At 40.7% G+C, this 559161-nt stretch overlaps 2 protein-coding genes across 9 annotated transcripts; one reads left to right on the top strand and one right to left on the bottom strand.

The window, feature by feature from the left end:
- Positions 1 to 162225: 162225 nt before the first annotated feature.
- Positions 162226 to 471466, bottom strand: FRMD3 (FERM domain containing 3). 2 transcript variants are annotated; one of them, XM_060100743.1, is made up of 14 exons: positions 471320 to 471466; positions 314449 to 314553; positions 285859 to 285901; positions 265966 to 266044; positions 260512 to 260609; positions 248500 to 248623; positions 232874 to 232961; positions 231232 to 231320; positions 228163 to 228226; positions 227023 to 227111; positions 218478 to 218552; positions 218095 to 218163; positions 211900 to 212024; positions 162226 to 163260 (listed from the first exon to the last, which is right to left on the bottom strand). In XM_060100743.1, exons 1-14 carry the CDS (start codon positions 471464 to 471466, stop codon positions 162662 to 162664), a joined length of 1794 nt encoding a protein of 597 aa, XP_059956726.1. In that variant the 3' UTR covers positions 162226 to 162661. The 2 variants fall into 2 exon arrangements, with proteins under 2 accessions (XP_059956726.1, XP_059956727.1); XM_060100744.1 differs by lacking the exons at positions 211900 to 212024; positions 218095 to 218163; positions 218478 to 218552; ... (8 more) ...; positions 314449 to 314553; positions 471320 to 471466 and adding an exon at positions 188533 to 188773.
- A 67006-nt stretch (positions 471467 to 538472) lies between these two features.
- On the top strand, positions 538473 to 558557 carry IDNK (IDNK gluconokinase). 7 transcript variants are annotated; one of them, XM_060101756.1, is made up of 5 exons: positions 538473 to 538588; positions 542890 to 542920; positions 543347 to 543433; positions 555912 to 555955; positions 557840 to 558551. In XM_060101756.1, the coding sequence occupies exons 1-5, from the start codon at positions 538539 to 538541 to the stop codon at positions 558183 to 558185; spliced, it is 558 nt and encodes a 185-aa protein (XP_059957739.1). In that variant the 5' UTR covers positions 538473 to 538538; the 3' UTR covers positions 558186 to 558551. The 7 variants fall into 7 exon arrangements, with proteins under 7 accessions (XP_059957739.1, XP_059957743.1, XP_059957740.1 ...); XM_060101760.1 differs by having other exon boundaries at positions 538515 to 538592; positions 543351 to 543433; positions 557840 to 558555; XM_060101757.1 differs by having other exon boundaries at positions 538515 to 538592; positions 557840 to 558554.
- Positions 558558 to 559161: the final 604 nt, after the last annotated feature.

The raw sequence follows: 559161 nt of genomic DNA, 5'->3' as shown, positions 1-559161 counted from the left end.
ATTTACCAGAAGACCCCATTCTCTGATTTTACTGGCTTTCTTTAATGCATGTCCCTCCAACGTTAAGGTTAAGTTAATGCACAGTAGGAATCACATAGATATTCCAGATGCTCAAATCCAAATAATTTTTCTCGGTCCTTGTCTCCTCAACCTGAGAGAAAATTAATAACCAAAATCCTTGGCAGGCAGCAATATTTAAACAAGGACTGAGGTAGCTTTTTTTTCCCTTTCAACCAATCTTATGGAAATTATGCAGATGTATGTTACCCTTTGATCTTAAACATTTATTTCAACAATGCTATTGTTTAATATTGGCTGCTTCATGGGTATAAGATCTCTAAAATTCATCCATTTTTATCCTTTAAAAAATCTTGTCTTATTTCCAAGAGACCCTCACTCTGTCATGATTTATGTATATGTTCCCTTTGGTGATTCTCATAGCCTGTGAAAATGCATTTGGGTTATTTTTACTTTATTCACGTCAATCTCCGCCACTTTTTAGATTTTCTTTTAGTTATTTCCATTTCTTTTAGTTATGACTCTGTATTTCACTTATTCTCATTCTGGATTCTCTTTATTGCTTACTATTTTGTTTTCGATATAATAAAAATAGAGAATTTGATTGGCACAGTTCCTCAAGCTTGTGTTCTTAAACAGAAAACTAAGTGCTAAACATCTGAGGAACTGTTTCTTCTTGTATAGTACAATAAATAAAATCAACACTCACAGCATCTGTCAAGCTGTAAATACCACTGATAATTGCCATCTGTAAATTTAACTGGTAAATTATGAGAGGTGTTCCATTAGAAGCCCTGGACTTAGCAATCTAATCGCTAAGTGAATACAGTACTATACAAGTAGATAGCTAATACATTGAAATGAATTTTATTATCAGTGCAATGTAAATTGTTACCGATTTTTTTTTTTTTTTTTTTTTTTTTTTGCGGTACGCGGGCCTCTCACTGTTGTGGCCTCTCTTGTTGTGGAGCCCAGGCTCCGGACGCGCAGCCTCAGCGGCCATGGTCACGGGCCCAGCCGCTCCGCGGCATGTGGGATCCTCCCGGACTGGGGCACAAACCGTGTCCCCTGCATCGGCAGGTGGATTCTCAACCACTGCACCACCAGGGAAGCCCTGTTACCGATTTTTGAGTTTATGTGCTTTCCTGTTTATTCTAAAGGTTGATTTTTTCCATATAAAGAAGAAATGGGGCTTCCCTGGTGGCGCAGTGGTTAAGAATCCGCCTGCCAATGCTGGGGACATGGGTTCAAGCCCTGGTCCTGGAAGATCCCACATGCCACGGAGCAACAAAGCCCGTGGGCCACAACTACTGAGCCTGCGCTCTAGAGCCTGTGAGCCACAGTTACTGAAGCCCGCGTGCGTAGAGCCCGTGCTTCGCAACAAGAGAAGCTACCACAATGAGAAGCCTGCGCACCGCAACGAAGACCCAATGCAGCCAAAAATAAATAAATTTATTAAAAAAAAGAAATGGCTAGCTTGGTAATGCCTTTAAAGCTTTACAAATCTACTTATTAAACCGAATCGCTGAAATATTATCATTATTCTGTTAGCAATTAATAAATAGCTGTATTTTTCAAAATAGATGAGTTAATAATATTTTTAACTGCTTAGGCAGAAGTGCTTTTTTTGAAGACTGCTCATGCAACTTCCTTCATTAACTCACTCTGACCTTTGCACTCAATTGTAAATTCTTATATTCTTTCACCTGCTTTGTCCTTTCTGTAAGCCCCTTCATTGAAGAGTTGTCAAGAAACATGGATTATTCCAAATGTCTTGTGTACACATCTCATTTCCACTGATGTGAATCTGCTCCAGACCTACTGTAACAGTTATCTATCACTACATAACAACACAACAAACACCTAGTGATTTAAAGCATCAACCATTTTATTTGTTCATAATTTCATTGCCATCAACTTGGGCAGGGCTCCAGTAGGTGGTTTTTCTGCTGGCCTGCCTAGGATCATGTAGTCATGATAGCTTTATTGTGGCTGCATGGTATTAAGTGTCTAACTCATGTCTGAATTTGGTGCTGGCTGATAGCTGGATATGTCTTTAGGAGGCTAGCACCAGCTTTGTCATATGGTGGCAGTGTCTCATGAGTGTAAGTCCCAGTGCACAAATGCTTTTCTAGCCTCAGCTTGTGTCATGTTTGTTGATATTCCATTGATCAAAGCAAGTCACATGGCCAAGCCCTAAGTCAATGGAGGAGGGGATTATACAAGGTCATGGATACAGGGAGATGTACTTTATCGGGGGCCCTTACTATAACAATATACCATACCTAGCCTCTAATACATTCTCTTGGGCTCCTGTCCTTGATTTCCTGTTCATTCTACAACCACAGCTGGACAGTCCTTCTTAAACATCAATTATTCTGTCATTCTGGAACTCAGTCGTTCTGAATCAGTGGTAATTTTGTTCCCCAGGAAACATTTGGCAATATCTGGAGACATTTTTGGTTGTCACAATTCGAAAAGGGGGTGACGCTAGTAGTATCTAGTAGGTAGGTGCCAGGGATGCTACTAAACATCCTATGATGCACAGGCCCAGCCACCTATAACAAAAAATTATCTGGTCAAAAATGTCAATAGTCCTGAGATTGAGAAATCCTGCACCCTAGCTCATCAATCCCCAGAGACTCAAGGGTAAACTCTTCATCTGGGCATCCAAATTCCTCTACAGTCTGGTCCCATCTTATATATCCAAACATCTCTCCCTTTTATCTCCATCAGGGCTCCTACTGTCCCCCAGATATGCCACACTTGATTACATGATTAACTTAATAGCTTCTCATTGTCATGACGACAAACATCTTTTAGCTTTTTTCTCTTCTGCCTAATCAAACCATTTCCCAGCCTCAGGTGAAGAGCTGGATCCTGCTTTTCCTATCAAAGTGTCAATTTCATTGCGGCCTGTCACTTACAAGGACAGTGCTGAGCATGTATTATGTCAGCTCAGGCCATAGGAATGTTTTTTTCTTTTCTTTTTTAGTCTTTTTCACGGTTTTATTTTTTATGTTAAAACTCTGATTCATCTGGAATTTATTTTGGGTCAGGTGTGAGTTGTAGATTCAACTTTATTTTTTTCTGACTTTCTACCGAGTTGTCTCAACACCATTTATTCAAGAATCTCTTCTCCATGGATTTAAATACCACCTTTAGCATATACTAAATTCCTGTATGTATTGGAGTTTATTTCTGGTCTTTCTAGTCTGTTCTATTGAGGAATCATTCACATCTTGAGCTTATAAAAAGATTCCTAAAGGAGTCCTATTGAGTTGCCTTTTGTATTTTTAAGTGTTTAAAGTACCTCACAAGGTACTAAGGAGTGCTTTTGAATATTTCCAGCAATATACTCAGGGGAAGGCCAAGGTTATATAATCTGTCTCTAATTTTTTGAAGAATTAAGAGGAAAGAGAGGAAAAGAAAGAAATAGGAGGCATTTCTTTTCTGTTTTAGCATCCAGAAACAGCTAGTGAGGAATTGGAGATAACAGAGCAGCCTTTGAGAGCCAGTGAATTGGTAGGTAAGGAGAGCTTGCTTGTAGTTATCAGCATGACTTTTTAGAAAGATCAGCTTGCTTTGTGGCTGCTCAAGGATTTTAAAAATCAGAGATAATCTTGTTAGAGCATGTTTCTCAAAAGAGTGAAAAGATACTACTGTGATCAAATACATTTCTAAAACACAAATACATTTGGAAAAGAATCCTACTGTATCCCTTCTTGCATGAGATAAAGAAAGCTGTTTATACTTGTTTAATCTAATATTTCCTAAATGTATTTGACCATGGAAGCTTTTAGTTTTGGGTTTTTTGTTTTTGTTTCAGTTTCTGTGGGCTTTCCACAGAGTTTGTGCTCTTGATAACATACTTTGGGAAATCTTGTGATAGACAATGACTAGGATGATGAGTCATGAGAAATTATCCTTTGCCACTACATCATAAATTGATCCAACTTTCTATAGCTGGGAATGAGCACCACCCCTTAACCTCTTCTTCACCCAGTAAATGGGAGAGGCTTTTAACAGAAGCCTATTGTAATCTACCCTATAGGAGCCCCTACAGGTACAAGAGCCTTCTTCAGAGCCTTACTTAACACTGAAGTTACTCTGACCCAGAAAGATCTGATAAGCCTGTTAAGATGGAACTAGATATCCAAGTAATGGTATACCACTGAGGAACCAATTAGTAGGTTCAGGAACTCTCTCAAACTCTCTCAAACAAACACAGCCCTGCAAGAGTTTTCTCATGAGTATCTACTCAAGGCTTACTATTCCTAAGGAAGTTATAGGAAAATTTTGAATATTTTACAAAGAAGAATATGTCAGCAAATTTATATCATAGTGATTTACTTATTCTTTATGTAAATACGGAAAAAGAATAACATCCACAAAGACAGAAAGTACAAATAGGAACATTTTATCATATTCACATCAGATTTTTTTTTTTTTAGAAAATAAAGAATTATGGACCCAGTTGAACTTACTCTTTGATTGCCTATCGTTTCTGTAATCAATAGATAGCATTGTTATATGTATGTATGTGCTGGCAGTCAGACTTTGGTAAATCTCTCACTGTAAAAAATTAAGTATCTCTATAATGCTCCAAACAGTATCAAACACCATTTTACAGACCAGAGCAGAGTCGGCCTCCAGTACTAGAACTGAGTGAGAAGTGTTGAATTTCAAACTTCTGATCCCATTATGTGATGACCAAGCAAAGCTCATATGTCATTTCCCCACATTGGTAAACCATGTATCTGATACATCTTGCGCCTCTCAGCTGAGACAAAAGTTTGCATTTCATATTATATATGCAGGAAATAGAGAGAAATTGAGTCCAGTGCAAATATATCCATCTCAACTTTTGGACAGTAGAACAAGGCCAACTGTGGTAAGCAGAATTCTTCAGTAGCCCCCATATTCCCACTTCTTGGTGTACATGCTCTGAATAATCCCCACCTTTTCAAAGTGACCAAGCCTTGTGAATTGGATGGGAGAATCATTCCTGTGATTACATTATGTTATGCAAGACTCTGAGCAGCCTGGAGTGACAATTCTCCTGCTGGTCTTGAAGAAGTAGTAGCTGCCGTATTGTGAGACGGCCCTATGGCTAGGACCTGAGGGGTTAGATTTACTGTGATTAATTGTGTCTTTTCTAGAGTTTCATGTAAATAGAATCATACAGCCTGTACTCTAACATGCATGGCTTCTTTTGCTCAGCATAATAATTTTTAGATTAATTTATATTGTTGTATATCTCAGTAATTCATTCCTTTCTAGTAATGAATAGGAGTACATTATATATACATATACCACAGTGTGTTTATCCATCACTTTGTTGATTGGCTTTTGGGATATGTCCAGACTGACTATTGTGAATAACACTGCTATAACTATTCTTGTACAAGTCTGTGTGAAGGAACAGGTGTCCATTTCTCTTGGGTAAATTCCTGATAGTGAGATGGTTGGATCACATGGTAGGTATATGTTTAGCTCTACAAGCAACTAAGTGCTTTTCAAGGTGATTGGCTTTACATTCCTATCAGCAGTGTAAGAGAGTTCTAGTTACTTAGTTGTTCCATATTCTTGCCAATTATTTAATTTTAGCAATTCTAATGGATATGTGCTCATATCCCATTGTGGTTTTAATTTGCATTTCTCTGATGACTAATGATGTTGTACAACTTTTCATATGCTTATCAGCCATTCTTGTATCTTCTTTAAGGAAATCTTTATTCAAGTCATGTGCCCATTATTTATTGGGTTGCCATCTAATTAAGTTGTAAGCATTCTTCATCTATTCTGCAAACAAGTCCTCTGTCATGTATATGTACTTTGAAATTTTTCTCCCATTCTCTCCTTTGCCTCTTCAATTTCTTAATGGTGTCTTTTGAAGAGCAGATGGTTTTCGTTTTGATGAAATCCAACTTATCAGTGTTTTATTTTATGGTTTATACTTTTGTGACCACCTAAAAAATCTTCATCTACCCAGAGTTGCAAAGATATTCTTTATGTGTTTTAGAAATATAGATTTATCATTTACTGTTGCATCTATAATCCATTTTGAGTGAATTTTGTGTATTGGGTGAGTTAAAAGTTGACGTTTATTTTGTCCTATATGGATAGCCAGTTCTTCTAGCACTACTTAAAAAAAAACTGTCCTCTCCCATTGAATGGCCTTTATCAGAAATCAAATGACCATATATGTGTGGGTCTATTTCTGGACTCTCTATTCTGTCCTGTTGATTTGTATATCTATCCTTTTACCAACACCATATGGTCTTGATTACATTGCTTTAATAAGTCTCAAAATCAAGTACTGTAGTATAACTTTGTTATACTCCAACTTTGTTACTCTTTTTCAAAATTGTTTTGGATATTCCTGGTCCTAGGTATTTCCATATAAATTTTAGGATCAGTTTTTCAATTTATACAAAAATATATCCTGGCACTATGATTGTGTTGAATCTTATAGATCAATTTTGGCAGAATTGTTATCTTAATATTAAGTCTACCTATCAGTGAACATGATATATCTCTTGTTTATTTGTTGCCAACATATAAAAATTCAATTGGTTTTGGTATTATGATGAACTTATATCCTGAGACCTTGCTAAACTCACTTGTTAGGTCTAGTGACTGTTTGGTGTAATTCTTAGGATTTTCTCATACACAGTCATGTCATCTGTGGGGAAAAAAAGGATAGTTTTACTTCTTCATCTTTAATCTGTATGTCTTTTATTTCTTTTTCCTGCTTTATTGCACTGGTTTAGACTTCTAGTACAATATAGAATTACAGTGATAAGAACAGATTGCCTGCTTTGTTGCTAATCACAGAGGGAAATCATTCAGTCTTTCACCATTAATTTTGATGCTAACTATAGGTTTTTTTGTAGAAGGCTTTTATTTGGTTTAGGAAGTTCTCTTCTATTCCTACATTGCTGAGAATATTTATCATGGGTGGATTTTGTATTTTGTTAGATGCTTCCAGCATTTATTTAGATGATCATGGCTTTTCCCCCCTCCCTTATTCTGTTAATGTGGTAAATTATATTGATGAATTTTCAAATTTTAATCCAACTGTCACTTTCCATGTAGTCTCAGGGCTTCTTCACATGGTCTTTCCCTCAAGATAGTTGGGCTTCTTACATGGTGCCTCAGGACTCCAAGAACTCTTCAAAGAGTTTTGGGCCAAAGCTTCTTACAAGACTTACAAGACTTCTTACAACCTAGCCTCAGAAGTCCCAGACTGTTAGTTCAGCCATCTTCTACTGGTCAAGTTAGTCACCAAGGCAACCCAGCTCAAGGGGAGAGTAAACAGTCACCACCTCTCAACAAGATGGGTAGTAGTAAAGAATTTGTCACCATCTTTAATCTACCATAGCTTCCTTGCTTTCAGTTTGGCTTCATATCACACCCTTCTTGTTGTATTTTTTTTTCTACATCACTGTATATTTGAAGTGGGATGGGATATTTGTCACTTCAGCTCAGTCTACCATATTGACCAGATATCCTCCCCCTCTGCTTTAGACCTCAGCTTAGATATCATTTCCTTGACCTTCCAAAAAGAGATTAGGCCTCCCTTTTAAGTGTCTCCATAGGAGCCCATTTCTATCCCCATACCTGCTGCACATGTGTCCTGCCTCCAGCTATACTGTCTCCCAAACTTTAAGCACTCATGTTAAGACTCCATACTTCCTCTATGCTGTTCCCTCTGCCCAGGATCCTTTTCCTATTTTGCCACCATGCAATCATATTTAATCCTTTAAACATCCTTCATGAGGTAGGTTTCCAAATTTTAGAGACAAGAAAACTAAATCTCAGATTGAGTGATATGACTAAAACACCCTCCTTAAACCAGTGGTCAGATCATCCAGACAGAAAATAAATAACGAAACACAAGCTTTAAATGACACAATAGACCAGATAGATTTAATTGATATTTATAGGACATTCCACCCAAAAGTGGCAGAATACACTTTCTTCTCAAGTGCACACAGAACATTCTCCAGGATAGGTCACATCTTGGGTCATAAATCAAGTCTTGGAAAATTTAGGAAAATTGAAATCATATCAAGCATCTTTTCCAACACAATGCTATGAGATTAGAAATCAATTACAGGAAAAAAAACCTGTAAAAAACACAAACACATGGAGGCTAAACAGTGCATTGCTGAATAACCAAGAGATCACTGAAGAAATCAAAGAGGAAATTAAAAATACATAGAAACAAATGACAATGAAAACACAACAACCCAAAACCTATGGGACGCAGCAAAAGCAGTTCTAAGAGGGAAGTTTATAGCAATTCAATCGCACCTCAAGAAACAAGAAAAATCTCAAATAAACAATCTAACCTTACACCTAAAGCAACTAGAGAAAGAAGAAGAAGAACAACAAAACCCCTCGAAGTTAGTAGAAGGAAAGGAATCATAAAGATCCGAGCAGAAATAACTGAAGAAAACAATAGCAAAGATCAATAAAACTAAAAGTTGGTTCTGTGAGAAGATAAACAAAATTGATAACCTTTAGCCAGACTCATTAAGAAAAAAAGGGAGAGGACTCAAACCAATAAAATTAGAAATGAAAAAGGAGAAATTACAGCTGACACCGTAGAAATACAAAGGATCGTAAAAGACTACTACAAACAACTCTATGCCAGTAAAATAGACAACCTGGAAGAAATGGACAAATTCTTGGAAAGGTACAACTTTCCAAGACTGGCCCAGGAAGAATTAGAAAATATAAAGAGACCAATCACAAGTAATGAATTTGAAATTGTAATTATAAATCTTCCAACAAACAAAAGTCCAGGACCAGATGGCTTCACAGGCAAATTCTATCAAACATTTAGAGAAGAGCTAACTTTTATACTTCTCAAACTCTTCCAAAAAATTGCTGAGGGAGGAATACTCCCAAACTTGTTTTACGAGGCCACTATCATGCTGATACCAAAACCAGACAAAGGTATTACAAAAAAGAAAATTACAGACCAATATCACTGATGAACATAGATGCAAAAATCCTCAACAAAATACTAGCAAACAGAATCCAACAACACATTAAAAGGATCATACACCATGATCAAGTGGCATTTATCCCAGGGATGCAAGGATTTTCAATATATGCAGATCAATCAAGGTGATACAAATTAAAGAATAAAAACCATATGATCATCTCAATAGATGCAGAAAAAACTTTTGACAAAAGTCAACACTCATTTATGATAAAAACTCTCCAGAAAATGGGCATAGAGGGAATCTACCTCAACATAATAAAGGCCATATATGACAAACCCACAGCAATCATTCTCAGCTGAAAACACTTCTCTAAGATCAGGAACAAGACAAGGATATCCACTCTTGCCATGATTATTCAACATAGTTTTAGAAGTCTTAGGCATGGCGATCAGAGAAGAAAAAGATATAAATGGAATACAAATTGGAAAAGAAGAAGTAAAACTGTCAGTGTTTACACATGTCATGATACTATACATAGAAAATCCTAAAGATGCCACCAGAAAACTACTAGAGCTGATCAATGAATCCGGTAAAGTTGCAGGATACAAAATTAATGCACAGAAATCTCCTGCATTCCTATACACTAACAACAAATGATAAGAAAGAGAAATTAAGGGAACAATCCCATTTACCATTGCAACAAAAAGAATAAAATACTCAGGAATAAACCTACCTAAGGAGACAAAAGACCTGTACTCAGAAAACTATAAAACACTGATGAAAAAAAATCAAAGATGACATAAACAGATAGAGAGATATACCATGTTCTTGGATTGGAAGAATCAATATTGTGAAAATAACAATACTACCCAAAGCAATCTACAGATTCAATGCAATCCCTATCAAATTACCAATGGCATTCTTCCCAGAATTAGAACAAGATTTTACAATTTGTATGGAAACACAAAAGACCTCGAATAGCCAAAGCAATCTTGAGAAAGAAAAATGGAGTTGGAAGAATCAGGCTCCCTGACTTCAGACTATACTACAAAGCTACAATAATCAAGATAGTATGGTATTGGCGCAAAAACAGAAATATAGATTAATGGTACATGATAGAAAGCCCAGAGATAAACCCATACACCTATGGCCACCTAATCTATGACAAAGGAGGCAAGAACATACAATGGAGAAAAGATAGTTTCTTCAATAAGTGGTGCTAGGAAAACTGGACAGCTACATGTAAAAGAATGAAATTAGAACACTACCTAACACCATACACAAAAATAAACTCAAAATGGATTAAAGGCCTAAATGTAAGACCGGACACTATAAAACTCTTAGAGGAAAAACACTCTTTGACATAAATCACAGCAAGATCTTTTTTGACCCCCCTCCTAGAGTAATGAGAATAAAAACAAAAATAAACAAATGGGACCTGATTAAAGTTAAAAGCTTTTGCATAGCAAAGGAAACCATAAATAAGATGAAAAGACAACCCTCAGAATGGGAGAAATTATTTGCAACGAAGCAACAGACAAAGGATTAATCTCCAGAATATACAAACAGCTCATGCAGCCCAGTATTAAAAAAAAACCCAATCAAAAAATGGGCAGAATACTTAAATAGACATTTCTCCAAAGAAGACATACACATGGCCAAGAGGCACATGAAAATATGCCCAACATCCCTAATTATTAGAGAAATGCAAATCAAAACTACAATGAGGTATCACCTCATGCTGGTCAGAATGGCATCACCAAAAATCTACAAACAATAAATGCTGGAGAGGGTGTGGAGAAAAGGGAACCCTCTCGCACTGCTGGTGGGAATGTAAACTGATACAACCCCTATAGAGAACAGTATGGAGGTTCCTTAAAAAACTAAAAACAGAACTACCATATGACCCAGCAATCCCACTACTGGGCATATACCCTGAGAAAACCATAATTCAAAAAGAGACATGTACCACAATGTTCACTGCAGCACTGTTTACAATAGCCAGGACATGGAAGCAACCTAAGTGTACACTGACAGATGAATGGATAAAGAAGATGTGGCAAATATATACAATGGAATATTACTCAGCCACAAAAAGAAATGAAATTGAGTTATTTGTAGTGAGGTGGATGGATCTAGAGTCTGTCATACAGACTGAAGTAAGTCAGAAATAGATAAACAAGTACTGTATGCTAACACATATATATGGAATCTAAAAAAAAAATGGTTCTGATGAACCTAGGGGCAGGACAGGAATAAAGGCACAGAAATAGAGAATGGACTTGAGGACACAGGGGTGGGGGTAGGGGAAGCTGGGACAAAGTGAGAGAGTGGCATGGACATATATACACTACCAAATGTAAAATAGATAGCTAGTGGGAAGCAGCCGCATAGCACAGGGAGATCAACTCGGTGCTTTGTGACCACCTAGAGGGGTGGGATAGGGAGGGTAGGAGGGAGGCTCAAGAGGGAGGGGATATGGGGATATAAGTATACGTATAGTTGATTCACTTTGTTATACATAAGAAAGTAACAAAACATTGTAAAGCAGTTATACTCCAATAAAGATGTTTAAAAAAAAAAAGACACATGTACCCCAACGTTCATTGCAGCACTATTTACAATAGCCAGGACCTGGAAACAACCTAAGTGTCTATCGACTGTTGAATGGATAAAGAGGATATGGTACATATATACAATGGAATATTACTTAGCCATAAAAAGGAACGAAATTCGGTCATTTATAGAGATGTGGATGGACCTAGAGTCTGTCACACAGAGTGAAGTAAGCCAGAAAAACAAATATCGTACATTAACACATGTAGAATATCATACACAATATTAACGCAAAACAAATATCGTATATTAACACATGTGGAATCTAGAAAAATGGTACAAATGAACCTAGTTCCAGGGCAGGAATAGAGATGCAGACAGAGAGAACAGACTGGTGGACACAAAGGAGGAAGGGGAGGGTGGATGAATTGGGGAAAAAAAAAAAAGAACAGAGATCTGATGAGTGCAGGGACTAGTTTAACTTAACAGCCAAATATTTGATTCTATAGTTATTAAAAAATCAGTATAAGCTAAAAAAATTACTCTTAGCTCTAGGGAATGCAGTGTGTGCATTGTTAGATCAGAGATACATTTATACTTATCCAAAATAATGGAGAAATGTGCATCTCTGTGTGGCTTGAAAGTCGTTCCCAATTCTGTAAAATGCCTTTTTTAAGACCAAAAAATGATTAAAGCTCCTATTCCCTGAAGTACAAAATGAGACAAACTAGGTCAGTCAGAAAGAGATCTATAAAATTCTAAAGCCATTCCTATTCTTCTGGAAAGTATTATATAATTTAGAATTCAAAGGATGAGATATTCATATAAGGTTCTTTCACCAAGAGCCAAGAGCCTCAGCTTAGCAATGAACTAGGACGCTCATTGTTTTTTACTAATGTAGCAATTGGAAATACAGAACCAGGATTTCTAATGTTATTACATGTATCCCTTAATTTGCAAGTCTTTAATGTTATAGAAGATGAGTGAATAAAATGAAAAGTTAGCTTAAAAAAAAAAAGTAAGAGGTCACATTTGTACCATACAGTGAGATAGAATTCTTACCCACCAACACATCTGTTGAGAATGCCATGCCTTTAGAGATGATTTTTAAAAACAATGTAGATTTCATTATGTCTTTTAAGCTCTCAATTCATGTCTTCCAGTAATAAACAAATTATTAGTTAATTTTTATAAGATATTTACAATTGGCAAAAGGAATTTCCACAGACTATTCCAATATTTTGTTTGTTTTGAAACCTAAAAAGTTCCAGGGCCCCATATAGAAGTATTTGTATTCCCCATTTGTTCTATGGATTCCCCCATTTCATGAAAGATTATTACAAAAATCTTAAATTTCATTCAAAGAGCTCAGATTTCACTAGGACTAATAAAATAATTCTTGAAATATGGAACACTTGAAATGGTAACTTCAACTCTGGTAATCTCTGAAATGTTTTTATTTCCTTAGCTTGTATAATTCTAGTAAATGATGTTCCAAGGACAGAGGCCAAAATAACTGAAAGGTATTTCATTTAAGTTTTTCCAAATATTTTTTCTGAACTTTTTTATGAATTCTGAAGTACAAAGGAACTAATATATTTTCTGCTATTTGAGAGGTCATGGAAACCTTGCAGGAGAAAAGAATCTGTGGAATAACTAATGTGATAGTTCTGCCACTTTTCACAGATAAGGATGGATTTTTCTTCTTCCTGACAGGTGAATAAGGAAGACAGTGGAGAGGAGAGAGAGAAGGCAGAAGAATGGAGAGAGGCTGGAGCCGGCGAGGTGCTGGCTACTGGGGAACCAGTGGAAGGACTTGTGAAAGTGTTGTAAGCCCTTCCTAGGGTTCCCTGAAACATTTTTACTGGAGTTTATTTTGCTCACATATGAACTAGCAGAGGCTGAGTTAATACTGACCGTGTGAGAGGGAGCAGGAACCCAAGAGGCCAGAGAAGACAGGAGGGAACAAAAGAGCATAAGTCCCACCCCAGAATTTGTCAAAATGGCGGACATGGAATTTTGACAACCTTAAGCAAATGTTTACCTAGATCCTGGGAGTCAAAGAGCCTCTTTCAGAACAAGGGCTCTCTGTAAAACTAAATCACTAGTTCTCAAAGGATGGTTCCCAGACAAGCAGCATTAGCATCACCTGGGAAATTGTTAGAACTTCACCCCTGATCTATGAATCAGCAACTCCATGGGTCGTGCTCACCAAGCGAACAAGTCTTCCAGGTGATCCTGATACACATAAAATCTGAAAACCACTGACCTGGAAAAATGGTTCACAGTTTGGCCGCATATTAGTTTCACCTGTGAAATGATGATTAAAAAAAACTGATGCCAGAGAATCATTCTCAGTGATTCCACCAGTATAAACAAATCATACTTCTAAGAAACAGATTCTTGAAAACAAGTCTATTGACAGAAACATCAAAAATCTCTATTAAGAAACATTTTTAAATTGGTCTTCTGGTTGGATTTCCTAAAAATAATAATTCTGACTTAACAAAATCCATGTTCAATATTATATGTATGCCTTCCAAAAGCATTAATTCTTCTGTCCATTTCAAACTCTTCTGTTAGGCTAGTTACTAGGTTTCAATACAAAAACTGGAGGACTGTAGGAAGACGGGTGAGAGGGGAGAATAGTAACAAAGTGAAGGAGTAGGCCTGCAGCAAACATGTTTCCACTTCCCCAGAACCGTTGTATAAACGGGGTAGTCATCAATCTCGGAAGAGCATAAACAGAAACATAAGATAGTCCCATAGAGATGTGGCCATGCCAACATTAAAAGCAAAGTAAGTTGGTTTTTTTTTGCGGTACGCGGGCCTCTCACTGTTGTGGCCTCTCCCGTTGTGGAACACAGGGTCCGGACGCACAGGCTCAGCGGCCATGGCTCACGGGCCCAGCCGCTCCGCGGCATGTGGGATCCTCCTGGACCGGGGCACGAACCCATGTCCCCTGCATCAGCAGGTGGACCCTCAACCACTGTGCCACCAGGGAAGCCCCAAATTAAGTTTCAAATTTAAATCCTAAGTATTATCATCTTTGCTCCCCAGAAGACAGACCCAGATAGTATATGTGGTCTGTGCACACTATCAAAGATGACCCAGGTTAGAGATTTTGAACATTTCACATAGCATACCATGGAAGGTGCTTCTTAACGTTAACAGCGGCAAGAAAAAGCTTCCACAGACTTTCTCTAAAATAATTCTCCAAGTTCCCATAATGGTGAGAGCACATGTATCTAGTAAGACATCTATGCCTTTCAATGTTAAGACACATTATACATACACAAAACTCTCATTTCTGTCATCTTTAAATGCAAATTTTCTCTAATTTCAAATTAATAACATACAGTTACTTAAATTTCATGGTAATATCCATAAATACTGAAATTCTGGGATCTCACTGGGTTCCAGTGAGTGATTAAACTGGTGCTACTGAAGAAATAAGTTTTCCGTGTACTAATAATGAGAACTCAAAATTCTTCATAATGGGTTTACTCAAGCTGAGTAATACTAATAAATTTTTTCTTTCTTTTCAAAAAATCCTTTTTAAGGTCATGAAGAACCTAGGAGCAAGACAGGAATAAAGACGCAGACCTACTAGAGAATGGACTTGAGGACACGGGGAGGGGGAAGGGTAAGTTGGGACAGAGTGAGAGAGTGTAGTGTATATATGGACATACATACGCTACCAAGTGTAAAATAGATAGCTAGTGGGAAGCAGTCGCATAGCACAGGGAGATCAGCTCGGTGCTTTGTGACCAGCTAGAAGGGTGGGATAGGGAGGGTGGGAGGGAGGGAGACGGAAGAGGGAAGAGATATGGGGATATATGTATACGTATAACTGATTTATTTTGTTATAAAGCAGAAACTAACACACCACTGTAAAGCAATTATACTCCAATAAAAATGTTTAAAAAATCCTTTTTAAAAGAAGAAATAACCACCTTTCCTTAAAGCAGTAGCATGAACTTTTATGTCCAATGAATAGTACTTATTATTTGGAGTAAAGAAAAACTTAATATTATTATAAACAAATAATAATGCTTAACATGGACTACTGTCTTTGTGCCAGGACCCTAAATCTTTTCCTAGGTTAACTCACTTAATCCCTATAACAATCCTAAGGTGGCTGCGATTATTTTCATTATCATGTTACTGATGAGGAAACTAAAGCACAGAGAGATTTAAGTGCCTTACCCAAGGTTACATGGCTAATAAAAGAGCTGGGGTTTTGACCAGGGAATTGGACCCCAGAGTCCACACTCTAAACCAATCCTGCCTCTCCAATGAATTAAATGATTCATATTACTTGCACAAGAATGAAATGAGTCTTTTCCTAAACATTTTACTTAGAAATCATGTTGCTTCACACAAAAAGTAATCTGCCTCTCATTCCCGATAGTCTGTTAGTAAATGAACAGACATGACTCTGTTTTTGTATGACTGTTCTTATTCATTTCTGGGCTGAACCTAGATGTTAAAATAAAAGCTTCATGATTGCCCCACGGGATACAGACACAGATTTCTACTGAGTGTTTTCATGAGCACAAGACTGGCGTTTCACGTTTTCTTCTAGGAAAATAAATTCGCTGATGTAAGAAATGCAATGTCGGGACAGGTTTTATAATGCCGTAACATGTTTCTCTCAAGTTATTCAACCACCATTAGAAGTCCCCATCACTATTACTTTTAGAATAGAACAGTCTTTTCCCTCATCATTGAGTAAATCCTGCTAAAATTAGCCAGGCTCTGCTCAAGAGGTACTGCTGCTCCAAGAGTTGTGGTACAACAATAACACAACAGCATGTCCAAGTGCCTGTCATATATTTACCTACTCGATCATCTCTCTATAAATTAAACTACTGAAGTACTGGCTTGGGTGCAGTAAACAATGCAATGTAACTGGTTTTGAATTCACATTTGAATCGAACGTTTGTAGTGAATGTTTTATTCAAGACATGGGAGTAAAATATAAATGGAAGATACTGAGGAAGCCTGAAGCAGATAATCCTCTAAGAGAGTACCAGGACAGCCAACAACAACAACAACAAAAATGGGGATGTTGTCATAGTTACCAGGAAACACACAGCCTATAATCTCAATGTCAGAAGGAAACTGAAAGTGCAGCAAGGGACTTCCCTGGTGTCACAGTGGTTAAGAATCCGCCTGCCAATGCAGGGGACACGGGTTTGAGCCCTGGTCCAGGAAGATCCCACATGCCGTCGTGCAACAAAGCCCATGCGCCACAACTACTGAAGCCCGCGTGCCTAGAACCCGTGCTCCGCAACAAGAGAAGCCACCGCAGCGAGAAGCCCGTGCACCACAACGAAGAGTAGCCCCTGCTCGCTGCAACTAGAGAAAGCCTGCATGCAGTATCGAAGACCCAACTTAGCCAAAATTAAATAAAAGTAAATAAATAAATTAAGAAAAAAAGGGAAAATGCAGCAAAATAAGCTCTTAAATCAGGGGTCATTCTTTCCTCTGTGCTTTAATTAGTGTGATCTTGGCCTTTGGAAACAAGCCAGAATGAAAAAAAAAGTGTCTTCAGTTCTGCCTGTTGGCAACCTTCTATCCTTCTGAAGCTCTCTCTGGAGCCTCTGTTGCATATCAGTGTAATTAGAGACACAGCCTCCTTCTGAAATGAAGATGATCTCCTAATTAGGGAATTGAGCTGACCTGTCTATCATTCACAGAAGCCCAGCACCATCGGTAACACAGGAAAACTATGGTTCTAACTGAATCACCCTTTTGTCTGTTCTGCATTCACCCAAGGGTGTTACTTTTATCTCATAGACAAAATCAGTAGTAAAAATCTAACAGTGACTTATCATTAGCCCCAGAATACCCCATATTCACTTTTTTCTTTATTATATTTTAGTAAGTTTATATGTATAGCAAGCTGATCAAAGGGACGGGACCATAACCACAATCTTTACCCAGATATTCACAGATGAAAGACAAAAGGAAAGACAGAGAGAGAGAGAATTTCCATCTGTAATAGGGCTTAAACATAAATAACAAATTGGGCCTCAATTAAAATGAGGCTTCAAGGCTATAATGAAGTAAATTTATTATGTCTTCCTTTCTATTTACTTTGTTCAATTTTTCTCATATAAAAGTTTGTAGGACTCAAAAGTTTACTCGGTCTACCAACTGCTGCATAAATGATAGAGATCATGGATGGAAGTATAACTAGAAAGAGGGATGACATTTGTGAAGTAGCAAAGAGGGGGGGCAGCATATCAGTTTTGTAAACCCAACAGAATTTCGTGAGCCGGGTGATCTGCAAGTGTAGTGCTATGTATCTGCAGTAAATACATCTATGGTAAATGAGTGAAAAATACCCAAGTAGTTTGATTTCATGTCTCTTCAATATGGCTTGGTTTTTTTTTTTTATTCAGATCCATTCCTGGACCCTGTATCTAATAAACACACAGTTCCACAGGAAGTAACAAAGTACAATCACTTTCTTTCTTTTAGCACGTCAGTGGGTCACAACTTAAACGCCTCCTTAGGGCAGATGAGTTCCATAAAGAGCTTTGTGTGTGACTCTCCTGAATTGATGAATGATTGTCTTACATATTATCTTTAACTAGAGATTTTCAAGTTTAAGAACTTTATGTTTTTATCATTGTGACATTTAAAAGCATGTATATTTTGTACATAATCATATATTCTACCTTAAAATATATTCAGTATATCAAGAAAACCCAAGAGAATTAACTGAAAAACTTTTCATAAAATGATATATTTGGACAAACACCCACAAAATATTTTAAAGACCAAGCATTAATACGTGAACATTTTTAAAGAATATGTAGGGCCTCCCTGGTGGCGCAGTGGTTGAGAGTCCACCTGCCGATGCAGGGGATACGGGTTCGTGCCCCGGTCTGGGAGGATCCCATATGCCGCGGAGCGGCTGGGCCCGTGAGCCATGGCCGCTGGGCCTGCGCGTCCGGAGCCTGTGCTCCGCAACGGGAGGGGCCACAACAGTGAGAGGCCCACATACCGCAAAAAGAAAAAAAAAAAAAAAAAAGAATATGTACAAATCTATGAAATAAGATGTATGCTTGAATAGTAAAAGGGGCAAAAAATCCATACATACACACACACAAAATAACATATAAATCAAGAAATGCAAAATGCCATTAAGAATATTAAAAAAATTAATGTCAAGAATCATCAGCAAAACAAATTAAAATAAGACATCCTCTATATAATGTTGGCTAAATATTTAGGAGAGCACTGGAGTTTCCAAAGGTGTGGCAAAATAGGCACTTCCATACATTACTATTGGAAGAATAAAGTATACAGCCTTTCTGAGGGCAATTTAGCAATATTCATTTGAAATCCTTTAAACTGTTCATTTTGTGACTTTTGAACTAGTAATTCTGCTTCTAGGGCTTTATATAAATTAAATTTAAAAGATGTTAATATTTATGTGCAAGGATTTTTTTACTGTTGTATTTTTCATGAGTGAAATTAGAAGCAATCTGTATGTTCTATATGTTCAACAATAGGATAATATTTAAATAAATTATCTCAAATTTCTATAATGGAATAGCAAGCAAGCATCAAAATAATGTTTTTGAAAAAATGATGAATAATAAGAACATGGTATAAGTTTAGATGGAAAAGAGACAGATACAAAACTGTATTTACAGGATGATCCATATTTAAGTGTATTGTAATAATTCCATATCTTAATTTCATTATAATAATCCAAAAATGTTTTATTTGATAATGAAGATCCTAAATCAGTGGTCGACACACTTTTTCTTAAAGGGCCAGATTGTAAGTAGTTTAGGCTTTGCAGGATTTAGTTTGTATTTGATCACAGGCTAAGAGGAAAACTCAAAGGTATAATAGAGGTTTTTGTATAACCATTTAAATTATAACAATTTAAAGTTGTAAAAACCATTTTTAGTTTGTAGGTCATGACCACCTAGAGGGGTGGGATAGGGAGGGTGGGAGGGAGATGCAAGAGGGAGGAGATATGGGGATATATGTATATGTATAGCTGATTCACTTTGTTATACAGCAGAAACACACCATTGTAAAGCAATTATACTCCAATAAAGATGTTAAAAAAACCAACAGGCAGCTGACTACAATTTTCCAATCCCTGTCTTACATTAGCTAACTTGGTAAGTTCTCAAGTTGCTTTCTGGTTTAAAATGTCCTATTCAGTAGGTGGGAATACCTGCCCTAGGCACCTTGCAGGTGTGATATATATTATATCACAATGTGGAAGAATTTGCTCTCACCTGGAGTCCCTTTTCCTTTTTTCTGCCTACCTAAATCTTACTAGTCCTTCAAGGACTGAGTTTAAACCCACTCCTAAAGCTCCAGCAATCTCTTTTTTCTTCAAAGGATGTGCATGCCGTTTAGATTTCCCCATGAGTGTGTGTGACATTATTTTCTCAAATTAGATGATAAGTACCTTGAGGGAAGAACTTGTCTTGGACATTGTTTTCTATCCCTCACTATAAATAGCTCATCATAATTATTTTGAATTTATTATATATTTAAAATATATCAATTAAATTAAATAACAGGAACTATACTGTTGCATCTATTCTAGAATACTCAGCTTTGTGATTCCACAAAGAAGACTTAACAACAAAGCAGTCTTTTATATGAAATATTTAAAATATATATACCAATAACAACAAATAGGTACAAGAACATCATTTAACTTCTCAGGAAAGTAAATTGCTTCCAGTAAACCACAGCCACCACCATGCCCTCCCACTCCACTACAAACTAAAAATAGTAATAGTAATAATACCCAGAAGCTGGGGAGTCCATTGACTTCTTATAATCATAGGGAGTTGATTGTCTATATATTCAATTATTCTAAACTATTATCATTTGCAGATATAAAATCTCAATTTTCATGAGATAAAATCATTTAAGCATCATTAAAAAGAAGCTGCAGGGCTTCCCTGGTGGCGCAGTGGTTGAGAGTCTGCCTGCCGATGCAGGGGACACGGATTCGTGCCCCGGTCCAGGCCGCGGAGCGGCTAGGCCCGTGAGCCATGGCTGCTGACCCTGCGCGTCCGGAGCCTGTGCTCCGCAACGGGAGAGGCCACAACAGAGAGAGGCCCGCGTACCGAAAAAAAAAAAAAAAAAGCTGCAAAACTTCAAACAGTAATTAATAATGTGCATGTGGCCCTGCATACATTCCAAACCAATATCTCCTCTATGTTTCTTATTTCATTACTAGACATTATTAGACAGATAGAAAGACAGAGAAAGAGCTGCCCTAGATGGAAGCCAACAATCTTTTGTCATCTAATCCTAGATATGAGATACTGTCACTTCTGCTGTATTCTGCTGGTCACACAGAGCAAGGCTAGTACTTTGTTGGAAGGGACTACACAGGGTATGAATAACAGGTGCTGGGGACTATTGGGGGGGCTATCTTGGAAGGTGGCAACCATAGAGAGTAACTGCGATAGAATATCAGTCATTTAAGGCAAGTATTTTGTTACATCCCTTGATTTTCCTGGGGCCTGGAACCCAATAAGAAATAAGTGGGCATATCTGACTATCAAGGGGTGGGTATTGCAATAGAAGCCAGATTACAGGGAGGAGTAGCAGGAACACCGAAGACAAAAGTCACTCTGTTATGAACTGAATTATGTCCCCGCAAAATTCATACGTTGAAGCCCTAACTCCCAATGAGATGGTATTTGGAAATGGGGTGTCTGGGTGGTAAATAGTATTAGGTGAGGTCACGAAGGTGAAGCCATCATGATAGGATTAGTGCCCCTATAAAAAGAGACACCAGAGCGTTGGAGTCCCCTCTATCTCTCTCTCTCTCTCTCTCTCCCCCCTCCTCCCCCCACGCCCCCTTTGAGACTACAGCACAAAGGCTTCGATCTGCAAGTCAGGAAGAGAGCTCTCACCAGAACACAACAATGTCGACACCCTGATCTTGAACTTCCCAGCTTCTAAAACTGCGAGAAATATATTTTATTGTTTTCTGGTACCCAGTCTATGGTATTTTGTTATAGCAGCCTGAGCAGACTCTTCACACCCTAAGTTATAAGGTCAGGGAGCAGTGGTTCTGGGTATACCATTTCTTGGCTTTCTAGAGGTGAGAAGGATTTGAAATAAAACAAAAAGTATATTTCTAGAAACTCCAAGAGATGGTAAAATGTCCATCAATAGAGGAATGACTTGAACCCATGTCCCCTTCACTGGCAGGCAGATTCTTAACCACTACACCACTAGGGAAGCCCTATTGAACAGTTTTACATAGACATAGTTTTATTTGTCCACAAGACTTTTATATGTGTCATGAAACAAAATGTTATCTTTATCTCTGGGTGGTGGTATTATCTGTGAAACACTACCTCTTGATGGGATTACTGAGATTATCAAATGAAATAACATATGTTCATATTTTACATTCAAAAATTTTATTCCAACACTTTCTACATATTAGACACAGTGCCAGGTAGTAAGTTAAAGAAAAAAAAATCCCTGCATTAATTTTACTGATTATCTACTTGTTGAATTAGACATTAATCAAATTATCATATAAATTAACTGCAATGAGTATAAGAGATATCTACAGTGCAGTTTGGGAGCATATAACAAGTGCCTAACAATCTAGCACACAGTAGATGTGCAGTCTATGTTTGTGTTGGCCTTTCTTCCCCTCTTTCTGACACACAAGCTACTTCTCTTTCTAGGAATTATATTACTTCTCAAAGGAATCCAGAATAGATTTGTTACAATTTCCTAAAGTAATTACAAAAAATAAAATAAAATAGAGGAATAATAAAACGAGTTTCAAGTCAAGACATTGGAGCAATCTTGTCTATTTAGTGCTAATGACACCCAGTTTCTAAATCTCAACCATTTAGTCTTGTAATTAGTGCACAGCTCAGGTGAATGAGTAGTAAAGTACCTGCTCCTGGTACCTTATTATCTATAAAGAATAGGTCAAAGTGCCAAGCTAATGAATATGCAAATATGGCTTACAAATGTGTGTGAGAGCCTGGTTTTAGACTGTTCCAGACCACTCACGGGCCACTAAGCCACTTGAGTCAATATCATCGCAAAGATGTGGGTAGCCCCCATGGGTCACAGGTAGGACCACAGAGGAGAGTATGTGTACACCATAGCACTCTTCATAATACTCCATAATTCCCTTCATAATACTTGCCATCATTTGTAATTACATATGCCAAGGAAATTTGTTCCTCTCCCATGAAGTTCCTGAAAAAGGAAAAGACTCCAAGAGGGAGAGGGCTGCCTGGCTACTTTAGACTTAGGGGTCAGAAAGACCTAACAGGTGACATTTAAGCTAAATAATCTTTAGAAGACATCCATACAAAGATTGAGAAAGCCAATTCCTGGCAGTGGAACTAGATCGTGGAAAGACCCTATGGTGATAAATGGGCTTAACTTGTTTTAGGAATTTAAGAAGCATCATTAGATGAGAGCCTAGAGGGAAAAGGGAAAATTGGTATTAAGTTAGTTCAAAGAAATGTATCTTATAGGGTCATATAAAGCTGGGGAAGAAATTAATTTGTTTGCTTTGTACTAAATGCAGTGAGAAGCCCTGCACTATTTCTCATCAAAGGAGTCTTTTTTATATTTTGTAAAAATCACTTTTGTTGCTGTGTAGTGAACAATTTATAGGAGGGTTCAAGTAGAAGTAGGGGTCACCAATCAGAAGATTCTTACATTTGTCAAAGCCAGACGAAATGGGATTTGGACAAAAGCAGATGATATGGAATATGTTTTGGAGGAAGAGTGAGAAGTATGTACTGATGCCTTTGAGATGAAAGATGTGAACAGAAATAATGCATCCACTGCCTCAATTGCTTTATGATAGTGTGTTAGTTTCTGCTGTATCACAAAGTGAATCAGCTATACGTATACATATATCCTCATATCCCCTCCCTCTTGCGTCTCCCTCCCACCCTCCCTATTCCACCCCACTAGGTGGTCACAAAGCACCGAGCTGATCTCCCTGTGCTATGCGGCGGCTTCCCACTAGCTAGCTATTTTACATTTGGTAGTGTATATATGTCCATGCCACTCTCTCACTTCGTCCCAGCTTACCCTTCCCCTTCCCCATGTCCTGAAGTCCATTCTCTATGTCTGCGTCTCTAATCCTGTCCTGCCCCTAGGTTCTTCAGAACCTTTTTTTTTTCTTTTTAGATTCCATATATATGTGTTAGCATACGGTATTTGTTTTTCTCTTTCTGACTTACTTCACTCTGTATGACAGACTCTAGGTCCATCCACCTCACTACAAATAACTCAATTTCGTTTCTTTTTATGGCTGAGTAATATTCCATTGTATGTATTTGCCACATCTTCTTTATCCATTCATCTGTCGATGGACACTTAGGTTTCTTCCATGTCCTGGCTATTGTAAATAGTGCTGCAATGAACATTGTGGTACATGACTCTGAATTATGGTTTTCTCAGGGTATATGCCCAGTAGTGGGATTGCTGGGTCGTATGTTAGTTCTATTTTTAGTTTTTAAAGGAACCTCCATACTGTTCTCCATAGTGGCTGTATCAATTTACATTCCCACCAACAGTGCAAGAGGGTTCCCTTTTCTCCACACCTTCTCCAGCATTTACTGTTTGTAAATTTTTTGATGATGGCCATTCTGACTGGTGTGACATTCCATAAGTTTTGGTATGTTGTGTTTGCATTTTCCTTGATCCCAAAGTATTTTCTAACTTCTACTGTAATTTCTTCTTTGACCCATTGATTATATAGTATTGTTTAATACTATTTATAAATACACATATTTATAAATTTTTATTATTCTGTTGATTATTTACTTTTATTCCATTTGGCCAAAGGACAAAATTTGTATGATTCAATCCTTTTATATTTATTAACTTGTCTTATGACTTAACATAAGGTTTATCCTGGAGAGTGTTCCATATCCAGTTAAGAATGTTATTCTACTATTGTTAGGTGGAGTGTTTTATATATATCAGATGCATAAATATATCTGTTAGGTCTAGTTAACTAGAGTGTTCTCTCTCTGCATATTGATCTGCTTGGCCTAGTTGGTGTTCAAGTCTTCTACTATTTTGCTAATCTTCTCTCTAGCTGTTCTATCCATCATGGAAAGTGGGATATTGAAGTCTCTATTTCTCCCATCAATGCTGCCAAGTTCACTTTGTGTATTTTGGGCCTCTGTTGTTAGTGTGTATATGTTTTGAATTGCTGTACCTTCTCGATGGATTTACTCTTTTGTCATTATGAAATGCCTTTGTCTCTAATAATTTTACCTTAAGGGCTATATTGTCTATGTTTAATTACTAAAAATGTAGGATTTATGTCTATCATTTTGCCATTTGTTTTCTCTGTCCATGTGTTTTTTGTTCTTTTGTCCCCTCATCACTGCCTCTTTCATGCTAAATAGATATTTCCTAATCTACCATTTCATTCCCTTGTAATTTATTTTCTACTTTTTTCTTGCATTATTTTCAAAATGGTTGCTCTGTGAATTGCAATTAACATATGAATTTATAATAAAAATCTAGTTTGAATCAATACCAACTTAATATCAATAGCATACAATTTTGATATCATATAGCTCTGTTCACCCTGATCTTTTATACTGCTGTTGTCACAATTGTAAGTTTATAGATTCTGAGCCCATAACATGGATTAATAATTACTGCCTTATGCAGATTTCTTTTAAATCAGATAGAAAAAAAAGGTGTTACAAACACAAAATATGTGTGTATTGTCTTTTATATTTACCTAGTAGTAAATATTTACTTTACTACCAGTGCTCTTTCTTTCTGTTGACTCACATTACTATTTATTGTCTTCTCATTTAGCTCATAGAACCCTTTTATTATTTCTTGTAGAGTAGGTGTGCTGGCAACGAACTCTCTCAGCTTTTGTTTATCCGAGGATGTTCTAATTTCTCTTTCATTTTTGAAGGATAGTTTTGCTGGATTTAGAATTTTTTGGTTGAGTTTTTTGTGTGTCAGTACTTTGACTACATCCTCTTACTGACTCCAGGCCTTCAGAGTTTCTGGTGCAAAATCAGCTTTTAATCTTAATGAACATCACTTATAAGTGATGAATTGTCTCTCTCTTGTAGGTTTCAAGCTTCTCTCTTTGTACTAGTCTTTCAAGAGTTGAGTTATGATTTATCTAAATATGGATCTGTTTGAGTTTATGCTACCTGGAATTATTCGTGTTTCTTGGATGTGTAGATTAATGTTTTTCATCACATTTTGGAAGTTGTGGGACATTATCTCTTCAAATATTCTTTCTGCCCCTTTCTCCTTTCCTTCTGGAACTCCCATTATGTGTATGTTGATCTTCTTTAAGATTCCCCTCAGGTCTCTGAGGCTCTGTTCATTTTCCTTTATTCTTTTTTCATTGTCTTCTTCAGACTAGATAATCTCAGTTAACCTGTCTTCAAGTTCATTGATCCTTTCTTCTGCCTGCTCAAATATGCTGTTAAGCCCCTCTAGTGAATTTTGCATTTCAATTATTATACTTTTCCACTCCATACTTTCTATTTGGTTTCCTTTTATAATTCCCTTTATTGGTATTTTCTAATTGATATGGATATTTCCTATTGATAAAGACATTGTCATCAGATTTTCCCTTACTTCTTTAGAAACGGTTTCCTTTAGGTCTTTGAATATATTTAAAATAGCTGATTTAAAGTCCTTGTCTAGGAAGCCCAATGGCTGAGATTCCTCCAGGACGGTTTTTATTAGTTGATTCAATGCCCTTTGTAAGGGCTTTACTTTTTCGTTTCTTTACATGTCATGTAATTTTGGTTAACAACTGGACATTTAAAATAATATAATATGGCAACTCTGAAAATTAAATTCTCCTCCTCCCCAGAGTCTGTTGTTGTTGCTGTTTATACTTCTTATTGGTGTTTGTTGTTTAGTGACTTCTCCAAACTAATTCTTTAAATTCTGTATTCTTTATCATATGCAGCTGCGAAGTCTCTGCTCAGTTAGTTTAGTGGTTAGCCAATGACTGGACAGAATGTTTCCTAAATGTCTGGAACCATTACATTCTCCAAGGGGCTCCCTGTGCCTTCTACATTCAGCCATGTAGTTTCCAACTCTGCCTTAGCTTTCACTTCATATTTTCACAGAGCCTCAAGGTCAGCCAGTGGTGAGTATTATGGGCAATCTCAGGTATGTCCTGAGTATGCACATAGCTTTACACATATACATCTCATTCTTCAGCTTTTCCTTTTGACCTTTTTGGTTAGTGTCTTATTTGTGTCAGCTGTTCTCCACTGCCTCAGGCAGCTGTGCTGTTAAAATATTTACCAAATGCTCCCTGAGGAGAAGCTTTTAGCACCCAAGTTTGAATGAGACAAAATAAAGACAAACCTTTTGATTGAGGTCTTCCATTATTTCACTAGACAGGTGAAATAATGACAATTCTTTGGGAATGAGGTCCTATCTGCTTCTTCTCGTACCAGGAATGTGGACTGTTATTTTTAAGGTGATGACTGAGCTGGGGAGGGGGAATTGGACTTGGGTAAGTTAAAACACTACAAAGCTCACTGTTCCTACAGAGATTCAGCTTTGTTTTGTTTTGTATAAATGTGTCCAGGGTTGCTTCAAGTCAGAGTTCTGAAAAAGTTGATTCTGACAACTTTTGCCAGTTTTTTCATTGCCTTGATGGAGGGGCACATTTTTGAAGGTCTTTACTCTGCAATTTTCACTGATGCATCTTGGAAAACTTCAGTTATGAAAATCTTCAAATGTGGCACAAACTATTTCCCTCCAAATGCCAGATAATAAGATGTTCTAGCATGAGATGGCATTTTGAAAGCATATTTACAGGTTGATAGCTCCATGAATGTTAACTGATGTTTTACCCCCAAAAAAGTCTCATAATCAAGTAAGTTGTATAACATTGGGTTGAACAATGTTTAGCAAATGTCCTCATTGTGGAATGTCTCACTGATTTTGATATGAAAGTCATCTATCATAAATCTCTATGAAGAAGATAATGTGCTACATGTTTCTGAATTTACTTAAATATAAACTATTTTTCCCACAGGTGCTTTGTGGGACTAATATTCTAAAGATGAATTGAAACACACTGAGATGTCATTCCTGTTCTCTAAGATTCTATAGTCTAGATTTGTACCACATAATATCAAAGGCATTAGCCATATGTGCCTCTTGATCACTTGGAATGTGGCTGGTCTGAATTAAAATTTGCTGTAAGCATAAGATACACACTGGATTTTGAAGACTTAGAATAAAAAAAATTTTAATTGATTACATGCTGATATGATAATATTTTGAATATATTAACTTTAAATAAAATTAGTATTAAAAAGATTTTCACCTATTTCTTTTTACTTTTCTAATGCAGCTACTAGAAAATAAAAAATTATACATGTGGATTGGTTTCTAAATCTGTTGGAAAGCACTGTCTAGACCCTTCCTGGAAATATTTTGTCATTATCTGAAACCAGTTTATAAACCCTTATCTTGTTTATCATGCTAGAAAGTTACAGGTTTATTTTAGCTCTTAAGGTTGGGTATGGACAGTATAAAAGAGACATAGCAAGTCACTATATTTCCTTAATACTGAGATTTCTTTTTAAAGAATCCTGATAATTAGCAAATGTGACCAAAACGTAATGAAAGTATTTAAAAAGGAGAATCTGGCTAGTGGTTACCTCCCATCTGGGGCTGGCACTTCTAAACATTAAATGGGTCAATTATACCTGATTATACATTGCTGTTTGAACAAGGCTTCTGGTTAATAAAGATTACTTACAAGAATGACATGCACCCTGACAATGATACTCACAATTGCTTGTCTCTTACATTGTACATTTGACTTTACTTAACATTTTAGTGGAAGTAGCCCCATGCCCAAGCATAAATGAGAATCTCCCTCAGATGGGTAAATGTAGGGCCCTTTGAAATGACTCAAGCTTCCATCAGTCTATTACTTCCAATACCCTGGGGAAGGGAGATTATGATTTGAGAGTTTAGAAAGAAATGCTGACTTGGAGGGAAAGGAAGATGACAGTTCAGGAACCATGATTTGACAGGTGTCAGAACCAGATGTAATCAGTCAACCAATACCCTGTGAGGTAGCTGTGTAAGGGAATTGAAGGAACTAAACACCAATTGGTACAATCTTGAGACCCCAGTCTTGGGGCATGCTGCATCAACCTGAGGTATTGAGACTATTCTCCCTCAAAGAACCCAGTTGGCTTCAATGGAGATCTAGTTCCCTAAGTATCACTGCATCAGGGCACCCTGGAATCTACTGAACCATGAAGGATGACTTTCAGCATCTCCCTTTGTGGAAGCAGGAAGCAAGGGCAGTAGTGGACTCATGAGTTTCTAGTCTCCTCACTTGGGTGAAGCTGGACAGACCCTCCCTCCTCCTGCGACTGTGTAAGCCTCCAGGGTCCCAGTATAATTTAGTGAAGGGGCAGACTAAAGAGAAAGAAAATAGATTTCCTATAAATGAAGCAGGAACTGCTTAAATGAGCAATTAATTAGAAAAGTAAATAATTAATATCATATTATAATTCCAAGTTTGTGTAGTAGTTCATACCAGACTATATACAATATATCATTGGTGTATATCCCTCTTGGCAAACAACTTTCCCCTCAGTTGATTGGATAAATCTCCATTCATATTTCCATTTAGCATCTATAGAGATTCCTTTTGGCCCATCATATCATAATCTACATTACAGACTCACAGTGCCCTTAAAATGTTAAGCTGAAATGGATAAACTCATGATTCAAGTTCTTAAACTGGGTAAAAAAGGATAATCTGCAAAATTCCTACCTTCTTTTGCTAATCCCTGTAGAGCTTAGGTCCAGATACTTGAGCTGGTGGCAGCTTCTTGCCAATGCATGGATTCCTGCCTTAGTTATCTTTTGGCATCCACTCACATCAAGATACCTATAGAGTTTAATTTAAAAGGATTTAGTTGGGGCTTTTCACAAATTGGCACACTCCGTTACCCTTCTCCTAGCTAGCAGGACAAGAGTTGGTGCACTTTTATGTGGAGAAACATTAGCTGCATATTTAACTAACTAGCTGAGAGGACAGGCCATTTCAATGGAATTTGCTGCTATAAAGAAGACACATATGCTTCAAATCACATTGTGCATTGCCCCAAGTCTCAGTTTCCTAAATAGAGAAAGGGCTCTGTCTTCTGTGCTCCCCACATCTACTTGGTTAAGTACCATGAGCTCTAAGCATTTAAACAAGTTTAGCCTTATCTAGATTTTCACAGAATGTTCTGATCATGAGAGTTATTTTAAAAAGGTGTTAAAGGGACTTCCCTGGCGGTCCAGTGGTTAGGACTTTGCCTTCCAATGCAAGGGGTGCGGGTTTGATACCTGGGTGGGGAGCTAAGATCCCACATGCCTCTTGGCCAAAAAACCAAAACATAAAACATAAAACAGAAGCAATATTGTAACAAGTTCAATAGAGACTTTAAAAATGGTCCACATCAAAACAATCTTTAAAAAAAAAGGTGCTAAAGACAATATAAATGAGATTTCCATGATCAGAGTTCAAATAAAGTTCTAGTGTTTTTGCTGCTTTCGTTTAAGTATTTTTAAATATCAAAATCAAGAAATAGAATAAAGACTTTTCTAAACGAAAAACTATTTGAGAAATCATGGCCAAATTTTTGCAAGAGCAAAAATAGCTTCAGCTTTCAGAATAGAGAAGAACTTGTACATAAACATCTACACAGACATAATAACAATAACTATATTATTAACTTTTTATTGTTTCTATTATTTATATTTTATATTATTAATCCCCTTTTTCCTTCCATCTCTAAAATCACCTTGTGGGGTCAGTTAACAACCCTTCAAGCTTATGAGACAAACATCACCTCCAGGGTCTTCTCCTCTAAGGTCTTATTTCCAGAAGGCACCACACCTTACCTGCCTTGCTTCTCGAAGGAAGCAAATACCCATCTCTGAAAGCCTCTGCTTGGCTTGGCTGGGAGCCGTGGGTAGGAGCCTGTAACATGGGGTGCGAGGGGTGCACTGCTGGCAGCAGAAATAGCATTGCTTGCCTGTTACTCCCTTTCCCTTCTTCTGAAGGAAAGAGGACATGCTTGGGAAGTGGAAAGTTCACTAGATGAGCTCAGGGGCTGCAGTCAAAACTGCTGGCTTTGTGTCCTTGTTCTGTGATGCATTCCATGACATTCACCCCCTTTCCTCTTACAATACAAACTTTCATAGAACCAGGATACCCCTAACTATGTATGTTACACATTAAATATTAAAACAGTTTTCCTATTTAGGAAAAAATAGCATAGGATGTGCAGCCAGATGACCTGATGGGGAGGCCTACACGCCATTTATTAATTAGGCAAATTTGGACAAGTTACTGAATTCCTCTGATCCCCAGTTTCCCTTGGGGGAAAAAAAAAACGGGAACAACTGTTTAATATTTAGAGTTATTATTGTGATTAAACACGTGTCTCTGTGAAAGAGATATATTGTTAATCAAATAGAAGGCAGTATTATTCAAGAGGTGGGATACTGATGGATTTCCCAGCTGTTACTCTATCCCTCATGTTTTCAGGAGTGGTGGCCGTTACTATTTTCTGCAGTCTTTGATGTTACTGCTGGTGTCATTTGCCTTTCCAAAGTTCTCTTCCATGAGTGAGAGACTTGTTTGGAGTGGGTGTCACCCAGTTGCTGATACTCATTCTGTGTGGTGGGGAGAGCACTTGTTAGTCAGATGACCTGGGATCTAATCCCAGCCTTGCCATTACACAGTTGTGTGAGCTTGGGAAAGTCATAGCATCTCTCTGGTTCTTGATAACATCCTCATTATTTAAACAAGTGTTTGGATTAGGGGATCTTTAAGGCTTTCTTCAGCTCAAAAATTCCAAGTCTATAATTTATTTAGACACTTTACATAGCAAGTTATTGATACCTTCTGACTTTTAGATGCCTCAACTATAGAATGGGCAGTGACCTTTTTTTTTTTTAATGGCCACAAAATTTTTTGATATTCTTTCCATTGAGAGTTGAGATCTATGTGCCCTCCCCTAACAAACTGGGCACACTTCTTACTTCTTCAAACAATACAGTTGAGAGGAAATGAAACTACATGAATTCTGAAGCTAGTTCATACAGCATGATGCAGTTTCCTTCTTGTTTCCTGGGACACTCATGCTGGAGACCTGAGCTGCCACGTAAGGAGTTTTACTATCCTGAGGCCTCCATGTTGTGAGGAAGCCCACACCATAAGGAAAGGTCATGTGTAGGTTCTTCAGTTGATACTATCAGCTGAGTCCAGAGTTCAAGTCACCCCTGTCCAGATGCCATACATGTGCATCAAGGAACCTCCAGATGATTCTAGACCCAGCCTTTGAGTCTTCCCAGCTAAGGCCCCAGACATGGAGGAACAGAGACAAGCTATCCCTCCTATGCACTGTCCAAATTCACAAACCACAGAATCTGTCTAATGAAATGGTTACTTCACACCACTGAATTCCAGGATGGTTTTCATATGCAGCAACAGCCAATAAAATAGAGGCTAATAACACTAGATTGTATAAAGATACAAAGTTTTCCCCATTGTCTTTGCAGCTCTATAATTTGGGATTAAGAGCTCTGTAATTTTGGGGCACAGAATCATGAAATGGGAATTAACTAAGCAACTAGTGCTGTGGCTCAGACCCATTAGAACACCACCTTTCATGCTACGTCTTTCTCTGGTGAATGCTCGTGGGTAAGTGGGCTTCTGTCATGGAGTGCATTTCCTCTGAGACCACTCTGCCTTCCCTTACCTCTTCACACTGTCCCAGCTCTTGCTTATTTTTGATGGTGAAAGAAAGAAGTGGTAGAACTATTTATTGATATTTTGGCCCATTAGGAATTCAGAATGGTCACAGTTCTGTTGTTGAAATCATATCCTAAATTGGTCCTTCCAAAAAATCTTTGGTCAAACAAATTCTCACATATCCCCAAATCATGCATTCATTCCTTTCTGTTTGATTCTATTCCAGTCAGTGATGATGGGTTTGGTCACCCCACAAAATGATGTTGGCTGCTCTGCCAAAGACACAAAAATGTATCAGGCAGAATCCTGGCTTCTAATTCATTCCTCCGTTGACGCGAGTGTATTGGTTATTCCAGTGGTTTAAATAAAGAAAAGTCAAAAGACCAGAGCCACAGGCCTAAAGAGCTATGCAACTACTTTCCTGGGATCTGGTTAGGATCCCACAGAGGAAGAAGTACCTGAGGGTTCGTAGATGGGTGCTGATTTCCACCAAGCTCAGGTCAATTACCTGAGAGCAGGAGCTGAGGACCAGACTGTCCAGTTTAGGACACTGTGACAATAAGATGGACGATCTGATCCCTCACCTACAGGAGGAAACAAATAGAATTTGTTTTCAAGCACAGGTCTCTCTGCACAGAGAAGATGGGGCAATGAATCAAGAGTGTTAGAAATTAAAATGTTCATTTTTTTCCAGCTGTGTTATAATCATCATCAGCAGCATATTAGTAGTTTTCATTTGAGGACTGCCTAAGGTGTGTCTGATTCTGAGCTAGGCATTTTCTATGCGTTAGCTCTAAACATAGACTTAGTCTAACATCTATTTTGTAGGACATAGTCCTACAAAATAGATGTTAATATCCCCATTTTACAAATAAGGAAATTGTGGGTATGGGAAGTAAATGTCTTGTTGAGGCTGTCCCTATGTACAAAGCGAAGGTAACAGTCAAATCTAGAGGTGAGGGTTCCAAATCCCATACCTTTTCCAAAGCATTTTCAGTTGAGAAGTAAACTGGTAAGAGTTAGTCATCTGATGCAAGCACCCAGGTTCTTTATTAATAAAATTTGCAAGTAAGAGAGACCTTTTTAACTAATGATGTAAAATGGAATTAGCTGTAAGATTCTAAAATGAATGAAAAGTTTAGGCCTCATAGGTTGAGCTTTAAATTATTATTAGAATGAAACAAGTTATGAAACACTAAGAAATTGATATGCTATAAAGAATCAAAATGTACCAAACTGGAACCTAATAAATGTAGGAAAATCAAATCTAATCTATGGTTAACCCCAAGATTTTATATGAGTTTTCTGCATATTTTAACCACTGCTCACTTAGTTTTCATTTTTGACCATCAAGTTAATGACTATATAGTACTCTATTAACAGAAAGATTTTATTTATCTCCCTAATATCATCATTATATAAAAAATAATTAATAAGCACCAAATTTTAATTAGGATGATGCTAGGCATTGAACACAGACCCAATTATTTCCTCTCATCATTTATAATAGAGCAGGATCTTGGAAGCCCTATTTCTTTATATACATGTGCACGTACACACCCACAAAAAAGGGAAAATCAAGTCCTCTATATCCTTCTCCCATCCTTATATCTCTATCTCTGTCATTACATTTTCTGTATCTATGTTCCATCATCTATCCATCTATGTATATATTATAATTAGCTGTAATATTTATTCCCTTTACCCATTATAGTCTGATTTAAGTGCACATATACACTTATACTGTCTATATAAGGGAGTACAAAAGCCCATTTTTCAAACCTTGACTCCATCTAGACCACAAAGGCTACATTCTCAGGAGCAAAGAAAGCATGCCCTTCTTCCACGATGACTCTCTTAAGAACTTACTGCAAAGCTTCACATTCAGGGAATGTCATAAAGGGTCTTTGACTTTCCAGGACATGAAAAGATGGAAAATCATAGGAGATACCCTGTCCAGGATACCATGTTATACTAAGTTATTTTTTCACTCAGGTGATCCACACTTTAAGGAAATTGCATGTGAAGAAAATGTCAAACTTTTTCAGAACCTGAATAGACACTTTTCCAAAGAAGATATACAGATGGCCAACAGACATATGAAAGATGCTCAGTAACATTAATCATCAGGGAAGTGCAAATCAAAACCACAAAGAGATATCACTTCACATCTGTCAGAATGGCTAAATCAAAAAGACAACAAATAACAAGTACTGGTGAGAATGTAGAGAGAAGGGAACGCTCATGCACTGTTGGTGGGAATGTAAATTGGTGCAGCAACTATGGAAAACAGTATGGAGATTCCTCAAAAAATTAAAAATAGAACTACCATATGATCCAGCAATCTCACTCCTGAATATTTATCCAAAGAAACTGAAACACTAATTAGAAAAGATATGCACCCTTACGTTCATTGCAGCATTATTTGAAGTAGTAAGATATGGAACAACCTAAGTCCCATCAATAGATGGGATGGATAAAAAAAGATGTAATCTTGCCATTTGTGACAACATGGATGGACCTAGAGGGTATTATGCTAAGTGAAATAAGTTAGAGAAAGATAAATACTATATGATTTCACTTATATGTGGAATCTAAAAAACAAAGCAAGTGAACAATATAACAAAATAGAAACAGAGTTATAGATACAGAGTACAAACAGGAGGTTGCCAGAGGGGAGAGAGTGGGAGGAGGAGAGAAACAGCTGAGGGAAATTAAGAGATACAAACTCCCAGTTGCAAAATAAATGAATCACAGGTATGAAATGTACAGTGTGCGGAATATAGTAAATAATTGTTTTTTAAAAAAGTAAAACTTACAGAGTAGGCAAATTGGGAAGTAGTGATTCATTTAACAGATAATTCCAGGCAAATTTCCTAAATCTAACAACCTCTTACTACGCATTCAAAATGAGGATTCACACAATTTCAGTTGACACATAATTTACTGTGATATAGCCTTCATAGCCTGGTTTTAACCCAATCATTAAGTTAACAAAAATTTACAGAGCGCTGGCCACATACCAGGAACTGTGCTTTGCTTCATAATCAACACTTAGAGCCCCAGAGACCTTTTGGGGCTGGGCTCCAAATCTGTGCTCTTGCATGTCTGTTTCAGTGCCAAAATCTACAGAATCCCCATTTGAATATATAAATCAGAGACTGCTTATCCGGTATTGTGCTTAGATTAATAATTAAGGAAACTCAAATATGATAGTAATACAGCATTTATTAAATTAGACTCAAATAATTTAAGCAATAGGCTCTGCCCTTGTATGGCATCCATCATCTTATTTAGGATATCGAGTAATCCAACATGGTGCATATAATGCAAATTTAGGAGTTCTTCATGGATTAGAAGTGAATGCCTAGAAACTGAGTAAGATCAAGCTACTGCCGTTGTGTGAGTTTGCTGTTCTGAGTGAAAAGAGACTAAGAATGAAAGCTTCTTTCTTCCCAAAATTTTGAGTTTGTGAAAGACTTCCCCAAACATACCTAAATACATCGTCAAGCAAGCTAAGAGCAGACTGTCAACTTCTAAAGAAGAATTCCTTTCAAAGACATGACATTTTGATTAAAAAGAAGAAATGTAGTATTGTTCTTCTCATTAATTCATTCAGTTTAAGGCAAGAATACTTCAGAGCCCAAGATGAACCTAGTAAAAGAGAAAACGGAGAACATAAAAATTGTAATTCAACTGCTTATGTCAGAACATCTTTTCACTGGCTCCTAATCAACCAGTATCAAAAAGCATGATAACAATCTGTTCTCAGCAGAAGTACTATCCACTCCAAATTCACAGAATTGCAGTCAACATTTAATTTGTGAAAATCAGCCTGTCCCATTGTCACATCACCTTCTGGCTAATCATATCTGAGGGAGAAGACAGACTCCCTTCTTCTTCCACATAGACAGAAGCCAAGTGAATACAGTGGGGGGAAACCAGCAAACCTGGGTCCTGTACCATTCCTCTTTCAACTCCCAGAACCTCAATGACTCTACCTGTAAATTGGGGACAATGCTACTTCTCACCCAGGGAAGATGGGAAGTTGATGAAATAATGTGTGTAATAAGTGCCTTATGTGGTTCCTGGAACATGGAAGGGGTCAATAAATAATAGCTGTTATCATTATCTCTTATTTGTTTAATAGTTTTATTGAATTATTGTAAATATTAGTTCAGTTAGAAAAGTGGCAAAAGATCCAGTTAATAGGTCAACTTTTAGATCTATTGCCTACCTATTTCATAACCAAATAGCAATGTTTCCTCAGGAAAACAGTTTCAAATATTTCTTCTCTTGAGTAGAAGAAATGGTGCAGTGTCCAAACTCTTTCTATCACACAGGTACTCTGGGATTCTTTCCCCATAAAGTGCACATTTCAGAGCACTACTTCATGATGAGGTGGGAAAGACATGGAAGCATTATTGGTTTTATGTTCTGAAAACTTAGGAACATGGAAACCAATGAAAAAGTCAGTCTGAGTCCACGAAGTCTCACCATTTTGAGGCCAGCAACATTAAGCGCAGTTATTTCTCATAAGTTCTCTAGGCTCCTGACCAGGCAGGCCTCAGAAACCTTGGGGACTCTCCCAATATTCAGGGCCCTAAGGTGCAGACATTGCAGGGCCAGGGAGCCAACATGCCTGGTGGTAAGAGCAAGGCAGCCAAATACTTCTATTTTGTGGAGACTAAGGAAGGAAAAAAAAATCAGTGAAGTATCATACTGTGTTCCCTGATCCATGTACTTGAGCAGATCTCTGAAGTCACCTGAGTGACATAAATTTTTTATGGTGGAAAGTCTGCATTTTAATACTCTACTTGAGCAGTGAACAAATAGTGCTAATAACGTGAAATGAATTAGTAAATTTAATCAGTGGATGAACAAAATTCACTAAGCGTGGTACCCTCAGCAAATCCAAGCCATGTTGATTTTCCTTATTCATGGTAGTTATGTTCTGTGAAGCTGCTGCAAACACTGGATTAGCAAATACTCAGTTATTGCTCTTAAGGAAATACAGGGTTAGATTCCTGTGAGCATATGGTCATAACATTTTTGTCAAGTGATTAATACATAACCTTGTTTTATGTGTGTTTTTGTTTAAAGACACTTAATATATATTACTGATTCACTAACACTGAACCCATGGCCAACAGGACTATAACTCATGCCCAAACAAAGCTAATTTGACACATTTTCTTATAAGGCACATCACAGCCCTCTTGCCCTCAGGAATACTAGACAGCACTTTAGTAGTATGTTTGGAGGCCATTTAAAATAGCAAGGTCACTAATAAAGAGCACAGAAATGTGAAAAACATGGCACTAAATGGACCATGAAAAGGATACTTCCTTATAGTAGGAGAGCTGAAACAAGAGGGCAGAACTTCACCCTATTGGATCCCAGCTGAGAACATGCACCTTGGGCAACTCAAATTTGTCACCTCTCTGCAAATGTCCATAAATGACCAGGAAAGCACCACAGTATTGATTTTGGGGTTACAAATAAATTTTAGCAAGTTGGCATATTTTCAAATACGAATCCATGAATAATGAGGATCTACAATATCAGCACACTAAAATCAGCAATAGTATATATGGTCAAAGGCAGATTACAGTAGAAGCAGCACTACCTTAGATCATGCTAGTAACACCTAAATTACAGGATAGCCTATAGGTTTATCAAAAATATTTTCACATTTCTTACAAATTGATAGTACAAAAAATATGGAACCACCTGTCACCCTCAAATTACAGAACATATAAAACCTGTCTGACTGTTTTAAAGCATGAAGGCTTGCAGGTATTTCTGTCTCTATTCTAGCAGCTGGTGCTATTGGTGTATTTTTCACACGTATTTGTCTGACTTGAGTTACTACTGTGACCTAGAAAATTTGAGGTCATAGTAAGGGCACAGGCAAGATAGTAAGTAATAACATTGTCTACTTGGTATAAGACTGCAAGCCCATGAGTTGCTTCTGAAGGAATCAGGAAACTCCCATCAGCCCCTCTTTTTGTATGCTTTTCAGTTGAATGATTACCTAAGGTAGCAGCTCTCTAAATGTGGTTCCTGACCCAGCAGTAACTTGTTAGAAATACAAATGCCTGGAGCCCACCCTAGCACTTCTGAAGGTAGGGCCCAGTGATCCGTGCTTTAACAGCCCCCCAGGTGACTCCCATGCCTCTTTAGTTTGAGAATCACTGACCTCAGGAATCTCCCTAATCATGCCCATGTTGCTTTATTAGTTGACACAGGCACATGGGTCCTGAGTCCATGATTACATCTTGGAAAACTGAATTCACTACTGAATAATGAAGCTTTAATCATATATTTCCCAGAACCAGTACAAAATAATAAAATACCTCTTTAAACTGACAGTATACTTTTAGGACGTTATTTCAAAATCAATTTATATTAAAATGAATGAGTTATTTCTAAGTATTTTAATGCATGAACTATTAATTTATTGCCCCATCCATCTAGATAGGTTAAATTAAGGAGGTATTTTATTTTTTAGGCAATAGGAGAGTGAGTCTTCAGGTGTAGGGTATGTGTATATTGTGTGTTTGTGGGTGTTTGTGACTACATTTGTGTGTATGTAAGTAAAAATCATAAAGAAAAACCTAGCATATTTTAGAGTTTAAGTATTATACTGAAATATGAAATAAACCATTATAAGAACATTTTTTCATAAGGAAGTAACTAATTTCTTGATTAGTTAAACACATATTTGTTATATTGATTGTGCTACAGCCCAGTAACTGATAGTCCACTAGAACTTGTTATTGTGAATTAGGGTCTATACTGAATAGAAGTCAAATTTTACCAAAAGTTATCAACATAGTAAAAGAATGTGTACCTTAGTGTCAAAAGGCCTTTACCTTTTTGCAGCCTATGTTCTTAGGACCAGTCCTTTACCTCTCTGAAGCTCAGTTTCCTCATATTTAAAATGAGGATGTTGGATTTATAAGGATCTTTGGTGTCTGATCTAAAATTCTACTCAAGATGGAAACTGAGCTGGAAATGCCAGAGTTAGCTTGAGAACTAGAGTCTCATAGAAGAGGAAACACTTGAGGTAGAGTCAGGTACTGAAAACCTCAGATATAACCATTCACTGTTGACTATTGCAAGACTGGATGGGATATGCAGTAATGGTGGCCTAAGGGAAGAACTATTGGGGAGGTATCAACATCAGGGTGTGAGGGAACACTGCCTTTCTACAATCCTAGGGGAATGTATTCATACCTGAGATGATATTCATACCTAAGAAAAAATATAATTCCTCCTGGAATTCAGCCCACCTTGGGAAGCCAGCAAGATAACTGAATAATTGCCTATTGCCATTCAATTATGATACCTTTCACGTGCTGTTGACCTCACTGCCATCCCCTTCTGCTATTCTTTTAGAGTTTGATCTCCAACCCAATTACCTGACCTAGGACTGTCACCTGTTCCAACTAAGCTTGTCAGATCTTCCAGCAGTAAGCCTTGATATTAACTCCCAGAGTGTTTACTCAGCCTTTACCATCTTGTTTTAAAGTGTAGGTTTTATTATTATCCAGATATGGCAAGGCCAACAGATCAGGAGATGATTGTCACTGAAAACAGTTTGTTACATTCACAGCTCCCAAGAGGAGGGGTCACGCCATACCACACTGGCACCAGGGTCACGAAGGCAAAGGAGTGTGGGGAAAATGTGGGCAAGAGCTTTTTTTTTTTTTTTTTTTTTTTGCGGTACGCAGGCCTCTCACTGTTGTGGCCTCTCCCATTGCGGAGCACAGGCTCTGGACGCGCAGGCTCAGCGGCCATGGCTCACGGGCCCAGCCGCTCCGCGGCATGTGGGATCTTCCCGGACCGGGGCACGAACCCGTGTCCCGTGCATCGGCAGGCGGACTCTCAACCACCGCGCCACCAGGGAAGCCCTGGGCAAGAGCTTTTATTGTGGTTTCCACTGGAAGGAATGGGTGAGACAGAGTAAGCAGGTTTAGGATGAGCTGGATTGAATAATTTTGGAGGGCTCTAGGGCACAGGGGCTGTCCCTAGTTGGGTACCTGGCCCTGGGGTGGTTAGGATTTGCAGATAGTGGCCTGGAGTGTAAGAGCTAGGTAAAGGAGATGGCTGGGGAATATGGGCATTGGATTGGTTGGTTTGCATATGCAAGTCACACTTGCAAGTGAGTCCGTTACTATCTCTAGGAATTGGAGCCCTCGGAAGGGCAGTCTCTCCAGGCTCAGCAAAGCCCCAGATGTCAAAACATCAGAATAGAAACACATGCTCGATACACATCTCTAATGGCTACTTCCGTCTGGCTATGCTCACTCTTTAGTTGGTCCACAGGTATCATAAGACCAAAAGAAGGGAGCCTCTGCCCAGAGCAGTTGAAGTCAAATATCCAAGGAATAGACTTCTACTTGGTATGGTCATATCTGCTACAGAGTGTAAAACTGACTTATATATTTATGAGACCCAGGATTGAAGCCCATTGTCACTATTTAGTAGCCCCTGATAATGTCATTTAACCACTCAAAACCTCTTTTTAAAAATCTGCTAAATAGTGGTGATAACATCTATCAAATTTTTGTGATAACCTAATGGTATAAGGCAGTCTAGAACTATAAAGCACTATGTAAGTTTTAGCATTTACAGTTATTCTAACAGCATAAAAATAGATTGACAGAGGTGAATACTAAAGTGTTTATGGGTGAAATGATATATGGGGGATTTGCTTTAAATTATTCCAGCAAACAAACAAAAAGGGGGAGAAGATTGATGACATAAGGTTGAAAAAATACTGGTAATTATTGAAGCTGGGTGACATACATCGGAATTCATTATACAGTTGTTCTTTTGTGTATTCTTTTGTGCGTAAATATTTTCATAATAAAAATGTTTAAATGTAAGTTAAGAGACATAAAGAAAAGGAGTATTAGACATTAGTAATCATTGGAGGATTGCTATTATGTTAAAACCTAAAATCGACTGTACAACATTTATTTTTGCTATCATGAATCAAAAGCCCACCCTCTTTCCATAGACTCTTGGAATGCTAAGATTACTTTATCTTTTTTTTTAATGGTTCCAAATATCTCCAGGCTAAAATTGACTTAGGTCAATCTAATTCTTGTTATAAGCCATTTGTTTTAAGCAATGGAAGTCCTAATGGTAAAACTATAATCAATATGCTTTGACTGTTTTATGATGAGAGGTCCTATCCAATTAGAGAGTTTCCCTAATCAAAGGCCCTTTACTCTCAAGAGAGCTTCACTGAATAGTGACGGAGGTTGCTTAATTAGTGAGGTTAAAACATCATTCAGAAACAAGGCCAAGATGACATTTCTCTACCAAATTGATGAAACAGTCCTTCAAACACATCACTTAGAAATCTTGGTGTGAAAATTCCTATAAAACTTATCAACAGAAGGAAAAGGAAATATATTGATTTTAATGGTATCAATGGATTTTTCTTTAGGCACACTCTAAGTATTAAATTTATGTGAGTATTTCCTTAAAGTTTCCATAAAGTGACAAACTTTTTGCTTGAGAAAACTCTTTCCCCAAATTCACCGTTCTTGTTTAAAGAAATAAGAATCCTTTAAAAAACAAACTGTGAACCATAACTCCATAACTATAAAAAAATCAACAGAGGAAATTTAAAAAGAAGCAATTCTGAGTCTTTTTTTCATACCATCTGTAAAGCCTCTGAAAGAGACTGCAAGAAATATTGAGTTAGTCTGTGTGATAAAAGGAGATGAACAATATTAAAGATCCTTTAATCAAAATGCTGTTTAAAGACACTTTACTTAATATACAGCAACAGAGCACTTGATAATCAATGTGTCTTCTAAAGGAAAGGAGAGAGGGTGCATCTACACAAATATACTTGGTGGTATCATTCCATTAAAACTACAAAGAATTATTTCCTTTTTCTTCCCATAAAAAGAACATCTCAATGACAAATTCTGAAAAATTTTTTGCTTCATCTGACCAAAGAATTCTGCATTTCTCAGATGATTAATCTCTTGGTATATGGCATCAACTTTCAAACGCCTTATTTAATTTTGTGTACTTCAATATACTTACAATGATATTAAAATGTTGTTAGCTCTCTAAAAACATTTATCTGCCCAAACTAGTATCAGGATATCCAGAAAGTGTAAAATAAAACACATCACATTCTTTAAGACTTGCCCACTACCAAGGTTAGTTTGCCTTGGAAAAAAGACCTCTTTATATCCTTCCTATACTTTCAAACTTCACTTGAGGGCCAAGTGTAAACTATTGTTCAGCTAAGAGGAAGAAATGAAAGCCTCACACTTATTGAATGCCTATCTTGTTCCAAGTAAATGTATATTATAACTTTCGTTGTTAACAGGGAGGAGAATGGGGTTCCGGAGCTGTTACGTAGCTCACTCAAGCCTGAGCATCTGCAAGATGCTAAGTTTCAACACTTCATGCTATTTCTACCTCCTTTGCTACTTACAAGGCCAAACCAGCCAACTGTTCACAATATCTGCCACTTCCTCCTAATCTCAAAAAGTCAACAAAGCTAAATGGGAGAATATAGACTCCTGCACTGAGGAACACTATGTTAAAAGTGGAAAAATAAAGAATGGAGGGAAGCCATCATCAAGTCTAGAGAATGAAGCATGAAAAATGAAGCATGAAGAACCACCTGCTAAAATTAGTTTCAACTTCACCCATTCAGGATCACTGAAACTGACAAAGGGTACACCTTGCCTCTCACTCCCCAAGCTTATTTTTCACATTTTAAACCCCCTCAATGTGTTTTTTGTTTCCACTGGATAAACCAATTGATCTTACAGAAATTATTAACCCACAATAAAATTGTCTTAGAGTTGGCACAAGACTTCGCCTTCCAATGCAGGGGGTGCGGGTTTGATCCCTGGTCGGGGAGCTAAGATCCCACATGCCCCACGGTCAAAAACACCAAAACATAAAACAGAAGCAATATTGTAACAAATTCAATAAAGACTTTAAAAATGGTCCACATCAAAAAAACTAAAAAAAAAAAATTCTCCTAGTTTTAATTGTGAGGAAACCATAAGAGAAAACTTTGTTTTTATAAAAATAAAATGCATGGCATTATATGGGATTATGTGCTTGACTGAAAGTACCTTAAAATTGTTCTAAAGTCTGTAAACACTATGGAAGTGTATGGCTGCATTATTAAATCAATAGATCCCAGCCAACTTATGACAAGTAAGTCAGATGTAGGATATAAAAGCTGAAACCAATCATAACCAGGAATTTTGATTATAAGGCTGAATAACAATAAGGGTTTTACAGCATCCTATGCTGGCTGCAGGATTGCAGCCTAGAAGAACACCACTGAAGGCCAAGTGACTGCAGAAACTGCAGCTTCTTAGACCAACATCATCTAAGAGAAGTCATCTGGACATGACTTCCCTTAGAAGTACATTGCCTATTGACTCCTCTTTTCAAAGAGATCAACTGAAAACCCACCTTGCATTTTCACCAGGAATACCCAGAGAATGCATCTCTGGCCATCCATTCTCTCCTCCACCCTCATCCCTTCTGCTTGGTACTTCTGGGCCCTGGACTCAGCCCATCCCTGCCCTACCCCATCTAAACCCTTGAGCTGAGCTCTATGGAAATACTGTTCCAAACACTAAATCCTCTAGGAATGTATATGTTCTTTGCTTAATCCCTCTGCCTGGCCTTAAGGGAGACGCCATGCTGCAAATATTTTCCCACACCCCTCATAAGTGAAGACCGTTCATTTTCTCACTGTCATGTAGCTCCAAATCAGGACAGAGATTTTTTGTCCTCTGTGCTCCCCATCATCACTTGCCAACAATTATCACCTCCCCTCACATCATGCATGACAGCCTCTCCCCTTCCTCTTAGTTGTCATTTACCACCCTTGCTGTTACACATCAACTTCCCTTGTCCCTCATTCACCACCATTCATGAAAGACTTAGTACACAATCACAGTCTTCTTCTTCACCCTAAGTCCTGCCAATATCCTGGGTGACTTCAGTAGCCCATTCAATGACCCCTCTAACACCTTGACCTTGGGTTCTTGACCTTATAACTTATGATCTTCTCCTCTGCACCCCATTAGCCACCTACTCCAATAGGACGGCCTTGGACCCTGTCATACCCTGAAATTACTAACTGGGACTTCCCTCATTTAGACCCCAACTTCTTTTCCTCCTATCTTATAACTACTCTTCTAATTACTCCCACTGTGACCATTCTTCCATCTCATCAGGGCCTCCAAATACCTGTCTTGCTTTCACTTCTACCACCAGTCTTCTAATTTCTTCATTTTATTCATGTTTTTTACCCAAGGGCCAGATGTCCCATATTTATTTACATATGAAATGTGTTTAGTACAGTTATGATGGATGTAGTGCATAACTCCTGACAGCAGCAAGAACTTTCGGGGAATCAGTGTTGACTGCAGTATATCATGCAAGTATCTATATATACACAAAAGACTCACATTATTCTCTTATTGCTTAAATCCCATGATCTACCATTTCACTGATAATCTAGCCAGTATCCCAAAATCCTATCTCACTTGTCTGTCATACTCAGAATCCCCATAAATTGTTACCCACATTCTCTGTTCTTGCACCGGAACAAGGCACACGATATAATGACACTTTAAACAAATGATCAGCAACCTGCTAACATTTGTCTGGTCAACACGCTACACTCTCTGGAATGGCTTTCAAACCCACGTCATTCTTCTCTAGACATGTCCTTATAGCTCCAGCTTCCCTTTTCTTCATAGCCAATGATCTTACCTCCTACCTCATGCTCAACACTCCACTACCACGTCCTTTCATGTATTTTTTTCATCTTTCTCCACTCCTCCTTCATTGGTTTAGCATTTCTCTTCCTTTCAAAAGCCAGTTACACTTTGTCCCAGCTTATTCTTCCCCCTCCCCATGTCCTCAAGTCCATTCTCTAGTCTTTATTCCCGTCCTGCTCCTAGGTTCTTCATGACCTTTTTTTTTTAAAGATTCCATATATATGTGTTAGCGTACGGTATTTGTTTTTCTTTTTCTGACTTACTTCACTCTGTGTGACAGACTCTAGATCCATCCACCTCACTACAAATAACTCAATTTTGTTTCTTTTTATGGCTGAGTAAGAGTGGCATGGACATATATACACTACCAAATGTAAAACTGATAGCTAGTGGGAAGCAGCCACATAGCACAGGGAGATCAACTAGGTGCTTTGTGACCACCTAGAGGGGTGCGATAGGGAAGGTGGGAGGGAGGGAGATGCAAGAGGGAAGAGATATGGGGATATATGTATATGTATAGCTGATTCACTATGTTATAACGCAGAAACTAACACACCACTGTAAAGCAATTATACTCCAATAAAGATGTTAAAAAAAAAGCCATTTATACATCTTTGGATCCCATCAACTCCAGCCTTTTCCAGAATCATATGCTGTCACCCATACATTTTCCATCTTATATATCCAATTATTCTGTCTTAACTGGATCCTCCTCACCAGAATTTGAACATGTTCAAGTCTCATCGATATGGAACTTCCCTGGTGGTGCAATGGTTAAGAATCCGTCTGCCAATGCAGGGGATACGGGTTCAACCCCTGGTCTGGGAAGATCCCACATGCCGCGGAGCAACTAAGCCCGTGTGCCACAACTACTGAGCCTGCACTCTAGAGCCGTGAGCCACAACTACCAAGCCTGCGTGCCACAACTACTGAAGTCTGTGCCCCTAGAGCTCATGCTCTGCAACAAGAGAAGCCACTGCAATAAGAAGCCCGTGCACCGCAATGAAGAGTAGCCCCTGCTCGCCGCAACTAGAGAAAGCCCATGCGCAGCAATGAAGACCCAATGCAGCCAAAAATAAATAAATAAATTTATATATATAAAAAGTCTCATTGATGAAAAAACCGAAAGCCTCCTTTGACCTATCCAGTGTTCATTTTATCTATGTTCCTATCCAGTGATCACTTTATCTTTCTTTCCTGCCCTTCTAGACAAAAATTTCTATTTTCTATCTCCATTTTCTTATTTTCCATTCTTTTATCATTTTATGCCAATGTGGTTTTTTACTCTGTCACTCCCCCAAAAGAATTCTCATGAAGGTCACTAATGATTGTTAGTAGCTAAATCCAACAAACATGCTAAAATCCCCATTTTATGTATACTTTAAGCAGCACTGGACACTTAACCATTGCCTGTTTCTTAAAAGCTTTTTTTTTAATTCCTTAAAAAAAACCCACATTCTTCTGGTTTTCCTCGTATCACTTTGGCTATTCCTTCTCATTCTTTTTTGCAGACTCGGTTTCCTCTGTCTCATCATTGACTACTGGGGCTTGTCAAGGTTAAAGGCAAGAGCCTCTTCTCCCCTCATACTATAATCTGTCTCTGGATGTCAACCATGGCCATAGCTTCTCCAGCTTCCATCTCCAGGCAGATCCTGCTCTGAGCTCCAGAGTCCTATATCCTTATACATACTTAACATCTCCACTTCTATATCCCAAAGCACTTCAAGCTTGGTATAGCCAAGAACACACTCAAATATTACCTCCCCAAATAACATTCACTTCCAAGTTTTCTCTATTTGTTCAGAGAAGCATTATTTGCAATAAGCCAAAATTGGACAACCTAAATGTCCATCAATAATAGACCTGATAAATACAAAAACTGTGATGTATTAATGCAATGGGATACTATATATTAATTAAAATAAATGCACCATAACCATATGCTTTAACATCAGTGCATCTCACAAACAATATTAAACAAAAGGATCAAATCACAAAATAATATGTACAGAATGATTCCAGTTATAAAAATTTTTAAAGAGGCAAAATGAAGCTGTTTTTAAGGCTGCATGCATATATGGTAACACTATAAGTAAAAACAGGACAATCATTCTCATAAATGCCAGGCAATTGATGGTCTCTATTACCGAGGCAGGGTGATGTGCACAGAGGATTTATATGCAATGGATGATATTCTATTTCTTAAGATAGTTGGTAGATAGATGAGTGATTTCCCATTAGTCTTTTTACTTTACAATTATCTTTTAAATTGTCTGTATGTTACAAATATCACTCAATATGCAGGGAATTTTTCAACTACCATTTTTTAAAAGACAGAACTAAGAAAGACTTTGTGCTGGATATATTATTTATGTAAACATCTGAAAACAGGGCTTTGGAATTATAGAGAGGGGGAGGAAGGCTATCATAGGCAAAAGTGCTGTACAACCTGCTACTACTAGCAGGGGCTTGTTATAAAACGTGGGATGAGTAATCATAATCATTGTGTAAATGAGGTTTCTAAATAAGTAATATGTGTGTGTGTTTGGGCTCAGTGAAGAGGTAACCCATGCATGAACATGAGCTGTTGTGAACAATAGCTCCTGGAGATGATTGTGGGCAACCTGAAGCAAGAGACGAAAATCAACAAAAGCACATGTTTTTGTAAAAAGATCTGCCTATTGCAGGAGGGTCATGTTGCAATGAAGTAATATCTACTTAACAAAACAGTAGTGGAGGATGTGAGGGATGTGGGTCCATTTGAAGATCATAAGCCCTAAAAATGTGTTAACAATCTAAAAGCAAATGTTATGCCAATATTTACTACATAAAAGCAGAGGTGGTTACAATGGAAAGTATTCCATAAAATACAGCCATAAAAAAGAATGAAATAATGCCATTTGCAGCAACATGGATGGACCTAGAAATTATCATATTAACTGAAGTAATTCAGAAAGAGAAAGACAAATACCATATGATATTACTTATATGTGGAATCTAAAATATGACACAAATGAACTGATTCATGAAACATAAACAGATTCACAGACATAGAAAACAAACTTACGGTTACCAAAGGGAAAAGGGGTTGGGGGAGGGATAAATTAGGAGTTTGGGATTAGCAGATGCAAGCTACTATATACAAAATAGATAAACAACCTACTGTATAACACAGGGAACTATCTTCAATATCCTGTAATAAACCATAATGGAAAAGAATATGAAAAAGAATACGCATATATTTGTATAACTGAATCACTTTGCTGTACAGCAGAAACTAACACAACACTGTAAATCAACTATACTTCAATGAAAAAAAGTAGATCATATGGTAATTCTATTTTTAGTTTTTTGAGGAACCTGGAGAGGGGTGGGATGAATTGGGAGATTGGGATTGACATGTGTACACTAATATGTATAAAACAGATAACTAATGAGAACCTGCTGTATAACATAGTGAACTCCACTTCACTGTACAGTAGAAACTAACACAACACTGTAAAACAATTATATCCCAATTAAAAAAAAAAAGTAGAGGTGGTTAGGTAACATCATGAGAACTAACTAGTTAACTATTATGATACAGAGAGTGCAGGCCTTTCTTGAGAAAAAAATCCACAATAAACCCAATAGAGGAAGACGAAGAGTGTTCAGACCTTGAAAGTTTAGACATAAGGATGGTGGAAAATATATGTTGCTCCAGCAGGAACCAAAATTCTTAAGTTTCCATGGCTGCAAAAGACTCAGGCCCAGAAGCAATCCAGAGCTGGATAATAATCTGAATAGATATCCAGAGCTACCATCATTTCTCTAATTTGGTATCTTCTGTTCCTCATGTAGTATTTCAGTTTCTCAGCAACTCCTATCCATTTTCATTCATAAATATCTCATTTCTCTCTGAGTTTGCACTGTCACCGCCCTTGAATACCATTGTCTCTGGTCTAAACCACATCAGTAATGATTACTAGATGAGAGTCCTGCTACTCAAAGCATGTTTTACAAGCGAGCAACATCAGGGCTCTGCAGGATGATTCTCAGGCCACATCCCAGACCAACTGAATCATAATCTGCATTTTAGCAAAACCCCCAGGGGATTTGTATGCACATAAAAGTCTGAGAAGCACTGGATTAAAGGACATTAGAAACTTCCTCATGATTCTATGGGCCAATGATAGTATAAAACCAATTGGTTTTAAATTTATACTACTGATCTGAGGGTAAAGAGAAACAAGAGCCTTCACTCATTAAACTCATGAAAGGTTTAGACCTTTACTTTCTCCAATGAGAAAGAGTACTCAGAGCTCATGCTTCAACTTGATGTTATTTTGAACTAGGAGTTCCTGAACTGCAATTTCTGTGTTTGTGGTTCACTTCAAGTGGTGGGAAGGTGGAAACAGGAATTCTGCATCTTCTTGTGGCCACTAGTCTGGCACTACAAACACCAAAAGGACGAAGAAGTTCTTGCTAGTTAATAAAGAAGGGTCTTTAGGAACAACAATATTATAAATCCACCAGGATATCTATATTAAAAGTCTGTGTGCTCAAAAACACAGATGAATCTCAAAACATTATATTGAGTGAAAGAAGCCAAGCACACACACAAAACTGCACACTGCTCCACAGTCTCATTTAAATGAAGTTCAAGAAAAGGGAAAACTAAGCTATGGTGATAGAAGAGTGGTTACTTCTGGCGGAGGGTGAAGATTATGACTAAAGAGGAACATGAGGGATGCTCTGGAGTGATGGAAATAGTCTATATCTTGATGTGGGTGGTGGTTACATGGGTGTAAACATATGCAAAAATTCATTGAGTTGGCTTAAGATTTGTTCATTTTACCCCATGTAAATTATACTTCGATAAGAGAGAAAAAACAAAATTAAATAAATAAAATTCATGTTAAATATGATTTATATAAAAAGGAAAACTTGGATGTACTTCAGCACAGTAGTTTGAAAGTTCTGTCTTACCAAATCATAGCCTAAACCAGAGGTGGGAGAACTATGGCCCCTGGGCCATCTTGTTTTTGAAAATAAAGTTGCATTGGAATACAGCCACACTCACTTATTTATGGAGACTGTATGTTCTTCAAAGCCTAAAATATTTATTATCTCTTGCTTTTCAGAAGAAATTCACCAACCCCTGACCTAGACTAATAGCTCATAACTATTTTAGGGATTCATGACTGTCTTGGAGAATCCAGTGAAAGCTATGGATTATCTCAACAAAACACACAGCTTCTTAAATATAAAATGTTATTTATAGTTTCAGGAAGTTCACAGATTCTCTGAAGCAGCCATGAACTCTAACTTAAGACTTCCTGTTTGAGGTTTTCATCACAAATTACTAAACCACTCTACTGAGAACAGTCCACAGGTTGGCTCTCTTTTCTTTGAATCACAAATGATTGAACTTCCATTTCACATTCTTGTTTGCTCCTTGGAGCTACTCATGGTAATACCCAATAACAAAGTGGCCCAGGTCACAGTAGTGGGTACTTATCAATCTATTTTGTTCTCCCTCTAGGTGACAGTCTATATATTACTTAGCCTTGAGACATCTTTCTGAAAATGTATACAGCTTGGTACCAAGGGAGACTGAGAACACCAGAAATGATGAACTGGCAGTCCCTAGCCTTAATTCTAGAAAAAAAGCACAAAGCAACATCTTACAGACAGAAGAGTAAGCAGTGTCACATTCATATCTGAAGAATACTGGCACATTTATTCAACAGACCAAAAATATAGAGGAAGTATATAGACCAAAAATACAGAGGAAGTAAAACTTGTGGACCAAACAATGAAGTGTATGTGGATACTGTGAGCTCTTTCACAGCAGGGCCATTTTTATGCATCCATTTAGTCCCTGCAGCACCTTGCACACTGTAGGAACCTAATAAGCAATTAAAAATGGATAAATTAAACCAATTTATAAAAAAACAAAGTTGTTTTATAAATGGTTTAGGCTTCCTGGGAGCAACGTGATAGTTTGATTTATTTTGTGTTACAGAAAAAGACAATTATGAGTGGGGAACACTCCCTATGTTTCTCTAATTCTAATTTGTTATTAATGTGCTGATACAACATATATCAAAGGTCTAGTTGGTGGGAGGCTGGCCAACTTATTAGCACCATTTATTGTTCTGAAAGAAAGCACTCACAGAAGTCATTTGATGAGGACATGGCATGTTTTGCCTAATTCCAGAATAATAAAAAAAGGTCTTCACACAAAATAAAGATTCTGTAGCCAGCATGATCTCTGATCCAATGCTAGTTTTTCAATTTTTCATTACGGCCTTCCTCGCTGCTGTACGAACAGCGGGTGGCATTTAACGAAAGCTGATGAATGCTGGGATTTCAAATTGCTGAAAATTGAAGGAATGTGCCCCATGCTGACAATTTGTTAATAAAAAATCATCATTTCCATCACCATACAAGCTTTAGCACATCTAATTTTCTTCCCAGATGCAATGTTATATATTCTCCTTTCAATGAGATTGAATGCTTTTTCTGTAACAATAAAAACGTTTTATGGGTTCCTCAAGAGGCTAAATCTCTCTAATTTCAATGAATCAGCGTCCAAAGTGGAGGGAACATGTTCTGTCCACATTTGCTACTTTTTGTATCAAGCTGATAAGAATCCACAGATTTGTAGGGACATTGAACTCATGTTTATCAAAAAATCATTTTATTAATGATATTTTTAAAGAAAATGAAATGTTTGTATTCCTTTCTAGTAGTTAACATTCTTAAGGCCTCAGAGCAATTGGCACACATCAGCCTATGGAGAGTGGCCATCTCAGTGTGGACAGAGGACGACTCTCAGAACAACCATATTTAGGAGCCAGAATGGACTCAAAGAACACAAAGCAGACACTAGGACCTGTGGCTCCTAAACCAGAGGGGACATGGGTCAAACTCTCCTAGTGGTTCTCACCAACCCTCTCCTCTTGACTTGAGGCCAAGGGGCACTTCCCTCCCCCATAAGGATATACCAATGACTCATTCCCTGCACAATCCCTCCCCCAACTCTTCAACCTTCACTACCCACACAGTGAGGGTAGGTGTTTGCCATCCTGCAAAACTAATATTATACTCTCTTAGCATGTCCTATATGGGTGGCCTAGCATCTTGATTTGGAATGAAGATGGAGGTACTTGTCTCAAATCTTATATTTTAAGGGCACTGCAGAAGATGAGATCTAAAGCCTAGGGTGTGTACAAAGAGGGAAGTCAAAAGAGAAATATGCCCACAGAGTCAGGATCTTAAACGTCTCCACTTTCAGTGAAAAATAAATTATGCTTGCCCCAAAAGGAGACATCACAGAAACTGCCCAACTCCCCTGACTATTTATGACAATCATAAGTTGGCTCTCACAGTGCTTTGTGGCCTAAATGTATACCTCATGTTTGGTCTGAAAAGCCCTAAGTCCAGACTTTCTTTTAAAGTGATTCTGGGTTAGTAGTATTCCAGGAACCAGGAAGAAGAAAAAGCAAATCCTTACTGGAGAAATGTATGTTCACCCAATCCTCCAGGGATTCCAGGGGAATTTGAAACATGAGCTGACATTTAAAAAAAAATCGTAAACCACTTAAGTAAACAAGGCACCATGAGCAAGAACTACCAGAAACAAGTAGCAAAGTCAGACATGAAAATCCTGCAGATATTGGAGTTTTTGGGTGCAGAATATAAAATAAGAATGCATAATATCACTAAAGAAATAATAGTATTGAAAGTATGAGCAAATAACAAGAAACTATCAAAATTGTTTAGGCAGATTTGAAAAAAAAAGAAAACTTCTAAGAATGAAAATGTAATAATTAAAATTTTTTTAAATTGATGGGTTAAATGGCAAATTACATGCAATGGAAGAAATAATGAACCAGAAAAAGATCTGAAGACAATACACAGAATGCAAATGTTTATAAATGCTGACAGTGCTTCCAAAATAACTTAAAGTTTTACAAAAAGTTTAATAAAAAATCTCAAGAGAAGTTTTGAAGGAAATTGAGAAAACAATTCTAAATATTGCTTAGAAAATCAAACAGGGATGAATGGAGAGTAAAATGTTTACAAATGAAGTTAGGAGCTTCTCCTTTTGTATTTCAGAATATTTAATAAAAATATAATAGAAAAATGGGATATTAGCACAAGAACTGACAGATAATGTAATAGAATTAAATATTTTCTGATGGGGAGGAAAATTTACCATAGGTTAAAGAAAGCATTTCAAACCAATAGGGTACTATTTAGAAACGTTTCTAAAACTATTTAGCAGGTAGCAGTAGAAAATTGGCTCATCTCACAGAACTTATGCCAAATCCTCACCTTACCCCAGTGACAAAAATAAGAGTGAGAAGAGACTTTCTGGGTTGTATCTATAACATTGAATCTCTTTTCCCCAATAGTCAATGAAATGAACAAGAAAAACATGAAAAAAGTGAAAACATCTAAAACTCTTCAAGAGCAACCAAAAAAGACAAGGGTCATTGAATGCAATAAATTTCAGAAACTTATTAAAGAAAAGAAACAGATTCTGGATCAGAGAAGGATTAGTATGACTTAGTTCCTACCCCACACACTCACCCAGAATTTATGCTATCAATAAAATGCTGAGAATTCTCAGCAATCCTCCAAATATGAAGAAAAATAAAATAATGAGCATATAAATCATAAGTAGATGACTTTTTCCTTGAAAAGATAAAGACTGAAAAAATTTAAATATTAATAGCAGATAATTTGGGGTGTTAAGAATACATATAGTTATATTGATGTACATTTTTAGTTTCCAAAGGATATCCAGAATAATATATTCCAAAATAATAAATATTTAAGTGTGAAAAGAATACAAACATATTCCACAGGAGAGCAGCGGCAAAGAAACAATAACTATGATAAACAACTGTTCTAATAAATGTTCAACTTTGCTATCAAAGAGTAGCAAAGCAAAATGATAATATATAACCAATCTATCAAAGAAGCAGAGTTTTTAAATTTAAAATTATAATAGTGCTCAATGCTAGCAAAATGAGGTTAGATTACATGTTCACATTCTATTGGAATGCATATTGTCACCTCTTCCTAGAAAGCTATTTTGCAGTATTTGTATTCTTGCCCTTTGATCCTGTAATTCCACCTCTAAGATTCTATCTTAATATTTTTATCATACTACACATAATAACAAACATTTAGTAATTATCCAAATATCTGTTAGTGAAGTTGTACATTCGTTTTTTTTTTTTTTTTTTTCCTTTTTGCGGTATGCGGGCCTCTCACTGCTGTGGCCTCTCCCGTTGCGGAGCACAGGCTCCGGATGCGCAGGCCCAGCAGCCATGCATGGCTCACGGGCCCAGCCGCTCCGCGGAATATGGGATCCTCCCAGACCGGGGCACGAACCCGTATCCCCTGCATCGGCAGGCGGACTCTCAACCACTGCGCCACCAGGGAGGCCCTGTACATTCGTTTTATGCAACTATTAAAAACTATACTTTCAAAGGATATTTAATGAATTGAAAATACTCTCTCCATGTATTTAATGAAAATAAATACTATAAAACTATCCTTGTGATTATATTTTTGTTTAAAAATTTTTTTTCCACATATAGAATAAAGACTGAAAGGAAGTACAGAAGATATAAACAGTGCTCATCACTGAGTATTAAAATTAAGGACAATTTTTATTTCCTTCCTTTTTTTTTAAGATTTTTAAAATTTATTTTTGGCTGCATAGGGACTTAGTTGCAGCACGTAGATCTTTTGTTGCGGCTTGCGGGCTCTTTTGTTGCAGTGTGCGGGCTTCTCTCTAGTTGTGGTGTGCGAGTTTTTCTCTTCTCTAGCTGTGGCATGCAGGCTCCAGGGTGCGTGGGCTCTGCAGTTGTGGCACGTGAGTTCCAGAGCGCGTGGGCTCTGTAGTTTGAGGCCCATGGGCTCTAGTTGAGGTGTGTGAGCTCTGTAGTTGTGGCATGTGGATTTAGTTGCCCCGTGGCATGTGGGATCTTACTTCCCAGACCAGGGATCAAACCTGTGTCCCCTGCATTGTAAGGTGGATTCTTTACCACTGGACCACCAGGTAAGTCCCTATTTCCTTCTTTATCTAATTCTGTATGTTCTAAATTTTTTAAAAACATTGTTTTTATGTTTTTTAAAATAAGCATTGTATGTAAAAATCCCTATGGATTTGAGTCAGTTTTCAACAATATATAAGAAGTAAAATAAAATATGGATATAATAATCCGATATCTAGATAGAAAAGAACCGTGCTTCTTAAAAGTAATGAATGAAATTTCTTTGTTACAAAAACCACTATGCCTTCAACAGGACTTGAATAGGAAAGTTACAATTGAAGAAATGCCAATAGCAAACGTAAGGATAAAGATAAAACCAAGTAATCAAAGACAAGAGTAATAAAGCAATCTTGCAAGAGTGCAACTTCATTTTTTCCACTCTCAAATCAGTGAAGTTCACTTTGTCCCTGCCCCTCAAGTCCCCATCCCCACCCCAAAGAACAGTGACTGGCAATGGTATGATGAAGGCATTCTCTTCCACTGTTGATGGAGTATAAGTTAGTTCAATCCTCGAGAACATTTGGAAATGTAAGTCAAGATTTTTAAGTTTTTTTTTCATGTGATTACACCCAGGAATCCCACTTTGGAGAATCTAGCCTAAATAGTCATTGAATGGGAGATGGGAATCTCCGTGCAAAAAAAAAAATGTATCATTGGGGCAGCTTTTACTTTAAAATATTAGAAACGGCCTAACCATTCAAAACTTAAGAGATGTCTAATACATTTTTCAAATGTTCAAATAATGCTAATGGTAAGTTTTCAATAATGCAGGAAAATATTTGCTAAAATGCTGAAGACCAAAAAAAGGTACAACTATTAAAAAAAAGAAGCCTATGCATTAGAAACAATTGGAAGCAAATATATCCAAATGGTAATAGTTTTAACAAAGAAACAAGAAAAGTACATTGGAACTTTTCTGAAGCAAAGGATTGGTATTAATATTCCAAAGTGAGTGATGGTGAGATTTGAAACTGGCAACAGGGACCATTTTGGAATTCCCTGCCAAGACTTTATTTCTAGTTTTATCTTTCCATTAAATGTTGACTATGTCAAAATTGTTCAAAGACTAGGATTCAAAAGACTTGAGATAATTCAGGGAAACCACAAGCTGCTGCTGATTTATGTAAGAAATGTTGGCCTTCTTAATTTACTTGTATACTTTGCCAATCAGAATTCAATTTGATGAGGTTTTTATTGGCCAGCTCCAGCCTTTTTTTTTTTTTTAACCACAGGGCTCATGCACCTTGGTGTGTTTTTCTATCAAATAAGCTATTACACAATTCACATGCTGTTGACCTTGGGAGGATTCATGGTGTTTCCCCAAACTATTTCCTGCATTGTGCCAGATCCTGCAGGTGTAAAAGGTATTCTTGCTTTAAAAATTGGTTAAGGAGACAAGGTTATAATTATAGAAATAGTAGGGAACACCCAGTGTGTGCTATAGGCATTCAGAGAGGCGGATAATCAATGTAGGCTGGAATAAAATAATTAAAGTAACATTTATTGAGCACATACTAAGTACTAGTGACTAAGGGTTTTATGTATATTATTTCTTTTAATTTTCACAACAGCTCTCTCTGATGATTATTATGACCCACATTTTTTGTTTTTTGCGGTACTCGGGCCTCTCACTGTTGTGGCCTCTCCCGTTGCGGAGCACAGGCTCCAGACACGCAGGCTCAGCGGCCATGGCTCACGGGCCTAGCCGCTCCGCGGCCTGTGGGATCTTCACAGACCCGGGCACGAACCCATGTCCCCTGCATCGGCAGGCGGACTCTCAACCACTGCGCCACCAGGGAAGCCCATGACCCACATTTTATAAAGAAGGTATCTAGGGCTCAGAAAGTATATAACTTTCCCAAATTCACAGAACTAATGAACAGGTCTATATGATTTCTACTTTTTTTCACTTACTATTCAAAGAAGGCTTCAAAGAGTAGTAAGAATTTGAGAGGAAAAAATGAGGCACTATATCAATAGGTAGCAGGTTGGGTAATCTGTAAACCAATTATAATGTGTCTAATAGTTCCTCCTCATAACAAGTTGGCCAATTACTTAGATCAGTTTAGTAGAATACTTGTTCTGCTTATAAAGTAGAAAGTCTAAGGCATCAAAATAACCACAGGCTTAAGCAAATATTGAGAGTCTCTCAGATACTCTTTCCAAAAATACAGTATAAACTGACTTTTATGCTTCATGATTTATAAAATAATAAGGAAGAGAATTGATCAAAGTGAGGATGTTTCACAAAGAGACTTGAGAATACTGTACATCAGACTCCCAATTTACCTTGGAGTCATCATGTGCCATGATTTTAACATATCATCACATCTAATGTACTATCCAGTTAGACTTTCCCAGGTTGATGGCATTGGGAAATTTTATTTTTATTATTTTTTAAAAATTTATTTTATTTTTGGCTGTGTTGGGTCTTCGTTGCTGTGCGCGGGCTTTCTCTAGTTGCGGCGAGCAGGGGCTACTCTTCATTGTGGTGTGCGGGCTTCTCATCGCAGTGGCTTCTCTTGCTGCGGAGCATGGGCTCTAGGCACGTGGGCTTCAGTAGTTGTGGCACATGGGCTCAGTAGTTGTGGCTCATGGGCTCTAGAGCACAGGCTCAGTAGTTGTGGCACATGGAATTAGTTGCGCCACGGCATGTGGGATCTTCCTGGACCAGGGCTTGAACCCGTGTCCCCTGCATTGGCAGGCGGATTCTTAACCACTGCGCCACCAGGGAAGCCCTGAGATTCTGCAACAACTTTAATGTGAAATGAAAATAAGTATGATTTCTATTGGTGACCAAGTCACAGGTATTGCTAATACATGATCAGTTACCTAGAGTCATGGTAGAAGGAGATGCTATATTACTGTAGGATAGCAATGAAAATAAACATGATTTTTTTTCCCATCCAAGTTCAAAAACCCCTTCAATTCTATCCAGGGGCCCCAGGTTAAGGGCCCCCTAGTTGAGACTTTATCTATCCTTCTGTTAGAGCAAGCTGGGAAAGGAAAAGCAGGGGCAGGGGGAGAAAAAGTCTCGGAGAGAGAATAATGAGATTGGGAGACTGAGTGCCAGAGTAGAACAATTCTAGCAATGTGAATAAAAGTGTAGTGAATGTGCTGGCAGTAAGAGTGGAGAAAGAAAAGGCAGGAACAAAAGTGAAATGAGAGATTGGAACAAAAAAGAAAGCTTCATTTTCGAGGCACCACTGGTGAGGGTTAGTTACAGCGTGTCCTGATCCGAGGGTGTGGCCACTTTTACAGGTGATCCTTTGTCTGCGAGCAGCCCTGAAACAGGATACTAACAGCAAGGATGTGGGAAACCTGGCAAGTCTACCAAGATACATACCACAAAGCCTGGGGGAGCCACTGACTCAAAGAAACAAATTTAGGGATGATTTCCCTAATTTTTTGTACATTTCATCCAGAACCAAACCTGGTTGTGGTGGACAGTATTTCCCATCTTTCTTAGATGAGTTGCTATTTGCTCCTATTCATTGATCCGAAACTCAAGGAACAGCACCAAAAAACAGAGTGCCTACTACTACAAAGGGGATTTTTTTTTGCAAAAAATAGAATTATATCCAATGCTTCTACTTCTATGCTCTGCAATTTATATAAAGACAAAATATTTTCATTATGAAGCATCTTAGTAATTCTGAAACTCTTTAAAAATAATGATGACAGCTTCAATATAATAGTTTTTATTCCATATTATTTTATTCTTTTAAACCCATACCCTAGTAACTTGTTAATCACAATTTTAGCAAAATCAATGGGTTTTATCCCTACATAGGTCAGTTACCTTTAGATAAAAACAAAAAGAAAAACCGATTTATTTTTTTATGTCACAGACTACATACTCCTAACTCTTGTCAGATGACTTTCAGATAGTGCCTTTGGGGCCAAGATGTTTTGGATAAAATCAATAAAAATTCATCACTAGTGTGGGAGTGAGTTTTAAGTACCTTGACTTAAAGTCAATTAAGGTTTAACAGCTATTGCTTTAAGTTCAAATATTGCTATCATTCTAGAGGATTTATTCCTAAAAGAGGTGCCCTTTTCTCATTTAAGCCTACAATTCACACGAGTGAGATATTAAATGGAAGCTTGTTCATTATTTTCAGAATGTGTGGCTCTTCCTTAGATCAGGCTTAGCCTGAAAGTAAGCATGTACGAAGAACATCCAGGATGGGAAAAAATATCTGTGAGGCAGGGTAGCCAAGTTTTGAAAGACATCACCAAGCTCTCCATTTCTGAGGGGATGGTTTCAGTGTGATGAACTACCGTTCATCTCATCCCCCAGCTGTCAAGTGCTGAAAATCTACTACACAGTGTTTTGGGAGTAACCTCCTGCTGGGTGACACTGTCCTCAAGCTAGCTCTTTTGGTAAATTATTGACTATCAATCCTTCCTTTTCTCTAACAATGCATCTCATAATCTTTCTCCCCCATCTGTATGCAAAATTCAACTCATTTTCTCTGTGCTCTTGGCATTGATGCAATGCCATACACAGTATTTCAAATATTTAAGTACTTTTCCACTCCTAACAATGCATGTCTTAATTTGGGTTGCCCCAGAAATAGACCCTGGGACAAGAATTTGAGTGTTAGGAGGTTCAGGAAACACCAGTAGCTTATTGGTAATGTCTTTAGAAACTTGGCTATACTGCCAGGAAGCCATTCAGTTTGTTAAGGACCCATCTTACTTGCAGAGTATTTTCCAGGGCAATTATGAATTATAGTAGATCACTTCTGAACCTACTCCAGTCTAGATATATAAGTACCAAGAGATTCCACACAACCTGGTTCAGTCACTGGCCCTGATGAAGAAGCTGAGAGTATTAACTCTTTCTGAGTCATAAAATCTAAACACCTAAGTGGGTATACCCACTTAGGATTTTAAATAATGGTACCTTTTAGTATAGTCATGCCAAATAATCTCTTTGTGAATTGCACATCTGGATATCTCCAGAATTTGTGAAGACAAATCTTTTTTGACCAGTCTGTCTTTCTACTTAGAAGCAGCTCTGGTGATATTTGCCTAAAGCAGAATTCACAAAGTATTTCATGGTGAATAGATACATAGAAAAAAAGGGTTCTATATTTTCCAAAGAGAGTAGCCATAGTATCTCCCGTCTACAGGCTCTTATGGAATTTTGCCACTTTCTCAACAAGATGCGGAATTGAATTCCCCTGCTCTTGTGGTCTTGTGACTGACTTGTAAGTAACAGAATGCAGTGAAAGTGATGCTGCATAAATTCCAAGGTTATATCATAGAAGTCACTGTGGCTTTCACCTTGTGAGTTGAAATACTTTCACTGGAACTCTGAGCTTCCATGGAACAGTCCTACTGCCCTGAGACAACCATGCTGCGAGGAAGCCCAGTGTAGCCTACATGGAGATACCACAGGAGAAGCCCTAATGTGACATGAAGAGAGATGACCAGCCAGTCCCCAGCTGATCCTACCTGCTGTCCTAGCAACAACCATCACCTGACTGGACTACATGAAAGATTCCAAGCCACAACCACCCAGGTGAGTCCTTCAAAAAATCCTGACCCATAGAAACTATGAAAAATAATGAAATGATTATTGTTTTAAGCCTCTAAGTTTGGGAGCAGTTTGTTTCACAAGTTTCCATAACAAAAATTGGTCAAAACTGGGTTAAACCAAACTCTATAGGTTGTTGTTTTCCCCTGCAGGATTTCTCAGAGCCTTCCTATGCTAATGAGCATGTACAACCTCCAAGACTGGTATTTGTATGCAGTATTTTCCAACTCGTTTCTCCAGGAAACCATTTTTATAACTACCCTAAAGGGATAACTTTGGGAAATGCTAGGCTAAAATGATGCTCTCTTCCCATTGGTCAGTTTCTCTCTTCCTCAGTGATCTGAACTATAGACAATGAAGATTTTACTTCAGTGATAATAAACTGAAAAACAAACAGTTATTGGCCAGCCCAGAAAGAGTCACCACTTGGTAACTCCTGTGTGTGACGTAAACTCATTCCAGCAGTATCAGAGAGCAAACAGCATAAACTCTGAATGTCACTCATTATTTGCTGTGCCAATAATAGCTCCAGGATGTGCTGTTCTTCCAATGGTTTTGACAAACATTTCGGTGCACTAAATTTTCATAACCATCTGGCTCTTATATCTTACTTTCAAACTGAAAAGCTCTAAGAAGTTGGCTAAAAAGAGGAATACAGAGATTTTTTTCCCCTAATCTCTTTGACAGGAATGAAGGATCTATGCAGAAAATTCCAAATTCCACTCCAATGTCATACTAATTTCCTTCTTGGCTTTAAAATAGAGTACTTCTGAATAGAAAACTCTGAAAGGTCAGGAATGAGGATTAAATTGCTAGTGACTGGGAAAATTTTTACCTACTTTGTAAGTATTAAAAAATTAGAGAGACAATATTCAAAGAGTTAGAAATATTTCATTTTTTTAATCAAATATTTGAAATTGGAATTAAGGTGAAGGGATCAAACCTCAGTAAATATATAACAGGGACATATCACCCATAGTTTGATATAAGAATAGGAGTGAGGGGTTACTCTTCTGATTCCCCATTAGTCGCTATATGACTACATCATATGATCTAATCCATGTCTCAGTTTCTCCATGAATAAATTGCCACTCAGTTTTCTAGCTCCTTTACCTAAGGAACTCTAAATATAGTCAATGTAGGAGCTGGAACTAAGGTGAAGCCAATGAGGCACTCCCCTTGGGCACACAATTTAAGAGAGTACCAAAATCTCAGTTATCAAGATATATAATATTTAGTGCAATATTTTAAAAAATCAAAATTAATGCCAACAAAATCTATGATGAACAAAATGTCAAAACTTTCAACAAAATCAGGATCAGTATTACTTATTTTTCCTTTTGCCTCTGGTTCCCATATACCTCAGCATAGCACTGTTAATGAGCCTTAAAAGTCACATAAATTGAGTTCCAACAATTTGTCACACATAATTGTGACAGACAAGAAATAGATGCTTAAGTTGTTTTAGGTTCCCCCATGCTACTAAGAAACATTCTTTTACATATAGGTTATATTATTTATTTAAGCAAATCACTTCAGGACTCTGAATGAGTTAAAATTCTGATGGCCAACTTCAACAGATATAGTTATTGACATGGATATGGGTATACAGACATATATAGATAGATAGTTGTATAGACGTAGGAACATATCCCAAATGTTCTGAAATGGATTTTTTTCCACTCACAGGTTTTCCCATCCCTCTTCTCCCCTTCCCTATTTTCAGTCACCTGATCAGCAGAGGTGGTTTTACTGTACTTTCACAGGTACATGTAACAGAGAACACTCAGGATAGGAACTCAATAACTCACATAGAGAAATCCTGTGAAGAACATTTAGTCCACACCTCTTTGCAACATGTCTATCGTTTTGGACAAACTGACTAGGAGCAGATTCTTTCCTCCAACAAAGTATTTGTTCCTTTTTGATCACAATAGCTTTTATATATAGCATAAGGGAGTCTCTGCTCAGTTTAAAGACAAAACTGGTACCCAAATGGATTAAAAGCCCATCGCAACAGGCCTGTGGCCCATAGATTGGGGCTCACAGATTTTTAAAAAATCACTTTTTTCCTAAGTATTAAAATAATATATGCCCATTATAGAAGAATAATTAAATGAAAGAAGAACGTAAAAGCCAACTGCAATGGGATTGTAAAATGATGTAGCTGATTTGGAAGAGTCTAGCAGTTCCCCAGAAAGTCAAATATAGAGTTCTCATATGACTCAGCAATTAAACTCCCAGGTACATAGCCAAGAGAACTGAAAACAAACATACATCCACACAAAAACTTGTAAGTAAGTGCTCATAGCAACATTGTCCATAGTAGACAAAAAGTGGAAACAATCCAAATGGCCATCAATTAATTGATGAATGGATAAACAAAATGTGGTATTATCGATTAACAAAGGAATTATTCATCTATAAAAAAAGAATGAAATACTGATCCATGCTACAACATGGATGAACTTTAAAAACATTATGCTAAGTCAAAGAAGCCACTTTGCTGTACACCTGAAACTAACACAACATTATAAATCAACTATACCAATTAAAAAAAAAAAGAAAGAAGCCAGACACACTTTTTAGGCATTTCCAGATAACTGCCTTATAATTCTAAGCCACAACATAACCCATAAACTGAAACTATCAGTCATGAAGAAGATTCTCTAAAGAAAATGTTAGCATAAGGAAGTAATTATGGACAAGAGTTCTAGAAAATAGTGGATGACAAGCAGGCAGGGGGATCAAAGCAGTCTTACCCTGAAAACTAACTCTGACTTAAGTTTGACACCATGAAAATGCCCAAATTGCCAAACAAAAGACTACAATGGAATCTATTTTGAGGGGACTTCTATAACATATTATCCAAATCAATAGGGGCATTTATTTTATTGACTGTTAAATTTTCCAAATCAATAAGGGTATTTATTTGTATTGAATGTTGAAACATCCACAACTCAGTTCTTCTAGAGCAGAGCCAGCCTGCTGCTTCTTTTCCCATAGCTCCAAACACACCCTTGGCTATTTTCCTAGGAAAATTGCATTCCTTTCAAAAATACTTTTGTGGAGCTATGGAATCTCTCGCTCCTGTATCTATGGCCTCAAAGGGCTGTCTGAATTTTTAGGTCACCTGCTATACAACAAACTCAAACTCTTAGAAGCTTTTAATAAATAAATAAATAAAAACATATGATTGGTATCATGAAAATGATGTCTTATCTGTGGCTGCCACCTCCTTCCTCTAACAATCTCCTCCCAGATAAAAAAAGGCCATGAGTCGTTGAATGTGAAATGGCACACAATTACTGACAGAGTAATCATTTGGTGACAGTCTCCGCTTTGGGGGCAGGGGTCATTGAACACTAGGCCCTCGGTGAGTCTGGAAATGGAGATGTTGCAGAATTTTCCCTGTTTGTATCTTCCTGAATGGTAATCCAAACCCGAGCTGGCTCCAAATCATGTTAGCTCTTCCAGCACCTTACTGGAAGCTCTTAACAGCAGTAGCCATGTAACCAGGGAGCTTGTGAAAATTGCAGAGGCTGCATTTTAACAGCATCCCCAGGGGATCTGTGCACACATTAAAGTTTCAGAAGCACTGTGTATTAAGATTTCAGATTCGCTGCTCTAGTACACGCCCCTCCAAGATATTTCTTTGTACTTAAAGTAGAGCAGAAATTGTATTTTTTTAGGGACTTAAGCTAAAAATATTAAGGGTCATAGAAAAAAAATTCCCTCTGAACATGAAAACATTTCATTAGTTTAGCCAATATTTGGAAATTTTTAGTATATAGTATCAGGTTGCTAATTTCCCCCTTTGATCAATGTGGTAGGAAAATACAATAGCAGTAGAAACTAAATCAATGATATCAAGGATTTTCTTTTAATCATTGGGAGGAATTAGTCCTAACTGTAACGTAGATGGGTCATACTGAGAAATGATGGCCAGTGGGGTCATATAAGGGTCTCTGAAAGACAGCAATACAAACATAAAAATTAACTATTACATTAGAGACCTAGTTCCTGAGGGGAATCTTCCCCCCTAAAGGAATTCTTCCCTGAGGATTTTTCAGTGCTTCATTGCTAGATTCACTTTGGAGTCTTATAACACCCAGTAATTGAACTTGGTCATGAGCTCAAGGGTCAATCAATATTGTACCCTGTGGTGTCAAGGTATGAGTAGGTGGGGGGCAGAAAGAGGAAGCAATCCACTTTGGAGACTGGATTACCCATGGTCTACTTCCAACAAAGCAAGAGCTACATGCTAATTCAAAGTTTTCAGTAATAAATACACTAGCTCATAGTTAGAAAACCAGGTAACAGGAAGAAAAGTAGTCATGCCTCCCTCAATAAAGTCATGTTGAACAGGATAAATGTCTTCTAGACATTAAAAACTTAAATGCTAGGGATGTGTGCATCTGCTTGGCCTCTAGCTTTTTTCCTGAAAAAGAATTCTACATTGGTAGATGGTAAGAGAATCCAAACAGAATATGGGTCCTATCAGCAGGCAAATATTAGACCAGGATCTATCTTCTTTATTCAAATTGAGTAATTAGGAAAATTCTATAACATGCAGCATTTGAAAATCAAAGAAGAATATTCTTGCTCCAAGAATACAGAGAAAAATTATTAATACTATGAAGTCAGATAAAAATTTTAAAAGCACATCTAGTTTCAAAAATACAGAAGGAAAGTAATTTCATAAAATTAAGGGAAAAAACCTGATAAAAACAGAACTGAGATACCAGGTTGATATAAAAAGGTAGATAGCAAGGAAACAATACAAATGTAAATAAATCTAATATTGCGATAGCTAATTAACGCCCATCTTGAAGTCGGTACAGAGCAGAGGAAGCAGTTGAAGATGGTAAGATAAAAAGAGATAGCGATAGATTACAAAGTTCCAATCAGCTGGCCATTGATATCATTGAAGAAAAAAACATATAAAAGTGAGCCTTCTGGCTAACGGCTGAATGAGGAGGTCAACAAATCCTTTTCCCCAAAACAACTGCGAACAACAATTTGTGAAACATCTGTGCTTAAAAAACAGCTGAGGGCTCCCCTGGTGGCGCAGTGGTTCAGAGTCCGCCTGCCAATTCAGGGGACACGGGTTCGTGCCCCAGTCTGGGAAGATCCCACATGCCGCGGAGTGGCTGGGCCCGTGAGCCATGACCCCTGAGCCTGCGCATCCGGAGCCTGTGCTCCGCAACGGGAGAGGCCACAACAGTGAGAGGCCCGCGTACCGCAAGAAACAAACAAACAAACAAACAGCTGAACTTGAAGTAGGAACAGTGGGAGTCTGAAGCATTCTTGCCTGGAGCCCTTCCAGCTCAGTAGGCACAGGGATGCTGCCAGGGCAGGGGACAGGCTGAGCTTCGGTGGAAGGGAGTTCACTCCACTTGGAGTGATCACAACACCCATGTCCAGTGGCATTGTTGGTGGAAGTGATGACCTCAGTGATGAGTGAATAAGGAGGGCCAATACCTGCCCAAGGTTGAGGTCATGACTGGGGCAAGTATATTCCTGGCTCAGGCTTTGCTAGGACTGCGGGGTGGGGGGGAGCAGGGATTAACTACAAATGAGGACAAAGGGACTTTTGGGAATGATGAAAATGTTCTGAAACCAAAAATCATTAAACCGTTTACCACTTAGCATATGTAAATTTTATATGAAATTGATACATCATTAAAAGTTTTTTGAAACTACAGGCAAGAAGGAAAACTTGCTAGGGTAAAAAAAAAAAAAAAAAAAAAAAAGCCTAAATTTACAACTCTAATGAGCTCACCATGCCCCTGGCAAAAGTTATTGTTGCTCAGTCTTCAATTGTCTTGGCAACAGTTTTATTTTCATGCCCAAAACTGTATAAGAACCCTGATCTTATCCATGCAGAAAAAGAAAGCCACACAAACAGATCACCTGCAAAGGAAGAATGATCACGCTGAACCCAAGCTTCCCCTGTGCAAAAGTCAATGTCATAAAAATAAAAGGAAGAAATTTTCATAGAATTTTAATAGGACAAATTGAGCTCTCAGAATTATATGCCAAACTAAGATGTAGCTCTTGTCAAGGCAATAGAAATATAATCAAGTGTGCCCATCTGATGTACAAAAGAGTTAGTTTACAGTTACAGTTGAGTCCTCTGAATAGCATGCTATATGCATTTCAGGTGGAGTTTAATTTGTAAACAATATTTCCCCCTCAATACTTCATAGAAACATATCTATTGCAAATCTGAAGCCTCAAGTTCAATTGTCTTCAGTGATAGTCAAGTAACACAAGTGAAGGGAGAAGGCCAGGTGTATTTCCTTGGTATGCCAGAGTCATCATTTTGGGGGTTTAGTGCTGCTCTTGAGAGTTAGCTTCTGCATCAGGGAGTGGTGAGGACTGTAGCAAACTGGAGTAGGTTCCAGAAGATTGACACTTTCCAACAATGAGAAACTGAAACCATGTTGCTCGGTCTTTTAATTTTTCAAAAGAAATCATACTATCTAGATTTTATATTAAAAAATCTTCAGTTTACTCATCGGAAAATAGAGAGTTTGTCCAGAATAAGTGGCTTTCATGCTGTTTTATGCCACAGAAGCCTTCCTTCAAATTGAATTCTCCATAGAACACAAAATGTGAGCTATAACTAGATTATCTTTCAAATAACTCTGTTTCTATGAGATCCTAAATAAGAGATGGCTGAGTAATGAATGGTCTGTTATCTTGCTGGTCAGCATATTTAACTTATGCCAATTTAACTCATTAGGTTAGCTCAATTTAATATGTATTAAGTGATTATTATGGACCGGACACTATGCCTTTATGGATGCATGATCACACCATAGACAGCCATACGTACTTATTTCAAGGCAGGGAAAGCAGAACACACAGAGCATGTAGAAAACCCTGCTTACAGAGGAGGAGGGGGAAGATGTCAGCCAAGGGGACTTTTCCACTGTGCCTTAAAGGATGGGTTAAGTTTTTTCAAGCAGAAATAGGACAATGGGTGTCTGGAACAGCCTGAAGAAACACACATAGGTGTGAAAGTACACAGTACCTTCAGGGAAAATGAGACAGCTGGTAGACAAGAGGAAACAGCACCCAGAAATTAAGCATTAACCTGTTCACTGGTGAGCAATTGAGTTACATTAATCAATCATTTTCTTACAGTCTTTGCATGGAGGAAGAGAAAAAACAGGCCTCAGAGCCGTAAGGATGTAGATCCTATCTTATATGAATGAAACATGTGTTCAGTTATACATTTTAAGTTAGAATCATAAGCATCACCTGTTATTTTAATAAGCCAATTCCTCTTAAATGTTATAAATACATATAGCACAAATATGTACAGATTTTTACACAAAATATCATGGGCTTGATTCTCATCAACACTTCCTGTCTTAATTTCTAGGATGAAAATCTATTAACTCATAAAGAAAACAATTTAAATCGTACCAAACAATTTTGAGGCTACTCTTCCAAGCAATCTTTGGGGCTGCATCCTCAGTTTGCTAAAAATCCCTAACAACTAGAATGACCGGCTGAAATGCAGGCAGTTCAAAAATTCTTGTTCAAAAAGTAGGTGAGACAGAGCTCTATTTATATCTTTAACAAGGACTATAAAATTTATAGAAGGAGATAATCAAACATTACACATCTCTGGGGTTGAGTCATACCATAGTGTAATTTTCAAGTCGGATTTGAGCCTATAACTGCCATCCAGGGTTACTATACCACTTGAGAGAATTCTGGGTTACTTTCACGCTTAACAGAATATAGTTGACCCTTGAAACGCACAGGTTTGAACTGCATGGGTCCAATTACACGAGGATTTTTTTTCAATAAATATTGCACTTGTATTTTCATTTTACAGATTTTTAACTAAAAGGGGGAGAGTCTATGTTTGATTAGAAATCACAATATGTGGAATCAAAAGAACTAGGGTTTCAGTCCTGATTCTATCTGAACTGTTTCAACTTCTTTTTTCCCCTTGAATCACTCGGTTTATTGCACACAATCAGCACACAACACAGCTTAGTCAAAGTAGGGGGAAAATAGCAAAGGGGGTAATGAACCACTCCAGGGAGAGGTCCCGTGTTTCAGCTTCTTGCCTTTCCAACCCGCATTGTTCCGTAGTCAACTGTATATTTTTAAGATATACTGTATTTTTAAATATGTGTTTAATACAATAATTTATTTTTCCATTTAGCTCCCCTAAGAACTTGAAAGAATCCTTTATTCTTTTCATATTCTTCCTACCCATTAGGGCCCCCAATTTTTTTCAATACTTAAAAGACAGCTTATTTGGATTCTCTATCTTTTAAGCCTGTCTCACCACAAATTCTAAAGTGAGTCTATTGACAATGCCTCACATATTTTGATGTGCAATAAATAATAGACGGAAGAAGCTTGTTAAGCATAATATTGAAAAGGATCGCATATAATTTCAAACTACCCACAGTTCAAGAAGATAAAAATAAGGAAGGGAGAAAATAAGAATAAACAGGAAAAAAAGGCAGAAAAAATAAAATAAGGACAAAGTTTTAGGTTAGTTTACAAAATATAAGTCATAACGTGCTATGTCTTATTAAGATGTTTAATTTCACAAATCTGAGCCTGGATTTCCTAGCAGCAAAGTTGAAGAAGAAAGCATAATCGTGCTTTATTCCATAAAGTAAACACAAACAAGTTACGCAGAAGAATGACAAATATCCCTCAGTCTGAGTTTTTTGAGAAATTTATTTCATAGGTCCTCATAAAGAGGACAATTTATAACGTAGCTGTAAAGAATGTTTTGCCTTAAAGTTTAACAATCCATGAAATTTGAAGTGGACAAATAAAGTGCTAAAAAAGTGAAAAGCAAAGTATTCTTGAAGGTGACACTCCTTGGGGAGCCATACGATGGCTCACAAGTTGAGTCCTCAAAGACATCAGTATAAAAATGCAAGACAACTGTTTTTTATAAGATCCTGCAAAATAGACCAAGGATATGAACAATCACTAGCAACTCAGTTAATCTCTTTGGGCCTCAGGATCATCATTTTGAAAAGGTGGGGGATGACAGGCAGGTGGAATAACCTAGATAATCTCTAAAGGTCCTTCTAGCTCTGAAAAAATGTTTGTAATTCTTGATTAAATTCTTACTGAGCTCCTACTATGTGCTCTCTGCACTGTTTCCTGGATAAAATTAATTCTAAACCCATACACACGAAGACACACATTCCCCTTTGAGTGAGTATTTCATAATTTTGCTATTCTGGAGAGTAGATTTGCTGTTGTTTGCCTGTTATTATAGCCAGAAAGAATCTAATATTTGCACACCCACTGATCCATGAATGTCAACAGAGAGTGGACACCCTCTGTCCTTCTAAATTTTTCATCTCTGAACACAGATGAAGGTTGGAAATTCTCACTGAATATTCAAAACTCTTTGTTGACAGCTTCTGTCAGACAAATTTTCAAACTAATATGTGCACATGCTAATAAGCAAGACTTAAGACCCCACTGTTTTAAAGTGTCATCGGGTTCAAACTCCCAGGTATATTCTCCACTATTAAAAACCCTTAACTGAAGACACAACTAAAATGTGTTGGGCTTTTGAAAACTTGGGGACAAAATTGTGCAGAAAAGACAGAGCCCCCAGCAACTGGATGAAAATAAAGGAAGGGAGACTAACAAAAATTTAATGATCTTAAGAGGAATTTTAAAAGGTAATAGAATCTTCAAGGTATTTTACAATGTCATTATGCTCAGTACTTCCCAGATGATGCAAATATGTAACTTTATACATATATCTCATATGTACCATATATATATGTATATGTATATGTATGTATTCATGGGAAGCAAAATTTACCACCCCAATATTTCTCTTTGGCTTGCGGATTATTTCAAGCTGAAAACAATCAAGGCTCAAAAAACTCAGGAAGAAACTTTGACTTTCCCCCCTAACTGCCTGAAGAATTTAGAAAGAGGGCCTGGTCTATGACAGGTATAGAGCCATCACCAGAGATATCTGCAATGAATATGGGCTAGGTGTGGTGGGAGAAACTCTTGGAGATCAGAGTTCACTCTGTGTCTCATTGTCTCTGCATGGCCCAGCAAACATTTGTTTATAAACATTTGCTTTTCCATCTTCATGGAACTTGTCTTCCTCTCCTTTGAAGTCCCAAACCACTACCCCCAATGGCCTATTTTATTTTTAGCTGAAGATGGTATTTAAGTTGAGGGTTTCAGTCATTTTGGTGAGTTACTCAGTTTTCCTGGGTCTCTCTCATGTACACATGCTATTATAATTTTGTGTGATTTTCTCCTGTCAATCTGCCTCATGTCAATTTAATTCTTAGAGCAGCCAGAAGAATCTAGAAAGGTAGAGGAAAATTTCTTCCTTCCCAACAATATACATGTATGTGTGTGTGTGTGTGTGTGTATGCACGTGTGTGTGTGTTTCCTATAATATTCTGGGAGGAAATATCTATAAATCTGGCTTAGAACATTTTGCAATCCATTCTTTCCACCTCAGAAAGAAGAAAAACTATGTAACAAAAAAGCACATTCCACATTGTTTTCACAGTTGCAGGAGCCTGATATTTTTCTCTAAATGAAAAGTGCTTTAGGTGTGCTATCTTGGTGACCCAAATACTATGCACAGTGTTGCTTTTAAGGACATGATTTTCTGAAGACATGAACAACTCTTGGTAAATTTCCAAATAAAACAAGCATACTCGTTCTTCAATAAATCTGTAGTTGCATTTCTGAGAAATTTAGCGCACATTAAAACTGTGCAAAAATTACTTTGAGTGTATACATAAAACAGTGTTACATTCTATGCTCAGAAAATTATAAAGTGTTTTTTCACCTGCACAGATGTCCAATCAGAAATTAAAATATCATGTAGAATATATGTTATGAGTTGAAGCATGATTCCCAGAGTTTCATATTTTGAAGTGCTATCCCCAGTGCCTCAGAATGTGACCTTATTTGGGGATAGGTTCATTACAGATGTAATTAGTTAGGTTTAGATGAGGTCAAAATGGAGTAGGGTGGGCCCCTAACCCAATATCATTGGTTTCCTTATAAAAAGGGGGAAATCTGGACATAGATATGCACACAGGGAGAATGCCATGTGAAGATGAAGAAAGAGATTGGGGTGATGCTTTACAAGCCAAGGAACACCAAAGATGGTTAGCAAACGACCAGAACTTAGAAGACAGGCCTGGAACAGATTCTCCCTCGCAGCCTCATAAGGAACCAACCCTGCTGACACCTTGATCTCAGACTTTTAGCCTCCAGAACTGTGAAACAATAAATTTCTGTGGATTAAGCCACTCGGATTACAGTCCTTTGTTAAGACAGCCCTAAGCAAACTAATACAACGTGGGTGAGAGTGAAGCTTCTCAAAGGATATCTTTTTATACCATGTTCATTTTTTAAGGCAAGTGAATGTAGTGGCTCATTCACTATATTAAAGTTTTTATATAACTCCATGCAAAAGAGGTACTGTTTTATGGGGAGTGAGGGGGGAAAGTGGGTAGAAAGCCATTAGAATCCAATCCATACAATTCCCTGCAGGGCAAAAATTATTCTACAAGGGGGCCAGTGCTGATACCTGAAGAATAGCCCCGCAGTGCTGGAAAAGTCGTTTCAGGCCTTGGTCCATCACAGCCCCGGCTGGCGTGGCAGCAGCGGTGCAGAGTGAGAGAGGGGCTGGCGGCAAGCCAGAGCCACCAGCCAGTCATCCTCTAGGACACAGCAGTCTGTGGTCTGGACCTGCTTCTCTGGGGGAGTTAAAAAATAATAATAAATAAAACCGGGGAACTTAAAGCCTTCCTCTTCAACAACACCTTCAGGAAAGGGCTGTTCCAGGGTGTTCTCTGGTGTGCCACAAAGGTTCTCGAGCACCAACATGTGCCAGGGACTCAGGCAACGGCGAAGGTGGAACCACACAGATATGGTGCCAGCCCTGGGGCCACTCAGAGGCTAGCTGGGGAGGCCGACCTCAATCAGGTAGTCACTTGTGAAACTGAATTAGCAACACTGATAAACGCTAAAGTACAAGACGCTGGGCCACTATATTAGGGGTGTCAGGGTTCTGTACCCAATTGCAATGTGTTTGGGAGGGGTTCCCAAACCACCAAGCAATTCTCCAACACCAGCTGGGTGTCCTACAATTCAACTCTGGAGAGGGCGTCAGATCCCACAGGTTAAGGGCTCAGCCCCACAAGACTGTGCCCCCCACTTCAAATGATAACTGCAAGCCCAGGGGGTTACCTGTGCCTCTGATGGGCTGGCTATAAATCAGACGTTCCCATGACCCCTTCCTTGGGTTCAATTAATTTTATAGAGTGACTCACAAAACTCAGAAAACCAGTTTACTCACTAGATTACCAGTTTATTACAAAGAATATCAACGGATACGAATCAACCGCCAGATGAAGTGATACGTAGGGTGAAGTCCTGAACAAAGGAGCTCTGTCCTCAGGCGGTTTGAGGCCCAGCAGGGGGCACTTGGGAGAATTCTGGTTCCCCAACCTGCAAGCTCTCTGAGAAAACCTTTTAGATTTTTATGAAGGCCTCATTACATGGGATGATTTTTTTTTAAAGTTTTATCGGAGTATAGTTGGTTTACAATGTTGCGTTAGTTTCAGGTGTACAGCAAAGTGTACATGGGCATGATTGCCTTAATCATTGGCTATTGGTGATTGATTCAGACTCCAGCCCTTCTTTCCTTTCTGGAGGGCAGTTGGAAGTCCCAAGTTCCATGGTTGGTTCCCCTGGCAACCAGCCCCTATCCACAGATGCTCTCCACAAGTCACTCATTAACATAAACCAGTTGTGATGTAAAAGTTATGAATAACAAGACACCTGTTCCACCTTTACGGCTCTGAAGCATTTTCAGGAACTGAAGACAAGAGACCAAATATTATAACAGAAGATGCTCCCATTGCTCTTATCGCTCAGGAAATTCCAAGGGTTTTGGGAGCCAGGAACCATGGATGAAAACCAAAAATATATAAAAGTATATATTTTTTCCATCTGAATGACCAAATATATATTTCTCATAAATCACAATATCACAGGGTGACACTGGAGAGTTAGAGAAGGGTTCCCCAGGAAGAGACATTTATACTCAGATGTGAAGGAGGGTGGGAATTCACATGGTAAAGGGAGAGGGTGGCAGGTGGGAGAGGCTCTGAGGCCAGAGGAGCTTGGCACAGAGGAAATGAATAAAGGCTGGTGTGACCAGCATTTAGACAGTGAGAAGGAGAGACCCAGATGAGGCAGCAAGACAGGCAGGGGTCACACTGTGTGTGGCCTTGCAGGGCACAATGAGGGTTGAACCCAGTGGTATTAAGCAAGGATCAGACTTGAATTTTTTTTTATTTTTATTTTTTTGCAGTACGCGGGCCTCTCACTGTTGTGGCCTCTCCCGCTGCGGAGCACAGGCTCCGGACGCGCAGGCTCTGGACGCGCAGGCTCAGCGGCCATGGCTCACGGGCCCAGCCACTCCGCGGCATGTGGGATCTTCCCAGACCGGGGCACGAACCCATGTCCCCTGCATCGGCAGGCGGACTCTCAACCACTGCGTCACCAGGGAGGCCCCCAGACTTGAATTTTAAAAAGATCACTGTGGCTACCTCGTGGAGGTGAGGTAAATCATTTTTAACAACCCCCCTCCTCTGTAGGGCAAAATTATTTTGTATAACAATTATTATTTTCTGGACTTGTTTAGCTTTAGGGCAATCGCCTTGAAAAAGTTCTTTCCATTTTAAAGACATTATTTAAATGTAGTAAATAACTTCACGTATGAACAAAAAAGTACATGTACCAAAGTTTTGCTGCTTTAAATGTTAAACATATGAAGTCTCCATGAGGTCGCATAGAATAGTAAAACTGAAGTAACTCAAGTTCTGTTTCCTTATCTTTATAACCGCTGTGCTATTGTTTACTTTAGATCTACCGGTTAAGTGCTTGAATGTGTAGTTACATAAGGATTGGAGACATGAACTAGAACTAATCCACAACCTCGGATCCTGAACCATCATGAACTTAACTTTCAAACCAATGCAGGTTGGTTTGAAGTACCTGCTATGTTGAGGAGCTCACTGTATAACTGGGAGCTCTCTGAGTTAATTTCCTTTTCTTTTTTTCCAGTTTTACACAGACAATATTAATTTTTGCATATATATAAGACTTCAACATTTTGGGTTTTGAAGTTTTCATCTTTTAGAACCAATATATCTATATCTATCTCTCCCCACCCCCATCTATCTGCTCAAAATTGAAGTCTCTAGACCAACACACTATATACTATATAATAAATTGCATATGATAAAATAGTTTAACACAATAAAATAATACAATAAGCATGTAATATAAGCCATATTTGTAATTTAAAATTTTCTTTTTTTAAAATATATTATAATCTTATTAGTCAATTATGCCTCAATGAAGCTGAAAAAAAAAGAAGAAATATAACTTTATGGCTTTGTGCTTCTTGGTATTTATGTGGTTTTGTTTTTATTGGGGTATAGTTGTTTTACAATGTTGTGTTAGTTTCTACTGTATAGTGAAATGAAGTAGAGTTCCCTGTGCTATACAGCAGGTCCTTATTATTTATCTATTTTATACATATTAGTGTATATATGTCAATCCCAATCTCCCAATTCTCCCAACCACCCCAATTTCCATTTTAATTTTAGTATTAAAATGACTAATTTAAAGCTTGTATATTCATTATGAAAATTCAGCAGCTACTACAGCAATTGTATAGAATTAAAACCATCAAAAGATTTTTTTCAAGGATTAGTACTTTATTGCCAAAATTATTTAGCATTTCCAGTGCATGGTGATAATAAAAAAACCAGACTGATTCTTCACAGTCAGTGCATCCCCTTACTGACTGCACGTGGGCAGATCTTTCCTTCCACCCGGCCCTTGGGACACTGCTGGTGTGGAGAATGTGCTGAAGGAGAGCCAGGGATTTGGAGGAGGGCGCCGGGAGGGAAGCCCATGGAGAGAAAACAGAGGCGTAACTAGGGAAAACGGATTTGAGAGGAATGTAGGTGTTAGGTGTTAGGACTTGGTGACTAGGTGGATATGCAGGTGGGGGTAGGAAGAAGAGTGTGCTAGCTCCCAGTATTCCGGATGGGGCACCCAGTGGGATGGTGGACTCATTGCTATGTAGAGGGGGACTGATGCCACAAGAATGGATGTAATTGCCTGCGGAGAGGGCTTTGTGTAATAGTTCTCAACCTTGATGAACTCTCACATTTAGAAGAGGATCTGTTGGCAAGTATTATTTCCAGTTTGCAACTGGAAAACCAAGGCACTGACTGGTTCCATCACTTTTCCAAAAGCAAGTTAGGAGAAGAGCCAGGGTTAATTTTTGGCTCATCATGTGCAGTAGCTCAGCCAAACTGCATTTTAGGAACATCCTTTGGAGATGCTGAAAAGAAACACAGGGCTTGTCACTCTGCCATGCCACAGAAGAACTGCCTACAGATGTCGTCAGTCTCTGGGACAGCTGGAATTTAGACCTAAAGGGTAGGTGGTATGAAGGGAGCAATGCAGACTTTCTTTTCTCTAGAAACAGATTAAAAGAAGTTTTAAGCATGGTTTCAGGAAGGCTGCCAGAGATGTAGAAGAAAGCCAGGAGAGTATCACTAAAATCAAGACAAGAGAGAGGCCACTGGTGCTGTGTTTATGGCTCCCTCCCCAGGCAGGTGTATTTCTCCCCAGTTAGACCATGACCTCCTTGAGAACAGGACTGGATTTTCTAATATCCCCAGTGCCTAGACACAGGGTCTTACATGTGGTAGGTGCTCAATAATTGCAAAATGATGGGAAATCAGATGGACTAGAAGGTACACTAGGCTAGGAATCAATTTCCTGGCTCTAGACCCAGCACTAGGAAAAACTAAATGCACAGCCTCAATCAAATAATGTAACTCATCTGAGATTGGCCCAAAAGGTTTCTTTCAGCTCTAAAATTCTACAGAAGGGATGAACAGTTCCAGAGTAATTAACATTATGCTCTCCATTCATCAGAATGAATCACAGGTTCAAAAATCAGAGCTGGAAGGGGCCTTACACACCATTTCTCTTCTTTACACCTCTTGTTCTAAGGAAGTCCAGGTTGAAAACAAGCCTATACTTCAGTAAAGGTGAGTCAGGATTCAGACCCACATCTTCTCCCTCCCAGGCCACTGTTCATGTTATAGGTTCATTGTCTTTCTTCGTGTGTAGAACTAAATTGAAAATGTTTTATAGGGGTTTTTTCCCCCAAATATTCTCTCTTTAAAAGTGTCATTATGGTTCATTCCTGGGAATTCCACTTTCATGTTCTAGCAAACTAAAAATGATCAGTGAAGGCCACTTGATTCTCTGAATATGTATGTACACACACACAAAAGAAACTGTAACTAAAGCCTAACTCAGAAACCCTGCTTATTTATTTCCCATCAATCTTTCCAATCCCTTGGGCAGTATTGATAGTATTAGCTGTAACAAAGAGACGAATAAGAAAACTGCAGCACTGTCGAGAAGACTAAACCTTGCTAGACACATGCACACCTCCCATGGCAGTTAGTGATGCTGCATTCAGAACAAAATACAACAGACTATTGAAGAATTGGACAGACCAATGTTTTCTCCTCTGGCCTAATAGAATACTCTGTGCTGCTTAATCTTCCCACAAAAAACAGCTCCAGAAAACTTGTTTTGCAATATAAAATACAGTGGAAATTGAAAGCAAGTTTGATCAATTCTAACTCACCTGCTATGATTTCAATCAGTTCTCTCCCCTACAGTGAGATATTATCGATAACATCACCACTTCCCCTGACATACCCTAGACATTCCCTTACTATCCTCCACCCCTCTCTCTCTCTCTACTTCAAATCTACTGCTCTCCCCATGGCAAAGCATTTATTAAATGATCTCTACCTCATTAAAGACATTTCCTGTTTATTTGAATATGTTATTGTGTGTAAGAAATTTATTGTTCCCTGCTCATTCGAGGGAACCCACTAATTACTTTAAAATTTCCAAGGCACTACAAAATTGTCCCCATCTCTATGCTGTCAAAACCTCAGAGAGGGTCTATATCCATTGCAAGTTACCAGGGCCCCCTCTGCTTTGTTTCTCTGTCATGGGGACCCTGAGCTGCCTTCTATAGTTCCCCTGGAGTGACAGAGACCTTTCTCCTCCAACCTAGTAATTCAGCTGTTTGTCAAAAACTCTTGAATTCTACCCCATGCCACTGTGTTCTCATACCAGACCCACTGTATGAGACTGTTTGATTTTTCTTCTTTTGATATTCTCTTCTAGTCCTCAGTAGGAGGGTCCTTAAGAAGGGACATAAAAAGATAAAACTTCAAAAGCAGCACCTAACCACGTAGTGAAGGCTGTGCGGCATGTTTCCAGGCAGGTGTGGTAGGCCCAGGTGTATCACCCAGTGCCGTTGAATGCCATCTCAGTGAGGTTGGGGTGTTGCCCTGGCACCTGCTGAGTGCCCAGCTGTTGTCAGATAACCTATCTACTGCCCCTTAGGGAAGCTGAGTGGAATAGTAGAAAGTGCATGAGATATAGAGTCTGAATGTCTGGAATAAAGTCCTGGCTCTGCTATTGATTGCTGTGTGACGTTTCAGAAGTCACTTAACCTCTCTAGGCATCAACAAATATGGACCCTGGATGGCTTGGTAGGTAAAGAGCAGAGTAAGACAGCAGACGCACATTCTTGTCTACATTCTGCCATTTACCAGCTCTCAGTCAATATGGCTTGAGCTGGCTTAGCTATAAAACAAGGACAATAATATCTGCCCTGTTTGCATAGTGTTGCTGTTATGAGGAAAGAAGAGATGGGATGTGGAAAGTCCCGTGAACAACAGTACTGTGCAAACTGATTTGAGTGACAGTCTCCTTGGGCCTCCTTGCCTTATCCATTTGCCGATAAGATTCTCTTATGTGGAATCTAAAATATGACACAAATGGGGCCTCCCTGGTGGCGCAGTGGTTGAGAGTCCGCCTGCCGATGCAGGGGACACGGGTTCGTGCCCCGATCCCGGAGGATCCCACATGCCGCGGAGCGGCTGGGCCCGCGAGCCATGGCCGCGGGGCCTGTGTGTCCGGAGCCTGTGCTCCGCAACGGGAGAGGCCACAGCAGTGAGAGGCCCGCGTACAGCAAAAAAAAAAAAAAATAAAAATAAAATAAAATATGACACAAATGAACTTACCTACGAAATGGAAACAGACTCACAGACATAAAGAACAGACTTGTGGTTGCCAAGGGGGAGGGAGATGGGGGAGGGATGGACTGGGAGTTTGGGTTTAGCAGATGCAAGCTATTATAACAATATATAGAATGGATAAACAACAAGGTCCTACTGTATAGCACAGAGAACTATATTCAATAACCTGTGATAAACCATATGGAAAAGAACATATATAAATATATATATAACTGAATCAGTCTGCTGTATGGCAGAAATTAACATAACATTGTAAATCAACTACACTTCAATTTTTAAAAAGAGAAAAAATGATCTCATTTAAAAGTTCAAACCTATCTAGAACTCTTTTTCCCCAGCACTGAAAGTACCATCCGCAGTCATATTTTCAGTCATGTAATTTCAGAAGGCCCAGGAACTCCAGAACACTGTATCTCCCTCTGCTTTAGAGTCACAGTGAGAAAACTCACAGCTGGGCAGAAAGCTGATCTCCTCCCTTTCCCTGCCCTGACATTTTGTTCTCATTCCCTGGGTACACATGATTACCTTCGAAACACTAAAAATTCATGAACTTTTAAAGCACAGAAAGTTTGGAGTTAACTCCCTATGGGTTTTTTTTATATAAGTTGGCCATCTCTCTTTCTTCCCTTGCTTGCAAATCTCCTCTCTCCACACCAGCATACTTCTTTCCCCCTACTTGTTTTTAAAATAAGAATCCTTACACTCACAGAGTTAATAACCTGTTCTCAAATAGACGAAATCACAAACATTCTATTGTAGGTTCTCAACCACGTCTGGAAATAATGGGGAAAGGTGTTTTTATCCCTATTTTAGAATTTAAAAAAGAAAAAAACAAGGCCCAGAAAGACTGGGTGACTTGCCCGAAGGCCACATTGCTAGTACGTGGCCAAGCCTGGCCCCATACACCAGCCTGCTGACTCAAAGTCAACGTGCTAACCACTACCCCTTGTGGGTTCCATAGGAAAAACAAGAGGCACAGCCAAGAGGGAACACTTAATGCCATCTATTATAAACAGACAGCCTGAATCCAGAGGTAAACCAGAAAGGAAATAAAGAAAAACGTCATTGGCTCCAAGAACAATGGGCAGCATGTTGGGGTCATTCAACCTTTCAGAGTCATGTTAAGAGCCATTAATACTGTGTAAGGCCCTTAAAATTCCTGGATGCTTCTGTGATCCTCTTCTTACATCTGTGGCTCTGAGTTCCATACCTTTCCTTCAGACTTCAAAGACATGGGACTTCTTCTAGTAAAAAATAAAGAAAAGTGTCTCCATTTTCTAGTACTTGGATGCAGTAGGAAGGGAAATATTTAAAACTACCAGTGAGAGTATTCTGGAACAAATAAAATATAATTTTCTCCACTTTTTACCTTCACCTCAACAGACACACAGACATAGCCAGCTCGATGCTTAGATTTATCAGTCAATTTCCAGCGAGGTTTGGTTTCCGAAATTCCAGGATAGCAGTTTGGTGCAGTGAAAAGAACGCCAGCTTTGCAGTCCACTGACTTGTTTCCATCTCAGGACCTGTTGCTTAATATTTATGTGGCCCTGGGATGCATTGATCCTTCATGGAAACATGTGAATATCTTTTGAAAAGTTTTAACATGTAGCAGGTATAAGAAACTTAGGGCCCATGGGCCATATCTGGTCCACAGACATAATTTCCTTGGTTCACAGAATTGTGAAAAGTGTTTTAGACATTCCTTTAGAAGAAGCCTGCCTTCTCCTGTTTGGCACACCCTTCATTCCTCCCTCTGCTTTTATACTGACCTGCATCAGGGGTTTGTGTTCTTTGCCCAGGCCTACAGGTATATTTGAGTTCAACCTCTTCTTCAGCAACCCTGCAAGGGTATGAAGGCTCCAAGCAGATAGCAAGCACTCAGTGAATATTCTGGCTCTCTGAAATTCAAGTACTCTTTGCAATCTGATAAGTGACATTCTGCAATTGTTTCAACTTTCAGACTCTGTTGTTGGTTCCTCATCTTCGCCCCCTTCCCCATGATGGAGTATGCCCAGCTCGTAGTCCTTGGGCCTCTCCTCTTCCCTGATTACACTTATTCCCATAGGTGACCCCATCCGATATATGGCTCTAAATATGATGTACATATTGATGATTCCCAAACGCATAGATTCCCAAACATGTTCCAGAACAGTTGCCTCCCAGGAACTCCAGGCTCTTATCTAACTGCCTACATGACTATCTCTGCTTGACTATCTAATACTGGGGTAATCATGCATCCATTTCTCCAGAACCTTCTTGGTTTGCATAGAAAAATCTTGGATTGTGGTTATGGCCCCAGCAGCATCACATTTGATCTAGCATGTGTCCTGGATTTTTCATTTTTAATGAAGTACTATCAATATCATTTTAATTACAATAAGCTAGGACGGGTTTGCAAGATCTCCACTTTGTACTTCCAGCTCCTCCTGCCATGGTCTTGTCTAGTAATGTGGAAGATGCATAGGCAGTAAACAGAGTTTTCACTTTAAAACGTGTAATTCATCTCTTTCTTCCAAACCCTTTCCAGATGAAATATAACTAGTGTTTCCCTTTCAACATACAGGATACTTGCTTGTTAAAAAATAATGTGCTGTTTAGAGGAGATGGTTAACTCCTGGTATAGGGTAGTGGTAGGAAAAGTACTGGAAGCTATTGCTGCAGCTGGCCACTTGGTGTACCAGCCAGTTTTGCCATGAACACCACCATGGCTTGCAAGATGCATGAAGATACAAGCAGCTAGTCAGTGAGTGAGGTCAGTAGGAAACACAGGAAACATAAGTCAGGTGAACATGAAAAATATGCAAGAAATAGAGACTGAGCACAGGTTTATGAGTAAATTAGTCTTAGATTAGTAGATCTTGTTACAGAGGTCTTGTCATTTACTGCAGGGTATAAATCTACAACTACTTATTTATTTTTTTTGATAATATAGTTTTTATTTTTGCAATAAATCTTCTCAGCAGCAGTGAGCTAAAAAAGTAATAAAAGTGCATGTTTAATGAAAAATTAAGCACTGAATTTACCTGCCTAAAAAAAAGATAAAGTATAACTTACACAAATTGTTGACACTTAGCATCCACCATGGGGCTGTAGCAATATCAGTGACCATATGAAAAACAGACACAAATCTACTAAAGAAGCATCAGCACTTAATTCAAAGTTGCCTTGATAGTGATTGCAAGAAAGCGATGCCCAGAGATGATTCAGCAAGGGCAACTACAACAGGTCCATTTAAATGTAATTTCATATTGATTAAATAACTGCTCTTCAAAATTAATTTAGTTCATTTTTGATTCCAAGTTTTCTTGTTCATGTAAGAAAACTGAAGTGATAAGTTAATGATGCCAGTTTTATCTCAATATGATCATATACCAAAAGTAGACAATCATTTAAAGTAATTTCAATAAGGCTTAGATTTTTTAATCTAACTAATGGGATCAAAATAAAGCTTCTGGTTGCCAACAAACACATGAAAGAATGCTCAACATCATTAATCATTAGAGAAATGTAAATCAAAACTACAATGAGATATCATCTCACACCCGTCAGAATGGCCATCATCAAAAAATCTACAAACAATAAATGCTGGAGAGGGTGTGGAGAAAAGGGAACCCTCTTGCACTGTTGGTGGGAATGTAAATTGATACAGCCACTATGGAGAACAGTATGGAGGTTCCTTAAAAAAACTAAAAATAGAACTACCATACGACCCAGCAATCCCACTACTGGGCATATACCCTGAGAAAAACATAATTCAAAAAGAGTCATATACCAAAATGTTCATTGCAGCTCTATTTACGATAGCCAAGACATGGAAGCAACCAAAGTGTCCATCAACAGATGAATGGATAAAGAAGATGTGGCACATATATACAATGGAATATTACTCAGCCATAAAAAGAAACGAAATTGAGTTATTTGTAGTGAGGTGGATGGACCTAGAGTCTGTCATACAGAGTGAAGTAAGTCAGAAAGAGAAAAACAAATACCGTATGCTAACACATATATATGGAATCTAAAAAAAAAAATGTCATGAAGAACCTAGGGGCAAAACAGGAATAAAGACACAGACCTACTAGAGAATGGACTTGAGGATATGGGGAGGGGGAAGGGTAAGCTGGGACAAAGTGAGAGAGTGGCATGGACATATATACACTACCAAACGTAAAATAGATAGCTAGTGGGAAGCAGCCGCATAGCACAGGGAGGTCAGCTCAGTGCTTTGTGACCACCTAGAGGGGTGGGATAGGGAGGGTAGGAGGGAGGGAGACGCAAGAGGGAAGAGATATGGGGACATATGTATATGTATAACTGATTCACTTTGTTATGAAGCAGAAACTAACACACCATTGTAAAGCAATTATACTCCAATAAAGATGTTAAAATAAATAAATAAATAAATAAAGCTTCTGGGAGTATTCTGCCTGAAGTAAAACATTTGGCATTTTGCAAATGTCACTGTGAATTAATTTAAAAAGTTAATATTGAAGATAAAATTATTTTTGCACCATCAATCACATTTTAGGAAAGCTTGAGCCTTTAAAAATACTTTGTAAATTAACCTAATGTTCTACATTGTATTGAACATTTTATAAATAAATTCTCTGGGACTTCCCTGGTGGCGTAGTGGTTAAGAATTTGCCTGCCAATGCAGGGTACACAGGTTTGAGCCCTGGTCTGGGAAGATCCCACATGCCACGCAGCAACTAAGCCAGTGAGTCACAACCACTGATGCCTGCACACCTAGAGCCCGTGCTCTGCAACAAGAGAAGCCACTGCAATGAGAAGCCCATGCACCACAACGAAGAGTAGACCCCGCTCGCCTAACTAGAGAAAGCCCATGTGCAGCAACGAAGACCCAACGCAGCCAAAAATAAATAAACTTAAAAAAGAATAAATAAAATAAATAAATTTTCTAAATTTACCTTTTGTTTAGCATCATTTGGAAATTTTTAGTCAAATATTCAATGAATGGAATACCAAAAGTTTTAGCTTTTGTTATTTCCTTTAAAAAGTCCCAATTAAAGGGCTTCCCTGGTGGCGCAGTAGTTGAGAGTCCGCCTACCGATGCAGGGGACACGGGTTCGTGCCCCGGTCCGGGAAGATCCCACATGCCGTTGAGCGGCTAGGCCCGTGAGCCATGGCCGCTGAGCATGCGTGTCCGGAGCCTGTGCTCCGCAACGGGAGAGGCTGCAACAGTGAGAGGCCTGGGTACCGAAAAAAAAAAAAAAAAAGTCCTAATTATAAAAACAAAGCTTAAAAGCAGAAATTTACTGAAATGTATTCCTATAAAAGCAAGAGAGGAAATGAAAAATTAATCTGAGGGACACAGTAAACAGTATTTAGCTTTGAAATTTTCTAATTGTTTTTAGATATCTTGATTTACAAAAATACTCTTTTGATGGAGCCCCTACTTTTTAAAATTAATTAATTTGTTTATTTTTGGCTGTGTTGGGTCTTCGCTGCTGCCCATGGGATTTCTTTGTTTTCTTTTTATAAATTTATTTATTTATTTTTGGCTGCATTGGTCTTTGTTGCTGCACGCGGGTTTTTTCTAGGTGCTGTGAGCGGGGCTACTCCTCCTTGCAGTGCGCAGGCTTCTCATTGCGGTGGCTTCTCTTGCTGTGGAGCACGGGCTCTAGGCGCTTGGGCTTCAGTAGTTGTGGCTCGTGGGTTCTAGAGCACAGGCTCAGTAGTTGTGGCGCACGGGCTTAGTTGCTCCACAGCATGTGGGATCTTCCCAGACCAGGGCTCGAACCCATGTCCCTTGCATCGGCAGGTGGATTCTTAACCACTGCGCTACCAGGGAAGTCCGGAGCTCCTATTTTTAATTGAACAATTATATGTTTTAAATTGAAATGGAATCAAATTGAGAAAACATACAAAAATTTCTCAAATTGAGAAAAATTTATGTCATTTTTCTTTGGAAAAACGTTCACAATAGTCATAGACCACTTACTTCATGAGTTTCATCTTGAAAAAGTATCTGTTAAAAGACACAAATGAAAACATTATGGCTGCTATATTTACAAATTTTGATACAGAAAAATTGTAAATGAGACTATCATTCACTTAGCAGGATTTACTGTGAGCTTACTCGGTATACAGGCACCTATAAAAAGCATAGTGTGGGCTTCCCTGGTGGCGCAGTGGTTGAGAGTCCACCTGCCAATGCCGGGGACACGGGTTCATGCCCCAGTACGGGAAGATCCCACACGCCGCGGAGCGGCTGGGCCCGTGAGCCATGGCCGCTGAGCCTGCGCGTCTGGAGGCTGTGCTCCGCAACGGGAGAGGCCACAACAGTGAGAGGCCAGCTTACCGCAAAACAGTGTATTGATTAAAAACATGATGGTCTACAGAGGAAAAATCATTTGAAAGTGTCAGTTTCAAATTTGTAACCATAAAATACAACCACTTTCTCAGACAAACAAAAACAGAAAATTTGTTGTCAATAGACTTACACTTGCCTTGTAAGAAATGTTAAAAGAAGTTCTTTAGCCAGAAGAAAAATGATACAGGTCAGAAACTTAGATCTATATAAAGAAAGGAGGGCTTCCCTGGTGGCGCAGTGGTTGAGAGTCTGCCTGCCGATGCAGGGGACACGGGTTCGTACCCCGGTCCGGGAAGATCCCACATGCCGCAGAGCGGCTGGGCCCGTGAGCCATGGCCGCTGAGCCTGCGCGTCCGGAGCCTGTGCTCCACAACGGGAGAAGCCAACACAATGAGAGGCCCGCGTACCACAAAAAAAAAAAGAAAGGAAGAGGATCAGAGAAAAAGTAAAATCAAAACTTTTGTTTTTCTTATTCTTAACTGACCTAATGCATTACAGTTTGTTCAAAATAAGAGCAACAATGTACTTGTGTGTGTGTGTGTGTGTGCCTCTAGCCAGGCTAACTAAGAAAAAAGAACAAGTACATGAATTACTAATATCAGAATAAGAAGACATTATTACAGATACCATGGACATTAAAAGGATAATAAAGGAATACTATGAGCAACTCTATGCCCACACATTTTATAATTTAGATAAAATGGACCAATTTCTTTTTTTAAATTAATTTATTTTTATTTATTTTTTTTTTTGGCTGTGTTGAGTCTTTCTTGCTGTGTGCTGGCTTTCTCTAGTTGCGGTGAGCAGGAGCTACTCTTCGTTGCAGTGCATGAGCTTCTCAATGAGGTGGCTTCTCTTGTTGCGGAGCATGGGCTCTAGGCACACTGGCTTCAGTAGCTGTGGCACACGGGCTCGGTAATTGTGGCACACGGGCTCAGTAGTTGTTGCTCACAGGCTCTAGAGCACAAGCTCAGTAGTTGTGGCACATGGGCTTAGTTGCTCCACAGCACGTGGGATCTTCCTGGACCAGGGCTCAAACCCGTGTCCCCTGCACTGGCAGGCAGATTCTTTTTTTTTTTTTTTTTTTTTTTTTTTTTGTGGTACGCGGGCCTCTCACTGTTGTGGCCTCTCCCATTGAGGAGCACAGGCTCCGGACGCGCAGGCTCAGCGGCCATTGCTCACGGGCCCAGCCGCTCTGCGGCACGTGGTATCCTCCCGGACCAGGGCACGAACCCGTGTCCCCTGCATCGGCAGGTGGACTCTTAACCACTGCACCACCAGGGAAGCCCAAAATGGACCAATTTCTTGAAAGACACAATCTGCCAAATCTCACAGAAGAGGAAATAAACCATATGAATGAATAGGCCTATATTTATTAAAGAAATTGAATCAATAATTAATCACTTTCTAACATACAGATGGCCAACAGGCACATGAAAATATGCTCAACATCGCTAACTGTTAGAAAAATGCAAATCAAAATTACAATGAGGTACCACCTCACATCAGTCAGTATGGCCATCATTAAAAAATCTACAAATAACAAATGCTGGAGAGGATGTGGAGAAAGGGAAACCTCCTACACTGTTGGTGGGACTGTAAGTTGGTGCAGCCACTATGGAAAACAGTATGGAGGCTCCTCAAAAAACTAAAAATAGAGCCCCATATGATCCAGCAATCCCACTCCTGGGCATATATCCGGACAAAACTATAATTCAAAAAGATACATGCACCCCAATGTTCATAGCAGCATTATTCACAATAGCCAAGACATGGAAACAACCTAAAAGTCCACCAACAGATGAATGGATAAAGAAGATGTGATATGTATATACAATGGAATACTATGCCATAAAAAAGAAGAAAATAATGCCATTTGCAGCAACATGGATGGGCTTAGAGATTATCAAAGTAAGTGAAGTAAGTCAGAAAGAGAAAGACAAATACCATATGACATCACTTATATGTGGGATCTAAAATATGACACAAATGAACCTGTCTACAACAAAACAGAAACAGATTTGCAGACACAGAGAACAGACTGTGGTTGCTGGGAGTGGGTGGTGGTTGGTGGGGACAAGTGGAGTGGGAGTCTGGGATTAGCAGATGCAAACTATTATGTATAGGATGGATAAACAGCAAGGTCCTACTGCACAGCACAGGGAAGTATATTCAATATCCTGTGATAAACCATAATGGAAAAGATTATAAAAAAAGATTGTATACATATGTACAACACTTTGCTGTACAGCAGAAACTAACATAAGAGTGTAAATCAACTAAATGTCAATAAAAATATAATCAATTACCCTCTAAAACAGAGAGCATGAGGCACAGATGGGTTCACTGGTGAATTCTTCCAAACATTTAAGAAAGAAATTATCGCATTCTTCTATAATCTCTTTCAGAAGAACAAAGCAGAGGGAATACTTATCTCATTCTATGAGGACAGCATTAGCCTAATACCAAAATCAGACAAAGACATTACAAGACAAGAAAACCACACACCAATATCTCTCATGAACACAGATTTAAGAATCCTCAACGACATATTAATGAATTTAATCCAACAAAGTAAAAAAGAATTACAGTAAGTCCCCTACATACAAACCTTCAAGTTGCGAACTTTCAAAGATGAAAACATGCATTTGCATGTCCAATTAGGTAAATCAGTTCACATGTCTGGCATATGTTGTCATGTGCCTGCATCCTCTACAAGTGGTTGTGCTTTTGGGTACTTCATTCTGTACAGTACTGTATAGAGTACGGTAGTACAGTATCTTTATTTCAAGCCCAGGATGCCTGGAAGCAAGCGTAAATCAACGGTACATAGCCCATTGTGTTAGTTGGGTACCTAGGCTAACTTTGTTAGACTTACAAACAAATTGGACTTACAAACACGCTCTCGAAACAGAACTCATTCGTATGTAGGGGACTTACTGTACTTCTTGGTGGAAGAACACAACCATCTAAAAAGCTATCTGAAAAAAAATCAAACCTGAATCTGATACACCTCTAAGTCTAATTAACAACTGATAGGAAATACAGGGGACAGAGAGGCATGTTAGAGTATACCAGAAGATGCTATCACAAGTCCAGGATGTGGAATCTCTACAGCTTCAGCAACAGCAATCTGGATTTTTTTCCACAAATAAACTAAAACTAAAATAAGAGAGAGAGAAAAAGAGGGAACCCACAGATGAAAAAGGACTAACAGACATATCCACTAATTGCAATGTGTGTCCCTTATTTGGATACTGATTTTTAAAAACAACTCAAAGTATGACATTTATGGAATAATTAGAAGTATGAATATTGGTTGGATGTGTGATGATATTAATGGCTTACTATTAATTTTGTGGGGTATGAAAATGGCATTGCAATTAGGTTTTTAAAAATGTCTGCTCAATAATCTCCAATGCCTTCTCATCTCCTTCCGAATTAAAAGCTAAACCTCTCACAATGGCATCATAAAACCTTTACAAACTGGCTCTATTACCCGTCACTTTATCTCTTATTACTCTTCCTCTTAGCCAAGAGCTAAATGAAAGACAGAGAAAGGTTCAGGGGATGGTGGAAGCTGCAATCACTAAACAGTAGAAACCAAAATACACTAGAAGTAGCATAAAACTGAATTGTCCTTTTATCCTACCAACATTTCTAAGCTACTCTTCAACTTTCAGTACAGAAGCATGTATAAAAGTTTTCTGCTAAAATAAAATCACAGTTCAGATTTAAGTTGTATTCAACATAAAGAGTAAACAGGACATCAAGGAGATGATACAATCAGGTATATTAAGGGGAGGATAAGTTGCAGAAACTCCAGATTATAAACAAAGGCTTGTCTCTAAAAGGATACTCTTAAAGGCCCAGCCATTACTAATCCTCACCGAGGCTGCACACTGTCCCCTGAATAAAAAAGAGCACAGTCCTGGAGTTAATCACCACCTGAGCAGCAAGTGTGACAGCTCCCAGGGCAGGTGAACGCAGCTCTGCTCTCCCAAGTCAGCACCAGGAAACGGCACATTCCTCCACGCCAAGCCTGGATCTGCACATTTAACTGTTTGAGTGTCCCAACATGTTGTGAAAGAAACAAATTGGCCCTTGTCCGCAAAGCAAACACAAGAGTGGCTGGGCCTCTCCTGAGATAGCCGGGTGCAGCCTGTGTGACCTGGTAAGAATTCTTAATTACACTTGACACACAGAGTTGCTAATCAAGACTGAAGTTCACAGGAAAAGTACTATTATACCTGTAAGCCTTTTCTAAACAATCAACCAGAAAGCCAAGTCCAGGAACTAGCTGTGGGCTGCCCAATGACGCAGGATCCCAGGAGCCAGAGTGTAAAATAATATGCAAGTCTGTGGCTGCGTCAGCACTTAGACACTGTAAGGACTGTGTTATTGCCATCAGAAGAAGTGTGTGTGTGCGTGCGTGTGTGCGCAAGTGCACGCAGTGAGGGAGACTTCTTGAGTCTCGTAGCTGTTGTCCAGGCTCCTTCTTCAGTGGTGGTGTATTTCCAGGTGTGGTTTTCCTAAGACTGAGTACACACTTACAAACTCTGCGGGGTCCTCCTCTCCCCTGCCTACCTCACCCCTACCCCAGCCGGATCACCTGACAGATGAAGGATTTGCTTAGTTACTGCAAAGCAAACAGTGCTCTGGGCTGAGCTCTGGGCCTGGAAGTCATTAATTCCGTGGTACCACTCACCTTTGACTCTAGTGCTGGGGAACCCTGTGCCACCCCGGCACACTCAGGTAGGGCTCCGGTGTCAGAGCTCAGTACAGCTGCACAGGGAGAGCGGCTCTCTTCATCTCTTTTTACATTTAAGGTTGAGATACAAGATACAAGTAGTCAAGGAAGAGCAGGTATCTGCAGAGTATTGAGGTTTAAGAGCAATCCAGGCTGGAGCCAAACTCGACTCCTGTGTTCGAATCCTGACTTTGCCACTGACTAGCTGGGTGAGCTGGAAAAGTTCATCTCCATGCTTCCATTTCCTATCTGCAAATGGGGTCAAAGTAGCACCTTATTCAGAGGGTTGTTATAAGAATTTAATTACAACTGACTCTCTGTATCCACAGGTTTTGCATCCATGGATTCAACCAACCATGAACCAATAATATTCAGAAAAAGAATTCTAGAAATTTCCCAAAAGCAAAACTTGAATTTGCCATGCACTGCCAGCTATTTACATAGTATTTACATTGTATTTACAACTATTTACATAGCATTTACATTGTATTAGGTATTATAAGTAATCTAGAGATACAGGAGGATGTGTGTAGTGCAAATATTACACCATTTATACAAGGGGCATGAACTTCCATGGATTTTGGTATACTCGGGGGTCCTGGAACCAATCCCCCATGGATACCTAGGGACAACTGTAGTTAATATACTTGAAGGACTTAGAAAGTACTTGGCACAAAGCAGACTTATTTATGATTCCCTAAATAAGCTAATTGAGGCAAAGTAAATGAGTGAGCAGATAACCCTGGGGAAAAAAATAGCATAGTGAAATTTACACTGGGCTTGGCCTTACAAGTGAGGGCTGGCATCTCCTGGCTCCACCACAAACCAGCCAATATCTTAGGTAAATCACTGAAAGTCTTTATGCCTTATTTTTTGCAACTTAGTTTGGCAATAAGCAATCTCCTTCTAGGATGGCGATGAAAGCCCATGAGATGCTGGAGGCAGCAACACTTTGTAAACAAGTGTTCTATTAATGTTGGGGATATACCACCTGTATTTCTTTCCTCTTTTAACAGCATTATTGCCATATAATTCATTTACAACTCATCCATTTAATGTGTACAATTCAGAGGTTTTTATTAACTTCGCAGAGTTGTGCACAGTCATCACCAAAATCAATTTTAGAATGTTTTTAACATCCCCTAATAGAAAACCCATACTCTGTAGCAGTCGCTCCGCATTCCTCACATTCCCCTCAGAGCTAGGCAGCCACTACTCTACTTTCTGTCTCTAAATTTACCTATTCTGGACATTTCATGCAAATGGAATCATACAGTGCATGGCCTTTGGTGATGGGGTTATTTTTTGTGGCCACACCACATGGCTTGTGGGATCTTAGTTCCCTGACCAGGGACTGAACCCATGCCCTTGGCAGTGAAAGTGAGGAATCCTAACCACTGGGCTGCTACAGAGTTCCCTGTGATGGGGTTCTTTGATGGAGGATAATATTTGCAAGGTTCATCCATGTTGGATCAACACTTTATACTGGAGTCCTTTATATTGCTGCATAATGTTTTGTTATACAGATAAATCACATTTTATTATCCACTCATCAGTTGATGAGCACTTGGGTTGTTTCTACTTTTGGCTATCATGAATAATGCTGCTCTGAACATTCATGTACAAGTTTTTGTGTGGGCATGTGTATTCAGTTCTCTTGGGCATATATGTAGAAGTGGACTTAATGGGTCATATGGTTAATTCTATGTTTAACTTTTTGAGGAACTGCCAAAATGTTTTCCAAAGAGCCTTGTACCAACTTTCCCACCAGCAGTGATTGAGGGTTTCAATTTCTCCACAGCTCTGTCAACACTTATGTCTTTTTTATTATAGCCATTCTAGTGGGTGTGAAATGGTATTTCACTGTGGTTTTGATTTGTAGTACCGTGATGGCTAATGGTGAGCATCTTTTCATGTGCTTATTGGTCATTTGCATATCCTCTTTGGAGAAATCTCCATTCAGATCCCTTGCCCATTTTTAATTGGGTAATTTGTCTTTATATCTTTGAGTGATTGGAGTTCTTTAGATATTCTAGACACAAATCCTGTATTAGATACATGACTTGAAAATATTTGATAGGTTGTCTTTGCACTTTCTTGATGGTATTCTTTGAAGCAAAACAATTTTTAATTTTTATGTAGTCAAATTAATCTATTTTTTCTTTGTTGTTTGTGCTTTTGGTGACATATCTAAGAAACCATTACCTAGTCCAAGGTCATGAAGGTTTGCCCCTATGTTTTCTTCTGAGTTATAGTTCTTACATTACATCATTGATCCATTTTGAGTTAAGTTTTGTATATGGTGTGAAGGAATCCAACTTCATTCTTTTGCAGATGGATATACAGTTGTCACAGTACCATTTACTGAAAAGACTATTCTTTCTCCATTGAATTGTTTTGACACTCTTGTCAAACATAAATTGATATAAATGTGACAGTTTATTTCTGGATTCTCAAATCTATTTCATTGATCTGTAAGTCTGCCTTCATGTCAGTATCACACCATCTTGGTTTTTAATCAGACACCTGCTTTTAAATCAGGAAGTGTGAGTCCTCCAAGTTTGTTGCTTTTCAAGAGTGTTTTGGCTATTCTGTATTCCTTGATTTTCCATGTGAATTTTAGGATCAGTTTCTTAATTTCTGCAAAGAAACTAGCCGGGATTTTGATAAGGATTACACTGAATCTGTAGAACAATTTGGAGAGTACTGCTATCTTAACAATGTTAAGTCTTCTGATACATGAACATGGGATGTCTTTCCACTGACTTAGATCTTCTTTAATTTCTTTCAACAATGTTATATAGTTGTAATATTCTAAGTTTTGCACTTTTTTGTTGAATTTATTCCTAAATGTTTTATTATTTTGATGCTTCTGTAAATGGAATTGTTTTCTTAATTTCATTTTCAGATTATTCAGTGCAGGTTTATAGAAATACAACAGAATTTTGCAGATTGATCTTGTATCCTATCACATTAGTAAACTCATTAGTTCTACTAATAGAACTAATTAGTTTTTAAGTGAATTCTTTAGGATTTTCTAAGTGCAAAAGCATGTCACCTGTGAATAGAGTTTTTGTTTTTCCCTTCCAATCTGAATGCCTATTTTTTCTTTTTATTTCCTAATTGCTCTGGCTGTTAGAATAGAAGTGGTGAGAACAGACACCCTTGGCTTGCTCCTTATCTTAGAGAAAACTATTCAGTTTTCCACCACTAGGTTTTATGTTAACTGTGGGTTTTTCATAGTCACCTTTTTTTTTTCAAGTTGAGGATGTTCTCTTCTAGTCCTAGTTTGTTTAGTATTTTTATCATGAGGGGCGTTAGATTTTGTCAATTGCTTTTCTGCATCTATTGTGATGATCATGTGGCTATTGTCTTTATTCTATTGATATAGTATATAACTGATTTTTTTCTAATGTTAACCAACTTAGTATTCCTGGTAAATCCTACTTGGTCATGGTGTAAAATCCTTGTTATATGTTACTGGATTTGGTTTTCTAGTATTTTGTTTCAGGTTTTGTGTCTGTATTCATTTAATTTAATTGTGGTTAAAGAACATATTTTGTACCATCTGAATTCTTTTAAATGTACTCAGGCTTGGTTATTGGCCTAGTATCTGGTGTATCTTGGAGAATTTTATATGTGCACTTGAGAAGAATGTGTATTCAGCCTTTGTTGAGTAGACTGCTTTATAGAAATCTAGTTTGTGTAAGTGTTGTTCAATTCTTCTATTCCCCTGTTGATATTCTTCCTAGTAATTCTACCTATTATTGAAAATGGAGTTTTTAAGTCTCCAATTCTTAGTGTTAAATTGTCTATTTCTCACTTTGATTCTTTCGGGTTTTGCTTTATGTATCTGGGGCTCTGTTGTGTGTATATGTTTATAATTGTTATATCTTCCTGATGGGTTGACACTTTTATCATTATAAAATATCCCTTTTCTTCTCTAGTAATTTTTCAATTTCAATATCTTTTTTGTTTGATATTAGCAAAGTCACTTCTGCTTTCTTCTGGCTGTGGTTTGTATATCTTTTTCATTCCTTTATGTCTTATCTTTGATGTATAGTGTGTCTTATAGTAACATATAGTTGGATCTATTTTTTTTATCCAGTCTGACACATCTCTCTGCCTTTTTATTGGATTGTTTAATCCATTCACATTTTGTTTTCTATATATCTTGTGTCTACATCTCATATAAATATTTTGTTTTCTGTATATCTCATGCCTCAATTACTCCCATTGAACTCCAGCACCATGAATCCAACTGCCTACTGGACATTTTTGTTATGACTCGCAGACACCTCAAAAATAATAATAAACACATCTAAGATGGAACTTCCCTTTTTCTCCAAAGCTTGTTGGTCTTTCTTCTTATACTCCATATTCTGGTTAGTTATATCCAAGTATCTAGTCACCTAAGCCAGGAATCTGGGAGCTTTCCTCAGGTCCTCCTCCCTTCTCAATTCACATTAAATTGTCCTGAAAGCTGGCCTTTTTCCATAATGTTTTTGTCTTAATTCAAGCCTTTACTGTTTGCTAATCTTCCATCTTTCCCCACTGCCAATCTATTCTCCACATGGCAACCAAAAGTGATCTTTCTAAACCACAAATCTGATTATTTAATCCCTTACCAAAATCTTTTCATTAGCACCACTATCATCTACACCCATGTTCTCCAACTTCAGTCACTTGAGCACTACATTCATGATTTTGCCATAATAACCACCATCGTCATCATCAGTAGCATTATTTGCCTACCTAGGTTTATTTCAAAAGGCAGTGTGATAACTGGTGTTCTTTATCTTTATATCTCTTAGCACCAAGCAATACTGTGCACATAGAGGCACTTATTAAATAACTGATTAACATATATGGGCTAGAGACAGTGTCTGTGAAATTGACTGCTGGATGTATTCATCACATATAAAATTTGTTTATAAAACACAAAACCTAAACAGCATCAAAAAAGGTAACATAGACAGTAATATCACTGCCCTAAAGTCAATCAATCAAACAAACAAAACACTGCAGAAGTGCCTCCCAAACAAAGAATATACTCCTATGAAAAGCCATTTCTCTGAGTAACTGGCCTGTTTTTCTTTTCTGAACAATGAGAAGTTTGTGATATAGCATGTTTACCTCTTTCTCTAGGCCCGATAAAATTCAGTCCATGGTGCAGTGACTTTATGATTATGAAAGGATAAAAAGAACATAAATTTCTATGTATTTATTCCCCCTTGCCTTTTTCTATCTGACCCATATTTTTCTTTTGTCCTGATATCATTATCTTACAAAATGAAACTTATATTTCTTACATTTTTATAAATATCTCAAATCATTTTAGGAAAAAAGTAGGGAATAAATAAATAATAACATGATAAAAATATTCTTAAGTATTTACAAAACTACCTTCTTACACAATTTAGTAAACAAAAATGAAAATTCATGGTAATATTGTACAAACTCCTTTCTGTATATTTATCCACTCCTGGAAACACGGAAACATAACCAGCTCAGATCATACCCCAAAGTGAGTATCTACTCTTATTCACGTCAAGTTGAATTCCATTTCAGATGAAGGAGATTCTAGTGTGGCTTGAAGATGACCACACAGTCCCCTTGGGTGTCCTGAGCATGCAACTGCTCAAAGCATTTAGCCTCATTTTCAGGATGCTAGCCCGGGAGTTCAGCTCACTATAAACAACAATGTGCCTGATATCTAAAACACTAATGCATTGTGTCTGAGATACAAGAATTTGCTGCTTCCAGCCATTCAGTCTTGTTAACACAGCCAGTTAATTATTAACTTTGAATTTCACCGTGAGAATGTCACAGAAGCCAGAATCTTTGATTATTAGCAGGTGAAATTCAAACTAGTCACCGGACATTGGCACCACCTCAAACGTGTTCTGTTTACAGCCTTAAAACTTTCTTAGACTGGATCACGAAAACTGGCAGTTTCCTACACATATGTCATCACTGACGGTCACTGGATGACCAAAAATATACTGTGAATCAAAAGGAATCTGTGATTTAATTTTTAAGTATAATTTCATGGAAACATCTTCAATAAGGCTATTTAATTAAAAAGCAATGTTTAACAAAGAATTACATCATCAGATTAGTGTAAACACTTAGACAAATGCATCCATATTTTGGTTTGAATTAATCAATTACATTATCATTAGCAGAATGGTCAGATAGACCGATGGAAAAAGAATATAAGAACTCAGAAAAAAATACATATAAGTATTTGGATGACTTACCATTTGGGAAAAAAAAGTTACATTCCCTAACTTACCAAATGCCAGGTGGATTAAATATGTAGAAAAGGAATTCATAAAAGTAGCAGAAGAAAATATAGGTAAATATTAAAAAAAAAAACCAAAAGTATAAAATGTGCTTTTTTTTAAAAAAAAAGAGTCAGAAACCATAAAAAGATGTCATTTTATTAAAATTTAACATTGCTACATCTAAACAACACCATAAAAAATCAAAAGGCACATAACAAACTGGGAAAACATTTGTGAAATACCTAATAGGATGTTGAAATATTTCAACTTCAGCAATCAAGGCAACATGTGCCAATTACCTGGGTTCTAAATGTTTTATTAAGGGAGTTTCTGAAAACCAGTTTTGCAACACTTAGCCACTCATCTACTTTGAGAGGATCAAAGGGTTGGAGTTGAAGAGGCTAGAAGTTGGAGTTGAAAGAATTTCTTTAGAAAGAATTGTTGATGTACTGTGGGTAACAACCATGTACTTAGTCCTCTCAAGCCTAGAGAGAGATACTTTAAGACTTCTCAAGGAGCTTGGTATGTGCTTGGAGCTTGGTATGCGCTTCCTGGAGTGTGTAGGACAGGATGGACTGGTACTGACTCAACTCAACCCTAAATAAAAGGAAGCCCAAAAGGGAGAGACAGGCTGAAGCAAATGTGCAAGCAAACCAGAGAAATATGGGAAATAACTCCTCTCTTCCAAAGAGCAGGTCGGGTTTTTCCATAACAAAAAGAGCAGGTTTGGGTTTTTCCGTAACATCTTACGGGAAAACCCGAATGAACTTTTTGGCTAACCCAATATATGATCTGGGGAACAGATACAAAATCCACAGTGTGATTATCATCTAGCGGTTATTTTAAAAGGGATCCAGGAGGCAACATCAGGGCATCAGCTGTGGATAATTCAAACCAAATCTCCCACTGAAGACAACTGAAAAATCTAAGTAAAACGCATTTTTTAAAAGTCATTGAAAGTGCTAAAAAGCTAAACAAACGGTGAGAAACTACCTGCTAAAATCCTGGAAAAGTTATAACCCAGTGTGGTGAGTCTAGCGTTTGAAACTCTGTCTTCCCTAAGGCCTATGCCTAACCAGCAAAGGCAGCTGAGAGGCCAAGCAGTGATTTTCTCAGTCTCTTGGAGACAGAGGGAATCATAAGAAAGAACCCAGCCCTGCAAGCACCAGGACAGGACAAGTTCCCAAGGCAACCACTCATGGGTTTAATCTGAATTCTAAGAGTAAGGGTGACTGTAAGTAAACCAGTCTTGGGACTTGGACTTTTCCAGGTGGCCAAGAAAATCTCAAGCACTAAAATTGGATAAAGTTGATACTGTGTTAGTAGTGAGCCCAGAGGCCAAGCAGAATCAAATAAAGTAACTGGCCTCAAATTTTCCCACAGATAACTTTACAAAAACAATATTCCACATATACTTAAAGAAAACAAACCTTATAAGGACATAAGATAACATGAATAAAACCCTGTTCAAATAAGAGACAACAGAAAGTGACTCTAAGAGCTACGTATTATCAGACACAGGCTATGAAAGAAGTACGGTCACTATATTCCAGAAAATAAAATCTTAGAATGAATCCAGAAACTCTAAAAGTGATATAGCAGATTTGATAAAGAAACAAATTCTAGAACTGAAAGATAAGAAGAAAAAATATTAAGAACTCAACGGACAGGGTGAGGGGGTGAGTGAAATGGAGGGGATTGAGAAGTATGAACCTCCAGTTATAAAATAAATAAGCCACAGGCTTATTTATAAAATAAACATACAGCATAAGGAATGTGGTCAATAATATTGTAATAACTTTATATGGGGACAGATGGTTACTAGAGTTATCATGGGGATTGGTTCATAATCTGTGCAAATCACTATGTAGTACATCTGAAACTAACATAGTATTGTAGGTCAATTATATCTAAATTTTAAAAAAAAGAACTCAATGATCGGATCATGTACCATGATGTGCTTTAGTTTAATATTCAAATGAAGAATTGGTTTAATATTCTAAAATCAATGTAATTCATCATATCAACAAAATAAAGGGGAAAATTGTGTCATTTCACTAGAATCATAAAAAACATTTGATAAAATGCAATATCAATTTATGATAAAACCCTCAATAAACTAGGAGTGTAAGACCTCCTCAATCTAATAAATGTCATTTATTAAAAACCAATAACCAACATCATACTTAATGGTAAAATATTAAGCTATTTCCCCCTAAGATTGGGAAAAAGGCAAGAATGAACACTCTCACCATTTCTATTCAATGCTGTCCTGAAGGTCCTACCCATTGCATCAAAGATAAAAGGCAAAAATATTGAAAAGGAAGATGTAAAACTGTCTCTACATTCAGGTAACATCATTATTTATAACCTCGAAATCTAAAAACAAATATTATATATATATAAAAGTGAACTTAGAAAGGTAGCAGGATACAATGTCACTATAAAAAAAATGTATATATTTTTTACTAACAGCAAATGTTAGAAAAATAAAATTTACAAAACAATTTCATTTACGGTAGCATCAAAACTCATAAAATATTTAGGAATAAATTTAACAAAAGATATGCAAACCGCTACAATAAAATGTCTAAAACATAGCTGAGAAATATTATTTTAAGAAGTGAAATAAATGGAGAAATAGACCATGTTCATGAGTTGGAAGATAGTACAGTATTAGCATTAGGATAAACACAGAGATTAATGAAACAGAATAGAAAGTATAGAAATAGATCCACATTTAACGTGGTCAGTTGACTTTTGATAAAGATAATGAGGCTGTATACAGGGGAAAGGGCAGTCTTTTCTACAAATGGTGTTGGAAGAACCGGATATCATTATGGAAATAAAATGAACATCACTCAAAAATTAACTCAAAATGAATAAACAACCTAAATGTAAAAGCTAAACTGATAGGGACTTCCCTGGTGGCGCAGTGGTTAAGAATCCACCTGCCAATGCAGGGGACATGGGTTTGAGCCCTGGTCTGGGAAAATCCCACATGCTGCAGAGCAACTAAGCCCGTGCACCACAACTACTGAGCCTGCACTCCAGAGCCTACGAGCCACAACTACCGAAGCCCGTGTGCGTAGAGCCCGTGCTCCGCAATAAGAGAAGCCACCGCAACGGGAAGCTGGCGCACCACAACGAAGAGTAGCCCCTGCTCACTGCAACTAGAGAAAGCCCGTGCTCAGCAACGAAGACCCAAGGCAGCCAAAAATAAATAAATAAATAATTTAAAAATTTAAAAAGTTAAACCGATAAAAATTCTATAAAAAAAACATAGGAGATATATTTTGTGACCTAGTGGTAGGCCATGATTGTTTTTTAGATAGGATATAAAAAGCACATGCTGGGCCTCCCTGGTGGCGCAAGTGGTTGAGAGTCCGCCTGCCGATGCAGGGGATACGGGTTCGTGCCCCGGTCTAGGAGGATCCCATATGCCGCGGAGCGGCTGGGCCCGTGAGCCATGGCCGCTGAGCCTGCGCGTCCGGAGCCTGTGCTCCGCAACGGGGGAGGCCACAACAGTGAGAGGCCCGCATACCGCAAAAAAAAAAAAAAAAAAGCACATGCTACAGAAAAAAAATTAAGATGTACTTTATCAAAATGAAAAAAGCTTTGCTGCCTGAAGACATGATTAAGAAAACAAAAAGACAAGCCACAAAGTGGGAGAAAGTACTTGTAATACATGTATCTGATAAAGGACTTATATCCAGAATATATAAAGAACCCTTACATTTTAATAAGAAAAACAACGCAAAGAAAAAAACGGGGGTAAACTATTTGAACAATTTATAAAAGAAGATATACAAAAGGCCAATAAGCATGTAAAAAGCTGCTCAATATCACTAGTCATCAGGGAATTGCATATTAAATACACAATGAGGTACCACTACACACACATCAGAATGATCAAAAATAAAAAGATTGATGACACCAAGTGTAGAACAACCAGAAGTCTTATACATGATGGTGGAAACGTAAAATCATACAACTCTTTCAAAAACTGTTTGGCTGTTTTAAAAAAAAAAGTTAACATTTTTATATGTAGCATATGACCCAGCATTCGCTAGGCATTTACCCAAGATAAATGAAAACATGTCCACATAAAGGCTTGTGCATGAATGTTCATTGCAGCATTATTTGCCATTGCCAAAAATTCAAAATGTCCATCAACAAGTGAATGGGTCAACAATATGTGGTACCTCCATATCATGGAATATGACTCAGCAATGAAAAGGAATGAATAACTACTATTTGCAACATGGATGAATCGCAAAATCATCATGCAGAGTTCAAGAAGCTGGACAAAAAAGAGCACATACTGTATGGGTCTATTTTTATAGAATGTTAATTTATCCATAGTAACAAAATGTTGCCTGAGACCAGGGGTGCAGGGCTGGGTAGAATGCGAGGGTACACAAAGAAATTTTGGAAGGAAACAGAAGTGTTCTATATCTTGATTGTGATGGTGGTTTCATGAGTGTAACCATTAAAACTCATCAAATTATGTATATATACACAATTTTGTGTTTGTGTAGAAAAAGCATTCTTACATACTCTGTGTACCTGGTCAAGCAGTTAACAGCTCCCTGTACAATAAGCAATACATTGCAAATCCTTGAATGCTGCAGTTTTGAACTGAATTCCTCATTATTTTTTCAATTCTTCCTATGAGAAAGCATACATATACTAGACAAAAATCAAGGCATTAGAAGATTTTCAATATGGAAATAGTTTACTTTAAACGGACATTTTTTTAAAATGAATTTTATCAGCAGGGTTTTTCTTCCTACTGTTAGCTAGCTTGACTTTGATTAAATCATTGTTATTATCCAATTTGTTACAGCACTCCAAAGCATTCATTATCTGTGGTTGAATTATAATCATTTAAAAAAGTGGTCAGGGCATTTGAACCACATGTGAAATGTTAAACTTACGGAAAACAGCCTCACTTTGTTTTTAAAGCAAACTGTTAAAGAAATTAAAACTGTTCATCTTCTAAGAAACGCAAACTCTCCATTCTTAAAATGGACTGTTAGGGACTTCCCTGGTGGTGCAGTGGTTAAGAATCCGCCTGCCAATGCAGGGGACACGGGTTCGAGCCCTGGTCCGGGAAGATCTCACATGCCACAGAGCAACTAAGTCCATGTGCTGCAATGAGCCTGCCAGCCACAGCTACTTAGCCCGTGAGCCACAACTACTGAGCCCACGTGCCACAACCACTGAGCCCATGTGCCACAACCACTGAAGCCTGCAAGCCTAGAGCCTGTGCTCCGCAACAAGAGAAGCCACAGCAATGAGAAGGCTGCACACCACAAGAGTAGCCCCCACTCGCCACAACTAGAGAAAGCCCGCGCGCAGCAACGAAGACCCAATGCAGCCTAAAATAAATAAATAAATAAATATTTTTTAAAAAATGACTTAGTAATTAGACAGCAGGGATTTCATCTTTGGGGAGGCAGCCCTCTGGAAGGAATTCAGGGGCCACTTGTCAATAATTAGCTTTCCTCCATTTTTCAGAATCACCTGGAGGGTTTGTGAAGCCTTATATTGCTGGGCCCCACCCCAGAGTTTCCCATTCAGTTCTGGGGTGCGGTCTGAGGAGTATTAGTGTTTCCAGCAAGTCCCCAGGTAAGGCTGATTGATATTGCTGGTTTCTGGACCACACTTTGAGAACAGGGGTTGTCACAGAGGAAGAAGAGGGATTCTACAATTTATTGATGATGAGTACAAGTTGGACACAAGTAAATGGGGAAGGAATGATATCCTCGTCAATGTAAGCTGCTCACTAATCACTCAAGGAGGGTTTAGGGAGGAACCAGAGTGTTTTCATGAAGTCTTTGGTAGCATTTGAGCTGCACCATGTATGGGACAGTAGAGAAAGGAGAAAAGTGTAGGTCAGGTGAAGGAGATATCAGGGGCAAAGGCTCAGCAAAGGCCTTGGAAAATAGAGAAAGTTGTCAGGGAACAATGAGGAATCTGATCAAATGGAAAGCAGCGGGGAGATGAGATTGGAGGGTGGCGCCAACTTAGGGGGACGCTCTCCTCCGTGGCCAAGGAGGGCGCACTGCTCTCCAGAGTTAGAAGTTCTGTGTTCTGCGTGGTGCAGCAGGCCATGGCTTTAATGGGTTCTTTTTCCCCCCAGCACTAGCCCTCTGCCCAGGCAAATCCTCTAACAAGGTCCCTCCTCACCATCCTTTATTCCACCATTCAAACCCCATTCTCATTTCAAAGACCCCTGGTGGTGCAGTGGTTGAGAGTCTGCCTGCCGATGCAGGGGACACGGGTTTGTGCCCCGGTCCGGGAGGATCCCTCGTGCCGCGGAGTGGCTGGGCCCGTGAGCCATGGTCGCTGAGCCTGTGCATCCGGAGCCTGTGCTCTGAGACGGGAGAGGCCACAACAGTGAGAGACCCGCATACCGCAAAAAAAAAAAAAGAAAAAAGATCAGCTCAAGCCCTACGTCATCCTGTGTTCCTTCTTAAAGACCCAAATTCACATGGAATTGCCCCAGCTCTGATCAACACTTGGCTAGACACGGTCCTTTTCTTTGATTTATATGTATTTCTCATCTGTGCAGCCAATCAGAAAATTCCCTCAAGGGACTTCCCTGGTGGTCCAGTGGTTAAGAATCTGGCTTCCAATGCAGGGGATGCGGGTTTGATCCCTGGTCAGGGAACTAAGATCCCACATGCCGCAGGACAACTAAGCCCGTGCGCCACAACTACTGAGCAACTACTGAGCCCGCACTCTAGAGTCCGTGCGCCACAACTAGAGAGAAGCCTGAGTGTCGCAACTAGAGAAGCCTGGGCACCACAACGAAAGATCCCACATCCCCCAACGAAGATTCCCCATGCCGCAACTAAGACCCAACACAGCCAAATAAATAAATAAATATTTTTAAAAAAGAAAAAAATAAAATTCCCTCAAGACAAGAACCATCACCACACAACACCCAGTTCAACACCAGGTACATAATAAGATTTTTAAAATAAAAACCTCACTACTTGATTGGCAGATTGCTAATATAATTATCAAAAACAGTTGTTTTATTGTTTTCTTTATGACAGCAGTACTCAAAGTGTAGTTCCTGGAGCAGCAGCATCAACATCTCCTGGAAATGTTGCTAGAAAAGCCCAGTCTCAGGCCCCACCCAGACCTACACAAATCACAAACTGGGGGAGGGCAGTCATCTGTGTTTTGACAAGGCTTCCAGGTGAGGTGGACCCATGATCAAGTTTAAATACCACTGCTTTTTACAAGCCTGAAACCCCAAACAAATTCAGGCAGCTTATAAGGGCTTGTAGACAGTACAGTGTATAATTTTAAATTATAAAAATATTTTATATAGGAACAAAAAAATGATGTAAAGAGAAGACAAGGATAGGAAAACTTACCAGAGCCAGGAATATGCTTGGTCAACAAAATAATGTGAAAAATTAACAGAAACCTCAATTAAAGAGTCAAGAGACCAGAAGGGGGAGCTCTCACACCTTGCCGGAATAGCAGTGCCCAACAAAAAGAAGAAAGACTCCTCTCCTGGCAAGGACTCAGCCAATGAAAAGCCATGGACTCTTTGTTTACTACAGCCCTCCCAGCCTCCTTTTCCCGCAGTCCCCTTCCCTTGCTGTGTGAGAACTTACACACGGCTCACCTTGATTGCTGACCCTGGATTGCCAGTCTCTGCTGATCCCAAATAAACTCATCTTTGCTGGAGAAATACCTGGCGGTCTGTTTGTTTTGGGTCAACAATAAATACCCCCAAAGTACTTTATACATGTTAAGAGAACTAAGGCAGCACAATTACACAATTAAGTGTCATGAGACGAAAGAATAGAATCACTTAGGAGAAGTACAACTATCTCGGGTAGTGAGACCTACCCACAGGTGCCACAGGGAGAGGCTGTGTAATGTAGAGCGTGATGTTCTCAACAAGCTTCCAGAAAGCACAATGAGTCTCCAAGGGCTGTTTCTCAATTGAAACTGAAAATGGCCACAGGCCAGATGAAATTCCACTGAGGGGACACTGCAAAGCAGGGAGACTAGCAGCTCTTGAAGGTCTGAACTTAAACCAGGGAGAGACTGCAGGGTGCCTAGAACAGATGAACCGGAGGCCTCAGCCGCTTTCCCTCCATGGGACTCCTGACCTATGCACAGCCACGTGGCCCCAAAGCTCAGGGGCTGTCTTATTTATTCCTGACTTTTTCCCCTCTCAGTTTAGTGAATGTGAAGCTAGGGTGTAGTGTAAATTAGAGGGGCTGCCTTAGCAACCGTTTGCAGAGTAAAGGTCTCCTGAAAGAATCCTTCTCTCACTCCACACAAGAGTTATTCTCTTTGTTTCCACTCTCCTCCAAACATTTGTCCCAGTGTTGAAACGCATGATGCCTAAAATCTTAATCTTAAAATGATCTTTAATTAAGGTTAGCCACAAGTAATTAAGAGGTTTGCTTTTCTTACTTGCTCCACTAGAAGAAAATTTAAAGTTGAGGACTCGGTATATACACTTGAGATGGCATTAACAAGTATGTATTAAATGTGAAACATAAAGGAAGCCCTGTCAGGGGCTTGCGGTTAATTTCTAATACGTTTCTATGGCCACATAATTTATATAAACACCCGGGAGAATAGGCAAATAGAACAAAATTTTATTTTTGTTTTATCTGATATTGTTTAGTTTTTAAATTTTGTTTTTCAAGAAAGCTTAAACATTATAAAAAGTACTAATTAAGCCCCCAATCTCACAATTAGGAGCAAAAAGGATCCACAAAATTCTCCCTCCATACAAATTACCCTGGAAAAAGAGGAATTGGGTAGTCTAATGTTTTAGGCAGAAGCCAGTAAACTTTTTTCTGTAAAAGTTTTAAAGAAACTTTGAATAGTAAATATGGCTTTGTAGGCCATATGGTCTTTGTCAGAGTACTCAACTCTGCCACTGTAACAAGAAAGCAGCCACAGGCATGTCAACAAATGGGCATGGCTGCATTCCAAAAATTTTTTTTATTTATAAAAATAGGTGGCTTCCAAATTTGGCCCCTCTGGCCAAAGTTTACAACCTCTGGTTTTGGAATCCTTTGATCTTTCTGCTGCCTAGGGGAAAGGTTACCACAAACACCCAGGGGTAAGTTATCCAAAAAAGCCAAGTGACCCAAATTAGGAAACTCCTTCACTAAACCCCCAGTGCCTTGTTTAAAACTCAGCCCTGCCTTTGAAATAACAGAGCTAGGCTGCTGGGATTTGTTCTCAATATATTATTGGGCACTGTTTCTCTAATGACGGAATGAAGCCACGATAATAGTTAGGGAAGCCACTGCATTTTCCCTGTCCATCAGGCCAGAAACCTCAGCTGCTGTGGATACCAATCCCCCACCAATCACCAGCTACCCCACCCCCTTGATTCTAGTGGCAGAGAGTTTGGGCATGCATCCCCTCCTCTCCGTGCCCACTATTGGCATCCTGACACCTTCTTCTGCCTGAGATGCACTGCAGACTTCAATTTATTGGGTTTTCTTCCTATCTATAGAGTTTTCTCTGTCTGATTCATGTTTCTCATTGCTTCCAGATTGATCTTTCTGAAACTGTCACTCCCTGATCAAACCTTCAAATGTTTCCTGTTATCTAGAGGATAAAATATAAGCTTAGTATATAACATTTAAGGGACTCCCTCCACAGCTTGACCCCAGCCTCCTTCTCCACAATATTCTCGACTCCACTTTCCACAAGCTGTGTGCTCACTCTTCTCGTCTACAGCAAGTACAGCTAATTACCTCTCCAATATCCATGTTCCTCTTCTTCCTAACAGAAGCCCTGTAACATTGGGTAAGACTATGTACCCACATAAAAAGACCTGAGTTTCCTTCTCTATCTAATAAGAAGAGGTGACCAATGAGATGTAAAATGTCACTGAAGCAGTTTCAAGAAAAGAAATCTTTAAATGGGGTTTATGCAGATGATAGTTGCCTTTCTACCCTTCCCTACTTTTTCTTTTTCTTTCTAGAACTCTGATACAATGGTTGGAGCTCCAGCAGCCATCTTGTGGCCATCAAGTAACCTTGAAGATAGAAGCCATGACCTAAGGATAGCAGGACAAAAATAGAGAAGGAAACTGGCTCAGTGATATCACTGAACTATTAAATCAGTCCTGGGCAACTTATCTATAGGTTACATGTTATATGAGAAAAAAATAAAACCCTTTCTAGTTTAAGCCACTGTTACTTCATGTCTCTGAAACCAGTAGCCAAAAGTAATTCCTGATGCAATGACTCTTTGCTTTAATCTTGCTATTCACCCTCTTCAGAATGACCTTCTTCGCTCTACCTTCCATTTCTCCACCTTTCAAAATACTACTCTTTCTTCAATATTTGGAACAAATGCTGACAAATGCTATCTCCTCCTGGATTACTCCTTTCTTCCACAGCTACCCAATACTTTGCTTTTCATCTGCGTAATAGCACTACTGGAGTTCAACAATAGGCCTTGCCGTCTACTAGCCATGAGAATGCAGGCACATTATTTAACCTCTCCAAGACTAACTTCCTTCATCTGCAAGATGGGGATGGAGAAAGTTCTGAGTCATATTATTGCTGAAAGAAATCAATGAGATAAAGTACATGAAACAACATAATGCCTGACACATAGAAAGTACTCAGTAAATGATTGCAATTATCGTTATTATTGCCATTATTGTTGCGTCTCAGTTAACTGGCTATAGATCTGTCTCCCTAGCACAAAAATACTTTTAAGGTGGAGCCAATGTCTCACTCTCCTCTTTATCACCACAGCACCTATTTTATAGATTGAATGAATGGATGAACAAATTAATAAATGACAGTATTGTACAGACCAGCCAACATGACAATGGCCAGGAAGGTGTAATGCACTTCCCAAAGGACTTCCCTTACATAACAGAAAAACTATAAAGCAAACCTGATGAAGTCAAACAGACATTTTCTTCCCAATTATGGCCCATTCATTTGAAATACTGCTTTGTCTGCTTACCGAGGCTTTCATCACTTGCAAGCCGGTGGAAGTGGTGACACACTTGTGCAACCCGAGCAAGCTCCTGGTGTGACAGAAGGGAAAATACACAAATCCACATTTCCTCAGGCAGTAGTAGCCACTGTGGGAAATCAGTATCTCTTTTGTGCTCCTGGAATGGAACAGGAGACAATGGGTAACTAAAAGGTTAGCACAGAGAGGAAAGGTCATACATCTTCAAAACAAAAGAAATTAAATGCATGGCATTCGCACACAGCACATATACTGCACGGAGACTAAGTATCTCTTCTCTTTTCTTTCCTTCTACCTATCTCAGCCTAGCTCATCGATGCACAACACAGAGCCCAGATCCCCAAATTTGGAAACCAAAATGGAAACCATCAATAGAGAAACCCAACAGAAGACTTATTTATTTATTTGGCCTTGCCACATGTGGGATCTTAGTTCCCCGACCAGGGATCAAACCTGCGCCCCCTGCAGTGGAAGCGTGGAGTCTTAACCACTGGAGTGCCAGGGAAATCCCCAGACTTCTTAACCCCTCTAGGTTCACTGCCATGCAGGGTCTCATCGGCATTGGCTAACCACAGCGCAGGGTATTCTATCTGGTCTCTGGCATGGAGCTGTCTACAAATATCACTGGTGGCTGGCAGGGAGGAGCCCTGGCCACGGTTCTGTGGTTCCCTGTTTGACTGCAACCCCACAGCTATGGCCCAGTCCACATCAGGGGGTGTAGCCTCAGCTGCTGGTGCTGGAAAGGAACCTTGAACTGATGAAAGGGTCTGTCACCAGCCTTCCATCCTCTTCCATGGAAGACTCCAGTTTCTTGAGAAACTGTGTTACTATTGAGGTTGGATAAAAATCTAACTCCCAGGTGACATTTTATTAGGAAGGTTTCAGACTTCCTCACCTTGGAGATCTCTCATAATATCCCACAAGACTGGGTCTCCATCTGGAACATCTATTCCCAAACTATGTATTCTCTGGAAAGTTGTAATCCCAATTTCAACCCAGTACCCTTCTGGCTTTCAGCCTAACTCTAAGAATGATCATATTTCATGTCTTCTGGTTGCTCACTCTATAACCTAATAAATTCCATGGATAAGGCAGACATGGTAAGTTTGTACTCTTGTCTCAATTCTTGAATAAATCTGAGACACTCACCTCCAATCTAGAATCCTATGTCAATGTAGCAAAAATGTAACACGTCTCTTCTACAGCCTGTCCTTGTGTGTCTCATTCAAATAAACATCAATTTAACCATCAAAAATACTTTAAGCAGCAATTCAAATATTTACTGGAGTCTTTCTAAAAATATCAAAGGAGACCCAATTCCCATAAAATGTCTTCAACTCCTGCTTTCCTGTTTATTTCTCTTTCAAACTTCTCACACTCTGGATTGCCCCCGGGACTGTATTTCTTTCTCTAAGCTCCCCCAAAACTGTCCTCCCCATCCAGTTCACTCCAACCCCCCTGCCTTTATGAATTCATTATCTCCTCTTTTTATTAGTTTTATTCCTTCTGGTATAAAATCTTAGTGGCCTATTTGGCTTCCTCCAATTCTGCAGCACTTTTCCCACAATATTCTAATCATCGACACAAATTTCTAGGATTCAAGAAGCCAGAGAGGCTGTAAATAGTCCTGTACTTACAGTTTGTTGTCCCTGCTACATGAAGTATTTGCATCTGAACTATATGAACAATATAAGCCCCATGGGAAACATGCTCTTTAAACAGTGTGAAAAATACACTGTGTTATTACCCTCTCAGCCTTTCATCTAACTTAGGATTATGGATTTCACAATACTCAATATTTTTATTCTGTGAAGCTGCACTTTTTATCTTGGTGCTTAATGATAGCAACTTTGCATATTAGAGGAACAATGTGCCAAAATAAGAGAGCAGGAACACCTGGAGAAGGCATGGCTGTTTGCCAAGATTCCCACCTGCATTAAATCATTTGTTAATACACATAATTACCCATGATCCACTTTAAAGGCATTTCCACTCCAAATGCCACAACTCTGCTAAAGCAGTGATTGTTGGGAAAAACTCTGAAATCCTCACCTGGCTTTAGGAAAAACCATAATTCAGGGACTCATCAGCTTCTCCCATCCACCAAATTCCATGCCCATCTGATCACCAAATGACCTTCTTACTCAAGCAAGGTTTTTCCCACTTGGAAACATTTGGATTCTTCAAAATTTAAAAAACACTGAGACTAGCAGGTTGATTATTCACACAGTGCATGGCCTGGGTACCTCATTTTCTTTCTCCACATCTGAGGCACATTCTTGCCAAGGAATTTTTCAACAGATTCTAGAAGAAGAAAAGAAATATGGCTCATGAGACACATCAGAGGAAACCAAACAGCAACACATCCCTCTAGTGTAATGAACAAATACCCCCGCAGCCTCAAGGAGGCTGCAAGTAACCACACTTAATTCAGAGAAAGGACAGCCTAGCCTGGAAGCTGTGACAAGTCTGTGGGTTTTGAACTTTCAATCACCAGGAAACCCAGCTCACTAACAAAGGCTCCAGAAAAGATGATCGCCCTTCTGCACACAGAGGGCACCTTAGTTTGATTATATTGTTCTATTACAGAGTGATGAACTGGCAGGCACCAATTATAATTCCCTGCAGAAATAGCACCTTCCACCTCACAGCTATCCCTTTATTACTTGACAGACTGAAAATGAAAGAATATCAGGTGATGCAAACAGGAAAGCCACCAGGTGGATTCACTCATTTCATCTGAACAATTTTAAGGCACAGCTTGGTCACAGTTTTTAGCCCTCGTTCTTTAAACACTTGGAATCTATGGGGAAAAAACCACATGTGGTCTGTGATTATATCAGGCCAGTACACACGGTCCCTTGGAGAAAACACAAGCCCATGATGTTTAAAAGCCTTAAGCTTGGGGACTTCCCTGGTGGTCCAGTGGCTAAGACTCCGTGCCCCCAATGCAGGGGGCCTGGGTTCAATCCCTGGTTAGGGAACTAGATCCCATATGCCACAACTAAGGGTTTGAGTGCCGCAAATAAAGATCCCGCATGCCACAACTAAGACCCGATGCAGCCAAATAAATACATAAATAAAAATTTTAAAAGCCTTAAGGGCTTCCCTGGTGGCACAGTGGTTGAGAGTCCGCCTGCCGATGCAGGGGACACGGGTTCGTGCCCCGGTCTGGGAAGATCCCACATGCCGCGGAGCGGCTGGGCCCGTGAGCCATGGCCGCTGAGCCTGCGCGTCCGGAGGCTGTGCTCCGCAACGGGAGAGGCCACAACAGTGAGAGGCCCGCATACCGCAAAAAAAAAAAAAAAAAAAAAGCCTTAAGCTTGATCATTGTTTTCCTCTGAAGATTTGCTGACTTCAAAGGATCAAACTCCTGCCCCCTCCTCCCACCTCCCTCACCCTTACCCCTGACAAAAAATGTTTTGTTTTGCAATGACTTGGATTAAAACATTATTTAGGGATTTTAACATTAGGGAAAGTTGGATGACTGCTATGTGAACTCTCTGTGCTATCTTTGCAACTTTTTGGTAAATGTAAAATTATTCCAAAATAAAAAGTTAAAAAAAAATCGTTAGATAATGACAACAGTGATAAAGACTGTATCAGGAGCAAGTAAAACAAATAGCTCCAGGTTAACTGAAGCAATGAAGAGTGCAGTTTAATCACAGAGAAAGAGAAAAATGGGAGCATCATGCTGAAATGCAAACTGTTTTATTCCTCTTTCTTATAAAGATGCCTGTACTGTGGAAAAAACCATAAGAAGGTGCACTGGACAATGTACCTAGAATTCTAGTGAGGAACGGGTTATAAGCTCCAGAAGTTAAATGAATACATCCACCCCTATGCTAGGCCTTTTTGAGGTTTCAGGTACAGAATAAGGAATGCGTTTGTTGTGCAGAGCTGCTGGTGTTCTCTGCTTCTGTGATCCAAGTGCAGCAGGAGTAATAGACAATGCCAGAAAGTGGGATAGAAAAGAACCACAAAAACCATGTGCTTGTCCATCACACTGTGCTCCCACGCTCCTGGTGGACTGCTCTGGTCCCAGACCCCTGCCCTGCCTGCCCTAATATACCTCAACCAGCGTCACACTCAACAGACAGACCTGAAGGAGGGCAATACAGAAACCATCCCTGTTGTGAAAGATGAGAGAGAACAAAGAGGGGGTTTACTCTCCTGTTTAAGATATAACTACCTACAATTTATGCAAGATCAGAGAAAAGAAAATTTAAGAACTGAGGACACTCAACGTATAGAATATCTTTTCTCCACCCTCACTAGGATGAGTGGAATTTTATACACAAGATTAGTATGCTGGTAATTCTAAGCATTTCAATGAGCTCTAGAGAGAGAATCCATTCCTGGGCTAGGCGAAATTCAAACCCTCCTGCATTATTTGGATTGAATGAAACCACACTGAACACAGAGCTTGCAATGTAGGCGGTACCCAATAAATGGTAGCTTCCTCCCTCCATATGGTCTCATACCTATGGAGTTATATATTAAAATTTTAAATAAATGTTTTTTTACGGTAGTGAATGTGACATCTGAGACAAGGAGAATCATATATGTCTAAAAAAAATAAAGATAGACAGTGTAAATTAGGCAGTAAATAGCTGAAGACCCACCAGCAGTGTTGAAGGGATACAGCATTTGCATAAACAGATGAAACAAGTATACTGAAGCCTGATGCCATAAAAGGCATTTTATATTTAAGGCCTGTTGAGTCCACATCCAACAAAGCTCCTCCAAGAATCAAGGAGGGTCAGCCACTGAAGCTCTTGGCTGCATGGGCTCAGGTGGGCTGTAAGTGGAAGTACTTACTAATTTTGCATCACTTTAAAAAAAAAACTTTTATTTTAGAATAGTTTTAAACACACAGAAAAGCTGCAGAGGTAATACAGAGTTCCTGTATACCCTTCACTCTATTTTGCCTGTTAACATCTTACATTACCATGGTATATTTGTTACTACTAAGAAACCAACATGGGCAAATTACTATTAAACAAACTCCACAGTTTATTCATATTTTAATAATAGTTTTTCCACTAACATCCTTCTTCTCTTCTAGGATCCCATCCAGGGTAACTCATTACATTTAGTCATCATGGCTCCTTAGGCTCTTCTTACCTGTGATAGTTTCTCAGACTTTCCTTGTTTCTTAAGACCATGATGGTTTTGAGGAGTACTGGTCAGGTATTTTGTAGAATGTTCCGTGATTTGGGATCGTCTGATGTTTTTCTCCTGGTGAGACTAGGTTTATGGGTTTGGGGGAAGAAGACTACAGAGGCGTAGCGCTCTTCTTATACATCATGGGCCACATTCTAGCTACATGACTTACCACTGATGATGCTGACCTTGACCACCTGGCCAAGGTAGTGCTGGCCAGGTTCCTCCACTGTAAGGTTACTTTTTTCCCCACTTCCACACTCTAATAAGTCACTAAGTATAGCCCATACTGTAATAGTCAGGGGAGGCTTAAGCTCCACCACCTTATTATATAAAGTAATAATAAATAAATTACTTGGAATCCTTGAGTAAGAAAGATTCATCTCTTCTCCCTCACTTACTTTCTTATTCATTCATTCAGTTATATATCAGCATGGACTCATGGATATTTTATACTTTCAGTTATAATCCAATATCAGGTTATTTATTTATTTATTTATTTTTATTTATTTTTTTTACTGTACGCGGGCCTCTCACTGCTGTGGCCTCTCCCGTTGCGGAGCACAGGCTCCGGACACACAGGCTCCGCGGCCATGGCTCGCGGGCCCAGCCGCTCCGCGGCATGTGGGATCCTCCGGGATCGGGGCACGAACCCGTGTCCCCTGCATCGGCAGGCGGACTCTCAACCACTGCGCCACCAGGGAAGCCCCAGGTTATTTATTTTATTGCTTAAATTATTCCAGTTTTGGTCAGCTCTTCCAGGATGGCTCCTGCATCCCTTTGACCTGCCCCATTCCTTTTGCTTTTTGAGCAATTCCTTCATTTCTGATACTACAAGGTAGTCTCGGTTCATCTTGTATACTCCCTGTACCAGCCCTAGAATCAGCCATTTCTCCAAGGAGAACAGCTTCCTTTAATGAGCAAATGGTACTAGAAAGCAAGATCTGTGCACTGGGGGTTTTGCCATAGGTTTTTGCACTTTGAGATCATGCTGCAACTGACAGGCTCGGCCCTCCTCTGGAGGCCTGCTCTAGGGCACGTGTTCAGTCCACCAGCATCTTCTTACTGAATTATGGTTGTTGTGTGTCAGGGGGCTTCATGCTTTTTCTGTGGTGGGGCTTCAGTTTGAGTAATTTTCCTGCCCTCTCTCTCACTGATCACTCACCCCAGGGAAGGTATAGTGAATTGTCTGCTCGGCAGTTTTGAAAGAGAGAACTAAGTCAGCTTAACCCCCTCAGGGTTCTCTCTCTCCAATGTGCCCGACAGAAGAGCAGGGGCAGCGGTCAGCCGTCTGACCCTGTCAGGAGGCCCTGGGGTTGTCTAGTAAGCTGACGACTGGGTGGAAAGTCGGACTCCCTTAGGGGCACAGGATGAGGAGGCCCACTGCGGCCACACTGCTAAGCCATGTCAGTCAGTCAACCATTCATGCATTTTTTGGTTCCTTAGTTAACAAACACTTATTTATCTCCTACACATGCCAGGCTCTGTTCTAGGCACTGGTGATACAGCAGTGGGAAAACAAATCAAAAAGAGAATTCCTGCCTGCATGGAGCAAACATACTTGCAGGGGAATAAAGACAACAAGCAAAAATCAATGTGTAGGGCTTCCCTGGTGGCGCAGTGATTGAAAATCTGCCTGCTAATGCAGGCGACACGGGTTCGAGCCCTGGTCTGGGAAGATCCCACATGCCACGGAGAAACTAGGCCCGTGAGCCACAACTACTGAGCCTCCGCGTCTGGAGCCTGTGCTCCACAACAAGAGAGGCCCCGATAGTGAGAGGCCCGCACACCGCGATGAAGAGTGGCCCCCGCTTGCCACAACTAGAGAAAGCCCTCACACAGAAACGAAGACCCAACACAGCAAAAATAAATAAATTAATTAATAAACTCCTACCCCCAACATCTTAAAAAAAAAATCAATGTGTAAAGGCCAGGGGGCTGTCAGTGCTCTAAAGAGGCAGGGCCGGTGGCTAGAGAGTTAGCGAAGAGGGAAGGGAATAAGTACAGGAGCGGAGGAACGAGACCGCGTGAGAGGGGAGGTCAGCAGATGGCTTTGAGCAGAGGAAGAAAGTTTTTTCCTTTCTCGAGGGCTCACTCTGACTGCCCTGTTTAAAATAATCTGTTGATGGGAGTCATGGGTGTGGGAAGGCAAAGGGCCAAAGCAGGAGGACCAGCCAGGCCGGGGATGATAGCGGCCTGGGCCAGGTGGTGGCAGTAGGTGTGGCTCAGGGAAGAGCAAAGGAGCCAGGGATTCCTCTAAGGTGCTCGGTCTGCACAACTGCCAGGTGGCGTCAGACTTGACTGAGATGGGAAGGCTGTAGGAGGGGCAGGTGGGGTGGAGAGGATCAGGTGTTGACTGGGGACATGTTAAATTAGTGATGGTAAGCCCCCCTCAGAACTACCTTAGAAAGAGCAAAGATAAATGGGGAGTGTCTTTTCCATTCGATTGAGTGACTCTGCACCGGGGTTGGGGGAGTGGTGAGTTGGCACGTAGGCCTCGGGCCTGCATGTCTAGAATGATGTATGACATTAACAAGGAAGAAGAGTTATGGCTTCTGTGCGTCCACGTGAGCCCGCATGCCTCTGGATAGCATGAAGATACTGTGCCTACTGCACGTCATGCTTTGTATCTTTCTATAAAGCCCCCTAAATGTAATATGAGATTAAAACCTATCATGTCTTGTGCGTCTGAGGCCAACTTGAACCCATAACCTCAGCCGTGCTGAAGCATAATAAAGTTGATATTTTAATCTCTCTGACTCCTGTCTCCCCATAATTGGGAAGGGAAGAAGTGTTAATTATTGCCTCCCTGAATCTCTGACATCCTGGTAGGAGTTTCCTTCAGGTGGTGATGTGTGCAAGTCAGTCTTTATAGTAATTCAGAGGGTGGGAAGCTGATGGTAGACATGAAAATCCAACCCTGTCTGATCACGTAAGTCTTTACACGGCTCGTGGATTGATGAAAATTCTCTAGTGCTGCTCCTTTAATGAAGAATGGACAGTCCCTACACAGGAAGGGCAAGCTGGTCTTCTGTGATGTGTGGCACAAAATGGACCCACTCTATCTCTGAAGGGCGGTGCACTACTGAGGGGCAGAGCCGTGACTGGTCACAAGAGTAGCTTTCCGCCTTCAAGAAGCATGTCCTATGTGACCACATAAATGCAGCCCACGGGAACCACAGAAAAACCAACGTGGAGAGTGGTCCTTGCTGAGGTTCTGATGGGCATATTGATCCATCTTCACACAGAGCTGCTGGGATTGAGCCTGATACTTCCTCCTTGAGTGGTGTCAAGAGGAAGAGGAGAGCACAGTTAAGAAGTGATGCTGGGGACTTCCCTGGTGGCACAGTGGTTAAGAATCCACCTGCCCCGCATAGCACAGGGATATCAGCTCCGTGCTTTGTGTCCACCTAGAGGGGTGCGATGCGTAGGGTGGGAGGGAGACGCAAGAGGGAAGAGATATGGGGATATATGTATACACATAGCTGATTCACTTCGTTATACAGCAGAAACTAACACACGATTATAAAGCAATTATACTCCAATAAAGATGTTAAAGAAAAAAAAAAAGAATCCACCTGCCAATGCAGGGGACACGGGTTCAAGCCCTGGTCCAGAAAGATCCCACATGTCGCAGAGCAACTAAGGCCTTGCACCACAACTACTGAACCTGCGCTCTAGAGCCCACGAGCCACAAGTACTGAGCCCACGCGCCTAGAGCCCGTGCTCCGCAACACGAGAAGCCACCGCAATGAGAAGCCCGTGCACCACAACAAAGAGTAACCCCCACTCGCCGCAACTAGAGAAAGCCTGTGCGTAGCAACAGAGACTCAACGCAGCCAAAAATAAATAAATAAATAAATAAATGAATGAAAAAGAAGTGATGCTGGTGGCATTCAGTGATGATTCTCTAATAAGGAACTTTTGGAGGAAAGTTGTAAAAATTATTCTTGAGGGCTTCCCTGGTGGCGCAGTGGTTGACAGTCCACCTACCGATGCAGGGGACGTGGGTTTGTGCCCCGGTCCGGGAGAATCCCACGTGCCGTGGAGCGGCTGGGCCCGTGGGCCATGGCCGCCGGGCTTGCGCGTCCGGAGCCTGTGCTCCGCAACGGGAGAGGCCACAACAGTGGGGGGCCCGCGTACCACAGGAAAAAAAAATTATTCTTGCGATTACAGAGCTTATGAATGCTTCTCTCTCTCTATTAAATGGCCCAGTGGGATCTATGGACAACTGTGAAATAACAATTATTGCTAACACGTAGCACATAATATTTTGAAAACTGAGGCACAGAGAGGCTAAATAACTTGCCCAAGGTCACACAGCTCATAGGTGGGACAGCTAGAATTCCAGCCCAGGCCTACTGGTTCCAGAGTTCTGGCTTTTAACTCTTGGATATACTACTTTTAGTTACTACTACTTTTTATTTTTATTATTGTTATTTTTTCAATTAATTAATTTATTTATTTTGGGCTGCATTGGGTCTTCATTGATGCATGCAGGCTTTCTCTAGTTGCAGCGAGCGGGGGCTACTCTTTGTTGCAGTGTGCCGGCTTCTCATTGCGGTGGCTTCTCTTTTAATTACTTCTTTTTTAATTACTACTTCTCTTGTAATTACTACTACTTTTAATTTATACTACTTTCAATTACTCAGTTGGCTCTGCATTGACATAACCGATACACAGTCAAGATGTGCTTTTAGATTCCAATGGACAGGTGATTAATTCAAACACAAACAGACTGGCCTGCCTGTGGAAAAGAAAACATTGGAAGCTAAATAGAAAAAGAAAAAAGCTGTTTTCAAATTATGGTTTGCAATTACTTGAGAGCATAGTGGAGAACTGGTGGTGTCAGTATATGCAGATAAACAGATGTTTGCTTAATAAGTCCCTACCTCACTCCTTGTTGAATGCCAAGATTTTTCTAAGACCTCAGTACTTCATTGTTTCAATACTGTTTCTTGCAATCCCCTGAAATCTTCCAAGAAATTAAGCCTTGCCCCCCGACCCCCAACCCCAGACTGCAGTCTGCACATGCCACCTACAGGCATAACAAGACTCTGGTTTTCTCCAAGGTAGCCACCAGGATTGCTTAACTATCATCCGTAAAAACCCTGGCAGGCGGAGCAGAAGTCAAGGCAAAGGCAAGGGGCATGGTTAATACAAAAACTTGCGACACTGAGAGGGACAACAGGGGAGATATAAAGTAAAATGGCAACCGAACGAGAGAAAAGAAAACATAAGTGTTAACAAATTAAGGGCTGGGAAAACTAGGAGAGTGTATCAGTTACACGTTGGAAACAGAGGTTGGCTTTTACCTAAAACCAAACCACATGCCCTCTGATAAACGATTAGAACCCAGAAGAGACTCTTCTAGGAAGATAAACCAGGACACACAACACAGGCTTTAAGAAATACATATTCTACAGCAAACTTTCTCCCCCCCAAATCCAACATTGTTCTGTTTCTGGTGCTTAAAACAAACAAACAAAAAACCCCTGCAATTTCATCTCAGGCAAGCCTGTGATGGAAGGAGCTGGTAAGTAATCATCTAGTTTTACAGGCGGGAATGCCTGTGTTTTCATGTGGAACCTTCGGGATTTCCTAAGCCAGAACCTAAGCCAAAGAACAGTCCTCTGGACATGGGGAACTTTCTCCCAGCCTCTGCACTTTGCTATTACTCACATACTTGCTCTCTCCTCTCGGGCATGCGCTTGTTGTCTGGCCAAAGAATAACACACCTACAATCAAACTTTCACTTGCCATTTTGTCACTTAGAAAAAAAATTCTACCTTCCCCTTGATCCCTAGGATGTCATGATCGATGCTCCAGTAGGCAGTGTGGTTATGTGGGAAAAGTGTAGGGTCGGGACTCAGGCAAACAATGCTGAGTCTAAATCCCAGCTCCACCACAAGCGATCAGTGTGTCTTAACCTGTTTCCTCATCAAAAAAAAAAAAAAAAAAAAAAAAGAGGGGAAACAAGTGAAACTTACACTCCATCCCTATCTCATGCTTCAGGAATAAATAGGGATAAAATATCTTAGGAGCCTGGCCCAGAAAAGGTAATTATAAATCTGTTATGTCTCCTTCTTTTAATTTATATGATAAACGCAAAAAAACTCTGAAGCACTTATTCTCTTTGCTCTTTATTCATTCACCAAACTTTCCTGGGAGCAAACATTCCTGAACACAATGAAATTGATGTGGTTGTCTCTGTTCCCATGGAACTACAGTTGGAGGGGGTCGGGAAAGGGGGAGATGAAACAGCTGTTAAATGAGTGAATGAATTTGCTTGAATTAATGAGTTTTAAATCAACTATACTCCAATAAAAACTTTTTTAAAATTAATGAGGGGTGAGGCTTGAATAAAAGTTCCATTATGTCAAAAGAAAATGAAGCTAAGTTCAGGTACTGAGCTTGGAAGCCAGACCCTGCGTGGTTTAATTCTGGACTCCACCACTGGGCAAGTTTCAGAAGTTTTCTGTTCTCCCGTTTCTTCTTCTGTAAAGTTGAGATAATAATAGTTCCCCACTGGGTTACTGAGAAAAGTAAAAGCAACACCCCTCCCTAGAGCTCCCCATTTCTCCCCAGCATTTATTCCACACATCAACAGGATTCCTGAGGTGCCTAGGTTTCCACTTAGCCTCTGGCCATCCTGAACAGCCAAACTGCCCCAAGGAAGCACCCTAACTCATTGGTTCTCCTGGATGACAAAAAAGAAAAGCCGACTGGCCCCCCGGGGTAAGACCATGCTACTTATGCCACCTTTTGAAAGTATGCCCAGGCCCAAGGGTTGACAACCAGAAAACCCAGCCCTTCCAGAAGCTGTGGCCCTCTCCTAAAGGAAGTTGATTAGAATAAGCTGGGGCTCCTTGATTAGAATAACAGGCGGAGATCACCTTCCTCCCCACGGATACACCAGAAATACAGCTACACGTGGAACAACTCCTACAGAACACCTACTGAACGCTGGCAGAAAACCCCAGACCTCCCAAAAGGCAAGAAACTCCCCACATACCTGGGTAGGGCAAAGCGGAGAGATCCCCGCACAGAGGATCGGTGCCGAGCGGCACTCACCAGCCCGAGAGGCTTGTCTGCTCGCCCGCGAGGGCGGGCGGCGCTGGAAGCTGAGGCTCGGGCTTCGGTCAGAGCGCAGGGAGAGGACTGGGGCTGGCGGCGAGAACTCAGCCTGAAGGGGGCTAATGTGCCACAGCTAGCCGGCAGGGAGTCCGGGAAAACTCTGGAGCTGCCGAAGAGGCAAGAGACTTTTTCTTCCCTCTTGGTTTCCTGGTGCGCGAGGAGAGGGGATTAAGAGCGCTGCTTAAAGGGGCTCCACAGACGGGCGCGAGTCACGACTGAAAGCGCGGAGCCCAGTGACGGGCGTGGGACGCTGGGGCTGCTGCTGCCGCCGCCAGGGGGCCTGTGTGCGAGCGCAGGTCACTGTCCACACCGCCCTTCCGGGAGCCTGTGCAGCCCGCCACTGCCGGGGTCCCGGGATCCAGGGGCGGCTTCCCTGGGAGAACGCACGGCGCGCCTCGGGCTGGTGCAACGTCACGCCGAACTCTGCCGCTGCAGGCTCGCCCCTCACTCCGTACCCCTCCCTCCCGCCCGGCCTGAGTGAGCCAGAGTCTCCGAAGAGGCTGCTCCTTTAACCCTGTCCTGTCTGAGCAAAGAACAGACGCCCTCCGGCGACCTACACGCAGAGGCGGGGCCAAATCCAAAGCTGAGACCCAGGAGCTGTGAGAACAAAGAAGAGAAAGGGAAACCTCTCCCAGCAGCCTCAGAAGCAGCGGATTAAAGCTCCACAATCAACTTGATGTACCCTGCATCTGTGGAATACATGAATAGACAACAAATCATCCCAAATTGAGGAGCCAGGAGTCAGTGCTGTGCCTCTGAGGTGGGAGAGCCAACTTCAGGACACTGGTCCACAAGAGACCTCCCAGCTCCACATAATATCAAACGGCAAAAATCTTCCAGAGATCTCCATCTCAACACCAGCACCCAGCTTCAGTCAACGACCAGCAAGGTACAGTGCTGGACACCCTATGCCAAACAACTAGCAAGACAGGAACACAACGCCACCCATTAGCAGAGAGGTGGCCTAAAATCATAAAAAGTCCGCAGACACCCCAAAACACACCACCAGACGTGGACCTGCCCACCAGAAAGACAAGATCCAGCCTCATCCACCAGAACACAGGCACTAGTCCCCTCCACCAAGAAGCCTACACAACCCACTAAACCAACCTTAGCCACTGGGGACAGACACCAAAAACAACGGGAACTACGAACCTGCAGCCTGCAAAAAGGAGACCCCAAACACAGTAACACAAGCAAAATGAGAAGACAGAAAAACACACAGCAGGAGAAGGAGCAAGATAAAAACCCACCAGACCTAACAAATGAAGAGGTAATAGGCAGTCTACCTGAAAAAGAATTCAGAATAATGATGGTAAAGATGATCCAAGATTCTATTTCCCAGATCCAAAATCTTGGAAATAGAATAGACAAAATGCAAGAAACAGTTAACAAGGACCTAGAAGAACTAAAGATGAATCAAGCATCGATTAAAAACACAATAAATGAAATAAAAAATACTCTAGATGGGATCAATAGCAGAATAACTGAGGCAGAAGAACGGATAAGTGAGGTAGAAGATAAAATAGTGGAAATAACTGCTGCAGAGCAAAATAAAGAAAAAAGAATGAAAAGAACAGAGGACAGTCTCAGAGACCTCTGGGACAACATTAAACGCACCAACATTCGAATTATAGGGGTTCCAGAAGAAGAAGAGAAAAAGAAAGGGACTGAGAAAATATTTGAAGAGATTATAGTTGAAAACTTCCCTAATATGGGAAAGGAAATAGTTAATCAAGTCCAGGAGGCACAGAGAGTCCCATACAGAATAAATCCAAGGAGAAATACGCCAAGACACATATTAATCAAACTGTCAAAAATTAAACACAAAGAAATCATATTAAAAGCAGCAAGGCAAAAACAACAAATAACACACAAGGGAATCCCCATCAGGATAACAGCTGATCTCTCAGCAGAAACTCTACAAGCCAGAAGGGAGTGGCAGGACATAATTAAACTGATGAAAGAGAAAAACCTGCAACCAAGATTACTCTACCCAGCAAGGATCTCATTCAGATTTCATGGAGAAATTAAAACCTTTACAGACAAGCAAAAGCTGAGAGAGTTCAGCACCACCAAACCAGCTTTACAACAAATGCTAAAGGAACTTCTCTAGGCAAGAAACACAACAGAAGGAAAAGACCTACAATAACGAACCCAAAACAATTAAGAAAATGGGAATAGGAACATACATATCAATAATTACCTTAAATGTAAATGGACTAAATGCTCCCACCAAAAGACACAGAGTGCCTGAATGGATACAAAAACAAGACCCATATATATGCTGTCTACAAGAGACCCACTTCAGACCTAGAGACACATACAGACTGAAAGTAAGGGGATGGAAAAAGATATTCCATGCAAATGGAAACCAAAAGAAAGCTGGAGTAGCAATTCTCATATCAGACAAAATAGACTTTAAAATAAAGACTACTAGAAGAGACAAAGAAGGACACTACATAATGATCAAGGGATCGATCCAAGAAGAAGATATAACAATTGTAAATATTTATGCACCCAACAAAGGAGCACCTCAATACATAAGGCAAATACTAACAGCCATAAAAGGAGAAAATGACAGTAACACAATCATAGTAGGGGACTTTAACACCCCACTTTCACCAATGGACAGATCATCCAAAATGAAAATAAATAAGGAAACACAAGCTTTAAATGATACATTAAACAAGATGGACTTAATTGATATTTATAGGACATTCCATCCAAAAACAACAGAATACACATTTTTCTAAGTGCTCATGGAACATTCTCCAGGATAGATCATATCTTGGGTCACAAATCAAGCCTTGGTAAATTTAAGAAAATTGAAATTGTATCAAGTATCTTTTCTGACCACAATGCTATGAGACTAGATATCAATTACAGGAAAAGAGCTGTAAAAAATACAAACACATGGAGGCTAAACAATACACTACTTAATAACGAAGTGATAACTGAAGAAATCAAAGAGGAAATTAAAAAATACCTAGAAACAAATGACAATGGAGACACGACGACCCAAAACCTATGGGATGCAGCAAAAGCAGTTCTAAGAGGGAAGTTTATAGCAATACAATCCCACCTTAAGAAACAGGAAACATCTCGAATAAACAACCTAACCTTGCACCTAAAGCAATTAGAGAAAGAAGAACAAAAACATCCCAAAGTTAGCAGAAGGAAAGAAATCATAAAAATCAGATCAGAAATAAATGAAAAAGAAATGAAGGAAACGATAGCAAAGATCAATAAAACTAAAAGCTGGTTCTTTGAGAAGATAAACAAAATTGATAAACCATTAGCCAGACTCATCAAGAAAAAAAGGGAGAAGACTCAAATCAATAGAATTAGAAATGAAAAAGGAGAAGTAACAACTGACACTGCAGAAATACAAAAGATCATGAGAGATTACTACAAGCAACTCTATGTCAATAAAATGGACAACCTGGAAGAAATGGACAAATTCTTAGAAATGCACAACCTGCCAAGACTGAATCAGGAAGAAATAGAAAATATGAACAGACCAATCACAAGCACTGAAATTGAAACTGTGATAAAAAATCTTCCAACAAACAAAAGCCCAGGACCAGATGGCTTCACAGGTGAATTCTATCAAGCATTTAGAGAAGAGCTAACACCTATCCTTCTCAAACTCTTCCAAAATATAGTAGAGGGGGGAACACTCCCAAACTCATTCTACGAGGCCACCATCACCTTGATACCAAAACCAGACAAGGATGTCACAAAGAAAGAAAACTACAGGCCAATATCACTGATGAACATAGATGCAAAAATCCTCAACAAAATACTAGCAAACAGAATCCAACAGCACATTAAAAGGATCATACAGGCCTCCCTGGTGGCGCAGTGGTTAAGAGTCCGCCTGCCGATGCAGGGGATACGGGTTCGTTCCCCGGTCTGGGAGGATCCCATATGCCGCGGAGCGGCTGGGCCCGTGAGCCATGGCCGCAGGGCCTGCGCATCCGGAGCCTGTGCTCCGCAACGGGAGAGGCCACAACAGTGAGAGGCCCGCATACCGCAAAAAAAAAAAAAAAAAAAAGGATCATACACCATGATCAAGTGGGGTTTATTCCAGGAATGCAAGGATTCTTCAATATACGCAAATCAATCAACGTGATACACCATATTAACAAATTGAAGGAGAAAAACCATATGATCATCTCAATAGATCCAGAGAAAGCTTTTGACAAAATTCAACACCCATTTATGATAAAAACCCTGCAGAAAGTAGGCATAGAGGGAACTTTCCTCAACATAATAAAGGCCATATATGACAAACCCACAGCCAGCATCGTCCTCAATGGTGAAAAACTGAAAGCATTTCCACTAAGATCAGGAACAAGACAAGGTTGCCCACTCTCACCACTCTTATTCAACATAGTTTTGGAAGTTTTAGCCACAGCAATCAGAGAAGAAAAGGAAATAAAAGGAATTCAAATCGGAAAAGAAGAAGTAAAGCTGTCACTGTTTGCAGATGACATGATATTATACATAGAGAATCCTAAAGATGCTACCAGAAAACTACTAGAGCTAATCAATGAATTTGGTAAAGTTTCCGGATACAAAATTAATGCACAGAAATCTCTGGCATTCCTATATACTAATGATGAAAAATCTGAAAGTGAAATCAAAGAAACACTCCCATTTACCATTGCAACAAAAAGAATAAAATATCTAGGAATAAACCTACCTAAGGAGACAAAAGACCTGTATGCAGAAAATTATAAGACACTGATGAAAGAAATTAAAGATGATACAAATAGATGGAGAGATGTACCATGTTCTTGGATTGGAAGAATCAACATTGTGAAAATGACTCTACTACCCAAAGCAATCTACAGATTCAATGCAATCCCTATCAAACTACCACTGGCATTTTTCACAGAACTAGAGCAAAAAATTTCACAATTTGTATGGAAACACAAAAGACCCCGAATAGCCAAAGCAATCTTGAGAACGAAAAATGGAGCTGGAGGAATCAGGCTCCCTGACTTCAGACTATGCTACAGTAATCAAGACAGTATGGTACTGGCACAAAAACAGAAAGATAGATCAATGGAACAGGATAGAAAGCCCAGAGATAAACCCACGGACATATGGTCACCTTATCTTTGATAAAGGAGGCAGGAATGTACAGTGGAGAAAGGACAGTCTCTTCAATAAGTGGTGCTGGGAAAACTGGATAGGGACATGTAAAAGTATGAGATTAGATCACTCCCTAACACCATACACAAAAATAAGCTCAAAATGGATTAAAGACCTAAATGTAAGGCCAGAAACTATCAAACTCTTAGAGGAAAACATAGGCAGAACACTCTATGACATAAATCACAGCAAGATCCTTTTTGACCCACCTCCTAGAGAAATGGAAATAAAGACAAAAATAAACACATGGGACCTAATGAAACTTCAAAGCTTTTGCACAGCAAAGGAAACCATAAACAAGACCAAAAGACAACCCTCAGAATGGGAGAAAATATTTGCAAATGAAGCAACTGACAAAGGATTAATCTCCAAAATTTATAAGCAGCTCAGGCAGCTCAATAACAAAAAAACAAACAACCCAATCCAAAAATGGGCAGAAGACCTAAATAGACATTTCTCCAGAGAAGATATACAGATTGCCAACAAACACATGAAAGGATGCTCAACATATTTACTCATTAGAGAAATGCAAATCAAAACTACAATGAGATATCATCTCACACCAGTCAGAATGGCCATCATCAAAAAATCTAGAAACAATAAATGCTGGAGAGGGTGTGGAAAAAAGGGAACACTCTTGCACTGCTGGTGGGAATGTGAATTGGTACAGCCACTATGGAGAACAGTATGGAGGTACCTTAAAAAACTACAAATAGAACTACCATATGACCCAGCAGTCCCACTACTGGGCATATACTCTGAGAAAACCATAATTCAAAAAGAGACGTGTACCAAAATGTTCATAGCAGCCCTATTTACAATAGCCCGCAGATGGAAACAACCTAAGTGTCCATCATCAGATGAATGGGTAAAGAAGATGTGGCATATATATACAATGGAATATTACTCAGCCATAAAAAGAAATGAAATTGAGCTATTTGTAGTGAGGTGGATGGACCTAGAGTCTGTCATACAGAGTGAAGTAAGTCAGAAAGAGAAAGACAAATACTGTATGCTGACACATATATATGGAATTTAAGAAAAAAAAATGTCATGAAGAACATAGGGTTAAGACAGGAATAAAGACACAGACCTACTAGAGAATGGACTTGAGGATATGGGGAGGGGGAAGGGTAAGCTGTGACAAAGTGAAAGAGCGGCATGGACATATATACACTACCAAACGTAAGGTAGATAGCTAGTGGGAAGCAGCCGCATAGCACAGGGAGATCAGCTCGGTGCTTTGTGACCGCCTGGAGGGGTGGGATAGGGAGGGTGGGAGGGAGACGCAAAAGGGAGGGGATATGGGAACATATGTATATGTATAACTGATTTAATTTGTTATAAAGCAAAAAATAAAAAAAATAAAATAAAAATTAAAAAAAAATAAAGATAGCCCCTTAGCATTCCTCTAAAAAAAAAAAAAAGAATAACAAGGACTCTGAGGGCCAAGCTCCGCCCAGATCTTCTGAGAGCACAGTCTCCGCGTTCCCACCTGGGCCCCCTGAGAACCTGACGTCCTCCATCTGGTTTGGCAGAGGCAGCAGCCCTTGAAAGGAAGGGCAGGACGGGATAGTAAAGTAAGGAACAGGAAGCCCACGGTCTGGGAATCACCTCGGTGTGGGCGGTTACTACCTACATGCATAAGCCACACACCGGAGTGTCCTCGTGGGTGCACCGCGGAAGGACTGTGCAAAGAAAGGTAAACCGCTGAGGCAAGTAGAAATGATGAATTCTTTCAGCCAAATGCTATCCCAAGCATTTGAATACGCAGGTGAGATGTGACATAAAAGTACTAGAAAGACACGTCACACGAATTCCTCTCCCCCTACGCCCCCACCCCCAGCAAAAACAAAACTCTTACAGCTTACTTTAAATAAGAAATGGGCACAAGAAATACTCAAATCAATAATAATAATAATAATAAAAGTTACTTCTTAGCTTGACTGTCCTGGACTGGAAGCCCCTTCTCGGTCGGGCGGTAGACGATGGGGCAGAGAGATGCAACCTTACACTGCGCTAGGGAAGCCGCACGCGGCGCAGCCCGGGTCGCCATGGAAACCACGGTGGTTGGGCGGACCCGGGGCCGACCCGGGGCTGGTGGGCGGGGTTCTGCAGTGGCTGCTGGGGGCTGCGAGAAAGCTCAGGGAAGAGAGCAACTTCTGGGTTCCCATGGCCCACAAGAGCTCGGCTGCTGCTCGAGACCCGGGAAGGAAAACAGAAAGTTGCTTCCCATCCCAGAATTTCCAAATCTGCCGGATGATCAGTATCACTTGGTTGGAAACCTAGACCCCAGGTTCCCAGTGCTGCTGGCTTAGCAAAACAAAATCTCCGCGGTGAGGATCCGGAGTCTGCATTTAACCAGGTGCTTTATAGGGTCGGGAGGTTGGGAGACAAGGGGTCCGCCTATTCTGTTTTCTCAGCCCCCCTCCCCGGTAATAGTAAAAGAATATGCACCCTAATTTCCTCCCCAGCAGCTTTCTAGGAGGGGAATTCCTGCGAGCTGGAAATGCAGAGCCCGTTCAATTTCTTGAACTGAACTGCAAGGTGATTGGAAGCGTCGCTGTTTTTTGCGGGTTTCCCACTTGGGGGCAGCCTCGTCCTTCGCTCCTGTTCATTTGGCAAAGCAGTGGCCCACGGTATATAGTCCAGTTAATTCCGGCTTCAGTCTCCTTAATATAAGGTCTTTTAGAAAGCGGGTCTTGGGTGCAGAGAGAGATGTCTCCTTAGGAGGAGTGGGACAGTAGCTGAGCCTAGGGCTCTAAATGTAAGATTCTCTTAGCTCCAATTCCTGGTTCACACTTAGGATTCAGAACAATGAATCTGTATTTGTAAAGAAATAATGTTCTCATTGAGAATAATGTATGTGCACTAGGCAACAGATTTCTCAGCCCTCTGGACCCCTGGGAACCATGGGCCTCATTTGCCCACTTTCAGGAGGCAGCATGGTGGTGAAACGGGAGAGGGACTCAGCTTCTGAAGTAGTGGGGATTCCCATAGTATAGTCCTCCCTGAAATTAAAAATGGAAGCTGCAAAATTTGCACAGCCTTCCTTAGAAATCTAGGGAGGCTCAGCCCAGTAGAATGGGATAACCTATGGATCTCTACTACCTTATGCATTTACCATGCTTTCTTATGATAACCTATGTTTATAGGTCTGACTTCTGTGTTATTGCATGCATGGCATATAATATCACATCCAAGCTCACATAGGCTGGAAGTGATAGGGTTGAAACCTGTTAGGCCTTTCCTGAGTTCCAAGAGCAAATTTAATCAGAGAAATGAGATAATGCAAAAACAAAGGAAACAGTCCAGCAGGACAAAATAATAATAGTTTAGGCATAAAACAAAGTCAAGGACCTTTAGTTCCTCCTTAAGGGCTATAGTTAAGTCCTGAGCCCTATCCTTGAGTTGTTTTGCAGATACTTAAAACCCCCACCAGGTGGAAGAAGTTAACTGCGTGCTGACCTCACAGCGACCCCAGACTGATTGGAGCCAGAAGGTTGATGGTTGAGATTCCCGAAATAGCACCCTGTTACCTCCCCATCAACCAATCAGAACTGTGCAGGAGCTGATGATACACACTGTGACCCTCTCCCTCATACAGTTTTAAAAAACCCTTCCTTGAAAGCCATCAGGGAGTTTGGGTCTTTTGAGCATGAGCTGCCTGTTCTCCTTGCTTGGCCCCATCTTGGGTCCCTTGCAGTAACCACTGTACTTTCCTTCACCACAGCCCAGTGTCGGTAGATTTGGGCGTAGTTGTGTGTTGGGCGAGTGGTCCCAAGTTTGGTTCGGTAACAGAGCCAGATCTTCCTTAGCACAGGCAGAACCCAGGCCCAGCACCAGGGCAGCCAGCAGGGGCTGGGGAGAACAACTGGTTAACTGGTTTCATTTTCTCGGTCACCCGAGTAATCAGTGTTGCAAGGTGGGAGTAGAGGGCAGTCAGCTTTCAAGCCGTGAGCAGAAGAAAGCCCCCACTGTTGGCTTTTGAATGTGAGTAATCCTTCTTCAAAAGATAAATGGTCAGGAAAATTTAGGAAGTTCATTAAAATAAGGTCAAAGCAGTCATTTAGTGACTGACAGAATTTGCATGGAGCCAGAGCAGAGAGCCAAGCTTGATTTTGAATATCCTGGTTTCCTTGAGGGGGAGAAAGTAATGCTATTAGTCAGGCTTGATAACAGAAGGAGAACCAGGGGTTCTTATTTCTTATTAATTTTATAAATTTTAATTTAATAAATAAATTTAATTTTAATTAAAATTAAAAAATAATTTGTTTTGCTGGAAAGATAACAAGTTAGTCTTGGATAGAAAGAACCTGAAGGACCTGTGGGATATTTAGGCAAACCAAAAACAGGTGTGTCGGGTCTAGATTCTGGATTATACTAATTTGGATTACAGGTGCTACTTAAAATCATTAGCACAGGTAGGATCAGCTGCTGCAGAGAAAACATTTTTATGACTAAAGAGGACAGACATCTCAGGATACCAGAGGATAAAGAGATTTTGAAGATGACAGAAATGGTCCTTTGACATTTTTTGAATTTCCTATCTTTTTGCCATGCTCTACACACAGACACAAAGCAAGAGCTATTTTATCTGCAAAATAGAAAGTGGAGATGGCAGCAGCAGATGGTATTTCTTCGTGCTAAGGCTCAAATTCCTGAAAGCACTATGATTTTTTAGAAGCCCAAAAAACTTCTCTCTCTCATGTTTTAGGTCTCCATCAAGGAAAGGCTGAATCCTACAGTGAATGAATCAAAAGTTAAAAACAATAATACAAAAGTCTGTGCATTGAGCCTGCTCTTAAACATTTGTACATTTAATCATGTGTGCTCCTGCAGGGCGCATGTGGAAGCACAACAAAGATGCTTTCTGGAGCTCAGGAGGCTGGAGCTCAGGAGGCTGGCGCTCAGGAGGCTGCGAGGTCAAATGGCATGGAGTTCCTGCTGGAGGACTCCTTCTCCTATCAATAGGCACATCCAGAGTGTCTTTAGTGTGCAGAGCTGGTCCAGAGTTAGACAGACTCAAAGCACAAATGTCCTGAGACAGAGAGACAGAGAGAGTTCCCTAGCAGTTCATGTCACTGTGTGAAATCTAGGAAGAAGTACAAGCAAAATGTGAGCATCAAAGATGAGAAGCTGAGCAAAGCTCACACACTTGGCTGCTGAAAGAAAAGGGCCTGGGGACTGCCACTTTCATGTGTGGTCATGATGATTAACTAGCAGGTGTCAGAAAACATCTGACAGCTCTTAGGCTTGAATAAGTGTTTGATAAAAGGCAGTATCCAACCTTCAAAAAAGTTTATCCCCAAAGTCGTTTGTATGTCTGTTGTTTGAACCTGGAAATGCTTTCATTCTCAGAACAGGTTCTCCAAATCCGTTTATCCCTGTAGGCATTCATTTATTCTGTAGTCACCAACAGATATTTAGTAAGCACCTACTGTCTGCCCAGTAGAGTGTGAAACATATAGTAGTGAACAAGCAGACAAAAATTCTGGCTATCACGGACCTTAAATTCTAGTGGGAGGAAACAGACAATAAATACGAAGTAAGAAATAAATAAGAGAAGCGTGTTGTATTTTAGACAGGGATAAATGCAAAAGAGAAGAAACAGATAGGGATGGGGAAAAGAAGTACTGGGGCATGTAGTCAGGGTAGCCCTCACTGAAAGGGGGACTTTCAAGCAAAGACCTCAGAGGTGCAGAAGTTAATTGTGCAGGGATGTGGAGGATTGAATCCAGGGCTGAGGGGAAAGCAAATGCAAAGGCCCTGAGGTGGGAGCATGATCACGTGTTTAAAGAACAGAAAGGTAGTGTGACTGGAGGGGACTGTCAGGTGGGAGAGTGATGGGAGATGAGCTCAGAGAAGCAGTGGTCAGAGCAGTGGCTCTACAGAGTCTTGTATTCCTTTGACTTTTTCTCTGAGCTAGGAACTATTTGGAGCATTTTGAGAAGAATGGTGTGATCTGACTGACTTTTTAAAATATTGAGATATAATTCATTTACCACTAAATTCACCCATTTACAATATACAATTCAGTGGTTTTAATCTATTCAGAGTTGTGCAACCATTAGCATTATATAATTCCAGAACATTCTCATTATCCCCAGTCAAGCTCTGTACCAATTAGGAGTCACTCTCCACCCATTCTCCCATCCCCCTTGTCCCTGGAAATGACTAACTTACTTTCTGTCTCTGGGAATTTGCCAATTTGGGGCATTTCATAAAAATGGAGTCATACAACATTGTGGCCCTTTGTGTCTGGTTTTTCTTTCACTGGGCATAATGTTCTCAGGATTCATTCATGTTGTAGCATGCATCAGTGTAACTGACCCGGGTTCTTGGCCTCTTTAATTTCAGGCAAGGCCTTACTGGGACTCATGCTGTAGCAGGAGAGAACAAAAACAAGTAACAGGTTCCCTTGCTCACTCCCTGAGTGGAGGCGAGTTGGTCCCTTATATGGGGTGAGGGTAAGGGCGGGTCCAGGGGTCAGGCCAGAGGGGTGGTTTGCCCACCCCTTTGGTGGTGGTGTGTGCAGGGGGCATGCGCAGTACCCTGCTTCTGCTCCTGACACCTCAGAAGTGGCAGTTGGGTTTTTGGTCTTTCTGTATCTTGTTCATAATTCACCCCAACTGTGCGTGCCAGCATTTATTTTCAGTCTCTCATAGTTTCTTTGTATAGTTTGTATAGTTTCTGTTGCTCAAGGAGACATTTGTCCAGGTGCAAAGGCTTGCAGCAAAGGGTCCCAGGTCCCAGCCTGTCTCATCAGCACCTCATTTTTCCCATGGCTGAATGATATCACATTCTATGGCTATACCACATTTTATTATCCATTCATTAGTTGATGAACATTTGGGTAGTTTCCACTCTTTGTGCTATTTTGAATAATGTCACAAACATTCAAGTTCAACTATTTTCATGTGAACATATGTTTTCAATTTTCTTGGGTATATACCTAGGAGTGGAATTGCTGGGTTATATGGTAATTCTGTGTTTAACTTTTTAAGGAACTGCCAAACTATTTTTCAGAGCAGCTGTACTTCAGCAATGCATGAGAGTTTCAATTTCTCCATATCCTCACCATCTTTTTTTTTTAGCCATCCTAGCATGTATGAAGTGGTATTTCATTGAGCTTTTGATTTGCATTTCCCTAAAGACTAATGATGTGAAGCATCTTTTCACGTGCTTAGTGGACATTTGTATATCTTCTTTGGAGAAATATCTATTCATATCTGTTACTCATTTTAAAACTGGGTTATTTTTGTTTTTACTGAATTGTAACATTTATTTTAGATACTAGACTCTTAACAGATGTATGATTTAAAAATATTTTCTCCCATTCTCTCGGTTGTCTTTTTCACTTTCTTTATGGGGTCCTTTGAAGCACAAAAGTGTTTAATTTTGATGAACTCCATTTTTTATTTTGTTGATAGTGCTTTCATTGTCATATTTTAAAACAATTGCCTAATTTAAGATTACTGAATTTTATTCCTATGTTTTCTTTTAAGAGCATTTAGACCTTTGATCCATTTTGAGTTAATTTTTAAATTTGGTGTGAGGAATAGGTACAACTTCATTACTTTCTGTGTGGCTATCCAGTTGTCCTTTCGGTGTAAAGGCTGTTCTTTCCACTTTTAATTGTCTTGGTACCCTTGTCAAAAATCAGTTGTCCAGGGCCTCCCTGGTGGCGCAGTGGTTGGGAGTCCGCCTGCCGATGCAGGGGATACGGGTTCGTGCCCCGGTCTGGGAGGATCCCATATGCCGCGGAGCGGCTGGGCCCGTGAGCCATGGCCACTGGGCCTGCGCGTCCGGAGCCTGTGCTCCGCAACGGGAGAGGCCACAACAGTGAGAGGCCCACATACCGCAAAAAGAAAAAAAAAAAAAAAAATCAGTTGTCCATAAACGTATGGGTTTATCTCTGGAGTCTCAATTATATTTCACGGATCAACCTATCTATCCTTATGCCAGTTCCATACTGCCTTGAGTAGTGTAGCTATGTATTAATATTTGAAATCCAGAAGTGTGAGTCCTCCAACTTTGTTCTTTTTTGAGATTGTTTTGGCTATTCTGGGTGCCTTACATTTTCATATGAAATTTTAGGACCAACTTACCAATTTCTGCAAAACAGACAGCTGGGACTTCGATAAGGATTGCCTCCAATCTGGAAATCAGTTGGGTGAGTATTGCCATCTTAATATTACTGAATCTTCTAATCCATGAATATGGGACGTATTTCCATATATTTAGGTCTTCTTTAATTTCTTTCAATGATATTTTGTTGTTACGGTGTACAAGTCTTGCACTTATTTTGTTAAATTAATCACTGAGTATTTCATTGTTTGTGATGCTATTGTAAATAGAATTGTTATCTTAATTTCATTTTTTGATTGTTCATTGCTAGATTATAGAAATACAATTGATTTTTATATATTGATTTTGTATCCTGCAACCTTGTTGAGCTCATTTGTAAGCTCTAATCATTTGTGTAATCTGTAGATTTTACAAGATCATGTCATCTGAGAATAGAGAGTTTTAATTCTTACTTTCCAATTTGTATGCTTATTATTTTATTTCCGTGTTTAATTGCCCAGGGTAAAACCTCCAATGTAGTGTTGAAAAGGAATGGTAAGAGAAGACATTTTCCTGATCTTTGGGGGAAAGTTTTCAGTTTTTGCCCATTAAGCATGATGATAACCATAGGTTTTTCTTGACAAGATGCTCTTGACAAAGCTGAAGAAGTTTCTATATTTTCCTAGTTTGTTGGGTGTTTCTATCATGAAAAGATGTTGGATTTTGTCAAATACAGGCATACCTCAGAGATATTGCAGGTTCAGTTCCAGACAACCACAATAAAGCAAATATTGCAATAAAGTGAGTCATGAATTTTGGGGTTTCCCAGAGCATATAAAAGTTATGTTTACACTATAGTGTAGTCTATTAAATGTGATAGCATTATGTCTAAAAAATGTACCTACCTTAATTAAAAAATACTTTATTACTAAAAATGCTAACCATCGTCTGAGCCTTCAGCTAGTTGTAATCTTTTTGCTGATGGAGGGCCTTGCCCCGATGTTGATGGCTGCTGACTGATCAGGATGGTGGTTGCAGAAGGTTGGGGTGTCTGTGGCAATTTCTTAAAATAAGACAACAATGAAGTTTGCACATCGGTTGACTCTTCACAAACAATCTCTCTGAAGCATGTAATGCTGTTTGATAGCATTTTACCCACTTCTTTCAAAACTGGAGTGAATCTTAAACTCTCCTGTTACTTTATCAACTAAGCTTATGTAATATTCTAAATACTTTGTTGTCATTTCAACAGTCCTCATAGCATCTTCACCAGGAGTAAATTCCATCTCAAGAAACCACTTTCTTTGCTCATTCATTAGAAGCACCTCCTCATCCATTAAAGTTTTATCATGAGATTGAAGCAATTCAGGCACATCTTCAGGCTCCACTTCTAATTCTAGTTCTCTTGCTATTTCCACCACATCTGCAGTTACTTCCTTCACTTTAAGTCTTGAACCCCTCAAAGTCATCCATGAGGGTTGGAATCAGCTTCTTCCAAACTCCTGTTAATGTTGATATTTTGACCTCTTCCTAAAAATCATGAATGTTTCTGATGGCATCTATAATGGTGAATCATTTTCAGAGGGTTTTCAATTTACTTTGCCCAGATCCATCAGAGGAATCACACTATCTATGGCAGGTACAGCCTTATGAAATGTATTTCTTAAATAAGACTTGAAAATCAAAATTACTTCTTGATCCACTGGCTGCAGAATGGATGTTTTGTTAGCAGGCATGAAAACAACATTGATCTCACTGTACATCTCCATCAGAATTCTTGGGTGACCAGGTGCATTGTCAATGAGCAGTAAAATTTTGAAAGGAATCTTTTTTTCTGAGGAATAGATCTCAACAGTGGGCTGTAAATATTCAGTAAACCATGTTGTAAGCAAGTGTGCTGTCATCCAGGCTTTGTTGTTTCATTGATAGAGCACAAGCAGAGTAGATTAAGCATAATTATTAAGGGCCCTAAGATTCTTGGAATGGTAAATGAGTACTGGCTTCAACTTAAAGTTACCAGCTGCATTAGCCCTTAACATGAGAGTCAGCCTGTCCTTTGAAGGTTTAAAGTCAGACTGACTTCTTCTTTTTAGCTATGAATGTCCTAGATGGCATCTTCTTCCTATAGAAGGCTGTTTTGTCTACATTGGAAAGCTATTATTTAGCTTTCATATATTTTCTCAGCTAGGATCTTCTGGACAACTTACTGCAGCTTCTACATTAGCACTTTCTACTTCACCTTGCACTATTCTGTTATGGAGACGGCTTTTTTCCTCAAACCTCATCAACCAACCTCTGCAGGTTCAAACTTTTCTTCTGCAGCTTCTTCACCTCTCTCAGCCTTCATAGAATTGAAGTGAGTTAGGGCCTTGCTCTGGATTAGGTTTTGGCTTAAGAGAATGTTGTGGCTGCTTAGATCTTCTATCCAGGCTGCCAAAACTTTCTCCACATCAGCAATAAGGCTGTTAAGCTTTCTTATCATTTGTGTGTTCACTGGAGTAGCCCTTTTAGTTTCCTTCAAGAACTTTTCCTTTGTATTCACAACTTGGCTATTTGATGCAAGAGGCCTAGCTTGGGGCCTCTCTCAGCTCTAGACATGACTTCCTCCTTAAGCTTAATCATTTCTAACTTTTGATCTAAAGTGAGAGACATGTGACTCTTCTTTTCACTTGAATAATTAGAGGCCGATTATAGGGTTGTTAATTGGCCTAATTTCAATATTGTTGTGTCTCAAGAAATAGGCCCAAGGAGAGGGAGAGAGATGGGAAACAGCTGGTCAGTGGAGCAGTCAGAACGCACACATTTATCTAAGTTCGCCGTCTTATATGGTTGTGGTCTGTGACACCCCAAAGCGATTATTAATACAATAGTAACATCAAAGATCACTGATCACAGATCACCATAACCAATATCATAACGATGAAAAAGTTTGAAATACTGTAAGAATTGCCAAAACGTGCCACAGAGACATGAAGTGAGCAAATGCTGTTGGAAAAGTGGTGCCGATAGACTTGCTCAACACAGGGCTGCCACAAACCCTAAGCTTGTAAAAAAACAACAACAACAAAAAAACTCTGTAAAGTGCGATAAAGTGAAGCATAATAAAATGAGGCATGCCTGTACTTTCTCCATATCTATTGAAATGATTATAATTTTTTGTTCTTTATTTTATTAATATGATATGTTACATTGATTGCTTTTCATATATTGAATCAACATTGCATTCCTGGAATAAATCCCATTCGGTCATAGTGTATTACCCTTTTCATATGTTGCTGGAGTCTGTTTGCTTACATTTTATTGAGGATCTTTACATCTATATTCATAAGTGATATTGGTCTGTAGTTTTCTTGTGATTTCTTTATTTGTTTTGGTATCATGGTAATGATTTGCAAAGTGTCCCTTCCTCGTATATTTTTTACAGGAGTTCCTTAACTCTTCTTTAGATGTTTGGTAGAATGAACCAGTAAGGCCGTCGGAGCCTGGGCTTTTCTTTGTGGGAAGTTTTTGATTACCAGTTTAATCTCTTTATTTGTTATAAGCCTATTCAGATATCCTCTTTCTTCTTGATTCAGTTTTGGTAGTTTGTGTCTTTCCAGAAATTTATCCATTTCATCTACATTATCTAATCTGTTGGTATATAATAGTTAATATTATTCCCTTATAATCCTTTTTATGTTTGTAAGGTCAGAAATAGTATCTTTCATTTCTGATTTTAGTAATTTGAGTATGTTTTTTTTTCTTGTCAGTCTAGCTAAAAAATTGTCAGTTTTGTTTATCTTTTCAAAGAACCAACTTTTGGTTTTATTAATTTTCCCTATCAATTTTCTATTCTCTAATTTATTTCTGCTCTAATATTTATTCTCTCCTCAATTCTGCCTGCTTCGGGTTTAGTTTGCTCTATTTTTTCTAGTTATGAAGGTGGAAGGCTAGGTTATTTATTTGAGACCGCCTCTTCTTTTTAACATAGGCATTTACAACTATAAATTTCTCTCTGATCACTGCTTTTATTGCATCCCATACGTTTTGATATGTTGTGTTTTCATTCATCCCAATGTATTTTCTAATTTCCCTTGTGACTTCTTCTTTGATCCACTGTATGTTTAAAAGTGTGTTTAATTTCCACACATCTGTGAATTTTTCATATTTCCTTCAGTTATTGATCTCTAATTGTGGTATACTATAAATGGCATATAGTTGGGTGATTCTGTCAATATCTTATAACTGGAGTGTTTAGTCCACTAACACTTAATATAATTACTGATAATACTTGCATCTGCCATTCTTCTATTTGTATTCTATATGTCTTATGTCTTTCATTTCTCTCTTCTTCCATTACTGCCATCTTTTGTACTAAGTATTTATTTTCTAGTGTACCATTTTAATTTCCCTGTCATTTATTTTCCTATGTGACTTGAGTCATTTTCTTAGTGGTTGCCCAGGGGATTACAATTAACATGTTAGTTTATAGCAATCTGGTTCTTATTAATACCGGCTGTATTTCAATGATATACTTTGCTCCTATACAGCTTTGTGCCTCTGTGCCAACCTTCATGTTGTTATTGTGATACACATTACATCCTTGTACATTGTATGGCCATCAACATAGATTTACGATTATCACTTTATGCAGTTGCCTGTTTAAATAATAGAGGAGAAAAAGAGTTACAAACAAAAACTATTCATATTTATATTTAATATTTACCTATTGATTTAGCTCTATCAGTTTCTTCATGTGAGTTGGAGTTACCATCTAGTGTTTTTTTCATTTCAGTTTGAAGGACTTTTTAATATTTCTTGTAGGGCAGGTTTCTTGGTGATAGATTTTCTGTTTATCTGGGAATATCTTAATCCCTTCTTCATTTTTGAAGGGTAGTTTTGCCGGATATAGAATTCTTGGTTGATAGTCTTTTTCTTTTAGTACTTGAAATATGTCATCCCAGTTCATTCTGGCCTCCACATTTTCTAATGAGAAATCAAGTGTTAGCCTTTCTAAGGATCTCGTACTTGATGCTGCTTTCAAGATTGTCTCTTTGTGTTTGTCTTCAGGTGTTTGATTATATGTCTAGTGTATCTCTTTGAGTTTATCCTACTTGGAGTTGGTGGAGCTTTTTGGATGTGTACTGTTTTTCATCAAATTTGGGATGTTTTCAGCCATTTCTTCAAATATTCTTTCTGCCTCTTTTTCTCTGTCCTTTCCTTCTGGGAATCCCATTATGATTATGTTAGTACACTTGATGGTGTCTTACAGACCTCTTAGAATTTGTTCAAATTTCTTTATTCTTTTTATTTCTCTTCCTCAGACCGGATAATCTCAATCAACCTATTTTCAAGTTAGCTCATTCTTTCTGTTAGTTCAGATCTGCTGTTGAGCCCATCAAGTGATTTTTTTCATTTCAGTTATTGTATTTTTCAAATCCAAAATTTCTGTTTGGTTCATTTTATAATTTCTATCTCTACTGGTGTTTATTTGGAAAGACATTAATCTCATACTTTTATTTAGTTCTTTAGACATGATTCAGACATATTTGAAATAGCTGATTTAAAGCCTTTGTCTATTAAGTCCAACATCTGTCCTCCCTCAGGGTTAGTTTTTATTTGTTCCTTTTATCCCCTTGTTTATGGGCCATATTTTCTTCTCTCTTTGTGTGTCTCATAATTTTTTGTTGAAAATGTACATTTTCAATAATATATTGAGGAAGTTTTAGAATTCACAATTTCCCCCTCTTCACAGTCTGTTGTTATTGCTGTTTGTTGTTTATTTAGTGACTCTTCTGAACTAATTATGTCAAGTCTGTATTCTTTGTCAGCTATTGAAGTCTCTGCTTGCTCAGGTTAGTTCTCAGGTAATGATTGGACAGAGATTTCTGTAAATGTTGGGAACCAATAAATCTCCCAGGTTTTGCTAATGGGCAATGTGTGTGTGTGTGTGTATGTGTGTGTGTGTATGTGTATGTGTGTCTTCAACACAACTGCCAGGCAGTTGACAACTCTGCCTTAAGTTTCACTTCTTGCTTGCCAAGAGCCTCAGGTGAGAACTTAGAGCCTTCTCACATCTCTCTAGGACATGTTACAGCTGTATGTATGCTGTATGCTCATGGCTTTCTAGATTCCTAGCAATATATCAGAGCTTTTCAAAGGCCCAATGGGCATCTCATTCCGCAGATTTTCTTTTTTTTTTTCTTTTTAGATTTTTAATAAGCCTGTTGTTCACCACAACTGTTATTCACTGCTTCAGGCGGCCTTTAAACAGTTGACTCTAAATGTGTTGTACAAGCGTCCCTGGGGAGAAAGCTTTTCTCAGTCAGGGAAAGCCCTAAGTCAGGTCAAATCAAGACAGCACTGCAAGTAGAGTCTTCCAGGGAAGCACTAGGTTGGTCAAATAATGACAGTTCTCTGCTAATGAGGCTTGGAAGGAGCTCCAACCCTGTTTTGCCCTCCTGTGGCTTCCAGGCTGCTGGTTTTCATCATAATTATTATGAAAAGAATCCAAACCCATGGAAGAAAGCTTAAAAAAGAAAGTTACAAAGAACAAAATAAAAATTACCCATAATCCTACTGCACAAGAATAACCAATGTTAACTTTGGATTTTTGTTTTTCAACATTGGAATAATGCTAAATCCTTCACTGTGGGGCAAAGGGGGTTTCTCAGAGTGTTCTGCTTTATGGTTTCTCAATAAAAATATATCCATCAACCTTTATCCTAAGCTTTCTGCCTTCATCATCTGACCACCCCCTAACTTCTTCCTGGCAGCACTGGGGTCTCACTCTGGGGACATCCTATGTTCCCTGGCTGCATGACTTCTCTCCCTTCTACTTTTTCATGCCTCTTTGTTGGCTCCAAGCATCCAACTATTCTGATACTCAGCCTTGCAATTCTGTCCCTGACCTGTTGTTGCCCATCCCAGAGGCCACTTGGCATGGCCCATTGCTCTGGCTTGACAACTTTAAAAGTCAGTCCTCTTTTCAACTGTGTTGGCTTTTGGCTTCGCTAACCAGCATGGCTATCAGATCTCTGGCCTCCAGCCCACAGGTCCTGCCAGAGGATTACATTTCCAAAAGTTTGGCCTGTAATATCTAGATCAAATTTAAATTGGGTGCAAACTGCCCCATTCACTGGAATCCTCATGGTCTGCCCCTGCTCCTCCCCGCAAAGTAAATCTGTAACATTTGATAAATCTTTTTGCAAACATGCCAATTCTAGCTTGAAGGAAAGAGTCTGTGTTCTTGCAGGGGAGAATTCCATAAATAGTGCCATCATCTGCTCCAAGGACAAGAGGAAGGTACATCCTCTATTCTCTCAGACGTTCCTTTCTACATAAGTAGACTGAGCTTCCTTTGATCTCTGCCTCTTTGCTTGACTAAGGTTTTCCTTTATTTGCAGCTGAGCTTCTAGCAAAATGTATTTCCCAATTTTACCTGACCGTATATCTTTTGAAAAAGCATTACCTCCTGTCCACCATCAAAAGCCAACATTTGAGGCCTTCTTCTGCTCACTATTTGAGAGCTGACTGCCCTCTACTCATACCTCTCATTATCAATTACTCAGGTGACCATGAAAATGAAACCAGTTATTCTCCCCAACCCCTGCTGCTAGGCCTGGGTTCTGCCGTGTACTAAGGAAGATCTGACTCCAAATATTAGCCCTATCACTTCCTGACTATGTGAGCTTGGGTGTGGTATTTGAGAAATTTGTGAGTGTCAGTTTCTTTGTTAATAACACAAACCAGAATAACAGAAAGGAGAGAGTGGCACAAAGAGAAATCAGATCTGCAGCATCTCCCTAAAGGATGCGGCAGAGTAATGGTCAACACATGTGCCTGAGGAAGTTACTTCATAACTGGGAAAGAACCACCAAAGAGATTAGAAGAAATAGTGTCTGGCACTCGGAAGTTACTTCATAACTGGGAAAGAACCAACAAAGAGATTAGAAGAAATAGTGTCTGGCACTCGGAAGTTACTTCATAACTGGGAAAGAACCACCAAAGAGATTAGAAGAAATAGTGTCTGGCACTAGCACAGGGCAGGGAATAGTGCCTGTTCCCATAAGCAAGACTGAAAAACTTGTAACTCATGGGGCTTTCGGTAAAATACACAGAAGATTATTGCCTCAGAGGTGGGGAATTATTAGCCTTGTGACAAATTCTGCTCCACTCTCTCCTAACAAATCTTAAAAGCAAGACCCAAAGTTCAAACTATTTGTAAGAAACCTTGGCGCATCTCAGAAGAAAGCAAAAGAATATTTATAGTAGAAAAGTATCCAGCACCAAATAAAGTAAAATTCACAATGTTTGGCACTCAATTAAAGATTACCACTAAAAAATTACCATGTATACAAAGTAGCAGAAAAATATGACACATAACAAGAAGAATCAAAACAAACCCAGAACTGGCACAGATGTTATAAATAGCAGTCAAGGACATTAAAGGTATTCTATTTGCTCAAAGGATTAAGTAGAGACATGGAAGATAATTTTTTTTAAATCAAATTTCTGGAAATGAAAACTACATTGTATGAGATTATACACACACACACACGGTTGAATTAACTACATGTCAGACTTTGCAGAAGCAAAAATCAGTGAATTTAAAGACATAACAATAGAAACTGTCCAAAATGAGACACAAAGAGAAAAAGTATTTAAATAAATGAAAAGAGTATCAGTGTTTACTATACTTGTAATTGGAGTCCCCACAAAAAAGGAAGGGAAAGACAGGAAAAATGGACCTTAGAGCTGAGTGTTAAACCTCAAAGTATAAAATATCTAGAAGAAAACATACAAGAAAATCTTTATGTCCTTGGGTTAGACGAAGATCCCTTTGATACAATACTGCAGTACAATCCATAAAAGAAAAAAAATCAATAAAGTGTGCTTCATCAAAATGTAAAACGTCTGCTCTTCAAAAGATACTGTTAAGAAAACAAAAAGAAAAACCATAGACTGGGATAAAATATTTCCAAAGTATATATGTGATAAAGTAATACCCAGGATATGTAAAGAACTCTCAAAACTCAATAATAAGGGTACAAGCAACCTAGAAAAAAAAAAAAAGGGTGAAAGATTTGAATGCATGCTAAACCAAAGAACATATACGAATGGCAGTATCCTCAACAAAATTAGTCATTAGGAAAATGAGAAATGAAACCACAATGAGATACCACTATAAACTATTAGAATGACTAAAATTAAAAAGACTAACTGACCACCTAGAGGGGTGGGATAAGGAGGGTGGGGGGGAGATGCAAGAGGGAGGAGATATGGAGATATATGTATATGTATAGCTGATTCACTTTGTTATAAAGCAGGAACTAACACACCATTGTAAAGCAATTATACTCCAATAAATATGTTAAAAAGAAAAAAGGACTAACTATATCAAGTGTTGTCAGGGATATGGAAGAATTGGAACTCTTATACAGTGCTAATGGAAGTATAAAATGACACAACCTCTTTGGAAAAAAAATCAACAGTTTCTTAAAAAGTTAAATGTATTTCCAACATGTGACCTAGACATAACATTCTATTTTTTTAGAATAAAGTTTTCTTTCTTGTATCACATTTATTTATTATTTTTTTGTTTATTTTATATTGGAGTATAGTTGATTTACAATGTTGTGTTAGTTTCAGGTGTACAGCAAAGTTATTCAATTATACATATATCTGTTCTTTTTCAGATTATTTCCCCATATAGGTTATTAGAGTACTGAGTAGAGTTCCCAGTGCTATACAGTAGGTCCTTGTTGATTATCTATTTTATATATAGTAGTGTGTATCTGTTAATCTCAAACTCCTAATTTATTGCCCCCCCCACCGTCTTTCCCCTTTGGTAACCATAAGTTTGTTTTTGAAGTCTGTGAGTCTGTTTTTGTTTTGTAAATTAGTTCATTTGTATCATTTTTTAAGATACCACATGTAAGTGATATCATATGATATTTGCCTTTCTCTCTCTGACTTAGTACTTCACTTAGTATGATAATCTCTAAGTCCATCCATCTTGCTGAAAATGGCATTATTTCATTATTTTTTTATGGCTGAGTAACATTCCATTGTATATATGTACCACATCTTCTTAATCCATTCATCTGTTGGTAGACATTTAGGTTGCTTCCATGTCCTGGCTATTATATATAGTGCTTCAATAAACATTGGGGTACATGTAGCTTTTCAGATTATAGTTTTCTCTGGATATATGCCCAGGAGTGGGATTGCTGGATCATATGGTAGTTCTGTTTTCAGTTTTGTAAGGAAACTCCATACTGTTCTCCATAGTGGTTGTACCCATTTACATTCCCACCAACAGTGTAGGAGGGTTCCCTTTTCTTCACGCCCTCTCCAACATTTATTGTTTGTAGATTTTTTGTTGATGGCCAATTATGACCACTGTGAAGTGATACCTCATTGTATCAGTAATTTTGATTTGCATTTCTTTAATAATTAACAATGCTGAGCATCTTTTCACATGCCTCTTGGCCATCCATACGTTTTCTTTGGAGAAATGTCTATTTAGATCTTCCATCCATTTTGATTGGGTTTTTTGTTTTTTTGATATTGAACTGCATGAGCTGTTTTTATATTTTGGAGATTAATCCCTTGTTGGTCACTTTGTTTGCAAATATTTTCTCCCATTCTGTGGGTTGGATTTTCACTTTGTTTATGGTTTCCTTTGCTGTGCAAAAGCTTTTAAGATTAATTAGGTTCCACTTTAAAATTTTTTGTTTTTATCTTCATTACTCTAGGAGGTGAATCCAAAAAGATATTGTTGCGATTTATGTGAAAGAGTGTTCTGCCTCTGTTTTCCTCTAAGAGTTTTATAGAATCTGGCCTTACATTTAGGTCTTTAATACATTTTGAGTTCATTTTTGTATATGGTGTTAGAGAATGTTCTAATTTCATTCTTTTACATGTAGCTGTCCAGTTTTCCTAGAACCACTTATTGAAGAGACTATCTTTTCTCCATTGTATTTTCTTGCCTCCTTTGTTGTAGATTAATTGACCATATGTGCATGGGTTTATCTCTGGGCTTTCTGTCCTGTTCCGTTGATCTATATTTCTATTTTTGTGCCAGTACCATACTGTTTTGATTACTGTAGCTTTGTAGTATAGTCTGAAGTCAGGGAGCCTGATTCCTCCAGCTCCGTTTCCTGTTCCCCCCACCCCCACCCCAACTCAGGATTGCTTTGGCTATTCGGGTTCTTTTGTGTTTCCATACAAATTAAAACATTTTTTTCTACTTCTGTGAAAAATGTCATTGGTAATTTGATAGGGGTTGCACTGAATCTGTAGGTTGCCTTAGGCAGTATAGTCATTTTGACAATATTGATTCTTCCAATCCAGGAACATGGTATATCTTTCGATCTGTTTGTGTCATCTTCGATTTCTTTCATCGGCATCTTATTGTTTTCAGAGTACAGGTCTTTTGCCTCCTTAGGTAGGTTTATCCCTAGGTATTTTATTCTTTTTGATGCAATGGTAAATGGGATTGAGTCTTTAATTTTTCTTTCTGATTTTTCATTGTTTGTGTACAGAAATGCAATGGATTTCTGTGTATTAATTTTGTATCCTGCAACTTTACCAGATTCATTGATGAGTTCTGGTAGTTTTCTGGTAGCATCTTTAGGATTTTCTATGTATAGTGTCATGTCATCTGCAAATGGTGACAGTTTTACTTCTTCTTTTCCAGTTTGGATTCCTTCTATTTCCTTTTCTTCTCTGATTGCCATGGCTGGGACTTCCAAAACTATGTTGAATGAAAGTGGTGAGAGTGGACAACCTTTTCTTGTTCCTGATCTTGGAGGAAAGGTTTCCAGCTTTTTACCATTGAGTATGATGTTAGCTGTAGGTTTGTCATATATGGCCTTTATTATGTCGAGGTATGTTACCTCTATGCCTACTTTCTGGAGACTTTGCATCATAAGTGGGTGTTGAATTTTGTCAAAAGCTTTTTCTGCATCTACTGAGGTGATGACATGCTTTTTATTCTTTAATTTGTTAATGTGGTGTATCACACTGATTGATTTGCGGATATTGAAAAATCCTTGCATCATTGGGATAAATCCCACTTGATCGTCATATGTGATCCTTTTAATGTATTGTTGGATTTGGTTTGCTAGTATTTGCTGGTTGAGGATTTTTGCATCTATGTTCATCAGTGATATTGGGCTGTAATTTTCTTTTTTTGTGGTATCTTTGTCAGGTTTTGGTAACAGGGTGATGGTGGCCTCATAGAATGAGTTTGGGCGTATTCTTCCATCAGCAATTTTTTAGAATAGTTTCAGAAGGATAGGTGTTAACTCTTCTCTAAATGTTTGATAGAATTCACCTGTGAAGCCATCTGGTCCTGGACTTTTGTTTCTTGGGAGTGTTTAAATCACAGTTTCAATTTCAGTACTTGTGACTGGTCTGTTCTTTTTCTCTATTTCATTTATTTCTGCTCTCACCTTTATGATTTTTTTCCTTCTACTAACTTTGGCTTTTGTTTGTTCTTCTTTCTCTAGTTGCTTTAGTTGTAAGGTTAGGTTATTTCTTTGAGATTTTTCCTATTTCTTGAGGTAGGATTGTATTGCTATAAACTTCCCTCTTGGAACTGCTTTTGCTGCATCCCACAGGGTTTGAATCATCATGTTTTCATTTTCATTTGTCTCTAGGTATTTTTTTATTTCCTCTTTGATTTCTTCAGTGATCCATTGGTTGTTAGGCGTCTGTTGTTTAGCCTCCATGAGTTTGTGTTTTTTACAGTTTTTTTTTCCTTGTGGTTGATTTCTAATCTCATAGTGTTGTTTGGAAAAGATGCTTGATATGATTTCAATTTTCTTCAGATTTACTGAGGCTTACTTTATGGCACCACATGTGATCTATCCTGGAGAATGTTCCATGTACACTTGAAAAGATTGTGTATTCTTCTGCTTTAGGATGGAATGCTCTATAGATATCAGTGAAGTCCATCTGATCTAATGTGTTATTTAAGGCATAATGTTTTTATTGATTTTCACCCTGGATGATCTAACCATTGATAAAATTGGGGTTTTAAAGTTTCCCCTATTATTGTGTTACTCTCAGTTTCTCCTTTATGGCTGTTAGCATTGGTCTTATATATTGAGGTGCTCCTATGTTGGGTGCATAAATATTTACAATTGTTATATTTTCTTCTTGGATTGATCCCTTGATCATTATGTAGTGTCCTTCTTGTCTCTTGTACCAGTCTTTATTTTAAAGTCTATTTTGTCTGATATGAATATTACTACTCCAGCTTTCTTTTGATTTCCATTTGCATAGAATACCCTTTTCCATCCCCTCACTGTCAGTCTGTATGTGTCCCTAGATCTGAAGTGGGTCTCTTATAGACAGCATATATATGTGTCTTGTGTTTGTATCCATTCAGCCAGTATATGTCTTTTGGTTGGAGCATTTAATCTATCTACATTTAAGGTAATTACCTATATGTATATCCTTATTGCCATTTAAAAAAATGTTTTGGATTTGTTTTGGTAGGTCTTTTTTCTTCCCTTTCTCTTTTGTTCTCTTCTGTTGTGATTTGATGACTATCTCTAGTGTTGTGTTTGGATTCCTTTTCCTTTTTGTGTGTGTATCTATTGTAGATATTTTTTTTGTGGTTACCATGAAGTTTTGACATAGCCGTCTATATATAAACAAGATTGTTTTAAGTTGCCGGTCTCTTAATTTCAAATGCATTTCCAGTATCCTGCATTGTACTCTCCTCAGGATTGCTGGTTTTGATATCATATTTGTGTGTAGATGATTTCCTACATTTCCTGTATGTTTGCCTTTACTGGTGAGCTTTTCCATTTGTAGTTTTCTTGTTTCTAGTTGTGGCCCTTTCTTTTTCACCTAGAGAAGTTCCTTTAGCATTTGTTGTAAAGCTGGTTTGGTGGTGCTAAATTCTTTTGCTTGTCTATAAAGCTTTTGAATTCTCCATCAATTCTGAACAAGAGCCTTGCTGGGTAGAGTATTCTTCGTTGTAAGTTTTTCCCTTTCATCCCTTTAAGTATATCATGCCACTCCCTTCTGGCCTGCAGAGTTTCTGTTGAAAAATCAGCTGATAACTTTATGGGAATTTCCTTGTATGTTATTTTTGTTTGTCACTTGTTGCTTTTAATATTTTCTCTTTGTCTTTAATTTTTGCCAATTTGATTACTGTTTTTCTTGGCATGTTCCTCCTTGGGTTCATCCTGTATGGAACTCTCTGTGCTTCCTGGACTTGAGTGACTGTTTCCTTTCTCATGTTAGGGAAATCTTCAGCTATTATCTCTTCAGATATTTTCTCAGGCCCTTTCTCTCTCTCTTCTCCTTTTGGGACCCCTATAATATGAGTGTTGGTGTATTTAATGTTGTCCCAGAGGTCTCTTGGACTGTCTTCATTTCTTTTCATTCTTTTTTCTTTATTTTGTTCTGAGGCAGAGATTTTCACCATTCTGTCTTCTAGCTCACCAGTCTGTTCTTTTGCCTCATTTGTTCTGCTATTGATTCTTTCTAGTGTATTTTTCTTTTCAGTTATTGTATTGTTCATCTTTTGTTTTTGTTTTTAGTTTTGTTTTGTTCTTTACATTTTCCAGGTCTTTGTTAAATATTTCTTGTATCTTCTTGGTCTGTGCCTCCATTCTTTTTCTGAAATCTTGGATCATCTTTACTATCATTACTCTGAATTCTCTTTTGGGTAGATAGGCATTATCTCCACTTCACTTAGTTGTTCTTTTGGTGTTTTATCTTGTTCCTTTGTCTGGGGTATATTCTTCTGCCGTCTCATTTTGTCTACCTTTCTGTGATTGCGGTTTCCGTTCTGCAAGTTATAGTGCTTCTGCTGTCTGCCTCCTGGTGGATGAGGCTAGTCTAAGACACTTGTGTAGGCTTCCTGGTGGGAGGGACTGGTTCATTCCCACTGTTGGGTGGCGCTGTGTCTTGTCCTTCTGGTGGGCAGGGCTATGTCAAGTGGTTTGTTTAGTGGGAAGCTGTGCAGGGAAACGTTAAGCAGGCTGTCTGCTGATGGGTGGGGCTGTGTTCCTGCCCTGTTGGTTGTTTGGCCTGAGGCATCCTAGCAGTCTACAGACTAGTCCAGACTGGAGCCTACAGTCTGTTGGGTGGGGCCAGGTCTTGGTGAGAAAATGGCAGCTTCCACTATGGCTCACACCAATGAGTATGCCCCAGACTGCTGCTACCAGTGTCTTTGTCCCCACAATGAGCCACAGCCAACCCCTGCCTCCACAGAGACCCTCCAATACCAGCAGATAGGTCATGCCCAGGCTCCTATGAGGTCACTGCTTTTTCTCCTAGATCCTGGTGTGCACAAGAACCTGTGTGCAGTTTCCAAGAGTGCAGTTTCTGTTTCCCACTGTCCTGTGGAATTCCTGCAATCAGACCCTGTGGCCTTCTAAGCCAGATGCTCTGGGGGCTCCTTCTCCCAATGCCAGACCCCCAGGGGAGGCTGACCTGGGGCTCAGAACTTTCATTCCTGTGGGAGAATCTCTGCAATCTAATTATTTACCAATTTTTGCATTGCCCACCCAGTGGGTATGGGATTTGATTTTATCGTGATTGTGCCCCTCCTACCATCTTATTGTGGCTTCTTCTTTGCCTTTGGATATAGGATATCTTTTTGGTAGGTTCCAGTGATTTTGTCAATGGTTGTTCAGCAGTTAGTTGTGATTTTGGTGTTTAAGTGGGAGGCGGTGAGCTCAAGTCCTTCTACTTGGCCATCTTGTCTCTGCCCCTGGCATCACTTTCTGCTCTTTTTCTATATGTCTTTCATCTTTTGTGTTTCCCTTCTTAAGTTACTGCCTTCTGTTATTGTAATTAGATATTTTCTAGGGTACCAATTTTAACTTCTTATTATTTTTATTATTATACTTTTGGATCTATTTTCTTAAAGTTGATTTGCGGATTAAAATTAACATATTATCCTTAAAAGTCTAGTTTCAGTTAATACCAACATAGTATCAACAGCATACAAAAACTGCTCCAATGTACCTCTGCCTCCTTTATACATCTTTATATATGATAAGTCCCATAAAACCCCAGTTTTATAATTATTGCATTATGCAGTAGTCTTGTTTTACATCCTCGTTTATTCCATAGCACTGTTTTTATTTTTTTAGAGTAGTTTAAGGTTCACGGCAAAATTAAGAAGGTACAGAGATTTCCCATATACTTTCTGCATAACCTCACCCATTATCAACTGTCTGCACTAGTGTAGTACTTTTGTTACAGTTGATGAGCCTACACTGACACATCATAATCACCCAAAGTCCATAGTTTATGTTATGGTTCACTCTTTGTGGTGCACATTCTATGGGTTTGGATAATAGTATAATGATATGTATCCATTATTGTGGTATCATACAGAGTATTTTCACTGCTCTAAAAATTTTCTCTACTCCACTTATTCATCACTCCCTCCCAAGCCCTTGCAACCACTGATCTTTTTTACTGTCTCAATAGTTTGGCCTTTTTTAGAATATCATATAATAATCATACAGTACATAGCCTTTTTAGACTGACTCCTTTCACTTAGGAGTATGCATTTAAGTTTTTTTTTTTTTTTTGCAGTATGCGGGCCTCTCACTGTTGTGGCCTCTCCCATTGCGGAGCAACAGGCTCCGGACGCACAGGCTCAGCAGCCGTGGCTCACGGGCCCAGCCGCTCCGCGGCATGTGGGATCTTCCTGGACCGGGGCATGAACCCGTGTCCCGTGCATCGGCAGATGGACTCCCAACCACTGCACCACCAGGGAAGCCCCTGCATTTAAGTTTTATACATGTATTTTCATGGCTTGTTAGACCATTTTTTTTTAGTGCTGAATAATAATATTCCATTGTCAGGATGTACCACAGTTTGTTTATGCATTAACCTAAGGACATCATGGTTGCTACCAAGTTTTGGCAATTATGAATAAATCTGCTGTAAACATATATGTGCAGGTTTTTGTGTGGACATAAGTTTTTAACAACCTTGGGTAAATACCAAGGAATCAGATTGCTGAATCAGATTATATGGTAAGAGCATGTTTGGTTTTGTTAGACACTGAAAAACTGTCTTCCAAAGTGGCTGTACCATTTTGCATTCCCACCAGCAATGAATGAGAGTCCCTGTTGCTACAAATCCTTGTCAGCAATTGGTTTTGTCAGTATTCTGGATTTTGGCCATTCAAATAGGTGTGCATTGATATCTCATTGTTTTAATATGCATTTCACTCATGATTTATGATGTGAAGCATCTTCTTATGATTATTTGTAATCTGTGTATATTCTTTGGTTAGGTGTCTCTTAAGGTCTTTGACCCATTTTTTAAACAGGTTGTTTATTTTCGTATTGCCGAGATTTAAGAGTTTTTTTGTATATTTTGGATAATAGTTCCTTATCAGATGTGTCTTTTTCAAATACTTTCTCCCAGTTTGTGGCCTTTTATTCTCTTTACAATGTCTTTCTCAGCAGAAGTTCTTAACTTTAATGAAATATATCTTATCAATTATTTTTTTTCCTGGATTGTGCCTTTGGTGTTGTATCTAAAAAGTCATCCCCAGGGCCTCCCTGGTGGCGCAGTGGTTAAGAGTCCGCCTGCCGATGCAGGGGATACGGGTTCGTGCCCCGGTCTGGGAGGATCCCATATGCCGCGGAGCGGCTGGGCCCGTGAGCCATGGCCGATGGGCCTGCGCATCCGGAGCCTGTGCTCCGCAACGGGAGAGGCCACAACAGTGAGAGGCCCGCATACCGCAAAAAAGAAAGAAAAAAAAAAAAAAAAGTCATCCCCATACCCAATTTCATTTAGGTTTTATCCTATGTTATCTTCTAGGAGTCTTATAGTTTGGTGTTTTATATTTAGGTCTGTGGTCCATTTTGAGTTAATTAATTACTTAATTTATGTATTTGGCTGCACTGTGCAGCTTGTGGGATCTTAGTTCCTCGACCAGGGATTGAACCTTGGTCCTCAGCAATGAAAGTGTGGAGTCCTAATCCCTGGACCACCAGGGAATTCCCAATTTTTAAAAATTTATTTTATTGAAGTATAGTTGATTTATATTTTGAGTTAATTTTTATAAAGAGTTTAAATTCTCTGCCTCAATTCTTTTTTTTTTTTTACAAGTGGATGATGTCCTGTTGTTTCAGCACTATTTGTTGAAAAGACTATCTTTGCTCTATTGTATTGTCTTAGCACCTTTGTCAAAGATAAGTTTGACTAAATTTATTTGGGTCTATTTTGGGGCTCTCTATTCTGTTCCATTAACCTGTTTGTGTATTCTTTCACCAACACCACACAGTCTTGATTACCATAGCTTTATAGTAAGACTTGAACTCAGGTAGTATCAATCAGCCAACTTTGTTCTTTTCCTTCAATATTGTATTGCCTATTCTGGGTCTTTTTTCTCTCCATATAAACTTCAGAATCAGATTGTCAATATCATAAAATAACTTGCTGGGATTTTCATTGCTATTACATTGAATCTATAGATCAAGTTGGGAAGAATTGACACCTTGACAATATTGAGTGTTCCTATCCATAAACATGGAATATCTCTCCATTTATTTAAGCTGTTATTTGATTCCATTCATCAGAATTTGTAGTTTACCTCATATAGATCTTGTACATATTTTGTTATATTTATACCTAAGTATTTTATTTGGGAGAGTGCTAATGTAAATGGTATTATATTTTTAATTTCAAATCCCACTTGTCCATTGCTGGTATATAGGAAAGAAATCAACTTGTATATTAACCTTGTATCCTGTTTTCTTGCTCTATTTGCCTATTACTTCCAAAAGGTGTTTTTGTCATTCTTTAGGATTTTTATGCAGACAGTCATGTCATCTGAGAACAAAGACAATTTTATGTCTTCCTTCCCAATCTCTATACCCTTTTTTTTCTTTCCATGTCTTATTGCATTAACTAGAACTGCCAGTTTGATGTTGAAAAGGAGTGCTGAGAGGGGATAATCTTGCCTAGTACCTGTTCTTAGTGGGAAAGCTTCAAATTTCTCACCATTACATATAATGTTAGTTATAGATTCTTTATAGATATTCTTTATCAAGTTGAGGAAGTTCCCCTCTATTTCTATCATTAATGAGTGTTGAATTTTGTCAAAAATTTTTCTCAATCTATTAATATGATTATGTAATTTTTCTTTTTTGGCCTATTGATGTGATAGATTACATTAACTCATTTTGGATGTTGAGCCAGCTTTGCATACTGTAGATAAATCCCCCTTGGTCATGGTATATAATTCTTTTTATACATTGTTGCATTAAGTTTGCTAATATTTTGTTGATTTTTATATCTGTGCTCATGAGAGATATTGGTGCGTAGTTTTCTTACAATATCTTTGGTTTTAGTCTCAGGGTGTTGCTGACCTCATAAAATGATTTGGGAGGTATTCCCTTTGCTTCTAAACTCTGAGAGAGATTGTAGAGAATTGGTACAATTTCTTCATTACATTTTTGGTAGAATTCACCAGTGAACCTATCTGGGCCAGGTGCTTTCTCTTTTGAAAGGTGATTTTACTTATTTGATTTCTTTAATAGACATAGGCCTACTCAGATTATCTATTATATTTCTTTTGTGACTTTTAGCAGATTGTGTCTTTCAAGAAATTTGTCTGTTTCATCTACTTTAATTTGTGGGCACAGTGTTGTTCACAGTATTCCTTCATTATCTTTTCAATGTCCATGAGATCTGTGATGATGTCCCCTTTCCATTTTTGATATTAGTAATTTGTGTCTTCTCTCTCCCACTCTTTTTTAGTTAGCCTGGCTAGAAGCTTACCAATTTTATTGATTCCTTTCAAAGAATCAGCTTTTGGTTTCATTGATTCAACTAGCTATTATTTCAATTTTATTTAAAGGAAATAATTTGTAATGATCTGACCTGCAGAAGTATTTGTCACACTGTCGTTTGGATCATTTACTTTCTTACTTACACAGAAATGTACAAGAAAAAGCTTTACCAAATCCTAGATGCTGAGTTTTAATTTTTACACATTCTTTTTCAGTTAGAGACACCTTATTTAACCCAGGCTAATCACCAAAGTTTGAGAAAATAAAAATATTAGCAAAAAGATAGCTCCCCACTTCTTATCTTTATAAAGAAAGAGGAATTCTTTTCTGTAAGATAGACTCTTTATCAGTTAAGTGGTTTTAAATTCTTCAAAGAAGGAAAAATTAGCCATATGCATTTGACTTTCACACTTAAATCTTCAGTTCTAGTCATTAAAGGATTCTCTTCCAGTGTTCCCTCCCTCCATTCTTTTAACACAGTCAAGGTCAGTGACATAATTTGCAGGGCCCAGTGTAAAAATTATAACGTGAAGCCCCTTTTTCAAAATACAGGGGGCAAGTGCAGTTAAAGGTACAAAATATAAAGGTTTTTCTTTTGAAAATATTTTATTATAAAACATGAAAGAGTAATAGTGATAGATGAGTAATAATATTTATGTTACAACAAGTAATGTCACAAATTGCAAAAAACAATAGTTTGGTGCCATGATTTTTTATAATACAATAAATAATGATACTCTATTGTATCTATATGTCAATATAGATATATCTTGATTGATTGTAACAATTTTTTAGGTTTCACTTTTCTGCAAATTCATTTATTAGGCCATTAAAACTTATTTTAGCAACTTCATTTTCAATTGGTATAATTGAAAGTAACATCAGTCACTCTTAACAAATAATTTTTGATAATTTTTAATTTTGAAAAGCATCTCTGTTGATGCAACTATTATTAGTAATTTTAAGAGTATTTCATAGGCTGTAACATTAAAATAAAGTTATCAATTATTTTGAAATATAAATTCAAATATATCTTAGAGCTGATGCTTCTTGTAGAAAATTTTTTCTAAAATGTTTTAACTCTTCTTACAAATCAGTTTTCTGTAATTCTGAATTTAGGTTTAAATGTTAATAAATATAATAGCATACTGTTTCCTCTGACATTTCCTGTAACTTGTGGAGGTTGTACAAGAAGCTGAAAAGTGGTTTCATGATTTGTATGGAATTTTAAATGCCTGTTGATTTCTAACACTATCTTCAATCACAAGGAAAAATAATGTTACAGTCGTCTATTTGTTAATAATTGGTCCATGCAAGTTTTTATATGAAAATAGTGCCTTTTTCTGTGAAATGTGAGGATCGTTAAATTTAATTTCTATTTCCAAGCCTTTGGATATTTATTGTGCAATGTTGCAGTGGTTTTCAAAACCAGAGATTCTAAATTCTTTGAAGAATCCTAATTAGTCTCTGATATAGTTTATTGCAATATCCATGTGTCCACTTCATGTTGTAATTAGTTAATGACAAAGTGTACTGCCTAAGTGGTGGCAGATCTTGTCCCAGTGCTCAGACCACAGAGTTAATATCTGTGCTGATGCAAGAAAAAAAATTATGTATGGTCACAGATGTTAACCAGAATTATTGTGGTGATCATTTTGCAGTATGTACAAATATCAAATCATTATTTTGTACACCTGAAACAAACATAATGTTGTATGTCAATTATACCTCAGTTTAAAAAATTTAATTTAAAAAAGGAGATAATAATAATAGTTCCTGGGACTTCCCTGGTGGTCCCATGGTTAAGACTTCGCCTTCCAATGCAGGGGGTGTGGGTTTGAGCCTTGGTCAGGGGCTAAGATCCCACATGCCTTGTGGCTAAAAAACCGAAACATAAAACAGAAGCAATATTGCAACAAATTCAATAGGACTTAAAAATTTTTTTTTAATCTTAAAAAAAAATAATAGTTCCTACCTCATAGGATTATTGTGAGGATTAAATAAGTAACTGTAAAGTTTTTAGAAAAAAAAATATCTGTGCAGATACTTCAGAGATGGGCTCCAGGGACTGATTGGCAAGCAGGCCCCCCACCCCAAGTTACAGTGCTGTCCCTAGGGAGCACCTCCTTTCTCCCAGGGCCAGCTTCCACTGGTGCATAGAGTCCCCTCAGGGACCCCTGGGGTCTCAGACTGCCCAGTGTATGTGTGTGTGTGTATGCCTCGTGCTCAGACCAAATGCTCAGCATGCATGGTGCCTGTTGCCTGACTGATCTCCTGCACGTTTTGTTGTCCCATTGGACTACAGTTACATAACACAGGTTCTAAGATATTATTATTAAGAACTTCAAGATGTGAGAGCAGAACACTGAACAAAACCTTTGAGAGCAGGGCCTTGTACACGTTCACAGGTCACACATGTGTCCATGGAACCATTCCTGAATCCAGTAGTTCTCAATCAGGGGTCATTTTGCCTATCAGGGTGGGCTACTTGGGGCTCTAATTACATGAGATTCCAATTGAGCCCCTGAAAGCAAGAGTGACAAGATATATTAGCACCCAAAGTAGGCCCTAACCCTTCTTTTTGCACTCTCAAGCACAGGGATTGTCCAGTGGAACCTTCTGGGACACTCCAGTCCTGGGCAGTTCCTATAGCTGCTCTCAGCTGTACTTTCCTTCCTCAAGAGAGCTGGACAGCTTGAGTGATGGGAGATGGCGTGGTGACAACAATGGACATGGAAATTGCCAGGTAAGACTTTGTTGCTCAAGTAACAGTCTAAGGTGGGTCAGGTTTAGGGTGAGGTGTAGGCTGCTCTGCATCACAGTCATTCAAGGATCTAAGTTGCTGGCAGGTATTGACATCCAGTGGCACATAAAGGCTCACACTTAGTTCAGGGCTTAGAAGTGATACAGATCGCTTCCCATTCAAATTCCAATGGCCAGAATTCAGGAATACGACCATACCTACATACATGAGGGCTGGGAAATGTAGTCTAATTCTGTGCACAGCATAAAGAAGAAACGGTTTTGGAGATCCCCTGCCAGCCTCTGCCACAAGAAATTTGCAAAAATGGGAGATTTAGAGTAAAATGTATATAAGGCATCCCTAGCCCTTCTGAGACAGGCATGGTCTCTTGGGGTAGACTTCCCTGAGAGGCAGCTTTCTAGCTACAATTCCTTGGACTTGTTAATAGTGTTTGGTTCACTTTGCAGCTTATGTTCTAGGAAGATCATGCATGGAGTATCCAGCATCAAATAAGTGCAAAGCTGACTGACACTTCTCATTATAAATTAGCAAGTTGGTTTTGGCATAAATCAGTCTTGAGTGTACCCTGTTGCTCATAGTTAAGCTGACCATCATCGCTGTGTATGTGCTGATCAGAAATGTCAAACTCGGGCTTCCCTGGTGGCGCAGTGGTTGAGAGTCCGCCTGCCAATGCAGGGGACGCGGGTTCGTGCCCCGGTCTGGGAAGATCCCCATGCCACGGAGCGGCTGGGCCCGTGAGCCATGGCCGCTAAGCCTGCGCGTCCGGAGCCTGTGCTCTGCAACGGGAGAGGCCACAACAGTGAGAGGCCTGCGTACCGCAAAAAAAGAAATGTCAAACTCATGACTATGGAGGTAAAAGCAACCTTGAGATTATTCTAACTCTCTACCTGCTTCACATTAAACAAGAAATTCAACATTACAAATGGTAAACACATTGAGTGTGTAGCATTAAATATTCAATGCCAGAAGGCTCATTTAAAATAATTTGTGTAGGGCTTCCCTGGTGGCGCAGTGGTTGAGAGTCCGCCTGCCGATGCAGGGGACACGGGTTCGTGCCCCGGTCTGGGAAGATCCCACATGCCGCGGAGCGGTTGGGCCCGTGAGCCATGGCCGTTGAGCCTGCGTGTCCGGAGCCTGTGCTCCGCAACGGGAGAGGCCACAACAGTGAGAGGCCCACATACCACACAAAAAAAAATTGTGTAATTTATAGTCTCACACCAAAACCCATGATACAATTACTTTTGGTGACTTTTAATCTGATTCTTTATGGCAAGTAGTAGATCTATGACTATAGGGCAATAATCCTTCCCTATTTCACCTTGTCAATATTTTAGAGGAAACAAGCTGGAAGAATTGTTGAAAGAGGGCACCTAGCGGATGAGGCAAAGCCCTACAGATAGAGTGTCTGGAAAAGTCCTAGTTAACACCCATTGCTGTGACATAGTCATTAAAAACACCCCTTTTCACTCTCAAAAAGAGTCCCGGTTTGGACAATAAATTATACATAAATCATTAGAACCAGGGAGTAGTACCTCTCTGTGGCCACCACTGTTCAGGGTCTGGTTTGCAACTTGACAGAACCAGCACAAGGGTTAGCAGGACACTGAGGCTGATTGAGCATGGGAGCGAGCCGATTCACATCAAGGAAATGACAGGAGACTGATCCCTAAACCAGGATGCTGTGTTTTTAACTTATTACGAAGAATATAACTGCCAGAGTGGAAACCAATGTTGGTTTGTCAGTATGTTCCCTCCCTTGAAGTGTAGCCTCCTTGGAAAGCTCAAAACCCTTGGAATTATCAAAATCATAATTCTTGTGGATGAGGAGATCAAAGTGAGCCCTGTTAGCCGGAGGAACTACAGTAATTTGCAAGACAGGTTTCAATGCTTAGTATCCACACAAAGCATATCCTGTGTCCTACTAAGGGTTTTCCTCTGCAACCAGGAAAGCGGCTTTAGTTCTCTTTCCAAAGAGATATTTGGGGTCAGCATCAGCTACAGGTAAAGAAGAAGGATGTGTGGTTCCAAGCAATCCTCTGTTCTTTTCTAATATTATGTCCCAAGTTCCCTCACCCATCTACAAGGACTGTCAGGGCTGATGCCAGTGGTAGACATCCTCTGATGCCTGAGGTTCAGCCGGGAGTAGCCTCCCCGACTCCTTCCTCACTTGCAACACTGGAAGTGACGGATCCTAAACAGTCTTGCGTGTACTTAGTGTGAATCCTGCACCACTCCCCATCTCACACCCCACTTCCCCATAGACAATAGACACATGGCCAGAAGAGGATTAAAATCGGCTTTATTGATGAATTGAAGAGCACAGTTGGGATCTGAGGCCCAAGTGAGGTTTCTTTCATCCTCTCTGAAGTGGTGACAGCTGAGGGCAGTGGGTGGGGCTCACCAAACTTACCCACCCTGCCACAGACTGAGGCTGGAACGTGGAGAGCCGAGTCCTGGGTGGGCCCACCATGGGCAGGTCCTTCTGGGTCTGTTTACGGCATGGAGACTGGAAGCCCAAAAGCAGGTCCAAGAGAAAGAGAGAGAGAGAGAGAGAAAAGCAGGAGGACAAGTAAGCAGGGTCTTTTAGCACATTATCTCCACCCAGTAGAGAAAGGCGGCCCCAAGAGTCTCAAGTTCATCAACCACAACCATCCCGAGGTCACCCAGGTGGAAGCTTCTCCCCAGTCCTTTCCTTCCAAGCTGAAATGTAGTTAGGAGATCTTTACCCTAATCAGCTGAGCAAGGAGTGTATGAATAAGGAAACGGGTTTCTCCCATGAGGTGAGGCTGGGTTAGGAGCCTGGGCTGCTCTGTGAACAAGTGGCTAAGGGCCATTTTGTGTGAGCCTCCCAGTGTGCAGCCACTAACACAAACAGGTGCTGGCTTGGGACTGACTCCCGATACCTCACACCTGGACACTGGCCACTGAATTCCTTTTCTTTCCTGTGCTCTGGAGCTCAGACCCCTGAGGACCGTTGAGGAAGAACTTGACAGACTTCGCCCACACCCCAACCCCCGGATGGGTGAAATGGATGGAGGAGGTCAAAAGGTACAAATTCCTAGTTTTAAGATGCATAAGTCCTGGGGATGTAATACACAGCTTGGTGACTCTGTTAATGATTCTGTATCGTATGTCTGCAGGTTACTAAGAGTCAGCAATCTTAAAAGTTCTCATCACAAGAAAAAAAAATTTAACTATGTGAGGTGATGGACATTGACTAAACTTATGATGGTAATCATTTTGCAATATATACGTATATCAAATCATTATGTTGTATACCTAAAAATAATATACTGGTATATGTCAATTATATCTCGATAAAACTGAAAAAAAAAACCCAAAAAACTTGGCCACCGCAGCTAGGGTACAATTCAGCTGGACACCTATGGTGTTCCTGTAGTAAAGAGAGTCCCTTTTATTCCATTCAGAGTAACTAACACCTTCTGATTTAACTGTCAGGTGTGGAGTTGTTAGCTTTGGGCCAAAGCAGAGCGGAGGTCCTTTTAGGCCATGCATGGAGGGGACGACAGGAGTAGAATAGCAAGATTCTTCCAGGGCCTGTGAACAGATAGAAGTTGAATGGCAAAGTTGCAGAGCTGAGTCTGAGGTAGCTCTCTTTGGCACAGGAAGTGAGAACATACTAACTGCTGCACTCTGAAATCCTTCCTCTTGCCTGCCATACAGAACACCCCTTTTCTGGTTTTTTTTTCTGTGCTTTTCTATTTCTTTCTATCTTGATGCCACTAATTAAACTACAGCTGTCTTTTGTATTTGGGTGCATTTCTAGTGCACTCAATAGTTTTCCTTTGAGCCTGGGTGACTTCTGCAAAGGAAGGGTTAATCCCATCCATTACCTGTGATTTTTTTTTTTTTCCATACTATCACCATTCAAGGGTGACCTCATTTCATGGTAGCAGATGGCACCTTTCTGTAGTTTCCAATGGACTACTTATACAACTTCACTTTGAATAAAACTAAATGATTGCAGAAACATTTTTCCCCAGAGTATTTTTTATTAGGGATTCCTGCCACCATATTAACATATAAAACAATCTGGATGTTGACACAGAAATGCAAATTTCACTATACAAAGATAAGGCTCCAATCACAGGTAACATGGCCCCCAACTCTCTAGTATTTCAGTGAAATCAAGTCATTTTGACTTCTTCCCAGAGTTGTCTTTATAAATAGTAGACAAACCACAAAATATATTCCAGATACATAACATTTTACAATATGTTCCAAGCACGGACAGAAATACACGATACTTTACCTACGTTTTTTTCATGATCCAACTTGCATTAGCACTAAAGACAAGATTGTGTGTGTATATGTATTTGCCATATGTGTGTGTGTATAAAACCACAAATGTACACAAATGGTAGTTTTCATGGAAAATTGAAACCTTTGAGACTGTGGGTTTTATCCACTATGATGTCTGAGAGGGAAAAGCAATAACATGTCACAAATTCCTCAACTGGGGAAAAATAAAAACAGCTACCTATGAAGGGCATATCAGTTGTGTGTATACAAATACACACATATATACAGATTCATATATAAATGCATATACCAATAATATGGAATATACATATACTCACACACTTGCTTTGAATTCTGTATCTTACTGTATTATATATTCTCCATCTTTGGAAGCAGTCTTTTCCTCATTTGATTCAGGCAACTGGTGACTGTCTTCTAAGAAAACTTAAGCAGATATTTCAAAAGACTCTGATTCTATACCGACAAAATGGCATTTCAAGATCCAAGTTTTACTTTTGGTAGCTATTGTTTAAATTCTGTAGACCCTATCCTGTCAACTCCTTCACTTAAAAACATTTCTATTCAATACTGAAGGTTTTGCCTAAGAGAAAAGAGATGTTAGCTAGAAACGTTAAGATTATATATTTAATATTTCTTACTATAAATCTGCTTGGCTGGACTATGGGTGATACTTATTCTGTCAGTATTTTTCAATGTTTTATGATGGCTAATATATTAATTCCCTAGTTTAAAAAATATTATTTAATATTAGTGTAAAATGGCAAGGGCTAGATGATTTGTTATGGTTAGAACTTCAAAGAAAATGATTTGAAGCATGATTAGAAGAGGGAACTAATTTTGTGCAGACTACACTGGAGTACCCTTATGTAAGAAAGTATGACTTTAAGTCATAAACAAGGGGGGAAAAATCTTCAGCTTCAAAGGAGGCCATTTGCAAACTTTCCAAATAACCTATAGAAAATATACTTCTACCTTGGTATCAAATTTCAGGTATCAAATATTCTTTATTAAAAAGCAAAATCAATCACTCAATGCACATGAGAAAGAACACACTATAAACTTAATAGCAAATTATACTATAGTTTGCTCAACTGAAGGCTTCATGAGCTGACTTTTAAAACTTATTTACAAAATTAAATGTCTAATAAAGCACTTAGAGCTCCATGAATGAGTAGGACTGGAATGGCCAATTTGGAGATTATGTTAACGATAGATTTGGAGTTAGGGAGAGATTATAGGCGGCCCAATCCCTTTGAAAATATTCCATGCCTTCATTTACAATCTATGGAGCAATCCCTATGCTCTATGCCCTAAGCTCCATACTCTTTTCTTTCACAGTATTGGTAAGTACTGTGCATGGAAAGCCTCAGAGCCTTTCTGTCATGGATTTAATGGTATGAAGGAAGGTACTAGAGCATTTGTCCCATCTACTGTCTAGCTAGGGAGTCATTTCACTACTTCACCCAAGCTGAAATGGTATATTATCTAATGAGTTGAGTCCCTTCCACTTTCTTAATGAGAGCCCCAATTATAAATGAGTTAAAATCTTAAGGAAACCAGGAAAGGAAAAGAGTATAATGACTGCCACAAAGAAAGATCATAGGCATTTATCAAAAAGCCAAAATCCATTCTCTTCACACTCTTTCTCACTTTTTTTCTCTCTCTTTCACACACACACACACACACACACACACACACACACACACACACACACTTCTTTTAAAGTTTCTTCTACAGAATCTCAATGAATGGCATGAGGGACCAAAAAATGTGCCTTCAAGTTTCTCCACTTTTATTTAGATCCACTTAAACATATTCATGTCAACTTGGACAGTGAGTATACTGTTCTTTACATCATCCAATACCTTGCATCACCATCACTTTCATAAAATAGATCATTTGTCTACCATCACTTGCCTACCAGCCTCACCAGAACTCTTGTTTTGCAACTTACTAGTTGTCCAATTCCCACCTGCTTCCACTCTTGGGTTAATGTACAATAATATGCAATTAACTAGCATCTCCTTTAACTTTTATCCTTTAAAGTTTCACTTTCTTTTAAAAACATTCTATTTCCAGAGCCAAAATATATGGACAGGATGCAAATGAAAGTAACAAGTCATCTTGTCCAAATACTTTGAAAAATGGACCCTGTGTCCACTTGATGCTCTCAATTTCTACTTCCTCCAGTTCCATCATCCGTTTCAGAAGCTTACTTTCTACAGTGTTTTTCTACCTATTTTCTATCTCATATGCAGGTAACAACAAATTATGTTCAGCCAAAAATATTTTAAAAAACAAACCAGTGCCAAAACATTAAAAAATTCCTGACGTACCCTTTGTGTGTTAGTCTTACAATCTGTACACTTAATTAACTCCAGGAGGCTTCTTTTTTTTTTTTTTTTGCTAAAAATTTACCAAAATATTTTGAACACATAAAAATATTTTTAAAAAAACAAAAACAAAAGCCCAGCATAAATTAGTTGTATAGGCATTGGTTAGAGAACATTGTTTTCACTAAGGATTATATTCAAAAAAGTTTATCTTGGGTTTTTACTAAAACTCTGATTCTGAACCTTATAGCTTATAATGGTGTTAACTATTAAAAAAGGAGGAAATCTAATTCAGCTCAATTTATTATAATAGATAAAGAGTATGTCTGTGCTATAATAAAAAATAAACATATTTTTGGTTATTTAGAGGCCATCTTCCTGACCTGTAACTAAAATAACTGTATTTGATTTAAACTTATTTACTTGCAGTGAATTATGGAAAACTAACTTAAAGGTCTGAATAATCAGTTATGAGTAAGGAACACCTGTTGATGGTCCTGTGACCATTCAGAACAAGGCCTTTGCTGAAAAAAAAAAGAAATCACTAGTATTGAATATAGCCCTTAGTCATATGAGATATGAGCTTTATGAGCAGCCCAGCATGTAAAGAACGAGGTTGACTTTGCCAGCCACCCACTCCTTGAGAGGACAGTAGTATTCATAGTGAAACTGCTCAAACTCGGGCGTCTGGCGGATTTCACATAAGAAGGAGAGATCAATACCTGACTCCAAAAGGAGGAGGAGCAGGGGGAATACAAAGAGCAGCAGGCCCAGGCCCACCACAAGGAGCCGGGAAAAACTCTTGACCAGTGGGTTCACCCGAATATGGCCACTCAGAATGTCATAGCTCCATGACAAAGCTTGGTGAGCCTCCTTCAGCTCTTCTTCTTCGGCCATTAAAAAGGCGTTTTCATCTGCTTCTAGTTCCTCAAACGAATCTGTGTCTTCTTTTTCCAACTCCAGCCTAGATGGACAGTCAAAGAGCATGTCAATCTCATCATCATCAGTGGGGGTAGGGAGCAGGCTGGCACTTGGGTTGTATGCCAGTTCAGAGATGGTCAAGGGCTCTTCTTTTATTTTATCTTCCTCTTCACTTGAGGGCTCTTCATACTCATGGGATTCCTTTACTGGTGAGCTGGAGGTCAAGGGGGCAGAATTGTCATCTTCTTTGGGCAATGGAACACCTATAAGGAGACATATTTTTCTTAATTTTAAATTTCAAGTTTTCTTCTTCCACAAAAATCTGTAAATGGAAACAAACCAAAACTAACTAATGAATGGAAATTAGGGAATCCATGAAATTGTTCTGTGGAATCCTGACTTTTAACAAAGTCATTTTTAGTATAGATCCTATACCATAAGTTCTAAGGTCAACACGTTAAACCCAAGATAACCAAAATATCTCAAATGGTTGGCGGCATTTACAATATTTACATGTGCAATTATGGTCTGAAAACCCCCAATTTTGGTCATGTTTACAAGAACAAAATGACAAGAAATCACTATTATAATTTTGAGTGGTGTCTTTTGGAAGTCAACACTGTCATCCAATAAAGTATTGTAGTAAAATTAGTCTACTATCTAATGGGATATTTTATTACGTTATGTATTTTTTTCTAGTCTTCATTCTAGGCACAATTTTGTGGTTTCTTGTTTCATATAACTGCAATCATATCTGTATGAACAAATTTACATCTTGTTCCTTTAACATTTTAACTTAGACATTTTCTCTGTTGACAAACTCCCACTGGCATTTATTATGGTTGCCAAATTTTCTACTTAGTTAATACAATAATAGTTGCCTATTGGCAAACATTTAGATTGCTTTACAGTTGTGAAAAAAGAATGCCATGAGACATCTTTACATATATAGTCTTTATCACCGCTTGTTTCAGCTCATTTGACAGATGTCTGAAAGAAAAATTGCTTGGTCAAAAGGTATGAACATTATTTCTTAACCTTTATTGGGGGAGAGGTATTTCTCAACCCTTCATTTTATAGATGGGAAACCCTTCAAATATCAGGCCTAGGGCCAGTTCTCCTAATTTTGAGTCTTGGGTTCTTAGTGGGAAGGGTAGAATCAAAGAAATGTTCCCCAGGAGGGATGTACAGTATAATACCAAATTGGTAGCCAAGTACATTAGGTAACTGTAAGCCTGCTTTTAATGAATGCATTTCAGTATTTCCTTCTCTTCAAGATGTACAGGAAGTGATATCACCAAGATGCCAACATTGGTTGTTCCTGACTTCTCTCCCCCTCACAGGAAGAACAACTAACAACCATTCATGGACAAGACACCACTGAGAAAATCCTAAAACATGGAAGTGAGGCTGAAGAACCCTCCTGTACCACAGAGACAAGACAGACTGCGTTGGGAGGGTAAGAGGAATGGCTATGCTGATCACACTGCTTCTCCCCTAGGCTGGCACAACATCACACTGAGAGATCTCCTCAGAGACTCCTGTTCCTTCAGTGGGAAAAGAGAGCCAGGGGTGACATCCAGCTCCCCACCTAGCATTGTGGGTTACTTTATGGGAGCCATTACTCTGTATTTCACCCCCCAGTATCACAGGGGAATCTGTGGGGCTCAACCACTGGGAATTCATGATGGAGAAGGCGGGGGGGGGGGGCTTCCAACAGTCAGCACTCAGATCTTGGCAGACTGAGTTCCTATCTGCAGAGCCAAGTACTAGTCCCAACCAGTGGCTGTGCTCATATGCAGAACCTAGTTGATGGTGCATCTAACCAGGGAAAGGACTGCCAGATTCAGATCCTCAAAGGAGGAGTTTTGACAGCCCTGGAGCCTGGTCTACTCACACCCAGGCAGAAGAACTGAGTCATAACCCCACCCACTGTGGATCCTAGATCCCTGTCTCTTCCAACCAGAAAGCCTGTTTGGGAAAATTTGGGAGTTACCTGAAGTGGGCTCTCCCAGTCCTACCCAGGCAGGAGGGCTGAGTCATAGCTCCATCTGACAGGAAGGGCTGGTAAGAACACCTGGAAGCTGCATTATCCAGCCACACTGGAGCTCAGAGGTGGGCAGGCAGAACTGATAGCTTTTAGAGCAAAGCAAGTGGTCCAGATTGGCCATGGAACTTGGGGCCTGGATCAGATTGATTGAAGACCACAAACAGAGTGGCCTAGGAGCTGCTTCTCCCACTGTGCCTAAATTAGCTTACGTAGGGAAACTAAGTCATAGCCCGACTCATTGCTGAATACAGCCTTCAGCTTACCTGACCAGGGAACCTTAGCAGAGCATACAGAAAGCTGTGTAGCCCATCCAACAGCCCTGCTTAACAGTGGCATTTGAACCAAAAGTATAGCCCATGGCTTCCCCTGTCTGCAGAGCAAAACTGGTAGTCTCACCTGACCAGGATATCCAGTAAACACTCTTGCCTGACTTGGGTCCCCAAACAATGAGCCATGCAGGCCCTGGGTCCCATCCTGATGCCCTACCAGGGTAGGGAAGTTAATTCATAGCCCCGTTTACTGCTGCGTATAGTTCCTAGTCCCAACCATCTAGTAAGCCTGACCAGAAAATCCAGACAAAAGCCTATACTATAGCCTCATTTGGGCATGGAATGAAGCCCTCAGTCCTATCCAGCTGTTCTCAGCCAGTGGCACACACCCCCATCCACAATCTCAGAGCTTAAACAGTTGCCTTGCCCCAAAATAGACTCTAATAGCAGGTCTCACCTGCCCAAGGATGCTAACAGCAGACACCAGAAACCCAAACTGAGCTGGCTGATGAATCCAAAGCAAATCTGCAAAGTCTGGAAGAGGAGACCACTTACTCAAATGCACAAATACCAGTGTAAGGAATCAAGGACCATGAAAAATCAGGTAAATATGACAACACTAAAGGAAACTAAAAAAGCACTAATAACCCTAAAGAAACGGAGATCTATGAACTGTCAAAGAATTCAGAATAATCCTCTTAAAGAAGTTTAGTGAACTACAAGAATACATGACAACTAAAAAAATTAGGAAAGCAACGAATGAGCAAAATGAGAAGCTCAACAAAGAAATAGAAACCATTTTTAAAAACCAAACAGAAATCCTACAGCTGAAAAATATAATAACTGAAATGAAGAAATCAATAGAGATCTTCAAAAGAAGACTCAACCAGGCAGAAGAAAGAAAAGAATCAGTGACCTGGAAGATAGGATATTTGAAATTATCTAGTCAGAGAAGCAAAAAAAAAGAATGAAAAAACGTGAAGCCAGCCCCAGCCCATAGGACTTAACGGGACACAATGAAAAGAAACAATATTCGTATTAAAGGAATTCCAAAAACAGAAGAGAAAAAGGACAGAAAATATATTAAAGACAGTAATGGCTGAAAACTTCCCAAGCCTGGGAAGAGAAATAGACATCAAGAGGCCCAAAGGATCCCAAATAGGTTGAACTCAAAAAGGGCTCTACTGAGACATAAATATAAATTGTCAAGAGGAGTCAGACAAAAGAATTTTAAAACCAGCAAGAGAAAAGAGATAAGTTAATGTAAGGGCGCCCCCATAAGACTACTGGCAGATTTCTCAACAGAATCTTTTCAGGCCAGAAGCTAATGGCATGACATATTCAAAATATTGAAAGAAAGAAACTTTCAACCAAGAATACTATACCTGGCGAAGCTATCCTTCAGAAATGGAGGGATAAAGACTTTCCCAAACAAAAACTGAAGTAATTCATCACCATTAGACCTACCTTACAAGAAATGCTAAAGGGAGTCTGTTAAGTAGAAAGGACACTAATTAACATCATAAAATGTAAGAAGGCAGTGTAAAACTCATTGGTAATATAGTCAAAGTTAGATTCTGTATGGTAGTGCTGGTGCACAACTCACAAATCTAGTTTACAAGTTAAAAAACAAATGTAAAAATAACCATACCTACAATAATCTGTTATTAGTTATACAATAACAAAAGCAAATTGTAATATCAATAACCTAAAATGTGAGGCGGGGGAGAAGTAAAAGTGTAAAGCTCAGGGATTGTATTGAAGTTAAGTTGTTATTAGCTTAAACTGGAGTGTTACAATTTTAAGATATTTTTATGTAAGCTTCACGGTAACCACAAGGGAAAAACCTGTAGTAATTACAAAAGGAACATGATAAAGAAGTCAAAGCATACTGATACCACAAAACATCAAAATGAGAAACAGATAGCACGGTAAGAAACAAGGAACAATGGACCTACAAAACAGCCAGACAGTAAGTAACAAAATGGCAATTGTAAACCCTTTTTTTAAAATCAATAATTAAACATAAATGGATTACATTCTCCAATCAAAAGACATAGAATGGCTGAATAAATTAAAAAACAATATCCTATGATATGCTGCCTACAAGAAACTCACTTTAGACATAAAGACACACATAGACTGAGAGTGAAGGGATGGAAAACTATATTTCAAGCAAATGGCAAAAAAAAAAAAAAAAGCAGAGGTAGCAATACTTACATCAGACAAAATAGAGAATGGACTTGAGGATACGGGGAGGGAGAAGGGTAAGCTGGGACAAAGTGAGAGAGTGGCATGGACATATACACACTACCAAACGTAAAATAGCTAGCTAGTGGGAAGCAGCCGCATAGCACAGGGAGATCAGCTCAGTGCTTTCTGACCGCCTGGAGGGGTGGGATAGGGAGGGTAGGAGGGAGGGAGATGCAAGAGGGAAGAGATATGGGGACATATGTATATGTATAACTGATTCACTTTGTTATAAAGCAGAAAATAACACACCATTGTAAAGCAATTATACTCCACTAAAGATGTTAAAAAAAGACTGTAAACTAAAAATGGTAAAAATATACAAAGAAGGTAATGATAAAGGAGTCAATACATCAAAAAGATATAACAATTGTAAATATTTATGTGCCCAACATTGGTGCACCCAAATACATAAATCAAAATCTAACACAGCTAAAAGGAGACATAAACAGCAATACAATAACAGTGGGGACTTTAATATTCCACTCACAACAATGAACAGATCATCCAGACTGAGAATCAATAAGGAAACAGCAGATTTGAGCAACACTATAGACCAAATGGACCTAACAGACATATAGAGAACATTCTATCTGACAACAGCAAAATACACATTCTTCTCAAGTGCACATGGAACATTTTCTAGGAGAGGCCATATGTTAGGCCATAAAATAAATCTTAGCAAATTTAAGAAGATTGAAATCATACTGAGTACCTTCTCTGACCACAATGGTGTGAAACTAGAAATCAGTAAGAGAAAAACTGGAAAGTTCATGAATAATGGAAATTAAACAATCTCCTGAACAACCAATGGATTAAAGAAGAAATTAACAAGGAAATAAAGTATCCTGAGAAACAAAAATGGAGCTACAACATACCAAAACTTACGGGATGCAGCAAAAGCAGTTCTAAGAGGGAACTTCATAGCAATAAATGCCTATATTAAGAAGCAAGAAAGATAAAAAAACCCTAACTCTATGCCTTAAGGAACTAGAAAATGGTGGTCAAACTGAGCCCGAAGTTAGCAGAAGAAAGGAAAAACTAAAGATTAGAGCAGAAATAAAATAGAGAACAGGAAAATAGGAAAGATTAACCAAACTAAGAGTTGGTTCTTTGAAAAGATAAACAGAATTGACAAACTTTTAGCTAGACTAACCAAGGAAAAAAAGAGAGGACACAAATTAACAAAATTATAAATGAAAAAGGAAACATTACAACTGATACCACAGAAATACAAAGGATCATAAAAGGCTACTATGAACAAATATACACCAACAAACTGGACAACCTAGAGAAAATGGAAAAATTCTCAGAAACATACAAACTACCAAAACTGAAACAAGAAGAAATAGAAAGTCTGAATCAACTAATTACTAGTAAGGAGATTGAATTGGTAATCAAAAATTTCCCAGTGAAGAAAAGCCAAGGACCAGATGGCTTCACTGGTGAATTTTAAAGAATTAACGCCAACCCTTCTCAACTCTTCCAAAAATATCAAAGTGGAGGGAACACTCCCAGTCTTATTTTGTGAGGCCAGCATTACCCTGATACCAAAGCCAGAAAGGACACTATTAGAAAACTACAGACCAACATGCCTGATGAATATAGATGCAGAAATTCTTAATACCAGAAAACTGAATCCAGCAGCACATTAAAAGAATCATTTACTGTGATCAAGTGGGATTTAGAGCTGGCATGCAAGGATGGTTTAACATACACAAATTAATGTGATATATCAAATTAACAGAATGAAAGAAAAAAATCATATGATCATCTTAATAGATGCAGAAAAAGCTTTTGACAAAATTCAACATCCATTTGATAAAAACTCAACAAATTAGCTATAGAAGGAATGTACCTCAACATAATAAAGGCCATATATGATAAGCCCATGGCTCACATCATACTCAATGGTGGAAGATTGAAAGCTTTTCCTCTAAGATTAGGAACAAGACAAGGGTGCTCACTCTCACCACTCCTATTCAACATAGTACTGGAAGTCCTGGCCAGAGCAATCAGGCAAGAAAGATAAATAAAAGGCATCCGAATTGGAAAGGAAGAAGTAAAATTATCTCTATTTGCATGTGACATTTTTATACATGAAAAATCCTAAAGACTCCACCAAAAGACTATTGGAGCTAATACCCAAATTCATTGAAGTTGCAGGATACAAATTTAACATAGAAAAATCAGTAGTGTTTCTATACAGTAACAATAAATTATCTGGGAAAAAAAGATCTCTTTTACAACAGCATCAAAAACAATAAAATATTTAGGGATAAACTTAGCCAAGGAGGTGAAAGATCTCTACTCTGAAAATTATAAGACACTGGTGAAAGAAACCAAAGAAGACACAAATGAATGGAAAGGTATCCCATGTTCATGATTAGAAGAATTAATATTGTTAAAATGTCAATACTACCAAAAGCCATTTATAGATTCAATACAATCCCTATCAAGATTCCAATGAAATTTTTTACAGAAGTAGAAAAAAAATCCTGAAATTTATATGGAACCACAAAAGACCCTAAATAGCCAAAGCAATTCTGAGAAAGAAGAACAAAGCAGGAGGATATTCACATGTGAAAGAATGAAACTAGACCCCAAACTTCCACTACTCACAAAAGTTAACTTGCAGTGGATTAAAGACTTAAAGGTAAAACCTGAAACCATGAAACTCCTAGAAGAAAACATAGGAAAAAAAGCTCCTTGACATAGGTCTTGGCAATGATTTTCTGGATATGATCCCTAAAGCACAAGCAACCAAATAAAAAACAAGTGGGACTACATTAAACTAAAAAGCTCCTGCAAGCAAAAGAAGCAAACAACAAAGTGAAAACCTATGGAATGGGAAAAAAATTTCCAAGCCATATCTGAGTAGGGGTTAATATCCAAAATATGTAAAGAACTCATACAACTCAATAGCAAAAAAAAACAAAAACAAAAACAAAAAACCTCCAAATAATTCAATTTTAAAATGGGAAAAAGGCCTGAATAGACATTTTTTCTAAACAGAATAAATGAAAGGCCAACAGGTACACAAAACTAGGCTCAATATCACTAGTCATTAGAGAAATGCAAATCAAAACCACAATGACATTTCATGCCTTTTAGGATGATCATCATCAAAAAGACAAATAAATAAAAAGAGACAGCTACATGTAAGAGAATGAAATTAGAACACTCCCTAACACCATATACAAAAATAAACTCAAAATGGATTAAAGACCTAAATGTAAGCCCAGACACTATCAAACTGTTAAAGGAAAACATAGGCAGAACACTCTATGACATAAATCACAGCAAGATCCTATTTGACCCACCTCCTAGAGAAGTGGAAATAAAAACAAAAATAAACAAATGGGACCTAATGAAACTTCAAAGCTTTTGCACAGCAAAGGAAACCATAAACAAGATGAAAAGACAACCCTCAGAATGGGAGAAAATATTTGCAAATGAAGCAACTGACAAAAGATTAATCTCCAAAATATACAAGCAGCTCATACAGCTCAATATCAAAAAAACAACCCAATCCAAAAATGGGCAGACGACCTAAATACACATTTCTCCAAAGAAGATATACAGATTGCCAACAAACACATGAAAGAATGTTCAACATCATTAATCATTAGCAAAATATAAATCAAAACTACAATGAGATATCATCTCACACCAGTCAGAATGGCCATCATCAAAAAATCTACAAACAATAAATGCTGGAGAGGGTGTGGAGAAAAGGGAGCCCTCTTGCACTGTTGGTGGGAATGTAATTGATACGGCAACTATGGAGAACAGTATGGAGGTTCCTTAAAAAACTAAAAATAGAACTACCATAGGACCCAGCAATCCCACTACTGGGCATATACCCTGAGAACACCATAATTCAAAAAGAGTCATGTACCAAAATGTTCATTGTAGCTTTATTTACAATAGCCAGGACACGGAAGCAACCTAAGTGTCCATCAACAGATGAATGGATAAAGAAGATGTGGCACATATATACAATGGAATATTACTCAGCCATAAAAAGAAACAAAATTGAGTTATATGTAGTGAGGTGGATGGACCTAGAGTCTCTCATACAGAGTGAAGTAAGTCAGAAAGAGAAAAACAAATACCGTATGCTAACACATATATATGGAATCTAAAAAAGAAAAAAAAATGGTCATGAAGAACCTAGGGGCAAGGCGGGAATAAAGACACAGACCTACTAGAGAATGGATTTGAGGATACGGGGAGGGAGAAGGGTAAGCTGGGACGAAGTGAGAGAGTAGCATGGACGTATATACACTACCAAAATAGCTAGCTAGTGGGAAGCAGCCGCATAGCAGAGGGAGGTCAGATCGGTGCTTTGTGACCACCTAGAGGGGTGGGATAGGGAGGGAGGGAGACGCAAGACGGAAGAGGTATGGGGGTATATGTATAACTGATTCACTTTGTTATACAGCAGAAACTAACATACCATTGTAAAGCAATTATACTCCAATAAAGATGTTAGAAAAAAAGATAACAAATGCTGGTAAGGATGTGGAGAAAAGGGAACCCTGGTGCACTGTTGGCAGGATTATAAACTGGTACAGGCACTATAGAAAACAGTATGGAGATTCCTCAAAAAGTTACAAGTGCAAAAGTTAAAATTTTGCACTACCATATGAACCAGAAGTTCCACTTCTGAGAATATATTGAAAGGAAACAAAAACACTAACATGAAAAGATATCTGCACCCCCATGTTCATAGCAGCATTATTTACAATAGTCAAGACATGGAAACAGCCTCAGTGTCCATTCATCTGTGAATATATATATATATATATATATATATATATATATATATATATATATACACAAAGAACTTGTGACACACACACACACACACACACACACACACACCAGAATATTATTCAGCCACCAAAAAATGAGAAAATCCCGCCATTTGTGACAACATGGATGGACGTGGAAGGCATTATGCTAAATGATGTAAGTCAGGTAGAGAAAGACAAACACTGTATGATCTCACTTATATGTGGAATCTAATTCTTTTTTAAAACTCATAGAAAAAGGAATCAGATTTGTGGTTACCAGAGACAGGGAGTGGCGAGAGGGAGAATTAGAGAAAGGTAGTTAAAAGGTACAAACTTCCAGTTATAAATAGGTACAAGGAATATAATGTACAACATGATAACTATAGTTAATACTGCTATATGATATATATGAAAGTTAAGAGAGTAGATCCCAAGAGTCCATATCACAAGGAAAAATTTTTTTCTTTTTGTTACATTTATATGAGATAATGGATGCTAACTAAAGGTAGTGCAGTAATCATTTCACAACATTTGTAAGTCAAGCCATTATGCTGTATACCTTAAACTTATACAGTGATGTATGTCTATTGTATCTCAATAAAACTGGGGGAAAATGATGTGCAGGACTGAATTACTGGTTTCATCATTTAAATATCAACAGATATTTCCTAATAGCTCTGGTATGACAGTCCTGAGCAGCCTAAATGAAAGATACCATAAAACATGCACACAAAATACAACGGGCCAACAAGCACATGAAAAGAAGCTCCACATCATTAGTTGTTACCACAATAAGATAGCACTTCACACCCACTAGAATGGCTATAATTTTTTTTAATGGATCATTATTGGAGTATAATTGCTTCACAATACTGTGTTAGTTTCTGTTGCACAACAAAGCGAATCAGCCATATGCATACACATGTCCCCGTGTCCCCTCCCTCAAGCCTCCCTCCCATCCTCCCTAGCCCACCCCTCTAGGTCATCGCAAAGCACCGAGCTGATCTCCCTGTGCTATGCTGCTGCTTCCCACCAGCCAACTATTTCACATTTGGTAGTGTATATATGTCCATGCCACTCTCACTTTGCCCCAGCTTCACCCTCCCACCCCGTCCTCAAGTCCATTCTCTATGTCTACCACTTTATTCCTGCCCTGCAACTAGGTTCATCAGTACCATGGTTTTCTGTTTTTGTTTTTTAGATTCCATAAGGAGGCAAGAACGTACAATGGAGAAAAGACAGCCTCTTCAATAAGTGGTGCTAGGAAAACTGGACAGGTACATGTAAAAGAATGAAATTAGAACACTCCCTAACACCATACACAAAAATAAACTCCAAATGTATTAAAGACCTAAATGTAAGGCCAGACACTATAAAACCCTTAGAGGAAAACACTTTTTGACATAAACCACAGCTATAATTTTTTAAAACCTGAAAATAACAAGTGTTGGTTAAGGGTGAGGAGAAATTGGAACCCTTGAACATTGCTGATGGGATTTTAAAATGGTTCAGCTGCTACAGAAAACAGTTTGGCAGTTCCTCAAGTCATACAGAATTACCATATGATCCAGCACTTCTACTCCAAGGTATTTACTCCAAAGAATTAAAAACAAGTACTCAAACAAATACTTGTACAAAAATGTTCAAAGCAGCAGTAATCCAATAGTAAAAAGTTGGAAACAACCCAAACGTCCATAAACGGATGAATAGATAAAATGTGGTTTATCCATATAATAATATTATTCAATCATTATAGACATGATACAACATGGATGAATGTCAAAAACATGCTGAGTGAAAGTAGACAGACACAGAAGCTTACATAACATATGATTCCATTTATCTCCATATGAAATATCCAGAACAGGTAAATTCATAGAGACAGGAAGCATACTGGTTGTTGCCAGGGGCTGAGGGAGGAAATGAACGGGGAGTGTCTGCTTAACGGGTACCAGGTTTCCTTTTAGGGTGATGAAAATGTTTTGGAACTAGAGAGAGGTGTTAGTTGCAAAGCTGTGAATGTACTAAATGGTACTATATTTTTCATGTTAAAATGGCTGATTTTATGTTATGAACTTCACTTCAATAAAAATTTAAAAAAAATAAATGCAAGCTGTAATTTTTCTACCACCATATTACTCCATGAAACCTGAAGGGAGAAAATGTTCGCAGTGTAAGGAAAGATGACAAGAGTTATGACTTTCTGGAATACTACATCTTTACATATCTGGTATTCCATATCCCCAGAAGAAAGGTCATTTTACTCTCCTCTTTGGGAAAGCAGTGAAAGCAACATATTGTATATGAGTGGCATAACTGCTCTAGAAAGACCACTCCCAGCCCCTTTGGCTATTTTCACCATCCTGTGGTCACAAAGATCTTCCATGCTCTTTGTTCTTACCTAACAGCATTTTCTCACGTAAATGGCCTTTTCTCCTTAAGTCTCCTTTTCCTAATACACAACCTATTCTCCCTCTGCCTTCTGTTTTCCATATCCTTCTCCTATAATAAGAGGTAAAGGGAAACCTCAAGTTTCCAAACTGCAGTATTTTGTTGACGGCAACTCCATTCTTCCAGCTGCTCAGACCAAAAACCTTGACTTTCCTCTGTTCACTCTCACAATGGACCCATCAGCAACTTCTATGTCTCTACCTTCAAAGCACACCCAGAATCGGATCACTTCCTACTATGTCCACCACTACCAGCCTGGTCTAAGCCTCCATCTTTCTCACTTACATTACTGCAGCAGCATCTCATCTGGTCCCCCTGCTTTAGCCCTTGCCTATGTAAGGGTCATTGTCAACATGGCAGCTGGAGTCATCTGAAAACATAACATGGATCTGAAAACATAAAACATAACATAACATGATATGAAAACATAACATGGATCACGCCACTCATCTGCTCAATGTCCTCTAGCGGTTTTTCATCTTCCTCAGAATATAAACCAAGTCCTTGCAGGGATGTCTAGGGCTCTACTCAGTGAGCCCTCCCCTCCTCTCCTAACCTTTCTGACCTTGTTCTGCTAGGACCCTCCCCCTTGTTCATGCCACTCCAGCCACAGAAGCCTGGCTGTCCCTCAAACATGCCAGTTAAGCTCTCTCTTGCTCTTCTCTCTGCTTGGAGCACTCTGCCTTCAGACAGGTTCACACTCTGTCCCTCTTTGCAGGTTGTTAAACAAGTGTCACCTTCTCAGTGACATTATGTAAAATTTCAGCCCATCTCCCCAGCACTCCCTATCCCCCTTCCCAAATTTATTTTTCTTCTGAGGAATCCAGGCTCTAAGAAGGAAAAATAGAGCACTAGCAAGGTGAAATTGTGGCTTCTGGGAGAGACATAATCATGGTCATTAATTCAGGGTCACAAAAGGGAGTGCCTCTACAGGCCAGGCAGGTGCCTGATGTGAATGAGTGCAGGCCAGGTATGGGACAGTAGGGAGTGGTGGTGACCGGGGAAAATTGACCATATTGAGCTCCATCTGAAAGCTTTAAAATTCAAATTAAAAAAAAAAATCTGTGCAGTCCATACAGAAAGAGCCTGTGGGAATTTTTAGGCCTATAGGCTGCTAGTCTACAAATGCTACTAGGTAAATGCTGTGATAAAATCAGCTAGATTTACTGATGTTTCAAAGTTGCCCAAGTATTCCAGTACTTTGATCTCAACAACAGAAGTATTCTCTTATGTTTCTGGAAAGGAGGAGTTAGGCGGGGAAATAAATGCTTTCTTCCCTGTCATAGTTTTTCTAACCACTAGCATTAGATGTGCTGGAGTTTCATAATACTTTTCCCCTCATCTCTAGGCTCAAATTTTTAGTGGGATAGAGTGGAAACTAGACCAGACAAAGGTTGGACAACCCAGTTCTGCCACTTACTTATGAGACTTTAGTTCTTAAGTAACTTCCATCGACCAATTTATGAATAAAGAAGATGTGGTACGTATATACATTGGACTATTACTCATCCATATAAAAGAATATTACTCAGCCATAAAGCCATTTGTAGCAACATGGATGGACCTAGAGATTATCTTACTAAGTGAGGTAAGGCAGACAGAGAAAGACAAATATCATATGATGTGGCTTATATATGGAATCTAAAAAAAAAGATACAAATGAACTTATTTACAAAACAGAAACAGACTCACAGACTTCAAAAATAAACTTATGGTTACCAGAGGGGGAAGGAGTGGGGGAGGGATAAATTAGGAGTTTGGGATTAGCAGATACAAACTACTATATATAAAATAGATAAACAACAAGGACCTACTGTACAGCATAGGAAACTCTGCTTAATATTCTATAATAACATATAAGGGAAAAGAATCTGAAAAGGAATAGATATATGTATAACCGAATCACTTTGCTATATACCTGAAACTAACACAACATTGTAAATCAACTATACCCTGATATAAAATAAAAATTAAAACATTCTTGGAGCTCAGCTTGCTTAACAACAACACAGAAGTAACACCTACCTCATAAGGCTGGGGTGAGGGTTAAACAAAATTATGGATGCATAAGTGCTGTCTGTATCAAAAAAAAGCTATAGGAATTATATGTTACTATCTTACCAAAGAAAATTAGGCTACATTGGCCTATTTCTAAGCAATATGTACATACAATCTATTGACAAGCAATATCGTTTTATCAACACAGATTAGTTTTCTAACAAGTCCACTATTACAGAGTACAAGGGAAATTATATTATAGTTGGTTATCCATATTTTCTTAATTTTCTTTATGTGATAGATGCTTAAAGTTTCCTACATGCCTTTTCTGATGAACTGGACAAGAATGTCCAAAGAGACCAGAAATGTTAAATTAGTGAGACAATCTACACTGTTTCATTAAATTTATTTTACTTCATCAGTACATGAGAAGCCTCCTAAATGTATTCACAAAGCTCAATGGCTAAAAACGTTTTTTAGAAGTGATATGACAATGCTTAAGGAAAAGGAAATAGCTTTCAAATTTCTATAATTATGCAGCCCAATTAAAATTATGTAATAGCTGGGTGGGAATGTGAATTGGTACAGCCACTATGGAGAACAGTATGGAGGTTCCTTAAAAAACTACAAATAGAACTACCGTATGACTCAGCAATCCCACTACTGGGCATATACCCTGAGAAAACCATAATTCAAAAAGAGTCATGTACCAAAATGTTCACTGCAGCTCTATTTACAATAGCCCGGAGATGGAAACAACCTAAGTGTCCATCATCGGATGAATGGATAAAGAAGATGTGGTACATATATACAATGGAATATTACTCAGCCATAAAAAGAAACGAAATTGAGCTATTTGTAATGAGGTGGATAGACCTAGAGTCTGTCATACAAAGTGAAGTAAGTCAAAAGAGAAAAACAAATACCGTATGCTAACACATATATATGGAATCTAAGAAAAAAAACTGGTCATAAAGAACCTAGGGGTAAGACAGGAATAAAGACACAGACTTACTAGAGAATGGACTTGAGGATATGGGGAAGGGGAAGGGTAAGCTGTGACAAAGTGAGAGAGTGGCATGGACATATATACACTACCGAAAGTAAAATAGATAGCTAGTGGGAAGCAGCCGCATAGCACAGGGAGATCAGCTCGGTGCTTTGTGACCGCCTGGAGGGGTGGGATAAGGGAGGGTGGGAAGGAGGGAGACGCAAGAGGGAAGAGATATGGGGACATATGTATATGTATAACTGATTCACTTTGTTATAAAGCAGAAACTAACACACCATTGTAAAGCAATTATACTCCAATAAAGATGTAAAAATAAATAAATAAATTAAAAGATTAAAGGAAAAGAAAAATTATGTAATAGCTGAAAGTTTCTGACACAGGAAATAATGTTAACTTATATTTTAGTAAATATAACTATTTTTATACCATTATTATCATTAGTCAAGTTGAAGAAATACTTCACGAAGTGAAATAGCGAGAATCAAAAGATGCTGAAGGAAAAGACTGGCCACTGATGATGGACAGCCTGTGTGCCTGCTGTGTACAGTCAAGCAGGTTGTGCACTGCTCATTCCAGGCTTTGGCAAATGGCATCACTGGTCACCACCATTCAGGTTCCCTCTGTGGCACCCCAAGTCACTCTGTGCTGGTACCCAACTATGGAATGCCCCCTAAACCTGCAGAGCAGGGACACAAAGAAAGCGGTACCACCAACTGGCAGGCAGGAGGGTATTTTAGAAAATTGTAGAGGCTTTTATGGTGGTCACAATGATTGGCAGGGTCAGCATCATTTAGTGGGAGGGCGTCAAGGATGCCAGACATCAAAAAATGCATAGGATGGTCCCACAAAATAATTATTTTGCATCCCACATAACTTTTAGATGTCCTATTAAATATTATCCATGTTGGTGAGAAACCTATTTAGAATGATTTGAATCTAGAATCTACCTGTGTTTTACATTTAAACCTAAAGCATTTAGATATGATTTTAACATATTTTGAATTTTTCAGGCATACAACCACTGGGTAAATTGAAGGTATCTTGCCAAGAGCTGTTTGAAATGAGCTGTTTGAATCACATCACTGCTGTCTGAAATGGCTAAGGTGTCCAAGATGCCTATATAGTAGCACACGTTCTTGCATCTGTTGAGTGGTGCCCATGTCCCCCCATTACATTCACAGAGGAGCCAGCATTCCATGCCTTCATTCTGCCTCCTGGTGAATCAAGCTTAAGAAAAACCTTTGGAAAGACTTAACTATTTTATTATGAATTGCTTCTAAGTTCTCCTGACATTACACTTCGAGCATTATTTTGACTTTTAAAGTTATGTGTAAGTAGACCGTGTTTTCTCTGAGTTTCATTTCAGGATGGTAGAGAGAACATTAAGATCTTTGTTACTGAATCTGAAGGGCACACTGAATCTGGAAGGATTGACAACCACTGCTCAAGAACACACGAAATTGTCAGGTCTCTATGGAGTTCACATATTTGTTGCATATTGACCAGAACCGTCCTTGCTGAGGTGGGCTAACTTCTGACTGATCTACTTATGTTGATCGGTGTAGCCATCCTGTCTCTGGGAGGTGTGCTGTACTCTTGAATTGAGGATAGGGACAAGAAGAGTGAAGGAAGAGTGGGAGAGAAGGAAGAGGTCATCCCTCCACTTCTAGGAAATATGATGGAGTGGAAAGGACAGTGGCCTGGAATTCTGGGGACCTAGATTCGGTTCCACAGAACTCTCTGTGTGTCCTCCGACATGGCACTTCAGTTCTATGAGTCTTAGGCTTTTTACCTGAAAAATGGACCAGATCCCTTCCAGTCTAGGCCTCTCAAAAAAAGTCCCACTTGACACTATACATATACTTTCCCTGAAAGCACCAATCACCTGCATATAAGAAGCAGAGCTGTTTCTCCTGTATCTATTGAGAAACATTGTGGGAGAGGGGAAAAGACAAGAGCACTAAAATTTTTAATAAATTTTTACAGGGATAGATATTTTAAGCACATGATCATGTGATATTCATAAGAGGAGATGAGGAAACTGAGGCTCAGAGATGTTAAGTAACCTGCACAAGGTCAGGACGCCAGGACACAACAGAGCAGGGGTTTGTACCCAAGCCTGCCTGACTCCAAAGCTTGTTCCAAACCACCATGTTTTCCTGAAGAGAAGGGGATCTGAGAGGCCCAGAAAGACCCTCACTTCTTAACTAAAGAGGAAGAGTCTTGTGTTATTGGCCAATTTCATTTGCTGAAACCACAGTATCATTATATGTAAGGTGACCACTTGTCCCCATTTGCCTGGTACAGTCCCACGGTATGCCTGTTTCCTAGCAGCATTTTAAAGTGCCCCTTTCACTCTCAAAAGGTTTGCCTAATAGATTTTATGGTCACCCAATTACGTGTTCATATGTCATACCTCCTGTGATTGTATCCTGGAAGCCAAAAAAAAAAAATCACTTGCTGTTGTGGGGATTAATGGTTTAAGTTAGAAATAAGCTTTCAGGTTCACTGTATTATGCATGTGCTATCAGTGCCCCAAATGTTTTCTATCCACATTAAGCAGCAGTTGGACTTCCAAATGTAGTAAGATGGTACGCCATTAAACTCCTGTGTGACTCCTTTATCTTCCCTTTGCTGGGGATAAAGTCTAATCCTTCAAGTGAAGCTCATGTCTCATGGGTTTAAAGAAAAGATCCTGAGAATGACATGTACTCTTTCAGATGAGGGTTTTCACTTTCATGCACAGACACTGCAAAATATCTCACACTAGAAACGTTCCTGATGCCTCTGAATATCCTTGGGAAGCTGCCTGCTCATTCTGTTTAAAACCCATAAGAGTCATCCCAGTGACTCCGGAAAGTATAGACGAATGGAAACTTAGACACACACACACACACACACACACACACACACACACACACACACACACACACACACACACACACACACACACGCTTCACAGCAAATCCTAATGTTCTTCCTAAGCCATGAACATCAATCTCACTTCTCCTTGTGGTCATCACCTACCAACCTCCTGGTCATGCCTCTAGAGTAGCTGAACATTTTGAAACCTTTGTCTTACCATTTTTTTGATTTCAATATCTAGAATTCAAGAGAATTCAGTCAATCCTTGTCCTCATATTGCAGAAGTCAACTGCCCCTTCCAGACCACTGAAATGGCTCTCACCAAGATATCCAATGATCACCATGTTGCTAAAGACAAAGTGTGTTCTCTTCTGTCCTCCTACTGACCATTCTACCTCTGTGACTTCACACTCTCTTGGTTTCCATCTCATGGTTCTAAGCTACCTCTGTCTTTTCCACAGTCTTTTCACCTCTATTTGTGGTAGCTTCAGCTCTCTGCTCTTGTCACTCTGTACCCTCCCCCTTAGAGTCTCAACCATATGCATGGCTCCACCATGCTACTGCAGCATTACTCAACACAGCTCCGCAGGTCACTTGTGTCCTTGCCCATTGTTCCTTGAAATTAGTTTGGGAAACTGTGCACACTATCACCTTTTGGACATTACTATTAAGGTTAAGAGTACAAGCTCTCATCAAAAATTATGGCTATCACTGTGGAAAATGATATGGAGATTCCTCAAAAAACTAAAAATGGAACTACCACATGACCCAGCAATTCCACTCCTGGGTATATATCAGAAAAAAACCAGAAACACTAATTCAAAATGATATATGCACCCCAATGTTCACAGCAACATTATTTACAATTGCCGAGATACAGAAGCAACCTAAGTGTCTACCAACAGATGAATGGATAAAGAAGATGTTGTGTATATATACAGTGGAATACTACTTAGCCATAAAGAAGGAAATTTTGCCATTGCAGCAACATGGATGGACTTGGAGGGCATTATGCTAAGTGAAATAAGTCAGACAGAGAAAGACAAATACTGTATAATATCATTTATATGTGGAATCTAAAAAACACAACAAACTAGCGAATATAACAAAAAAGAAGCAAACTCACAGAGAAAAAAACTATTGGTTACCAGTTGGGGGAGGGAAGAGGAAGGGGAAGTACAGGAGTAGGGGATTGAAAGGTATAAACTATTAGGTATAAAATAAGCAACAAGGATATATTGTACAACACCAGGAATATAGCCAATATTTTATTTTTATTTTTATTTTTTTTAAATTTTTTATTGAAATATAGTTGATTTACAATGTTATGTTAGTTTTAGATGTACAGCAAAGTGATTCAGTTATATATATATATATATATACATATATATATAGACATATATACACATATATATTCTTTTTAAAATTCTCTTCCATTATAGGTAATTATAAGATATTGAGTATAGTTTCCTGTACTATACAGTAGGTGTTTGTTGGTTATCTATTTTATATATAATGGTGTGCATACTTTAATCCTAAACTCCTAATTTATCACCCCCTTTCCCCTCTGGTAACCATAAATTCATTTTCTATATTTGAGTCTATTTCTGTTTTGTAAATAAGTTCATTTGTATCATTTTTTTAGATTCCACATATAAGCGATATCATATGATATTTGTCTTTCTCTGTCTGACTTACTTTACTTAGTACGATAATCTCTAGGTCCAGCCATGTTGCTGCAAATGTCATTCTTTCATTTTTTTTATGGCTGAGTAATGTTCCATTGTGTATATATACCACATCTTCTTTATCCATTCATCTGTCAATGGACACTTAGGTTGCTTCCATATCTTGGCTACTATAAATAGTGCTGCAATGAACACTGGGGTGCACATATCTTTTCAAAAAATGGTTTTCTTCAGATATATTTTATAATAACTATAAATGGAGTATAACCTTTAAAAATTGTGAATTACTATATTGTATACCCCTAACTTATATAATATTGTACAAAAACTATACTTCAAAAAAAGTCATGGCTATCATCAAAAAGACAAGTGATTACAGGTGCTGGTGAGGATGTAGGGAAAAGGGAACGCCTGTGCACTGTTGGTGCAGCCACTATGGAAAACAGTATGGAGGGTCCCCCCAAAATTAAAAATAGAACTACCATATGATCTAACAATCCCCACTTCTGAGTATATATCCAAAGGAAATGAAAATAGGATCTTGAAGAGATATCTGCACTCCCATGTTCATTGCAGCATTATTCACAATAGCCAAGATATGGAAACAACCTAAATGGCCATCAACGGATGAATGGATAAAGAAGATAGAAGATGTGGTATATGTACACAGTGGCATATTATTCAACCATAAGAAAGAAGAAAATCCTGCCATTTGTTACAACATGGATGGGCCTTGAGGGCATTATGTAGGTGAAATAAGTCAGAGAAAGACAAATGTTCCACAGTATCACTTATATGTGGAATCTAAAATAAACAACAACAAAAAAACACAACAACAAAGAAAAGTCAAACTCATAGAAACAGAAAGTAGAAAAGTGGTTGCCATGGGCTAGGGGGTGGGAGAAACAGGGAAAGGGTGCAAACTTTCAGCCGTAAGATGAATATGGTTTGATGTTCTAATGTAAAACATGGTCATTGTAGTTGATAACACTGTTTTATACAATTGAAATTTGCAAGAGAGTAGAACTTAAATGTTCTCACCAAAAAAAAAAAACAAAAACTGATAAATATGTGAGGTAATGAATGTGCTAATCAGTTAAGTAGGGGGAATCTTTTCACAATGTACATCAAATTGCCACAATATATCCTTTAAATATCTTTCAATTTTATTTGTCCATTATACCTCAATAAAGCTGAAATTAAAAAGAATACTAGCTCTTAAATTATCTTTCTGTGTCTGAATCCTGGCCTTGTATTGTCATGTGACCTTGGACAAGTTACTTAATCGCTCTGTTCAGTGAGATCTATAAAATGGAAAAATTCAGGCCATACCGCGTGGGGATACTGTGCACAGAGGAGTCATGAATTAACGTGTGGGAAGTGGTTGGCTCACAGTAAACACTCAGTAACAGTATTATTTACCTATTAAAATGTCTGAGAGGTCCCAAAGAGAAGAAACTAGTTTTGCTTTATTTAACTCAATATTTCCCAAATATATTTGACCAGAGAAGTTTGAACATGACTTAGTTTAGTTTGAGAAACACATGTTACTGAATCTCTGACCCATCTCAACCCAAAACCGTCCAATGAGCTGCAGACTCACTACACACCTGGATGTAGGCTCGTATCCTACATCCAGTCTGTATCTCCCACCCCAGACTTTCCCTCCTTTACCAGTTACTATATAGTAAGTGGCATCACCTTCTACCCACACCAGCAATCTAAGGGTTGGCCGTGACTTCTCACTCACTGCTCACCCCATATCTGTCACCAGCTTCTACAAACTCTGCCACCATATTCACTTTCAAAGCGGTCCCTGCCTCTCCATCCCCCCCATGCTTACCACTTCTCAACTGCATGACAGCAGTGGCCTCCTCACTGGTTTCCCTGACCTCAGTCTGGCTCCTTCTGAATTGTTGCCAGAACAATCATTTTAAAATGCCTAATTAGTCATATGAATCTGAGTCAGGCTGGGACCTGGGACCCTTTGCTGCAGTGCTTGCACCTGGACACACCTCTCCTCCAGCAACAAAATACAAAGAAACTGTATGGGACTAAAAATAACTGTGTGCATGTGCAGTTGGGGCAACTACTGGACCCAAAAGATACAGAGACCAAAAAACCCAACTGCCACTTTTGAAGAGCCTGGAGCAAAAACAGGGTGTCAGGAGCAAAAGCAGGGTACTGAGAATACCTCCTGCACACAACACCACCAGAGGGGTGAGCAAAACACCTAAGCCACCCCTCTGGCCCGACCCCTGGACACACCCCTACCCTCACCCCATATAAGGAACAAGCTTGCCCCACTCAGGGAGCCAGCAAGCAAGGGAACCTGTTGTTTGTTCTCACTCCCACCTGCTGCAGCAGGGGCCCCAATAAAGCCTTGCCTGAATTTCTTGTCTTGCCTCTAGTCAATTTCTATTGCCTAGGGAAGGCCATGAACCCTGGTCGGTAACAAATCCTCTTAAAAGGTTTTTCATGGCTTTCAGGATAAAATTTAAACTCCAGCTTAGTATAAAAAGCACACCTCTACCCCACACATTTCCACCGTTCCTATCTATTTAGAGGTGCCCAAATGTGTTACACTGTATCATGCCTCTGTGCCTTTGCACAGACTGTTGCCTCTCCCTGGAATGTCCTTCTGCACTCACATGGCTCCTACTCATTCTTTAAGACCTCATCTGTCACTTCCTCTCGGAAGGCTCTCCTACGTAGATGCTTATCTTACAGTTTGCATGGTTGACTCATTCATTTCTCTCCCAGATGATTAGTCTCAGCCAATGATGGTAATTCCATTCTCTTGGCGGTCTCTGGTTTGGAAGTGGGTATGTGAGCCAACCCTGAAAATGAAAAATGAAGGGAAGAGTCGCCAGGGGGAGAGAGGTAGAGGGGGAAATTCTGACAAAGGTTTCTTGCTTCTAAGAAGAACATACTGGACAGATACAGACTTTCTCTTGACATTGTATGTGAAAGAGACACCAGGAATTCTGGCAGCCATCCTATGATGCTGACGGCAAATGGTCTGAGGGGGAGTTCTGGCTAACTGAGAAGAGCAGTGCAGAGAGAGAAAATGAACCTGGTTTCTCAATCCTGGAGTCATCCCTGACTCTGGACTTGGTGTTGTCTTGGATAATAAATCACTTTATTATTTAAACCAGTGTTTGTTAGAGTTCCTTGCTGCTAATGTCATGCTAACTGATGCAGCTGTCACCATCTCATGGGTCTCTCTGTCATCACAATCAATCATCACACCAAAGTCAGGAACATGACAGAAAACCCTCACTGAACTTCAGCGTCATCCTGGTGGACCTCAATAATGCAATATGATAAAGACAACAAATAAGAAGTGTAAATATTGGAAAGGAAGGCACAAAACTGTCACTATTTCCAGGTGATAGTATCATCTACAAGAAAAAGCAAAGATTCTAACAAGCTAGGGGAATTAATCAGAAGTCAGTAAGGTGTTCAGATTCAAAGCAGATGATTTACTACGCACAAGCAAAGACCATAAAAAATATGATAATGGAAAATCCCATTCAAAATAGCTAAATGCACAAATTAGAATAGTCACATAATATCCAGGATATCCATAAGAAATATGCAAAACTTGCATGAGGATGACATTAAGACATAGCTGAATAACCTAAAAGAAAATCTGAAAAAAATGAAGGAATATAGCAGTGTTCCTGAATAGAAGTCAGTTATTTTGAAGTTCTAGATCTCCTCTAATTAAACTAAAATTCACTGCAATTTCAATACAAATCTCAACACATTTTCAGAAACGACAAATGGAGAAAGTGCACATGATTAATCAAGAAACTCTGGATAAAAAAAGATCCATGAGGGGGAACTTGACCTGTCTGATGTCAAAACTATACTATAGTTAATAATGGAGCAGGAATACTAAAATATGCAATTCAGAAATATACCTTTGAAAATAATGAAAGATTATGATAAATAACTTTGAGAAAAATCACTAACCAACTGGGAGAGGGAAAAAGTATATCCCTTCTTCATGTCAAACACACATAAAAATTCCAAAGAAGTTAACAGATCAAATAAAAACAAACGTAGATAGCTAGTGGGAAGCAGCCGCATAGCACAGGGAGATCAGGTGCTTTGTGACCAGCTAGAGGGGTGGGATAGGGAGGGTGGGAGGGAGGGAGACACAAGAGGGAAGACATATGGGAACATATGTATATGTATCACTGATTCACTTTGTTATGAAGCAGAAACTAACACACCATTGTAAAGCAATTATACTCCAATAAAGATGGAAAAAAACAAAGAAAACCCAAAAAAACAAATATTAGATCAAACCACATGAAATCACCATTTTTGTAGGTCAAAAGCAGTTGAGTATCAGCAATTTCACATAGTTCAAGCTAATGCATTAATTATGAGGATGAAAACACAGAAAACATGTTTATAATCTTGGAATGAGGGAAACTGACATAAAATAATAAAACTTAGAACATAGAAAAATTAAGTAGTCTGCACATGCAGAAGCTGTCTGTGCATATGAAAAGTGCCTGTGCTACAAAGTTAACATTAAAATAAGTTAAAAGCCAGGAACAAATTATGAGGAAAGAAGTTAATACTTGTAAAAGGCAAAAGATTAATATGCAGATTATAAAAGAATTCCCACAATCTATAAGGGAAGGGAAAAAACAAAACAGAAATTCACAAAGTAAACAAGTAGTTCCCAGGAGAAATGCACATGGACAATTATCCTTTGAAAAGATGCTCACCCTCACTAGTAAAAAGGAACAGGCAAATTAAAACAATAAAATCTCTTTTTTTTTTTCAACCTTAGAAATTGGTCACATCAGGGTTAGTGCTTATGTGAGGAAGCAGCCATTCTCGTACTCACCTTGTTAGTGAGTGTTAGTCTTTCAGAGGATAAATTATTTTCCCATTTCCATCAAAATTTAAAATGTGTATATCCTTCAACTTTTAAGAATCTGTCATAGAGAAATACTTGTATATGCACATTCATTGCAGCACTGTTACAGCTAATAAATAGGAAATATCAGTTTTCCAACAGTAATTTGGTGATTAAATAAATTATGACATCTCTACATGATATTATTCAGCCAATTTTTAGAAGGACACAGATTAATATGTATTGATATGGAAAGTCCTTCAAGCCATATGATAAAGTGAAAAAAATGAATTGTAAAATAATACATACAGAACAATCCCATTTATGTAAAAACAAAATCCTATATCCATTCTACACGTCAATGTGCATAGACTGGCTATCAGGAGTATTAGGGTCAAGGAAAACATTCTATAAAATTGTACTTTAAAAATCTTTTATAAGAAGAACACATCATCTATTATCTATGTCATTATACAAATACAATTAATTTCATTTCAGTTCACTTAGAAGTCAGTTCCACACATGTGCATGTGGTATGGCCAATTCCAGACATTTCCCAGGATTTTAAAAATTTTAATCATTTGGTGAAAACTACATATCCATATATAACAGCAGCTCCTTTCCTGCTGTAGGCTCTGATTTTTAAAAATTCCTATTTCAATTCTTATTTTCCCCCAAGGACCACAAAATAACACACAAAATACATTTTCAGTGAAAAGGAAATTAGCAGAACATCAGTTTTATCCCAGTTCTTTAACTGCTATTGTATTTCAGGACAGCTCTACTTTGAAGATAAAGGGGAGTTTTGCCTCATCCAGGGAAGCACACTTGAAGATCTTAAACTTTGAACAATAAAAGGAGGGGGGAGCATGTTTTGATCACCAATCTGTCCTCTCTATGATCTTCAGTCATTCCTGGGCCATCTGGATTGGACACCCCACTGCTGCCTCCTTCCTAACCAGGCTACTACTGGCATGTAATTTATTAGCCTTTAGGATGACTTCATACCACTTCACTTAATAGGAGGGCCAGGACCCCCATTTCAAGCCCTCCCATTTTCCCTCAGTGCTCGCTTGCTCACTCTCTCCTTCCTACCTGCCTGCCTCTCTGCTTTTCTCCCTCCCTCTCTTTCTCATCCTTATCACAAACCTCTGACACTGGGTTTGCCTAGGCTTCTCTCCCAGCCGCCGGCCCGCGGTGAGCCGGCAGCTGGAAAGCTCGCACTCTTCTCAGGCGCGGAGGAGAGCCCAGCGCAGGGCACGTACCCGTGTTTCTGGCTGTGATCTTGGAGCTGTGTCTCAGCAGACGGACAAACACGTTGCTGCTGCAGTGGTTCACCAACTGCAGGCGGAGACCCCTCCGAGTCTGGATCTTGACCAAGCATTTTGCCATTACTGGTTCTTCAATTCCCTCAGTCTCCTCCTCCTGTCATGGCCCAGGGCAGCTACCGCCAGCCATAGTGGCTTTGACCTTTCACTAACTGTCCATTCTGTTTTAAAGGACCGAGGCAGGGCGCACTGAATGAATCAAATGTCAGGCTCCTAATGCAGCCAACAGAAATAACTCAGGAGGGATCAGCATGGGGCTGGAGGAGGGAGGGGGCTGCTATTTTTAAACTCTCCACTCACTCCCCTAACAGACAATGAAATAATATGCATCATTCCTACCCCAGCTTGTCCTAAACCATCCAGGCCAGAGGACCCCAGCCTAATGCCCTACAGTGTCCTAAGAATTGAACGTCCCCCCTAAAGATAAAAATGACAACTGGACAACTGTGCAATGGAGAACGCCCCCTTGATTTCTTTTAAAAATAATTTGAATCTTTATTAAGTTCTAGAGCAGCGCTGTCCAGTAAAAATATAACGCAAGCCACATTAAAGAAGAAAGCATATGAAAAGTAAAAGAAATAATTAAAATTAATTTTAATAATGCTCTTTTAATTTTTTTAAAATTTATTTATTTAATTTATTTATTATTTTTGGCTGTATTGGGTCTTTGTTGCTATGTGCGGGCTTTCTCTAGTTGTGGTGAGCGGGGGCTACTCTTCATTGCGGTGCGCGGGCTTCTCATTGCAGTGGCTTCTCTTGTGGAGCACGGGCTCTAGGCGTGCGGGCTTCAGTAGTTGTGGCGCGCAGGCTTCAATATTTGTGGCTCACGGGCTCTAGAGCGCAGGCTCAGTAGTTGCGGCGCATAGGCTTAGCTGCTCGGCGGCATGAGGGATCTTCCCGGACCAGGGCCAGAACCCGTGTCCCCTGCATTGGCAGGCGGATTCTTAACCGCGGCGCTACCAGGGAAGCCCCAATAATGCTCTTTATTTAAAGCCAAGATATCCAAAATAGTATCATTCACTATATAACAATATCAAAATAATAAAATAGTTTAGATACTTTTTTTTGTACTAAGTCTTTGAAATTGGTGTACATTTGCACACTTACAACATGTCTCCATTCAGACCATCCACATTGCCAGTGCTCAGCAGCCACAGGGGCTGCCGTGTTAGACAGCACAGCTCTGGACAAATTGCTGAGCTCCTCACAGCATTATCTCTGTTCTCACAGGGATGGTAAAATTTTCTTCATTTTATAGAGAAGGAAACAACATCCTGGAGAAAGTAACTGCCCTGACCAAATTTATAGAGTTAGTAAGTGGCAAAGCCATGATTTGAACCTAAGCATCCAATTAACATCAGTTGACTAAGAAGACAGTCCCCCAGGAAGAGAGCTGTTACTGCCCCCACTTCTAACCACATGTGTTTTCAATGCAGGATCTAAATGTTACATTCTCTCTCTCAGGAGTTTTGAAAGTCCTGCACTTGTACCGCTGAGGCATGAAATGTGCTTGCATCCCAGAGTAAGTGCTCAGGGAGCAAAATGTTTTCAGAGTATTGAAAAATTCCTATATTTGAAAAAATTTCAACTGATTAACAACTGTGCCCCACATACTATCCTTCAGTTCTATTTCTTGGCTGGTATATTTTTCCCACTCTCATTTTTAGAAGAAAAAACTTTTCCTCCCACTATTTAATTATTCATGCATGCATTTTTCTACTTTAAATAGCTACTGAGGGCAAAAGATAATTTTCTAATAAAAATCTTTTTTTCCCCCGTCTCCTGACAAAACAAACCATTATATGCAGGGCAGTCAGCTGAAATTCTGCATTGTTATACTTCACTGTGGGAATATAAATTGATTTAGCATTTCTGGAAAGAAGTTTAGAAAAATATATTGAGTTTTATAGGAGTGATATTCGTTGACTCAGAAATTCCACTTTTAGGAATTTAGCCTGAGGAAATAATGAGAAACGCTGACAAAAATTTTTGGACAAAGATTTTCATCAGAGTATCATTTATTATAGCAAAAAGAAAAAAATAAATCTCAATTTCCAGTGGGAAAATGATTAAATACATGTGATAGAATATTGCACATCCATTAAAATGTATGTTTAGGAGTTTAATGATGTGAGGGAAAGCTTGCAATGTATTGATTAGTGGAAAAAGCAGTTTATATAAGCAGTATGACCTCAACTATGTAAAAAATGTACATTATGGACCAGATTATAAATCTTGAAAGGGGAGAAGGGTGGTAGCCCGTTGTGCACTGTGGGCTGAGGTCACTGCTAGAGACCTCCCAGGGGGCTCCCTCGCCCTGCCCACGGGTTGTCAGTTCCAGGTATAGTAGGGCAGTTCCTACTCTCACGGCCATTAGTCAATTTCCAAACCCTACACTTGAAAGTTAAATACCCCTAAAAATTCACAAAACTTTCATGCCTTTGCAATTCCCCTTGTGATATAATTCTGAGCAGAATCCCCATATATAAAACAGACTGCACAGAGTGGGGCCCTGGGGTAGTACTTGCTAGGTCTTGCCTCACTAGCCACCAACAGTGGTTCTTGAAGAACTACTGAAAATCTTCAGGATACTGGAAAACAGATCAGAAAATCCCCATCCCAGATGAATCAATGCTGTGCAGTAACACAGATAAAAGATTTCAAAGATTAATGTGGGCTCATTTGCATAGCAGTAGACCAGGGCTCAGATATTGAGAAAATCTCCCTTTGCCTGTTTGGAGGGAATACAGATGAATCTGTGTGCTTATCATTATAAATTATAAAGACAACATGATGTGAACCTGAGAGCCCACTCTAAACAAACAGCCCTTCCAACAAAACAAAACAAAACAAAAACAAACAACAAAAAAAACCAAGAAAGCAAATTAAAAACCTGAAACAAAACCACCACCATACTTTATTTCTGTTCTTTTCCACCAGGAGAGTTATTCTCCATTAATTCTCAAGCTTCAAATCTCACTATTGTTTTGAAGTGTCTCCTTCTTTCCTTTTATTAACTACTAGTCATAATATTTTGCATTTCGTGCATGTAAAAATTTCCCCTTTTTTTATCTTGTTCCCACTCTTTGTGCTACTTTTCAGAGATCTTAAGTAGATTCTTTCACCCTCTTTCTTCTGGGGACCTTCAGCTTTTATTTAGAGAGAGGGAACCTAGAAGGACCAGCATCCCATATTGTTCCATATTCCTCTCTACCTTGCCCTACTCTACCCAAAGGTGTGGCTACATTTCAAGAGGAAGAAGCAAAGGAAGGCAGGGATGTAGAGCCAACCCAAGGATTCTGGGAGGAACCGCACAGGAGGCTTGTTTTCGTGTGAGGCACTGCGGTCACAGACGGATATCAACAGCACAACATTTGGGTGCTCTTGAATATCCTTCCTGTTTAGATTTGTCTGTTTGTTTGAAGAATCAGGAATGCATGTCTGGGCGTGACAAGAGGCTAAAGAAAGCAGCGGATATGTGTGAAGAGGGGAATCGATTTTCCACAGTGAGATGTCAGAAACACTGATAAATCAGGCAGAAGCCACAGCGGAGGAACAGAGTTCAATGGTAAGAGCAGTTCACGACCCTGGATTTCATGTCTACTTTGTGACAAACTTCCTGACACAGATTTGAGGCAAGGGAACAAGCTTGTCTCTGATTTGTGGGTGACTGGGAGCTACTGGATGACTTGGAACCCTGGTGCATTTGAAAATGGAGACAATACTTCTCCCGTGGATGTTAGGACAAGGAAATGAGATCATGTATATCAACTGCCTTGCGTAGTGCTGGTTCCTGGCTGATGAACCAGAACTTACTAAGGAATTACAGAAAGCAAGGTTTAAAGCACAAGCTCTGTGTTCTAATACCGGCTGTACCGTTTATCTCTGACCTCAGTTTCCATGCCTGTAAAATGAGCATAGCAAAGGCAGGACCTACCTCCCAGGGCTGTTGTGAGGATTAATAGGTAATCCACGTGGCATGCTCAGATCAGTGCCCAGCACAGGTTACTCAAGAAAAATTAGTGATTTTTTTTTTTTAACACAGGCTCATTCCTTTCTCTCCCTTACTCAAGGGGAAGACAGTGAGGATTTTAAATCATCTGGATTTTCCTCCTTCTATCAACCATCTGTCTCTAACATTTCTAGTTACTTCTCCCCAAATAGTAGGGAAGCGGCATTGCAGGTTGTTAAGTTTACCTGACCAGCCCTGTAACCTTGGGAAAGCTACATACGCTTGTTGAACTGTAGTTTTCTGCCTGTAGAATAGTACTGATGTTGGCACTTACGTAACTGAGTGCCTGATATGTAGCAGGCACAATAAATATCATGTACCTTAGTAGCTGTTTTGAAAACTCACAGATTTCACAGGTGTAGTGGATTCGGCCATTAGTTGAAAGAGTTATGGAGATTCACTGAAATTTTAGCTAACTGCTAACTCCAATTAGAAAGATAATAAAAAGTTATTACATACGTTAAATGTTCTTTGTAATACATTTAGACATTAAGTACCAATTATTAAGAGTCCTGGGCACTATCACATATTATATTTATCATATAATAAAATATAATAATGATATAAAACATTTTAATACTATATTTGTGATACAATGGGTATATTCTTGGGTGTATAATAAGGAGAAATGGAAGCAGTTCCCAGCACCACTAAGTGACAGGGCTGTTCGGTCAGGTAGTCAATCATCTGCGTAATTCAATTTCTTCCTTCATAAAGTGAGGCAACATTATCTGTTCTATCCATGTCAAGGAAATGGTCATGAGGCTCAAATTATGATAACTCATGTGAAGAAAACTCTGAAAATGTATAAGGTGCTTAGGCATATCAAATGCTCTTCCTTTTATTATCCCCCTTATTAGATGAAGCATTCACTGAGTGCTTCCTGCCTGTAAAATGAGAGCACTGCTCGGCGGGGCCAGGCATCACCACGCAGTGGTGGGAAAGAGGCCAATAAACCTCTCTGGAGAATTACAGTTGCAGACAGAATAGAACAGAAATTAAACAGCACAGCTGGGCTCTCCTCAACATCATTGAGGGGAAGGAGAATGCTCTTCACAGGAACTTCATGGCTGTAGAGGATTCTAGCATAAGGGCTCATCCACCTGTTGCCCTGACCATCCCATACACTGATAACTGTGGTATCTCTAGACAGTCTGCTTATGCGCGCCAAGACAGACAATGAGAGAGAGTCAGAGACAGAGACAGACAGACAGAGAGGTGGGAAGGCAGGCAGAGTGTCACAGGGCCCTCTCTCCGTCCGCTCGGGCCACCGGTGATGATTTCTAGACGGGCAGAAAATACAGACAGAATGCTCCATCAGACACTGCCCCGCTCTCCCTTCCTGCCTCCCTGTGTCCTGTCCCTCACTTTCCCCCCCAACCTTTCAGTGTCAATATCTTTGAAATAAAATCTCAGGTGGTTGTCATTATTATTATTATTATTTACAAAAAGCACTACCTGCACAGTGTAGGAAAGTGGAGAACTACCAGAAGTTAGGAAATGGGTGGAGATCCCAACAGTCCCTCAAAAGTGACAGCCCAGAGAAAACTGCTGCTGAAATTTGCTCTATTTCCTACCAGACCTGCAGGAGCTTTAAGTTCAAAAGGGTTGCAAATATAGTTAAAATATTTGCAAGTTGGTGAGGTCTAGAGAAGCCATAATTGAGTGTGAAATTTTAACCTCAAAGCCTAAACTACCAATGTGTTGTGCTATATATCATTCTGCATGATGGTTTTTGTGTGTGTGTGTGTGGTACGCAGGCCTCTCACTGCTGTGGCCTCTCCCATTGTGAAGCACAGGCTCTGGACGCGCAGGCTCAGAGGCCATGGCTCACGGGCTCAGCCGCTCCTCAGCATGTGGGATCTTCCCAGACCAGGGCACGAACCCATGTCCCCTGCATCGGCAGGCGGACTCTCAACCACTGCGCCACCAGGGAAGCCCGTGTGTGATGTTTTGAGCTAAAAATTTTAAAACTGAATTCTTTTCTTCAGGGTCTGACTTTCTGAGTGCTATTTACCAAGATCTGAGCAAGCCTCAGTTTGCCTGCTCTTCACCTCCTTCCTTCTCTGACAGAGTGTCCATGAAAGGCTGCTTTAGAAGATGCTCCATAAGGACAGACAAGCCTGCATCCAGGTGAGCCAGTTCACAAACTGGTTGGCTAGTCATTCATTCATCCAACAGATACTCCCTGAGCACCTTCAGTGTGCTAAGCACACTGAGTGCGAGCCTGATCACGGTCTCGGCCCCATCCTGGAGGGCGATATAGTTGTGCAACAGGTAAACCAACAAATAGACAAGACAGCATGAGTGCTATGAAGGGAATAAAAGGATGTTATCATCATCAATAAATTGGCAGGAGTGGTTTTGGGGGTGAAGCTTCAGATGGAGCCGTTGGGGAAAGACCATCTTAGGGTGACAGTTTACCCTACATCTTAAGAGAAGACAGAAGGATCCCAGTTATGCAAGGATACCTTATCATATACTGAATGCTTATCTGGCATATGGAAGTCTGTTTGGGGGCTTTCTTTCTGGCACCTGAATCAGAGTCTTCATTACTTTTGCTTTAGAGTAATGATAGGTCACCCTTACTGAGGGCTTGATATGCACCAGGCTTTGCTCTAAGCCCTTCATATACATTCTCTCAGGAATGCTGATCTTATTTTTGAGAGTACCTTTGTCTTTTTCATAGTTAAAAATATATATATATAATAGGTCAATTAATACTTATGACTACCATATTAACTAGGGTTATTATCTCTAAATTTTACAGATAAGGAAACAGAGGCTTAAAGATTAGGAGCCACGTCCTACAAAAATAAAGGAGTGCCTTCCAGGAACATCATACCTTCCCCCAAAACACACAGCATCACTGAACCTTCCTTCTCCCTCACCCTTTATCTAGACAAACACCCACCTGTCAATTCCACCTCCTAATTCTTCTTCCTCACCCACTTCCCAGTCTCAGCCACCTCACTGGAGTCTGATGCATCTGCCCTCTCACCCTCTGACACATTCATCTCAGAGCATCTAGATACAAAGCAAGTTTTAAAAAACACACATCTGTTCACTTCACTCACTTCAAACTGTCAGAGAGCTTCTTTCAAACATATCCAGTAGGGATTTTCTTGGAACTTTTAGCTCATAAATTTAGAACAAAAGCTTAGTGATAATTTCTCAGGGCCACAGAATCTTAACAAATAGAGATACATTCCATACACTTAATGGAAAATCTAAAGATGAAGAATGACATTTGCTTAAATAACCTTCCCAATTAGGTCCCAGAGTATAATGCTGGAAACTTCTCTAGAGCTTTAGGAGAAAAGGTATTAAGTAACTTCTCAAGTGAATTTGCTTAATGCTTTGTCCTTCAGGATTTTTGTTTTCTTTTGGTTTTCTGGTAATCCAGATTCTATCAAACAAATCAAAGAGAAAGGAAACCTACAGTGGGGTGAGGGGCAGGACAAGTCTAACTCTACGAAAGCCTTAGATGTAGGATGCGATGCTCTAGCTGCAATGAAATGGGCATCTCAGTCTCTATTTCCAAATCTCTTCTGCCAAGCAGAAAAAGCCATGAAAGGACCCACCGGAGACTGAGAATCAAGAGACCTGCTGACAGCCTAAGAACCTCCCACACTTCCTCATATTTTCCTGACACTCCATCTTATTTCCAAACAAGAAAGAGCATATCATTCCAAGCAGTCAGCTTTGGGTAAGAAACAAAAGTTAAAAAACATGTTTGTGACTTAAGATAAAAGTATTGCTGGGCCACTGCCTCTATCTTCCGAAGAATGAATTTAGCTCCTGGCCCCCAAAATTGACTACAAGATTTCTTCCTAAATGTTTAAAATGAGCATACTTTGTTCCAATAGGGAAATGTTTAAATCCTTAAAAAATAAAGTTAGAGCAAAGAATATTAAAAAAACCCTCACTGGTTATTTTTAAATGATAGAAAAAGCCTAATGTATTACAAATATGCATTGTACTTATGAGTTCTCAGTGGAAGCAGGTGAGAACTCTGCATTTTTTTCTGTTTTATTCCATAGTATGGCTTATATTTCATCTTAGGGCTTAGGGTCAGGAACAGAAAAGTTGGTTAGAATGGCTCCCCTTCCATTCAACCATCCACCCGTTAATGAACAGATACCAGGCATTGTGCAGGGAGGGGCACCCAGCTAGACCAGACATGTAAACTAATGGTTAGACAGAGGAGTTTTAAGAATCAAATGTAAGTGGTGCCTCCAGGGAAATGGACAGCAGAGTGGTGGTTACCAGGGGCTGGCAGGGTGGGGTGGTGGTGGAGATATTTGTCAAAGGGTACAAACTTCCCGTTATTAGATTAACAACATCTGGGGGTCTAATGTACAGCATGGTGACTGTAGCTAATAACGCAGTATTATATACTTATATGTGGCTAAGAGAGTAGATCTTATGTTCTCACCATAAGAAAGAAATGATAATTATGTGATGGGATGGAAGTGTTAGCTAACTCTATGTGGTAATCATTTTGCACCATATAAATGTGTCAAATCAACACATTGTACACCTCAAACTTACACAATGTTATATGTAATTATATCTCAATAAAGCTAAAAAGAAGAATCAATGCAAGAATGAAAGCGAAGAAAGGTATTAGTTCTGTCTTTAAGCCAGGGACATTTCATAGAGGAGGAGCCACTTGACGAAACAGTATGGATCTAGCAGATGGAGCAGAGGGAAGCTGGAAGAGCAGCCCCAGTAAAGGAACCAGCAGAGGGGAGCCCACGTGGGCCTGTGGTACTGGGGCAGTGCGGGGGGAGCTGCATTCACAGAATGATGAGAGGGTTGAGCAGGACCAAAGGAGGGAAATAAGGCTGGAGAGGTGAGCGTGGACCAGATTGTGAGGAGCCATGAACACCTTTTGGGGCTGGACTCTACTCCACAGTCAATGAGGAGGTTCTAGAAACTACTTCAAATAAGGGTGATTGCTCTAGCAGGAGTTTACAGGATGGGTTATAGGGAGATCAATAAGGAAGATACTACAGTGTCCCCAGAAAGAGAAGAGGGGACCTGAAATGAAGCTGTAGCGGCAGGCTGAAGAGCCGGGGCAGATGTCAGAGTTACTTCTGGGATGGACTTGACGGTGGTGGCCGAGTGGACGTGGAGCCTGGGAGGGGTATCAAGGCAAGTATGGCCTCCAGGTCTCTCTGGTTGGGGTAACTTCGTGGATGGTACTGTCATTAACCAAGTCAGAGCAGGAGCAGTTTGGAGACTGGGATTTGGGGAAGGATGAGAACACGAGTGTAGTCGTAAACCCATTAAGTTTGATGTGTGAGCTGTGAGCTGTGAGCTGTTGTGTGGCGTTAGTGGAGGTGGCCAATAAGCAGCTGAGAGTATAGGGTGGCAGTGTGAGGCTGAGCTCTAATACAAGGAAGCTAATCCAAGAGGAACAGAGAGGAGGTCAAGGTCACCCTCGTCAGTGAAAACACTAGAACACCTAGAATCCTGTCTCCTTATTCCAAGTTCAGTGGTCTCTCCATTTCCAAACACCAATGAAGAGCAAGCTTTACTGTCTTCCAGCCATGGTAAGGCAATGTTTTAAAATGTTAATTGATTAATTCACCCATGCTCACAAAAGTCCTGGAAGCCTTTTCTTGATCCTCAGCCCAGAGAGCAAACCTAACCTACCCAACAATAAAACAACGACCACAAATACTTAGCCATTAATCTCACACACCATTCTCGAAGACAGAAAGACCTCCTCAACCTGCAGACTGCACAACAGAATTCTGAGTAAAAGGAAAATTGAAGGGGTTACAAGTAGACGAGAGTGTAAAATAAGAGACCCCAGTCTCCAAGGATCATGTACCATCCATTGACAGCACCAAGGAGCCTATGGGAGTCATCACCCAACAAACCACCCACAGACTGTGCAGATGCAGAACTGTCCATTCCCTCTCTGATTTATCTACTATAGGAGACACTCTTATTCACTGGCGCATGGTGCTCTTAAAACCCTGTGAATAAAGATAGGGCCTGAATACCTACAGATACCCCTCTATAGCGGTGATGGTAACATGAAGGGAAAACTTCCACAGCTGTCCATACATGAAACCAGGTGAAAATCTCCCACAGATGTTGGACAGGGACCACGAATTTCACAACTATATTGCATTCTTCAAAAACATGCATGAGGAATTTCCTTGGACAAGAATTTAAGCCATCTCTCTCTGACTAAGATGATCTATAATTCAGATTATTCCCTCCATATAAACAAAGGGTTTTTCCTCTATCCTGGTCAAACCTAGGACTTGAACTTTGCCTGATGTTCCATAACTTAGATATATCAAGGTAATCTATTCACAGTGCGGTGTTGTCAGATGTCAGTGCCCAGAGGTTTTTCTGTAAGAATAATGGGTGACAACGCTGTCCTTACTGGCTCCAGTGAGAACAGCCTCCTGTCGTCTGCTTAGAACTCTCAACCAAGAATCTATTTCCTTTGTCTCTGTACAGGATGAATTTGTTTTCTCATCACTTCTGCTGTATTATTTCACTCCCTCCAGGCACAAGTCGCCATTACAGATGAACCATTTTTCTCTGAGTAAAGGAAATTGAATTGGGCTGCATCAATAAATGGAGCTCCAATTTTTTTCCATATTTCCCAACAGCTCTGCAGATGGTATTAAGAAACAGGCATCTGTGTCTCCCTGTTGAAAAAAACAGGCTCTTCTGGAACTATGGGCTCCTTGTGTTGCTGCTAGGTAACCAAGAAACTAGAGGCAGCAGGACCCGATCCTTCACCCAGCACACCAGCCAAGGGCCTCTCTTTCTCACATTCTAGTTGTGTGCTCAAAAGAGAAACACAAATGGCAAGAAATGCAAGAAAAGTGTCCAACGACTCTAGTTTTGCATTTCAAATTATCAAAGATTTTAAAAAACAGTTATACTAAATTCTGTAGCTACATAAGAGACATTCATATATATATATATAATTTAGGTAGGAGATGGAGGGGGTGAAAGATATTTTTGTCTATTTATGTGATCGAATAATGTATGTCCATTAAAATTAAAATAGTGGAGGAATATTTAATGCATAGACAAATGTTCATGTTATATTGATAAGTGAAAAAGCAGATTACAAAATAGTATCTCTAGTGTAGTCCAATATTTGTTAAAAATATATAGAATGGATTATACACATTCATACCACAGTTTGAACACAGGAGATTGCAGGTGCTTTTAAAAGTCTGGATTTGTGGTTTCTGTATTTTCCAAATTTTCTACAATGACTATGTATATTATAGCTTTTGATTTCAGATTCAAAACAAAAACAAAATAAAACAGAACAAGTTTGGCTTCTGGCAAACCCTAATCCCAGGAGAATATTCTCCTTATATGCTTTCTTTTACATAAACAAAGGCTGTCCTGGCTGCATTTAGAACTCATTCATTCATTTGTTCACTAATTTGACAAACATTAATTTAGCTCCTACTGTGTGTCAGAACATCTCTAAGTGGTAGGGACAATGTCGGGGTGGGGCAGGCAAAGTTTTTGCTGTCGTGGAGCTGACATTTTAGTTGAGGGAGACAGTCAACAAACAAGAGGACAACTAAGTAAATTAGAAAGTGCTGGGTAGTGCTAAACACTCTGACAAAAATCAAACGGGGTGGTGGCACAAGAGAGAACAAATGGCTAGGTTTGGAGAATTACTCAGAATTGGGTACTCAGGGTTTCCAGGAAGCTGAAATTTGAGCTAAGACTTAAAGAAACAGCCAAAAGCAATTATACTCCAATAAAGATGTTAAAAACAAAAAAAGAAAGAAAGAAAGAAAAAAAAAGTAACAGTCAGTCATGCACAGATCAGAGGAAGGGCCCTTCTAGGTAGATAAATCAGCTGTGCAAAGGCCCTGTGGTGGCAACAAGGTCAGAAGACCAATGTGGTAGGAACACAGAGATTCAAGAGGAAAGCAGTAGGAAGTGGTCTAAGGGTGGGTGGGGGTCAAGTTCACAGGGCCTCATAGGCCAGAGTGAGGAGCTTAGATTTGAACCTAACTAGATCCAAGTTCCACTTATAAATGATCACCCTGGCTGCTGTGTGGAAAACAGGGGTCGGGGGAGGTGGGCAGTGTAGAAGCAGAGATACTGTTATCTCTCGAGGGAGACAAGAGTGGCTGCAGCTGGAGTGGTGCAGTGGCAATGATTCTGGGGTATATTTGAAAGGTTAAAGTGAAAAGGATTTTGCTGATGTATTTGTCCCCATGACACCACTGGGCAGTGAGAGAAGTTTAACCAGAGAAGATGGGCATTTAAGATCAGACCCCTCTACTTAAGATGGGGCCAGTGCTGGGAAAGAGTCTGCTCTGAGAAGGAACAGAACATGGCCCTGAGAAACACAAGACAGGAAGGGAGCACCATGCAGGCTGTCAAGCAGCAGAGTATGGCCTAGCCCCAGGGAGAGGGGCCTTCAAGGTCCTGGAGGAGTGGAGTACCAGGGGAACCACCAGGGCAGAGACTCAGGAAGGGAGCAAGCCTGGCATGCGGACCAGGAGAAGACGGGGCAGAGCAATAGAGAGAGCAGGACTCACAGCCTGAGCCAAGAGGCTGGGCTTCAGCTTATTCATTCCCTCCTAGAGCAAGGTAGGATTGGCCCTGGAGTCGGGGGTGGGGCTAAGCCTCTATTTAGGGGCCAAATGGTGCAGCTGCAGAGGGGCTCAGGCAGAGACTGACAAGCCATAGATCACAAGGGCTGCTCTCTTTTTTCCAGTATGGATACTCCTTCCTTTAATGGCAAAATCCAGTCTGTGTTCAGATTATCACATGGGTCATCCTGAAAACCCTATTTATTTTTCTTTCAGTGAGACCATCTGCCCATTTTCACATTTTTTTTAATGCTGAAGTGGAGACTGGGGGACTAAAAAGCTCCCAAATAGGACTTCTCTTCTAAGAGGAGACATTAAAGGAGGTGAGGGCTCTTTTAAGTGAGGAAGTGTTCATTTTACATTCCCTTTTAAGCTAGCTGCTATTAATTTTCAATTTTATGCTGCAAGTTTGCAACTTACAAAAAATAAAGGAAAAAATGTAACCCTGCTTTTATAGATCATTGTGCCACATGCTTACTGTTTCATTAACCACATTTAAAAAGAAGATGTTTATACCTTTTGTTTTTGCAGGTAATGATGAGTGATCCAAAAGCACGTAATTAAGAACAGCAGGAATATGGGGAAGAATTACTAAAGGACAGTCAGAGTGTGGAGGAAACTTAGAAACCATCTCACCTTGTTTTATAAAAGAGGAAATAAGATCCAGGTACTGCCAGTGTCCAGCACGTACCAGAGAAGAAGTAATATCAAGTGAATGAATGAACCCCAGCCCTCTCAGTCTCTATTCAATGCTCTTCCCACCACCAGAGGATCCCCACTAAGGTTGTGTCCTGTGTACACTCAGGAAGTAGAGTCCATCTCACTCCTGGGCATATATCCGGACAAAACTATAATTTGAAAAGATGCATGCACCCCTGTGTTCATAGCAGCACTATTCACAATTGCCGAGACATGGAAACAACCTAAATGTCCACCGACAGGTGAATGGATAAAGAAGATGTAGTACATATATACAATGGAATACTACTCAGCCATAAAAATAGAATGAAATAAGGCCATTTGCAGCAACATGGATGGACCTAGAGATTAATATACTAAGTGAAGTAAGTCAGACAAAGAAAAACAAATACCATATGATATCACTTATATGTGGAATCTAAACTATGACACAAATGAACTTATCTACAAATCAGAAACAGACTCACAGACATAGAGAACAGACTTGTGGTTGCCAAGGGGGAGTGGGGTGGGGGAGAGATGGCCTGGGAGTTTGGGATTAGCAGATGCAAACTATTATATATAGGATGGATAAACAACAAGGTCCTATTGTATAGCACTGGGAACTATACTCAATATCCTGTGATAAACCATAATGGAAAGGAATATGAAAAAGAATGTATGTATGTGTATAACTGAATCAACTTGCTGTACAGCAGAAATTAACAACATTGTAAATCAACTATACTTCAATAAAATAAATTTAAAAAAAGAATTTGAAGGATTTTTGCAACAATAACAATAACAACAACAAGAAGAGAGTCCAGCATTCATGTAAATCAGGGACTCGGGGCCACCACAGAACACTTCAGTGAGAGTGACACAGCACCTACCAAATAGCTTAGCGAAGGTCTAGACTGTGCTTGGATGACTCACCCTGGTTTACCAGCATGAAAGACCAAAAGCATGTAAAATGGCATGTCACCACCGTAACTAGAGCAGATAGATCGCACATCTATTTTAGGAATCTGGAGGTTTGGCATGAACAGGGATTTGAGAGTTTCAAAAACATGCCCTGCCTTTTCTTCTTGGTGTACTCATCGGTAAGATCTAGAGCAGCTATATCCAAACCTTTTTTGGGGGGAAACATGTTTGTTCATACTTATGAAAAAATGAGTATTTATTTATAAATTGGATACATGTACAGTTCTCTTGATATATTATATCCATTATAAAACCTATGCAATAGAAATTTTTTGAGGAGGTGATAAAAGTAAAATCCCAATAGAAGTCTGGATAGTTAGTTTCTCCACCCCCAGGGGGCCATTGTATAAATCCAAGGTCTGGAAGTCATGGCTTTAGGGCCTCCAATTCTCCATCAGCCAAACCAAGAGAAAAGCTGCACCACTCTGCAGATGGCATTGGACATGCGCCCCAGTGGACACACCCAACATCCAGCCTTGTGCCAACTGACCAGAACCTCTTTTCTGAACCCTGCCCGTACTGCCCGAGATACCTCCCTAAAAGAGTGGAACTAGCCTACACCGCCCAACACTTTCTTTCACATAATTGGCACAGGGTCTTAACAAAAGAGGTGGGAGAAAGGGAGATTCTGTGAGCCCCTGCCTCAATGTAAGCCTGGGTATCACAAAGAACATTTACTTAACACTCACTACCAACCCACTAACAGAAACAGTAGAAAATAGGACCCCATGCTGACTGAAACAGTACAAAATAGGACCCCATGCTGACTATGGAATCCAGAAAATGATAGCCTCTGCTTTCTAATGACAATGGTTTAGCAATATCTTCACTTTTCCTCTCCTGCGGTTTCTTAGGGATGTGGTGGGAGTGTTTTCTTGTCCAAGGGCCAAAGAAGAATGTCTTCCCTGTCACAGATCACACTCCGGCTGTCACAGCTGCTTATATGCTGACACTCTCGCCTGGCTCACATCCTAACCCTCAAGGACCGTGATCAGATTACTTCATGGGACACTTGACTGACTTTTTTTTTTTTTTTTTTTTACCCCAGCTGAATCCTTTAAAGCAACTGATCATTAATACTCAGGTGTGGCAGCCAAGTGCCAACCTGAGCTGGAGCAGTGATTTGGGAAGCTCAGAACTGAGTTGTTCACACTAATAAGACAAAGATTCTCAATACAGATTATGAGTAATTAGAACTAGGCCCAGAGTGAGCCATTCCTTATTTAACAAATTCAGCTTTAAAATGAGAACATGATTCCCAGAGGGGAGAGAGCCTTCCTACTTGAAGGCTGTTTGCCCTGCAACCTGGGTCTACTAGGAATTCTGTTTGGTGTGGCACATGCGTCCACAGCCTCACCACCACTGGTGCCCAGGGAAGGTGATGCTCCTGGTGGGCTGGATGTCTCTGAGGAGTCACAGGGTCCTGGCAGGCTGTGACTGAAGGCCAAACACTCAAACCCGGCCCCGAATATGCAGCAGCTCCTCTCAATGAATCACACTGAATCACATCCTATATATCGTTTATATAGGATAAGATGTCTCTTTTGATAATTCATTTGTTGTCACTGAAAACTGTAGTTCCGTAGTTAATGGTTCTGTTTTCGCAAGAAGTTGAGCTGTTTTAGATGTATTTCATGTCGTCTAAGATACCTGGGCCAGGAATTTGACAAACAGGACCAGATCCCAACCCCAGTACTCACCCAGCTCCGTGACTCTGGGCAAACAGTCTCCTCTCTCTGAGCTTTCTCATTTGTAGAATCCAGAGGGGGTGTGCTACATCATGGATCAGCAAACATTCTCTCTAAAGGCCCAGATAGTACATTTGAGGCTTTGTGGGCCAAGAGGTAAAATCAAGGATACTATGTAGGTACTTATATAATCATTTAAAATGTAACCATTAGCTCTTGGGCCAGAAAAAAAAAAGAGGCAGTGGGCCACCGGCCAGTTTGCCAACCCTTGTGCTAGAACATCCTTAACATTCCCTCTAACCCCCAAAAGCTATGAAAAATATTCCTGTCCCCAGGTTTGCATACTTATTGTGAAAGACCTCAAACCATAGTTCTGGAATCTGACCTTGACATTAAGCAAAAGAACTGAAGAATTGAGAGCTAGAAAGCGTTTGAGTGGTGCTCAAGTCCTATCTTCTTGTCTCAGAGACAAGGAATATGATGCTCCCAAAGGTGGATGATCTGAGACCAGAGTTTGTGTTTCCCCACTGGTGCAAGGCATTAATGCAGAAACAGAGCAGCTACCCAAAGCACTGCAGTGTTTATGCTGAGGAATACGATATTTCTTAAAATGAACAATTTATCGCATTTAGCCAACTACAGAACTGAAATGATGCACATGTTGGCATCGTATGATGTCAAGTACAAAATCCTTGTAAGATAAAAACACTTAACTTGCATCAGGAACAAGGCATTTAGTTTCCTTCCAGCAGTGTAAATGCTTCAAATTACAAAGCTCTCTTTCAAGTACGTTAAGTCATCAGTAAATACCAGAAACCAAAGTTCCAAAGATGACACCAACTCCAAAGAAAAGCACCAAAGGGGAAGGTGAAAGCTTTGAAGAGCTTGCAAATATGAATTTGCAGAGCTCACTCAGGAGGCCTTTATCTCTTTCCCTAAGTTGCTCTTGGCATCTCCTACCCTAGAGGAGTTGCCGATCCAAACTTCCCGACTTCAATAGATGTGATAAAGAATTCTGAATTCTGGCTCTGCTAATACGATACTGCAGGTATAAATAAAACCAGAAGCTGGCCTCTGCTCTGCGGAGGCTCCTAGCCCTGTGGAAGCAGGTTCGGCTGCTGTATGCCTATCAGCAGTGGGAGACTGAGGGTGCCATTAAATGGAAAATTTGGGAGAGCCCAAACCTGAGCAATGCCAAAAAGATGCTTAAAACAGCACTTTGTGTGAGTTCTTTCTAATTCAGGATATTAACCCATTTGTCCACATTTGCATTAAATATGCTCCCAATTCATGGTTTGACCTATAGTTCAATTTATCATATGTTTTCATGCACTCACGTTTTCAACATTAAGCAAACAAAGCAGGAATTTTAAAAAATTTTACACACAGGATGATGGAAATGGCCTTAAAGCAAGCACGTAGGGACAAAAATTATTAACACATTAACATCGACTGACTCCAGCAGGTAGGACAATCTGGAAGGTGGTCTTTTTCTCCTTGTTTATGCTTTTTTATTCTTTCTAGATTTTCTAGAAGATGATAAATTAGTTTTATAATGAGAAAATACAAACAAATAGCCACCCCAAACCCAATGGCAGGGACACGAGTAATTAGAGCTGGTGCTAACGGTCTGCTGTCACCAGGTAGCAGTAACCACAGGGGAAAGGTGGTCCCACAGGATTTAGAAACAGCTCCTACTGTTTGATGAAACATAACATAAAAGAAATTTCAAAAAGACCAGTGCGTCACTCCCAATGCATATCCTCACATATCCTAAGCCAAAAGGAAGAAATTACTTGGCACATGGGGGACAATGGCATGGAAGAGAGACTCTGACACCCTGAGAAGAGGGTAAATCTGTTTGAGCCCTGGCCATGGAACTCTACAAAGGAAGAAAAGAGGGAGAAAAATTTTCATATCAGATAACCAGGGAGGAGACCAGACTTACTGGAGTCAGTGTAACCATGGCAGCCGTGGGCTGTTAGAGATTCCAACAGTGATGGGATTGGAACAACTGTGTAGGGTATGAAAGGCTCTGCCTGCTATGGTGCAGAAAAACCTGCACATGGAGACCACAGTTGGCCCCGCGGGTCACCTGTTAAGTGTTAGGATGGAGCAGGGTGGGGTCACAAGTGTGGCATGCTTGACGGATAACTATACGCTTTTTATATGCTCAAAATGCCTTCACAGGTTCACATACAGACTTTCTAGAATTTCAATGACACCAACTTAAGTCACCTATGGTTAGAGCCGGACACTGTAAATGACCCTTAAAACACCCCCACTGCCCCCTACCCACCCCACACAGAGCCACATCCATGACACACACATGCACTCGCATACACATGCACACACACAAACACACACATACACACTTACAGGGACAGTGCAAAAGTGTGGCTCGGGAGAGTTAGTTTTACTGCCCTACTTAATTCCCATCTATTCATTGATATAGACATTTTCTCAATCGTATGCAAATGCAGCTTTAAGCCACCCTCTAACCAATCACACTGCCATCCCCAAGACATTCCTTTATGGAAATTTTGGTGTCTCCATTGTGCTTTTGTTTTGCCAGCAGGAGGGTGTCAAATGTTTTCAACTCTTATTTAGTTGTGTCTACCAAGGAGAAGAAAGCATGGTTTCCTGCCTGTTTAATCATGCCAGCTCATACCATCACTCTGGTGGACAAGAGTGACCTTCGCTGGGCGTTGGTAATTGCCAGCTACCAAGTCTCACGTGATTCATTCCATTCCCCTTCTCTACCATAATCTTTTTTCCTTAACGAAAAATATACTCTACTAATAAAACATGCAAGCATTTTGCTGTATACACTGTGGGAACCCTACTCCATTTTGCATGTGAATTTATTCAGATTAATCACTCCTGAAAATGTCATTTTCACCCAGAACAATTCCCACTCTCAATTTTTTCTTTTCTGGAAATTTTTATAAACTCTAAGTGGCACTTTTCAAATGGTTTGCTATTCACATCTAAAGCTTTCCACAGCACTAACTTACTCGGATCCTGTAGCTGAGCAACTTTGGGGTAACATTGAAAACTTTCTCATTGCTTACTGCTGCCTAGGAACTGATTTTGTTTTTTCTCTACAGACACAGCCAACCTCAGAGATAATCCTCCAGCTGTCGTTTAGGTCAACGGGGTTACGCGTTCTCTCCCAGAACGCCCCTGAGCTCATCTGGGCAATCGTGCTCTCTCCAGCTGTCTTTGAGAATCTTGAAGTTCCAGGAAGAACAGAAAGAGACTGTCAGACAAATGGGTGGTCAGGACCACCGAGAGTCATGACAGCAGCAGAGATGTCACCACCATGGCACCCATGCGACACAAGGCACCAGGACCTTCCCATGACCTCCAGGAGACGGTGCCTCTAAGGGTCAGGGTTAAGGTCCTTCTTTCTTCTCCCAATCTGATTTTTTAATAATTCCTAATCAGAGAACTCTCTTAACAGGGCTCAGACTGCCAATCTTCACTTGTTTATGGATCCAATTTCAAAATGTGTGATTTGAATCCCGCAAACAAGAATCGGAGCCACTGTATAGAGATGAGGAATAATGACATCAAAGGTAAGCAGAGATGTCTGAGTCTCCTCCACTCTGTGTCTGAAGCTCAGTGAAGTACCTAACTCTTCCAAAGGGTCCAATATCTAAATGAAATCATTTTTGCCATCGCCTCTCTGATGTTGACATGTCACTTGAACATTCCTGTGTCTCAGAACAGTCTCATTTCCAAAGAGGTTAAGGTCTTTTCCCTCTCAAGTTCTTGGAGACAAGGGCAGCACCTGGACAGGAATCCACAGGCATCTTACGTGTGTCAACAACTCTGCTGCTTACTAGCTAGAGCCCACTGCCTTCTCCCCATCCCACCTTCTGCCTCAGCTCAACCCTCGTTTAATCTAGTCTCTGGGCTATTGCAGTGGCTCTTGTGGGGTCTCTGTGCTTCCAACACAGTAATTCTCAGGCAGTTGTTTTGTTCCCAAGGGCATCTGGCAATACCTGGAGACATTTTTGGTTGCAGACTGGTTGGGTACTACTCGATAGAAGCCAGGGATGCTGCTAAATATCCTACAAAGCACAAGCCAGCCCCCGACAAAGAAATATCCAGCTCAATGGTCAATAGTGCTGAGATTGAAAAACTGCCCTAGCCATACCCATCTCTAATCTGTCCTCTGCACACACACAAAAGATACAAAACACAATTCCAATCAGGTCCATGCTTGAAATCCTCCAGTGCCTCCCAACTGCCCTTGGGTTAAAGTCTAAACTCTTCAGCAATTTGGGTGAGGCCCATCACCATCTGGTCCTTCCCTAACTTTCTGCCTCACCTTTCATTCTTCCCCCGCCCCCTCTTCCCTGGAAGCCACACGAGCATCCAATGCAAGTTGACTAGACCACCCACAACTCCCTCTGCCTGTCAGTCTCATCCATTGATTCCTGTGCCCTCAACTTTATGCCATATACTCTGATAAGACTGAAAGGGAACAAGAGGCTCTCCAGGCAGCTTGAGGCACTAATATCTCGTGAGGCACAAAGAAAAGTGAGTATGCAACCCAATCAGCAGAGGTAGAACCTACTCTTCACCTCTGTGATCCCACTGCTGTCTCCCCAACAGGCTGTGAGTCTCCAGGGAAAAGAGAGTATCTTCATCTTCATAGGGCCACAGCAACTTTCACAGCTAAGTATGGTCTACTTAGTTGTATACCACATCTTTGTCAGAGCTGTTGTATTAAGGAAGGAGTGAAATTCTAATTTCTTCAATTTGGCTCTTGCTCAGACATAAAAAGTTGCAATATCAAAATACAAGGGTGAAATCAAATTCATCACACTGCATCTGCCCATCCACAAAAGTGGAGACATCTTTGTTGAAAGCTGTATTCTCTGCCTCTCTTCTCTTCATATATCAGAGACATATAGATCTATTAAATAATCTATTTATCCCTATAGAATGTTTAAATCCCCTTAACTGATACTCAAAGACAAGACACATGAAGCAGAATCTGACTCTAAAATAGTAACTGAGATATAAGGGTATCAAGAACATAGCTATGTTGACTGTGGGAATCATAACTTTGAATTTCACGATACCTAAGAAGATTCTGCTCTCTTTTCTAGACTGGGAAGTTCCTTCTATATACCGGGCATTTAACAATACTGTCGTTTCTACTTCTCTTCCTTTTAAATTGATTCTATATCCTGCAAGTTGCTATGATTTGCCTGAGTTTCAAAACCCAAAAGATGTTCCATAAGGGGACAGTTCTCCTAGAAAAGAGAATTTTATTAGATAGTTATAGAGCTATTTTGGACATTTAAACAGAGAAACCTATCAGTTTGACTTTACAGCTGGTGAAAGAATTAAAGATTCATATTTTAAATAACTGGAAAAATTGAAAATGTAGCTCATGGATTCCTATCATATATTATGGACATTTTAATTTTTATTGCAGTTAATTATAATGCATAAGTCTCTTGTCCACACAGTTGTCATGTTAATGACAAGGTTAGTATTTAGAAATGGAACCTCATTATAGAAAATGGAGCAAAACAGAAGTTTCTTTTAATTGAATGGAATGAAGGGTCCGGGGAAAGCTTGTCCAGGGAAAGCTTGCCCAGGCTCCCCTTCACATCTAGGGTGCTCACAAGGCATCAGTGGCCTGGCTTCCATATTCCCCATGGTAACTGGTCTTCCGAGCTTTATTCCCATCTAGGCTTCCATCTCTGCAGACAAGGCAAAGTCACAATCCTAAGCTTGGGTTATCTATTTTCCCTTCCTCTTCTCCATTAGCCATATCCTCCTTCATTCAAACTGGGGTTAATCCTGACCTCCAGAAAAAATGATTTCCACTCAAACCAACTTCCAGACATATGGGAGGAAGCCCAGAAAAGCACTAGTGATCAGAAACAAAAGCTGCTTTCATTGCACTTTGAGGAACATAGAAAAACAGAGAAGGTGCTGAAAACTGTAGACAAGCAACATGGACCCAGGGACCCCTGGGCTAAGAAATGTAATTTAGCATGGAGCTTACGGAGTTGGTTGTTGAGACAGAGCATAAAGGCGATTATAACAAGATCATTCTGGTTATCATCATCCTGTGGCTGAGCTGGGGATAAAGGTGTCTCCTGAGACCCCATCCTTCGTATCTGGCACATTTTCCTTCCACCCATGAAAGTTATGGCATCCCATTGCCCAGTCCTCCTTCCAACCATTAAAGTTTCCTTTCAGGGAAAGATTTACTAAAACCCCTTATGCTTCAGTGTGAATCAGCTGCTACGACCTCTCCCAAGGATATTTGCATCCCAAGCCATATTCTTATTATGGGCTGAAGAGTTTTCCCCTATGGAAGGGATTCTTGACTTAAAGCTGCAGGTAAAGGTGATCTCTCGGGGGCACAGTGACCCGCCTTCTTGAAACTGCCCAGTACCCAGATTTTAAATGATGAAACTAAAATCACATAAATTTAAGGAAAGCATGTTATGTCTGGGTTCAAGTTTCCAATAATTTTATTTTATGTGAATTTTTAAAAATTTACTTTGAAATTAATGAGAGTGATATTTGCCTCACCAGGTGTATGCGGTAAGCAGTGTGGTAAGATTCTTCCCTGAAGTAAAGCCCTTAAAGGCAAAGAAAGAAGCCTAGAAGCACACATATTATAGCCTTTACAAATATAACAACTTTGGGGCTGAAATGGACCATATATATTTTAGCTTGTATCAAAACTGTCAGACAAGGCCCTGTGGAAAAGGGAATTCTTATTAAGGGACACAGAAATAGTGAGGCAGCAAGGGGATGACCAGTGTAGAGATATTTGTGGAGAATTCGTTACAACCACTAATTTAATTGTGATTATAGTCAAAAACATCACCTTCTAATAGAGTTTTCTGTAATGATGGGAATGTTCTTGGTCTGAGCTGTCCAAGATGGTAGCCATTAGCCACATGTGGCTGTTGAGCATTGGAAATCTAGCTAATGTGGCTGAGGAGCTGAATTTTTAATTTTAATTAACTTAAAATTAATTTTAAATAGCTACACATGGCTAATGGCTATCATATTGGATAGTATGGGTCTAACACCACTATTGCTTTAACTTGTAATTTTAGGAACGCTTTGTACCAGTGGACTCTCTCTAGGAGAAACTGATAGAACTCTCAATATAATGCAGTCTTCCAGCTCTGAAGAGTTTATTTACTAAAAACACAGTTTATGACTCACTCTGACGCCTACCCCAACCCATTACCCAAGGTACCCAGGGTTGGTGCCTCCCTCATTCCCCCAGAGTAAGCCTGCAATGCCAGGCTCTGGAAGGAAGTGTACTTACCCTCACCCAGTGGAAGTTCCTCTTCCTGCTCGCTGGGGGACGGCCGCAGGGGCTGCAGGGGCTCCATGTTAATGATGAGTTGTTTGTTCAAGGAGTGGGAACTGCGGCTCTGACTAATGTTGGTTCTGAAAACAGACACAAGCCAGAGGGAACTGGTTTCAACTGGGAACACCGGCCCTTCCATCTCAGTTGGCTACCCGAGCTGGGAACTGCCCCTAGACTCACACAGTGCATCAGGCCAGTGGTAAAGATGACATAGCACTTAAGACACACAGCCCTTGCTATCCTTAAGGTCTTGATATGTGGTATAATGTCCATGTGTTCTAATGCAACACAGTGAAAGAAAACGTATTTCCCCACATGTCATCAGACTTGGACATGCTATGTGACAAGGCATTGAGAAAAGACATGGGCAACAAAGATACACAAGAGGCAGGTATCACTGAACTACATATGCAGAAAAGTGAATGAAGGGCATGGCTCAAAGTAATTTAACAACCACCAAACAAACACAAAAACAAAAAAAACTCTGCCAGGCAGATGGTACAGGCTTTCTATAGCCATGAGCTGGATGTCCAACATTTAATATCAATGCTTAATATTCCCATTCAAATTCACACCCCACTCACGAACCAAACACAGAACCCAGCTCCACTTTCTCCTTTTGAAAGGAGCACATGTATGTCAGTAGCTCAATGGGCAGTAGATGGCAAGGAAAGGTGTCTCGTCAAGGCTACTGGCTGATAGCCAGGAAGCCCATTTACACTGTCTGCCCTGACAGACAGGGATGTGGGGTACCTCTGGTGGGTGTTTCAGCACCCTTCCCATCCCCAGGTCTCCTGTCAAAACCCAAACCAACCCATCCTTCAAAGATGATGTCAAATGTCTCCTTCTTCTTGAAGCCCTCCTGGATTGCCTTCACAATGAACTCCCTCTCCCCCTTCCTTCTCACACTACTGTCCCTTCTTTCACAACTCATCACATTTGTCACCTTTGTCGCCCTGTAATTATTGGGGTACTACTCAGCCCCACCTTGATAAAGCAACTTAAGGGCAGAGACTGACCTATCCATTCTCATGTGCCTTATAGCACCTCCCTTGGCATCTTGTTAAGGGGTGTTCAGTTTGAAACTGAAGTAAACTTGGCATTAAGTTGCCATTTCAGGCTGTCACAGGTGTTCTCCAGGCCAGTTGATGGGACTGCCTTACAGCCCAGGCATTTCTGTTGGGCATAGGAGCTGGACAGGGAAGAAGCTGTTAGCATCTAGAGTTAAAAGCCACCCCCCCTCCGCCCAGCTGCCACTGACTGGAAATGAAATTTATAAGGACTTTCTTAACCATGGAGTTCTTTTCTTCATTATTTCATTCTACAACCATTTATTTTGCAGCTGGTATGTATGTATTGTTCTGGGAAATCATGGTCCTCACCTTAGATAACTTACTCTCTAGAGCCATGACTTTCAAACTTTTTTGACCAAGACTTACATTAAAAACTACATTTGATATCATATCTCTGTACACACACACACACACCCGCAAGTGCACACACAGCTAAAGAGAATGTTTCATGCAACAATAGTAACTCTTGCTATGTGTGAGCCACTATGCTTTACTTTCCATTCTATTTAATTTCATTTAAAGTGCTGGTCTTGACCACTATTTTCACTTCCTGACTCATTAATGTGCTACAGCCACAGCTGGAAAAGCACACATCTCATGGAAGAGACTGACTGGCGGCCGAGGTCCCAGGGGAGCACCAGAGAGGGGCATGTGATCCTGCTGTGAGTGAGGGGAGAGCCAGGAAAGACCTCCCAGGGAAGGTGATGTCAGCGGTAAGTCCTGGCACGCGTGGTGGGTTTATAGGGAAAGAAGTGGAGGTGGGGATTCCTTGCAGGGGGAAGAAAGGAAGGAAGAAATAACAAGGGGGGATTAAAATTCACCATGAGCAATGACTTCTTTTATTGTGAAGGGCTCTCATTTTTTTGAGTTTTTCATGGGATTTCCATTAGCCCTGTGGCCTTTATGACTGTGATCATAGTTCTGCAAAGCACATGTTGCCATGTCTGTGTGGACTATGTAGTTTTCTGATCTCTGAAAAGCTCATTTTCCATTCTTGCACAAACCAACTCTGAATCACCCATCTCTGACCATCCATGCCAGCTGAACTGGCAGCAGTTCCCCTCCCCCAGAAATTACTATGTATATCACAACAGGGAGGGACCCTTAGCGAGCCTTTATGGAGGCTCCTTTGCTCCCTGTCAGGTGAGGGTCCATGCTGTGTTCCCCCGCTCTCGGGGTCCAGGCACCAGCCGACTTGGCCAAAATGCCTGACCTGCTTTGCAGCCCACTCACGTGCACTCCTGGCATAGAACAGTTTCCGAGTGAAACTGCCGTTAAGGATTCTACTGAGTAGAAAGGTTTCCTTCGGCAACTGCAGGTATATTCTAAGACTGGCTTCAAGAAATGGTGGCATAAAATCGAGCAACAAATACGAGGCTAGTGGAGTTACTGTAACCACTCCTTGGAATGAAAGGAAGTGCTGCTGGCCTGTGAGTAAAAACTCCATCTGAAGAGACTTCAATGTGAACACGTCTGTCAGATTCTAGCTTCCCATTTTTGGATGAGAGATAATAATAATATCACCACCTCACATTTTTATGATACTTTATAATTTTAATACCCTTTATTTTAATGCCCATAACAAAACCTAGAAGTCGGGGAAAGATATAAGAATCTCATTTTATAGATGAACAAACTGATGATCCGAGAAGTTAAGTGACTTACGCAAGACATAGCAACACAGCCAAGATTAGACCCATTCATGACTCCTAGATGGGTGCTCATTTCAGGTACAAGTGCTGTTTTTGGGTATCCCTTGGTGGTGGCTTTATGCCCAGGAGGCTTAAAGAGCCGACCCTGAACTCTCAGAGCTACAGCCCTCCGCCTCATTGGGCCTTGGAATGGGCAGGTGATTCTCACCAAGTAGCCAGCCGATAGGGTTTCACTTGGGGATCCTGTCATCAGCAAAGTTCAATGAGCTAACATGAGAGTGAGCTTCTTCTCTTTTTGAAAAAAAGAAAAACCCCAAGACAGTGTTCTTAATCTGTGTGTGTTTCTCTGTGTCACACACATCTCAGCAGGAGTAGGAGTCCATGAACTGGCTATTCTTTGACGAGGAGAATCTCAAGTGAGAGGAAAGATAACTGAAGCCTTACCATCACCATTCTCGACTAGCAGGCCTCTCTGAGCACTGCCAGATAAAGACAGCTCATTACTATACTCTCACTTTTGACAGCCACATCAAAGGAGTCAAAACAATTCGAAAATACAATAATTGTTTAAGAGAAACATTTCCTACCATGCAACCAGCTACTGGGAAGGAACAAGAAGTTGCTACTGAAAGTGGCACACATCCCTGTGGCTCTGACCACAGTGTTGCCTCTTGGGAGGGCGAGGTCCCCAGGGCAGCGCCACGGACAGATCTCAAGTCTCAGAAAATTACAGATGTGAAGCTGTCATCTCACACTCCTAGTGCATACATTCATTCAGCAAATATCTACTGACCTCCTACTATAGCCAAGCACTGTGTTAATTGATGGGTAAGATGGAGATAACCAAGATAGGCACAAGCTTTGTCCTCCCAGAGCTTACTCTGTATTATTACTTTAAACAAATTCTTCCTTGTAATGTCAGAGATTTGAGAGGTACTGCCAAAGAACTGAGGTCCAGAGAGGCATCCAGAGGATGTGAACTCAGTAGGCTTTCACAAACAGGTAAAGGCGGGTAGTGGAAGAGCAAGAAAGAACATGTGAACCGGTGTCGAACGGGCCTATAGAGCCTTGTTTGCAGTAATATCCTGGGAGATTTTAGAAAATTCCAGAAAAGAAAAACTATAAATTGATGGATGCTTCATTTCCCATCTGTTCTGGTGGTTCAGTCCACTCCAGGAAAAGCTTTTCACTAGGGCCAATCTGCTCCCTTCAACGCCTCCCCCAGCAGTTATCTAGAGCCTGGCTATTCAAGGTGCATACCATGAACTAGCCACTTGGCCATCATCTGGGAGAGCATTAGAAATGCCAGATTCATGAATCAGGATCTGATTTTAATAGGATCCCCAGGTGATCCTTGTTCAAGCTACAGTTTGAGAAGCCTTGACCTAGGAAGCCTTAATTCCCATACATTGTGCAATCATAAATTTAAAAGAGAAGGTTTTTTTTTTTTTTTTTTTTTGCGGTATGCGGGCCTCTCACTGTTGTGGCCTCTCCTGTTGCGGAGCACAGGCTCCGGACGCGCAGGTTCAGCGGCCATGGCTCACGGGCCCAGCCGCTCCGTGGCATGTGGGATCTTGCTGGACCTGGGCACGAACCCGTGTTCCCTGCATTGGCAGGCGGACTCTCAACCACTGCGCCATCAGGGAAGCCCCAAAGAGAAGTATTTTTAAAAATTCTTCTCTGATCTCATTAACCATCATCCATCGATGGTAACTATGGGCTTTTGGAAAGCTCTGCATATTTGGAATATGTCTCTCTGAAAGTATATTGTTAAAAACATTTTCCTACTTTGTGTTTGTGCCATCAAGGGGACTCCCCAGAATCGAGTATTTCTTTTTATTTTAAGATCAAACACTCAAGCTTCAAGCTGGAAGAATAAAACCAAGCTGAGCCCCTGGGGTAGGTCTGCCCCCCAGCTTCTAGGAGAATGCAGAGGCTTTCAGGGTGGCAGTGCAACAGAGAAAAGAGGATAGGACTCAGGAGCAGGATGCTGGAGTCCTAGGCTTAGTTCTGCCACCAAAATATTTATGTCCTCAGATAAATCATTTAACTTCTGTGAGACTCAAGTTCCCTTATCTGTAAAATAGAATCATTAAACTGAGTGATCTCTGAGGTCATTCTAGACCAAAGATGCTGGAAACATTTAAATGATATGTTCAATTATTTCTTCTTTTCTGTTTCTGCTGCACTGAGTAACCACAATTTGAGGCAGAGGAAGGGTTATAAAAAGACTATTAAAAAATGACTATTGTCATCAACAGGTAGTAAGCTCTAAGACTTTCACAGGTATTGCACCAAGGTGTCCCAGCCAAGGCGCTCCAAATTCCCTTGCCCACAGTTTTCTCCTGCTTCTCAAAGCAGGAGAGACTGCTTTGCAGACTTGTATGTGACGGCTTTCCACTGGGTCACCCAAAGCCAGGGATGAATTATTCTCTGTACACATCTGCACAAGATTCCGTGCTGACTGCAGTCCTGCTCCCCTGTGTGGGAGCCCACGCTGGGCTGCTCCACTGTCTGGATGCCCACACTGGCTGGCTTAGCTACACTTCTGAGAGACTATGGCCTCCTCCTGCCTGACAGCCCCAAGGACAAGGTGAGAGGTACCCAGTTCACTGGGTCACCTTGGAGATAGAGGAGACTGGGTATATCTGAGCATAGGAAGACTCCAAGTTCAAAGATGGGGAAGGAAGGACCGGTGCCCACCACTGTGTGGGAACTTCCTAAAGAATATATCTTATGATGATCTTGCCTTCAGAAGGGGGAACATCAGGATAAGAATGTTCTGCTTTAGATATTTAGCATGTTTGAAGTTTAAGATGTACAATGATTTGTGTAAACTGTGGTGGTAAGCAGTACAACATGATCAAGAGAATATTTAATTCCCAAGAATTACATATATTGCCATGTTAATGTACAAGCGTACCCTTGACCCACTAATGACTAAGGTCGTCATTCCTCTAAGTGGCTTTTGGGACTAAAGGGTCCAGTGATAGATGAGTACCCCACCCCCTCATGTGAAATAGCCTAGAAGGAGTTGGGCCAATGGGAACTGGCTACGTCTGATCAACAGAGGCCAGAAGAGAAAGCAGTTCTAAGAGGACACGACAATGGACTCAGCCAGTAGATAACCCAGCCACCCGTGCCTCACACACTTCCTGCTTGTTCACGTGACCCTCCAGGCTGAATCAGGGCAGTGACTCCACACAGCGCAAGTAACTCAGAATGGAGCCCAGCCAAATCTGTCTGAGTGAGATATGGGGGATGGCGAGAGTGCCATGCCAGGAATCAGGGCCTGTAAATGCATAGGGCCAGGCAGCTGGTGTCCTTACTTTCCTTCTTGTTAGAGTGGATTTGGTGAAGCCAGCCTTTAAATCCTTCTGTCCACCCCAGAAATCTCCCGGCGCCCTGGGGACCACCCCACTCACCTGTGCACCTCTGGAGGCTCCCTCTGGATTTTGGAGCTTGCCTCCACCACCTCTTTGGCAACTTTGCCACTGCAAAAGACAGAAACACAGTGTCTGTGCACAGACACTCAGAGTGGAAGGGGAGGGGTGTGCACACTTTTTTTGTATTTTTTTTACTTCACAGTGGTCTGACCCAGCTCTAGGAATCCGTGCCTTCTCCTCCTCCACGAGGGAACATTACTATAGAATTTAAGGGGTCCTGTGGGCATAAGGAATGAGTGGAGTGGAAAGGGAGGACCCAAACGGGTATAGGCCAAAGTGCACTGATTTATAAGTACCATATTCCAATGCAAATAGCTGCCCCCACCCAGCCTCATCATTGAAATGGAAGCATGGGTACCCACCTATATCGAAATCTACTTCCTTTAAAAAATATCTTGCTGCTTGACACAGTCTTGATCTGACTGGATTTTGCATACCTGTAAGAGAGAGCAGAGGAGAGATGGCAGTGACACTGGAAAGTCCAAGCAGAACATGCCATAGAGTGTGGTAATCGATATCTTTGACCACCAAGAAAGAAATACATTTTACTGTATGACTCAGCGCGCGTGCACGCACACACACACCTGAAACAAAAGTTACTTTCACCATGTGTATTGCAATCTGATTTTTTCTATGCGATCTTTTTTCCTTCTTTTATATGCTGCTGATGACCCACACATTTGGTCTCGTAATCTATTACTGGATCATGACCTGCAAAAAGGACCAGGTAATGTTGCTGATCAGTGGAATTCTTTCCCAGTTTCTGCTTGAGCGATATGGAGAGGGTCACAGGGCATCATTAAGTTCCTTGCTGGACGGACCTTCTTGCCTGTACCAGCGCTGTGGCAGAAAACAGCTTCCTGGTGATGCAGGTCACTCACCATGTCACACAGAACCCACCTACTGTGTATTTTCTAGGAGTTGGCACCAGAGGCCCATGTCACCATGGAAACAATCACTGGCTTCTGAGTATTAAGAAGGGTTAAGTCACCACGACCTAGTGCCCTTTAAAAGAACCCTCGCTGGGACTTCCCTGGTGGTGCAGTGGTTAAGACTCCGTGCTTCCACTGCAGCGGGCGTGGGTTGTTCCCTGGTCAGGGAACTACATCCCGTAGGCTGTGCTGCGTGGCCAAAAAGAAGAAGAACCTGTGTTGGTCGATGACTAAGATACACAAGGAATAGATGCCCAGCCAAGCACTGATTCAGCACCTCTGAGCCTTTCCCGTAAATAAGAACAAAACAAAAACACTCTGAAAAAAAATCTAGAACGTGGACTGCCCAGAAGCCGCGCACAGGGCACTTAATTCCTGTGCTAAGCTCAGGAAGACACAGACTTTGCATTTGTGGAATGTAAGGCCCGGAGGGCCTAGATATTCATCTAGAAACCCCCATAAATTAGTGAACAGATGTAAATTACATGCTGTGGTGCACGCATGAAGGAAAAGATACAACGAAAGTGTTGGGGTGAAAGTGGTGCCGATCTGGTCTGGGGGCCACAGAAGGTGCCCTGAGGAAGGGACCTTTGAGCTGAGATCCAGGGGAGGGAAGGTGTTAACAGGGTGGGTGGTGGCAGTGTTCTAGGCAGAAAGCCCAGCAGGCAAAAGCTCTGAGCCTGAGCACTGGAGAACTAAGAAGATGATCTGACATGCATTTCCCGGTACTGTTATTACGGTTGTTTTACACACATTGGCTCACATGTTTTCCCCCCTAATGTAGCAGGACTTGACTTTGTTAAAGATTTGGTCTTTGTCGTCAGAACAATGGAAAGCCACAGAAACACTCTTGCAAATGGTCTGAACCCACAGAGAAGGGCCCTGGCTACAAAGGATAAATCTAGAGAGCAAGATGGGCAAGGGAAGAGGGGCGCAAGCCCAGGGAAGGGGATTCCTGTCAAGGCAGCGCCCAGAGAAGACAATGTGGGAGCCCTAAGGACAAGCAGGGCACACGAGATCCACACCCCGGAGGGGGTCTGGACACCTAGGACAGGCTGCTGGCCAAAGCCAGGTTACAGACCGTACCCAGTCAAGAGGAGAAAATGGCCCAGCAAGCCTGGCTAATGTGGGGCAGCATCCACTGTGCCTCGTCCTCTGAGGACGTGCCTGCTCTGGGCCTGTCTGCTCCCCCCACCTCCAACCTCAGCCCTAGAGAGCCATGGGCCTGACACATTTTCTGTCACCGGATGCCTCTCCCCATCTTCTCAGCAGGGTTGTTGCTTCCATGTACTCAGAGATGGAGGGTGGAGAAACACTCTAAAGCAGCTTCTGCTTTTTTATTGTTTTGCTGTTATTGTTCTAGGTTCCTAAGGATCCTCGGGGCAAGGAAGCCTGCTAGAAAGATTACTAAGAGTCTTTTTGTTTGTTTGTTTTTGTTGTTGTCTTTTTAATTTTTTTTCTTATTAGTCATCCATTTTATACACATCAGTGTATAACATGTCAATCCCGATCTCCCAATTCATCACACCAAAAGAGTCTTAATTACAGTTTTTGGAATTCAGACTCAACTCTGTGCCCATTTTATGGAAGATGCCAGAAGCTCAAAGGGGTGTGGACAGCACAGCAATTCCGGTGACAGGGGGCTCTTCTGGGGAGCAGTGGGCGGCTCTATCTCTCACCGGTTCAGCCTCAGCTCCTGCCCTTCCAAGTCCCATGTGGAGGCCACTGTCTTCTCCTTACACCCAGAACAGCCCCTTGGCTGGTGGCCTCAGTGCTCCACTGCATCCACACAAACCCAGAGTGCCTCAAGAAAAACAGGTCAGAAGGCACATTGTGCAGAGAAAGTGAATAGCTTTCTGCTCAGGATGAGAGGACTGAAAAAAGTGTTGGCTTCTTCCTGGCAGCTGAGTGCCCTTGATGATTCTTTGCATGATTTCATTTGCTCATAGACACTCTACCGAGAGCATTACCACCAAACCCACACCCTCCCAAATGTCCAGGGAGACGCCCGATAATGCTTGGGCTGAGATATTTAATGGAATTTTAACAGGGGAATTTATTCTGAGAGCTTGAACTCCACAAACCCCCCCGCTGGGAATTGAGAAACAGAGAGTAGGATGGAAGGAAATGCACGGGGGCAAGAGAAAGGCGGCTGGGTCACAGGACACGCACCTAGCCGTCCTTCCAAACCTGGCTGTGCATCAGCTGCCCCTGGAGTAGGGGTTAAGAATACCAGCTCTCAGGTTGCATCACTACAGATTCTCATAAAGCAGGTCTGGAGAGGGGTCTGGGAGTTTGTATTTTTATCAAACACTCCAAGGTCATTCCAAGGCAGCCTACTTGTACTGGAGAAACTCTGAGTCCCCATATTCTCCTTGAATGACTCCCAGGTGGCATTTTACCTGAAGAAACAAGGAGCCAGGTTCTTTCCTGCTTTTGATCCTGTGACCTTGGTCAAGTCATGTTGCTTCTCTGAGCCTTAGTTTCTCTATAAATTTTTTAAAGGGTAAGGGTATTATAATACCTAATTCATAGTGTTCTGAGGAGGGTTAAATGAGATTAAATGATTTGAAAACACCTGGAGTACTACCTGCTCATTACATAATACGTTCCCTCCCTCTCTCCCTTTCCCCCAACCCCATTATCACTCTCCAGACCTCTGTATTGCCTTCTCACTATTGAGCTACCAAAGCCAATCCTTTAAGCCATGACCAATCCCGGGAACCCTGTCAAACACTCTGAAGGCCAATAAAAGAGCCTTTATGCTCTAGCTCTAGCTGACCTGTTCCAGCTCTCTGTTCCCAGTCTCTCCCATCAATGAGCCCAGAGCAAAAGTCTTTCTCCCAACGAAGGCAATCAAGGCACTACCTAGTGAAAATAGCAATTCTCTCTCCTCTGACCTTCTTCCAGGCCTGCCCTCTCCCTCCTTCCACCTCCAACTCCCCATCAAACTTCCAGCACAGAAGCACTGACTATTCTCAAACATCTGACCTCACAGAGAAATCCAGTCCCCAGTTGACCAGCACATGACTTGGCAACACCTGTGTACTCACATGGTGGCTTCACCACTGCTTTCCTTTCTGCTGTCACAGCTCTCCACCACCCCCACCCCAGAATTGCCAGGGCAGAGCCACTGTACCCAGAGACCACTGTAGCCTTCCATGGCACTAGGGAGTTGTGCCCACTCCTGACGTTGAAGGTGTGTTTTAAATGGGGTAATATATGTGAGGTGTGAACACATGCGGACAGTGTCTGGAGCAGGCAAAGTGTTCTCTGAGTGTCAGTATCATCCGATGCACACACAGCACAGCTCTGCAGGAACACGCCTCCACTCACTCCTGCCTCTAGCTTCTCTCCTCTGGTACCTGCTACTACAGGGGCTGGGGATGGAGGTCAGCACACTGGGTGGTGCTCTAAAGGCCGCCTCTAGAACTAACAATACAACTTCCCTTTTTCCCATGGTTTACAGCTTCTGGAGTAATAAGAGCAGTAACAACATATGTTATTATTGACCCCTACTAGGGGCCATTCGCCGTCCAAAGCATCTTAAATACACTAATTCATTTCATCCTCACAGCTCTCTCCTAGGAGGAAGCAATCCACATTTTTACATGAGGAACTTGAGGTAGAGAACGGTGAAGTCACTTAACAATGGTCACACCATAGAAGCTGGAGGAACCAGGCTGCAAACCCAGGCTTGTCTGTATTTTTAAAATAATGCTTTAGCCATGCAGTTTCTTAGACTTCAGAAAGCATCAGGATCACCTGGCAGGCTTTTGAAAACACAAGGTTCTGATTCAGTAAGTCTGGGCTGGAGCCCAAGAATCTGCCTTTCTAACAAGTTCCCAGGGGATGCTGAAGCTGGTCCAGGGACCCTAACTTTGAGAATTACTGGATTAGAGCATTGAACCCTAGGCTGCAGGCTCACACTTCCTGGGAAAGGTGTATTACTACCAACATCTAGTCCCCTCATCCCAGATTCTGAATTTTTAAAATAACAGCTTTATTGAAATATAATTCACATAACATAAAGTTCACCCTTTTAGATTTTATGTTTCAGTGGTTTTCAGTATAATGCACGAAGTTAAAAATTCATCAAAAAAAAATTTTCATCACCCCAAAAGGAAGCCCCCTGTACCCATTGGCAGTCCCTTCCTTCTTCTACTCCTTCCTTCTTCCATTCCTTATCTCCTCTACTACTTAGCATCATGTTTTCAAGTTTCATCCATGTTGTAGCAGGAATCAGTAGGTATTTCCTTCCTTTTATGGCTGAATAATATTCCATTGTATGGATATACCACTTTCCTTTATCCTTTCATCAGTTGATGGCCATTTGGTTTAGCTATTATGAAGAAGGCTGCTATGAACACTCGTGTACACATTTTTGTGAGGACCCAGATTCCAATTTAATTGGGTCAGGGGTAGGGTCCACGTTGGTATTGTTTAAAAGCTCTCCCAGCTGATTCTAACATGCAGTCAGGCTGAGAACCTCTGGTTTAGAACCTTATTACTCAAGTGTGGTCCATGGGCCTGCAGCTCAGCATCACTGGGGAGCTTATTAGAAATATGGACTCTTGGGCCCCACCCAGACCTACTGAACCAGAATCCACATTCTAACAGCATCTCTGGGTAATTCACGTGCTCATTAAAGTGTGAGAGGTGTCAGTTTAGGGAGATACTCTGGGTCCTTGACAACCAAGAATAATACTGTTCCTTTGACAAAATGTACACTAACTCCAGATAAGGAATTTATTAGGGACTGCCTTTATGTCATGCACACAATTCCATACAAAGCTGGGAACAGAGAGTTTCATTTGAGCCTCCACTGTGCCCTCAGTGCCTAGCACTGACATGGCATAAAGCTAGTGTGAGATAAAGATTCATCAAATAGAAGCACCAGGGAGCCACTGAACCCTTCAGGGAATCCAGTGTGCTTTCAGGGAATCAGTGCCCAGAAATGGCATGTTCCAGTGCTCATTTTAGGTGGTAGCACCTAAAAACACACGGCATAGAGGAAGCTCTGAGATGGTGACTATCTAAGTCTGTGTTGGGGATCCTCTGGGGGTTGGAGCAGGAGGGAGAATCAGAGTTTCTGCTTCTGGGCTCTGTTCCCAGGCAGCAAATCTCAGTGTCAGGGCTTTCAAACCTGATCAGTAGCCCTGGACCAGCTGACAACTAGCACCATAGTCATATGTTAAAAGCACACTAGAGAATTCTTGGCCACTGGGCCTCCCTGTTCTCATGGTAGGTGAAGTGAAAAGGAGGGAGCAAATCACCCCCAACCCAGAAAACAAGATCAGGGCCCTTGCTCTGCCAGCCGAAACCATGAAGGCACAGTGCCGGTCAGCTGGAAGCAGGGCCAAAACCACTGCCTGGGAAAGGGACGGAGCAGGAGCCCACTCCTGACCTTCACAGGATCAGAGCCCTTCAGAAGTGACTGGGCTCAGCAACTAACCGGCACTCAGAAGACTTTCACCGTTAGTGGAGGGGGTAGTTGTCATAGTCATAGCAGCAGCTACCACTTATCGATGGTCAATGTGCCTGGCAGAACTAAACACTGCAGGGCAGGGATTGCCAATCACATTGTACAGATGAAAAATAAAGATGAGGCTCAAGTGTTCAGTGTTTTGTTCCAGGACACACGGCTAGTAAGCGACAGAGTCAAGATTCAAACCCAAGCCTGTTGGCTTCTAAAGCCCACAGTCCTTAACACTAGGCCCCAGTGATGCAAGCAAACCATGCCTGAGTCCCAGTTCCCTCCATTCTACATATGAGAAGGCTGAGGCTGGCCACTGGTCCAAGGTCACACAGCTGGGTCAGGACGAGCTATATCTTTCCTCTTTCCTAAGGAACAGGGATGGTTATGGGACAGTGGAGGAACACAAGATTTGGGCAAAACTCAGATCAGTACAAATATTAGTGATTAGAAGTCCTAATGGGAGAGATGGGGTAGCCTGTCCCAACCAAAGCAGAGGTGTTGATGCAAGGACTCAGCCAACTCTATAGGGTGCCACCTGTGCTCACAGCTACACTCCCTGGGTCTTCTGAAGCATCTACAAATGATTGGAAGTGGTTTCTTTGATATGCCTAGTTGGCCCATTCAATGACAGAATTATCAGAGCACTTTGTTAGCTGCCAGATAATGACTGTATCCCCAAATGTCCAAAATGGATTCCTTCGATTGTGGGCTTTTTTCCCCTTCTTCCCCCTCTTTTCAATTCTGTTTTTACCTTTATTTGACTCCATATACCAACTGACTTGCTCACACGTGATAAAACGATATGTGTGCAAAAAAAAAAAAACTACTCAATGTCCTAAGTAATTAGATAGTGGTGATGGACGCATAACTTTGTGAATTATACTAAAAACCACGGAATGTATACGTTAAAGGGTTAATTTTATGGTATATGAGTATTATCTAAATTTTTTAAATGATTAAAAACAAAAACAAAAAAATGTGCAGACTCCAAGTAAAGACTAAGAGCACCAGACTGTCTGCTTTTCCTTTTCTCCACTCTCATGTGGATGGAGAGGTCTAGACATGCTGATTTTTCAGAGGCCATCAGGTGTTCTTTGTTTACCAGTTCTCAAACACTGCAGGGGACTCACAGATGCCTTGAGGTCTCATTGATACATATCATCCTTCCAAGAAGCACAGCATTTTGTGAATCATCTCATGCTCCTGACAGGATTTGCCCAGGATGTAGGGGTTTCCTGGGATACCAGACTCTCATTCTAAACCTGGGAAAGTCCCGGGCAAACTCACACAACTGGTCACCCAACCTCCTGGGGAGCAGTTAGCAATGAGTGAAGGGTCTCCAGTCCCCAATCCCATCTCTGGTCCCCACCAACAACACAGCTTCTCTATTTTTATCTTTTTTACATATTAGGCTTTGCCTACACTTTCTGTTTAAGGGAAAGAGTTCTGTGGCTGAAAAGGGGTTTGAAAAACACTGTTCCAGCCTTCATTCTCTTGATGGTCCTTGTCAGCCAAAGCCTAGGACGTTCAGAGATTCAGCATTTTCAGGTAAGTCTAATAAGAAAGACAGTATTTCAGTGGGGAGGGAGTCGGGAAATAGAGCAAAAGCTGCCTGGATGAGCTCCAGGGGTGAGCAGTGCTGATACCCCAGGCAGGGCTGGCTAGGTTCCTGACTGCATCCATCACCACTGTTCTTCCAGTCAGCAAGTGTCTCAAAAGGAGAAGCTAGAACTCATGGAAAAATCCTAAATTTTAACCTCTTTTGAAAGCTGAGAGCTTTATAGTTGGTTTCTGAAGTCCTGTCCAGCACTGACTCTCATCTCTATATACTGAAGCCTTCTTACTATGAACATGTGTGACTCCCTGCCCAAGGTTTCTTTTCTAGTGTTGAGAGCACATTCAACTCATGCTCAGAGAGTATTAACTCTGCCCTCATAAGTGTCTCTAAGCCAAAATGAATGGGGGATTAGTAGATAAACAGCCCAACCTCCTTGCTGGTCAGTGGGAGAACTTTGAGGCCTGTTCTACAGTCTGCCAAGTTCCCCAGCAGAGCTGAGCCCAGCTGCTCTCAGTAGTGACTGCTCAATAACGTGTCCTAAATTGCTTATTTCTCCCTCCTCCACTCCCCTATTGGTATGTTCAGTAACCACATCCCAAAGAAACTACTTGCACAAAACTCTTCTCAAGGTCTGCTTCTGAGGAGACACGAACCGAAAAAAGATTGCATGACAGACTGGGTGGAAATAGCAATATCAAAAGAAAAAAAGAAAGCCCACAGCAATTCTATGGGAAACACCCAACGTAAAATAAAGTTCAGGACTTGATCAGGCCAGCAGTGCTTGGGAGTCACCCTGAACAATGCACCAAATTTATAATTCACTTAAATATACTGAAAAGGACTATATTAAAAGAAATGAATATGCAGTTGTTTGCAAAACATAAAGGGTTCCAGGGGTGCTTTTAAAACCTATGATTAAATGAATAAAAGCTACTTACTTATAAAAGGCCTGGTTCTCCACCCCACACTTCCAAAGATGTTTGCAGGCAGCTGGTGTTGAAGTATGGAACGCCAACATGGCTTTTTTCTAATAAAAAAAATAACAAAACAAGAAAGGGCATGTTAAACACAGTGTATGTTTTTCATGTTTTTCCTTCAAGAATTTACCTATTTGCATCCTGCCGCTTACCAAACGGATCTGAAGTAACTGACGCATTACTGTGTTCTTAGAAGTGTTCCTGAAATGGTATTCCCCCCTCCCTCACCCTTTGCAGATATTACTAACCCATCCAGGCCCTGTTTCTGATAAAGAACGGCTTCACAATCCTTCTCAACACTCCAAGCATTGCCTAACTCTCAATCAGAGTTGGATGAGTTTAAAAATTTATTTTCCATTCTTGAATATCTAGGCTTAAACCAAAAACTAGGGTCAAGAAAATCCAGAAACTTCCAGACCTAGCTCTGAGGCTCAACGTTTCGGTAATGGCCTCCTCCCAAAGGATGAAGCCAACCAACATTTTAAGATTCCCTGGACTTACAGACTCTGTTTATAAAACTCTAACCAGCACTGGCTGATAGCTATCTTTAAGTATTATTCATTTGTTTCATCATTCTGGCAAATTACAGAGGTAGGGGGAAGTTCAATTTTCTACTTCTCAAGTTTATCACAGTCTAATTTTTACACAGGGGTATATGGACAGCATTGCTCACTGAATTTATTCTTTTTTTTTTTTTTTTTTTTTTGCAGTACGCAGGCCTCTCACTGCTGTGGCCTCTCCCGTCGCGGAGCACAGGCTCTGGACACACAGGCTCAGCGGCCATGGCTCATGGGCCCAGCCACTCCACGGCATGTGGGATCTTCCCAGACCGGGGCACGAACCCGTGTCCCCTGCATCGGCAGGCGGACTCTCAACCACTGCGCCACCAGGGAAGCCCACTGAATTTATTCTCAAATGTGCAAAGCCTGTGTTTATTTAACTCTAAACTTCCAGTATCATCACAAACTTTAACATCGTGGTCTTCTGGGGGCTACATGACTAAAGGCACATTTTACACTTGACTCTTTCTCCTGCACATACACACCTGCACACACACACCTTCACACACAGCAACAGACAGCGAGAAAAACAGTTTCTGACCTCCTTCTGGGTGCCAATCACATAAAATGTCTTCCCTTCAAACTTCAATTTGCAGACATCCGGCCTAAGAAAAGAAAATCTCTTTGGGTGAGAAGAAAAAAAGTAGCCGCTAACCAAGGTACCTGGCTTTCCCATTGGAATCCGCCTGACTCACAAATGCCAAGCAGACTGCAATGAAATGAGATATTATCTTATCATGGCTGAAGGTCTAATGAGCAGCAAAGAGCCCCCAAGTGAATGATACAGCAATTTTCTTCCCAAGAGAGGCTCCGTAGGCAGCTCAGAATGATTTATTCCATTGTTTTTACTGTTAAGCTGCAGCTTTCCTCCAAGGAGCTCTAGGGGTTCCATGAACATTAATGACCAGAACAATGTTAATTGGTCAGCCCATTTTGCGAGATAGGAAGAATGTAGTTATTTCATATTCGGTTAATGAAACAATATGGATTCACAGTATCTGTAACCTTTCACATCCATCTCCAAGGAACACACACCACAATGCAAAATTTTCATTTCTGCTCTCCCTGTTGATAAATGAATAATTGTATTAGATACTGAGATGCTCAAAACTGTTAAGGACAACTTGATCAACTGTAGTCAAAAGACTTGAGGCTTCATCTTAAGGAGCTGCTCAGTTAAAATCAGACTGAAATGTAGACCTAAGGTCACCTCCTTGGTGAGGAGACACGTGTAAAGAGAGGAGAGAATTCTATTTTTATTCCTTTGATCTAATTCCTAGGACAGTGATGTGTGCCCCTGTGCTTTTCCTGGGGGAAAAGGAATTGTGTGGTCATATTAAGCTGTGGAGAGGATTTGCAAGAGTGACAAAGCTCAATGGATGTCAAAAACAAAACTAGGTTTAACGTGGGAAGAAAATTTATTTTAGTAACATGTACATGGCTGTTACAAATATGTGCCTAAGCCGTGGCTGGAAGTGATGGGGATGACATCAGCACCCCACCAGGAACACCAAGATGTAGAATCCAGAAACAAATGGTCTGGTGATTGTCCATCTCAACTCTTCAGTGTACCCAAGAAGAAACTAAAGAGCCAAATGGGAGAGACTTGCAATTAATCTGCACGTGACAGATGTCAGGTTCTAACCCAGCTACTCCAAAGTTGAGTAGTACCTGAGAATCAAACACCCTTCAGCATCCTCAAGCCTTTTGTAGTCCTAGGAGAGGATGGGGAAGTCCCTGCCCGTATTGCCCATGCTCCCCAAAGTCAGCAGAATTTGCTAGGGAACTTATTCTGGAATGGACTGAAGTGTGGTTAACATTGGAGCTTCTTTACAGGTACTGAAAATACAGGGAAGAAAACTGGTAACTCCACCATGTTATACATTCATAAAACATCCTTGTTCACAAATCAAATCACTCACACACACACTATTTTACCTGCTTTTCCCCCATCTCCTTTCTTTCCTATAAAGCAGTCGGATATAACTGATGTCCATTTTATGGATGAGTACATTGAGACACAGAGAGTTAAGTGATTTATTAGAGGCACATGAGAGTTTGAGAATGATAATTGTGGAGGAAGAGAATAAGTGGGCACAGATGGGAACTGAAAGTATGACATGAATAAAGGCAGTGATAGAGTGGGAAGAGAAGATACTTAGATAAATTAGCATTCTTGGAAAGAGAGGGCTGATAATAAAAAAGAGCATGAACTGACTGATGCTAATCTAGTAGAGAAGGGTTGAAGGGAAGGCAGGAAGGGAAGGGAAGGAGAGTGCCAAGAAGTGGTGGTGGGGGGACTTGATAAAGAGTGCTGAAAGAAATCCTGAAGCTAACAGAACCATGAAACAGAGGTTCAGGTAAGTGCAAAAGAGCATTTCAAACCCAGGACTGAGGATGCATGCCCACTGGCCCATCAAGAACTTCAGACACAAGGGCTCAGGCCAAAAGAGTGAGCCCACCACTCAGTGAGACACTGGGTGACAAATCTGTCAGGGACCATCAGGGAGGGGACCAAATTAAGCTGAAGCTATGAACAAGACTAAGCCCTTACAATATTCTAACGCATATAAAATGTTCAGCCTTCTTCACTCTTTACTAAAGCTACTTTGTTCCTTGATTGGACATAGTGGGCACTGCCGGTCCATCCTCCCATGTCCTTCCGGACACAACCCAGACTTTATTCTTCCTCTAGATCAACTGTTCATGCAGATGATGCTCTTCCCAGCTCCAAAAGGATGGACCTTGATTTGACCAACCTCATTGTGGAATTCTTCTTCTTGGAAGGATTAGTTTAAGGAGGCGCATATGACCCTATCTTGCCCAATTAGATACACAGGAAGTTTCCTACAGAGCTTCTGAAAAAGTTATCCTTGTTTTAATATGAGACACATGGAAGGGGCTGCTCTCCTTCAGGGAGTGTTGCTGTGTGAAGATGTAAGGGCCAGAGTTGCACGCATGGCCATTTTATGAGCACAAGCCTGGGGATAAAACCCACCACCCTGGGATGGCAGAGAAGAGAATGGAGGGGTCCAAGTCCTTCATGGTGTTGTCAGGCAGTTAAGTTAAAGGACCATGGGGCTGCCTGACCCCTGGAACTTTTGCTGTTTGAGATAATCAGTCCTCTCATTTGTAAGCCACTGTGAGCAGACATTCCTGTTCCTTTGAGCGAAAAGCATCGTCCCTGATACACTGGATTACAAAGGGGGAGTCTAAAGTGAGGATTCAACAGAAGGGAATGGAAAGGAGTGAGTGGAAGAGAGGGGGTCCTGAGTTATTCAAGGGAACTTGCACATTTATCCTGCCCTGACCCAGCCCGTGGTCACCCCTCTGGCCAGTGTTTCCTCACCAGCAATCCTGGACACCTTTTCTTCAAAGGCAGAGCCCCCTGAGCCCAGGACACACCCCAGGTCTCCCAAGGTCTAAGACAACTGAGATTGGGTTCCATTTTAAGATGAATAATCTCTTTATAAGAAGTTCCAGGGCAGAGAAATGGATCCTAGGCATTCTACCTGACATTTCCAAGCAAAAAGTCAAAGGCTGGGAAAGAAAAACGAGATTAATAAAAAAAACAAGATTAAACAATTTTTTCTGAAGACTCACTACTCACCATTTTATCAAATGGATTCTCTTATTTCCCTGAAATACCACAAAGCCTGCAGCAGTGAATCCTAAAAATGTTGTTGTGCCTGTTGAATCCTGAAAAAAAATAAAGAAAGAAATAAAAACATATTTGGATTAAGGAATATAAAATAAAGGATAAATGATATGCTTATTCATCCTCACCCTGGGTTAATTTCAGGTTAATTACAATGACTGTAGAAATCAACTAAGCTTCTGAGATGGGACTTCCAACCGCAGTACGCCTAAAATTTGGGCGAGGGCCAGGAATGTATAGCTTTCCCGTCTGAGGAATGGATCTTCTGCCTCACCAGGAACCTCCTGGGAAAATATAGATTAGTCCCAAACCACTAGTCTACTTCCAAGTGCGTTCTGGTGCTGCTTGAGTTCTCAGATCTGCCCTACAATGTGGGCAAACTGTTCTTGGTTTTCATTAGCCCTGAAACCAAATCCCTGAGCGTCTAATCTAACTGGACTCAATCCCACACAGGATTTCTGGCAATGTAAATATAAAGACATGCCTGGAAATGCCTACTTTGATTCCAGCCTCCATCGGGAAAACTAAGCATTGATAAGGGAAGGCAAAGGAACAACAACAACAACAACAACAAACATCCAGTTGGTCTCCAAGTAATAAATAAAACAGACAGAGAGGCTCAAATTTGTGGATAAAATCTAATTCACTAAATGGAATAATCTGATTTATACCATTAGCAGGAAGAGACATCTGGCAAATATTCTAAAATAACTGTGCGGGCAGAGCCAGAAGATGCACATGCCACTGTAAACAGGCCCCACTGGTTCTCTGCCCGGGCTGCACCCTCACAGATCCTGATGGCACTGGGCAACAGGAGTTTATGAAGCTTCCCAGGTCCTTCAAATAAGCAGCCTGAGCTACATCTCTAGCATGAGGACTTCACCAAATACTATTAGCTGGTCCCATCTGGGTAAAAAAATGTTCTAGTATGACTCAAAAACATACCTTTAAGAGCCTGGCTGATATAAACGCTTAGTTTAGAATTCAGGTTAGAGTCTGACTGACGTATGGTTTAGGATATGGAAAGAACACCGTTTTCATAAAACATTTCTGGAAAACATGTGCTTGAGCCTCACCTTGGGAGCTTGTTTAAAAGGCAGATTCCCCAGCTGCACCCCCAGTGATTCTGATTCAGGGGCCCTGGGGTGGGGCCCAGGTAATTCTGACACAGGTGGTCTGGGTTTCCCACTTGAGAGAAATGCTGTCAAGTATTAATTCGAGAAAAAGGAAAAAAGAAAAACAAATATGTACTCCTAATGTGAATTTTAATTTTTTCCTTCCACTTACCCATTTTTAAAGACTGCATTCTTGCTGGCAATGGCCTTTGAAAATAAACCTGTTGGGATCCTATAACTTCTCAGGAGTAAAACCATCCACTTGATGGCTGAATGAATTAGCAAGCAATTAGAAGAGGCCAATAGAGAAAATCTACTACCCAAGCATGTGACTGCAGCCCACTGTTGTCCCTTATGATTAGGCGTGATGGGTCAGGCTGTGGAAATATCCTAGAAGGGATCCTCCAGACCTGCATACCAATTAACTCTTTTCTGGGCAAAACGATCATTATATGTCGACCTGCAGTGAGGGGCATTACCTTGCATGGGTGGGGATCCACCCCATAGGTTTCCAAAGTGTGAGCTTTCAGGAGTAAGTTAAATTCAGCAACTGGTGGGCTCTGGCCTCTAAAATCACACAAGAAAAGTTTAGGGAGTTAATATGAAAAATAATAGAAACATGGAGTTCTTTCATTCAATAAAATGTGCTATTCTTTTTTTTTTTTTTTTTTTTTTTGCGGTATGCAGGCCTCTCACTGTTGTGGCCTCTCCCGTTGCGGAGCACAGGCTCCGGACGCGCAGGCTCAGCGGCCATGGCTCACGGGCCCAGCCGCTCTGCGGCATATGGGATCTTCCCGGACCGGGGCACGAACCCGTGTCCCCTGCATCGGCAGGCGGACTCTCAACCACTGCGCCGCCAGGGAAACCCTAAAATGTGCTATTCTTAACTAAATAAAGAGAGAAATCCCATAAATAGTAAGACTGGTCATTATTCCTCTCCACGAGGAGCCCTTTGCTAAGAAATCTGAGCCCATGTTCCAGGGCTAACTGTTCCATTATAAACCCACAAGTACTGTGAGGACTCCAGTGACCTGGACAGTTAATCAAGGTTATCAAGTTACCAATAAGCAGGCCCTCGCAAATTCAATCTTAATATGAACTAAAACTCAGCATCTGTTCTTTCCTACTTACTTTAAAAGATTATCTAGGATAAATGGCATTTCTTTTTGCTCAGGGTAGGAAGTGGGCAAGCCTGTTACCCCATCAGCAGCCTAAACAGAGCCATCTGGGTAAGAAGAGCTGTCAACCATTCCATTGGAAAGCCCTGGATTTTGAAAGGAAATCTCAGCCACTTCTAGTCCTAGCTGTGTCCTCCAGGGTGGTAAACAAGGTCTTGGCCCCAGGAAGAAAAACGGGGCTGCATATACAGATGGCTATGAAGCCCTTTCAGGGCTAACTTCCAAACCAGGATTGTGCAGCATTTCAAAGACTCTGCTTTGACCAACAATATCTCACATGTATCTTAGAGAATCCAAACCATTCTCCAAGGATAATATGTAACCTGAACAACCAAGAAGAGTTTGCTAACAACAGGAATGCAGTTTTATGTTCACAATGTAAAACTATATTGCAATATTAACTCTATTTCCACCCAAGCCTCTCCTCAAAGATGGATTCCCTCCTCACCCCCTCAAGACAGCGAAGAGTCCTCATGCCTCTAATGAAAACAGTATCCCATCTTCCTTCTCTGTAAAGCCTTTCAAGATCTTCTCTTTACCCTGAATGTTTGCTCTGATATGTCTAAGGAGCATCTTTATTTATTCATCAAGATCAGCACTGTGGGGACCCTTGTAATCCAACAACTCATTTCTGACCATTTCTTTGATTGTTTTCTTCCCTTCCCGGGCTCTTCCTCACCTCAACCACTCTCTCTCTCTTCTCTCCTTTGAGAGACCCTAGCAAATGGATTTTGAAACTCCTAGGTCTATCCTCCATGTCTTTTTAACCTTTGTTTCATTCTTTTAAATCTAAGGCTTTTTGTATTACATTCTGAATTATTTCTTTATTCAAACCTCCAGCTCACTAATTTCTTCTCCAGCTGTGTGCATCCTGCTTTCCATCCCACTGATGAGTTGTTTTAAAATATCAATTAAATATTTCATTTCTTTTTTTTTTTTTTGTGGTACGCGGGCCTCTCACTGTTGTGGCCTCTCCCGTTGCGGAGCACAGGCTGCGGACGCGCAGGCTCAGCGGCCACAGCTCATGGGCCCAGCCGCTCCGTGGCATGTGGGATCTTCCCGGACTGGGGCACGAACCCGCGTCCCCTGCATCGGCAGGCAGACTCTCAACCACTGCGCCACCAGGGAAGCCCTAAATATTTCATTTCTAATGTGATGTCTATTTGGCTCTTGAAACAGATGACTGTTCTTATTTTATGGAATAAACTCTTCTTACTCCTCTAAGGATATCCACTTTGCTTCTTTTAAAGTCCAATCCCTGTTACTCCATTAATGCTGTTTTCTTGGTGACAGCCCTTTGGTTTGCTGAATCAGTGTCTTATGCAATGAACTGATGTTTCCTAAAGTGTTTGGTGATTCATGGTTGGATGCTCATCTTTGTATTTTATGTTATTTGTTTAATACAGTGGCCTCCAGAGGTTGTAGGGGAGGGCAAGACAGGCCACATGGGAAGAGTGTGAGTTAGTAACTTGATTTCAGGCTGAAGGTTGTAGGTCCTTCTGGATATCGTCCACATAAGGTACCTCCAGCTCAAGCCTGCTGCTGCCCATGACTCAACATAGGGGAACCAGAGGAAGAGGTCAAAGCTGCCCAAATGTTCCAGATGCAGTTGCCCAACCACCATGATGGCTGCCCTGTTATCTGTTGCCTGAAGCACCCAGAACCATTCCTATTCCGTATGTCTTTGACCTGGATTCCTTCCATCTATTTCCTATCTTCCAGAGATACCGCAGGACTTCTGATCCAAAGATGGTATTCTTTCTTGCATCTGCTTTCTAATACATTTTCTGTTATCCACAGGGACTTGGAGAGGGAAGGGAAGGGAGTCACATATGCTACCTCTTTCTTTGAATAGAAGAGGTAATTTTAAAATCCATCCTTTACACAAGATATTCCTGAGGGATTAACTCAAACACCTTCTTTAGGAAAGTAAAGTCTTTCTAAAGCCCTTCCGAATTTCCTCTTTAGTTTTGATGTTCTGAAGTTTCACTGGGACATACATAAAGGGAGCCTCCTTATTTATTCACCCCGATCAGCACTTTATGACCCTTTCAATCTAACAAATGCTATCTTTCTTTGACCATTTCTTTGATTCTTTTTTTTTGAAGCCGTAGTCATTATAATTGTTTCTCTTTTTGATAAAGGAACAAGAGATTCAAGAAAATCACCAAGTATTTTGATGGGGAAGGGAAAGGGGACTTTCTGCAAGTTTTTGCAATACATACAGGTATTTCTCCCTTCATAGTTCTCTCATAAGTTCCTGAAGTAAAAGCTTACCTTTCACCAGCAAATAAAGATAATTATTGAATCTGAATATTGGAGGCCTCCTGCCCCCACATACACACTCTCTCTTTTCTCTCTCACTCACTCGTTCATACACTCCCTCACCCCCCTGGCTGGGGACAAAGCACAAAGCTGAGCTGTCCAGCATGTTGCTAAGCAGTACCCCACTCTGGTGGCCCTCAAGGCAAAACTTCAGCCTAATGACCCAGATTGAGGCCAAAGAGAAGCAGGACTAGAGCTAAAGCAGCCCAGCACCTCCCACGCCACAGGCCACCAGCTCTGCTCCAGGATAATCCTGCCGCTTCACATGAAAGGCCCTCACTCTGCCTCTAGAGAGCTGGCCGTTCCCCTTTGTGGCAAACCTTCAACCTCTTTGTCGAAACAGCTACAGACTGTTTATTCTTGAAATTCGACTCTGGTTTTACAGCACACCCTTCTTTTCCATTCAGTCTGGGAACAAGTTAATTTTGAAAGGCTATAGTTTGGAAGTTCATATTGGAAAGTCAGGACTTTTTGCTTGCCTAGGTGGTCTCTTTCTGACCACTTCCCTGTCCTTTGTAAATCTGATGAGCACCTAATTGCAAACACTCAACCCCAGATGGCAGCAGGGTGCAGTGCTCCACAGCTCCAGAGGACACACCATTAAACTCAAAGACCTCTGCTCATCAGGAGCTGTCATCCAGGCGTGAAAAGGTAAGTCCCTGTCTGGGAAAAGATTTTGGCAACATGTACAATCAAAAAAGGACTCCTATGTAGAATATTTTTTTAAAAAACCTCCAATAAATCAATAAACAACAATAAAATAATTTTTAAAGATAACTCAGAAGGAAACATGGCAAAAGACTTGAATAGACACTTCACAAAATAAGATATCCAAATAGCCAACAACCACGTGACAATGTGCTTAACCTCTCTAAGATCAGGAAAATGAAAAACTCTAAGAAGTCACTTACACATCCATCTGACAGCCAAAATTAAAAAAAAAAACCAAGCACTCATGAGCATGTGCAGCAAAAGCAACTCTCATATACTGTTGGTAGAAGACTAATTTAGTAGAACTATCTGGAAAACTGATGTTATCTACTGAAGTTAAACATGTTTACCCTATAACACAGCAATTCCATTCATAGTTATACATACAACAGGGATGAGTGCCTGCTGCGTCAAGAAATACATAAATTTTCATAGTAGCTCCATTTGTAATAGCAAAAAATAGGAAACAAATGTCTACTAACAGTAGAATGGATATACAATGGAACACTATACAGCTGTGAAAATAAATGAATTCAAGCCACACACAACAAGATGGGTGACTATTACAAAAATAAAACTGAACAAAACAGGCCAGATATAAATGAATACACATTGAATGAATTCCATTTATATGGCTTTTTTAAATGAACAAAACAAAACTATTTGAAGTCAGAGATGTGATTACCTTTGGTGGGGGGAAGGGAGAAGATAAATATTGGGAAGGGGCATAACAGGGGCGTCTGAGGTGTCACAAATTCTCACTTTGACCTGGGTGGTGGTTACATACATACTCGCTTTGTAATAATTCATTGAGCTTGACATCTATGTTTTGTTGGCTTTTCTGAATTTGTGTTATGCTTCCATTTTTAAGAATTTAAGAAAAAAGGAAAAGAAAGAAAAAAGGCTGTGAAGCACTGGGAACCCTCATAAATTATAGGTGTGAATGAAGCAACCCCTTCAGCAAACAAGCCACAATTTCCTAGAAAAGCTGAACTTCTGCAAACTCTATGGCACAAGCTTGTACCTGGTTTCTACATCTAGGTTTGTACCTACACTTAGGGACTCTTTTACATACACCCCTATGAGAAGTATTCAAGAAGCCATAGTAACTTTGTAATAGCAAAAACCTAGAAACAACCCCAATGTCAACAGGAGAATGGATACATAAAATGTGACATGTTCATATGACAGAAAATTAATTACACAGAAGCAAAAATGAAGACCGGGCTTCCCTGGTGGCCCAGTGGTTGAGAGTCCGCCTGCAGATGCAGGGGACATGGGTTCGTGCCCCGGTCCGGGAAGATCCCACATGCTGCGGAGCGGCTGGGCCCGTGAGCCATGGCCGCTGAGCCTGCGTGTCCAGAGCCTGTGCTCTGCAACGGGAGAGACCACAACAGTGAGTTGCCTGCGTACCGCAAAAAAAAAAAAAAAAAAAAAAAAGAAGAAGACCTATGGCTGTATGGATCAATGTGAAGAACCTCAAAAACATCATGTTGGTAGGGGGAAAGTGAGATACACAAATAGAGTATGGTTCCATTTGTATGAAAGTCAAAAGTAGGAAAAAACTAAGCATATATTACTTGTTGATGTATGGAGTACATTTATAAAAGCAAAATAAGAGAATGAATAACCTAAAATTCAGAATAGCATAGAGAAGGGAGGGAGGTAATCCGGAAGGGTCAGGTTAGGAGACTTGAGATCATCTGATGATGTTCTAATTCATAAGCAGAGTTAGGGGGTCATGGGTGGTTTTTCAACTACTCTTTAAATTATACATATATTGAATATACTCTTTTATATATTATACATTTACAATGATTAAAAGAGAAACAAGTCCTGCCTTTTTAGTAAGAGAATTATTGGGTGAAGTATTATGCAATCTAAAAGCACCATTGAACTAAACAGAATAGTCAGGAATATAAGAGATATCCATGCAGAGCAACCTTTTACCAAACTCTCCTGTTCTGAGCAATATATAACTGCTTATATTGTGAAGCAGTATATATATATATTTTCACTTAATATTCACCAAGGAGGAATTCTTATGCTCATTTTATAAATGAGGATTTTGACAGTCAAAGAGGAAAAGTAACTTGCTCAAGGTTACTCAAGTATTAGGTGGAGGAGTGAATGCAAACCCAAGGCAGTCTGATTCCAAAGGGCTTCTCGGGACCTGTGCTACCATCATGACCAACATGATATGGTCCAGGGCCATGTGCCTGCTCTCCTGGATGCCAGGCTGAGCATTTCCAAATGACATGGTTTCTACTGGTTTTTCTAGGAAGCATTTTTCAAATTCTAAACATTTCATGTTATCAGTGTTGAGGCATTCCATCCCAGACGACAGATATTTAGATCTGAATAGAGAGCAGTGATATCTTCTTTTAATCTAGGTCAGAGATCCCCAGACTAGAGGCTGCGGGCTAAATCCGGATCACCACCTGGTTTTGTACAGCCCTGGAGCTAGATATGTTTTTTCCATTTTTAAATGGCTTGAAACCATCAAAGAATAATATTTCATGCCCTGTGAAAATTACATGACATTCAAATTTCAGTCTCCATAAATAAAGTTTTATTGGAACAAAGACACACCCATTTGTTTGGGTACCCTCTGTGGACACTGTCATGCTACGATGGCAAAAATGAGAGGTTGTGACAGAGACCATATGTTGTGCAAAGCCTAAGGTATTTACTAAATGGCCTAGGATAGGAAAAGTTTGCTGAACCCTGATTTAGGAACTGAACACAGGACTAGAAAACAACTGAAGCTGTGTCTGTTTGATTCCATATAATGGAGATTAAAAATAGTACCTATCTCCAAGATTTGATGTAAAGAATAAGCAGTTAACAGATGTAAAGCCATTAGACTAGTGCCTGGCACAGAGCATGCTCTCTCCTTGCCCTCAGAATAGCATTTGTTCCCTTCCTAGCCCTGCACGTGACTGAAATCAGAAATATGACTTTGATTGGAAGTGTCAGGAAGCATGCCAAGATATTTACAGTAGAGCAAAGGGCTCTCTTCAAAATAAAAGTCCCCGAATTGGTATCATTTGTGTTGGGTTTGACTCAGATCTCCAATGCCTAAGCATTTCAAAGACTTATTCTAAAAATTCATACACAGAGAAAAGCTACAAATGTTCAGAGAAGGAAAAGGGTTCAAAACCAATGGAGAAAAGGTAGAGACCCTGAGAGCACTAAGATACTCCTGAGTCCCCCTGACTCACTGAGGAGGAAATCATTTAATAGTCAGGTTTTCAGGAAGACATTAAGATCAATTAAATAGAAATTTGTTTTCCTTTCAAATCTCCCACTGGACATTTGTTTCTGGCCAAAACTCTGTTTGGTAATGGAAAATAATGATTTTCTATCCTTTAAATCTGGCACCAGGAATTGTTCTGCTAAGATGAATAGTGTCTCTAATGAGTCATTTAGAGATAAAGACCAGTGTTTAGTTGAATTCTTTTTCAAGAACTAACAATTCTCTAAAGAAATACTTTTCTAGTAAACTAGGTGAGGTCAAGTAATTATGTACTTAGCTATGTATCTCCCTCTGCCTGTCTTGAAAACTTTTTTGCCAAGAGAAACACTCTCTCTCTTATTGATCCTCCTTTAGCATACCACTGCATAGAGTACAAAAACATACAGCGTCCCAAGGATGAATGCAAATTATTAGTGGACGTTAATTGTGGAGTGAGGTGTGGGTCTTGACAGCAATGACTTGGGCTGCTTGGAGAACAGCTGGACAGGGAAGGGGGTGGAATTGGCTCCACCTGAACCATTTGGGTCTGTGAGCTCCAGAATTAAACTCTTGGGTAAAAGACCAATAGAATGGTCTGCTACCGCAAAGTAGAATTCTCAATTTGAGTTAGGTTAGGTTTCGCTGCAACTTGGTTGCAACTTTAGAGTTTGTTTACCACTGGCTCCAAAGCTTGAAAGGGTTCTCAGAACTTGCCTTTCAGCAGGGCTTGGGATCTTAGCATCCACGAGACTCTGGAGAGTTCTCCATGCTTTATGGCTTGGCTGCCAACTTTCTGAGCTGCAGGAAATCTCCTCTGCTCTCCAGTCCCACCCACGGCTCTCTGCACCTCAGATGACTGTTTTCCTTCCTGTGCTCATGTCCCCCGCCCTTGGCAAGGGATGTCCTGCCCTGGCTGAAGGTCTGCAGTGCCTCCGAGGGGTTTCACTCAGCTCTCCTGCCCTGTCTGACGTTGGCATACTGCCCCTCTTCACTCAGTGAAGGCCTGGGGTCCAATGGTGGTGGGAAAGTGCAACTCATTCTGTAGCTGGAGTCTTTGGGGTCCCAATCAGTCAGGTCAGCCCACTCGTGGTCACTAAATGCTTGTTAAAGGTTTGGCTCGTTCCCCTTGCCCCCCACCTCTGGCATATTCCTCCCCCTCCCACCACCACCAGAGGTAAAAGCAACAGCAGGTCTCTGCTGTCCCAGGAAGGGCATTCTGGATTTTAGTACCTTTAGGTTTCTTTGCATCCTCAGCTCTCAGATGTGTTTTTAAAATATGACTTTGGGGCTTCCCTGGTGGCGCAGTGATTGGGGGTCCGCCTGCCGATGCAGGGGACACGGGTTCGTGCCCCGGTCCGGGAAGGTCCCATGTGCCGCGGAGCGGCTGGGCCTGTAAGCCGTGGCCGCTGAGCCTGCGTGTCTGGAGGCTGTGCTCCGCAATGGGAGAGGTCACAGCAGTGAGAGGCCCGCGTGCCGCAAAAAAAAAAAAAAAAGACTTTGTAGTTTATCTAGCTTGTTGGTGCTGTCTTGGTGTTAGAGGGAGATCCCTCTCTCGTGTTTTCCATATCCTCACTGGAAGTGAGAGTCCCTAGTCTGTAACTTCTAATTCTTTACTTAGGGATGTTATCTCTCCTAAGCTCCTTGGGGAACATTAGGAACTGCATCTGTGCAGAGCATTAGATAGAACACTACAAATTTGGGTGACTGCCATGATATGGGGGAGACATATGGTGATGCTCTGGGACAGGGGCAAGACACATAGAAGAACAGCCACTTAGAAAGACATCAGAGTGCTTTACAGGAACACTTAGGTTTCAGGTCAAGTTCTATTGCTTCACAACTGTGTAGCCTTGAGTAAGTTAATTTCTCAGGCCTCCGTTTCCTTATTGGTAAAAGAAGGTGGTTTCAAACAATCCAATGGAGGACTGAGGTGAATTGACTGAGCAGGGATGGTGGCGACTCAGAGAACAAATGATTCTTTTAAAGAGTGCTGCTGCTGTCATGTAGGTGACAGGCATGTTACCAAATCCCCCAGTTGCAAGTAAAGCTAGAACTTTATGGGAGCAGATTCCATTTTCTAAAACTATTATTTGGCCAAAGAATCTACATCTGGGTGAGAGTGTAGTCCATGGACTGTTATTTTTTTTAATTAATTAATTCATTTTTATTTATTTATTTTTGGCAGCGTTGGGTCTTCACTGCTGCACGCAGGCTTTCTCTAGTTGCAGTGAGCAGGGGCTACTGTTTGTTGCGGTGCGTGGGCCTCTCATTGCGGTGGCTTCTCTTGTTGTGGAGCACGGGCTCTAGGTGTGCAGGCTTAGTAATTGTGGCTCATGGGCTCAGTAGTTGTGGCTTGCGGGCTCTAGAGTGCAGGCTCAGTAGTTGTGGCACACGGGCTCAGTTGCTCTGCGGCATGTGGGATCTTCCAGACCAGGGTCGAACCCGTGTCCCCTGCACTGGCAGGCGGATTCTTAACCTCTGCACCACCAGGGTAGTCCTAGAAAGCTAGACATTTTTGAAACTATAAATCCTTGCCAGGAAGCCATGGCACATGATTTACAGAGATTGTGAGCTTTGAGAAATAAAAATAGATACTGACTCTGTTTAAAATACACTCAGTGTCATTATTACTTCCAGCACAAACCTCACTGCATTAGATCATTATGGGGGTGGCTAATCCAATATTTTTTCTGCTCTTTAAGGGCAAGGAATATACTTCATCAAACTGCTTCACCGCCAATTGAGCTTTCTGAATATTTAAAAGCCGATGACCTGTTACTGAAGCTAATCCAAAGGTCTTTGCTTCTAATGAGAAACCTGATGAACTAGCTGAGTAGAAACTCCAGGAAAACCTCCAGAGAAACCTATCACGGTTCCTGATAGTGAAATCAATCTTATTCTTGATCTTCAACCCCCTCTGAGGACACCCCAGGACTAATGGTATGGGTATTCCCTCTTAACCCAGATGGTCATGATTAAAGCTGTGGAAAACAGAAACCAAAAGAGTCAAAAATAACAACTGTCACGTCCCCAGGGATTGTTGCAATGGCTTCCTCCAGCCACCAGAGGGCTCTAGAAGGAGGAATAACCTATTTCTAAGCAGTTCCATTGCTAGGATCTCATCTCTGCATACCAAACTCAAATAAAATCTATAAATTATGAGATTATTTCTAATACATAGTTTTAAAAACAAATATGTATCTTTTGTCTTAAAATTGTCTATAGAGTCAGGATAGTGAGCAGAAATTGATTCTAGACCTGCTCTACTAGATGTTTAAAACAAAGGTCAGCAAACTAGAACCCATGAATCAAATCCAGTCCACCATCTGTTTTGTCAATAAAGTTTTAGTGAATCACAGCCCACTCATTTATGTATTGTCTATGTCACTCTACAAAAGCAGAGCTGAGTGGCTGCAATAGAGACCATACAGCCCAGAAAGCCAAACAAATTTATTAACTACACCTGATCTAGAAGAATTATTCAGCCTCAGTGAGTTTTAGCATAGATATGTATTCAAAAATGTGAAACATATTGATACATATCTACATTCTCCAGTTCACAGGTTATTAAGAGGCCCAAAGATGCCTTTATAAAATCTTTCTAAATAAAATTCTGTTAGCTATATACCTATTGGAATGGCCAGAATCCAGAACACTGAAAACACCAAATGCTGGTAAAGATGTGGAACAACAGGAACTCTCATTCATTGCTGGTGGGAATGCAAAATGGTACAGCCAGTTTGGAAGACAGTTTGGCAGTTTCTTACAAAATTGAATATACTCTTACCATACAATCCAGCAATGATGCTCCTTGATATTTACCCAAAGGAGATGAAAATTTATGTCCACACAAAAGCCTGTCCATGGATGATTATACCAATTTTATTCATAGTTGCCAAGACTTGAAAGCAACTATATGTCCTTCGGTAGGTGAATGGATAAATAAACTGTGGTACATACAACAGAATATATTATTCAGCAATATGAAGAAATGAGCTATCAATAAAAGACGAGCAGGAATCTTAAATGCATATTGCTTAGTGAAAAAAGCTAATTTGAAAAGGCTACATACTGTATGGTCCCAACTATATGACATTCTAGAAAAGGCAAAACTATGGAGACAGTTAACAGATCAGCAATTGCCAGGGGTTAGGGAGGGATGAATAAGGCAGAGCACAGGTGTTTAGTGCAGTGAAGGTATTCTGTATGATACTATAATGGTGGATATACGTCATTATACTATTGTCTAAACCCATAGAATATACAACCTCAAGAGCGAACCCTAAGGTATCAATGTAGGTTCATCAATTATAATAAATGTTCCACTCTGGTGGGGGATGGATGATGATATGGAAAAGGTTGTACATGTGTTGGGGCAGAGAATATAGGGGAAATCTGTATACCTTCCACTCAATTCTGGTGTGAACCTAAAACTCTTCTAAGAAATAAAGTCTATTAAAACAAAAACTCTATTAGTCAATGAGATTGTGAAGGCCATTAAGAGCTGTTTGCCAGCTGTTTCCAGTCTGCACCTTCTGGACACCTGATAGAACTGCACTTCCTTGCTGTTGGGTGGGACCATGTGGCTAGTTCTGGCCACAGTGGTAAAGCAGAAGTGATATGTATCACTTCCAAGCTGAAGCAAGACCTTTCACAGCTCTCTTTTTCCTGGAAAACTCAAGTTTGTGACTGACTCGAGTGACAATGACTAGCACAGCCCCCAGCTGACCTCTGGTGAGTATACAGCAGAGCAAGAAGTAAATAAATAAATGAACAAACAAACAAACCTTTCTTGTGAGCTTTTGGAGTTGTTTCCTCAGGAAAATCTAGTTACCTTGACTGGTACAGACATGATCAATAACTATGATATTATATTTGCAAAACTATGTCTTCTCCCCCCCTGTCAATGATATGGCACATCTGAAGAAGCAAAGCTGACCTAGCCACGAACTTCAATCTTCACTCACAAATCTCTTCAACAGTTAAAGGAGTCTAAGCACTTAGTCCGTGCAAACTCTTACTAAAACCTTGGCCTTATATTTTCAAGCACCTCAAAATTCCAGAGTCTCTCTCCCTCCCTCCGCCTCTCTCTCTCTCCCTCTCTCTCTCTCTCTCTCTCTCTCCCTCTCTCTCTGTCTCTCTGTCTCTCTCTCTCTCTCTCTCTCTCTCTCTCTCTCTCTGTCTCTCTCTCTTCCCCTTAAAGAACTCCCTTATTAATGCCTGTCTATTAATCCATCTTGGGTCCACCTTCAAGCACTGTGTAGCCTCCTAAGGAGGAAAGTTCTTCCGCCCTGATTCATTTTCTCCCAAGAATCACAGCTTTAGTACCTTCCACAGAGAACACAGGAGAAGAAGGATTCTAATCAAGTAAAAAGGCTGGAGAAGACTGTGAACCCACAGAGCTAATCCTGTTTATCAGGCAAATCATGGTCATTTCTGCTAATGTCTGAGTGTCTCTATTGGCATCTCTTTTGTTTTCTTCCTTGACTGGGTCAGAAACCGGGTAGGGAGCAAGAGGTTATTTGGGGGTGGGGGGAGCGGGCTCAAACCCCAACAAAGGCCAACTGAAAACCATTCAGGAAGTTTCCATAACAACAGATCATTGATCACGCATTATCCCTTTGCTGTGTGGGAGGGTCATGAGTGCTGTGATAACCTTGGAGAGTAAGATGGTAACACCTTGGTGCAGCCTCATATGGGTCTCTGCCATCTATGACTCCTTCCTGGAACTGTCAGGTTTGCAGAGCAATCCAACCAGAGGTCCAATTCACACACAAGAAGATCGATACTTTCATGACCTGTGTGCAAAGGGCTCACTGATCCCCCAGGGCAACCTCAGTCTCTGTAGCAGGTTTCCAACCAATTCTATTGATAGAAAGCCCGTTCTCTTCTGCGTTGTCAGCTAGCCTGCTCTTCTTATCGTTCCATCCAAACCTAAACTCTCTCTCTCTGCTGCATTGATGCAGAAGGTAACACATGACTACCTAAGGAGAAAAAGGAGTAAAAACACATAGGAAAATACCCTCTGAATGTCTCTTTTCAATATCACAGGATATCTGGCTGTTTCATCCTCCAGACATACAACTTTGACTTCTTCACAAGGGCTTTCTGGGTGTTACAAATGTGTTGGGCCACAGGAAAGCAGCTTTGGCCAAGCCATGGAGTTTACTTCCAAGGTCTACAAACCATAGCTGACTGTTGACCCTGTCTGTTCTCTAGATACATAAAGACTACTTTCAGGGTTGTCAACAAATTCAGATGCTGGCACAAGGTCCAATCTACAGCTTTCTTGTTATAAAAAACAATCTGGAATCTTCTTGGATCCACTCATTTGCTCATGAAATCCAGTGGGTCACCAAGTCTTCCTGCAACGTCTCTCGAAATCCTCTTCTTTCAGTTTTCTCTACTCCAATTCTTGTTCAGGTCCCCAGCATGTCTTGCCTGGATGACAGCTCTAACTGATCCTCCTGCCACAGTCTCCACCCTCTGGGCCATAGTCATCATGATCACTGTGGAACATCAATGTGACTACCAGGTTGCCTTATGGCTGCTCAGCACAGGGGATAAGAGCATGGGTATGAGTGTCAGGTAAGAGCAAGGTTCAAGTCCTGACTCTGCTACTAACAGTGCAAGTCCTTCAGCCACTCCAGGCTGTGCTTTCTTCACCTCAGACAGGGAACAACAATAGCACCAACCTCGTAGAGTTTGGCAGGACTGAGTGGGGCAATGCATGTAAGGCTCTTAGCACAGTGTTTGGCATCCAGTAAGAGCTCAATAAACATTTATTATCGGGCTTCTCTGGTGGTGCAGTGGTTAAGAATCCACCTGCCAATGCAGGGGACACAGGTTCAAGCCCTGGTGTGGGAAGATCCCACATGCCACGGAGCAACTAAGCCTGTGCGCCACAACTACTGAGCCTGTGCTCTAGAGCCCGCGAGCTGCAACTACTGAAGCCTGCGCACCTACAGCCTGTGCTCCGCAACAAGAGAAGTCACCACAATGAGAAGCCCATGCACCGCAACAAAGAGTAGCCCCCCGCTCGCCACAACTAGAGAAAGCCGGCGCACAGAAACAAAGACCCAATGCAGCCAAAAATTAAATAAATGAATAAGTAAATAAATTTATATATATATAAAATGTTTATTATCATATGTTCTGAGCATTTGAGACCCTCCAAATTCTGGTCACAGCAGACCGTTCAATCCCCTTTCCCTACCAATCTGCACAGTGGATGTGGCTGCTTCATCCAGAGGGTCTCATCCTGTGCTGCTCAGACACTGCTGGTCCACAAGCCCTCAACTGAAGCACTGGAACTTTACTTTTACCTCTAGCCTGCTTGTTCCCAAATTGTAAAAAGAGTAGGCAGACTGTCATATTTTCAACAAAGCTTTCATTGGGAGACAATACCCTAAAATTACCCATAGAGATGGCATGTTGCTTTCTGAAATCTGTACAATTTTTGATGTCTAATCATCTTTCCCTCTTAAGGACAAAGGTCATCTTTTTAAAGCTGAACTATGCTGCCACCTTTAATGCCCACATGTACACTCTTCTCAGAATTACCAGCAGGGGGAGTGCCTGCATAAAGCAGGGATCTCAGCACTCTCTCTCAAGGGGACAGTTATTTGTTCCAGGATTCATAATCCAGTGACACTATGGGTTTTTTTGTTTTTGATTTTTTTTATAATTACCAGAAGCGCAGAAGATGGGAGCATCTCAGCACGCACAGTTCTTCATCCATACTTGTCATAGCACAGCCCAGGCTTGCTATGATTATCAAAATGAATTTTCTGTGATTTGCAGGGATCTATATTCTAGTTACAGATTAGAATACCTGAGTTACCTGGATTCCAAATTGGTGATGATTCCTATTCATGCTTCATTTCCCTCCTGGTAGCCTATGCAGAACAGAAGCATCACAATGCTCTAGGGCACAGACTCTAGAGCCAGGCTGCCTAGATTCAAATCCAGCCTCTGTCACTTGCTAGCTGTGTGATCCTGGGTAAAATGCTTAATCACTCTGTGCCTCAGTTCCCTCATCTGTAAAATGGGAACAACCATGACACCTATCTCCTAAGTTGTTGTGAAGATTAAATGAGTCAATGTGCACAAGTACTGAGAACAGTGTCTGGTCCACAGTGAATAAATACTGTATGTGATTTCGCTACTCCTATTCCTCTGTAGTTATCAATCATCCTGGAGCATCACAGACAAGGAAAAGAGAAGCAGATGCTGAATCTGTCATCTTGAAAGCAGCTCAGCAAAGGAAACCTTGTCAATGGATTCTACTCTACTTGGAGTCAAAGCTTTCAGCAATGGCCACAGGAGGGGAAGAGGCAATGCAAAATTCAAAATAGAAAGGATTACTTATTTATCCTAGATTTCATGTTCAGAAACTCAGGGTTGTTAAAACCCAGAAGAAAATATATGGCTCTAATAACTGCTGATGGTTCATGAATAGCCACACAGGGGACCCCACATTATTGAGATTGTCACTGATGGAGGACCTTGACAGTGCCCAGAAATACTGACCTGCCACCTGAAAGAGTCTACCCATACATTACAAATATTCTTCACAACACGATTTCCACATTCCCTGCAATAAGAACACTTTCTCACCTCTATCATTTCTACAAATGTCTACCCTTATTACCTGAGTTCATTTTTATGAATTTCCACTATTTTTCTTTCCAGCTTCTGTGACTGCTTGGGGAAAATCTCGAACTCACTGATGTAATTCTCAGGATGCTCATCAGGATCATAGTCACCGAGCTCAGCTGTAACCAGAAAAAATAAAGAGAAAAAGAAAGGTTAAAAACAACAAGAGCAGTGTCCTTGTCCCGGCACTGAACCACAGCCTACCCCTGCCTCTTCAGGAGACCTTCCAACATTAGCAGCAATATGGCAACTTCTGTCAAGCCAGAAAGATAAACGTTTGGGTTGCTTTGGTGTGTGGCTAACAGGGTCTTCGTGCTGTGGCCAGGTGTCAGGCCTGAGCCTCTGAGGTGGGAGAGCCGAGTTCAGGACATTGGTCCACCAGAGACCTCCCAGCTCCAGGTAACATCAATCAGCAAGAACTCTCCCAGAGACCTCCATCTCAACACTAAATCCCAGCTCCACTAATGACCAGCAAGCTCCAGTTCTGGACACCCCATGCCAAACAATTAGCAAGACAGGAACATAACCCCACCCATTAGCAGAGAGTGCCGAAAATCATAGTAAGTTCACAGACAGCCCAAAACACACCACCAGAAATGGTCCTGCCCACCAGAAAGACAAGATCCAGCTGCATCCACCAGAACACAGGCACTAGTCCCCTCCACCAGGAAGCCTACACAACCCACTGAACCAACTTTACCCACTGGGGGCACACACCAAAAATAATGGGAACTACGAACCTGCAGCCTGTGAAAAGGAGACCCCAAGCACAGTAAGTTAAGCAAGAGAAGACAGAGAAATACACAGCTGATGAAGGAGCAAAGTAAAAACCCACCAGACCAAACAAATGAAGAGGAAATAGGCAGTCTACCTGAAAAAGAATTCAGAGTAATAATAGTAAAGATGATCCAAGATCTTGGAAACAGAATAGAGAAAATACAAGAAATGTTTAACAAGGATCTAGAAGAACTAAAGAGCAAACAAACAATGATGAACAACACAATAAATGAAATTTAAAATTGTCTAGAAGGAATCAATAGCAGAATAACTGAGGCAGAAGAATGGATAAGTGATCTGGAAAATAAAATAGTGGAAATAACTACCACAGACCAGAATAAAGAGAAAAGAATGAAAAGAATTGAGGACAGTCTCAGTGACCCCTGGGACAACATTAAACGCACCAACATTCGAATTATAGGGGTCCCAGAAGAAGAAGAGAAAAACAAAGGGACTGAGAAAGTATTTGCAGAGATTATAGTTGAAAACTTCCCTAATATGGGAAAGGAAATAGTCAATCAAGTCCAGGAAGCAAAGAGAGTTGCATACAGGATAAATCCAAGGAGAAACATGCCAAGACACATATTAGTCAAACTATCAAAAATTAAATACAAAGAAAAAATATTAAAAGCAGATTTTATAATATTTATATTATAAAATTAAATATTATATAATTTTTATAATATAAATTATATTATATTTTTAATATTAAAATATTAAAAGGGAAAAACAACAAATAACATACAAGGGAACCCCATAAGGTTAACAGCTGATCTTTCAGCAGAAACTCGACAACCCAGAAGGGAGTGGCAGGACATATTTAAAGTGATGAAAGGGAAAAATCTACAACCAAGATTACTCTACCCAGCAAGGATCTCATTCAGATTCGACGGAGAAATTAAAACCTTTACAGACAAGAAAAAGCTAAGAGAATTCAGCACCACCAAACTAGCTTTACAAAAAATGCTAAAGGAACTTCTCTAGAAGAAGAGAAGGAAAGACCTATAAGAGAAGGCAAAGACCTACAATAACAAACCAAAAACAATTAAGAAAATGGTAATAGGAACATACATATTGATAATTACCTTAAATATAAATGGATTAAATGTTCCAACCAAAAGACCAATGTCTGGCTGAATGGATACAAAAGCAAGACCCATATATATGCTGTCTACAAGAGACCCACTTCAGACCTAGGGACACATAAAGACTGAAAGTGAGGGAATAGAAAAAGATATTCCATGCAAATGGAAATCAAAAGAAAGCTGGAGTAGCAATTCTTATATCAGACAAAATAGACTTTAAAATAAAGACTATTACAAGAGACAAAGAAGGATACTGCATAATGATCAAGGGATCAATCCAGGAAGAAGATATAACAATAGTAAATATTTATGCACTCAACATAGGAGCACATCAATACATAAGGCAAATGCTAACAGCCATAAAAGGGGACATGGACAGTAACACAATCATAATAGCGAACTTTAACATCCCACTTTCACCAATGAATAGATCATCCAAAATGAAAATAAATAAGTAAACACAAGCTTTAAATGATACATTAAACAAGATGGACTTAATTGATATTTATAGGACATTCCATCCAAAAACAACAGAATACACTTTCTTCTCAAGTGTTCATGGCATATTCTCCAGGATAGATAATACCTTGGGTCACAAATGAAGCCTTGGTAAATTTAAGAAAATTTAAGTCGTATCAAGTATCTTTTCCAGCCACAACACGATGAGACTAGATATCAATTACAGGAAAAAAAAACTGTAAAAAATACAAACACATGGAGGGTAAACAATACACTACTAAATAACCAAGAAATCACTGAAGAAGTCAAAGAGGAAATGAAAAAATACCTAGAAACAAATGACAGTGAAAACACGACGGCTCAAAACCTATGGGATGCAGCAAAAGCAGTTCTAAGAGGGAAGTTTATAGCAATACAATCCTACCTCAAGAAACATCTCACAACAACAACCTAACCTTACACATAAAGCAATTAGAGAAAGAAGAACAACAACAAAAAAACCCCAAAGTGAGCAGAAGGAAAGAAATCATAAACATCAGATCAGAAATAAATGAAAAAGAAATGAAGGAAACAATAGCAAAAATCAATAAAACTAACAGCTGGTTCTTCGAGAAGATAAACAAAATTGATAAACCATCAGCCAGACTCATCAAGAAAAAAAGGGAGAAGACTCAAACCAACAGAATTAGAAATGAAAAAGGAGAAGTAACAACTGACACTGCAGAACTACAAAGGATCATGAGAGATTACTACAAGCAACTCTATGCCAATAAAATGGACAACCTGGAAGAAATGGACAAATCCTTTGAAAAGCACAACCTTCTGAGACTGAACCAGGAAGAAATATGAAATATAAACAGACCAATCACAAGCACTGAAATTGAAACTGTGATTAAAAATCTTCCAACAGACAAAAGCCCAGGACCAGATAGCTTCACAGGTGAATTCTATCAAACATTTACAGAAGAGCTAACACCTATCCTTCTCAAACTCTTCCAAAATATAGCAGAGGGAGGAACACTCCCAAACTCATTCTAAGAGGCCATCATCACCCTGACACCAAAACCAGACAAAGATGTCACAAAGAAAGAAAACTACAGGCCAATATCACTGATGAACACAGATGCAAAAATACTCAACAAAATACTAGCAAACAGAATCCAACACCTAATTAAAAGGATCATACACCATGATCAAGTGGGGTTTATCCCAGGAATGCAAGGATTCTTCAATATATGCAAATCAATCAATGTGATACACCATATTAACAAGTTGAAGGATAAAAACCATATGATAATCTCAGTAGATGCAGGAAAAGCTTTCGACAGAATTCAAAAAAAACTCTCCAGAAAGTAGGCACAGAGGGAACTTACCTCAACATAATAAAGGCCATATGTGATAAACCCACAGCCAACATTGTTCTCAATGGTGAAACTGAAACCATTTCCACTAAGATCAGGAACAAGGCAAGGTTGCCCACTCTTACCACTTTTATTCAACATAGTTTTGGAAGTTTTAGTCACAGCAATCAGAGAAGAAAAGAAATAAAAGGAATCCAAATCAGAAAAGAAGACGTAAAACTGTCACTGTTTGCAGATGACATGATACTATACATAGAGAATCCTAAAGATGCTACCAGAAAACTAATAGAGCTAATCAATGGACTTGGCAAAGTAGCAGGATACAAAATTAATGCACAGAAATCTCTTGCATTCCTATACATTAATGATAAAAAACCTGAAAGAGAAATTAATGAAACACTCCCATTTACCACTGCAACAAAAAGAATAAAATACCTAGGAATAAACTTACCTAAGGAGACAAAAGAGCTGTATGCAGAAAACTATAAGACATTGATGAAAGAAATTAAAGATGATACAAACAGATGGAGAGATAGACCATGTTCTTGGATTGGAAGAATCAACATTGTGAAAATGACTATACTACCCAAAGCAATCTGCAGATTCAGTGCAATCCCTATCAAACTACCAATGGCATTTTTCACAGAACTAGAAAAAATTTTTTCACAATTTGTATGGAAACACAAAAGACCCTGAATAGCCAAAGCAATCTTGAGGGGAAAAAATGGAGCTGGAGGAATCAGACTCCCGGAATACAGACTATACTACAAAGTTACAGTAATCAAGATAGTATGGTACTGGCACAAAAACAGAAATATAGATCAATGGAACAGGATAGAAAGCCCAGAGATAAACCTAAGCACATATGGCCACCTTATCTTTGACAAAGGAGACAAGAATATACAATGGAGAAAAAACAGCCTCTTCAATAAGTGGTGCTGGGAAAACTGGACAGCTACACATAAAAGAATGAAATTAGAACACTTCCTAACAACATACACAAAAATAAGCTCAAAATGGATTAAAGAGCTAAATGTAAGGCCAGACACTATAAAACTCTTAGAGGTATACACTGATGTGTATAAAATTGATGACTAATAAGAACCTGCTGTATAAAAAAATAAATAAAATAAAATTCCAAAAATAAAAAAACTCTTAGAGGAAAACATAGGCAGAAGACTCTGACATAAATCACAGCAAGATCCTTCTTGACCCACCTCCTAGAGAAATGGAAATAAAAACAAAAATAAACAAATGAGACCTAATGAAACTTCAAAGCTTTTGCACAGCAAAGGAAACAATAAACAAGACGAAAAGAGAACCCTCAGAATGGGAGAAAATATTTGCAAACAAAGCAACTGACAAAGGATTAATCTCCAAAATATACAAGCAGCTCATGAAGCTCAATATCAAAAAAGCAAACAAACCAAACCAAAAATGGGCAAAAGACTTAATTAGACATTTCTCCAAAGAAGATATACAGATTGCCAACAAACACATGAAAGGATGCTCAATATCACTAATCATTAGCGAAATGTAAATCAAAACTACAATGAGGTGTCACCTCACACCGGTCAGAATGGCAATCATCAAAAAATCTACAAACAGTAAATGCTGGAGAGGGTGTGGAGAAAGGGAACCCTCTTGCACTGTTGTTGGGAATGTAAATTGATACAGCCACTATGAAGAACAGTATGGAGGTTCCTTAAAAAACTACAAATAGAACTACCATATGACCCAGCAATCCCACTACTGGGCATAAACCCTGAGAAAACCATAATTCAAAAAGAGTCATGGACCACAATGTGTATTGCAGCACTATTTACAATAGCCAGGACATGGAAGCAACCTAAGTGTCCACTGACAGATGAATGGATAAAGAAGATGTGGCACATATATACAATGGAATATTACTGAGCTATAAAAAGAAACAAAATTGAGTTATTTTTAGTGAGGTGGATGGACCCTGAGTCTGTCATACAGAGTGTTAAGTCAGAAGGAGAAAAACAAACACCGTATGCTAACACATATATATGGAATCAAAAAAAAAAAAAGGGTTCTGAAGAATCTAGAGGCAGGACAAGAATAAAGACGCAGATGTAGAGAATGGACTTGAGGACACGGGGAGGGGGAAGGGTAAGCTGGGATGAAGTGAGAGAGTATCACTGACATATATACATTACCAAATGTAAAATAGATAGTGGGAAGAAGCTGCATAGCACAGCTTGGTGCTTTGTGACCTAGAGGGTCACACCACCTAGAGGGGTGGGATAGGGAGGGTGGGAGGGAGATGCAAGAGGGAGGGGATATGGGGATATATGTATACGTATAGCTGATTCACTTTGTTATATAGCAGAAACTAACAGAACACTGTAAAGCAATTATACTCCAATAAAGATGTTAAAAAAACCCAAAAAACAAGAGCAGGGTGTACACGGAATGGCTCCCACCACCCAAAAGAAGATCATGGAACAAGCTCACCCAACGAAATGTGTTTGTATCCATGGAAAGACCACAGCCTGAGTGTCTAGAAGGTCATATTCTAGTTCAGATTTAGCTGTGTGTGCTTGGGCACTTGCCGAACTCTCTGGGTCTCATTTTCTTCATCTATACAATAAAGGAGTTTAAATCATTGTTTTTCAAAGAGGCACTATTAGCATTTGGGGAAATGAACAAGAAATAAACAATTCTTTATTGTTTCAGACCTTCCAAGGCATGGTAAGACATTTAGCACCCCTACCCTTCAGGTACTAAGTGCTGGTGGCACATCCAGATATTATGACCACCAAAAATGCCTCCCAATGCTTCCAAATGCTCCCCACAATAGGAGGTGTTACCACCTGTAGTTGGAAACCACTGGGTGTTCCTCAAGTTTCCTTTCACAGTTAATTTTCTGAGTTGAGGAATTCCCTGGCCGGAGCTGCTCGCCCTGATATTTGTGCAGGTGTGGCTCAATCAATGAAAAATCATAACATAAATGTACCCAAGAGGATTGTACTTTAAAATAAATGGATTGCTCTTCAAATTAAAGAGTGTGTATCAAAGTATGGCTGAGCATCCCAGATTAAAGTTGTTGCCAGGTTCTAATATAGGGTACGTCCAGAGGGTCTTTAAGGGTAAAAAGAAATGCCTGCACATCTCTGAGCACCCAGAGGGTCTATGAGAAGATGGACCTAGGATATGCATTGAGCAGAGCCTGAAGCAGCAAAGGTGATGCTCTTGCAGTGGGAATACTTTGTCCTGATTCCACAAGCTTGCTAAGGGAAATGAGCCAGAAGGGGCAAGTATCTTAGGCAGAAATGGCCCAGGAAAGTAGATTAAAGATGGTGGGAAAATGGTACTGAGGAACTTGATCACCAACATGACTTTGAAGTAGATAGAAATCAATATGCCTTAAGCACATCTGCAAAATCACATCCAACTCAGTAATCTGTATCTACTCTCCCTCATTGTTGAATCATGTAATGACTGTAAAAGGATAAAACTGGGAGGAAAGCAAAGCTCTTTAAAGCTTCTTAATAGAGCTCAAATTACAGAGTTCTGAAAACAACTTAAAATGTATACCACAGGAGGAAGGACTTATTTTAAGTAAAATAAGACCCAAAATGCCATCAGCCATAGAGGGGAAACTGATTAATTTGATCATATCAAAATCAAAATATTTCTGTTCATTAAAGGACATCATAGTCAAAATAATAGGGAAGTTGAAATAACGTATTTGCAAAATCTAAATCTGACAAAGGCTAATATCTAGAATAAAGAAAGAATCCCTACAAATGTATAAGTACATGGGCAGGAATTCCAATAGGAAAATGGTCAAGGAATATCAACAGCCAATTCATAGAAGGGGAAACCCAAAGGCCTCATGTATGGAGAGCTGCCCAAACTCATCAGTAATGAGAGCTGTGCAAACCAAAACTAGAAGATGTCACTTTACACCTATGAGATTAACAAAAAGTTTAGGAAGCCGGATGATTCTATGTGTTGGCAGGGACATGAAGAAATAGAAGTACTTGTACACGTCCAGAGATTCTTGGTGCACGCGGCTCTTCTAGAGAGCAAGCTGGGAGTATTTAGCCTAATATTATTACCCAGCAATCCATTTCTGGGCATATATTCTAAAAACTCTAGGTGCAAAAAAAGATATGGGGCAACTTGGGTGTTCATTATTGCTGGGAGCAGTAAATAGCACATGGGCAATGCACCCTACTGGATACTCTGTAGCAATTAAAAGCAACAAAATAGATGTATACCCAGAAACGTGAATAGATTCCTCAGTGTTCTGAGCATAAAAAGGAAGGATTAAATGAGTTCTATAGCCCCATTTAATTTATGAAACTTAAGAGTATATACACACAAGACAATACTAATCATTTTATAAGGATGTATGCCAAGTCAAAGATATACATGAACCCAGTTGTTGCCTTTAGGAACAGAAATGGAGAATAATGAAAAAAGGGAAATCAATCAATCAATAGATGGGACCAGTGATGAAAAGTGAGCCACAAACTGGTGATTAACTCAATCTAAGTTTCAAAAGAAACACACATAACACACCTACACATACACGCAAACACACACACATACACATGCCCCTGTGAGCTGGCTATGGACCCCAAAATTTAGGGGATGGTATAACCCAGTGCCTGCTTTTCCACAGGGCATGGACCACTGATATTAAACTAGGCCATGTCCGATGCAATGTCACCTTGCACAGTTGACAGGTGGCGTTGTTTGTGCTTGTTTTGGGTAGGCATTTCTCTTTCCAGGAAAACTTGTCAATGGCCTTGTACTGCTAAACACAGCAAATAAGTAGCCTGGCAAATGCCAGCAAACTAGAGAAGAAATGCCATGGAAACTGCACAGGGTTGCTGACAAGGTAAATGTCGACGTCTCCCCCATCACATGCCCAGCTTTCTTGTTCCTTAAAGCTTGTCTTTAACTCTGACTTCCCCTGAAGCAAAAGGCCATTTATAAATGATTAAGGACCTCTAACTTCAAATTTTGTTTTCCATAGAGGAGTTGGGTAAGGAGCCTGTGGTTCTCTCTCCCACATGTGACGATGAGGGTAAAGTTACAACAAATAACATACAGTACATGGGATGGCTTGTGAGAATGTAAATTAAGGTTACATTAAATTAAAATTAAAGAGAATTTAATTGTCAGCAAAATCCAGGAGTTGAAGCAAAAGGATGAGTGTGATCCGGTGATGGTAAGTACAAAGGGCAAGCATGACAATGGCATTTCCCCTGGTTTGGAGAGGACTCACTCCAAAAGAACTTGAGATACAGGACGTTACAGCCCCAGGGTCAACTCCTTTGGGAACCTTCCCTGACTACCCTTGCTGAGTGGGGGGCCCTCCTGGGTTCAGAGCAGGGACCCTGTGTGTCCCTCTGTTTAGACATTAACACATCATCACAGCTTCCTGTTTACTTGTCTGTCCCCTTCCCCCCACAGGGACTTCACAGTGCACTGGCCTGCCACCTAGGAGTTCTTCAATAAATGTTGAGAGAACACATGACAAATACGTGGATGAGGTAGTGAAACAACCACTCTTTCCCAAGTATAGAAATAAAGCATACATTGGTGCAATTTAGGCAAGCGCCCTAGTTCACTTAACATATTTAGTGGAGAACTTACTGTGTGCCAGACATGGGGATACTGCAGTGAAAAAGACCCCAGAGTTCCACTTCCATGGAATTTAGATCCTACTTAAGGGGCAACGTATAATAAGCCCCCAAACAACTCAACAAGATAATTTCAAATATAAGTGCTTAAAAGACAACAGAACAGAGGCATGAGAAGAATGATGTGCAGAGAGAGGCTACTTTAGTAGTCCAGGAAGACTTCTCAGAGGAAGTGACATCTGAACGGAGTTCTGAATATCAAGACGGAGCCACAGACCCACAGGGATTGGACACACCAGGCAGGGGAGATAAGAACAGTAATCCTGCCATATTGCTGTTTTGTAGAAGGAACAGGAAAGATATTTGTATCAAGAAAGAACATAAATAGGTTCCTAGGGTTTCGTGTGTTTGTTTTGCAATTGGTATTATGAAGACAATGCAAAGCATGTATTGAATATGCTCATTGTATTCAGTGGGTACAGGTGGCAAAACTCTGGGTGGCTGCCTGTTTTATACACTCAATATTCTGAAGCTTAAAACATGCTCCTTCAAAGAGTGTTAGCAAACAAGGGGCCAGTAAAAAGTCACATGTCCTCTGCTTTCTAATCATTTACTCCACATTCCCTATCACTCTCTGTAAGCATAAGCAGTTCTGACAAAGCAGATCTTTATCTGCATTTGTAATGATCTCTAGAGCTGCTGTAATACCACCCCGAGCATCAGAGAACTTGATGAATCCAGCTTTTACTGGATTTGCTACAAATGGTCCATGGACACTGCTGCGTTTTAGAGCTGAAAGGTTTTCTTGAGGTCTGTCAGTTCACTTCCAACTCTGCTCTCTCGACAGCATCTGTGAGTATGGTCAGTGATAACAGCAACGAGGGATAAAATAGGTTACTGATCATCTGGATGGAGGCTTTGTGGCTTTATTTCAAACATAAAACAGGATGGAGAGTTTTCCCATTACAGATCCATATTGAGCTTGTCCTTGGACAACTGACCATGATTCACTAATGCCTAAATGCGTCCTGAAATCCTCATATGCCAGTCTGTTGCTTGGATTAGTATCGATTCGCTTTTCCCTCATGGAAGACAGTGCACCCTAACTAGGAACGTGCAGTCTTCACAGGGAAGAAGAACTATGGGGTTTGAACCTTCCTTAGCTCTATATAAGAAAGGCAGCTTTCAGAAGCACACACTCCACCTTGGGGCAGATGGAAGGACTATTTCCCATCAGGCTATCACTGTCATTCTAACTTTAAACTTGAGTATCTCCAAGGGTTTTAACACCACTGCCAAAATCTGCTGAGCGGCACTAGGTTCCTCCCAGCGGATGGGGAAAAGCAACACAGATAGACTTCAGAATTCTCAGAGAGCACATACACCTGGAAACAGGGTCCTAGGAACTATTTCACAGCACAGAGCATCCCATGGGGACAGTGGTGAGTGACAGTGAAACCCCCAGGAGAATGATGGGTGTCTCTCTTAAGCTGTGAATGAAGGTTGGAATTGTGATCAGACAGACGATTGTCATGATCCACTTATGACCCCATCATAAGCTCCTTCATTATTTCAGATCCTTTATAAGGGTGACATGCTCACTTGGTAATCTCTCTCTCTCTCCCCTTGTCCTCACCTGCTTCCTTCCTTCTCCCCTCCAGCCCTCCTCTCTTCTCCTAGTTCCCCTCTCCACCCTCCCCTTCTCTCATAAACACGCCATCAGCATTCATGCTACAAATGGCTGGAACACCTGACTCCCTCCAAGCAGGCCCTGCTGCCAGCTGCCTCCCAGCTGACCCAGGGGAACAGAACATCTGAGTCACTCTTCACTTGGGTCCTGGGCCCGTCCCCATGACGATGCTCTGCCTTGGGCTCTGGAGACAGCCTTCTCTCAAACACTTTTTTCTTACAGGTCGAAACATCCAGAAGCTTACCCTGGGTCCTCTATGCTTGCTGCTTCCCAATGCCCCACCTTCTGGGGCTTGTTCAACCCTGAGAATGAGTCTCATGAAATTGTCACACAAGTATGACCACCTCATTCAATAGATGAAGACACCGAAGCTTAAAGAGTTTAAATCATTTGTCTATGGTGAAATAACCAGGAAATGGGAATTCAGGTTCAAACTGCAGAATGACAGGCTGTGAGCCTGGTGATCTCCTCACCATATTCCGTGACTAGAAAAGCTGAAGCATTAGATACAGTGCACATATATACACATACTATTCATGTGAATACATATGTATAAATGCTTTGATATTTCACTTCAAAGGTTTGAAAGGACACCTCTTTGACACCTACCTTCCTGGACATAGATTCCCCGCTCAATATACCCACCACGCCCCACACCTGGTGGTCGGAGCTCAGAGCACAGAACACCCCATATCCCTTCAGAGCCTCTTACAAAGTCAAGCATTCCAGCCCCTTTGAAACAGAGAGTCTGAGCTCTACCTCGGGGCCTTGAGGACCTCCGTTCTTGCAGAGGCCCCTGTGACCACTGCAGCCCAGCCTTCCACCAGGACCCCAGAGGCTTGGGAGGGAAGGGGAGGCGGGGGTCCATTGCTAAGTACCCAGCCCTGCCTGGCCTCAAACCATGACACGGGCTGGATGGGCACAGGCTGGGGAGGAGGGAGTCTCTGAACAGCCAAAGCTCTACTGTCCAGTACAATGGTGGGGATGAGCAGCCGTGGCCACACTTACCTTGGATGATACAGGCACCCAGGTAGGCAGCATCTGAAAAGGAGCACAGCAGTCGACCGTGGAAAACATCTCTTTTAATCTGCAGGTACAAAAGGTACCTGCAATGCAAAAGGAGAAAGAGTCACCCTAAGTTCTGGCCGAGGCCTGGAAGAAGTGGACGGATTGCTCATGCTTCATGCACCTGGGTCACCAGAGTCCTACCCAAGCCCCTCAGAGGGCAAGGAGAGGAAAACTGGGAGGAGCCCCCAGAGTTCAGAAAACCTGAAGTGTCTGCAGCAGCTTCCAGAGCTGTGTGGCTGGCCCTTTCCAAAGAGATACAGGAAGGATGGAGGAGAGCCACAGGGCCTAGCAGCCACCGTCCCTGGCAGAAAGTCCCACACAAGGACAACCACAGCCACTGTCACCACCACTAGCACCTCAGCTACAGGCTGCCCGAGCTCTCTGTGTAATGAGGACTCAGGAATCGGACTCAGTCTACAGAGACGAGTCCCGGGGGCAGACAGACTCATGTTAATCAACCTCAAGAAGACTTGGTTATGAGGCCAGAAAGCCAACTTATTCACAGCACGAACGGACATCTGCTTAGTGTCCTCTCCGCTTCTCCAGGGATGGCACACAGATGGCCTCAGGGCCAGACAAACCTGTTACTGAGTGAAACAGGCTGTGGTAAGGGGGTCGGGAAGCAGAACAGAGGGTGCTGGCTGCCACGAAGGGGTCAGCTGCTGTGCAGCTCCAGGGTCACGGCAACGGGTTTAGAAGTGAAATCCTTTGAATGTTAAATGTTGCAGCAAACTCTATTTTTGAAAACACTGGAGTGCCAAACGAAAAATACGCGTGGGCCTGATTCAGCTGGGGATGGCGGGTGCGGGGGGGGGTGTCAGTTTACCACCCCTGGCTCAGGCTCATCTTGTCACTGTCCCCTCTGTTCCTCTACGCTGATCACGCCCTCTTCAGATCTCCTCCTATGTCTTTGCCGGACTGATTCTTTCATTGACGGCTCAGGCCTGGGGTCTATTGTTTCTGACTAACTTTATAGGTGTGTGAAGATTCTTTCTGTTTATTTTGAAGTTTAAGTCGCAGAGACCAAACTTTTTTTCTTCTCTCCAGGTTCTTGAGGCCAGGTGGGGAGTACCACCCAATCGGTCCCAGTCACTACCTCCAGGGCTCAAACAATCTGATCTTTACTCAGCCTGTGAGCAGCCTCATGCACAACCTCGCTCAGAGCGCGTAACTAAGGTACTCAGATCACTCAGGTGCTGGCAGCGCACCCCCCCTCCCCACATCCCCGAGCGCTGGAGCTCGCCATCCCTGGACACACAGATGCACTGAAGGGTTCAGTGGCTCCCTGGTGCTTCCACTCGATGAATCTTTATCTCACACCCGCTTTATGCCATGACAGTGCTAGGCACTGGGCACACGATGGAGGTTCAAATGACACTCTCTGTCCCCAACTTTGTATGGAATTGTGTGCAGGACATAAAGGTAGTCCCTAATAAATTCCTTATCTGGAGTTAGTGTACATTTTGTCACGGGAACAGTATTACACTGGCCATCAAGGACCCAGAGTATCTCCCTAAACTGGTGCCTCTCACACTTTAGTGAGCTTGTGAATTACCCGGAGATGCTGTTAGAATGTGGATTCTGGTTCAGTAGGTCTGGGTGGGGCCCAAGAGTCCATATTTCTAATAAGCTCCCCAGTGATGCTGAGCTGCAGGCCCATGGGCCACACTTGAGTAATAAGGTTCTAAACCAGAGGTTCTCAGCCTGACTGCATGTTAGAATCACCTGGAGGAGCTTTTAAACAATACCAACATGGACCCTACCCTAGACCCAATTAAATCAGAATCTAGGTCCTCACAAAAATGTGTATATGAGTGCTCTTGGCAGCATTCTTCATAATAGCTAAACCAAATGCCCATCAACTGATGAAAGGATAAAAGAAAGTGGGATATCCATACAATGGAATATTATTCAGCCATAAAAGGAATGAAGTACCTACCGACGCATGCTACAACATGGAAGAACCTTGAAAAGATTAAGCTAAGGGAAAAGTCATATATAAAAGGCCACATATGGGCTTCCCTGGTGGCGCAGTGGTTGAGGGTCCGCCTGCCGATGCAGGGGACACGGGTTCGTGCCCCCGTCCGGGAAGATCCCACATGCCACGGAGTGGCTGGGCTCGTGAGCCATGGCCGCTGAGCCTGCGCGTCCAGAGCCTGTGCTCCGCAACAGGAGAGGCCACAACAGTGAGAGGCCCGCGTACCGCAAAAAAAAAAAAAAAAAAAAGGCCACATATTATATGATTCCATTTGTATAAAATTTCAGAATAGACAAACCTACAGAGACAAAAACATAGCTTAGTAGCTGCCAGGGGCTGGGGGGAGTGGGGAATGGGGAAAGACTGCTTGAATACTAGGTTTCCTACTGCAGTGATAAAAATGTTCTGGAAGGAGATCACGGTGATGGTGGCACAACTTTAAGAACATACTAAACCCACTGAATTGTACACTCTAATATCTGCCTAAAGAAACGAATACTTTTGAAAATCCAACTGCCTTAGAGTAATACTTTTGAAAGTAATGGTTAGAGTAATGGTTCTTAAAATTTGACATGCTTTAAAATTACCTGGAGGGCTTGTGAACATACAGATTGCAGGGCCCCATCCCAGGTCTGGGGCAGGGGCCAAGTTCCCAAGTGATGCTGTTGCTGCTAACCCAGGGACGTGACTTTGAGGACCATGGCCCTAGATCATTCACAATACCAAGGTCACACAAATACTTGAGATGATAAAATCTTTCCTTTCTTAAAGAATGTAAACTACCTGGCTAAGTGCCATCAAGTTTCTTTTCTACGTGCTGCACGTATGCATTGAACAAAGAGCATTCCTTTCCACGTGTTGGTGAGTTTAGTAGTGGAAAATAGTTTCAAATAAATATTTACTGATGAATAAGACATCTGGGTTCTGATCCCATAACTCAGAAATTGAGTTTGACAAAAGCTTCCTGAGAAAAGAAAATCCGCTTTCACAACAGCTGAGTTTGGGTCCTTGCTCATATTAGTGAACTCTAGAGATAATCATGGATTATTATGGATTCCACATAATCCACTGAGCCTTACAAATGGCTTCAGGTCCAGATACTCATTTTTAAATATAATAGACACCAAAATAATAATAATAATAATGCATTTTCCTTCAGTCTCACCCCTCCCTGCATGAAAGAATTAAGCAACAAAAACACAAGAGGATCTGGAGCATACATTATTATGCCAACATTAATGATATGCTTCTCCATCTAACATGAATTTAAAGGTGGTTCTTACTAAAAAATTTAAAACCAACATGCTTTTACTACATTCAATTATATATAGCATTTACAAATGCCTCCGAAATCTAAAGGACTGTAAGGTGACTGTGTAAATGGAGAGATAAAAGGATTAAAAAAATGATTTCAAATATCCTTTTTGGTGAGTATTTTTGTTGTTTTGCTCTTTTAAAACTGCTTTTTTCTCAATGTTTCTTTACCCCTTAGCCTGGTCATGAATGTGATCTTAGCTTCTCATTTATTAAATTCTTAAATTTTAGATTAATCTTATGATAAAATAACTTATCAAACAATAAAAACCAAATTCTTTCAAGATAGGGTTTAAATCACAAGTACCTGAGTCATTCCATAGTTTGTAGATTCCTTTTGAACTCTAAGGACTGTGCTGACTCAGAAAAGCCCACTTCTACCTGTATTGTCTTAATTTCCTTTGGAGACATAAAAATGTTTGCAATGTCGCACAATTCATACCTTAGTTATTCAGACAAATGCAGGGAAGTGCTAGCAAATTTAATTGAGAGGGATTTAACTAAAACTTTGTACCCTTTTACTTTCAAATGGGACTTTTCTCAACATCACCAACAAAAGACCCATCCTTAATTTATATTGTGACACATATTCAATTTTTATCCTCTGGTCAAGATTTTAAAGAAAACAAGTGACAAAAGTGAGCTATTTTGGCCCCTGATGAAATAATGCCTGGCATTAGTATTTGATTTGATCTTCCTAATTACAGTGTTAGCACCCAGAGGGTAGGACAAATATCTTTATTTACTTATTTAGGTGGCTCATATAGCCCTTGCAGACAGCAGGAACTGAGGAAGTACTTAACAAATAAATGAATAAATTTTTCAAGCCAAAAGCAGGCCGAAGCCACATACCATTTGATTCCATTTATATGAAATGTCTAAAACAGGGAAATCCATAGAGATAGAAAGTAGATGAGTGGTTTCCAGGGTCTGGGGGATGGGAGAGTGGGTAGTGACTGCTAATGGGTATAGGCTTTCTTTTTGGGGTGATAAGAAATGTTCTGGAACTAGATAATGGTGATGGTTGCCTTACATTGTGAATGTACTTAATGCTACAGAATTGTGCACTTTGAAATGGTGAAAAAAATTTATGTTAGGTGAATTTTACCTTAATTAAAAAAAAAAAAAAAAGCAGGCCAGATTGCAAAACACCAACCACTACTTACAATGTCCATCACCTCCTTTCCCACGAATACCCTGCCCCATCCCCAAGCACAAACCTCCACCAACGGCTGTGCACAAATTACTAACAGAGAATGGCTCCCTTCCAACATCACCTTGTGTCACTATGGTGGAGCTTTACCAGACCCTCGTGGATAATGAGAGAGCACAATACCCTAGAACCCAGCACGTGACTCTGCATGTGATGATCAGAGTCAACTGCCTTTGCTTCTCTGCTGCATTCGGACCCACGCAGATTATTCTGAGAGATGACCAGACACAATGACATTTTTCGGTCACCAGATCAGAGGCTCATTAAGAGCTAAGCACACATGGGCTCTTCTCCATCCACCGAGTTGGCCCTCTCGGGACCCTGCTCAGTGGCATTGGCCAAGGCTGTTCACGGAAGCCAAACCCCCAGAAGGTGGACTATTTGCACGTGGCCCTGGCCCAAGAACCAGAAAAATGCAGAGAGTTGGGCTGAGAAGAGTCTACAAGGAGAGGGAAGCGGGCTCCGCGGTCGGTCATTTAGCAAGCGGAATGTGGGATGACAAAAAAGTTCATCATTCTGTCAAGGGATCTTTTCCCTTCAGAAAAGCTTAGATCCAAAAGACAGGTCCCAGGGGCTGCACTAGCTATGAATTTGCCCATATCCTAAATGCAGTCATCTTCTATTTATTTTTAGCATCCCACTGTCAGGTGTTTTCAGAGAGCACCTCCTCCTTAAACCCACTGCTTTTTTGTGCAGTTAATTACAGTCCCAATGACAACGGTTTGAAAAGTCCCAAGACAATTAAGTGTAAGAGAAACATTCCAAGCCAAATGCTGAGCTGAGCGCCTGCTTGGTGGAGACACTCCGCTCTAGACAAGAGTAAAACTCAGAGGCCCTGGCTGGTTCAAGGGGCACGTTAAACATACAAATAAACAAACAAAAAAAATACCTGGTGAGCTCTTCTTTAATCTTCAAGGGTTCGTGTGGGTAGAATTTCACTCTAAAGCACATGGTGTATGGTGGATGAGCTGAAACGTCATAAAGAAAAAGCATGAGAAAAGCAGCAAAAGACCATGGACTCAAACACACACAGGAGAGTCAGCCATGAAGCCTTCCAGCCTAGCCTGGGGGGAGGGGCAGGGGGATTTTCTGAAAGAACAGATATTATGCCCAAGAAAAGGAAGCAACAGTGACCACAAAACTCAATGGAAATGCTTGACAAGACACCTAAAGCAAACTCAGGATACAGGCAATCTAGTCAGTCAGCACAGCTTTCCATGTCATGGCTCTTTCCTTCTCTCCAGGTCACAGATTCAAATAACATTTTCTCTTCCATTCTTCCCACTCTCTTCTGACAGATAAATTGTTCATAAGTACCACTCAGGTTTTTGGCCTAGTGAAATATTTTTTTAGCCTGTGAGGTGGAAAAATGTCACTGCACATGACTAGATTTCCCAAAGTGATGGTGCCGTTGCCCTAAAATCAAGATTTTAAAAATGGAGTCGCCATGCACAGATCCTACTTCATATAATTTTAGGATTATTTTAGTGTTATCTATCAATGAGGCAGTTGCTTGCATGAAAAGAAACACTTTTATAACTTCCTGCTTTGTCTAAATCAGGATAGCACTATGCAGGCTGAAATTCTGGCTGAGGTTCATTGATTCCGGAATGTTCTAATTGCATTAAAACTTCCAGAACTCAATAGCCAGCCAAGGGGATTCTATAGGATTTCTTTTAATTATAAGACCACTGTTGACTTGCAATATTAATCTAATAAATGCACACAAGTGCAGTAAGATGCATTCAGATTTCAGTTAGTAAATAAAATGAGCATCTTAAAATCAAAGAAATACGATGGTTAGTATGATTATTTCTATGGATCTGACATACCCGCTCATTATTTGTCTCTGTATCAGTATGGCTGCTTGGGATCAGCTCTGAGACTACATCCAAATGTGAATATGAAACAGCACCCTATTCTGTCTCAAATCTTCTTTCATAATCAGCAGGGGTTAAATCACCAGCCAATTCTACAACATCTGGGACTATTCTGTATGTAGACAAATCCTTTATGTAGAAAGAACTATCGGCATCAAAAATGAATGTATAATGAGGATAATTTAATATGGAAAACAATTATTTAAAATAGTTTGAAAGAAAGTATACAAATCCCAGAAAAACATAGCAGCATCTTACTGAATACTTCACCAGAGAAAAACTGATCAAAAATACACACACACACACACACACACACACACACACACACACACACAGATGTCAGAACCCTCCACTTAATGCTCCACTTCCCCACCAGAAACTAGCAAATTTCTTAACTGAGTTGGGTGCTCCTAACCTGACCCTGTGTTCCCTAGATTTAAGAAAGGGAACATTTTTCTGGAGCACTAGGAGAAAATGGATACCTCTTATACAGCAAAGAAACAATGAAGAAAAATACAAATGATTCTTAAGTCATTCATCTTTCACGATATCCTGAAACTCAATTTTGATTCAAAATATTTTATCTTTATACGTTCCCCAGATTTCTTTCAACTGTTTAAATCATCATCTCAAAAGAATGAAAACTAATCGGTTTTTTTTATTAGAAAACCTCTGGAGTGTCCTTAATAGAAACGTTGAGACAGTTTTTATAAGAGCAACAGAGTAAAAAAAAAGAAAATAGCATAAAAGAGAAAGACTTTTTCTCCTTTCTTTCTTTCTCCTTTCTTTTATTAAAGTCCTCAAAATTAAGGCATGTTTAAGCACAACCAATGAAGCTAGACAGACAGATGATAGATAGATGATAGATAGGTAGATAGATAGATACTGATAGACAGACAGATGGATGAGCTGCCCCCTCTCACTTTCCTTCACTTTGTCTCTATTCCTGCCCCTTCTGTCCCTCAGGTCCCCACCCCACCCAAAACTCTCCAACCACTGTTAACAACCACTTCATCTCTATGCTTCCCCACTTTTGCCATCCTCACACAAACTATATGCCAACATGATTATATATGTAATATTTAAAATATAATTTATTCTCACAAAACAAGTTCATACTATGTATTGAATATGTTTTTCTTGCTTTTCTCATTTAACTCTCTAGCCTGCCCATCCATCTAGGGCAGTAGATACAGATCTAACTCATTGTCCATAATAACTGCATAATGGTTCATATAATACATTAGAATTTACTCAACTATTCTTTATTAATCATCATTCAGGTTGTTCCCACATTACAATACAAGCAACTCTATCATGTATATAATATATATATTATATATAATAATAATGTATATTATATATATATCATTAAATGCATGTATTTTTATTCCATGTATCATTAACTATTTCATATATTATTAAATATATATATTTTAATAGAGACTCCGAATATTTGAATTTTGGGGAATAAAATCAGCTGACCGAAGGCAAACAGAGGAAAGGAGGATCACAGAAGACAGACCCAAATGAGAGCTGTCATTTTCTCTTCTACCTGGTCAGCATATCTGCTTGCCATGCCCTAGGTTGGCTTCAATAGGAATCTGGGCTCATCGGATAGGATACAAATTAGGACTTGCATTCCTCCTAAGGGATCAAGCAGTGAGGCTCAGAGGTGGCTCCCCAGGCGGCCACCTTTCAATACCCTGACTGTAGGAAGCCCTATCACCCAGCCATCCTTGTTCCAAGACCTGAGGCTCCAGAATGATCTAATGCTTCTCCCACATGGAGAGCCCTTCCACCATTTGAAGACAGAACTTATGGTTCTTCTGAGTCTTCTCTAAAATAAACATCCCCAGTTCTTTTAACTGTTCCTCATATGAAACAGTTTTGAGTGCCCTCATCTTGGGTGTATTCTTCCCTCCTCTGTGTTTCCTCAAGCACAGGGCTCCAGGGGTTGCCAGAGCTGCTCAAGTGAGGGGACCATCACTGGCCTCGCTTTGGACATAATTGTTGCTCACCCTCAACGGCCTCATCTCAATGTTGACTCCCTGTGAATCTACAAAAGACCAACAGCTGGAATTCTTTTCATATATGCTATTGCTAAGCCATACAGAAAAAAGTCACTAAGCATCTTGCCATTTGCTAGGATGTGATCATGGAAGAAACTAATACAAGGTACTCCACTAGACCCCTTATCGGAGAAGGGATGCAAGCAGGTAGCAGAAAAATCAGGAGGCAGCACTTTTCAAGTCTGAAATTTTCTACCCATTTTCTTCCACCATCATACATACCCCTACTGTTGTCTCATATTGATCCAGCATCACTGACACTAAGGAATGCTTCTTCACAGGGTTGGAAGAGGCTGAAAAGATAAATAATTTCCCCCCAAAATGTTGATCTAGTTATAGATGACAAGATTTATGAGGGAATGGGCCTATATATCTTGTTCAGCTTTCTATCCCCAGAGCTAATTATTGATAAAAGATTGACTCTCTGCCTGTCTGGCTGAATGAATGAATGATGATGCCCACCCAACCTCTGAGGCAGATGTCAAGGCGAACAGCCAGGTGTTGCCATAACATTCATCCCATCAAAATACTAGTCTAGAAGGTCTACCGTCTGAATCACTATAGCAATTTCTAGGATTTATATTTTGAAAATCTCAGGTCCTACAATTCAGCCTCCGCCCTTAAACATCTGGAACAAATTCAGGGACTCTGGAGTTGGTTCAAATAGCTACGTCTAGTGGAAGGATTAATGAATTCAATCAACAAAAATTCTGAGTACCTATTAGGTATCAGGCCCAGGTTTAGATATAAGTACAAGCAATTCTGTCTTCAGGGAGGACACATTCTAGTGGGGTAAACAGGTATAAAATCAAAATAAATAAGCAAAATATATAGGATATTGAAGGTCATAAATGCTATGGAGGAGAATAAAGGATTTAAGGGATAAGGGAAGACCACCCCCACCCATTCCCTTTTTCTCATCTCCACGCAACCAAATCCACAAATGTAAGTGCAATTCTCTTTACTACCTTCTAGAAAACTAAACAAGGGGAGAAATACAACTATTTAAAATTTTTAATCATTAAACAACCCCCCATGGGTGTTGGCAGTGGTTTGGGGTCAAAACACCAGCTGTGTAAATTCTGGAAAAGGAGCTTTCCCAGGCTCCAGGTGATAGCCGGCATGTGCTCCCCGGTATGAGTCTAAGGTCGAAATCCGCCCCCCCCTCACCTTTTTTTAATTTTGTGGTACGCGGGCCTCTCACTGTTGTGTCCTCTCCTGTTGCAGATCACAGGCTCCGGACGCGCAGGCTCAGCGGCCATGGCTCATGGGCCCAGCCGCTCTGCGGCATGTGGGATCCTCCCGGACCGGGGCACGAACCCGTGTCCCCTGCATCGGCAGGCGGACTCTCAACCATTGTGCCACCAGGGAAGCCCCAAAATCCCCTTTTGGAGATGAGCCTACCCCTTCTCCTAGCAGCTCAGTGTCTCTGCCATTCAAGCTTCCATGTCTTTTATTCTTAAGCTACAGGGACAGAGGAAGGAAACAAAGGATGCCTCTTACTTGTGCCAAACATTTGGCGCAGAATCAGAGTTGGAAATGTCTGATGAAGGAGCTATCTGCAGAGCAGGAAACACCTGGCATGGAGGTAACACGCAGGCAATAAAGCCCACACTCTGCTCAGGGCCCTTCCCCGACAGTGTCATCATGAAGAGCCACTATGCGGCTTTACTAGATTGGGCAGCATGGTCACCCCATGGTGGGCAACACCATAGTTCATTTCTCCTGTAGTACTAAGGCTTTGGCATCAGTGATAGAAGCACACGGGGTGGTGGCAACCCCAAATCCCCCAGGGTATGAGTGCCCAAACTTCAAAAGGGACTTCAGACAGTGACCTTGAGCAAGACACTTAACTTCTCTGTTCCTGCTTTGGAAGAGGGAACAGCATCGGGGTTCACGTTGACCTCCCCAGAGGTGTTCGGACAGATCCAGTGGGCTCTTGGTACGTGCACATGGCACAATATCCCAACAAACAAAAGCTCACATTTAGGTAAACACTCCTACGAGAAGAAGAGAAGGAAAGGGGAGGTTGGAAATGGGAGGGAAGAGATGTAGAAGACTGAATTTTACTTAAGTCAACAGCTGAAAAGCATTTACTCAGCCATGTAAGTGCTAACAATGAGAACACCACTGAGGAGCAGAGAAGGGAAAAAATGCAAAACTCCACTTTAAAATGCCAGGAGCATGTATTTGCACTGAAAACGGCAGGGCTCCTCTCCCACAGCCCTCTGCTACCTGCCAGACGAGGGCTGGGGAGGCCAAGTGTCACCACAGGGCAGCTTAGGGGTCCCTTTTTGCATCAGCAGATCTCAGGGTATTATCATTTGGGTGGTTTGTTAACATTGAGAACACGGGGAGAGGAATAGCCATTTATAAAGCAGAGACAGACTTCCTCATCTCCACTTTGAAACCTTGCCCAGAAATGGGGATGGGGATAAGAAACGATTAGGTGAGCAGTCAGGCTCCCTGGTGAAAATGAAAAAAATGACTTTCTATTTTTAACCAACAACCATCCTCAAACGTTTGTAAAAACAAATCTCATTTTTTTGTGTTTGCTTTTGCTAGTGAAACATCCCTTAGCAGCTTTCCTTAAAATGCAGTGGTCTTCCTCCAATCACCGTAAAGAATAGTAGAAAAAACAAAAAACATAACTTTGGGAATATACACATAAACTCAAGATCTTTCTCATACACATTCTGGCTGACAGCTATGAAAAACTTTCACAAACTCCTTCAAACAGTAGTTAAGGCATAGAGCCCATGGCTCTGGCAGGCAGATGTTAGGGCAATACCCACACCTGGAATATGTCTCTCTTACGACTCCCTCCTCTGGGACTCTCTTGGGCAAAAAAAAAAAAAAAAAGTGACTAATTGTCAGACTCCTTCAGACTCTGGAGAAATATTTCAAAGGGTTTGGTTGCAGAAAGGACCCCTAACACCCCACAAATAAGAGGCTTGCATTCCAAAGGACTCCAAGTAGGCGTCAGGGGTTCCTGGCCTGTTCAGAACAACTGACACCTTTTTATTCCCAACCAAATGAACACTGTCCCTCCCAGCTCCTTCCAGGGCTTTTAGAGTGAGAGCTGAGGACCACACCCCACCTCTCCGTTGGGCAGCAGTGCTCCCAGGGATGCTGATGAGCGGCACTCCGTGATGAAACAGCTCAGAAGCACACACTCTTTCTGCACATGTGCAAAACAACAGCGCCAAAAGGGCAAAGCATTACTCACTCACTCATTTACCGAACTATAACTCTTGGGATATGATCAAATAAGCCAGCCACAGAGAACTGCTCTCTTAACGACTGCTCTCTTCTAGCTGGAAGTGATTATTATCATTCAGCAACAACTGTTACTATCATCATCAACAGCAGGGATAATCCTTCCATCCCTCTTTTACTGAAATGACAAGCAGCAGCCTCCAAGATGTCACTGGTACTGCATCTCCTCTATTTCTAAAGCAGGGATTTAAAAAAATATTTATTTAATTCATCCTCCTCCTGTTATAGCTCTCTCTTATGCTTTAATCATACACACAGGCCTGCCCACATACACACACACGTGCACAGAATGAAGTCACACTCTAAGAACTCTGTTAGAGGATACTGGAGTGCTGAGAAGCTCCCTCACAAATACTTGTTCTTGGAATTCTCCGACTGCCTATGCTGCTCAAGAGAAGCTCCAACAGGGACTTAGATATCCAACATGTTTAATCTCAAGTTCACCATTTGGACAAATGGCTACAGACAAACTTAAAGCTCTCAGCTTACATTTCTTCATCTGTAAGATGGGGATAATAGTGCAACCAGCCACCTAAAGTAGGGATCTGCAAAATTTCTCTATGAGGGGCTTCCCTGATGGCGCAGTGGTTGACAGTCCGCCTGCCGATGCAGGGGAGGCGGGTTCGTGCCCCGGTCCGGGAAGATCCCACATGCCGTGGAGCGGCTGGGCCCGTGAGCCATGGCTGCTGAGCCTGCGCGTCTGGAGCCTGTGCTCCGCAGGGGGAGAGACCACAACAGTGAGAGGCCCACGTACCACAAAAAAAAAAAAAAAAAAAAAAAAAAAAATTTCTCTATAAGGGGTAAGACAGTAAATATTTTTCACTTTGCAGGTCTCAAGGTCACTATCTCAACTACTCCCCTCAGTTGTGGTAGCGTGAAAGCAACCTCAGACAAGATGTAAACAAATGGCATGATGTGTTCCAATAAAACACGGAAATCTGAATTTCATGTACTCCTCATATGGCACAAAATATCATCTTTTCTTTTTTTCTTCCAACCATTTAAAAATATGGAAACTATTCCCAGCCTGTGGCCATACAAAACCAGACAGCAGGTTGGGTCTGACCCAGGGGCCCTGTTACAGAGACCACCATGAGAATGGCACAAGTTAATAATGCCGAGCACTCAGCAGGCTGCCTGAGACCTTCACACTAAACCCACAGGAGTTATTACTACTCTAGAGGTTGAAGAAGAAACCGACATGGATGAGGCAGAGCCCTTCAACTTGACCTAAGTCCTATATCTTGGTTCAAAGGGTGAGAGGGGAACTGTCATTTTTCAGGAAGGAGTGGGGATGGAATACACAGGAAATAGGTGTACATAGGAAGAGATATTTGGCAGTCCTGCTTCTAAAGAAGAGCTTTGCTGCCTGGGACTAGGGTGCGGTGACCTGAGAGTTTCAGCCAAAAAAAAGTTAGCAAAAGTACATGAAATAACTTAAGGCAAGAGATCCAGATGCCTGCTTGCTACAGATGTTGTGTAACTAACTGGCCCCTCAGGAGTTATGCTGGTTGGCATAAATCAACTAGTAATAATAATAATAATAATTATAACAGCCTAATGCAATTACTTATGTAACTTAGTACTGAGATTTTTTTACTACAAAACTGCATCTAAAAATGAGGCATTATAAAGTATTTCCAAACAAAGGGAAACAGATATGAATAGAGCTTTCCTAACCTGGTTGACCCGCATTTGAACCACCTCTAGTACTGACAGACCAAGCATGGAATCTCCTGGCCCATCATGGTTATCATTCAGACTTTTATGCTGCCAACACACTTGTAGTTTTGAATCACGTGGTCCGTTATGAAACGATATGGGCACTCCTGAAGGAAGAAGGAAGCCCTGAAAGTATCTCCCCGGTGACATAAGGGCTTCTGCTGGAGGATGCTCCTTTTCCTCTGCTTTTTCCACCACCCCTGACACATTCCCTCCTTCCCACAAGGAGTGCTGGGTCCTCCCCAAAGCCCACCATTGTACCCAATCAAAATGACATCAATATCAACACCAACCACATCATAAGGATAAGGTTAAAAATTAGAAATCTGTGGCTTATTAAATGTACACATCATTTAGAATTGCACATTATAAAATTAAGGGTTTTTGTCATTACTTTTATTATCATTATTTCTATCCATGATGGAAAATAAAGAAAGAGCACAATTTTGAAATTATTTATAGGAAATAATTTTTTTTTATTTTTTTTTATTTATTTTTTTTTCTTTTTTGCGGTATGCGGGCCTCTCACTGTCGTGGCCTCCCCCGCTGCGGAGCACAGGCTCCGGATGCGCAGGCCCAGCGGCCATGGCTCACGGGCCCAGCCGCTCCGCGGCACATGGGATCCTCCCAGATCGGGGCACGAACCCGCATCCCCTGCATCGGCAGGCGGACTCTCAACCACTGCGCCACCAGGGAGGCCCAGGAAATAATTTTTATAGGAAATTAGTTTATAGGACACTAATTATAGGAAATTATTATAGGAAATTATATTTTAATCCTTTGAAAGAAGGATTAAAAATGGAAATTTTGGATGAAATTGTTAAACCTGGGAGAAAAAGAGAAAGTTGGCCAACCGTACTGAGCTGTGACTAGAATAAAAGAAACCTGCTCCCAAAGCTGGACAGAAGCATTGTAAAGAAGAAAACTGGAAAGAGCAAAACCAGCCAAGACTATTCCACAGCGATTGGGAACTTAGTGTCACGTACTTGATTATGCAATGAGTTTTGTTCAGATGTGTGTGTTTTGCTTTGTTTTAAAGAGCATAGCAGTTTAAATTCTTCTGCCTGCTCCCTAAAAAAAGTATTTTGATTCTAGTCAACAAGCATTTATTATGAACTGATCACATGCCTAGCCTTGTAGTAAGCCATGGACCAAGTAAAGAAATCTTCCAAACTAAATACTGGGGAACTGATTAGATGAGCATGTATATACACATGAGGGCAATGGGACAGGCTGCCCCAATAGGTCTAGAGATGGGGTTACTGAGACTATGGGTGTTTGGAGAAGTAAAATGTATGAAGCTTTACTGTCAGAAGCATATGGTCAAGTTCAGCAAAGAAGAACACATACACAAAGGAGGGAAAAGGAGCCAACAAACAAAAGCATGAAGGTCACCCAAAAAGTAAATAAGAATGCTGAAGGGTGTGGGAAATCTAAATTGGGGTGCTCGGTGCAGTGAGCTGGGTAGTGTCCCCCCACATTTCATATCCACCTGAAATCTCCAAATGTGACACTATTTGGAAACAGGGTCTTTGAAGATGTAATTAATTAAGATGAGGCCATACTGCATTAGGGTGAGCCCTAAATCCAATGACTGATACCTTTATAAGAGAAAGGAGAAGGAAACTTGGACACAGACACAGAGAAACACAGGGAGAAGGCAATGTGAAGGTGGAGGCAGACACTGGGATGATGCAGCTACAAGCTGAGGAAGGAATGCCAAGGCTGGCCAGCAACCAGCAAGAGCTAGAAGAGCCTTCAGAGGGAGCATGGCCCTGTTGACATCTTGATTTCGACTTCTAAGCCTCCAGAACTGTGGGAGAATAAATTTCTATTGTTTTAAGCCAGCCAGTGTATGGTAGTTTGTTACGGCAGCCTTCGGAACTAATAATACTCAGCACAGGGAATAATTGGAAGAACAGAATTGGGAGTCAGGCATCAACTGTCCTCATGAATGGGTATGGACCTGTGGCTGTTCTCCTGTTCCTGACACCAGAGCAAAGTCTATGCTCCTGGTATTCTCTGCCTATGCTACAGAGGAATATATGCTCCCTATTGACAAAATCATTCAGCAGCTACGGACCTATTCATTAGGTTAGCTCCCAGGACTACGGAAAAGCTAAGGAATGCGACATAAACATGAAGTTTCATAAATATTACCAGAGACACAAATTACACGCCGTCTCAGGCTTCCATGAAAGACCACTGTAACTTAGGGGAGGGAGCACAAAAGACATCAGCCAGCAATTTGACTCAAGATTGCTCTTATGGCTGAATCAAATCCATGTGTTACACAGAGGATGGGGGTCTTCCCCACCTTGATTTGCATGCAGAAGCCATTTCCAAGAACCCCTGTCCCTTCACAGAACTTGGCAGCAGCATAGTACCTGATAAATAGAGCAAGAATAAGATCTTAACTACTCTGGTGGGCTAATCAGGCACCAGCCAGGATTAAGCAAGAGAGCCTCTTTAGAAGACTAAATGGGCTTTCTTTCATCTAGGTCTCTATTTCTATTGTACACGCTTAATGCACTTTGATTCCTTTTCTTCCTCTCTATCTTTATTCCTTTCTTGACTTTTGCATAAAGCTTCCTCTTATTTTCTCTTTTTTATTACCAAGTGATCCATGAATATATTCTCACTGTAAGAGATCTGAGTAAAATATAACTATATGTAATAAAACATGAGGACCTCACTTCTCTCTACCTCATTCTCTTCCCCAGTGGTAACCACAGTCAGTATATATCTTTTTAGTCCTTCTTCCGTGCACTTACATATTCATATAAAATAACCTTTTTATTTTCATATAAATGGATCATTTTATATGTGGAATTTTACTTGCTTTTTAAACTCTACTATATATCTAAAAAATACTTTGATGTCAATAATATATGTCTGTTTCATTCCTTTAAATGACTACATGTACTCCACATAATTTATTTAGCCTTGCCAAAGTTTCTAGGCTTTTTATTGCTTCCAATTCTCAGTATTATAAGCAATACTGCAGTGGACATCCTTGCACATATACCTGTTACAGAATCAATTTTGCTTTCAATAGATTCACAGAAGTGACATTGGATCAAAAGAGATAGGCATTTTTTAATCTTGAAAGATATGGCCAAATTTCCCTCCCAAATGGCTTTACCAGTTTTATACATTCCCACCAGAAGTGTTACCCTCATCCACAGCAACTGGATATTATCAATATTTAGAATTTTCTCAGAATAATAAACAAAAATATCTTGTTTTAATTTGTATTTTTCTTGTTACTAATGATGTTGAGCATCTGTTTATGAGTTTATTGGCCATTTATTTTTATTCCTGCTATGTGTTTTTTTACATTTTTCTATTGAGTTGTTTATCTTTGGGTTTGTAGCATCATACTTTATATATTTTGCATATTACTACTTTTTATATATTTGACAAATATTCTTCCCATTATTTTGCTTGTATTTTAATTTGTTTATAATTCATTTTTATACTCATTCATCCAACAAATATTTACTGAGAATCTACTCTGCTCAGTGAACAAACCAGATATTCTAGTACAAACATTTAAGTTTTGTACAAATTTGTTAGCATTTTGCTTTGTTACTTCTGGGTTTGATGTTTTCCTTAGGAAACCCTGTTTGACTCCATAATTATAAAAAATACTTCTGATGTGATACACCACATTTAAAAAATAAAATATAAAAATAATATGATCATCTCAATAGTTGCACAAAAAGGATCTGACAAAATTCACCATCCACTTATAATAAAAACTCTCAACAAGGTGGGTATAGAGAGAACATACTTCAACATAATAAAGGCCATTTATGACAAGTCACAGCTAACATACTCAACAGTGAAAAGCTGCTGTGTTTCTATACACTAATAACAAACTATCAGAAATAGATATTAAGGGCTTCCCTGGTGGTGCAGTGGTTGAGAATCTGCCTGCTAATGCAGGGGACACGGGTTCAAGCCCTGGTCTGGGAGGATCCCACATGCCGCAGAACAACTAGGCCCGTGAGCCACAAATACTGAGCCTGTGCGTCTGGAGCTTGCACTCCACAATAAGAGAGGCCACAACAGTGAGAGGCCCATGTACCACGATGAAGAGTGGTCCCCACTTGCCACAACTAGAGAAAGCTCTTGCACAGAAACGAAGACCCAACACAGCCAAAAATAAATAAATAAATAAATAGTGTTCCCTTAAAAAAAAAAAGAAATAGATATTAAGAAAACAATCCCATTTACAATTGCATCAAAAAGAATAAAATACCTAGGAATAAATTTAACCAAGGAGGTGAAAGACTTGTATACTGTAAACTACATGACGTTAAGGAAAGAAACTGAAGGTGATACATATAAATGTAAAGATATTCCATGCTCATGGATTGGAAAAATTAATATTATTAAAATGCCCATATTACCCAAAGCAATCTACAGATTCAATAAAATCCCTATCAAAATTCCAATGGTGTTTTTCACAGAAAATGTTTAATCCTAAAATTTGTATCGTGCCACAACAGACCCCAAAGAGCCAAAAAAATCTTGAGAAAGAAGAACAAAGCTGGAGGCATCATGCTCCCTGATTTAAAACTCTATTACAAAGCTATAATAATTAAAACAATATGGTATTGGCATAAACACAGACACATAGATCAATGGAACAGAAGAGACAGCCCAGAAATAAATCCACCCATATATGGTCAACTAATTTATGACAAAGGACCCAAAAATATACAATGGGGAAAGGACAGTCTCTTCAATAAATGGTGTTAGTCTCTTCAACAAATGTTGTTGGGAATTCTCTTGCCACATGCAAAACAATGAAACTGGACCACTATTTTACACCTCACACAAAAATCAACTCAAAATTGATTAAAGACTTGAATACAGAACCATAAAACTCCTAAAAGAAAGCATAGGATGTAAGCTCTTTGATATAAGTCTTGGTAATAATTTTTTGAATCTGACACCAAAAGTAAAAGCAACAAAAGCAAAAACAAACAAATGGGACTATATCAAACTAAAAAGATTCTACACAGCAAAGTAAACTATCAACAAAATAAAAAGGCGACCTACTTAATAAGAGAAAATATTTGAAAATCATATATCTCGGGGGTTAATACCAAAAATATATAACGAATTCATACAACTCAATAGCACAAAACCAAACAATCCACTTAAAAATGGGCAGAAGACCTGAACAGACATTTTACCAGTGAAGACATATAGATGGTCAACAGGCACGTGAAAAGATGCTCAACATCACTAATCATCAGGGAAATGCAAATCAAAACCAAAATGAGATATCACCTCACACTTGTTAGAATGACTATTATCAAAAAGACAAGAAAGTGTTGCCAAGGATGTGGAGAAAAGCGAACCCTTATGCACTTCTGGTGAGAATGTTAACTGATGCAGCCACTATGGAAAACAGTATGGAGATTCCTCAAAAAATTAAAAATAGAACTACCATATGATCCAGCATTCCACTTCTGGGTATATATCCAAAGAAAACAAAAACACTAACTCAAAAAGATATATGCACCCCCATGTTCACTGAAACACTATTCACAATTGCCAAGATATGGAAACAACCTAAGTGTTCATCAATGGATGCATGGATAAAGAAAGTGTGGTGTATATATATATATACACAATGGAATATTATTTGGCCATTAAAAAAGAATGAACTCTTGCCAATGGAATATTATTTGGCCATTAAAAAGAATGAAATCTTGTCACTTGTGACAACATGGAAGGACCTCAAGGTCCATTATGTTAAGTGAAAAAAATCAGAGAAAGACATATGATCTCTCTTAAATGAGGAATTAAAAAAAATCAAAAACAAAAACATACACAATAGATAGAGAACTGATTGGTGATTGCTAGAGGTAGGGGATGGGAGAAATGGCTGAACAGATCAAAAGGTTATAAAAAATTTCTGTTGAATGAATGAATATGTTGGCTGAACTACACTCTGAATCATCTCATAAAAAAACAAGAATACAGAATTGACTATACTCATTCAATTTTCATTCTATAAGTATTATTTAGTATTTTTAACCTAGCATTTTTATCATAATGTATATAGCTCATTAATGAATAAACATAAAGTTAAGCATGTTGAGACAAAATGATAACTTCCATTCTACATTTTTTCCATTGAGCCCAAGATCAGCTTTTGAAATATCACAATTTAAAAAATTATCCTTCTCTATTTTAACAGATTAATAGCAAATCTCTTGCTTATTGTATAATCCTCTAACAAGGCCAAAAAATAAACATACTACTGAAAAATAAAAATAAATATTCCTAAACTTTTATCTAAACTTCTATAAGTTGTTAAATATATTGGGCTTTTGAATTCATTTGTTATTAATCCCATGATGTGAAGTATGATGTGAAGTATGGCTTTAGCCTTTTTTTCCCAAGTGAAAAGGCAACCCCAAAATTATACCTTGAATCTTTCTGCCTCTAATATGAAATGCAATCTTTCTTATAACCCATATTTCCATAAATAATGGGATTGTTCTTCTGTTCTACTGATTCTTTTCCTATTCCTGACTTTATCTTAATTATTATGTGAGTCTATCATGAGGCCTTTTGTAATTACTATAGCTCATAGGCCTTGATTTGCTAATAGAACAAAAACCCCATCATTGTTCATTGTTCTTTTTTGCATATTTATTGGCTACTCTTGAGCATTTTATTTTGCAAATGAGCCTTAGAATTGGCTTGTTAAATGCCATAGAGAACCTCACTGAAACTGTGATTTGAAACATTATTGAATGTCTATATTAATTTGTGACAAATTGATTTCATTAATATTAACCAGAAACATGAGACGTCTCCATTTATTGAGCTGTTTATCTACTCTACAGTAACTCCACAGTAAAATTTCATAGTTTTATTTATATAGATCTTGCACATTTATTTATAAGAAATTTATGTTTTTACTTGTTCGTGCTATTGTAAATAATAGCACTTCTTTTTCATTACATTTGAGAGACAGCTGTAGCTTGTGTATAAAAAAGCTATTGCATTAGGACATTAATCTTATATCCAAGGGCAGAAGCCATGTTAGTTGTGGGAAAGGGGTGGCAGGTGGAGAGCTTGGAGAGATCCAGAGAGGACATAACTAAGGCTAAGATGCTTTCTGGAGCTATGAGAAGGAATTCAGCACCCCTCAGCACACTAGGCTTGGCTGAACAGAGTGAGGTGTGGAGGCAAGACAAGGAAACCCCAGAGTTTAGGGGAAGTGTTCTGTTTGGAACTTTGGAGCACACTGAAGAAATGGCAGCACGGTGTGTTCAAGCAGAGGGTGAGCCTCTAGATAGTGTACCGAGTTTCCCTGAGGCTGAAGCATGGCACGGAAGAGGCTAAGCAGTTTCTACCTGTCCCAGTGGTGAATACAGAAGTGCTGAGATGCAACCAGTGAAAGAGACATGGATGGAGTGGGGACCACAAGAGGGCAGAGTTTATAGCCTTGAAGGTCGAGACCATGGCAGGAGCCACAGGTCTTAGCAGCACATGCCAACGCACAAAGGCCAAGTGGGACCAATTACATCCAGAGAGCACGCAGTAGGGAAAGATGCCAGCAACCAGAGGCCAAATCACATGAGACACACGAGTCCTTCAGGACTCAGGATTGTGCATGAGAGAGATGTCACCCTCGTGGTCATGGTGGATGGTAAGTAAGCTTCCCCTGCCTCATGATGCCATTTTGGGGAAGGAGGAAAAGAAATACTCCAACATAGGGTACGCACTTTCAAGTGACTATGTTTAAATTATGAATTCACTGAATAATTTGCTGAAAGAGGTCAAATACTAAACAGGCAGATGCTGAATTACCCTGAAGTGGCAAGATTAACTTTTCACCCTGAGAGGAGATAGGGGCTCACAGAAAGTGGAATTCAGTCATGGGGAAATAATGTTACATTTCCATACCTCTGAATCATAGTGTATAACTTTTTAAAACCTTTACATGCTAGTATAATTTGTGTGGTTATATAGATCCTATAGGACATGTAATTTTTGTCCTCTTGATGTGTGTCTCTGCATGTATACACATTGGGCTACATTCCACGCTCATGGGGACAAGGCTAAAAAAGCTATAGGTTTGAAGTGAGAAGAGTCAGTATGTATTACATAGCAACATTCCTGCACAGAAAGCTAGGACTCTGAAAACCAAACATTCAAAATATGCACTTCATCATTGCAGCTCTATTTACAATAGCCAGGACATGGAAGCAACCTAAGTGCCCATCGACAGATGAATGGATAAAGAAGATGTGGCACACATATACAATGGAATATTACTCAGCCATAAAAAGAAATGAAATTGAGTTATTTCTAGTGAGGTGGATGGACCCAGAGTCTGTCATACAGAGCGAAGTAAGTCAGAAAGAGAAAAACAAATACCATATGCTAACACATATATATGGAATCTAAAAAAAAAAAAAGGTTCTGAAGAACCTAGGGGCAGGACAGGAATAAAGACGCAGACATAGAGAATGGACTTGAGGACACAGGGAGGGGGACGGGTAAGCTGGGATGAAGTGAGAGAGTGGCATGGACATATATACACTACCGAATGTAAAATAGATAGCTAGTGGGAAGCAGCTGCATAGCACAGGGAGATCAGCTCAGTACTTTGTGACCACCTAGAGGGGTGGGGTAGGGAGGGTGGAAGGGAGATGAAAGAGGGAGGAGATATGGGGATATAAGTATATGTATAGCTGATTCACCTTGTTATAAAGCAGAAGCTAACACACCATTGTAAAGCAATTATACTCCAAAAAAGATGTTAAAAAAATATATGCATTTCCTTTGACACTTTGTTTGCAGGCAGTCTATTACCTGAATACTTTTGAAAGAAAAACAAATCACCAGCTCAGTCCACATTTGTACTTAGGGATATACAGCGATGGAACACGGAAATAAGAAAGACATTCCCTCAATGTTTCCCAAGTAAATTATGTAGCCTATCTGCATTTTTACCCAGTAGACAAGGAATTATTAAAAGTTGACTTTAGGGTTTCCCTGGTGGTGCAGTGGTTGAGAGTCCACCTGCCGATGCAGGGGACGCGGGTTCGTGCCCCGGTCCAGGAGGATCCCACGTGCCGTGGAGCGGCTGGGCCCGTAAGCCGTGGCTGCTGGGCCTGCGCTCCACAATGGGAGAGGCCACGGCAGTGAGAGGCCCGCGTACCGCAAAAAAAAAAAAAAAGTTGACTTTAAAGTTTCAGTTCGGGCAGGATGGACTAATTGCACCCCACCCTGTCTCTCGCCTTGAATGCAGCTATAAAACCTGGACAGAATATGTGCAGCAGCCATTTAAGGTCTCTGGAAAGTAAACAGTAGCAGGCAGATTGGAAACAAAGACAAGCATTCAAAGAATCAGTGAACCAGTGTTGAGTTCACCACATTTTCCCCTTTGTGTCCCCTGGACAGAACTCAGAGATACCTGGGCATCAGCACAGACTTAGAAGCTCCTAGTTAAGGCCTGAAGAGCAAGAAAAGGGGTTCTGGCAGCAACAGCAATGGCACCAAGTAGGCAGAAGATTTCCTTTCTGGAAGATTTTAAACCTAGTATCTTAAATAATTGTAAAACTACTCACGTTATGTATTTCTTATTGGGTGAGTTTTGGTAATTTGTGGGTTTTTTGGAATTGGTCCATTTCATCTAAGCTGTCGAATTTCATACCTAGAGTTGTTCTTTGGGGTCTGTAGTGACATATCCTCTTTTGCTCCTGATATTGGTTCTGCAACCAGATCCTGTTGATAAACTCATGGATGAGTCCCAAGGGTTGGATCCAGTTTTTCTGGGTTAACAGTCTATAAGCCCTAGCTTAAATTTTCTCTAATTTACATTATAGTGAATATTTCCAGGACATATGCACATGAACACAAGAAATTCTTGATACTAAAAGACATCAAGAACAACAACAAAACGAGGTTTGTGATCTTGAGAAAAATTACATAATTTTTTGATCACTAATGTTCTTAACAATACAACAGAGGACTAGGTGACAGGTAGGACCCTTGCTGGTTCCTAGAATCAGTGAGTCACCTTGTCTGGCTTAGAAATTGAATTTTACACAATTCTTTTTTCCAGATTCAGATTCTATTTGTCATTAGATTGAAACTGGCCAATAGTCATACATAAATTTTGAAACCACATTTCCCAAAACATTATATATCTTGAGTTGGTTTTTCAGATTTAGTATGTGTAGACACAAAGCTCTTAAGCAGAAAATTCTTCACAAATATAAAATTTTCTCTTCTATTAAGTGTTGAAATACATCTTACTTTAGAGACAAGTTATATTTCAAAAATGTGTGTCCTAAGGAAAATATTTCATGACATTTAAGAACAAAAGTCAAAGAACTATTTACTATAAATAAGTGTACTGGAAAATTATCTAAATATTTTAAAATATATTAACAAAAATATCAAAACTTTGTAGTTAAGGGATAAAAGCCAGGCATGAGCTATTTTTTTTCACAGACAAGTTAGTTCATTCTCACTATCCTGCATATCATTCTATACAAAGCTTCCTGATAATTCTGTTCTGCTACTTCTTCTGGGATGTTTGTCCCAACTCTATTCCAGCTTCACCCCAAGAGCCTGACCTCTCTGAACTTTGCATGTGCACTGCTGCCCCTGTTTGCATCTCACACATCTTTCCTGCCCTCTCTCTGCAGCACCCATCGCCCACAGCAGCCCTGGGTGTTAGCCTGAACAACCTGGCTGGCTGTGTGCCCTGAACTGGCCAGTTTGCTCTTGAGAGATGGGAGAGAGATGGGTGAAGAAAGGGAAGGGACAGACAGAGAGAGGTATGAGGGAGGACAAAGAGAGAAAAAGGGGGAGGGAGGGATGGAGGGAAAAAGAAAAGAGTTAAGGAATGGGTATGTTGGTTACTAGTTTGCCATCCATGTTCAGTTTCTTCCTTCTCCCACTTAAAAACCTTGCCCCGAATAATTTCTTCATATTTGAAAAAGAAAAGAATCCCTTGAATGATGACAAGTGACATAATATGCGCTAACCTGATCTCTGATGAGAAACTGATTTATTGCCTATATTTCAGAGCCCTGGGAACGTTGACATGAAGGGATAAATGGATTTCAGGGCAGGCAATGAATTTCTGAGATGCATTTCAGAAGCTCTCCTCTAAACCATAAATAAAAACAGGTTGACTACAGCCTGGCACGGGTGACTAGGACAAAACGTCATGCCACCCAGGACCATCAGTCAACGCCCTCCTCACAATGTCCCAGGTGCATGACCAGATATTCTATATTCCAGAGAGATGTTTTCCTAGCCGACTCTTCCAAGAGCTCATCAGGGGGAAAAAGAGGCAGTTCAAAACACCAGAGCTTGAAAACTATTACGCAGAAAAATATATTGGGGAGGTTGAGGGGTGGAAAAGAATACTACAATCTTCAGTAAAGTTAGCAGCAAGATCATAGTTTCAAAATACACCTGCCTCTCTCACTGGCCCCCCAAGACTGATCTCCCACCCTGAACCATTTACTAGCAACCCCAACAATCAAAGGGAACCAGGCACCAATACCCCTGTTCGAATATGAAATATGAGGGTAAGATGGTGGGGAGGGTGAGAGACACAGGCAGCTATAGGAATAGTGACTGCAGGGAGGACCGAGGCCAACAAATAAGAGAGAAGTTACACAGCTCTCCCTGGGCAGTAGAAGCCCCCAACCCCCAGATCTTCAACTCCATCCATTTCTTCCCTGGCAGGAGAAACTTCGTAAAGAAGTAGAGTCTATCTTTGGACATTTCATAGCAAAAGTGAAGGCACAGATTGACACTTACATTTCATTTGCTTGGAGATGGACTTGTTAGGTTCAAGCCAGTGCTGGGGAGAAAAAGAGAGATTGTGGGTCAAACGGTTGGACCATGTGATGCATACTTAAAAACTAAAACGAATTTAATAAAGATATTCTTTTTCCAAAGTACAGCCTCAGTTCCCCATAGATATTCCTCAGGGTTCCACCCTCTAAAGATCAACATGAACAATTGGCAATAATAATACCACAGGCAAGGGTATAAATTACAGAGAATTAATACTTTCTAAGTAGTATTTGAGTCATACAGTTGCTAGGAGAGAAGGACAAGGGAGAAAACATGCACTTAAATTGGATGTTCCAGTGGCTCTAGGTGGCTCCTAGGTGATTCTTTGAGCTCCACTGATCTGGGCAAACCACAGATGGCTAAAGACTTTGACATCCGTGACCTCTACGAGTCACAGTCCAGCAGCATCCTTTCAGGTTAACAGTGGGCCAAGCCAGCATTAGCTCTGTCACACACAGAGGCAATTCTTCCTTCACAGTAGGGAGGAACAAATTATTTTAAATATCTTATTTCAGAGGCCTGAGGTCATCAAGAAGCAAAATAAGCTCCAACACAAAACAAAGAAGCCCAAAGTCCTGAATAGCTCAGAATCGTGTTACTGACAGGTATCTGAAGCAGACACAATGCTGGCCCCAGCGCCTAGTTCTCTCCACACCATGAGTAAAGGTCACTTTGACATGCCGAGATCAGGGCAGCCTCTGATATCACTAATCATGATGCCCCTGAAGCTGCTTAAGGAACGTCAGGAAGCATCACTTTATACACCAGAAGTTTATAAAGATGATAAGAGGGGTGCCAATGGGTATCCATCCAGATGTCAGGGACCCCTCACTTATGGGGCACCCACTCCCTGCTTATTACTGGAGACAAAAGAAGAGGAGGAAACTTACCATCAGTTGAGCACTTACACCTCACTCTATCTCATTTGTGGCATCCAGTAAGCCTCAAGGTTCTGTATTATCCCTATTGTTTGATGTAAATGCACAGCCATAAAGTTTAATAGGAGCTAGCATTGTTGAGTGCTCACTAAGTGCCAGACTTTCCAAGAGTTTCCATGAGCTGTCACTACCACCCTATTTACAGATGAGAAATCTGGGGCTCAGGATGTTAAAGAACTTGCCAAGGAAATGGCAAAGGGAAGAAATGGTGAAGCTAGCACTCAGTGGGATTCCAGAGCACAGGCCCTTAACCTCAGGCACGTGGCCTCCCAACAGATCAGTTCACTCTAAAATGTATTATTCTCCTTGCTGGACACTCCCTACCTCCCCAGGAGCTGGAGAATTGAGTGTCCAATCAGTAGTTTCCAATCTTGGGGTTCAGATCTTTGCAGTCTTTAAACAAGAATGGGGGTCTTTTAGCTATTTAAAATAAATCTAACTCTTCTAAATGAAGAATCTGCCAGGAAACCATGCATTTACCCTTGACATGTTGCACAAGCAAACTAATATAGCAAATTTCTTTGCTTCTGGCCAAAATTATACCAACTCATGTTGGGAACCTTGATTATCTCCTTTTTCCCCTGATTTTTTTATTGTGGTAAAATATACATAACATAAAATTCACCATTCTAACCATTTTTAAGTGTATAGTTCAGTGATATTAAATACATTCATAACGGTGTGCTACCATCACCACCATCCATCTCCAGAACTCTTTTCATCTTGTAATATTTAAACTCTATACCTATTAAACAATAATTCCCATTCCCCGCATCCTCTTGGCCCTTGGTACCATTGTACTTTTGGTTATCTCCTTCTAATCAGAAATTATGCTTGGACTTTACACAGTTAAAATTGAACAGTGAGAAAGGCATACTGATTATACCACTTACTAGCTATATAACCTTGTGCAGAATGTTTAATTTCTGTCTCAATTTCACAACTATAAAGTGGGAATAGTAATAGTACCTACCTTGTAAGGTTGTTGTGACGATTTTAAAAGTTAATAAAAAGTTAATAAACGTAAGGTTGCTTAAACAGTGCCTGTTACGTGAAAAATACTCAACGAATGCTTGTTTGCTGATGCTGTTGTTGTTACTTAATAAGTACAGTTTAATTGGTAGACCACGTCTTTCAATATATGGGACACATGGAAGAGAATAATAAGAGGGGCCTCTAGTGATTAAATTACTTTTCTAGAAATAAATAAATAGGATAATTTAGAACTAAGGTATGAAAACAAATAACAGCAGCCTGAGATCAATAACTATTGCTACTGTTTCACAAAGGAGGATCACCAGTCATTTTGCTAATAAAGTCTGAAATATAAATAAGTTTTCCAAATTCTCCTTGTTTGGCATTCTTTAAGCTCCTTAGCCCTTCTCTGCCTAACTTCAACCTACTTCCCCACTTTCTCACTGCCTCCAGGAATGACAGGTAAGTTTCATTTTGTGTGCCCACACTAGTTAGTTGGTGGTAATCTCCCAGAGCTGTGAGGAAAACTCCAAGACTGTGTGAAGGCTTAGGGAGAATGAGTGCGGCGATGGATTGGTTACGTCTGCTGTGCCATGATGGATTGAGTATGTCTCCCACCGAGGGGGAGTAAACATTTAAGGCATGCCGCAAGGTATTTGCCATCTGTGCCCTACATAAATTATTTACTTTAAATGAACTGGCCTTCTCATTGTCCTACAAAATACGCCCTGCAGTTTCTGATCAGGCTCCAACCTTCCTCTTTCTCTCAGCCTATTCATATTCTGCCCTTGCCTCTCAATTACCTTTGTCTACAATATAATCACTCACTATATACATTTCCAAGACAGCTATTCTTCCCCAATGGCATAGTCATAGGGTATAGAGTCCTAAGAAAAATAAGCCAGCAGTAATCATGTTTCAAGGGATTACAGAAAATCATTTCTTCAAAGAGCTCAATTTATTAGTATGTACTAAAATTTAAAAACCTGACTGGGGCTTCCATGGTGGCGCAGTGGTTGAGAGTCCGCCTGCCGATGCAGGGGACACGGGTTCGTGCCCCGGTCCGGGAAGATCCCACATGCGGCGGAGCGGCTGGGCCTGTGAGCCATGGCCGCTGAGTCTGCGCGTCCGGAGCCTGTGCTCCACAATGGGAGAGGCCACAGCAGTGAGAGGCCCGCGTACGGCAAAAAACAAACAAACAAACAAAAAAGCCTGACTGGCCTATGGCCTAGCAATTCCTTTATTCTCTAATTTGGCCATGTGAACAAAGAGGAACAAACAAGAATTTTCACTGCAATATTAGATAAAATTACAAAATATTAGAAATAACATTAATGGCCATAATCAGGAAAATGGGTAAATAAAATGGGTAAATAAATTCTGGGTAATTCTGCGGCAGTGTTTTATAGGAGGTAGATCTTTATATGTAACATGGTTGAATCCCTAAGGCACAGTTTGGGATGAAAAAAGTGAACTGCAAAATTTATAACTGTGGCCAGAGTTAATTCCCAAATTGTGCACTGAAGCATCCCAGGGAAGTGCAGCCATACTAGACATCTGCTGGACACCGTGCAAACTATGAGCTCAAGGAGGTCCACAGTTCCAATATTAGAACATACTATAATTCTTTTGATGTCATTCGTTTTGCAAAGTTGGGTTTGCAGTGGTTGCTGTGATTAAAAACGAGTACCGTGCAAAAATAGGTGTGGAACAGGCAATGAGTGTGGTAGCATCTGATCTGACCCCAGGATTTGAGAGCCATGGAGTGTCCAATAAGCACATACTGCCTGTGAGTAGGTAATTATAGTTAAGAATAAACTGAAAATACTATTTTTATGTGTGTAATGTTTTAAATGGCTACTAAGGCCATAATGGGTATGTTAGGACATAAATATTTACTAAGTTGCTTGGATCTAACTCTTATTAGATGGAACTGTTAAATATCCTTTTGACCTAGGGCACCATGAAATAATTACTAAGATACTGAAAGAGCCATAAACCAAGAAAGTTTGAGAACCTCTGAACTATGGTATCATACAATTAATGTGTCTTCTTTTTTTTTTAATAGCATCTTATTGTTTTATTTTTTTAAATTTATTTATTTATTTATTTATTTATTTTGGCTGTGCCGGGTCTTAGTTGCGGCATGCGGGATCTTTATTTGCAGCATGCGGACTTCATAGTTGTGGCATGTGGGTTTCTTAGTTGCGGCATGCAGACTCTGAGTTGCAGCATGCATGCGGGATCTAGTTCCCTGACCAGGGATTGAACCTGGGCCCACTGCATTGGCAGCACAGTGACTTACCCACCGGACCACCAGGGAAGTCCCTTAATGTGTTTTCTTTTAAAAAGTAAAAAGTACAAAACACTACCATATATTTTCAAAGAATACATAACAAGCATCTAAATGTATTTTCAAACATCTAAAATGATACTAAATTGATCCAGTGAGGTGGGTAACAGGGAGAGAACAGGAATTTAGTGGTGTTGGTCAAAGAAAACCATGACTTCCATTTTATCTGTGATATTTTAACTTAAATTTTTACACGTATTCATGCATTACATAAATATTTAAAAATCAATTGAAAAGAAAAACCTAAGCTCTATCCAGAGAGTAAAAGTGGATTTCATGTAATTTAGACTCAAGAGGAAGAATTTCATATATAACAGGCAGATGCCAAAGCCAGTCAAGCACCCAGGGTTGACAGTGCCATCTGACTCAGGAGCCAGCCAGGCCTGGATTCAGATGCCAGCTCTGCCACTTACTAGTGAGTGGTGTGACCTCCATCAAGTTCCTCTGTTTCCTCACAGCATCATCCTGAGGTTTAAATGGGTTAATTCATTTAGAAACCCTTAGAACAGATCTTGGATCATAGTGAAGGCTCAATAAACACCAGCTGCTCCCATCTTCCTCCCGTTCACTGAGACTTCTAAGTTGGTGCCATGGTGGTGAGCCCACATTTGTCATTCTCTTCCTCTCTCCCTCCCCACCCCACCTGCCTTCTGCTCTACATGAACATATAATTCTCCTTCCTTCTTTCATTCTTTCTTTTAGAGTTAAGAGTTGGGCAATGAAGTTGAGTCTGAACTACACCAACAACTCCTGCTGAAACTGTCTGTACAGATGGATTACACGCTCATGAGAAAATAACAACCATGATGTGGTGTGCTTGGTAATTAGATATAAGGCTTAGAACATCTATCACATTGCTATTTTCCCCTTCAATTGCTACTTGGAATATATGATATCTTTTTAAGTCCGTTTCCTTGCTGAAAACTGATATTCCCAGAGAGAGGAAGAAAGGAAAACCTGCCAACCAAATATCTGAATTTGTGGCTGAAACTTTCATTTCCTCAACTCTTATTTAGCATAAAAATTGCAAAGACTAAGGAAGCTAATACCCAATCATTGATTCTACTTACTGAGCTTCGGGAGAAAGATGAACTAGAGGATGCATCCTTAGCATGATTTGAAAGTATCAGGAAGGTGTCTGCAGGAGGGTGTGTGAAGGCTCAGCCCAGATCCCCTTTCCCTTTTGTCTGACTTTTTTTTTAGAAGGCTGCTCTCAGGTTACTGGAATCCATTTTGAGGTAGAGAATGAATCTTGCCACCTACCCCCACCCCAATCCCACAGGAAGTCAGCTCTTAACTAATAACTGACAGATGTGGAAGGATAAATACCTCTGCTCCCTTAGCTGGGACATCTCTAAGGCATGACCTACACTCTTCCTGAGCTCCTCTGTGGGACCGAGCCTAAGTTACTTTCTACTTGACTCTGCCCAACATCGCACACTTGCACACCCTCCTTCTCTTCCATGTCCAATCCCCCACTCTCCTAAAATCTTCTCTTGGGAGCATTTCCTAATAAAACTGGAATTTTTATCTCAGGTTCTGCTTTCTAGGAACTGAACCTAAGACAGCTTCCCTATCTCTCCACCAAAAACTGCCCTCCATGGTATTTAAAATTCTTCTGTTCAACGTTTATTCCTTTCACCTTAGGCTTGAGCCCTGGTAACTTGCACATTCCCTGTAAGGGGTCCCACTTTAGTACTGTTTTCAGTATTGACGACCTAGCCTGACTACAATTCAAGCCATTTCTTAGAACAAATATATTTTGATTGACAGTAGCTTGAAGAAAAAGAGGAAGAGTAGAAGATAGCTACACAAAAGAGGTGAAAAGTAGACAGATGCCTAAACCCTCTAGGCCCTGATTTCCTTCTCTGTGATTTTGTGGGTTGGGGGTAGCAGATTCCAAAGCCCCTAAGATTCCTTTAGCTCTCACATTCCACATACTAGGAAGTGAAGGATGAGAACATTGCCAACAAATGTTTCTTTCTTTATAATTTTGCTGCTGCATTTAGCCCTAAGAGATCATTTTTCTCTACCCCATCACAGAAATGATGCACTTCTTTCATACTTTCTAATTTTGGTTTGTTTGGGGAAAAAGAGGGTGGGTGTGAGTTAGTGATTTATGACTAAGTAGATTGATTTTCAATTTGGTAGCTGCTGAGATTAAAAAAAAAAAAAAAAAAAAAAAAAAAAAAAAAAGCTCCCCAAAGTAAACAATATAACACTTAGTTATCCTCAATGCTGGGCTTCTGTTGAAATTGATCCAGCCTATGATTACAGAATAAATTACACACCCCTCTGTTATCTTTCTCAAAACCCTTGGTTCCCTACACCAAAGTAATCTGTAGACTAAAGAAATGTGTTAAATAACCAATGGGGCTTTAAACAAGAATGAATGTACCTTCCCAAACAGGAGACTGTTTTTCTCCTCAATAGTAACCAGATCCAAAATCTCACCAATTCCCATCATAGCCCTGAAAAGATGGCCTGATTCTCACATCTCACCTGGACAAAGCCCCAGAGTAACTCAGTCCCCGCATTAGCTAGCCAATTTATGCCATTTCTAGACCCATCAGCCTTTGCTGGGGAAAAAAAGAACGCCATCAAAATGAATGCAGCCTTAACAGTGTTCTGGATAATAAAGTTAGCCTAGGCCCTAGTTATTTCACTCCCAGGAACAATGGTTTCCACTCCAGTTTCAATAAAATCTACAGCAACAAAAATATCTGTAGATCAGGTATACTCAAAGTTATTGTCTATTCGTAAGTCAATCTACGTAAGAAAACCTCCATGGCTTTGTTACGGTGTTTTTTACTCCTTCAGCCATAACTGCTTTTGCTTTCTAGGTTCTTAAGGAAGAGCAAAATAGAAGTAACTGCGAGGAGAAGAAACACTGCAGGGAACAGGAAAGCATAAGCACCTTTTTTTCATAAGGGACCAGATTGTAATTATTTTAAGCTTTGTGATCCATATGGTCTCTGTCAGGACTACTCAGCTCTGCCATTGGAACACAAAAGCAGCCACAGACAACACAGAAATGAATAGAAGTAGCTGTGTTCCAAAAAAACGTTATTTACAAAACCAGATGAGGGCCATCCTGACCCTTGGGTGCCAACCTCTGCTCTACATCCAAGAAATCCATAATGCACACTTAAAGAAAAAGCTAGTAGTGGCCTGAAAATACAATCGAGTTTGTAAAAAGTATTTATTGCTGTGCATCTTAAAGTACAGTAAAATACCAAAATGCAATCATAAGGGAAATTATGGGATTCCTTCATGCTTGTTACAATGGAATTTACCACTGTGTAACATTTGCTGTCATGTCATATAAATTTAACAACACTATCAGCCAAATTTTTCTAAAGTCAAAGTTTTCCTAGTCGCCAGACCCATGGATCTTTTCAAACTGTTTAAAGCATGGAATAGTAAAAAGATAAGTTATAGATGTTGATAATATGGAGTAATGCATTTAAACAACTACCTATGGCGTAGATACTTTTAGTATCCCCATTTTACAGATAAAGAAATTGAGGCACAGGTTAAGGTCAAAGTCATACAAACAGCAAATGGCAGGGACAGGATTTGACCCCATCTTCCTGGTGTCAGTGCTCTTAGCACTTGAGCAGTAATGTCCTCTGATCTTCCCTCTTCTTTTTTTTTTTTTTTTTTTTTTTGTGGTACGCGGGCCTCTCACTGTTGTGGCCTCTCCCGTTGCGGAGCACAGTCTCCGGACGCGTAGGCTCAGCGGCCATGGCTCACGGGCCTAGCCACTCTGCGGCATGTGGGATCTTCCTGGACCGGGGCACAAACCCGTGTCCCCTGCATCGGCAGGCGGACTCTCAACCACTGAGCCACCAGGGAAGCCCCCCTCTTCTTGATATTTGAAACTGCAGCTCATTCCTTTTCATTAATTCTGTAACTACCCATGCTTCCAGAATGTCTCTCTCTCCTCATTCTGTTCTTTCTGCTCTGTATGTTCCTGGTCAGTCTCCACTGCAGGTTTCTCCTTCTGGACCACCCTTTAAAATATAGATGTTCTTCAGCTTTCAGATTCTCCTCTCAGTTTATACTCTCTCCCTCAGCACTGCAATCTATTTCTCAGGGCTTTAAAGTAGTGAGGACCCCATGGCTCCAAAAATCTCCATCCGTGACCTAAAACTTTTTCAGTAAGCTTCAGATCAATACTTTCAACTATACCTTAAACCTCTCTACCTCAACATCTCACAGTCATCCCAACTCAACATGTCCAAAACTTATCAACCCACTCTTTTTGTAGTTTATCTGGTAAATGGTTCTACTTGTGCTTGGAACCCATGTAAGAAGTCCAAACACTCTGCTGAAAAGGCCATGTGGAGAGGCCCCAAAAACACATGCAGAGGGAAGGGGCCCCCAAGCCCCACCTTCCAGTCATCCCCATCGAGGTACCAGGCATATGAATAAAGATGTCTTGGACACCCTCAGACCAGACCAGCCACCAGCTGAGTGAGCCCAGTCAACCCCATGCAGAGCTGAAGAATCACGCAGCTGAGCCCTGCTCAAATTCCTGACCCACAAAATCCTGAAATATAATAAAATTGTGTTGTTTGAAGCCACTAAGTTTTGGGGAGACTTGTTACACAGCAATAGATAACTAGAACTCTTCCTCCTTGTTACAGACTGAATGTGCCCCTGTACCACAAATTCACATGTTGAAGCCTAACCCCAATGTGATAGTCCTGAAGGTAAAGCCTTTGGGAAGTAATAAGGTTTAAAAAGAAGTCACGAGAGTATGACACACACGATGGGATTAGTGTCCTTGTAAGATGACAAAGAAAGACCAGAACTCTCTCTTGAGCTCCTCCCACCCACCACCCCGCCATGTGAGGACACAGGGAAAAGGCAGCCATCTGCAAGCCTAAAAGACAATTTTTGCCAGGAACCAAATCCATCAGCACCTTGCTCTTGGACTATCCAGCCTCTAGAACTGTGAGAAATAAATGTCCTGTTTAAGCACCTAGTCTACGGTGTTTTCTTGTAGCAGCCCAAGCTGACTAAGACACTTGTCATCATTACCTCCATAACACACAATTACAAGCGAACTCTGAAAGATATCTGCTGGAGCATGAATGAAAAAGAAATAGGTCTGCTTCATACTGTCATTTCCTAATCTCTACTGTTTTTGTTTCTCCAAGTGATACACTATACTCATACTTATATTCCAATCTCTTCCCAGCTGGACTTAAAAACTGTCTTTAAAGTTATATTGAAACTTCCAAACCTGCTCAGTCTCCATTCAGCTCTGATGTTCTTCCCTGCTGGAAGCCTCCAGTGAGTGCTTCTCTTTATAATGATGGCACTTAAACCTTACCTCTCTAATTAATTTCTACCTTCATCTGAACCAAACCCAGGAGGTTCCCACCACAAAGCAGAAAGATTGTCCTACATTGGATATCTTCCCATTTATTCTAACTCAAACAGAGATAAAATGGCATTTCCCAGCCTTACTTATTCTTTTGTCTGCCTTTTAAAAAAAGTTTCGGGACTTCCCCAGAGGTCCAGTGGTTAAGACTCCGCCTTCCAATGCAGGGGGTGTGGGTTCGATCCCTGGTCAGGGAACTAAGGTCCCACATGTCACAGGGTGTGGCCAAAAATTAAAAAAAAAAAATTTCAAGTGTACAACATAGTGGTTCAATAATTTTATACATTAAAATAATATCACCATGATAAGTCTGGTTACCGTCTGTCACCATACAAACTTATGACAACATTATTGACTATATTCCCCATGATATACATTATATTCCCATAATTTATTTATTTTATAATTAGAAGTTTGTACTTCTTAATCTCCCTCACTTCTTTCACTCATTCTCCCACCCTTCTCCCCTCTGGTGACCACTAGTTTATTCTCTGTATCTGTGAGTCTGTTTTTGTTTTGTTTTGCTTTTTAGACGCTACAAATAAGTGAGATCAAGTACTATTTGTCTTCCCCTGACTAATTTCACTTAGCATAATACCTTCTAGACCCATCCATACTGTTGCAAATGGCAAGATTTCATTTTTAAATTTTTTTTATATTTATACATATAATCACATCTTCTTTATCCATTCATCTATCGATGGACACTTAGGTTGCTTTCATATCTTGGCTATTGTAAATAGTGATGAAATGAACACTGGAGTGTATATATCTTTTCAAATTAGTGTTTTGGTTTTCTCTGGGTAAATACCCACAAGTGAAATTGCTGAATCATATGGCAGTCTCACTTTTAACTTTTTGAGGAACCTCTATAGGGTTTTCCATAGTGGCTGCACCAATATACATTCCCACAACAGTGCACAAGGGTTCCTTTTTCTCCATTTTCTCACCGACACTTCGTATTTGTTGTCTTTTTGGTTACTGTCATTTTGACAGATGTGAGGTGATGCTTCATTCTGGTTTCAATTTGCATTTCCCTGATGATTAATGATGTTGAGCAGCTTTTCATGTGTCTGTTGGCCATCTGTATGTCTCCCTTGGAAAAATGTCTATTCAGGTTCTCTGCCCATGTTTTAATCTGGTTGTTTGTTTTTCTGATGTTGAGTTGTATGAGTTCTTTGTATATCTTGGATATTATTCCCTTATCTGATATATCTTTGCAAACTTCTTCTCCAATTCAGTAGGCTGCCTTTTCATTTTGTTGAGAGTATACTTCACTGTGCAAAAGTTTTTTAGTTTAATACAATGCCATTTGTTTACTTTTGTTTTTGTTTCCCTTGCCTGAGGAGACTTATCCAAAAGATATTACTAAGATTGATGCCAAAGTGCATACTGCTTGTTTTTTCTTCTAGGAGTTTTATGGTTTCAGGTCTTACATTTAAGTCTTTAATCCATTTTGAGTTTATTTTTGTGTATGGTGTGAGAAAGTAGGACAGTTTGATTCTTTTGTGTAGCTGTCCAATTTTCTCATCACCATTTGTTGAAGAGGCTGTCTTTTCCCCATTGTGTATCCTTGCCTCCTTTGTTATAGATTAACTGACCATCTAAGTGTGGGTTTATTTCTGGGATCTCTACTCTGTTCCATTGATCTTCATGTCTGTTTGCATGCCAGTACCATACTGCTTTGATTATTATAGGTTTATAATATAGTTTGAAATCAGGGAGCATGATACCTCCAGCTTTGTTCTTTCTCAAGATTGTTTTGGCTATTCAGGGTCTTTTGATTCCATACAAATTTTAGAATTATTTGTTCTAGTTCTGTGTAAAATGTAACTGGTATTTTGATAGGGATTGCATTGAATCTGTAGATTGCCTTGGGCAGAATGATCATTTTAACAATGTTAATTCTTCCAATCCATGAGAACAGTATAACTTTCCATTTGTTTGTGCTGTCTTCAATTTCTTTTATCAATGTCTTATAGTTTTCTGAGTACAGGTCTTTTACCTCCTTACTTAGATTTATTCCTGGGTATTTTATTCTTTTTGATGCAATTTTAAATGGGGTTGTTTTCTTAATTTCTCTTTCTGATAGTTTGTTGTTAGTATATAGTAACACAACAGATTTCTGTATGCTAATTTTGTATCCTCCAACTTTATGGAATTCATTTATTAGTTCTAATAGTTTTTTGGTGGTGAATTTGGGATTTTCTATGTACAGTAAGTCCCCTACATACAAACGAGTTCCATTCCAAGCATGTTCATAAGTCCAATTTGTTCATAAGTCCAACAAAGTTAGCCTAGGTTCCCAACCAGCACAATCAGCTATATAGTACTGTACTGCAATAGGTTTATAATACTTTTCACACAAATAACACACAAAAAACAAACACAAAAAATTAAGAAAATGTTTTGTTTTGTTTTGTTTTTTGCAGTATGCGGGCCTCTCACTGTTGTGGCCTCTCCTGTTGCAGAGCACAGGCTCTGGATGCACAGGCTCAGTGGCCATGGCTCATGGGCCCAGCAGCTCTGTGGCATGTGGGGTCTTCCCAGACCGGGGCACTAACCCACGTCCCCTGCATCGGCAGGCGGACTCTCAACCACTGCACCACCAGGGAAGCCCAAGAAAATGTTTTTAATATTACAGTACAGTACCTTGAAAAGTACAGTAGTACAGTACAACAGCTGGCATACAGGAGCTGGCACTGAATGAACAGGCAAGAAGAGTTGCTGACTGGAGGAGGGAGAGGAAGTGGGAGATGGTCGAGCTGAAGGATTGTCAGCAATAGGAGATGGAGGGCAAGCTGCAATTTCACTCACGCCTGACGATGATGTCACAGGTTCTGGTTCCTTGCTGGATTCAATTCTATCTACCCTCTTGAAAAAACAATCCAGTGTTGTCTCGGTAGTAGCTTTTTTTTCTCATCATAGACGACACAGTAGCACTGGATTGCATTCTGAACGGCTGCTGCGACCTTCATGTACAGTTCAGGTCCTGTGCCTCAAAAACTAACAGTGCCTCCTCAAATAAAGAAAATCCTCTTGCTATTTCCTGTGTCATGAATCTCTTTGGTTCTTCAGTTACTTCTTCTTCCTCTTGTCTCTCTTCATCCTTCCTCTGGGCCGCCAATTCCATTAGGTCTTCATTAATAAGCTCCTCGTGCTGTACAGCAAGGAGTTCAATGAAGTTGTCCTCTTGCGGATCTAGCTTGAAATAAAGATACTGTTCTACTGTACTCTATACAGTACTGTACAGTAAAGTACACAAAAGCACAACCACTTGTAGAGGATGCATGCACGTGACAGTGTATGCCAGACATGTGAAGTAACTTATGTACTGGACATGCAAACGCACATTTGCATCTTTGAAAGTTCACAACTTGAAGGTTCATATGTAGGGGACTTACTGTATAGTATAATGCCATCTGCAGTGACAGATTTACTTCTTCCTTATCAGTTTGATTTCCTTTTTTTTCTTTTTCTTGTCTGATTGCTGTGTTTAGGACTTGAATAAAAGTGGCAAGAGTGAGTACCCCTGTGTTGTTCCTAATCTTAAAGGAAAAGCATTCAGGTTTTTACTGTTGAGTACAATGTTAGCTGTGGGCTTGTCATACATGGCCTTTACTATGTTGAGATATGTTCCCTCTATACCCACTTTGTTAAGAGTTTTTATCATAAATAGATGTTGAATTTTATCAAAAGCTTTTTATGCATTTATTAAGATGATAATATAATTTTTATTCTTCAATTTATTAATGTGATGTATCACATTTATTGATTTACAGATATTGAAACATCCTTGCAACCCTGGCATAAATCCCACTTGATTGTGGTACATGATCCTTTTAATGTATTGTTAAATTTGGTTTGTTCACACTTCGTTGAAGATTTTTTTTAAACATCTTTATTGGAGAATAATTGCTTTACAATATTGTGTTAGTTTCTGCTGTATAACAAAATCAATCAGCTATACGTATACGTATATCCCCATATCCCCTCCCTCTTGCGTCTCCCTCCCACCCTCCCTATCCCATCCCTCTAGATGGTCACAAAGCACTGAGATGATCTCCCTGTGCTATGCGGCTGCTACCCACTAGCTATCTATTTTACATTTGGTAGTGTATATATGTCAAGGCAACTCTCTCACTTTGTCCCATCTTACACTTCCCCCTCCCCGTGTCCTCAAGTCCATTCTCTATGTCTGCAGCTTTATTCCTGTCTGGCTCCTAGGTTCATCAGAACCATTATTTTTTTTTAGACTCCATATACATGTGTTAGCATACGATATTTATTTTTCTCTTTCTGACTTAATTTCACTCTGTATGACAGTCTCTAGGTCCATCCACCTCATTAAAAATAACTCAATTTCGTTTCTTTTTATGGCTGAGTAATATTCCATTCTATATATGTAACACATATTGTATATCCATTCATCTGTTGATGGACACTTAGGTTGCTTCCATGTCCTGGCTATTGTAAATAGAGCTGCAATGAACATTGTGGTACATGACTCCTTTTGAATTATGGTTTTCTCAGGGTATATGCCCAGTAGTGGGATTGCTGGGTCCTATGGTAGTTCTATTTTTAGTTTTTAAGGAACCTCCATACTGTTCTCCATAGTGGCTGTATCAATTTACATTCCCACCAACAGTGCAAGAAGGTTCCCTTTTCCCCACACCCTCTCCAGCATTTATTGTTTGTAGATTTTTTGATGATGGCCTTCCTGACCACTGTGAGGTGATACCTCATTGTAGTTTTGATTTACATTTCTCTGATGATTAGTGATGTTGAGCATCCTCTCATGTGTTTGTTGGCAATCTGCATATCTTCTTTGGAGAAATGTCTATTTAGGTCTTCTGCCCATTTTTGGATTGGGTTGTTTGTGTTTTTGATATTGAGGTACATGAGCTGCTTGCATATTTTGGAGATTAATCCTTTGTCAGTTGCTTCATTTGAAAATATTTTCTCCCATTCTGAGGGTTGTCTTTTTGTCTTGTTTATGGTTTCCTTTGCTGTGCAAAAGCTCTTAAGTTTCATTAGCTCCCATTTGTTTATTTTTGTTTTTATTTTCATTTCTCTAGGAGGTGGGTCAAAAAGGATCTTGCTGTGATTTATGTCAAAGAGTCTTCTGCCTATGTTTTCCTCTGAGAGTTTTATAGTGTCTGGCCTTACATTTAGGTCTTTAATCCATTTTGAGCTTATTTTTGTGTATGGTGTTAGGAAGTGTTCTAATTTCATTCCTTTACATGTAGCTGTCCAGTTTTCCCAGAACCACTTATTGAAGAGGCTGTCCTTTCTCCATTGTATAATCTTGTCTCCTTTATCAAAGATAAGGAGACAATATGTGCGTGGGTTTATCTCTGGGCTTTCTATCCTGTTCCATTGATTTATATTTCTGTTTTTGTGCCAGTACCATACTGTCTCGATTACTGCAGCTTTGTAGTATAGCCTGAAGTCAGGGAGTCTGATTCCTCCAGCTCCATTTTTTCCCCTCAAGATTGCTTTGGCTATTCATGGTCTTTTGTGTTTCCATACAAATTGTGAAAAAAATTTTTCTAGTTCTGTGAAAAATGCCATTGGTAGTTTGATAGGGATTGCACTGAATCTGCAGATTGCTTTGGGGAGTATAGTCATTTACACAATGTTGATTCTTCCAATCCAAGAACATGGTCTATCTCTCCATCTGTTTGTATCATCTTTAATTTATTTCATCAGTGTCTTATAGTTTTCTGCGTACAGCTCTTTTGTCTCCTTAGGTAGGTTTATTCCTAGGTATTTTATTCTTTTTGTTGCAGTGGTAAATGGGAGTGTTTCCTTAATTTCTCTTTCAGATTTTTCATCATTAATGTATAGGAATGCAAGAGATTTCTGTGCATTAATTTTGTATCCTGCCACTTTACCAAATTCATTGATTAGCTCTATTAGTTTTCTGGTAGCATCTTTAGGTTTCTCTATATATAGTATCATGTCATCTGAACAGTATCATGTCATCTGTAAACAGTGACAGTTTTACTTCTTCTTTTCCAATTTGGGTTCCTTTTATTTCTTTTTCTTCTCTGATTGCTGTGGCTAAAACTTCCAAAACTATGTTGAATAACAGTGGTGAGAGTGGGCAACCTTGTCTTGTTCCTGATCTTTGAGAAAATGGTTTCAGTTTTTCACCATTGAGAATGATGTTTCCTCTGGATATGTCACATATGGCCTTTATTATGTGAGGTAGGTTCCCTCTATGCCTATTTTCTGGAGAGGTTTTTATCATAAATGGGTGTTGAATTTTGTCAAAAGCTTTTTCCGCATCTATTGAGATTATCACATGGTTTTTCTCCTTCAATTTGTTAATATGGTGTATCACATTGATTGATTTGCATATATTGAAGAATCCTTGCATTCCTGGGGTAACCCCACTTGATCATGGTGTATGATCCTTTTAATGTGTTGTTGGATTCTGTTTGCTAGTATTTTGTTGAGGATTTTTGCATCTATGTTCATCAGTGATACTGGCCTGTAATTTTCTTGTTTTGTGGTGTCTTTTGTCTGGTTTTGGTATCAGGGTGATTCTGGCCTCATAGAATAAGTTCAGAAGCATTCATTCCTCCTCAATTTCTTGGAATAGTTTGAGACGGATAAATGTTAAATGTTTGGTAGGATTCACCTGTGAAGCCATCTGGTCCTGGCCTTCTATTTGTTGGGAGGTTTTTTTTAAATTACTGATTCTATTTCATTACTGGTAATTGGTCTGTTCATATTTTCTATTTCTTCCTGATTCAGTCTTGGAAAATTGTACATTTCTAGGAATTTTTCCATTTCTTGTAGTTTATCCATTTTGTTGGCATATAATTTTTCTTAGAAATCTCTTATGATCCTTTGTATTTCTGTGATGTCAGTTGTAACTTTTCTTCCTTTGTTTCTGATTTTATTTATTTAGGCCCTTTCTCTTTTTTTCTTGATGAGCCTGGCTAAAGGTTTATCAATTATGGGCATCTTTTCAAAGAACCAGCTCTTAGTATCATTGATCTTTTTCATTGTCTTTCTAGTCTCTATTTCATTTACCTTTGCTCTGAGCTTTATTATTTCTTTCCTTCTCCTAACTTTGGGTTTTGTTTGTTTTTCTTTTTCTAGTTCCTTTAGATGTAAGTTTAGATTGTTTGAGATTTTTCCTGTTCCCTGAGGCAGGTTAATATTGCTATAAAGTTCCCTCTTAGAACTGCTTTTCCTGCGTCCCATAGATTTTGGATCATTGTCTTTCCATTTTCATTTCTCTCATTTTTTAAATTTCCTTTTTGATTTCTTCACTGACCCATTGGTTGTTTAGTGGCATATTGTTTAGCCTCCATGTGTTCGTGTTTTGTGTTTTTTGGTTTTTTTCAGTTTTTCTCCTGTAGTTGATTTCTAGTCTTATAGAACTGTGGTCAGAAAAGGTGTCTGATATGATTTCCATCTTCTTAAGTTTATTGAGACTTGTTTTGTGGCCTAGCATGTGATCTATCCTTGAGAATGTTGCATGTGCACTTGAAAAAATGCGTATGCAGTTGATTTTGGATGGAATGTTCTATATATATCTATTAAGTCCACTGGTCTCGAGTCTTGTTTAAGGTCAGTGTTTCCTTATTTTTTTCAAATTGGGGTATAGCTGTTTTACAATGTTGTGTTAGTTTCTGCTGTACAATGAAGTGAATCAGCCATATGTATACATATATCCCTTCCCTCTTGGACCTCCCTCCCATCCCCCCATCCCACCCTATCTAGGTCACCACAGAGCACCAAGCTGAGCTCCCTGTGCTATACAGCAGGTTCCCACTAGCTATCTGTTTTACACATGGTAGTGTATATATGTCAATGCCAATCTCCCAGGTCATCCAGGTATCGCACACCCCTCCCCACCATGTCCACACATCTGTTCTCTACATCTGCGTCTCTACTCCTGCCCTGCAAATAGGTGCATCTGTACCATTTTTCTAGATTCCACATACATGCATTAATATATGATATTTGTTTTTCTCTTTCTGACTTACTTCACTCTGTATGACAGACTCTATGTCCATCCACATCTCTACAAATGACCAAATTTTTTTCCTTTTTATTGCTCACTAATATTCCATTGTATGTATGTGCCACATCTTCTTTATCCATTCGTCTGTCAATGGACATTTAAGTTGCTTCCATGTCCTGGCTATTGTAAATAGTGCTACAATGAACACTGGGATGCATGTGTCTTTTTGAATTATGGTTTTCTCAGGGTATATGCCCACTAATGGGATTGCTGGGTCATACAGTAGTTCTAGTTTTAGTTTTTTAAGGAACCTCCATACTGTTTTCCATAGTGGTTTTATCAATTTACATTCCCATAAGCAGTGCAAGAGGATTCCCTTTTCTCCACACCCTCTCCAGCATTTATTGTTTGTAGATTTTTTGATGATGGCCATTCTGTCCAGTGTGAGGTGATACCTCAGTGTAGCCAGTGTTTCCTTATGGATTTTCTGTCTGGATGATCTGTCCATTGATGTAAGTGGGGTGTTAAAGTCCTCTACTATTATTGTGTTACTGTCAATTTCTCTCTTTATGTCTGTTAATATTTGCTTTATGTATTTAGGTGCTCCTCTGTTGGGCACATATATATTTACAACTCTTATATCTTCTTCTTGGATTGATCCCTTGATCATTAGGTAACATCTGTCTTTGTCTCTTCTTACAGTCTTTGTTTTAAAGTCGATTTTGTCTGATATAAGTCTTGCTACTTCAGCTTTCTTTTCATTTTCATTTGCATGGAATACTTGTTTCCACCCCCTTACTTTCAGTCTGTGTGTTTGTCTTTAGATCTAATGTGAGTCTCTTGTAGACAGCATATATATTTGTCTTATTTTTGTATCCATTCAGCCACACTGTGTCCTTCAATTGGAGCATTTAGTCCATTTACATTTAAAGTAATTATTGATAGGTATGTACTTATTACCATTTTGTTAATTGTTTTGGGGTTGTCTTTGTAGTTATTTTTTGTTCCTTTCTTCTTTTGCTCTTTTGTGATTTGTTGACTGTATCCAGGGTCCCCAACCCATGGGACATGGACTGGTACCAGTCCACAGCTTGTTAGGAACCGGGCCACACAGCAGGAGGTGAGCGGTGGGCAAGCGAGCAAAGCTTCATCTGCTGCTCCCCGTTGCTTGCATTACCACCTGAACCATCCCCACATCCCCGTCAGTGGAAAAATTGACTTCCATGAAACTGGTCCCTCGTGTCAAAAAGGTTGGGGACTGCTGGACTACATTTAGTGTTATATTTGGATTCCTTTCTCTTTTTTGCATGTGTGTCTATTAAAGATTTTTGGTTTGTGGCTACCATGAGGATACACACACACACATACACACATGCACAATTTTTTTTTTTTTTTTTTCTTTTTGCGGTATGCGGGCCTCTCACTGTTGTGGCCTCTCCCGCTGCGGAGCACAGGCTCCGGACGCGCAGGCCCAGCGGCCATGGCTCACGGGCCCAGCCGCTCCGTGGCATATGGGATCCTCCCAGACCGGGGCACGAACCCGTATCCCCTGCATCGGCAGGCAGACTCTCAACCACTGCGCCACCAGGGAGGCCCCACATGCACAATTTTTAAAGTTGCTGCTCTCCAAAGTTTGAATGCATTCTAACAACCCTGCATTTTTACTCCTCCCTCCACATTTACTGTTTTTGACATCATATTTTGCATCTTTTTGTTTTGTGTATACCTTAACTACTTATTGTGGATATAGATGATTTTACTACTTTTGTCTTTTAACCTTCCTACTAGCTTTAAAAGCGATTGATCTACTACCTATACTACATGTTTGTCTTTACTTATGAGATTTCTTGTTTCATAGTTCTAGTTGTGGTCTTTTCTGCTTAGAAAAGTCCCTTTAACATTTCTCATAATGCCAGTTTAGTGTTGTTGAACTCTTAGCTTTTGCCTGTGTATAAAACTCTTTGTCTCTTCTTCAAATCTAATGGGAACCTTGCTGGGTAGACTATTCTTGGCTGTAGGTTTTTTTCTTTCAGCACTTTGAATATGTCATGCCACTCCCTTTGGCCTGCAAAATTTCTGCCAAAAAGTCAGCTCATAGTCTTGTGGGAGTTCCCTTGTACACAACTAGTTGCTTTTCTCTTGCTGCTTTTAAGATTCTCTTTTTATAATTAAAATGGCAAAAGTTAAAGATAATGTGTATTGGTGTGGAAGTCTTTGGGTTTCTTTTGGGGGGCTCTTCATGATTCCTGGACCGAAATGTCTTTTTTCTTTCCCACATTAGGGAAATTTTCAGCTATCTTTTCTGCAAATAAATTTTCTGACCCTTTCTCTCTTATCCATCTGGGACCCCTAAAATACAAATATTAATATGCTTGATGCTGTCCCAGAGATCTCTTAAACTATTCTCATTTTTTAAAATTCTTTTTCTTTTTTTTTTCTGTTCAGCTTGGGTGATTTCCACTACTTTATCTTCCAGCTCACTGATCTGTTCCCCTGTATCATCTAATCTACTGTCAATTCCTTCTAGTTTATTTTTTTAGTTATTGTGTTCTTTAGCTTTTTTGTGGTTCTTTATATTTTCTAACTCTGTTAAATTTCTCACTGTGTTTATCTTTTCTTCTCTCAAGTTTGTTGAGCATCTTTGTGATCATTAACTTGAACTCTTTTTCAGGTAGATTGCTTATCTCTACTTTGCTTAGTTCTTCTTCTGGGGTTTTGTCTTATCCCTTCATTTGGAACATATTCCTCTGTCTCCATTTTGCCTAAGGTTGGTTACATTTCTCACCATTCTATCAGTGTCCTTGTGATAGAATGAGTTCTCCAAAATGGCTGCTGCCAGTGTCTATGTCCCTAGCAGGAGTCCCAATTGCCTCCTGCCTCTCCAGGAGGCTCTCCAAGATCACCAAGGGGGTCTGACCCAGGATCCTTTCAAATGACTGCCTCTTCACTGGGACTTGGAGTGTATGAGATTTTGTGTGCACCTTTTAAGAGCAGAATCTGTTTCCTACATCCCTCTGGCTCTCCCATATGCAAGCCCTGCTTCCCTTCAAAGACAGATGTTCTGGGGGCTCATCTTCCTGGTGCAGGACCCCCAGGCTGGGCAGCCTGATGTGGGCCTCAGGGTCCTCATTTCATGGAGAAAACCTCTGCAATTGTGACTATCCTCCTGTTTGTGGGTCACCTTCCAGGTGTGTGACCATACTGTGTCTCCACCCCATCTACCTGTCATGTTATGGTTCTTTCTTTGTATTTTTAGTTGTGGAAGATCTTTTCTCCTAGTCTTCAGGTTGTTTTCATAGATAGCTGCCCTGTAAACAGTTGTAATTTTGGTATGCCCATGGAAGAAGGTGAGCTAGGGTCTTCCTACTCTGCCATATTCCCAGAAGTTCTTCTTTATGTTTGCCTTTTGACCTGAACAAGATAACCAGTTCATGAGTTTGGTCCTCCCCACCACTAAAATTTTAACATCTCAATTGGCTAAGTGACTTCCAGATTGCAACCTGTCTTTATCAGGCATCTCATTCCTTCCCAGGAGAGGACATCAGGTGTAGATAGAGTCAATGATGAGCAATAATTTTAGTTAAACACCAAGTTCTGCTTTCTTCTGAAAGAATATGACAATTTCCCCAAATCTGTCAGTGTTAATACCTTGGACCACAATTGAACCACTACACAATATATCCAATTTTCAAGCTGTTGATAGTGCTGTGTTCCTTGTAACTTGAGTACCCAAAGTTTTTTCCTGGAAAGCCAAGTTACTTGTCCATACCCCTCCCAAAACAGACATCCAAGTACTCTTAATATTTAATACCCCTGAGACTCAAAAGTAAAAGAGGACTCATTAAGCAAATTCATGACCAGTGGCTTGAGGCAGCAATACAGCCCTCCTCTTTAGTGCAGGGTTGCCCTAGATCTCAGATACCACTCTCATTCCTAGTTTCAAGCATCTATGAAGCAATTTCCCCAGGAAGTAGCCTTTCAAAGCAGGAGCAGCTGGTGGGACATAATGCTGTCTAGCTTCCTGGCACCATCCCCAGAGTGAAACTTCAAATCACTGGGCCTGTTTTTTTCCATTCCATGTCCTCCCCAAAGCTGCTTCCAGAAAAAGCAAATTGCTCTAACATAGGCAAGGTCTTTTCCCATTATTAACAAGACTCACTGATAGGCTCACTTGTTCTTTCTGGCTGCCAACATAAAAACCTCAGGGCTGTAATTGTATTTGGAGGGAGGAGGCATTAGCGTTCAGCATGTCCTAGCATCCATGATTTCCCAGGTCATCCTATCAGAAAGGACATCTGGCGGTCACATGACACGGAACGCCCTAATACAAGGGTGCTTTCAGAGATTGCCCCAGGGGTGTGGATTTCCAAACTAAATATGTTGTCTTTGGGTATGAGTCAGAATAGCCCTTAAGTTAGAAAAGTCAATGACAGTCATGTAAGTGGGTTAAACAGATGATTAGATATAGGGAAGTTAAAAATCAAAAGCATTGCGTTCAATCTCCCTGAAGTCTATAAATCAAGTCCTGGTATAATTCCTCCACTGGCTGGCTAGGGTTGGGGTACTTCCTCAGTTCTAAGGCACTGGGGGTGACTTCCCTAGCTGGGTTTGGGAAAGAGGGAAGTGTGGAAGAATAAGAAGGGAAACCAGGACAGTGGACATCTCAAACCATAGCCATAGAAAGTAGAATTATGAAACCGAACTAATTATTTCAAAACTTCATCTTTCCAAAGGGAAGTTACCCTAGCACCTGAGCAGAAGTGGTAGAAAGATTATGCTACATTTAAGAAAAAATATCTGGACAAGCCAAGTAAGATCTTTTCCTTCTGGAATTATTGCTTCCAAGTCTTCTAAACTTGTAGTCCCAGCTTCTCTCCCAATAAAATGAGGAGGATACTACCCGCATTTTCTCTAATCTTAGGCAACTAAGATTATATGAGTTATTCAGAAGATAAATGTGGTGGAAATTCAAGAGGACTCTTATTGACCAGTATTCAATCTGTCCCATCCTACATCACATTTTTAAAATAATGGAAATTCTGGGCCCTTGCTATTAAAATAGCAAAATATAGTCATCATTTACTGACTCAGTCCTCACCACTCTCACAGCATATGGGCATGAGACATCTTGTCAAACATATGGTATTCCAAATGTAATAGTGTTAAATATTTAATATTCCACAATGGTGTACCATAAATCAAATTGTGAAGAGTTGTAGGCAAACCACCAACTCCCACAGCAGAGGTAAGTTCCACTTCAGGCTTTCTAACTAACTTGATTTTTTCTTGATTAGCTTTCTATCCAAATAATTCATTGCTTTATTTTCCATTGAGAAAAAGTACACGAGCTGGTAAAACAAAACAAAAACAAAAAACAAACCAATGCTTGTCAATTAATCTCTGCTTAAAACTCTCATGTCAGCATATTGTTGTGTCTTTGAGCCCTTTTTTAAAATCAGGTTCAGGTTTTTTGGGGGGGTTTCCACAGAAAAACCCAAATGAACTTTTTGGCCAACCCAATAATTATCCAAGGTTCACTTCCTCCCTCTTCTCTCCCCAAAGATCATAATAATGGCTATCCTGCCTTTAAAAGAAGTTATTGTGAACATTTCTAGGTTTTAGACTTGCCAATCATGGCTGTATTTCCTCCTGCAACTGTCTCACCTAGACCTAGCTAATACATAGTAAAAGTAATAATAACAATTAATAATAAAAATAACACATAACATGTACTCCATATATATCATTGTTAAGCATTTACATAGCTTATCTCGAATTCCCATATCACCCTTACATCTAGGTACTGTTATCGATATTAACAATCAGGACAAAGACTCAGAGAAGCTCAATAACTTGGTCAAGATCACACAGCTTTCTAACCTGCAGAGAGGGGATTTAATTTGCATCCTTCTGAGTACAAAGTCCAAGCATCCTTATGAGTACAAAGTCCAAGCCTCTTTCTGAGTACAAAGTCCAAGCCTCTTTCTGAGTACAAAGTCCGTACAGTTTTGTATAGCAACTACTTTGCAATCCATGTGGAAGTTACACTCACACTGTATCTTCAAAATCAAAAGGCTATAACGGCTATATTGTAGGGGAAAACAGAACTATTCAGGCAGCCCTCTAAGCAATTTAGTGAATACATCAGAGAAGATGGTTTTGTTTTGGAGTGGCCCTTATTTTTTCCACTAATCTACTACCTGAGTCTGGACACTAAAAATTAAGGTAAACCAAGTCAAAATATAAAGAACAATGAAGCATATTAACCCAGAGGCTTAAGTTGAAAATATAATTTTAGTCATACAGAAAAGTTGCAAAAATAGCATAACAACTCATTTACCTTAGTATTAGCATCTTATATAGCCATGAGCAATTATCAAAATTAAGAAACTAATATTAACCCAATATTATTAACTAAACTACAGACTTAATCTGGAATTCACCAGTTTTCCCAACTACTACACTTTTCTCTGTTCCAGCATCCAATCCAGGATTCCATATTACCTTAGTTGATGCATCTCTCTAATCTGTGAGAGTTCCCCAATCTTTTCTTGTCCTTCATGACCTGAACAGCTTTGAAGAGTATTGGTAAGTTGTTTTGGAGAATGTCTCTCCCTTTAGTTTTTCTGATGGTCCCTCCAGATTTGAATGAGGTTATACATTGTTGCGAAAGATACCACAGAGACAGAGTGCCCTTCTCAGTGCATGGTATCGGGGAGTCCATGACATTGGTATTTCTTTTTATTGTTGATATTAACCCTGATCGCTTGGTTAAAGTGGTGTCTGCCAAGTCTTTCCACTATAAAGTTATTATTTTTCCCCTTGTTTCAATAATTTAAAAATACCAGGCTTGGGCTTCCCTGGTGGTGCAGTGGTTAAGAATCCACCTGCCAATTCAGGGGACACAGGTTCAAGCCCTGGTCCGGGAAGATCCCAAATGCTGCGGAGCAACTAAGCCCGTGTGCTACAACTACTGAGCCTGCACTCTAGAGCCTGCGAGCCACAACTACTGAGTCCACGTGCCACAACTACTGAAGCCTGTGTCCCTAGAGCCTGTGCTCTGCAACAAGAGAAGCCACTGCAACGAGAAGCCTGCGCACCACAACAAAGAGTAGCCCCTGCTCCCCGCAACTAGAGAAAGCTCGCACGCAGCAACGAAGACCCAACGCAGCCAAAAATAAAACAAACAAACAAACAAAAAACATTTTAAAAAATACCAGGCTTAGGGCAGGAGGGAAGAGGATTCCTTGAGACTGTGCAAATATCCTGCTTCTCCTCAAACTGTTGCCCATCAATTTTAGCATTCATTGATCGATCTTGCCCACAACAATTATTATTTTGGCACTCTAATGGTAGATTTCTATTTCTCTCATTCCCCTTACAATAATTAATTGGAATTCTTCTGTAAGGAAGAGCTGCCTCTTCTCCCCCTTTTATTTATTTATGCAGTTATTTATTTATATCAGTATAGTCTCATTGATATTTATTTCATTCTATGGATTATAATCCAATGCTATTGTTATTTGGTTTTTTTATTAATTAATTAATTTTTGGCTGCATTGGGTCTTTGTTGCTGCACGTGGGCTTTCTCTAGTTGCAGCAAGTGGAGGCTACTCTTCATTGCAGTGCATGGGCTTCTCGTTGCAGTGGCTTCTCTTGTTGCAGAGCACAGGCTCTAGGCACACAGGCTTCAGTAGTTGTGGCACATGGGCTCAGTAGTTGTGGCTCGCAGGCCCTAGAGCACAGGCTTAGCAGTTGTGGGGCATGGGCTTAGTTGCGCCATGGCATTTGGGAACTTCCCGGACCAGGGCTAGAACCCATGTCCCCTGAATTGGCAGGAGGATTCTTATCCAGTATGCCACCAGGGAAGCCGCCTGTCATTTGTTTTTGAACTCCAATTGTTCCAGTTTTGGTCACTGGCAGTTCTTTCACATCGGCTCTGTGCCTTTCCTAGTGCTCCACATTTTGTTTTTTGAGTAATTTTTTACTTCCTGGTGCCACAAGATGCTCCAAGCTCACCTTGTGATTTCACTACCCCAGCCCTAGAATCAGCCTTTTCTGCAAGGAGCCCTTCTTCCTTTTTTTTTTTTTTTTTTTTTTGCGGTACGCGGGCCTCTCATTGTTGTGGCCTCTCCCGTTGCGGAGCACAGGCTCCGGACGCGCAGGCTCAGCGGCCATGGCTCACGGGCCCAGCCGCTCCGCGGCATGTGGGATCTTCCCAGACCGGGGCACGAACCCGTGTCCCCTGCATCGGCAGGCGGACTCTCAACCACTGCGCCACCAGGGAAGCCCCCTTCTTCCTTTTATTAGAGCATGGTATTTGAAACCAAGATCTGAAGGCTAGGTGTACTTATTACTACAGTGCTGTCATTGCCTCTAAGTCATCCCAGCAGGTGGGACTTGGAAATATATGTATACTTACTAACCCCCCACCCCAATACACACACACTCACACACACACGCCCCTTATATTTATTTCTGTATTTATCTATGTATATTAAAAAACATGGTTTCATATTGATACCCCTGATTCTAATTCTAAAGACTTTGCTTAATATTTTATCCAGTATCTCCCCAATGAGAGGGTCAAGAGGAATTGAAAAAGGCTTGTGCATTTAAATGGTGTCCAGCTATTGTGTGGAATAAGGGTCAGCAAACTATGGCCAACTGCCTATTTTTGTGAAATACTTTCACTGGAAAATGTTTTATTGGAACACAGACACATCCGTTAATTTAGGTATTGTCTATAGCCAGTTTCCACTAGAAATTAATAATTGAGTAATTACAACAGAAGTTTTTCGAGTTACAAAGCTGCAAATATTTTCTATCTAGCCCTTTACGGGAAGGGTTTACAGATCCCTAGTCTAGGCTATGTTTCAAATTTTCATCTGAGAGATGAAATGGAAAGAGTATGGGTTCAGATTCCATCCTTCCTCTTATAATTACTAGCATAGGCAAGCCACTGACTCTGTGCCTCAGTTTCCCCTTCCTTGAAGTGTTTTGGGGAACACTAAAGATCATATGATAAAATTCCTGGCATATAATAAATGTTCTACTAATGGTAGCCAGAGTTACTTCTGCAGGTGGCTTTTTAGAATTTTGCACAAAAATAACCTATTTTCAGTGGTGCTTAGATGACTAATATAGTTCACAGAGTCTGTTTGGCCATGGGGACTCTGAACCATAATTCTAAATTCAAGTACTCACTGCATCACTTACTACCCGTGGGACCTTGGGCAAGTAACAATGTTTTTGAGCCTGTTTCTCCCTCCATACAAGGGTAATATATTCATAGGCCATAAGAAATTATGTCTATAAACATCTTTATGCTATGGTCCCCCAAACTGGTCAGGAGACAAAGCTGGGATGAATGCATCAAAATTAGAATCAAGATGTCTAAAAATACATCTTCCTGACCCCTAGCCCCAGGAATTCTGATTCAGGAGGTCTAGAATAAGGTCCACACTAAGGATTTTTAGCAAATACCTAAACTGACTTAGTTGCAGGGCCAGGCCTGGAAATCACTGTTACTCAGTAGTAAACACCACGCAAATTCCCTCCGTGATCTCATGTCAGCTCTATATCCTCACAGTGTCCTGCTACCTTCCTCTCACTCAGATAAATGCTTGGCCCATTCAAGGCTTCCTCAAGTGCTCCAGGAAACCAAAACCTCCTTCTTCTGAGCCACTGCATTATATCCCTTTATAGAGGATTAGGTCCTACTGAGAGGTCAATAAGATTCTCCATGTTTCAGAAGATTAATCTATTCCTTCAACATCCTCCTCCTTTACAAAAATACACTCTGAGAGTCTCTCCTTCACGGTATTAGTCAGTAAATACAAAACCAAGAACCAGGTGGGGTTGCGAGGAGGGGAAAAGGGGACAGCAAGATGACCAGAGACACTGGTAAGGAGGAGAGCAAATTAAAGAAGGCAGTCATCCTCAGCTAACCCCTTCACACTTTGCCCTGCTTGTCAGTAGGGCAGGGTAAGAAACACAGGCTGGAGCAGGTACAGGGCCTTTTAACCCATAGCTGGGACCCACAGTAGGGTTGAGGAGTGAGAAACCCTAGGTGGTAGGAGCTGGGATGGAGATTCCTGGGGTCTTTTGATGTGAGGGACACGCATCACTGTGAGTTCACACATGCCATACCCGAACACTCTTAGGCTGGTACACTGGGTCAAAAGCCAAGACTCCGCTGCTCACTCTTATGCATCAACAGAGACCAGGAAGGATAGGTGTGTCCAGGAGCAGGAATACAATGGAGGCTGTCAAATTTAGTAGTGCCCAAGGAGCAGCTTGCAAACTATCTTAACCCATCATCTGCCAAAGCTTTTTTTAAAAATGAGGTAAAATTAACATAAAATTAACCATTTTGAAGTGTACACTTCAGTGGCATTTAGTACACTCACAATGCTGTATATCTATCACCTATATCAAGTTTCAAAGATTTTCATCATCCCCAAAAGAAAACCTCATGCCATTAAAACAGTCACTCCCTTGTTCCTCTCTCTACCAATAACTTTTTATAGTGAGGGGTGGATTTTCTCTGTAATGAGATTTTATGTAGCCACTGTTTGAGAAGCTTTGGCAAACTCTGGGTTCAAAGGGCACAAGAACATTCTCTCTTCAACCAGGTGGGAGCAGCTTTCTGGAAAGCCCTAATGTTAAGTTTCCCTTCCCCCTGTCTCATTCAGTCCAGTGGGAACAGTGCCAGATTCTTATACACAATTACACACACACACACACGTGCGTGCGCACACACATACCCAGGCTGGTAAGTTTCATGTGGTCAATAACCATGAGAACAAGTGCACCACAGCTGCTCTGAGAAGAACCTATTCAGCACCCCAAAGCCTGAGTGACCGCCCCCAAATGGGTCCAGATAGTGGTCAGCTCTTACCCGCTGCTTCTCTGGGTCCACAAAACGAATGCCGAAGTAGTCCTTCTCCAGCAAGCTGTAGTAGTTGCAGATGTGGTCAATAAGAAACTGCCCTTTGGTCTCCCTCTGCAAAAGAAGCACATTTATGTTTCAGCCAGAGTTTGCCTTGTACATTCATGTCTAAAATGTGCCTCATTCCCTCCAATACGTCTGTGCTAAGACAGATGAATTCACTCACCCTGCTCTCTGGAGCAGGAGCTTCCAAACTCTTAACTGCAATCCACAGTGAGAAATTCATTTTATACTGTGAGCCATTACACACACATACACACACACACACACACACACAAAACCAAAGGAACACCAAAAAGGGGAAACAAAAGGATACCAAACAATACCCTGCCTAGGTGCAACACATTCTACTATGTTCTATTTTATCCTAGTGTATGCCATTTAATTTTTCTAATGCTATTTATGATTCAGAACACTGATTTCACAGCTCAATACCTAGTAGAGATCCACAGTTTGTAAAACCACATACAATTCCAAATACAATGCACCTGGCTGCTTGCTTTAACTGCTCATTCAGTCCTCACAACAATCCTGCAAGGAAGGTCCCGTTTTATACCTGAAGAGAGGCTCAGTGGCTTACCCAAAGTCACACAACATGTACGGAGCAAAGTAGGATTTGACCCAGGTCACCAGGCTATAGAATCCAGGCTCCATGCCACTTTGCCTCTCTGGAACATTGGTTAATGTACTGTGACTCTGCTAGAGCACAGGGTCTGGATGGTATGGAAATGCAATGAATGTATCAGATAGAACACCCTAACTCCCACCAGGAAAGGTGCAAAACTTGCTGCCTCAGGCCTCACAGACTCCATATCACACCCATAAATCAACATAGAAAGGCACTGAGGTAGACTGGGGCGGGGAGTCCAGGAGTGGGATTCAGAGACAGGTCTGGGTGACCTTGAGCAAACTCCCCAGCTGTTTCCACATCAGTAAAATGAGTTGGTTACACTAGATTTCTAAGTTGGCTAGATTATTTTTCCTTCTAAAACTCTATGAGTAAGAGAAGTATTAGCCAAATCTGATTAAGATAAATACCATTACAACAAAACTCCTTAAGAGCAAAGACCCTTCCAAGCCCTCATCAGGACATTTGATAACTTTCTGCTTCAATCAAAGTTGCTGACAGACCCATGGAATGTTTTAGGGATGGAATGTGACCTACAAAAATAAATGAAGAAATCAGAGACATTAAGTGAAGCCACTCTTCCAATCCACTAAAAATAATTTTGGAAGATCAGTTTGGTCTATGCTACCTGATTATCTTTTCTTTAGAAACAACTACCACCAGCTTGGGGAGCTGATGAAAAGGTCATTCACTGGCCTGGGATGCACCCCACTGAACAAAGGACTGGGGCTTATTAGCACATACTGTGATATGAAGCCTCCATTTTCCTGAAATCACTTTTGAGTATAATTTTGGATGAGCTTTGAACCTTTACTTTCTTTATAAAAGAACCCATTTGACGTAGCTCACAGGGAACAAAACATCAAAATGGAACTTGTTTTTAGATTTCTGTAATTGTTTTTAACCCAGAAGGCTCAAACAACAAGCTATATCTGATGACAGCTAAATTCAATGCCCAGAATATAATCAATGGATATAGTTTCTTTCATAGATTTATTCTGCAACCCATCCATCTTAGAGGCTGCTGCAGGATCAAATCACTGAACCTAACACATGAGTTCATCATTTTATGATTGGATTGCCAAGCTCTCCAAAGCAGAATTTACTATGGTGGACTACCCCCAACATATGCGAGACACACAAGACATGTGGGTTAAGGCAATGCCTTGTAATGACTTGGGACCTTGATTGTGTATGACAGCTACTGTGCCCTGAAGAACATGTAGTACTCCGAAGCACAACAAAGATTATTTTTTTTAATGATTAAACACAGCAACCAATATATACTCAACAGCAATATCTCAGACTACCTAAGATCCTTGAGAGAAGGAAATACCACAGCAGACAATGTAATGACTGGATAATACAACTGCATCTGAAACAGGGGTCAATGCCTTCCGCAAAAGCAGGTGAGGCCAGTTCCCATGGGTCCAGGCCACCAGGTGGGTTCCAGGTCTCTGATCCTCAGAGCACCACCCTCAGTCCAGCAATACTGTAGCAAATTCAGCATCACCCGGGAGGGAGCTTGTTGGAAACACAGAATTTCAGGCACTGTCCCAGACCAACCTAACCTAACTTGCATTTCCCTCAGTTATTGATATGCTCATGCAAGTTTGAGAAGCATTGGTCTAGAGGAATTTCCCCAACATGGGAAAAGTGCAAAAATTGTACCTGTCTCCAGAGCCCACTAGGAAAAATGCCCATTTTCCCTTGAGAATTGTCCATTCCTCAACTCAAAAAAAAAAATCAAAGGTTTTTCCAGTCTAGAGAACACAAACTGCCCCTGAATCTGTAGGCTGCCAGCCAACCTCATCATCTCGAGATGCTCTATGTTGCTGCTTCGTGCCAAGGAAGCCAGTTTACAGCCTCATGTTCTGCTCTGTTCCACTCCTGCCTGGAGAGCTGGACAATGTTCTTAAGTCATGTAAGTACCTATCATTATCATTTCTGTGCATTAAGCCCAGCTCTTGCACTAAACAAAAGGCCACCCAGGCCCAGTACCAAGAGTTGGAAGACTTTGTTCAGGTATGTTATGTGAGGATGCAGAAGTCCAGCTGCCAGCCTCACACATCTCACTTCAGGGAAGGAGCTTGGGGGTGAGCACTGGTTCTTCCCCCTACCTCCCACTGCTGGAACTCTGTTGAACTAACCCAAACCCTCCCCTCATTTCCTCCTGGTGTTTCTGAGGGGAGAGGTCATTGTTCACACCCTATCCTGCTACCTAAGCCAGTACCTGGCACACTGAGTGTGATCGAATGAATAAATGGGGCACTGCTTTCTCTCATGAAAAACTTGGGTTCTGGAAACTAACAGTGAGCCTCAGGTAAGACAACACAGTCCTCGTGTTAAAGACTCCTCAAACTTAGTACAATTAGCCAACTTTCACCCTAATCCATCAAGGTCTACACAGAGAAGTGCTAACCAAAGATTTCAAGTATAAGAACTTCTTTTTTAAGGACTTCTTTTAAATGTCAAAATTTTGTTGATTCTCTGACAAGATATTGGTTATATTTCCAGTACCAACTGAAGAGGGGAAAAAAATCAAATAGCTAATATAACTTCCTTAGAGCTGTTACCCAAGTTGTGTTTTATTAATCACAACAGCATTTCACACATGTGGAAAACAATAGGGAACAAATGTGTGAGCAGGGCCTCCTACAGGGGTCAGCTGGATGTTATGCCTCAAGAAAGTGCCTGAAATATAGACTTTTTTTTTAATATCTTTATTGGAGTATAATTGCTTTACAATGGTGTGTTAGTTTCTGCTGTTTAACAAAGTGAATCAGTTATACATACAGATATATCCCATATCTCTTCCCTTTTGCGTCTCCCTCCCTCCCACCCTCCCTATCCCACCCCTCTAGGTGGTCACAAACCACCTAGCTGATCTCCCTGTGCTATGTGGCTGCTTCCCACAAGCTATCTATTTTACATTTGGTAGTGTATATATGTCCATGCCACTCTCTCACTTTGTCACAGCTTACCCTTCCCCCTCCCCATGTCCTCAAGTCCATTCTCTAGTAGGTCTGAGTCTTTATTCCCATCCTGCCCCTAGGTTCTTCATAACCTCTTTTTTTTTTTTTAGATTCCAGAAATATAGACTTTTGATGCCATCTCTAAATGAGGTTATACAGTCTCAGGGTTGAAAGAATAATTTGTTCACCATACACAGTTAAACTGGTGTCCCAATACTGGCTCTCACCACCTATAGTGCAGCACAGTGAATTGATATTTTTATAAAGACTATACTAAAATATTGTAAATATAGTTGTAATATTTTAATGTGTTAAAAATCTAAACCAATCTAGCCAAGGTGTGGTCTGTGGACAGTGCTGGAATGTAAAATCTTTGTTACCAGTCTTTCATAAGTGGAGAAATTAAGAGTAATTTATTTTATTGTGTTTTCTACAAGTATTAGTCCAAATCAGATCGGGGGAACAAGATCTAGTTCTAGTTTCTCACCACAGACAGTTTGATGTGCTGATCTAAACTGGGCTGCCATGTTTGAGGGTTTGGTTTGGGATTTCTTTACCCCAGAAACCTCAAAGTATGAAGGGGGCTAGGCCCTCTCTCCATCTTCCTTGTCCAGTTTTTGTGGACAATTCTTGGTATGCGTGTGGATCCCTGAACTCCTTGCAATAATCCCACATTCTCTCAGCATTCTCTCCCACAGACTGGAAAGGAACCTAATTTTTGTAATCACAAACCAGACTACTTTTCAGAAAATCCCATCTCTCCTCCCCACCCCAAAGCATGTATTAGAAAGCCTTAAGCAAGTCATGAAATCTCTGAGGCTTAGTTGCTTCTTGTATGAAAGGGGAATAACAATGATAACTTCCAAATCTACCCCACCATATTATTTTGAGGCTCATTCACATATTTGTTAAGCATCTATTATACAGCAGGTATTGGGATAGGAATTAGAGAAAAATAGTGAGCAAAACACAATTTATAATCTCATAGACCTTAAAACTCTGTGGTTTGTAAAATGTGAAAGCATTTTTGCAAACTGCAAAGCACTAGTAAGTTGTCATTATTAATAATATTAATTATCGTAATCTTAAATCTTTGTCTCCAGTTTCAAAGATCAAGATATAAAGAAGTTAAGAGGAATAGTGTTGACCTCCCAGAACTGGCCTCTGTGGGTGAGAAAGTGAACAAAGAGACAAAGAACTCATTATTTTTGCTTAACTCCTCTTGCAGCCAATTGCTGGTGATTCATTTACTTCAACTCCCTGGTTCAATGGCAAAGCTAAAATAACAATAAATTTGTGCTTAAAGAAAAAGAACAAGCAAAGTCAACTGGCTAAGTCAGCCATGGCTTATCTTCAATGAAAAAGTATGGCAGATTTTAATCCTTAATTCCTAAAACACTAGGTCAAGATGTTTGTTTGTTTAGCTGGAAGTATTCCTTTTTTATGTAAAAATTTTTAAAACTTTTATTGAAATATAGTTGATTCATAGTGTTGTGTTAGTTTCAGGTGTACAGCAAAGTGATTCAGTTATACATACATATATACATATATATATTCAAGACATTTTCATACCTTTTAGATATTGGTTAAATGAGGAAAAGAGTACCAACCCCCAAAATACTTAATGTGTTGCTATAAACTAACACTTAGAGTTTGAAAAGGTAACTTCAGGAATGACGGTTTCAACATAATAATGATAATTACTATATATTAAACACTGTACACCAAGAACTGTGTTGAATACTTGCATTTAATCTCTGGATAACACACTGAGGTAATTCATGTCCTCCCCATGTTACAGATTTTTTAAAGGAACTCAGAAAAGTTAAGTTTGTTTGTAAGTGTGTCAAACCCAGGTCCAACACAGTACCCAAGCAGTTGTAGGAACTCAGTTTGCCTATCTGACCCCTATTCTCTATGTGGAGACAGAAGAAAAACAACAACAAGAGGATTTGGGAACAGTATCAAGTGCCCCAATTCCTAGAATTTGGACATTGGCAGGAAGAAGCACTGGGTTATCAACCACCACACCAGACCTAGAGAGACGCAGTTTTATAAAATACAAACCACTTTATCATAGATGTCATTGGTTAATTGTCCAGCATCCATACACCCCTTTGTCTTTCCTAATAGAACCCAGATTTTGTTCAGGTATGCACATATGTGTGCACACACCTAATACATATATACACACACAGGTAGACGCAAAGCCCATAAGCCTCAGGAAACTATAACCCACCCTTACCTCCAGGGCTCAAGCTCAGCTGGTATAAGGGTAATCTCATCCATCTTGTCTGATTGGCTCAGGAAAGGACACAGGACCTAGTTTAGGCCAATGAGACACGAGAAGAATTGACCACATTTTCTGGGATGGCTCTTGTTTACTCTTCTGAAAGAGCTTATGGAAGAGACTTTCTGTTCTCTCTGGATGATGTGACATAAAGGTGTGAGGCCTTGAACTGCTGCAGCCATTTTGAAACCAGCTTGGGGATGAAGGTAACACTGGGTGAAGCCAAAACATTTACAAGGAAAGTGGAGCTTGTGTTTCCAGATTATCAATCATGAAGCTCACCCTAAGTGTGAACTTCCAAGGATGCCAACAAAATTCCTTGTTTTTTCAGCCAGTACAAGTTGATTTTTCTGCTTGTTGCACCCAAAATGTTGACTCTGGAGAGAAGGTAAACCAGTGCTTCAGGCCAAGTAGGAGAGCACAGAAAGGACAATAGTGCTGGTGTGAAACACAATTAGAGGTTATTGACTAATAAACCAGAGAGCTAAGTCCATCTACCAATAGGTTCTATTTGGCCAGCACAGTGTTTTTGTATCTTTAAATTGGGAGACTGCACATGAAATCTGGATGCTGGCTGCTCTTGAAAAGGTGGAGGGTCTGGAAACTAGGCCATGAAGGTCTGCTGAGCTCAGGATTGGCTGCCCCTTCTGGCGGCGGGGGTGGGGGGAGTTGGGGGTCTTGCATCCGTTCTATCATCTTCCACATCTTCCACTTCGCTTACTTCCCTGATCCCCAGAGGAATTTGAGTTTACAACCCTGACCTGAGGCAAACTAGAGGCTTTCGAAAGGGTTCCTTGAAAGAGGTTTCCTTGGAACTGCTCAGAAGCACCCTCACAGCCAGAAAAAGTCCTCAGTGGACACAGCTTTGAGTTGCCCTCGAGGCCATCCAGCCACTGAAATCCTAGGACCTTTGAGGGAAGAAGGGTCCAACATAGACCAGACTTGAGGGAGGATCACTGAGATGAGGGGAGCAGCCAATGGTCTGAAGAATGAGAGCACCGACCAGGACGCTGGAAACAGTTCATTTTGGGGCTGATACTGTGCCCCCAGGAACCCTCTCTGAGAAACAGAAGTGGGGCTGCCAGACTTACTTTTCTAGTAATAAAAGTTGTGAGGTTCTTGTTCAAAGGGCCCTTTTGTCTGGCACTCTATGTTTGCAGGAGTTGCTCTTGAAAAGGGGCAGCCCCCATGGATGCACATTTAAGGAAGAGCAGACTTGTCAGTCTCTGCTAAGTCTTCTACCTGGGAAGGAAGAATCCAATTCCCATCTGGATACCTAGAAGCTCCAAGTGGGGCCTCTAGACAGTTATAAGGCCTGAAACAGCAACTGAATACTCATTTTGCTGCCAGGAGCATGTCTTCTAGGGACAGGTGGTTGCATTTCTTGCATGAATTAAGGGCCTCAATCCATTCACCTTCACTGACAGATGAACAAAGAATAATAATGAGAAACTGGCAAACTAAGTAGTTCTGCTTCTATTGCGAAGAATAAGCATTTGTTAATTTAAGAAAGATTATGGCTTGATTGAATAACATAAAAATGCTCTGTTTATATCTGTGCTTAAAAAGTTCAAGCATATTTATGTAAATTCATACTTTTTGTTATGGTGGGCACCACAGCTTTAACCAAAACAGAGCAACACTTTAGAAAGAAATTAGCTTTTATAATTGGAATTTAAATAGCAAGTGATATTTCACTTTGTTAATTGTTCCTTCCCATTGCAGCCATAACTGGTATTTAATATTTGGCTGTGACATATATTCAGAAAATTGCATCATCCTCAGACAGTGAGGAAAGAAGTAATATTAAAGCTTTTAAAATGGGGAGAAATGTAAAGGAAAAAAAGAATAGTGGGATCTCTCATGGTTCAATCTGTGGTTCTCACACAGAAATTAAAAGTTGTTTTGATTTGTGTTATTCAAATATTTTCAGATGTATGAAAGGTAAAACCAAGGTTTCAAGAAGCTGGAGCACCTAATTCCAAATACACATCTGCTTTATAGTAATAATCAGTATATTATGGCTAAGATAATTAGGAAAATATAGGCTAGATCAATTAAAGGCATTTTTGCGGACAATACATATTCATAAGGTGGGGGAAGCGAAGGCATGGTTATGACTGTAGCAGTGACTGAAAAGCTAGAAAATAGCAAAACAACTACCAAAGCCAGACATTTACTGGGGGGAAAAACCAATAATTGCCTGAAAGTATCTGGCTAAAAAAATACAGGCAAGACACAAGTGGTCACCTAGACCCACCAGGGTCTTTGGTAGAAAGTCAAAACCAACTGCCTATCCCAGTTCTATGGTAGCCTGTACACACTCTGAGGAGACAGAAATAGACTGCCATCCTCACAGCTAGAGGCTTAGTGGTATCAAGGCTGGGGAAGATAAAGGGGCCCTATGGAAGAAAGACAAAGAAACAGTGCATCTACACAAGGTAAAGCAGCCAGAATGGGTTGGCCAATCCATTGCCCAAGTCCTGACTGGTGTCTTCTGAAGGAGTGTCATATGGCTAAGCAGGCAGAGTGGTTTGGAATCAGTAATGTTTCCATCTCTTTGTTTTTCTTCTGGGTGTTTTCCACCTCAGTTACCTCTCCAGTGTTCCACAGCTTTCATCCTAAAGGATGGCTTCTGTGTCTGTGCTCAATCAGAGGGCTGTTTCTATTCTAACTGGCACACAGGTCCATCCCAATGTTTGGGGAATCATATTTGACGTGTCAGCTGTTCTTAGCAATTTCTGCCACTGCTCAGTACTCAAAAGGTTCTTCCTTCCACATCTTTGATTCTTCTTCCTATATCAGGGTGTAGTGCCATTGCCAAGCCCAATTCTTGAAGGTACTCACCTCTGAATAATTTTAGGGTTTTCCAACTCCAAACCTTTCCACAATTTCGAAAAGTATTTTTTAAAAAAAATCTCATGCTGAGGACTCAAAGGCTCAGAGAGCCTAATTAACTTATTCAAGGTCAACACAACTAGAAAGTAGCAGAGTCAGTATTTAAACTCAGGTCTGCTTGATTTGGTTATTATAGCCAATGATTAAAAAGAAATAAGATCCTTAACTTGATAAAGAACATCTTATAGCTAACATCATACTTAATGTAGAAAAACTAGATGCGTTAAACCTACAGCTAACATCATACTCAATGGTGAGAAACCAGATGTTTCTTCACTAGGATCGAGAACAAGGCAAGGATGTCCCCTCTCACTACTTCTATTTGACAACATGCTGAAAGTTCTAGTTAATGCAGTAAGATAAGAAGAAAATAAAAGATTGGGAAGGAAGGAATAAAACTGTCTTTATTTGAAGATTAAGTGATCATCTATGTAGAAAATCCAAAAGAAAAGACAAAAAAAAAATTTCCTGGAACTAATAAGTGATTATAGCAAGGTTGCAGGATACAAAGCTAAATATACAAAAGTAAATTGTTTTCCTATATATTAGCAAAGAACAACTGGAAGTTGAAATTAAAACCACTTACATCAGCACCAAAACCATTAAATACTTAGGTACAAATGTGTACAAAATCCATGTGAGGAAAACTACAAAATTCAGATGAAAGAAACAAAAGAAGATCTAACTAAATGGAGAGATATTCCATGTTAATGTAGATAAGACTCAATATTGTCAAGATGTCAGTTCCTCCCAACTTGATCTACAAATTCAATGCAAGCCCAACCAAAACCTCAGCAGTTACTATGTATATATCAACAATCTGATTCTAATATTACTACAGAAAGAGGAAAAGATCCAGAATAACCAGCACAATATTGGTGAAGAACAAAGTCAGAGGACTGACACTACCCAACTCCAAGACTAACTACAAAGTTTCCGTGATCAAGACAGTGTGGTACTTGCAGGAGAATTGACAAATAAAGCAAAAACCAGAATTGAGAGCCCACACCAATAGAGCCCAGAAATAGACCCACACAAATAAAGTCAACTAATATTTGACAAAGGAGCAAAGACAATTCAATTGAGAAAGGACAGTCTTTTCAACAAACGGTGCTGAGCAACTAGAAATACACATGCAAAAAAAAAAAGAATCTGGACACAGACCTTACATCCTTCACAAAAATTAACTCAAAATGGATTATAGACCTAAATGTAAACCACAAAACTATAAAACCTCTAGAAGGAAACACAGGACAAAATCTAGGTGACCTGAGTTTGTAATGGCTTTTTAGATACAATCCAAAAAGCATGGTCTGTGACAGAAAAAATTGATACGTTGGCCTTCATTAAAATTTAAAACATCTGCTATGCAAAAGAAACTGTTAAGAGAATGAAAAAATAAGCCACAGACTTGGAGAAAGTGTTTGCAAAACACATATCTGACAAAGGACTTGTATCCAAAAATATACAAAGCACTCTTATAATTCAGCAATATGATACAAATAACTCAGTTTAAAAGTGGGCAAAAGATCTTAACAGACACTTCACCAAAGAAGATATACAGATGGCAAATAACACATGAAAATATGCTCCACATCGTATGTCATTAAGGACTTGCAAATTAAAACAACAATGCGATACCACCACACACCTATTAGATGGCTAAAATCCAAAACACTGACAACACCGAATGCTGACAAGAATGTGGAGCAACAGGAACTCTCATTCACTCCTGGTGGAAATCTAAAATGGTACAGCCACTTCTAAAGACAGTTTAGCTATTTCTTACAAAGTTAAATGTAAGCTCAATCCAGTAATTTTGCTCTTAGGTATTTACCTAAATGAGTCAAAAACTTATGTCCACACAAAAATGTGTACACAAGTGTTTATAGCAGCTTTATTCATAACTGCCAAAAATTGGAAGCAACCAAGATGTCCTTCAATAGGTAAATGGATAAACAAATTGGTACATCCATATAATAGGATATTATTCAGTGATAAAAAGAAATTAGCTTTTATGCCATGAAAAATGAAGGAATCTTAAATGCATATTGTTAAGTGAAAGAAGCTAGTGTGAAAAGGCTACCTATTATATTGCATACAAATGACATTCTGGAAAAGGCAAAACTATATAGACAGTAAAAAGATCAGTGGCTACTGCAGTGGCAAGGGGAGTGAATAGGTGAAACACACAATTTTAGGGCAGTGAAACTATTCTGTACGACACTTCAATGGTGGATATATGACATAATATATTTGTCAAAGTCCGTAGAACTGTATAACACAAAGTGGAACCCTAATATAAACTATGGAATTTAGTTGATAACGATAATGTATCACTATTGGTCCATCAATTTAACAAATGTACCATACTAATTAATGCAAGATGTTAGTAACAGTGGAAACTGGGGGTGGGGGTGATGATTATATAGAAACTCTACTTTCTGCTCAAATTTTCTGTAAACCTAAAACTACTCTAAGACATAAAGTCTATTCATTTAAAAAGGAAGAAGAAAAAGGTTGGGGAGGGAGGAGGGAGGGAAGAAGGAAACCAGCAGAGCACCTCAGGGGACATGAACATAAAAACTGCAACTCAGGAGACAGACCAAGGAAATAAATTCAACAAAATAATCTTGTAATTATTCAAAATCAAAGTGAACATAAAGATCTTCTCCTTCATTATTTAAAGTTCCAAAGGGGAAAAGTACAGTTTTAAGCAAACTCCACTCCAGCAGATGAGACAAGATTTTAAGCAAAGGGCTTTCAAGCTGTTTTCATTAATCAATACTTTCAGACTTTAAGTACATCTTCACTTAACACCTGTTTTTTCCCTTAGTCTATCCTATGATCTGCAACATTTGTTTCATGAACAAGTGTTGTTAAATAGACAGGCCAACCCCTCTGTGCCTCTTGGTCTCCCTGAGCCCCATCATCAGGAGAGGAGATGCTAGCAACACCTCCTCTTCTGAGATTGGAATCAGCAGGTATTTGCTTAGAAACTCCTGAGTGCCTAGCACTTTGGGCCACGCTCCATAAACTACCTCAACTAGTCATCCGGTTTAATCCACATGAGTCCCAGGAGCTAGCTGCTTTTCCATTTTCTAGGAAAGGAAGATAAAGCTTAGAATGACTGAGTAACTTGCCCAAAGACACACAGCAAGTAAATGGCAAAATTCAGGTTTTAACTCCAGCCTCTCAGTCCAAAAAAAAGAAAAAGACCAAAATTATTAAAAGGAGCAATACTTTCATTTAAAAGGGGAAGAATTAGAGAATGTTGGAGTTGGAAGGTACTGTAGAGAGAATCTGATCCAAACACTTCATTTCAGAAATGGGAGAGCTGAGGCTCAGAGAGGTTAAAATGAAATAACATGAATTACTGTTGAACTGAGACTTAAAATCAAGAGTTGGAGCCAAGATGTATCAGTCAGGATAGGCTAGGTTAAGCTGCAGTAACAAACAGTTACAACATGTCAGTGGGCTAATAGCACAGAGGTTTACTTCTCACCTATAATACACAGCCAATGTTGATTGGTAGGGGAGGGCTTTTCTCATCATAGCTTAAGGACTCCAAATGATGAAATCCTCTTGACAACAGCTTCAACAATCACCAGAGTAGTGGGAAGGGAATGTGGTGAATCCCATACATGCTTGGCAACATGTCACTTCCATATGGGGTGTATATATATATATATATATATATATATATATATATATATACACATATACATATATATATATATGTATATATGTATATACACACACACACACACACACACACATACACACACACACACAATGGAATATTACTCAGCCATAAAACAGAATAAAATAATGCCATTTGCAACAACATGGGTGGACCTAGAGATTATCATACCAAGTGAAGTAAGTCAGAGAAAGACAAATATCATATGATATTACTTGTAAGTGGACTCTTAAAAAGTTATAGAAATGATCTTGTTTACAAAACAGAAACAGGCTCACAGACATAGAAAACAAATTTATGGTTACCAAAGGGGAAAGGGCAGGAAGAGATAAATTAGGAATTTGGGACTAGCAGATACAAACTACTATATATGAGATAGATAAACAAGGTCCTACTGTATAGCACAGGGAACTATATTCAATATCTTGTAATGAACTATAATGGAAAAGAATCTGAATATATATATATATATATATATATATAGCTGAATCACTTTGCTGTACAGCAGAAACTAATACAATATTGTAAATCAACTATACTTCAATAAAAAAAATATGTCACTTCATCTCATCAGCCAAAGCAAGTTAAAAATCTTGCCTAAATTTATGAGGAGAGGGAAATGAAATTCCACCATGTGCCCACAAGGATGAGAAATGGAATGCTTGTGAAGAATCCTAATACCAAACAAGCCCCTTAGATAGCCTCATCCACCAGAGGGCAGACAGCAGAAGCAAGAAGAACTAAAATCTTGCAGCCTGTGGAACAAAAACCACATTCACAGAAAGATAGACAAAATGAAAAGGCAGAGGACTATGTACCAGATGAAGGAACAAGATAAAACCCCAGAGAAACAACTAAATGAAGTCGAGAAAGGCAACCTTCCAGAAAAAGAATTCAGAATAATGAGTGAAGATGATCCAGGACCTCAGAAAAAGAATGGAGGCAATGATTCAGAAGATGCAAGAAATGATTAACAAACACCTAGAAGAATTAAAGAACAAACACCTAGAAGAATTAAAGAACAAATAAACAGAGATGAACAACACAATAACTGAAATGAAAAATACACTAGAAGGAATCAACAGCGGAATAACTGAGACAGAAAATGGATAAGTGACCTGGAAGACAGAATGGTGGAATTCACTGCCACAGAACCGAATAAAGAAAAAAGAATGAAAAGAAATGAAGATAGCCTAAGAGACTTCCGGGACAACATTAAATGCACCAACATTCGCATTATAGGGGTCTCAGAAGGAGAAGAGAGAGAGAAAGGACCCGAGAAAATATTTGAAGAGATTATAGTCGAAAATTTCCCTAACATGATAAAGGAAATGGCCACACAAGTTCAGGAAGTTCAGAGAGTCCCAGGAAGGATACACCCAAGGACAAACACACCGAGAAACATAGTAATCAAATTGACAAAAATTAAAGACAAAGAAAAATTATTAAAAGCAACAAGGGAAAAATGACAAATAACATACAAAGGAACTCTCATAAGGTTAACAGCTGATTTCTCAGCAGAAACTCTACAAGCCAGAAGGGAGTGACATGCTATATTTAAAGTGATGAAAGGGAAAAACCCACAACCAAGATTACTCTACCTGGCAAGGGCATCATTCAGATCAGACAGAGAAATCAAAAGCTTTACAGACAAGTAAAAGCTAAGAGGATTCAGCACCACCAAACCAGTTTTACAACAAATGCTAAAGGAACTTCTCTAAGCAAGAAACACAAGAGAAGAAAAGGGCCTACAAAAACAAACCCAAAACAATTAAGAAAATGGTAATAGGAACATACATATTGATAATCACCTTGAATGTAAATGGATTAAATGCTCCAACCAAAAGACAGAGGCTCGCTGAATGGATACAAAAACAAGACCCATATATGTGCTGTCTACAAGGGACCCACTTCAGACCTAGGGACACATACAGACTGAAAGTGAGGGTATGGAAAAAGATATTCCATGCAAATGGAAATCAAAAGAAAGCTGGAGTAGCAATGCTTGTATCAGATAAAATAGATTTTACAATAAAGAATGTTACAAGAGACAAGGAAGAACACTACATAAAGATCAAGGGATCAATCCAAGAAGAAGATAAAACAATTATAAATATATATGCACCCAACATAGGAGCAACTAAATACATAAGGCAACTGCTAACACTCTAAAAGAGGAAATCGACAGTAACACAATAATAGTGGGGGACTTTAACACCTTACTTACACCAATGGACAGATCATCCAGACAGAAAATTAACAAAGAAACACAAGCTTTAAATGACACAATAGACCAGATAGATTTAATTGATATTTATAGGACATTCCATCCAAAAACAGCAGATTACACTTACTTCTCAAGTGCACACAGGACATTTTCCAGGATAGATCACATCTTGGCTCACAAGCCAAACCTCAGTAAATTTAAGAATATTGAAATCATATCAAGGATCTCTCCGACCACAGTGCTATGAGATTAGAAATAAATTACAGGGAAAAAAAACATAAAACACAAAAACACATGGAGGCTAAACTATATGTTACTAAATAACCAAGAGATCACTGAAGAAATCAAAGAGGAAATAAAAAAATACCTAAAGACAAATGACAAAGAAAACATCATGATCCAAAACCTATGGAATGCAGCAAAAGCAGTTCTAAGAGGGAAGTTTATAGCAATACAGTCCTATCTCAAGAAACAACATAAATCTTAAGTAAACAATCTAACCTTACAACTAAAGCAACTAGAGAAAGAAGAAAAAACAAAACCCAAAGTTAGTAAAAGGAAAGAAATCATAAAGATCAGAGCAGAAATAAATGAAATAGAAACAAAGAAAACAATAGCAAAGATCAATAAAAATAAAAGCTGGTTCTTTGAGAAGATAAAGTTGATAAACCATTAGCCAGACTCATCAAGAAAAAAAATGGAGAGGACTCAAATCAATAAAATTAGAAATGAAAAAGAAGACGTTACAACAGACACCACAGAAATACAAAGCATCATAAGAGACTACTACAAGCAACTCTATGCCAATAAAATGGACAACCTGGAAGAAACAGACAAATTCTTAGAAATGCACAACCTGCCAAGACTGAATTAGGAAGAAACAGAAAATATGAACAGACCAATCCCAAGTAATGAGACTGAAACTGTAATTAAAAATCTTCCAGGGCCTCCCTGGTGGCGCAGTGGTTAAGAGTCCGCCTGCCGATGCAGGGGATACGGGTTCGTGCCCCGGTCTGGGAGGATCCCATATGCCGCGGAGCGGCTGGGCCCGTGAGCCATGGCCGCTGGGCCTGCGCATCCGGAGCCTGTGCTCCGCAACGGGAGAGGCCACAACAGTGAGAGGCCCGCATACCGCAAAAAGAAAAAAAAAAAAAATCTTCCAACAAACAGAAGTCCAGGACCAGATGGGCTTCACAGGTGAATTCTATCAAACATTTAGAGAAGAGCTAACACCCATCCTTCTCAAACTCTCCCAAAAAATTGCAGAGGAAGGAACACTCCCAAACTCATTCTACGAGGCCACCATCACCCTGATACTAAAAACAGACAGAGATACTACAAAAAAAGGACATTACAGACCAATATCACTGATGAATATAGATGCAAATATCCTCAACAAAATACTAGCAAACAGAATCCAACAGCACATTAAAAGGATCATACACCATGATCAAGTGGCATTTATCTCAGGGATGCAAGGATTCTTCAATATACACAAATCAATCAATGTGATACACCATATTAACAAATCGAAGAATAAAAACCATATGATCATCTCAATAGATGCAGAAAAAGCTTCTGACAAAATTCAACACCAATTTATGAAAATTTATAAAAATTCTCCAGAAAGTGGGCATAGAGGGAAGCTACCTGAACATAATAAAGGCCATATAAAAAAAGCCCACAGCAAACATCATTCTCAATGGTGAAAAACTGAAACCATTTCCTCTAAGATCAGGAAAAAGAGAAGGATGTCCACTCTCACCACTATTATTCAACATAGTTCTGGAAGTCCTAGCCACAGCAATCAGAGAAGAAAAAGAAGTTAAAGGAATACAAATTGGAAAAGAAAAAGTAAAACTGTCACTGTTTGCAGATGACATGATACTATCCATAGATAATCCTAAAGATGCCACCAGAAAACTGCTAGAGCTAATCAATGAATTTGGTAAAGTAGCAGGATACAAAATTAATGCACAGAAATCTCTTGCATTCTTATATACTAACAATGAAAGATCAGAAAGAGAAATTAGGGAGACAATCCCATTCACCACTGCAACAAAAAGAATAAAATACCTAGTAATAAACCTACCTATGGAGGCCAAAGACCTGTACTCAGAAAACTATAAGACACTAATGAAAGAAATTAAAGACAATACAAACAGATGGAGAGATATACCATGTTCTTGGATTGGAAGAATCAATATTGTGAAAATGACTATACTAACAAAAGCAATCTACAGATTCAATGCAATCCCTATTAAATTACCAATGGCATTTTTTTTTTTTTTACAGAACTAGAATAAAAAATCTTAAAATGTGTATGGAGACCCTGAATAGCCAAAGCAAGCTTGAGGGAAAACAAATGGAGCTGGAGGAATCAGACTCCCTGACTTCAGACTATACTGCAAAGCTACAGTAATCAAGGCAATATGGTACTGGCACAAAAACAGAAACACAGATCAGTGGAACAGGATAGAAAGCCCAGAGATAAACACACACACCTATGGTCAACTAATCTATGACAGAGGAGGCAAGCATATACAATGGAGAAAAGACAGTCTCTTCAATAAGTGATGCTGGGAAAACTGGACAGCTACATGTAAAAGAATGATATTAGAGCACTCCCTAACACCATACACAAAAATAAACTCAAAATGAGTCAAAGAGCTAAATGTAAGACCGGACACTATAAAACTTTTAGAGGAAAACATAGGAAGAACACCCTGTGACATAAATCACAGCAAGATCTTTTTTGACCCACCTCCTAGAGTAATGGAAATAGAAACAAAAATAAACAAATGGGACCTAACGAAACTTAAAAGCTTTTGCACAGCAAGGGAAACTATAAACAGGATGAAAAGACAACCCTCAGAATGTGAGGAAATATTTGCAAATGAATTAACGGACAAAGGATTAATCTCCAAAATATATAAACAGCTTATGAGGCTCAATATTAAAAAAAACAAACAACCCGATCAAAAAATGGGCAGAAGACCTAAATAGACATTTCTCCAAAGAAGACATCCAGATGGCCAAGAGGCACATGAAAAGCTGCTCAACATCACTAATTATTAGAGAAATGCAAATCAAAACTACAATGAGGTATCACCTCACACCGGTTAGAATGGGCATGATCAGAAAATCTACAAACAACAAATGCTGGAGAGGGTGTGGAGAAAAGGGAACCCTCTTGCACTGTTGGTGGGAATGTAAATTGATACAGCCACTATGGAGAACAGTATGGAGGTTCCTTAAAAAACTAAACATAGAATTACCATATGACCCACCAATCCCCACTACTGGGTATATATCCAGAGAAAACCATAATTCAAAAAGACACATGCACCCCAATGTTCATTGCAGCACTATTTACAATAGCCAGGTCATGGAAGCCACCTAAATGCCCATCGACAAGAAGAATGGATAAAGAAGATGTGGCACATATATACAATGGAATATTACTCAGCCATAAAAAGAAACGAAACTGAGTTATTTGTAATGAGGTGGATGGACCTAGAGTCTGTCATACAGAGTGAAGTAAGTCAGAAAGAGAAAAACAAATACTGTATGCTAACACATATATATGGAATCTAAGAAAAAAAAAAAGGTCATGAAGTACCTAGGGGTAAGACAGGAATAAAGACACAGACCTACTAGAGCATGGACTTGAGGATATGGGGAGGGGGAAGGATAAGCTGTGACAAAGTGAGAGAGTGGCATGGACATATATACACTACCAAACGTAAAACAGATAGCTAGTGGAAAGCAGCTGCATAGCACAGGGAGATCAGCTAGGTGGTTTGTGACCACCTAGACGGGTGGGATAGGGAGGGTGGGAGGGAGGGAGACGCAAGAGGGAAGAGATATGGGGATATATGTATATGTATAACTGATTCACTTTGTTATAAAGCAGAAACTAACACACCATTGTAAAGCAATTATACTCCAACAAAGATGTTAAAAAAAAAAAGATGTGGCAAACATATACAATGGAATATTACTCATCCATAAAAAGGAATGAAATTGGGTCATTTGTAGAGACGTGGATGGACCTAGAGACTGTCATACAGAGTGAAGTAAATCAGAGGGAGAAAAACAAATATCGTATATTAACGCATATATGTGGAATCTAGAAAAATGGTACAGATGAACTGGTTTGCAAGGCAGAAATAGAGACACAGATATAGAGAACAGATGTATGGACACAAAGGGGGGAAAGTGGGTGGTTGGGTGGAGGTGGTGGTGGTGGGATGAATTGGGAGATTGGGATTGACATATATACACTAATATGTATAAAATAGATAATGAATAAGAACCTGCTGTACAAAAAATAAATAAATAAAATTCAAAATAATAATAAAAAAAAGAATCCTAATACCTATCACACTAAGGTTGGTCTAACACTGAACTTAATTAGCAAAATATGCTAGATTTGCCCTCCACAAGAGTATTTTTAAAATATTCACCTAGAACAACAGTATTGCCATCCATTTTACAATCTTCACATTTTACCTTAGGCCTCTCTGTAAAAACTTAAGGAATTCAGTGAGTTTGGAGTCTATGAAATAGCTGGAATCACCTGCTGATCATATTATTCTAACAGTTATATGAGAATATAGGGCTCCAAGAAAAACATAGTTAGAAGCTGCTATTCATATACAGGGAGAGCAAAGAGGTCATTTCTGTTTATGGAGTTCGTAATACACCCAGGAGCTTAATAGGGAAGATAGAATTCCTCCTGAAATTGCATACAGATGTCTACACTGAGCTCAATAGTTTAAAAAAAAACTGGGGACCAATTAAGCATGGATCCCCTTCATAGTCCTGTCTATGTGTCAAGAGCCTTGGGCAGAGGGATCCTCCATTTTCTGAGGCTAATCTGACAGGGCAGATCTTGGCCCATCCAAGGTGATGACGTAAAGCAGCTGGAACAAGAATTGTTGAATGATTTATGGATAAATTCAAAACCATTTACATGGTTAGTGAGGCTTTGCTCAGGTTGGTGGAAAAACTTTCTTCCACTGAGGCAGAAATTAGCAAGAAGATTGTATACCTGTAGCCCTACTACATCAATGGGAGTTGACATGGCTCAGTCTTTGCACCCCACCCAGACACATTTAAAGTACTGAAAAGAAATCCAACTCTCCAGTATTCGTTTTCAAGGAACATTTAAGAGAACCCAAGGTCTAACCCACAACATTTCCCTAACCCCTTTTAGCCTCTCCAAATTGTCTCGTCCCTTCCAGGTGCTGTGAAGACTCTTACCCCCAAGTTCCCATTGACGAACTAATGGCTTCATCTTTTATCTCCTACTCCATCCCTCTCCCCTATTAAGATGTAGGTTGGTAGCTTTATTTGCAGCAAGAAATCTTTCCTCTCCAGGAGAAAGGAGGAGGGAGAAACTGGGCCCGAGGGTGGCTTGAAAGCTCACACATGCTTAGAGCTACAGAGGTGATGTGGCTTTAAAGGGCACTCTGCAATGGCCCAGGACACATCACCGCATATCCTGTCTAGCCTGCCCAAGAAGCATCCTGACAAAGTTGCTAAGACGGGATGGGATGGGATGGGCTGGGAAGGAAAGAGGAGATCCCACTGGACAATAGGTTAGTCCCAGAATATATTTCACTACTCCAGCATACACACGTCTAGACATGGCTGCCCCACGTGGAATTTAATTCAGTCTCATAAGTAATATGACAATGGTCATAACCATAGTGGGAATAATAGTACAAATTACTGAGTACTAACTATAAACCAGGGCCCATGCTAAGAGCTGCACAGAGATTACATCATTCACTCCTTCCAACAACCCTAGCACCAGCCTTATTTGGGTGGATGACCTTCTAGAAATGTATGATTTCCTCCCACCTCCATTCCTAATTCTTCCAAGCTGCATTTTTTTGTTTTTCTCTCAGACACAACTCTTTATCTGGCAAAGGACTAACCCAGCATGGTCCATAATTTCCACTCTGTGAAGGCCTGACACCTCACTTCAAGAGTATCATTCTAGAAGATTCTCACATCACTAGTCAGGTGATTAGCTGGCCTGTAGTCCACATAGCCCCTGAAACCCCTGAAACAACCTTCTGTGTGCTGTGGGGATTCCCGGGGCACACACATACACACACACACACACACACACGAACATAAACGATTTATCACAAATATTTAAAGACTGAAAGGCGTAGGCTGGGTTCCCTGACTATCACACTCCCCCTTTCTTCAAGTGATTAGTCACAAAGGAGGAACAACATCTTGGTTAGATTTACATCTCTTTTTTTTTTTTTTTTTTTTTTTTTTTTTGCGGTACACGGGCCTCTCACTGTTGTGGCCTCTCCCGTTGCGGAGCACAGGCTCCGGACACACAGGCTCCGCGGCCATGGCTCGCAGGCCCAGCCGCTCTGCGGCATGTGGGATCTTCCGGGATCGGGGCACGAACCCGTGTCCCCTGCATCGGCAGGCGGACTCTCAACCACTGCGCCACCAGGGAAGCCCGATTTACATCTCTTTTGACTACACAGCAACCCAAGCCAAGGGTGGTGCTGTGTTTTGTTTTGTTTTTTCCTTATGAAACTAAAAATATAGGGAATGATTGATGTTAATTTTAACAGCCATTATCAGCTATTACAAACCAGCCTTCTTCTTTAACTCTCCACTGCTTTTTTTTACTCTTTGCAGCAGACAGGAGCTTCCTGAAGGAAGGAAAATATCAGATGCAGTCTACCAGCTCCTTATACCAAGGAATTTTGGCCCATTGTTTAGCAATGCACAACACAGAGCCTGATGGCACTGTATAAACACATAAGAATGCACAGAGACTCTTGTTCAAAAACAAGTATAAAAGTGAGAACCCCTTCAGGGATTCACTCTTAAGAATACATGAGAAGGGGCCTCCCTGGTGGCGCAGTGGTTGGGAGTCCGCCTGCCGATGCAGGGGATGCGGGTTCGTGCCCCGGTCTGGGAGGGTCCCATGTGCCGCGGAGCGGCTGGGCCCGTGAGCCGTGGCCGCTGGGCCTGCGCGTCCGAAGCCTGTGCTCCACAGCAGGAGAGGCCACAACAGTGGGAGGCCCACATACCGCAAAAAGAAAAAAAAAAAAAAAAAGAATACATGAGAAGATATTTAAGACACAATAAAAATGAAAAAAAAAGATTATAAGATGGAATGAACATTTTTGGTAAAATTCCCATTTTTACATATATGTGTATATTTATACGCATGCATTTATAGGTACATCTAGACACGAAGAATAAAGATTTAAAGGCTAAAAGGCTACATGTTGATGATGATATCTGTGGGAGACGAGAGCTTGTTATTTTTAGTTTTTCTTTGTGCCTATTTGCGTTTTCCAGCTTTTCTACAAATAGCAAGCATTAGGCTGGTTGTCAGTATAATGTATTTCTTTCTAATCACTTTTTAATCACTAAGGTTTAATCACTGGTTTACTCTCTGAAAGGAGCATACAGACTATCCTCCCTCACACCAATGGCCTGAAGTATCCTTAAGGCTCACAGACCAGAGTTCCAGTTATTCTCATATTATCTGAAAGTCCCACCTCCCTTTCATCCAGGAAGAAAAAGAAGCAAGAGGCAAGAGGCTGCGGGTGGTGAAGATGTTTCTGAACTTGAAGTCCAGTACAGACCTAGAGTTCCCTGCTTCTGCCAACCAATGGCACTGGGAAAGCCACCAACCAGCCTTTTGGGGCCTCCAGGTGCCCAGGTATGCAACAGCAGGCTGGCCCTGATGACTGTGAGGCTCCATCCCAGACCCAAGCTCCGGCAGTTCTGGGTTTCCACACTGGCTCCTCAGCAGAGGGCTGCCCCACTTTGTCTAGTGCTCACGTTGATTCATTTCCATCCAAACACAACTAGTGGGGGTGTCCCTGAAACTTACATCATGGGACAAGGAGGGAACAGCTCTGAGATAATGAAAGATGATGTTGAACGTGTCCATCACCCCTCTTCCAAGCCTGCAATGAGGGTGGGACCAGAGCTGACAGAGGTTTATAGCTTGAAAAGTTTGTTGGGAACGGGGCAGGGCTGCATGATTGGCTCTTGCTTTCGGTCCTGATGGAAAGTCTGCCAGTTTTACTCAGTCACAGATTAAATCAAATAGTAATTTATGGGGTGGGGGGAATGTATGAAAATGGTCAAAGGGTACACACTTCCAGTTATAAGATAAATAAGTTCTGGGGATGTAATCCACAGCATGGCAATTACAGTTAATACTGTATTGTGCATTTCAAAGTTGGTAAGAGAAGACTTTTAACGTTCTCACCACACACAAAAAAATTACAACTACTTGAGGTGATAGATGTAGTAATCATTTTGTATATTTCATATACATAAATCAAATCATTATGTTGTATGCCTTAACCTTACCCAATGTTATATGTCAATTATACCTCAGTAAAGCTGGGAAGAGGGTAAGAAATAGAAAAATACCAGGGCTAATCTCTAATATCCATAGGTAAACTATAAGCCAGAAAAAAAGTAATTTACGTTTTATATTACATAGCCAATTTCTTATCTTTTGCAGCAATTCTATCAAATTCCATTCCCTATCTCCACACCCACCCCCACTCCCCTCATACACACACTCTGAAAAGTTGGTTGTGATATTTATGCAAGGCAGCCAGGCTTAGGGAATCAGATAAAGAGTACTGCTTAGCAACTTCCTGCATCTTCAGACTTCCTAGAGCATAGTCCCTCCCTGCTGCTTCTGCCTCCAGCCACGGGACACTAAGTTTCCCTGCTTCCTCTACTGCCCTCCACCCACACATGCTAGCTCCTGTCTCTTTCTATGAAGGCTTCCCAATCTTTCCCCACCATCTACACAGCCAAAATTTAGAAGATGAGGACACAAGTCAAGAGGCAACCAGAGCCAAAGAATTCTTTATGATGACCTGAAGTGCCTTGGAGAACCAGTCTGGAAGAATGGTTCTGAGTCGAGTACTCCACTGCAGAGTCTACAAACACGTGCTTTGTGCCCACGAGGAGAACCAGCCCCCAAAGATTCCAGCTAGGCCCCCTGGGAGAGATGAAAGCCCCTACAGGTAACAATCACTGGTTAATTACAAAGATCTCAAGAAAGGAAGATGAGGAGGCTTTTCTCCTGCCAAGTCAAGAAAAGGTCCAGGTGGTAACCCTCCCAGATCAGAACACACCTTCCAACCATGAATGCTGCTTCCCCAAGTTATAAGCTGCACCTCAGAAAGTTACTTCCTTGGGCATTGGACAATGAACAGGATGCCAAAGGGTCCTCACTTGGTGGTCAGTAGATGTTAGCCAATGTCAGCGAGGATGCACACCAATGAAGAGAACAGACAAATTCAGAAACGTAAACTGTATTATCTGTGGTTCAGGCAGCTGAGTTTTTTTTTCATTATTAATTTTTATTGGAGTATAGTTGCTTTACAATGTTGTGTTAGTTTCTGCTGTGCAGCAAAGTGAATCAGTTATACATATACATATATCCACTCTTTTTTAGATTTCCTTCCCATTAGGTCACCACAGAGCATTGAGTAGAGTTCCTGGTGCTATACAGTAGGTACTCATTAGTTATCTATTTTACACATAGTAGTGTGTACATGTCAATCCCAATCTCCCAATTCATCCCACCCCACCAACGTTGGTAACTGTAAGTTTTTTCTCTACATCTATGACTCTATTTCTGCTTTGCAAATAAGTTCACCTGTACCATTTTTCTAGACTTCATATGTAAGCAATATTATACAATATTTGGTTTTCTTTTTCTGACTTACTTCACTCTGTATGACAATCTCTAGGTCCATCCATGTCTCTGCAAATGGCACTACTTCATTCCTTTCTATGGCTGAGTAATATTTCATCGTATATATGCGCCACGTCTTCTTTATCCATTCATCTGTCAATGGACACTTAGGTTGCTTCCATGTCCTGGCTATTGTAAATAGTGCTGCAATGAACATCAGGGTGCACACATCCTTTTGAATTATGGTTTTCTCCAGATATATGCCTAGCACTGGGATTACTGGGTCATATGGTAGAGCTGAGTTTTATTTTTTGTTATTATTGTTTGTTTTTTATTTTCCTCCAGTTCATTTTATCACTCAAATACTCTGCAAAATGGTTTCACTCATGCCATTCCCCCACATGAACAAAGCTCTTCCCCCCTCTACCTACCAAAATTCTGTTATTGATGTGTTCGCCTGCTCGTGCTAGAGAATCCACTGCAGGAGCTGTCCCTACACTAGAATCCTCACAGACTACCCACATCCTCAATGATGCCTCTGTCCTCTGATCTCATTTGGAAATTGATGAAATACTGCCTTGGTCCTCTCATCGCTGTCATGAATGATGGCATAACTTGGGGTTTATCACTTCTCTCAAGCTTTTTTTCTCAAGTAAATGTCTTCTTCGAATTCTTCATAGGAATTCACAAGATAATTTGTACATAGTAAATGATTAAAAGTAGTAATTAAGCCATAATGAAATATACTTTTTACCTATCAATTTCACAAAGCCAAAAAAATCTCAAAATAGCCAACCCCGTAGAGTGCAACAATGGAATTACATCCTAATGGAAGTCAAAATTAAACTGGGCATGGGTGAAATTTTTTAGATGTTAATTTATGGAATTTTTAAATCCCTATTTTCTCTCCCTTTACCCAGATTTCTTCCCCCATTAAGAGGTAGCAAGCTTTGTGATTCCTAACCTCAAAGGATGCCTGTGGCAGAGTGAAAATTAATAGCTGGATTTTGTTTCCAAACATCTAAACCCACTGAAGAGAACAGTATGAGGAGTGGTCCAGTTATCTACTGCTGTGTAACAAACTTCTGAAAACACAAGGGCTTAAAACAATATTATCTCTCATGATTCTGTGTACTGATTGATCACCTGGATGGTTCTTGATGGGGGTCCCTTCCATTGTTGCAGTCAGATGGTAGCTACAGCTGGAAGCATCTGAAGATGTCTTTATTCATGTGCCTGGCTGAGTTGGGCTAGTTGGAACAGATGGGGGCTAATGGAGTTTCCCCCCTCTCTCCTTCTCCCTTTTGTCTTTCTTTTCATGTAGCCACTCTGTGCTGCTAGCTTGAGCTTCCTCACAGCATGGCAATCTCAAGCCAGACTTCTTAACTGGCAGCTTGCTTCCTCCATGATGAGCATTCCCAAAGGGCTCCAGCAGAAGTTACCTTTCATGCAATGTCCATTCCACTGCATTCTATTGGTTACAAGTGAGTCCTTAAGGCCAGCCCAGATTCAAGGTAAGAGCAATTTGACTTTCTCTCTCAATGGGAGGAGTAGCAACGAATTTATGCCTATCTTTAACCTATCACGGGGAAAAAAACTTCTTCCAGATTAAAAAGAAGGAAGGGGACATGCTCTAATGACCTGGGCTTGCTCCCTTGCTATACTCTGTGTTGGCAGAAAGATGTTAGGGAGGAAAGATGTGGTATATCCAGAGAAACACAACCACAAGCACTGGGCTTTCTGGCCTCACTAGGTTGCCATGTCCCAAGAATATCCACCAAGTTCAAGGGATGAGCTGATATGGACATACAGCCAATGATGAACATGCCCAAGTGGGGAAAAGTTCTGCAAAGACAGACGAGGAACTTCCAACCAAACTAGCAGAGTGGGAGATTGGCATCAAAATTAGGTTGACTTACGGAAAACAGAGTCTCAATATCTCTTCCACCTTGGGATGGGGACTGACAATATTATAACACAGGGTATCAGACCTTAAATTTTACTCCTTCCGATTTGAGTCTTCAGTAAAGAGTGATTCTATCTCTCAAAGCTAAGCCCTCTTGTTATCTCCTTTCATTACAATTACCGGAGCAGAGTTAAGTCACCACAGGCACACAGCAGCACATGAATTGAAAAATCAACCATTCGAGTGCAGAGAAGATGGTGGAGAGACTAATCCAGAGCTCAATTTGGAGATGGAGTCTCCACCCCATGTTGGGAAAAAGGAGAGAAGGAAGAGGACTGCTACTCGGCTAAAACCAACATGACACCCAATCTATTGTCCCCAAATTCTCCCTAGGCAGCTCCAAGAATGTTGCAATGAATTATATACTCTATTCCACTTCCCCAAAATAATCAGTTCTGTGCACATCCGCAGCACACTTGGGAGTGCAAAAGTTGTGTGTCTGCATACATGAAGGTTTACTTCTTCTCTGCCAGGATCCCAGAGAGTAGTCCCGATAGAGGTGGGATGCTGAGCAGAAAGGTCACGAAGATGGTGGCACAGAGTGCTTTAAAAGTACATGATATCCAACCCAGGACAAGAAGCCAGACCAATGGAATTGAATGCACACTCCTGGTTTTGCAAGTTACCGACCTGCAAATGGGATTGGCTGCCTAACTCATGCTGCCCTTAGCTTACATCTCCCTTTCTAGCATTTCCCTCCACCCAACCGGACGCTCATTTATTAAGCTCCTAATTGCTCTCTGACTGTGGCACTCTGCCTTGTCACCCAACTTCTGCCCTTCCCCAAGGAAAAAAACCAAACAACACTCCATCGGCACAGGGAAAATCTCTATCAGCTTCTTCCCAAGCTGGTTCAGAAACATACGGACAAGAACTTCTGTAAGAAAACATGAGACTCTTCAGAGTGGCCACAACACACTCCTGTATACAATTACAACCACTTTTCAATAAAAGCAAACATTTTTAGCACGTACAGTGTGCCTGGCACTGTGCTAAGCCATGGACATGTATTAGCTCATTCAATCCTCACAGTCACTTTGGTAGATATCACTGTTATGATCTCCACTTTACAGATGAGGAAAAAGAGACTCAAACAACAAATATGAGCTAGATCCAAGGCCTGAACTCTTTTCTATGTCTCTCTAAAGCTTCTGCTCTTTCCCACCAAGTCACAGGTTCTCAAATGTTGGTGTGCACACTTTGAGAACACTTCTTTCTCAGTAAGCTCTTCCATTACTCAACCAACCAGGCCTTCATGCAGTTTTCCTGATTTTTCACTGGACTAAGTGTAAAAGTTATGGACAGATACCTGCCTTTCAATTTTCTACAGCCTTCCCTCCAGGTCAAGACCCCTCCTAATCTTGTTCTCACCACATAAGGGACAGAATCCTCCCTGAGTCTTACTCATTTTTCATCAGGATATTTCCTTTAATAAATGGAAGGACGAGGAAACCTTAGCTTCTCTTTCCAAAAACAACAGACTTGCTTCCCACCACCATAGGCAGAATAATGAGGCCAGGCCAGCCCAGAAGGGCAAGTTGCTTAGTAACTAGAACACACATCCCTGTGCCCCAAAGGCAAATGGTACCTTTTGCTGACCCCCAGAGTGTTTCAGAACATGATTGTTAATGACACAGCTCCTCCCTGGAATGCCTCAGAATGTCTGGGGCAGGAGTGAAGATCTTTATCTTCTCACCTTCCTTTAGGGCTGTAACATCACCTGCCCATCAGAGACTTGGCTTATTAAACAGTCAGTTCCCATCTGTGTCAAAGGCTTCAGGCCATTTCCTCTCCCAGGCTTTTAAAAAAAGTCATTTTTGAGTAGGTAAGATGAGGCAAACCATAATAATTTCAGTTAATATATTAGAGGTTCCACTTTTCAATGCTAGTTTGTTCATCCTGTGAAAATGTGTTAATCCTCACCTGGAACTGACTTCCTGGAATATCTTACTGTGTAAATCAGACCCTACTGAGGCAGGGGGGAAACGGCTAGAGAGAAGGGGATGAGAGATTTTATTTATTGTGAACTGCCACGTACAAGCTCTTGGCTTGGTGCTTCACCTACAGTATCCTACCTGGCAACAATCCTATGAGGTGGCCTCATTCTATGTTTGAGGACACTAGACCCAGAGAAATACTAAGCAACTCCCAAATTCCAAACTCCAGTTCGATTTTGTTCCAAAGCCCATGTTTCTTCCATCCCTTCACGCTGTCTCCTACATGTGTCCAGAAATTTCTCAACAGTCCAGTGAAGGGGTTGGGGAGGAAGACTGCAGTATTCAATAGGATGGTCAGATTAGACCTCATTGGGTGGATGACCTTTGAGCAAAGACTTGAAGGGCATGAAGGCCTCAGGGGTAGAGATGCATGAGGGCATGCATCCAAGGTGTATCCAAGGACAGATAGGGCAAAGGTGCAAAGGCAGGAGTGTCAGGGTGGGTCTGAGGAGTGTCAGGGAGGCTGGAGTAAGGCCGGAGCAGGGTGAACAAAGGGGACAGGAGTAGGTGAGGGTAGAGAAGAGAAGGTGGCCAGATCCTGTAGGACCAAGGAGAAGGTAGGTCCCAACCCACACCAAACTACTCAACTCCCAATTTGCTCTAACAAGGACATGAAGTATTTTGTCCTAGTTCCTCAAGGAGGGATGGAGGTAAAAAGTCCTCAAAAGTATAGACCATTATTCTGCCAGATATCCTTTGTAAAGCTGGACTGCCATTTTGTCTAGGTAAGTGGAGAGGTGGAGGGGGTGGAGAGCACAAATCTGAGTTTCTTAGTTTAATATCTTAGGTGAGAAGTCAGCCATTTTAGATACAACTCTTTCACCAAGACTCACTAGTATACATTATTTCATCTCAAAGAGAGGTGAACATGGAAAAAAATATGCAATTTCTCACTTCCTGCATTAATCCCTGTCAAACTTTGAGTCTAAATACAGAAACTCTCTCTCTGAGCCAAGCTTCATTCATATTTTATCTCAGGTTATTCATGACTCTTCAAAATCTGCACCATTTCTGGAATCAGTGTATGTACAGAAATGGAATTTTATCAGATAATCTTCAACACATAAGGCAGGACTGTTCTAACTGCCCTCCTTGTTTTTAAGTAATTTTTATTGATATAACATATATACAGTAAAATACTCAAACCAGAAGTATACAGCTCAATGAATTTTTACAAAGTGAACAAATCTATATAACCACCACCCAGATCAAACATTAAAACACTACTCATGCTTCAAAAACCCCTTCATACCCTTCAGTTAATCACCTCCCCGAAGGTAGCCACTACTGACTTCTATCATCAGTTTTGCCTGTTTCTGAACTTTAAGTGAATGGAATCCTATAGTATTATTCTTTGTTCCTGCTCTTTAGTTCAACATAATTTGTGATATTCATACATGTTGTTGTGTGAAGTCATTCACTTTATTGCTCTAGAGTATTTCTATTGTATGAATACACAATTCATTAATCCATTCTACAGTTGTGTAATGATGGGCATTTGGGTAGTTTCCAGTTTTGGGTTATTACGAATAAAGCTGCTATGAACATACTTGTACATATATTTGGTGAACATATAAAATCGTTTCTATTGGGTATATACTTAGAAGTGGAATTGCTAAGACATACAGTATGTATATGTTTACTTATAGTAGATGCTGCCAGAGAGCTTTCTAAAATTGTTGCACCAATTTATATTCTCACTGGCAGTGCAAGAGTATCCCTTTTTAACGTGTTTAACTAATATAGCTTTTGGGTAAAGTGGATACATATCCTACTACTGTTAAGACAAACAGAAAAGCAACCTTCTCTGTGCCAGTGATATGGCTTTTGCCATGATCAACTAGAAGAGTAGCCTTTGTGAGCAGCTGAATGTGCTGGCTAAATGACGACTTGAAAACATTTCAACATTAAAATACGGTCCAAATAAATCATTGCATTTGGCAGATATTCAATATTTGATGGCCTACAAGTAACTCTACCCAACAGGTCAATTCAAACAGCTATGTAAGGCTATATTTTAAAATTAATCGATCCTGTTGGGTATATCAAAAGTATAAGTATATCTTTTGAGGTGGCGAAGTGGTAAGAACTCTTAAAATTATGTAGGCTCCAAACCATTTTCTCTCATACTTTATGTTGCAGAAAGCTAGGGAACCAGCCATCTATTTTTCCAGGTGCGAGAGCAGAATGGAAGGTCCTTTCAATGGGGAATGCTGGTCCCACTCACAGGTCCCCTGGCATCCATGCACAAGGGCTAAGTGTGCCAGCCATTGATAGGCAGAAATACAAGGACACACCAGGCCCTTAAATGTTCACAATATGTCAACTCCGCTACCTGAATGTCTGGTTGTTAGATACAGCACATGGATCCTACTTTAATAAAAATTGCACTCAGAAAAACAAAGAATAGAATGGTGATTACCAGGGGTTGGGGCGGTGGGGGGGGGTGTGCTGGGGAGAGAAGATATAGGTCACAGGGTACAAACTTCCCATTATAAGATAAATGAGCTCTGGAGACCTAGTGTACGGCATGGTGACTATAGTTAATGCTGCATGTATACTTTAAATTTGCTATGAGAACAGTGAATAGATCTTAAGTGTTCTCACCACACACACCCACACACATACACACACACAAAGTAGTCACTTTTTATTTGTTAATCATACTTCAGTAAAGCTGGGGGGGAAATTTTAGAAAAAAAATAAACAAACAATACAGCTTTGGGGCACTTCAGACACTCACCCAACTGTGAAAAAGACTGATCTGTCCTCACCAAAAGCCTGCTTCAGATTCGTGTATTTAACAGAACCATACTGCCTGCCTGTGCCTTAGCTGCCTTAAGTTCCCCCAGTGTATTCATTTAGATCATCAGAAATCCATGAGCATAATCCTTATTATTGTAGCTTCTCACAGAAGTGCCTTCCCTAGTCTCAACTGGGTGATAGATAATTCTTGAACTCTGGGAGAGTGCCAACAGGAGAAATAACTGTTTGGGATTTCTCTATCTCATGCCAAAATGTAGCCAAAGACATTGCCCATTATATCACCCAATGCCTGTTATAAGACTTGATACAAATAACTCTTCCTGAAATGATGGACTTGTAGTCCTAGCAGGGACCAGCCAGGAAGACCATGAAAAACACTGGGATGCCCTCTTTGCTCTGGCTTCCAAGAAGCTTGGAATTAAGGTCTGTGAATAATAACTACACATCATACATACACACACACACACACACACACACACACACACACGAATTTGAAAGGCAAATCTACAGAGAGAGAAAGTAGATGAGTAGTTGCCTGGGGCTGAGGGTGGGAAAGGGAAATGACTGCAACTGGGCACAAGTTTTTTTTCCTCAGTGATGAAAATATTCCCAAACTAGGTTGTGGAGATAGTTGCACAGCTCTGTAAATTTACTTTTAAAAAAATCATTGAATGGAACTCTTAAAATGAGTAAATTTGGGACTTCCCTGGTGACGCAGTGGTTAACAATCCACCTGCCAACGCAGGGGACACGGCTTTGAGCCCTGGTCCAGGAAAATCCCACATGCCATGGAGCAACTAAGCCCATGTGCCACAACTACTGAGCCTGCACTCTAGAGCCCACGAGCCAAAACTACTGAGCCTGAGTGACACAACTACTGAAGCCTGCGCACCTAGCACCTGTGCTCCGCAATGAGAGAAGCCACCACAATGAGAAGTCTGCGCACCGCAATCAAGAGTAGTCCCCACTCACTGCAACTAGAGAAAAGCCCGTGCACAGCAACGAAGACCCAACACAGCCAAAAATAAATATATAAAAACAAATAAATAAATTTTTAAATGAGTAAATGTAATGGTATGTAAATTATACCTCAATAAAGCTGTTCTTTAAAAAATCAATCTGAGATGGATCATAGACATAAGTGTGAAAGGTAAAACAATAAAGCTTCTAGAAGAAAATATAATTGTCACGAGCTTAGAGTAAGCAGAGATTTCTTAAACAGAACACTAAAACCACTAACCATATAATAAAAACAATGATAAAATGGACTTCATTAGAATTAAGAATATCTGTTAGACAAAGACATCATTAGGATAGTGAATAGGCAAGTCACAGGCTGGGGAGAGATATTTGCAATACTTATATCTGACAAAAGACTGATGTCCAGAATATATTTTTAAGACATTCCTACAAATAAATAAAAAGACTAACAACCAATTTTAAGATGGGCAATAGACTTGAACCAGTAGTTCACAAAAAATCGATATCTAATTGTCCAATACACACAAAAAGGCACACAAATGTCATGGCTACTTCAATTCCTAGTTCTGTATCCCTATGCCTTTTGATTCGTTTAACGGTGTTTATCTCCTTGTTATATATTTTGATATTCATATCTTCCAAAATCCCAACAGGAAGCAGGTGGCACACTCAATCAGAATACCCAGACCTCACTCATCCAGGCAGCCTCCTAGCTGCAGCCCCTATTGGTCAAACCCAACTGGAAGCCAAAGGACAAGGCAGCTCTTGTACTGTCATTGATCAGATCAGCCTTCTGTGGCAGAGAAGGCAGAGTGGCTCTGGAAGGACAAATGGAAGGGATCTGGCACTCCATTGTAAGCTGTCTGGCATCTCTTTTTAAACATGCAGGGAATAAATCATGAACAAAGGCCACAACCAGTAAAACTATGCTCCTGGGAGACAAAAAGGGGATTCACTGAAAAGGGGATTCATAAGCTTTTCATATGGAATTTATGAAGGAGAAGAAGAAAGAGGGGAAAGGAATAGCAGTTCGTTAGTATATTACCCAACCAAGATAATGCCCTGCATAATTTATTTCTTATCGATCAGACATAGAGCTGACTCCTGTCCAAAAGTGAAATACACATCCTCAGGAATAAACAATATACCTTCTCAGAGGGGGTTGTTCTTCCTTAAACCCACTTCAGAGCCCAGCATCTGGGCACTTGGGGAGGGTTATTATCCCAGAGATGTAAAGTGAATCTCCTCTTCAACAGGGACTTCTTCGTTTGAACAGCCTGAAAGGGACCTTCCAGCCTCTCCTCTCATCTCCCCTCCATCACAACATACTTTCTCAGCGGTCCCAACCTGCTCCCATGAGCCCCTGCTCTTCATCGCTCACCACAGTTCTCAACCACAGTTTCCATTAGTACAGGATCCAGGATGTTGTCTACATTGCTTTTCCTGAAAGGCTTTCAAAGTGTCCATCAAGAAGCATGCGAATGCATACTTCTGTTTCACCAGCCTCAGTGATCTGAAACATAGTTCAGTTACCTCTTATTCTAAACTTCCCTGATTATGGCACAAAGCAAAACCAAGTGGATCTGGGCAGGAGGTTTCTCTGAACTTGAAAAGAAATCGTATAATTTATCAAAGTATATGTCTGCTGTCTCCTCCCACTAGAACAAAGGTCCTTGTGAGCAGGGATCTTGTCTGCCTTGTTCAGCGTCTATCGTCAGAGCCTCACACAGTGCTTGGCACCTGGTAGGCTAAATGTAGGCTAAATAAACAAGTAACTGGATCTTTAACTTCTCTTTGGCAGCACCTGGCCTTAAGTCTGCCACCCACTCTAACTCAGCTACCTTTGTAATAAACAAGTTCACCTGTTTTAAGTTAAAGAGACTCAAGGATGTCCCTAAAACATCTCTCTCTCTGAAAAGCTGGCTGACCAGCTGCAGGAGCAGTTTGTTATGTTGTTTCACATCACAAATTACACATTGTCCCTTTCTAGGGACAACAATGTCATGCAAAGCCAGTCAGCTCAAGGGTGAGCCCACACACAGTCACCTGGCCACGCCATTTCATCTAGCTCACAGCATCTTCCCAACCACATTCACCAAACACCACTCCTTTCTCCTTCCACTTGGAAACAGATGCCCTAGAGATTCTCAAACTTTACATGCATCAGATTCCCCCAGAGGGCTTGTTAAAATGCAGATTCCTAGGCCCTACCCCCAGAGTTTCTGATACAATAGGTCTGGAGTGGGGGGCGTCTTAGAATTTTCATTTGTAAGAAGTTCAAGGTGTAGCTGCTATAAGAAATTCCACAAATTTAGCATCTTAAAACAACACAAGTTAAAAGTATTACTTTATAGATCTGGAACTCAAAACGTTACGTCCAAAATGGGTCTCACCGGGCTAAAATCAAGGTGTCTGCAGGGCTGAATTTCTTTCTGGACGCTCTAGGGGAGAATCCATTTTCTTGCTTCTTCCAGTTTCTAGAGGTGACCTGCATTCCTTGGCTCATGGCCACGATCCCTCATCTTCAAAGCCAGCAATGGCTGGGCAAGTCTTCGCTGCATCACGTCACTCTGACACTGCCTCCCTCCTCCACATTTAAAGACTCCGTGATTACAATTGGACCCACCTGGGTAATCCAGAGTACTCTCCCTATCTTGAGGTCAATTGCTAAGCCACCTTAATGACATGTGCTACCTTAATTCCCCATCGACCTGTAATTTAACATACCCACAGATTCCAGGGATTAGGATATAGACCTCTTTGGAAGGTCATCATCCTGCCTACCACACTGGATGATGCTGAAGCTGCTAGTTTGGGGCCACACTTTGAGAACACTGGTAGTGTGATGCTGGCTTCAAGGCCACAGGCTCCAGGAAGGACAGGGAAGGAAGAGTGGGTAAAGCAAAGAAACACAGAGGAGTGAGCTGCAGTGGGAACCAAGATAATAGAGAGAGATGGGGCCATAGACCAGAGAAAGGCTACCCGTTCAGTCATTAGAGTGAGTCACCAGATCTCACTCAAAGAGGAAGAAGCACAACCACAGGGGTGGTGATTAAGAAAGAAACTCTTCCCAGGTGAGAATGAAATAGCACCTGTCAGAATCATTCCTTTCACAAGTGCTGCTCTCTCAAGAGAATGCACTGAATATTAACTAAAAACACCTAAACCTAAAAATACAACTACCTTCTAAGGCATGCATTAGTTATATATTTGGAGGTGCAATTAGATTTCTGCTGGTGGCAAGACACACAAGCCAGTGCTAATTTTTATCCTGAATTGCAGTTTTCCATTCCTAGAGAACTTGACTAGTGAAGTATATGTTGCTTTTAAATAAAGTCTACAGCTGAGTTCGTTTTTGCTGTAACTTTTTTTTAATTTGGGAAAAGAGAAGCCTTAAAAGAAAACATGTGTTCATAGTAGTTTTAACAGGCATTATGATGGGTCCCCAGCCTCACAAGCATATTACATGCAAGAGAAGTCACCACAGCACTCATGATCGTGAGGGGCTGGATGTGTGTGTGTGTGTGTGTGTGTGTGTGTGTGTGTGTGTGTGTGTGTGTGTGGTGGAGATGGTGGGAATTGTGGGAAGCAAGACAGGAAAGACCTGGGAGGCATGGTTCATATTCTGTGTTCACCTTATTCTAAGAAGCACTTACATCAGCCAACTGAGAGAGTTAAGTAACTGTCTCATCTGAATTTGTTTTATTATTGTTTTTAAATTTTATTCAAGTATACTTGATTTACAGTGTTGTGTTAATTTCTGCTGCACAGCAAAGTGACTCAGTTATACATATATATTCTCTTTCATATTCTTTTCCATTATGATTTATCACAGGATATTGAATATAGTTCCCTGTGCTATACCATAGTATCTTGTTGTTTATCCATCCTACATATAAGAGTTTGCGTCTGCTAATCCCAAATACCCAATTATTATTATTATTATTATATATTTTTTTGCAGTATGCAGGCCTCTCACTGTTGTGGCCTCTCCCGTTGCGGAGCACAGGCTCCGGACACGCAGGCTCAGTGGCCATGGCTCACAGGCCCAGCCGCTCCGCAGCATGTGGGATCTTCCAGGACCAGGGCACGAACCCATGTCCCCTGCATCGGCAGGCGGACTCTCAACCACTGAGCCACCAGGGAAGCCCCCAATTATTATTATTATTATTATTATTATTATAAAACAAATGTTCATCCTTTACACCAGCTCTTGGAGGTACTTCTTTTCCACAGATAAGGGAAATAAGTTGACCCAGGCCACAAAACAACCCAAGGTGGACCACGGACTAGAAACTCTGCATGCTCCCTACACATGAAGATTCATTCATGGCTTAGAATAGAAAGTCATATCCTTCTCCTATTTCTCCTTATAAAGCAGATCACATTGGCTAGAAGTGTCTTAATGGCTCTGTTCCCCAAATGATGTGTCCAGACAACACTTAGCTTCCTGTAAGATCATGTGCTCTGCTAACCTGTAAACTCCACTGCAGGAAATGGAATTCCAGCAGATAGATGGGAACGTCTCGTGGATGGTGACGGAAAGAGAGTGGAAGAGCCAGCAAAGAAAAGAATAATCTACCACATCATCCTGAACTCCCTCAAAAGGCTGAACAGCAGCAAGTGGACCAGTTGGCTTCACAGATGCAGGCACTGAGCATTTACATTTTAAGGAATCAGACAATATGAGCAAACAGTTACACCTCCTGCAGCCTCCAAATTAACAAATGTACCTATTCCACAATCATTCTCAGAGCAGCTCAAAGGTAGGCTATCCCAGGAACTGGGTTTCCTCAGCAGCCCACTCCTCTGCTTATGGCAACAGTAAATCTAAAAGATGCCTTTTGATCTAGAAAGACACAAGTCTTCAGCAGCTCTGAAATGGTCACCAGAGAAAAATGGAAATGGTGATCATTTGTGGAGGGTCTACTGTATGCTCAGGACTCTCTGTACATTCTTGCATTGACTCTTCATCACAGCCCTGCAAAGCAGGTATCACTATCCCTATATTTTTAATATGAGAAAACCAAGGTTCAAAAATAAATCACTTGCTTAAGACCACACAGCCAGGGAGCAGCACAGCAGAGCTCCAAGCTCAGGTCATTTGGCTCCAAAATCTGTACAGACCATGCAAAAAGCTATATTTCACATAAGAGGATGGCCCTGCTCTCCCTTGATCAATGAGATAGTGGCTGAGCATTATTTTTCCTTATCACAGTGATGACTTTCCTCTGAATAGGCTAAATATTCTTGCCCTCTCTTCCTTGAAGCCAGCAGTCACCAATGGCAGAATGGTGTGTAACAAAGTTCTCCCTCATCATAGCTAACTTCTCTGCACATCATCATTTTCTAGCAAATGCCTCATCCTAAATCTGCCCATATCCTAAATATGCCTCATCCTATATCTGAGAAATTGGAGGTCAAACTAATCACCAAACCAGGAAAATTCAAAAGGACAAGAACAGCATGATGCAATGTTGAGACTCTAATAAATGCTTTGGATTCTCTACCCCAGCACTGCACACACACACACAAAACCTAGCTACAATTTTAGGGGTTCATGGACTCCCTGAAGCCCACTTACAGACCTGTAAGTCAAGAGACCCAGGCTTCTAAGCTGGCTCTTTGGCCACGCCCAGGGAAGCTCTATGGAAGACGCTTTACTCCTCCGTACGATGAGATGATCACTCCAGCCCCTTCCCACTCTCAGGGTCTAAGTGAGAGCGCCTCCTAATCAGGTGATATTTAAGGACAAACGTTAATATAAAGAGATGACAAGTCCCCCCTATACCTGATGATAAAACATCTCCAAGGTGTAATCAAATGTACATTTGTCAATACATGTTTCAATAAAACTATTGAATAAGATAAAATAGAATAAAAGCTATTTGCTATCACACTAAACTTCATTTTCATTCACCAAAAGGCTCTTTGATTTCCCTCACCTCAACAGAACTCTGGGGTCACATGGGAGGAGGGGGAGACAGATGGTCCCAGAACGCCATTTGCTGAAATATGAGGGTTATTCCAGCCAGAACAGATGTTTGCATCATTGCTTGGCCATGTGTACCCAGTGAACAGCTGGGAAGTATTTGGTGTTGCTAAGTCTGATAAAAAGAATTCACGTTTGAAACAATGATTGGAGATAATCAGCATGGAGAAGGTAGGAAAAACAAGAGATGTCTTAAAGTTACAGAATCTGCTGAAGTCAGCACAATAACAGAGGTGATGTTTATAGAGTAGTTGCCCCAACTTGGGCACAGCTTAGGCCAAGAGGACAGAGAAGGAATGGCTGAGAAAAGATGTAGAAAGGAAAGTTTCTCAAGACCCCTTCAGGGAATAAAGAAAATAATTTGAACTAGAGTTCCCTATGGAGGAAGTGAAATATTAAAGGAGAAAGAAAGCCAATAAAAAGCATCCATTTATATTTTATAAGTCAGATACATTGCAGATGAAGCAAAGTAGAGAAATATGTCTTCTGATCTTCAGGGATTTGTGAAATAACAGAAATAACACAGTTAGAAAAGAATAGTGGGCTTCCCTGGAGATGCAGTGGATAAGAATCTGCTTGTCAGTGCAGGGGACACGGGTTCGAGCCCTGGTCCGGGAAGATCCCACATGCCACGGAGCAACTAAGCCTGTGCGCCTCAGCTACTGAAGCCCATGTGCCTAGAGCCCGTGCTTCACAAGAGAAGCCACCACAATGAGAAGCCCGTGCACCACAACGAAGAGTAGCCCCCGCTAGCTGCAACTAGAGAAAGCCTGTGTGCAGCAACAAAGACCCAATGCAGCCAAAAATAAATAAAGTTATTAAAAAAAAAAAAAGAATAGTTTTCAGTGTCTTGTATTGGCTTAGGGCAGGTCAAGTTTTTTTTTTTTTCCTATCTGATTCCAAGACTGACCAGCTAACCATTCTGAGCCTCTAGAGGAGAAAGTAAGGGTGTAAGGAGTGCCAAGGCTCCTGGACTCATTCCAGGGACTATGCATGGGCCACAGTGATGGACAAGGACCTTGGAATATGCAGTGATACTGCTCGGCCATGCAGGGAGAAGTGACCACCCCCCTGGCAGTGATGGGGAGCCAGCATTACCCTCACGAAGAATCCCACAAGCAAAACCTGGTAGAATTTCATGCGGCACTGCTCAGTTTGGTAGCCACACACCACATGTGACTAATTACATTTAAATTATAACTGTTAAAGTTAAATATAATTTAAACTTTAGTCCTTGGTCGCACTAGCCCTGTTGCAAGTTCTCAGCCACATATGGCTAGTGTCTACCATACGAGGTAGCATAAATATAGAACATCACCATCACCTCACAAAGTTCCACTGGACAGTGCTGGCCAAGAGCAAAGCTTCTTTAAACTTTTATGTGCATTTGAATCACTTGAAGATCTTGTTAAAATGCAGCTTCTGATTGAGGAGGTCTGGGGAGGGGCCTGTGACTGCATTTCTAACAAGCTCCCGGTGATGCTCACGGTCCTGGCCCATGGACCACTGAGAGGCTGGGCAAATTCACAGCAATCCTGTAAACCGCTGCCCTTGGGCTGAATGGTAAATGTTTCTCCTGCTCTAACACAAAGAGCGCCTTTTAGGTTCACATGGCAGTTCCTCAAAACAACAAACATTCAACAATATAGAAATTCTTAAATCCTTCTCCCTTGCCTACCTCTCCACTTTGCATTTTCTGGTTTTAAAAAATTCCAAGATTCACAGAAAATATGTGCAGTGCACTGAATCTCTATCTTTGCTACGTTTCCACTATCTGCAATGGAGGTTTCCTTAACAGAAAGCCTGGCGTGATGTAATTGAAGCAGCTGTGTTTTCAGAAGATAAGAGCAGTTCTTTTATATCCCAGACACAGTGGTAACTCGGAGAGGAACAGTCAGGCACGCGAAGGGATTCAATGTGGCTGCATCAGTGAAATACATAGAGGAACAAAGGGGAAGAAAGACACTTTCCTGGCTTAAAAACAGAACATGGCATCACAGTAGAAAAGCATAGTGCCACAAGTCAAGACCAAATAACATATTTGTAGCACTGCCACTGTTTCCAAACAGAAATAATTCAGTTGGTTTAGTCCTTGAAAACAAGGAGAAAGTCTTACCTACGTTGTATATAACTCAACATTTTCACATGATCTCAATTAATCAACATAACTATCCACATAAAGTAGGTCTTATTATTTTCATTTTTACAGGTGTGAATACTAACTCTCACTGCCTGAGAAACTGCCTGGGCCTCACCTAGGTCTCTCTGGCTTTCCACCTAATACTCTTTCCATGGTCCAATCAGCACTGAAAAACAAGTTTATGAAGAGGAGGAAGACTACACACTTTAAGCAAAATAACTACTACATACCTGCAACCTCTTCTCCCCTCTAGCTACTATTTACTCACCCACAAGTAGAATGTCTCACCCATTAGTCCATTAAAGGATTAATGCCATCATTAAGAGATTTCTGCTAAACGTGCTGAGAGAGAACATAAACCACTGTGTTCATTATTTGATCTTGCTGGGTTTTAGAGAATATACAGTTAATTATAGGTTAAAATAGATATATATTCCAGTTTATAGAATAACTGTCCAGAGCAAATGCAAGAGGGAGCTGGTAGCAGAGAATTTGAATTTGCAGCCAATTCTCTTCATGAGAATTTGCAGCCAGAGCTGGAAGCTTGGGACTGGACCAGTGGTGCAAATGTCCTCACAACCAAGGGACTTGGCTAAAAAGGTAAAGCATGAGGTGTGTGGAGAGGCCTTAGGAATAGGGCAGTCACATTATTCATCATACTAATTGGGACAGCTTTGAGAGGGAAAGGGGGTACTCGGGGACAACAGGAGTAAGCGTGCATCATCCCAGGCACCCTGTCCATGAGCCAGAAAGGGAGATGTGGAGTTTTCCCCGGAAAGAAAGGGGGCCACCCAGAGTGGCATAACCCAAATTTCCATTTGGCAAAACTCATTCCGGCATGTGTGTGGAGAACAGGGTCAGAAGAGGAAGAGGCTATTCAACCTCAGAAACTTACTCCATAAGAGATGTGTGCCTGTGTGTCCACAAGCATGAGAAAACCATCCAAAGAAAATACAGAATTCAGGGCTAATTTTAAACCCACTAAGCTTGACCTAAATTAGGCACAAAGAAGCTGGATTCTTCCAATGCCAAAGCTAACCACCCACTCCTCTGTTCCTACCCTGGCAAGGTCTGCTGCTTTGTAGAAAGTGGAGCCAACCCTTCAGGCCACAGGGCGCCATCTGGAAAAGCAGTGAGTCATTTGCCTCAACAGGGAAACAGCCACAAACAGCAAAATGTAGCCAGACAAATGTCTGTCTGGATTGTTGGAATCATTTATTTGTTCAACAAATATTTGTTGAGTGTTTCCTGTATGCCAGGCACTGCAAATATAAATAAAGATAAACAAGGCACAATTCCTGCCTCAAGAAACTTATTGACAGACAAGGCAGTTGTCATAAAACAGTGTGAGAAGCACAGCAGAGGTTGGCCCAGGTGTTACAAACCCAAAGGAGGGGCATTTACAATTCAGGGAGGTGCAGGTAATGCCAAGCTGAGTCTTCAAGTGTCGTCCCCAGACTTAGCAGCATCCTGCAGGATCTGGGAGCTTGCTAGGAAAGCTAAATCTCAGGCCCCACCCCAGACCAACTGAATCAGAATCTGTATTTTAACAAGATCCCCAGGTTATCTGTATGCATGTTAAGGTCTAAGAAACACTGTCTTAAAGTATAAGGATGAGTTGGCCAGAGGAAGAGAAATGGGAAGGCAGATCTAAGACAGAGGAAAAGAGCAGAAGCAAAATGACTGGCGTGAGAGAGATGGTCCCACATTCCCAACATGCAGAGATCAACATGCTCAAAGCACAGAATAAGTGAGAGGCAAGAAGTGGTAAAAGAAAGTGCTTCTGAAAAGGGACAGGACGCAGCTAGGTCTTTTGTAAGAGCCCTCAAATCCCTTGAAATGTCTTATGCTGGGGACATTTAGAAGGACTGCCCTGGCAGCAGTGGGGAAGAAGCAGGTTTGGGGGCCATGGAGAAAATCACAAGACACATCATTGTACCTGGCAGTGGGGACACTAAAGAGGTCAGGTGGCCCACAGCCAGCAGTGGGTTGGCAGGAGTCAAGAATCATCTGGCACAGGCTTAAGCACTTGGGGAGGGGAGCTTAGCTGGTTATGTGAAACCAACAAAACTTCTTTCTGGAGCCACTTGTTTTCCCCTAATTATATTGCTTCCCAGGTAGATTTGTGCCAAAGAAGTCATAAGAAAAGCACTCGGACTTCCCTGGCAGTCCAGTGGTTAGGACTCAGTGCTTTCACTGCCAAGGGCCTGGGTTCAATCCCTGGTTGAGGAACTAAGATCCCACAAGCTGTGTGGTGTGGCCAAAAAGGAAAAAAAAGAGAAAAACACTCAAAGGACCTTCCCCCACTGTAAGTCAGTCTCAGGAATGGGACTTGAGCAGGATTTCTCAAAGATATCTAGAAATAGGAATTACCTGGGGAATTTGTTCAAAATTCAGATTCACAGGCCCTATGGTCACACCCTATGGAAAGGTAACACGCTTGATGTGCTCACTGAACATCTTTAGTGGCAGGCTTGTTTTTCCCCCATATTTGATTCATCCAATACTCATCATTCAGCACTGTTGCGTACAGGCATCTATCAAGTACAGGCAATCAATTTGATTCTTCTGCCAGATAAAGTGTCAGTTAATATTAGTATGAATTGACTCTTGAACTTTGACAGATAGATAGATAGATAGATAGATAGATAGATGGATGCCTGACTCCGTGCCCTTATACTTTTTATACTTTAAAAAAAAATGAGTCTAGAAAAAAGATGGGCAAAAAGCATAAATAGCATTTCACAGAAGGGAAAACTTGTAAGGCCAGAAAGCATGAAAAGATGCTCAACTGATCTGTAATCAGGGAAATACTAATTAAAAAACAAGATACCATTTCATACCCATGAGATTGGCAAACATTTTAAAGTTTGGCTGGTAGGTATGCAAATGAGCACAACCAATGTAGAAAATGATTTGGCAACACCTAGCAGAGGTGAAGGTGAGCACAAGAGTACTTCCATTCTCAGGGAGAAAGCCTAGAAAAAGTCTAGCACATGTGTACCAGAAGATATGTATAAGAATGTTTACAATAGCATGCTTTATAATAGAATAAAACTGGAAACAATTCAAATAGCCAATAAGAGAATGGGAAAATACCATTCATCTACACATATGAACATATACACACAAACCACACATACATATTGTATATATTATGCCTTTATGTTTGATAGCTTTTATAAATTTAGTCCTCAGTTCATTTAGTGATTATTATCATTATTTCCACCATTTATTAAGGCACGTGCTAGGTGTTTTCATAGATTCTTAATTATCATTAAAATGTTGTAAGGTATAATTACGACCTTATAGTTGGAGAATATAAAGCAATTCCTTTAGCCTAAGATCACACCACTGGGAAATACTAGTCATATATGTACCAAATAACTCCAAAGTCCAAGTTCCTTCTAACCATATAACAGGTAGCTTTTTCCAGAAAAATCTCAGTCACAACAGTATGTGTTAAACCCATTATCTTGATAAGGATGTAAGCACAATAACAAATTAATTCCTGTAATATTGCTCTTGATGTGTAGCCCTATTCTTCACTGAAGCTAAAAACAAAAAACAGAACCAACTCATGTGACAGCAACTAGCAATAGCATAGTCTCCTTGGGAGAAAATGAAAGGCAATTAAAGTCATCTCTACCTAATCTAGGCTGGATTAATTTGTGTTGAAGAATCTATAATTCATGCAAATTAACATGAACGATCCATAGAAAATGTTTTGATAAAAAGAAAATAAACAGCTAATAGTGCTCCTCAAGGTAATGTGAAATTGGCCATCGGCTTCCAGAACTGGTCACTCCTTTCAAACCTGTGGCTCTCCTGCTGTGATATTTCACCATTGCTTGGGGCTCAGGTACTCTGTCCATAGACAGCTTCGTTTCAGGTTCCTGTCACTCTGAAGATCTCTCTTGACTCCATCTCTCACCCCCTGCTTTTTGACTCAGCCCCATCAATTATGTATTCCATCTCCAGCTTTCATCTTCTCTATCTCCCTCTCCCTTTGATCCTTTCCCTTAGATGACAAATATGCTCCTCAGGACATCCTCAGAAATGCCCTTTTCTTTCTCTCAGATGTGCTGTCCCCACCAAGCTCCCTCTCACTCTTTTCACCACCCACCTTCTTGAAGGATCCTAGTCTGTCCCACGATCCCACTTCCTTGCCAGGCTCTCCTGGCTTAAGTGTCCCCTTATTTATAACAATCGGGCAATGATGGCTCCTCCTAAGCCCTCAAGAGCCTTCAGTGAGAACGTGTATATGATGCCAGGTATCAAGTGGGAGCTCATTAGTCCTCCACTATTTTTTTTAAACATCTTTATTGGAGTATAATTGCTTTACAATGGTGTGTTAGTTTCTGCTGTTTAACAAAGTGAATCAGCTATACATACACTTATATCCCCATATCTCCTCCCTCTTGCGTCTCCCTCCCACCCTCCCTATCCCACCCCTCTAGGTGGTCACAAAGCACCAAGCTGAGCTGATCTCCCTGTGCTATGTGGCTGCTTCCCACTAGCTATCTGTTTTACATTTGGTAGTGTATATATGTCAGTGCTACTCTCTCACTTTGTCCCAGTTTACCCTTCCCCCTCCCCACGTCCTCAAGTCCATTCTCTACGTCTGCATCTTTATTCCTGTCCTGCCCCTAGGTTCATCAGAACCTTTTCTTTTTTTTTTTAGATTCCATATATATATATATATGTGTGTTAGCATACGGTATTTGTTTTTCTCTTTCTGACTTACTTCACTCTGTATGACAGTCTCTAGGTCCATCCACCTCACTACAAATAACTCAATTTCACTTCTTTTTATGGCTGAGTAATATTCCATTGTATATATGTGCCACATTGACAGTCCGCCACTTCTTCAAACTCTTTTCTTGCTTGGATTCCACTTAGCTCCCTATTCTTTTTCCTGGACCTGGGTCTTTGTCTCTTACCTCTGTCTGTCATTTGCTGAGGGATCTCATCGGTCCCCTAGATCCAACTGTTACCTCTATGCAGAGAAGCAGACGGCACTCAAGCTCTATATCCAGACTTGAAGTCTCACCTGTGAATCAACAGGTCCCGAGCCAGACTCACCACCTCTGATCACTCTGATCCCCAGTACTCACCACCGGCTTCTCCTCACCATCATTTGCCAGTTTCTTTGATTTGAGCCTTGGTAACCATCATGAACTCCTCTGTCTCCCCATCACTAATCACTTACTAAATCCAGTCTTATTTTATACAACCCATAATGCTCTTATCAAGCCCTTCCTCATCACACTGAAGCTACTTTATCCTTAACTCTTGGTCTCAACAACTCTAGTGACGACAACTTCAAGAGACTCCTACCTAACTAATCTCTCTGCTCCCCCATCTCATCCTCCTCTTATCCTACAAACCACTTCAGAGAGAACAGCCCTGTTTCTGCCACAACCCCTCCTTCTGCAGCCCACTGCATCCGCCAAATAAAAACCAAGGATCAGCTCAGCTTGGAAGAAAGTGAGTAATCAGTACCAAGAGCCATGTGGAGGAATTTTTACCTATGGACATGTGCATAAGTATATAAATATATATCATACATGTCTAGGGACACACAGATCACTAAGATCTGACTAAGGCTCAGAGCAGAAAAGAGTAATAAGTAAGCTGACACACCATCAATCTCTTCACATATCCATTCTTCAAGTTGTTAAAATTACACAATTATGACCTTAATAAATGAAAACTCTTTTTACTTTCACAAACTTGCTTTTTTTTTTTTTTTTTTTTTATTCTTTCATTTCACGCCAAGGAGCCAGAAAACATTCACCTGTCATCTCATTTACTCTAAAGTTTAAAGCCAGAGTTAGCACACTGGGGGCTTGAACAGCCATATCTTTGAGGTCTAAATGCCAATGTTTAAAAATTAGAAGATTTCCCCTAAAATCTGAAAAACTAGCCTCCCTTAAAAACTCACCTGATCCAGTAACACAGGCTCAGCGTGCCCATGGCAGGGAGCATAACAATGGCCACCCATTGGCCAGGCCACCCACTCACTTCCCATGAGTTCATTGAGATCACGTATCTGACCCACTAGGAATTGTATGCTTTGGTCCCTAGTTTAAACAATGAGGTTTTATTGTAATTTATATAAAATGACATTGGAGCCCTGTGACACACAAAGTATGTCTAGTATATATGTATATACTGGTTTCAAGCCAACACTAATTAGCATACCTTGTAGATGAGGTCTACTGAACCCATTTAAGGAGCAAGTGTGTTTCAGATTGCACAGTTCTAGCTTGTTGAGGCCGTCCAATAGCATGATTTCAGAACATCAGCCACTTTAGATGTACTACTTCTTTCATCCAACAAGCCTTCCAGCCATAAATGAATTACATTGGTGTAATATATTTCTTGTTTTGCAAAACGAAACTAGCACCACGTGTGCATCCAAATGTTTATTATTCCCCTGTGAACAATGTATTCTAGTACAGTTTCAGGAATATGAGTTAGGATGACTTGTTCTGCCCTTCAAGATCATCTTTGTTTTCTTAAAAACTCTAGGACAAACAATTAAGTTCCAAAGTTGGAATTTATCTTAGTTTGTTTTCAATCCTTTTCTTCCTTATTCTATTCTGTTTTTTTCTATTCTATTTTAACATTTTACTTGGTATTTCACAGGTTATAATCTTAAAAACCTTTGTGGTTCCATTTTTGTTTCTTTTTCTTTTAACGCTGAGGTTAAACATTTGACATCTCTGCTATTTTAGTTCCCAGGAGTATCAGCTTTTCCTGAACATATAAAGACGTCGTAAGTGTCACTTGCCTTGGCCTTCCCTTTCCTCTGATCTGTTGATTTTAATGCCCTTTTTCATTTCTACAGTCTTGCAGTTCCCTTATTATTTTGGCTTTCCCAGTTTTGTGCCTACATTTGTTGATATTTTTCCATACTCTCACCCTATGACCTGACATGAATTCTAATTGGAAGTTTCCATTTGCCTTTCAGGAATGAGCTCTTATCAAAAGATCACCGAGTCATAAACATGTTTGCTTGCCAGCTGCTAGTGCGCCATTGTATAGAGAGAGGACACTTAGTTAAATGTGAAGCTTTGCCTTATTCAGAGAAACCCTGGGACTCTTCAGAAGGAACCCATGGCAGCTCTAGACAGAGACAATCCTCACTAGGCACTGAACATCCCATTTATTACTTGAAGCTTTCAACCAATTCCCCTCCCCTAATGCACTCTCAAATCCGGAGGCTGGAGGGGACCATGCCATATACCTGGTAGGGCCAGAATCAAAGCACTGAAATTAAAGGGTCTTCCCCATGCTCCTACCCTCTGGGTGCCTAGTCTCTTCCCACAATGATGATCCTTTATAAGCCCTGCAACCTCCTCCATAAACTGCTTCTACAGCTCTGGGCTTGTCACTGAGCCAAGAGCAGTGTTCTGCCTGGGGTACTGCGCTTCCCTGCACCAAGGAATCCAGGAATCCACTCCCAGGCAAATACCAGAGAACACTGCCAAATGGCAAGCAGCCACCATGCTTGCCCGGTGACCCCAGAGGAATGTGACTGTGTGCCCTTTGTGTGGCTGTCCTCCCACAGCCTGGCCAGGCCCACGCTCGCCAATGGCCCACTCACATTCCAAGGTCTTATCACAGTTAACCCCATAACCCCATCACCACACCATAGAAAATGCCACCCACAGCCCCAAGCCCTCTGGAACTTGCAAGGCTGTCCAGCCCAGGAGGTTAAACTTTTTAAACAAAGGTTATAGGTCACTCACACAAAACCTGCAGAAATATCTGTTTGCAAGTATAATATCAAAGGGGTATAAGTTGATGTACAATATAAGTTCAAGTGCAATATAAAAGCGCTTGAATCATTTTCATTCTTAAAATGTTTCTTTATGAAAAAAAATCTAGGGACAGTAAGGAAGCCTAGCATTGTATTAACGAAGGACATGGGTGGAAGTGACATTTAGCCACATCGCAAAATTCTGCATGCTCAGCCATAATGGTGGAAACAAGAGGTTAGGATAGAAGGTAAGATAAGGGGAAGAAAGAATAGGCCTTCTCCCAGAACCATGCCTTGTCCCTGTCCTGTCTTCCTCACAGGCAACAATCCTTAGAGGGATGTGTCAAGAGCTGCCATCTTGCTCAGCTCTGCAAATTCCCCCTTTACCCACTCTTCTTTAGAGCAGCGGGGGGTACACTGTTTGAGACTGAAGGGAGGCAGAAGGCTTCTTCATAGACTTCTTTCCTCAAGGCTACAGACTGAACAATTTGCTTTCACAAATATCAAATTCTCCACAAACTAAAAAATGAATGCTACTCCTGGCTTGTTGTGTGCCTTGATTACTGGACTTTGGCCATCTGAGTCCCAGGTGGAGCTCAAGGTCACTTTTAGGATGTTGTGCCACTGGTCTCCACAGGTCAGAAAAAAATAATTTAGCCTGTGGTCCAAGCAATGATGTTAGAGAGAAAGTGACTTCAGTTCACATCCTGGCCTTGGCCATCCCTGGCTGTGTCACCGAGGACACAGCACTTGGCTCTCTGAGCCTCAGTTTCCTCAACTGTGAATTAGGACAAGTGTCCCTCATTAAATGAGATGGTACATGTGAAGCACTTGGCATCCTACCCGACAGATGGCAGGAGCCTAGTAAACCTCAACTCAACTATCCCTCAACCACAACGTAACCACAGTAGACCAGTAGGGTTTCTGGATCATTAAGTCATTTTAACAAGCTTTTAAAAGCAAACTAGTTCATACCAATGCAGACCCAAGCCATGTTTATGAACAATTCTCTCCCAGCGTCTTAGACTTAAAGCTTGCTTGGGGATTCTTGTGGTTTCCAAAGTAGAGCAAGGGGGAAAGTGTTGCACCATGACCTTTCCTATAAAAAAGAAACTCTAATTAACATATGATGCTAACTCCTGAAACCTTTATTTAGTGCTCATTGTTCAGTGTTTCTCCAGCTCTGTGGATGCCCACGTGGAACATCAGTTCTACACACACAGACTTCCATTTTGTTTCCTCTTAGTCAACATGCAGTGTACCCTCAATTTGTTTCCTCAAACTTCTGAGACTCACCTGGGGGTCTTGTTGAAAATGGAGATTCCCTGCCCCACCCCCAGATTCTGATTTGGTAAATCTGAGGTGGAAACCAAGAATCTACACATTTTTAACAACCCCCTGTCCCTGTGACCCTAATATGGTCTTCAGACCACAATATGGAGAAACTGGCCAGGCTGTACCATTCAAAAATCCCTAGAACCTTAGAACCTGGCTTGCTACAGAAGTTAAATCCCCATGAACTAATTATTAGGAAAAGAGAACCCTAAATATGCATGTCAATCTGGTTTGCCGTTCCATTCCCCTCTCTCCTCCACTCCCCAAATTCCCACAGCTCCATATCTCCAGCGCCAACTTTCCATCCATACCTTACGTCCTCAGGGTTTTACACAGCCTTTCCTTCTGCCCTGATGCGTGCTAGATCTCAGACTAATCTGTGGGTGGGAGGATCCAACTCCCGCAGGTCCAAGCAAGGGATTTGGCCCAACATGAGTCTGCAAAATGGGTGAGTGACACCTGGGTCTGAACTGAGGGTCAACTAACACACAGTTTGAAATGTTTTACCAAAGGCAGATGAAAACCAGTCCCAATGGAGAAAGGTTCAATCAGATGGAGAATGATATTCATTATATCTGATGCTTCGTCAGACTGAGATAAGAGGAGGCTAAAGGGGCATGTTCATTCTGATTTTCTTTACTATTCTTTAAGTACATGGAGACACCTCCCTTCTCTCTATATTCTCTAACTCGAATTTAACCATCAAATTTTTATTTCCAACCTTAACCTAACTCAATCCCTATAGTTGTGCTGTCCACGTCCTACTGAGTTTTTAAAATGTGGTTAGTCTGAATTGAGATGTGGGCTAAGTGTAAAATATATACTTATATAAATTTCTTAATAATTTTATATTGATCATGATAGTGTTGAACTCGTTTTTATATTGAGATGACAGTACTTTAGCTATATTGGGTTAAATAAATATTAAAATTTAAAAAAATATGCACGTCTGGGAATTCTTGGAGCGCCAAGGCCTCCCTGGCAGCCCTGCACCACGCCAACTCTGTTCACCCACAGTTCCATTTCTGAAAGAGGGGTATTGATGTCTCCAACTATGATAGTGGATCACCTATTTCTCCTTGAAGTTTTGTCAGTTTTGCTTCATGTAGTTTGATGCTGTATTGTTAGGTGCATACATGTTAAGGATTATTATATCTTCTTGGAGAACTGACCCCTTTATCATTATACAATGCCCCTCTTTAGCCCTGATCACTTTCCTTGCTCTTAAACCTGCTCTGTCTGAAATTAATAATTTGAATAGCTATTCACACTTTCTTTTGATTCGTGTTATCGTGGTATATCTTTCTCCATCCACCTAATTTTAACCTATATTTGTCTTTATATTTGAAGAAGGTATCTTGTTGATGACGTAGACTTGGGTCTTGTTTTTGACTCATGGCTCCTAGCTTCACTCTGACTCCAGCTCACCCTGCTCCTATTCCCCTCAGTCCCTCTCAGGAGGTTCTGATCTTGGACTCTGACTTTGCAGCATTTTCCTTGCGATTAAGTGGCCCCAAAAGAAATAAATGACTATGGAAATACATTAGAACCATTTGTTGTTCTGTCACTCTGGGGGTCAAATCACAGCTCTGGAAACATAATTAAATAAAATAATTGAAACATAAAACAGTCTGCACAGCAGGCATTACAAAGGACAATATTTAGCTTTTTCTTAAATAAAAATCTAGTGTGTCTGAATTTATCAAACATTTTTCTTTGGTGAAGTCTAAATTAGTAAGATTTATTGTATGTATGTCTGTGTGTTGTGTGCCTGTACATGCACAAGGGATCAACCCATTAGCAAAGAAAACCTTGCTTCAGGCAATAAAGAGAGAATTTTAAAGTTTTCAATTAAAAAATAAGAAATGCTGCTGCTTATAAACCTAAAGATAAAATAGCCATTTTACCTATATTGAAACAAGTTATTTCACAAGATTTATTTAAAACTCTGTTCTGAATCTAGATAAAAATACAGTTTTATTTCTAAATCATGCCCTCCCCATTTTTACCCCATGATTGAAGTTTTCCCATCTGGACCAAGGGAAAAAAACAAGAGAGCTGGACAAGGAAAGAATATTGATCCAGGTGGTTTCCCTAGAGGCCACCAGCCCTGAAGACAGTCACAACATACCACACTGGAAAGAAAGAAGGATGGAGCAACTGAGACAATGTTCAAACCATGGGTACCCCTATAATAGCTAACCATTTAGAATTGATGTCAAACAAGAAATCAGAAGACTGTTCAATGGTTCCATAGGTACTGTCAAGAAATATTATCTGAAATTTGGAGATAAGGCAAAAATATGGCTAGTTGTCCTTTCAAGGTCACACAGAACACTGTCTCACAAAGCTACACAGGGCACCTGATGCTTTGTGGAAGATAAGTGGGCTTAACATTCACTAAACTGTAGAGTCCAGAAACCGTAAAGTTAGATGTTAACTTGTAGATGATTGATAAGCTACACATTATTTCTGCCCCACAGAAGAAATAAGCCAAAGATTATGGTTTTATCACTTTATATAACATTACATATCTCAGTTGCATCTCAGAAAACCCTATTTATTTTAACTTATTGAAAACTATATACACTGAGACTCTATCATTTGGTCCACACATTTTCCAGCCCTGGAAACAAATGCCTCCTCTGTTCTTTCTCTCTGAAGTCTGAGCTTGAACATTATTTCAAAAATGCCATGAAGCCTAGGAAGTTTCCATCTAGCTCCACAGTTGTCACTGGCCCATCACCACTGCCCAAGTTCTCAGTGGCTCCTCCTCGAGCCAACACCAAACAGTCTGTTCTACCAACCCTACCATCCTTGGACCAGGCTCAGACTCAGCATTTAACCAAGGTGCACAGATCTGGGTCTTCCATAGAAGCAGAACAAAATGCAAAGAAGAGAGAGCCAAGACACACTTGTATCTTTTTAAGTCCAGTACCCTATCTCTTTTTGGCTCCAGGGCATGAAGTTTGTACCAGACTTAGCATTCTAGAAGAACGTGGATGTCACGGGAAGTGACAGAGCAAAGCTAAATTAATGAAGCAGGGGTTATCCTCAAGAGCACAAAAGCAAGTGGAATAAAAGGAAGCCAGGGAAGAGAGAGAACGAGAGCATGTGAGGGCACATGTGGGAAACACACTTACTTTTGCAGAATCATCCTCCACTCTCAGCCTCACCTCCCACACACTGGCTGTTCTGGTGCTATAAGCAGACTCCCAGTGAGGCTGGAAGTGCCAGCGCAAGGCTAAAAATTTCTGCTAAATTACTATTAAGCATACCAAGAAAAGATCTGACTCAAGGAAACACCTTACTGGATTTTTTTTTTTTAAAAAGAAAGAAGCAAAGAAAATGTATTTTCCAAAGCAAGCCACAAAGTATACGGTGGCCAAGCACATAGAGCATTACTCCAAAGGGATAAAACCTACGAAATCCATTTCTCAAATTGCTGAAATAAATACTTACTGGCTATTTGGGGAAAATCATGGTGGTTACTAACAGAAGATGTCCTAAATTGTTCTTGAACGTGGGCACTGAGGAGTCCCAGGTAGTTTCCCTCTGCCCAGTCTATGTGTCTCAGAAAGAGTGAATGCTTTCTCCACACAAACACAGACTTGTACAATCAGGCCTGACCAAGGGCACAGCATCTGAATTAAGCTAAACGACCTTACTGGAGGCAAGATTTAGAAAAAGCCCTCTTTGTTCTGTGCGTTCTGTGTGTCCCACAGTTCACAGGCCATCAGGAGCTGCTCCTGCCTCTGGGCGTTGCCTCGGCCTAGCCTCCCTCCTACACAAGAAATAGCTGCAAAAGGTCACTGTCCAGAGAAAGGAAACTCTTCTGGATGAAGAAAGAGGAGATGCCTTCAAATCCTAACCCTTCATGCAAGCTGCACCTCCAGACACACGTGAACTTTTAGAAAGACGTCCGTGAGTGACCACTGCTCACCGGACCTGCCCGTTCTGAGCCCCAGTATCTTGATGCTCATCAGTAAATGGGGGTCAGACGCAGTCTAAGAAACTATATATAATCATTTATGTTTGACTTAAGATTTTTTTTTTTTTTTTTTTTTTTTTTTGCGGTATGCGGGCCTCTCACTGTTGTGGCCTCCCCCGTTGCGGAGCACAGGCTCCGGACGCGCAGGCTCCGGACGCGCAGGCTCAGCGGCCATGGCTCACGGGCCCAGCCGCTCCGCGGCATATGGGATCCTCCCAGACCGGGGCACGAACCCGTATCCCCTGCATCGGCAGGCGGACTCTCAACCACTTGCGCCACCAGGGAGGCCCTTGACTTAAGATTTGATGACTACGGTAAAATGTTATTTAGGCCACAAGAGCCATAAACATTTAATGTCCATAAATGGATACTGTCCATTAGGCTCCAGAGTGAGTTATGATACTAGTTTCCAATTCCTCTTCCTTAAGGACATGATAACAACCCATAATTAACCAAGCGAAGGTCCCTGTAATAACTGGGTCTAGCTCCTCTTCTCTCGGTGAACACAGGGAATATTTCTTCCTCGGGTCTGGACTACTCTGAGCAGCCTACTTCTGGCTTATTATGGACCAGAGAGGACCCTCAGTCTTCACTGGTTATAAAACATTGAAGCATCTGTCTCTCTAATGTGGCCACTCCAAGTCCCCCATCTTTCTTGCAGCTTCTCTCTGCAGGATCAGCATGGTGCTGAGTGGGTAGGAAAGACAGAACCCCTCTGCAAGATAATGGAAATATATACATGGCTCTCTGCCTCCAGTGCCTGGCACAGAGCTCCTAAAACCACAGTAAGTTCCTAAGTGATAAGAGCACTAGGAGCATCTTTTGTTCTAATATTTGGTCGTTGACCCAGGTTCCTGACACAGAGTTCCTAAATCCCTTGGAATTTCTGGGTGATAGCAATATCTTTTGTTCCAATGAGGTGATTCTTGGCAGGCTTCTGGATGGGGGTTGGTCATCAGAAAGACCAAGCTCTGATTAGAAGCCTAGAATTTTCAGCCCCACCCCTCATTCTCCAGAGAGAAGAGAGGAGCTAGAAATGGAGTTAATGATCAATCATGCCTACGTGATGAAGCCTCCCTAAAAATACCAAAAATACAGAGTTCAGAGAGCTTCTAGGTTGGTGAACACATACCAGGAGGGTGATGTACCCCAACTCCACTGGAACAGAAGCTCCTGCACTTAGGACCCTCCCAAACCCTGCACTACATGTCTGTTCACATGACTTTACATCTGTATCATTTATCATCTTTTATAAGTTTGTGTTCCCCTGAGTTCTGTAAGCTATTCTAGCAAATAATTGAATCCAAGGAGGAGGAGGTCATGGGAACCTCCAATTCATAGTTTTAAGTCAGACAGAAGTTGTGGGCAACCTAGGGACCCACTACTTGTGATTGGCATCTGAAGTTGGCAGCAATGTCATGGGACTGAGTCCTTAACTTGTGGGGTCTGATACTGTCTCCAGGTAGACAGTGTTGCAATTGTGTTAAATTGTAGGACGCCCGTCTGGTGTCTGAGAATTACTTGTTGTGAGGAAAAACTCCCACGCATTTGACCCTGCTGTGTGTTACATATGAAAGTTGTTAAGAGAGTAAATCCTAAGCGTTCTCGTGGCAAGGAAAACAAATGTTTTTTCTTTTTCTTTTATTTTATATCAATATGAGATGAGGGATGCTCACTAAACTTATCATGGTAATCATTTCATGATGTATATAAGTCATTACACTGTACACCTGAAACCTATACAGTGTTATATGTCAATTAGGTCTCAATAAAACTGGAAAAAAACAAAAATAAAAACTCCCACACATTTGGTGTCAGAAGTGTGAGTGTGAGTAGTGTGAGAGTAAAGGAAAAACATGGGAGGAGGACTGAGTTTTTCTTTACACCCTCTTAGCGGGAATTCTCTCTGTTTGGTGGGAAATTGAAAATGGGTTCTCTGTCATATAGAAACTTCCTGAACAGTGACATTACATACACATTACAAATATTTGATCAGTTGGTGGAGGAGGATCATGGAGAGCTACATATGCCTTGCTAAAGTGTTTGACCTTTACCCTGTAGGCAATGAGAAGCCAACAGAAGTTGTTCAGTCAGCAAGTTATAACAATTAGTTATCTGTAAGTTAACAAAGGTAACACAAGCAGTAATACGTATAAAATAAAGAGGAGCTTGTAGGGGACCAGAGAGGAGACACTAATCTACTATTTCTAATTCATTTAATTATAATTCAGAATATTTTTTCAAGCAAGGAATTGTTTTTCAAGATCTATCTCAAGGTCCAAAAACTCACCCACTTCCACCTTAGTGGCACTATTTGCCTGGCATTAGTCATTATGAGAACCAGGGAAAGTGATCTTGGGCATCAGTATGTTTGTTGGCATAGACTGGCTGCCCAACAGAATGCTGTTCTCTCTGTCAGCAGAAAAGACCAGATTGAGACCCCTTTCTAGCCACTGACTAGAGGTCTGGATCATTTCAAAGAGAGCACTTCACTTGTTACTCTAATTCTGCAATCCAGGTCATACCCAAGGACATTTTTTGACCGAATTATCATTTAGATAAATAAAATACAAAGCTCCCCTTGTAAAGGTAAACTTAATCAGTCTGTCAGCTGGTGTAATAGTCATATAGTGGTCCCTAGATTCCAATGACCAAGGAAAGTATTTGTTCAGCTTCTGACTGACCCTAAAGACCCCTGTTTCTGTGCTAGTGACCATTGAACTCTCCTTATCCCTACAGACATGATTCAATGGACCAGCTCCCAGCTGGACCACTATCATAGGGCCATTAGCAATTTCCAGCCTCCCAGGGCAATTTTTGACAATCATAGTGCATACAAAAATTGATCACAGTAGGAGGATTAACTAGCACCATTATTATCCAGGTGGGAAGTGTCCAGTTGGGGGAAATGGTGCAAGGGTAAGCTATCAAAGGGAGTGAAACATATAAGTACATAAATTTTAGTATCAGACAGACTGGCTTTTAATCCCAAGCCTCTGTGCCCATGGGCAACTCACCTTAACACTCTGAGTCTGTTTTCTCATCTATAAAATGGAAATAGGACCTGTACCTTGCAGAATTGGCGTGAAGATTACAGACGACATATGTGAGGCACCTAACACAGTCTGGTACCCAGGAGGTGTGGTAGTCATTCAGGAGGTTCCATGTATTCTGGTTCTGCTCTCCTTCCAGGCACATGATAGAACTGTATTTTCCAGCTCCACTTGAAGTGGGTCTTGGCCACATGACTTGTGTTGGCCAATGAAGCTTAAAGAGCCAGTGAGATATTCACTCCCTTCACACACTCTCTTCCCACTACTATGTTGGTCATGGAAGTATCCCAGGTGAAGCCTCTGTCTTCCTAGGTCACTGTGTGACCATGGTTAGTAGAAATCCCCTACAGAAGTAAATAGCATGAGCAAGAAAAGAAATTTTGTATGAAGCCACTGACATTTGGGAGTGTTTTGTTGCTGTAGCATGACTTATCCCATACTAAGAGAATAAAACTCAATGAGTTCTAGCTAATGTGATTCTGCTTTTATTATTTCAAAGTGCTGCCTTCAAAAGGGAGGTGGGAATGTCAGAAAGTCAAAGATTCCAACTGAACTAAGTAAAGACTGATCTCAAGGCAGTTCACCAGGCAAGGAACCTCATACATTAGTTATTTAGACTTAAAAGAAGTGAAAATAAATAATCTCAGTTCCTAAATCTGAACTATGTTTCCATGAATTACAGATTTAAAAGGTTACATTGAACAGAGTAGGATAAATACACAAAAGAGTTTCTGCAGATTAAAAGCTCCAACGCACTGGGCCCCAGCCAGAATGATCATAATCCAAGAATCGAGGTCAATAGCCCTGAAAAATAAGTCTTAAGTACTTCCAGCCTTTAAAATTCCTCAATGGACCAGAAAACATCTGTTTCCTAATCTAGTGGGAAAAAAACCTTCATTGCTAAATAGTAGTCAGCACCCCAATCATGAAATTCATTGCCATTTTCCTGGGGAAAAACAAACACACACATTAACCCTTCCTCCCTTGTCATCTGCAGATGCCATCAGCTGTAGTTGCCACTACAGAAGAGGAACTTTACATCTAAACAGAGAGCAGAATGCTTCACTTTCCTTGTAGTTGCCAGAAAAGGCTAACATGAACTCCCAAGTGCTGGCAATCACTCCTTACAGACATTTGGTGAAGAAGAAATGAAATATGTTGTATTATTAAATAAATGTAATCTTTTCTTCTTAGCCATTGACCTAGTGCAATATAAAAACGTGAGCTCCAAAGCCAGACAGACTTGAGTTCAAATCCCATCTTTCTCACTTACTAGCTGTGTGACCTCAGGCACAAGACCCTCTCTGAGACTCAGTTTATTCATATTTAGAATAATACTAACAATAAGAGCTACCATTTGTAAATGCCTGCTGTATGCCAGGCATAAGTGTTTCATGTGCATTACACCTTTAAGTCCTTACAGTAACCATATGAAGGAAGGATTTACATGGATCTTACAAATAGAAAAAATGAGGCTTGAAACTAGCAGGAAGTAAAGCCAAGATGCAAATTCAGACCTGTTTGCCTCCTAAGCCTGAGCTCTTAATTCTGAGAACACTGACTCCATAAGCCTACCCCTTGGGGTTAATAGAAATCACAGTGCTGCCCCGACCCAGAGTGGACCTCAGCCAGTGTTTTGGGTTTTGTTGTTGTTGTTTTTGTATTTTATTTTTGCAGCTACATAGCACAGGGAGATCAGCTCCGTGCTCTGTGACCACCTAGAGAGGTGGGATACCCATCTCATTTTATCCACCAGCTCTTTACCTTTCCACCTTTTTTCCCAATGGTGTATCTGGAATATTACTTGCGAATCTGGAATCTTCAGTAGTCTTAAAAAGACTTCTGGAACATAGCTTGATGTTCACAGTAATCTTCCCATTAACCTATAAAGATATAGGTATCAACATAAAAATATATATAGCTTTAGATATGTATATACAGATATAAAGACAGAAAAAAATGGAAGGAAATGTTAATGATTATCTGTAGGTCGTGGAATCATGGGTTATTTTTAATATCTTTAAGTTTTTTTGTGTCTAATGAGAATGCATTTCTTGGGGAAGCAGGAAAAAATTAAGTTGTTTTCAAGGACACGGAAGGAGATTACTGGGCTCTTTTAAATTTTTTTAACATTTGCATTTATTGTTTCCAAAATAAACAAGGGTATTTCAGTCACTAAAAATATATTTCTTAGTTTTTGCTTACTTAAAAAAAATGTTCAAATGCTGCAATTAATGCACAGGAGAAAATCTAGTCTGCACTTAGAGCTGATTAGCCTGATGTTCCTTCAACATTGTGAACAGGCTGCCTTAATTAACCACAGTGGATCTGAGAACAAGCATTTACTCCAGAGGGATGTGGGGAGACCTACAAGCATGCCCATCGGACCTGCTCACACGAGGCAAGGGGCTGGACCTCAGTCAGAGAGCCAGGCTCTCCCAAGCTCCTCTTGACATGCCAATGACCTTCCTCCCACCTTTCCCCAAATGACCATTTTTACACATAAAACCAAGCTTAGATCTGGCTTAGCCTCCATGTCACTCATGCAATGACTGATGATTCTCCTAGTCAGGGCTGCCTGGGCTGCCTGGGAAAATTCAAGCCGGGAGCAAGATACAGCCTGTCTTCTTCAAATCTTCCCAGGTACAATAGGAAGCACTGTGGGCTATCTTTGGAGCTTCCTTCAAAAATCATGTGTCGTTTGGCTCAGCATAAGTGATGTCAGTTCTCACTGTCCCAAACCAAAGTCAGTACAGCCATAGAAAGCTGTGTATTTGGACCACATTGATCCAAGGTGGCAGGCTACCATTAACACCAGATTCTGGAAGTCATATTCCAAGAAACAAGAGGCTAGAAACCCACTTCTGATTTCACTGTGAGATGTTGTAGAGGCTTCTGTTGACTACATCTCCTATTGTCTGTGCAGCCCTGCGGTGGAGTTAAGCACCGAGAAATCTTTGCCTTTCATAGTAACTGATGAATTTTTTCTCTCATGGCTGGATTGTTATTTCCTTTTCAACTTGCCTTGCAGGAAGCTCACAACCAAACACATGGCCTGCTCACAGCAACTGCACAGTCACACAGCCCACAAACTTGCATTCAGCTTCTCCCCATGGGCTTGACATTCCATTTATTCTGATTCTTCCTTTGTACTATTTCTTAGTACTTTTATTCTAGTATCACTTTTTAGCCAACTCAAATCCTACATAAAATACATTCAATATAAATTAACATGACACCACACCAACCATGTCAAAGAGGTTCCATCCAGAGGGTAGGCCCCCAAGGCACCAGACTGGGCCTCTCCTTTTGCCACCAAAACCTTGTCTCAGACTTACATTGCTTCACCATTTGAAATTCATTCATTTAGCAAAATTACTTTCTTCTATTCTTGGGTGGTGATAAGGCAAATATACTTGGGAAGGATGCCTCACTATTTATCCTTGAAAAGAAGTTTATTCTGATCCCGTCTAATCATATGTAGCTCAGCACAGGTGTGGATTTAAGAAAAGAGAAAATGGAAGAAGAAGGATAATTGAGTTTGATGAAAGATTTAAGGAACGTTTGGGGATCAGGAATATTTTACATGGTGGGGAATTACTTTTCTGGGACAGGCAAGCTCACAGACTACAGGGCTTCTTGATATAACAGAGGGAGTGGGAAGGAGCTAAGACTCACTTACCTACTTCACGACTTGGTACAGATGTCCAAACACAAGCCTGAAAGTCTGAAGGGCTTGATGCTTACAGTAACTAGTGCTTCAGAGCATTTCAGCATTCACGAGGAACATCTTATAGATTTAATCTCATCTAATCTTCAAAACAACCCTGTAATTTTTCATTATTCTCATTATGTAAATATGAGAACTGTGGCTCAGAGAGGTTAGTAACTTGTCCAAGGGCACACAACTCATTTACATTAGGAGGAGATAAGAATACAGGTCGCTTCCACCAGAAGATGCCCGTGGGACATAACCACATGGCACCATTGGAGCAGAGAGCAGGGACCCCTGAGCAGGACACCCCAGGGTGTGAGATCTGCTCTCACGTGACTCCCCCAGGAGCCCAAAGGCTCCTCTCTCTCAGTTAGGTAACCTGAAATACAGATCTCTGAACAAAACTATAACCTACGCTTGAAAATAAAAATCTCCGTCTGCCGCAGCCAACGTCCACACCCAAGAAAACACATGCCAAGTAGGAAAGTCCTTTTCTTGTACCTTCCACTGATTGTTCTTCATTTACCCCATGTACAGGAAAGCATTTCTGTGGCACTTGAGGAGGAGGTGTTAAGTTTACTGGATTCCAAATGTTCTCATTTATTTATAATTGAGAATACGTGAAAGGGAAGGAGAAGACAACCTCAACAGCGAATTGCCCCTTCGCCACACACACAATCACTCCCAATCCCTCCTCGCAGCCGGCACATCATGTTTCTAACAAAATGAGAGTGGAACAGCTGCCCTCCCCTCCAGTGGGGACCCTGCAGTGTGGGCCTGAGGTCATGGCCATGGTCTATGGGCTGAAGTCCATGCCCAGGCATAGCTAACACCCAAACCAAGCAGAGAGGGATCCAGACCCAAGGAGACCCAACTGGCAATGAGACCACACGACCGAGCCAGGTTGGATGAACATGATCCACAGGCCCAAGGTGCCATGATGGCTGAGGCGAGGTCCACCACAGGAGCAGATCGGGATCTACTGTCAGCTTCAGCAGGGACACGGGCTGCGGATGAGAGCCTGGACCTCAGGAAGTCAGAGGGTCAGCCCAGAGCAGGCAGACAGCCCTCGGGGAAGGCAAAGGACACCCAACAGCGATGGAGGAGACCAGAGGGCCACAGAGGCCACAAACCCACAACACTGTGGGTCAGAGCAAGAGCCTCTGGACCAGATGACGGAGGTCAGCGTGTCAAATCCTAACGCTGCCCTGTTCTGGCTGAGCAACCCCAAACCAATGACTTGTCCTCACTGTGCCCAAGTTTCTTCATCTAAAAATTGGATATAAGAGCCCTACTTCACAGGATTTCTGTGAGTATCAGATGAGATGTTTATTAAAATGCCAGTGCCTTATCTAGTGCATAGTAGGTGCTGAATAAATGTTTCTTTTTCTTTTAAGATTCCACTGGAAGTAGCAAATTAGTGCCCAAGTTAAATACCTGCAGATGTGAGTTGGGGTTTTTTTTTTGGGGGGGGGGTGTTTAAAGTTTGAATACCTAGACGTTGGTTATTGAATATGTATAACAGTCCAGTTTCAATGTTACTTCCCCTACAGCCTTCATACCTTCCTCATCTTCTGATAGGTATGCCTAACTACAGTTCAGTAAAAGACATTAAACCACTTACCTAAAAATAAACATCTTTATCTGATGAGACGCATGCCCGTCTCTGCCACAGTCTCCTCTACCCCCTATTGTCTTGCCCCGGGCCCAATTTGCACATTTATGCTACCTGCTTGGCCCTGTAGGCATCTGAGTTTGTGACCCCTGCCCTTAAGCCAAGAATCAGAGCAAGCAGCAGGCAGGCCCAGGCCTATAAGAGGTGAAGAGCAACAGCTCTTCTAGCCCATCCCAAACCTGTCATAGACAACCATAGACCACCCTACATTCCCTGGCAACAGAGCCAAACCCAGTAGAGCAGCCCTAGGTCCTCAGCTGGTACCAGGCAAATGGCAGCCCTGGCAAGGGACAGGAGAAAACGAGGTGCATCAGCAGCCTTTGGGGACGGCTAGTGCAAGCAGTAAGTCAGCATCAGCTCACTCTCCAAAGCTCCACTGAAACAATTACCCAGGTAAATTAAGGTGCATGAGCCACTCTCCAATCCTTTCCTTAGGGAAAAAAATCCTTTCCTCGGGGTGGGGGGGCGGTGTGATGCTTGAAATGGGATCTGATTTTCAAGCTTCTACTTTGCTTTGGCTAAGATGACTTATGCTATCCAAACCTCGAAAGCACCGAGTCTCCACAAATTCCCAGTTATCTTGGCGATAGTGGAGTGAGCAGTGACCAACAGTTTGTTTTAGGGATTTCTTGTAGCTCTATCAGCACAGCTGGGAGAAGCAAAGGCAGAAAACATCCAAACAGCAGATCCAGCCTTCATTAGAGACTCCTGAGTCTCCTGCAGCCTGTGGTCTTGCTCAGCTCACAGCAGTGATGTAGTCAAACAGGCTTTGGGGGTCTTATTCACATGAAACATGACTGTGTTCACAAGTGGAAAGCTTTCTGAGCTCCTGCTGGCAGCAGGGAAATCAGGGGGAAGACTGCATTTATTGAAGGGATGTGCTCGGGGTCTGATCGGATGTTCTCAGGGGTTACGGGCCATATTCAAAATATTTAACAACAGGGAACAGCAAGGCAGGACTACCAAATCAGAACGAGTGTCCCACCAGCCAACAGACCATTGGAGAAAGTAATATTATGAGCCCACATTTTGCAGTTTTGAAAAGCTAGCACAAATATTTTAAAAATTAAAAAATAAAAAGCCAAGCACAGAACTAGTGAATGGCTCTATAAACTTCCATTCAGCCTGCTGAGAGGCCTGGCCACTGCCTCTGGGAAGTCAGAATGAGGCCAGTGAACAGCTGTAACATGTCTTTTAGAAGAGGGACATCTGGTCTCATCCCCGGATCACAGAAGTTTCTTGGCTGAATTCTGGGGTTATGGGGTTTCTTCTTTTTGCATGAAAGGCCATATTTCCACTGGAATCATACTGCCATCAAATTGTAGAGTAGGACTCCAGAAATCAAGCCCAAACACAGTGAGGTCCCCTGCCAGCTATGAAAGAGCTGAATCCAGAACACAGGACTCTGGTTCCCACTCCAGGAATCTTCAGGCACAAATTCCCTCCATTTGTGTCCATCTGACCTCCACGGCCCTGCGCACTGTTTATCAACCTCAGCTTCGTCTGGGGAAAACAGGTGCAGGTATATCTCAGCACTAGAATCACTTTGGTTGGTTGGAAATTACAATCAAGTGACAGGCTTCATCTCAGCAGCTTTACAAGGAGATTCGGAAATTGGGAACTGGGCTGGCAGGGGTAAGGAAGGACAGCGGTGGTCCACTGAGACTGGAAACAATTTATCCTTAAAATGATCAGATGAGGACCCTGTACCCTCCAGAGTTCGGAAATGCCCTCATCTTGATCTAGGCTGCTGGCTTAAGATACTGCACTTGAGGCATTTGCTGTCTGCATTTCGTGCCACAGGTTAAAAAAAAAAAAGCAAAGCCATAATATGTTTAATTCTTCACAGTGAATGCCCCTCTAAAAAGCTTAAGCTGAAATTTAAAGATATTTACAGACGCACCCATAAAGAAAGATAACCAAGCCTGATGCAATGCAACTGACAACTTTTTTTAAGCTGAAGCAAGTAATCACGTGGTAGAGCCTGAGCCACCTCCAGGCGCCCAAGTACACACACACAACCACAACCACACACACACACACACACACACACACACACACACACGTGCGTGCACACAGACATGCTGTTTCGGTTCCTCAGACACAGTCAGCCACGTGCCCACTGCCTCTTTCCTGGATATATTGTGACAGCCACTAAACTAATGAGATCCCAACTGTCACTCTCAGTTTTTACATTTGTTTTTTGTGTTTTCTTCCAAGACCATTGCCCAAAAGGCAGTTATGGGCAAAACGCATCTCATCAGCTTTCTTTCTCCTCCTCTTCGGAATAGCAAGGTCCCCATGTGGCAGTCTGGAACCAAGAGCCTCAGCTCTCTGGGAAGGGGGGGAGGGGAGGGCTGGGACTCTAGGGACATGGCAGAGCTGGGGTCTCCGTGGCCACCGGACTGGATATTGATCAGCTGTGGCTGCTGCTGCAGGGACTGCCTGCCCATCATCCTGAGCAGGAGAAACAAAATTGTTAAGAAACTGTGTCTCTAGAAAAATACCACACTGGAACTCAAGCGCCAGAGCCAGCAACCTGGATACGTGAATGCTTGCACTGGCAAGAAAATTCAAAGTCGAAGCAGTGTAAAAAAGACACTATTTCAAATTGGAGGAGGGGGGAGAGTGATCTTTCCACAGGGATGAAGTGTAGGAAATGAGACTTTAATGAATGCCCATTTAATAAATACCCACATATGAAATATGGTATGTACAGAAGCTCTGAGGCCTAAGCAGTCTATTGCAAAATTATCCTCAACCCGAGAGCACAGGTCCCATAGGCTACAAGCAATTTGTTTGCTTGTTGTTATGATGAAAAAAATGCATTTTATCCTTTTAAACAAAGTCAGTGGAATGTTTTGTAAAGGATTGTTTTTAAACACTGAAGGAAGAAAAGCTACTTCAGTGATGATCTTGAGGTAGGGAATTAGGAGAGGTTATATTGTTCTTTGTGGGTTTCCATACTTTCCAGAATATGCATGTATTTACCAGGAAAGGTAGTTTTGGGGGGTTTTTTAATTAAATTTATTTATTTATTATTATTTATTTATTTATTTATTTATTTATTTATTTTGCGGTATGCGGGCCTCTCACTGCTGTGGCCTCTCCCGCTGGCAGAGCACAGGCTCCGGACGCGCAGGCCCAGCCACCATGGCCCACAGGCCCGGCCGCTCCACGGCACGTGGGATCCTCCCGGACCGGGGCACGAGCTCGTGTCCCCTGCATCGGCAGGCGGACTCTCAACCACTGTGCCACCAGGGAAGCCCATATTTATTATTTTTATTTTTGGCTGCACTGGGTCTTTGTTGCTACGAGCGCACTTTCCCTAGTTGCGGCAAGCAGGGGCTACTCTTCGTTGCGGTGTGCGGGTTTCTCGTTGCGGTGGCTTCTCTTGTGGAGCACGGGCTCTAGGCGCACGGGCTTCAGTAGTTGTGGCACGCAGGCTCTAGAGAGCAGGCTCAGTAGTTGTGGTGCACCGGCTTAGCTGCTCCATGGCCTGTGGGATCTTCCTGGACCAGGGCTTGAAGCCATGTCCCCTGCATTGGCAGGTGGATTCTTAACCACTGCGCCACCAGGGAAGCCCAAAAAGGTAGTTTTTAAACTTCTTTTAAGAGCAAAAGAAGGAAATATTCAACTGCCCCAATGCGCACATACACACGCACACGTGTGAGTACTGAGCACCACTGCTGTGTGTCTATTGTAATGGAGAACAGTGATTACCTACCCGGTGACTGTCTCAGAAACGGCTGCAGGGAGAGAGAGCCACAGTGCCGTGTGGACAGCTGCCAGCTAGTCCGAGCCAGTGCCTGACAGGGATGCTGACTTTTTGAGGAAACACCCATGCTAGCTTCTTACAGGATATGCTGGGAAACCAGGTTGAAGGTTTAACCAGGCACGAGAGTGAAGTGGGAGATGGCAGGGATGAGGTGAGAAGAGAGAGCCATTTCCATCCTGAAAATGAGTCGTCCACAGGATCCATCCCACGCAATAGCACTCAAATCAGATTTGGTCCCTGCCCTGCCCCTCACTTTGACAGACAGAAGTGCCTGTCAGGTTGCCTGTACATTATTAATAACTACTTCAGGGATCCCCAGTGAATTGTTGGTGGTTTGTGAGTTTGCGGAGAAGAACTAATTCTATTTTCTATGAAAAGCACAAGTGCCAGGACTTAATTCAAGATAAGAAATCAGCAGGGAGACAGGATCACTAAAGACCTTAGGCCCCCTTCCTCTGGGCTCTTAGAACTTTCCAGCAGCTCTGCTGACAGGGGAACCAGTAACTGTGACCTTCCTCCAACAGTCTCTCCTAGTAACTGCACCTTTGATGGTGACAGACTGTCCATGTCTATATCAATATCCTCCTACCTGATATGGGAGGTATCAAAAATCTGTAATAAAATCTATACTCAAAATAGATGTGCTCAATTTCAAATTCTGTTACTGAATCAAACTTAGGTCCATTCACCCAATGCACAGCAAAGCCAATTTAGTGACACTGGGTTGTGGTGAAGTAAAGTACAGTGTTTACTGCAAGGCACCCAAGATGGGGCCAAGCAAGGAGAACAGACAGCTCATGCTCAAAAGACCCAAACTTAGTATGCAGGAGAGGGTCACAGGGTCTGTCATCAGCTTGTTTTCTGATTGGCTGGTGGGGAGGTAACAGGGTGACGTTTCCGGAATCTCAACATCAACCTTCTGGTTACAACCAGTCTGGGGTCTACATGCCTGTGGTCAGCATTCAGTTAACTTGTTCCACCCAGTGGGGGTTTTAATATCTGCAGAACAACTCAAAGATATGGCTCAGAATATTATCTATAGCCCTTGAGGAGGAACTTAAGTTAATATTATTCTGTCATGCTTGACTGTTGTTCTTTGTTTCTGCATTTTCTCACTCCTCTGATTAAATCTGCTCTTTGCAACTTCGGGAAAGCCTAGGATGCTAAAGCTTTTTTTTCAAACAAGAGATGGGGGACATGGGTTGGGGGGGGGTCTGTCCCTCGGAAGGCCCCACAGACTCCTGCTCGGTTTCAATTCTACTAGTTTATTCTTCTAGTAGCTAAATTACTCATCCTCTTGTTAGCTAATTCTTGAGATTCATTTAAACAATGAATTTATATTTTCCATATTTTTTGAAGTTCAGTTTCATGATTTTGGATACATCTTTCTTTTTTCCCAAATGTATCATCTTTTTCTCTAAAAACTGGAAAGTTAGATATCACTTCTTAGGGTAAGAGCTACTTGGATCTTTTGACCCAAGCTTAAGTATATTTGTAAAAGAATTATCATCCAGGATTTTTTTCACCTTAAATCTCAGATCTTAGATCTGAGTTCTCAGAATAAGGTTCATCAAAACAGCTGCAAGGCTCACTCAGAAAACTAATTTAACCCAAAGCGATATATTACATCTGTTTTATTAGTTTATAATCCATTCAAGAGTAAGAATATGTCTAACCTTTATTATATGCTCAAAAACACACTGACAGGGCGGACCTTCAAGATAGCAGAGGAGTAAGATGTGGAGATCACCTTCATCCCCACAAATACATCAAAAATACAACTACATGTGGAACATCTCCTACAGCACACCTACTGAACAGTGGCAGAAGACCTCAGACTCCCCAAAAGCCGTGTGGCTGACAAGGTCTTGGTGCTCCTGCCAGGTGTCAGTCCTGAGCCTCTGAGGTGGGAGAGCCGAGTTAGGGAAATCAGTCCACCAGAGACCTCCCGGCCCCACATAATATCAAATGGCCAAAGCTATCGCAGAAATCTCCATCCCAACGCTAAGACCCAGCTCCACTCAATGACCAGCAAGCTACAGTGCTGGACACCCTATGCCAAACAACTAGCAAGACAGGAACACAACCCTACCCATTAACAGAGAGGCCGTCTAAAATCATAAGTTCACAGACAACCCAAAACACACCACCAGATGCGGTCCTGCCCACCAGCAAGACAAAATCCAGCTTCACCTACCAGAACACAGGCACCAGTCCCCTCCACCAGGAAGCCTACACAACCCACTGAACCAACCTTACCCACTGGGGGCAGACACGAGAAACAACAGGAACTACAAACCTGCAGCCTGTGAAAAGGAGACCCCAGACACAGTAAGTTAATCAAAATGAGAAGACAGAGAAATACACAGCAGAAGAAGGAGCAAGGTAAAAACCCACAAGACCAAAAAAATGAAGAGGAAGTAGGCAGTCTACCTGAAAGAGAATTCAGAGTAATGAGAGTAAAGATGATCCAAAATCTTGGAAATAGAATGGAGAAAATACAAGAAACGTTTAAGAAGGACTTAGAAGAACTAAAGAGCAAACAAACAATGATGAACAACAAAAGAAATGAAATTAAAAATTCTCTAGAAGGAATCAATAGCAGCATAACTGAGGCAGAAGAACGGATAACTGACCTGGAAGATAAAAGAGTGGAAATAACTACCATAGAGCAGAATAAAGAAAAAAGAATGAAAACAATTGAGGACAGTCCCAGAGACCTCAGGGACAACATTAAATGTACCAACATTCGATTATAGGGGTTCCAGAAGAAGAAGCGAAATAAAAGGGACTGAGAAAATATTTGAAGAGATTATAGTTGAAAACGTCCCTAATATGGGAAAGGAAATAGTCAATCCAGTCCAGGAAGGAAGAGAGTCCCATACAGGATAAATGCAAGGGGAAACACACCAAGACACATATTAATCAAACTATCAAAAATTAAATACAAAGAAAAAATATTAAAAACAGCAAGGGAAAAACAACAAATAACATACAAGGGAATCCCCATAAGGTTAACAGCTGATCGTTCAGCAGAAAATCTGCAAGCCAGAAGGAAGTGGCAGGACATATTTAAAGTGATGAAAGGGAAAAACCTACAGACAAGATTACTCTACCCAGAAAGGATCTCATTCAGATTCCACAGAGAAATTAAAACCTTTACAGACAAGAAAAAGCTAAGAGGATTCAGCACCACCAAACCAGCTTTACAACAAATGCTAAAGGAACTTTTCTAGGCAGGAAACACAAGAGAAGGAAAAGACCTACAATAACAAACCCAAAACAAGTAAGAAAATGGTAAAAGGAACATACATATCGATACCTTAAATGTAAATGGATTAAATGCTCCCACCAAAGGACATAGACTAGCTGAATGGATACAAAAACAAGACCCATACATATGCTGCCTATAAGAGACCCACTTCAGACCTAGGGACATATACAGACTGAAAGTGAGGGGATGGAAAAAGATATTCCATGCAAATGGAAGTCAAAAGAAAGCTGGAGTAGCAATTCTCATATCAGACAAAATAGACTTTAAAATAAAGACTATTACAAGAGACAAAGAAGGACACTACATAATGATCAAGGGATCAATCCAAGAAGAAGATATAACGATTGTAAATATTTATGCACCCAACCTAGGAGCACTTCAAACATAAGGCAAATGCTAACAGCCATAAAAGGGGAAATCGACAGTAACACAGTAATAGTAGGGGACTTTAACACCCCACTTACACCAATGAACAGATCATCCAAAATTAAAATAAATAAGAAAATACAAGCTTTAAATGATACATTAAACAAGATGGACTTAACTGCTATTTATAGGACATTCCATCCAAAAACAACAGAATACACTTTCTTCTCAAGTGCTCATGGAACATTCTGCAGGATAGACCATATCTTGTGTCACAAACAAGTCTCAGAAAATTTAAGAACATTTAAATTGTATCAAGCATCTTTTCCAAACAGAACACTATGAGACTAGATATCAATTACAGGAAACAATCTGTAAAAAATACAAACACATGGAGGCTAAGCACTACGCTACTAAAAAACCAAGAGATCACTGAAGAAATCAAAGAGGAAATCAAAAAATACCTAGAAGCAAACGACAATGAAAACATGAGGACCCAAATTTATGGGATGCAGAAAAAGCAGTTATAAGAGATAAGTTTATAGCAATACAATCCTACCTGAAGAAACAAGAAACATCTCAAATAAACAACCTAACACTGCACCCAAAGCAATCAGAGAAAGAAGAACAAAAAAACCCCCCAAAGTTAGCAGAAAGAAAGAAATCATAAAGATCAGATCAGAAATATAGGAAAAAAGACATGAAGGCAATGATAGCAAAGATCAATAAAAGTAACAGCTGGTTCTTTGAGAAGATTAAAAAAAAATCAATAAACCATTAGCCAGACTCATCAAGAAAAAAAGGGAGAAGACTCAAATCAATAGAATTAGAAATGAAAAAGGAGGAGTAATAAGTGACACTGCAGAAATACAAAGGATCATGAGAGATTAACTACAAGAAACACTATGCCAATAAAATGGACAACATGGAAGAAATGGACAAATTCTTAGAAATGCATAACCTTCCGAGACTGAACCAGGAAGAAATAGAAAATATGAACAGACCAATCACAAGCACTGAAACTGAAACTGTGATTAAAAATCTTCCAGCAAACAAAAGCCCAGGACCAGATGGCTTCACAGGCGAATTCTATCAAACATTTAGAGAAGAGCTAACACCTATCCTTCTCAAACTCTTCCAAAATATAGTAGAGGGAGGAACACTCCCAAATTCATTCTACGAGGCCACCATCACCCTGATACCAAAACCAGACAAAGATGTCACAAAGAAAGAAAACTACAGGCCAACATCACTATGAACATAGATACAAAAATCCTCAACAAAATATTAGCAAACAGAATCCAACAGCATATTAAAAGGATCATACACCGTGATCAAGTGGGGTTTATTCCAGGAATGCAAGGATTCTTCAATATATGCAAATCAATCAGTGTGATACATCATATTAACATATTGAAGCAGAAAAACCATATGATCATCTCAATCGATGCAGAGAAATCTTTTGACAAAATTCAACACCTATTTATGTTAAAAACCCTGCAGAAAGTAGGCATAGTGGAAAATTTCCTCAACGTAATAAAGGCCATATATGACAAACCCACAGCCAACATCGTCCTCAATGGGGAAAAACTGAAACCATTTCCACTAAGATCAGGAACACGACAAGGTTGCCCACTCTCACCACTATTATTCAACATAGTTTTGGAACTTTTAGCCACAGCAATCAGAGAAGAAAAGGAAATAAAAGGAATCCAAATTGGAAAAGAAGAAGTAAAGCTGTCACTGTTAGCAGATGGCCTGATACTATACATAGAGAATCCTAAAGATGCTACCAGAAAACTACTAGAGCTAATCAATGAATTTGATAAAGTAGCAGGATACAAAATTAATGCACAGAAATCTCTAGCAGTCCTATACACTAATGTTGAAAAATCTGACAGAGAAATTAAGGAAACACTCCCATTTACCACTGCAACAAAAAGAATAAAATATCTAGGAATAAACCTACCTAAGGAGACAAAAGACCTGTATGCAGAAAATTATAAGACACTGATGAAAGAAATTAAAGATGATACAAATAGATGGAGAGATATACCATGTTCTTGGATTGGAAGAATCAACATTGTGAAAATGACTATACTACCCAAAGCAATCTACAGATTCAATGCAATACCTATCAAACTACCACTGGCATTTTTCACAGAACTAGAGCAAAAAATTTCACAATTTGTATGGAAACACAAAAGACCCAAAATAGCCAAAGCAATCTTGAGAAAGATAAACGGAGCTGGAGGAATCAGGTTCCTTGACTTCAGACTATACTACAAAGCTACAGTAATCAAGACAGTATGGTACTGGCACAAAAACAGAAAGATCAGTGGAACAATATAGAAAGTCCAGAGATAAACCCACACACATATGGTCACCTTATCTTTGATAAAGGAGGCAAGAATATACAATGGAGAAAAGACAGCCTCTTCAATAAGTGGTGCTGGGAAAACTGGATAGGGACATGTAAAAGTATGAAATTAGAACACTCCCTAACACCGTATACAAAAATAAACTCAAAATGGATTAAAGACCTAAATATAAGGCCAGACACTATCAAACTCTTATTGGAAAACATAGGGAGAACACTCTATGATATAAATCACATTAAGATCCTTTTTGACCCACCTCCTAGAGTAATGGAAATGAAAACAAAAATAAACAAAGGGGACCTAATGAAACTTAAAATCTTTTGCACAACAAAGGAAAACATAAACAAGGGGAAGAGACAGCCATCAGAATGGGAGAAAATATTTGCAAATGTAACAACTGACAAAGGATTAAACTCCAAAATTTACCAGCAGCTCATGCAGCTCAATATGAAAAAAACAAACAACCCAGTCCAAAAATGGGCAGAAGACCTAAATAGACATTTCTCCAAAGAAGATATACAGATTGCCAACAAACACGTGAATGGATGTTCAACATCACTAATCAATAGAGAAATGCAAATCAAAACTACAATGAGGTATCACCTCACATGGGTCAGAATGGCCATCATCAAAAAATCTACAAACGATAAATGCTAGAGAGGGTGTGGAGAAAAGTGAACCCTCCTGCACTGTTGGTGGGAATGTAAATTGATACAGCCACTATGGAGAACAATACGGAGGTTCCTTAAAAAACTAAAAATAGAGCTACCATATGACCCAGCAATCCCATTACTGGGCATATACCCTGAGAAAACCATAATTCAAAAAGAGTCATGGAGCACAATGTTCGTTGCAGCTTTATTTACAATATCCAGTACATGGAAGCACCTAAATGTCCATCGACAGATGAATGGATAAAGAAGATATGGCACATATATACAATGGAATACTACTCAGCCATAAAAAGAAACGGAATTGAGTTATTTGTAGTGAGGTGGATGGACCTAGAGCCTGTCATGCAGAGTTAAGTAAGTCAGAAAAAAAAAATACCATATGCTAACACATGTATATGGAATCTAAAAAAAAAAAAAAAAGAGTTCTGAAGAACCTAGGGGCAGGACAGGAATAAAGATGCAGATGTCGAGAATGGACTTGAGGACACGGCGGTGGGTGGGGTGGGGAAGGGTAAGCTGGGATGAAGTGAGAGAGTGGCATGGACATATTACACTATCAAATGTAAAATAGATAGCTAGTGGGAAGCAGCCACATAGCACAGGCAGATCAGCTCAGTGCTTTGCGTCCACCTAGAGGGGTGGGAGAGAGACACAAGAGGGAGGAGATGTGGGGATATAAGTATATGTATAGCTGATTCACTTTGTTATACAGCAGAAACTAACCATTGTAAAGCAATTATACTCCAATAAAGATGTTAAAAAATAAATAAATAAATATGTGTTTTAAAAGTAAAAAAAAAAAAAAAACCCACTAACAAACAGATTCTTGGAATCAGGGGAAAAGAATCTACTGTAGTAAATTATGAATAAACTCTACCTCTACACTGTATTGAGCACTTGAAATGTGACTAGTGAGACTGAGGAACTAAATATTTCATTTTATTTAATTTTAATTAATTAAATAAATGGATGTCTGATGCAGTTACAGGAAAAAAAATTAAGTATTTATGGAACAACTTAGGTATGTGAATCTACCTTTTCAACTGTAAATTCTGTAAATGCTAAATGCAGATCAGGTATTTCTGATGAAAATTTAGCACCCGACTGGAGATGTAAAATACACATAGGATTTCCAAGACTTAGTACAAAGAAAGAGAATATAAAATCTCATTAATAATTTTTAACATTGATTATGTATTGAAATGATTTTTATATTGGGTTATAAGAAATACATGATTAAAATTAATTTCATCTGTTTCTTTTTATTTTTTTAATGTGGCTACCAGAAAATTTTAAATTAAATATGTGGCTCATGTAATACTTTTATTGGACATCACTGCTCTAGCTAGCTACATATGGTGGGGTAACCAGCAACAGCAGCATATTATTCCTTTATTGTCTCCATATATTAACACTTTTGTAATTATTGTATTATTAATAATAATTTATTATTGTAATGTTTATTATTTTCCCATACTTCTTTCATCCTATGTCTTAACATTAAACAAATATGTGAACTAAATGACTGACTGCTACCCAAAGAAGCAAAGGTTATTCTACCACTGACAGTGGGCAGCAGTAAATGCCAGTCATTCCAGTCACTGCCATACAACCTGGCTCCTGGGCTGGGCAAAGATACATGACAGACAGTCGTGAAATTGCTAAGAGGAACTCACGAGTTACACTCACATTAGCCATCTTAACCAAACTTTTATAAAGAGGGTCATTGAGTGTGACACAGAAAGAAAACGTACAGTCTTACTAAGAACCATAAAGAGGTCTTTTTCAAGCAAGGTGCTCTGGAGTACAGGTGGCAACTGAATTTTATTATACACCCAGTCACCTCTCTATATTCATCTTTAGTTCCAGTTAGTGAGAAATTCCCAGTGTTCTTTTCTTCCTGCCCATCTGAAAGGTTGTAGGCATTGTCAGTTCCATCCACCTTTTTTCCTGGGGTCCCATGACACAAGATGATACAGTGGAAGATCACACAACCCATCATCCACCACTTCAGCAGCTCAGAGGGCTTTTATGCCTGTTTATTCATTTTTACAAACATTTTTAGGGCCTACCCTCTGCCAGGCTCTATTCTAGGTACTGGTGTGATACAACAGAGAGCAAGGAAAATAAAGGCCACACCATTTCTGCATCTTATGATTTCACAGAAGTCTGACTATAATTTCTCAGCAGTAAGTTAGAAACACATATTACTTTTAAAATTATTATGCAATGTTTGAAATATACAAGAAGATACTTTTTAAAAGGCAATGAACAACCATGCACCCATCCCTCCTAAATTCTATCCCATATTTTCTCTCACCATTGATCTCACAGAATTAGTGTTTATGATGTGTATACATTTCTTCATACTTTTACTATACATTCATGTCTCCTTAAGCAATAAGTGGCTCGACATGTTTTAGAATTGTATATACATAAGTGTATTTTAAAAAGATGTTTTTAAAAATGTACATAAACTGGAGATAAGTAACTATCTGATCACACTAGAAACTTCAAAAGTTTATCAAGTTTTCAGGTAGAAAAATAAATTTTTCTTTTTAGTCACCACACAAGTCACACATAAAGGGGTATAAATTTAAATATTACATATGACTATATATGTTCATACACACAGCATACAGTTCACAGCAAGAATAGTAGAAAGAGCTCAGTATATTCCATAATCATTAAAAATTTTGAATGGGCAGATTGGAAATTACTTACATACGTGTTTCTTTTCCTTCCTAAAATAAACTTTAAATTAGAATTTTTTGAATGGTACAAAATATACAAAAGAGTTACAGTGAAAAGTCAGCCTCTTCCTGCCCTTGTCCCCAGCCACCCAGTGACCCTCCCCATATGTAACTAATATTATTCCTTATGCATATGTCCAGAGATTCCACGCATAAACAAGCAATCATGTATATGCTCTTCCCCTCTTTTGACACAAGTGGTAACACCTTGCTGTTTTCATTTAAAGGTATATCTTGGAGATATTTTCATATTAGTGTGTATAGAGCTGCCTCATTCTTTTTTTGTTAATTGAGGCAAAATTGACACAGAACATTATATTGCTCTCAAGTATACAACAAACAATTCTATATTTGTATATACTACCTTATTATTTTTAATCACTGCATCCATTGTATAGATGCACCATGTTTGATTTAGCCTCTCTCCCATAGATTGAGAGGTAGTTTCAAATCCTTTGAAAGAAACAGTACTGCTCTGAATACTCCCATATACGTGGAATTTCAGAATGTTCAAGAATATCCAAAACACATTCCTAGAAGTGGAACTGTTGAACAAAAGAGTGGGTATTATATGTGGGTACATATGTGTGTGTGTGTGTGTATGCAATATTTTGATGGATGTTACAAAAGTATCCTCCTTAGAGGTTATACGCTTTAATTCCCACCAGACAGGTAAAAGAGCATCTTTTCTCCCTGCCTTTTGCCAATATAATGCATTGTGTGCTCCGTTCATTGAGCTAAGTGAAAAATGGTACCTCACTGAAAGAGTAATTTATGAATGTTTTAAACATTTTAAAATTCTGTTTCAAGAATAAGTAAACAATACAAGCTAAGGGATATGAAAAGCCTAATGAATGAACCACTGTGAATTTGTTAAGAGGAAATACAAGCTGCAAAACTCAAGGTATGGTACTACTCTATAAAGGCATATATTAGTTTCACATGAGTAATAAAGACCAATATCTAATTATAACATTGCCCAATCTCTTCTAATAAACTAATTCATAAGGTTGACACAGTTACAAGCTTCATAAAAACTCATAGAGAGAGAACCACCCAGCAGCTGCCTAAAGTTCAACTACTCAGAAATATCAGTACTATACATGAAAGTCTGCATTATGCTATATGACTTTGCTGCACTTAACTAGTGAAAAACATAGATGAAGGACAAATTGAGGGTAAAAGAAATTGGTTCTTCCCAACGTCACATACACTCTCACTGACCCCATGAATGTCCCATCCTTCAGATCAACAACAGACTTGGAGTTAGACCACTGGGTTCTGAACCAGACAGGGCTTGGCTACTGGTTCACTGAGTGAACCCAGTCCAGTCACTTGACCCCTGTGGCCTCCAGCTCCTCATCTATTAAACTAAAAACGCTGAAGTGGATTTTTCCTTGAGGTCCCTCCCAGCTGAAAGATACTCCTGATGCCACTGATTAATGGATGACTAGCGGTTTTTCTAAGAATGAATAGGTACAGAGGCCTTCACTCCCCTTCGTTTTAACATGCATTTGCTGGATGCATGGCTATAGCTTGGGGGTGGTCAGTAGCCTCTGAAACCAAAGAACAGAGATTTCTATGTGCATTAAATAAGGGTATTATAACCCCAGGACCTGTCCAAGGAGTTGACCGACAGGAGCACCTGTTCTATCACATACCACGCCTGAGGGGGATGAGCAAATACATTCTGGAATCAGTAAGTTCAATGAAGATTAAAACCAGTGGGACATGGGACTCACTCTGCTCAAGACCCTTGCAATGGTACTGGTTATATCACATCTGGACACACACCTGCCATAAAGCCAAAGAGACAGATTCCACTAAATGGACTCCCAAGTCATCAGCTACAAAGTCTGTGATGGGATGATGGGTCCTGAGGACTTCCAGAAGGGGTGCTATCCACAGAAATGAAAAGCAAGGGTATTAAAGAAACAAGAAGACTACATCAAAATAACTTAAAATCCAGCGAAATGGAAAAGTTAGCAGAAAATATCCAAAATCAAGATGCAGTCATGACCTTGAGGGCATTATGCTGAGTGAAATAAGTCAGACAGAGAAAGACAAATACTATATGATCTCACTTATATGTGGAATCTAAAAACATCAAACTCAGAAACATAAAGTAGAATGGGGGTTGCCAGGGGCTGGGAGAGGGGCAATGGGGAGATGTGGGTAAAGGGTATAAACTTTCAGTGATAAGAAGAGTAAGTTCTGGGGATCTGATGTACAGCATGGTGAGTACAGTTAACAATACTATATTGTACACTTGAAAGTTACTGTGAGAGTAGAGATTTAATGCTCTCTCCATAATAAAAACAAGAAAAGGGTAATTATGTGAGGTGATGGAGGGGTTAACTAATCTTATTGTGGTAAACATTTCACAGTACATATGTGTATCAAACCATCACGTTGTACACCTTAAATTTTCACAGTATTACACGTCAATTATATCTTAATAAAGCTGGAAAAAACGATGCAGTCATAATGGCCAGCTTTATCAAACACAGAAATTCCACAGGCAAAAAAAAAAAAAATGCTAAACAAAACCAGGAACTTGGTGGGGGGAAAAAATCTCAAGAAACAAAACTAGACCTACAATAGGAAGAAATATGGTCAGTTGGCCAAGCACCAGTTTCCATTCATGAAGTAATCATTCTTTCATTTAGTAAATGTTTATCATTATAGACATTTTGTTATACTCAGCTACCTTTCTGCCACCTGCCATCAAGTAATTTGACTGTTCAGTAGCTGGCCCCCACCCAACGGAGTGTGAACAGAGGGAAAAATTAAATTCCTGGCAGTGACCTTACTCAGGTAAATAGCAATAGTAAAGGCTGTGTGATGTAATCCAAGAGGTTGGGAGAGGAATTGAAGTTGAGTCCCATGGAGAATCTACAGATTCAATTCATTCATCATTTAAGAGTCTGCTTGCACTGATGTGTATAAAATTGATGACTAATAAGAACCTGCAGTATAAAAAAACAAACAAAAAAACAACTAATACTAAACCTTCTTTGGGTTATTTGTATGGAAATATGTTAATATAAATGTTTCAGACACTACATGAAATTTATAAAAATCTTAAAAAAAAAAAAAAAAAAAGAGTCTGCTTGGCTATTAACCCACACACTCCTCAGAGCTCTGGCCACTTGACCCTGGCCTTTGACTTCCCATCAGTGCATTCAGCCTGTCTGCTTGTTCCCTCCCTATCTCCTAATCCTGGGACCCCTGAACCCTGATCCCCAGCCTGGAACATTTCCAAGTTTCTACAAGCAGATGCATCTGGTGCCCTGACTCACATGCTCTCAGCGTCACCCCTCATTTCAGCCTAGTTCCATGTAGGCTCCAGCTCATTTTTATTCTGACAGCATCTCACATCCTCACTTCTGCCCCAGGGCTTCTCCAAGATCACAGTGGCTACCAAGACATCCCCTTGTGCCACGTGTCCAGTGCTGCCAAGTTTCATGCTTTTCCTAAAAACGGACTCACAGTTTTTATGCAAAGTCTCCTAATTTTTAAATGTTGCTAACGAATTTATATCTATTCATAACACTGCACAGATCACACCATCATCTCAAAGCTTCCAGTTTGAAATGTCTGTACAAATTGCTGGGAAGGCAGCAGGAAACAAACACAGACTCTGAGCTCTAGGAGTCAAGAGAAGGAGACAGCCAAAGTGAGAGGCAATTACCATACAGGGTGGCAACAGTGCTGATGGGGTGTGGTAGGCAGAGTAATGGCTCCCCAAAGATGTCCATGTCCTTTTCCCCAGAACTCATGGATATGTTAGGTTACAGGACAAAGGGGAATTAAGGTTGCAGGTGGAAGTAAGGTTGTTAAATCAGCTAACCTTGAGAGGGGGAGTTTATCCTGGATTATCCAGGTGGGTCCAACATTATCACAGGGTCCTTAGATGTGGAAGGAGGCAAAGATATTCAGAGCCAGAGAAAGATTTGAAGATGTTGGCTTTGAAGATGGTGTAAGGAGCCACAAGCCAAGGAATGAAGGAGACCTCTAGAAGCTGGAAAAGGCACGGAAATGGATTATCCCCTAGAGCCTCCAGAAGAAACATAGCCCTATTGATACCTTGATTTTTAGCCTAGTGAGACCCACTTCAGATTTCTGAGCTCCAGAACTATAAAATAATAAATTTGCTTCAAGCCACTAAGTTTGTGGTAACTTGTTACAGCAGCAATAAGAAATTAACACATAAGTTAAACCCAGGATGTCAAGAGAGATACCCAACTCGGTCTTGGGAGATAAGAGGTTTCAAGGAAAGCTTCCAAGAGAAGATGACATTTAGCTGAGTCCTAAAGGATGAACAAGGTTTAAGGGTGGGAGTTCCAAGGAGTGGAAGTAGCATATGCAAAGGCCCCGTGGTGTCTATTCAGGTAATTTCAAGGCATTTTAAATGACAGGATTATAGATGTTGTTAGCTCAATTGCCAATTTTTTTCAGCAATTTTTCAAACACTCGCTTAGGCATTTTTAGTCAATTCCCTCTATTTTACAGATCAGTGAATAAGAGACCTCGAGAGGTTGAGTGAGGGACCTCAAAAAGTTACACAGTTCTTAGTTTCACTGTCTTCATTTGTGAATTTAGCAAGTTAGATTAGGTGAACCAAATGCCTATCTATGACTACTAAACAGATGAGGTCAGGTATCCCAGCCAGCAACTCAGGTCCAATTGTTTCAATGTTTCTTTGGCAATGTTGTGAGTCCATGTCCCCAGGTCCACCCTCAACGGGATCACCATGATGCCGCCTCCTCCATGGTATTCTACCTCCCTAGAAACTTGTTCCCATAGTAAACACTTCCCAGGCTTTGGGAATGTCCCTATTCTCACTTCCTTATTAATCTCAAAGACCCATTTCCTCATCTCTATCCATCAGGAACTCTTGGAGATACCTCTCTCTAGAGTTTCACCTTTTACAAAAGAAAGGAAAAACTGCAATCTTCCAGTAGTTTCAGCTTCCTCTCTAATTAGATCACAGAGGAGAGTAGGCTATAGAGGGAGACCACATGTTTACTAATTAATATCTCAATGAACTATCCTGGCACACCTATGTTTGAGAAAAGGTGATCATAAATTTTTGTTAATATATAACTCCGTAGGGGAAAAAACTACTTGAGCACTCATGACTATAAAGTTGTCTTTATTAACAAGTATTCCCTCCAAAATAACAATAGTCTCTCAGTATCATACAGTCCAGCAGTCTCCAACATTTTTGGCACCAGGGACTGGTTTCGTGGAAGACAATTTTTCCACGGACAGCGGGGCCGGGGGTTGGGGGGTGGTTCACGCGGCATATGAAGCTTCGCTCGCCCGCCCGCCACTCACCTCCTGCTGTGCAGCCCGGGTCCTAACAGGCCACAGACGGGTACCGGTCCGGGGCCCGGGGACTGGGGACCCCTGATATAGTCCAAACACATGGTCCCACTTGCTTGGTGGCTGGCAGGGTCACATAAATATTCTATACTTGTTAGAGTGTGTAAAAATGACACCACAGGGACTTCCCTGGCAGTCCAGCTGTTGAGACTCCACGCTTCCAGTGCAGGGGGTGTGGGTTCGATCCCTGGTTGGGGAACTAAGATCCCACATGTCGCACAGCCAAAAAAAACAAAACAAAACAAAACTCTATGCCTGTGGTGATAGTTACACAGCTCTGTAAATATACCAAAAAATCATTGAATTGTGCAAGTAAAGCAAGTGAATTGTATAGTATGTAAATTATAACTCAATAAAAATTAAAAGAAAAAATGACACCACACTGTTCTGAGTACTCGCTGACAGCGAAGGAAATGAAAGCACTTAAGATCAAAATAGGGACTCAGAAGTTGGGCCACAAGCATCACGCTCAGAATATTTATTCTGTTCATGAAGGTGTTAATCTTAAACACTGAAATATTCAAGAGTCCCTATTGGTAACAATAGACAATAGGGTGGTTTCTCCCTGAATGAATGAATGAATGAATGAAATTCATTCCAGTCTAGAAAGAAAATCCTCTGCCCCCACCCCCACCCTAGGGAAGACCCTTTCAGAATCACGGTAACATTATTTACAAAACGCTTCACATTTGGTGGAACACCCACCTGTCACCCACCTCACAGAGAAATTGGGCCAAGGCACCCATCTGAATTTTTGTTCTCTGCCAGGCACGACAAGGGGAGGACATATCCTCAGATGTGTAGTCACTTCTGCCTAGCCACCAGGTCCCATGAGGACTTATGTAGTCTCCTGCTGCTACTCCTCCCAGCCTCCCTGCATCCCTCCCATCTCAGGAATCCTGAGCAGCTCCTCTTACCCAGCACATCTGTCCAAGGGTCCAACTCTAATTGCACACACCCAACGCTGACTTATCATTATTCACTGGCAACCAAGGCCATCAAATTTTCCCCCATCGTGACACTTGCCAGGAGTAGCCAGCACCCTCTGAACTTCAGATTGGGCCATGCCCACTGTTACTGCTGAAGGCAATCCTCATGAATTATTCAACAGCTTCTTCATCGGGGCAGGTAAAGAACAGCTGTTCTGATCAGAGACTGTAGTATTATCCAGCCATCATTTTCTGGATTCTCAAAGGACCAGGCAGTGGCCTTCAGATCCAAGCCCAAATCCTCGGCCCCGCCTGCTGGTTCAGGAACCAGCCACTTCTCCCAAGTGGGGCCAGTTAGGTGTGGCTCTTGCTCTGTCACATTAGATGGTAAAGGGTAGACGATCTCACGGGTCACTGTCACGCCTCCCCACTCTGAGATCAAATCCACTCACTCCCTCAAGAGGTCTGGGATCTTCATGGTCAGCATTTCCTGGAGAAAAGGCTTTCAGAAAGTGGGCTCAAGCTTCCCTGACACACCAAGGCCTGACTAAAACTCATGGGACTGATCTGTATCAGAGAGGCAATTTAATGACGAACAGCTCTTTCTGACTGACACTCTGTTCCCGTGTCATGGGATTTCAGCCCTCTGAGAAGCCCTCTCCCACTTGGACATTAAAACTGATCAAAGATTAACGAGGTTCTTTAGAACAGGATCGTTGGTTCCTAGGGACTCTATTAAGCTCAACTGGCACTTCATTCTTCATTTTCACACACTTTCCTTTCAAACTCACCAACAACCTTGTGATGTTGATAGGGGATGATGAAGATTTGACACATGAGGATATGATAATAAACGTGCCCAAGAGCACACAGTAAGTTCATGACAATTGAGCATCCTGGGTCCTGTTCCATGTTCTCCCCAAACTCCAGTCTGCCCTCCCTCCGTCCCTCCCTTCCTTCCTTCCTTCCTCCCTCCCTTCTTTCCTTCCCTCCTTCCTTCCTCCCTCCCTCCCTCGTTCCCTCCCTCCCTTCCTTCCTTCCTCTCCTCCTTCCTTCCTTCCTTCCTCCCTCCTTCCTTCCTCCCTTCCTTCCCTCTGTTCCTTCCTCCCTCCCTCCCTCCTTCCCTCCCTTCCTTCCTTCCCTCCTTCCTTCCTCCCTCCCTCCCCATTCCTTCCTTCCTTCTTCCCTCTCTTCCTTCCTCCCTCCCTTCCTCCATTCCTTCCTCCCCTCCTTCCTTCCTCCCTCCCTCCCTTCCTTTCTTCCTCTCCTCCTTCCTTCCTTCCTCCCTCCCTCCATTCCTTCCTTCCTCCCTCCCTCTTTTCCTTCTTCCTTCCTCCCTCCCTCCCTCTGTTCCTTCCTACCTTCCTCCCCTCCTTCCTTCCTTCCCTCCGTTCCTTCCTCCCTCCCTCCCTCTTTCCCTCCCTTCCTTCCTTCCCTCCTTCCTTCTTCCCTCCGTTCCTTCCTCCCTCCCTCCCTCTTTCCCTCCCTTCCTTCCTTCCCTCCTTCCTTCTTCCCTCCCTCCCTCTGTTCCTTCTTCCTTCCTCCCTTCCTTCCCTCCATTCCTTCCTCCCTCCCTCCCTCCTTCCCTCCCTTCCTTCCTTCCCTCCTTCCTTCCTCCCTCCCCCTGTTCCTTCCTTCCTTCCTCCCTCTCTTCCTTCCTCTCTCCCTTCCTCCATTCCTTCCTCCCCTCCTTCCTTCCTTCCTCCCTCCCTTCCTCCATTCCTTCCTTCCTTCCCTCCTCCTTCCTTCCTCCCTTCTTTCCTTACCTTCCTTCCCTCCTCCCTCCCTTCCTCCATTCCTTCCTTCCTTCCCTCCTCCTTCCTTCCTCCCTCCCTCCGTTCCTTCCTACCTTCCTCCCTCCCTCCCTTCCTTCCCTCCTTCCTACCTTCCTCTCTCCCTCCCTTCCTTCCCTCCTTCCTTCCTCCCTCCCTCCATTCCTTCCTTCCTTCCTCCCTCCTCCCTCCGTTCCTTCCTTCCTTCCTCCTCCCCTAATGCAGATACCACAAAAATCCTCCTCCAGATTATAGAAAAATTCCAGGCCTTTCTTCTTGACTTTTTCTTTTGTTTTTCATCTTTCCAGTGTTTGTAAAAACAGTTCTCTGTGTGCCTAAACTCCTTGGAAAGGGGAAATCTGCACATAAGTCACAGAAATAAAGGTAACATTAAGATAAGAAAAGACCCGGAGGTAGACACAAGAGGGAGGGGATATGGGGATATGTGTATACGTATGGATGATTCACTTTGTTATACAGCAGAAGCTAACGCACCATTGTAGAGCAATTATACTCCAATAAAGATGTTGGAAAAAAAAAAAAAAAAGGTAAGAAAAGACCTAACAGTGGAACCTGTCTACGAGCTACCCCTGGCAGCGGCCTACCTCAACTAAACTGAAATTCTCCCTCTCAGCTTTAAAGTCCAGCAGATGGTGGAAAAGAAAGTTCTAGAAACTAAGGCCTATTTTCTAGCTAGTCAATTAAACCAGTGTTCAACTCATTAAAAAAATTAAAAAACAGGACCAGAGGTCCTGTCTATGAAGCTATCACTACGAGCAGAGGTAGGTTTGATTTTTCTGCATTTTATTTCTTTAAGAATTTGTATTTTGGTTTGAGGCAAATACCTCCAAAAGACAATATGCTCTTCTTCTGGCAATAAAGACTGCCTATCAGGGTGTGTATTGGGTTGCCAGGGCCGCCATAACAAAATGCCACAGGCTGGGTGGCTTAAACAGCAGACATTTATTGTCTCATAGTTCTGGAGCCTGGAAGCCTGAGATCAAGGTGTTGGCAGGGTTGGTTTCTTCTGAGGCCTCTCTCCTTGGCTTGTAGATGGCCACCTTCTCCCTGTGTTTTCACATAGTCTTTCCTCTGTATGTATCTGTGTCTTAATCTCCGTTTCTTATAAGGACACCAGTCTATTGGATTAGAGCTCACCACATGACCTTATTTTACCTTATTCACCTCTTTCAAGGTCCTGTCTCCAAATATAGTCATATTCTGAGGGGATTAGGGCTTCAACACATGAATTTTAGGACACAATTCAGCCCGTAACAAGGTGGTAAAACTCTTGCTTCAAATTCTTGCCTTACACAGAAAGGCTGTGAAGCTGAGTTCTTCAGTCCTGCTGGGCCCAAAATACTGAGCCTCTGCTGCACATTTGTTTGCTACATGTTTCTGAGAAAGGAATCTCAGTTTGTTCCTCAGGGAAAATAGCAGGTTTACATACTCTGTGTTGAGCATTTACCTAAACAGCTGTTGCACCTCACCAGGCCACTCTGAGAGCCAAACCTTTCTAGGTAACCCAGTTCATAGAAAGACTGCAAAGGAAATGGGCACCAGCTGGTACAAGCAAATATGGTGAGCTTGAAACAGTGTCTAGAGGTGTGTCATTTCAAAACAGACCTCTGTTGTACTGAACTTCAACTAGGATTCCCTGTGAGAAATTCAGAATAATTCTAACACTTGCTACATACACAGGTGTGCATGTGTACAGGCATATATGGGAGGTTAACTACAAAATGCACAACTGTTCAGTAAATAAGACAGAGGTGGTGAGTGTCTGTGAGAATGTTCGAAATGGAAGAATCTAAGCTGGACCACCCCAAAAGATGCTAGCACTACTGAAATAAACAAAAGGGCCTGGAAAAATCACATTCCCATTGCTGAGAGGCAAGGTTCCACCTACCTTTTCTCCCTCCCAGCTAGTCAGTAACTGTACCTAGGTTTAATAGAGACCTAGGTCTAATAGAGACACCATAAGACTTGCATCTTAATATTCAGCAGGTTCTTAAAACAAGTTAAAAAATTACAATTTGTTAATCCTTTGGGAAAACACCAAACTATTTGCCATAAAGATATCCGAAAATAAAGCATTAATGATATAAAGATGTCTTTCACAAATTGTGAGGAAATGGGCAGGTGTCACCCAAACCAGAAGATGTTGCCTGGCCAATTTTAAAGAATTATATCACAATCTTGACCTCAAGAGGAAGCCCTGTAGTTGAGTCCCTGTTACCTGTGCTTGGTCAGGAAAAAACCACCTTCAGAGCTATTATTACCACAGGGATTTGGAGAAATTTGCTCTGAGTGAAAAATAATAATAAAACAGAGAGCTCTGCCTTGATTTCTCAAAAGACCATTAAGCAAACAGAACTAAACGATTCCTCCAAGGTACCTGTCACAAGCTCGCCAAAAGAGACCCTCCTGAATTTCACACCTCCTTCTAATTTGCTTCAGTAAAATAACGCAGGACATTGCATAGTAGTCCATGGCAGCATGCACCATGTTAAATAAAGGTATACATGAATTGATTACATCTTAATTGACCTATACATACTTAGATCCCTGACCAGGGATTGAACCCCCTGCAGTGGAAGCACAGAGTCTTAACCACTGGACCGCCAGGGAAGTCCCGACCAACATATACTTTTTTTTTTTTTTTTTTTGGCGGTACGCGGACCTCTCACTGTTGTGGCCTCTCCCGTTGCGGAGCACAGGCTCCGGATGCACAGGCTCAGCAGCCATGGCTCACGGGCCCAGCCACTCCGTGGCATGTGGGATCCTCCCGGACCAGGGAACGAACCCGTGTCCCCTGCATCGGCAGGCAGACTCTCAACCACTGCGCCACCAGGGAAGCCCCAACATATACTTTTGAAAGCTGTACAAGCAAACCTCCTTTTGCCTCTCCAAGACAGGATGGAGTGGTTATGCCATGATTGGCCAGCACTCTACAGAGTCCCGCCATCTTGACTTCTGTCTCCAGAGAGTGCATGGGCTCCACCCGAAGCTTTCATCAGTTTGAATACTGCATTGTTTACTCACAGAGTCTCCCTGCCACCAAAATCCTACTTACTGATCTCTGTCACAGTGAACATTGTGATTTTTTTTGAAGGATTAACAAACATGAGATGCTTTTAATCATCCAAGGGCCTGCTGGATGTTAAGATGCAAGTTGTACTGTTTCTCCAACACACAACATCAGATGGGCATGGGTCATGCTAGGATCTCAGTCCCAGCTACCGTTAGAAAAAAATTTTTTTTTTAATTGGAGAAAGAAGACATCAGCCCAGAAAAATCTACTTCTGAGCTCACTGTCAGTAATACATCTTATTAGACATCATGTTAAAATGACATTGCGGAGAGCTAAGGCCATCTGAATAAATGTAGTTTTGTGATCATTTCCATAAGAAAGTTAAATATAAACTTTGTAATCATTTGAAATTATTTGTAGAAGAAGTTAAAGAGAGATTCAAGAGAGCCTCTTGATAAACTTTATTTCCATGAGAAAATATACTTGACTTAAGTCATTTCTATTTATGTGTCTTTTCCAGGAATATCATCCACTAACAACCGAAACGACCACCTGAAGCTACATTCTCAAATTACATTCAATGAATCCTTGCTTTACAGAGAGAAGTAACCCAACCAGGAATTTCAGGTAGCAGAGTTCAGAACCAAATGACTCTAGAAGCACAGGCCACACAGAGAAGTGCAGTGAGATGAAGCGTCGGGTCTGTGAAAGTTTGTTTGTTCTTTTTATTAACCATGAGAAACGGTTTAGACTTGGGGCCCGGACAAGTCAAGTCCTGCTGGATCTAGTTCCCAGCACATGGGAACTCCACAAATCCCTACTGTCCCTGATTCCTCAGAAAATCTGAGGCTTGGTAAACTGCTCCCACCCTCGCCTGACAGCAGGATTAGTAAACTTGCTTGCAGAAACCTTTCCGCAATTAACAAAGGATAAACACAGCGATTGCTCACCTCCTGACCTTTGCCTCAGCTTTGGGGCCAGGGGAGGAATAGGCACCCAGACAACACAGGGTCTGGGAGGTGAGCAGAGAGGGACAAGGAAGCTCCTCTTTAGGGCCCAGTCCATGACAGCAGCCAAGCAGCTGAAAGACAGCTGTGGCTTTGACCTGCAGCCCCTCACTACAGCTAACTCAGGCAGGCCACCCCAGAATGTTCCACAAAGGTCCAACTGCGTAGAAAGCCCTCAGAGGAGGTTCAACTAAAATGTGACAAGATACAGATGTCAGCAAGGATGAGGAATTACACTGGCTACAGACAATCCATCACCAAGTGAATAAAAGCCACCGAAGTCAGAGAGGGACGCAGACAAAAATTAAAACTCTGGTTTACCCAAAGCAAGCCGGGGATGGAATCTCATCTCCACAGCTGGTAAACAGCAGTTCACTGCCAAGGGTTAACCGCTATTCAGGTGGCTCTAAAAGAGCTCAACTCTGGCAAAATCAATCCAGTAGAGATTCAATCAAAACTTCACCCTGGTAATGCCAGTTCTGAGGAAGTCAGCAAGTTCGTTGGACAATCACTAGACAGTATAGCTACAGGTCAAGGGGCTTAAGGATTTCACACCTGCCATGGGGAATATGAATTTCCACGGGCCAAAATCGCAAAGGCAAGTTAGAGATTACAAGGGCAGTACAGAAGTGCCTGCTGAGAGAAAGGAGTCATATCTTATTAATGAGCCTATCACTTGTGGAGGAGAAACTTAAAACCTAATAATTGCACCATCTCAAAGTCATCGATAAAGATAAAAACGCGTAAAACACCTCACTAAGTGCATGGAATTATATAAGAGCAAGAACACCCTTTTTAAAAAAAATAACATTAAATTGGGAGACAGAGAGATGACTGAATTCAAAGCTGAGATGGAAATTAGAAACCAGCAGTTGTCAGGTAAAGGCTCCGTGGTCATACATAATTAAAACTCATGTGGCCTGTGCCTCCTCACCCATGGGATGTCTCAGAAAACTAAGATGGAGGTGGGGAGGAAGCCTGGATGAGCAGTAATGAGTTAGAAGGGCCAGAATGAGTCACTTGGGTCTACCGGTTCTCAAACTTCAGATGCACGTTGGAATCCCCCGGAGCTTTGTAAAAGCAGAGATTCCCAGGACAGGGGCCTCTGGGGATAGCACTGGGCATCTGCACTTTGTAAAATGCAGCTGGTCCAGAGTGTTGAAACCATTGAATCTGGCTAAGAGGAGCTATGAGCTCATAACCACCTCCAATTTTCCAGGAAAAATTGATGCAGCAAATTTAAAAGATTTTTTTAATGAAGGAAAGGATGTTACTACCCACAGCCCCTGATTCCAGCTGCCCTGAAACAGAAGTTCTTCCTCCACAAGAGCACATCTAGAAAAGCCCAGGGAAGGTTCTGGATCCAACCCCACCACACCAGAAAAGGAGCGATGGGATCCCACAGTGGACTCAGGGTTGATCTGGGCTCCCATTCAGACACCGCCATGTCCCATATAACTTTAGACAAGTTCCCTAACTCTTCTGAGCCTCAATTTCCTCAGATCTGCCACAGAGGATTGTTTTGAGATTTAAGTATGAGAATATATGTAAATCACATTGCATGGTGACTGCACAGAGCAGGGGCCTAATAACTGTTCATTCCTTTGAGGGAATGGGTTCTCGGCCTCAGATCCTTTTGCCTGTGACAACCCAGCTCTCCAAGTCTGACACCAGTGCACACCTCGCCCCAAGGAAGGGGCTAACTTTTGACGTCCCAGGAGGGTCCACATTCATGTATAGAACATACAGATTGATCTGGTAGGATTTGATGCAATGATTTTTGGTGTCCAAGATCTCACAGAGTGCCCTGCACGTTGCCAGTGAGGAATAAATGAATATTTGAGGGCTGGATGACTCAAAGAAGGTTTGGAGATAACCTGTGAATTTCATTTTGGGGGTGATTCTCCTTTTCCCTCGCTTTCAATAAAACTGACTGAAGATCAAGTCTTAAACAAGCTCTCATCTTTTTAGTTGTTCAGTCTTTAAAGCTAATTAATTGTTACTAACAGAACATAGAAGTGAACAGCTTAAAGGGCAATTTAATGGCCCTGCTTAACTGCTAGAGGAAAACTGCTCACACCTAACTCTAGCCTATAAAGCTCCAGTTTTAGGGGAGCAAGGTGACATCCTTCCACTTCTTGACAGGTGAGAGGAAATTGAGAAGAAAAGGTGAACAAACAAGCAATCGCTCTGTAAGTTACACACAGCACAGACTCGACAGCACAGGGAGCTGCTCTGGCCGCCTGCCCTCCTAGCCAAGCAGAGACCACTACTGAAAAGAAGAAGCAGGAAAAAGAAACTGAAACATTCTGAGCAAGCCAGAAATTCCTAGGCCCACCAGAGAATCCTGCAACCCCTCAAGCAACTGGAAAAACAGGTAATAATCTGCACATCCCTGTTCCACTGTCTTATGTCAATGTTCGGCCTTCTGCTATGATGGTCGGGAGGTGACTGTATTCCTCTCACTGCTCTGACCGATCACTCACAGGGAAGGGCCTGAGGACACAATGGTGGATCAGTGAGGATAGGTGGGGCACCAGCTCCCAGAAGATGAGAGCAGGACAGTGAGGGCTGAATGGACGGGTCCTCAAGAGTCCACACTGCTCAGAGGAACACCACGCAAAGGAAGAGGGGAGTCAGTGAGTGGGCACTTGTACTCAGGTCCTCTCCCACAGGAAAGGGCTGAAAAGGAGCCGTTACAGATTCACCTGGCTCAAAACTTCTTTTCTGATCACGACGATAGACCACCTCTGATAATACGTGGCATGTCTATTTACCAACAGAGATATTTGTATTTGTTTAAGTGGTGAAGCATGAAACCTCTGTGATGAAATAGCTGCTGTTTTATTGAGAGAACTCACAGCTCTCCAGATTGCTAGCAAAGGTGTCCCACTCAGGACTTGGGTTGATCTGGACTCCAGTTCTGGACCTGTCACTTCCTAACCATGTCACTTTAGACAGGTGTCCCAACTCACCTGAGCTTCAGTTTCCTTAGATGCACTTCGGAGGGGTGTTCTGAGGTTTGAATGCAAGAATACAAGTAAATTCCCGTGCACTGTGACAGCACAGAGCAGGGGCCTTATAAACATTCATTTGCTCATTCATTGAAGGGACTCTGCTGCTCTCAGGGAGGCCACCTGGAAGAACTGGATTTCGACACCCAGATGTTAATAAGTGTAATGCACAAGTAGTGTTCCATGGGCAAATAAGTATACCAACACTGGGTTAAACAATGTTCAACTAGTTTCTTGGCTTGCCCAACTTCTCAGAGCCATTGATATACTAATGTGCACTGCCATCTTCAGAGAAGACTCAAGGTGGGACTTAAAATATGGAGCCTTTCTCAAACTTAATTCTGCAAAGAATTCCTTTTCTGACAAAAGAAGAGTGTCTCGTGGCCCGCAGTTCGGGAAATGCTCATCCAGAGCAAATCGCATCAGTAATGCATGGGAGAGAGTGGCTCACTCAGCCACCCTGTGGGATATGACATTTCCTGATTGGCATTTACCCAGGCACCATCACGACGGAGGAGACATTCTAGAGTCACGAATGAGGACAATGCTACCAAAAAAGAAGAACACCAGCCAGAGGAACACCACGCCAGCCCATGTGAGGCAACCAGCATCCACCAACATCCACTCCCTGCATCCACCCCTGGGAGGCCAGGTCCATCCCTGCTCTTCCTCATTAGAGGCCCAACACAGTATCCATTAGGGGTTTTTTTTTTTTTCATGAGAACATATCTCTAAATTTATATTGCAAATTATCAGAAAAATCAGATTCTGCTTACTGAAAAATTGCTTTTTGTGTGAATGGATCCATTTTGTAAAGTGTGGAAGCCTGGACCATGAGAGGTGACTGCCACAGGTGAGAAAGAAGGGTTTAGAGTTATTCCAAAATTTTTCCCATAAAATAATCTTTGTTCATACTTTTTGTTGTACTACTTCAAATGCACATAATTTACATTTGCATAAAGTGCCAACAGCCTTTACTCATAGCCAATCCTTCACGAGTGTTCTTTTAAAAGCACTCTCCAATCTGCCTCTTCATTTCTCTTTTCATGTCACCAACCCTCACACTCACTGGGATCGTCGCAAAAGCTCCTACTCTTCATGCCTACGGTATTGCCCCTCCCGACTCATTCTGCATCCTGTTAACTCAACCTTCCTAAAACAAGCATCACTGTACCCCCCATTCAGAGACCTTTGAGGTCCCCCCTCTGCTTGTGGGATGTCCAAACCCAACCCAGCAACTGGCGTTTGAGGCTCTCCACCACGGGACATCAGCCTTCCACCCATGTCTTCCCCACATTCTTATAGGACACTCTCTGGTGCCCTAAGCCCACCTTGCTCCTTCCTGATCCCAAGCCTTTCTACACTCTAGTCTCCCTGATAGAGATAGCCACCTCATGCCTTGCCAACTCTAAATCCACAGGAACTCCCAATCCTCAAATCCACAAAATCTTCCATGTGACTCCAGTGCAGTCCTCCCTCTCAGCAGATTTCCACAGCAGGACCTGTACTCTCATCTTTTATTAACTTCTGTTGCTATTTAATTTTTTCTATTGATATTTAATTTTTCACATCTTTGACTTTCCACACAACTAAACTCCAAGTTACTTAGGGGCAGAAAGCACATCACCCACTTTCTTTGTAATCCCACTAACAATAATAAAAACAGGAGGAGGTAGAAAGGAAAGGAAAAGGCCAGTCAGTAAACTCAAGTGGGAAAAGTCACTGTCTGAAGGAAAGTATTCATGCCAACTTCCTCTCTCCAAAAAGCTGGGGCTCCTCCCTCAAAATCATCACAAGGAATGCAGCTTGGCCTCCTTCAGGCTCCAGGGTCACTGCTGGCAGAGGAGGAAGCAGAAAAATAAATAAACGGGGGCAGATGTATCTGTACCAAGGTAAGACAGCAAGGCAATGAAATCTTACAGCCATAAACTCCTGCCGACCTCTTGGTTTAAATTTTCTTCCCTTTCCTAGATGTTGAGATTGAGAAGAACTTATGCTTTTGCATTCAGTGCCTTTGTGAGAGCAGGGGATACAAAAACAAGGCTGTGTACTGCATGTGTGTATATATGCACACACATTATCAATACACAGACACAAAGAGAAATAGCATTGAAAACAATTCAAAATTTGAAACTATACCATTCAAAATTGCAAACCTTCAATAAGACAAAGTACACTAAAAATATCAGCATCAGACCACTAGAAATAACCACGGTTTTCCCTTCCTCTGTGGAAGAATTATTGTCCCTTGTTACTGCCTGGGAGATCAAACTAGAAATCTGTCTCCTGAGGTACCCTTTTCTCTATCATTTATTTAAGCCTGTTCCCTGCTAAATAAAGCTACTATTCTACATCTGATAAAGTACATAATATTCAATTCACTCATTTTCAAGTTACCTCCTCAGAATGCAAAGCAAAATTTATGACGAGAGAAAAGTCAAAGGTTCTTGTGGGACAAACATGTAGCAGACTAGACTACAGCTCAAGCAGAGATCTCTCACCTGCACACCTGAATGGCACCTGTTTCTGGGGCAATCTGATGAATCAAAAACAAGACTTACTTAAATTTCAAAGCTTTCTAAAAAATTGATAGACAAGCAAATAGAAAGCCTGCATAAAGTTTAAAAACAAAAATCTCTTTGAAGGCATCTAAGAGTTACCAAGACAACCAAAACCCGAAAGGCCAAGTTCCCAGAGTAAGGAAGCCTGAAGTTGCCCCAAATGTTTCCCCACTACCATCACTTAGGGATTTGCCAATTTGTAAATTTCACAGGCAGAGAAGACAGAAGCAGAGCGGAAAACACCTGCTAGAGGGATGGTAAACTAAGCAGAGCTCTCACCACTAATAAGGAGATATAATTGGAGTTCAGAGCCCATCAAAGCAGAGGATCCCTGGTATACACTCCAAGTTTTCAGTTGGGACCCCTGAAGGGCTACATCTTCTAAGATTGAATTAAAATGATCTGCTCCTACTCTAAACTTTGCCTGCCCTTAAGAAGCTAAAGAAAAAAATCCTCTGTGGAAGAATATATCATCAAAAGCCTCCATGGTTTCTCATTTATAATGCCCAGGATCCAGGCATACCAACAGACAGGACCAAGAGGAAAATAAAAACAGATAATAGTAATAGTCTCACAGGTGATCCAGATATTGGGGTTATTAGACACAGGCTTTAAAATAACTGAGGAACATGTTTAAAAAATAGGTGACAAGATGAAAATCTCACCAAAGAATTGGAATCCATATATTTAAAAAATCAGATGGAAATTCTAGAACTGCAAAATACAATGTAATTGAAGAAATTAAGAATGCTGTAGATGGCTTTACAGCAGAATAGACCCAGTTGAAAAGAGAATTAGTGTTCTGGAAGATGATGTTTCAGTAGAAAATATCCAGAGTGGAGCATGGAAAGGAAAAGGAAAAATCCAAAGAAAACCAAAATAGAGAATATTTGAATCCATGAAAGAGGACAGATATTTATTGAGTACATGCTACAGGCCAGACACAGTTATTTTCAAGAACTAAGTCTGATTTCATGTGACAACAATTTGCATTTTACAAATTTCAGGAAAAAGCATTCATAATACTTGAAAGAGTTTTTGTTTCAAATATATATTCATAATAATAAAAGTTTAGAGAACACTTTACAGTGTACGAAGTGTGATCCCTAGTAAAAGAACATGATGGTCTTTGAAGTTGGAAAAAACTAAGTTCACATGCTTTTGTCATCTACTACCTGGACATACTAAGAGCCTCAGTTTCCTTATCTATGGGTAACAATACCTGCCTAGAGAGGTATCAGGAGAATCAAATGAGTTAAGGTACATAAAATACATAGCAAAAGTACATAGACTAAATGAATGTCCGTTCCCTTCCCTCCTCCCCCAAGTCTCACTTATTTAAACAGTATTCACTGAGTGGGCAGTTTATTCAACTTAAGTCCATATGAATCAAATGAACATGACATGCATCTATTTCAGATCCTATGAGAAAATTATGTGCTGCTTCCTTAAGTCAATAATAATGAAGTCCACATTGGTTAAAAGAAAATGCTGGGTTTTTGCCTGACTGGCTAAAAACATGGTGGTGACAATGTCAGAGCTGGTGTGGTGAAGAGAATAAGGAGTTTGTCCCCTGAATATGTGGGGTTTAGGGGCTAAGGTGTCTCCTAGTTGGAAATGTTCCTCCATAGTTAGAAACCTGAACCTGGAGCTCAGAAGAGAGGCGGTAGTGGAGAGAGTGTGAATAAGGAAAGTCAAGAGATTGGCTGAGGCCACCATGGGAAAATGTACAGCAGGAAAAGAGGGTCAATATACTAAATATAGCCAGTGCTTTTGGAAACGGCAGGAAGAAGTCCTCGGGTTCCCACAATCAGAGAGCGCATTGGTACACAACATGGGTCTCCTGGGTCTCATGAGTCATGATCTTGTCCACTACCTAGATCAAGGCTCCCTATCACATGGTTTCATAGAAGCCTGTACTTTTCCTTTGTTGCCCTAATGATAATTGTATTTAAGTAATTTTTGGTGGAATGATGAATGTATTGCCTTTCTTCCTAGATTTTATGATCCTTGAGGGCAAGAGCTGTCTCTTTCTTGTTCATCACCACATTCCCAGTACCTAGCAAAGTGTCTTGAAGGTAGCAAGCACCATCCAACAAATGTGATGAATAAAAGAATGAGCAAAATCAGCTCAATGGTTATGAGCTAGAAACCGGGTACTCAAATTGTGATCCAGCAGCATCACCATCGCCTGAGTGCTTGTTAGAAATGCAAATTCTCGGGCTCCACCCCAGACCTACTGTATCACAACCCACAGGTGATCTGTATGCACACAAAATTGGAAAAGCTCATTGTAGGCACTTTTGATAACTAGGCCAAGAAAACCTCCCCCTGAATGAGTGGAGGGAGATGAAGGAAATGGTTTTGAACTCAGTAACATAGTTTCAAACAAAATTATTTGAGAACTAATTTTCTTCAAAGACAACTAGGCTGGGTAATGACTATCCGATTGCTTGCCCCTAAATCAGAGGTTCTCACTTTGGCTTCACATTAGTGTCACTGGGTGGTTTCAGAAAATTCTAATACCTGGATCTCACCTCCCCTTCCTAGAAATTGTGATTTAATGAGTCTGGAACATGCTGGGTCACAAGAATTTGTAAAGCTTCCCAGGTGACTCTAATGCCCAGCCAAGGTTGAGAAACACTTCCCTGGATAATTCCAACTCCAACAGCTTAAGCCTCTTAACCAGGTGTGCCCCAGACTGTGATCAAGCCTCTCTCCAGTCATGGGTTATGTCAATCCCCTAAGGGCAGCGGATGACCAACTAACCCTTGGGCCAGCTGATTGCTGGTCTCACTCAGAACCTGATCATACCCTGCTTCCCTTCCTAGAACACAAAGACTTTGTTGCCAAGCTCCTCAATGACTGTACTTCTCCCAGCCAGTTACCAAGGCCTTCCCATGTCAAGGATCTATTACTGATGAAGAAAAGGGTTTTTTCTCATCCACCAGCATCATTTGATTGAGCCTACAGAGCAAAAGTATTCTGTCCCACCCTGGTACTTGCAGATACCTTCTATGACTCAGTTATTTACTTCCTGACCCTGAAACTTCAGTCCCCTCGCCACCCCCATCTCTGCTTTCAGGCTTCCTTGGTGCTACCCACCTGGACTTCCAGTTGTCCACCCCTCCCCAACTCACTTTAGACTTCCAAGCCTTGAGCCTTGTCTGGATCTTTCCTTAAAAGAATCTACATATTGCTTGTCCTTTCCCACTGAGACTTGAGCTCCCGGTGTGAGAAGAGCCATCAGACTCTCACCTCCTCCCATGAGCTCATCCTAAAATACTATTTGCCCTGCTCTAAGGCTTAGACCAATTTTCTTTGCCTGAACCACAGTGCTACTTATTTCCCCAGGACTGGCATCCCTTTTTTCTCCTCTTTCTCATCCCCAGAACTATGTTCTGGAAAATGAAAGCTCCTGTGTCCAAAGACTTATATTAGAACTGTTGATTTCTCACACTTAATGAAAGGTGAAACTATGCAGTCCATTCTCTTTATGGCAATGGCTTAGAGAGAGCTACCTAACCATAATATCAATCCCCTTGGGAGCGTTCTAAATCTGGCCCTGTGGCTCTCCATATGGGCTTCAGGGAGCCTGTGATGTTCTCCCCTTGGTTGTTATGTAAATGTGTATGGTGAAAATATGTTCACTTTTCTAGGCACAAAGTCCATAATTTTCATCAGATCTTCAAGAGAGTCCTGAGAACATGAAATGAGCCTCAAAATCATTAGTCATTGGAAAACACAAATCAAAACCACAATTAAATACCACTTCACATCCATTGGAATGGCTATTGATTGGGGGAGAAAAAAAAACAGAAACAGCAAGTGTTGGTGAGAATGTGGAGAAATTGGAACTCTTGTCATTGTTGAAGGGATGTCAATGGTGTGGCTGCTGTGGAAAACAGTTTGGTGGTTTCTCAAAAAATTAAATATAGAATTCCTATACGATCCAGTAATTCCACTTCTGGGTATATACCCAGAAGATTTGAAGGCAAAGACTCAAACAGATATTTGTATACCCATGTTTATAGTAGCATTATTCATAATAGTTTAATGGTAGTAACAACCCAAATATCCACCAATGGATGAATGAATAAACAAAATGCAGTATATTTACACAATGGAATATTATTCAGCCTTAAAAAAGGAAATTCTAATACATGCTACAACATGAATTAACCCTGAAGACACTATGCTAAATGAAATAAGCTAGACACAAAAGGACAAATATTATATGATTCCACTTACATGAGGTACCTAGAGTAGTCAAATTTATACAGCTAGAAAGAATAGGGGTTACCAGGGGCTAGGAATAGGGGGGAATGGGGAGCTATTGTTTAGTGGGTATGAAGTTTCAGTTTGGGATGATGAAAAAGTTCTGGTTATTATGGTAAAAATAACAAATTGTATGTTGCATATATTTTACTACAATAAAAAGTAGTTAGAATGTTAAAATTCTATTTCTATTTTACCATAATAAAAGAGAACCCCCAAAATTATGAGCCTCTACCTTAACAGGAGAGGCTGAGCCTCAGACCCATTCACCTTCACTCAATGAGCTATCATGAACATTTATTTGCAAGGCTTTAAGAAATCCCCCACTGCCACTCTGCCTCATCTGTTTGGTCAATTATCCTTCAAAACTTGACTCAGACAGGGAATTCCCTGGTGGCCCAGTGGCTAGGACTCTGCACTCTCACTGCTGAGGGCCTGGGTTCAATCCCTGGTCAGGGAACTAAGATCCCATAAGCCTCATGGTGCAGCCAAAACAAACCCAAAAAAACAAAAAAAATTGGTTCAAATATGACAACCTGTATGAAGCCTCCCCAACTGCCTTCAAGCAGAGTAAGGCACTTCCTCATCTGAATTTTCCAAGGCCTCTACAGTATAATACACATTTTATTGTAATTATTTTATTTGCACTAGAAGATGAATACCTATAATACAGAGACTGTGCCTACATACTGTGAGTCCCTAGAACATGGCCTAATCAGTATATGATCATTGAACAAAAGAACAAACAAACTAATGTATGTATTTGCCTCTATATTTCTCCTTGGCAAGGAAAAAGAGTAGCAAAATCTCCAAGTTGGAAGAGCCCTTAGGAGACATTTCCCTGATATAGCAAATAATTATTTTTAAGCATGTATTTCTTAACAAACTTTCCTGTTTCCTTTTCTTTCTTCCTTCTAATTCTACCCCAAGTAGAAGGAAGCAGAAAGATGTGATTTGGGAGGATGCATATGTCAGATGTTATTTACTGCTAAGGTCCCAGGTTTATGGATACTGATTACATTATTATAAACAAACTAACAAATAAGAGGGATCCCTTCCATTTTCCAATAGTGTGAGTATATCATGAACTAGGTATTATGATTGATCCAATTCTGTGTCCTAGAGGTGTTTTTCTTGTTTTGTTTTGTTTTGCATATCAAATAACTGTTTATTCACCAAGATTCACTCCCTTCCTCTCTGTGTCTTCCAATCTGTAACTATTATATTGAGAACTCTGACCAACAACCCCAATTCAATCCCACATTGAAACATATGCCTTAAACAAATGGCAAGGGAATCCCAGACCTTAAAAATATCAGCCTTAACCCTCCCTTCCAAGATACAACTAAACCTCTGTCAAGATCATGTTCTCCCGGCTACAGTCAGGAAAAATGTCATCTAGAGGTGTTTTAAAGAAAAACAAAAACCAAAGGGGAAAAATGACTTTTCTAGCTGTATTGATAAAAAAAAAAGGATAGTTCTCTTCCTAAGAGAAATTCTGCTACAAGCTTTTTAAAATGATCATGGTTTAGAAGACTGTCCATATACAGACAAACCAAATACTACAATAACACCATTAAAGGAAAATCAATATATATAAATTTACACTAAGTAAACATGGAAGGGGGGACTAATCACATCAGCAAGGAGTCCAATACTAACTTTTTTACAAGGTAAGTACCATCATTTATTTAAACCCAAATTCCATGTATAAAACTTTGGTTTGCCCAAAATTTCCAGGGTATTCAGTTTAAGAGTAATTCTATGAGACTTTCCAAAGTAATCTAGAAAAGAGGAGTCTTCAGTCTAATAAGAAGGGGAAACTCTGAAAGCTCAATAAAATCAAACCCATTTCTTCTTCCCATAGCGCTTTACATGCTAATGTGCACTGTGATCACCAAGAGGGGTATTGTAGTGGTTCCCAATGGTATTTGACCACAGAACCCTTTTCGCAGAGAACAAACATCTTGCCTCCAGATCACACTTGGGAAATGCTATTGTGTGTTTTAGTTGTTTTTTTGTTTTTTTTATAAAGTAACTTCATGAGGACGATGAAGGAGGGAAGCCTAACACATCAGACACACAAAGAAAGCAAACAGAAGTGAAGACAGCACACCACTTGCACTTTGCCAGCCCCTCTTCTTTTGAGGCTCTTCGCTGTCTACAGGACGGCACAGCCATTGGTGACAAGTCTTGTGCATGAGGAAGGTTCATTTACAGGGAGTTCCTACTGAATACACTTTTGGAAGTAGCACCCACCTGTTTGAAAACTTCAAAGAATATTTATTTGCTGGATTCCCCACCAGATGATTTCAACAAAAACTATAAAGCTTTTTGTCAGTTACTATGTGTAACTCACAGAATAACAATGGACAAAGAGTTTTCTTTTTTAAAGACATCAATGGGTACTACAATCTGTCTATAGGGTGGCCAACAGTATCCATTAAACATTTACTATTTAGAAAGCCTCAGAGAGGGTGGATGGAACATTTCATGAAAAATCAGACTCCATGCTTTCAGGGATTATAGTTCTTTATTACCAACAACAAATACATATAGGTCATTTACAGTAGGTTCTACTAGGTGTAGAGGATGGAAACAGGTATAAAATGTGGGGTTACAAGCTACTCAGAAAAATAGGACATGTAAACTTTTTAATATTATAATGAGAATGGTACATACAATAAGTACTCTGTTAGGATGGCTATTATCAAAAAGATATCAAGTGCAAGGATGTGGAGAAAAGGGAACCCTGGTGCACTACTGGTGGGAATGTAAACTGGTGCAGCTACTGTGAAAAACAGTATGAAGATTCCTCAAAAAAGTAAAAATAGAGCTACCATATGATCCAGAAATCCCACTTCTGAGCATCTATCTGAAGGAAATGAAAGCAGTATCTGGAAGAGATATCTGCACTCCCAGGTTCACTGCAGCATTGTTCACAATAACCAAGATATGGAAACAGCCTAAGTGTCCATCAACAGATGAACAAAGAATTTGTGGTACATATACATACGTACAGTGAATATTATTCAGCCTTAAAAATATTATTCAGCCTTAAAAAAGAAGGAAATCCTGTCCTCTATAGATGAACATGGAGAACATTATGCTAAGTGAAATAAACCAGACACAGAAAGGAAAATACTGCACTATCTCACTTATATACAGAATCTTTAAAAAGTCAAAATAATAGATACAGAGAGTACAGTGGTGGTTACCAGGGACAGGAAGGTAGGGGAAATGGGGAGATGTTGGTCAATGGGTACAAAGTTTCAGTTATGTAGGATGAATAAGTTCTAGAGATCTAATGTACAGCATGGTATCTACAGTTGATAATACAGTATTTTATACTAAAATTTGCTGAGAGAGTAGATCTTAAGTGTTCTCACAACAACAACAAAAATGATAACTATGTGAGGTGGTGGATATGTTCATTAGCTTAACTGTAGTAATCATTTCACAACGTATATATCAAAACATCATTTTTACACATTAAATATATACAATTTCTATTTTATTAAAAAATACTGTAGGGCATTATGAAATAGGAAAGTTCCTAAAGCCAGCAGCTATTAAGGATGGACTCTTGGAAGTAAGACATCTTGGGCTACAAGCCAAAGGAAGGATGATGGAAATTCAATCAGAAGGGAAGAAAGAGAGGTACCGCAATTAGGCAGAGAGGCTTGTGCAAACCCACAGGCAGGAAGGAGCACAGATGCCACCAGCAAACCAATTCAAGTCAAAAACTCCAGCCATGAACACTGGGCCCACGCCCTCCCGAGAGCGCCGTGAGCTGTGTTTGTAAAAGTTTAGGAGACGGCAGAGGAGGACTAGGGGCTGTTGCAGGGACATACTGGCATGGCAGGCAGCGCCCTGGTCACAGCAGAGGCAGCAGCACCTTTGACAGTCTGCTTCGACAGTGTGGTTTTGGAATCATTCCTGGGAGCTCAGCCCCGAATCTGTTTGAATCTGTTTTCCAACCCGCCAGTGCGTCTGTGAGCCACCTACACCACTTAATAAATCCTTTTGTGTTTAAGTGAGCTATTGCAGATTCTAATGTCCGCAACTAAAACCTTGTCTGATACAAATGTAAACCGTGGCACGGTATAAAACGACAGGATGTGAATTTAAAATTTTGTTAGGTGCAAGGATTCCAAGTGCCTGTACTGAGCCTGCACACACTCCTATGGGTCATGGGAAATGTGTTTCAGAAAAAGCCTCTGATTCTAAAGGTACATCGTAGGCCTTCAGACTCACTAGAGAGAATTTATTCTCCTTGCTGAAAGAGAACATTTCTGATGAAATTTTGGAGCTTAAGGATGAGTGCTTATTCCTTAAGAGAGTATGTTTAAAGGCCTTCTTAATAATTAGTCCATGGGCTTCCCTGGTGGCGCAGTGGTTAAGAATCCGCCTGCCAATGCAGGGGACACGGGTTCGAGCCCTGGTCTGAGAAGATCCCACATCCCACATGCCACAGAGCAACTAAGCCCATCTGCCAGAACTACTGAGCCTGCGCTCTAGAGCCCGTGAGCCACAACTACTGAGCATGCGTGCCACAACTACTGAAGCCCACGTGCCTAGAGCCCGTGCTCCGCAACAAGAGAAGACACCGTAATGAGAAGCCCACACACCGCAATGAAGAGTAGCCCCCGCTCGCCGCAACTAGAGGAAGCCGGCACGCAGCAACAAAGACCCAGTGCAGCTAAAAACAAATTAATTTTAAAAATAAATAAATTTAAAAACAAATAATAATAATTAGTACAAAACCTTCCCTCACAATCTTTTATAAATCTCTTTAAAGGGTTTAGATCAAGTGCTCCTTCTCTGTTTCCACACTAGCCATGGGAAGGGATCTTATGAAAGTGAGCATGTTTCCAAATAATAGTCCTTGCCAATATAGAAGATAACACATGTACTGGAATTTTTCTAAGTCATAAAATTCCCTCAATCAATCATGGAGACATATAGCAAAGGAAAAGGGAGTCAGTCATGTGTAGACATGGGTATTTTACAAATATGTTGCTAATTTTCAAAGGGGTATAAAATATTAATGGTTAGTCAAGCAAAAGTCTCAGATCTACTGGAAGGGAAATTACTTGGGCTTGGGAAATATTATTTGCACCCTAGTAAAATCAAAGCAGTTGTAAAAAGAAACAATATATATGTCTAGAGACACAGTCTGATAATCCCCCCCAAAAAAACATAAAATAAAGTCCACTGCTATGGATACTAAATAAACATATGTCAATGCTTTAGCTTCCTTGTGTACTGGAGGACTGCTGTAACTCTGTCCCTAGGCTTCAGGCAGAGAAACAAATATCAACGACTAGCTCTGTCTGGGCATTCACTAACAAATCCTCATTGAGTTGACATCAGACACATGAACCTAAATCAGAATTCTACACAGGGGGCCAGGAAAGATTGTCCATAAACAACAAACCTGCGTTATGATGTTTGCTCCCTGGTGTGTAGAATTACATGTACTTATAGTTTCTATTTCTGATATTAAAATGCCCTTCTGTAATCTGATGTGGAAAATCAGCTGGTTTCCCTTTAACACTAACATCCATCTCTTTGGACCACAGCGTAATTCATAAATAATTTAAAAGGCACATGACTAATTTTCCAGTTCCTTTTTGACCTTTAGGATATGGGAGATCTGTAAACAGTGCATCGTTCTTTACTGCTGCATAGCACTTAATTACATTAAGCAATTTCATTAAAACCGAGAAAAATAATTTAGAAGTAACGTTCTTAAGATCATTAAATTCTGAAAGAGAGAGGAATCATGTCTCACTACTAAAGCTGGCTTTCTTGTCAAACCCTTTGGGGTGTGGTGCAACCTGTACTATCTCCCATTTCAGGGACAGATGGGACATACTACCTTGAATCACTAAGAGTGTGCTTTTGGGATTCCCATTACCCAGACATGACTCAAGTCAACCAGGGAAGAGCAAAGAAAGGACAAGTTAGTGTAGAGTAGTACAAAGAGTGTTAGGCCAGGTGTTATAAGCCCTGAATTCCAGCTCTCTACTCAGGCACTAATGTATCATGTCACACACACACACACACACACACACACACACATGATTGCTTATCTATAAAAATTAGGTGGATTCAACCAAGAGAATACAAGTTCCCTTACAAGCCAATGACTCTTAAACACCTTCAAAATATTTTCAGGGAAAAAAACCTCTTTTACCAGATTCTAATATATTAATGTACATACCATATAATGTATAATGTGTATAATATATAATATTGTATATAATATATAATATAATGTATATGTGAATATATATTACTAATGTATAATCCTACAGCAAAGGATTGCTCATACTACCCGCTTGTACGAGCACACATCTCTGTTGATCAACGGTGAATAATATACATTCACTAAATTCCACCCAAAGGCACAACTGTGAAAGCTGAGACCAATGGAGCTATAGAAACATAATCTGCATACTCAGAATGCTGAGAGCTCACCAAGGCTGACCACCATCAAGCATCTCTTCTAGGCTGTACACTTTACAATAGCCTAAGGCCTTGGCCATCAGGGCCTCCATAGTCCCTGGGAAGCTACATTTGGTGGCCAGCAGGCAGCAGAGAAAAGAGGTGTACTTTCTCAACTACGGCAGTTCAAGGATGTTTGACGCTCAAGTGGTGAAACCCTTCCCCAGCTCATCTTCTCAGCTTATATATTCTTCCAGGTGAGCCTACCTGTTTCCACTGGCCCATGAATCTATGTCTAAGTCATTAAAACCTGTAACATAATGGGGCTTATTCTGTGCCTTTGTTCAAAGGAACATTAGTTAGTGTTTCAGTACACACGCGTGCGCACACACACACACCACTAAGTCCTTTGATAGCAATCACTGAATATTCAGCACTATGCCTGAATTTGAAGTAAACTCTTGCATTAACAATGACATGTTGAATCAACATGATGCCATAGACTGATTATGAATATTCTCCCAAGAGCCACTGTACGCATGTTTTGTCTAAACATTTGGTTAGCGGGGATCCTTTCAACACTGCTTGCACAGCAAACAGCATTACTTCCCATATAACCCCTGCCATTCATCTCATTTGACATGCTGTTGTTTTCAGCAGAGCAAGGAAGAGAATATTAATGGTGTCACCCAAGTTATCATCACCAGGAAGCAAAATTTATGCCAGTGGGGAAAATCCCATTAGCAGTGGATTATGAAAGGTCACTAAAAAGCCACCTTCCAAAATGAATCAAGCAGGTTTTGTTAAAAGCACTTCTAATTTTTCTCTTGTTCCTAAAAACCAAGACTTCACCACCTCCCTCCCCTCTCCACCCCAAAGCCTATCTCAAAGCCTATCTCAATAGAATAAGAGAGAGATAAAGACCATCTGTGTATTTCTCTCTACTTGTAGGAAATTCAATTTTAATATGAACCATCTTTTCCTCATCTCAGAAATCTGCTGAAAGGCTTCTGAAGACATAGGTGGAATGTAATAACAGATTTCCAGGACGCTGCTGGAGTTGGTGAACTTCCAACATCACAGTAGAGGTAGGCTCTCAACAAATGAATTGAATGCAACAAATATTTACTAAGCACTCCCTACGTGACAGTCCTGGCCTGCAGACTTGGGAATGCAGATGTACTGGGAGAACCCTTGATGAGTTGAGTTGGGGAGAGAGAGATTTAACCACAGATTATTCTGTAGAAGGAACAACAGCGAAACTATGAGCTAGCACAAAGGAGGGAATGATTAAACGTGTCAGGATAGCGTCAAGAGACTTCCCAGGGCTGACAACATACCAGGGGCTTTGGGACATGAATATTGTTGAAGTTTGGGGGGAAAGGGTAAACTCAAGGATCTAACACTCCAAAAATGATTTTTAAAATTTCACCAAACGTCTTCACCAGAAGCTTACCATGGGTTAACCACCCATCACAGCAGTGTAAGGCTAGGTCAAAATAAATTTTCATTCAAGTTCCCATCAAGAACAGAGGCTGAATTTTCACCAATATTTGGTTATAGCCAGAATAGAAAGAGCCCAAGCTATTAACTCTTACAAGTTTTCCTATTAGCATTAGTAGTCTCACATCTGACTATATCAAAATATATACTGCTTTTACCTCTTTTTGAAAGAAGCACACTTAACCCCTGAGGTTGTTTCCTAGAATTCTATCACAGTTACATAACTTACATACAAGGAAATAACTGGCATCAAGAATGCACAAACAAGGCTTCCCTGGTGGCGCAGTGGTTGAGAGTCTGCCTGCTGATGCAGGGGACACGGGTTCGTGCCCCGGTCCGGGAGGATCCCACACGCCGCGGAGCGGCTGGGCCTGTGAGCCATGGCCGCTGAGCCTGCGCGTCCGGAGCCTGTGCTCCGCAACGAGAGAGGCCACAACAGTGAGAGGCCCGCATACCGCAAAAAAAAAAAAAGAATGCACAAACATCCCAGTAATATGCTCCCCTTCAACTCAGCTGCAGAGGAACACACCAATGCACAAAAAGGAAGCACAGAAATAAAAATATTTTGTTTGGAGCCCTTTGACACACCTCATTCTGAATTTAGTCCTGAGCTAACATTAATTTCACACAGCTCCATTGACTTAGCCATCTTTCAATGCAAATTTAGTCCTGGATACCACTACAACCCATGTAGAAATTGATCAACAGTGAAAAGCAATATTCCACTGCTTAAAACTATGGATTAGTGCACAAGGGATTACAAAAGATAAATGGCCAATGAAGCTATAAGTAGAATATCTACAGTTTAGAAAAGGGAACCCCTGTGTGAAAAAAGTTGGTCACAATACTTCCACTCTTCTGATATTTGAATCATTCTCCCCACTTCATTTAACACTCATAACTCACTTTCTCCACGAAGACCTCTCTGGCTAATAACACAGGTCCACCCACTCGATGGTGAGGTTTTTAAGAGCAGGCACCATGTCTCACTCATTGAAAAAATCTCCTTCCCACTCACCAAACCTAATACTGGACTATTAGCATCACCCCCATTAAATGTTTGACTAAGTAAAGAAAAGGAACAGGAAATGACTTTAGACATTGTCTGTGCGGCATAATGGAGAAAACACCACAGGAAAATGGGCGACAGAGAGTGAATAGATTGTGAAACCATCAGAAGTCTCCCATTTCCTCCTCAGTGGAAGTTCACCCCCACAGACATACATGTGTGTGTGTGTCTGTGTGTGTGTGTGCATCTGTGTGTGGGTCATAAATGACAGGAGGAAAGGAGGATATTCTGCTCAGGTCTCCGGCCATCTCAACAGTCCTCTCAAGTGGCCCTGCTGTGACCCATGGCAGAAGTCTGTAGGATCCCATATTAGGTAAGCAGAGGTGGAAAGAAAGAAAAGTGTTCCAACTGCTGTACTATGGGGACTTGGCACCATATTTTAGGGCCATTTGAGAGCTGGGCATTTAGAATAATAAACTAATATAAGCTCATTGTGAAACTCAGCAGAACCACCTGGACTGTCTGGTGCCCACAATAATCAAAGATGCCATTTCCCTTTATCTCAGACATAATTTCACACAGCTCCACTGATTTCGCCACCTTCAAATGCAAGTTTAGTCATTCAACATACAATTTTTTAATTGGTCTTACATACAACCGTACTGAACTTACCACTTTTAAAATTATTTTCAATTCAAGCTCCAGTAGCTGTAGAAAAAATTAAGTAATACTATTAAAAATAATAGCATGAAAAAATAATAATGCCATTAAAATTTTAAAATTAATGCTTCTGGGTAATTTGCTAGTCAAAATCTCAGTAAATGTAACAATCAGGTCCAATCAACACAAGAGAAACAAGGAGGCTCATGACGTACATTCAGCCTCCCCAGGTTAGACACCCCCAGGGCCAGGCCACTGAAATTTCAAAGACAAGAGGGCAGCCAAACTCTGTTCCAATCCCAATAAATATGATTTGTGTTTCCTGCTCTCCTTCCCTTCAATCACCTCACTCTAAAACACACTAACACTCAACCCCTTTTTATTTTCTATCACGTGGCTTTTTATCAGCTAATTGTGTCTTTCCCCACAGTCACTACAGGAACTTCCCTGCAATCTGCTCATCCAAGAAGCAAAAACAACTGCAAATCTGTCAAAAACACTAGACCATTAGCGGCAGAATGGGTCCGAAGACAGACTCTCCTGGGAAAGGCTGCAATGGAAAAATAAATGGGCATTTTTCGAACTTCCTTTTGCAGCTCAGCACTCCATAATGGAATTAACTTTTCATTTATTTGGCACAAAAGAGATTTGGAGAATGTAGGAGACTTGGATGCTAGAAAACCAAAATACTTCAAAAAAAATGCCTTTAATGAGCTTTCTATAATTTGCAGACTGATAAACTAATTAACCAGTTTGGGAAAGATCCAGTTTGTTAACACACCTACCCACCCCCACCCCACCCCAACACACACACACAGTTCCTGTTGTTGCCAGGGGCAGCCATTTAGAAAGCAAGCATAACAAAGTGAAAAAAAGCATGGAAAGTAAATATTATATTCCAGCAGATTCCAAAGTCTTTCCCAAGCCTATCATTTCATGAGATGCTTAATTTTTAAAATTCCATGTCAAATGACTTTGATAATCACTACATATATATTTCACTCTTGGAGGATCACAATAAATTAGCATACTGAAGCTTCTGTGAAGCTTTGCCATTTTTTAAGGAGTTTACTTAAACCTGCATCTCCCATGAAATCCCTTTTTAAGTGGAATACCTAGACTATTTCAGGAAGTACTACTGCACTTAATTTGCATCCTCTTAGATACCTCAACTACAACATTTGAGTACAGGAACTTGAGATAAAAGAAAACTTAGTGATTAGTCCACTGTTCCACCAGGGGTAAGAGGGGAGGGTTTTGACAACAAATTGAACCCTGATCAAGAAAAGATCATAAATGTGATTGGAGACAATAAAGATGGTGCTTGCTGGATTTCCTGACTCTTTGGACCCTTAATGTTCTCTGCCAGGGCCCTGGGGGGACACGCATACTGAGGAGCCTCATCCAGTGACAACCCCCCACCCATCTTGGAGAGAGATGCCACACACTGGAAGGCACCAACCAGCACTCCCAGTCTGTGTTGAGTCGTCAGGGGTCACCTGTCTGGAAGATTCTGCTGCATCGACAACTCCAAAAGCTATAGTCAACCCTTGTCCTTCCACACAAATCCTGGCGGTGCCAGCACAATGGAAAAGGGAAGGTCAGCCAAGAAAACCACCTTGGAGGCTGACCCCGACCACTGGTAGAAGAGCGATTACGTTACACTCAGTTGGGAAGTGGTATTTTGAGCTCTCGTCTACTTAACCGGATATAGTTGCCTGGAAAAGTTATCCTCCCCAAAGCAAATTAACATCCACCTGTAACACCAAATTCAGGATGGCAGGTGATGCTGGAGAGGGGAGAAAAGGGACAGGGACAGGCGTCCATGGAATGGGGCTCGAGTATTTGTTAATACTTTTAAAATATATTTGTTAACGTGCTGCTTCTGAAACTGGATGGCAGTTGATGGTGTCTGTTATTATCTACTCTTGTATGTATTTGTGAAATACATAATTTAATTTTTAATTTTAAAATGTATATGCATCACACCCTGGGTCCAAGGGGAAAAGTCCCATATATACTAAAAGTAAGTCAAGACTTCTGTCATTGTCCTAGGTCACTGCAGGACAATCCAGCCCTCGATGAATTAATGTCCTAAATGGAAGATGATTTGATTGAAACATCTTTCCACTGGAACCTAAAACTGACACACTGAGAGAGAGCAACAAAAAGTTGGCAACCACACCATGAGTCCTGGTTAATAAAGATGCACTTCACAGAGGAGATGATAATAAAGCACATGCAAACCCATCCATTAAGAAATCTCCTTTCATTGGGCTGTACACATGGCATGGGGTTTGCCTTGGTTTTTTTCCCCAAAAACTGGCCCCAAATGTGCTACATCAAACTCTGCTTTCCTACTGAAAGATATCTACATTCCATAACTTTCCAGTCATTCAACGATATTAGAACAGGTGTGTATGGGTATTTAAGACTCAGTCCTAGTCAATTAAACAGTTCAACCTCAAGCTCAGGTCAAAGCTGGTGACTCCAGCAGTACAGCATAGAAGGGTTCCTTCCACAGCTGTCCTCCCTTCTGTCCTGGCTCCTCCACGAGCAAAATATTTTTAAGTAATGGATATTCAGAAAATCACATCAAGTTTTTCCACATGTATTTTTCTTCTAACATCAGAACGCAACTGTGCATGATATCCTTGGACTTCATGCCAGTTTAAAATAAAAAGGCAACATCAAAAGACATGGTTCAGGAAAATCTGGCATGTTTCTCCACTGGCCCCATTGCCATACAGTTCCCTGGAAATCCACCCATGGAAGCAGATCTTTCTCCAATCTTTACAAGTTTTGCTTTCGTTTTCAAAAATTATTTTCTTTATAATAATAACGTGTTCTTTTTGGAATTTTTCAAATAGCTAACATCTGTCAAAATTGTGATATATTTATACCTGCCTTTTGTCTCTGCATGTATGTGATACATATGAGTGTGCTTGTATATGTATGTAATTTTTTATAAAATTGCATAATTCTATAAACAGTTGAATATCCTACTTTTATTTAAAAGATCACTGATATTTCCAATATCATTCATTATTCTTTGAAAAAAATGCTTTAACACTGTACAATATTCCATTACATAGACATTTCATGATTTACTTAACCATCCTCCTATTGTTTCCAATTGTTTACTTAAATAAATTATCCTGTGAAACATTTCTCTGCATGCATCTTTGTCTTTGTCTCACTGTCTTTATCTGAGTCCAATGTAAAGGGGAGGAAAGATGAGGAGGACTCAGCCGAGGGGACTGAGGAGTAGAGACCCAGAGGCACAAGGAAATCAAGGTGGAGGGAAGGGGTCATCCTGGGAACCAAATGACAACAAGTCTCCAGGAAGAAAGAGCGGCCATCTGTGTCAACATCAGCCCATAGGTCAAATAAGATGAGATCTGAGAACCAGCCGCTGAACTGAATAAAGCAGAAGCCATTGGTGCCCATGATAAGAGGAGAAAAGCCTGCCTGGAGTGGGAGAGAAATTTCCTTTAAAGGTGGGAACTGAGAAGAACATGGGGTCAAGAGAGGGTGTTGGACTGATGGTAAATACAAGAAAATGGAAAGGATGTAGCTCTCAGTTAAGATGGAATTGTTAGATATTGCCAAAAATATCAACACTGTACACATTTAAATTTACCTTTCAGAACCTTCTGCAGAACATGGAAAACGTTCCATGTCTGAACAATATGTACAGGTACTTAGTGATATGTACAGTGAGCACCTTTTCTGAAACAAAAATCATGGTGAATGGACTTAGTATTTACTTTCTTTAAAAGGCTATTTGAAAATAGTATTATTTTTTGTGATGACCATAAATAAACATAGAGATGAGCATAGCCTTTAACTAAAGGCAGGGTCAAACAAATGGTTACATTCACAAATGACAGTTGTGATGATCATTTATTATGAGCTCTGAGTATTTATTAGTGTAACCAAAAATGTTCTGCTTTGATAAAGGCTACTGATGGCTATGAATGAAATGTAAATGCTTGAATCCTGACAAGCATGTTTGCATATCTCAAGCTTACAGGGCATAATTCAGCCAACAAATCCATAAACTGGTACTTGAAAAGCAGAGACCTTCTTACACAGAACAACGAATTAATTTACACTGTGTTCCCCAAATATGGTGCAGGCTTCACATTGAGTACATGAAATAATTATAAGTGGTACACAAAAATTTTTAATGGTAAAATCATGATTTCACAGTATAAAATTTCCCATTTAAATAAGTTGGTTTATGTAATGGAAAGAAAAATATTGAACAAATAACTGTACACATTATGAGACCACATAAAAACTGTGAAAATGGCAGAGCAATGACTGAAGTTTGAGAAGTTGATGAAATACAACCCAATTTATCAACTGTACTTTGTCAAGGACACTAGCTAGTGTTTTGTCATTAACCTTACTTATGTAACAAGAATCCTATTCTCAGCCTGACAAGAATCCAACCTCCCAATCCTAGACCAACTTGGTTACCTTAAAATAAGATAAAGCAGAGTTCCCAGACTATCCCAACATTAGAATCATCAAGAAGTACTTGTTAATTGCTGATTATTAGAGAAATGCAAATCAAAACTACAATGAGGTATCACCTCACACCGGTCAGAATGCCCATCATGAAAAAAATCTACAAATAACAAATGCTAGTGCGAATATGGAGAAAGGAACCCTCCTGCACTGTTGGTGGGAATGGAAAACAGTAGTTTTTTGAAAACTATGGTTGCACTATGCAAACAGCAGTTTTTTAAAAAACTAGAAATAGAGCTACCATATGATCCAGCAATTCCACTCTTGGGTATATAGCTGGAAAAAAAATGAAAACTCTAATTTGAAAAGACACATGCACCCCAATGTTCATAGCAGCACTATTCGCGATAGCTAAGACATGGAAGTAACCCAAGTGCCCATCAAGACAATCGGCTTAAGAAGATGTGAGATATATATCTCACATCTTATATATATATATATGTATATATATTCCATTATATAGATATATTCCATTATAGATATTATATATATATAATGGAATATTACTCAGCCATAAAAAGGAATAAAATAATGCCACTTGCAGCAACACAGATGGACCTAGAGAATATTACGCTTAGTGAAACATGCCAAAGACAAAAACTATATGTTATCACTTATATGTGGAATCTAAAAAATAATACAAATGAATGTATATACAAAAACAGAAACAGACTCACAGACATAGAAAACAAATTTATGGTTACCAAAGGGGAGAGGAAGGGGGGAGGGACAAATTAGGAATACGGGATTAACAGCTACAAACGACTATGCATAAAATAGATAAGCAACAAGGATTTACTATATAGCACAGGGAATTATACCCAATATCCTGTAAAAACCTATAATGGAATATCATCTGCAAAAAAAATGGAATCACTATGCTGTACACCTGAAACTAACACAATATTGTAAATCAACCATACTTCAATAAATAAATAAATATTTTTTTAAAGGAGCACTTGTTAAAATACACATTCCTAGACCACATCTCAGATCCACTGAAAACAGGGAATCTGCATTCTTGGCAAATGCCCTGGAAATTTCTATGATTGGGAAAATTTCGGATATAATGACAGAAAGCACATCTGTGTAAGTTCCATTTGATGGCAGAAAAATGATAGTTGAGGGAAGAGGAGATTTAGGAAAAAATGGAGTGATTTCTCCATGTTTGCCACTTTAAAGCTGGCTGTTATGAATGAAGAATGAATTTCACCAGGATCTGTAGTACACTGGGTTTTGCAAAACTAAAAATAAACAAAACAAATCACAGCATGCTTCTAAAATACAATAATGCCCAAGTTCAGTACAAGCTTGAGGAAATTATGTATGATACTCTTTCCATTTGTATTTTAGTCCACATCCCAAAAGATATGGACTAAATCTGCTCAACTGGATAATGAAATTATTATCAATAACTTTTTTTAATCCATGAGCACCTGTGCCCAAAGGACCTCAAGGTGAATTAGCATTGTAACAGCAAACGTTAAACATGAAATAGAAGTCAAATTTACTGAGAAATAGAGTATCCAATTAAATTCCAAACTGGGACTAAAGCCTAGAGATAAAATATTTTGCACAACCTTCCAAATTATATCTAAGTGACAACAGAAATAGTTGAAAATTCCAAAATCACTCTAAAGTGTTCGAATTTTTTAAATGCAAAGGATTTGGTATGAAAAAGACATTTACTACTTACCAAATATCTATGGACTCCTCCACATTCCCCAGCCCCCTTGCACGGTCAAGGCCAAGGTCAAGCACTGTCCCCTGGAGTGTGAGCAAAAGGGACTGTGTCCTTTCTGAGTCTAAACATTTAAGAGCTGGTGTGCAACCCTTCACACTCTTTTTCCCTCTTGCATGGAACTTGGTGGCTTCAATGATGAAGGAACAAGATGGCAACAGCCAAGATCGTGGAGTGACTTCATGGAGGACAAGACCCTGAACACTTGCCCAATGACAATTAGACACTTGCCCATCCAATTAGATTTGGATGGAGCTAGAACTGAGCCTTTGTGATGTTAAGTCCCTGAGATTTCTGGGTGGACCTGTTGTTGCCACAACATAACCCAGCCAGTCCTGACTAGTACACTTCACAGTCACCTGACTTCTCTGGTTTCCAAATCAGAATTCTCCAGAGCAGAGGGAATTCATTCCATGGCTCTGCTCAGGTCCCATCTACCACTGAAGCTAGATATCTTGACAGTGTACTTGCCATGGTTCCCGTTATACGTGGGAAACTGAAGCTCAGAACTGTTCAGCTCTTTGTCCTGGCCCACAGAGCACGCCAACGGCAAGACTGAATCTTCATGTTCCTGAAACCTCCTGTGCATTATTTACAAACTTCTTTAGAACTATCTGGGGTCACACTGGACACAGAGAATCACATCAAGAAACATTTTTAAGTAAACATCTCAAATTCCATAGTTGAAGTTAATAGGCCAAAAGGATTCTAGATTTAGTTTAGTTCCACCTCCCATAAAATATCTGTGAATTTGCCAAAGGAAAGAGCTAGCACTCAACAGGCAGTCTATGTGCTCCCCTATATTTCTCATCCACTAACCACATGGGGTCATATCATTTACATTTAAATTAATTAAAAATGAAAAATATAGTTCCTCAGCCACACTAGCTGCATTTCAAATGTTCAAAAGACACATGTGGCTAGTGACTACTGTAGTAGACATTGCAGAAGATTTCCATCTTCAGGGAAGTTTTATTGGACAGAACTGGCCTAGAATACCCTAGCCAAAAATATATAAACAGTATATAATGTATAATGTATAATATATAATATGTATATACACACATGTATTTTTATATGAGCAAAACACACATATATATGTATATATGAGCAAAAGAAATATACTTTCTATGCAAAAACAGCTCCAAGACAAGACTCCCAACCCCCTCTCCCAACTAATATTATAATTATTATTAATGGGATAAAACTGAGAAAAGCAAAACTTCAGAGAAATAGCTCTGAGATTTTTTTAAAAAGAGCTTTACCATAAGATCTGCCATATTAACTTTCAAAAAGAGTTTTGAGATGAGGCATGATGTGCAAAGTGTATGTTACCTCTAACATGGCAATATCCTGTCGATTTTCTGGGTCTTTGGTTTTTACCACCGAAATGCAAAAATCCTTAAACAGGCAGAGTTGGTGAAGCTGACGATCATGACTATTACTGACACTGACCTCCATCGGGCACCAAAGCAAACTCAACCTAGAAAATACCAGGGGACCATCTATGTAAACCAAAACTCTGTGTGAGGTACTGTCCAAAATGACACCAGAAGATACCTACAGCAAGATGTTTTTCCCCTGCAGGCAAATCAACTGCAAACTCACTGCACTGACAATAAGATGAAAAGCCCAACAGGAACGGTTCTTTAAAACTGAAGAACTGTGAAGGATATGCTGCAGGGAAAAAAATTCAGTATAATAGAGGAGTGGATGAGAGGGCCTCAGAGAGCTCTTACCATTTCTGACAGTTGACTGAAACTAGCTATATTAATGAATACAAATGATGATGAAGAAAATTATTTTTGACACATGCAGGACTCAGAATGCATTAGTTATGTTACAGCTTTCCACTCCTGCCTATCTGTGCAGTGCATTTATGAGGCTCAGGTGCCTAGGTTGCTTTCTTAAAAAGAAAATTATCCTAAACGCAGATGGCCAACAGGCACATGAAAAGATGCTCAACATCGCTAATCATCAGGATCATCAGGGAAATGCAAATCAAAACTACAAATGAGATATCACCTCACACCTGTCAGAATGGCTACCATCGAAAAGAACATAAATGTTGGCGAGTATGTGGAGAAAAGGGAATCCTCGTACACTGTTGGTGGGAATGTAAATTGGTGCAGCCACTGTGGAAAACAGTATGGCGGTTTCTCAAGAAACTAAAAACAGAACTACCATATGATCCAGCAATTCCACTCCTGGGTACATGTCCAAAAAAAACCCAAAAACACTAATTTGAAAAGATACATGACCCCAGCGTTCATAGAAGCACTATTTACAATTGCCAAGATATGGAAGCAACCTAAGTGTTCATCAACAGATGAACGGATAAAGAAGATGTGGTATGTATGTATGTATGTATGTATGTATATATTACACACACACACACACACACACACACACACACACACACTATGGAATACTACTGAGCCATAAAAAAGAATGAAATTTTGCCACTTGCAACAACATGGATGGACTTGGAGGGTATTATGCTAAGTGAAATAAGTCAAACAGGGAAAGATAAATACTGTATGATATCACTCATATGTGGACTCTAAAAAATACAACAAATTAGTGAATATAACAAAAAAGAAGCAGACTCACAGATATAGAGAGCAAACAAGTGGTTATCATCAGAGAAAGGGAAGGGGGAGGGGCAATACAGCAGTAGGGAATTAAAAGGTACAAGCTATTAGGTATAAAATAAGTTACAAGGATATATTGCACAACAAGGAAATATAGCCAATATTTTATAATAACTATAAATAGAATCTAAACTTCAAAAATTATGATTCACTATATTGTACACCTATAACTTATATAATATTGTACATCAACTGTACGTCAATTAAAATAAATAAATAAATATTCTACAGTGAGATACCACTGCATACCTATTAGATAGCTAAAATCCAAAATGCTGACAGCACCAAATGTTGGTGGGGATGTGGAGCAACAGGAACTCTCTTTTACTGTTGGTGGAAATGTAAAATGTTACAGTCACTTTGGAAGGAAGTTTGGCAGAATCTACAAACTTAAACATAGTCTCACAATAGGATCCAGCAACTGTGCTCCTTAGTAGTTACTCAAGGAAGTTTAAAACTTATATTCACGTATAAACCTGCACATGCATGTTTACAGAAGCTTTATTCATAATTGTCAAAACTTGGGAGCAACCAAGATGTCCTTCAATAGATAAACAAAGCTAGCACATCTAGACAATGGAATATTTATTATTCACTGGGCTATCAAGTCACAAAAAGTCATGGAGGAACCTTAAATGCATATTGCTAAGTGAAAGAAGCCAGTCTAAACAGGGTATAAAATGTCTTCTTTCAACTACAGTACAATCTGGAAAAGGCAAAACTATAGAAACAACAGTAGAAAGATCAGTGGTAGCTAAGGTTTGGGGAAAGGAAGGGATGGATGAATAGGTAGAAATCAGAGGATTTTTAGGGCAGTGAAACTATTCTAAATGATACTGTAATGGTGGATATATAACATTATGCATTTGTCAAAACCCAACAAACTACACAACACAAAGAGTGACCCTGATGTTAACTATGGATTTTAGTTAATAATAATGTATCAATATTGGTTCATCAATTGTAACAAATGTACTACACTAATGCAAAATGTTAATAATAGGGGAGAGTGGGGGAGATGGAGGAAAAGGGGTAGATGGGAATTCTGTATATTCTGCACAATTTTTCTGTATACGTAATACTGCTCTAAAAAATAAAGTGCATTAATTTTATTTAAATCATGAATGTCCATTTCCTACTGTAGTATATTCCAGGGCTATCAGCATGTATACAGTACATGCATGTGTGTGCACACACACATACACAATGTCAATACTGGGGTGTGACCACACTTTGAGAACTACTGGTCTATAGACTAATTAGGGGTAAGCCTCCTCTAAATGAAACCAGTATCTCAAAGAGATATCTGCACCCCCATGTTCACAGCAGCATTATTCACAATAACCAAGACATGGAAACAACCTAAGTGTCCATTGACAAATGAATGGATAAAGATGTGGTATATTTTTATATATAATGGCAATATTATTCATCTGTAAAAAAGACGGAAATTCTGTCATTTGCAACACAGATGAATCTTGAGGGCAACATGCTACGTGAATTAAGCAGTCAGATAAAGACAAATACTATATGATCTCACTTCTGAGAATCTAAAAAAGCCAAACTCAGAGAAACAGAGAGTAGAGTGGTGGTTGCCAGGGGCTGAGAGGTGGGGAAAATGGGATGATGTTGATCAAAGGGTACACATTCCCAGTTACAAGATGAATAAGTTCTGAGGATCTGAGGTACAGCATGGTGACTATAGTTAACCATAGTGTAGTATATATTTGAAAGCCGCTAAGAGAATAGATCTTGAATCTCTCACCACACACACAAAAAAAGTAATTGTGAGGTGATGGATGTGTTGTTAACTTAGAAAAAAAATTTTAAGGTTAGTCTCCTTTATCTCTTATAGAGTTTTTCTACTCTCTAACCCTAGTGCTGTGATCTAAACCCAACGCAGGCCCAACGCATGTTTGCTGAATGAGTCAATTAACCAGTCAATGAAATTCAGCTAAAAAGGTTGCAGAATTAATGTATTCTTTGGACTCTAACAACATGCAAAAATCTAGAGACAGCAAAATATGAGTTTGGAAGAGAGGAGAAGAATGGAGAATAGGGGTTAGCTTCTTTCTTGCACTATATAACTTACAATTCAAAGCTTTATAATCATGTCAGTTAATTATTAGGTGCACTATTGAAAGAGATAACAAATAAAGAATTAAACAACTGAAATTTCCTACCCAGAATAGTGAGCTCTATTTTATAATTGATTTGCCTAATATGTGTGAAATACACTATGTCCAGATAAAAGTTGTCAAAAACAAACTAGTTTATTCTGATGTTTATCAAACAGTATTAAAAGACAATAAACGACTGTTTTCTATCATTGTTTTTCTAGCTATCTTAAATGATACAACTAGAGATTTTCCTTTGAAAGTTCTATTCAAAATCTGCACTTCTTTACGTATCACAGGAATCAGTAAATACCTGCTCGAAGGAGGAGCGATAAATGTTGTAAAGACGAGGCAAGACCCTTATTTTACCTATAAGGTACCACATCAATTTTTCAGAGAGCAGAACAACATCCTGAAATTTTTATGTGTGGAATTCTTTCACGGGAGCATTGTAATGCATTCAGGTTAGAGACCTGAGCTACCAAGCCAGTGTCTCTAACTTCCAATTTCTTACCGATATAATTACCTACACTTTTTCCTGTAGAAAAATGATGCAAATGTGTCAATAATTACGTTATACAAAACTAAGCATTTTAAACTGAGCAGTAATATTAGAATATTGTGACAAATACCCACCATGAATACCCATATTTGCTGTCTCTAGGTACCAAGGCGACCACTATTTAATAAGCAGCAAGGCAACCACATCTTCTATTTGTTCTGGAAAGGAATTTCTTCTTATTGTCAGTGGGGCTTCATTCCCACCTCTGGAGCAAGTGCTCACATTGAGAAGATGCATCTAATTAAGTGACTCCATGCACTTAAGAGGAGAAGGCAAACCAATTCCAAGTTTAATATGATCCTTTTTCCCTCTGTAATGAAGTTACCTCCTCCTGCCTGCTGCAACTCTGAGGTACAATTTAAATCAAGCACCAAAATTTGTTACTTATGGAAGCAACTCTCTCAAGCACCTGAATCATTAACTTGTTTTATTTATCTATTTATATGCCTAGTTCTGGAAAGGATTTAAGACAGAGAACATTAACTGTTTCTAGGTAGAGACCTGGGATGGCTCACAAGACTGGGCAATGTCAATCAGGGAGAACATGCAAACACCTAAGTTCCAAAGGAGATTGCGGCCCATCAATAAATATTTACTGGTACCTACTATGTACAAGGCATTGTGCTAGGTGCTGGGGATACAGTGATGAGTACAACAGAAAAAGTGCCTTGCCCTTGAGCGAGCCTGCATTCTAAAGGTGTACCCAGCACCAGAAGAGAAGGCAACGTGCTAGGTTGCCTGAAAAGCTGGAGTTTAGCTGGAGAAGAGATGCTCCAAGGCTTGGTGCCTGCCTCTAAACCTCTGCATAAGCATATTTCATAAGAGAAAAGAGGCATTTGGTGTGGCTATAGGCTATAAATGGGTACACTGGGTGAGTCAGAAGGAAGCCAATGTGGGCCAATAGAAGGAAGATTTTTTAAATAAATAGACCTGTTCAAGAATGGCATAGACTGCATCATAAGGTAATGAGCTCCTGATCATGGGAGGTTCCAGCAGAGGTGGGAAGACTCCTCTGGTACGTTTCCCGGAAGTTGGCTGTGACAGGAAAAAGCAGATGCACTAGGACATTAGATCACTTCCCATTTTATGATCCATGAGAACTTCAAACACACAGGGCCTTGAACATCTCAGCCCTTATAATTTTAGCTTTAATGAGAAGCTTTAGTGATCATATAATGATATAATAGGCCACCATTTCTTGGTTCCCTCCTATTCAGCGTCAGACAAACACTAAACACCGATTTTTGGTCACTATGCTGGGTTCTAGGGCACCAAGTGGCTTCAAAATGCCAACTGCCTCTCTAAAAAAGAAGGAACTCAGGTCCTGGAAGTAAAAGCACACTGTAGTAATCACCAAGGTACACCAGTCATGAGGGCAAAGGCAGGTCTGCAAATACTATTGATATTGGAAGCAAAAGAATCTGTCAGGGTAGGCAGAATTTCTAAAATGGCCCTAATGATATCCTGCCCTTATCCCCAGAGCCAATCATTATGATGAGACAGCGCCCCCATGCTTACGCTGTGCTACACGGCACAGCTGACATTCAGGTAGGGAGATTACCTTGGATTATCCAGACAGGCCAAATATAATCACATGATCCCTAAAAACAGGGCGCTTTCTCCAACGGTGGCAGAAGGGAAGTCAGAGAGAGTCAAAGCATGAGTAGGATTCAATGCACCATTGTGGCTTGAAGACAGAGGGGGCCACATGACAAGGAATGTGGGTGACCTCTAGAAGCTGAGAGTAGCTCTTGGCCGACAGCCAAGAAAATGGGTCTTAAGTTCTACAACCACAAAGAACTGGCTTCTACCACCAACCTGAATGACCTTGGAAACAGATTTTTCCCTGAGCCTCCAAATAAAAGCCCAACCCAGCTGAACCTTGACGGTGGCTTTGTGATTCCCTGAGCATAGAGCCCAGCTGAGTCCACCACACTTCTGGCCTACAGAGCTAGTAAATGAGTGTTGTCTTAAGGCTCTCGGTGTGTGGTCATCTGTTATGTAGCAGTAGATAACCAAGGCAGAATCCAAATGGTGAAGACAAAGAGGTGTAAACTGGACATACGGGTTGGAATGGCCAACACTCAAGGGCCACACTTCCACCACCTAAGTGAACCGGGTGAGTCCAGATCCAGAGACGTGTAAGGAAAGCCACACCCCAGAAGACATGGTTGAAATCATGGACAGAAAAGGCCCAACTCCACCTCACACCTGTGAGAATGGCAATCATCAAGAAGACAAGAGATAACAGGTGCTGCAAGCATGTGGCAGAAAGGGAACCCTTGTGTACTGGTGGTGGGAATGTAAATTGGTGCAGCCACTATGGAAAGCAGTAGGGAGGTTCCTCAGAAAATTAAAAATAGAACTACCATATAATCCAGTAATCACAGTTCTAGGTATATATTCAAAGGAAATGAAAACAGGATATTGAAAAGATGTCTGCACTCCCATGTTCACTGCAGCATTATTCACAATAGCCAAGACATGGAAACAACCTAAGTGTCTGTCAGTAAATGAATGGATAAAGATGTGGTATAAATATACAATGGAATAGTATTCAGCCATGAAAAAGAAGGAAATCCTGCCATTTGCAACAACATGGATGGACCTCAAGGACATTATACTAAGTGAGATAAGCCAGATAGAGGAAGATAAATACTGCATGATAGCACTTATATGTGGAATCAAAAAAAGGTGAAATTATAGAAACAGAGAGTAGAGTGGTAGTTACCAGGGACTGGGGTGTTGGGGAATTGGGGAGATGTTGTTTAGGGTACTTGCAACTAGACGATGAGTAAGTTCTAGAGATCTAATGCACAGCACAGTGATTACAGTCAACAATACTATATGATAATATTTCAAAATTGCTATGAGACTAGATCTTAAATGTTCTCACAAAAAGGAAATGATAATTATGTGACATGCTAGAGGTGTTAACTAAAGCTAGAGTGGTAATCAAATCACAATATATAAATGTGTCAAATCAATACATTGTACACTTTAAACTTACTCAATGCTATATGTAAATTATATCTCAATTAAAAAGGAAAAAAGGGAAGGGAGGGAGGGACGAAGGAAGGAAGGAGGGAAGGGTGGGAGTGGGGAGGGAGGAGAGAGAGAGAAAGAAAGAGAGAGAGAAAGAAAGAGAGAGAGAAAGAAAGAAAGAAAGGGAGAGAGAAAGAAAGAAAAGAAAGAGGGAAAGAAAGAGAGAGAGAAGAAGGAAGGGAGGGAGGGAGGGAGGAAAGAAAAGGCCCTATTCACTCCAGCAAGAAGGGTAAGGGGAACTACAGCTTGTGGAGGCCCTGTGTGATGAAAGCTAGGTGAAACTCTCCTCCTCCTCAGAGGAGGGGGCTGCCCTGAAGCTGGTGACAATGGGGTCTGCGTCCTGCTGTCATTTCCTGGAATGTTCTTCTCCCAGATGCCCACTTGGCTCCCCCTCATTTCCTCTAGGCCTCTGCGCAAACACCACCTTATCAGAGAGGCCTTCCCAGCCACCCTAGACAATGGGGTCTGCGTCCTGCTGTCATTTCGGGTGTGCACCAAGTGCTGCTAACACCCAGATGCTGCCTGGCTTCACGGGGTCTGTGCCCCACGGCGCTCTGTGGTGAGGGCCCTTGGAGAGGAAGAGGAGTGGGGGGCAGGGGCCCAGGGAAGCCCTCACCAGCTCCCTCTCCAAGTCCAAGCAGGTTTTTATATCCTGAGCTTGAAATTCACACAAAAGTAGAACACCCTCTTCTGGACCACTGGACAGTCTGGCAGCCTTGGGCATTCTAAAAATTCTCACCACACAAGGGTACATCTCTCACCAGGAAGAGTGTATCAGCCTTCCAGTGGGTCTCCCTGCTTTTGCTCCTGTCCCCCTTGAGCCGATTCTCACACAGCAACTGAGTGATCCTCTTAAAACGCACAGGTCTGACCATGCTGCCCTCTAGTAAAACCTTCCAGTGGCTTCCAAGTGCTTCCAGCGACCTGGAAGACCCATCAGGTGGACCTGCCTCCACCTGTCTGGGCTTCTCTCCCAGCCCTCTCCCCTCGCTCCTCCAACCCCTCTTGTTCCTAAGATACAACATGCTCCCTTCTGCTTTGAGGCCTTTCAACCTCTTCTCTTTTCCTGGAATGTTCTTCTCCCAGATGCCCACTTGGCTCCCCCTCATTTCCTCTAGGCCTCTGCTCAAACACCACCTTATCAGAGAGACCTTCCCAGCCACCCTAGAAAGAACACTGCCTCATCCCTATTCCACCTCACTCTCTCATCCCCCTGACCCAACTGAACTTTTCTACATAGAATTCATCACCACCTTTCCTAATTTTTATTTGTATTACTGTTTGATTATTGCCAGATTCTTCCCACTAGAATAGAAGCTCCACGAACTTGTACTGTCTTGTTCACTGCTACATACCCAGATCCTCTCACAGGACCTTTCACAGTAAATATTTGATGAGTGAATGAATGAATGAGTGACAGGAAGTCTTCTAGGCGATATTGCATTGTCAGATTAGGTCGGCTAGAGTCAGACAACAAACAATGCTGGGTTCAGGAGACCCCATACAGTGGGATGTCAGAGTTGCTATAGAAAGTTCAAAGACATACTTTCCTTATTCATTCTTTCAGCAAACAATTTCCACACATCTGCTCTGTGCCTGGTGTCTATTCCTATGATGAGAATTTCTTCTACACAGAAAGAGAGCACCCCCCCCATATAATAATGCACCATGAAAGGGGTATTTTACAATGACTCTTGTAGAAGCGATGGAAGAGTCTAGAAATATCCATGCTACTGGGAAATCCTGTAAAATAGAGCCTACATCTATGAACAGGTGAGAAAGCTCAGAATTGCTAACTTGGGAGGCTGCCTTCTCTCTTGCTTTTTCCAGCCCACCTATTTCCTCAGTTTACCTACTGGTGTGTCTTCTTGGGCTTCTCAATTTAGAATGAGTCCACAAGGAGGAACTTACCCCTCCAGTCAAATCAGAAAGCGCTCAAGAAGGACACGGAGGCTGTGTGAGCCCCAGTGGTAACCTGGGAGTGTTCTATGATTAGCCAAGGGCTGAGGCCACCAGATGGGCAGCCGGGGCCATGTTGCATCGTTAAGAGGATGATGTAGATGGGAGAGGGTGTGCTGGCTGAGCAGAGGGGCAACAGGACACGTGGCCCGAGAGAGCCGGGAGGAACGGGAGAGCCACCAAGGTCCTCCTAAGAGTGATCAGATTTCCACCTCATGACTCTGCAGCTGCAAAGCGCATCTGGCCTGCGTGTTCAGCACAAGACCTGCGTGCTCAGAAAGGTCAGCTTCCAAAGCACCAGAAAGTGATCTGCTCATGGTGCTGCCTGAGCACTTCATGAAGAATACTCGCAGACACAGACTTCCCTTCTCCAGGCAGATTTGACCTTGAGTTGCCTAAATTTTTACGTTCTTTCCAAGGATGTGGGAAGAAAGTGTCATGGCCCAAAAAATTTCGCGTTTCTGCATCACAGGTTTACAGATTTAGGGAACACACATTCTCCGTGATCCCACAGACCATGGTTGCAGAAGTGCTCGTGGGAGCCCCAGAGGCCCCACCACAAGAGCCTCTTTCTGGAACACTCGGACAGATGTCTGCTAGAGGAGTGTCATAGGGGAAGGTGGCTTGGCCACTTGAGCAAACCACAACAACTCCATGATCGCGGGCCACACAGCTAGGCCTGTGGCAGCTGCAGTGCTGGCCGCCTTGGACCTCCTGAGCTGCAGCAGGAAAACAACAACCTCATCCCTGGAAAGTCTGTGAATGGTCCAGGCCTGTCTTGTTCTCAAACACTTGCAACTGTTTTCCAAAAACTCCAAAAGCCCCTAAATATTTGGCTGACTCTGTGTGGTTGAGTTTGGTTTTCTTTATTAAGTTAAAGCTAACAAAGCAGCTTGTAATGGCCAAAACTGGAAACAATGTAAATGTCCATCAACAGTGGAAAACACAACTAAATAATATCTTCATAGAATTGACTCCCACACCTTAGTGAGAATTAAATTATAACCAAAAGCAGCAACAAGGATGAATTTCAGAAACATAACCTTAAGCCCAAAGAGTCAGATGTAGGCAGGCAACAGAGAGCATACCACACGTGCCTCTTATGAAAAGTTATATGAAGTTCAACAATGGGCACAACTAACCTGTGGTGTTAGAAGCCAGGCTAGTGGTCACCCACCAGGAGCAGTGCCCGAGAGGAGGCATGGGGAGGGCTTCTGAAGTGCCAGTCCAGTTGTGTTTCTGGATCTGGGTGCTGTCACCCAGTGTTCACTTTACAAAAGTGTCATGCTGTATGCTTGAATACCTTTCTATATGCATGTCATACTTCAATTGTTAAAAAAGCAGTTCATTGATTATTCTTTTGAATATTCTTAGTAAACATGCATTGAGTTTACCTTGGCCTACAAACCCCCATAGGAACGGCCCCTCCACCTCTCCCACCTTGTCTCCTACTAGTTTTCCACTTGTTCACTCGGCCTTTACTGTTCTTCTCTCAGGCCAGCCACAAACCCACCTCAGGGCCTCTGCACTGGTTGTTGCTTCTGCTCGGAACGCTCTCCCCGAAGATACCCATCCACAGGGCCTGATTTCTCACCTCCCTCACATTTTTTATTCTAGTGCAGGGATTGACAAACTGCAGTCCATGGCCAAACTTGCTCTTCTGCCTATTTATGTAAATGAACTTTTATAAGACACAGCCATGCTCATTCCTTTATGTAATGTATAGGGCTGCTTTTGCACAGCAAAGGAAACCATTGACAAAATGAAAAGACAATCTACTGAATGGGAGAAAATATTTGCAAATGATATGACTGATAAGGGGTTAATACCCAACATATATAAATAGCTCAACATCAAAAAAAACAAACAACCCGATTAAAAAATTGGCAGAACTGAATAGACATTTTTCCAAAGAGGAAATGCAGATGGCCAGCAGGCACATGAAAAGATGTGCAACATTGCTAATCATAAAGGAAATGCAAAATCAAAACCACGGTGAGATATCACCTCACACCTGTCAGAATGGCTATCATCAAAAGAATACAAATAACAAACGTCGGCAAAGATGTAGCAAAAAGGGAACTCTTGTACACTGTTGGTGAGAATGTAAATTGGTGCAGCTATAGTGGAAAACAGTATGGACGTTTCTCAAAAAACTAAAAATAGAACTACTGTATGACCCAGCAATCCCACTCCTGGGTATATATCCAAAAAAACAAAAACCTGATTTGAAAAGATACACACACCCTGATGTTCATAGCAGCATTATTTAGCATTATTTACAATTGCCAAGATATGGAAGCAACCTAAGTGTCCATCAACAGATAAATGGATAGAGAAGATGTGATACACACACATACACACACACACAATGGAATACTACTCAGTCATAAAAAAGAATGAAATTTTGCCATTTGCAACAACAAGGATGGACTTGGAGGGTATTATTCTGAGTGAAATAAGTCAGACAGAAAAAGAGGAATACTGTATGACTTCACTTATATGAGTTATCTAAAAAACAAAAAGCAGGGCTTCCCTGGTGGCGCAGTGGTTGAGAGTCCGCCTGCTGATGCAGGGGACACGGGTTCGTGCCCCGGTCCGGGAGGATCCCACATGCCGCGGAGCAGCTAGGCCCGTGAGCCATGGCCGCTGAGCCTACGCGTCCGGAGCCTGTGCTCCACAATAGGAGAGACCACAACAGTGAGAGGCCCGCGTACCGCAAAAACAAAACAAAACAAACAAACAAACAAAAAATCAAAAAACTGAACTCACAGATAGAACAGATCAGTGGTTGTCAGGAGTGAGGGGTGGGAGGGGCAGAGGTGTGAAATGGGTGAAGGGGGGTCAAAAGGTACAAACTTCCAGTTATAAGATAAATAAGTCCTGGGGATGTAATGTACAGCACAATATTAAAAGGTTTTTTTTAATGGAATCCATCCCCACTCCCTCCTCCTCCCCACTTTGCCCCCACTCCCTACTTTTTATCCATTATTTTACTTTTTGGTTTTGTTTTCTGTTGTAATTTTTTTGTCTCCCCTCAGGAGAATGTAAGCTAGATGAGGGCAGAAATTTCTACGTGTTTTTTTTTTCTCTAATTGTATCCCTAGCATCTCAAACAATGCCTAACACAGAGTTATAGTTCTATAAATATGTGTGGAATCAGTGAAAGAACCAAACTCAAATGATATGCCAGGTACTACACTGACCAATTTTATAATCATTAGCTTATTTACATTCTTTGCCTCATTTAGAGGATTTTTTCCCAGTGTGGGTAGGTCTAAGTTAAAATGAGACCTTTGGCAGGCTTAATGTCTTTTAAAAGTTCAAAGGATTAGGGGCAGCAGCAGCAGCCATGGCAGCAAAGATTCAATATTAGCAACTGACCCTTAAGAACAAGAATGAGAAGGAAGAGAAGCAGGTAGTGTTATTAGGTTTGTCCACCTTAAGCCAAAATAAATCGCAACACTGAATAGCTGCTGTCAATAAGTAACCACTCCTCCGGAGCAGCTTATTTGATTGTTGGGTCATATGGTCCTCATCCTGGGGAAAGCAGGGAGTTGATGGCAGCAGAAATAGTTGGAATTCCTGGCATGCTTCCAGAGTTATTTTCCAGTCCCTCAGTAAATCTTTATTTTCTCCCACAGGTAAACAGCCCAAGGATGGGATCTCTTGGTATTACTTCTTACAACTGCATATAAATCTACAACTCTCTCAAGATAAGGAATTTAATTTTTCAAAAAAAACGTATTTCCAAGGATTTGGGCTCTGCTTATCCATTCATTTTTGAGGACATAGGAAAGCTGGAAAACACAGACTTTCTTCTGTGCTGCGGGCTTGACATATAGTGTCTTCATAAAAACACTTGTGACCTTAGAAACTTTCATAACTCAGCTTGCAGTTATGACAGGACATCTGTAACTGAATTTTAAAAGCAAATTGTTTTAAATCTTCATGCTTTTTGTGGGTCATGGGATAATTAAGAATGGCCAGTAAAGCAGAAGGCCAACTCTGAAGGTGGCTAACAGAGTGAAGGCCTGGGCAGTGGTTCAGACTTGGTCTACCCCCTCCCCCAGTCCCACGGACAGAAAAGGCTCAAGGGTGAGGGATGCCTCATGGACGTCAGGTTGCCTGAGGAGAGGAGGGTTCCAGAGACAGTCACTCTCCTCGTCTGTTCCAATACTAACCCCCAGCAGAACATCCAGCTGCCTAAGTAAAAACTTTATTGTCAAGACATGGAAACAACCCAAATTCCCATCAACAGATGATTGGTTTAAGAAGGCAGAATATTACTCAGCCATAAAAATGAATGAAATATTGCCATTTGCAGCAACATGGATGGACCTAGAGATTATCAGAGAGTGAAGTAAGTCAGACAGAGAAAGACAAATACTATGTGATATCACTTTTATGTGGAATCTAAAAAATAATACAAATGAATCTATATACAAAACAGAAACAGACTCACAGACATAGAAAACAAATTTATGGTGACCAAAGGGAAAAGGAAGTGGGGAGGGGAAATTAGGAATATGGGTTAACAGATACACATTACTATACATAAAATAGATAAGCAACAAGGATTTACTGTATAGCACAGGGAACTATATTCAATATCTCATAATAACCTATAATGGAAAATAATTTGAAAAAAATATGTGTAACTGAATCACTTTGCTGTACATCTGAAACTAACACAATATTGTAAATCAACTGTACTTTGATAAAAAAAGTTTTTAAATACAACCACCACATGACCCAGCAATCCCACCTCTGGGTATATATCCAAAGGACATGAAAGCAGCATAATGAAGAGATAACTGCACTCCCATGTTTACTGCAGCATTATTCACAATAGCCAAGATATGGAAACAACCTAAGTATTCATCAAAGGATAAATTTATATACATAGCAATGGAATATTATTCAGCCATGAGAAAGAATGAAATCCTGCCATTTGCTACAACATGAATAAAATTTGAGAACACTTTGCTGAGCAAAATAAGCCAGACAGAGAAAGACAAAAACTGCATGGTATCACTTATATGTGGAATCAGAAAAAAAAAAAAGTCAAACTCAAAGAAATAGACAGTAAAAAAGTAGTTGCCAGGGGCTGGGGAAAACAGGGAGACGTTGATAAAGGGTATACACTTTCAGCTATAAGACTGGTAAATAAGATGAGTAAGGTCTGAGAATGTAATGTAAAACATAGTGATTATAGTCAATTACACTGTATTATATAATTGAAATTTGCCAAGAGTAGAACTTGTGTTCTCACCAAAAATAATTAGATATGTATAAAAAATTTTATTGTCAAGATACAGTGGAAGCCACCAGGGAAATACAAACCCAAGCTACAGTGCAAATTCACTTTACTTCACACCTACTAAGATGGCTGTAGTCAAAAAGTCAAATAATAACAATGTTATTCGTGAGAATATGGAGAAAATGGAACTCTCACATACTGCTGGCAGGAATGTAAAATAGTTGAGCCACTGTGGATAACAATCTGCCAGTTCCTCAAAGCTTAAACATAGAATTACCACATGCACCAGCAATTCTACTCCTAGGTAAATGAAAATGTATGCCCGTACAAAAACCTGTACATAAATGTTCATAGCAGCATTATCCATAATAGCCAAAAAGTAGACACAACTCAAATGTCCATCAGAAAATGAATGGATAAACAAACTGTGGTATATCCATACAATGGAATAGTATTTGGCAATGAAAATAAATAAAGTTACTGATACATCCTGATACAAGTATGAATGAAGTACTGATACAACATGAATGAACCCAGAAAACATTATGTTAATTGAAAAACATCAGTCACAAAGACCACATATCTTATGATTCCATGTATATGAAATGTCCAGAATAGGCAAATCTATAGAGACAGAAAGTAGATTAGTGGCTGCTGGGGGAAATGCAGGGGTTGGGTGGAGTGATGACTAAGCAGTCTGGTGTTTCTTTGGGGAGTGATGGAATGCTCTAAAGTTCACTGTGGTGATGGTTGTACAACCCTATGAATATACTAGAACCCACTGAATTATACACTTTAAATGGGTGAATTGTATGGTATGTGTATTATATCTCAATAAAACTTAAAAAAAAAAAGACATGGGGAGAAGTCCCTGGCAGTCCAGTGGTTAGGACTTGGTGCTTTCACTGCGTTCACTGCTGGGGCCCAGGTCCAATACCTCGTCGGGGAACTAAGATCCCGCAAGCCACGCAGTGCAGCCAAAAAAAAAAAAAAAAAAAAAAGACATGGAAATATGCAAGGATCCCTCTCAGGGGCTGACCAGCACCGACCCTCATTAAGAACATGCACTTGGTCCCTCTTACAGGTTTTGCCCTCACCAGGTTAACCCACTAGGATAAGCCTGCAAGTTGGGCCTAGATCCTTCTGGATTCTCCTCCTTCCCTAGTTAGTGACTTACTTAAGAAATGACTGAAAAACTAAATATGAGGCATTTTACAACACATAATGTGTTGTATAAATTCACAATAATAGCTCAGTTGATCTCCAATTAGCACAACAGCCCAGAAGGAGGGAAAGCAGCGAGGCTCGGAGAGGGCCCAGAGAAGGAGGGAGTCTGCCATGACGAGGGGGCTCATTAGGCCTCAATTCTCTCTGCTGAAGCTCTCCTTGTGGGAGAACAGATCAAACTGAGCACTCTCTGGGCACTCAGAACAGTGAAAACGGCTCTCAGGTATTTTGCAAGATATGATAAAAAAAAAAAAAAAAAAAAAGACTCACAAAGCACTGAGGAGCCACTTGGAGATCCAGGGAAGAGAAACAAGAAGGTGAAACATAAAGCTGATGGCTGAACGGGTGATTTTTTCCTCATTCATTAACAGAAAAAATAAATAAATAACTGCTGAACCTCTTGACTTTAATTTCATGTGCAATTTTCAGTTAGGATTCAATGCCAGGAAGTGTTTCTGCCTCGGTACCTAAATAATTCACAACTGCTCAAAATATCTACCAGGAACTCGCATCAGGGATAAACCCACCCCACAGCACGGTGTTGACGACTGTCTGGGTGTCTCCATTTCAATTCCTGAAGAGCAGATGCCTGGCCTGCCACCAGCCACCTGACACTCACCTGGAAGGTGGCAACCTGCTCCTTTGGGCCCTTTGGGCCCGTTTCTGCAGTGACTACTCATGGTTAACACCCCTAGGGATTAACCTCATACCTTGAACTTCATGGTCTTGGACAGACCAAGGTTCACATCTCAGCCCATTGCTTACTGGCTGTATGTCCTGGGACAGGATATATTTCTTGGCCCATTTTCCTAATCTATAAAATAGGGATATTAATTCTCACTTCATAGAGCTGCTTCTGAGGATTAAATGAGATGAAAGGTGGCTAGCACAGGAACTGGCACATAGTAAGTGCTCCACAAATGGTGGTGACCACTCCTACTGTCATTACTATTTGGTAAAGTGTATTCATTATGTATTATTTCAGCTAATCGATATTTGTATTAAGCACTTACAGTATCCCAGGCACTAGACACTGCGATGCAGCAGCATCCCTGCCCTCACGGAGCTGCCAGTCTAGTGGGGAAGACAGACAGCAAGCAGGCACCCAAAGGACTGAAGAAGTTAATAAATAGCCATAAGTGCTATGAAAAAAGTGACAAGGAGCAATGTGATTTGGAGTGTCACTTTAGAGAGAAGACTCAGATAGTGTATGTGATGGGGCATTAAAATTTTGTTGGTTTAATAAATGCTTACTGGTTGATCAACTGTGATTGGAAAATCTTTCTAAGCCCTCCTGCAAAAATGTGCACAGGGACTACCATGGTCATATAGGCACCTAAAACCCTCACTGCAAGGCACGCTCACACACTACCTGAGCAAATGCCTGTGGCTTCCCTTTCTGCTCTCATTTGCCCTGAGGCCAGGCCCCCTTTCTTCTTGCCCCTCACTGACTGGGGTCCTCTGGGATCTAAGTAAGTCACTATTCCCTGGAAGGAATCTCACACATCAAACGTCTTTCAGCATCTCTGACTGTTCTTCACATATCACTGAGGGAGTGGAATTTTAAACAGGGTCTTTGGGAGGAAAGGTCCTCTTTGAAGACATCCTAAGTCTGCAAGACACAGAGGTGAGCAGAGAAGGGGAAGAGCATGGAAGTGTTCTTCATTTATTCCAGTCACGGTACACGGGGAATATAAAATGACATAATGAAAGAAGCAGTGAGGACACTCCCCCCAAAATAGGATGTGACTATCAGTCATCCAGCACAAATACAAGCCCATGAATGAGAATAAAGGAGCCGAGAGAAACATCAAGTGGACCTCAACATTTCTGGAGGCATTCAGAGCCTGAGACAAAAACCCAATTCATCTTACCTCTAGTTCTAGAAGTGTCAGCCAAGCTAGCCCTATAAAACAACTCTCCAGGTCACTTGGCCCATAAAAACTACACCTCAGTAGGGTTGTTATTAGTCCATAATAAAAGGAGGTCATTATTTTTTTCTGAAAGGAAACAGAAAATTCTGGAAGGAAATTCTGGAAGGATGCACCAAAATAAATCTGTAGAGAGTGGTGGCCTCTGAGGAATGCATCTAGGGTCTGGTGTTAGAGGAGCATTTATTTTTCATTTAAAAATTTTTTGTATTATTTGAACTTTTACTATGTGCTCTATAGTAATTAATAAAGAGAAAAGATATTATCTCCAAAATAAATGATGGAGGGAAAATAACTGATTTGAGAGGTGCTGTTTATTTATCAAAAAAGACAAGTTTTAGGAATTAATTTGCTCTGTCTAAATCATTAGATGACCCAATCAAGTGGGATTCATCCCAGGTATGCAAGACAGGATCAACAATCAAAAATCAATTGGAGGGGGGCTTCCCTGGTGGCCCAGTGGTTGAGACTCTGCCTGCCGATGCAGGGGACGCGGGTTCGAGCCCTGGTCTGGGAGGATCTCACATGCCGCGGAGCAACTGGGCCCGTGAGCCACAATTACTGAACCTGCACGTCTGGAGCCTGTGCTCCGCAACAAGAGAGGCCGCAATAGTGAGAGGCCCACACCCCTTAATGAAGAGTGGCCCCTGCTTGCCACAACTGGAGAAAGGCCTCGCATAGAAACGAAGACCCAACACAGCCATATAAATAAATAAATTTAAAAAAATCAATTGGAGGAGCTTCAAGATGGCAGAAGGGTAAGATGCAGAGATCACCTTCCTCCCCACAAATACATCAGAAATACATCTACATGTGGAACAGCTCCTACAGAACACCTACTGAACGCTGGCAGAAGACCTCAGACCTCCCAAAAGGCAAGAAACTCCCCATGTACCTGGGTAGGGCAAAAGAAAAAAGAAAAAACAGAGACAAAAGAATAGGGACGGGACCTGCACCAGTGGGAGGGAGCTGTGAAGGAGGAAAGGTTTCCACACACTAGGAAGTCCCTTCGTGGGCGGGTGGCGGAGGGGGGAAGCTTCGGAGTGGCAGAGGAGAGCGCAGCAACAGGGGTGCAGAGGGCAAAGCGGAGAGATTCCCGCACAGAGGATTGGTGCCAACCAGCCCGAGAGCCTTGTCTGCTCACCCGCAGGGGCAGGCAGGGCTGGGAGCTGAGGCTCGGGCTTCGGTTGGAATGCAGGGAGAGGACTAGGGTTGGCGGCGTGAACACAGCCTGCAGGGGGTTAGTGTGCCACGGCCAGCCGGGAGGGAATCCAGGAAAAAGTCTGGAGCTGCCAAAGAGGCAAGAGACTTTTTCTTGCCTCTTTGTTTCCTGGTGCGCGAGTAGAAGGGATTAAGAGCGCTGCATAAAGGAGCTCCAGAGACGGGCACGAGCCACGGCTATCAGCGTGGACCCCAGAGATGGGCATGAGACGCTGAGGCTGCTGCTGCCGCCACCAAGAAGCCTGTGTGCGAGCACAGGTCACTATCCACACGGCCCCTCACGGGAGCCTGTGCAGCCCGCCACTGCCAGGGTCCCGTGATCTGGGGACAACTTCTCCGAGAGAACACATGGCGCGCCTCTGGTTGGTGCAACGTCACGCCAGCCTCTGCCGCTGCAGGCTAGCCCCGCACTCTGTATCCCTCCCTCCGCCCGGCCTGAGTGAGCCAGAGCCCGCGAATCAGCTGCTCCTTTAACCCAGTACTGTCTGAGCGAAGAACAGTCACCCTCAGGCGACCTACACGCAGAACAGGGTCCAAATCCAAAGCTGAACTCCAGGAGCTGTGCAAACAAAGAAGAGAAAGGGAGATCTCTCCCAGCAGCCTCAGGAGCAGCAGATTAAATCTCCACAATCAACTTCATGTACCCTGCATTTGTGGATTACCTGAAAAGACAACGAATCATCCCAAATCGAGGAGGTGGACTTTGGGAGCAAAGATATATACATTTTTTTCACTTTTTCTCTTATTCCGTGTGGATAAAGGGCTCTTGGTGCTCCAACCAGGTGTCAGGTCTGTGCCTCTGAGGTGGGAGAGTTCAGGACACTGGTCCACAAGAGACATCCCAGCTCCACGTAGTATCAAATGGCGAAAATCTCCCAGAGATCTCTATCTAAACGCCAAGACCCAGCTTCACTCAATGATCAGCAAGCTAGTGCTGGACACCCTATGCCAAACAACTAGCAAACAGGAACACAACCCCATCCATTAGCAGAGAGGCTGCCTAAAATCATAATAAGGCCACAGACACCCAAAAACACATCACCAGACATGGACCTGCCCACCAGAAAGACAAGATCCAGCCTCATCCACCAAAACACAGGCACTAGTCCCCTCCACCAGGAACCCTACACAACCCACTGAACCAACCTCAGCCACTGGGGACAGACACCAAAAACAACGGGAACTATGAACCCACAGCCTGTGAAAAGGAGACTCCAAACACAGTAAGTTAAGCAAAATGAGAAGACAGAAAAACAAACAGCAGATGAAGGAGCAAGGAAAAAACCCACCACACCTAACAAATGAAGAGGAAATAGGCAGTCTACCCGAAAAAGAATTCAGAATAATGATAGCAAAGATGATCCAAAATCTTGGAAATAGAATAGAGAAAATACAAGAAACGTTTAACAAGAACCTAGAAGAACTAAAGAGCAAACAAACAATGATGAACAACACAATAAATGAAATTAAAAATTCTCTAGAAGGGATCAATAGCAGAATAACTGAGGCAGGAGAACGGATAAGTGACCTGGAAGATAAAACAGTGGAAATAACTACTGCAGAGCAGAATAAAGAAAAAAGAATGAAAAGAACTGAGGACAGTCTCAGAGACCTCTGGGACAACATTAAACACACCAACATTCGAATTATAGGGGTCCCACAAGAAGAAGAGAAAAAGAAAGGGACTGAGAAAATATTTGAAGAGATTATAGTTGAAAACTTCCATAATATGGGAAAGGAAATAGATAATCAAGTCCAGGAAGCACAGAGAGTCCCATACAGGATAAATCCAAGGAGAAACACGCCAAGACACATATTAATCAAACTATCAAAAATTAAATACATAGAAAAAATATTAAAAGCAGCAAGGGAAAAACAACAAATAACACATCAGGGAATCCCCATAAGGTTAGCTGATCTTTCAGCAGAAACTCTGCAAGCCAGAAGGGAGTGGCAGGACATATTTAAAGTGATGAAGGAGAAAAACCTACAACCAAGATTACTCTACCCAGCAAGGATCTCATTCAGATTTGATGGAGAAATTAAAACCTTTACAGACAAGCAAAAGCTAAGAAAATTCAGCACCACCAAACCAGCTTTAAAACAAATACTAAAGGAACTTCTGTAGGCAGGAAACACAAGAGAAGGAAAGGACCTACAATAACAAACCCAAAACAATTAAGAAAATGGTAATAGGAACATACATATTGATAATTACTTTAAATGCAAATGAATTAAATGGTCCAACCAAAAGATACAGACTGGCTGAATGGATACAAAAACAAGACCCATACATATGCTGTCTACAAGAGACCCACTTCAGACCTAGGGACACATACAGACTGAAAGTGAGGGGATGGAAAGAGATATTCCATGCAAATGGAAATCAAAAGAAAACTGGAATAGCAATTCTCATATCAGACAAAATAGACTTTAAAATAAAGACTATTACAAGAGACAAAGAAGGACACTACATAATGATCAAGGGATCGATCCAAGAAGAAGATATAACAATTGTAAATATCTATGCACCCAACATAGGAGCACCTCAATACATAAGGCAAATGCTAACAGCCATAAAAGGGGAAATGGACAGTAACACAATCATAGTAGGGGACATTAACACCCCACTTTCACCAATGGACAGATCATCCAAAATGAAAATAAATAAGGAAACACAAGCTTTAAATGATACATTAAACAAGATGGACTTAATTAATATTTATAGGACATTCCATCCAAAAACAACAGAACACACATTCTTCTCAAGTGCTCATGGAAAATTCTCCAGGATAGATCATATCTTGGGTCACAAATCAAGCCTTGGTGAATTTAAGAAAATTGAAATCATATCAAGTATCTTTTCCGACCACAGCGCTATGAGACTAGGTATCAATTACAGGAAAAACTCTGTAAAAAATATAAACACATGGAGGCTAAACAATACACTACTTAATAACCAAGAGATCACTAAAGAAATCAAAGAGGATATAAAAAAAAACACCTAGAAACAAATGACAATGAAAACACGACAACCCAAAACGTATGGGATGCAGCAAAAGCAGTTCTAAGAGTGAAGTTTATAGCAATACAATCCTACCTTAAGAAACAAGAAACGTCTCAAGTAAACAACCTAAACTTACACCTAAAGCAATTAGAGAAAGAAGAACAAAAAAACCCCAAAGTTAGTAGAAGGAAAGAAATCATAAACATCATATCAGAAATAAATGAAAAAGAGATGAAGGAAACGATAGCGACGATCAATAAAACTAAAAGCTGGTTCTTTGAGAAGATAAACAAAATTGATAAACCATTAGTCAGACTCACCAAGAAAAAAAGGGAGAAGACTCAAATCAATAGAATTAGAAATGAAAAAGGAGAAGTAACAACTGACACTGCAGAAATACAAAGGATCATGAGAGATTACAAGAAGCAACTATATGCCAATAAAATGGACAACATGGAAGAAATGGACAAATTCTTAGAAATGCATAACCTTCCGAGACTGAATCAGGAAGAAATAGAAAATATGGACAGACCAGTCACAAGCACTGAAATTGAAACTGTGATTAAAAATCTTCCAGGAAACAAAACCCCAGGACCAGATGGCCTCAGCGGCGAATTTTATCAAACATTTAGAGAAGAGCTAACACCTATCCTTCTCAAACTCTTCCAAAATATAGCAGAGGGAGGAACACTCCTAAATTCATTCTACGAGGCCACCATCACCCTGATACCAAAACCAGACAAAGATGTCACAAAGAAAGAAAGCTACAGGCCAACATCACTTATGAACATAGATACAAAAATCCTCAACAAAATACTAGCAAACAGAATCCAACAGCACATTGAAAGGATCATACACCATGATCAAGAGGGGTTTATCCCAGGAATGCAAGGATTCTTCAACATATGCAAATCAATCAGTGTGATACACCATATTAACAAATTGAAGGAGAAAAACCATTTGATAATCTCAATTGATGCAGAGAAAGCTTTCGACAAAATTCAATACCCATTTATGTTACGAACCCTGCAGAAAGTAGGCATAGAGGGAACTTTCCTCAACATAATAAAGGCCACATATGACAAACTCACAGCCAACATCTTCCTCAATGGGGAAAAACTGAAACCATTTCCACTAAGATCAGGAACACGACAAGGTTGCCCACTCTCACTACTCTTATCCAACATAGTTTTGGAAGTTTTAGCCACAGCAATCAGAGAAGAAAAAGAAGTAAAAAGAATCCAAATCGTAAAAGAAGTAAAGCTGTCACTGTTAGCAGATGGCCTGATACTATACATAGAGAATCCTGAAGATGCTACCAGAAAACTACTAGAGCTAATCAATGAATCTGATAAAGTAGCAGGATACAAAATTAATGCACAGAAATCTCTAGCATTCCTATACACTAATGATGAAAAATCTGAGAGAGAAATTAAGGAAACACTCCCATTTACCACTGCAACAAAAAGAATAAAATATCTAGGAATAAACCTACCTAAGGAGACAAAAGACCTGTATGCAGAAAATTATAAGACACTGATGAAAGAAATTAAAGATGATACAAATAGATGGAGAGATATACCATGTTCTTGGATTGGAAGAATCAACATTGTGAAAATGACTACACTACCCAAAGCAATCTACAGATTCAATGAAATCCCTATCAAACTACCAATGGCATTTTTCACAGAACTAGAACAAAAAATTTCACAATTTGTATGGAAACACAAAAAAACCTCAAATAGCCAAAGCAATCTTGAGAAAGATAAACGGAGCTGGAGGAATCAGGCTCCTTGACTTCAGACTATACTACAAAGCTACAGTAATCAAGACAGTATGGTACTGGCACAAAAACAGAAAGATAGATCAATGGAACAGGATAGAAAGCCCAGGGATAAAACCACACACATATGGTCACCTTATCTTTGATAAAGGAGGCAAGAATATGCAGTGGAGAAAAGACAGCCTCTTCAATAAGTGGTACTGGGAAAACTGGACAGGTACATGTAAAAGTATGAAATTAGAACATTCCCTAATACCATACACAAAAATAAACTCAAAATGGATTAAAGACCTAAATATAAGGCCACACACTATCAAACTCTTAGAGGAAAACATAGGGAGAACACTCTATGACATAAATCACAGCAAGATCCTTTTTGACCCACTTCCTAGAGAAATGGAAATAAAAGAAAAATAAACAAATGGGACCTAATCAAACTTCAAAGCTTTTGCACAGCAAAGGAAGCCATAAACAAGACGAAAAGACAACCCTCAGAATGGGAGAAAATATTTGCAAATGAAGCAATTGACAAAGGATTAATCTCCAAAATTTACAAGCAGCTTATGCAGCTCAATATCATGAAAACAAACAACCCAATCCAAAAATGGGCAGAAGACCTAAATAGACATTTCTCCAAAGAAGATATACAGATTGACAACAAACACATGAAAGAATGCTCAACATCATTAATCATTACAGAAATGCAAATCAAAACTACAATGAGATATCATCTCACACTGGTCAGAATGGCCGTCATCAAAAAATCTACAAACAATAAATGCTGGAGAGGGTGTGGAGAAAAGGGAGCCCTCTTGCACTGTTGTTGGGAATGTAAATTGATACAGCCACTGTGGAGAACAGTATGGAGATTCCTTAAAAAAACTAAAAATAGAACTACCGTACAACCCAGCAATCCCATTACTGGGCATATACCCTGAGAAAAGCATAATTCAAAAAGCATCATGTACCAAAATGTTCATTTCAGCTCTATTTACAATAGCCAGGACATGGAAGCAACCTAAGTGTCCATCAAGAGATGAATGGATAAAGAAGATGTGGCACATATACACAATGGAATATTACTCAGCCATAGAAAGAAACGAAATTGAGTTATTTGTAGTGAGGTGGATGGACCTAGAGTCTGTCATACAGAGTGAAGTAAGTCAGAAAGAGAAAAACAAATACTGTATGCTAACACATATATATAGAATCTAAGAAAAAAAATGTCATGAAGAACCTAGGGGTAAGATGGAAATAAAGACACAGACCTACTAGAGAATGGACTTGAGGATATGGGGAGGGGGAAGGGTAAGCTGTGACAAAGTGAGTGAGTGGCATGGACATATAGACAGTACCAAATGTAAAATAGATAGCTAGTGGGAAGCAGCTGCATAGCATAGGGAGATCAGCTCTGCGCTGTGTGACCACCTAGAGGGGTGGGATAGGGAGGGTGGGAGGGAGGGAGACACAAGAGGGAAGAGATATGGGAACATATGTTTATGTATAACTGATTCACTTTGTTATAAAGCAAAAACTAACACACCATTGTAAAGCAATTATAGTCCGATAAAGATGTTAAAAAAATTAACAATAAAAAAATCAATTAATGTAATCCATCAAAACAACAAACTAAAAAAGAAAAATCAAGGGACTTCCCTGGTGGTCCAGTGGTTAAGAATCCGCCTTCCAATGCAGGGGATGCAAGTTCAATCCCTGGTCAGGGAACTAAGATCCCACATGCCATGGGGCCACTAAGTCTGCCCGCCGCAGCTACTGAGTATGCGGGCCACGACTAGAGAGCCTGCGTGCCGCAGCTACACAGCCCATGTGCTCTGGATCCCGCACGCCACAACTAGAAAGAAGCCAGTGTGCCACAGCGGAGGATCCTACATGCCACAACGAACATCCTGCATGCTGCAACTAAGACACAATGCAGCCAAAAATAAAATAAATAAATAAATATTTTTTTAAAAAGAAAAATCATGTGATCATATCAATAAATGCCGAAAAAGCATTTGACAATTCAGGACCCATTCATCATAAAAACTCTCAGTAAACCAGGAATAGAGGGGAGATTTCTCAACTTGATTAAAAAAAAAAAATCTACAAAAAACCTTCAGTTCATATCGTCCTCAATGTTGAGAAACTCAAAGCTTTCCCCACTAAGATCAGGTACAAGGCAAGGATGCCCCTCTCACCTTTTCACTCCTTTTCAACATCATACTAGAAGTCCTTGCTAACGCAACAAGGCAAGAAAAAGAATAAAAGGTACACAGATTGTGAAGGTAGTAATAAAACTGTCTTTATTCACAGATGACATGATTGTCTATGTAGAAAATCTGAAAGAATCAACAAAAAAACTCCTGCACTAATAAGTCATTATAGCAAGGTTGTAGGATACAAGGTTAATATTAAAAAAATCAATCTCTTTCCTATATACCAGCAATGAACAGTTGAATTTGAACTTAAATCATGGCATGTCACTTATTTCTAGGTACACAGGAAAACCATAGCAACATTAACCAAACTCACATAAACAATGCCTTATCATGAAATTGAAAGAACTATGAAAGTGGAAATCTGGATGCCTGGGTCCTAGTCCTCTGTCACTCACCAGGTTAAGTGAGTCCCTTCTCTTCTCTGGACTTAGATGCTCCCTGAGAAAGATGCAGGCATTAGACTAAAAATCTAAAATCTTTTCCAACTTTCTAAGTCCTCTCTGAGAATAAAGGCACATATTTCTTCTCCAAAATGTCTTTTTTTTAATAGACTCTATTTTTAGAGCAGTTTTAGGTTCATAGCAAAATTCAGCAGAAGGTACAGAGATTTCCCATATACCCCCTATCCCCACATATGCAGAGCTTCCCCCAGTATCAGTACCCCCCACCAGAATGGTACATGTCCTACAATTGATGAACCTACATTGATACATCATTATAATCCGAAGTCCAGAGTTTACATTAGGGTTCACTCTTGATTTTATACATTTCATGGGTTTGGACAAATTAACGGTATCATGTATCCACCATTATAGCATCATATAGAATAGTTTCACTGCTCTAAAAATACTCCATGCTCTCTGTCTATTCATCCCTCTTTCACCTATCCCAAGCAACCACTCATCTTTTTACTGTCACCAAAGTTTTGCCTTTTCCAGAATGTCACACAGTTTTTAAAAATGCAAAAGTAACAAATGCTTACCAAAAGTGCAAATGGTATAGCAGTATGCAGAGGAAAGCAGGAAAGTTTTCCGGTGTTACTCCACACCCTGACTCTCAATTCCTCTCTCCTTCAAGAGTTAACCACCATTAAGAGGCTAACACTGCACTGTTCAGTATGACAGCCTCTAGCATATGTAACTATTTGAATTTAGATTTTAATGAACTAAATTAAATAACACTGACAATTCAGTTCCTCAGTGACACCAGTCACATTTTAAGTGCTCAATCGCCACGTGAGGCCAGTGGCTACCAAATTGGACAGCACAGATAAAGAACAGTTTCATCATCACAAAGGTTCTACTGGACAGTGCTGATCTAAAATGCAGAAGGAGGCCTTTTTCAATTCCTCTCACTTCTGTTCAACACTTATTTCCAGAAACCTCCAAACTACTTCCATCAGGCCCTCTCTGGCTGGGCTGAGGACCACCCTAACAGGTTAAGGGGATGAGTTGCTTTGGAAAAGTCTGTCAATTTCCTGATCTGTAATTAAGAAAGATTCGCTTCATCACTGGGCTCACTGAAGGTCACAGGTCATGGAACCATCGCCACCCCAACAGCACACAGAAGTTTAAAACCTCAACTAAGAACTTGAAAACTCCAGTGTTCCTCAGGGCGGTGCCTGAGATAAAACACGCGACACGTCTTACCTTTCACTCTGGAAGTGTAGCCAAGCTGACCCTGCAAAACAATGGCGATGGTCATTGAACCACACAAACCATGCCTTAGTGGGGTTGTCCTAATTATTCCCTAGTAAACAGTAGCCAATACTGTTTTCTAGACTCCAGCTGCCCACTCCACTGTCTGCATAGTCTGAGCAGATAATTGCCAACTCCCCACTGCATGTTATGGACCTCTCTGTTAACATATAAAATCAATGCATTTCTCTTAGTTCCTAGCAAACACCATGTCTTTGCCTATGCACAGCCTTCTGCCAGAGGCCCTTCTTTTCCTAACTGTACCCCTTTTCAACACAGTCCCCCAATTTAGTGGCCAAACAATGTCTACTTTTTCTTTAAAACTCATCTAAGTCTTGGATTCTAAGACATCATCTCCTCCAAAAAAAACTCTTCACTGTCCTTCCCAGGCTGGATTAGGATTCCCAGTGGCTGCTCAAGAATTTCTATATAGGACACACTTTGAGGGTGAAAAGCTGGTAGAAAGCAGGGAATGGGGTGTGTGACTTCTCTTGAAATCACATTTTATAGCAAGGTACAATTTTTGCTGAGATATTTGCAAGACAAAGAGCAAAGTTCTTAAAGATGCTCTTATTCACATTTAAATGGGAGTAAGAAAATATCAGTGATCCATTTCGAAGAATATCCTTTGGAGGAGTAGTGGCTTTGGAAGAGAGTGATTAGAGATTAAAGGAGGGTTACACCTTCCCCCAGTTGATACCTCGGTTTCTGTATGTGCTCCAATAATACCTCAGTGTTCTTCAAACGTAATAGTATCACCTTGAATCTGTCTATGTGTCTGTCTTTTCTACCAGACTGGAAAGGACCATATTCTTTTTTTTTTTTTTTTTTTTTTTTTTTGCGGTATGCGGGCCTCTCACTGTTGTGGCCTCTCCCGTTGCGGAGCACAGGCTCTGGACGCGCAGGCTCAGCGGCCATGGCTCACGGGCCCAGCTGCTCTGCGGCATGTGGGATCTTCCCAGACCGGGGCACGAACCCGTGTCCCCTGCATCGGCAGGTGGACTCTCAACCACTGCGCCACCAGGGAAGCCCCAAGGACCATATTCTTACTTATCTTTTTATCTCTCATACCCAGACTGGTCCTTAAGAGAGATGCTCAGCAAATGTCTGTTGGATGGATGAGTGGAGGAGCTGGGTTGACAGATGAATGGATGGATCGGTCGGTGGATGGGTGGATGGAAAGGATGGGAGGGGACAATTTTGCCTTCAGAAAAAAAAATCTCCTAAAGGTAAAGATCTTGAATTTCAAATCTCAAAATCTGTCCCCCCTCTCCATTTCCAATAACATCAAGAACATGTTTCATATTTAACAACTGCTGAGTACATGGATGGGAAAAAAGACTGGCATTTCCCACCCAGTGAGTGTAGTAAAGAAAGGCTGGGGGAAAGAAACAAAGAAATCTTTAATAATAAATACTGGATTATAGCATTAAAAACCTCCCTTTCTCTAATGGAGGGACAATTTGGAGATAAACCTAAACCACCTTCCTCTCTGTGGCATATGATTAAAATCTGCTTTGTTCTTCTAATTTGCTATTCTCAAATTACCACACTGCTGCTGGCGCTGCAAACTCAGACTTCACGGCTGCCCTTGAATTACTGTACAACTTTTCCTCCTTTTTTCTTTTAATCAGCACTGAACCAAGAAGGCGCCATCTACACCTGGTGGAGAAACTATGTCTCCAAATGTGGAGACAAAATATGTCATTCAAGGTGCCCTGCCCCCCACCGCCATGATCCTTCAGCAGAAATACATCTCCCTTGAGATTTGGGAACACAAGAGGTGAAGTTACCCTTGACAAGGCTCCAGGTGGTATGAAGTGTTTTTTCCACCCCTGACTCCAGAGATTTTATTACTCTTCTACCTAAGCCTTCAAAACAAAGAGAGTCTGACCAGGATGTAACTAGTGCCTAACCAAAAAACTTTACTTTCATATTTTTCTAGCAGTCTTCTAAATACCATGGCCTGGGATTGCTAAGAATCTGACTTCCTGAGTCAATCTCAAAACTACAGGGTAAACTACCACAGAGGATAGATAGACAATTCTATGACATCATCCTCCCTCTTTTTTTCCTTTGTAATTTTTTGAAAGTAACTTTGAAATTTCAAAATACAAGCAACATATTACTTGGTACCATGCCAAACATGTAAAGGGAAAGGGAAGACATCTTTCAATATCTAGCAATGTTAGATGCCAATTCATAATTACCTGATCAATTGATGTCAATTTTCATTTGGAAGTACATTGAGCCATATATTGACTAAAGAAAGTAGAGAAGAACTAAAACTGTGTCCTTAGATGACAGTTCTAAGACATCAACATGCTTTCTTTACCCAGAAATGTGGTCAGTGTGAGGTTTTTTTCCTTGTGCTATTAACAGTTGTCAGTGGAAAAGAATTACATCATTTAGACTGCCAAGAAAGATTCAAAAACAAAAGAAGGGTAGTGTTTAGTATTTAGTAGGAGCAAATCGATAACCCAAGACACCATACCCCACCCTAATTTTGCTAAATAGGCAACTTCAGGCAAATCACACCTCTGGATCTCAATTTAATCAACTAGCTAATACACTTTATGAGCATACTACTCAAGGATATCAAGAGGCATATGAGCAGAAAGAAAGGATGCTGCTAAACAAAGAACCAATAAATTCCCACCATCATAACACTGTAGATGACACCTACATATGGATGAAGATCACAGAGACTAGCATTATTTTCAGAACAATGGGCAGTCATATGTGTATAAACCAGCCCAAAAAATAACATTGGTTAGTAACATCAAAGAAGAATTATTAGCCAACTTACTGAGTAGGCTTTTGTGCTCTCTTCTATTAATAAAGCCAATTAGTTACTGATTTAAGATTGCTTAATTTTATTACCAATCCATTAGTAAATGATATTGCACTTGAATTTTCACAGTTTGCGTATGAAGACCCTGATTCAGTCAATCCTTTCCAGACTAACATTCACCATCAATTGGTGATGTTTAATGTTGCCTTAAAGCAACAAATTATGCTTCTGAGGTGAGAGGTAATAAACCAAACTGTAATCTGTTAATATGCTAATTGCTTCCCCTACTACAGAATAATCATATTTCAAACCTTAGCATAATAATAGATATATTCAGACAAAGCTCTGTTGTACATCTAAGATCCAGGTCATTATGTTATTAATATTAAATTATTTCGGGCTTCCCTGGTGGCACAGTGGTTGAGAGTCCACCTGCCGATGCAGGGGACACGGGTTCGTGCCCCGGTCTGGGAAGATCCCACATGCCGCGGAGCAGCTAGGCCCATGAGCTATGGCCGCTGAGCCTGCACGTCCGGAGCCTGTGCTCCGCGACGGGAGAGGCCACAACAGTGAGAGGCCCACATACCGCAAAAAAGAAAAAAATTATTTCTTTGAGGGATTTTACAGAACTTGAATTTATTTTAATCAACATTCACAATAATCTCCTGGAAACTAAATAGAAAACAAAATTTGCCATTGGAGATATCTGAGACATAAATAAATATTTTAAAAAGATAAATGATTGCAGCATAACTTGCAAAGTTGCTCCTCATATGACATGTTGACTTCAATTTTACACCACATTGATAGGATTTTAAAATGTATTATCTAGTTAATGCTCATGACACTGTCTCAAAGGGTAACTTCCCTAGAGTGAAAATCCTATGCTTTGTAACTCAGAGCCTTATAGCTGGGAGAGGACTTTTTTTCATCTGTTATTCCAAGCTAGAAAATGAGAATTAAGAGAAGGAAAGTGCTTTTCCACCGAGAACTCTGAGTTGGCTGCCTTTTTTTCTTGCAGAAGGAAATGGAGAAGCTCTCGTTCAGGTGGGAATTGCCAGACTAACAGAAAATGATCAGGTGCTCTTGGAAAGAATTCCAGAGCTCAAACTCCATTGGTTTGATCTACAAGGATGCCCCAAGCAGAAAGACAAAAATGGAAGACCCATCATAATAGTTTCATTCATACCACATGGTTTCTACCACCACTTGCATGAATACTAAGGACACTCTTATCTGTGTCTCCATGCCAGACCTCTCTGCTGACTTTCATTCCTTATTTCCAACTAGCTACCAGTAATTCTCCACTCAGATTCCCTACAGGCACCACGAAGTCAACATGCCCAGACTCAACATCTTCTCCCCTAACCTGCTTCTCCTTTATTCTGTGTTCTCAGGGTCAGTTTCATGGGTGTGGGATCCATGCTAAGAAGGATCCCACACCTGGTTTAATGGTCTGTTCTTGTGATCTTGAAATTCTTAATAATTTTTAACAAGGAGCCCCATATTTTCATTTTCTAGTGGGTCCCCAAAACTTGTGGCCAGTACTGGATTGGTATCACCATGACCCCTGTCACTGAAACCACCCACCTGGGACTAATCCCAGATTCTCTCTTCCTTCATTTCCATGTCCAATCATACTGTTTCATGGCCATGGCTTTACACCAAGCAAGGGCTCACCGTGTTTGGAACGCCTTTTTCCCTTCCTCAAAGAATTGATTTCCACTTGTCCTTTAATTATTAATTAAGATTCATCTACACCAGAGGTATTGATTGATGTCTCAGCCTCATACAGACACCTCCTCTTCGTCCTCCACCCACATATATCTGTCATTTTGTCCTTGAATCATTATCTTGCTTCTCTGCCTCCAAATGACTATCAGCCTCTTGATGTCTGATTTTATTTTCTTTTTATCTCTAGTTCCCAGCTCTGTGCTTGGCATGTAGAAGATATTTTTCAAATGTTTACTGAAAAAGATTGATGTTATTTCAAAAAACTTTACTAATTCACTTTTGAAAAACACGATTGCTTGATCTTTAGCAATATTGCTTGATCTTTCCCTTTAGAATTAACTTCATGTTTTTCCAAAGTGATCCTCTCACTTCCCTCATGCCCCTTCAGGGAAAGTCACCAGACAAACAGCTCCAGAGCTTATGTTACACCTCAAATGTATTTTTCACTGTCCTCTGGGGTCACTGTCCCCCAGGTCACTTCTGAAAACAAGAACAGCTGGGTCTCCTAAGCCTCTGGGAATTTCCAGGCACTGATGGCTTATACACAATGATTTGTTTGTGTCAAGAAGTTGCCAGAGTTCCTCCACAATGCCACCAGAGTCCAGGATACAGGAAAGCAAGAGTGGGAAGTGTGGCCCAGAGGGACAAGAATTCTCTCATTAATCCTGGGCCCCCATGCGCTCTCACAGATGTCCAACGCTTCATCAGATTGGCCAACACAGGAAATCCTGTTTGAAAAACAATCTCTTGATTTGGCTGGGCCTGGGAGTCAAAAGAAATCATTTCATCCGCAGCATCAATATCTAATCAGCACTTCAGTCTATCAGTGATGGATACACCTGGATGGATTTCTTTATTCATTCACTCACTCATTCACTGAACCTCTACTGAGGGAAATATGCCAGGTGAGGTATTATCAAGGGAGACGAGGGCCAAAAAGCCCCACACTTAAGGAAATTAAGAATGTTATTATAAAACAGATAAATTTCACTAACGCCTTACTATTCCAAGTGTGGTTCACAGAACAGCAGCATCAGCATCATCTGGAAGCCTATTAGAAATGCAGAATTTCAGGGCACTCCTCAGGACCTCCTGAATCAGAATGTGCATTTTAACAACAGAACAGAAGATCCACATGAATGTCAGAGACTGAAAAGCATTTATACATCTCTCCCAAGAGTTGAACGCCAACTCTTTTTAGTCTGAATTAAGTTCAAACCTCAGTTCCAAAACCTGCCCTAGTGGCTCCTGATCATAATCCCATTTTTCCCCATCTCTGGACTCCACATTTGGCTCTCTGCTATTTCATAGGAGGGGCAAATTGAATCCTTCCCCACACAAAGTGGGAACTGAGAGAGAACCCTGCTAGCTATTGAACACCTATCACTCATGCATGTGAATCTCATACTAGATTCTCCGTGGGACAAATTCCAATATTTCTCTTCCTGCCATGTTTTGTTTTTAACATCTTTATTGGCGTATAATTGCTTTACAATGGTGTGTTAGTTTCTGCTTTATAACAAAGTGAATCAGCTATACATATACATATATCCCCATATCTCCTCCCTCTTGCATCTCCCTCCCACCCTCCCTATCCCATGTTTTTAAAAGTTCCCAAAATGCCTACTCAGAAAAAGAAGTAACAACTTAAGAATTCAGTGACTGATGGGCCTGATTCAAGCAGTTTACATGTTAATGCACTGTTGCTGTACATTTTCCATAATCAAAAGAGGGGTCTCAAAGTAAGACAAGGCTTTATCTAAGTATTAGAGTTGAAAAAAATCGAGATTCAGCTGGAGAGCAAGTGCAATTGGGAAATGCTTACAACAGCAGAGCCTGCCCTTGATCTTCTACTCTTAACACTGCATTGCACACACACACATACACACACACATGCATGCACACATGCACACACACAGGTATATCGTTCATACTAAGAATTTCAAATATACATATACACATTTTCCATGTATAACTGGGCTTTTTATTTAATTGACATCATTTCAAGTACTTGTAACTTAAAATCTTGGAGGCCCAAGGTGCATGGGAGTTCTCTTTTGTTTTACTTAGGGTTTTAAAAATTTTTTTCAGTTAGTTCAGTAAATTGATAGCCACCAAAACTAGCAATTCTTGAGCTTTTTGGCCTGAAAACTCCCTTCCTTACATTATTGATGATCTACAGAACTTTTATTTGGGTTGTATATCTCAATATTTGCTAACAATTTTTTAAAATATTCAATCATTGATTCATTAAAAAATAATAAATCCATTGCACATTAACATAAATAGCATACTTTTATGAAAAATAACTTTATCTTACAAAATAGAGACTAATTTAGTGAGAAAAGTAGTGCTTTTTACATTTTTGTAAATATCTTTACTGTCTGGCTCAACAGAAGACAGCTGGATTCTCACATCTGCTTCCATAGTCAATGTGCTGCAATATCACATATCATGCAGCCTCTGGAAAACTCTGTTGTATACTTATGAGAGAATGAGAGTGGAAAAGGCAAAATCAACATCTCAACAAGGGTGACAAATACAAAAATAATTTTTTCAACAAATGGGGCTGGGACAACTGGATATCCACATGCAAAAGAACCAAGTTCAACCCTTACCTCACACCATATACAAAAATTAATTCAGGGGCTTCCCTGGTGGTGCAGTGGTTGAGAGTCCGCCTGCCGATGCAGGGAACACGGGTTCGTGCCCCGGTCTAGGAGGATCCCACGTGCCGCGGAGCGGCTGGGCCCAGGGGCCATGGCCACTGGGCCTGTGCGTCCGGGGCCTGTGCTCCGAGGCGGGAGAGGCCACAGCAGTGAAAGGCCCGCGTACCGCAAAAAAAAAATTAATTCAAAATGGATCAGATGGGGACTATTTTTTTTTTAATATTTATTTGGCTGCGCTGGGTCTTAGTTGCAGCAGGCAGGATCTTCATTGCAAAATGCAGGATCTTCAGTAGCAGCACGCAGGATCTTTAGTTGCGGCATGTGGGATCTTTTTTTTTAGTTGTGGCATGAGAACTCTTAGTTGCGCGTGTGGGATCTAGTTCCCTGACCAGGGATGGAACCTGGGGCCCCTGCATTGGGAGTACACAGTCTTAGCCACTCGACCACCAGGGAAGTCCCAGGTGGGGACAATTAGTTGGTACAGTTTCATTTGGGGGATGATGAAAATGTTCTGGAATTAGTGGTGATAGCTGTACAACTTTGTGAATATACTACATCTACTGAATTTTACACTTTAAAATGGTGAAATTTTATGGTATGTGATCGCATATCAATAAAATAATGAATCAAAGACCTAAATATAAGAGCTAAAACTATAAAACTGTTCGAAGGAAACACAGGTATAAATCTCATGACCTTGGTTTAGGCAATAGTTAGCTATGACACAAAAATCAGAAACAGCAAAAGAAAAAATAGATAAATTGGATTTCATAAAAATTTTTTAAATGTTGACACCATCAGAGTAAAAAGATAGCCCTAAGAATGGGGAAAAAAATCTTTAAATCATTTATTAAATAAGGGGTCTGTATCCAGAATATATAAAAAATTATTAAAACTCAAAATAAAAAGACAATTCAACTTTTAAATGTGCAAAGGATCCAAACAGACAGTTCTCCAAAGAAGATATACAAATGGCCAATTAGCACATGAAATGGTGCTCAACATCATTAGCATCAAGGAAATGCAAATCAAAACCACAATAAGATATCACGTCACATCCACTAAGATAGCTATAATCAAATAGATAATAACAAGTGTTGGCAAGACTGTGGAGAAACTGAAACCCTTATACACTGCTGGTGGAAATGTAAAATGGTGCAGCTGCTTGGGAGAACAGTTTGGCAAACTGTTCAATTCAAAAAATTAAACAGAGTTACTAAACATATGACACAGTAATTTCACTCCCAGGTGTATACCGAAAAGAATTGGCAAATTTTATAGGAATATGCACTGCAACATTCTTCATAATAGCCAAAAAGTGGAAACAACCCAAATTTTCATCAACAGATAAATTGATAAACTGTGATCTATCCATACAATAGAATAGATTCAGCAATTAAAAGTGAAGAAATACTGATACATGCTACAACATGGATGAACCTTGCAAACATTATGCTAACTGAAAGAAGCCAGACACAAAAGATCATTGTATGATTTCATTTTTATCAAATGGCCACAATAGACAAATCTCTAGAGACAGAAATTAGATTAGTGGTTACCTAGGGCTAGGAGGTTTAAGGGGAAAGGGGAGTGTGACTACTAAAGGGCATAGGGTTTCTTTTGGGGGTGATGAAAATGTTCCAAAATTGCCTGTGGTAATGGTTGCACAACTCTGTGAAGATCTTAAAATTGTACACTTGACATGGGTGAATTTTTTGGTATGTAAATTATACCTTGATAAAACTCTTTTACCCAGAAGAGGCAAACAACATCTTATTATTTTGAAAATAGCTTGAACCTCATAGACCCCCTGCAAGGATCTCAGGGACTCCCGGGGGTCCCCAGAACACACTTTGAGAATCACTGACCCAGACAGACAAAGAATCTAGTATGGTTAACTTCTAGCAGCCCTCCCCCCTCCTCTTTCGGAGGAGAGCCCTGATTTCTAGGCATTGACCTCTCCCCCATACAGACCACCACCAGGAAGGAAGCTGATTCCACTCTGAGTCCCAGGGTCAGGTTCTGGTCACCTTAAGCTAATCAGCACATTCCCTTCTATTGATTACACTCACTGTTCAGGGTGGGCATGTGACCCAGGAGGTCTGATCAGAATGATTGCAGGACTTTTGCTTGGAATGCTGAGTGGGAAGTGGTTTTTCTCTTCTTCTGGAGGGTGTCCAATGAAAATGTGAGAACTGGAACTACTATAACCATTTCACTATCAGTCTGAGGATAAAGCCTCACAAAAAGGCAGGATAGTCCTTGAACTAGGTCCTTACTTAAATCAGCACTTCTGGATATGTGATCCAGTAAACATCCTTAGCGCTAAGGCCAGTTTGAATTAGAATTTGTTAGTTAAAAGCACCCAGCTGATATACTGTCCAAATGATGTGGAGCTAACAGTACTGCATTCTCCCCACAGTCAATACACTTTGCCTTTGCTTTGAGGACATCACGAGATAAGATCTTAGCAGACTATTGAAATAACATTACTTTTTTTGTCAGAATATACTTAATACAAAGAGCTGGCCCATGTAATCTAGGCCTAAACACGTCAGAGCTAGACCACAGTATTTAACAAACTGTCTCTCCTATTCCTTTTGTGTCTGATCTTCACTGTACTCTGAATGGCATTCTCAATGAGTTTGATAGAGAAAAGAGTTGCATTGTCCTTACTAGCAGAAAAGGTGTGGCTGTCAGCTGCACCTAGCTTGAATTTCACCAGCAGAATCATCATGGGGCCTGATATTTAGCACATATGTATGTTTGCATGTGACCATCCAATTCCTATTCCAGAAGATAAGAAAATCAGGATGCAGTAAACTACTCTCTCTCTTTTTTTTTTCAACTGAATTAATTAGAATAGTATTCTACATTTGGGTGATGTTTTAACATTTGCAACATGCTTTTATAGACATCACTTCAACAACCCAATGGAGACTGGCAATTGAGGAATTATTATGCCCATTTCACAGATTAAAAAACAGGAGGCCCAGTGACTCTCTTAAGGTCTTGCACAATCAAAAAGTAATGGAGTTTGGTCTTAAAGACATTAGATTCCAAGCCAAAGCCTTCCAACTACTTAGGATTAAATCTAATATACCTTCACATAATAGTAAGACAACCATCAATATTTTTTCAGCTCTTACAATGGACTAGGTATTAAGCGCTCGGCATATATCCCACATTTAATCGTTACAAGCCCATGAGGTTGTGCCATTATTATCCCCACTTTACAGATGAGGAAACTGAGACCTAAAGAGGTAAAGTGACTTGCCCAAATCACCTGGCTAGTTAATGGTAGAGCCAGGGTTCAAACCCAGGCAAGTAGCACTCGGGAACATAAGCTCTCAACCACTTTGCCATACTGACACTTCAACAAGAGCAGAGGTGCCTGCTCTATACAAGATGGCTTGTAGCTGCCCAGAACCCACCAGCTCAGTAAGGACTGAACTGATTTAACGACACCAACTACAAAGGACTATCCAATAATTTTTCTTGTCGTGGAATTTTTTTTTTTTTCTTGCAGTACGCGGGCCTCTCACTGTTGTGGCCTCTCCCGCTGCGGAGCACAGGCTCCAGACGCGCAGGCTCAGCGGCCAAGGCTCACGGGCCCAGCCGTTCCACGGCATGTGGGATCTTCCCGGACTGGGGCACGAACCCGTGTCCCCTGCATGGGCAGGCGGACTCTCAACCACTGTGCCACCAGGGAAGCCCCTGTTGTGGAATTTGATGATACAAAGATTGCCTAAAATAAGCCTGGGCTTACTTAACATCTTATTAAACTTTCCTGACAGTTTTATTGTAACAATAATTGTAACTCAGTTTGACCTATTCTGAAAGACACTCCTGCTTGCTTAGCCAACAGCAGTTCCCCAGGCTCCTACTACACACACACAGGCACATGCACACGTACACACACCTCTCCATTGCTTCCGTGATGTCAAAGCCCACTTCCCGTTATAGGGAGTGAAGGGTGCAGATACCAAACGTACACGTTTCTAGACTCTTTTGCAGCTAAGTCCTGGGTATAGGATCTAATCCTGGCCAATGGGATCTGAAGGGAAGACTGATGAGGGCCTCCAGGAATGGTGTTCCCCCATGATAAAAAGAAATGCAGGAAGAAACACCACCTCTTATACGGTGGATGTGTTAGTACTTGACTGACATTCAGAACTACTACAGCCACCTTATAATCAGGACTATAAATGACAAAGGTGACGTGTTGAGGTGGCAGAGTGGAAAGATGGAAAGTACCTAGGTCCATGCACAGCTGCTGAACAACTCCGAAGCTACCCTACCTCTGGACTTCTCATTAGGTAAGATAATAAGCATCCTTATTATTTAAGCCACTTTAACTTGGCCACTGTCTTATCTGCAGCCTAACGCATCCCAATTCTCAAGTCTCAGGAGGCAGCTGCAGAGAAGAAAGGGCTCTGGATTCTGAGTCAAATGACATGGCTTCTAATCTACTTACTTGCCAGGTGACTCAAGTGGCCTAATGTCTCTGAACCTCATTTTCTACACCTATAAACTTGAGATAACACTCAAGAACACAATAATATCGATAAAACTGAGATAACAGGATAGGAATGAAAATCACATGAGATAATGTGTGTACAACCACTCTGTCAACAGCAATGTTTTACTCAAAGGTAATTGGTCTAGGTAATAGTTAAACTACAGACTTTTTAAACTGGAGCCATCCATTCTAACCCAACTCCCTTATTTTACAAAATAAGAAACATTGATTCCAAATGTCAAATGACTCACTCAGCGTCACATGACTGGCTGGTAACATAACTAAATCATGTATCTCCTGATTCCCAGTCCAATGCTGTCATGCTACCCTCATGCTGACAGGTAATGAGCTACATTAAATACTGGGCCGGTAGCATTCATTCATTCAACAAGTGTTTACTGAACACAACTATATGCCAGGTTCTGCTCTAGGTACTGAGGACTCCTTGAACAACTACCACAACAAAAGTTCCTAACCTCATGAATTTAACAGCCCAGACAGAAATTATTCAATCTACATCTATAAATAATTATTAAGTGCCTACTGTGTACTAGGCACAGTGCCAGGATTTCTATTCAAATACAAGTACAAACTTCCAGGCAATTCCAATAATAGCAACCATGTTTACCAGGATTTGCTAACAAAGAAATAATGTAAAAAGTCTATATTTTACTCAATAAAAGTCAGTATTAAAAATGGCAAGCTCATTAGAAGGAGTTGTGAATACCCTGCCAGCATCTGAAAACGTGGATGGAATGGGGAAGATGGCTAGGACTCTGCTCTACTTGAAGCAGCAAGACTGAATGAAAGAGGTGAGAGCTAAGCCATGTCCTTCCACAGTCTCCAGACTTCAAGGGATGGCTCAGTTGGAAAAGCCCAATAGGGAACATTTAGTAACTCCTTCCCCTCCCCAGGCCTCTGTCGGATGCCCTAGACTCTCCTTTTGCTCCCTATCTGGTTGGAATTCCTCTTCCGCTCTACCTAAACATTCACATGCAAATGACATAATGGGACAGCATCCTAGATCCTATGAAGAGCCACAGCAAGTGACTCTTGGCATCTCCTACTGGAACTGGCTATCAGGCTGCTGACACTGAGCCATTTCATTGTTTGTTTGAAAGGGTTTTTTTGGTCAATAACCACCCAAATTATATAGTTTGTAAAAGAATATTTAAAAGCTATTGTTTCGCAAAAAAAATCCATAACTCATATTTTGTGTGGGTTATAGAGGGAAGAACTGTGTAACAATCTACACTCTCTTAACTTTGTGATTCCCTAAAATGGAGGAAAAAGGCAAGCAAGAAAGGAAAGACAGGTGGATTCCCCAGGGCATGTACTGGTGACTCCAAAAGCTTCTTTTTAAAAAAGAATCATTTTGTCCTCACCCTAAACAAATGGAAAGTTTTTTGTGACCCTATGCTCAGAAGTGTAACATCAATTCCCAGGTTGAAATATTCTAGAAAGGTATAAGGTCCAAAATTATCAAAATAAAATCTTTTAATTCATTTTAATTGGTTAAATGATAATCACCATTTGGGGGCAGATGTGCCTCCAAATAAAACACTTGATTTTCTTAAGCAATGCCAAAATCAACATTTTGGAACATAGCATTTTAACCTCTTTGGCATCAGTTGGGCCATACAAACTCTAACGTTCCAAATTGCTATTAGACTGGCTATAATTTATTGTTTCCCAGAACACCAGGCAATGCATACATGTCCTTCGGGGACTATTTATCTATTCTAAGAAAGACATCCTCCCCCAAAGGGAAAAAAAACAGTGGTGTCAACTCCAAGTGGGAAAGGACAGGGCAGAGAGAGGGCTGAGAGAGCCCAGGAGAACTCAACAGCCCCACTCTCTGCCACTGGTCCCTTCATTATCTACATATTCAGTATGGGTTAAAGTTCTTGTATACCCACTTTAGGACTTAAAGCAAAATGCACAAACTACTCTCTCTGAATCACAAGAGAGTACATGCCAAACGTTTCTGTGCAACCCTGTGGCAGCAGAAAAACTGCCTATCCTGCTAATCCTTTTATTATTAAGTTTAGCAGCAATGCTTAGCCCAGAATGAAATTCAAGATCCTCCAGAAAAGTCAGTGGGAGCCTACTTTCCTGGGAGGTCATGGGGCACCACATTCCTCCCTTGAACTTATCCAGTTGTCAGCTCACAAATTAGTTGTCACTGTCCCTATGTCACAAACTCCCACAAGAAACGGAAAAGAAGGGGGGAAGACCATTCATTCATTCATTCATTCATTCTTGGTTAACATAGCCCAGAGGCAGATTCTTGCCCCTGGGAGACGCTGCTTCCATTCATCTCTCACCAGAACTGGGGTAGGGTGCCCAGTATTTTTAAAACAGCTCACTCCGTCCTGGAGCTTCAAGACTCAGGTATGTGAGAAGAGGAAATCACAGAGATAAATAAGTAAAGAGATTTAAAAGTCAGAAGCCAATAGTGCTGAACCCTGACATGACCTTTCCAGGTTGTGTGCCCCAAGTGGGTCTTGGGACAGAACACATACCTGCCTACATATACACGCACTGAAAGAACACACACACACACACACACACACACACACACACACACACACCGCTGCAGCTCACACTAGATCTACTGCAAGCCCAAAGGCACTTACTACCCGAGGACGGGGTTGCCAGCAAAGCTGCCTTCGCCCAAACAACTGTGGCCTTCTCCAACTTGGACGAGAGCAAATGTCCACCAATATCCCAAAGGGCGCTTTTTCCCGGAACCAAGGTCCTGCAGGGTTCCCTCCCTGTCGGCCTCACAGCCCTTTTCTTTTCTCTGAAACACTCAGATTTCACACGATTCCTTTCGAGGTAGCTCCAGTCCGCGCAGCGCGCGCCCCATCGCTTAAGGCTGGAGCCCAGGGGCTGCCTGGCCTCTCTTCACTCCCGGGAAACTTCGCCGCCGCTCCACGCTGAGAAGTAAAGGCCACCGGTAGAGGGGAGGCAGGGAGAGGGAGCAGGTCCCTGGGACTGAGGGCACCTTCGGAGCCCGGGCGCCGGAGAAAGAAATGAGTGAACCCAGACTGGTGCATGCCTTCTCCACGTGGAGGAAGGGAGGAAGGAAAAAGTGGGCGACATGCAGGTACCCCTCTCGGCTCTCAGAACTCATATATCCCGACGAGGTAGGGAACAGAGGGGTTAGAGTCCCCCAGGAGGCAGGTGCCCTGCGCCCCCAGCCTAGGCGCAGCGAGACTTGAGCGCAGCGCGTAAGCCAGAGGAAGGGGCCCCGGGAACGCAAAACGCGCGCCTGGTGCCTGCGGGGGACAGTGCCCCCATCCCTGGGTAGGGCTCCCAGTCTCAGGGGGAGGAGGAAGAGAAATGTGGCTTTCTAGCAGGCCCCCGACTGGATTCCTCGCCCCTGCCGGTGCACGCCCACCCGCAGAGGCCCCCCAGTCCTGCGCCCGGCGTGTAGTCCACTCCCTCGCCCCAGCACCTGGATGTGGCAGGAGATCTCCGAGTCGTCCAGCAGCCGAATGGTGCATTTCATCTCCTGGCTGAGCGATTTGATGCTGGAGCTCCGAAAGTGGATCATTTTCATGGTCCTCCTGCCTCTCGGCACACAGTGGCAGGAGGCGAACATGCACCGCGGCCCGTGGAAGCGAGCGAGAGGCTCCGGGCCGGCGCGGCGCTCGCCCGCGCGGATACACACACTCGCTCACGCACTGTCCTGGAAACCCGGGCGCGGCTCAGCCCCGGGACACCAGCGGCGACAAGCGCCTGCGGCCACACACGCCGAGCGGCCGGGGCGCGGCAGGCGGGCCCCTCCCTCTCCTCGCTCCCCTCCCTCCGCTCCCTCGCCTCCGCCTCGCCCGCTCCTTTCCCCGCCTCCGCCCCTCGCGCGCGCTCCTGCGCCTCCCTCCGCCCGGGCTCGCTTGCAGAGGATGCCCCGAGCCCGCGACCCCCGGCTGGCGCGCGACGTACTCACTCCCACTCGCGAGGAGCCGCGGCAGGAGAAGGCGGAGAGAGGGCTAACGCTGGTGGCCGGGGCGCCCCGGCAGTGGCCTGCTCCGCCGCCGCCGCCGCCTCTGCGTCAGGCTGGGCCCGGCAGCCTCCTCCCTCTCCGGCCGCGATCACTCTGGCTCCTGGTCGCGCACGTCCCTGCCCCGGCTCCCCCAGGCGCCCGACAGCGACCTGCTCTGCTTGGCCCCAGGGACCTGGCGGCGGGCGGGGGGTGGAGGGCGATCCAGACCTACACCCGCAAGGAGGATTCCCCTGCGGGAGAGGATTACTGGACCAAGAGCGAACCCCGAAAGTGACATGAGGCCCTTGCCCGGCTACAATGGCGAAAAGGCTAACAGTCACAATCCCTGGTACTCATGGGGATTTTTGTAAGCCTTTATTTTATTTAATATTAACTGAGAGTCAATCTCCTTCTCTAAGAAATTCAGAACGTTCCTTAAGCAATTTCTTTTTGTCTCCCAACATTTCACTTCGATCTCTGGTAGCAGTACCTTAGACCCGAGCAAGAGGGTCCTTTTCCTGCCCTAAGGGGGACCCTTAAGGGACTTCCTTCTGCTCCCGCATTGTCCAAGAATGGAGGTATGCCCTGTCCGGTTTTAGGCCAATCTCTGGGTACTGGGAACCCTGGGATTCTGCCTCCAGGATGTTGGGGGTAGGCGTCTCCTGCCCCTCTGTCTCTCCCAGGGTGTCTCAAGCCCCTGTGTGGTATGCCCATAGGCCCAAGGGCGACTGTGGAGGCAGGTGGACTTTGGATGTGGAGGCCAAGATATCCAGAAGTGGGAAGAGAAGGAGGGTCTCTCACCCTGCTGCCCTTGCCTGGGCTGAACAGGTCGTTATTAAGGAGTATTTGTTAGAGGAAGGGTTCATTGCCCAATTGTCGGCTCCTGCTGCAGCTGCACAGAGCCTCCTCATCCAAAGGTATGCCCTGTACTTGGGGTGGGAGGGATGGCCCAGTCATTTCACCTAAACTTGATACACTCTGATGGGCCATCAGTGCTCTAGGACGCCCCCGTGGGATTGGCTGAGGCTTGCCTGGGGTCTGCATTGCAGTCAATTTCCTCCTTCTGCCTGCTCCTGCTTCCTCCCTGTGTTAATCACTAATAAATACCCAATAGGCCAAATTCAGTCTCAGCATTTGCTTCTGGAAACTCCAAACTGTCAAGATAGGAGGATAGAGTATATTTTATTTAACAATTGATAGCTTGATTATTCCTTGTTAATATTTAGATAATAGTATGTGGGCCGCCATGTGTATTCTTGCCCCGGGCTGAGGAATGTTAGGGCAGGACCTGACAGGGAGGTCAGTGTGGAGAGTCTGGGAAGATGTGGATTTGACTCTTGGCCTAGCTACTGGCCGACCCTGAGAATCCTGGGAAAGCCTCTTCATTTCTTTTCTCAGCTTCAGAGGCAAGCCCATTTATGTTTGTTCTGCTCATCTCACAGGTGGCTGAGAAGCTGAGATGAGACAAGGCCAGTGGAGGACACGTCTGTACTCTATAAAGCTCCATATGTATATGAGACGGCAGTGTTGAGACTGTTCCACTCCAGTATGAAAACTACAACTGGGGTTGAATCATCTCTCCCAACCCAAAGAGCAGATCTAAGATAGCCTAGAGATCAAAGAAAAGTCACCACGCAGGACAACCCAAGCTTTTCTTTTAAGGCTACATACTTGTCTCTTCTTACTGTAGCAAGCTTTCAGCTCCAAAAGAGTCAAGCTCAATACCCCAAAATTGTTATCTCAAATTTCAGGGAAGTCGAATAAGGACACTAGGGAAAAGGACAGAACAGAGGTCACCCAAAGTGGGATTGCAAGCAATGGCATTTTGAGGAAATGAGAAGAATCTGAGATTGGCTATCTGGTCTGGTTTGGAAGGCTGAGATTCAACAAGTATAATGTGGGCTTGGGAAGCCCTTGGAATACATGAAAAACAGCTGGGGAAATTACCACACACGGTCACCTGGAGTGAAGTCCCCATTGAAGACAAGGCTTTGGGAAACCGAGTGGCCATGGTCACGACATAACATGAAGAGCAAGAGGAATTCAAAGAATGAACTCAAGAGGTGAGCTTAAAACTGGGCCACTTAAAGAAAAGCAATGACACACTGAGTCCTAAATTCTCAGCTCACAACTTTTTTAAAAAGCTGTATTCTTTCTATGACAGAGCTAAAAGAATTTTTTATTAATTGAACCACAAGGCTAAAAAGCAAACTCAAAATTTTTTCTACAAGTTGCCAAATTACAAAGTCAAGTGAATCATCAGCCTCACCAGATTTCATGTGTGAGAGATAATTATCATCAGGAAAGACTGGGAATCTGGGAATAGAAATGGGGCCATAAAGGAGGATTTGGTTAATTCCTAGTAACTCAAGCCCCCAAGTCCCTCTTGACAGCAGAAGCAAAGCCTCTTCCCTTATCTAAAAAGGCTGTTCCTGCATTGTTTGAAGACCCTATTCCGACCTCACCTGAGGCAGTTACCCTGGAAAGGGAAGACAATCTCCTTGCCACCTCTTGCCCACCACCTCTGACTACTCTCACTCTTAATACTGAATCAGATCCAGGCACCCATGGAAAGCCAGTTACAAAGTCAACCCCAGAAAGAGAAAGAATTACAAGGTTTTGCTAATTTAACTTGAAAAGTATGTGTGTAAATAAACCTAAAGTTGTTGATTTGAGTGCACTTTTCAGTGACTCTGGTTTCAATGTACCATCTAAATAAATTGACTGACTTTTGGACTGAGCTAAATGAAAATGAGAAGGAAGAAATCCCCCAATATTCGTACAGGAAAAAAATCCAAAGAATCAAGGAGAAGGAAATACTGAAGGGGATGCTCATATGAAGCCAGTTCACCTCTCTCGTAACCACGAGTCCTGAGGGGGCCTCCACCACAGCTTTAGGAGAATCATTGCTGAAGGAAGCACAGCCATCATTGAAAAGTACCACAGTGTTTGTTCTCTGTGACCAGGGGTGCTTTGAAAACTTCTGCAGTTAAAAGGAGCTCCCTGATTTAAATAGAGATGATCGGAGCCTGGATTAGCAGAGGACAAAGAGTGGTACTTAACCTTCAGTGCCCAGGACGGCACGGAGACAGTCATGAGCAGTGGGACCCAAATGACTTCAGAGTGATGTGACCCACAGGAATTTGCTGATCACTAGACATCCAACTAAGGTCCTATTTGATCTGTAGAACAGATAAAATTTCTAGGTCTGATAAACAAAAGCCTGACTAAAACTCCCCTCCAAAAATTTCCAAATCTGAACCTGTCCCTACAGACAACCAGAGACATTTGAGTAAATGAAAAATGGATCCACCTGAGGAGTGAGAACATTGGCCACAGCAGAGAAGAACTGGCAAGGTCCAGTTCCTAATAAAGAAGTAGCAGTGGGAGAGATGTCTCATGCTCAGTGGTAGAAGCTGCTGCTCCTTACCGAAAAATTCCCAACCCATGGGTCATAGCACTTTGATGAGCCACAAATGGAAAACAGGTGGCCTGGCCCCAAAAGCTTGATGGTTGTAAATATTGTGCATTGGGTTTTAAAAAAGATTTTTAAGCATTTTTACAGCCATTAAAATTGATGATTGAAAAAGAAATACTTAGGTATAAATCTAACAAAATATATACACATTCTATATAAAAACTTTGATGAAAGAAATCAAAGAGTTAAATAAATGGAGAGATATTCTATGTCTGTGAGTGGGAAGACTCAACATTGTTAAGATGTCAGTTCTTCTCAACCTGATCTATGCAATGCGATTGAAATCAAATCCCAGAAAGTTATTTTGTAGATATTGACAAATTTATGCTAAAGTTTATTTGGCAAGGCACAAAACCCAAAATAGCCAACACAATACTGAAGATAAACAAAGATGGAGACTGACACCACCTGACTTTAAAACAGTATAAAGCTACAGTGATCAGAAGAACAGTGTGGTACTGGTAAAAGAATAGACAAATAAATTAATAGAACAGAATAGAGAGCCCAGAAATAGACCCACACAACAGAGCAAACTGATCTCTGACAAAAAAGGAAAGTCAATCCAATGGAAAAATAATAGTTGTTGTTGCTGGGTTTTTTGTTTTTTTTTTTTTTTACTATCCTTTTCATGTGCTGGAACAACCTGATATCTGTATGCAAAAACAATAATCTAGATACTACTCATAAAAATTAACTCAAAATGGGTCATACAGCTAAATGTAAAATGTAAAACTATAAAACTTCTAGAAGATAATGTAGGAGAAATTCCAGCTAACTCTGAGTTCGGTGATGACTTTTAGATACAACACCAAAAGCATGATAAGTTGGACTTGATTAAAATTTAAAACTTCTGCTCTGCAAAAGACACTGTTAAGAGAATAAGATAAACTACAAACTGAAAGAAAATATTTGCAAAACATATCAGACAAAGGACTTGTATCCAAAATGCACAACAACCCTTAAAGCTCAAAATAACAAATAATCCAATTTAAAAATAGGCAAAAGATCTTAACAGACACTTCACTAAAGAAGGTATACAGAAGGTAAATAGACATATGAAAAGATTCTCAACATCATACTTCATTAGATAATTGCAATAGTAACTATATTGAGATACTACTTCATACTTATTAGATAGCTAAAATCCAAAACACTGACAACACCAAATGCTGACAAGGATACAGAGCAGCAGGAACTCCCATTCATTGCTGGTGGGAATGTAAAATGGTACAGCCACTTTGGAATACAATTTGTTAGTTTCTTGCAAAGCTAAACATAGGTTTACCATACAATCCAGCAATTGTGCTCCTAGGTATCAACCCAAATGAGACAAAAACTATGTCCACAAAAAAACCTGCACACAAATGTTTATAGAAGCTTTATTGATAATTGCCAAAAATTGGAAACGTCCAAGATGTCCTTCAATAGGTGAATGGATAAGCTGTAGTACATTCATACAATGGAATACTATTTAGTAATAAAAACAAATTTAAAAAAATGAGCTATCAAGGCCACAGAAAGACATGGAGGAACCTCAAATATATATTGCTAAGTGAAAGAAGCCAGTCTGAAAAGGCTACATGCTGTATGAGTCCAACTATGTGACATTCTGGGAAAGGCCAAGATGATAATAATAGGGGAAAGCAGGGGCGGGAGGTGGGGAGGTAGGATATATAGGAACTCTTTGTACTTTCTGCACAATTTTTCTGTAAACGTGAAAGTGCTCTTAAAAAATTAAGGGTATTTAGGGACTTTACTGGTGGTCCAGTGGTTAAGACTTCGCCTTCCAATGCAGGTGGTGTGGGTTCGATCCCTGGTTGGGGAGCTAAGATCCCACATGCCTTGTGGCCAATAAAACCAAAACATTAAAAAAAAAAAAAGTAATATTGTAACAAATTCAATAAAGACTTTAAAAATGGTCCACTTTTGGGCTTCTCTGGTGGCGCAGTGATTGAAATTCCGCCTGCCAATGCAGGGGACACGGGTTCGTGCCCTGGTCTAGGAAGATCCCACATGCCGCGGAGCAGCTGGGCCCGTGAGCCATGGCCGCTGAGCCTGCGTGTCCGGAGCCTGTGCTCCGCAACAGGAGAGGCCACAACAGTGAGAGGCCCGCAAACCGCAAGAAAATAAATAAATTAATTTAAATGGTCCACTTCAAAAAAAATCTTAAAAAAAAGAAATTAAGTGTAGTTAAAAACAGATCAGTCTCCACCATGTGAGGACATGGGGAGAAGGCAGCCACCTGCAAGCCAGGAAGAGAGCTCTCATCGGGAACCCAACTGGCCACCACCTAACCTTGGACTTCCCAGCCTCCAGAACTGTGAGAAAATTAATCTCTATTGTTTAAGCCAACAACAACAAAAAATGATCATTGAAAATATTTTGAACACCATTTATATGGCTCCTTCTATTAAATTCTTGCATTTAGTAAATGTTATTTGGGGGCATATAACTCCATGCATTATTGACTTGCCGCCGGAGAGCACCAAGCAGTAGCAACATTGCCTAGCACCTGCCTATTAGACCATCACAATTCATCTGATGGTTAATTTGGTTTTATGATTTGTCTTTCAGATGAATGTAAAATATTTAGTTTTCTTTTTAAATTAATTTTCACAATTTTTCACAATTTTTCAATTAACATAAAAATACATTTGGTTTCTCATTGTTGATATTATTTGCTATGAAATGACTGATTGATTTTCATTAATTCTTTCCATTGTTGCTTCTTGCTTTTCATTTTTTATTTGCTTTTGAAATTTGCAATTAGCCAAATTCAGGTATTGCTGGAATTTCTTTGTATTTCTAAAAACATAAGAAGAAACATAATTTAATGAATTCTATTCATTAAATGTATCTTTGCAATTTCAGGAGATTGATTTTTCAACATACTTTATGCTATATGAGGGTATTAATATTTATATTTTGAGTACTTTTTTCAGAATTTTTGTTAAGTGAAAAGTAAAGTCAATTTTTCATTTTATTTACTGCACACTTCATTTCTTTGAATTTTTGATGTTATTAAATTTTTTTGTTGTAAAATACAGATAACATAAAATTTACCATCTTAAGGGTACCGTTCAGTGGTACTAAATACTTTCATAATGTTGTGCAAACATCACCACCACCCATCTCCAGAACACTTTTCATCTTGAAACTCTATGCAATTAAACAGTACTCCCTATTCCTTTTCCCCCCAACCCCCAGCAACCACCACTCTATGATTTTGACTACTCAATGTACTTGATATAAGTGGAAAAATACAGTATTTGTCTTTTGTGACTGGCTTATTTCACTCAGCATAATGTCCTCAAGATTCATCCATGTTGTAGCATATTACAGAATTTTGTTCCTTTTTAAGGCTGAATATCATTCCATTGTATGTATACCACATTTTGCTTGTCCATTCATCCATTGATAGACATTTGACTTGCTTCCATGTTTTAGCTGTTGTGAATAGTACTGCTATGAACATAGATATATAAATACCTCTTTGAGACCCTGTTTTCAATTCTTCTGGGTATATATCCAGAAGTGGAATTGCTGAATCATATGCTAGCTCTATTTTTATTTTTATTTTTATTTATTTATTTGTTTTGCGGTACGTGGGCCTCTCACTGTTGTGGCCTCTCCTGTTGTGGAGCAGAGGCTCCGGACGCGCAGGCTCAGTGACCACGGCTCACGGGCCCAGCCGCTCCGTGGCATGTGGGATCCTCCCGGATCAGGGCACGAACCTGTATCCCCTGCATCGGCAGGCGGACTCTCAACCACTGCGCCACCAGGGAAGCCCCTGCTAGCTCTATTTTTAATTTTTTGAGGAACCACCATACTGTTTCCCACAGCAGCTGTACCATTTTACATTCCCACCCCCAATGCATAATGGTTCCAATTTCACCACATTCTCTCCAACACTTGTTGTTTTCTGTTTTTTTTTTTTTTTTTGGATAGTAGTCATCCTAATGGGTGTGAGCATTGTAGTTTTGATTTACATTCACCTAAAGATTAGTGATGTTGAGCATCTTTTCTTGTGCTTACTGGACATGTATATATCTTCTTTGGAGAAATGTCTATTCAAGTCCTGTGCCCATTTTTGAACTGGGTTGTTTGTTTATGTGTTGTTTAGTATTTCTCTATATATTCTGGATATTAATCCCTTATCAGATACATGATTTGCAAATATTTTCTCCCATTCTGTACGTTGCCTTCTTATTCTGTTAATAATGTCTTTTGTTGCACAATGTTTTAAAAATTTTTATGAAGTCCAATTTGTCTATTTTTTCCTTTGTTACCTGTGGTTTTGATATCATATCCAAGAAATCATTGCCAAATCCAATGTCATAAAACTTTCATCCTATGTTTTCTTCTACTAGTTTTATTGCTTTAAGTCTTATATTTAGATCCTTCATTCATTCTGAGTTAATTTTTGTATATGGTTTTAGGTAAGGGTCCAACTTAATTCTGCATACCCAGTTTTCCTAGCATCATGTGTTGAAAATACTGTCCTTTCCCACACTATGGTCTTGGCATCCTTGTCAAAAATCATTTGACCACATATGCAAGAGTTTATTTCTAGGCTCTCTATTCTATTCTGTTGGTCTTTATATCTATTATGCCAGTAATACACTGTTTTGATTATTGTAGCTTTATAGTAAGTTTTGAAATCAGCAAGTGTGGATTCTCCAGTTTTGTTCTTCTTTTTCAAGTTTGTTTTGGCTATTCAGGGTCCCTTGAGAGTCTATATGGATTTTAGGATGGGTTTTTCTATTTCTATAAAAACCATCATTAGAATTCAGATAGGAACTGCATTGAATCTATAGGTCACTTTGGGTGACATTATGCTATCTTAAGAATAGTAAATCTTCTAGTACATGAACATGGGATGTGTTTCCATTTATTTATGTCCTCTTTATTTCAGCATGTTTTTCAATTTTCATTGTACAACTCTTTTGCCTCCCTGGTTAATTCCTAAGTATTTTATTCTTTTTGATGCTATTGTAAATGGAATTGCTTCTGTAATTTCCATTTCATATTGTTCATTGTGTATAGAAATGTAACTAATTTTTGCATGTTAACCTTGTATCCTGCTACTTTACTGAACTCACTTATTACTTCTAACAGGATTTTGTGGAATCTTTAGGGTTTTCTACTCATAAGATCATATTATCTACAAACAGAGGTAAATTTACTTCTTCCTTTCCAATTTGGATGCATTTACTTCTTTTTCTTGCCTAACTGCCCTGGCTAGGACTTCCAGTACAATGTTGAATAAAAGTGGCAAGAGTTGGCATGCTTGCCTTGCCCCTGATCTTAGAGGAAATGCTTTCAGTCTTTCACCATTGAGTATGATGTTTGCTGGGTGTTTTCATATATGGCTTTTATTATGTTGAGGTAATTTCCTTCTATTCCAAGTTTGTTGAGTGTTTTTACCATGAAAGTTTGTTGAACTTTGTCAAATGCTCTTTCTGCATCCATTGAGATGATCCTGTGGGTTTTTTCTTTTATTTTGTTAATTTGGTGTATTAGTTTGATCACTTTTCATATGTGGAACCATCCCTGCATCCAGGAATAAATCCCACTTGGTCATGGTATATAATCTTTTAAATATGCTGCTGAGTTCTGTTTGTTAATATTTTATTGAGGATTTTTGCCAATGTTCATAAGGCATATTGCTTTGTAGTTTTCTTTTCATGTAGTGAGTTTGGTTTGAGTATCAGGATAATGCTGCCCTCATAAAATGAGTTAGGAAGTGTTTCCTCCTCTTCAACTTTTGGAAAGTTTGAGAAAGACTGGTATTAGTTCTTTAAATGTTTGGTAGAATTCACCAGAGAAGCCATTAGACCCAGGCTTTTTGTCAGGAGATTTTGATAACTGATTCAATCTCCTTACTATTTATGGTCTATTCAGATTTTCTAATTTTTTGTGATATAGCCTTGGTAGATTTTGCATTTCTAGAAACTTGTCCATTTTATCTAGATTATCCAATTTTTTGGCATACAATTGTCCATAGTACTCTCTTATAATCTTTATTTCTAGAATCAGTAATAATGTCCTAACTTTCATTTTTGATTTTAGTAATTTGAGTCTTCTCTTTTTTTCTTAGTCTGTCTAGCTGAGGGTTTGTCAATTTTGTTGATCTTTGCAAAGAATCAAGTTTCCGTTTCATTGATTTTCTCTATTATTTTTCTATCTTTTGTTTCATTTATCTTTGCTCTAACCTTTATTATTTTCCTCCTTGTTCTAGCTTTGGGCTTAGCTTCTTCTTTTTCTTGTCCTTTAAGTTATAAAATTAGTTTGTTGATTTGGGTTCTTTCTCATTTTTTACTATAAGCATTTATAACTGTAAATTTATCCCTTACCACTGCTTCACTGTGCCCCATAAATTTTTATATGTTGTGTTTTCATTTTCATTCATCTCTAAGTATTTTCTAATTTCTCTTATTTTTTCTTTGATTCCCTAGTTAAGACTGTGTTAATTTTCACAATTTTGTGAATTTTTAAAATTCCCTTCTCATTTCCTTTTGTGTAGATTCTATAGCTACTTCCTTTATTGTTACCATGGGGATTACATTTAACACCCTAAAGTTATAAAACTCTAATTTGAATTTATACCGGTTTAACTTCAATAGTATACAAAAATCTCCTCCTTCACAGCTCTATCACCACCCCTTTTAATTATTGACGTCACAGTATATCTTTGTGCATTGTGTGCCCCAAACCATAAACTAATAATTCTTTTCAATGCATTAGTCTCTTAAATTATGTAGAAAACTAAATTTGTAGTTACGAACTAAAGTTACAATGATACTAGATTTTAGACTAATTTGTTTTAATGTATGGACCTCTTTGAGTTCATCTTACTTAATTAAGCTTCTTGGATGTTTGTATTCATATCTTTCATCAAATTTGGGAATTTTTCAGCCATTGCTTCTTCAAATATTCTCTCTGCCCCCTACTCACTCTCTTCCCCTTCTGGGACTCCTACAATGTATATGTTGGTCTGCTTGATGATGTCCTACCAGTCCCTTAGCTCTGTTTGCTTTTCTTCAGTCTTATTCTTTCTTGTGCTCAGCCTAGAAAATTTCCTCTTGTCCTATCTTTAAGTTTACTGATTCTTTCTTCTGCCTGCTCAAATATGCCTTTGAATCCCTCTAGTGACTTTTTCATTTCAGTTATTATACTTTACAGTTCCAGAATTACTTCTTGTTTTTTTTTTCCCCTAAGGTTTCCTCTCTTTTGATATTTCTCTTTTGTTTATGCATGGTTTTCTTCACTTTCTCCATATCTTCCTTTAGTTCTTTGGGCATCTTTAAGATAGCTGTTTTAAAGTCTTTGCCTAGTAGATCTGCCATCATGTCTTTTTCAGGGACAATTTCTGTTTTGTTTTGTTGTTTTCCCTTTTAATGGACCATACTTTCCTGTTGTTTTTATGCCTTGTAGTTTTTTTGTTGAAAACTGGATATTTAAGTCTAATAATGTGGTAACTCTGAAAACAGATTCTCCTTCTGCCCAGGAATGCTGGGTTTTGTTATTGTTTTGTTTATTGTTTCTTTTGTTTGCTTGCTTTATTGTTGTAGGCTGTCTCTGTTCAAGGGATGAGCCTGAGGTCTCCTCAGGTCTTTTCTGAGCCTGCGGCTTTCCCTAGACATGCACGGTCACTTTCTAGTTTTCCCTATATGTGCAGTGCAATTGTTTTTGAATGTCCTAGCTTTAATGAAGAGAGGGGAGAAAAGGTGTCAGTCCTTTAAATCTGGAAGTCATTTCAGCTGGACAGGGACTTGCAAGAATGAAGGGAGGTACAACAACAATGTTCACCCTCCTCTTTGGCCTGTACTTCTGTGATCAGAAGCATCAATCAGCAATCAGAGCACAGATCCCTGACATCTGGAAGACAGGGTCCTTATTGCCCATCCTAGCTCCTGCAAGCTGTGTGTAGGCTGCTCCAGGAATGGGTTCAGGGCTTCTGCCATGGGGCTAGAGGATAGGGATAGGTAGCTGTTACTTGGCTAAGAGAAGTAATTGACTGAAATTAACCACAGTTTACTTACTGCCCAAGCTTCCCCTGGAAGTTGCAAGCCTTCAATAAATTTCTGAGTTCCAAAACAGTTACATCATACAGCTTCTGCCAATGCAATTATTGCCTAGGAGTGTAGACAGATTCCTGGTACTTCCTCCTCCACCATCTTCCAAGAATCCCCCCTATCACAATTTGTTTTAAAACATTCTAAAGAATGAAGAGGACCTAGAAATACTGATCCAAAGATTTTCTGAAGCCACAAAGGCCTCTAGTTTCATTGTTTTATAATGAAATATTTATATTTTATACATATTTACTTATAAAAATTTTTCAATTAAAAATTTTTTTGAAATTTTATTTTTTTTATACAGCAGGTTCTTAATAGTTATCCAGTTTATACACATTAGTGTATATATGTCAATCCCAATCTCGCAATTCATCACACCACCACCCCACCCCTGCCACTTTCCCCCTTGGTGTCCATACATTTTTTTCTCTACATCTGTGACTCCATTTCTGCCCTGCAAACTGGTTCATCTGTACCATTTTTCTAGGTTCCACATATATGCGTTAATATATGATATTTGTTTTTCTCTTTCTGACTTACTTCACTCTGTATGACAATCTCTAGATCCATCCATGTCTCTACAAATGAACAATTTTGTTATTTTTATGGCTGAGTAATATTCCATTGTATATATGTACCACATCTTCTTTATCCATTCAACTGTCTATGGGCATTTAGGTTGCTTCCATGACCTGGCTATTGTAAACAGTGCTGCAATGAACATTGGGGTGCATGTGTCTTTTTGAATTATGGCTTTCTCTGGGTATAGGCCCAGTAGTGGGGTTGCTGGGTCATATGGTAATTTTAGTTTTAGTTTTTTAAGGAACCTCCAAACTGTTCTCCATAGTGGCTGTATCAATTTACATTCCCACCAACAGTGCAGGAGGGTTCCCTTTTCTCCACACCCTCTCCAGCATTTGTTGTTTACAGATTTTCTGATGATGCCCATTCTAACTGGTGTGAGGTGATACTTCATTGTAGTTTTGATTTGCATTACTCTAATAATTAGTGATGTTGAGCAGCTTTTCATGTGCTCCTTGGCCATCTGTATGTCTTCTTTGGAGAAATGTCTATTTAGGCCTTCTGCCCATTTTTTGATTAGGTTGTTTCTTTTTTAATATTGAGCTGCATGAGCTATTTATATATTTTGGAGATTAATCCTCTGTCAGTTGCTTCATTCGCAAATATTTTCTCCCATTCTAAGGGCTGTCTTTTCATCTTGTATATGGTTTCCTTTGCTTTGCAAAAGCTTTAAAGTTTCATTAGGTCCCATTTGTTTATTTTTATTTCCTTTACTCTAGGAGGTGGATCAAAAAAGATCTTGCTGTGATTTATGCCAAAGAGTGTGCTTCCTATGTTTTCCTCTAAGACTTTTATAGTGTCCAGTCTTACATTTAGGTCTCTAATCCATTTTGAGTTTATTTTTGTGTATGGTGTTAGGGAGTGTTCTAACTTCATTCTTTTACATATAGCTGTCCAGTTTTCCCAGTACCACTTAATGAACAGACTGTCTTCTCTCCATTGTATATCCTTGCCTCCTTTTTCATAGATTAGTTGACCATAGGTGTGTGGGTTTATCTCTGGGCTTTCTATCCTGTTCCATTGATCTATATTTCTGCTTTTGTGCCAGTACCATATTGTCTTGATTACTGTAGCTTTGTAGTATAGTCTGAAGTCCTGGAGCCTGATTCCTCCAGATCTATTTTTTTCCCTCAAGACTGCTCTGGCTATTCAGGATCTTTTGTGTCTCCATACAAATTTTAAGATTTTTTTGTTCTAGTTCTGTAAAAATGCCGTGGGTAATTTGATAGGGATTGCATTGAATCTGTAGATTGCTTTGGGTAGTAGAGTCATTTTCACAATACTGATTCTTCCAATCTAAGAACATGGTATATCTCTCCATCCCTTTGTATCATTTTAATTTCTTTCATCAGTGTCTTATAGTTTTCTGCATACAGGTCTTTTGTCTCCCTAGGTAGGTTTATTCCTAGGTATTTTATTCTTTTTGTTGCAGTGGTAAATGGGAGTGTTTCCTTAATTTCTATTTCAGATTTTTCACCATTAGTGTATAGGAATGCCAGAGATTTCTGTGCATTAATTTTGTATCCTGCAACTTTACCAAATTCATTGATTAGCTCTAGTAGTTTTCTGGTAACATCTTTAGGATTCTCTATGTATAGTATCATGTCATCTGCAAACAGTGACAGCTTTACTTCTTTTTTTTCCAATTTGGATTCTTTTTATTTTTGTTTCTTCTCTGACTGCTGTGGGTAAAACTTCCAAAACTACGTTGAATAACAGGGGTGAGAGTGGGCAACCTTGTCTTGTTCCCAATCTTAGAGGAAATGGTTTCAGTTTTTCACCATTGAGAACGACATTGGCTGCGGGTTTGTCATATATGGCCTTTATTATGTTGAGGTAGCTTCCCTCTATACCCACTTTCTAAAGAGTTTTTACAATAAATGGGTGTTGAAGTTTGTCAAAAGCTTTTTCTGTATCTATTGAGATGATCATATGGTTTTTATTCTTCGATTTTTTAATATGGTGTATCACATTGATTGATTTGCATATATTGAAGAATCCTTGCATCCCTAGGAAAAATGCCACTTGATCATGGTGTATGATCCTTTTAGTGTGCTGTTGGATTCTGTTTGCTAGTATTTTGTTGAGGATTTTTGCATCTATATTCATCAGTGATATTGGTCTGTAATATTCTTTTTTTGTAGTATCTCTGTCTGGTTTTGGTATCGGGGTGATGGTGGCCTCGTAGAATGAGTTTGTGAGTGTTCCTTCCTCTGGAATTTTTTGGAATAGTTTGAGAAGGATGGGTGTTATCTCTTCTCTAAATATTTGATAGAATTCACCTGTGAGGCCCATCTGGTTCTGGACTTTTATTGTTGGAAGATTTTTTTTTTTTTTTGTGGTACACGGGCCTGTCACTGCTGTGGCCTCTCCCATTGCGGAGCACAGGCTCCGGACGCGCAGGCTCAGCGGCCATGGCTCATGGGCCCAGCCGCTCCGCGGCATGTGGGATCTTCCCGGACCGGGGCACGAACCCGTGTCCCCTGCATCGGCAGGCGGACTCTCAACCACTGCGCCACCAGGGAAGCCTTGTCGGAAGATTTTTAATCACATTTTCAATTTCATTACTTGTGATTTGTCTGTTCATATCTTCTATTTCTTCCTGGTTCAGTCTTGGAAGTTTATACCTTTCTAAGAATTTGTCCATTTCCTCCAGGTTGTCCATTTTATTGGCAAAGAGTTGCTTGTAGTAGATTCTTAGGATGCTTTGTATCTCTGTGGTGTCTGTTGTAATGTCTCCTTTTTCATTTATAATTTTACTGATTTGAGTCCTCTCCGTTTTTTTCTTGATGAGTCTGGCTAAAGGTTTATCAATTTTGTTTATCTTCTCAAAGAACCAGCTTTTAGCTTTATTGATCTTTGCTACTGTTTTCTTTGTTTCTATTTCATTTATTTCTGCTCTGATCTTTATGATTTCTTTCCTTCTACTAACTTTGGGTTTTGTTTGTTCTTCTTTCTCTAGTTCCTTTAGGTGTAAGGTTAGATTGTTTATTTGAGATTTTCCTTGTTTCTTGAGGTAGGATTGTATCGTTATAAACTTCCCTTTAAAAACTGCTTTTGCTGCATTCCATAGGTTTTGGACCATCATGTTTTTGTTGTCATTTGTCTCTAGGTATTTTTATATCTCCTCTGTGATCTCTTGGTTATTTAGTAACATACGGTTTAGCCTCCATGTGTTTGTGTTTTTTATGTTTTTTCCCAGTAATTATTTCTAATCTCATAGCATTGTGGTCAGAAAAGATGCTTTATATGATTTCAATTTTCTTAAATTTACCGAGGTTTGATTTGTGACCCAAGATGTGATCTATCCTGGAAAAGGTTCCATGTGCATTTGAGAAGAAAGTGTAATCTGCTGTTTTCAGATGGAATGTCCTATAAATATTAATTAAATCTATCTGGTCTATTGTGTCATTTATTTATTTATTTATTTATTTATATTGTGTCACTTAAAGCCTGTGCTTTCTTATTAATTTTCTGTTTGGATGATCTGTCCCTTGGTGTAAATGAGGTGTTAAAGTCCCCCCGTATTATTCTGTTACTGTCGATTTCCTCTTTTAGAGCTGTTAGCAGTTGCCTTATGTATTGAGGTGCTCCTATGTTGGGTGCATATATAGTTATAACTGTTATATCTTCTTCTTGGATTGATCCCTTGATCACTATGTAGTGTCCTTCCTTGTCTCTTGTAACATTCTTTATTTAAAAGTCTATTTTATCTGATACGAGTATTGCTGCTCCAGCTTTCTTTTGATTTCTATTTGCATGGAATATCTTTTTCCATATCCTCACTTTCAGTCTGTATGTGTCCTTAGGTCTGAAGTGGGTCTCTTGTGGACAGCATATATATGGATCTTGTTTTTGTATCCATTCAGTGAGCCTGTGGCTTTTGGTTGGAGCATTTAATCCATTTACATTCAAGGTGACTATCAATATGTATGTTCCTATTACCATTTTCTTAATTGTTTTGGGTTTGTTTTTGTAGGTCCTTTTCTTCTCGTGTTTCCTGTTTAGAGAAGTTCCTTTAGCATTTGTTGTAGAGCTGTTTTGGTAGTGGTGAATTCTCTTAGCTTTTGCTTGTCTGTAAAGCTTTTGATTTGTCTGTCAAATCTGAATGAGGTCGTTGCCAGGTAGAGTAATACTGGTTGTAGGTTTTTGCCTTTCATCACTTTATATATATCATGTCACTCCCATCTGGCTTGTAGAGTTTCTGCTGAGAAATCAGCTGTTAACCTTATGGGAGTCCCCTTGTATGTTGTCATTTTTTCCTTGTTGCTTTTAATAATTTTTCTTTGTCTTTAATTTTTGTCAATTTGATTACTATGTGTCTCGGCATGTTTATCCTTGGGTTTATCCTGCCTAGGACTCTGAGCTTCCTGGACTTGTGTGGCCATTTCCTTTATGTTAGGGAAGTTTTCGACTATAATCTCTTCAAATATATTCTCGGGTCCTTTCTCTCTCTCTTCTCCTTCTGGGACCCCTGTAAGACAAATGTGGTGCATTTAATATTGTCCCAGAAGTCTCTTAGGCTATGCATTTAATGTTGTCCCAGAAGTCTCTTAGGCTATCTTCATTTCTTTTCATTCTTTTTTCTTTATTCTGTTCTGCAGCAGTGAATTCCACCATTCTGTCTTCCAGGTCACTTATCCATTCTTCTCAGTTGTTCTGCTATTGATTCCTTCTAGTGTATTCTTCATTTCAGTTATTGTGTTGTTCATCTCTGTTTGTTTGTTCTTTAATTCTTCTAGGTGTTTGTTCTTTAATTCGTCTAGATCTTTATTAAACATTTCTTGCATCTTCTCAATCTTTGCCTCCATTCTTTTTCTGAAGTCCTGGATCATCTTCACCATCATTATTTTGAATTGTTTTTCTGGAAGGTTGCCTATCTCCACTTCATTTAGTTGTTTTTCTGGGGTTTTATCTTGTTCCTTCATCTGGTACATAGCCCTCTGCTTTTCATCTTGTCTGTCTTTCTGTGAATGTGGTTTTTGTTCCACAGGCTGCAGGATTTTAGTTCTTCTTGCTTCTGCTGTCTGCCCTCTGGTGGATGAGGCTATCTAAGAGGCTTGTGCAAGTTTCTTGCTTTGGAGGGACTGGTGGTGGGTAGAGCTGGGTGTTGCTCTGGTGGGCAGAGCTCAGTAAAACTTTAATCCACTTGTCTGCTGATGGGTGGGGTTGGGTTCCCTCCCTGTTGGTTGTTTGGCCTGAGGCCACCCAACACTGGAGCCTAGAGGCTCTTTGGTGGGGCTAATGGCGGATTCTGGGAGGGCTCACACCAAGGAGTACTTCCCGGAACTTCTGTTGCCAGTGTCCTTGTCCTCATGGTGGGAACACTCTGACTACCAAGAAATGAAAAAGGTGTGGCAGAGATTTCTAGCTATCAACCAAAATATACTATTCTCCCTTTAATTCATTGGGTGTAGGTTGAATTATTGTTCTCAACTATTCACATACTCCCTGTAATAGAATTACACACACACACCTTTGCTATTTGAGTTTGCAGCATCTCCCAATAGAATAGGCAGAATATTTCCCTACACTACAGATGTTGAGCTTGGTCATGAGACTTGATTCGACCAATGGCAAGTGGGTGAAAGTGACAATGTGGCACTTCTGGGCTGAGCCTCCAGAAGCATCAAGCATTTCTGTGCATTCTTGTGCACTTCTATCATGAGAATATCATGCCCCCAAAAGACACTTCCCTTTCTGCCTGGGTGCCAGGACACATGTGGAATAGGCCTGAATCGAACCCACAGCCTGGCACCATGCCCAGCCAACCTGTAGCCTTAATCAGAGCATTCCTGCCCAGCCAAGCTTAAGTCAACTGAACAGCAGCCAATGAGCAAATTTGTCAGAGTGAGAATAAATGCTTGTGGTTTAAAGCCACCAGGTTTAGGAGAGGTTTGTTACATAGCATTATTGCTATGGTAGTTAACTAACACGCATACTAGTAGTTCTCATCCAACACTAATAGTCCTATTACTGGACACGTGGTTGCCTCACTATATTATGTGTCCCTTGCAGTTAAGTACAGGCATGTGACTAACTTCTTACCAATAAAATGTAAGCAGAAGTGTTAGGTGCCACTTTCAGATCTGGGCAAGGCTATGAACGTGCTTCCTCTTCTCTCAATGGCAAGGACTCAGATATGGAAGCCACTCAGCTTTGATAATCCATATGATGACAATTCCCTATAGCATAATGGAATGATGACTTGGAAATATTCTGGGTCCCTGGATGACCACCAACCTAGAGTGCTCCCCTTGGAACCGTTAGATGAAAGAGGAGAAAGTTCCATAGTCTTTAAACCATGGTATACTGAGCATCTTTGTTACAGCCACTTACTTTTACCCTTACTAATGAAGTTGGGAGACACTGCCTTCTCTGAGAAGCTCTGAGGTGTTACTCCTAAAAACTTAGCCCCAAGTCTGCTTCTCTATCCCACTTCCCCCTCCCCAATGATTTTGTGAGCTACCCAATATCCTTTTAATATCACTTATTTTCTGGCTAATCAGTCAGCTTCCAAAGCTTGCTTGTGACATAGCAAGCAAACAGAAGACATCAAAAGAGACAAAAGCACTATGAGCCTTTCCTGTCCAGTTCAGAAGGAAAAGTTTATGACACCCATCATGGCCAAGTGCCTTCTGAATTTCTTTACATAAGACTATCGAGACCCCACTGAACCTCCCTTCCTTACTCTCTCCTTCAAGCCTATCTGACCCCTTCAGCTCTTCATTCATTCCAAAAACTTTTATGGAGTAGTTAGTATGCACCAGACACCAGGGTACAGAGGCAAATAAAAGTTTATTAGACAGAATTTACTAGGTTATACTGCAGTAACAAATGACCCTAAAATCTCAACAGCTTTAAACAATTTATTTCTTGCTTATTCTGCGTGACCATCACATGTCAGCTTCACTCAAGGATGCAGGATGACAGAGTAATCTGGAATATTTGATAGTCATCATGGCAAAGAGCAAAAGAAAAGAATATGGCAGATTACAGTCTGGCTGTTAAAGCTTCTGCCTCAAAATGATATATATATCATTCCATCAGCCAAATAATTCCCATGGCCAAGCCTGACAGTAATAGAGAGAAGTTGAATAAAAATAGTAGGGAAGTATAATCCTTGCCACAGAGAAGAGCAGTATATATATGCAAAGAAGAACACAGACTACCACAAAGAAGAACTCAGGCTGCCCTCTTTTCCTCTGTGCTTCCACTGTCTCTGTTATACTTCTCTACCTGTATTTACTATGCTGTATCACAATTAATTATGTATGTGTCCATCCCATCTCCAGTATTATGAGCTTCATCAGATAGGACTCAGGTCTTATGCATCATCCCAGCCTAGCACAATGCCTGGTACCAGGTAACTATTATCTACTTGGAGGATAAAGGAATAAAGGTGTGGATGGAATCAAGAGCTCCTGGTCTAGAGAAGGTGTGAGATATGCAAGTGAACACTCACGGGACAATCTGACTAGATATTTAGGAAGTACTGACGAGATGACAAAGGCTTCTTCAATTCAACGGGCTTCTTTGCCCAGAAGATAGAATAGTATCTATAAACTGAGACGAGAGTGGGCACGTAATTGGCATCTATGATGAGTAGGTTCTGAGATGTGTCATCCTTTACTACTTGAATGTGTTGTCAATCTTTGAAGGAAGCTGGGGGAGAGGGAGGATGAAACAGCACTATCTGTGGCCAAAGCAGAGACACGAGAAGCTGATGACAAAGCAGGCCACCGCAGTGACCTCACTGACAGAGGCTGCCCACAAGCAGCCGGGAGGCACTCACTTCAGTGTCAGCACGTTTCTCTCTGGGGAAATGATTTGAAAGCTTAACAAAAACCACATCCCCGGGCAGACCACCACAGGGCATTCACGGCCGTGCTCAAGGTGACTCCAAGCAGAAATAAATACAGGATCCTAAGACTCCACTGCCGGGACACCTGGAACTTGGTTCTTTTCTAGGCCTTAGCTGCCTTTGCCACCGCACCTGGGTCCACATGACCTTGAGCCATTTCCAAATACCGAAACTAATCCCTCAGGGCAAGAGTTTGCTGTCACTGAACCACAGGATCTGTGAAAGAAAGATTTTACCCTTTGGGGGAGGGGAAGGAGGGAGGCAAGATATCAATGTAAAACTGGCAATAATAATAGAACTATAGAATGTCAAATTGGCAGAAGCTTAGAGACCAACCACTTATACCCCTCATTTTGGAGCTCTGGGATGTAAGTTCCTTGAGGACACAGTCATGTCTGTTTGAAAATCCTGTGCCCAGCAGAGTTTTGCCTAAGAATGGTGCTCAATAAATGTTTGTTGAACAAGTGAGAGGTGAACAGTAAGTAAATAATTGTTAAATTAAAAAAAGTTTCAAATGAGAGGGTGAATGAAGAAATGCACGCATACAGTGTGGAAATTGAGACTCAAAGAAATGCAGTATTGCACCCAGGATTACATGGTGACATCGAAGCAGAGCTGTGATTAAAAGCCAGGCCCTCTAGCACCCAACCAGGGCCTTTTATGGTGTGACAAGGCTGTGTTAGCCACTGTCCCAGCTCATGGCCTTGCCGAGTTGTTTCCCCCCTTCCCCGACCTTTCCACTTCCCAGGAGAGTTTGGGGAACTGTCCTGTCACCCCACCCTCACCTGCTGGGTGTCTAGGATGCCACGCCACTTCGCTTGGGTCCTACAGGTGTCCTGAGAGAGTGCAGGGTCAGGTGGGCTGTCCTTACAATGTGACAATCCTGCTGCACAGCCTCTGAGTGAGGTGCTAGTGGTCATGGAGGTAAAGGTTTCACAGATCCCCGACAAAATGCTGGGTTATCCCAGCCCCTGGCTCAGATGCTGAGTGATGTTCACTCAAGTGTGAGCACTGACTGGGACCCCAGCTGGCTCCTGGGTGCTCAAACCAAGGCCACAGTGCCGCTCCCGGTGGGCCCTGAGTGAAACGGCCTCCCTCTGGCTCCAGTGACTGTCTGCTCTCTCCCCACCCACCCCAGCTAGTCTAGGCAGGGGCCTCTCCTTGGCTTCCCAACATGTTAGCTATGCCCCAGTCCTCTGTGGGTCACAGAGGGCATGGGCTTTCCAAATGCAAAGGTAGGAAGAAACCTTCCTTTCTCTGCTTTCCGCCAAAGAGGGAAAAATGACAAATGATGGGGCATGGAGCTGGGGAGACTAGTCAACCTCTCAAACGTTATCCTGCCACAAAGTGCGTGAGGGTCTTCCAAGCATTTTCACTGGAAAGAATATTCAAACAGTAACGTTTGCTATATACATTCTGACATGTTTATTTAAAATCAGTCACCTGATGGTATTCCTACTTTGCGGTGCCAACTCAGTATGCCCACATCTGATGAAACTTCATCACCATGGGCCCTTCCTTAGTCTTTAACAGCATTAAATTCACTGTCACGATATTTAAAGGCTGTTGCCAGTGAGAAAGGAATGCTCAGGTCTCAGTCCCACCTACTCCTTCAGGGGTCTCGAGGCTGAGACTCTGTCTGAGCCAGTCTGAGTACAGCGGTCACATCAACAGTGGAGACCATGATCAAAGGTTCATTGACTGACCTACTGAGAACATTGGCCATTCATTTAATTTCTTTTAAATCATCCCCACTGCTGTATAAAACTATGTCCACTTACTGCCTAAATATTCCTCTCCTCTTCTACACCATATAAGCAAGAAGAAAGGGAAAGAAGGAAGGAGGAATTTTCTAAATCCCTATTAAGTGCCGAGCTCTAGACTGTCTGGGGAAAGTAACCATTGTCAGGGCCAGCAGTCTCATCCTTTCCTATTTGCACATTTGCATGACTATGAGGTCTCCCATCACAATCAGATTGTCTAAAACCTGACAACTTAATATGAAAGCCCAACCGAGAGCAGTAGGTGAAAACAAGGGCTGGTTTCCCTGACTAAAGCACAGCAGAAAACTGATAGTTCAGGGAAAGCACATCTCTGATCTGCCTCCATTATCCAAAGCTTCCTGTGGGCTGGTCTGTGTTGAGTTGGCAGATAGGGGACCGTTTGTAGAGAGAGAAATACACGCTTCCTTCGTGCTCAAGAGCCATCACTTCAGTCCATCACTTCAGTCACCGATATCTCTGATTGCTGGCAAAAAATACACGTATTTCTTAAAGAAACTCCACTTAGCTTGTCAAAGGGGGAACCCAGAATAACAGCAGAGCTGATTATCGGCTTTTTAACATCAAGAGGCCATAAGGTGGAGCAGGCCAGCCAACTTGGGGGCACGGAGCAAAGTTGGAAAATAATCACCTCAGAAAGGAGAGGCAGACATTGAAAACACCTTCTACTTAAGGCTTTTGCCCAGCTGGAGCTGGCTGGTAGTCAGGTTGTTGGTGCCAGAGATATTTAACTTAATTTTCCCCATGTAAACACTGCATGAATTCATTCATCCAGAGAGGCCATTTCCCAGGAAGAAGAAGAAGGAGAGTTTATCATGTACACAATTGTTGCAGTTGCCTTCCTTTCTCTGTTATTCTGCTGAAATATTCCAGAGACAGCTGACACTATTTCTGAAATGGAAGCAAAGGGCACAGACCACCGCCCATCACAGTGGCAGCGCTCCCAATCCTTCAAGGATTCACTGGGCCCTGCTGTACCAGGTCATCGTGAGCGGATACGAAAGTGCCCAAGGTTAGAGATCGTCTACTGATGTCACGGTCACTTTGGATTACTGGAAGCACATGCTATAGTTTCACAACAGAACCGTGAGGAAGACCGAGAGCTGGAGGAAGATGTTACCCAGACATGAAGTACAAGGAAGCTGATTCCAGCGTGGGGCCGTCCACCCCCAGATCAGGACCCCTCTTCTTCCTCCTGGAGGCTCCTCACCAGCCACAGGGCTCCTGAGCCTAAGACACATGACTTCCTGCACAGATACTGCCCATGCCCCAGGCCAAACCCCAGCTGTCCCCAGTCCCTTTCCTTTCACATCTGGCTGGTGAATGGCGGGTCAATCCAGTACATTAGTGAATGATAGGGATGTGAGGGGTGACAATGACACAAGTGTCATCCCGCCAAGTAAAATTAACATGCACTTGACTGAAGTCTGAGCCTTGACCTGACTTGTGCTAATGATGGGGATTTTAGGTAATACAGCAGGCTCACAGAAAAATTTGGGGGGCCTGGTCTCATTTCACATCAAATAAGCCACCAATTATTCAGCTGACACACAGAGCCAGCTCTGCATACCCCATCTGTGAGAGGAATAGAGGCTCTGAAGTGGTGTGTTAAAGCACTATTTATAATAAATAATCCAATTATCCAAAAATATGGAAATAGCCATGTATTAATTCTGGGAAATCTAGTACAGCTTCTGACATTACAATTATGAGGATTATGTAGAAATATGCTCAAGTACATTTTAAATTATGCTACATGAAAAAAATCAAAATAGTACCTATACTATAATTGTAACTATTTTTAAAACACCTATAAATATGAATGATATTTGACACAGTATTGGAAAATATAAACAGCCAGTACAGTCAGGGGTAGGATTATAGAACCAGTTTTGTTTCCTTGAAGTTGTCCATAAACTTTTTTTTTGCAAAGATAATAGTCTAAGAAAAGGGAGGATTTGGTAACAAACACTCTAGCCTGAAGGTTCCAGAGACTCTCGGAAGGTAGATCAAGGAGATATCAGTGTTCAGATATGGACTGTACCGAATAAAACAAGTAGAGATTTAATGCCATTTTTAAAAGACTCATGCCATCTTTTTACCAAGCATGTTTATCTTAGATGGGCTGGGAAACTTCAATAACACTAGAGATCTCTCTCTTACAGGTGGTCTTTTGGGATAAACAGACTCTCCCCCAAATCAATCTAAAGAGCTTCGGCCCATCCACAGGCATCCACCTGTCCTGAGGGCTGAGGTGAGAGCATGCTGCCCATGGAAATGTGGACGTGCTGTCCGGTGCCCAGCCCATCCTTGGAACTCTGCAGCGTTTCCTTCCTCTCCTGCAAGTAGCCTCAAATCAAAGGAGTAAGGAAAGTGGCTATTTGATTGTTGCTGTTTCCATTCCCAATTTTCTAAATTTAGCTCCCAGATTTTCTGACCTGATCATCTGAGGTTAAATCACTTGAATATTTTCCATCCAAGTTTTTTATTTCAGTTATTTTATGTCAAATGGAAAACATTTCAACACACAAGGTAAAATTCTCTAGAATTTTCTGGTTTCTGTAAATTCCAAAGTTTAAGAGTAGGTACAGAGCTCCTGGGTTTCATTCAAGTTCCCACCAGATTTTTCAGCTTGAGTTTTTGTCCAAAAAAGTGGTTTGTGCTAATTCCCACCTCTTCCACCAACCTCCTTTCACTCATGCAACACTGGACAAAACAAACATTTACTAAATATTGCATTGGCCAAAAAGTTCGTTCGGGTTTTACATATGGTACAAAAAACCCAAACGAACTTTTTGGCCAACCCCATAGCTACTATTGGTCATGCACCCCTCTGGACACTGAGAATACAGCATGAACAAAAGATGTCTGCTTACCTTATAGTGAGAAATAATAAGAAATAAATAGGAAAATAGTAAGATAGATGGTCATACATACTTTGAAGGAAAATAAGCAGAGAAAGGAAATAGGGGTGTCGACAGTAGGGATGGATGCTGCAATTTATTAGGGGAACTATATGAAATTGTTATTTTGGAGGTCAACATGGTTGACGACTGGAAATTTCATGTCATTCAATCTACGTCAGTTTTCTATTGTTGCAAAACAAATTACCACAAACTCAGCATTCCTGGCCAAAAGTGCAGTGAGTACAAAGATCCTGAGGCACTTGTGTGCCTAGATTAAGGTCCGTGTAGCTGAGCTGGAGTGAGAGCAGAAGAATAATTGGATCCCAAGTCAGGAGGCATTGTGGGCTAAGTAGATCATGAAGGGACTTCTAGGTAATTTCAAGGATTTTGACTCTTACTCTGAGAGAGCAGAGAAGTCAACAAAGGATTTTGAGCAGAAAGGTGACATGATCTGACTTACAAACTAACTGTGAACGTGTTAAGAACATGAGACATTCAAGGGAAGAAGCAGGGGGACCAATTAGGAATCTGTTTCCATAATCTAGACAAGAAATAATGATGATGTGGACCTGGATGATAGCAATGGAGGTGGTGAGCATGGATTGGATTCTGGATGTATTTTGACAGTAGGACTGAATTTTTCTAATGGACTAAATGTGAGGTAAGAGAAGAAAAGTCAAAGATACCTCCAAAGTTTTTCACTTGAGCAACCAAAAGGATGAAACCACCAGTCGTGAAAATAGAAAAGACTGTAGGAAGAGCAGGTTTGCAGGGGAGATATCGAGAGCTCAGTTTTGGTCAAGTTGAATTTTATCTGCTTGTTGACATTTGAATTGAGATTTCAAGTAGACAGTTGTATATAAAAGTCTAGGATCAGGGGAGGTGTCTAGCTAAGATAGAAATTTGGGGTCTGCAGACAGTATTTAAAGTCACAATACTGAATGAGCTCAACAGGGAATAATTTGTAGATGGAAAGAGAAAACGTCCAAGGACTGAGCCCTGGGACACACCAATATTTAGAGGTCAGAGAGATGAGAAGGAATCAGCAAAAGAGACTAAGAACAATTAGCCAGTGAGATAAAAAGAAAGCTAGGGCCTATAGTGTCCTGAACTAAGAAACATTTGTTTGTAGCACTTTGCTACTTTCTTGTTTTATAAGATGCTCTACCTCATCTTGTATTTTCCCCCACCCCAGCCCTAAAGTCAGCCATTTCTTCAAGGGGCCCTGGTTCCTTTTATTAGAGAAAGGTATTAGAAACCAATATCTAGGCCTTGAATGTGCTCATTGCTACTGGGGTGTTACTGCTTCTAGGTCCCCTCAGCAGACTGGGCTAGGTAACACGTACATGTATGCTCATGCATATATACACACTTATCTAGAATTATTTCCATATATATAATATACATATACATATATTAAGTTAAGCATGAGTTCATACTGCTGTCTCTGACTCTGCTTCAGTACCACTGGGCTCATTCTAGTTTTCCTATCTTGCTTCTCTATAGCTTTCCTCTCTGACAATTGGAAATGTAGCTCCCACCAATGGAAGTTTGTTTTTTTGTTTGTTTGTTTGTTTGCTGTATGCGGGCCTCTCACTGCTGTGGCCTCTCCCGTTGCAGAGCACAGGCTCCAGACGCGCAGGCACAGTGGCCATGGCTCACGGGCCCAGCCACCTGGGAAGCCCCCTGGAAGTTATTTTTGACCTCAACAAAGCAGTTTCTGTAGAATGCAGGGATGTAAAGCTTGGCTGGAATGCATTCAAGAGACAATGAGAAGAGAGAAATTGGAGTCAGCAACTATATGCTAAACAGTAGTTCTCAACTTTTAGCCCATATCAGAATCATCTGGAGGGCTTGTTAAAGAGAAGATTGCTGGGTAAAAACCCCCAGAATTTTTTAGTCATTAGATCTGAAAGGGGCCCCAGGAATTTTCATTTCTAACAAGTTCCTGGGTGGTGCCAATGCTGATGCTGCGTCTCAAAGTGCACTTTGAGAACCACCGGACTCAAGGAGTTCTGCTTGAAAGAATGGTAAGAAATGGAGCAATTGAAACTAATATAATATTGTAAATCAACTATACTTCAATTTAAAAAAGAAATGGAGGGGTTCCCTGGTGGCGCAGTGGTTGAGAGTCCGCCTGCCGATGCAGGGGACACGGGTTCATGCCCCAGTCCGGGAGGATCCCGCATGCCACGGAGCAGCTGAGCCCGTAAGCCACGGCCACTGGGCCTGCGTGTCCAGAACCTGTGCTCCACGGCGGGAGAGGCCACAGCGGTGAGAGGCCCATGTACTGCAAAAAAAAAAAAAGAAAAGAAAGAAATGGAGCAGTACAAAGATAGTGAAATGCGTCATGAGAAGTTTTTTGGGTGTGTGCATGTGTGTGCGTGTGCATGTGTGTGTGTGTGTTTTAAGGAAAGAAGTAATGATACATTTGTAATCTAATGAGAAGAGTTCAGTGAAGAAGAAAGTAATAGTGATGCAAGAGACAGGGGTGTTAAGGCTGGTAGGGAATTGCTGAAGCAAAATCTTTGAGCTGGTAAGAAAGGATAGAATCCATGCCAAGAAAGAGCTGGCCTTAAAGAGGAACCTGTTCAGTTCATTCATAGTAACAGGAGGAGAAGCAGAGCATATTGGAACAAATGGAGTTAGCTAGGAGGGCAGTAGTAAGGTCTTGTAAGTTCTCTTCTGATTGCCTCTCATATCTCAGTTAAAGAAAATGCAAGGTCATCAGCTCACATAGAGGCTGGGGGAGACAATGTTAGAGGTTGGAAGTGAAAGAATGAAATAATCTATGAGAATGGGACTTTGAATAGATTCAAAAAATATGCAATGGTTGCTGTGCAGCATCAAGGGTCCTGTTGGGGTTAAGCGATCAGAAATTGACAGTGACACCTGTCCAGTGTGGTTGTGCTTTATTTTCTCCAGCCACATTCAGAAGTGCAGGAGCTGGTGTGGTATAAGAGAAGACTTGGATTTGAGCAGTATGTGATTTTGCAAGGAAAGACAATACAGAAGGGGAGAAGCAGATTTGCCTTGTTGGCTGTGATGAAAGCACTTTCAATTTCTGTTTTGCCTTATGAAATATTCAGTATAAATACTTTCTAAATTTATCTTTCCCATTACTGAAGCAATAATAATAGCAATTTTGAAGGCTGTGAACATCATGTTTATAATATATCATTATTGGAAAAAAAAAGTAGAATACAAAACTGGGTCTGATCTGGAATTACACTTAAATAAAAATGATGAAAGAATGTGGACAAATCTGGGTCCAGAGAGAAGTAAAATGGTTTGATTCACTTAGTGGCAGGATTTGGGGGGAATTTCTTTCTTACTTTCCTTTTATTTTATGTTCAATTCAGGTCATTAAACATTAATTGAACATCTATTGATGTCAGGCACTGTGCTGGGCTCCAAGAGAACAAAAAAAGGAGAAGGACGCAAAAAAAAAAAAGGAAGAGGGGAAGGAGAAATTATAGTTTTATACTTAGGAAGCATATAGGCTAAGAATGATATTGTTGTTTCTCTTTGTATAATATATCATTATATTAAAACTATTATCGTAAATGTGGCAAATAGGATGTTAGTCTCTTTAAAAGACTACATTAGTTAATATTCTCTTAGTTGTAAGTAGTAGAAACCTACTAAAATTGACTAAAGCAAAAAGGGGGTGATATGATTTAAGGACTGGATCACAGAACCTAAGGGCAGTAGACAGTAGGACCCCGGGAGCAAGCTGGAAGCTGGGACCTGAACTCAACTCAACTAGTCTCTCTGTCTGTCATCTCTGTTCTGCTTTGCCTTCATTCCTCAAGAGATACTGGCCAAGCTGGGGCCAGATGCACACCTCTGAATAAATCAAAAGTGGCCAAAGGGTTGTGTTATATTTTCAAAACATGGCTGCTGGGAGTCCCACCACTGTAAGCATGTGGATGAAAGGGAGAGACCATTCTCAAAGTTAGCAGGGCTATCATCCCAGTAGATATCAGTTACATCCTTCCCTTTTCTACCTACCTCATACACTCTTATACTGCACACAAAATTCCAAAAATGACCTTACCTAACATACTACAACTATCATCTCCCGAAGGGCAAAGTCACACCCAGCTACTGTACTGAGAGGAGATTTCACAGAACCACTGTTCTTCATTCAGGATCTTTAGGTAACATCTATTATTTCTTTAGTACAATCCCAACCTGGACCAGATATGCTTCTTCCTGATTTTGCAACTGGTGGGAAAATGATAAATGTAACCAACCCTTACCCAATATACAATGGTGCAGGGAAAATAACTACAAAAAACAGATCTCTAGATGGTCACTGGCCCAAAATATATATCTTACCCTTTTGTTAGACACAACAAGGTACATGAAATTACTGGTGTATTTCATGGATCACTAATAAGTTCCATTTAAGGAACTTCATTTGACAATAGTCCTCCTTGGAACAAATCTTTTTATTACCTTTACATCCCTAACTCTGTTAAGTAGTACTCCAGGAACAGAGCTAAGTTCATGCACCTTCTGTTCCTTAGCAAAAACACTGAGGATTCTGCCCATCACCTTTCTATCCATTTATGGACCTTGGTCTTGGGCCACACATGCAAAACTGGAATGTAGGATATGATAGCAAGGTGGCTTTCCTCTAAAATTACATTGAAATATTGCCCCTGTAACTTAGGCTCTATCCTTAGTCCTGAAAGCTACATCCCTTGGTTCAATGAAAGACCTAGAAGAAGGTGCTTTGCAGGGATGTAGGTCCTCCAAGACTTTTCTTTCCTAACTGCCAAATTCTCCACCTTCTTAATGAGAACCTCAATCTTAGTTTTTAAAATGTGGTATAACAGAGAATGCACCTATTATCTTTCAACCAAACAAGTGATTTTCTGAACTTAAATTGCCTCAGTTCACTAGCTACTAACAGGAAGGATGTTTCTGGATGATTTACATCCTTTTTCTATCATTCTCTGACTACTTTCAGCCCAACTCCTGAGACTGAGACTTACCACTGACTGTGACACCACCTTGAGAACACAGAATGCAGCCTCACCTGCCTCCATTTACAATGCCCACTCCCCAGGACTGGGTTCTCTACTAGTCAAGACTCTATTAGTTGTATGTGAAAGATGTCTTCTCAAAGGATTTAATAAACAAAAGGCTGTGAGAGTGAGGGATCACTGGCAGGGGTGCAACCCAATTTCAATAACATGAACTAAAACCAGGATTTAATTCTAACCAAACCTCTGCCTCCCATATTCACTCAAGTCAGCTGTGCTGATGCCTCTCACTGCAGAATGGTTTTCTGTTTTTCAGGCAACAGGATGGTAAATGTGGCTGCCAATAGCTTCTGACCTTACATGTTAACTGGTCTATGTGACTGAAGGGAAAGTAACTCTTTCTCAACCCCTCGTTGGTCAGATGGACCAGTCAACAGTATCTATACAGCCTGGCTCATATCTTATAAATGTTGCTAGGGAACACTGCCACAGTAACCACAGAGAAAAGGGGTGGACAATTCCCAAAAAGAGGGGGGATACACTTGGTCAATAATCATATAAAATTGTATACCAACAAACTTTGAAAATTCAGATTGAATAAAGTCCCAGAAAGACACAAACTATCAAAACTGACTCAAGAAGAAATAGAAAATCTGAATAAATCTATAACAAGTAAAGAGACTGAATTAGTAAATTTAAAACCTCCCACAAAGAAATGCCTGGGCCCAAATGGCTTCACTCATGAATTCTTCCAAGTGTTTAAGGAAGAAAGTGCCAATTCTTCACAAACTCCTCCAAAAACTAGAAGAGAAAGAAAGGAGCAATTTCCATCTCATTCTGTGTGACCTGGTTCCAAAGCCAGACAAAGTTTTTTAAGAAAAGAAAATTCCAGATCAATATCTCTTATGAATATAGATGAAAAAATCCTGAATACTAGCAATCCAAATCCAGCAACATATAAAAAAGGATTAATCACCATGACCAAGTAGAATTTATCACAGGAATGCAAGATAGACGTAACAGTCATAAATAAATTAATGTAATGCATCATATCAATAGAATAAGGGACATGATAATCTCAATAGATGCAGGAAAAGCTTTGTTTGAGGACTTCCCTGGTGGCGCAGTGGTTAAGAATCCACCTGCCAATGCAGGGAACACAGGTTTGAGCCCTGGTCCAGGAAGATCCCACATGCCACAGAACAACTAAGCCCGAGCGCCACAAATACTGAGCCTGCACTCTAGAGCCCGCAAGCCACAACTACTGTGCCCTCATGACTCAACTACTGAAGCCCACCCGCCTAGAGCCCGTGTTCTGCAACAAGAGAAGCCACCACAATGAGAAGCCTGCACACCACAACAAACAGTAGCCCCCGCTCACCACAACTAGAGAAAGCCCACACATAGCAACGAAGACCCAACACAGACAAAAATCAATCAATAAATTAATTAATTTTAAAAAAAGACAGTCTTGCATTTGATGGACCTTATCAAGTTGTGTACCCATCTTGCCAAATTTCTAAGTCTTCAAAAATTCTTTAAAAAAAAAAAGAAAAAGCTTTGTTTGAAAAAAAGCTTTGCAGAAAAGTTTGACAAAGCCTAACACTTTGTCGTAATAAAAATAACAAAGAATAAAAGGGAACTTCCTCTACCTGATAAAAGGTATCTACCAAAAAAACCTACAGCTAATATCATTCTTAATGTTAGAAGACTGAACGCTCTCTCCCTAAGATCAAGAACAAGACAAGGATGTTCATTCTTATCACTTCTATTCAACATTGTGCAGAAGATTATAGCCAAGGCAATTAGGCAAGAAAAATAAAAGACATCTAGATTGGAAAGGAAAAAATAAAACTATCTCTATTCTGACATTATTATATATACAAAAATTCCTGATGAATCCACAAAAAAGCTATTAGAACTAATTAACACTTTCAGCAAGGTTGCAGGACACAAGAGCAATATACAAAAATCAATAGCATTTCTATACCCTAGCAATGAACAATCTGAAATTTTAAGAAAATAATTCCATTTACCATAGTACCAAAAAAATAAAATACTTAGAAATAAAATATTTAGAGGAGTACAACTGAAAAGTACAAATTATTGTTCAAAAAAGTTAACAATTTAAATGAATAGAAAGAATCCCATCCCATGCTGATGGATAGGAAGAATGTTGTTAAGATGGCACTATTCCTTAAACTGATATACAAATTTAGTGCAATCTCCATCAAAATCTTAAATGACTATTTTTTTTGCAGAAATTGACAAGCTTATTCAAAAATTTGTATGAGAATATAAAGGACCCAGAATAACCAAAACCATCTTTTAAAAAAAAGTTAGAAGCTCACACTTTCTAATTTCAAAACTTACAACAAATCAACAGTAATGAAGACAGTGTGGTAGTGACAAAAGGATGACATAGGCCAATGGAATAGAATTAGAATCCACACATTAATCTTCACATTTATGGTCAATTGATTTTCAACACAGATGTCAATGCAATTAAACGGGGGAAAGAATAGTCTTTTCAACAGATGGTGCTGGGACAATGGGATACCTCCATATGAAAAAAAAAAATGAAATTGGACCCATTCTTCAACCACACACAAAAACTCCAAATGGACCGTAGACCTAAATGCAAAAGTTATTAAAACTTTTAGAAGAAAACATAGGTAAAAATCTTTGTGACCTTGGGTTAGGCAAAGACTTCTTAGGTATAATACCAAAAGCACAAGCAGCAATGGAAAAAACAGATAAACTAGACATTATCAAAATTAAAAATATGTACTTCAATATATCATAGAAGTGAAAAAACAACCCATAGAATGAGAGAAGATATTTTCAAAGTATATATCTGATAAGGAAATTGTATCCAGAATGTAGAAAGGACTCTTACAATTCAATAATAAGAAGACAAATAACCCAATTTTAAATAGGGCAAACATCTGCATAGATCTCCAAAGATATATGACTGGCCTATAAGCACATGAAAAAATGCCCAACATCACTAATCACTAGGGAAATGTAAATCAAAATCACAACTGTATACCATTTCACACCCACTAGGATGCTTATAATCAAACAGACAGATAATACCAAGTATTGATAGGATGTAAAGTAATTGGAACCCTCATACACTGTTAATGGGAATGTAAAATGATACGGCTACTTTGGGAAGCAGTTGGGCAGATTAAACACAGAGTTATCAAATAATTAAACACAGATTAATCAAAAGATTAAAAATACAAAATAGGGCTTCCCTGGTGGCGCAATGGTTAAGAATCTGCCTGCCAATGCAGGGGACACAGGTCTGAGCCCTGGTCCGGGAAGATCCCACACGCCGCAGAGTAACTAAGCCCATGTGCCACAACTGACCCTGAGCTCTAGAGCCCTCAAGCCACAACTACTGAGCCCACATGCCACAACTACTGAAGCCTGGGTGCCTAGAGCCCATGCTCTGCAACAAGAGAAGCCACCGCAATGAGAAGCCCGCACACCACAACGAAGAGTAGCCCCTGCTCGCCACAACTAGAGAAAGGTTGCACGCAGCAGCAAAGACCCAATGCAGCCAAAAATAAAATAAATAAAAATTAAAAAATATATATATATATATATATAATAGAGTTACCAAATGATTCAGCAATTCCAACAGAAATAAAGACAAATATCCAGGGCTTCCCTGGTGGCACAGTGGTTAAGAATCTGCCTGCCAATGCAGGGGACATGGGTAAGAGCCCTGGTCCAGGAAGATCCCATATGCCACAGAGCAACTAAGCCCGTGCACCGCAACTATTGAGCCTGCACTCTAGAGCCCGCGAGCCACAACTACTGAGCCCATGAGCCGCAACTACTGAAGCCCGCACGCCTAGAGCTTGTGCTCTGCAACAAGAGAAGCCACCGCAATGAGGAGCCCATGCACCGCAACAAAGAGTGGCCCCTGCTCACCGCAACTAGAGGAAGCCCACGCTCAGCAACGAAGACCCAACGTAGGCAAAAGTAAATAAATTAAATAAATAAATAAGACAAATGTCCACACAAAAACTTGCACAAAAATGTTCATAGAAGCATTATTCAAAATGCTTCCTGAGGGCTTCCCTGGTGGCGCAGTGGTTGGGAGTCCGCCTGCCGATGCAGGGGACACGGGTTCGTGCCCCGGTCTGGGAAGATCCCACATGCCGCGGAGTGGCTGGGCCCGTGAGCCATGGCTGCTGAGCCTGCGCATCCGGAGCCTGTGCTCCGCAACGGGAGAGGCCACAATAGTGAGAGGCCCTAGTACCGCAAAAAAAAAAAAAAAAAAAGAAGATGTGGTGTATATATACAATGGAATATTATTCAGCCTTTTGGGACAACATGGATGGACTTTGAGGGATCTTTGCTAAGTGAGTTAAGACAGAGGAAAACAGATATATGGTTTAACTTTTATGTGGAATCTGAAAAATGAAACAAATGAACAAACATAACAGAAACAAGCTCATAGATACAGAGAACAAACTGGTGGTTGCCAGAGAGGGGGAGGATGGGTGAATTAGGCGAAGGGGATCAAGAGGTACAAACTTTCAGTTATGAAATAAATGTCTTGGGGATGTAATGTACAGCACAGAATACAGTCAATAATATTGTAATTACTTTGTATGGGGATAGATGGTAACTAGACTGATTATGGTGGCCATTTTGTAATATATAAAAATATCGAATAATTATGTTGTATATCTGAGACTAATATAACATTGTAAGTCAGTTATACTTCAATAAAACAAACTACAACCAACCAACTCCAATTTAAACAAGTTCCCTGCAGTGTGAAACCTGGAAGGCAGGGCACTCGGGGGGCTCAGGCAGAGGCTGTGTACTAGTGCTCATAGAGGCATTTCAATATTTTAGTAACTGGCACAGCCCTATATTTGGGAACCAGCCAGGTATCAGTCCTTAATATGTGCTTAAAGATAGGTCCGAAAGGAAACACCTTAGACCTTTAGCATCAAATGCCTTGGGAGAGAAGAGAGGGACTTCTGGAGACTATCATTTTATGCTCTACAAAAGTCCATGGCACTTAAATTTTTTTACAACAAACATATTCCACTTTGGGTAATTTTTTTTTTAACCTCAAAAATAGCAAAGATTTGGGCTTCCCTGGTGGCGCAGTGGTTGGGAGTCCGCTTGCCGATGCAAGGGACATGGGTTCGTGCCCCGGCCCGGGAAGATCCCACATGCCGCGGAGCGGCTGGGCCCGTGAGCCATGGCCGCTGAGCCTGCGCGTCCGGAGCCTGTGCTCCGCAACGGGAGAGGCCACAGCAGTGAGAGGCCCACATACCGCAAAAAAAAAAAAAAAAAAAAAAAAAAAAAAAAAGCAAATATTTGCTGCTCTCCCTGAGCTTCTGGAAGACTGTCCCAGGATCCCGGTAAATTACTACCCTGACACTATTGTATAAAATATGAGATCCAACACTTTTATTTCTCCAGACCTATTAACAAATAAACAAGAAGAAGGAAAGTTTGGGGCCAGCTAGGTTAAGCATCCAATCCCAGTAACTTAAGCAAGTAGCAAGGCATTGAAAAACACACTTGAAAATTCTCATCCTGGACCTTTTCCTCCCTTCTCCTCTGACAGAAGGAGAAATACAGCTGACACAGAACGTCCACAGTCAGTCAGGCAATGCTTGGAGTAACCCTTGGTCTCCCTGGCTGGAGACAACAGGGACAGCTGGCCCCTGGACCAGCAGCATCACCTGGAAGCTTGTTATGAATGCAAATTCTCAGACCCCACACCAGCTGAATCAGAACGTTTTGGGGTGGGGCCCAGAGATCTGCATTTTAACAAGCCCTCCAGGGGAATCTGATGCAGTAAAGTCAGACTCTGCCTTAGGGCATCTGCTTTCCCCTTAAGGGATCCATTGCTGGAGGCCACCTGAACAGAGGAGCCGGCTGTGGGAAGCATGGGACCCTTCATAGGAGGAAATGAGCTTCCTCCTTGAAACCCTGGGGAGAAAGGATGTATTCAGACTGCTGTTTGCCCGTGTATTCCACAACTTGGATCACAGGGCCTTTGAAGCTTCTCACATTATTATATACCAAGATGGAAAATACAGATGTTTTCTAACCAGAGAAAAACATGGACAGAGAGGGGCAAATGGAGAGGGAAAGTTGGATCGGAGATGATTTAAGAAGGGACTTGCCTTTCTGAAGAAACATATCCTACCTACACAGGGCTCATCCACGCCTGAAATTCTACCACCAGATCCCTGCTCCTTGCGCGTGACAGCCTCTGAGATCGTCAGCTGACACCTCAGTGGCAATGAGATCAGCTGAGAGCACACGGGAGGCAGTTGAGAGAAGGTGAGAGATGAGATAATGACTGAAGTACCCCTTGCACTGTTATTCCTAACCATAACCCTCATGGGGATGAAAGAGTGAACACTAGGAAGGAGGCTAGAAAGCTGTGTTTCTTGAAACCAGTGTCTTGGGAGATTTCAAGCGAGTTTCACTTTGCTTTCAAAATTGTGCCATAACTCTTCCAATTTCCCTCAAAAGGCAATAGAAGGGAGGGCCAGTGGTTCTTCCAGGACACAAGCCCAGCACTCTGCCGTTTACTGGCTATATGACCTCAGGAAATTACTTAACATTTCCAGTTGTCTGGTCTGTGAAATAGGGCAATAGTAGTACAAGTAAGATCCCTGGCATGTAGTAAGTGTTACCTGTTATGATTATATCGAAACTTCTATTATTGAATTAAATTAAATAAATGAAAACTTCATAGTAAGACACTGAAAGACAAGGGCTTCCTGGGAACAAGAATAAAGCATTTCTATTCACCTTGTGTTTATGTCTGAGGTTTCTTTTTTTTTTTTTTTTTTTTTTGCTGTACGTGGGCCTCTCACTGTTGTGGCCTCTCCCGTTGCGGAGCACAGGCTCCAGACGCGCAGGCTCAGCGGCCACGGCTCACGGGCCCAGCCGCTCCATGGCATGTGGGATCTTCCCCGACCGGGGCACGACCCGTGTCCCCTGCATCGGCAGGCGGACTCTCAACCACTACGCCACCAGGGAAGCCCTATGTCTGAGGTTTCTTAAACTAGAACCACGTTAAAACTCCTGGAAATGTCTACTTTTCATTTGGAGCACGGACAGCACTGTCACTGGCAGGTGAAGAAGGGATGGGAGTGAGTCAGAAGCCCACAGGGCAGCCAACAGTCAGACTCATTCTATACGAACTGGAGACCTCTCCCAACCAGGAGGAGCAAGATGGTTCCTTTAATATAGGAACATAAGAGCCCAGGAGGGAAGGCCTGAGAGCCAAAAGAACCCAACAAGAGAGGGGGGTCTTACCGAACCAGGTGTTCGTCCCACTTGCAGCAAGCCAGATGAGATGTGGAGGTCTGCAGCAGAGAAAAGGTTTATTCCAAGGCAGCCAAGCGAGGAGACTGGAGAACAAATCTCAAACCCGCTTCCCCAAAGGCGAGGGGCTCAGGATATTCACAGGATAAAGCTGGGTTGTCAGGAGCATGGAGGAAGGTGATTGGAAATAAGAAAAAGGTGAGATAATCATCATTCTGCACAGGTGCAACTAAGCTACAAGCTTCTTCATGGGACATGTACTCAGAAAACGGTGCCTTAGCACATTCGGAGGGTGGAGTTTTGGGCCCTCTGACGTCAAAAGGACACTCGTGCATGCTTGGTTGGTGGGTCAGTGTTCCCAACCAGTCTTAACCAGCTCAAGCTCAAATTGGACACACCTGACTCCAAGTTACTGAATAACAACTTGGGCAAACACCTTATTGTTTAGGCCACCTGATGCTTGTAGGACATGCAAGTTTTTGTAAAAACAGTTAAAGCGAGCTTGGTCAGTGAAGGCAGATTACAGTTCATTATTAATTAAGCAAGCTATAGTTTAATGAATCTAACTGATGACTACCCTCGGTTTCTTAAAGAAATACTAAATATAACACAGTAACAAACTGTTATATATACATCCATAAATAAAGATTACAGTTCCCAGGATCCTTTGAAGTTGGGTGTGGCTATATGTCTAAATTTTGGGACAACAAAATGGGATGTAAGCAGATAACAATGGGATGGAAGCAGAAGTGAGTTTATCCTATTCTTTCTTCTTCCTCCTCTCTGCTGCCTGGAATGTAGACATGATGGCTGGAGCTCTGAACAGCCATCTTGAACCATGAGGTGACCATGAGCCTGGAAGCCTGTGCTAACATAGATAGACAAGAGCCTGAGTCCTCTACGATTTTGTGAAACTACCATCCAGTCTTGAACTGCCTACTTCCAGATTTCTTTTATATGAGAGAAAAATAAAGTTCCAATTTATTTAATCCACTGTTATTTTTGGCTTTTCTGATACATGCAGACAAATATAATCCCAAATGGTACAGAAATTTGACACATTAGCCATCTAAAAAGATTTTTTAAGTTTGTGAGTGTACAACATAATCAGGGAAACTAGATATTTGATGCTGGTTTCTGAAGAAAGGGATAGTGAGTATCCCAAATGGCAAAAGAGATAAAGAGGGAACTTTCATAATAAAAGAATAATTTCAATAGGAAGATTTTTTAAATCTTAATTGTGTATGCAGTTAATACCATAGCTTCAAATTATATAAAGCAAAAACTAACAGACTACTGGGAGAGGTAAACAAATTCACAACTTATTTTAACAATCTCTCTTAGTAACTGATAGAACAAGCAAACAAACAAAAAGGTAGTAATAATGTAGAAGGTTTAAACAATCCAATTCCCTCCCGGGTATATTCAAAGAAATGAGCTCTTATGGGACTTCTCTGGTGGTTCCACACGCCTCAGGGCCAAAAAACCAAAACATAAAACAGAAGCAGTACGGTAACAAATTCAATAAAGACTTTAAAACTGGTCCACGTCAAAAAAAAGGCTTAAAAAATAATTTTTAAAATAATTTTAAAAAAAGAAAGAAATGAGCTCTTATGCCCACCAAAAGACATGTGCAAGAATATTCACAGCAGCTTTATTTATAATAGCCCAAAACCTGAAAACAGCCTATATGGTTATTAATAGCAGAATGGATAAATTGTGTTATGTTAATCAACAAATATGGCACAGCAATGAAAAGAAATGGATGGCTAATACAGTTCATTCATCAATCACATAGATGTGACGTTGAATAAAAGAAATCAGTTACAGAGTATATATTCTAGGATTCTGGGTACATGAAGTTCAAAAGTGGATAAAACTGATGTATAATACAGGTCAGAATGGCATTTAACCCTTGAAGGTTACGAGCTGGAAGCAGAGCAGAAAGGAGCCTCTTGTGGTGCTAGAATGTTCCATATCTCTACCTAGGAGGTGATTACATGGATGTATGTATGTGTAAAAATTTATAACATTTATCTGTATACTTTATATATGTTATACCTCAATAAATAAATTGAAGAGGCATTATTTGGGCATTTAATGCAGATGAATTATTTCATATCTTCCCAAATATCTAGCAATTTTTCTTGTTACAATTATGTAAAGAAAAAGTAACGTTTTCTCACCAAGCACCATGCATACACCCCCAAACCCCTACAGTTCATACTTGGGTGCAATAAAAATGTTTAATTTTCTCTATGTATCTTGACATGAATAGGCTCGAAACTTCTGCTGTAGGTAACAATAGTTACTTAGGTTGTTTGGGAAGAGCCTGGGAGTAGAAGGGTCAGTGATGGAGAATTCCGGCATTGGACTGGGGAAGGACTTGGCTGACGGAGGTGTGATGTCAATTTTATGTGTCAACTTAACTGGGTCACAGGATGCCCAGATGCCTGCATAAACATTATCTCTGGGTGTGTCTGTGAGGGGTGTTTTCAGAAGAGCTTAAGTTGTGAATCAGTGGACTCAGTATAGCAGACGGCCCTCCCCAATGTGAGTGGGCATCATCCAACCCGTTGAGGGTCCGAATAGAACAAAAAGGCAAAGGAAGGTTGAATTCTCTCTCTCTCTGCCTGACTGAATGGGCTGAGATATGTCTTCTCCTGCCACTGCCTGATGTGGAGGGGTGTTTAAGAAAGAGATGTGTGGAAACTGCTATTAAATTGTCTGTAATGAAGGAATAGAGGGTGTCGTCCTCAATGTCTCTCAGTGTCCCCTATGTAAGGAAAACCTCTCTCAGGCCACAGCGACAGGAAGGGCTGTGCTTTTTGAGAAGCCGGTTTGGGTTTACCTTATGATGAATAATTATTTTCCCCACCTTGTCCTGGCTGCTAAGGAGCTTGCAGCTACGGCAACTAGAGAGGGCTTTGAAATGCACCTGTGCACTCATCTATTCCTAGCTTCATCTTCTTTTCTTTGTTCTGCTTCCTTTTATTCCACTTTCTCAACTATTTCATTTTGTGTTCTTAAACATATCTTTGGAAGCTGCCACAACTCCTCCTTTAGGATACAGGTGGGGAATAAATAAATAAGAAAGGAGATGGACAAGTCCACTAAGATGGAGGAAGATTGCAAAAAAGGCTGAATAGACATTACTCCAAAGACAATGGTCAACAGGCATATAAAAATATGATTAAAATCACTAACCATGCAAGCAATGCAAATGAAAACCACAATGAGATTTTGCCTCATACTGATTAGGATAGCAGGAAGGAAGGAAGGAAGGGAGGGAGGGAGGAAGGAAAGAATGGAGAAAGAAGGAGGGAGGAAAAAAACAAGTGTTGGCAAGGATGAGGAGAAAAGGGAACACTTGTACACTGTTGGTGAGATTGTAAGATGGTGCAACTGCTATGGAAAACATTATGGAGGCTCCTCAAAAAGTTAAAAATAGAACTACCATATGATCCAGTAATTTCACTTCTGGGTATATATCCAAAAGAACTGAAAGTTGGGTTTTGAAGAGATATTTGCAGACCCATGTTCATAGCAGCACTATTCACAATAGACAAGAGGTAGAAGTAACCCAAATGTCCATCAACAAATGGATAAACAAAATGTGGTACATACATACATTAGAATGTTATGCAGTCCTAAAAAGTAAGTTCTAACACATGCTACAACATGGATGAACCTTGAAGACATTATGCTAAGTGAAATAAACTTGTCACAAAAGTTGAATACTGTATGATTTCACTTGTATGAGGTATGACAGAAAGTAGAATGATGGCTACCAGGGGGAATGGGGAGTTGTTCTTTAATGGGTACAGAAATTCAGTTTTGCAAGATGAAAAGTTCTTGAGTATTAGGTACCCTTACATTGTTGTGTGAGTATACACAACAACGTGTACTTAACGGAGAAAGGATTAAGATGGTAAATTTAATGTTATGTGCAATTTACCACATTTTTTAAAAGTAAAGGCAAAAAAGATAAGCTTCTATCCTTTCACAGTTTTGCTCAGTATGCTTCCCAATCTCAAACTGAAGGATGCTGGTGGTTTCATTTGGAATCTGTCACATTCCATTCCTGCCATTCAGGAGAGAGGGGAGGTATTTCCATCCAACCAGTGAGGGTAAGAAGAAATTCAATCACCTGGCTTGGATGTCAGTAAACATTCAGCATCTGAACAAAGAAGCCTTTCACTTGTATAATTTTTCTTAGGTTTCCTTTTTCCTGAGTAAGGTTGCCAAAACTTTTAACTACTTTCCTTGAATACATAATCAGAACCACGTGATTATGAGACAGGATTTTTTTTTCCTTCTGCCTCTCTCTCAACATCTATCCCCTTGTTCTTACATGCTTATGACAATGTAACTCCCACACACAACTAAAGAAGCAAAAATTTCTCAGTGAAGTGCTTTATATTGAAGATCCAAGTTATTTAACATACTGTGTGACTAAAGCAGGCTAACGGTATAAGCAGAGAAGAATATAGGTTAGTGAGTCAACAGTTTTCTAGTTCATCTGAGGCCAAGCAGTCTCTTCAGATGATTCATGGTTCATTCACTTTTATTCAGTCTTGGTTGCTTTACTTTTTTTTTTCACTCCAACCTGAAGGCCACACTCATGGGTGGTTCCCATTCCATGCTGTGTTGAAGTTTTGTATGAGGTTAAAACATGGTAAGTTTGGTTCAGATATCTAGTTTTAATGTCATATGATAAAAGCCAGAGATAAACCAAGAAACAAAACCAAGTAAGAATGTATAAAATAAAGTGATTGTTCTGTGAATTTAAAAAGTGAAAAACTGTTCACTCCACCTGATACATCATCCCACACTCAAGTATAAGAGCTGAGTTAAATTTAGATGGGGGCCTCCCTGGTGGCGCAAGTGGTTGAGAGTCCGCCTGCCGATGCAGGGGATACGGGTTCGTGCCCCGGTCTGGGAGGATCCCATATGCCGCGGAGCGGCTGGGCCCGTGAGCCATGGCCGCTGAGCCTGCGCGTCCGGAGCCTGCGCGTCCGGAGCCTGTGCTCCGCAACGGGGGAGGCCACAACAGTGAGAGGCCCGCATACCGCAAAAAAAAAAAAAAAAAAAAAAAAAAAAAATTTAGATGGTAATCATACTTGCTCTGTGACCTTGGGAAAATCTTCAACTTTCATCTAATTTTTTCCATCCATAAATGATCATTAATATTCTATACTTCAGGGACTTCCCTAGTGGTCCAGTGGTTAAGACTCTGCACTCCCAATACAGGGGGCCCGTGTTCCATCCCTGGTCAGGGAACAAGATTCCGCATGCCACAACTAAAAGAGCCCACATGCCTCAACTAAAAGATCCCACGTGCCGCAACTAAGACCTGGCGCAGCTAAATAAATAAATAAATAAATATTTTAAAAAATATTATGTACTTCTGACTCAAGAAATGTTGATTCCAATGAGGAACAGAAATGCTATGGGATATGCTCAGAATTTCATACAGGGGCAGAGAAAAACAAGCTGACAGAATGCACTTGAGGGAGGTCAAGGTGAGAAAGGTGCTTTCTGCTTGCGACTTTCTCAGTCCAGCTTATCCAACAAACCAGCTCCACTAGGAGTCATGCTTTACTTGAAATCCAAGCCAGTCCCTGCCAATGAGGTACCAGAGGTAAGTTTCTTCTTCCCTCTCTCCCATCCCCCCTTCCTTTCTTCATTCCTCCCTTCTTCCCTCCCAGTCCTTCTTTCAGCAGGTGTATTTTGAGCACCTGCTATACACCAGGCACAGCACGAGATGCTAAGGATACAGACATGGCTCCCACAGTCATGGAGACAAGAGTAGCGTGAAGACAGACAGCTAAAAAAGTAAATGTGGAAATGAAATTACAAACTTTATATGCTTTAACTCACCTTGGTTAGAAAAGGTAATCAGAAGCTAATTGCCTCAGTCAGCAGTTAACAAATAACTCTTAAAACAGCAGTTCTTAAAGTGAGGTCCACAGAACCCTGGGATCCCCTGGGAGCTTGACGGCTTCCCAAGACTTAAAGTCTTTTCTGATGAGATCGATGGTGATATTACAAAGATGATCTTTAAAATATATTGTATAATGAAGTGTGTCAACATATGGGTGATTTGCACCTGTGAATCTATTTTCCAAGTGACCGGTGCATGATGTTACAAAATCACTGCATAGGTAAAAGATCCATTCAAAGTGCAAAACTGATCAAGGGATTTTAATGTAAAAGAGAACAAAAAGTTCATTCATATGGATTCAGATTCCACGTTGCAATTAGACTTTAAGAAACTACCACTTGAGAGAGAGAGGGGGAAGATGGCGGAAGAGTAAGACGCGGAGATCACCTTCCTCCCCACAGATAGACCAGAAATACATCTACACGTGGAACAACTCCTACAGAACACCTACTGAACGCTGGCAGAAGACCTCAGACCTCCCAAAAGGCAAGAAACTCCCCCACGTACCTGGGTAGGGCAAAAGAAGAAAAGAAAAAACAGAGACAAAAGGATAAGGACAGGGTCTGCACCAGTGGGAGGCAGCTGTGAAGGAGGAAAGGTTTCTACACACTAGGAAGCCCCTTCGCGGGCGGAGACTGCGGGTGGTGGAGGGGGAACTTCGGAGCCGGGGGGAGAGCGCAGCAACAGGGGTGCGGAGGGCAAAGCGGAGAGATTTCCACACAGAGGATCGGTGCCGACCGGCACTCACCAGCCCGAGAGGCTTGTCTGCTCACCCGCCGGGACGAGCGGGATTGGGAGCTGAGGCTCAGGCTTCGGTCGGAGCGCAGGGAGAGGACTGGGGTTGGCGGCGGGAACACAGCCTGAAGGGGGGGCTAGTGGGCCACGGCTAGCCTGGAGGGAGTCCGGGGAAAGTCTGGAGCTGCCAAAGAGGCAAGAGACTTTTTCTTCCCTCTTTGTTTCCTGGTGCGTGAGGAGAGGGGATTAATTGCGCCGCTTAAAGGAGCTCCAGAGATGGGCTCAAGCCGCGGCTAACAGCGCGGACCCCAGAGACGGGAATGAGACGCTAAGGCTGCTGCTGCCACCACCAAGAAGCCTGTGTGCGAGCACAGGTCACTATCCACACCTCCCTTCCGGGGAGCCTGTGCAGCCTGCCACTGCCAGGGTCCCGTGATCCAGGGACAACTTCCCCGGGAGAACGCACGGTGCGCCTCAGGCTGGTGCAACGTCCCGCTGGCCTCTGCCGCCGCAGGCTCGCCCCGCATCCGCACCGCTCCCTCCCCAGGGCCTGAGTGAGCCAGAGTCCCCGAAGCAGCTGCTCCTTTAACCCCGTCCTGTCTGAGCGAAGAACAGACACCCTCCTGCGACCTACATGCAGAGGCGGGGCCTAATCCAAAGCTGAACCCCAGGAGCTGTGAGAACAAAGAAGAGAAAGGGAAATCTCTCCCAGCAGCCTCAGAAGCAGCGGATTAAAGCTCCACAATCAACCTGATGTACCCTGCATCTGTGGAATACATGAACAGACAACGAATCATCCCAAATTGAGGAGGTGGACTTCGACAGCAAGATTTATTATTTTTTCCCCTTTTCCTCTTTTTGTGAGTGTGTATGTGTATGCTTCTGTGTGAGATTTTGTATGTATAGCTTTGCTTTCACCATTTGTCCTAGGGTTCTATCTGTCCATTTTGTTTTGTTTTGTTTTGTTTTCTTAATAATTATTTTTTATTTTAATAACTTTATTTTATTTTATCTCCTTTCTTTTTTCTTTCTTTCTTTCTTTCCTTCCTTCCTTTCTACTTTTTCTCCCTTTTATTCTGAGCCATGTGGATGAAAGGCTCTTGGTGCTGCAGCCAGGAGTCAGTGCTGTGCCTCTGAGGTGGGAGAGCCAACTTCAGGACATTGGTCCACAAGAGACCTCCCAGCTCCACATAATATCAAGTGGCGAAAATCTTCCAGAGATCTCCATCTCAACACCAGCACCCAGCTTCACTAAACGTCCAGCAAGCTACAGTGCTGGACACCATATGCCAAACAACTAGCAAGACAGGAACACAACCCCACCCATTAGCAGAGAGGCTGCCTAAAATCAGAATAAGTCCACAGACACCCCAAAACACACCACCAGATGTGGACGTGCCCACCAGAAAGACAAGATCCAGCCTCATCCACCAGAACACAGGCAGTAGTCCCCTCCACCAGGAACCCTACACAACCCACTGAACCAACTTTAGCCACTGGGGACAGACAGCAAAAACAACGGGAACTACGAACCTGCAGCCTTCAAAAAGGAGACCCCAAACACAGTAAGATAAGCAAAATGAGAAGACAGAAAAGCACACAGCAGATGAAGGAGCAAGATAAAAACCCACCAGACCTAACAAATGAAGAGGAAATAGGCAGACTACCTGAAAAAGAATTCAGAATAATGATAGTAAAGATGATCCAAAATCTTGGAAACAGAATAGAAAAAATGCAAGAAACATTTAACAAGAACCTAGAAGAACTAATGATGAAACAAGCAACGATGAACAACACAATAAATGAAATTAAAAATACTCTAGATGGGATCAATAGCAGAATAACTGAGGCAGAAGAACGGATAAGTGACCTGGAAGATAAAACAGTGGAAATAACTACTGCAGAGCAGAATAAAGAAAAAAGAATGAAAAGAACTGAGGACAGTCTCAGAGACCTCTGGGACAACAATAAATGCACCGACATTCAAATTATAGGGGTTCCAGAAGAAGAAGAGAAAAAGAAAGGGACTGAGAAATATTTGAAGAGATTATAGTTGAAAACTTCCCTAATATGGGAAAGGAAATAGTTAATCAAGTCCAGGAAGCACAGAGAGTCCCATACAGGATAAATCCAAGGAGAAACACGCCAAGACACATATTATCAAGCTATCAAAAATTAAATGCAAAGAAAAAATATTAAAAGCAGCAAGGGAAAAACAACAAATAACACACAAGGGAATCCCCATAAGGTTAACAGCTGATCTTTCAGCAGAAACTCTGCAAGCCAGAAGGGACTGGCAGGACATATTTAAAGTGATGATGGAGAGGAACATACAACCAAGATTACTCTACCCAGCAAGGATCTCATTCAGATTTGATGGAGAAATTAAAACCTTTACAGACAAGCAAAAGCTGAGAGAGTTCAGCACCACCAAACCAGCTCTACAACAAATGCTAAAGGAACTTCTCTAGGAAAGAAACACAAGAGAAGGAAAAGACCTACAATAACAAACCCAACACAATTAAGAAAATGGGAATAGGAACATACATATCAATAATTACCTTAAAGGTAAATGGATTAAATGCTCCCACCAAAAGACACAGACTGGCTGAATGGATACAAAAACAAGACCCATATACATGCTGTCTACAAGAAACCCACTTCAGACCTAGAGACACATACAGACTGAAAGTAAGGGGATGGAAAAAGATATTCCATGCAAATGGAAACCAAAAGAAAGCTGGAGTAGCAATTCTCATATCAGACAAAATAGACTTTAAAATAAAGACTATTAGAAGAGACAAAGAAGGACACTACATGATGATCAAGGGATTGATCCAAGAGGAAGACATAACTATTGTAAATATTTATGCACCCAACATAGGAGCACCTCAATACATAGGCAAATACTAACAGCCATAAAAGGGGAAATCGACAGTAACACACTCATAGTAGGGGACTTTAACACCCCACTTTCACCAATGGACAGATCATCCAAAATGAAAATAAATACGGAAACACAAGCTTTAAATGATACATTAAACAAGATGGACTTAATTGATATTTATAGGACATTCCATCCAAAAACAACAGAATACACATTTTTCTCAAGTGCTCATGGAACATTCTCCAGGATAGATCATATCTTGGGTCATAAATCAAGCCTTGGCAAATTTAAGAAAATTGAAATTGTGTCAAGTATCTTTTCTGACCACAACGCTATGAGACTAGGTATCAATTACAGGAAAAGATCTGTAAAAAATACAAACACATGGAGGTTAAACAATACACTACTTAATAATGAAGTGATCACTGAAGAAATCAAAGAGGAAATTTAGTAATACATAGAAACAAATGACAATGAAAACACGATGAGCCAAAACATACGGGATGCAGCAAAAGCAGTTCTAAGAGGGAAGTTTATAGCAATTCAAACTCACCTCAAGAAACAAGAAAAATCGCAAGTAAACAATTTAACCTTACATCTAAAGCAACTAGAGAAAGAAGAACAAAGAAAACCCAGTCAGTAGAAGGAAAGAAATCATAAAGATCAGAGCAGAAATAAGTGAAAGAGAAATGAAGAAAACAATAGCAAAGATCAAAAGAACTAAAAGTTGGTTCCTCGAAAAGATAAACAAAATTGATAAACCTTTAGCCAGACTCATCAAGAAAAAAAGGGAGAGGACGCAAATCAATAAAATTAGAAATGAAAAAGGAGAAATCAGAATTGACACTGCAGAAATACAAAAGATTATAAGAGACTACTACAAACAACTATATGCCAAAAATATGGACAACCTCAAAGAAATGGACTAATTCTTGGAAAGGTATAACCTTCCAAGACTGAAACAGGAAGAATTAGAAAATATAAACAGAGCTATCACAAGTAATGAAATTGAAAATGTAATTATAAATCTTCCAACAAATAGAAGTCCAGGACTAGATGGCTTCCAAGGTGAAGTCTATCAGACATTTAGAGAACAGCTAACACCTATCCTTCTCAAACTCTTCCAAAAATTTGCAGAGGGAGGAATGCTCCAAAATTCATTCTACGAGGCCACTATCACCCTGATACCAAAACCAGACAAGGATATCACAAAAAAGGAAAACTACAGACAAATATCACTTATGAACATAGACGCAAAAATTTTCAACAAAATACTAGCAAACAGAATCCAACAACACATTAAAAGGATTATACACCATGATCAAGTGGGATTTATCTGAGGAATGCAAGAATTCTTCAATATACACAAATCAATCAATGTGATACACCATATTAACAAATTCAGGAATAAAGACCATATGATCATCTCAACTGATGCAGAAAAAGCTTTTGACAAAATTCAACACCCATTTATGATAAAAACTCTCCAGAAAGTAGGCAGAGAGGGAACCTATCTCAACATAATAAAGGCCATACACTACAAACCCACAGCAAACATCATTCTCAATTCTCAAAAACTGAAAGCATTTCCTCTAAGATCAGGAACAAGACAAGGATGTCCACTCTCACCACTATTATTTGACATAGTTTTGGAAGTCTTAGCCACGATAATTGGAAAAGAAAAAGAAATAAAAGGAATACAAATTGGAAAAGAAGAAGTAAAGCTGTCACTGTTTGCAGATGACATGATACTATACATAGAAAATCCTAAAGATGCCTCCAGAAAACTACTAGAAATAATCAATGAATTTGGTAAGGTTGCGGGATTCAAAATTAATGCACAGAAATCTCTTGCATTCCTGTACTCTAACAATGAAAAATCAGAAAGAGAAATTAAGGAAACAATCCCATTCACCATTGCACCAAAAAGAACAAAAAACCTAGGAATAAACCTACCTAAGGATGCAAAAGACCTGTATTCAGAAAACTATAAAACAATGATGAAAGAAATCAAAGATGACATAAACAGATGGAGAAATACACCATGTTCTTGGACTGGAAGAATCAATATTGTGAAAATGAATATATTACCCAAAGCAATCAACAGATTCAATGCAATCTATTAAATTACCAATGGCATTCTTCACAGAATTAAAACAAAAAAATTTACAATTTGTATAGAAACACAAAAGACCTCAAATAGCCAAAGCAATCTTGAGAAAGAAAAACAGAGCTGGAGGAATCAGGCTCCCCAGCTTCAAACTATACTACAAAGCTACAGTAATCAAGACAGTATGGTACTGGCACCAAAAAAGAAATATAGATCAACAGTACAGGATAGAAAGCCCAGAGATAAACCTATGCACATATGGTCACCTAAATTATGACAAAGGAAGCAAGAATATACAATGGAGAAAGGACAGCCTCTTCAATAAGTGGTGCTGGGAAAACTGGATAGCTACATGTAAAAGAATGAAATTAGAACACTAACACCATACACAAAAATAAACTCAAAATGGATTAAAGACCTAAATGTAAGACAGACACTGTAAAACTCTTAGAGGAAAACATATGCAGAACACTCTTTGACATAAATCACAACAACATCTTTTTTGACCCACCTCCTAGAGTAATGAAAATAAAAACAAAAATAAACAAATGGGACCTAATGAAACTTAAAAGCTTTTGCACAGCAAAGGAAACTATAAATAAGATGAAAGGACAAGCCTCAGAATGGGAGAAAATATTTGCAAACGAAGCAATGGACAAAGGATTAATCTCCAAAGTATAAAAACAGCTCATGGAGCTCAGTATCAAAAAAACAAACAATCCAATTAAAAAGTGGGCAGGAGACGTAAATATACATTTCACCAAAGAAGACATACAGATGGCAAAGAGGCACATGAAAAGATGCTCAACATCACTAATTATTAGAGAAATGCAAATCAAAACTACAATGACGTATCACCTTACACTTGTTAGAATGGACATCATCAAAAAATCTACAAACAGTAAATGCTGGAGAGGCATGGAAAAAAGGGAACCCTTTTGCACTGTTGGTGGGAATGTAAATTGATACAGCCACTATGCAGAACAGTATGGAGGTTCCTTAAAAAACTAAAAATAGAACTACCATGTGACCCAGCAATACCATTACTGGGCATATACCCTGATAAAATCATAATTCAAAAGAACACATGTACCCCAATGTTCACTGCAGCACTATTTACAATAGCCAGGACATGGAAGCAACCTAAATGTCCAAGACAGACAAATGGATAAAGAAGACGTGGTACATATATACAATGGAATATTATTCAGCCATAAAAAGTTAGAATTTGGGGGAGCGGCGGGAGCAGCTGCTGCAGCTGGCAGGTGGGGTGGGGGCCGGCCGAACTGACCAAGCACAGACCCGGCGCGGCGGCACTGCGGCCCCGGGGCAGCCGGCGCGGGGACATGCGCTGATTCGATCCCTCCGGAGAAGATTCCACATACACTTTGATACATATTAAGAATCCGACTTCCGGGTAAGATGGCGGAAGAGTAAGATGCGGAGATCACCTTCCTCCCCACAGATACACCAGAAATACAGCTACACGTGCAACAACTCCTACAGAACAACTACTGAACGCTGGCAGAAGACCCCAGACCTCCCAAAAGGCAAGAAACTCCCCACATACCTGGGTAGGGCAAAGCAGAGAGATTCCCGCAGAGAGGAGCGGTGCCGAGCGGCACTCACCAGCCCGAGAGGCTTGTCTGCTCCCCCGCCAGGGCGGGCGGCGCTGGAGCTGAGGCTCGGGCTTCGGTCAGAGCGCAGGGAGAGGACTGGGACTGGCGGCGAGAACTCAGCCTGAAGGGGGCTAATGTGCCACAGCTAGCCGGGAGGGAGCCCGGGAAAACTCTGGAGCTGCCGAAGAGGCAGGAGACTTTTTCTTCCCTCTTGGTTTCCTGGTGCGCGAGGAGAGGGGATTAAGAGCGCCGCGTAAAGGAGCTCCAGAGACGGGCGCGAGTCGCGGCTGAAAGCGCGGAGCCCAGAGACGGGCGTGGGACGCTGGGGCTGCTGCTGCCGCCGCCAAGAAGCCTGTGTGCGAGCGCAAGACACTGTCCACACCGCCCTTCCGGGAGCCTGTGCAGCCTGCCACTGCCGGGGTCCCGGGATCCAGGGGCGGCTTCCCTGGGAGAACGCATGGCGCGCCCCGGGCTGGTGCAACATCACGCCGACCTCTGCCGCTGCAGGCACGCCCCGCACTCCGTGCCCCTCCCTCCCGCCCGGCCTGAGTGAGCCAGAGTCCCCAAAGAGGCTGCTCCTTTAACCCTGTCCTGTCTGAGCGAAGAACAGACGCCCTCCGGCGACCTACACGCAGAGGCGGGGCCAAATCCAAAGCTGAGACCCAGGAGCTGTGAGAACAAAGAAGAGAAAGGGAAACCTCTCCCAGCAGCCTCAGAAGCAGCAGATTAAAGCTCCACAATCAACTTCATGTACCCTGCATCTGTGGAATACATGAATAGACAACAAATCATCCCAAATTGAGGAGCCAGGAGTCAGTGCTGTGCCTCTGAGGTGGGAGAGCGAACTTCAGAACACTGGTCCACAAGAGACCTCCCAGCTCCACATAATATCAAACGGCGAAAATCTTCCAGAGATCTCCATCTCAACACCAGCACCCAGCTTCACTCAACGACCAGCAAGCTACAGTGCTGGACACCCTATGCCAAACAACTAGCAAGACAGGAACACAACACCACCCATTAGCAGAGAGGCTGCCTCAAATCATAAAAAGTCTGCAAACACCCCAAAACACACCACCAGACGAGGACCTGCCCACCAGAAAGGCAAGATCCAGCCTCATCCACCAGAACACAGGCAGTAGTCCCCTCCACCAAGAAGCCTACACAACCCACTAAACCAACCTTAGCCACTGGGGACAGACACCAAAAACAACGGGAACTACGAACCTGCAGCCTGCAAAGAGGAGACCCCAAACACAGTAACATAAGCAAAATGAGAAGACAGAAAAACACACAGCAGGAGAAGGAGCAAGATAAAAACCCACCAGACCTAACAAATGAAGAGGTAATAGGCAGTCTATCTGAAAAAGAATTCAGAATAATGATGGTAAAGATGATCCAAAATCTTGGAAATAGAATAGACAAAATGCAAGAAACAGTTAACAAGGACCTAGAAGAACTAAAGACGAATCAAGCATCGATTAAAAACACAATAAATGAAATAAAAAATACTCTAGATGGGATCAATAGCAGAATAACTGAGGCAGAAGAACGGATAAGTGAGGTGGAAGATAAAATAGTGGAAATAACTGCTGCACAGCAAAATAAAGAAAAAAGAATGAAAAGAACAGAGGACACTCTCAGGGACCTCTGGGACAACATTAAACGCACCAACATTCGAATTATAGGGGTTCCAGAAGAAGAAGAGAAAAAGAAAGGGACTGAGAAAATATTTGAAGAGATTATAGTTGAAAACTTCCCTAATATGGGAAAGGAAATAGTTAATCAAGTCCAGGAGGCACAGAGAGTCCCATACAGAATAAATCCAAGGAGAAATACACCAAGACACATATTAATCAAACTGTCAAAAATTAAACACAAAGAAATCATATTAAAAGCAGCAAGGCAAAAACAACAAATAACACACAAGGGAATCCCCATCAGGATAACAGCTGATCTCTCAGCAGAAACTCTACAAGCCAGAAGGGAGTGGCAGGACATACTTAAAGTGATGAAGGAGAAAAACCTGCAACCAAGATTACTCTACCCAGCAAGGATCTCATTCAGATTTGATGGAGAAATTAAAACCTTTACAGACAAGCAAAAGCTGAGAGAGTTCAGCACCACCAAACCAGCTTTACAACAAATGCTAAAGGAACTTCTCTAGGCAAGAAACACAACAGAAGGAAAAGAACTACAATAACGAACCCAAAACAATTAAGAAAATGGGAATAGGAACATACATATCAATAATTACCTTAAATGTAAATGGACTAAATGCTCCCACCAAAAGACACAGAGTGGCTGAATGGATACAAAAACAAGACCCATATATATGCTGTCTACAAGAGACCCACTTCAGACCTAGAGATACATACAGACTGAAAGTAAGGGGATGGAAAAAGATATTCCATGCAAATGGAAACCAAAAGAAAGCTGGAGTAGCAATTCTCATATCAGACAAAATAGACTTTAAAATAAAGACTACTAGAAGAGACAAAGAAGGACACTACATAATGATCAAGGGATCAATCCAAGAAGAAGATATAACAATTGTAAATATTTATGCACCAAACATAGGAGCACCTCAATACATAAGGGAAATATTAACAGCCATAAAAGGAGAAATCGACAGTAACACAATCATAGTAGGGGACTTTAACACCCCACTTTCACCAATGGACAGGTCATCCAAAATGAAAATAAATAAGGAAACACAAGCTTTAAATGATACATTAAACAAGATGGACTTAATTGATATTTATAGGACATTCCATCCAAAAACAACAGAATACACATTTTTCTCAAGTGCTCATGGAACATTCTCCAGGATAGATCATATCTTGGGTCACAAATCAAGCCTTGGTAAATTTAAGAAAATTGAAATTGTATCAAGTATCTTTTCCGACCACAATGCTATGAGACTAGATATCAATTACAGGAAAAAAGCTGTAAAACATACAAACACATGGAGGCTAAACAATACACTACTTAATAACGAAGTGATCACTGAAGAAATCAAAGAGGAAATTAAAAAATACCTAGAAACAAATGACAATGGAGACACGACGACCCAAAACCTATGGGATGCAGCAAAAGCAGTTCTAAGAGGGAAGTTTATGGCAATACAATCCCACCTTAAGAAACAGGAAATATCTCGAATAAACAACCTAACCTTGCACCTAAAGCAATTAGAGAAAGAAGAACAAAAACATCCCAAAGTTAGCAGAAGGAAAGAAATCATAAAAATCAGATCAGAAATAAATGAAAAAGAAATGAAGGAAACGATAGCAAAGATCAATAAGACTAAAAGCTGGTTCTTTGAGAAGATAAACAAAATTGATAAACCATTAGCCAGACTCATCAAGAAAAAAAGGGAGAAGACTCAAATCAATAGAATTAGAAATGAAAAAGGAGAAGTAACAACTGACACTGCAGAAATACAAAAGATCATGAGAGATTACTATAAGCAACTCTATGCCAATAAAATGGACAACCTGGAAGAAATGGACAACTTCTTAGAAATGCACAACCTGCCAAGACTGAATCAGGAAGAAATAGAAAATATGAACAGACCAATCACAAGCACTGAAATTGAAACTGTGATAAAAAATCTTCCAACAAACAAAAGCCCAGGACCAGATGGCTTCACAGGCGAATTCTATCAAGCATTTAGAGAAGAGCTAACACCTATCCTTCTCAAACTCTTCCAAAATATAGCAGAGGGAGGAACACTCCCAAACTCATTCTACGAGGCCACCATCACCTTGATACCAAAACCAGACAAGGATGTCACAAAGAAAGAAAACTACAGGCCAATATCACTGATGAACATAGATGCAAAAATCCTCAACAAAATACTAGCAAACAGAATCCAACGGCACATTAAAAGGATCATACACCATGATCAAGTGGGGTTTATTCCAGGAATGCAAGGATTCTTCAATATACGCAAATCAATCAATGTGATACACCATATTAACAAGTTGAAGGAGAAAAACCATATGATCATCTCAATAGATGCAGAGAAAGCTTTTGACAAAATTCAACACCCATTTATGATAAAAACCCTGCAGAAAGTAGGCATAGAGGGAACTTTCCTCAACATAATAAAGGCCATATATGACAAACCCACAGCCAGCATCGTCCTCAATGGTGAAAAACTGAAACCATTTCCACTAAGATCAGGAACAAGACAAGGTTGCCCACTCTCACCACTCTTATTCAACATAGTTTTGGAAGTTTTAGCCACAGCAATCAGAGAAGAAAAGGAAATAAAAGGAATCCAAATCGGAAAAGAAGAAGTAAAGCTGTCACTGTTTGCAGATGACATGATACTATACATAGAGAATCCTAAAGATGCTACCAGAAAACTACTAGAGCTAATCAATGAATTTGGTAAAGTTGCAGGATACAAAATTAATGCACAGAAATCTCTGGCATTCCTATATACTAATGATGAAAAATCTGAAAGTGAAATCAAGGAAACACTCCCATTTACCATTGCAACAAAAAGAATAAAATATCTAGGAATAAACCTACCTAAGGAGACAAAAGACCTGTATGCAGAAAATTATAAGACACTGATGAAAGAAATTAAAGATGATACAAATAGATGGAGAGATGTACCATGTTCTTGGATTGGAAGAATCAACATTGTGAAAATGACTCTACTACCCAAAGCAATCTACAGATTCAATGCAATACCTATCAAACTACCAATGGCATTTTTCACAGAACTAGAACAAAAAATTTCACAATTTGTATGGAAACACAAAAGACCCCGAATAGCCAAAGCAATCTTGAGAACGAAAAATGGAGCTGGAGGAATCAGGCTCCCTGACTTCAGACTATACTACAAAGCTACAGTAATCAAGACAGTATGGTACTGGCACAAAAACAGAAAGATAGATCAATGGAACAGGATAGAAAGCCCAGAGATAAACCCACGGACATATGGTCACCTTATCTTTGATAAAGGAGGCAGGAATGTACAGTGGAGAAAGGACAGTCTCTTCAATAAGTGGTGCTGGGAAAACTGGACAGGGACATGTAAAAGTATGAGATTAGATCACTCCCTAACACCATACACAAAAATTAGCTCAAAATGGATTAAAGACCTAAATGTAAGGCCAGACACTATCAAACTCCTAGAGGAAAACATAGGCAGAACACTCTATGACATAAATCACAGCAAGATCCTTTTTGACCCATCTCCTAGAGAAATGGAAATAAAGACAAAAATAAACACATGGGACCTAATGAAACTTCAAAGCTTTTGCACAGCAAAGGAAACCATAAACAAGACCAAAAGACAACCCTCAGAATGGGAGAAAATATTTGCAAATGAAGCAACTGACAAAGGATTAATCTCCAAAATTTATAAGCAGCTCATGCAGCTCAATAGCAAAAAAACAAACAACCCAATCCAAAAATGGGCAGAAGACCTAAATAGACATTTCTCCACAGAAGATATACAGACAGCCAACAAACACATGAAAGGATGCTCAACATCTTTACTCATTAGAGAAATGCAAATCAAAACTACAATGAGATATCATCTCACACCAGTCAGAATGGCCATCATCAAAAAATCTAGAAACAATAAATGCTGGAGAGGGTGTGGAAAAAAGGGAACACTCTTGCACTGCTGGTGGGAATGTGAATTGGTACAGCCACTATGGAGAACAGTATGGAGGTTCCTTAAAAAACTACAAATAGAACTACCATATGACCCAGCAATCCCACTACTGGGCATATACCCTGAGAAAACCATAATTCAAAAAGAGTCATGTACCAAAATGTTCATAGCAGCCCTATTTACAATAGCCCGGAGATGGAAACAACCTAAGTGTCCATCATCGGATGAATGGATAAAGAAGATGTGGCACATATATACAATGGAATATTACTCAGCCATAAAAAGAAATGAAATTGAGCTATTTGTAATGAGGTGGATGGACCTAGAGTCTGTCATACAGAGTGAAGTAAGTCAGAAAGAGAAAGACAAATACTGTATGCTGACACATATATATGGAATTTAAGAAAAAAATGTCATCAAGAACATAGGGGTAAGACAGGAATAAAGACACAGACCTACTAGAGCATGGACTTGAGGATATGGGGAGGGGGAAGGGTAAGCTGTGACAAAGTGAAAGAGCGGCATGGACATATATACACTACCAAACGTAAGGTAGATAGCTAGTGGGAAGCAGCCGCATAGCACAGGGAGATCAGCTCGGTTCTTTGTGACCGCCTGGAGGGGTGGGATAGGGAGGGTGGGAGGGAGACGCAAAGGGGAGGGGATATGGGAACATATGTATATGTATAACTGATTAAATTTGTAAAATAAAAAAAAAAAAAGTAAAAAAAAAAAAAAAAGTTAGAATTTGGGTCATTTGTAGAGATGTGGTTGGACATAGAGACTGTCATACAAAGTGAAGTAAGTCAGAAAGAGAAAAACAAATATCGTTTATTAACATATATACGTGAAATCTAGAAAAATAGTACAGATGAACCTATTTGCAGGGCAGGAATAGAGACACAGATGTAGAGAACAGACATGTGGACGAGGGGGAAGGAGAGGGTGGGACAAATTGGGGGATTAGGATAGACATATGTACACTACCATGCCTAAAATAGATAGCTAATGGGAACAATCTATAAAGCACAGGAAGCTCAGCTTGGTGCTCTGTGACAACCTAGATGGGTGGGATGGGGGGAGGGATGGGAGGGAGGTCCAAGAGGGAGGGGATATAGTTATACATAGAGCTGATTCACTTCATTGTACAGCAGAAACTAACACAACATTGTAAAGCAATTGTACTCCAATAAAAGAAAGACAAAATAAATGTCTAAGCATAAATTGTGATGAGTGCTATGAAGGAAGAGAGTGGATTCTATGATTGAGAGAGATGAAGCCAGAGGCAGTCAGAGGAATCTTCCACTATGAAGTGGAAGTGAAGGAAGCCCATGTGAGCTGGGATCTGAGGAGTACGTGGGAGTTAAGAGGAGTTGGAGGGAGGGGTGCAATGGGAATGTTCCAGTCAGAAGGAGCAGCAAGTGCAAAGGCCCAGGAGGGGATGCACTTGACCAGATACAGGGGTATAACTAAGGCCAGTACATGGTGACAAAAAAGGAGAGTAGCCCAGGATGAGGCCAGAGAGTTTGGAAGGGCCAGGTGACACAGGATGTTGTAGGTAATGTAAAGGAGCTTGGATTTCATTCTAAGTATGATGATTCCCCCAATGAAGGGCCATGAGCACAAAAGGGATGGTCTATTTCAGAAAGACCCTCTGGCTACCAGGTATCCAATGGATTTGAGGGTGGGGAGGTGCAGGGTGCCTCAGAAGTGGAAGCTGGATGAGCAATAGGCGACAATTGCAGCAAATCGGGGAGAGACCAGGCAGCTTGGACGAGAGGGCTGACATGGAGACGGGCAAGGTGAGGACACCAGGGAGCTGTGTCTCTGTCTGTATACAAAAGCATGGCACTGGAGGACTGGTGGAAAGAGAAAAGAACATGACCCAACACAGAGTGCTGGGGAGCCCCAACATTTACAAACAAGGGTCAGGCTGTCATAGGTGGAGTTGGTAATAACGACCAAGATCTCCAACAATTTCAGAGCTCTTACCATGTGCCAAACTCTTCTGCCCATTTTTTAATCAGATTGTTGCTTTTTGTTTTGTTTTGTTTTTGAGTTGTATGCGTTCTTCATATATTTTGGGTATTAGCCCCTTATCCAGTATATGGTTTGCAAATATTTTCTCCCATTTCATTGTCATTTCATTTCATTTCATTTTGTTGATTGTTTCTTTTGCCGTGCAGAAGCATTTTAGTTTGATGCAGTCTCACTTGTTGATTTTTGATTTTGTTGCTTGTTGGAGCCCTGATTTCTTAACCAAATCCCAGATCCTGGATAACAGCCAGTTATTCTTGAGATCCCCCTGAGAAATCACCAACACGAGCAAGAATTCGGACTGAGGCCATTCTGTATACATGACTTATTGAAATACAATGCCATGTACGTAATGAATGGCAGACTGCAGAAACACACCTCTCCTGAAGAGCTATGCACAGTCATTACCTCTAACTTTGGCTCTCTGTGTCCAATGTAAAATGTTTATTAACATTATAATCTTGCCCTTGTATAAATATTTCTCACTTTGAATTCATTTAACCATATTCTTGAAAAATAATAAGGTATATACTGTAAAAACAACTTGGCTTAGAATTTTCCATCTCAAATGTGTAATAGGACACTATCCAAACCAAGGTGCTACTATAAATCATGTTGGATCACATGATGTTATGGTTAAAAGTGAAAGGATTTTGGATTTTGGACTCAGGTAAACATTTTTTCAAGTTCCTGCTTCACCGTTTATTAACTAGTTCTTTAACCTTGCTGTGTCATTTTCTCATCTGATACATCGCAATCTCACAAGGTCATTATGAAAAGTAAGAGACAGTGTATAAAAGTGCTGTGCCCTGCATCTGACCCCTGTGAGCCTCTTCCTCTCCCACTCCTCAGGTGGTCAGATTTCAGGGGTCAGGCCAGTAGCCAGCTCCCCAGTACTGTGTCATACAAGTGTAATACTGGCTGAGCCTCAAGAGGGGTCTTAGGCATCACCTACTTTACCACTCTACTCCCCTTGATTTAACAGATGAGAAAAATTGAGGCCAAGAGAAGTGATTCCATTTTTTATTCTATGTAGTCAATACATTTATTTATTCAAATATTTATTGAGCACCTCCCATGAAAAGCACTGTGTAAGGTCATTGACATTTGAGCATCCACTGTGAACTCAACAGTGTGCTAGGTGCTATGAACACGAGACCTATAAAAGGTGAAATATGTTTACAGACACACCTTCTCAAGACACCAGTGCTTGAGGAGGAGTGGGGAAGGGGTGCAGGAGGACAGACAAAGGCTATGGAAATGGTTATGAATGATCCCTTGAAATGAAAGAAATAAAGTAACAATCAAGACATAAAGCAAACGTTATTACAACCCATGATAAATCCATCCATATTGAATCCATCGTGATCAATCACAAGCCACCCCATAGTTAATCAGTGTGCCCCATCTTGCACAGAACAGGACCACACCAAATCCGCTGCCCCAGAGCACTCCCCAGATGAGATTCTACTCCCCAGAGGGAAGGTAAACATTCATGGCAAAATCAGCTGCTTTCCAGAAACCCTGTGTGGAGTAGAAACCCTCTTGAGGTGCTTCCCACATCTGCAATTAGGAGAAACTGTTATTCTTTTCCTGCCCATTCTCAGTGAATAGACTACTTCCGGACCCTGATGAAGTCAATTCAAACAGCAGACAGGTGGCCATGACAGTGCAGAGGGAATATCAATCCGATCTATGTGAGTGTGTGTGCGTGTAGTGTATTTGGGAACTCACTGGCACAGAGACCAGAGTGGAAAGGGGCAGAATATTCATTATCTAATGTTACAATAATGTTTTGTAACAAACAACCACAAAACATCAGCAGCATACAACGTTCAGCGTTTATTTCTCACATGGCTGGAGGTGGCCCTGCCAATCTCAGCTAAGCCCTCCCATGTGTTTGCAGGTTAATCGGCACTTTGCTGGTCCAGACTAAGCTCAGCTGGGTGGCTTGGCTCTAAGCAGCAGGTCCAGCCAGGTGTGGCTCTTCAGAGTGGGTTGGGCTCAGGCCAATTCTATGTGTGTCAAGTCTGGAGCTCTGATTCAGAGAACAACAGCTACTGAGGGCAAACTCTTCTCAAGGTGATGACAGAAGCACAAGAGGACAAACAGAAAAATATGATGCTTCTTAAGGCCTAGGCTCAAAATATGCACATTGTCCCTTCTGTCCACATCCCATCAGCCAGTCAATCAGATGGCCAAGCTCAGAGTCAAGAAGCAGAAAACTACACTCAGCTCTAGGGGGAGGAGCTGCCAAGTCACATGGCAAAGGCAACGGGTGTGGGTATAGCATGGGAAGAACAGGGCTAATAAGTCAATATATACCTCAGACAGGTAGAAAGAATAAGTAGCTAAACCAAAACAGAGCACCAAAAACAGTGTAATGCCATCCACTAGCATTTGATCAATAAGAAATACAGCTCTAAAAAAATCACTCCCTTCTGCAAGACGAAAAAGTTCTGGAGATCTGTTGCACAACAGTGTGAATATATTTAACACTGCTGAACTGCACACTCCAAAATAGTTAAGATGATAAATTTTATGTATGTGTTTTACCAGGATTGAATTTTTTTTTTAAAAAGAGCAAAATTCGGAAATTCCTTGGCAGTCCAGTGGTTAAGACGTGGGGCTTTCACTGCCGTGGGCCCAGGTTCAATCTCTGGTCAGGGAACTAAGATCCCACAAGCTGCGAGGCGCAGCTAAAAAAATAAAAACAAAAAAATAAATTAATAAAAAAGCAAAATTATTCCATTATAGATTCTGTCTGTGGTAGCCAGCCTCCAAGAAGGCCTCCAAAAATCCCAACCTCCTGATGTTGACACCTGTGTAGTCTCCTCCCACATTGCTCCAGAAGTGATCGTGTCACTTCCACAACTAGGTTATAAAAGGTTGTGGCTTTCATTTCTCTCTCTCTCTTGCTCTCTCCCCCTCTCTCTCATCACTCATTCTGAAGGAAACCAGCTACCATGTTATGAAGACCCTCAGGCAGCCTTCAGAGAGGCAGACACAGCAAAGAACTGAGGTCTCCAGTCAACATCAGGTGATGACCCGAATCCTGCCAATAACCATGTGAGCAAGCTTGGAAGCAGATCCTCCCTGAGTTGAGCTTTGAGATGAAACTGCAGCCCCGCTAAGAGCTCAACTGCCAGTCCCAGATTCCTGGTCTTCAGAAACTGTAAGATGATAAATACTTGTTTTAGAGCTGCTAAGTTTTGGGGTAATTTGTAATGCATCAATAAAATAATACCGTATGGGATGATCATTGATATTCATAATGATGATCCAGAGCACTGAAATATCTTGACATGTTTTCTGAATCGTCAATAAGAAGCTGCAATTGCAGAAGGTCTCCTGATACTGTTGAAGGCTTAGTTATATTCAAATTTCCTGGTGACATTAATCATGACCCTCAGTCAACAAGGAAGTTTGATTAAGCTGAAACCCATATTTCCCTGCCCCTTCAGGGTAACTAAGGATTTATTACAGAGAAGAACCAAGAAAGAGTAAGGGAGAGGAGACAAATAATGAGCAACTCAGCAATTTTCATTCATTTAAAAGAATGCTGTAAAGAAAACTTAGAAAATGTATACCACATGAGCAAAAGTTTTGAAACACTGGCATACTTTGAATTAACCCAAGAAAACTCAACTAACTTTTCTTCAAGACGATAAAGAAAAGAAGAAGCTATCTTTACCAGAGTTACGCAGCATAATAGTATCTACCATTCAAAGAGAATTTGGAGGAGAAACTTAGTCGTCTGGAGAATTTATACTTGTAAAGACTATTGTCATTACTGTATTGATGAAAAGGTAAGAGAAAATGTATCTGGAGTGTGTTTAAATGAAAGAAAGGAAGGGAGGGAGGGAGGGAGGGAGGAAGGAGGAAGGAAGGAAGGAAAGATGGAAGGAAGGGAGGGAGGGAGGGAAGGAAAATAGGTAATGTATGTCATCAAAGTGTTGTCTGAATCAACTGGCCACTGATAGAGAAGATAGAAGAGATAGAGACATGATAAAAAATAGGCAAAAGTGTATTTTTGTTCTGTTTCAAGTGGATTTAATTTAACTAAAATGAGTATTCACAACCTAACGCCAATAAAGGAATATTCTACAACATCATTGGTGTCAGTGATAGTTACCATCAGGTGCAACGTCAGCAGAAACACTAGCAGCCAGTTAAGAAGTAAACCAAGCTGGAGGAGATGAAAGTCAAGGTCAATTTAGATTCTTAGCATGTCAGACATTACTCATTCCTGCTTCACCAGCTCACTTTCCTGAGTCCCTCACTGCTGCTGGGACTTGTAAATTAGGTAGGAAAGATCCCAACTGTGTGTGTGCATGATATATCATACACATAGAAGTATATAAAATGCATATGTACAGTTTAAGGTAAAATAATACAATAAACACTTGTGCATCTGTATTAGTCAGGGTTCTCCAGAAAAACAGAACCAATAGGAAATATATAGATATATAGAAGATTTATTATGAGGAATTGGCTCATTCAGTTATGGAGTCTGTGGTCTGCTACCATGATCAACTTTCTGCAAGCAGGAGGCCCAGGAAAGCCAGTGGCATAGTTCTAGTCCAAGCCCAAAGACCTGAGAACCAAGAGCCCAATGTCCAAGGGTAAAAGAAGACAGATGTCCCAGCTCAAAAGAGACAGCAAATTCACCCTTCCTCTGCCATTTTGTTATATTCAGGCCCTCAGTGTACTGGATGATGCCCACCTGCATTTGTGAGGGTCATATGTTTTACTCAGTCTATCAATTAAAATGCTAACCTCTTCTAGAAACACCCCCACAGAAACACCCATAATGTTTTAAAAGCTACCTGGGCACCTCTTAGCCCAGTCAAGTTGACACGTAAAATTAACCATCACACTGTCCAATATATAGGTTAAAAATAGAATATTGCCAGTTTACCAGAAGACGTTTTGTGCCTCTTCTGACACACATCATCTTGAAGTTTTGGTTAATCATTCTCTTGCTTTTCTGCATAGTTTTATTATACATGTATATATCCTTAGACTATAAACATATTGCTTAATTTTCTTGTTTTTAAACAAGAAATGGGAATTACATAGATGTAATTCTTCTAATCAGCATTATGGTTTTGATATGCCTTTGTATCAATAGCTGTAATTCATTCATACTATTGGCTATACTGTGTTTCATCATTTGAATATGCAATGATTTATTAAGCCATCTCATCGCTGATGGATATTCAGGATGTTTCCAGTTTGGAGCTATTATGAACACAACTTCCCGTACATTTGTGTACATATGTCCTGGAGTGTTAACCTAGGAATAAAATTGCAGAACTGTATGGTATATGCCTATTCAGTTTTATTCTATCATGCCAAACTGTCTTTCAAGAAAGGTGACACCAGTTTACATTTCTCCCAGCGGAGGATGAGTATTCTTAATTCCTAATATCCCATATATACATCTTCAGAGTATAAGTTTTGTATTTCTTTTATTAATTTTTTCCTAATTATTTTGTTCTTTTCGATGCTGCTGTAAATGGGATTTTTCTTCTTAATTTCCCTTTCAGATTGTTCACTGCTGGTGTATAGAAATACAATTGCTTTTTGTATGTTGATCGTGTAGCCTGAAATCTTTCTGGACTCATTTATCAGCTCTAATAGGGTCATCGTAGATGTCTCAGATTTTCTGTATACAACATCATATAATCTGGAAGTATAGTTTTACTTATTCCTTTCTAATCTGGATGCCTTTATTTCTTTTTCTTGTCTAATTGCCCTGGCTAGAATCTCCAGTAGAATGCTGAATGCAAGTGATGAGAACAGACATGCTTGCTTGTTCCTGATCATAGAGGAAACATTCAGTCTTTCACCGTTAAGTAGAACATTTGCCGTGGGATCCACAGATGCTCTTTATCAGGTTGAGGATTTTGTATTCCTAAATTGTTGAGTATTTTATCATGAAGAGATGTTGAATTTTGTCAAATGCTTTTTCTGCATCTATTGAGGTAGCAAAAATCATTTTACCTTTGTACAAACTTTGTTCTGGGCCCTTTGAGTGACCCTTTTTAGTTATGAAGATGTGAAGCAAGTTCACAACCATTACTTCCAGGAGAATGTATAATAGGCTACCTTGGGGCTTGATTAAGACTTGGGATTTGGTCTGTGGAGCTCTTCCATGCATCTATTTGAATTCTCAAAATTAAACCAAGATCAAGGACCCATCTGGAAGGGAAGAGGTGCTGATGTAACCTCTTCTTAATGAGACTTGTCAGATGTAAGACCACTGTTATGGGAATATCTGCCCTGCCCAGCCATCCTGGTAGATGCTTTGCTTCCTAGGGAAGTGCTTGTGTGCATTAAGGTGCTCCCCCCTGCACCCCATCTAACCCCTGTAGGAGGAGCAGCTGCATACAGGAGGCTTTCTACAGCCACTATTACCAGATAAGACTTACAGTGCAGGATGTCCTCAGTCTGGGGGTGATCTGGACTTGGGTCACTATAGTAACACATGCAGAAAGCAGTGCCTTGCTGAGGGTCTCTTCAGGCTTCCAGGGTACCATGTGCCTCAGTTAGTACAGCAGTTCCTGCAGTAGATAGACAGGACCTAATATCAGATTGCCCAACAGCTGAGCCCTGAGACAACCAGGACCAGCAGGTGGCACTCTCGGTAGTCAAAAATGTGAAATTCAGCTCTTAGGGTCACTTCTGAGTTCTGCTGTCCTGGAAGCAAGCACAGGAGGATTTGTTCACTGACTCCTGAGAAAAAAAGTGCTGGATAGCTTTCCTTTGACCCATCAGATACACCCCCCAACCTTCTCTTCCCTCCTCTGTGTCCGAGAGATTGGCATGCACTGGCGGACTCAACAGACTCTCTAGCTCTCTGTCTTCCAGTTGGGACTGGCCAGTGGGGTTTGGTCACTAGCAGGAGATCAAAGGGCAAGAGAAGGGGAGGGGAGGTCATTTATTCACCTGATTCCCTCCCTGTTGGTTCAATAAGGGTTGTCTATCTATCTTTCTTCCTAAGGCCACATTTCCTATCAGACATCTCTATCCAAACAGCACTCACACGCTCTCTCTCTCCCCTCCCACTCTAGCCCAATGAAGGCTCCCTTCCACTGCCCCTCACACCTCCCCTCACTTACTAAGACTAGGACCCTGTGTTGCTTTAACTGACCCCACCTGCATCTCTGTAAATAGCCCCTTTACTGAACCCTTTTCAAATAACCCAACTTGAGTGTGCTGTTTCTTGCCACCACTATGACTAGTACAGAAAATATGAGATCCTTGGACATATCTTGGGAGGGACATCTGGGGAGAAGAAACAGAATTTCTGCTAACCATTCTGCGTTTGAATTTTGAAAGAAATGTGAACTCTCTCTCTCTCTCTCTCTCTCTCTCTATATATATATATTTTTTTTACCCGAACTGGTAAAGCAGAGCACAGGTTACAGCAATGCTTATACATCTATCCCCCTACCTGCCTGGAAGCACCTGGAGGGTAACAGTATTCACCTTTGGAGTCCTGCGGATGGTAGATGTTCAAGAAATGTTCATCAAACACAACTGAACTTTAAGACCTTAGGCGTCACCTCTCTCTCCAGGTCTGTTCCTTCATCTGTACAATCTCTATCCAGGAACACTGAAATTTCACCCGCTTGAGCTACATAAGAAAAAAGTCAGTGCAGGGGTAATTGAAATATTCTTTAGATAAATGTTTTTATGTCAGCTTCATTGTTTTCAAGAACACAGAGTAATATGATCTTGGATAACGAAGGAGGTTGGGCAGAATGTCATTGGAAGTACTTTTAATCAAGTATTTTAAATGGCACATAATTAACATTGTTTTAAAGCAAAATGGCCCTTCAAAGGGTGCTTCTTCCCCTTAAGTAATTTACCTGAGAACAGGAACCAGATTAAATAGCAGAGCCATGACATGTGCCACTATGGACCAGTCTATATTTGACACCAAAAGAAATCTGCCTTGTATTGTATTATTGTGACAAAATGCCAGGTTACAAAACACCGTGTACAGCATGATCCCAACTTCATAAAATATTCACACCCATTTATCTATGCGTGACGGGGGATCATTTTGGGAACGGACGCTTGTTGCCTGCAGGTGCGGGAAAGTGTGAATTCATTTTCTGCTTTTTCTTTTTACAACATTTAAAAAACAAATAAATGCTCTTTCCATTGGTGAAGGAGGAGGAGCCAGAGGGTCCGGCCTGCAAAGGCAAGGCTTCCCTGCAGCGGAGAGGGGCTACGAGAGGAGGGCCGCAGGTGCAGGGACTCGGGGCCGGCTCCCTCCTGCCTGCGGGAGGCTCCACTTACCGCACGAGGGAAACGGGCACAGAGGGCGCAGCGAGAACTGGGTGGAAGTGGGGGGAAGGGGAAGCGGTGGGTCGCCCGGTTCGCAGGTCTCGCCGGGCGCTGCGGAGGGTGGGGCGGCTGGGGGCGGAGCGCATGGGGGCGGAGTCTCGGCGTGGGACGGGTCTCGTCGGGGAAGGGGCGCGAGGGGGCGGGGAAGGTGTCGGCGTGGGTGGAGGGCGGCTGGGGACGGGATGAGGGGTGGGGCACTGTTGGGGCGGGGTCTTGGTGGGGGCTTTGGGGTGGAGTCCGCCTGGGCCTGGCTGGGTCGCGGGCGGCTCCGCCCCCCGTGGCTGGGAAGGCGGAGCAGACCGGCCTCAGAAGGCGACGGGACTCTGGGCGATGGCGGCGCCCGGCGCGCTGCTGGTGATGGGCGTGAGCGGCTCGGGGAAGTAGGTCCGGGAGGGCCGGGGCGCGGGGGGGCGCAGTGGGGGGGCGGCGCGGGGCGGCGGAGGCCAGACCCGCCGGCGTTCCAGGCCCGCGGCGACGGGAGGGTCCTTTCCCTTTGCTGATGCGGGAACTGAGGCCCGGGGCATCTGCTCCCTCTCCCCACTTGCCAACCTGCTCGCCTCGGGGGCGCCCGGCCCGGGGCCACACCCCAGACTCGGGCTCTCCGTCTGTAAATTTAGGCAGAGGCTTTAGCGAAAGCGCCTTGTGAAGAGGCGCCTGCTGGGGCGCGAATAGAGTAACGACTTCCCCGCGCCACCTGGAGCGGCCCGGGCCGTCACAGGTGCCCGTGTTTGGGAGCCTCGTGTGGGCACACCGTGCAAGGGAGCAAGGCCCACAGAGCAGGGGCAAGCCTCGTCCCAGGCTCCTACAGACTTTTGTCAAGCTGGACAGCGCGCCAGCTCCCTCCTGCCGGGCCCTGGACTTTCCTGATTAGATTTTGGAACGTCAATTTAACCTGCCTATTTACTGTGTTCCCCCTTCAACTGGAAGGATTCGGTGTTAAAATGAAGAGTGGCCCCTGAAAGTTTGTGAGCAGGGAGGCGCACTGCATACCACAAAACCTCTGCCCAGCCCAGTCTGGCCAACTTGGGGGCTGAGGAAGCCTTTGGCTTCCTGTTTAGACCAAAGTCTGACAATGCCCTTTATTAGAAAAGGCAGCTACGGCAGCATTCCACCAGAGGCAGCAAAAGACAACTAAAATATCACAACCTCCAAAGGCGTATCCAGACCCTTCTAGAATGATCTGAATCAGGAACTGCCCATGCGGTCCAGTGTATTTTAAAGACTCTTTCTTTCTCCAGGTAGGTAGGTTTAGCTTCCAAAAATTATTGTGGCATTTTTAGCCTCAAAGACAGGGAATCTTGAACTGAAAATTTGAAATAAAACACAGAGCCAGAAAGTCCCTCACTGTGTATGACTGAAGAACTCGGAGAATGAAAAACTGCCGCTCTGGTGTGATGTAGTGAAAGTCAAGAGCCCTAGGTCTTGGTTCTACTGCTGTCTGGTTGTGAGCTTGGGCAGTTCACGTGCTGCCCCCCGACCCAAGCCTTGGATCACATGAGGGGAGACTGTACCATATGTCATATGGTTATGATATTCATGCATTCAGTAAATGTTTATCAAGCTCAGTCCTTCCTCAACGTCACTGACATGTAGTGAGCAGGACAGATAAATCCCTGCCCTCAAAGAGTTTACATCCTAGTAAGGAGGGAAGCAGTAAGGGAATAAAAACATGTGCAGTGCACCAGGCAGCAGTAGGTGCTCTAGGGGAAAATAAAGGAAGGTAAGTGGAACAAAGCCAGGCAGGATAGTGAGGGAGGGCTCCTCTGACGAAGTGGTGTTGGAGAAAGACCTATAAGAAGAGAGGAAATAAGCCCGTGAATAGCCAGGAAAGGGCATATGGGCCGAGGGAATGGCAAGTGCAAAGGCCCTGAGGCTTGACTTTCTTGTGGACTAGCAGGGAGGCCATTGTGGCAGAGTGATTGGGAGATGAGGTCAGAAAAACAATGCAGGTGAAGAGAAGTGGTCATATGCTGGAATATTTTGAAAGTAGAGCCAAAAAGATGTGTTGATGGACTGGATGTGGGATATGAAGAAGAGTCATGGATGATTTCAAGATTTTTGGCCTGGGTAACTGGAAAGAAAAGAGTTTCTGTTGACTGATGGGGAAGCAATAGGCAGAGCAGGTTTGGAAGAAAATTTCAGGAGCTCAGTGTGGGATGTGGTGAGTTGGACATGCCTATCAGTCATCCAAGTGGATCTGTCAAGTGGGCAATCAGATATCCAAGTCGAGTTCAGGAGAGAGGGACTTTAGGTGAAAATGTAGGACTCATCGGTGTGTGGATATGTTTAAAGACATAGATGTTCAGGACACCAAGGGAGTGAGTGTGGATAAGCTGGCCAAGGACTGAGCCCTGGACCCTCTAATGGTTAGGTCAATGTCAACTGTTGTTGATGGACTGAGTGATAAAATGCCTGAGAATTGATTACATTGATCATTGGATGTAGCAACACTGAGTTCTTCGGTGACTTTTGTGAGCCCCTCTTAGGGCCCTGCAGGATTTTTAAATATACTCCATAACATTTGGAGCAGTGGGGTAATACCTTAAGAAAACAATAGTCTCAAACCAGAAAGATCCCATTTAAAACACTGTTAAAGTAATGTCAAGTAATAAGTTTATTATGTTTATTGCCTTTCCCTCCCCTACTTGAATGTAAGGGATCTTTTTCCTTTTTGTTTATTGACATGTGTCTAGAACAATGCCTGGCACATAGTAGGTGCTTAATAAATATGTATTGACTTGATGAATGAATGAATGGAGCCATTTGAGTGGGTGGCGGTGTTAGCTTTCTTTATATTTTAACAATCTTAGTGAAGCCATCCTCAGCTTCTTTCCGTGTTTCCTTCTTTTTCCTGCTGTCGCAACAAGCTCAGGCCTTTTCAATACCTTTCTCATTATTCTGTGCCCCAGCCTACTGCCTACTGTCTTTTTAAGTCTCCTTGATCCTGATTGAGACCATCCCACTGGAAGACATTTGGGCCCCAAACTGGTTTGTAATGTTCGGCCCTGACCAGTCTCCTGTGAGCCGAGCACTTTGCCGTATTTCTGCTGGGGGTCCCTGGTCCATATTCAAACAGTCCAGCTGTCCTCTGGTTAGGAAGTTTGGTTAGAGTGGTAGAGAGTGGTTTTTCTGTTTTCTTCTATCTCCTTCCTGCCTGTCTACACCCCAATCTAGTTAGCTTTTCTTTTAAATTATGACTGGTGGCTGACATGTTCATTCCTGGCTAATCTAACTTGGTCCGTTGTACACAGCGCTGATTTCACCAGCCCTGGAGTTCGGCTGGGACGGTTTAGTCACCAGTAGGCTACAACATGTCACCCTATGCAGCCTGCAAAGGAGTGAACATAATGGGAGAGGTTCCAGTTCTCTCAATCCTTTGGTTACCTTCGGGAGCAGGTCTCAGTTTGGTACAAGTGTGTCTTTTTAAAACTTCCCTGATACCTTCTTAACAAAAGAGAGAGGACCCTTGGTAAGCAATAGTACCCAGCTAGAATTTCATCACAATATTTTATTTTCACTGTATACATCTTTTTGGTTGCCTCCTGTTTAAGGCAAGTGAGGGTGGCTTCCTGTATAAGGGAAGGAAAGAGTTTTCTTGTTTAACACATTTGTTTAATTTTAAAGAGTGAACGAATTAAACAAAAATAACAAGTAGTTAATTGTAAAAGTGTGTGTAAAACTTAGGCAAGAGGGCATGATGAAATGGTAGGAGGATCCAGTAAAAAATTCTGAAGTTCATACTTCAGTGATTGGCATTTTGGGTAACACTTCAGAAACTGACAGCATGAAGGGGCTTCATTTCTAATTAATTGCCTGACGGCCTCCACCCCTACGCCATGGCGCTAGCCTGTAAGCCTCAAGATGGCCAGTCTCAGTGGGCTGAGCATTATGTCCTAGGAGCTAGTAGGTGCTCAGTAGATATTGGCTGAGTGAAATGAGTAGGTGAATGGATAAATGTAGCTCAGTTCCCTTGTTTTACAGGTGAGAAAACTGAGATTTAGAGGACAAGGTGACTTACACAGGAGGACACAGTCATTTAGTGGCAGAATGGAGACCATGGCCAGACCTCAGTCTCTAGGACCCAAGCCCTCTTCACTGACCATGCAGCCTCTTAGGGTCTGGACAGGTAGATCATTCTCAGATGCATTGCACAGAGAGCATTCAACTCCCAGACTTAATAATGAGTGCTGGTAATTCTCCATGTCCTTTATTTGAAGAGTGTGCCCCTTTTAAGCCCCAATATTTTAATGCTTTTATGAGCTCCTTGAACCTTGTGTGGGTGCTTAGAGGTTAAATTCCCTGTCAGACCTTTCCCTCCAATATCCTCAGTAGAATTTATCACTTTAATAACTCAATATTTTTTCTCAAAAAAATAATTATCTATGAAACAGGGACCAAAAACTTAAGGAAAAAACTTCAGGAGTTTAATGAGGTCTTATGTATTGCTTTTGGGAGAAAAATTGGTGATGACTGGATAATTATTTCATTTAAGTTCCTGGAGAAAACTAAAGCCATGCTCTAGGCTCCAGGGTCAGGATCATCTGTCTCAGTTTCAGTATCATAAGTTGTCGGTGATTAAGACCAGTAGGGCAGCCCTCTGCTTCCCAGGGCTCCTCGGATGGAAGAGGCACAGCGCAGGCTGGAAAAGGGCAGTCATGTAACATTTATGTCCTCTCCACAGATCCACCGTCGGTACCCTGCTGGCATCCCAGGTAACCTGTTCTAATGCCTCCCAGTTGCTAGTCCCATCATGTTGTCTCTTTGCTTCTCTCCCTTTCCCCTCCCTGCCTTTTCTTCTGGCCTGAGTGGTTTGTAAACTCACCACAGACACCTCCATGCAGCTTGTGAAACCCAGCAGAGCAATTTTGTTTTTCTCCTTGGTGATCATAAATAGTGATGAATGAAAAAAAGAGCTGCAGCAGCCCAGGGAGCGGGATTCGTGACGCGACATCAGAGCCCTCCCCACTCCTGCACCTGGGTGGGCGGGGGGCGGGGGGCAGTGGTTTCCTCGGGCTGCTGGTGGGGAAGAGGGTGGCAGGGTTGTTTCTGTACCTGCCCGTTAGTTTTAGTAACCCCACAGTGGCTGTCACGTGGGCCGCACTACCTGCCACATACCCTCTTTCACTTTGTTCTTAAAGCTAGGATGGAAATTCTACGATGCAGATGACTATCACCCAGAGGAAAATCGAATGAAGATGAGAAAAGGGATACCTCTGAATGACCAGGTAAGGTTTGCTGTCTGTTTTTATTTCCAACACAGATGTCCTGTGATGCAGGTTAAGATTCCTGCAGTGCTTGTTGTAGTAGAGTTCCTGAGTCATGCACTCACGTACAGTGCTCCAAAAGCAGGTGCACAGCGGGTCCACCACATACGTTAGCTTTGGCCCTGAACTCCCATCTAAACTCTAAACTGGCATCAACAGTGATGCCACCCTCTGCCCCAGCTCGGCAGGATCTGCCGGAACACTTTGTTGAGGGATTTTTATCTGCAGAATGTAATCCCTGAGAGGGCAGAGGCTCCCCTCTGCCTCATATGTGGGGAAGTTCATCTTTTCTTCTCAGGACTTATCAGCCTACCACCTCACCAGGCCCTGGCATCTCTGCCAGGCAAAGCAAAGCCCTGGCTGCTTCCCGACCAGCAGCCCGAGGAGCACCCCCCCACCTCCACTACCCATCCAGGTGCAGGAGTGGGGAGGGCTCTGATGTCGCGTCACGAATCCCGCTCCCTGGGCTGCTGCAGCTCTTTTTTTCATTCATCACTATTTATGATCACCAAGGAGAAAAACAAAATTGCTCCGGTGGGTTTCACAAACTCAGACCTGGCCCTCTGGAGCCACGCGTCCCCTCCTTGTGTCCACTGGAGCCACCCTTGCCTCTTTCAGTTGCTCTACCACCATGCTCCTCCCCGCAGGGCCTTTGTATCTGTTGTTCCCACTGTGAGGAATAATGCACTTCCCTGCCCTCTTCTCAGTTACCCAGCTCATGCTTCACATCTCAGCTCCTTTGCCCCCTCTTCAGGGAAGCTCTCCCTGACTTCTAGGTAAAACCTCCTATAATAAACTCTCATGGCACCGTATCCCTTATCGTCCTTGTCCCAGTTGCAACATGGCATTTGATGGTGTGAGAATTTGATTACTGTTTATCTCTACAACTAGATTTTACCTCCAAAAGGGCAGGCACTATGGCCATTTCTGTTAACCATTATAGATCCCCAGAGCCTGACACACAGTACATGTCAGAAAATATTTGTGGCAAATTTGTGAGTGAATGAATGAATGAGTGTAAGAATGAATGACTAGCACCTCACTTCTTTATACACTGTCATGAGGCCCTTTCCTAGAGGGTCTCTCTTAAACCAGAGTCACAAACTGGATTCATTGGCGTGATCAGCTGTAACCCAGGAGAGACTGAGGGCAGGGTGTAGGGCTGAGTCCACAGAGCAGCTGAGAGCAGGGGCTCTAGCTGGGCCCACGTGCCAAGGGTGTCCAAAGGGCAGGTATGGTATGGAACTGGCCAAAGAGCAACACTGGTGTTTTCACTGCCATGACCTTGGCTCACCCCAGTTGGGCTCTACTTTCTTCTCTTTGTCCTGCCGTAAAGGACTGGAGTCACTAACCCACGTTAGGTCTAATTCTAGAGCACTCTGAGGGTTTCTCTTTGTCGCAGGGAGTGCACCGCGAGTGTGTAATAGTTCAAACGTTAAACCATCACAATCAAGCTTACAGCATCTGACTTTAGAAGGCAGGAGGAGAGAAGCAAAAACGGGATACAGAGTAATAATTTAAACATAATAATGATACTATACGAGAGATAATAAACATAATATAGATAACCTGGCCTCACCACTGAGCTTGTGTGACTTTTGGCAGATGGCTTAGTCTCTCTGTGCCTCATTTTCCTCCTGTGAAGTAGGGATGGTGACAGGACCTATTTCATTGAGTCCTTGGGAGTATTAAATGAGATAATATGAAAAATGTACACAGAGAACTGCCTGAAGCATTCAGTAAATATCACTTCTTATTGTTGTTGCTAATATCTTATCTATAGATACATACATGTAACAGAAACCATTTCTGTGGAGTGTGTAAAGTGTGACTGTGCTAGGGTTATTTTATTTTTCTCCTTGGCAAGTACAAATGAAAATTAAAATAAGGAACAAAGTAAAGCAACCCAAATGGACAGATTTTAAAATGGCATTTGAGCGTCCTTCCTCTTGTTCACAAGTGAGGCTTGTTAAGTGGGCAGTATGGATGGGGGGCTGGGGAGGAGAATTCAGAAGAGGAATTTATTGTACAGAAGAGAAGGTTATCAGTTACTGGAAGAAACACAACAAGTTACTAAATATATTCAGAGGCAGCTGTACAAGTTAGCCTGACCTTAGAAGCAGAGAGAAAGAGGTAAGATGGCAGATGGCTTACATTTTTGATGAGAGCCCAGCGAGTCTAAGAGTGAAGGTGTGGGTCACAGCTGAGCTGGCACCAAGGACCTCCTGGTTGCTCTGGCAACCAGCCCCCCACCCCAAAGATACTGTACTGAACATCAGTTAGAGTGTTAGAGGCAGACATAGCGGTTGGCCTTGCGAAAGAGTCTCAGGAGGGTTTGGGGAGGGTATTGTGCTCAGAAGGCTAAGATATGAAGAGAAAGAACCTGAGTTGAATATACCAAGGGCTCCTTAAGTCTAGTTCAATTAAATTAAATGTAAACTCAGTTCCTGGGTTGCACTGCCACATTTCAAGTGTTCAACAGCCACATGTAGCTGGTGGCTGCTAATCCAGGTGGCACAGATAGAGGACATTTCCCTCAGGGCAAAAAGCTCTATTGGACAGCGCTGGTATAGAAAGATACGCCACCCAGGATGCAATACATTATTAGCGTGATGATGAGGGTAATAATAAAGAATTTTCAAGCTGCCAGTCAGTGAGTCTCCCATATGTGCCAGGTTCATGCTGTCCTGTCAGCGTATGGTGACACTTGAGCAGACTTCAACCTCAAAGTCTATTTAAAAGAGGGTTTTTTGAAAATTTTTCCCTGATTATAAATATAATACTTATCCTGTATAGAAAATTCGACCAGTGCCGAAAAATCCTTTCACAGAATTTTCATCACCCTTGGTTTCATCTTCCAAAAACACCTACTAATTGAATTTGAGTTTTTCCCCCTCATCTTTTTTGGGGTATATATTATTTTTACATGCATTCTTTCCTCTATGGGCTTAAGTTCACTTTTGCACCAGATAAAACCAGTCCATCGCCCGTTGTCCTCCCCTCCTACTTTCCTTGCCCTCTTTCCACCTCCCCCAGCAATGCTGGACACACTTATCTTCCATCTGTTCCTCTGAGCTCCTGCCCTGCCCTTTAACCATCATCCCTTTCCAGAAGACACTGTTTCTCTAGATAGGCCAAGTGCTTAAGCACTGGGCTGGGGGTTCAGGGTACACTGCCCCCGCCATCCCTGCATGTAAAGACTATCAGGAATGAAGGGACCTAGAACATCAGATCCAGCAGGCAGGGATGTTCATTTGGGTTATGTTGTTTCCTCCTCTCTTCCCCCTAAGACTTTGTGTGTTTGACTTGCCTTAGTTACCATATTGTCCGTAGTAACTATTTACACACAGAGTTCAGTGAATTTGCTTTAATATATCCCCTGTTTTGCCCCAGTTTCTGCACCTGTGAAAAGGAGATCTCAATCATTCCCTTTTTTCACAAACATGAATACAAAATTTGGAGCTCATGTGTCCAAGTCCTCCCTAAGACCCTAACAATAAAGTCCAGACTCCTTAGCAGGTCACTCAAGATCCTGACTCTCTAGTCCTGACAGTTTCTCCTGACCTTCCTCCCCTATCAACTCCCACACCTGTTCACCAGTGCTGAGCTCCTGCCTCATCCATTTAGACCAGAGTCTTGGTAAACCATCTTTAATATGCCAAGTCTTGTCCTTCCCTCTGCTTGACAGGCCCTGCTTCCATTAACATCCTCTTTACCCTTTGAGATTTAGTCTTCCTAGGGCCTGATCAAAAGTGCTCTCTCCCCTTGTCTTATCATAGCCCTTCTTATATTTCTTGGAGCCCTCATTACTGTCCTGTGGGTAGATTAATTGATAAATACCCATCCTCAGGCTGTGACCCCCTCGAGGACAGGGACTGCACCGTTCATATTTATATCCCCAGTGCTCGATATGGTGCTTTGCACATATTAAGTATTCATTGTTTGTGGAGTTAGAGCCCACTGCATACTAAATTTATTTACTAAAGGTCTTTTCAAAATTCAGAGTTGGAAATGAATGCTGTTTATTGCAGCTATTAAATCAGCCAAAAAGTAATGTTTAAAACGGAGTCTACTCCTTTTCCTGTTTAAGTCCCAGAGCAGCTCAATTTATTATATATGATTCCCCCATTTTGCAGATGAACAAAGGGAGGCACAGAGAAGTAACTTGAGCAAAGGCACAGAGTGAGGGGGATCTCTCTAACCTCTAAGACTCTACTTTTTCTACTGTGTTAAAGGCCCTGATACTCCACACACACACAAATAATCTACAAGTGAATCAGGGTTGATTAAGTGGAGCAAGTAAGGGTGAAAGCAAGGGTGAGGGTGAGAGCAGGAGAGAGGCACAGCCCTCAGTGAGCACATCCATTGTAGGGGCCTAGGCCTTGAAGGGTATTTGAGGCAGGTGACACCTGGCTTTACACAGCAGGTCTGAGAATTCTGGTTTCCACATGGGAGTCTAGGTAGCCTCTGGAGCTGCTTTGGAAAAACTCTCTGCTTGTGGCCCCATGTGATCCTCCAAGGAAGGATCCCAATTATGTAATTATGACTCAATACTTGGAAACTTCTGTAAAATAAAGTTGAAAGTGCTTCTGTTTTATCTCCAACCATCTCTCATTGTTTTTATGGCTGGTGGACCCAGACCTTACCGGTGCAGTGAATAAACTGGTCCAGCATACATTCTGATTGGGCAGGTGTCTGAAAGCATCCATTTTTGTTTAAATAGTTTAATGTTTCCATGTATTAATATTAGTTTTCATGGTTGAGCTTCTGAGGAATTTTATTATGACTAAGTGATGCAACATGCTTAATTCTTGACGAAGGCACATATTGAGGCACTGTTAAAACAATAAAAAAGTATGGATTCAAAGTAAAGTTCCATTTTCCTATACATAGGATAGGAAGCTTATTACCCAAACATGTTTTCCGTTATTTTTAATTTGTTTTGTCTTTATTGTGAAATGTTTCAGGCATGCAGAAAATGTAATGAATAATAAAGTCAATACCCAACTTAACACCATATTTGTTTCCTAAGCCATAAAATAATACAGAGATTGATCTCTGTACAAAGAGATATTTGTGCCGATGGACTGGAGGAAATGTGCAATCTAAGTAAAACAACAGAACACAAGTTTGCTCCTATGCTAATGTGAAGAAAGAAGAGATGTCTAAAGTACTAGAAATTAAACAAATTATCCCCTCTCCTTGGTTCATCCAAACCCACTAGGAACATTTTACTCATGCAGGAGAACCAACTCATTTTTTTGTTGTGTTTGCATCTGTGAATCAGTCCTAATGCATCATTATAATTGCTCCTTGAACTCTAAGTAGGTATGTGAATACTGAATATGTGAATTAGCATTTGGCCCTCTGAACCTTCCAACTACCTCTTCTAAACCAAACATTCTTGCTGAATGGGGGTTAGCAGCCCACGGCACTAGTCTCAGGATTTTGTTTCACCTAGAGACTTGTACGGTGACAAGGGATGTATTGTGGAAAAGGCTGTCTGCCTACCCAGATAGGACAAGGGTAGTCAGGCTCTGTCTTGTCAGCTCAATGCCTGATACCGTCAACACATTGAACACGCATTCATGTCTCATATGAGAACCCCACTAGTCAGGTTCACAAGATTTCTACATAAAACCAGAATGCCAGTTGATTAATTTACAAGGAGAAACTTAAGTGCCACATGGCCCGTAACACTTCACATGGATCTGATTTCAGAAGCCAACATACAATCAGGTTTCTCAGTGAACACGCGATCAAAAGAGTAGGAGAGTTAGGGCTGAAGTTTCTAATGGTGTGAGACCATCCGTCCCCTTACAGGAAGATGTTTGATAATGAGATTATGATATTCAAAGTCCTATGGCCAGAACTCAGTCCTATGGCCAGACATGTCCTCTGGTCAGTACTCTGCTGTTTAATTCCATAATGCTCCTGCCCTGGGCTTTCACACCCACCAAGCCTTGCTGGGACAGACGTGCTTCCTTTATGTGTGTAAAAATATGTAGTTGGATCATAGTGATGTCCTGCTAGCCTGAGGGTCATTTTTACTCCTTCAGATGAGTTTATACATCTCTGCTCCTTTCTATTAAGCGTTGCTCTTTAAATTAAAGCTTTAAAGAACAAGCTTCTTTCCTTCTTTTCCAAGTGCTTAGGAAGTTACCTCACTGTGGGCCCCATATGCTATAAGCAGACTCCTTAACTTTTTAAAAGTTGACATCATTTCTGCAGCTTGAAATGGGATGCCCCCATTTACATGTAAAACACACAATGAAGTTAGTCCCCTTAATGATTAGGATACCACTTTACCAAGGAAGTGGCCTGTGCTGCCCTTCCTGCAGGCCTGAAAGGCACTATATCTTTGTAGGACTGGATCCTAGGTAGGAAACTGCTCATCCTGCTGACGTGTGAGTCTTTAAGGCCCAGTCACCCTGCTCTCCTACAGCCTTCTATTAGAGGAGCTGTTTTGGAAAATATAGCCAAAGAGGTTTAAAAACATTTTGTTTAAGGTCATTGTATAACTAAGTGTTCTCTTTTTCATCCCTGTTAGTTCATGAATATAGTAGAAAAGCTTAGCTATTCACAGTAAGAGTACAGGGAAGAAAGGAATTTAGAAAGTTGAGTGCAAATGGAATCTTAGAAGTTACACTTAGGGTGATCATGTCTAGAGTACTGAAAGAAAGCACCCAGAGCAGAGTGTCTGGATCTCCCTAAGCACACAACAAACACTTGTAAATGGATGAAGGAAAGGGGAAATCCAAATCTGTGCTTGAATTGGCAGCTTTTCCCATGGGCAATTTTCCATCATAAAATACTGCACAGCTCAGTAAGTCCATCTGATTATCCCCGCTACCTATAATCCTTGACACTCTTCTTCCTGGACCCCTGCCATAAGCCCAGAAAATACTGTGTTACAGTGGCAATTTCAAGTTCCGTAAGTATAGCTCCTACAACTTTTTTTCTCCTCATAGACTTCTCCAGAACATTTAGTTTTTGAGTATGATGTCTTAGAAAACCTTGCCAATAATAAACCTTAAACATACACTCTTTTCCAAGAGCACATAGGTCTCCTCATAAAGCAGAGTTCTTTGTGGTCTGCAAATCTGGAGCTGGTAAGCCTCATTATCTTGTTACTTTGTTTAGAAATAACCACAATTGGGCTTCCCTGGTGGCACAGTGGTTGAGAGTCCGCGTGCCAATGCAGGGGACACAGGTTCATGCCCTGGTCCGGGAGGATCCCACATGCCGTGGAGTGGCTGGGCCCGTGAGACATGGCCGCTGAGCCTGCGCGTCCGGAGCCTGTGCTCCGCAACGGGAGAGGCCACAACAGTGAGAGGCCCATGTACCGCAAGAAAAAAAAAAAGAAATAACCACAATGGTTCTACTGACTACAGTCAGACAAGTGCTAACATAAACAAATGTTTCATTCATTAAATACATTTGAGCTACAATGTGTGCACATTGTAGTAGCTGTTGTAATTTGAGTAATAATTTCTGTGAATTATGTATTAATAGCTGTTTTATTATTTGTGTAAGTTAGGTGATAGTTGTCATTTGATCTGTGTCTTGTGTGGATTTTGTAACTGTTGCATTTATACTTCTAAGTGGTCTCTGGTTGACTAGTGTGTACATAGAGGTGGTCTTTTTAAAAAAAAATTTATTATTATTATTTTTGGCTGCATTGGGTTTTCATTGCTGCACACGGGCTTTCTCTAGTTGCTGCAAGCAGGGGCTACTCTTCATTGTGAGCACGGGCTCCAGGCATGCAGGCTTCAGTAGTTGTGGCACGTGGGCTCAGTAGTTGTGGTTCACAGGCTCTAGAGAGCAGGCTCAGTAGTTGTGGCATATGGGCTTAGTTGCCCTGCAGCATGTGGAATCTTCCCGGACCAGGAATCAAACCTGTGTCCTCTGCATTGGCAGGCGGGTCCTTAACCACTGCGCCATCGAGGAAGTCCCCATAGAGGTAAAGTCTTAAAAAATTCTATCACTAGTAAAACTTCCAGGAACCTCAACCCAATATTAGCACACATGCTTTTTAAAACTTTTATTTAATATGAAAAAATTAAATATATGTGTGTGTTTTGTGTGAGTGTGTGTGTGTGTGTGTGTGTAAAATCCTCTTCTGCTTCCTGACAAGGGTGGGTCCTAGTAACTGGAGGGTCTTTAGTTTGCTGAGTACAGAGTGAAGGCCTTGGTGGAATGAACCTTTCACTTATTGAGTATTTAGTTACTCTGAATGAGAAATGGGAAAGCCTGAGCCCAGGGGAGATATTCAGGAACTAAAGGAGCTCACCCAGAGCTGGAGAACTTGAAAGGCTCCTGGTGGAAAAGATTGTGTGTGTGGCGGTGGGGGGGGAGTGCGGGGGGGGTGCAGGGGGGCATAGCCAAGGGCTTAACCAAGGTCAGAAGCAAACTGAGAAATTCTCAGGTGCCAGAATCAAAGTGTCAAGATTTAATTAAACCTAAATAACCTCTTCCCCCAAGTTTTGGAAATGCATGTAAGCCAGGAGGCTGGGGACTGAGATTCTGATGCCCCTGTAGAGATGGGAGATGAGGCCTATATGATGCATGGAGCTGGACCTGAAACTAAGTGCGAGGACTTGCATAAAGTATTTAAAGGAAGACTTTATTTGAGTGGAGATTACAAATATCTCCACTCACTAGATTCAAGAAGCAGCAAAGAATCTGGCTGTCTCCCCTGGACCACAGGTGGAAAACCAGAGACTTTCCTACGCCCAATTCACTTCATATGACATAGACCAAGTTGAAAAATTAATGTAATACTAGTCTGGAATTGGTGAAACTACCTATGGAAATGTTTCCAAAACTCAGCACTCCTACAAGGGAAAAAAATCTGAAGATGCACCTGCAGTCAAAAAGTACAAACCATACAGGTAAATGAACCACTGTGAGAGAGAATCAGCAAAAAAGCACAAATGGAATAAGTCATACTCCAAGAAACATACAGAATCAAATGAAATAATACAATATTGCAAATCAACTATACTTTAATTTTTTTTAAAGAATCAAATGAAAGACAAGAAATGGAAAATTTATTGATAATGTTTCATTATCAATAGATGGATTAAACAATAAACTAGACACAGCTGAAGAGAGAACTAGTGAATTAGGAGGCAGACTAGAGGATATTACCCAGAGTGAATAAGAGAGCTAGATAACTAGAAAAATATTTGAGAAAAATTAAGAGACTGGTATAATAAAATAAGTTTCATATACAGCTAAAAGGAATCCAAGGAGAATAGAATAAGTGGGGGAAGGCAACACTCGAAGAGATAATAATTAACAATTTCCTTAGACTGAATATATAAAATGAGTCCTGAACAGGATAAATAGTAAAACTGCAAAACATCAAGGACAAAGAGGTTTATTTTCTACCTATAGCTACCAAAGAGAAAATATATGTTCTAAATGATTGCCCAATATAACAAGAGATACTTCTCAACAACAATAGAGTCCTAAAGACAGTGAGTAAGTATTCAAACTGCTGAGGGAAAATAACTGTCAACCAAGAATTCTTTACCAACTGAAATCTTATTTAAAATGAGTAAGAGTAAGAGCAGAAGACATTTTCAGACATACACAAAGACAGAAGGGAAAACTGTCAATTCTTAATCTATGGGAGAATTTAAAACAACTCTCTTGAAAACATCAAAGCAGACAAAAGATACACGAAACAGACAAGAAAAATTAGTAAAGATATAGAAGATTTAAACAACAAGTATATTGAAAAGCATGAATAAAAAATATTCTTTTCAAGTACATATGGAATATTTATAAATATTGACCATATACTAGACCACATGGTACTAGTGCTATATGGCACAATTTGCCACAAATTCCAGAGTCAATATCATACCAATCAATCACATTTTTTATCATAATGCACAAGAATTAGAAATCAATAATAAAAATTCTCACAAATCATAAAATGGTTGGAAACTAGAAATAAGTAAAATTGAAAAATAAAAATTGACATTCATATAAATAATTCATAAGTTAAAAATCATAGTGGAAATTATAAGATATTTGGAAATATATGACAAAAGTGCTGTCAACTAAAACTTATGGGATATAGCTGAAAGAGTACTTAGAAGGAAATTTACAGCCTCTGAATGCACTTTTGGAAAAATAACAAAAATGAAAATGATGATCTAAGGGTTCAAGTAGAAAAATAAAAATAAAAAGGAAGAATGTAGAAAAATTTAGAAATAAGTGCTGAAATTAATGGAATATAAAACAAACTATATAGGTGATGAGTGAAACTAATTGTTTGAAAAGATAAAAACAGACAAATCTCTGGCAAGATTGATCAAGGGGGGAAAAAAGCACAATTAAGACTAGGAGTGAAAAGAGGCCATGAAAAATCTGATACCAGTGAATTTTAAGACAGACAAAATTGGACACTTTCATAGAAAAATATAAATTACTGTGGGAAAACAGGCTTGGATGACAGTGATCTAATGGCAGAGACAGTGCTCAGGGACACAGTCTACTCCCCACCCCCCCCCCCAATGAAAACGTGACCTTGCTGATTCTAAAGTATTTCAGTTACCAAAACTGAATCAAGAATAGAAAAATCTGAATATAACACAATGCTCATTCAAGAAATTGAACCTGGGCCTCCCTGGTGGCGCAGTGGTTAAGAGTCCGCCTGCCGATGCAGGGGATACGGGTTCGTGCCCCGGTCTGGGAGGATCCCATATGCCGCGGAGCGGCTGGGCCCGTGAGCCATGGCCGCTGGGCCTGCGCATCCGGAGCCTGTGCTCCGCAACGGGAGAGGCCACAACAGTGAGAGGCCCGCATACCGCAAAAAGAAAAAAAAAAAAAAAAGAAATTGCACCTGTAATCAGAGATCTTTCCTCAAAAAAAAAAAAAGCCCCAGGCACAGAGTTTTTAAGATGAGTTTTTGTCAGCTCAGGCTGCTGTAACAAAATATCATAGACGGGGTGGCTTAAACAATAGACACTTATTTCTCACAGTTCTGGAGGGTGAAGGTCCAAGAGCAAGATGCCAGCATGGTCAGGTTCTTGGTTATTCTGAGCCTGGAGTTTCTCTTCCTGGTTTGTAGATGGCTGCCTTCTTACTGTATCCTCACTGAGTGATTGAGGGGGAGGGCAGTGGAAGGAGAGAAAGAGTACACACTAGCTCACTGGTCTCTTCTCAAAAGGGCACTAATCCCATCATGAGGACCCCACCCTCATAACCTCATCTAAACCTAATTACCTCCAAATATCATCACATTAGGGGGTATTAATTTTGGGGAAATAAAAACATTCAGTTCATAACAATAATATATTGTATGCAAGCTGTTTCAAAGAACAGAAAAAGAAGGAAAGCTGCCCTACTTATTTTATGAGGCTAGTATAACCTTGATAACAAAATTTAACATGGACTATACAAGAAAACAAATGCAGGTCAATCTCAATTATATAAATGCAAAAATCCTAAATAAAATGGTAGTAATCAAATGTTTAAGAGCAAGGACTTTTAAAGACACATCATGGGCTTCCCTGGTGGCACAGTGGTTGAAAGTCTGCCTGCCGATGCAGGGGACACGGGTTCGTGCCCTGGTCCGGGAGGATCCCACATGCCGTGGAGCGGCTGGGCCCGTGAGCCATGGCCGCTGAGCCTGCGCGTCTGGAGCCTGTGCAGCACAGCGGGAGAGGCCACAACAGTGAGAAGCCCGTGTACCACAAAAAAAAAAAAAAAAAAAAAAAAAAGACATCATATTTCTTGAATATGCATCAAAATGATAAAAGGAGGAGGGCACAGGTAAGGATATGGCTGGGACATATATAAAATCAGACTGTGAGCCAAAAATCATTGAATATGTTTAAAATTTCCATAATAAAAAATTATGTTTTTCTTTAAATGCATTATGGCCAATCAGTATTTACCCTAGGAGGATTCCTTTGTGAAACACTGTAGGGTGCCCTATGTAAACTTCCTCTGCCTTCTCTGGAGAAATACAAAATTCTCACACTGCTTATATCTGAGTAGAGCTTTGCTTTTGGAGGGTTTGAAGAATAGGACCAGGGAGCAGCTGACATAAGGGTTTCTGTGAATACCTCTCTGCATTTGAGATCAGAGGCACCTAAAGAATCACACAGTGTAATAAAAGATTTATATACATATCAGAACCAGAGAAAATATACTTAAAATGGGAAGATGAAGATGATGGAAGTTACATACTGGTATTTTAGGGCCATTTTTATTATTATGAAAACAGCCTCTGACACCTGGACCAGGAAAATGTTTCTGTGCTAAACTGCCTAGTGACTTGACCCCTGAGCCTTGGGCATGGCCTGCTCCTTAACCACTAAGATCTCTCTGGACCTTAACATTGATGAACATGATTAACTTTCTGTAAAAACGAACAAAACCTGGAAAAGCCACTTTGTGTCTGCCTTAATTTCAGGACAGGATTCCATGGCTCTGCAACTTGCACGACATTTTACAAAGGTAAGAGAAAATCAGGCCCCAGGTAAGCCAGTGAGTAAAGAAAACCCATCACAAAGTACAGGGGAAAAAATACACTCTTGAAATCACAACTGACTGCTGATATGGCATCCCAGAAATGAAATGTACCTCTATCAAGTAACCAACAGTGATTTTAATCAGCCACAGATGTGTAGTTTAGTTGGGTTCTGGAGTCAACCTTCTAAACAACTCCACAATTACTAGCTGGGAATCTTGGTCAGCCACTTGGCTTCCATAAACCTGTTTCTTCATCTGAAAATGGGGATAAATATAGTTCCTACTCACAGACTGTTGTGAGGAATTAGTGAGATGAAGCATGGGTAGCACTTAGAACAGTACCTAATATATATAGTAAGTGCTAAAAACATAATAATGACGTATAGCTATACCTTAGCCACCACTTTTATTGCCTCCTACTTCAAACTCTGACAACCAGGAAGACCTGGGGTCATTCATAAGTCAACAGATAACTGGCCACCAGGATTGAAGTCTCAAATTGTTCAGCTCTGTAGCATGCCTCTGAGCAAACGAGGTCCTCCCCAACCCATCTGTGGGCCAGACCCCTGGGAATCCTGGTTGGAACATGGAAGATAAAGAAGTGGCAGGGAATAGGTTCTAAATCTTGCTGTCTCAGATGAAGTCATGTTTTATCTAAAATCATGTGGGCCATATGAAATTAGAGTATACTTATGATTAAAAATCAGTTTACTTTTTTTAGACTGCACAGACATGGCTGGCAGCCCTGTCTTTGCATGGGCTTAGGGGTTTAAGGTTTGGAATTGAGAACTCCTGCCCACTTGGGTCTCTATCATAAATAGACTTGTCAGAGATCTAACATACTGACCTGTGATGGAAGCAGAAGTGAAGATCCTCAGAATAGAGATCAGACTTCCAGGCTCAGAATAAACAAGCTCTCACTCATGGCCCCTGGGAAGAGCCAGAAGGCTCAGGTACATAGGTTTGTTGCTGATGACACACTCTATCCACTGGGTCTCCAGTCTACAATGGCCATGAATCAAGGCAGGCCCCTTCAGAATTCTCAGTTCTGAACTGAAATTTCTAAGTACCCAAGCCAGCTTTGACCCTTCACCTCTTTATACAGTTTCTTCCTGGCCCCAAGATGACTGCCTCTTCTGGCTGGTACATGTAGGTTTAGTGGAAAGGGGGCTCACCCTCATGTATGGTCTTGAACCACACTGGTTTCCCCTTATTGGTGCCTTGTCACTCTACCTCTATTTCTGGCTCAGTTTTTTTTTTTTTTTTTCCTTAGCACATCCCTGGAAACTTCTCACATCCTGCTCACCTTGACCACACAGGGGCTGATGCTCCCTTTTCTCCTTTCTCTAGCTCTGCACTGGTAACTTCCCCAGACTCCCAGCATACTGTAGAGTAGGAATGGAGAGAAGCCAGTTGTGAAATTCAAATCCCGGAATACCTGAGGAGAGCCTGAGCTGTGCTGTGTGTGGGGCACAGGTGCCTGCCAGCAGCCACCCATGTCTACAAGTGGTGGCTCAGTCACATCCTACATCCAAGGGGCAGAGCCAATACTTACCAAGCATTTCCTGTGTGCTGGGCACCTTGATAAACTTACTCATCACAGTTCTATGGGCAGGTACTTTGAGTAGTTGCATTTAGCAGATGATGAACTGATGCTCGGGGAGGTAAATATGTTACCCAAGATGCCTCACTAGTGGAAGATCTTTACCTCAAAGCCAGGACTGCCTGATACTTGGCCACCATTTGTAACACCTTCCACTGTCGGAGAAGTGGGACTCTAGTCCTCAACCTAGACTTGACACCAATTATTTTAAATGTCTTCACTCTAGCATCTTCCCCCCCCACAAACACACTTTATTTTTTCAACAGAGATGTAGCCTCTGGACAGCATGTAATACTTGCCTGTTCAGCTCTGAAGAAAGTATACAGAGACATCTTAATACAAGGAAAAGATGGTGCACCTCTGAAGTGTGATGAGTCAGGAAAGGAAGAAAAGCTGGCTGAAGTGAAGCTCCTTGTGGTCCATCTGACTGGGTCATTCGAGGTCATCTCTGGACGCTTACTCAAAAGAAAAGGGCATTTTATGTCCCCTGAGTTATTGCAGTCCCAGTTTGATACTCTGGAGCCCCCATCAGCTCCAGAAAATTTCATTCAAATCAGTGTGGACAAAAATCTTTCAGAGATAATTGCTACAATTATGGAAACTCTAAAATGAAGTGAGAATCATTTATATCAGTGGTCCAGAACACAACTGGGCATAACTCTGTCTCCCATCCCAAACCATGTTCCAGTATCCTTGTTGATACTGTATTCTAGATTCTTCTTAAGGTGAATAAACCATAATGTATTGAGATATGCTTGTTTGGGTGGATTTTTAGGAATCTGTGATACTTTTGTCATCATGCTCTGGCATATTCAGAGAAAAGGAGAGGAAACTTTGAAAGTGAAGCTTCAATTGAAGTTTAAATTTGTGTGACCCAATCAAATAATCAGAGGAAATTCTATAATCTATGCTGTAAACCATGACTTATTTAGAACACTCTTGATCATGCCTGTACTTGGACAAATAAATGAAACTTGGCTATACTTGGCACCCTCTGGAGATCGGTCTCAGGAGCAGAAAAGCGTACAAAATTGACAACTCACCAGCAAGTCATGTTACACCACACACCTCTTATTTCTCTCTCTCTGAGTCATTTCTAGGTAAATAAAAAGCACACGCAGTTCACAGATTTAAAAAAAAGTTTGCAAAGGTGGAACTTGAGTGAATGAAATGCATGACTCATTGATTCAGCCTGCCCCCACCTCATTTTAGAGACCCTTGTGAGACCAGGCTGTTATCAACCTGCCCACCTTCCTGCTGTAAAAGCTGTCAATGATGAACACTAGGCAGGCTAGGAAGGAACACCAGAGGAGCTGCTATGGCCGAAAACTGAAACGAAACTTTCCAATGGGCAGCTTTATGCCAGTGGCAGCAGGATTGGGCAAGGCTGTGGGGAGCTTAGGGGCACTGGTGCATTGCTGGCATGCAGCTTACCAGGTACCAGCAGGGAAAGCTGCAATCTGGCCAGCATGGGTTGGGTTTGAGCCCTTCCCTGATGGGGCACCAGGAAGAAGCTTCCTTATCCCTCTATCCTAACCAGGGCCACAAGACCCAGCCACTTTGCAGGGCCACTGATTGGTTCTGGCCA

The sequence above is a fragment of the Mesoplodon densirostris genome, chromosome 6 (genome assembly GCF_025265405.1).
Source record: "Mesoplodon densirostris isolate mMesDen1 chromosome 6, mMesDen1 primary haplotype, whole genome shotgun sequence".
NCBI classification, from domain to species: domain Eukaryota; kingdom Metazoa; phylum Chordata; class Mammalia; order Artiodactyla; family Ziphiidae; genus Mesoplodon; species Mesoplodon densirostris.
This window is presented reverse-complemented; position numbering and strand designations above follow the sequence as displayed.

Bases quoted from the DNA above. Each gene is read 5' to 3' on its own strand.
- FRMD3 (XM_060100743.1), bottom strand. From the start codon at position 471,466: ATGTTCGCCTCCTGCCACTGTGTGCCGAGAGGCAGGAGGACCATGAAA. The intron at 260,610-265,965 runs GTATTTTTTTTG...TTTGCATTGCAG, and splicing joins ATTAAAGAAGAGCTCACCAG to GTACCTTTTGTACCTGCAGA. The intron at 232,962-248,499 runs GTAATAAGGGTA...GTGTGATTTTAG, and splicing joins ATTCATAAAAATGAACTCAG to AGGCCAGAGCCCACCAGTTG.
- IDNK (XM_060101756.1), top strand. From the start codon at position 538,539: ATGGCGGCGCCCGGCGCGCTGCTGGTGATGGGCGTGAGCGGCTCGGGG. The intron at 542,921-543,346 runs GTAACCTGTTCT...TTGTTCTTAAAG, and splicing joins GTACCCTGCTGGCATCCCAG to CTAGGATGGAAATTCTACGA. The intron at 555,956-557,839 runs GTAAGAGAAAAT...TTTTTTCAACAG, and splicing joins TTGCACGACATTTTACAAAG to AGATGTAGCCTCTGGACAGC.